We start from the raw sequence: 576,716 nt of genomic DNA, 5'->3' as shown, positions 1-576,716 counted from the left end.
AACAAATGAATGTTTGTTTTCATGCCCAAAAGGTATTGAATTATATGAATTATAGCTTTAAAAATGTCCTACAATGCAGCATATGACAAAACACTGCAATACAGTAAATAAAAAATCATAAAATTAATCAGAAAAGCAGTAAGACTGTAAGACCCCAAAGGGGAGTAAAGGCAAAAAGTTGAAGCATATACTTCATATGAAAGGAAATATAGCCAATGAACATTTGAAACATTCCATTTTACTAAAAATAAAAGAAATTCAAAGAATTAAGATTTCTATATTTAGTACTCTGAAGCTTAACAAATTTGCAGAGATTTCTAAAATACCGTGATTCCTCTAAGTTGTGAAATATATGATAAGGCAGACTCAGCTATTCTGGTACAGTATTCTGAAAAAGCAATTTAAAAATACATACATCAAAAGACCTAAAAGTATTCATATCTGGAATTATATTGCTAGACCCACCATATGAAAACTATCAGAAATATAAAGACTTAAGCATAAAGTTCATTATAACTTTATCTATAATATCAAAACATGTGGCGGGGGGGAGCCTAAATACCTAAACACTTTTACAGTAGAGAGTATCTTCTTGAATTTTGAAGCATATTAGGTACATATTGTTGCATAAATACTGTAGACTTTACATTTTATGAATGTGGGGAAATCGTTCTAATGTAATGTTAAAATGGACAAGCAAAATAATACATATTATGTAAAATAATATTGATCTATATTATACACAAATGAGAGAAATTCACTACATGTATATGTAAACTTATATGTAGTTATTTGAAGATTTTATAACTAGCAGGAATATCATTCTTTTGTGTTTCTGTTTTCCAATTTATATTCGCGATATTGCATATAAGTAAACTTTTATAGCTGAATAGTAATCTATTTTATGAATACATCAGTTTGTCAATCCATTATGGCAGCCATTGAGGTGTGCTCTCAAGTATCCCTTCAGGAAAGAAGCAGATGTGAGGAGCGTAGGGAACTGACAGCCTCAAGTTGCAATTCTTTACAAGCTTTTCAGTGTTTGAGATGAGTCATGCTTTTTCTGAGTGGCAGCAGGCAGTGACTGAACACAACTTGTATTCTAGGGCTCAGCTTCTCACAGATGTGAGGCCCACATCATATTCTTAAAAATTTTCTGTTTTATTCTAGCTCTCTTGCCTTTTCATCTTTTACATGTGTTTCCCCCAATACACTCTTGCATACTCTACTTTGGCATCTCCTTCCAAAAGGACACAAACCAACAACTCCATTCACTTGTTGGTGGACATTTGAGTCAATTCTACTCTTTGGCTAATAGAAATAAAATTGCTATTTGTGTACAAGCAGTTTTGGGGGAGGGGTACTTTTATTACACTTGGATAATCATCAAGAGAGAAATTGCTGGGTCATGGGATATGTTTATGTGTAACTATCAGAAACTGCTCAGCTGTTTTCCAGAGTATCTGCACCTTTTTCACTCCCACCAGCAATATGAGAGTTGTTGTTCCATGCCCCTAACACTATTTGATACTGTAATTTTTTAAAAAACATTTTAATGGGTCTATATAGGTCTCTCATTGTGGTCTTAATTTGTATTTTGCTGATGACTAATTATATTGAAAGTCTTTTCCTGTACTGAATAACCATTCATATATCTTTGTTGGAGAACTGTCTTAAAATTTCAGGCCCTTTTAAAAATTTGGGCTGAGGTTCTAATTATTGTATTGTAGAAGTTTTTATACATTTTAGAAAGTAATCCTTTCTTTAAAATATGACTATTGTGAATATTTTTTTCCTATTTTGTAGCTTGCCTTTTCATTTTCTTAATGGTGTCTTTTGAAAAGAAGGTTTTAACTTGATCAAGTACCAATTACAGTGGTTTTTTTTTTTTTCTTTTACCTTTGGTACTTTCTCATGCCACAACAATTTTCCTGTATTTTTTGGAGAATTCTTACAGTCTTATTTTTTGTATTTAAGCCTATAATCCATTTCAGATTAATCTTTGTGTGGTTTGAAGAAGGGTTGAGATTTTTTCTCTTACTGTAGGTAACCAGTTTACAATATTTGTTGAAAATATAGATTATCTATTGATTAACGTGTTTGGGCACAGCTTCAAGAACACATTGATTTGTGTTGTGTGGCTCTATTTCTGGAAAAGCTACTGGTTTGTTGATTCTAAAGTCTACCCTTACACCAATAACACACTGTATTAATTATCATAGTCTTACAGAAAGTATTGAAATCAACTTTGCTCTTCTTTGAAAAATTGTTTTAGTTATTCTAGTTCACTTTAATTTCCAAGTCTGCTTGTCAGTTCTAGAATTATTTGGTACTTTTTATGCTTTTTAACTCTGCTGGTATTCTTTCTCTGTTCATTTATGAAGAGTATATTTCTCCTTAATTCTTTGAATAACATGTATAAAAAGTCAATAGAAGGCCCATAAGTAACTAATCTAGCATAATAATCAAAGACTTTAAAACAGCTATTATATATGTCTTTACTATATATTCTAATAACTCAAGCTGTCACGAACTCTTGACAGCCAACTTCTCAGCTCAGCATGACTGTCATGCACTACTTGGATGCTGGCTCACTGTACTGTGGTCAGAATATTATTTCCAGAAAGATAGCTGGTCTGGTAATGGAGCTCACCTTCAGTTTTCCAGCTCTCAAAGATTGCACCCTTCTATTGCCTGTTGTGTAGTGCCTGAATACAGTTGCTTTATGTATTTTGTTTAGTTTTACGATTGTTGACCAGAAAAAAACTACTCTAGTAGAGCTTTCTAGATCACATTTAATGTGGAAATGCTAGATTAGGTTTGATGATGGGATCAATTAGTATTTCTAGGTCAGTGATATGTAATAGAACTTTCTACAATGATTAAAATGCTCTATATCTCTGCTGCCCAATAAGAGGCTACTAGCCACATGCAGTTACTGACCAATTAAAATATAGTTACTGTAACTGAGGAACTGGATCTCTAATGTATCATTTAATTTAAATAGTTACAAGAGGCTAGTGGCTACCATCTTGGACAGTGCAGTTCTAAGTACTAGGGATAAAAGCATTTACCTTGAACCAGCATAAGTGTCTTAAGTGAGTATCTTATGTTTATATTGGTTACTTGAGTTAATTTTCTGGCTAGCTTTGTTTCTTACAGTTTGTTTGGTTCTCAAATATCTGCTGACCCCAGAACCACAAGTCACTCTCTGATATGTGTGTTCTTCTCATATGTCAGTTTCTGCATTGTATCTGACATGATGCCAATCTTAACCCTCCCTCTTGTTTAATATAAGCAATATATCTATTATAAGGAGAAACTGTGTCACAATCATCCCTAAAATTAACAATAGCACTATGTACCGTACTTCATTATGACTGATTGTATATTTTTGACATTTTGACTCTTAGGGTGAAACTACAGGTTTGCACTTACAAGAGGATGAGAATTTAGGTAAATACTGATCGACATTACTTGATTTTACCAAGAAATAGAGAAGAAACTGTTTTTTTTTCTCATATAGTTCTAAATTCATGCCATTAGAATATTGTTAATACCAGATCAATTTCAATCATAGCTACTTTTTCCTACTTCAGAATTCTAGGTGCAAGAAAAGGTAAAACTGAGATTAATTTAGATCTAATTGACCACTCTAATAAAAGTTAAGGTTTCTGTGTTCTAACCTCTGCCTGATATAAAGTAGCATAAGTAAATATATACAAAACCTAGATGTAGGAGAGTGGTAAAACATGATGGCAGAATAGGACTCTCTAGGGATCATCACCCCCCCATACACACAAAATCAATTTGAACAACTATCCATGTACAAAAATACCTTCACAAGAACTAAGGAAAGATCACAGTTTCCAGTTGTAGCAAAATAGTAAGGGAAATGAATTGAATGGGGTAGGAAGAACAGTTCAATAGGAGTTTGAGAAGAGAGAAAGAAAAAAGAAGCAGAAACCTTAAGAAAATGATAGCAAAACACTTTCCAAACCTGGATAACTATGTAATGTCCAGGTAAAGGAAGGTTAAAGATCTTCAATCATATTCAATCCAAAGTACTCCAAGACATATAATCAAACTGTCAAATATCAAAGACAAAGAGAAGATCCTTAAAATAGCTGGAGAAAATAAGTTAATATATAAGTTATTCCAGAATGGCTAGCAGATTTCTCAGCAAAAAATCTCTCAGTCCAGAAGAGAATGAGAGGATATACACGCAGATGTTCATTGTAGCACTATTCACAATAGCAAAGATAGGGAATCAACCTAAATGGTCATTAATAAAAGACTGGATAAAGAAAATATGGCACATATATGCCATGGAATACTATGTAGTCATAAAACAGAGTGAGATCATGTCCTTTGCAGGGACATGGTTGGAGCTGGAGACCATTGTTCTAAGCAAACTAACACAGGAACAGAAAATCAAGTACCCCATATCCTAATTTATAAGTAGGAGCTAAATTATGAGAACACATGGACACAAAGAGGGAAACAACACATATTGGGGCCTTTGAGAGGGTGAAGGGTGGGAGGAAAGAGAGAATCAAGAAAAATAACTAATAGGTACCAGGCTTAATCCCAGAGTGATGAAATAATCTGTACAGAAAACCCCCAAGACACAAGTCACCTATGTAACAAACCTGGACTTGTACCCCTGAACTTAAAGTTTTGTTTTGTTTTTTTCCAAGTGTGAGATGATATATTCAAAGAGCTGAAGGGAAAAAAATCTGTCAACCCAAAATACTGAACCCTGCAAAACTGTCCTTTGGAAATGAATAGATAATAAAGCTAATAAGTAACATTAAAATATTTGAAAATACAACAATCACTTGTAAAATTAACTACACAGTTAAATCTAGAATAATACTGTAATGGTGGTGTACAAGTCACATATCTATAGTATAAAAGTTAAAAGACAAATATTAAAAATATAGCCAGAAAAATGTAACCCTTTTGCCATATAGAAAAAGAATATAGCTCGCTGCCACACTAATTTTACATAAACACACTCTTTGAGGCTGAAGCAAATCTTTCAGTGAGAAAATAAAATTATAAAATGGCTTTTGAAGTTATTTCTAAACAGAACTAATATCAGAAGCATCTGAATCATCCAAAACATCTATTTTGGAAAACTAGATTTACAAACTTAATGTTTTGCCAACAACTGTTTGAGAATGATGTTAACATCCCATGTAGGAATGCTATCTTTTCTGGCATTCAACATTTTTAGTGATCAAGAATTACTCTATTCTGTAAATAGAAATACCACTAGTAAAAACAGAATGCTAAAAATAGAATGATATTTTTTCTTTGTTTCTAAAGTAATATACTAGAACAATGGCAAAATAACAATAAAAATAAGATGTTTCATGTCAAAGTTATCTCTGGGTAATTCTGCAGCCATGAGCACTGCCAGGGAAAGGGGAAAAGAATGAACGTATATGCAATATATAAAAGATGTAAATTGTGACATAAAATATTCACAATGTTGGGGGAGAAGTGCAGTAAAATGATAACTTTTTATTGTGATCAAAGTTAAATTGTCATCAGCTTAAAATAACCTGTTTTAACAATTATTTTGTTTGCATCATGGTAACCACAAAGCAAAAACCTGTAATAGATACACAAAAAATAAAAAGCGAGCATCAGAACATATCACTATAGAAAAATCACTAAACCACAAAGAAAGATAGCAAGAAAGGAAGAAAGAAACAAAGGTTCTACAAAATACCTAGAAAACAGTTGACAAAATGGCATAGCATATTTTTACTTTCAATAATTACCTTGAATGTAAATGAATTAAATTATCGAATGGAATGACATATTGTGGCAGAGTGGATTAAAAACATGATCCAACTATATATGCCTACAAGAGACTCGCTTCACCTGTAAGTATATACAAAGACTGAAAGTGAAAGGATGGACAAATATTCCATGCCAATAGAAACCAAAAGAGAGTAGGAATAACTGTATGTATATAAAAAAAAAATCCACTGAAAAGAATGTCCATAATCAATAATACATGTTGATAAAGCAGTCAGTTAGTTAAAAGGATATAACTATTACAGATAGATATATACCCAACATCAGAGCATCTAAATATACAAAGCAAGTATTAATAAATTTGAAGGGAAAGATAGACCACAATACAATAATAGTAGAAGACTTCAACACTTTCAGCAATGGACAGATCATCCAGACCAAAAAAATTAATAAGAAAATCTTAATCTTAAAATATACTCTTGATCAAATAAATGGACCTAATAGACATATATATGAATAATTATCCAGTATAAATCATATGTTAGGCCATAAAAGAAGTCTTAACAAATTTTAAAAGTTTAAAATCATATCAAATATATTTTCCTAATCACAATGGTATAAAATTAGAGATTAATAGCAAGAGGAGCTTTGGAAATTCAAAACCACATGGAAATTAAACAACATACTCCTGAACAACCAATGGGCCAATTAAGAAATTAAGTGGAAAATTCAAAAATTTCTTGAGACAAATGAAAATGAAAACACAACATATCAAAACTTATGGGATGAGCAGATCTAAGGGAGAACTTTATAGCAATACACACCTACATCAAAAAAGAAGAAAGGTCTCAAATAATGTTGCACCAAAAGGACACAAAAAAGAATAAAAAACTAAGCCCAAAGTTAGAAGAACGTTAATAATAAAGGTCAAAGCAGAAACAAATGAAAGAGACTAGAAAAAAAGAAAACTAAGAGTTGGTATTTTTTTTAAAGATATACAACAGACTTTTAGCAAGACTAAGGAAAAAGAAGAACTAAATAAAATCAGAAATGAAAGAGGAGACTCTGCAACTGAGAGAAGAGAAATACAAAGGATTATAAGAAACTATAATGAATGAATAATTACATAACTACAACTTGGATCATCTAGAATAAATGAATAAATTCCTAGACACATGCAATACAGCAAGATTAAAGAGAGGGAAAAAAAAAAAGAAAGAAAGAGAAAGAAAACCTGAACAGACCAGAAAAAGTAAGGAGACTGGATCAGTAATAAATGTTTCCATCAAAGAAAACCCCAAGAACCAGTGAATTCACTGCTGAATTCTACTGAACATTTAAAGAACTACTATCAATTCTTTTCCAAAACCAGATAACAACACTACCAAAAAAGAAGAAAAAAGAAAACTACAAGCAAATATTCCTGATAAACATAGATGCAAAAATCTAAAACCTAATATTAGTACATCTAATTCTATAGCACATTAACAAGATCATCCATAAGATTAAGTGGGATTCATCCAAGGGATACAAGGATGTTTCAACACACACAAATCAATAAACGTAATATATCATATTAACAGATGAAGGATGAAAATCATAGTATCAACTCAATAGATGCAAAAAAAGATATTTACAAGATTTGACATTCTTCTTTACTCTCAAAAACTTAGATTTAAAAGAAACGTACCTCAATACAGAAAAAGGCCTTGTATGACAAAACAACAGCTAACATAATATTCAATGGGAAAAGGTTAAAGGCTTATCCTTTAAGACCCAGCATTCCAGTAAGATGTGGACGTCTACTCTTGCCACTTCAATTCAACATAGGACTGGAAGTCTTAGCCAGAACAATTAGGCAAAAAGAAAAAAGAAAAGAAACGAAAGGCATCCAAATTAGAAAGAAAGAAAGAAGTTAAATTGTCCCTATCTCCAGAAAACAATTTAAAAACCCTAAATGCTCTACCAAAAACAGTTAGAATAAACAAATTCAGTAAAGCTTCATGATATAAAAATCAACTTATAAAAAGTTGTATTTATATACACTAACAGTGAAATATCTAGCTTACAAAAATAAAATAGGAATGTATTTATTGAGGTTGAATATCTCTATACTGAAAACTATAAAACATTGATAAAACTAAAGACATAAAAGGAAAGATATTGAAGGGTTTGAAGAAGTAATATTGTTAGAATGGCCATACTACTCAACGTGATTTACAGATTAAACAAAATCTCTACAAAAATACCAATGACATTCTTCAAACAGGAAAAACGCAATCCTACAAATTTATATGGAACCACTAACGACCCAAAATAGCCAAAGCAATCTTAAACAAAAGGAACAAAACTGGAGGCATGACTTTAAAACGTACCACACAAAGCTATAGTTACTGAAGCAGCATAATACTGGCATTAAAACAGACATACAGCTCAGTGGAACAGAAATGAACCCACACATTTATAAATAGTTGATTTCTGACAATGATGCCAAGAATACACAAGGGAAAAAGAATAGTGTTCAATACATGGTGTTGGAATAACTGGATATCCACATGAAGAAGAATAAATTTAAATCCTTATCTCACACCATATAAATAATCATCTCAACAGGGATTACAGACATAAATCCATTTTGTTTCCCTGTTATGGGAAAACCTCTGTAACATTGTCTGGGCAATAATTTTGGATGGCACCCCAAAAACATAAAGTAACAAAAGCAAAAATGGACAAATGTGGCTGGGCATAGTGGAGCACACATGTAATACAAGCTTTGGGAGGCCAAGGTGGGTGGATCACTTGAGACCAGGAGTTCAGAACCAACCTGGGAAATATAGCAAGACATCGTCTCTACTAAAAGTACAAAAACTAGCCGGGTGCGATTGTTTGTCCCTGTAGTCTCAGTTACTCTAGAGGCTGAGGTGGGAGAATCACTTGAACCAGGGAGGTGGAGGTTGCAGTGAGCTGGGATTGCACCACTGTACTCCTGCCCAAGGACAGAGCAAGACCCTGTCCCCAAACAAACAAACAACCCCCCCCAAAAACAACAACAACAACAACAACAACAACAACAACAACAAATGGGATTGCATCAAACTGAAAACCTTCTACACAGCCACAAAAACTGTCAGAGTAAAGATACAACCTATGGAATGGGAAAAATATGTATAAACCCTACATCTGAAAACAGGTTAACATCTAAGATATATAAGGAACTCCAACAACTCAATAGCAAAAGGCCAAATAACCTGATTTTAAAATGGGCAAAAGACATAAATAGACATTTCTTGAAAGAAGCCATACAAATGGCCAACAGGTATCCAAGAAGTGCTCATCATCATTAATTAGAGAAATGCAAATTAAAACAATAAAATATCACCTCACATCTGCTAAAAAGGTTATTACTGAAAAGATGAAAAATAAGTGCTAGTTAAGATGCAGAGAAAAGAAAATGTTGCACGAGTGTTGACAGAAATGTTTATTAGTACAGCCATTATATTAGAGAAACAGTATGGAGGTCCTTTAAAAAATTAAAAATGTGCCATATGCTATAGAAATTCCACTACTGGTATACATCCAAAGGATATAAAATTAGTATTTAGTTTTTTGTTTTGTTTTGTTTTGTTTTGTTTTTTGAGACGGAGTTTCGCTCTTGTTACCCAGGCTGGAGTGCAATGGCTCGATCTCGGCTCACCGCAACCTCTGCCTCCTGGGTTCAGGCAATTCTCCTGCCTCAGCCTCCTGAGTAGCTGGGATTACAGGCACGCGCCACCATGCCCAGCTAATTTTTTGTATTTTTAGTAGAGACGGGGTTTCACCATGTTGACCAGGATGGTCTCGATCTCTCGACCTCGTGATCCACCCGCCTCGGCCTCCCAAAGTGCTGGGATTACAGGCTTGAGCCACCGCGCCCGGCCTAAAATTAGTATTTAGAAGGCATGTCTATACCCCTATGTTTATTGTAGCATTGTTTACAATTGTCAAGATATAGAATCAACCTAAGTGGCCATCAACAAATGAATAGATAATTAAAATGCAGTATATATACACAATGGAATACTATTCAGCCTTACCAAAGAAGGAGCTCTTGTCATTTGCAGCAGCATGGATGAATCTGGGGGACATTATGTTAGGTGAAACAAGACAGGCACAGAAAGACAAATACTGAATTATCTCATTCATACATGGAGTCTAAAAAGCTGAACTCATAGAAGCAGAGAGTAGATTGGTAGTTACCAGGGGCTGGGACAGGTGGGGAGAGAATTGGGGAGATTTTGGTCAAAGGACACAAAAATTCAGTTACACAGAAAGAATCATTTCAAAAGAACTATATTTACCATGTTGTGCAATAGATAACAATATATTGTACTGTAGGAAAATGCTAAAAGACTAGATGCTAAGTATTCTCACCATGAAATGGTAACTACACGAGGTAATGCATATGTGAATTAGCTTACTGTAGTCATTCTGCAATATATACATATTTCAAAACATATTATATACAATACAATTTTATCAATTTTAAAAAACTAGATTTAAAAGTGCACAGATTATAAGAGGATTAAGTATATCTCTCTAAACAAATAAAATGACAGAAAACAGCTTATTATCAATAGTTCTTGATGTGTTCACTAGCAAGTTAGCATGTATAGTATGCCAGTGATTGTTGTTGCTTTAACAATGTGGTCACATAAAAGGAATGTGAATTTAACATTTACATGGACTATGGGTCATCAATTTTTTCTTTTATAGTATTATAATTGTACATCAATAAATGTGTACTATATTGTCTAATCATATTAATATTATGATTTATATAATTTATGAACCTCTCTTCATATATAATTCTTACATTTCACATTTTATTGTTTTGTGACAGTCATGTCTTTACTACCCAGAAAATTAAAAAGATGAAACTAGTGCATTCAGTGTATTTGTCACTATTGAAATAAATACACTGATAAGTATTTCTACAAAAATGATCATGTAAATGATATCAATAAATATAAGAATGTAAATGTGACTATCATTATATATAAATAATAGAGCTTATTCCTAACTGCATTTTTGTACTCATTAACCAACCGCTCTTCACTCCCCACTTTTCCCAGCGTTATAGTACAAGTACCCCCATAAATATGTAAAATTAAGAAAAATGGTAAAAATAATTTATACTTATCTAAAACATGACTGATAAAGAACATAGTTTTTTTTTTCCATAATGAAAGCAGAGCCAGTGCTTTTTTTTTTTTCTTTTTTTAAGACAGAGTCTCACTCTGTTGTCCAGGCTAGAGTGCAGTGGCACGATCTTGGCTCATTGCAACCTCTGCCTCCCAGGTTCAAGGAATTTTTTGCCTCAGCTTGCTGAGTAGCTGGGGTTACAAGTGTCTGCCACCACACCCAGCTAATTTTTGTAGTTTTAGTAGAGATGGGGTTTCACCATCTTGGTCAGGCTGGTCTTGAACTCCTGACCTAGTGATCCACCTGTTTGGCCTCCCAGAGTGCTGGGATTACAGGTGTGAGCCACTGCACCTAGCCCAAGGCAGTGCTATTTTAAGAAGAAAAAAGTTACTATCTTCTGTTTTACAAGATGTTCCTTATAATTAAACTCATTGGCTTACATTTGTGTCCATTTTCTCTTACTCTGTGGTTAGTGGAGATTTATAATGTAATAGTTACTATCCAGAGAAGCACTGTGACATTTTCTTTTTTTTTAAGCTACCAAGCAATATGGAGCCTTTATTTTTAACATGATTTCTGTACATTTAGAGTATGAGAATCCTTTTATAAATGAAGCTGATTACTAGGAAAGAAATGACAAAACCAAATTGATAATTGATATGAATTCTTGAGTAAAAGCTTCAAATCCAGCCAACAAGTTTCTTATAATCTCTATCAGCTTTGCATTTGACTGTTAAGTGATCTTTCCATCAGCCTTGATATTGCCAATCAGGGTTTGGTTTTGGCTGATAACATTTGCCAGGAAAGCATTCTTAAATTTTGTGATCTTGCTAGGCTCCAGTTTCTCAAGACATGCTTCTTACATGAGTATAGATTGCAGACGCTTGTTTTCAATAGCCATGGAAGAATACTAGCCTTGTATCAGAAACGCAGGCAGATGGACATGGGCTTTAGAGTTGCTGGGTGACAGCATTAGAGTCAGAATCAAATTGAACAAAAGCAGCAATCTCACGATAATTAGCCAATTCCAGCTTCATGGTACCTGCCTCCTACTTTATGGTCCTGGTTTGGGCAGCATATCCAATGGAGAACACAGACAGACCAACATTAATGACAGGGCAGATACTTTTGCAAAGCAATTCTGTTTCTAAGCAGATCTGTTAGTCAGCAACGGATACTCCATTTGCAGGAATGTAAACAGATATTACCAGCTTGTTTCTGTGACTGGTAAAGCAGTCAAGGAGCCACTGCCAGAGGAATTACTCATTTTGGCTACTCTCTCCAACAGACAGAAGCATAAGTGAAACATATCTCCAGGATAGGCCTCACAGCAGGGAGTCAGCAGAGCAGCAGGGACATCTGATAGCAATCAACAGCCTGTTTGTATACATCATCATAGATGGCCAATGTATATTTGCCATTATCTCTAAAATATTCTCCCATACAACAGCCAGAAAAGAAGCCAGGTACTGAAGTCTGGCAACATCAGAAATAGTAGCTGAACCACAATGGCTAACTTCATGACATCTGCATTTGTAAGTCTCTTCGACAACTGGGAAATAGATTTCTTAACTCGATGCAATGTAGTTACAGTACAGCTTCTTTTATCAGATCATTGGAACGTTTAATGATTGTGTCAATAGCAATTTAAATCTTGCCAGTCTGTCAGTTGCCAATAATCAGTTCACATGGACCACAACTAATTAACATGAGGCAATCCAGAGCCTAAATGCAGTCTGCTTAGTTTGTGAAACAAAGTTTGAGGAATAATTCCAAGGATTTTCTAACCAACTTGCCTATATACGTTTTGGAACCAGTGGGCCCATACAATCAATGGCACAATCAAGAGTATCTACTCCACAACCCAACAGCTCCTTACCAACTGGAATGTTTACAGTGGCTCCCATCCTCTTCACAGTATTTCCTCCTTTAGTTTGTTTTTCCAAACATTTTCAGGTTCCAAGTTCAGAGATATGTCCTTTAAGCCTGAAGAAAATTCTTTCATTTCTTCTGTGTGAACATTCCTTAGTCCATCTACTTGGGCAATACCATCACCAATACTTAAGACAGGCTGAGTCTCTTCGAGGTCAGCAGAGGCATCAGCTCTAAGAATATGCTCTTTAAGAACAGAGGACATCTCTACCATGCCTTTCCTGAAGAAGAATGTTAGAGGCATGGACATTCATTGCAGCAATGAAAGATGATCCCAGAGCATTTTTGGAGACCAGATCAGCTCACCAAGGAAGGGTGCCAGCAACAGCCATGGCAACCACAATGAGAACATCGTTGTAGCTGACACAGCTTCTCTGTGGCTACAGCCTCCAAACTGACCAGGTAGACATTTTCTTATGTGTAGTATGTTATACTGTTTGGCTAAATGTCTCTATGTTTCAAATAGATGACATGCTTTTCACAGATAAAGATTCCAAATGTCATTAATTTTGTCCTCTATGGCACCACATTTGGTGTTTGGCATAGAAGCACACATGTTATTTAAGATGTCAAAGCCCTAATCGCTCATAGATTTAAAAGGTGGAAATCTGCACCTACCTCCCCAGTTGCCTAAAATCACCATAGGCTCTCCCACCCTATGCTCTAGCCCACTATAGATTTGGATTTAAGCTTTTTATGCTTCTCAACTTGCTTTCTGGCTGATTATTCCCAAGTGGAGATTGCTGGCTGCTTCAGGCCCTCTTTTGTGATTGGTCAGCACAGCAGGTACCAACCATGAATCACTCTAAGACAGTAAAAGCACTTAGCCCATGCAGCTGGGAATGATCAGTATTCATGTCTGGTAGTCCAACTTTCATTCTTTCCAATGGTTACATGTTTTTTTTTTTTTTACTGTGTGGCGAGGGGAAGACTCAATACAGGCAAATATACTTGAATTGAGACTTACTTCAATTCAGCTATATTGAGTGGGAAGGAATGGTAAGAAGAGAAGACACTGAATCACAATGTTCATGGTATTTAGAAGATTTGAACAGAGAAGGAAGTGAAATAGCAAATGAAAAAACTAGAGGAGATTTATGCTTTCAGATTTTTGCTTCAGAATGAAATAAATTAATATCAACAACTTGCTGAAATTGTGATATTCATTACATACTTGATCTCATTTAAAATAAACTCAGGGAAGGAAGATGAAAAGAGATTAAAGACAAGGAAATACAAAGAAATTTAGTGTAGAGAGATAAAATTTTGTAGAAAGTTATGAAGAGGGGATCTTTGTCAGCAGCCAGACCTCTTGTGGGGCAAACTAGAATCTCAGGCTGTGTCTTAAAGACATTACTCACAGCAACTCCTGGTTTAGAACTTCTACTTCCATGAACTATGTTTTTCAATTTCCCTTCTTCATGAAATTAAAGTCAAAAGTCAAATTTTTTTTAATTGGTGACATTTCAGATATCTCTGTTCATGTTTCAAAGATAATTGTAAGAATTTATGGTTTTCCCAAAATGTATTAGACCTGGGCATTGATGCCACATATTCCACTGTTGAGATCCAAGGCCAACATCATGTATACATAGAATAAAAATAATTCTGCAATTGGATCAACAGAAAAAGAAAAAGGAGTAAATGGCTTCCACCTGATTCTTTTTAGAACTGCTCCAAGAGGTCAAGGTAGATAAGAGAACACCGGAATCTTGAGTATCCCAGGGAGACAGAAAATAACATTTTTAGTATTTGGCCACATTATTTGCATAATGGTGATGAGAAAACTCATAAATAAAACCACCTGTCTAAACCTTTTCTTTCTGATTTTCAAACCCTTGACATCTAAACAAGCCTATGAAAACTAACTTATTTGTATTTGGCACCAGCAACAATTAAAGTTCGATTAAGACACGAAAATGCCTTGAGTATGATTTAAGGGGAAAAAAAACACATTTACTGCACAGTATCTTGGATATATAAAAGACAACATGCTAATGATGATTATCTGAGACATTTTGATGGTTTAAGCTCATTACTTTGATTTATGAAAAGTAACTATTAGTCAGATTTAACATGATAGTCATTCTTACATTAATGACCCTGAAAAAACAAACTCCAGTCTAGTTTATTAACTTATGTCTATAGAGACACAACTAATTTCATTTAGTTTCAACGTTAGCCTGGTGTTGGCGATTCCTCAGTGTTTTGTTTACGTAATTAGATTTTACGCAGAGCAAACTTTCCACACTAAAGTTGGTCCAGACAATCAAATTCATCTCGCTTCTATTGTCACAAATGGGTTGGCTCTAATTTTATAATCATATCATACATTAGCTAAAGTTCCAAATCTGCAACTCAATTTTACTTGTAAAAACTTACTCCTAAAGTACAAACAATTAAATATAATTATTCCAAACTACTGACTCAAAATACAGCAAGGTTGGTCAAGGTAAGGTTAAATCCAGCTTCCTCATCTTTGCCTTTAATACATGGGTTCTAATACTTTCCTGGAAAGATTTCTCCTTTCTGACTAAGAGAACGAAATTAAAAATAATTTAAAGAATGCAGATAGGAAATACAGCACATGCATGGATTTAAGGAGAAAAGCTGGTTGTTTATAACATATTGCAATGTGTTGTCCATTCTTATCAAAGTAATTCTTTGGACAACCAAGAAAGTTTTGTGGTTACTTTCACAGGAAAAAAGATAATAAATTTACATTTAACTGAGCTACCAACTAATCTCTCTCCTGTTGTGACCATTTTGCCACATTTGCAAAGTTACTGGCATTAACTAGCACACTGAGATAAACCTCAGAGCAGTTAAGCTGTAATTTTTCTTATTTGTTGAATTTTTTAACTTTACCAATATTTTATTTTATAAAACTTTTTGTTTTCTAAAGCTTCCTTTTTGGATCAGTCTATTCTTAGCTGAAAATGTGATATATCTTTTTGAATTGCTCTGAATATACCAATTAAAATTATTTTTCTGTTTCATAGTTAATTTTTTCAGTGGTATTTGTCCTATTGTTTCATATTGGACTTTGATCTACTGAGCTTCCTCAACTATTTGATGATATTTAATTTATATAACATAATTATATAGTTTATATAATACTTGTAGTTATTGAGAGGTAACTGACATGCATACATAACACAAAAGTGTTTTGGTTCAAATAATTATGTAAGTATATATAGAAGTTCTGTTTTCTGTTTGGGTGACATTTTTCTTTCTTTCATATTTTTACTTCCTAATATACATTAAAATCAAACACTCATAATTTGAGAAAACAATTTAAATTTAAAATTTATAAAAGTCATAGTAGGACTTTTGCTTCCAGACATTTTATAATGACTGGCATAAGATTTGAAGTACAGCAAGTAAAAAGATGGGAAATAATGAGCATTTCTTTACTGACCTGTAGGACTATATAAAATGATCTAATGTAAGGTTAATTGGAGTCTCAAAGGAGAGGGTGGCAAGCCGAAAGAGTATTTGAAGAAAATGACTGAACATCACATTTGATAAACCTTAAATATCTAAAATGACTGTACGCCAAGTGAGAGAAACACATTTTTAAAAGTACAGTAAGGTATCATTGAATTACTGAAGTGATGGTAAAGAGAAAGTCACAGATCAATGAGAAAAAAAAAGATTTCAAGTGAATACATGAATGAATCCATACAAAATAATAAAAGGTACTAAAAATGGTAAATGTGTAAACATAAACAGAATTTTTTTCTCCTAAATTTCTTTAAAAGTTAATTGACTGAAATAAAAATAAAATGACTATGTAACCATATATAGAAATAAAAAATATAAAAACAATATTTCAAGAATAGGAGGAGTAAATGGAAGCATACTGTTCTACACTTCTTATATTATTTGGAAATGGTATCTTACTTTTTGAAATTATACCATGATCAGCTGAATATTCATATTATAAACCATAGAGCAACCACGAAATTTATTGTAAATAGAAATAGCTAATAAACCAAAAGGAGAGAAAGTGGAATATTAAAATGTACTAACTCAATCTAAAAGAAGACAGAGGAGGAAAAAAGAAGAGAAAACAAATGGAACAACTATAAATAAGCCATCCCAAAGTTCATACAGAACCAAAAAAGAGCCCACTTAGCCAAAGCAAGACTAACCCAAAAGAATAAACCTGGAAACATCACTTTACCCAACTTCAAAATATACTACATGGCTATAGCTACCAAAACGGAATGGTACTGGTATAAAAATAGACCCATAGATCAATGGAACAGAATACAGAACCCAGAAATAAAGCCAAACACTTACAGCCAACTGATCTTTTACAAAGCATACAAAAACAAAGTGGGGACCACTCCATTCAACAAATAATGCTGGGAAAATTGGCAAGCCGCATGTAGAAGAATGAAAATGTATCCTCATCTCTCACCTTATGCAAAATCAACAAAAGGTAGACAAAGACTTAAATCCAAATCCATACAAATTCTAGAAGATAACATCAGAAAAATTCTTGTAGACATCATCTGAGGTAAAGAATTCATAAACAAGAACCAAAAACCAAATGCAACAAAAACAAAAGTAAGTAAATGGGACCCAATTAAGCTAGAAAGCTTCTGCACAGAAAAAGAAATAATCAGACAATCCACAGAATGGGAGAAAATCTTCATAAACTATGGATTCGACAATGGACTGATATCCAGAATCTACAAGGAACTCAAACAAATTAGCAAGAAAAACACAAACAATCCCACCAAAAAGTGGGCAAAGAAAATGAATAGACTGTTCTTAAAAAAAGATGTACAAATGGCCAACATGTGAAAAATGCTTAACATGACTAATAATCAGGGAAATCCAAATTAAAACCAAAATGAGATACCACCTTATTCCTGAAAGAATGGCCATAATTTAAAAATTAAAAAAAAATAGTGTTGGCATGAATGTGGTGAAAACACTTTTACACTGCTGGTGGGAAGGTAAACTAGTATGGCCACTATGGAAAACAGTGTGGAGATTCCTTAAAGAACTAAAAGTAGAACTACCATTTATTCCAGCAATCTACTACTGGATAACTACCCAGAAGAAAAAAAAAAGTAATTACATGAAAAAGATAGATGAAACTGCATGTCTATAGCAGCACGATTTACAATTGCAAAAATACAAAACCAACCAAATGCCCATCAACCAACAAGTGGATAAAATAATGTGATACTAATATACATATGTATCATGGAATACTACTCAGCCATAAAACAGAATGAAATAATACATTTGAAGCAACTTGAATGGAGCTGGAGGCCATTATTTTAAGTGAAGTAACTCAGGAATGGGAAACTATCATATGTTCTCACTTACAAGTAGCAGCTAAGCAGCTAAGCCATGAGGATGCAAAGGCGTAAGAATGACATAATGGGCTTTTAGAACTCGGGGAGAAGACTGGGAGGGGGATGAATGATAAAAGACTATGTAGTGGGTGCACTGTACACTACACTCAGGTGATGAGTGCACCAAAATCTCAGAAATCACCATGAAGAACTTATCTGTGTAACAAAAAGCCACCTGTTCCCTAAAAGCTATTGAAATAAAGAAAATGAAAAACAAAAACGATAGGCTTGAACAGAGCCATATCAATAATTGCATTAAAATAAATATTCTGAACCCTCAAAAGGCGGAAATGACCATACAGGATATATACAAGACCTAAATATGCCAGCTATAAAACACACTTTAAATATAAATAAACATATAGCTTAAAAGTAAAAGATTAAAAGGCTACAAAATGCAAATGCAGAATAAAATACATCACCATATTAATAAAAGACTGTAAAACATGAAATATCAGAGAAAATAGGTGACATTTTATAATAAATGGGCAATTCATTAAAAAGACAGATATCCTAAATGTCTACGTAAAAAGGTTTCAGTATATGAAACCAAACAGAGAACCAAAGCAAAAAAAGATAATTTAACATTTAAAATTATCTCCTCACTTGTTAATTTTAAAAGTAGGAGTAAATTAATACTCCTCACTTGTTAATTTTTAAAGTAGACAGAAAATTAACAAGGATATAGAACACATGAAATGTAATATTAACAAACTAATTGACATTTATAAGCACTCCACCCAACACCTACAAAATACATAATCTTTTCTAGTGCAAACCAATAATTCACCAATATAGAGCATTTCTGAGGTATAAAACAAGACCTAATAAATTTGAAAGAATAAAAGTAACAGAATATTTAACCATAAACAATTTAAACTATAAATGAACAGCAAAAGATTTATCAAAAAGTCCCTATACCTGGACAATCAGCAAATTTCTAAATAATCTGTGGATCAAATAAAAAGTAACTAAAAAATAATAAGGTAATTCAAAAATATGTGGGGAAGAATGATGTTGAAATACATCAAAGCAAAATTTGTGGAATGCAACTAAAGTAGGGTTTAGAAGGAAATGTGCAAACTTAAATGTTTATAGGGAAAAAAAACAGCTAAGTTAATGTTCTCAAGTTCTACCTTCAAAATATTGAAAAATTAATAGTAAAAAGTAATCAATATATTAGAACAAGATACAGATTTTTAAAAAATAAATGAAACCAACTGTATCTTTTACAGTATCAATAAACCTCTAATTAGGCTGGGCCAAAAAGGGACATCACACATGAGAGTGAAGGCAGATACAAATAATCAGTATCAGCAATAGCAGGAACGAAAGAATGGACTTCACTATAAATACCACAGACATAAAAGGATAATAAAGAGAACTGTACTCAAATTTTGCCAATAAAAATTATCACTTTAAATAAAATTGACAATATCCTGGAGTGACAATTCACTTAAATTGACACACATCATAGAATATGTTAAAACCTCATAGCTATTAAATAAATCGAATTCACAATTTAAAAAATTCCACAAATGTAAGCCCACATTATTTTACTGTGATACTTAAGAGTAAGTGTCAGTCATATATAAACTTAATATATGGAGATGTAAGTAACAATTTTAATAAACTGGAGGCAAACATTACCCTGATATTAAATCAGAGAAAGAAATTAGAAGAAAAAATTTATAAATATTGCTTAAAATGGATGCAAAAGTCTTTAACAAAATATTAACAAATTTAATCCAGCACTGCATCAAAAGCATAAGTCATATGATCAAATTGGATTTATTTCAAGAATGCAAGGTTAGCTTAACATTAAAAGAATATCAGTTGATGTTATTCATTATTAACAGGATTTTTTTTAAAAAAAGAAATTAGTCCGTTCTCAGACTGCTACAACGACATACCTGAGACTGAGCAATTTATTATTAAAAGAGGTTTAATCGGCTTAAGGAGCTGTACAGACTTCTATTTCTAGGGAGGCCTCAGGAAACTTACAGTCATGGGAGAAGGCAAAGGGGAAGAAGGAACATATTCACGTGGCTGTCAGGAGAAAGAACAAGTGAAAGGGGAAGTGATACACACTTTCAAACAACCAGATCTCATGAGAACTTATCACTAGAACACCAAGGGGAAGTCTGCCCCCATAATTGAATCACCTCACACCAGACCCCGACTCCCACACTAGGAATTACAATTTGACATGAGATTGGGTAGGGACAGAGAGCCAAATCATATCAAGATGTGTGTGCAAACCTACAATTTTATATGTTATGGCGAAAGAACACTTTCCCTTAAAATTGGGAATGGAGCAAGCCTGTGTGGTATCACCATTTCTATCGCATACTATATGAGGTTCCAGATAATGTGATTAGTCAAGAAATAAAAGACATACAGATTACACAAAAAGTAGAAGTCTACATTTGCAGATGACATGATTACCTATGCATTAAAATCCTAAAAGATCTACAAAGTTGGTAATGGAACTAATTTAATTTAGCACATTTTCAGGATATAAGGTCAACACAGAAAAATCAACTTATTTTGTTTATACTAACAGTGGACAATCAAGAAAGGAAATTGAAAGAATAATTAGTTGCAATCCATGTATCTGATGAAACACTTTTCTCTAGAATATATCAAGAACTTGCATAACTCAGTAAAACACCAAATACTAAATTTTAAAAATGAGTAATAAGAATACTTCCTGTTTCTAAGCTACCATGACCTTAGAAGTCATCATTCTCATTTTCACAAGAAAAATCTGAATGAACTGAAGATCTTAGATAAATCAAAGTACTGAGGTCACAAGGCAAATTGCTGCCTTGAAAACGAGAAAGACAAGACAGATAGATACAGAGAATCACAGTGTGCAGGAAGCAAAAGCCTTCGCCAGGAGCCAGCATCAATAGGATCACTTTAAATTATAATTGATGAGTTGCTGGAGGCTCAGTGTAGATTATCTTCAGTTAAAAATTTCAAAGGGCTCCAGCTTAACGGGATGCCCAGACTTCTGTAAGTTTTACTTCCAGGAACCATCGTGGTTACAGCACAAGGAAAGAAAAAGTAACCCGTTTGAAATATACCTGGAACTTTCTGTTTTTTACACAAGGACTCCTGGAAAAGGAAACTATTTTGCCAGAGCCTAATGAACCGTTGTTTTATCAAAGACTAACTAGCCCAGGGGAAAGGAAGCATTCAATTCCAGCCCTTTCTAGCCTTTGATGCAGTTAAAGGGAAATATCTAATTTCGGCTCACTAAAAGAGAGACCTAATCACTGGACTGTAGATTGCTTTCCCCCTCTTCACATCAGTAGGGATCCTATATAAGAACAGGCGGGAATTACAGCTAAAGAATTCTAAGCCTCAGACTATTTAAGGTGTCTAAGAAAACCCAAAGAAAACAGGGAGACAAAAAAGGGATAACAGAGCAGATTTCAGCTGCTGATACCAGAGCTACAGCAACCACTGTACAGGTAACCACTGCCTACTTCCTAACCAGGTAAACATCTAACCTCACACTAAAGGGCTAGTCATCATTTGATCCCATGAATTTGCCCAGGTGAACACATGAAAGTGGTATTCTCATACAATGGAATGCTACTTAGCAATAAACAAACAAACTGCTTTATACACACAACGTGGATGAATACCAAAAACACTATGCTCAATAAAATAAGCCAGTACTTATGGTATGACTCTATTTACATGAAATTTTAATCTACAGTGACAGAAAGCAGATCTGTGATTGCTTGAGGCCAGGATGGGAGAATTGCTAAAAAGCCGCACAAGAGAACTTTGTGGGGGGATAGAAATATCCAGTTACACATATCTACCAAAACCCACTGAGCTGTTCACTTAAAATGGATGCATTTAACTTGATGTAAATTATATATCAACAAAATATATTCTAAAATACCAGCATGAATTTTTGGGGGTGAGATAAGATTGATAGATAATTCTATAGTTCATATGGCAAAAGTAAGATAAGAACAAAATTGATATGCCAATTCTAAAAATGATAAGGCCTTGGTACATAATACTCTAAAAATTTAAGTTATATGGAAATTTAGCCTAGTGGGAAAAAGGGACACATAATTGATGTCTGAACATCCCTGAGGCAATAAATGAGGCTGTATCTACATTTACACTTTAGTAGAATAAATGTATATATGTTTTATCTGGATAAAACCCAAATGTGTCAAATAGATACATGTTTATATATCCAATATGAAACTAAAACAACCAAATTAGAAGCCACGAAAAAAATCTTATAATTCAAAATTTTTATCACTTACAATATAAAACATAAAAATTGAAATAACACCAAATGTGACATTTCCACCCATTTCATGGATAAAGATCCAAAAGTTTGACAATGACTGTGTTGTAGAGAATAGGGGCAAATGTACATGCTTATACTTTTCTGATTTTTTTTCTTTTTACAATATGTGACCTCTGTGATAGGCAATTTTTATATAACTAAGGATTTTAATCATGTGGAATTGGAAAAAATAAACTTTATTCTAATATTAATCTCACCTATTCTTTTGTCTAAATATGCAAGTAAATTATATCTGTTTCCTGAAAATCATTTCCCTCCAGGAACACAGGACTTTGGCCAGTACAGAGACAATAAAAATGTAGGTTTCTAAATTGCTGTTTTTCCTATAACATATGAAGCTGTGATTTGGCAAACCAGTGGTTTCCAAATTTTCAGGAGTTGAAAATATGAAGTCCAGGTCTTACGATAGCATTTATTACAACTTCCTAAGCCAAAATTAAATTTGCATTTCTGAGACAGGATTGATAAAATTTCAATATAAAATATTTTAAATGAAATAGTTTAATATATGAATTAAGCTATTAAGCTACTAGCAATATACATTTTAGGCTGGACTTGTTAATTTAGCTAAAATCCCACTATGCCAGACTTGTTAATTTAGCTAAAAGTCCAATATTACCAAAAAAAATTTGAGTTAAGTTTAAAGTATTTTCACAGATTATGGAATGACATATAAGGCAAGTTAATGTATAAAATACCTCATCATCCCCAAATTAAATGAGCAGAAATTTGGGCTGATTTTTAAAGAGCAGTGAGCTTAGTGGAGCTCAGTGCTATTACGCTAGCCATATGCATTAAATATTAAATTCTTAGAAAGACTTGTTAAAAAGCCTGATTAAAGATATATGATAAGCCTTATTTCATATGGAACTAATAGCTTAGTCTTTAGTGTAATACAGACTCTAATTGAACTTTTATCCATTCTGTCTTCTGTCATGGTGCAAAAATAAATCTAACTTCTTAGAGGAAGAAACTGTTCAGAACAAAAGGAAGAATGCTTCAGAACATATGTATACACACACATACATCATTCATATATATGTGGGTGTATATAACCTGATGCACATCTATATAGTATGAATCATAGAGTATACACATATATGTATTACCTATGAGTTATATATATATATATACACATATATAAACAACCTTCATATGTAGCTAGAAAAATATTTTCTCATTTGGCAAGAAATGTTAATTAAAATATGTTCCCAGTTGAGATTAGGTCACTGTGAACTCAGTGAATTGCCTATCCTAGTTTTATTCATATCAGACAAGTTCATAAAACCAAAAAGAATGCGATAGGGGATTCTAAGCTTGACTACCGAGTGGTTTTAAAGGAAAAAAATATTTAACCAGGATTCGTTATACTTCTTAATAAACACTGTTTTTGGTAGAATAGTTGAATTTCACCTGTAAAATGTACTTATTAAGAACTTTTTCATTAATAAACACCAACTAAAAAGAATCAAAATGTCTCTGAAAAAAATGTACTCTCTGAGGATGGTGATTCAGAGGCTTTCAATGTACTTTGGAAGAGTATGATTTCCTAATCAGTTCTTAAGAGAATTAAGAATGATTGCTGCTTTATTTCCATGGAAAAAAGAATGATTTCTGGCAGGTGAATATGGAAGACCTGGGTTTAAATTCTGATCTATTCTCTAAATCTGACCTTAATCAAGTTATTCAATGTCCTTGTTTCACTTTCTTCACCTGTAAAATGGGGGAAAGAAGTCTTGCCTTGAACAGGGTGGCAGTGAGGAAATAATAAATGTGAAGGAAATTTTAAAATACAGTTGTTTGAAAAGAAATTTATTGGTTTTTAAATTTTTTTCACTTTTATTTGATCATTTCTTATAGAAAATTTTGTAGGCTTGTTTTCTTCTTTTTAAGTCCTCACTATTCTATTCTTATGCAGATATGGTCCATGTTGCCTTTATTGTTGGGAAAAATACGTGTAATGTCCAAAAAATACATTTATAAGAAGGCTTATATCCAGAAATAACTATAAATAAGTACTTTACTTATTAATATAATTGGGCAGGAATTGCATTTACTTTAGTTCAAAAGTGAACCTGTCCTGAGCCAGGCCATTTTAGGCTTCTCAGCTGCATATAACAGGTGGATATTCTAGATTTCATTTAGATGTTTTCCATTTTAAAGTTGATTGCCAATGGCACTGAAAGTGGGAATAAAGGCATCAGATTAAGTGCCAAGGCTCACAAATAAAGCAAACTTTACATTGCTGAAATACCCAAGTTAATTAGAGTAAAGACTATTATAAAAACAGTCTCAGAAAACACATTTAAAGGAAAGCAGTAAAATCCCCAGTGTCTGGGGGGATGGAAACCTTTTTGATCACATGGTACCCATCACCATTCCAGACATAGTTGAGACATATGTCAATATATTATTTTCAAGAGTATACTTTTCCAAAGATACATAAAGGCTATACTTTCTACATTCTGTAGCATCTTTTGCAATTTCCTACTCTCAGATTCCCTCCACTGAACCCCATCACCATGAAAACACAAATCCCAAAATACGCAGCAGGAACCTCCTCGGGAAAGACAGATAGGAGTTTGTTACAATCACACCTTGATTCTCAAATAAGAGATACTTGTCTTTGGGGATCTCCTATGGTGCTATCATCAGTACCTTTGTTTGCCACGTGCGTGAGAGAAAAAACAGATTTTATAATTCTGGTACTTTTAATGTATGATCTGTGAATGCTAGATGTTGGAGACAATAAGGTAAAACCATATTTCTGAGAGCTAAGATGTTGATCTACCCTTGATTTACCTGTTCTGTTGTTATGCCATTCCTTTAATGGATGTGCATATACCCCAGCCCCCCACATTAGTTTTTCTTTCCCTGGTCATGCAGCTTCTTTTGCATACAAGCTATTCAGAAGAGCTTTTCCTGTCCCTCTTACTGTTCATTCAGGGCTCTGGCCCTGGCTTGCCTCTCATTCCGTGTAATCTTCTGCATGATCTAATCTAGACTCTGCTACAGTTACAAGTTACAAGCTTATGATTCTCAAAGTTACTTAGTTTAGGGAACTTTTATGAGCTATAATCTACAGACTGAAATATTTCACAACCTATTGGGTATCTTAGTTTGAATTTCCCCAGACCCTCAAGCTGATCAAATAAGAGAACCCATTTATATCTCGGCCAAATTCTTCCCTTCCAATGTTCACTACCTCAAAGAATGTCATTCTTCTTCTCCACGTGCCCAAGTCAAAACCCTGAGCATTTTTCTTAATACCCTTTTGTTTCTTTCTTCCTACATCTAATCTCTAGTCTCTGCCAATTTTACCTCCCATATGTCTTTTTAATTTTATTCTCTCAGCCTCCTAAGAAGCTGGGATTACAAGGGCACACCACCATGCCTGACTAATTATGGTATTTTTAGTACAGATGGGGTTTTGCCATGTTGGCTAGGCTGGTCTCCAACTCCTGACCTCAGGTGATCTGCCTGCTTTGGCCTCCGAAAGTTCTGGAACTACAGATGTGAGCTACCGCTCTTACATTTAAACAAGTCCACAGCTCTTTATCCTTGTTGTTACTGCCTTATCTCAAGGTCTTCACTAAGTTTTGTCTAGATCATCTCAAAGCCTCTCATTTACACTCTGCCTACAATTTTACTGCCCCAAATAGCCAAGTAATCTTCCACAAAGCTATCATAGCAGTATTTTTTAACACTGTATATCCAGTTATTTCAGTTTGCTGTTTAAAATACTTTGATGATTATTCAATAAAGTCCGAAATTCAAATTCACTGTAACATTATACAAGATCTGGTCTCCGTCCATCAAAAACCTCCAGGTCTATTCCCTACCACCTACCTTAGGCTACCTAGCTATGTACATAAAAATGTATTTTATTTTCAAATCTAGGAAATTGCCCTGCTCTTAATCCCTCCTCTTTCTTGGACAAACTTTTCCCACTGCTTATAGCGTTTTTGACCTCTTCGCTTGTTCAGCACCAAACTGTCATTAGTAATTCGGTAAAAAAAATTACTTCCTCTGTAAAGTCGTTTCTGTCCTTCTGTTTATTCCCACTGCTTGGACTTTATTGACTACCCCTTCCTCTGAGCTCCTACATTATGAAGCTCTATATTCAGTTATTAAGCATTTCAGTATTTAGTAAGAGCCTAAATGCATGTGGTAGGCACTAAACTAACAGCTGGAGACATACTAAGATAAAGACCCAAACTCTTCCTTCTGTGATGCACTTGGTCTAGTCTAGCTCCTTTTTCATGCTATATAATCCTGGTTTACATGCCTCTTTCATTGTACGGTGAGTTTCTCGAGACCAAGACATGTTGGTCTATTGCAGGCATCCCCAGACTATGGCCTGCGGGCCACATGCGGCCCCCTGAGGCCATTTATCCAGCCCCTCTTCCCCCACCGCTGCACTTCAGGAAGGGGCACCTCTTTTATTGGTGGTCAGTGAGAGGAGCACAGTATGTGGCGGCCCTCCAACGGTCTGAGGGACAGTGAACTGGCCCCCTGTGTAAAAAGTTTGGGGACGCCTGGTCTATTGTTTCAGTTTTACCTGTATGTAGAATGTAACTTAAGGGATCATAAAAATCCTTGTAACATTTAAAAAAAAAAAAAAAACTAGCATGCCTATCTGCAAATGGGCAGTGATATTATCCATATATTTGTGGTAAAAATAAAATTGACATGTTGTTTTGGTCTTCCTTCTGTTTACATTTATTAGCATTTTGGCAGAAGCCCAAGCTGTATCAGGGCATTATTTATGTAATGCTTCCTCTCAATACATGCCTTGGCTGAGTTGCAGGAAAGCGCCAGCTTTTCCATTAACTCGGGTCCTTATCTCTGACAGAATACTCGACTTTGTTTCCTTATTTTGCATTCTACTTGCTTTAATGGACATCCTAGAGCTTTTTTTATTAGCTCCCACTGGTGCAATCATGACAGCTGTAGACCATCAGTTGTGCTGGTTGGAGGACTGCAAAGTACTGTGCCATGATAGCATGATTAATCCAGTTCATGAAACAACCATACTTCTGAATGTATGATGGAACTTTAATAGGGATGATCGGGGTAGAAAATACCTCAGAGCTACTAAAATCACTTTTCCTTCCATTTAATGCCACAGTAAAATTGAGAAAGCCCTTTTGTTTTAACAACCAAAAAGAAAAAATACACATTTTCTTTTTTATTGTTTTTTTGAGACAGAGTCTTGCTCTGTAGCCCAGGCTGGAGTGCAGTGGCATGATCTTGACTCACTGCAACCTCTGCCTCCCGGTTCTCGGTTCAAACAATTCTCTTGCCTCAGCCTCCCAAGTAGCTGGGATTACAGGCACATGCCACCATGCCCAGCTAATTTTTGTATTTTTAGTAGAGAGGAGGTTTCACCATGTTGACCAGGGTGGTTTTGAATGCCTGGCCTCATGATCCGCCTGCCTCAGCCTCCCAAAGTGCTGGGATTACAAGCATGAGCCACAGCACTCAGCCACATTTTCATATTTCTTGCCTGATGGGGTAAATTTTAGACACTTTTTGGAAATGTTTTGCATAAAACAACTCTTCAAACCTTATATCTGTTATTGGGTACATGATTATCTGAACAGGGAAAATGAGATCTAAGTTGGGAAATGTCTACGCACACTCAATAAAGGGCACCCAGCTGTTTTTATGATAGTTTCTTTTCACCAAGGATGAATGTCACATACTTATCCAAGTGTCCCTGAGATTCTGGGATCCTATCTAAGGGTACAATGTTCCCAAAGGGTCTCTGAAGAGTGATCAGAAGGTTGGATAATTCATTGCTCTGTTAATGCTGTAGAAATTAAAGGAGACAGAAAAGAGAAGCAGCAGAATATATTTTTCACACATTATCTCAGTACATATTAGCTACTCAAATAATGAAGATATGAAATAGGGATAATATAATGTTTCCACTGATCCTTGTATCCTTTTCAAGATAATCCCCTCTCTTATGATTCTGTTATAGGAGGCTGAAAGGAAAAGCAAGTATTTCCACACAGTATGGCAGAGTAATACTACATTGGTTTTTAAAGTCCTCAAAAATACATATTTACTATTAATGCATTAGTAAGTTCTTTTTAAGTTGTCAGTTGGTGATGGCATTTTGAGGATTGTTGAGAACTCAAAGTGTTCAAAATGAGCATCTCTCATTCCCTCAATGAAATTAAAATGTAGAAAAGAGATCAGAATTAAACATTTTTTCCACATAAACACATGATTATAGTAGACAATAAAAGGTATAGGGGAAAAGTCAAGAGCCCAGTGCCAGAATGTAACATGTTAAGCAGCTTTTCCCCTACCTCTACAGCCAGCACGGATGTGCAGAGGAGTCATCCTAGAAATGGCACAGACTAACAGTTTCACAGCTCCAACATGGGCAGCTGCCCACTGTTTTGCTTGCATCAAGGTTCATTGTTGTGTTAGTCAGGAACCATAGCTGGGGCACCATGCTGCCTGACAGCCAGGGATGGTCCCTCCCTGGCTCACAGTATTGTATATGATTGGCCACTGCCTGGAAAGGTCTGTTTGGAGTTTGCCAAAGAAAATCTTAATGTTTTTTGCAAGGCAGGAAGGTTGAAACATGTGATTCTAGTTTTCTGAGACTCCTTCCAGACTGCCCACAACAACAAAGATAGCATTCTTCATACATCTCTTTCTAGTTCCACACTCAACCACACACATCATTCAGCTTGAGCCTCACAGCCCCCCAGAGAGACATAGTTTAGTGTTCTTACGAATGCAACAAGGAAATCAAGGCTTGGAAAGGTTAAGCGTCTGGCTCAAGGTCACATAGTTAATACTCTGTGGCGCTGGGGTTCAAATTCACTTCTCCTAAATCGAAAGCAAGCATTCTTGCCACCATGCCCTGGTGCTTACCTCCTGAGATGTTCATCACCCCAACTCCAGGGATGACTGTTTACATTCTTATTTCTGTTTCCATCTGGTTTTTGAGCACTTACTTCATGAACAATTCTAGTCTTTCTGGAACTTAAGTGTGGTAGGCAGAATATGAGTCACAAGGAACAGATATGCTAAAAGTATCTCTTAGTAGGAGAAGGAAATTCAAATGGCCGGTGTCACACTGTCAGAGATGAAGTTCTGGGCAACTGACAGGTTGAGTCTTGAACAAAAAATTCCCATGGGAAGCAGTATGTTGATTAAGAGAAAGAGATAAGCAACAGTTTTGTTAAGACATGGGAGTCTCATTTTAGAAACTGTTTAAATACTTCAAGAAAAGAAGTATATTATTGTACCAGTGTGAAAAAAAATGTCCTAGGGAAAGGCATACTCTTTTGAGGAAAGCATGCACATATGCATTCATTCATTCACTCATTTGTTTATTTATGGTAGTTCACACAAGGACCAGAGTTGAGGTATTAAAGCAATAATTACAGCTAGCTTCTGCTCCTACCTGGTGGACCAGTAAGAAAGGCTGTGAGTGACCTGAAAAAAAAGCTGTTTAGGGGCAAGTGTGATTTATCTTGAAATATTCAATTCTGCACTTAAAGTCGGTCTTTTAAAAAATTTATCTCTGGTTTACATCATGTGCTCAGGGAACATTGTTTTCTCAATTGGTGTGCGGTTTTTCTAAGGAAGAGAAGTAGTGGTCAATTCAAACCAGTATGTAATTATGCATTCAGTTTGGAATGCTGGGAAGTCTAGGAAGTTGACCTTGGAAGATTAGGAATTAGTATTTAGTGTATTCTATTTCTGGCCTGGCAGAGCCTGGAATGGAGGAGTAGTAGCATAATTTAAAGCACAGAATTGGCAGGGTGTGGTGGTTCACACCTGTTATACCAGCACTTTGGGAGGCCAAGGTGGGTGAATCACCTGAGGTCAGGAGTTCAAGACTAGTCAACATGGTGAAACCCTGTCTCTACTAAAAATTCAAAAATTTGCTGGGCGTGAGGCACGTGCCTGTGATCCCAGCTACTTGGGAGGCTAAGGCAGGAGAATTGCTTGAATCTGGGAAGTGGAGGTTGCAGTGCGCTGAGATCATGCCCATTGCACTCCAGCCTGGTGACAAGAGTGAAATTTCAACTAAAAAATAAAAATAAAAAACAAACCAAACCAAAAAACCTAAATAAATAAAATAAATCACACGGAATCTGAAGTCAGCCTGCCTGGTGCTGAATATTGGCTCCACCACTTATCATCTGTATGTCTGAGAGGAAGGTATTTTACTTCTGTTACGTCATCTGTAAAATGAGAATGGAAGACATTTTTCTCCTATTCTTTCTCATTACTTCACTTTTCCCTCTGCTTTCTTTTCTCTCCTACCTATCTTCTTTCTCCACCTCTCTGACTCCCTCCCATCTACTATCTACATCTGGCATCATTCTTCCTTTTTTTTCCCCTTTCCTTTTGAGGCATCCCTCACTTGTAAATCTTCCCACCATGGTAGCCAAAAAGGTCAGATATCCTCTCAACTCCTTCTACTGTGGTTAAGACTCCAGCAATATGACCTTGTATGGACCAACAACTCTGCCTGCAGAGACTTTGCCTCTGGAGGGCACAGCACGCACCTGTAAAGGGAGATGAAGGATGGACGGTAAGAGCACAGCCGATGCAGTGTGGGGCAGGCAGAAGGCAGCATCCATCCTAACTGCATGGCTGTACCCACCTGGGTCCTCAATCCCTAGCTTATGCCTCAGCCTTCCTGTAGGCTGTAGTTTCCTTATCTCCATCCAAGCAATTTCTTCTCTAAGTTAACCAGAGTTATGTTGTTTTTGTCTAAGAATGCTGACAGATGAAATGGAAAGAATACTTCATTTGCAAGGACTGAAAAAACTGTGCAAGTACTTAATATACCAAGGTATATACAATAAGCATTGAACAAATATTAGCTATAATAATGATTATTAAAACTAATACTATTTTAGAATGACAAGCTATCTTATTTGAAAGAATATCCTTTTTTCTGGGTATAATTTAAAATATATTTCTGATTAAAAGAAAATGAATGATGAAGTAAATAATTTTTAAAAATACAGAAAATCATGAGAAAAAAATGGAAATAGTTCTTACTCTGGTTAGAGTAATGGGTGTGGCTGCTATGGAGGTAAGCCACCTGAATCTCCCTTCCAGAAAGCCAACTGAAATGCCCATCGATGATAGACTGGACAGGGAAAATGTGGTACATATACACCATGGAATATTATGCAGCCATCAAAAACGATGAGTTCATGTCCTTTGTAGGGACATGGATGAACCTGGAAACCATTATTCTCAGCAAACTGACACAAGAACAGAAAATAAAACACTGCATGTTCTCACTCATAGGTGGGTGTTGAACAATGAGAACACATGGACACAGGGAAGGAAGCATCACACACTGGGGTCTGTTGGAGGGAAATGGGGGAGGGATGGGGGAGTGGGGAGGTGGGGAGTGATAGCATGGGAAGAAATGCCAGATATAGGTGAAGGGGAGGAAGGCAGCAAATCACACTGTCATGTGTGTATCTATGCAACTATCTTACATGTTCTTCACATGTACCCCAAAACCCAAAATGCAATAAAAAAAAGAAGAGGTAGGGAAGAAGGAAAGAGGTAAGTGGGGAGAGGAAAGAGAGATGGAGAAAATAGAAAAAAAAATGAAAAAAAAAAAAAACCAGAACTCACAGTGCAGCTGCAAGAAGTGTAATGGGCTAACAGTCTCCAGATATGAAACACCCTGGGGACTGTATTCGTCCATTTTTACCCTGCTAATAAAGACACACCTGAGACTGGGTAATTTACAAAGAAATAGAGGTTCCACAGACTCAGTTCCGTGTGGCTGGAGAGGTCTCACAATCATGGTGGAAGGCGAAAGGCACCTCTTACATGGCAGCAGACAAGAGAGAATTGACAGGGAAGCAAAAGGGGAATCCCCTAAAAAGGTACCAACTTATTCACTACCATGAGAACGGAATGGGGGAAACTGACCCCATGATTCAATTACCTTCCACTAGGTTCCTCTCACAACACTGGCGAATTATGGGAGCTACAATTCAAGATGAGATTTGGGTGGACGTAGCCAAACCATATCAGGGATCCTCTCCAGCTTGTGAGCTGAGGCCATGCTCTTTCCAGGCAGAGTCAGCCAATAACCATACTTGAGCATGGTAGAAGTACCAGGACCTGGCCAATCTTACTTAATAGGCAACTTCTCTAATGATCAGACTTGCTCCAGAGATCTCTACTGGGTTGGCAGAGACTGTGTCACATCTATTTTGTGAATCATTCCTGTCCAGCCCTGCTCTCCCTCCTCTTTGCTCTCTTTCCTTTCACACACACTTGTCTGAAGGCTTTTTTTTTTTTTAACCCAATCCTGCTTCCTCTTTTCTCTCTCACAGGTATTATTCTCACAGTGTTTAAAATCCTAATTCCATCATAATATCTACTTCTAGAAGACACAACTAACAAAAGTATATTTGTTTCCAGTCCTTTTTTTAAATGTCTGTATTTGTGTGTGTGCGCATGTGTGATTTTTGTTACATAACTGAGCTCATATGGTAGACCTAATTCCATATAATTTTTGTCTTCACATTAAATATCAAAATGTTTCTATGTCATCAATTTCTAAAGACTAATGATTACGATGATTTTACTTGAATACAGTACCTCATTTAATTCTCACATCAATTCAAAATTGGCACTACTAAACCTATGTTTATAGATGAAGAAACTCAAGTTCAGGGTTAAGTAACTTACCTGAAGAAACAAAGGAAGTGGACTGGAAATAGAGCCACCCCCAGTCTGTGGTTCCTGGTTAGGGCAGCATTAGCAAACCAATACAGATGAGGGGGCTGACAAGGTAGGAAGAACATGATTAGGGAGGTCTTTATATGCCTGCCGTGTGTAGGAGTTAATGCTCTGACTCAAAACTCAATAGGGAGCTACTCCAAGATTTTGTCAAGAAAAGACAAAGTTCACATTTTATTTTTATTGATTGATTGATTTTTGAGACTGAGCCTCACTCCGTCACTCGGGCCTGAGTGCAGTGGCACAATCTCGGCTCACTGCAACCTTTACTTCCTGGGTTCAAGTGATTCTCCTGTATCAGCCTCCTGAAGATCTGGGATTATAGGTGCCTGCTGCCATGCCCATCTAATTTTTGTATTTTTAGTAGAGACAGCGTTTCACCATGTTAGCCAGGCTGGTCTCGAACTCCTAACCTCAGGTGATCCACCAGCCTCGGCCTTCTAAAGTGCTGGGATTACAGGCGTGAGTCACCTGGCCAAAATTCATGTTTTAGAAATGTTTATCTCTTGTACTCAGTGGTTCCATTTCTGCTGTTGTCTAGCTCTCTCAAGCTGCAAGAAAGTGGGGCTTGGGAGGCGAAGAAAGCCACGATCAGGTGGCTGGGTCCTCTATATATCTGACCAAATTTCAAGCTGCGTTCTCCTGCAGTCTCATCATTGGTTTGTCTTTATTTCCTTTTTTTGTTCCTCCAAGAATAATTCCTGGAGGAATAACAACAGACTTTCTTCCAGGTCACCAGAGTCCTGCCTGTCTCATCAAATCTCCTCACTCCTTATGACCCAGCATGACCTATAGAGAACTCTGGAAAGACTTATTAAGAAGTTACAAAATGGAGATACTTGTAATTAAAAGCCATCCACTGAGCCTAGAAAGGGATGCAAACTCCTCTGGGCAGAGTTAACAGGGATGATGCCTGTGCACTGCCCGAGGGAACAAAAAGGCCAGAAACTGTGGTCTCTGCTCTTAGTCTCCAGCCCAAAGCTTTGAGTGGGTGCCAGGTTAATGGAGGAGAAGCTGGATAAACTGGGTTTGTGTGGTTCTGGTGAGAGGTACAGAGAATGATATATATAACTGGGTGGTTAGAAGAGATCTCTCTTGAACTTCATATATCACATTGCACAGGCCCTGTGAGGAGGTCTTGCTGTTTGAGGGGCATTAAAAGATAAAAATATTGGCAAGGAAATTGGAGTTGTAACAGGAAGTAGGTAGACCACAACATGATTATCTATGAACACATGAAGCATCCACCCCTTCCACCTTGACTCCTGGGGACCGCCCAAGACACTCTGGGTAGTGATGGAGAAGGGGCTAAGTACTTTCATGGAACAGGTTGCCGAGAGCCTGTGAACTAATGAGGATTGGTGAACTATGGCTTTACCAGGTCAAGGAATCACTCAAATAATCACTGAGTGTCATTCCCCAATTTTTCCTGCCACTCTATCTTGTTCCTTGTTTAGTGTGTTAGTACTCATGCAGGATGACGTATGTCGAACTATTGTTATCTCTTTTCTAACTTCAGCTGGGAAATAAGGATAGGTGGTGTGGCTGGTTTTGCCCTCTGTATGTAACATGCCTTCTTATACATCTCCTTTACTTTTCTGCCTTCATAAAATGATTTTGTAATTAGTAACAGCTTTATTTTATACAATTATGACAGACTGGGGCTAAGGTACTACTGTTTCCTCATAAAAATCCCCATGATATTTGATATTATTCCACTCAAAGGCAGTAAAAATTCATTGCTGCACAGAAAGACACTTGGGTAGAATACTCAAAAGCCATCACAAATTGAATAGAGGGACGTCTTTCTATGGGGGTAGGGAAAACAGGTAGTAAGGCAGGAAGAAATTTCTTATAGCTGAAAAAATAAAGAACTACACTTTTTTCCCCAAATTCTAAGCCCTTGGCTTATCTTTTCAGCTTCCTGTGGACCACAGACCTTGTCAACAGACAAAAACACCATAGTCCCTGAATGAGCCATGGCTGAGTCTGAAAACATACCTTACGTTTAGTCCCACTCCTTAATTAGCTTCGGTAAAGGTGTGGCAGATTGTATTTCCCAAGAATAGTAATGGCGGTATCCCTGGTTTCACGTGCGTTTCTAGAATCTTGCCACTTTTCTACCCAATTTAGCGGCTACTTCCCTTTTCCTTAAAACTAGGCCAGCCTTTGTCAACAAGTAGAAAGAGGAAGAAGTAATGATATTACTTTTGAAGTTGGGTCATCAAAGGCCATGCAACTTCCACTTGGCTGTTTTTTATATTCTCACCCCTGGGAGCAAGCCACTGTGTTGTAAGCTAGCCAAGGCCTCATAGAGAGACTATGCAGCCCCCACTAAGGTCTTATGACTGTATCAACCACCAGACATGTGAGTGAACAATCCTCCAGGTGATTCTAGCCATCAACCTTCAAGCTGACACTGAGCAGAACAGAACTGTCCTTTCAGGAACCTACCCAAATTGTGGAGTTATGAACAAACTAAAAGTTGTTACTTGGGAGTGGCTGCTACGCAGTCATAGTAACGAAAACAAATGGGCTTGTTGCTAACAAGACATGGTTTTCATTGTGGTAGGGTAAGGGCTCAATGTTCTGGTACCAAGAACATGAAGTAGCAGCATTCTGCAGCTACGTTTTAGGCTGAAGTTACATAGCGGGAAAGAACAAACCCCTGGGAACATAAAGAACCTGGGTTTAATCCCAGTACCGCCCCATACCAGTGGTATACTGATCCTCATTGTAAGAAGAGGACTATTTAATTTATCTCACTAAGTTGCTGAGAGCCTTTGAAGTACCTAAAACACACTGGCATATACTTTCTTAGAAACTAAGATTACTGACCCAACGGAGCTCAATTTTTTAGGAAGCAGCAGCAGTACTTTGAGGAATGAGCTATTAAAAATAATAATAATGAGAAGAACATCTTTCACTTCTGTCCTTTGATTCTTGAACCTGTGTCATTTTGGCTGTGAGATTTAAAAGCACCATACTGTAGTCACGGGTTCAGAACATATATAACATTTTCACTTAATAAGAGTGTTAAATGTCCACATACTTCATTATGATTTGATAGATTAGATGTCATTCATTTGATGATGGGTATCTCAGGTTGCGTGATCACCTGGTATCCCAAGGCCAGATATTTAGACTCTATTTGGGCTCATTAAAAAGTGAGACCAGAGGTCTGTAGATATGACCCTTTGTCATAGATTTCAGCACCATTATGCCAGCTAGGTCAAAAGTCCTAAATGGTAGACTAGTTTGCACTGCAGCCTGGATCTAGTGCAGACCTTGCTTTGCTCCAGGCTTCACCCCAAACTGTCAGTTGCTTAGCAGATGAGTGAGAACAACACACTCAAATTGGTATATGCTATTTCCAAAATTCAAGGAGATCATTGTCTCTCTTAATAATCAGCAACTTGTCTTTCACTTTAGAAAGGATATCCCAACAAGCCCCAGACATCTGAACCCATAGTAACTTTTCCAAAGAGGCAGAGCCCTTAAGTTTCATGGTATTCAGCACATGCCCTGTAGCACATTTTGTCTTACTAAGGCTTCTAGGATACCGGTCATTTGCTGTTTTTTTGGGTCCAATCAGTGTAACAAATGGTCTATAGGATGTCAAAAGTGTCAAAGTTCTCCACACTCTTGTGACTGAGAGAGGAGGACAGTTGATGAGTTGATATTGTCCTTTCCTTGCCAGATAAAACAAACTGATTCTGGTAGTCCTTGATGTTAATATAGAGGGGAAAAGAAGCACTTAATCAGTATGTGCATTGGCTGTCAAGGGCTGCGCTGATTTGCTTAAGTAAATATACCACATCTGGAACAGCAGCTGTAAATTGAAACCACTACCTAATTGAATTTACAATACTCCATAGTCATTCTCTACAACCGATTTGCCAAATGGGGCAATTAACTGACGATGTGATAAGAATTATTACCCCTTCAACTCTCATCTTCCATGAGGGCATCATTTTCTGTTGTATTCTCATAGATAAAGCAGTGGCTCTGGCTTACGTGCTGATAAGGAGGAGAAATTCCTGGGGCTTCTCCAGAAATAAAAGCCACAAATACCCACACTCTACAGATCAGGGAACCAAAGTGATATGGTCTGGGTGTTTTGTCCCCTTCCAACCTCATGTTGAATTGTGATCTCCCATGGCGGAGGGGTCCTAGGGGTGGTCTTTGGGTCATGGGGCAGATCCCTCATGGATGGCTTGGTGCAGTCCTCACCATAATGAATGAGTTTTCATGTTATGAGTCACACAAGATCTGGTTGTTTAAGAGAGGCTGGCACCTCCTCCCTCTCTCCCTTGCTCCTTCTCTCACCTGTGGCATGCCAGGTCCCCTTTGCCTTCCACCATGATTATAAGCTCCTGAGGCCCTCACCAAAAACAGATGCTGTCAACAGCCTACAGAGCTGTAAACCAAATAAATGTGTTTTCTGTATGCATTACCCAGTCTCAGATATTCCTTTATAGCAATGCGAACAGACTAACACAATATAATGATTTTGCCATTTTCTCACTATGTCTGCTCCAACTCTCCATTTAAGAACCAAGGAAATGTCTACAGAATGACTGGGCAGAACCGCTGAGTCCACTGTGAGATAAACTACTCTAGCCAAGCCATTTAACAGCTCTTCTCCATAAGCTCCCACTAAGACTCTTGGAATCCATTCCAACACATTTTCCAAGTTTTGGCCCTTAAAAATGCACATTTTCCTACTTTTTAGTTCAAACTTAGCTCTATCCTAGTTCGAATTTTTACATTTCTTTCTAAAGGTTTCTGTACTATGACTGTGGTAATGGGTCTAGAAGTAATTAGGTATTTTGATGTGGGTCTAGGGGAGAATGAGCATGGTCTCACAAGGCACCTGCTTCAGGGAATCTTCAAGCAGATGAACCTCTGTAATAAAAAAAGAAGAATTTCTTGTACTGGGGCAAGGGTGCTCAGGAAATGGAGGAGCTTGTAGTTTTCACATTTTATCCAAGGGTTCATTTTCAATACTAAAAATGTATCTCCATTTCAATTAAGACCCTAATTTTTTTTTTTTTTTTTTTTTTTTTTTTTTTTTTTTTTAAGATGGAGTTTCGCTTGTTACCCAGGCTGGAGTGCAATGGCGTGATCTTGGCTTACCGCAACCTCTGCCTCCTGGGTTCAGGCAATTCTCCTGCCTCAGCCTCCTGAGTAGCTGGGATTACAGGCACGTGCCACCATGCCCAGCTAATTTTTTTGTATTTTTAGTAAAGACGGGGTTTCACCATGTTGACCAGGATGGTCTCCATCTCTTGACCTCGTGATCCACCTGCCTCGGCCTCCCAAAGTGCTGGGATTACAGGCGTGAACCACCGCGCCCGGCCTAAGACCCTAATTTTCACATGAGACTTGGAAAGTGTGCAAATACTACTTATAATTTTCAAACTATAGAAACAAATTCTGAGTCTGGTTTTCAGCTTTGAGTACTTGCCGATGCTGAAAGCTTTAAGCCTTGAGCTTGTCTTCTTTGTGTAAGCTCCCTGATGCAGTCAGAACTGCCCACATCATTTCACCATCATTATGCCACCATTACCATTGTAACAGTCAGCTTCACTGTCCAGTTGGCCCCCAAAGCCTTGTATTCTATAGACACTCTTTCCCATGATTCAACAGATAATACATTAGTTAACTGTGAAAATAAAGCATGCCATGGGTTATCAGTATTATATTTTCCACTGGTAATGAGATTAAGTTCAAGTCCAGTCACATTATTATTATTGTAATCTTTTTCTAGAGATACCTTTACTGTTACCAAGTACCAATAAAGAACTACACAAGAAAACATTATTTCAAGCAGAAAGAACTTAATACAGCAAAACAATTAAAATGTGTGAAAAGGGCTGGAGCAGCAGAAAGAAGAAACGATATCACCCTGAAATCAGGAAACTGCTATCATCTCAGCAGTGAAGCCCATCTGCATGTACTTTCTAATATGCAGGAACTAGAACTTCCAAAGAGTGCTGCCCCTGCCACAGCTAGAAGCCATGAAGAGTTGGCTTGCAGGAGAAAATGCTCAGCCATCTGGTCTCCACAACTCTTCAGCAACCACCAGCTACTAGAGTAACTGCCAATGTCTTTGGAGCCAGAATCAAAATTGTTTTTCCTTCTTTCCACTCTCAGACCCCTTATCAGTACCTCCTTTCTGGCAGAATTTAACAAGAAGCCAGCTTCTAAAAGAGTCCGGTAAACACAATCCGTTCTTACTCAGAGTCCTGGTTCTGGTAGTTCAAAGCAGAATCCGGAATAGTAGGTCTAAAATCATTAGAAAACATAAATAACCAAAGACAGCTGGATGGAAAGATAAACGTGGAGATGTTGGTGGCACTGAGATCCTTTAATAGCCCTGGAATATTCTGTTTGGTGAAAAGTAAAATTCCCATTTATTTAAAAAAATATTATTTGTATTCAGGGTATTTAGGATATCCATCACTTCAAGCATTTATTATTTCAATTAGTTTAGGACATTTCAAGTCTTCACTTCTATTATTAGCTGTTTTGAAACATATATATTGTTCTTAACTATATGACTCTACAATTGAATATTACAGTTTGTTCCTACATTTGTTCCCTCTTTCATAAGGCCTAAGAACCCCTTTGCAGAACATTCAATCTCATTTCCTCTTGCAGCTGTTACTTTCCACCTGCATCACCAAGTTTTGCCTCTCTTCTGAATCTTTCCCAAAGTCATACAAACAGGTGCTAATATGTCCTACCTTGATAGCTGCCTAGACTCCACCTTCTACCCCAGCTACTACACATTTCTGATTCCTGTTATGGCAGAACTCTAGTGTTGATATCTCAACTTCACCTCCTCCCCTTATTTCTTAAGTCAATCCCAAGCAGGACTTCCTCATTCCCCTGCCTTCAAAAGAGTTTATGTCCATTTCTTCGTGACTTCTCAGGCCTCACCTTATTTCATTTATTCAGCCACCACTAATATAAAGAGTGGCTCTGGTTCATTCTTTACTTACTGTTTAATGCTATTATCTCTGTCCTTTGATATAGCTTCCTATGTCTGCTTAGTTACTTTTCTCAGTGTCCACCTGTCTCCAAGACCCTTAAACATTTATGAGTCGTGGATCTTGGACTCACACACATCTTCTGTGTATCTTAAATTTTTAGATTATTTCCTTAACCTCCATAGATTTTAGTATCATCATCTTGGTGAGGATTCTATCTCTGGCACCAATTTCTACCCTGATCTTTGGTCTTAAACATACAGAACTGGCTATTTGGCATCATATCTTTGTCCCACTTTATATTAAGCCTCTCAAACTTAACATGACCTCAACTGATCTCTTCATTCAGCTCAATCCTGTCTCTCTCTATATCTTCAGTCTCAAAAAAATTGAAACAGGTTTCTTCTAGACATTCAGGCTCAAATCCTTCTACTCCTGTATTTTCTCATCCTCCATATTACACTTTTAAGCACATCCTATGTGCTCTTTTAAATATTTCTGGAATATGACCAGTTACATATTTTCAATCCTGCTGCTATCACCTGTTTTTAAGATACCATCATTTCTTGCCTGCATTACTGCAATAGCCTCTTAGTTTTGTGTAAAAGTAGTTGTGATTTTTGCCACTGAAAGTAATGGCAAAACTGGGCACAGTGGTCCACACCTGTAATCTCAGCATTTTGGGAGGCTGAGGCAGGCAGATCACTTGAAGTCAGGAGTTCAAGATCAGCCTGGCCAACTTGGTAAAACCTCATCTCTACTAAAAATACAAAAATTAGCTGAGCATTGTAGTGCATGCCTGTAATCCCAGCTAGTCAGGAGGCTGAGGCAGGAGGATTGCTTAAACCTGGGAAGTGGAGGTTGCAGTGAGTTGTATTCCAGCCTGGGCAACAGAGACTCTGTCTAAAAAGAGAGAGCGAGAGCGAGAGCGAGAGAGAGAAAGTAAGTAATGGCAAAAGCTGCAATTATTTTTGTACCCATCTAACATATGATCCTTATTTCCATGTTTTACTGTTTCCTCCTCTGCTGAAAATCAGTTATGGGTGAAAGAATAGACACAAAATCAGTGAGACAGTATAGAGAGTTTAGAAATAGACCCACATAAATATGGTCAATTGATTTTCTATAAAGGCATTAAGGCAATTCAATGGACAACAGATAACCATTTCAACACATGGTGTTGAATTAACTAGGCATCCGTGAACAACAACAAAAATAAACCTCAATTTAGACCTCCAGCTGATATAAAAATTCAGGATGGATGAGAGATACTAATTTAAGTGTATAAAACTATGAAGCCTTTAGAAGAAAACATTTGTAAACTTGAGTTAGAGTTTTAGACATCACAACAAAAACATGATCTATAAAAGAAAAACATGATAAATTGGACATCATTAAAACTGAAAAATTTTGCTTTGCAAAAGATACTTCAGGAGAATTAAAAATAAGCCACAACAAAGCGAAAATATTTGCAAATCACATTGCTGAAAAATGATTTGTATCTAGCATAAACAAAGTACTCTCAAAACTTAATCTTTAAAAATGAAATTGGTGAGGATTCTAAAATGTCTATCTCTAGTATCAAATTCTACCCCAAACTTTGGGTAAATTTAAAAAGAAATCAAAAATAGACAAATATGCCTGAGTTTCCCAAAAGCTTAACTCTGAGTTTTTCAGGTTCCTCTCTTCTGCTAGAGCTGGATCACATGTTCCCATAAATACAAGGGCATTTGAAAAAAAGAATCTTTTGACTGATCACACTGTATCCCTGAGGCTGCATAAAATTAGTGTTTCCCTGCTATGTAAATATTTATATATTGACTGTATATCATTTATATGTTAATAAATAAGAGTGTCTTTGACTTGAACACTTCCACTTATTCCTGTCTTATACCCAGTAACTAAATTCAATTAACAAATGATTCTAGGATATGAAAATTTAGCAACACACTCTTGAAAAAGCATTGCATCAAATAAGAGATAAAAAGGAAATTAGGTAAATGAGACAAAAACAAAAATACAATACATGCAATTCACAGTGCTAAGAGGAATGTTCATAACAATAAGTCCCTTCATTTAAAAGGGGAAAGATTTCAAACAATCTAATGTTATACTTTAAGAAACTAGAAAAAGAACCTGAACCCAAATTTAGGAGAAGACAAGAAATACAACGATTAGAGCAGAAATAAATAAAATAAGGTACAGAAAAAAAGTGAAACTAAGAATTTAAAACAAAAAACAAAAAAATAGGCAACGTTGACACACCCTTAGTTAAACTAAGAAAGAGAGGACTCAAAATCAGAAATAAAAGTAGAGACATTACAATTGTCGCCACATAAAAAGAATCATTAGAGACTAATATGAACAACCTAGAAGAAAACTCTTAGAAACATACAACCAGCCAATAAAGAAATAGAAGGTTTGAACAGATCTGTAATGACTATGCATATTGAATTAGTAACCAAAACCTCCCAAAAAAGAAAGCTCAGAGCTACATAGCTTCATGTGTCAATTCTAACATTTAAAGATGAACTAATACCAATTCTTCTCAAACTCTTAAAAAAAATAATAATAATCAACAGGAGGGAACAATTCCAAACTCAACTTATTAGGCCAGCATTGGTCTAATCTCAATACCAGAAAAAGACAGCATGAGAAAACTATAGGCCAATATCCCCAAAGAATATAGATGCAAAATTTCTCAACAAAATGCTACCAAAGCAAATCCAACAGCACATTAGAAGGATTATACCTTGTTGCTAAGTAATATTTATCCCTGGGATACAAACATGATTCACCATATACAAACTAATATGATACATTAATGGAGCAAATTATAAAAATCATATGATCATTGCAATAGATGCAGAAAAGATGTTTAACAAAATTCAATATTCTTTCATAATAAAAACTCTTGACAAACTAGGAATAGAAGAAAATTACTTCAAAATAATAAAGGCCATATATAAAAAGCCCACTGCTAATATCATACTCAGAGCAAAACAAAGTGTTTCCTCTAGTATCAGGAACAAGATGAGGCTGTCCACTCTTGCCATTTCCATGTGACATAGTACTAAAAGACCTAGCCAGAGCAACTGAAGGGAAAAATCAAAAGACATCCAACTAAGAAAGGAGGATGTAAAATTATAGATCACATGTTCTTATATTAATATTTATAAAACCCTAAAAACACCATTATAAAAAAATCTGTTAGAACAAATATGTGAATTCAGTAAAGTTGCAGGTTGCAAAATCAACATGTAAAAATCAGTTACATACCTATACACTACCAAACTATCTGAAAAGGAAATTAGGAAAACAATCCCATTTACGTTAGTACTGAAAAGAATGAATAAAAAACCTAGTAATAAATTCAACTAAGGTGGTAAAAGACTTGTATACAAAAAGATACAAAACACTAATGAAAGAAATTAAACAAGACACAAACAAATGGAAAAACACAATGCGTTCATGGACTAGAAGATTTAATATTGTTAAAATGTCCATACTTTCCGGAGAGATCTATAAATTCAAAGCAATCCCTATATTAAACCCCAATGGCATTTTTTATATAAACAGGAAAATATTCTAATGTTGATATGGAGCTACAAAAAACACCAATAGTCAAACCAATCTTGAGATATAAGAACAGAGCTGAAAGCCTGAACTGCCCAATTTTCAAATATATTATCAAGCTATAGTAATTAAAACAGTGTGGAAGGCCAGGCACAGTGGCTCATGCCTGTAATCCCACCACTTAGGGAAGCCAAGGTGGGTGGATCACTTGAATTCAGGAGTTTGAAACCAGACTGCACAACATAGCAAAACCCATCTCTACAAGAAATACAAAAACTCACTGGGCATGGTGGTGTGCACCTGTAGTCCCCCCTATTTTGGGGGGTGGGAGAATTGCTTGAATCTGGGAGGTCAAGGCTGCAGTGAGCCAAGAATGTACCACTATACTCCAGCCTGAGTGACAAAGTGAGAACCTGTCTCAAAAAGCAACAACAACAAAACAGTATGGTAAAGGCAAAATGACAGACATGTAGAGTAGTATAACGGAATGCAGAGCCCAGAAATAAATCCAAGTATATATGGTCAGCTGATCTTCAGCAAGGCTGTTATAACTATACAATAGAGAAACAATGGTCTTTTCAACAAATGGGACTAGGAAAACTGGATATTCACATATAAAATAATGACCCTTATCTCTCACCATATACAAAAACCAAACTCAAAATGAATTCAAGACATAAATATCAGAGCAGGAACTATAAAACTCCTAGCAAAAAGTAGGAGAAAAACTCCTTGACACTGGTCTTGGCAATGATTTTTCGGATATGACCCCAAAAGCACAATCAATAAAAGCAAAAACAGACAAGTTAGACTATATCAAACTAAAGAGCTTTTGCACAACCAAGAAAATCAGAGTGAAATGACAATCTATGAAAAGATATAAAATATTTGTAAACCATATATTTGATATGGGCTTATCTTTAAAATGTATAAGAAACGTCTGTAACTCAACAGTGAAAAATAAAACAAACAAACAAAAAAACAAAACAGTAATCCAACTGAAAAATGAGCAAAGAACTTGAACATACATTTCTCCAAAGATGACATACAAATATAACTGAACAACAGGTATATGCAAAAACATTCAAAATCACTAATCATCAGGGAAATGAAAACCAAAACCGCAATGAGGTTATCACTTCAAACCTGTTACAATGGCTATTTAAAAAACAAGACAACAAATATTGGTAAGAATATGAAGAAACTGGAACTCTTGCATACTGTTGGTGAGAAGGCAAAATAACACAGCCACTGTGAGGAAAACATGATGGCGGTTCCTCAAAAAAATTAGAAATATAACCATCATATGATCCAACAATGCTGAGGTTTTTATTTTTTAAAAAAATTGAAGTTAGAAGCTCAAATATTAACACTGCTATGTTCCTTGCAGCACTAGTCACAATAGCCAGCTTATAGAAACAACCTAAATGGCTATCATCAGTAAAGAAAGAAAATGTGGCATATATATTCCATGGACATTATTTAGGTGTAAAAAGAAGGAAATTCTGCTATATGCCGAACATGGATGAGCCTTAAGGATATCATACTAAGTGAAATAAGCCAGTGACAATAGACAAATAATGCATAATTCACTTATATAAAGTATATAAAATAGTTAAAATTGTTAGAATCGAAGAGTGTAAATGGTGGTGGCCAGCACTGGAGACAGGGAGAAGTGAGGAGTTGTTAACAGAGAGGCATAAAGTTTCAGTCCAGCAAGTTAAATAAGTTATAGTCATCTGCTGTACAACACTATACCTATCTATTGTCAATCATATTAGACACTTAGAAATCTGTTAAGACAGTAAAACTCATGTTAAGTATTCTTACAAAATTAAAAATAGGTTTCAAAATAAAATAAAAATGATACCAGAACTGAAACAGGTATTTTATAAGCTTGATAAAAGTATATATGAACAAAAGCCAAGTGTTAAGCCATGGGACTATATTAAATGAGTTCATACACAAATTTCTAAGCACACAATAAATGCTCAAGAGTGTTAGTTGTATTATTGCTACTGTGGTTATTTATTATTGTATTTTTAATGCCTAAAGAAATTCCTCAAATAAACTTGGTTTTAAGTTGTTGTAAAGTGCTTGAATGAATATTCGATATTTTCTTTTACAGTTCACTAAATTGCTTTTTCTAGTAACCAGTTTCCTGGTTTTAATCCTATAATCACATGCTTAGATGGGCCTCTGCAACCTAACTAGGCTACCCTGTTGCTATACCACCACCACTACCCCTATCCACCTTTGAGTGCTTTTGAAGTGGGCACTGGGATGTTCCAGAGTCGGTTTATTTAGATATTTGATTCAATGGTGACCAACACAGTCAAAGATACTTCACACAGATAAGAAGATCCAAATAAAAGGGTTAGATAATGGAGATTATATATGATTTATTTTAAATTCTATCTACGATTGTAAATCTCATCCACTAATTATTCGGTGGTCTTTGTTTTATTCTTCAGGAGTTTAAGATCCTCTTTAAAATGTTTTTAAGTGTATATAAATGATTATGTAAGCAGTATTTCTGTAAAGCTTTCAGTTATGAATAAAGTACTTGTACATTTTTGTATATTTGTTTTCAAAGTTTTTTCTCCACATGATTTTTCTCAAAAGTATTTTCTCCTTTATTAAATATTAAATCTAAATCTTGAGTGTTTGAGTTTTCCCCCTCCAAAAAAATTATGTCAGGCAACATAACAGTTATTTACCCTTAGAAAAATGATCAAATTTGAAAATTTGAAACTCTGCCTTTTTACTTTCACAAGTGCAAAATTCATCTTCGAGTTCCATAACAATATCATATATTGTCATGAGAATGCCAGAAAAGCTATGAATTACAAATGATTCTCCTAGTTACTCTCTATCTCATTTATGTATTTTGAGGATTCTACTGTGTTGAAAAGTCTTTGTATTTTAAAATTAACCTCACTGATGATACTGTGGCTTCTACTTCATTGCTAAAATACATTGTCTGTGAAATACACAGCGAATGAGTTTTACATACGGTACTATCTTGTATTAATAATACTGCTTTGGAAACCTTTTCTTGCTCCAGTCAAAGAAACTACTCCATAATATTCATTCTTACAACTTCTTTTAAAAATTATGTTTATTGAAGTGAAAAACATTACTAGCAGTCATCAGCATTCGACTCTCCTCTATTTCCTAGGCATACAGGAAGCTCTATTACCCACCATCTTGACATTAATCAAGACATAAACTATGAGCAATGGAATATAAGCAGAATTGACGGAAGTCATTTGCTGACAAAAGCGGTAAAAAGCCCCTGCAAGAAACTTCAGCCCTTTTCCTGCTAGGGAGATCTGGCAGTCTTATCTAAGTTGATGGAGGACAAAAGTGGAGCATACTAGACTAGTTCTCTGGGTCATTGCTTAGAAGACGCTTCTTCAGAAGAAGCCACCACACTCATAGCAAACCTAGTATGACTAAGAAATAAGCTTGTGATATATTAAGCCATTACAGTTTTGAATTAATGTATTACCAAATTATAGCACAATTTCTCCTAAGAACTACATTAAATAATTATTTTATAATGAGAATATATAATCTCTGGAGGATTTTTTTCCTTTAGCTGTTCACGAAAATGCAGTTATTTGTATAGTCATTTAAAGAGTCTTTAAAACTGCCTTAAGCTGAGAAATGTTGAAACATTTGCACTTTAATCTATTCTATAACAATTCTCCCATACTGGATAATTTATTCAAGTGCGATCTCCTCCAAATCTGCAGCAGCAATGTTTTCCCTGTGAGTCTTTCTCCAATGATGTATTTGCCGAGAAATGAATTTCAGTTTATACTATATTATTTTCCAAGTCATTTCAGCAAATTATGCTGTGGCCAAAGAACAGGTGTTTCCCCAATGATATATTTTTGTCTTTCTCTATTAGGTTAGAAAGCTTCAAAATAAAGTTCTAAGTATTTATCTATAAATTCCCTAAAAAATTTAAAGTAATGGACTGAGAATCCCATGAATTTAAACATTGTTAAAAAAAAAGTTGGAGAGGTTTATTTTCATGTTCTGGATGCTAGATGTTCACAAGTTTTAAATTCTGAATAGTTTTCAGGCCTGCTATTATAGCTTCATGCTGGTATCTCAAGCTCCAATATACATTTCAGGTGAGATTCTTCTTGAAGTTTATGTGTGTGCGATTTTTTGTTTTGTTTTGGCCTGGCTTCTGGTCTGACCTGTTTCAATTGTAATCATTTTAAACTCAGGTGGTATGTGATAATGACCTTGTCCTGTATTTTGTATTTTATATTCAAATCATGCTTTCTTTTCAAGAATCATTTTAAGACACTTATTTTTTATGTGAGGTTTCATCAAGTTATAATTAGATAATATAATCAATGCATCCCCCTAATCAAGAATATGTCATTTTAAATATATGACAACACACTGAAATTAAATAAATGGATAAAGATGCCTTATCAAGCCTTCCACATTGGTGGGACCCATTCCCCGAGGGATACCTCTCATGACAGAGCGAAGGGCGACTCAGTCAGCATCATCACAATGCTCTTCCTTCAGTCCCTCAATTTCCTCCAACACTGTAGATGGGGGAAAATAAACCCATTCTAAGCCCTTCTTTAAGTTAGGGTAGCCATGTGACATTCTTCTAGCCAACAGGATATTATCAGAATTCCCTAGAGAAAGTATCCATTTCTAGATAAAACCTTGCTAGGAGGAAGACTTTCATTTCGGTTCTTTCCCTTTCTCTCAGCATGGAACATGGATGGGATGCTCGAAGTAGAAGTAGCAGCAACCATCTTACCTTGAGAAGCCTCAAGGGCCAAGTCACGTGTTTAGGAAGAATCAAGATGTAAGGATTAAGATCCGGAATGTCTGATTTCAAAACAAAAAGATTCTTAATCCTTGTGGTTTACTACCTACCATAGCAGGGATGCAGTGAGCTTCGTGGGAGGGAGAACATTTCAAATGAAAGAAAACCATGGCAATGAAGAGTTAAGGTATGTCTAACTCGGCAGGACAACAGGACTTTAGGAGAAAGAGTTTCCACAACACAAGGCAAAAAAAAAGAACTGATGTCCTTAGGACATTTGTGGAAGAAAGGTATTTTGATGCAGCATCTTTAGTATTAAATACAATCACATGGAAGCTAACTTTGTAGAATTAATCTAATAGTTGGTGAAGCTTTAATAGAATGTAGATTGTTACATGCTCTGTGTACTGCAGGATTTATTGGAAGGCCATGAAGTAAAGAAAACGTTTGGTATTGTTTTGACAAGCATTGCCTAATTATTTAAAAGGTATAACTGATATATGATCCAGCATCAGATCCCTAGATAGAAACCTGTTTTACACATAAGTATATGCAATATTTGGCAATTCTTGTAGCAGGAATTATGCTTAACTGTCTGTGATTTATTATTTTTCAGATATTCCAGAATATAATAAAACCTTATTTTTATTAAGTCTGCAACCAACTTCTAAATATCCCCAACCCCTGAGCAGTGATGACCAGAAGTCTAAAGCTATGCTTTTCCAAATCAAGTCAGAAATGAGTAGAAATTGGGAGAATGAGGTTCTCTGTGGAAAATTCCCTGGCATTAGTTTCATGAAGCTGAATTTTAAGCACTGCTAGTAGGAACACTGCTGCCATCCTAGATATCATGGCACACAGGTAGATTTTGAAATACATCCAGACCACATGCCTCTTAGTAATTTGTAGCTGGTACTTAGCACCTGATGTTATATTCTGACATACGCACAAAATCTGGTCACGATGTGCTGTCTGCCACCTTTACCATTTCAAACTCCTGGGCTCTGTGCCAGATGCCAAACTGGCAAATAGCAGACTGAAAAATTCCATAATCCACTTATGGAAGTGTAAGCCAGGTGAGTCTACTTGGAGTTTGAATCACAGAAAATTTCAATAATTTCCTTTCCATTTCATTCTATCTAAAGGTTTCTCAACTTTGTGACTATTAACATTTAGGCCAGGTGATCTTTTTGGCTGTGGGAGTCTATCTATGCATTGTAGGTTATGTAAAGGCAGCATCTCTGGGCTCTACTCACCTGAGGCCAGTTGCAACCCCCTGAGTCGTGTCAATCAAAAATATATGCAAACACCAACAAAAAGGCAAAATTGCACCCCATCCTTGTGCAGCTAAGAACCACTGCTCTATTCAGAAGCTAATAGAAATATTGCTGAAATGTTCCAAATAACTGTAGTCCACAGCATCAAACAGAACATAGAAGTCGTATAGCACAAGGCTCACTCTACTTGACGGGTGGACATTGCAGGGGATGGGAAGGCATAATTCTGACAAAGAAAGAGGAATGTAGGCTACAGTCAAGGTTTGGAAAAGAGATGTGATAGAACAAAAGTAGAAACTTGCTACTTTTCTGCAAGTTAGCATGAAGAGAGGGAAGGTGGCTGGTATTTGGCAGTGTTCAGTGCCAAACTGAATGTGCTGAACAAAAAGATTTTTCTTGTTTGATTGCTTAAGGATTTGTTTCCTCCAAGACAGAGACAGCTGAGCAGGTTTAGCATCAGAAAAGAGTTAATAAAAGAGAATATGTAGGGGGACATAGAAAAGGGACACAGATGGGAGAAACAAAAGTCCAGTGAAAGGAATGGTAGTCCCAGGATGTCCGAAGGGGTGGCTGTTGTCAGAGAGGACAGAACACCATAGCTGAAAAAATGCGGAATCCACAACTGGGCTGTGTAATTTTAACTCTTGGGTTCACTATTTAGATGCATTGGCTTTTGTTTTTTTACATCTTAGAGTTTCAGTTTTCTCATCTGCAAAATCGGGATCACAATAATTCCTACTCTTCAGGGTTGCTGGGATGTGAACATGTGATAATGTCTGTAAGGCACATAACAAAGCCTGTGCTGCATATACAGCTATAGAATAATACTGAATGCATGTTGAGGCATCGCCGAACACATAGGGCACACATGTCTAGAGTGGCTTCCAAAGTGACTGTGAGGATCCTGTGCAGTCCAGGCTCCGTGATGCTTACCAGGAAGATATGAGCATGCCCTAACAGGCACAAAAGGAAGAAGAGAGGAGGATTAAAGCCTTAATTGACCCACAGACCCAGGTTGGACCAATCATCTTTGGCCTTTCTAATGACTATGCTGGAAATGGGTGAATGCAGAGGAGGAATGCGATAGCTAATCTGTCAGGAGCACTGAAAGTAAGAGATGACAGCTAAGTAGCTACAGAAATTGTGTGAGTTGGGGCACCATGGCCATGGTCTTTCTTAGCAGAAGAGCAGGGAGAAATGTCTGTGGACAAGTTAGTACATATTTCTGGTGACTCTGTGGTCTAGGTGTGGTCCATAGTGTCAAAACATACATTCCCGAGGGAAATAGGGCTTTGAGTTAAAATCTCAGCCCTTAAAACACCATCTCTCCCATGTAAGTGCCCAATAAATATCCGTTGAGTGGACAATTGAATAGGTAAGGGAAACTAGCAGTTTCTTTCTGATGTAAATCCTTCTCTCAAACCTTTAAAATCTCCATAGCCACCACATTTTTACCTTTTATGGCTATTTACATATGTGATGGTTAATTTTGTGTCAACTTGACAGTGCTACAGGGTGCCCAGATATTTGATCAAACCTGATTCTTGGGGTCTGAGTTTTTAGTTGAAACCAGCAATTAAATAGGCAGACTAAGTAAAGCAGATTGCCCTCCCTCAGTTGAATACTAACTTCAGATCTTGGGACTTCTAAATCCATAACTGCTTGAGCCAATTTCTTATTATAAATCCATTTATGCACACACACACACACACACACACACACAGACACACATACGACACTTGAATAAGTTTTGAACTGCATAGATCCACTTATACATGGATTTTTTTCCTGCCACTGCCACCCCTGAGACAGCAAGACCAACCCATCTTCTTCTTCCTCCTTCTGCCTTATTCAATGTGAAGATGAAGATGAAGACCTTTATAATCCATTTTCATTTAATAGTAAATGCTCTCTCTTCCTTGTGATTTTCTAATCCTTTTATCTAGCTTAAATTATTGTAAGAATATAGTAGATAATACAAATATCATATAAAATATGTGTTAATTAACTAATTGGTAAGGCTTCCAATCAACTGTTAAGTTTTAGGGGAGTCAAAAGTTAGGCAAATATCACTGCTCAGGGTGGCAGAGGTCAGTGCCCTAATCCCCTCATTTTCAAGGGCCAACTGAATATGTATATATCTACATCTACACCTATCTCCTGTTTTTCTAGAGAGCCATGACCAATACATACATTTTGCCTGGTATTATAATTTTTGTATATTTGGTTCAGTTCTTTCATTAGACTCTACATTTGAGATAGTTGACTATAACTTTTTCAGTTTTGTATTTGTTGTATCATATGATCTTATTTTTAGTAGCCATACATCTAGATATTTGTGGAATTAAAAGCAATTTGAAAGAATGTTAGTGAAAAAAAGGCACAAAGCAACAATGTCAGATTGGCTGAAGAGCCACTGGTAAAGTGTTTCTTAAACTGGAATTCACTGATGTATTCAAAGAGTTTCAAGAAAAGAATTTTTCCTTTAATTTCCTATTATCATTTTAATAACGTAAAATAATCTTTTATCAGTTACAAAGACATACTTGTCCTTTGTGGTGAGAAAACATAACTGAAAGATATTGTGATAGGCCCTTGAGCTGTTAAGTGAGTGCCTCTCTGAGTTCTCAGGCCTTTTATTCCTGCTAAAGGAGTTACATTATCGAAATTTAAGAAAATTTTGGGCCAGGCGTGGTGGCTCAAGCCTGTAATCTCAGCACTTTGGGAGGCCGAGGCGGGTGGATCACGAGGTTGAGAGATCAAGACCATCCTGGTCAACATGGTGAAACCCCGTCTCTACTAAAAATACAAAAAACTGGCTGGGCGTGGTGGCGCGTGCCTGTAATCCCAGCTACTCAGGAGGCTGAGGCAGGAGAATTGCCTGAGCCCAGGAGGCGGAGGTTGCGGTGAGCCGAGATCGCGCCATTGCACTCCAGCCTGGGTAAAAAGAGCGAAACTCTGTCTCAAAAAAAAAAAAAAAGGAAAAAAAAAAAGAAAAAAAAAATTTGGTTGGAGAAAACCCTGGGATGAGTATTGGGAGAGCAGTTTCTAACTCTGGCTCTTCCAACATTTTGCAAATTATTCTAGACCTAAATTTTGGTGGTTTCTAATAAAAAAAGGGGGGGGTTTAAATTTGATGATTTCTGAGTTCTCTGTTTCAAATGTCTGTTTCTAAAAATGTTGAAATCTGCAGGGTAAAAGGAAAATAAAAGTGTGGACAAGTTAGTACATATTTCAAAAAGAAAAAACCAAAAAACAAAAACCAGTATCAGTATCAACTATAGCTATAGAGTAATTATGGTAATATACTATATTAGACATGATTCCAGATACTTGATATTCATCAATGTACAAATTAAAACCCCTGCCTTTGGGGAGCTTGCATAAAGCACATACTTGGGTAAAGGAATGGGTTAAAAAGAAACAATGAAAGAAATAAATTCACATATGGTCTAGAAGAAATATGTGAATTCATATTCAGTGGAAAACTATGAACTACCTTAATCTGTTTCTAGTCATTGGTTTTTGAAAATTTTTATAGATCTCTAAGTTGTAGATAACAGAGAGAAATGTAAAACAATTCTTTTACAGAGCGTTCCTGTTTTCAAACAGTTCAACTTTAGGATGGTGCAAAAGCTATATATATTCAATAGAAACCAAATTTAGAGTGCCCAGATAACCATTCTGGGTTTTCCCCCCACTTTTAATATTCAATAAATTGTAGAAGATATATAACATTGTATTATAAAATAGGGTTTGTGCTGAATGATCTTACTCAACTGTAGTCTAATTAAGTTTGTGAACACATTTAAGGTAGGCTGTGCTAAACGACAACATTTGGTAGGTTAGGGGTACTACATGCATTCTCAACTTATGATGTTTGCAACTTATGATGAGTTCATTGAGGTGTAACTCCATTGTAAATTGAGGAGCATCTGTATACCTTTATCACCTTGTAGATAATTGAGGAGCATCTGTATACCTGAAGTTTAGTGAGGAAGAACGGACTTTCCCCTCATCTCTTGCCACCCCCCCAAAAAAGCCAGTTTAGTCTCCATTTGCACGTTCACTTAAATGTTCGTGATCTATATATAAATTTGCCATATCTACAGATTGTCTTTTGAACTCGTCCTAACATCTGCTAGGATATTAATTAAGGAATAAAATAGAATCTTTAAAATGTTCATTTTTATTTATGAGAGTTATGATTTTACCTTTCTCTGAAAGTTATCTTTCAGTCATGAATAAAGTCTACAAAGAAAATAAACCAGGTGAATATGGCGGAGTGTTATGAGGTGAGCTGAGGGGCTGAAGAGCTTCACATCTGCTCATCAGGAAAGGCTTCCTGCAGGAGGGAGACATTGAACTGTGATGTAAATGATGACAGTAGCATCTCTAAAAGGTCATGGAGAGGAACATTCCAGGAAGAGGCAGCAAGAGATACAAGGATTCTGGGGTGAGCATTTCTTTGCTGAATTCAGGGCATCAGAAAACGCCAATACTTGAGACAAGCACGCACTGCGTGAAGGGAATATGACATAAGATGAGGACAGAGATATAGACAATTGCCAGATGCTTAGGGCATCAAAGGCCATGATACAGTGTTTGGGTTTTATTCTCAATGCAACTGGGAAGACCGAGGAGATAAATGATCTGAATTCCGTATTTGAAAAAACTTCCCATAGCCCGAGACATGTGATTTACTGGTTGATGTGCACCACTTGATTAGTCCTCATGTAAACTCTATGGGGCAGGCATTCCGATTTCCCCCCACCTCATAGATAAGGAAAATGAAGCTCAGAGGGTAAGTGGGCCACTAATATCTACAAGGTAACTACTGTAATCCATCAATGTAAATAGCAGGTGTTTTTACTACTGTTTGCACAATGTTGGTGATTAAGTTGTGAATGAGTTCAATCTTTATCAACAATACTTTTCTAAACCATTAAATTGAATTAGGTTTTATAGATATACTTTACAGAGTTTCTTCTCCATTCTTTTAAGGTTATTTTCTGGCTCTCCTTTCAAGAAATATTTGTAAAGTTTGATGAGGAATTTGAGTTAATGCTCTTATTGAATCAGTGCTGGCTATGAAAGCCTTGGGAAGCTTATCCAACTTTGGATTGTTTCTATGAGTTTTTATTTGTGTATATAATAAACCACAGCCTAACTTGCATATAGTCTTACACACAGCAGATGCTTACTTACCGACTACTCAAATAATGTAGTTACACTGACATTTCTCTAAACTATTTACTATGTCAGCAACAAACAAAACAAAATGCAATGCATCTTCTTCTTCTTCTTCTTCTTTTTTTTTTTTTTTTTTGGAGTCTTGCTCTTGTCACCCAGGCTGGAGTGCAATGGCACAGTCTCGGCTCACTGCAACCTCTGCCTCCCGGGCTCCAGTGATTCTCCTGCCTTAGCCTCCTGAGTAGCTGGGATTATAGGTGCATACCACGATGCCCAGCTAATTTTTTTGTATTTTTAGTAGAGATAGGATTTTATCATGATGGCCAGGCTGGTCTGGAACTCCTGACCTGGTAGATCCACCTGCCTCAGCCTCCCAAAGTGTTGGGATTACAGGCATGAGCCACCACACCCAGCCTTGCAACACATCTTAATCTTATTTGTAATAGGTTTTGGGTTGGGTTTGCAATTTAATGACAATGTGAATAACTTGGTCCTTTTTTTTCTCCCTAATTTAGTGAATCTATTACAAACAGTATTATTCTCATTGATAGTTCACGATTTAAGGTTTATAATATTCTCACTGTTGAAGTAGAACATTTCATTTTGGAAAAAAAGAAAACAAAACATCGGTGAATTGGAAAGTCAAGTCCCACCCAGTGAGCTACACTGAGAAGACTTGTCAATCTTTGCAACTTCGTAGATACTGTAAGTTTTTGTTACATATAATTCCTTTATCATGATGTAATACTTTTGCTGTTGATTGGGAGTATAACCTGCTTTTGTTTCCTTTCTCAGCTAAACTAATTTTCCGTGGACCTATTTAGGTGCTTTCCCATCTTAAAATGCGGACAGTTTTGAAGTCTGACAGGACAATAACAATTTGGACACCTACTGAAATGAACCACCAGTGGTTTCCCAGAAAAACTATAATGGCTGTTTTGTGTGGAGAACATCTCTCCCTGGGTCTCCTGAATCATCCAGCTTGGCCACATCCCAATTGTTCTTTCAGCAAAAATGGAGAAAAGGAAAAAACTAGCTAAGCAAAACATAAGCACAAAGAATATTTCAGGAAGGGCAGTCAACTGGAAGTTTTCAGTCAAAACTATCAGCTTTTTGGATCCAAAAGGTTTCAGAATTTAAACCTTACAAGGGAAAATTACTCCCCCTGAGCATGTGCGTGTCTATGTTAATACATACACACTAATCGTGCATTCTTCCTCTATTTTAAGTTGAGTTTTCTATGCAGATGGTCCTGATTAAGCAGATACCTTCCACACCCAAGGTGACATGGTGAGAAACAAAAATAACATACTAAGCATATTAAAATGTATAAATATTTTCCCCTACTGATTTTATTAGCTGAGCATCTCAGCTGTCTGTGGCCTCTAATTCAGCACAATAGGCTTATTTGCATAGGTTCTGTGTTTTACTTCAGGCTAGGCAGAATTCCTCTGAGGTGAAGACACATAATCTCTTTAGACTCTTGGGTCACCCCAGGGAAGGAGTGCTTTTATTGCTTGCTCAAGCTTTAAAAAAGCTGCTTGTTAAGCCTAGAGATCAGAATACTATCCATAAAAAGCCCTCAAATAGGGCAGGCACCCTGCATCACATGTGCTGTGCTAATCTTCCTGAGAGGGAGAAAAAAAATCAAACCAAATGCCTTTATTTTTGCAAATAAAGCAGAGTAGACTTTAAAAAATGAAAGAAAAAATAGTGGCTTCTCTTCTGGCTAGAACTTGAAGGCTTTGACTCCATAATTCTACCCATGTGAACTACTGTAGAAGTTAAAACACTTACTTATTAATATATCACTGATCATTTTTAGAAGTCAGCCTACTTCTGGTTTACATTGCACCTAAGCTTAGACTACAAGAAGCCCCATAACTTGAAGTATCAAATAAGAAAACATTATACACTGAGTCAAAACCGTTTGACTAGATAAGTCTTTGTAAGGTCAGATAAATGTATTATTTTGGAAATAGTAAGAGTTATAACTGATAACATCATTAATTACTAACAGTTCTTTTAAAATGATTAATGCATTGATAATGCATATTTTATGTGCTTCTTAATTACTTAAAACATCTTTTTAGGGTCCTAAAATTACATGTGCCAAGCACTTGTTATTTGGCTTCTTTGAAGGTTAATGAAGCAGAAAAACGAAGTTCAAATACGTGGAGAGAAATATAATGAGGGAAAAAGAAAGAGGAATAGACTAGCCTTTCAGAAGCACATAATGAAAAAACATCTAATGATCTTTTATTGTATTGACATGTACTCCAGGTTTAAAAAAAAAAAAAAAAAACTCTTAGAGTCAATCATTATATTATGTTTTACAACCCTTACCTATTTTAGGCCTCCAAATCGTTTACCTGTGATTTTAGCTCTAACTGAGAACCCCAGTTCTGCCATTCACTGGAACTGCTTTGCTGGAACTGGTTTGCACTCTCAACTTTGTTTTAACCTGATCAGGACCTCACTTTCTCATTGAGTAATCAAGCAAAAACATGAAGGCAATGAGGTGCACATAAAGACACACGAGGGCCAAATTGTCTTAGGTTTCCAGAATGACCAGTGAAGATGGCAGCAACTTCTTGCTACATTAGTCTTGATGGATCCCTGGTATGGAAAAGCAGGATGATCCCTTATCCTAGAAATAGATACTGTCCAACAATGGCTTCTTCGTTGTGATAAGATGTTTCCACTTTCAAAGGAAGATTTGCAGGCAGCTTCCAGAATCCTGTGTATCAATGTATTTAGGTTGGTGCAAAAGTAATTGTGTTTTTGCCATTAAAAGTAATGAAACTGTTTGTAGATTGGTGCAAAATTGTGGGTTTTGCCATTACTTTTGCACCAACCTAACAAAACACATCATTTGATAAGGTACAAATATCAAGTCTGAACTTAATTAAAAATGCTTACAGTGTGACAAATTTAGAGACTATCTCATGAATGAAAACAGACATCTCTATGGAAATAAGAGCTCAGACTTACATGGGTTTAAACTTTTTAAAGCAATTTTACATTTTATTCCATTTCATTCTTCTGTCTCTCCAGATTGTGGTAATGACAAACCACACAGAATATCACTGGCTTAAAACAACAAAGGTGTATTTCTTGCTCATGTTATTTTTCAAACATCACATGAGGAGAGCACCTTGCCCTCTATTGCCCTCACTCAGGTTTCCAGGCCAAGGGAAGCTCCATCTTTGTGCATCTATGATTGCAAAGTGGGGGAAAGGGAGCATGCTGAGTGGTGCACTCAGGTCACTTCTCATTGTTTATGAGCCAAACCAAGTCCCATGGTTCCTTCTTCAAAGGAAGTGAGGAACTTAATTCAGCACTATGCCCCGAAACAAAACGACCTGAATGTCTAGGAGAGATCAGTGACTACCACATTCTTCTTCATAGACCTATGAGGAAATATACACAGCAACTCCTAGAAACCAGGTGGATTTTCCAAAGACGAAAGTAGAGACAATGGATAGGCAACTACACGGGGCAAGCCTCTTCCTTGTTCATATCTTCCCCCTATGCCACTGCCAAACAAAAATAAAACTCCAAGCCCCCCAACCAATTAAAAGGACCCCTCCTCTTGGGCAAGGGCATTCCTAAGTATACCTGAAAAACTAGTTTAGGCCTTGATGAGAGGAGGAAACCACCTGCCTCATTAAACCCTCAACCCTTTGGAATTCAAGCACAGTTCACCAACACTTAACATTAAAATGGAGACCTTAAAACTGAAAAAGCAAACTCTTTGTAGCAGTAAGATGCCAAATGACAGATAGCAGACCCTAAAAGAAATCAAAGTATTTAACCCTAAAATGTGCTTCCCTGACATATTTTGAAATGGCCCTGCAAAGCTGTGTCTTGTGAGGAAAATCTATGTTTTGTAGAGAATCCATTTCCCTTTCCAGCTCTTTTTTCTTGATCCAACAGAGAATTAACTAAGTGTACTTTTTTAGGATAAAAAAATATTTACTGGTAAATTTTTAAGATTAAAAAAAAAATTACTATCTATTCTCTCTGAAGCCTGCTACCTGGAGGCTTCATCTGCATAATAAAAATCTTGGTCCCCATAACCCCTTATCCTAACCCCAGAAACTCCTTTCTATTGATTCCAGGTCTTTAGATAAACTCTTTTAACCAAGTGCCAATCAGGAAATCTTTGTATTCACCTATAACATGGAAGTCCTCCTGCTTCCAGTTGTTCCACCTTTCTGGACCAAATCAATGTATGTATTATGTATATTGACTGATGACTTATGTCTCCCTAAAATGTATAAAACCAAGCAGTGGCCAGACCACTTCGGGCACATGTTCTCAGGATCTCCTGAAGCTGTGTCATGGGTATGTTCTTAACCTTAGCAAAATAAACTTCTAAATTGAGACCCGTCTCAGCTACTTTTTGGTTTACACTACAATGCCTAAAATTTTATTCTTCCTTTCTTTAGACTGAACAACACCTTTCTTAACATTTTGTTGTCAATTGTCAGATGGTGAGAGTATAGTCTTCAAGATGAATATGAAGCACAGTCAGGATACAAAAATCCAACTATTAAGTGGTGCACCCCAGGCTGATTCAGCCAGAAGAGATTTCTGGCCTGCAGCATGGGAGGTCGCCATGACTTCTGTAGTATGGAGTGGGGAGGTAGTTAGGATGGGAGTTGAGAGTCTCTTTTTACCAAAAGTCAGGACAGTCCTGGGGAAGAAAACCACACCTCTGTGGACAGTTTTCAAGATAATATATTATGAAAAAGTTAAATAATGTGTCCTCCTTAAGAACTTTGTAAAACAAATTAAAAACGAAGTAAGAATAAAACAGATGATGCATGTAAAAACTGGGAACTTGTATAAAAAAAAAAAAAAAGACTGAGAATTTTCCTGAAATAGCTGTGCTAGCCCTAGTCAAGTAATTGACCATTCCAGTGAAGCTTAATTTGGGACACTAAATTCAGAATTAGGACCGTGAAAGAAACACTGACAGATGGGACTTAGAGACATAATTCTTTTTTCTTCTTCTTCTTTGAGACAGAGTCTTGCTCTGTCGCCAGGCTGGAGTGCAGTGGCACAATCTTGGCTCACTGCAACCTCCGCCTCCTGGGTTCAAGTGATTCTTCCGCCTCAGCCTCCTGAGTAGCTGGGACCACAGGTGTCTGCCATCACACCCGGCTAATTTTTGTATTTTTAGTAGAGACGGTGTTTCACATGGCCAGGATGGTCTCCATCTCTTGACCTCATGATCCGCCTGCCTCGGCCTCCCAAAGTGGTAGGATTACAGGCGTGAGCCACTGCGTCTGGCCCTTAGAGACATACTTCTACTGAACACACCAAAGTATCTAAGAACTGCAAGCTGATACCAACATTGTGCTGTATATTACTTATACAGCACATATATATACTTTCTTACATTGACAAAGTGCTTTGATATTTTTGATCACAAAACTTTTTTGAATGGAACCTTCATGAAGTCCCATATTCCTGACTTTTTGCTAGCATTCTCATAAAATCCTGTCATATTTTTAATTCATAGTTTCGAGCCATCGTTTTGGCTTTAAAGCTCAAAAGCTCCACTGCAAAGCTGTTTCCAGGTTGAAGGAATTGTTTTATTCCCCTTCTATTCCTTTTACCATGTGAAGACACACAGTTAATCTCCTCCAGAGGATGCAGCAATAAGGCAACATGTTAAAAATGAAGACCAGGTCTTTTTCAGATACTTAATTGATCAGTTCCTTGATTTTGAACTTCATCTCTAGAACAATAAATGTTTATTTTTTATAAATTACCTAGTCTCTGGTATTTTGTTACAGCAGTGTAAATTGACTAAGAAACTGATATCAGGAATTGGGTGCTGCTGTAACAAATACATGAAAATGTGGAAACTTCTTTGAAACTGGGTCATAGGTAGAGGCTGGAATAGTTCTGGAATGAAAAGGAAAACCTCCTGTATTACTATGAACAGAAAATTAAGGGTGATTCTTACAAGGCCTCAGAAGAACAGAAGAGCTACAGAAAGAGTCTGAAATCTTAGAGAACATCTAAATGGTCTTAAACAGAATGTTGGTAAAAATATGGACAATAAAGCCCATTCTGATTAGGTCTCCAGATGGAAATGAAGACTGTCTTATTGGGAACTAGAGGAAAGTCCACTGGGACTTTGTTATAGAAAGTGGCAAATAACCTGGATGAATTGTGTACGTGTCCCTACTGCTTTGGGAAAGGAGGAATTTAAGAGTGATAAACTAGGTTATTTGGGATAAGAAAACTTTAAGCAAGGTGTTCAGCGTGCTGCATGGTTTTTATTATCTGCTTATGATAAAATGCAAACAGAGAAATTAGTTAAAAATTGAACTTATGATCAAAAGAGAAACCAACCAAAGACTTAGAATATTCTCAGCCTGGCCATATAAAGAATAGTGTTTAGGAAAAGCAACCAAGGGTGTGGTATAGTCACCCTTTGATAAATAGATTCCTATAGACAGAAGAAAGCCAGTGCTACTCATTAAGACAATTAAAGAACACTCCCCACAAGGCATCTCAGAGATCCTTGAGGCTGCCATGCTCATTATGAGCCCAGAAGGGCCAGATCTTTGAGGGAAGAATAATTTCAAGGAAAAAGCCTAGGGCCCATGTGGGATCTCAGAGCTATTTGCTCATGTTCACATCAAGTCTCTGTCTCCACATTCTGGTGCAGTGCTCCTTGGCAGCCTCAGCTGCAGTCCAAGAAGGCCCAAGTACAGCCTGAGCCACAACTCCAAAGGGCGCAAGATGTAAACCTTGGCACTATCCACATGATGCCAACTCTGAAGGTGCATGGAATGCTGGATTCAACAGCACATTATAAGATCCTAATAGTCAAAACAATCTTGAGCAAAGAACAAAAGCTGGAGGTATCACACTACCTGACTTCAAAATTTACTGCAAGACTATGCTAATGAAAACAGCACAGAACTGGCATAAAAACAGACATATAGGCCTGTAGAACAGAAATAGAGAGCTCAGAAATGAATCCACATATTTACAGTCAATTGACTCAACAGCTTCCAAGAGTACACCATGAAGAAAGAATAATCTCATTAAATGGTGTGGGACAACTGGATTTCCATATACAGAAGAATGAAATTGATTTTTATCTTCCACCATGTAAAAAGTCAACTCAAAATGGATTAAAGACTTATATGCAAGACCTAAAACCATAAAACTACTAAAAGCAACCATACTGGAGAATCTCAGTGACATCAGTCTGGGCAATGATATTTTCAAGGTGAACCCAAAAGCACTGGTAGCAAAAATAGAAAAGTGGGTAGGGCTACAAACTAAAAAGCCTCTGCATAGCCAAGGAAATAGTCAGAGTAAAGAAACAACCTAAAGAATCAGAGAAAATATTTGCAAATCATATACTCAATAAGGTGTCAATATTAAAATGTATAAGAAACTCAGTGTAAGAAAACTACTCAATTTTTAAATGGGCAAAGGATCAAAATAGACATTTCTCAATAGATCACATACAAATGTCCAACAGGCATATGAAAAAATGCTCATCACTAATCCCCAAAAAATGCAAATTAAAACCATAATTAGATATCACCTCATTCTTGTTAAAACAAATCTCAAAAAGACAAAAGATACTAAGTACTGGTGAGGATGTGGAGAAAAGGGAACTTTTGCACAAGGTTGACCTAATCAGAATGGCCTTTATTACTGTTTTGTAAGATCCTCAAAAAAATAAAAATAGAACTAAAATATGGTCTAGCAATCCCACTACTGGGTATATAACCAAAGGAAATGAAATCAGTATGTTGAAGAGATACATCCCCTTCCATTTCATTAAGGAATTATTCACAATAGTGTAGATATGGAGTCAACGTCAGTGTCCATCAGGAAGTGAATGGATAAAAAGACGTATATATGAACATAAGAGTTTGGAATGAACCAACCACACATGGGTATTTTGGTGAAGAGTGATAGAATCCTTCATATCAGTTACCTGGCCTACAAGATTTATATCTAACTTCTTTTGCCTTAAAAAAGAAGGACTTTTATTTCACTTAACATAGTGCCCGCCAGCTTAACCCATGGCAGGCACTGTGTTAAGTGAAATAAAACAGGTACAGAAAGACATACTACATGATCTCATTCACATGTGGAATCTGTAACTGAATTCAGAAGGAGAGAGGAGAACTGTGGTTACCCAGGGGTGGAGTGGCAGTGGGGAGTGGGGAGATACTGGTCAAACCATACAAAATTTCAGTGAGATAGGAAGGATGAGTTTGAGAGATCCATTAACCATAGCATAGTGACTACATAATACAATGTATCATATTCTTGAAAATTGCTGAGAGTAGATTTTGTGTTCTCACTACAAAAATGTACGTGAAATAATGAACATTAATTAGTTCAATTTAGCCATTTCGCAATGTCCACAGATTTCAAAATAACATGTAGTACTTAAGTACTATAGACCGTCTTTGTCAAATATTTTCACAGGGTATGTATTTTATAAAATTTAAAATACATTTTAAAAATTGCATTGCTGAAGTACACTTGTGCCTTTTCACATTAGCAACAGCCTTATTTTAAATTTCTGTATAAAAATAGGGAGGCAATTTACATCTTTTACTTTTGGCACCATGCCCATTTGAAGTCAGAAGACTATCAGGAGTTAAGTTCTGGTTTTGTCACACCTTCTGTCAGATATATCCCTAGCCATTTACTAGGTCAATTTTCATACACAGAAAAAAAATATCTATCTATCTATCTATCATCTATCTGTATCTGCCACACCTTAGCTAGCTTGCGTTGTGAATATTAAATAAGTTTAAAATCATAAAAAAGGAAAATTCCAATATGTTTTAGAAGTTTAAATTAGGCCGCGCACAGTGGCTCCCGCCTGTAATTCCAGCACTTTGGGAGGCCGAGGTGGGCAGATCATGAGGTCAGGAGTTCGAGACCAGCCTGGCCAACATGGTGAAACCCTGCCTGTACTAAAAATACAAAATTTAACTAGGCATGGTGGTGCACGCCTGTAATCTCAGCTACTCCGGAGGCTTGGGCAGGAGAACTGCTTGAACTCAGGAGGCCGAAGTTGTAGCTAGCTGAGATCCCACCATGGGCACTCCAGCCTGGGCAACAGAGTGTGACTCCGTCTCAACAACAACAACAACAACAACAACAACAACAACAAAATTTAAATTATAAATGTCACTGTTTAATTGTTAGGTAGGTCTCTTTACGCTATGGGGTAAATAATGTACTTTAATTATCATCAGAATTAGAAATATTACTAACATTTTTAGTTTACTTTTGTGGCAGTTGAAAGCTTTGGAGATTAACTGCCTGCATTCTGTGTAGATTATTTGCTGTCTTGTTTCCAGTATGTGAACTTACTAAGGGTGAAACAACCAAATTTCTTGTTTCGTATTAAATTTAGGGCCTAAAATAAGCAGACTTCAGTAATAATCTCTTCTCCACTCCTAGAGCAAAATTTAATTCTTTATGCAAACTGAAGAAATACAGAGACAAGCTGCCAAATAAGGTAACAGAAATATGTTTAAATTGAAAGGAAGGAGGCCAGGTGACCGATGTGAAAGATTCCTAACACTCTTCACCAGAATACCCATGTGCAATTGGTTCATTCCAAACTCTTCAAAAAAGGAGCTGAATTCTAGAAGAAATGTCACTGAAACAAAATATGAAAAAATGTCTCAGGGATCAAAAAGGCATGTTAAACATAAAGTATGTATAGGTCGATCTTTTTAATCTAAATTTCAAAAAGATATGTAATGTCAAAGGAACTCATAGGGGAAAAGATGGCTATTTAAATAAAAGATTTTAGATTCTTCTTCCTAAATCTTATTATTGGATTAACAGAGACCAACCCTTAACACTAAATGCCCCCTGGGTAAGAAAGAATCCTCCCTTGCACCAGTGAGTCGGAGGTTGCGGTGAGCTGAGATCCGGACACTGCATCCAGTCTGGACAACGGAGCGAGACTCTGTCTCAAAAAAATAAAAAAGCAGGGATCCTCCCTAATGTGGTTTGCCTTGTTTCTTTACCCGTAACATAACTGTAATGTTTCTCTTCCTTTTTTCCTATAGTTTCCTGCCTAAGGGTAATGTTTTCTCCTTCAGTAAAACAACAAAATTGTGATGCTCCTTGTTTCTGATGGAAACAAATCAGATTAAGGGCCTTTGGTTTCTAGTCTCACCCAAGAAAACCATGCTTCACATTTCAAAAGAAAAGCAGACTAAAATGTTCGAATATGCTTTCTCCATTCCTGAAACTGTTACCTGGGCAATTCCGGTAATAAGACAATCATCACATGGGTGCTTTCAGCAAATAATCCAAGGACAAAAATAGGAGCTGCATTTTCACTAATGCATGGGAGCTGTGAGAGAGCCAAACTCTACATGGGTGAGACTTCCAGAGAAAACAGTTTTAGTACTTAAAGAAAGATGAGGCTATTATCACAAATGTATTAATGTCAGCTGGACTTGAAAGCAAAGCCAGCCTGATCACTGCCACACACCCACATACAGCTGTAGTCAATTCCCTTCAGATCTTGCTTCCTCAATTCTTCTAACATCAACCCCCTCCCTTCTTGTCTCCAGTTTAGACTGCTAGATATGCAAGTTCAGGCCATTCCTATTTCTGTCTTTGTCATGCTGTTTCCTTCATCTAGAATCCCTTCAGACTTGTCTGTTGAACTCCTACCTACATTCCTTTTAGACTTAAAAACTATTCTGCGCTTCTGCTCCCCCAGCTCTCCCACGTCGCGCGCACGCGCGCGTGCACACACATACACACACACACACACACACACCCATCCCCACCTTCTACTCTCTCACTTGGGCAAAAGACATCCCTCTAATGTCTTAATGACATTTTTGGAGCATTCCGCATATTCTGACTTCACTTCTCTTAAACCATTTTCCTGCCACCCAAAAGCCTTCCTTTATTCTCCATTTCTGAACTAGAAGCTTGAGTTCTCTCACAAACCTATGTTTTGTGCTACTATTCTCTGCAACTTGGGCTGACATTTCTACCAGTCTTTTAACAAATATTTATTAAAAGCATACGAGCTAAAAATATATATATATACTTAATTGACTCCCTTGGAAGAGACCCGGTGCTTTACAGAGGGGAGGTTCTGTTATATGCCTGAGGGTCACTCAGAAAGAAAGGATTCTTTTTAATTTTCTCAAGACCTCTCATGAGTTCAGAGTAGCTTGTTAATAGTTTGTTATTGCTTTAGATGACTTTGCTATGAGGATAAAATCCAGGACAGGCTGGGCACAGTGGCTCATGCCTGTAATCCCAGCACTTTGGGAGGCCTAGGTGGGTAGATCATGAAGTCAGGAGTTCAAGACTAGCCTGGCCAACATGGCGAAAACCTGTCTCTACTAAACATACAAAAATTAGCTGGGCATGGTGGTGGGTGCCTGTAGTCCCAGCTACTTGGGAGGCTGAGGCAGGAGAATTGCTTGAACCCAGGAGGCAGAGGTTGCAGTGAGCCAAGATTGTGCCACTGCACTCCAGCCTGGGTGACAAAGCAAGACTCTGTCTAAAAAAAAAAAAAAAAAAAAAATCCAGTACAATTGTTTTAACAAAACAATGGAGTTCAAGGAACGTAATAGGCAAATTCTGGGTGTCTGGGTCACAGAGAGCAGAAAGTGTTAAGGGAAAACAGTAAAAAGCAAGGTACCGGATAATAGATTGTATAGAAAAGGCTAGGGATGTGGTGAGGAGATGCTGTCAAATGGATTGAGAAGAGCGGAGGATAGGAGAGAGAGGAATGGAAGAGAAAGAGAAAGTCGTGCATAGAAATATGTACTTCACATTTTGATTAGGATTAAATCTGGCCCCAAGAAAAATGTTTAAGAGAGAGACATTGTGAATATTCGACACTATAAGTGTGTATCAACCATTCAGGAAACATCATATCTATGCAGGACAAACCCGGAGAGATTCTAATTCAAGTGCATAGGATGGGGCCAAAGAATCTATACTTTGAATAAGCACTCGAGTGATTCTTAGACATGTGGTTCAAGGGCCACCCTTTGGAAACACTGGTAGAGACTAAGGTTTTGCTTTCAAAGCGTAACTCAGACCCAGTATCTACTAGTTTGACAGGCCGGCCTGCCCATCAATCTGATGTCTGAGTAGCAGGAAAATATCTAGATAGCTTGACGTACAGATTACTCACTATTCTTCTTGCCACTAAAGGTCCAATTTAAGAGACAGAAGAATCTATGATTTTGACACATTTATGTCTTAAGGTACCCATCTGTTCCATTTAGTAATACTTCATGTTCTCAACCGAATAGTATGGCATTTTTCTTTCATATTTTCAGCTGCTTAAAGTTCAACATTGCACACAGTTTTTAGTGGTAAAGTCTCCATAGATGGCCCAGTGATAATTCATAAACTCACAAGAGCCAAACATGTAAGCACAAACATAATTCGTTAGCTTTTTGACTTTTAAACCATATCCAGAAAGCACAATTCTCTGTACAATAATTTTCTCATAAAAATGGCAAGTAAATGCTTCCCATAGATAATTTATTTTAGTGTTATTGATTTTTTTTTTCCTCCTAAAAAGCTGTATTGAAACAACAGCCATTAAGGCTTAGAGAGTTTTGCAACATCTGGTTATGATTGCAGACAATTGCTCCATTCCTTTTTCTTGAGGCGGCAAATAATACCACTGAGAACACCTTCATTAACCACCTACTAGTTCCCTTTCAGATGGCACCTGGGAAAAGGCTTGCAAAGGAGATAAAGAAATAGCTGAAGGTCTAACACAATGGTTATTGTCCATAAATTACTTATGCCATTTACCCACGGAGCCTGCTCCCTGGTGGTGTGTTAGAAGAACACTTTTGCTTCTATGTTCATTACTTGAGATAGCTGTGCCCAGTGCATTTAGTGAATGCAACCATTTTTCAGTTAGATGCATACTAGCACAGTCTTCCACTTAAACAATTTTGCATAAGTAAATTTCATCCATTTTTCTTTTTTGAGTGAGAGTCTCACTCTTCTCCCCAGCTGGAGTGCAGTGGCGCAATCTCAGCTCACTGCAACCTCCGTATCCCAGGTTCAAGCAATTGTCATGCTTCAGCCCCTCGAGTAGCTCGGATTACAGGCGTGCACCACCATACCCAGCTAATTTTTGTATTTAGAGCAGAGACGGGGTTTTGCTATATTGGCCAGGCTGGTCTCGAAACTCCTGGCCTCAAGTGTCAGCCCACGATAGCCTTCCAAAATGTTGGGATTACAGGTGTGAGCCATCACACCCAGCTCATCAATATTATAGTCACTTTTACTAGCTGAAAGAAACAGAAACTGAGTCTGGCCAATAGAAATGAAATGATTTTATCAAAAAGATTGGAGTAACTCAGGAAACTCCTTGGAGGGCTTGGAATGAGACTTAGAGAATGAGGAAGAACAAGGAAATATCAGGTAGGTGCCAGGACCTAAAGAAATTAAGGGAGAATAGTGCTTCCTCTGACACTAGAGAGAGCACAATCCTGGCTACCACCATCCACCCTGGGAAACCAGTGTGGCTTCTGTACAAAGGAATGCATTTTGCTGTCTGATTTTTCCGTCACTGCTTCAAAGTCCAAGCCAGTAGAATCTTGGTCTGGTTAGCTAAGCCTACACCTCAAGACTCTCAGCTAGATGATGGCAAGCATGGGACTGAATCTAAATGAACTGGGCTTTCTAGATCTCTAGTAGGATGCACGCTCTGTCTCCCATTAAGACACACAGTGGAAACCTAAGAAGGTTCAGAGGCTGGACAGCCAAAAAATCCTGAAGTGTTCACTACACTTAGCGGCAAGATCCAACATGAAGTCTGAATTATGGTTCCTTCGGAAAACGTGACTCAAAATGGCTGGTTTTTAACATGGGCTACAAATATCTAAAAGAGTAAATTAATTATCAAATCCATATCAAAATATTAGTTTTAAGGGGTGTAAAGTGGTAGAGTTAGAATATATGCCCAGAAACTTTATACATACACAAATATGTAGCTGAATTTTAAAGTGTTCCATTATTCTTTCATCCAATCTGCTATACACATATATTTTCTGTTTGATAGATCACATACTCTATTAGATACTGGGAAATTGGAGGTGAATTTAATTCCGTTCCTCTCCTCAGTGGACCCATAGTATAAGACACATATGTGCACACAGATAATGCAATGAAGTGGCTTGCTTGGATCCCCAAACTCCTGGGCCACAGACCTGTATCAGTCCTCAGCCTGTTCGGAACTGGGCTGCACAGCCAGAGGTGAGCTGTAGACCAGCAAGTGTTACCACCTGCGCTCCACCTCCCATCAGATCAGTGGCTGCATTAGATTCTCATGGGAGCGTGAACCCTATTGTGAACTGTGCATGCGAGGGATCTAGATGGCATGATCCTTATGAGAATCTGATGACTGATGATATGAGGGTAGAACAGTTTCATCCTGAAACTTTCCCCCCACCCCACCACCGTGGAAAAATTGTATTCCACAAAACCAGTCCCTGGTGCCAAAAAGGTTGAGGACCACTGCTTTACAAAATCATGCACAAAGTGTGGTGGAAATATAAATGTGAGAAGTCAAATCTGCCTAAGCAGGAAAGAGAGACTTTAGGTAAAAAAAAAACAACAAATAAACTGTCCTAGAAAATGAAGAAGGTTTCTTCTGGAAAAGTAAGATAATGGCTTTCCATACATAAGAACCAGAAGCAGTTGAATGTCATATGGAAATAAGAGAATGGTGTATGTTGTGGGTATTAGGGAGAGCACAGGTGAGAGAGGAAAGGAGAAATCGTGAAAGGGAATGGGACTAGAGAAGGAGAGAAAGTTAAGGTTTGAAGAGCCTGTTGCGTGTATAGGATTTGAGTTTAGCATACAGGCAATGGAGACTCTTAAAGATTTTCAATCAAAATAATCTTATGTTTCACTTTTAGGCTTTGTGTTTCATGGAGTATTTTGTAAAGGTGGTTCTGATATGAAGAATGGATTGGAGGAGGGAAGAAGAGGGAGGACAATCTGATAGATTTTTGGGAATATTCCAAGGAAGAGATTCAAAGCTAGTGAAACTATTAATGGAAAACAGGAGGAGTTAAGAATTTTTTACTTTTTTAAAGAAAGGATCTGGCAAGGCTTTCTAACATCACACATAGAATGAGGGGAGCAGAGGAGGAGGAGGATGCTGGACTAACAGCCAAACTTTGGCAGGGGTATGGGGTACCAACGAGAGAGGAGTAAAGCATTGGGAGAGAAAAGAAGAAATGCCCTGTGAACTTAGAGATGTACAAGTTTGGAATGCCGGAGAATTTTAATCAGAAGCATCACTATTAATCACCAGGCTAAAGAACATGCGGTATCTCTGGAAGAATATGCACAGTAAAAAGAAGGGAGGACAATATAGAGAGCCCCAAAGCACATCACCATTTGAAGAACTGACAGAGGAGCCTGCAGCAGAAACACAGGATGAGTGCTCACAGATTGGTGGAATCTGGGGACAGCGGTAACAGAATGGAAGGATGTAGAGACATGAAAGAAAAGCGGAATGGTCAATACCACATCAAACAAATTCTTTTCAGCATCTATAAGGCCATCTAGCGCAGGGACAATACCTTTCTTAAAACTCAAACTACCCAGAATCTAACTCACTATCTGGAACACAGTTGGTGTTCACAAAGTTGAGTTGAAGGAGTTAGTGACATAACACCACTCAAAATTTTCCCCTAAAGAAAGTCTATATATCAGTGAGTTCCCCAGAATCCCCTGAGGAAACATTCATGGTGGTGTCATTGCATCTGTGTTTCTGCCGTCAGAAAATTGCTAGAACGGTTGCCAGCTGAAGTATAATTGGGATCTTACTCATCTAGCCCAAGGGAGCATCTCTTACTGAAGAAAAGAAAATACACTTGCAGAAAACAGAGGGATGAAAAAGAAGTGGCTGGCCAGAGACCTCGGAGTTCAGATCAACATAGGCTCCAGTGAGACACATGTAGAGCAATCACTCCTAGGGTAATAGGTAATCAGTGACAAATTGGTAGAAAGTATGTCAATAATATTGAATCATTCTTGTACTGGGATGAATAGAATATGACGTCTTCTCATTCCATAATAGCAGTCTAGTTTATTAAATCTATTGATTATAAACCCCTCCTGGTATACAGACATAAACCTACAAAGAAGAGACATGGGTGTAGATACAGATGCATGCATACAGATGTAAACATTGTATAGATATGAAAAATATAATGTGGTTATGTATATGCTTATGAATATGGAGATAAATGTTTGGACTACGTAGGTGCCTCCTGCCTATTGCACTGATTCAGATGCCTATGGCAATTAAGAACAGGTACACAGTACTGTCAAAAAGCTTATTTCACATTGTATGTACAAATAAAATGATACCTGAGATTTGCTCCAAAATATTATGGGAGGTAAAACAAGTGAGGCACAGATCAAGCAAGACTCATTGTGAATTAATAATTGTTGAAGGTGGGTGATGGATATATGGATGCTCATTATACTAAACTGTCTACTTTTGTGTTTGTTGAGATGTTTCCCAAAATTAAATATTTTTAAAAAGTAAAAGCTTATTTTTGCCTCAGAGTACTACATACTAAAACAGCATCTTATTAGCTTCTAAACAGTGTGATAGAGATAATTAAGTCAGGGGACATTGAAGGGGAACATCAAAGAGGGGATGAGCCTGGAAGCAGAACACTGAAGTGGGGGGTATAGTTTAGATAGACAGGAGTTGGGAGGGCATTTAGGAAGGGGAAGGAATAGTGTGATGGTTAATTGCGAGTGTCAACTTGATTGAAGGATACAAAGTATTGATCCTGGGTGTGTCTGTGAGGGTGCTGCCAAAAGAGATTAATGTTTGAGTCAGTTTGCTGTGGAAGGCAGACCCACCCTTAATCTGCTGGGCACAATCTCATCAGCTGCCAGTGAATATAAAGTAGGCAGAAAAACATGAAAAGGAGAGACTGGCCTGGCCTCCCAGCCTACATCTTTCTCCTGTGCTGGACGCTTCCTGCCCGTGAACACTGGACTCCAAGTTTTTAGTTTTGGGACTTGGACTGGCTCTTCTTGCTCCTCAACTTGCAAACAGTCTATTGTGGGGCCTTGTGTAAGTTAATACTTAATAAATTCACACACACACACACACACACACACACACACACACACACTAGTAGTTCTGTCCCTCGAGAGAACCCTGACTAATGCACAATAGGCAAAGAAAAATCTATCTTTGTGGAACAATGAAAATACTAGCTTAAGACTAATGGGGACAGGTGTGGTGGCTTATTCTGTAATCCCAGCACTGGCCAAGGCGGGAAGATTGCCTGACTTCAGGAGTTCACAACCAGCCCGGGCCCACAATGCGAAAATCCATCTCTACTAAAAACAAATACAAAAAATTAGCTGAGCATGGCGGCGTGCACCTGTAGTCCCAGCTACTCAGGAGGGTGAGGCAAGAGAATTGTTTGAACCTGGTAGGTGGAGGCTGCAGTGAGAAGATATCGCACCACTGCTCTCCAGCCTGGGCAACAGAGGGAGACTCCATCTCCAAAAAAAAAAAAAAAAAAAAAAAAAAAAAAAAAGTAATAAAGACTAGTGGATGACTGATATAATATTAATTATAGTTCTGAGTTGTGAAAATCCTTGGATCCTATAGGATTCAATTTCAGATCCCATCCGTAAAGTGAGAAACAGAAACCCACTGATCATTTCTGAAAATAATAATATTAAGAAATCCATTTTAAAGACGATTAATCTGGCATGATGAAGAATGGATAGACGAATATAGCAGGAAGTCCTATTAAAAAGACTTGTCAGAATTCCCAGGGACAATGTGATAAAGACCTAACTAGCGTGGTGGTGGTAAAAGGAATGGGTGGGTAAGAGACAACACTTGAAGCACGAATTAAATGACTCTGACTATCCAGAGGTGAAGCAAAGGAATGTTCATTGTACCTATGTAAAGCCATTAAAGATAAGGAAATCAAATTTTATAATAAAGTAATCTTGGCAAAACCTAGGGAGTTAATTCAAGGTTTTAAGAGATGACATGTTCAGATATTTTTAAAGATGTAGCTCCATTTAAATTTTCCAAATTCATGTTTTAGAGAGCCCTATTTTCATTATCATTCTATTTTTCCTTGGGCAGAGTGTAACATCTATGACCACTATTCCAAAGCATACTATAGGTGGGTAGGTATTCTGAAAAATACAAAAGTAATTACACAAGGGCAGGACCACTCTATTAAAAGTTATACTTGGTAGACAATAAAAAATTTAAATGTGCATTATAACACACCCACACAATAAGTTAATATTCATGAAACCCCATTTTCTGATTACATAAGAATGTAAAGAACATCTCAATTGTCACTTAATGCATCTGAGTTTATTAAGATGGAGCATAAAAAGCAAGAAGCTGGATTAAAAACCACCATTAAAATACCCAAGTGAATTTAATTCAGTATTTATGGAACTGAGTGTATCTTACTCTAACAAGGAACATCTTAATGCAATTCAGTCTGAACAAACACAATCCTATGCAGAGGATAAAGTAAGAGTGACAAGATGCCAACACAGTGTGACAGCTACTGTGCCACCTGACCTAGAACATTAGAGCATTTTCTAAAAGCGCACAAAAAGCAAATTTTATCCTTGCTTCCAGCACATCAACCTCACATTTTTAGTTTTTATTACCCATAATCCCACAGGCTCTGGTAAAACATCAAACTAGAATTTATTTGTTAACATTTTAAAAGGACACAATTTTAAGATACTTTCTCAGGTGCCCTATTTCAGCAATTCTGCTTCATATGCCAAGTAGCGGACATACCACCAGTGCTGAAAACAGCCAACACACTATTATTACCAACAGGGAAATCCACCCACGAGTTGAACCAGTGCCAGGCAACCACGCTGAAATGCTGACAGCATCACAGGGCTTTCCAACTGTAGGGACGCAGAAAGCAGCTGTGATTTCCCTTCATTAAATGCAGATGGGGAGAAAGGAAAGTGGCTTTGTGTGTGTGTGTGTGCGCGCGCGCTCAGGAGGATGGATACTGACGGGAAAACCAGTAAGAATTTCCAGAGATGCTGCTGTGATGCGGCCATTAGTTCCAGATGTTAGTTACACACTGATCTCATCTCCCACCTGCTCCTTTTCCTGAACTGTCTTTCTCAGTTCACGGCATTGCCATCTACTCAATGGTACAAGCTAGAAATCTCCAGATTGTGTTTTCTCTCTATCCCTGCTGGCTCCCACTGCCCCTACCACTCCCACCAACGTTAAGAGATCTCAATTCAGTCCCCTCCTCTCTGACCCCACTGCTATACTTCAGGGTCCTTTCATTGCCCTTCACATAATACTAGAGGTTTTAATCAGATTGTGTTTAACCATCATTAAATGCTGGATTATCCCTGGGTATCTGTAAGGAATTGGTTCCAGGACCCTCCAGAATATCTAAATTCACAGATGCCCATCTCTTACATTAAAAAGTAGTATTTGCATATAACAGACACACTTCCTCTTATGTACTTTAAATCATCTCCAGACTACTTAGAATACCTAACATGATGTAAATGCTGAATACATGGTTGTAATATTGTATTGTTTAGGGAAGAAAACTGTCTACACATTCAGGACAAACACAATCGATTATCCCTTTTCTCCAAATATTTTTGATCTGCAGTTAACTGAATCCCCAGATGCACAGCACATGGATGTGGGGCTGGCCATAAAAACAAGTCTATAATGTGTCCTCTAAGCATTGATGAAAACCATTCTCATGAGAGCCTAACCTAAAGAAAATCATTTTCATCTCTATCAATGGTTAGATGACACGTTATAGACTTATAGACTTGTTGACACTGTATAGACTTGCTGCTGGAAGATTTAGAAACTGTTATTTTAGAAATTAGGAATGAAATTCGCAACTGGAATCACTTCGGTGTTGCTTCCAACTCAGATTTAATATTCTGAGTTTAACAGAATATTTGCTGACATATAAATTCCACAGACATTCCAAGTATTAAGAAATGCTAACATTTTTCAGAGAAAAAGATACCGAGTCAGTTAAGTAGCTGACACTGGATTGAAGAATCCTATCCTTCCGCTGCTAAGGTTGGTCAAGGACGTGTTTCTCAGATTTCAGATTTGTCTCCCTGTAAACACTTGCAAATGTGACAAATCTAAGTTCTTAAGGGATTCATTTTAAAAAAAATTAATATATCATCTTTGATTTTTAAGTATGGAAGTTGATAGATGCAGTGGACTATTTTCTTTTCTGCCAAAAAGAACAAATTGTATCTCCCAAAGCCCGAAGTTCATATTTTGAGGAATTCAGTCAGATGTAGTCTGTGAGCGACAGCTTTGAAGAGAGCTGTATTGATTACACAATCACTCTTCACCGAGACCACTGTTCCCAGCCTTGTCCGGGAGCAGGCCTATTGCTATGTGCCAGTCACCTTGGAGACACAGCAAGAGCAGCTTCATCTTGTGGCCTTTTCTTTAGTTCCTCATTCTGAAAGCCACTTACACTTGAATGTATTATTTAATATGGTGAAAAATGCATCAGTCTTCCAGGCCTTCAGAGCTCTAACAGGCTTAAAAAGCTTTGGAAATCTTTCTAAAACTAAAATAACCTTGCCCTCAGAAGAGCAGCCTATGGTGTTCATATCAGGATTATCAGCAGTGGGCCTGGATGAGTAAAACAATTAAATGAATGGCTTTATGAATGTGGGTGGTGTGATATCCCTCACCTCCATGCAGGAAGCTTAAAAGGGACGCATGTGTCATAAACCAATTATCCCTCCCATCATGCCTGAAAGAAGTATGGAACTGTTATAGCCATAGCTTCAGAGGTCCTGTTAAATCCTAGACACACAGTAACTGTGCAAAGATAAATAACTTGATCCAGCTTCAAGAACAAGGACTAAAAAACTTGATCAGATGTTCAATTTCTTGGCAAATGGAATAAACCAATCACATTGACTGAATCAGAGATTGCCAATTCAGTTAGGTCATTTAAACCAGACTCAGAGAATGTATATATTATTTCTTTCAACACTCCTTTTTAGCTATGACTTGAACTGGAGGTAGAAAGAAAAAACGGCATATGGTGTCTCTGCACTGTCAGTTTCGCTAAGCTTCAACTTTGTTTCTCAGAATTCCTTTCTGTCAATGGTCCTTGGCTAAGCTGACCAAAAGAGAAATTTGTGAAAAGAATGGACTCCAGAAGCGAACCAGGATTCTTGTTTCGCTTGGCAGGTCAGTGTAGCGTCAGAGGTGAAGTTCACGTGTGTTGTGGGCACGTGGGCTCACCTTGTTGGCTTCTCTCTTATCTCTTCCTTGGGTTTGCCTACTCCCTGGCCAGGTGCATTTTTAGGACCCTGAAAGATAGCGTCAGCTTCTTCTGAGAGTCATCTGACTCATTGAAACTAGAGGCTTGAAAGTTGTGACAAACCAACTCAGTTTCCAGATTATCCTTACGGATTCTAGTTTGCCCTTGCTCTCTCATTTCATGCCTTTCCTTCCCAAATCCCTGCTCACCTCAGGCCTGGCACCAGATACAAAAGCCACAGCCACGCATAAACTGATTAACCAGCTCTCTCAATTGCACCATGCCCAGTTCCTCTAATAAACCCCATGTTCCATTACATGCCTGATGGTTTACCTATCTGACCAAATCCTTAGTGACACAGGAGGTGTGTGGGGCTCTGTTAGAGGCACACTGCTGTGAATTGCACAACCCCCTCACAAAAGTTTCAGTTTTAACTGAATTGGAAGGAAAAAAATACACAACAATGTCAACAGTCACAAAAGTCTCTGTGGCACCAAATTCAAGTGTTATGTTATTAAGTTAGTGCAGATATAATTGCAGGTTTTGCCATTTAAAACTAATGGCAAAACCAACAATTATTTCTGCACTGACCTAATATTTCCTGTGTCACATAGCTTGATGAAGTCTCCTGTCAAAGCACATTAAACACTGACATTAGGAAAGTAAAGACTTCAGAGTAAATGCCTTAGAGCTAAGGGCCAGGCTATAATAATAGAGCTAGAAGGAAATAAGTTGGTTAAACAGGCGCAGAGCTAAGAAGCAAGTGTGGAAAGACTAAATTCAGGGAGGAGACAGAAGTTCTCAATCTTTGGGTACTAGAGAGTCTTAGTAAACCCTCACAACATTAAAGACAGAAAAATCTTCACAACATAGAAGATCTAAGAGTGGGGCAATAAGCCAATTAAAAGAGAGAGACAGAGAGAGACACCAAGTCCAGAGGGCAACCAGTACAGAAGGTGGAGAATTTTAGAAGTCAGGTGGTCAATTATTTTATGAGCAGCTACTTTTGTGGAAGATAAATTTGGATGTTCAAAGGACAGAACAAGGTGGGGAAAAGAAAGCAAACTCATAGTTGGGAACTAGATGGCAGAGACTGAAGAAGTAGGAGCCACATTGAAGAAGTAGGAGGATGGGTTTGGGAATGGTTTTTTCTGCCCAGAGATACAGGCTTTTGGGCGAGTCAAGAACCATTTTCATTAGAGCCTAAGGTAAGCCCATCTCTGATCTTGACATTTAGGCACCAATAGTAAAGTGACTATCCAGTCAGTCAACAGGACTCAAGTTCAAAGTCAGGTTAGTGGCAAATCAGGGTGACTTGATGTTGGACCATTAAGTATTTGTCTTGAGATTCTTTTCCTCTTTCTAGAGGTCAGAGTTGGTCCCATCTGGGCTGTACAGGGCTGTAATCAGGTCAAGTGATTCCTGCAGCTGGCAAAAGATAGGGAACCAGAAGGAGTGACAAGTTGTGAGGCTTGAAAAAGAAGCTACATATGGACCGGGCATGGTGGCTTACGCCTATAATCCCGGCATTTTGGGAGGAAGAGGCAGGCAGATCACCTGAGGTTGGGAATTCAAGACCAGCCTGACCAACATGGAGAAACCCCATTTCTACTCAAAATACAAAGTTAGCCAGCTGTGGTGGCACATGCCTGTAATCCCAGCTACTTGGATGGCTGAGGCAGGAGAATCAGTTGTACCCAGGAGGTGCAGGTTGCAGTGAGCCGAGATTGTGCCATTGCACTCCAGCCTCGGCAATGAGAGAAAACTCAGTCTCAAAAAAAAAAAAAAGAAAGAAAGAAAAAGAAACTGTATATGATTAGACATATAAATTATACATAAGTCATGAAACTCAAAGTTAATAAAGAAGAGATTTGCTAGTTTTATATGTATGATCCATATATGTAATATTTGTTCATATGACATATCTAACAGAGATACTATATATGCTCCATATACATAGGGAGGCAGTGTTGACCACATTTTCACATTCATCACATTTACTGGAACTGAGTGCGAAGATTCAACTTTACTTAGTGATTAACTGAAGCTCCTGTGTTTAAAGAACTATTGCTTTGTCCTAAATTACTTAGGCTGGAGCAAAATAAGTCCAGATACAAAGTATTATTTTCTCTTCTGACATAAAGATCTGCTGTTCCACATTAAGTTGTGCTTTTCCAGTTTCTTGCTGCAAGCATGTCTGTAAACAATTATATTAATTGAACTTGGCTTTGGGATTCTAATACTCCTCGAATTCACACAATGGGGTTTCAAAATTAATGAACCCACAGATGTATATCCTGCCACCACCACCACCCCCACACTCACACTTTTAAGTATATGTCTTTTGAAAGAAGTACAAGAGGACTCTCACAGAGTTACCTGCTATTTATAGCCAGCAAGGAAATGTTTGAAAAATATGCAGGAATGGCAGCTCTCTGGCTTATTAGATCCCTTGCTTAACAATAACAATTTCAAAACTCAGCAAATAAACCCCTCATTGCAAAGATGTGATAAAATTCACAATAGGAATCTACTTCAGCAGTATTTGGCTTAGGTCCCTTCTTGGTGATGGTTCATTTTAATATCCTCAGTCTTGTTAAATTCTTACACTTACTTTTATTTGCTCACTGTGTTCTGACCAGCAAGAAAGCTATTAACATCATGGTCATGCATGGTCCTTTCTTCAGGTTTTGCATTTTCTGTTCCTCTTCACTGGAGGTAACAGCTTCAAAATGAGTATTAGATTACTAGACTTTCATCTATGCATAATTTTAATGCAGTCATTCTGGACCAGAAAAACCTCTTCTTTAGTTGAGCTATGGGCAGAGAGAAATTTCCAGGTTTCTGAGTTCTGAAACTGGGTGCATAGTACAGAATTGGGCTAAGCTGATTTCCAGAGGAAACGGGATAAATCATATCATGGCCAGGATTATTCTCAGGCTGGCTGTTGGGTCAGACAGAGCTCTAGTTTCCACAGATAGTTTCAGAAAGAAACATTTACGGGAAGAGTTCTGATCCCATGAAGATCATTTATTTCTATTGCCACTTGAAGGAGGTATAGACAGGGAGGGAGGGAGGACCACTGGCTTCTGTGCACCAAAACCTACACACTTGACCCAAAATACTTGCAGTTACACAGAAGGGCACAGAAGATGCTAACCTGAGGTAGTGAGAACTTCTGCAAGCAGCCGGGTACCCAGGCCCCTGGAGGGAGAAGTCTGTCATGGTACAGTAATAAGGGCAAAAAGGAGCTTTGACTCTACAGAATTGAAAAACAAGAAAACCAACCAAAAGTGGTTTTACACTTTATTAGCACTGTTAGTTGGTAATTCCTAAAATCAGTGATACATTCAAACTTCTTTTAGTCTAAGATCTAAATAATCGTGCAGTTATAAGTGAGTTTTAATTATATATATTAGCTTGGAATGGGGACATAAAAATGCCAGGCCTGCCTGCTACAAAAAGGAAATCTAAATAGAGCATATAAACAATCCAGGAGTTTTTGTGTTGCTTTACTTAATGATATGTAATCTGTAAATATTGCCACCGTTGATGGTCTCATGGACAGGCATGGCTGCCGGCATAACAAAGAAGCATTTCAAGTAAAATTTTTTTTAGTACATTTGTGTACAGAAGTCTGATTCCTTTGGAAAATATGAAGCTCAATATGGCCACAGTTGAGTAGAACAAAACTGTCATTAATTTTCTTCCCTTCTTTCATCCACTCTTCTAAAATCTATCCTTTTCCAAATGAGTACAGGAAGCAGAGAGATGATAAACAGCTTCTTAAAAATGACTTATCATGTCTCATTCAAAAATGCAGAGAGTGTTTAAGTCTTAATTATTGACCTAATCTTTATAACACATACCATACTTAACCCTCATTTCTAACCAATCAAATAAGTCAACAGGAGGTAAAGAAGTACATCAAAGGGAAGTAGCATAATCCTGCTGGTTTATATCCCATGGAGATCGTATTTACAGATATTAATACGGCAGGGAGAGTGACACTCTCCTCCCACAGCGCATTTTAAAATTATTGCTATTTTTAGGATGTTTCTCTCTTGGTGACAACGAAAAGTGTTTCACATATTATTTGACCTTAAGACCAAATTTAGATTAAAAAAAACTAAAACTTGGTTCAGGTTTCAACATTGTCATATCAATCATCACATAAATTGAACATTATGAACGCAAAACTGAACTTTTTATTAGAAATGTTTTTCCCTGTGTATATTTTGTATTTCTTTTATTTCTTTCCATGTTTTGACATTAAACCACCTCAATAGGAGATGTGTCCTACTAAATTACATATGCTCCTTGTTCAATTCTAGGGTCCAATTAATAATAGAGGCATCCACATGCCGAAAGGACACATGCAGAGTCTGTAGTTTACCATCATTACTTTCCTCTGAGCAAGCTATAATAATCCTTCATTTTGTTTCTCCTCTCTATTCTCCTACTGCCTCTCCTCATCTTTGACCTCAGATAGCTTCTACTTACTTTTCTAATTCCTACCAAAAAAAAAAAAAAAAAAAAAAATGTAGTGCTTACCTCCAAGGCCCTCTGATATTTCATACCTGCCTCTAACATTCTTAACTCTATTTTCTCCTTGAACACTCATTTCAACGTAGTATATATTGAACTAATAGATTTTAATACTTGCATAGACTGGATGCAAAAATCACTGATATCACTAATAGTCAAAGATACTTCAACTCTGCTGAAGCAAAACAAAACAGAAAACCTGTCCAAATAGCATTTAGCATTCAAAATGGAAACAAAAAAAAATTAAAGTAAATCCACATTACTCTTACCACTTTACAACTTGAATATTTTTGAATACCCTTGATGAGATGATAATAGCAATTAGAGAGCTTGCGTGACGGTGCTGAAGTAGACCAGTTGGGTTAAATTATGACTCTGCCCTTGTTTTAGCTAGGCAGCATTGGACAAGTTTCTAAACATCTCTATGCTTAAGTTTTCTCATCTGCAGAACAGGGAAAATAGAGTTGTTATAAAAATTAAATGAACTGATAATTACAAAGTTCTTAGAATAGCACCAGCTCCAAGCACAAATGTTATTTGAAACAGTGTGAGTCTTACTCTCAGAAGCACTAAGTAGGTAGATAATATAAGAGAAGTGTTTACTTCTTTCACTGAAGATCGTGGAAATTTATACGGAAAAATGGATTCAGTCCAAGTGTGATGGGAGAACATCAGCGCTGCTAACACCAGTTGTATTGTAACACATCCTAGACAAGACAATGGGAGCCTGAAACAGTAATTATCATCTGGTCAAATTAAAGACAACTTTGACTTTACAGAATGTGGCAGCTGACTACATAAGCAAGGAATCTCAGCCTTGGCATCAGGGAGAACGAGTATGTCCTCCATGCACACAGACACAAAGCAATCCAGAACCCGGTTATCCATGTATGTCCTCCATGCACACAGACACAAAGCAATCCAGAACCTGGGCGCTGGATAACCATTCAGCAGATAGCAGTAGCTGGAATGTGAGAGTAGGAATACATGTTCTGAAGGAGAATGCCAAGATCAAGGAAGAAACATAATGTTACACGGTAGACCAAGTCCAGAACTTAGGTGAAGGAATGAGAGAGTTGAGAAAAGGTTGGTCTTTGTGTGGGAACAAAATTCAGAACACAAAGACAGGAAAGACTCTCAGGGGCCTCCATCTGTGCCCCGGAACATTGGTTCAAAGCTTCCCAAATCTCTTTCCCCAAGAGCCAAGATTTGCCTTAGGTACCAAGGAGTCCTTATAATACTGCAGAAGTTCAACTAAGGAGGAAAGAAGAATGAAGATGCCAGGAAATAGAAGGGAGTTTTCCATTGCAAAGTTCTGTAGGAAAATCAAGAAAGTCCTGGAAAAGAAGGATATTTATACACACTTTGATGACCCAGTGTAGAGGGGTTCTAAGTAAAAATGAAGAGAGAGGAATGAAAGTCGGAATCACATATTTTAAAATGACTACTTTGAAGCACATTAGATACAATATGAAAAGTGTATCATTAAAGAAACTGCCTAGAAACTCACAGAATAAAACAGCTGGGAGAGGGGCCAGAAGGTACTTGGATGTCTATATCCTGATACATAGAGATTTCGTAAATTTAACTTAGATCTTTCAACTTAAGAAATACAACAACTCATATGTTATCAAGACAACACAACAAACTGTGGAAAACTATGTATTGCTCAAAATAAACAGTTTTTGCTTTGGTTTTCAGAAAAATATGAAAGATGTTCTCTGTTATCAAAGCATATGCTTCTGTATATTGACATAAATTTATACAAGGAAATTAATTGCCATGAGTTTTGTTGTTATGGTTTCTTTCTAAGTTGGTCTTGATATCTGTGTATCAAGAATGGATGTAAGTAGGCTGGGCACGGTGACTCATGCCTGTAATCTCAGCATTTTGAGAGGCCAAGGCAGGTGGATCACTTGAGGTCAGGAGTTTGAGCCCAGCCTGACCAACATAGTGAAATCCTGTCTCCACTAAAAACACAAAAACTTGGTGGTGCGCGTCTGTAATCCTAGCTACTCGGGAGGCTGAGACAGGAGAATGGCTTGAACCCATGAGATAGGGGTTGCAGTGGGCTGATATCACACCAATGTACTCCAGCCTGGGTGACACAGCAAGACTCTGTCTCAAAAAAAAAAAAAAAAAAAAAAAAAGAGTGGACATAAGTAAACATAGCTTTTTCTAGGAAAGGCTTTACCGGGCAAAAATTAGGTTCGGTTGAGTCAATCACGTAAAACACAGTGACACAGCAAAACCAAAATCATGAAACAGAAGAAATGTACTTACAGATCTCAGAGCTCCAAGTGGTGCTGACAGAAGGCTGGCAGGAAGTCTCGAAGCGGCAGGGAGCTCAAGCAGTGAGCGGGGAGACTAAAGAAGGAGCTCACACCTGTGGGCTTTATTTATTAAGCTCCACGGGCATTATTCCTTAGGCTTTCCCGTGGGGAGTGTGGATTGGCTAGTTTAGAGAAAACACGTGCGTGACAAGCAGGGAAACTTACTTACAGGACTCAGGTGTTGGCCACTAGGTTTATTGTGGCCAGCAGGTGTAATGTGTCTAGTTTGGGATCAGTGAGATGGGAAACAACCAAGCATATCACGAACCACCATAAACGCAGGGAGAGCGAGTTTTAACTAGGCCATAGGTGATGGGTACTATAACATTTCAAATAACTTACATCAGCTAAAAATGGAGGCCAAGGCTGCAACTATATTAAACAAAGTTATGGCACTAATCCCTTGGCTAGAGAATAGAAGGAAAAAAGGAATATGAAGAAAAGGAGGAGCTGCTAGGAGAACCAATGTCATATTTTAATTATTTAAGAGTTTTTTTATTTTTTTTTGTTTTTTGTTTTTTTCCCTCTGGGCTCAGATCTGGTCATGAGGCTGAGCTTCTGTCTGAAGAGACAGAAGATGGAGTATGGCCTTACTTTCGGCACTGAATGCAGCTGTAAGAACATTGATGCTAAGCAATTGTGTTGTCAATAAATCCTATGTCTTCAGATTGTCTATGGCCTAGTTGTTCATTAAGATGTGAGTGAGAAATATTTAGCAACAGATTGTTTGGACTGCAACCTACCCACTTCAACATAAATGTTGAAAAGACAGATTCTGAATAAGAGTTCTAAGTAACTCCCAACCACAAAAGTTTGTATGTAATTTATCCAGTGCAACTATTACAGTGGACAATGGTTTTAGCCACAAATCAAAAATCGATGTCATGAGGGTGCGCTGTGGTGAGACCTGCCACTTAGTATCAATCTTCTGAGCCACAGCCCCACACAGAGATAACAATTACTATCAGTCATGCCTGCAAAGAAAAGGCCAAAACACTTCTCTTTACTTGTCCTTTAGAACAATTCCAAATTTATAACTCTGTAATTCAGCCTTGAACTATTTGTAAGTAAATAATAAGAATTATAAAGGCACATGTTTAAAATGAAATCTGGTAGATTATCTACTTAGACATTGATTTTAGCAGTTAATTGCCATCATGATAGTCATTTAAAAATAAAAGAACACGGTTGTTAAAATATCTTTAACTCTGATAGAATATTTCTCAAACAAGTAGGATTACTGAAATGTGTATATATGTGTCTGTGTGTAGCTTTAAACTTAGAACTTTTAGCATAAATTAATCAGATTAAAATATAAAGGATCATTAAGCAATTTAAAGTCCTTTCAACAAATGTAAGGAAATTTCTACCAAAATAAATAAATAAGTAACTTACAAAACAAATTATTCTTTTTTAAAAACCATAGGTATATTTCTTTAATGTTTGAGAAAGTTTGTCTAAATACCCAGACTCCAACAGTCTCATAAACACAATGAAAGGATAAATTCTTTATTTATTTGCATCAGTACTGCACCCAGCATCACCTAGCCAGAGTAGAGGACCAATAAATATCTATTGTTTCATTGATGAGAAATAACTCTAAAAACAGAGCATCACTAGATTATCATCTGCTTTCATTGAATAGAAAAATTTAACAGCTGTCATCCATTAGAAAACAATGAATATGCAGTCCTCAAATTACATTGATGCTTTTTATCTATTCTAAATGGTGAATAAATCATTAAAAAAAAACCCACCAATTTTGTACGTACAGCTAGGTTTTCTTGTAAAATACTTTCCTGGAAAGTCTTGGAAAAGGATCTCAGTGTAAAACAACTTCCCAACAAATTTCCTAGGTCACTCTAACTCTACTAGTCTCCTCCTCATTCTCCGCAGATACTTTGGCTTCTCAATCTGCCTCTGCAATAGTGTGGTCCATCTAAAATGAGCCTTTACCTCCTCTTAATTTCAAAACTGATCATCCTACAGCTAGTGAGGGCATGGTAAGTTGGCAGGGGTATAAACTAGTATAAACACATTGGAAAGCAATTTGGTAAATGGATTAATGCTCTAACTGGCTCATATTCTTTGGTTGAATAAGTTTATTATTTTTGGTTGAGTAATTCATTTTAGGGAACTAAATTGAAGATGTAGCCTTTATAAAGATCATCATTGAAGCACTAGTAATATAAAGAGACATTGAAAACAACTAGAATGTCCAAAATATCAATTAAATAAATTGCTGTAATTCTATATGACACAGTAGTGAGAGACCATTACAAAGGATGCTTTCAAAGGGAATATGCATAATATAATGACAATAGTTACTTATATATAATTTTGAAAATAGACTATGAGGTTATATATCAAAATTTTTATAATTCTTGTCATTAGTAGGATTATGTTATCGTTAATTGAATATTGTTTGTATTTTCCTAAGTTTCTCTAACAAGCATACATTCTTTTACAATTAGATAGTAACAATATTTTGAAAATATTCTTATAATCCCTCTCTCCTCTCTTTTTATTTCTTTTTATTTTCTCTTTTGCTTGCATTTTAAATTTCTCCTCTGTCATAGACATTCTGTCTTCTATCTCTCATATATATGAGACATATAGTGTGTCTGTGTGTGTGTGTGTGTGTGTGTGTGTGTGTGTGTATTTCAATAACTTTGAGGTACAAGTGGCTTTTGGCCAATGGATGAATTGTATAATTGTGAAATCTGAGATTTTTGTGCACCCATTACAGGGTAATGTGTCCTGCCTGTAGCCAGTATATAGTTTTTTATCCTCTACCTTCACTTTAACAACATTTTTATGACATACAAAACCAAACCAATTGGAAATGTGTTTCTCTTCTGTTCTTGTCTTAGCCTGCTTAACCTATTCCATTTCCTCCCTTTGGTACCAATGTCAATTTTAAAAACGTAGGATAAATTGCCTTGACCCCACTTTCTCACTATCTTCTTACCTGTTAACTTCTTACACTATGGGTTCTGCTAATACTGCTCCACGGAATCTGTTATCTCAAAGGTTCTACTTCCCAAATCAGTTGGCATAGCCTGTCTCCTTTATCTAGAAGGCTTATGACCCTAGAAACCACACTGCCATTTTGAAATTCTGCCAGTGGACTCCAGGCCACTGTACTCCCTTGGTTGTCCTTCCTCCTCTGTGTTCTTTGCCAACCCTTCATTTTCCTCTTGGCCTACTATGAGAATGAATAATAAGTAATGATGGTAATGATTATAGCAATGACTAAAACAAATTACTTACTACAAGCCAGGGACTGGTATTCAATCATTAGATCTTCACATCAGCTCAATGAAGCAGATTCTACGGTCATGCCCATGGTGAGATTGCAACACAAAGAGGGTAGCTGAACTATTCACATTGACACCATTAGTGAGTAGCCAATGAAGATCTGAACCCAGAAAGTTTGGCTTTATAAATATTTGTAAACCTGCTTTGGATTATCATTTCCAAAACCTTTTAGATAACATAACTTGTATGTTTTAAAATTTAGCTTATCAAGAAATATTTTTTATATTCACATACCTACTCCTCAACCTGTATCTTCTCCTGACTTTGATTTAACAATTATGCTATTTTTTCAGTCTCCAACTCTAAACTCTTTGACTCCAAAGACCCTCCCATCCATGTCCTATTCCATTCTTATTTGTACATTCCTATTAGGATAACTGCATATTATTTGTCTCCATTCTTATCTTTAAATCACTTATATATTACAATAAAACATATTGCCCTGTTATATAACTTGATGTCGGGCCGGGCACGGTGGCTCAAGCCTGTAATCCCAGCACTTTGGGAGGCCGAGGCGGGTGGATCACAAGGTCAAGAGATCGAGACCATCCTGGTCAACATGGTGAAACCCTGTCTCTACTAAAAATACAAAAAAATTAGCTGGGCATGGTGGTGCGTGCCTGTAATCCCAGCTACTCAGGAGGCTGAGGCAGGAGAATTGCCTGAACCCAGGAGGCGGAGGTTGCGGTGAGCCGAGATCGTGCCATTGCACTCCAGCCTGGGTAACAAGAGCGAAACTCCGTCTCAAAAAAAGAAAAAAAAAAAAATAACTTGATGTCACTACTTTGCTTACATCTTCAATGGCTCGTCATTTGTTAATGAACTGAGAAACAGTTGTTTCAGTAAGGCATCTAAATCCCTCTTTATTCCAGCTGCTTTAAGCTTTATGTGCTCTTCTTTAGTATATGCCTTGTGTGAACAAGTTATTTCCCAAAACTCATGCCATTATTCCATACATCGATATCTTTGCTTACATCATATGATCTATCTTCACTTTTCCCCAAGGCTACCTTTCAACATCATATATATTGGAATCCTATTCATTCCAGGGCCACCTCTGTTTTCTTTAACCACCAAACACACTTTATAGATTTTTTAATAGCACTTACCATACCATGCTTTAAACAATGGTTACTTACACCTAGCCCTAGTAGAATCAAGCGTAGTATTTTACCAATAATAGATTTTATTTCTTTCCTTTTTTTTTTTTTTTTTTTGAGATGGAGTCTGACTCTGTTGCCCAGGCTGGAGTGCAGTGGCATGATCTCAGCTCACTACAATCTCTGCCTCTTGAGTTCAAGCAATTCTCTCCCTCAGCCTCCTGAGTAGCTGCTATTACAGGTGCCCACCGCCATGCTCAGCTAATTTTTTGTATTTTTAGTAGAGACAGGGTTTCAGCATCTTGGCCAGGCTGGTCTTGAACTCCTTACCTCATAATCCACCCACCTAGGCCTCCCAAAGTGCTGGGATTACAGGCATGAGCCATGGTACCCAGCCCAATAATATATTTTTAATAAATATTTTTCAGGTTCAGAGATAGATTTAAGGGTGGGCAATTAGCAAGTATTTTATCGCCAGACAAATAGATACTTTAAAGGAGACCTTCATTTCTTTAGCACAGCTCTATTAATCAATTAAATGAATTACCTGTTTGTCTTATACACTAAGAAAAATAATGGTTCTACCAAGTTGTTTCCTAACTGATGCATTAGGTTTTTGCACATAGTATATACTTCGGAATATTAAGTGTAAAGTATTATGATAAATATTGACTAGGAATCTGTATTGGGAACTGTGAGTTCTCTTCCAAATCTATTTTGCTGTTTTTATTTGGCCAAGTACATTTGGCCAGTCAAATTGCCACCTTGTTAACATACATCTCTAGTCACTCCTGCAGCTAAATAGTGTCATGTAACAAAGTCTTAGCCACGGACATGTGAGCAAAAGTGCTTTGTAGTACTTGCATGAAGTCTTCTTAAAAGACTGGAATACCCTTGCTCTCCTCTCCTTACCCTAGGTCTGCTGCTTGAAATACAGATGATGTGGATTGAACCCTAGAAGCCATCTTTGACAATGAGAGTTAAGGTTCCTCTTTGAAATGGGGAATCAGGAAACAGAAAGAAGTGTGAGTCCCAGAAAGCTCTAGAAAAGCCTTACTAGCTCCATTTTAGATAAGAGGAAATAAGATACATAAACATGAAAACCCTTGCCTAAGGTTACATCCTACCAAATGGCAGAGGTAGACTAGAAGCCAGGGAGTCTAACCCCAGAGTGAGCATTCTTAGCCATTATGTGATACAGCCTCCTCAAATGCTCACTGCAATTTATTATGTATTGCATATAATATTCTAATTGGTAGGCTTAGTAACCAAATAAAGATGAATCTTCTCAGAATATTAATATACTTAGTAAGATAGAATTGGATCTTATGTGTGAGATTGGAAACAACATTTTTAAATTGTCATGGAGAAGGGGAAAAAACACTAAAATTTGGGCCAAGCTAAGCTGCTGTCATAAAGAGACACTCCTGGTTCAAATACTGATTTTTAATTCTTCAAGAAGTGAAGAATATACTAAAGAATATACTAAAGAAGCATTCTTGGCCTGCACAGTGGCTTATGCCTGTAATCCTAGCACTTTGGGAGGCCAAGGCAGGTGGATCACAAGGTCAAGAGATCAAGATCATTCTGGCCAACATGGTGAAAACCCGTCCTACTGAAAATATAAAACTTAGCTGGGCATGGTGGCACGTGCCTGTAGTCCCAGCTACTCAGGAGGCCGAGGCAGGAGAATTGCTTGAACCAGAGAGGCAGAGGTTGCAAGCTGAGATCACGCCACTGCACTCCAGCCTGGTAACAGAGGGACGCTGTCTCAAAAAAAAAAAAAAAAAGCATTTTTAAAAGTATCAAATATTGATTGGTCACTTCTTAACTCTCTAGAAATAAGCGAATTGTGGCTTGACATCAGCTCATTGCAACCTCCATCTCCTCTGTTAAAGCAATCCTCCCACCTCAGCCTCCCGAGTAGCTGGGACTATGGGCGTGCACCACCACGCGTGGCTAATTTTTGTATTTTTAACAGAGACAAGGTTTTACTATGTTGGCCAGTCTCAAGCTCCTGACTTTGACTGGTCTCAGCCTCTCAAAGTGCTGGGATTACAGGTGCATGTTGCTTATTTTGAAGATGATTATTGGTAAACGCATAGCCATGAAACAGTACTGTAGTTGTATGCAATTTAAAATTAACAAAAAAAGAGTTTTCATTTGTCATGAAGCTATTTGCAATGAGAAACAGGACAACCAGAGAGTTTTGTTGTTACATTAATGAGATTTTCAAGTTAGATAATAGAATATGTCCAATACAGATGACCATCATGTTCTTAACAGTATTCTCGTGCTCAGCCTGTATTTTCAACTACATTCAGTTACTAGTACTCAGCGAAATTCCTCTCTACAAGACACCACATAATTTTAAAGTCCTTTCAAGTATTAGGTGTCATCATGACTTATTCATTACAAATTATCTTTTAATCTAATAGTATTTAAACTGAGAAATATTTGGAAACTTTTACTTTTTTTCTCAGAAAAAAAGGAAAACTTTACAGCAAAAAGTCTTTCCATTGCAAAGGAAAGAAGTGTCACATTTTTAATTTTTTTATGGATGTGACTGTTATAAATGCAAGGGGCTTTGTCCAAATGTAATAACTAAAGCTCACCTGTGTTCATTGTATCAAACTCTTTTTGTGTAATTCTAACTATGGAAACTGAAGATGCTCTTGTAAAACTTGTTGTCATGACAACAAAATCCCATAAGAAATGATGCAAGACTCTATGTGAAGGAAGTATTCATGACATGATTTAAAAGAAACATGCTTCAGCTATCCACTACAGCCCTATTTTTCAGCTTATATTATTTTAACATCTTACAAAATTTCCATCTGACATAACTGTTTAATAAATATGCTAAGACTAGCGATTATTTTCAGCTTCCTTTTACCAACTGTTATTTATAACAAGTAGAAAAGAAGGTTACTAAAATTTATCAACCTTTATAAGTTATGAAATATTTTTCTTGGCTAATTATCCTTGGTTTGATCTGAAGAATCTCTTTCAAACATCCTCTCATAGATTTCTCTACAAAGGAAAGTTTTGAAGCTCTGGGCAAGAGGAATTTGTAAGAAAGTAAAGATTTATTAATAGTATCTAACAAAGATGAGAAAATAAAAAGTGAAAAGGTGAAAATAATAATTTTAAACAACAAAGCACACTTCTTGTTGCACACACACACACACCTTCAAAACCAGTATCAAAAAAGAAAGCTTTCCACTACTTGAATTTTTTAGATTTTAGATTCTAGACTCTAAAATAAGAGCAAAATTTGAATAAATTTTAAAATGTAAAATATGGGTGACACCTTCCAATTTTGGGAAAAATTAAGAAAAATAAATTTTGGGAAAACAGTATGGAGATTCTTTAAAGAATAAAAGTGGGACTACCTCAATACAGCAATCCCACTACTGGGTATCTTCCCAAAGGAAAATAAATCAGTATATGAAAAAGACACATGCACATAAGCAGCACTCTTCACAACTGAAAAAATATGGAATCAACCTAAATGCCCATCAACCAACAAATGAATAAAGAGGATATGGTGTATATACATACATATAAAATATACAAAATATGGTGTATGGTAGTGGAATACTACTCAGCTGTAAAAAGGAACAAAATAATGTCTTTTGCAGCAAATTGTTTGGCACTGGAGGCTATTATTCTAAGTGAAGTAACTCAAGAATGGTAAACCAAATGTCATATGTTATAATTTATAAGTGTTAGCTAAGCTATGAGGATGTAAAGGCCTAAGAATGATATAACAGACTTTGAGGATTTAGCAGGGAAGGTTGAGAGGAAAGTGAGGGATAAAAAAGTACATGTTGGGTGATGAGTTCACTAAAATCTCAGAAATCACCACTAAAGAACTTATTCATGTAATCAGAAACCACCTGTGCCCCAAAAACTATTGCAAAAAAAATAAAAATTAATAATAAAGGAAATTATGAAAAACTTTGTAATTTTCCTGTCCAATTTTTCTTATTACTTTCTTACTCCCTTCTTATATAAGAGCTTAACACTTACTCTGGGACTTGGAGGTCTTCTCATTGTAACTATAAACCATCTCATGAGTCCCCTCTTTGCCTGGTATCAAGAGTTTTAATACCTAACTTAATAACTAGCTGTACATTTTGCTCTTGCCAAGTTAAACTCTTCTTTGTTTCATGAAGATGGCTATAACCACCCCAAATCTTCCTTCATTTCTAACAGTTTTAGTCAGTGCAATAAGGCAGGAAAAGACATATAAATCAGAATGGGAGAAGTAAAACTGTCCCTATTTGCAGATGACATGACTGTCTACATAGGAAATCTCAAGAATGGTTTGAAAACACTCCTAGAACAAATGAGTGAATTTGGCAAGGCCAGAGAATACAAGATAAACATACAAAAATTAATTATATTTCTATACAATAGCAATAAACAAGTGGAAACCAAATTAAATATACAATACTATTTGCAATCACTCGAAAAAGAGAAAATGACTCAGATGTAAATCCAACTAAATGTGTACAGAATTTGTATTTTGAAAACCACAAAAGTCTGACTAATGGTATCAAACATCTCTGAATAATGAAGACATGTCCTATATTCATAAATTGAGACTTAATATAGTAAATATGTGGATTTTGCTTAAATTAATATACAGGTTTAATACAATTTCTATCAAAATCTCAATGAGCCTGTAAAATAGCTATAGACAAGATTATTCTACATTTTTTTGGGAAAGCAAAGAAACTAGAATTTCTAAATAGGCCGGACACAGTGGATCACACCTGTATTCCTTGCATTTTGAGAGGCCAAGGTAGGTGGACTGCCTGAGCTTAGGAGTTTGAGACCAGCCTGGGCAACATGACAAAACCCTGTCTCTACAAAAAATACAAAAAATTAGCTGGGCATGGTGGCACATGACTGCAATCCCAACTACTGGGAAGGCTGAGGCACAAGAATCTTTTGAACTCGGCAGGTGGAAGTTGCAGTGAGCCAAGATTACGCCACTTCACTCCAGCCTGGGTGACAGAACGAGACTCTGTCTCAAAAAAAGGAAAAAAAAAAAAAGAAAGAAAGAAAGAAAGAAAAGAAAAGAAGAAACAAAGATGAAGGAGAAAAAAAAAGAATAAATTGTGGGAAATTACTGTACCAATCCTGTCTTATTATATAGCTCCAAAAATGCAGATCATGTGGTATTAGTAGCATGATAAATGCATAAACAAATGGGGCAGGTGAAGAAGGCTAGCAGATGTTTTATAAAAGTGCAAAGACAATTCAGTGAAAAAAGGATTAACTTTTTGACAAATGGTTCTGGAATAACAGTTGGACATCTTTGGGCAAAAAAGTAAACCTGAATCTAAATCTCACACCTTTTACAAAAACTGACTCAACAGGGGCCATAGATTTAAGTGTAAAACATAACAAATCTAAAATTTTTATAAATTAACTTAGAAGAAAATCTTCAGGACCTAGAACTTCATGAAAAGTTCTTAGACATAATTCTAACACCACTAGATATTTTTTTTAAATCTATGAATTGGACTTAATTACAATTAAATACCTTTGCTTTATGAAAGACTGTCAAAAGACAAACCATAGATTGACAGAAACTACTTGCAAACCATACATTCAACAAATGATTCATATTTAGAATACATAACTCACTCTCTAAACTTAGCAGTAAAAAAGTATATATATATATGTATATCTACATTCAGTTGGAAAATGACAAATACATGAAGAGACATTTTTCTGAAAATGATATACTTATAGCAAATAAGCACAAGAAAAGATATGCAACATCACTAGCCAATAGAGAAATGCAAATTAATGCCACCAAGAAATATCATCCTTATGCATCTATTAGTACAGCTCAAGTAGACAACAGCAACAATACCAAACGCTAGCAGAGGATGGGGAAACCAGATCTCTTATGTTGCTAACAGGACTGTACAATACTCCAGTCACTCTAGAAAAAGGTTTGTTTCTTAAAACACTAAACACACTTACCCTAAGACTCAGCAATTTCTATTCCTGAATATTTATCCAAAATGAAGCTAATGTTCCCACAAGAGAGCTGTATACAATTGTCTATAGGAATCTTATTTGTAATAGCCTAAAACTGGATATAACCAAAATGCCCCTCAATGGCGAAACAAACTATGGTATGCCCATATTGTGGAACATTACACAACAATGAAAAGGAATGAGCTATTAAAAAACACAACTGGGTGGTTCTTAAGGGTATTTTGCTGAATGAAAAATGCCAATCTCCTAAGTTCCCATACTGAATGATTTTATTTATATAAAACTTTGAAATGACAAAATTATAGGTATGGAAAATAAATTTGTAGTTATCAGGGGTTGGGGATGGTGAGAATATGCCAGGATTTGGGGTGGACTAGAAGGTATTAGCATAAAGGAGCTCCTTGTAGGGAAGGAGTAGTTCTGTATTTTGATTACAGTGGTGGTTACACAAATCAACCCATGTGACAAAATTACTTAGTACTATAAATGCATATGGTACCAATATCAAAGCCCTGGTTTTGCTGGTTTTGATATTGTACTATAATTAGATAAAATGTAACTACCGGAGGAAACTGGGTGAAGGATACATTGGACCTCTCTGTTTTACCTTCTAACTGCCTATGAATTGATAAGTATTTCAAACAAAAACGGCAACTTAAAAAATTGGTGCTAGATTTTTAAGAATTTACATATATGTTTGAACGGAAAAGGTGTTAAAAAGGCTTTGCAGCCCTATCTCAGAAGGGTATTACTAAATGATGGTAAATTTTATTCACTAGCAGACAATAAAAATGGGTGGTGGGGGGGAGAGTTGTCATCTGCCATACTTGTGAACTTCTGGAATAGCATAACACTCACAAAAGCTAGAAAATAAAATGAAACACATGTATTTCCTATAGGCCACATTTTTTAAAATCTAATTTATATCCAGTAAGATAATATAGTTTCTATAAACTCTAACTCATAACAGTTAATGATAGACTCTGAAAAAGCATAAGTAATATGGTACCTTATTATACTCACACTCAGAAAAATTAGTATGTCAGAACTAGAAATTGTATCCATCACTCTAACATCCTTCATTTTTGAACTAAGGCAAGCCATGCTCTTGACCATTAGTTGCATCATTGAAACTCAAGAGTTTGAGTTTGCTTTCTGTCCACCTGCTCTCCTGCTCCTAGCTCACCTTAGGACCCACCCAAGTGGTTGTGTATATTAATAGCTTATTCCTTTTCATTGTTGCAAATGACAATATGGGTATCCTGTCATTTGTTTCACCATGGAGGGACATTTTGGTTGCTTCTAATTTTAAGCTATTACAAATAAGGCTTCTATGCACAATTGTGTACAGCTTTTTTGTGGAAACAGTTTCATTTTGGATAAATATTCAGGAGCACAAATTGCTCAGTCTTACGGTCTGTGTATGTTTAGTGTTTTAAGAAACAAACCATTTTCTAGAGTGACGGGAGCATTTTACAGTCCTGCTAGCAACAGGAGGGAATACAAATGCAGGTAGACCACAACACACGTGCTCCCATTTGGAAGTCTGAGGATGATTATTTCTGCAATCACTATTTTCTCCGCATCCTTACCCCATTCCTTCCACTCATACGTCATCCCTTATATTATTTGTATACCTCTCAGCATCCTACCTTGTATGTATTCTAAGCTCCTCTGAAGGCAAGACCTCTCTCCCATATGCTTCTGTATCTCTCCCTTTTAAGGCATTGTTTTATGTAGTATAAATCTAATGCACATCTGTAAAATAAAACATATTTGAAAAATTACAAGAAAATTAAAATGATGTAGTAATATATGGATAATTCCACATATTCCATAACGTTATTAGCATCATACCAGAATATGCAGGGGTTATCTCTTCATTTTAACATTTGAACCAAAAGGAACAAATCTGAAGAAACCTGAAAATACTGAGTAGAAGGCAGTCTCTTTGGGAGTCAGACAGTGTGGTATTAAAATATTCATTCACCATTTTATGATATTGACATTTAACAATGTTAAGATAACATTCAACATTTGTTTAATCAGCAAATAATGACTGATTACATTCTACACATGTGGCTCTTTGTTAGATCCTGGAGAAACAAGGGTGTCCAGGAAACGCAGCCTTGGCCTTCACAGAATCAGCTTACAGGATCAGTAGAGTGAGAATGGGATTTAATTTTGTGAACTGCTGGGATCCCAATCTGCAATTTACAGGCACAGAACAGATGTATTTAGAAGTAATCTAGTCTGGGGTCCCAGAACTGTGAAACAGTTTTCAAAGGGCATCCTATTTTAAAGCTTCACTGTGGCTTGAGGTGTTGCAGGTAAACGTAAGCCAGAGATAATCAAATCTCCCCCACTGTGAACAATTCTGCTTTGCTTGGAATAGTTCATGCTCTTTTACATCAAGTCATTCTGGAAAAATGACCCTTAGCCAACAAGTCAAAAGAAAAGCAATAGTATGCTTTCCTCAACGTTTCAGGAATGAGTTTACAACACAAAGCAACAAAGACTTTTAAATTCTGCATTCTTATAATGCTTAAGTTTGTGAAACAAACTATATTTTTAAAACAGAATATTGTTACATAGCCATATCACCTGCTTTACAGAGCCAGAAAAATCTTTTTATTTTAGTTTAATTTAAAAAACAATGCACCAAAGAAAAGAAAAGCCTGCTGAAGAAACTAGGGGATAGAACCCTAACTAAGTAACTTTTCCATAAAATAAAGGATCTGACTGAGAGCTTGAAAAGTAAGCCAGCCCAAGATATTGAGTTGCTTGAATTGCAAAGAATAAATCTTGCCTAGATGTGCAGCTATAATTTTTTTAAATTATGCTTTAGGTTCTAGGATACATGTGCAGATCATGCAGGATTGTTGCATAGGTACATACACGGCAAGGTGGTTTGCTGCCATCCTCCCCCCATCACCTATATATGGTATTTCTCCCTACATTATCCCTCCCCACCCTCTCAACCCCCCACTGTCCCTTCCCTCGTCCCCCCCCCAACTGACTGCAGTGTGTGATGCTCCCCTCCCTGTGTCCACATGTTCCCATTGTTCAACACCAGCCTATAAGTGATACCATGTGGTGTTTGATTTTCTGTTCTTGTGTCAGTTTGCTGAGAATGATGGTTTCCAGATTCATCCATGTTCCTATGAAGGACACAATCTCATCATTTATTACGGCTGCATAATATTCCATGGTGTATATGTGCCACATTTTCCCTGCCCAGTCTATTTTTGATAAACATTTGGGTTGGTTTCAGGTCTTTGTTATTGTAAACAGTGCCACAATGAACATACATGTGCATGTGTGTTTATAATAGAACAATTTATAATTCTTTGGGTATATACCCAGTAATGGGATTGCTGGGTCAAATGGTATTTCTATTTCTAGGTCCTTGAGGAATCACCACACTGTCTTCCACAATGGTTGCACTGATTTCCATTCCCACCAACAGTGTAAAAGTGTTCCTATTTCTCCACATCCTCTCCAGCATCTGTTGTCTCCAGATTTTTTAATGATCACCATTCTAACTGGTGTGAGATGGTATCTCAATGTAGTTTTGATTTGCATTTCTCTAATGACCATTGATGATGAGCATCTTTTCATGTGTTTGTTGGCCTTATAGATGTCTTCTTTTGAAAAGTGTCTGTTCATATCCTTTGTCCACTTTTGAATAGGCTTGTGTGTTTTTTTCTTGTGAATCTGTTTTAGTTCTTTGTAGATTCTGGTTATTAGCCCTTTGTCAAATGGGTAAACTGCAAACATTTTTTCCCATTCTGTTGGTTGCCGGTTCACTCTAATGATTGTTTCCTTTACTGTACAGAAGCGCTGGAGTTTAATTAGATCCCATTTGCCTATTTTGGCTTTGGCTGCCAATGCTTTTTGTGTTTTGGTCATGAAGTCCTTGCTTATGCCTATGTCCTGAATGGTTTTGCCTAGCTTTTCTTCTAGTGTTTTAATGGTGTTAGGTCTTATGTTTAGGTCTTCAATCCATCTGGAGTTAATTTTAGTGTAAGGTTTCAGGAAGGGGTCCATTTTCTGCTTTCTGCACATTGCTAGCCAGTTTTCCCAGCACCATTTATTAAACATGGAATCCTTTCCCCACTGCTTTTCTCAGGTTTGTAAAGATCATATGATTATAGATGTGTGGTGTTGCTTCTGAAGCCTCTGTTCTGTCCCATTGGTCTATGTCTCTGTTTTGTTACCAGTACCATGCTGTTTTGATTACTGTGGCCTTGTAGTATAGTTTTAAGACAGGCAGCATGATGCCTCCAGCTTTGTTCTTTTTGCTTAGGATTTTTTGGCTAGGTGGGCTCTCTTTTGGTTCAACACTATCCCCATCAAGCTTCCAATGACCTTCTTCACAGAACTGGAAAAAAACACTTCAAACTTCATATGCAACTATAATTAAGATGCTTTACTTTTAAAGTTTTTTATACTTTAATCTAGTGTTTATTATCCACATGAATGAATGAATGCTAGACTAAACTATAAGAATAGTTCAGAATAGGAAGGTAAAATTCCTCCTGAATTCTTTTCAAAAATCAGCTTTTGAGATTAATAAAATCTCCTCTCTTTAAGATAAAAAAAAATCCCTTGAGACTAAAATTTTTGGTACCAGACTGCTTTGCAGCACCTATTAAGAAATAGTATAAATGGGTTCCTTGAAATAGTCAAACGTATTAAGTAGGGAAGGAAACTTTATAATTTAAGGCAATACCTCCCAAAAGTGCTAATGCCACTGATCCCCTTTCCCAATAATTCACTAAAATATCTGAAAATAACATAGTCTTATAGCTCAGATATCAATTGTCAACTTACTGGGACTGAAAAATAGTGGCAACGAGAGGCAAAAAGAAGGTGAGAGATTTAAACATTTTCTCAATACATTATATTCAAATACACCTTTCACCAAAGAAGATATACAAAGGACATGAATAAAGATGCTCAAGATAATTAATCGTTAGGAAAATACACATTTAAACTACAGGAGATACCACCATAGATCCACTAAAATGTATCCAGTCAGAAAGGCTGATAATACTAGGTGTTAGCAAGGAAGTGGAGAAACTGGAACCATCGTCTATGTTGTTAGAAGGAATGTGAAATAGTACAGTCATTTTAGAAAATAGTTTGGTATTTTCCTTAAAAGTTAAACATACATCTACCAAAGGTTCCAATAATTTCACACCTACATATCTGCCCATGGCAAATGAAAACATATAACTACAAAAGGCATTATTTATAAAGCAAACAAAATTAGAAATAATCTCAATGTCTGTCAACTGGTGACTAGGCAAAGCAGGGTATAACTGTGTGTTGAAATACTCTGTAATGAAAATGAACTACTGACACATTCAACAACATAGATTTACTTCCAAAACATGGTTTAAGTGACAGAAGTTTGGCACCAAAGCCTGTATATTGTATGATTCTACTTAAATGAAATTTCTGTTAAAGGCAAATCTAAGGAAAGAGAAAGCATGAGAGGATTGCCTGAGGCTTGGAAGGGGAGTGAGGACTGACAATGGACGCGAGGGACCAGTTTGTGGTAATAGAAATGTTTTAGAACTGGATCATGATGATGGTTGCACACCTATATGATCTTACTAAAACCCAAAGTGTTATATACTTATAGTGAATACATGTATGCTATTTAAACTGTAGTGAAGTTATTAAGAGGCAATAAATTTTCACAATGTAAGCTTCTCCAACAGATCTTACTGGTGTCAATGTACCAATACTGGACGTAATTCATTTCTAAATGAAGTGTGGCTTACTGTCAGGATGAAGGAAAGCAAGATTCCTAGAATCTAGACATATTTTTAAGACTCACCTCTTACCAATGAAATGAGTGGTAACTATCAAGCTAAGATGATTAGTTGCCACATAAGCATATTTCATTTATGTGAGTGAGGCGTATGTGTGTGTAATTATGTAGGAGCCACCACATTCAGTCAGATTTGCAGTAATAGTAGTAATGGAAACATAAATATAAGCAGGATTCTCAATGAGCTTTTCCACTGACGTTCACAGGGAAGCCCATATCTCTGCCTCTAAGTACGTACTCTCTTTCTAAAGCTTGTTTAATGAGTGAGTCACAGCTGTGCACGGATAAGAAAGGAAGGAGGGCAAGGCAGGGCAGGAATTCAGCTCAATTAAGCCACAGAACCGCCATTTAAAAATGATGCTAATGAGCCCAGAGAAGACATTTTTACCAACATTTACTAGATCCCCTACAATTTAAACTATAATAAACTGGATACTATCAAAAATAGGCTCATTTATAACTTGAAGGACACTTAAAAGAGTTACTTATTGTTGAGCAGATTCCTCTTCCAAAATAAAAACTCATCCATTTTATTCAAGTTACAAATTTCACATGAGAGAAGCTAGTAACCATATACGAATACTTAAGTATCAACATTTAAATATCAAATTAAAAAGACACAAATATTCTGTAAAGTCTATTCTGAATGGAAAGTTAAGTATTGGACAGGGAATTTTGGCTTTGTCATGGCAGAATATGTTTCTGCGCTATTTGGACAGGCACAGAGGGACTGTGGGGTGTAGAGATTATATACAGACTGGAAAGGACCAGCATGGATCAGCCATGCCCTAACCCCCAGCCTCTATTGTGGTGCTTTGCACTATTTCTAGGAATGTTCTGAGGAGTTACTTTCTGAATCAGGCAACTTCTGAACGTGGTTGATTTGTGGGCCAAATCATTCACATAATGGTTTCTGTAATTTGAAAAGAAGCAGCAGCCTGCTACATGGTCTAAATCAGAGTATATCAACCTCAGCACTTTGGGCATTTGGGACTGGATAACACCTTGATTATGAAGGACGTTCTATTCATTGTAAGATGTTTAGCAGCGTCACTTGTCTCTATCCATTAAATGCTAGAAGCACTGTTGCTTCTTTCAGACAACCCAAAACACTCCCATAAATTGCCAATTATCCCCTAAGAACAAAATTGGCCCCAGTTGAGAACCACTGATCTGCACGATCATTTCAGACTCTTTGGAGTAGTGAAAAGATTGTATAGAAACTTTGCAAAAGATAATTCCCTTCACTGTTGAATTGTCCAGAAACTATAAATCTATGGATACTTGAAAATGCAAAGTATCCTGAAAAGTAAAGACATTTGCAAAAAGCAAAGTATCATTACTTCAGTTTTATTGCATCAACAAACTCCAGCATTGAAAATGGCGAAAGAGGGAAACATTTGATCTAAACATTTAAATTGGATTTAAAAACAGATTGATTTTTACTACCTGACTGATGCCCATGTAAGCTAAACTAATCACCTTTATTAGGAAATCATAGCAACATGTCAAAAGACAAAATCCAAAATTTATACATAGAGGATCACCACATTTGACTACAAAGCCTTACTATACACAGAAATCTTCATTTAATTAAACCATCAATGTGAGAGTAGCCAAAATGTGCTAATTTTTGATGAGCAGTGTTAGTTGATGAACACTAAAATTCTCCTTGATAAAGTGAATTATCATTCTGGTCTAGTGGCCTCCTATTCACCTCATTGGTGAGGGAGGAATCCCCCACCCTAAATAGTACAAGATGGCCAAACACCAAACCCTGGACAGATGAAATAGCAATTTGTTAGTTACATATACTCACAGCCCAGAGGAGAAGGACATCCCATACCATGTAGGGTCACGCTGGGGTTGGACTCAGAGCAGTGACGAGGCACGCTTTGTAGTAAAAAGGGGGTGTGATGACCCCTGGTTCCCACAGGAGAATGTGATTGGATTGTTTGAAGAAAGTTGGATGGCAAGAAAGCGAAAGCCTGTTGGGTTGCAGACTGTGGAGTGCAGGTGGTCTGACTAATGAGGAAACTAGCCAGGTGAAAGCCTTTTCACTGGGGGTCAGGTAGCCACTTCTGGCAAGAACAGGGAAGCACGGTTAAATCTTTGGGTCCCAGTGAGGCACAAAGATATCAAGGCATCACATGGAATTTTACATGATATAACACACATTCTCAGGGAGTTGGAAGTGTTTTATGATGTCTCACTCATTTTGAATGCAAAGAGACTACCAAGTGTTAGATATATCCTCTTGCATGACTTAGCTGTACTGAAGCTTCAAAACAGGAATGAATCTTGAAATAAACTTGAACTACCCCAAGCATTCTTTCAAGATTTTTAAGAGTAGTAGCTATACCGGGTATAGTGCACACTTCTAAGCACTGTAGGGAGCCATAAAAGAAGAAGGAACACAACCCTTTCCTTTAAGTAGCTCATGTATACATGACCATAGTGTCCTGCACAGATATCAGTGCTCCTGTGGGACTTTTTCACATAGGTCATCAGGCAAAGAAGAAACGAAGTGAATGCCATAAATTATAATACTTTATATCTGTCAATAGAACATACATGAAGGTGAACCCTAACATTGTTCCTGTTTTAGGAACTTCAGCCCAAGGGTAAAACCCTGCAATTCTGTAATCAGATGATGAATCCTCCAAAAAAGTAATTTTAGCATATTTTATTTTGATAGGTCCTGATGTAAAAACCAAGTGAATATGCAGGTCTGAGAGTAACTTTGAAGCAAATAAGATCTGAGAGTCAGAGATCTGAGTTTGAAACCTTCTTTTCTGATACTTTCTAGCTATGTGAGGTTATAAGGGGTTTTCACCCAGAGCCTATGGGCTTCTCTCTCTAATGAGGTTGTTAGAAGCATTATATGTGAAGGTGTCTTAGACTGACAAATAGTAGCTATTTCTACTTATCCAAACATCCGTATACAACATGCAAAATTGTAAGAATACTGGTTCTATTTCCAAGTCAATTCAATAAAACATCAAAAACACACAAGATGTAGCTCTAGAAAAGTGGCAGACATCCTGCCAGGGTGTAGAAGGGAGGCAGGTTGATGGAAGGTCTTGACGTTAAACATGGTTCCTGTGTCATGTCATTTTAATTCATCAAGGTAGAAACATTTTAATTCGTCAATTCCAGCATTATGCCCTCACTGTATCTAAATGGGTCAGAGACTTAAACTAACTAAACATCTAGTGGCCTCTGTACATCTTTAGCATGAACTTTGGGAATTGATCTTACAGCTCTGAATCTTAAATCGGGAAGAACTCTGTAACAGCATCAAATGCCTACTATGTGTAACAGAGATCTTATACAATTTTGACAACTAAGTGTGAAAGTAAAAATGACTAATAGTACTGCTATCTAGAGAATTTCAGATTAGTAAAACTGGGATGATATTTTTATACAGCCTATATGTTAATAGTTTCTTTAAATACATATTTATTTCCTGAAGTGTGGAAGTCGAGGAGAGGATATTATAGTGTTTGTGTTTGTTCTCTTGGTTGACAAGAAGGTAAAAGCACTCCAGGTGTTGTGTTTCAACAACCTTTAAACTTGCTCCATTTTCTCTATATATAATTGAGAAGATCTTGGAACTTCACTAGGAGCTGTGTGTGAATATATGTTATGAAGATTTATGGCTCTTTCTCAATAAGTTCTGGAATCTACCCTTGACTACTGAGAAAATCAATGACAAATAGAAAAGACCTCAAGCTTTGTATAACCCATTATGTTTTTCAAAGCATTTTCACTGCTGTTATCTTATTTGACCTGGTCCCAACCTACTGTAAGCTACACAAGGAATAACACTAGCAGAGGAAAGAAAGAGAAGAGAGGCTCCTGGCAACTGCACTAGCACAGAAGTTTCTTATTTGCTGCTAATGTCCTGAAAGGCAAAACCCTTCCCTGCCCTCTTTCCACTTCATCTTTTCCTTTCAGGATGTTCGATGGCAATTGTTGGAAATCTTGCTTTCATTCTCCCTTTTCTCCTTGGGCAGGCAGGGAGCCACAGAGCCATCAGCTTAAGGTTGCCTGCAGAGTGTTTGTTCTTCTCTTTCTGCTCATAGCAGAATGGAAAACTACAGGGAAGGAAAGACAGTGTATGCATGCAGCAGTGAAAGAGCAAGGCCTCTGAAGATCTGCTCCCTGCTCTGTAAAGATTTAGAGGAAGAATGTTAAGAATGGAGAATTTAAAGAAAGCATGAGAGAGCTGAAATTCTCCCCTCTGTAAAAGCAGGTATGATGCTTTGTGACACTCCTGCCAATGAGTGGATTCCATAGTGCAAAGGTCATTAACATGAAGAATTTCAACAGAATCTTGCTGTTTGTCTCTTAATAGGTTACACACAGTTGTGGAAGGCAACTGTCAGGTCTACACTTGGCTGCAGCTGAATTTGATCAGTGTGGTGTGCCTAGAACAGTATCATATCTGGGAGGAATGTTTGTTGATGGGTTGAATTACCACAGGTGACAAGTTGCTAGCACCTCTCCACCAGCCACTAATGGTATTGAATACTGTTGTTTATAAACTATGAACATAGATACATATTTTTTCTTTTCATGGAAATAGTCTCAGAGAATTATAAGAAACAAGGAAGATGTCATCCCCAAACACACACACACACACACACACACACACACACACACACACACACCCCCTTCAAGACTTAAGCTAAGCTTGGGTTCCAAGAGGACAGTAGAATCAGGTGAAATGGAAAGCTGTATTTGATGCACCCGCATGGACCCACAGGAAGCAGGAAACCCAGAAGTTCCAGTTCCTGCTCCACACAGGGTGATCTAGGATGGTCAGCATCTAGCCAATCCTTATTCAGTCTTCTTGAACTCTGACCCAACTGTGTATCCTTAGCCAGATACAACACATAACCTGTCTAGTTCTGATTCTAAAACTCAGGTAGACAGAGAGTATCATGAGTGTAGAATGTTAAATTACCACCTTCAATATCAAAGGGAGAGAGTATACCTTTTATGAGCTATCAGTTGTTTTGTAATTTAAGAAAACTGGAATAAAGGACACATAAATGACATAGTTGAACACATAACTATCCTTTCTGCAATATTCAGAGATGAGGCTAGTAACACTTTCAGTAGCATTAGTGAAAGAGTTTGTGTGTGTGTGTGTGTGTGTGTGTGTGTGTGTGTTACACTGTGAAAAACCAGATGGCATGTGATATAGTAGAATAAACATTGGATTGGAAGTCAAAACAACTGAATTTTAATCCCAACAATGCCCAACTTTAATCTCCAAAGTTGTCACTATACATACAACTTTGGAGAATTGCCTATCCTCTCCAATTCTTGGTTTCTTCATTTCTCAAAGTAGGTGGGGGTGCTAATTCAGTCCAAATGCCCCTCCTGGCTACAAAAGGTTAATTTTGCATCACTCGCCTTAGGCACATCCTTATTTAATCAAATTTAAAACATGTTACGCTGATTTTCCTAGATTAAACAAAATATACCAGACTTGATATAGAAAACTTGGTGTTTTCAACAATCTCACAGGAAGCAAAAGCCTCCTAGCTGGGTGGAAATTGAAGGAGCTAACCACAAGTTTGAAGGTTAGAATGTTAAAGCATGTTCTATTTTTCATCACAATCCCTGAGGAAAACATCCTATGGGACAAAAACTTCTGTCTCCTGGCTCTTAATGGTATTTGGCACTTGGGTATCTCCTCACACATTTACATACGTATTATCATGTTTGAAAATTGGTATATTTTATTTTTGAGATAGGCATTGTGTTCTTGTCACCCAGGCTAGAGTGCAATGGCGCAATCCTGGCTCACTGCAACCTCCGATTCCTGGTTTCAGGTGATTCTCCTGACTCAGCCTCCATAGTAGCTGGAATTACAGGCACCTGCCATCACACCTGGCTAATTTTTGCATTTTTAGTGGAGATAGGGTTTCAACATGTTGGCCAGGCAGGTCTCGAACTCCTGACCTTAGGTGATCCACCCCCTCAGCCTTCCAAAGTGCTGGGATTACAGGCATGAGACACTGTGCTTGGCTGAAAATTGGTATCTTTCTTAATTGAGTTATAACCACAGAACTTACAAGGAAAGATTGCAATTTGTTGTTGACTGTGTGTGCATGCCTGGGTAAAGAAAGAAGAAAGAAAGAGGAGCAAAATGAACAGAAAGTGGAGAAAGCATTAATTACTGATCATTTGTGTAGAAAGTTTCACTTCGCTTTGACAATCCGTTTTGTTATCTGTGATCGTCATATCCTTGATTCCTACATAATTGAACACTAACTTTAGAATCCTCTACTTATATTCTAATATATCCAAAGAAAAGACAAAGCTTTATTTGCTTGCTCTGTAATCAAAATGTAATTTTACATAGCCGTAAGTATGAATAACTTTTCAGTGATGTTCCAAAAAGTGTTCCTTATACTTGTTATTTTTTAGTTGGAAAAAAGAAAAAAACCGCGCGTCTCATGTCACAGACATCGTATGTTACATATTCAGCCCTTGGTTTTTAATAGGAATTTGATAAAGCCATTTATATTTTTTTAAATGAGAAAAAGTATGCTTTTATTCCATGTACTTTCTGCCCTTTAAGTCTCTAAATGTCACTGCTCAGAAAAAAACTCATGTTATGGTGTTAATAGAATTTTAGAAATATTGATAGAGAAACATTTTTTAAATCCCGCTTTAAAATAAGGATTTCTCCAAATTCCTATTTGGATTTGCTCATTAGCTCTATCTTTCATGGTACAGAGAAATATTCTAATTTAACGAAATGTACTCCTGGGGCTTAAACTTGTAATTTCTGATATGATACTACTTTAATTTTATCATTTATACTATAACAATACAATTTATCAGAGGACAAATATGAAAGTTTAAAATAACATTGGCATTTTAATATATCAAAAGACTGTTTCCTCTAAACCTATTTCTTTGTGTTTTAATATTGGGGAACTTTTCACTTATTTAACCAAATTCAAAATAGCAATTTCCAACAAAGACCAAATTCAAATAAGTTCCATAAAATGCACATTTTATTCCGTATCATGAAAAAATATCCACATTTAAATAAAGTGTGAAAAAAAAAAACAAAGTTAATCCTCCCTGATGAAATACAGTTTATTGTGCTGAAACCCAGAATGCTTCTGGGCTAGAAGCTTCCACCTGCCAATTTACATTTCAAAATCACTGTTTCTTGAGAACAAACGTTAAATAAAGTGATAATCACCACAAACTTCCCAGAAGCAGTTGAATTTTAATCATAATTATTTCATAATTGACCCTAAAGTCACAAAGTTAAAATATTTTCACACAGCCTGTCAGCAATCAGGTGATAAGTTAACAGTACATACAAAATGTCTACAATATACATTGCAGTATCTTTAAGTAGAAAAAAAGGATCTGCTTAGCATGAATCAGATTTTGAAAAGAGCCAACAAGTACTGCTTAGCATAATGGTATTAAAAACATCTCACATGAATTTTTTGCGTTGTTTCCTTTGTCAATGCATGAATCAATTATTTCCAGTGAATTAACCTTTAAAGGCAGAGGCATTTTTAATACCCCCAAATTCTAATATGACTGCAGTGACAAAAACATTTAAGAAGTTGCAAAATTAATTCCCATAGTAACATTAGTGTTATAGTAAGGAATTTACATTGTAGTATACAAAATGTCACAACTAGTGTAAACAAAGTCACTAGAACATAGAATAAAAAGAACTCTATAGTTTTCAATATATCATAAATGTGCACATTTTGCGTTGTTTGAGTACCAAGCACTTCTAAAAGTCATTGCTCTTTCAACAAACTACAATGGATGTTTTAGGGTGAAAAAATGGTTCTAAACCGGTTTCCACTTTTAATGTAATATCACTTAAGAAATCTGTTCCTAATAAGAAATGCATATTCCCTCTTGCTAACTGTAGGAACAGGTTCTAAGGTGGAAGACGACTGCTTGATGGAAGATGCCGGTGCAGTCAACCCTAAGGAGATGTAAGTGAGCACTACACTTATCCCCTCTCTGATAAAGGGTCAAAAGAATAGCAATGGTCCGGTGCGGTGGCTCACTCCTGTAATCCCGACACTTTGGAAGGTCTAGGCGAGCGGATCACCTGAGGTCAGGATTTCGAGACCAGCCTGGCTAACATGGGAAAACCCTGTTTCTACTAAAAATACAAAAAATTAGCCAGTTGTTGTGGCACACACCTGTAATCCCAGCTACTCTGGAGGCTGAGGCAGGAGAATCGCTTGAACCTGGGAGGTGGAGGTTGCAGTGAGCCGAGGCCACCATTGCACTCCAACTTGGGCAACAAGAGTGAAACTGTCTCAAAAAATATGTATATAGCAATGTGAAAACATCCCTGCAGAGGTCAAAAAAGCAACCCTGATCACTATTTTTTCTAAAAATTAAATATGTTAGATAATCTTGATTTTAAATAAAAGTGCATTTGGACTTTGTGAAAGTTGACAGTTCATAGCTGTAACATAATATACCAATATTAAATACTTAGGTCTATCAAACACTTTGACACAGAATTAAAAATGAATCTTTGTTGTGATTTTGCATAGTTTACTAGCTAGGTTTTCTTCCTGTTTGCAGTCTTAGCCTCATCAGGAATCTTTCTCAGCATAATTTCATTGAAAAAGTTGAGGAGCAAATGTGGGGTCCATGACAACAATGGGAACAACAGTAACTTTTACGTTGCTTTTTGCCAAAGTCCAATTTCTCTAACTCAAGGGAGAGTCTGACCATAGTGGGAAGAGGTTACATTTTATATTATGAAATATGACTTAGCAGGGAATGAGGATAAAATTACTTAAATTAGTTATTATGGATACTCAGTCTCGTTTATTGAAGTGTCATGGTAAATATTTTTGCTTTGACTGCTTTTGTCATTCACTAGTCAGTGCTTCTGCATGATTGAGAAAGAGTGGTCTGATCTTTTTGGCTTTTTCCCATTAAAATGCAGCCCAACCAGCCAAGCGCTTAAGGGATTGCATTTGTAGGCCAAAACCAGTGGTTCTAAACTCTTGGTTGCTGGGAGAGCACTTCTTTCTAAAAAAGGCCCCAACATTTGAAAAGCTTTCAAACTGCTTCCAAAGGTTTTGTTAAAATCTTAACAGTGGTAATGAAAATGTGTCACCTTGAAAAACAAATAAACAAAAGCTATTTAAAAGGCACCACACACAGAAAACCCCCTTTTCCTCAGTTATAACTCTGGCCATAAGCTGCCCTTTGAGGTCTACTGTTCTTTGACCAAAGGACTTTAGAAGTAGTACAAGTCATGACCTCATTTAAATAATCATGCAGTGATCATGTAAAAGCCAGGACAGAAGTGAGCTGACTCTAAAAAGCTTTGAATAGTGTCAGTGGGGTCCTTCACAGTTATTATGTTAAAAGCAGGATTGTTCCTTTCTATGATTACCTCCGGCTCAGTTACTAACCAAGTGAAAACAAGACGGTTTGGGCTGAAGATTCCTGCATGTAGTATTGTCATATCTTGCTTTTCCTCCTTATCTCAAGACACTTGCTTTAGAAATCTCAAAGGGTAAAACTAATCACATTCCAAAAATTAACATTTTTTCATCAGAGAAAGTTATTGAAACCCTCTTTAGTAAATATACATACTATGATCTCATTAATTTTGGAAATAAGAACACAAGTTGCCATTCTAAACAGAAATAGCTCATTTGGATAATGCATTTAATAGTGGTTTGGCCAAGAAGCCAACATCAGAGCAATCAATAAAAATATCTGAATAATCTACTTAAAACCCAATGGGTCAAAAAATAAATTTCAAAAATAAATTCCTGAGTCTCATCCAAATCCCACTATTAAAAATAAAAAGGAATTATAGAAAAAAATCCTGAATGACTTTTAATTTCCTTAACCACTGTGCATTGCCTTCCTCTTTAGATTAAAATTCAACTGGAAAAGAAAATGTTGATACCAGTGACCATACATCAAACATGCTTCTTATTTATAAGCAGATTTGACAGTTTACTTTGGCTGATGTTTTTCAACTGTTGGGAGAAGTGAATGAAAACTCCACTATTGGGACAGGGCACTTTTTGCTTAAGACAGTACGATTTCAACCTGTCATTGACTCTGACCCACCAAGAAAAACCAAACAATTACACTCACATTCACATTCACATTATAGACTGCAATTTTTAAGAATTATTTAAAGAAATATTTAAAAGTATGTGTCTGGAAAAACTTTAAATGGTTGAACTAGATAGTTCTTGTAATGTCAGTATTCTATGAAATAAAGTTTTCTCCCTAAGGTCTGACTGCTATGCTGGACAAGTTCCTTAACCTATACCTTCATAGGGTTATTGCAAGAATTAAATTTGATAACCTAAATAAAATGGTTATCATAGTGAGCTCTTGATAAATATAAGCTTAGTTGACTTATTTAACTTCCAAGCCTAAGAGTAAGGAAGCAGATAGATTCTACTCAGTCTTTTCTCAGCCCTCACCTTCATCATCTTCCTAGTTCCAAGTCCAAATTGTCACTGGCCCTGACTCTCATAAAGAATGCAAACACATGGGTCTTAACCTAAAAATGAAGTGACAGAAAATTTCAAGTCAGAATACAGACCAAAACTTAGAACACATAGCATATAGTTAAGAATTTTGTTATAAGAGTGTCTGCCCATGTGGAATCATGTATCTTGAATAGGTCATGATTATTTTAATATAAAAAGTTGAAGGATGAACTACTCTAGTTTTTATTTGTATAAATTTAAGGGGCACATATTTAGTTTTGTTACATAGATATATCAATGAACTATTCTGTACCTTGGTTGCTTACCAATATGCATACTTTTTTCACAAAATTGAGAATTTCTCCCAAGCAGTGTAAGTGGAATTAAGAAAAATCATAAAATTTACCTATCTTTCTCTTCTTTCTCTCTTCCCTCAGAGGAGCCTCATTCTATGTTTATTTGATTTGTAGTTCTAAATTCCCAGATAAGTATCAAGCTTTATGTTTACATGCCAATGACTAATAGTTATTTAGCAAATAATTTCTCAGTCAACCTCTGACCAGAGAAATCTCTAAAACCTAAAAGAATATTTAGATAGAAATCACATCGCCATCAATCCCTGAAATCTCTTCTAAAATCTAGAAGACTATTTTGATAAAGAGTACATCATGGATACTCTTCCATGAAAGAATGAAAAGGTGATAATTTGTCATAATGTGATTTTCACCTGTAAGAAAGATAATTTTTCCATTGACCTAATGGCGTCTTGATATAAGAAGGCAACAGCTATTATCTTTGTTTTCTTATTTATTGGTGGAGGAATGGTCGTATTCGGTACACTACAAACAGTGAACTTGCCCATAATTACACTTCTACTTTGTAGCAAAGCTAAATTCAGAATCCAAGACAAAGCTCAGATACTAATCTTAAGATGTTTTGCAAAAGACTGCTTTTGTCTTTCCCCCATTTCCATTAAGATGAGATGAGAACTACTTTTAAACCTAACAGAAAAAATTTAGTACAACATTAACATGGTTATAAAATATTAATATTTGAAAGTTATCCATGTGTGATATGCACATTCTAGATAAATATTCTCATTACCTACACGTAATTTTGGAAAATAAACTCAGAGAAAATTGCTTAAAAGATAAAAATTATACAAGATAATAGAATTAATTAGGACTATGATGAATAATTTCACAAATATCTGCCACTGCATACTTCAAAACAGTCACTGCTCTGAAGACTAATATTAAAAAAAAATTTCCAAATGATTTTAGTTATTTAAAATGGACAAGATCTCACAGGTTGAACAAAATCTCCTTAAACAGAAGGGAAGATGTGATTTGCATTTGGGCTCCACTAAGGTTAATTTTGATAGTGGTACTTTAGTTGGTGGTCATAATTAATTTTCCTATTAAAGTGTTGAGTACAAGAGAAGTACACATTTGTTCTAGGAGCAATTTCAAACCCCAAATTTTCAAATTGTTTTTCTCTGCTATGCATAAAGTTGTTTGTAAAAAATACTTAGGATATTTTTAGTTCTATACTTAATGTGAGATGCAACTAGTGTCATAAAACTTTTCCATTTTAATAATGAAATATGGGCCTGTATTTACCACTATGCCGGAACCATTTAAGTACCATTCATTTAGCTTTGGTATTGTCATCCAGCTTTTGTGTGCCTATTTGCCTTTTCTCTTAAGCTCTTCCACCTGCTAGATCACATTCAGTGCCACAATATCCTGATACAGACAGATAGAACTTGCCATTATAATACATTGCTCACATTTCCATTCTCATTTGACTTTTGCTATTATGTTACAGCCACCTGTCGAGGATACAGCATCTGATCTTACCTATTAATAACATCATAGAAAAATATTTAAGGTGCATAAATCGCTTTGGAAAATGTTTGGATTTCGAATACATATCCATTTACTCCTATGAATGCATTATTTAGAAATATTAAAACTTTTATTCTGGATGCACCAAGAGCCTCTATACAGTGTAGGAATAAAACATGCAGTTATCTGGTCCCCAAAAGAGCATCTACTGTCTATGCACTAGTTGAGGCAACACAGAACATGATTGTATCGTTATTGCATGTATTAAAGCAAGTGTTCACCCTTCATCCAAATCTGAGTCAATTCAACTGCTAAGATTTGTGGAATCTGGGAACCTAAAAGACTACTCTATATACAATGTTTGCTGAATACAAACATTCCTGCTGAAAACAGCAGGGTGCATTCAGCACCTCATCATATCATGCACACAGAGAACAGAGGTGGCTGAAAAAACACTATGATAACTGCACCATAAATAAACAATTGGTACTTTCCCTCCTTCTTGACCATCTGGAGTAATTCAAAACCATTATGTTTCTTGCATATAGGAACGATAATATTGTAGATTGATTAGGTGAAACTCTACATCAATGTCAGAACACAGTAAATATTTGTACCACTAATATGTAAAGGCATGAATTAGAACTTCAAATTACCATGCTGTTCACAGTCATTCTTTCATAGCTTTATACCAACAGTTATTTTTGAAGTAATGGCTAAAGTTAAACTAACAACTTCTGTACTCAGGTTTTTATTTTAATCACACATTCACCTTTAAAAAGCTTAAGCCAGACTTGACTTAAACAAATAGAAAAACACCCTGAAATTCAATAAACGTCAGAGGTCAAGAAAAAGCTACCATCCTTACCATGAAAGCAAAAAAAATCCCAATTTCAAGGCAGATACCTTACTCCATAATTATTTCATTTTGTTGTGTTTGTGGTAGGTAGATATTGTAGCATTACATGGAGAACGTGCTCCCCTGAAAACTTCCATTATGGTTAGTGGAAGTTATATGCACAAAGAAAGGAAAAGGGAGCCCATGGCACATATGTTTTGAGACTCCTAAATTAGAGGCACATCTTGTGGGCATGTGAAGTTCAATAGAAATTCTAAAATAGCAACTGTTTTTATAAATTACTGCTTTGCACTTCTCGAGTCTGAATGTAATAGTGTGTCTTTCAGTTCTAGTGGCTTTGGTTGAGGATACTTGGAGATAGAAAAGCGCCTAAAAATGGGTATAATAGACCAAAATATCTCCTTTGATTTTGCCATCAACTTTTGCATATTGTTAAGATATATGTACAGGTAGTCCAGTAATATATAAACTACTAGCATATATTTTCAACTTTATGCAAACACTAACTCCCGTGCTCCCAATCTTAAATGCTGTGCATACACTGACTGAAAAGTATGCTTCTCTGAACAACTTCCTAAAATATATTTTAGTCAAAAGAAATAAGTTCTCATGGGTTCTTACAAGTGAATGTGTATTTTATTCTCAATCCATATCATTTAAGGGACTAGCTCTATACAGGACAACTCTTTGTGACTTTTTAGAAAAACTTGATAATAGGCACTTTCTACAAAGAGGATTTGAATTCGAAAGACTAAAATTCCGTCTTTAGTATCCCCTTTTCATAAGTGGATCTGCCTGAGCCACGATAGTTTGTTGAATCAACTCAGCAGAAGTCCAGCAGTAGAACTGCATGCAAAAAAAGCTTTCAAAAACTGTAACCACAATAAAATGATAGAAAAGCAGTTATCTGAGTCGAGCAACTTAATACCTACTACTTGGTTTGTTTGTTTCTTACCACATTTCATGTGTTATCACTACAAACACTAAGATTCATGTGTCAACAATCTGTACAGGTGTTTCATTCTTCTAAGTTACAGATATGCCACAAAAATTTATCTATCTGTTTACATTCTTTTTTATTTTATATCACAATAGTTAGCATTTTGATATGATTACTTAAATGCTTTTTTTAATGTTTATTTGCTAAGAAACCTTTCAACGTCACTCTTGAACATGTTTTGGAAATACAAATTTAGAGCATTCATCAGCTTTGGAAATTCAGCATCTCTTACACGAATTGTTAAAAGGCCCTTATACCCTGTGGTGCAGTGTTTCTATAATAACATACACTATATTAATAGTTTAGTATTTATGATGTTGATAATGTCAGCCTACAAGATGGCAGCTGTTCTCCAAGAAAGACGGAGTAGGGATTTCCTTACAGAAGAGCTAATGATTACTATCTAAGTATAATGTTAAAAAAGGAGAGGTATAGTTGAGCAAAAAAATGTAATTCATGCACAAAACCCATAGCAAGAAGTTTTCAATATCGCACACTGTTATCTGACTTAGGCAACAAAACAGTCATTTAAATGGAGCAAACAATGCCTGTAGGGGAAAAGAACCTCACCTAAGTCACAGAAAAATATCCTATGGAAAGAGATCATAACGTGGTACTAATAGTTTAAAAGACTGAACTCTTCATTGGCATTAATCTACAATTTTAACTTAACAGAACAGTGAGAAAATGATAGCTCGATATACATACTCAGCCTGAGATCAAATGTGTCATGGCAACATTGGCAGGTTGGACCCTGATTCTTCAAATATTACATTGCCTTGGGTAACAAAAATCATACTCTTTTATTATAGATTAGAGGTTATAAACAAATGTAAAGTGTGCATGCAGTCAACTGCATAATATACAAGCAATATCTATGTGTTTAATAATCGTCTTCTTTGGCAGGCCAGAATCCAGCTGGACATGCAATATTTACATATCAAAATCCACGTTGTCACCATATTGAAAGCAAGTGAAAATATATATATGTATATACGATATATACACATGTATATAGATGTATATACTGTTTTTAATATATTAACAAATATATATGTATATATATTAAAAGTGGATTTCATCTTTGTCAGATTCAGGTGATTCAGGCCTTGAAACACTAAAAATATCCTGACATGGTATTTGGGGAGGTACTTGGAGTGGCATTTGGGATTTGGGTGATGAGGACTGGGGCACACTTTTCTCTGACAGTATTTTTAAAATTTCTGCCACCTGCTTTTCTAGAGCAGTCATTCTGCAGCTGAGCAGCTGGATGTCTTCTTTGAGTTCATGTTTGACTTCCTGCAGTGTGGTCTGTAAGGCCTGCTCAGGGATGGGATAAAAGGGGTGCTTGGCATCAGCCTGAATGGGACTGTGCTCTAGTGGACTTCGGGCCTCCCCAGCCTTATCCAAACGAAGGTCACTTTTTGTAATGCCACTGTCACAAGAATCTGTTTTCCTTAATGGGTTTTTGGTCACACTGTTTTCTGAATCACTGCTCTTGGGGTCCTCGGACAATAGCCCCATGGACTCAGCTTTAGTGACATTATTCCAGTCTTCCTTTTTCTCCTCATGGGCTCCCATATTATTCTTGAGTCGCAGCCACCCTTTCCCATTTCCATTCTTCATTCTTATTGGGCTGTTGACTTTGAGACACTTTTGATCAGCACCGCCATTGGGCTTGAGTTCCATGGCATCACGGTTGTTCTGCTTAAGGGATTCGCTGGTTTTCACATAGGCCAGAGACGTCTGAATGGGAGTAATCTGTGACACAGTCACCACACTGGTGCCAGTGATGGAGGCTCCATTCTGTAAGGAACGGCTTTCTACCTGGAGTTGGTTCCTCTCGGGGTCACTCTGTGTTGACCCCTGATTGCGCAGCTCCTTCTGCTGCTTGAACTTCTGGAAGAGCTTTCTGACCGGGTGGTCCACAGGGATGCTGAGGGTCACCTCATTCTTCTGCCGGAGGCGCTCCTCCTCCTCCTTCTTCACATCGCTGATCTTACGAAAGATGATCTGTGGAATGGGAGAGATAGTCACAATGTGATTATAAAAGCAGATGTATTAACAGTTGTGTGATACTCTGCTGTACATGCTTTGTGTTGCAAAGAAAACCCTTGAACATTCCGTAAGATTATTTCTGAAGAAAAAAAAATTCCAATGTCATTTATGGAATTGCATTTATGAAATTTACGGATGCAAGATGCCTTAAACCCAACATAGAAATGTTGGCTACTTATTTACTAGTTGTAGTCCCCAACATATCAAAGGAAGAATAACTCAAGAGACAGCTGAATAGAGGTACTTTGCTCCTACTGTATGTTCCTAATATATTACCATTAAGCAGGAAATAGACAAAAACATACATGTATATATTTGTATATGTATATATGTATATACATATATAAGGAAATACTGAATTATCCCTTAAATTTCCCTGTAATGAATTGCTACTTTTATACGTTTCCTTATTGTGTAGAAATAAGATTCGAAACCATTTTTAATATTATACTCTCTGCTGGGTGCAGTGGCTCACATCTGTAATCCCAGCACTTCGGGAGGCCAAGATGGGCAGATCAGGAGGTCAGGAGTTCAATACCAGCCTGGCCAACATGATGAAACCTTGTCTCTACCAAAAATACAAAAATTAGCCAGGCATGGTAGCATGCACCTGTAATTCCAGCTACTCAGGAGGCTGAGGCAGGAGAATCGCTTGAACCTGGGATGCAGAAGTTGCAGTAAACCAAAATCGCACCATTGCACTCCAGCCTGGGTAACAGAGCAAGACACTGTCTCAAAAAATATATATATTCTTTGTTTGGGCATCAGATAGTAAAAATTCCAGGCTATAAATGCACTGAGAAGTTAGGCAGTTTAGCAAACGGACCTGGGTTGGGTAGGGGGAGGATTTAAATTTATTTATGTTTACCCTAGAAGGCAGAACTAGAATTTGTGAGGAAAAGTTTCTGGGAGGCCATGCCAGCTCACTATATAGACTTCATTGCAAACTGCTCTCTATTGAATAAATCACCTTGAAAACTCATGATCTTTCTACCACTAAAAGGTAAAATAGAAGTATGTTTTCCACGTGATGTGTTCACTGGGTTAGAGGTTGAAATCTTTAATTTTCAACATTCTTTACATCTTAAACATAAAATTAAATATATAGTACAGGTGAGGGGTTAGATATCCACAAATAAGTATCATTTTATTTAAAATGTATTTTGAAAATAACATTGGGAAGAACTTATGATAACCCCATTAAAAGAAATTTTTAAAATGTTGGCTATATAAGAAATTGCCACATAGATTATCAGAGTTGGAAGTAAAGTTAGTAAGTGTGAGATTTTGCTGAGAGTCCTGAAAAGCAAAGTAACTGCAGGTGAAAGCTGTAAGGAAAATCAAAAAGGAGTCACATTAGGTAAGGCGCTTTCAGAATCAGACAATTTTATGACAACGAAAATTACTTACCTCGATCACCCTCTGTATGCTGTTGGTTAGATCAGAAACACATGTGAAGTACACATTCTCTAACCTATAATAGACACTCAACATACGCTGGTTCACTCTCCTTGACCTCTCATAAAATACACCTATCTGAAACCATTGATTACCTTTTGAATATTCAGCAGCTGCCTGGAGTAATATATAATCCTGATTTTACACCAAAAACCATACTATTGATGGTCACTGTTAAAAGTCAGAAAGGTAGCCATTCCTCTTCCAGGTAAGAGTACATCTTCTAAAATGAGATTAATGCACTAAATTCAGCTTATCAAGTGGCAATAATTTGTATTTTAAAATAAATTCTATAACTATCTGTAAAGGCCAACATATTTTTTTCTCATTAGTGGTACATGAAATTGGGTCTTTTAAAAATATGTAACAATAATCTCAAATTCTGACATCAAAGCTCCAGCAGTTTAATTAGAAGTCTTTCAAAAGGTTGACACATTTCTTAGGCTTTCTAAATAAACAGAGGTTGTACTTAATAAGTCTTCAAGATATAAACACATTTTTTTTTTGAGAAAGAGTTTCACTCTTGTTGCCCAGGTTGGAGTGAAATGGTACACAACCTCTGCTTCCTGGGTTCAAACAATTCTCCTGCCTCAGTTTCCCAAGTAGCTGAGATTACAGGCATGTGCTACCACACCCGGCTAATTTTATATTTTCAGTAGAGACGAGGTTTCTCCATCTTGGTCAGGCTGGTCTTGAACTCCCGACTTCAGGTGATCCACCCACCTCGGCCTCCCAAAGTGCAGGGATTACAGGTGTGAGCCATCACACCCGGCCTGAACATTCTTTAGAACCAGACATACCCAGACACAGAAACACAGATATTCTTTTCCCATTTCAGCCCCTTTTTGAAAAAGTACTCACTTCGGTTCTATGGGTGGACGTGAGAGGCCTAATATATATGATTTTCCACATCTCCCTTCCCACTCGTCACTGACCCTTTTTTTTTTTAAGTGGTTGTTTAGCCTAAGATAGGCATAGCGTTGGTTGGATATGATAACACAGAACAGCCTTCACATTTGGGAAAAGGGAATCATCTCAAAGAGTGAGTGGAGCGTGACAGGTAAAATGCAGGGCCCTCGTGCAATATTTGGGACACACTAAAAACATCATATATTATAAATCGGAATTTGGACATATGTATCCTTTAACAAACATCCATCATTTATTAGAATTTTAATTTTACCTGTGAGTCCTGTATTTTTATTTGCTAAATCTGGCAACCTTTTTGGTATATAATAGACAAGGACATTCCTATCTTTGTGATGTCTATGTGTCCTGCCGTGGAAAGAGACTAAACTGAAAGATTTGGTATTACTGACAACTGAGAATTTATGAGCACCTTAGGCAAGAGCCTTATTTTTTTAGATTTTCAATATAATGGCTAATAATTGCTTGCAATTATTGTGTGCTTACCAAGTTTGTGATGCAAGATGGTAACATGCCCATAAGAATATCAGTAAAATAAATCTTTCCCAGCTTCCTTGACCACCAGCTGCACCACCCACCCAACCAAGAACACATAAAAGTATATGAATTACTACTACTTAGCTAGAAACAGAGACTCCAAATACCAAAATACATAGAGTAAAGGGGGTCCTGGCACAGGGCTTGTTTTCTCATCTCTGCCGGGGACAAATGAGACAGAGCTAGATCTTCATTTTGCTGTCAAGAAATGTAAAAGTAACTAGGAAAGAGAAAGAATCAAGCTCTGGTACATTAGATGACAGAATTCTGAGTACTGCACAATGCTCCTTTTCCCCTGTTTACTCCAGAGGCATAGGAAAGGAAGTAATTTTAAACATAGCTCCCTTGGGATTTGGGGGTACTTAGGACCAGCAACACTGGGCCAGAATTCTTGCCAAGTTTGCAGAACAGCAGAACCTCCACATCTGGTCTCAGGAGCCAGCAATACACAGTGGGAAAAATGTGCTCTTTAGAGGGCAATTTCCCTCTTTGCTCCTCGCCCTTCGCTTTCCTTTATAGTTCAGAGGGGCATTGATGGGGATCCCCTAGAGCTCAGAAAGCCACTGAAGGTAGTCATTTGTGAATTTAGTCTGCTAGAAACCAGTTAAAGCAAAAGCACTGCATGAGGTGGGCAAAGTTATTGCACCCTGTAGGTCACCTGCCACCAAGGACTTTCAGACCGTCAGTTATCCCACACACAAAGAGAGCCAGCAGTTGGACATGACCAGCTCAAAAGCCAACACTCTGAGGAGTGGCTACAGGCCCTCCAGATCTCAGATACAAGCTTTAGGTCCTGAAGTATATCCCCCTTTCTCTTTAGCAGCAGGCCTGCTGGCAATCTTCAGCCCAGCTACAAGAGACACAGGTGCAGGAGATGGGGTAGAAAGAGAGGTAATGAGATTTATCACCCAATCGATACAATGTGAACTGAAGCCTAACTGAAAACAATAACACTTGGATTTGTTTAACTACTTACTATAGCCAGGTTTTTAAGTAAGAGGTAATTTTTTTTAAAAAATTACTAGTTTGAATTGACTTTATAGGATCAGATTACATTTATTTTATTTTTGACTATGGAACAAAATAATGACATTGTAAAGTGATTATAAAATATCTGTATATAGCAAAGTGGTCACTTCCACACATGTATTTTCTCGTTTAAGTGTCATAAATGAGAAAATTTTACAAGATAGGTCCTATTATTCTCTACTGTATGACACAGGTCCTACTATTCTTATATTACAGAGAGGCAAATTGAGGCATAAAGAGTTTAAGTGGTTTCTCTTAGGTTACAAACTGTGTGTCCAGGATACAAATCCAAGGGGTCGGATTCCAAACAGTCTTAACCATTCCACTCTCCTACTCCTCAAGGCAAATTTTATATTTTCTCCTGGACTCTGTGAAAACCTGGATTGATGAATGAGTAAAGTAGGAAGTCATGCAGCAATTTCACAGGCAGCAGGTTACCCCTCACAGGGCATTTGCCCTGGAGAACCATCCCTGAAGGCAGTGAACTGAACAAGATTGAATGAAGCTCTATACCTGCTGGGAAAATGGTAGCCTTGACTGGCACCTTGGAAGAGCTTTGTGGGAGGCAGTCTCTAGACCCTCCTCGCTCTCCAAAGCAGAACCAGTAGGCTTCAATGCATGCTACCATTTTGTAGCTTCTGGTCCCCTTCAAGGATGCCTTGTGTTTTTGCTTTGTTTTTAATTTCCTTCTACATATATTAAACACACTGCCTTTACGGAAGGCAGCGGGCAGGGATGGTCAAAGAATGTGATTTTTCCATGGACTCTGACATCATCCTTGATTCCACTTACACCTAAATCACTTGTTGATGAGAATAGGGATTTCTGTCTGCTTGCTAATTGCTATATCTCCAGTGTCTACAACATGCCTGCCACATTGAAATTCTTAATAAATAAATGTTATTCATTAGTTCAATAACTTTTTCATACATTCAGCAAATGTATGTTTGTGAATGTGTTTATGGATGGAAAATGTTAAAAATAAGAACGACACTTTCTAGTTCCCTCACTATGTTCCAGTCTCTAAAAAGTGAATCAGTACTATCAGTATTACTATTATTATTGATCATTAATGTCTACTCCTATTTCCTCATTTGGAAGCAGGAGCTATATGATTTGCCTTCTGGCATTCCTAGAACCTAGCCAACTGCTGAGCAAATGCATACTGGGTAGACTCAGGTTCAAATCTTCGACCCACAAATCAGTCATTGAAAGGTCTTGAATCAGAACCTGTCTTTGATTTTATTGTAAGGATGCAATAACATCCATTAGAAACTTATTTTCTAGTTTATACAAAATTTTCTTTCCTACTGCAAGGTAAGAGATAGGCACTGAAATTAGAAACAAATGAAAAGGTGATTTAATCATGTTTATGGGCTTTAAACACTAATCTACAAGGTGCTACCACAAGCTGATCCATATCTTGTATGCAAAGTATGACAGTTTTTTGTTTGTTTTAAGTTTAAAAGAATGTGCAAATATAACAAATAAGAAAATAAAACATAAGGGATACCTAACATAAGTAATTCACTGTATTTCAAAAGCACTAAATGCAATTAGACCCTCTATAAGTCCTCACAGTTTTGGAGACAAATTTATGATCTAAGCTCCAATTTTGAGTAACACTGAATATTTATTACTAAGAAAACTACACTTCTATGGTAATTATTATACATTACCATTATGAGCATTCTCAAATTAATTCTACCAAACATTTTCTTTTATGAAGAGCTTTTTGGCTGGGCATGGTGGCTCATGCCTGTAATCCCAGCACTTTGGAAGGCCACAGTGGGAGGATCACTTGAGCCCAGAAGTTTGAGACCACCCTGGGGAGACTCAGTTCACACAGGGAGACCCCATCTCTACAACAAAATAAGAAAAATTAGATATGCATGGTAGTATAAGCTCACACTCCTAGCTACTTGGGAGGCTGAGGCAGGAGGATCACCTGAGCTCAGGAATCTGAGATTGCAGTAAGCTGTGATAATGCCACTGCATGTCAGCCTCAGTCTCAAAAATAATAATAAATAGCAAACTGACACAAGAGCAGAAAATCAAACACCACAGATTCTCACTTATAGGCGGGTGTTGAACAATGAGAACACATGGACACAGGGAGGGGAGCACTACACACTGGGTTCTGCTGGGGGGAAATAGGGGAGGGCTGGGGGGTGGGGAGGTGGGGAGAGATAGCATGGGAAGAAATGTCAGATATAGGTGAAGGGGAGGAAGGCAGCAAATCACAGTGCCATGTGTGTACCTATGCAACAATCTTGCATGTTCTTCACATGTACACCAAAACATAAAATGCAATAAAAAAATAAATAAAATTTTTAAAATGATAATAATAAATAAAAATTTTAAAAAGAAGGGCTTTTATCTTTTGATTTTTTTAAACATGTATATAGTAAAATGGTTCAACTTAACATGGTTGAAACTGATACATTTTATTTGGTTAAAGTCTTTAAAATGGTATGCTTTTATTTAAATTTTTAATACTTCATCTTATGCTTTGGCCATTGAAATAACCTATAAACAGTAAGATTTTTCATACTCAAATTGAATCTTTCATGGGCAACTGGCAAACTGTAACTCATAAAGTAAAATGTCTCCTGCTAATTCAATATATAATTTATATAGGTGAATTGTACCCAATTATTATATGGATGATCTTTTTTTTCTAGAAAACAAGCATTTTTTAAAACCAAGAAGAAATTATTATAGAAAGTATTAAAGGATTTGCGTTCATAATGATTCAACATGTATGAATTAAATTGTGTGAAAAATGTTTATCCTTACTTATCAATTTAGTATTAAAAGAAATCAGCTTTTAAAAACCTAATACTTGGTTTTATTCTCAGCATTAAAAACCTAGATCCTTTTTACCTGATGTACTCTGTGTCCAGTGGCAAATGAGATTGCTGTTGAACACCACAAAAATTAAGGACAAAATTTAAAAAGAAAAAAACAGAAATCAAGCTATGGTTCCACCTACACATTTATTGGTAGACTGCCCAATAACCTGTACTGTTTCTATCAGCAAAGAGGTTTATTTCATTTAAGCTTTTTTTCCTCCGTGCTTCATTATGTTCTGTAGAATCCATGCTGGAAGGTTTAATTTATTTAAATGATAAAAGCTTCTTAAACTTAACAGGGAACATGGCCAACTGAGCTTTCCATTTCAAAAGTAGGACATTTGATCATAAAAGTGATATCAAAATTGAATAATTTGAATGTGTACTGAACTTTGAAGTCCAATAAAGGCAAGAAAAAAAAGGTTAGAATCATTTGTTTAATGACACGGATTTAGTGTTACATAATTTGCAGAAAAGAGAGCAGCGTTTTCTCTCAAATGGCTCATCACTTTCTAGATCTGTGAATCGACTAGGAATTTATAGCTATACGTAATCAAGCAGTGAGTAGCTCTGGTTCATCTGACTGTCCCGGGGTTTAGTTCTTTGATTCTTTGGTTTTTCTTACTGTTTCCATAATCTTCGTCACTAATTCTAACTCTAGCCCTCCAATCCATGACAACCTGAACTAACACAACAAAGCATGATTTATTAAACACTACCATGTATGTATCGGAGGCTGTAAGCTCTCAGTGAAGGCCACAGTGATGGGGCTGTGGCAAGTGACCACTCTACAAATTTAGATGTGCTTAGGGTAACAGTAACGCATGGTGCTCTGTTTTAAGATGTGGCAGCCTGGTTTACTTCGGCCACTCATAAATCTGCAAGCTCTCCAAGAGTACAAAATATGTTATAGATCTAGTCCAGGTCCGTAGGTCCTAACATTTTTGAAAAAATTAATTGATTAAGTACATGTAAAGAAAAAGGAAGGACGGAAAATGGGTAGAGAGAAAAAAGAGAGGAAGGAAGGAAGGAAGGGAGGGAAGGTCAGAAGGAGGACAGAGGGTGGGTGAGAGGGAATGGAGATGATGGGGAAGGAATGTCTTTTGGTTTTGCTAATATGGTGGGTAATGCCTGATGTGGATAAGGGTGATTACTATGATGTAAATGCAAAAAATTCTAGAATTACTGATGCTGTTACTGAAATAACTAATGAAATGTTCCAAGCATTATTTTCTTTACCATGCAAAAGATCATTTATCTCAATTCTTCAGGCTATCATAAATATGAAAATATGTTTTTCACAATGAAAAAACATAGATTATAAACTTTACTAATGCTAGCCTAACTTTGAAATATGGTGCTAAATACATATGTTTTTATTTGTACAAATTTTTCATTAAAAAATGGAAGGAAAGCAAAGTCTTCTAAAGCAAGAATACAGTTACTCTAAGGTTAATCTGACAAGGTTTTGATTCATTGTGTCAAACATGGCAGTAACCCATGAATTGCTCTCCGTGCCTCAGTTTTTAGTCTAATTTTTCTTAATTCTACCCTTTGCTGTTGCATATAAAATATAATAGTGTACTAGGCTAAAAATTACGGAATAAAATCCAAACTCCTTAGCAAGAAGTCAGCAAGCCTGCAGAGGTCCAGCCCTCCCTGCTTCTCCAACCTCTGCTTCCTTCACTCCTCACTTGGCCTCCACACACCTGCCACACAGAGTCACTCTGAGTTCCAGCACGCATTCATGACATTGCACATATTGTTCTCCCTCCTCCTCTGCACCCACGGGAGACCTCCTGCTTGTCCTTTGATACGCAGCTTAACTGTGTCCTTCTTTATAAGGTAGGACTAGCTACATAATTTTCAGGGCCCAGTGCAAGATAAAAATTTAGGGCCTCTAACATCATACTTTACAGTAAAATACTAGCAGCTTTCCCCCTAATATCAGCAAAGAGAAGAGCAGGTATGATCCCATCACTTCTACTCAACATTGTATTGGGGGTTCTAGCCAGGGATATTGTCAAGAAAATAAAAGATATCCAGAATAGAAAGGAAGAATTAAAACTCCTGCATTTAGAGATGACATGATCGTGCATATAGAAAAATTTTAAGAAATCCATGAAAAACCCACTAGAATTAATAAAGGAGTTCAGCAAGGATGCAGTATATGCATCCAATACGAAAATCTGTTATATTTCTATGCACTAGCCATGAACCATCTGAAAATGAAATTAAGAAAATAATGGTATTGACGATAGCCTCAAGGAGAGTAAAATAGGAATAAATTTAGCAAAAGAAGAAGTGTAGGAGTTATACATAGAAAAACTACAAAATGTTGACATCTATTTAAAAAAAACCCTAAAGAAATGGAAAGACATTTCATGTTTACATACTGGAAGACAATACTGCTAACATGGCAATGCTACCCAAGTTGGTCTATAGATCTGATACAATTTTCATCAAAATTTCAACTGTTCATTTTCAGAAATTAATTAACTGACCCAAAACTTCAGATGTAAATGCAAGAGACCCAGAATAGTCAAAACAATATTGGATAAAGAGAACAAAGTTGGAGAACTTACACCTAACAGTTTTAAAACTTATAACAAAGCTACAGTAATTAAAGGATTTGGACTGGTATAAGAATAGACATAGATATCAATGGAATACAATTGAGAATCTTGAAATAAATTTATGCATCTATAGTCAACTGGTTTTCGATAAGAGTGGCAAAGTAATTCAGTGAAGAAAGAAGTATAATCTTTTTAAAAAAATGGTACTAAAACAACAGCATATACGCCAACAAGGAATATCTGCCTAACAAGAAATAAATACGGATATCTGTCTAATATGGATATACAAAATTAAACTTCAAATGGATCAGAGACCTAACTGTAAGAGCTGAAACTTTAAAGCTATTAGAAGAAAGCAACGATGTAAATTTTAGTGACTCTGAATTAGACAACAGTTTTGTAGAAAGGCACATGAATCTCAAGGCACCAAAGGACAAAAAAATTAGAGTTCATCAAAATTAAAAATGTGTGTACTTCGAAGGACCCTATCAAATGAAAACACAACTCACAGAATGAGAGAAAATGTTTGCAAATAATACATCTGATTGCATAAAGTAAAGGTGGTATACACCATGGAATACTATGCAGCCACAAAAATGAATGGAATCATGTCCTGTGTAACAACATGGATGCAGCTGGAATCCATTATCCTAAATTAACACAGAAACAGAAAACTCAGTTCTGCATGGTCTCACTTACAAGTAGGAGCTAAACACTGAGTACACACAGATGTAAAGATGGGAACTCTAGACACTGGGGACTTTAAAAGAGAGGTAAGAGGAAAGGCGGCAAGAGTTAAAAAATTACCTATTGGGTAGTTTTTCACTACCCAATATTAGGTATTATGTTCACTATTAGAATGATGGGTTCAATAGAAGCCCCAATCTCAGCATACACAATATATCCATGCAACACACCTGCACATCTACCTCCGAATTTAAAATATAATACTAATAATGTATCTGATATAGATTTAGTATCCAGAATACACAAACAGCTATTATAACTCAAAAATAAAAAGATAAAAACAATTTTTAAATATTCAAAAAATTTGAAGACATTTATTCAAAAATGATATACAAATGGCCAATAGTCATATGAAAAGATACTCATGAGGCCGGGCGCGGTGGCTCAAGCCTGTAATCCCAGCACTTTGGGAGGCCGAGACGGGTGGATCACAAGGTCAAGAGATCGAGACCATCCTGGTCAACATGGTGAAACCCCGTCTCTACTAAAAATACTAAAAATTAGCTGGGCATGGTGGCATGTGCCTGTAATCCCAGCTACTCAGGAGGCTGAGGCAGGAGAATTGCCTGAACCCAGGAGGCGGAGGTTGCAGTGAGCCGAGATCGCGCCATTGCACTCCAGCCTGGGCAACAAGAGCGAAACTCAAAAAAAAAAAAAAAAAAAAGAAAAGATACTCACGATTAGTCATTAGAGAAATGCAAATTAAAACTACAATAAGCTATCACTTCACACCCTCTAGGATGGCTGTAATTAAAAACAGAAAATAACAAGTGTTGGAAGGATATGGAGAAACGGGAATCCTCACACATTGCTGGAAGACATGTAAAGCGGTGTAGTCTCTGTGGAAAACAGCTTGGCAGGGCCTCAGAAAGTAAATCAAAGAGTAGCCATATGACCCAGCAATTCTACTCTGAGATATAGATCCAAGAGAAGTGAAAACATACAGTCACACAAAAACCGGTACATGAATGTTCACAGCAGCATCACTTAAGATAGCCAAAAAGCAGAAACAACCCACATAATTCGTTGACACTTGCAATGATGTTTTCCTGGTTCCTCCATGTTGCATTCTATGTCAATACTTCATTTCTTGTTGTGGCTGAATAGTATTTCATTGCATGGATACATCACAGACTTAGCTACTGTTACAGGCATATCCTCCTAAATTAGGTTTTCAATCTTGTCTACTTATTAAGCTACATGGCAGTTCATACACAGGGACTCAAATATAGAAGTACAGAGTCCTTCCTGGGCTATATTTAGTTCACTTTAACGTGCCTCTTCTTAAGTGGTGGGATGCAGCAGCATACCAGATATTTACATCACAGATAACGTGTTAAACATCTACCATGTTCCAAGCTCTGTTTTGGAGTTAAGAATATATCTGTAAACAAAGCAAAAAACACTGAGATATTTCATATGATGTCAGACGATGATGGGGTCTACAAAGAAAAATAAAGTATAAGAGCATAGGGAATGGCAGAGTAGTTACATATCTATGAGGAAGTGGTATTTGAGCAGAGATATTCACAAATGAAGAAGTGGGCCACAGAGAGGGCTCAGAGAGAGGAAATCCCAAGGTGGGAAAATGCTTTGCCAGTTTCAAGCACATACAATGAGTAGCCCTTAGTAAACACAAGGAGAATGCTGGAGAGGAGGTGGAAGAGGTAGCCGCAGAATTCAGATTTCACCTGTGAGAGGAGGGAAAGTCATGGAAAATTTGGAGCAGAGGATTCACATAATCTCACTTCCACTCACTTCTAATTGAAAGGTTGGAACGATAGAAGAGATACCAGTTAAGAGTCTTTTGAGTAGTTCAGGGGAGATGTCACAGTGACTTAGATTAGGGAGATAGAAATGGAGGGAGTAAGAAGCAGCTTCAGATTTCTTTGGTCAGTAAAACTGACAGGTTTGTGGATGTTCTGGATGAATAATCCCGGGGGGGGGGAACCTAAAAAAAACCCCAAAACCCTCTTTTTATTCTAAGCCAAAGGATAAACGGTAGTGCCATTTTCCAAGATGGGGATAACTGGAATGGTGGCCTATAAACTAGACAGACAACTTATCCACACCACTATGGATGCACACATGCACGTGCACACCCATCCCCCGACACACACAATGTACACCTATATACACACATGCACAGTATACAAAAGTGAAGAAGCAACAGGATAACTGACTGAACACTCCCCCCAAAATGGCAAGGAGTGATGGCCACGAGACTGGTCTATAGCAGTGATAAAATCTACCAGGCAGGCATTCTGAGGTGTCCCTCTGCTCTGGCAGTGGGATAAATTCCTTTGGTATTCTCTTAGTTGGCTATCAGGGATGAGCCCTTTCATCCACGGTTCTCTGTGTCTCCTCATTCTGTTTTTGGAGGTTCCTCTTTGTCCATATTTCTCTATAGTGAGATCTGATACGGGTGTTGAAGAATTTGTCCTATTTTATGACTGTAGGGCTTACTCAAGTTACTTCCTGCCTGTGCAAATTTGAGGACCCAAAGTTTAGTTTTGGGCTCACAGAAGACGGATTTTTTTTTTTTTTTTTTTTTTTTTGAGACGGAGTTTCGCTCTTGTTACCCAGGCTGGAGTGCAATGGCGCGATCTCGGCTCACCGTAACCTCCGCCTCCTGGGCTCAGGCAATTCTCCTGCCTCAGCCTCCTGAATAGCTGGGATTACAGGCACGCGCCACCATGCCCAGCTAGTTTTTTATTTTTTTTTTTGTATTTTTAGTAGAGACGGGGTTTCACCATGTTGACCAGGATGGTCTCGATCTCTCGACCTCATGATCCGCCCGCCTCGGCCTCCCAAAGTGCTGGGATTACGGGCTTGAGCCACCGCACCCGGCAGAAGATGGATTTTTAAAGATCACACTTGTGATTTCTTTGGCAATGTAATTTTCTCAGGAACTTTAGTAAGCTTCTGATCTATTTACAGTCAATTCCATGTGCTTGAAACTTCACAAGAAGTACTTTCCTATTTACAATTCTCTGGTCTGACTTAATTCTTTGCTTTCTTGACACAATGTTTCTCTCTCTATATATCTATCTATCTATCTATATATATATATATAGATAGATAGATAGATAGATAGAGAGAGAGAGAGAGAGAGAGAGAGATGGCAAATAGATTGGCAACTGTATTGAAGGTTTCAGGCTTGGTGGGAAGGTCATATTCCTAATCTCATCTTTGCCCCCAAACTAAGTCTTAACAGATTCTTTTATACAATGAATTTTAATTTGATTTTTATTTTCCTTCTACCTGGTCTAATTTTATTTCCGTATCTATGTGCAAGCCAGCCAACACAAATCTGAGATCACCTCTTTCATTTAGTGCCATGTTAAACATAACTAGCCACAACCCAAACATTACTAATACTGTTTTCCACCCTTTTCCAGTAGAGCTTTGGCACTGAAAGGCAATCACGGGTAGCAAACTTACCAAATGTTTCGTTATTAATAATACTTGTCTTCATCTTTCCAAGTCTCAAATATCAATGTCCTTATCTGTTGCCACTCCTACAAGTCAATGTGACATATTTGAGAATAAATGGTGAGAAAGCCCACTACTGGAATCGATTTAACTCAATGCCCCATAGCATTGCAATTGCCACCTAGTCATTAGTATTTGAAAATTTAGAAAAAAAATCGGAAGAACATTATCATTTTATTTCTAAGTTCTTAGCGTTCAATTTTTAGCATACCCAAGCTTGTTGGAACAAAACGATAAGGAAAAATCCTCACACTCATGTTTTGCTGGGAATGTAAGAATAAAGCTTCCAGTACTTGCCTGAGGCCATTCAATGAACCATTAGACCACACTGTCTTTGAAACATAAATATTCCTGTTACAATACAGATTGTTTCCATCTTGGGAAGACTAAACTAAAAATCCCAGGATTAGGAGATTGTACTAATTGCTACACATGGATTATTATCTCGGTTAATTTTTCAAAATAATCCATTTTAAAGATTAAAAAAACTGAAGCTTAGGGAGACTTAAAAATCTTCTTCAAGTCAACACTTGAAAGTGAAAAGTGACGAAGTAGGGTTTCCAACAAAGGTTTATCGGACTTAAGAACTAGGCTACTCTGATTTAAGAATACTTGAGCTAATTTTTTGTAACTGGTCTGGAGTAGAAATTAAATGATGAAGGAAGCTGAATCACTTATTCATGAATCACTGAAAGTTACAACTCTGTAGGCTGGAAGTTTAACATACAGAAGTAAATACATACATATTAATATATACTGGGACTCTCTGGTATGGATGTGAAAAATAACTTATATTTGACATTGGCAAATGCAATCCACTTTACAAAGCTCTTCCATGTTACCTTGTTTCCCCTTGCAACTCTGTACATCAGTCAGATGTGCAATTATTATTTCCATTTGACAGTTGAGGCTCAGAGAAGTTGTATGACTTGCCTAAGCTCACCAGCTAGTAAACAGCCAAGCTCCGACTGAAACCCATTTCCTACTGCCAACTCCAGTGTTCCTTCTGCTATTTTATACTGACACTGCTAATGCTATGTACAATCCTGTTTTGTAGTTTTCAATGCACTTTCAAATACATCACCCTACTGGATCTCATTTGACACTATTCCTTTGTCCCCAGGAACACATCTAATAGGCCGGCTTTGGCTTTTGCCTTGGAAGATAATGGTTGTGACTCAGGGGAACAATTAATAACCTAGGGTAGTTACAATATCTCTAAAGTTTTTATTTTATTTTACTATTAAAGAAATTTTCTGGGGTTTCTGTTTACAAAGAGAACTCTAGCACGTGTATTTAAATAGTTGCCAATTTTTACATTGCTTTCTAAAAGAATAATGTAATTTTTACTTAATATCACACACATACATACATTTTTCACCGTTAGGAAAAACAGACATGAGTAGATAAATAATCTTTCTCTACTGGAGTATTATCTTCTGGAAAGACTTAGAAATGTATATCTAGTGTAGATGATATATTACAATTTCAGTCTTTCACAGCTAAATCAAATCTACATAAAATAAAATACTTTGGGGGTTTTGTGTTTGTAAAATTGTGATATTTGATAGCTGAAACTCAGGGAGTCAAAATGATTAGCTACTTGAATGTTTAGCCATTCATTCATAGTTTGACCTAGAACTCACTTTTTCTGGTTTCTTTAAACCCACCCTTCACATCCCTTATGGGGTATGTAATTTCTGGATTAAAAGTGTGGGATAAAATTTTTTTAAAATAAAAAATCATCTGACAGCCAAGAGAAAAGGCTTTGGGTACCTGCATAAATTTGACCAAGCCACTTCAGCCTTCTAAGCATCAGGTATACAGAAAAATCTACTTAAGGTAAACCATTCTCCATTTTATCAGAATGGTATAGCTATTCCATGTAAAACAGGTATCAGCTGCTTATTTTGAGTTGAACGAGCATGTGATCACCCAGGCCCAAAACTGAGCATGGGGTCTCTAAGTATTGGTTGGTTGCAAAATAATCCAATTCTGATACAGCAGCCTTTTACTTGCCATCTAGTTTTTCTAACTTTCATAGAAGCAAAATCAGACCTGCAAGTGGCTTTGTCCTGCCTATCTGGATCATTTCCACCCCATTCCAATTCAAGAATCTGATTGTTCAATACATTTAGATAATCCATGGGAGATGGTATTTCCTTGTCTTTCACAGATCATAAAGTAATGTCCCATGTATGTTTTATTTAGTAGATATTTATTTTTAATAAATATTTACTAAATAAATACACTATTTATTTAGTCATGTCCCAATTTATGTTTTATTTAGTAAAAGGCTACTAGAAATAGCACTGGTAATTAGAGCCACTTCCAATTTGATAGCTTCATTTGCAGGAGATTTGATGTTTAGAGTATCTAATGGAAAGATCAATGATAGGTTATCTGAAGATTGGAGTTCCAGTACTAGCCAGGGCTCTAACTGTATGATCACTATTCTTTAAATAGTGATTAAAAGATGGGGCTGAACTTGATGCTTTTCAGCTCAATCTTTGAATATATGACACAAAAGGTTAGTAGCTGAAGCTTCCAAAAATATACACATATCTACAATCCATTTTATGTTCTTTAAATTATTCGTAAGGTAACTTCTTGCTAAAAGATAACATACTTGCCCTGTTTTCCAGGTGTCAAAATTTCGTTGCACCCAACTCTGTTGAAATTTCTATGGTCCTTAGTATCAATTATAAATCTAGGATACATGTGCTACTTTTCTGTGTGTTTTAATTCTGCTTATTCTGGTGGCATGCTCACATACTGTGCTGAGGGAAGATGAAAATTTGCTGCTAATTACCAATGCTTGTGCTTCTAAACATCGCCAGCCAGTAATTCACTTTTAGTGTCTAGAGTCAAGTACTAGCTAATAACTTTGTTCCTAGCATGTTGAACTTTAATTAGTTATTTAAGTCAAAGACAAGTACAAGAAGCCACACTGCCTGTCTCTGTAGTATTGCAATTGCGAAGAATTGAAAGTTGGAATTTTAAACAAAGAAGAGCCTGTTTAAGTGACTGACATCTTCCAGTACATTTTCCCACCAGCACATCCACATAAATGCACAGCAAAGCCAGCAGAAGCCCTACAAAGTACACTTTGAGCTGTCACCATTGGAAAGTCTGGTTATAGAGATTTCAGCACTGCACATTATTGAGGCATGAAAAATAATATTCTAATATATTAGAATATATAATTTCACTGAAATCTTCCTATATAAAGATCTTTATATAATTGGTACCAAATCTAATGTTTAAAAATCACATCTACTTGTAATTTATTCTATTTGAAAGTGTCTTAAAAGCCCAAACTTTATCCCTATACAATTTATCCATGTAACCCAAAACCACTTGTACTCTTAAGGTGATTGAAATTTAAAAAGAAAGAATATGTCTTCATACGGTCAAAATAGATCTCCCACTGTCATATTCTATTATCTTTAGTTGTGTTACTATTGGGTGAAAGAACCTCAGATTCCATATATTCCTGTAATTAGAGGTAGCGTCCTATTTTCTATGGGTAGTGTGAGAAGAGTTTTTGCTAAAGCATGGATTGCCTTGGCCCAGCTGAAACTCCAGGGAATTCTGACCCTGAAGGAAAGATAATCTCTGAAGAGACAATTGAGTATTTCTAGCTGAGGACAGCATGGTGTAAGAATGGGAAAGTATGAGAGTTCATAGTCAACTGATGATATCGGAGTGGAAGGAGGGAGAGTAGAAAAGTCCACAATTTTGAGAGTCAGCTGAACTTCAGGCACACACTATGCATAGGGAACACAAATAATAACAAATACAAGGATAGATCATGTCCATGGTTTGGAAGACTGATAATGGTTAAGATAAAAACTCTTCTCTCATTTGTTCATATATTTATTATAATCCAAATCTAAATCCTGCAGGATCATTTTGCAGAAATTAACAAGCTAATTCTAAAGTTCATATAAAAGCACAAAAGGCCTACACTAGCCAAAGCAATATTAATTAAGAAGAAAAAACTGGAAGATTTATACTGCCCCATATTTTACTATGAAGAACTATACTAATCGAGATAGTGTGATAGTAGTACAAGAATAGAAAATAAATAATGAACAGAATAAGAATACAGTGTCCAGGAATTGACCCACACGTATTTGAACATTGAATTATGATGAAGATTCTACTGCAGTACACGGAGAAACAATGTTCATTTAAATGTAAGTATCAGATCAATTGAACATTCATGTCAAAAAATATGTCTTGATCTTTACCTCACACTGGATAACTAAATCAACTCTAAATAGATGGCAGATTGTAATGTGATAGGTAAAAAACATAAAGCTTTTAAAGGAAAACACAGGAGAAAATCTTCATGATGTTAGGATACAATAAGATTCCTTAAACATCACATAAAAGGGGTAACCACAAAGGGGGAAAAAATAAATCAGACTGGTGTCAAACTCCTGACCTCAAGTGATCCGCTTGGCTCAGCCTCCCAAAGTGCTGGAATTACAAGCACAAGCCACCATGCTGGTCTCTACTCACTTTAACATTTTAGATCAATTTTGCCCCTTTTTGGATTTTTAGAATTATCTAAATAGAACTACACACAATTGTATCTGGCATTTTTCACTCAATGTTATATTGTAGCCATTATTCACTGTTGTCTATAGTTGTGGTTCAATAATTTTCTTTTTCTTTTTTTTTTTTTGAGACGGAGTTTCGCTCTTGTTACCCAGGCTGGAGTGCAATAGCGCAATCTCGGCTCACCGCAACCTCCGCCTCCTGGGTTCAGGCAATTCTCCTGCCTCAGCCTCCTGAGTAGCTGGGATTACAGGCATGCACCACCATGCCCAGCTAATTTTTTGTATTTTTAGTAGAGACAGGGTTTCACCATGTTGACCAGGATGGTCTCGATCTCTTGACCTCGTGATCCACCCGCCTCAGCCTCCCAAAGTGCTGGGATTACAGGCTTGAGCCACCACGCCCGGCTCAATAATTTTCATTGTAGAGTTTTGTACCAAACGAATCTACTTCAATGTATTTACTTATTCTATCTTTTATAAACATTTTTTATTTCCAATTCAGCTCTATTATAAACAGTGCTGCTGTTTATAGAATACAAAAGAATAAATCAGGCAAGGAAAGAGTGAAAGGAGATAAATGTAATGCATATGTCTGATTAAAAAAACTCATACCAGAATCTATAAAGAATTGTTACAAATTATTAAGAACAAAGATACCTCCAATAGAAAATGAGGCTTTTACCACAAGAAGTTATGCAAATGTCCATTAAATATATGGAACAGTGCTCATCTTAATTAGCCATCAAAAGAGTACAATTAAAAACCACCATGTTTTTAATTGTGGTTTTTAGTTGTACTCTCTTGATGGCTAATTAGCACCCCTCACATTCATCAGGATGCCTAAAATGGAAAATAAAAATAACCAGTAATATAGAAAAACAGAATTAGCTAATCTTATGGGGGGTACAAATTCATAGAACCATTTGGAAAACTGCTTGATGAGTATCTACTAAAACTAAAGATATACACACTCTAGACTCGGCAATTTTACTCTTAGGTACTCTTTCCAAAAAAGGTTGTACATATGTAGATAAAAAGGTATGTACAAGGATGCGTGCAGCAACACTGTTTATAATAGCCTTGAATTGGAAATAAAAATGTTTATCAAGGATAGAATGAATAAATACATGGAAGTATATTCATTTGGTACAAAACTCTACAATAAAAATTGTTGAACCACAAGTATAGACAACAGTGAATAACAGCTACAAAATAACATTGAGTGAAAGGTGCCAGATGCAAATGAATATATATTGTATGATTCTATTTAGATAATTCTAAAAATTCAAAAAGCCAAAATTGATCTAAAGGGTTAAAAGTGAGTATGGGCCAGCACGGTGGCTTATGCCTGTAATTCCAGCACTTTGGGAGGCCAAGGTGGGTGAATCACTTGAGGTCAAGAGTTTGAGACCAGTCTGGGCAAAGTGGTAAAACCTTGCTTCTACGAAGAAAATAGAAAAATTAGCTGGACATGGTGATGCATGCCTATTATCCCAGCTACTTAGGGGGCTAAGGGAGGAGAATCACTTGAACCCAGGAAGTGGAGGTTGCAGTGAGCTGAGATCATGCCACTGCACTCCAACCTGGGCAACAGAGTGAGACTCTGTCTCAAAAAAAGGGAAAAAAAAGTGAATAGGTAAAGCTTGGGTAGGGGTGTGCAGTGACTGCAACAGAGCAGGAAATGGGCTTCTGATGTGCTTCCTGTTCTGTTTCTTGAGCTAGATGTTGAGGGCATGGATGTGTTCAGTTAGTGAAAATACATCAAACAGTACAGTTATGATTTATAGACATTTCTATACACAAGGTATATTTTCACAAAAAGTTTACTTAAATAATAAGTAAGAGTTTGACACAGGAACAGAGAATCAAGCACCGCATGTTCTCACTCATAGGTGGGTGTTGAACCATGAGAACACATAGACACAGGGAGGGGAGCATCACGCAGTGAGTAATACCTGGAGACATCTCATCAAAGAGCCTCTGTGTCTGCAGCAATCTTACTGTGACTCCAGAAATCTTCCAACAGATAAGGCTGGAAAGGGAGGGCTGAGGTTCTAAGCCTAGATGACTGGAGCAAGTGAAGCCAGAGAAGCAGGAAAGTCAGAAGGAGGAGCAACTCAAGGAGCAACAAGGAGAGAAGAGATGAAGGATGGACACAGTTTTGGACCTGCTGAGATTGACGGTTCAGAGAAGGCTGATGTAGGAGGCATCTAGTGGTTATGGATGACTTCTGGGAAGACAGCTGAGACCTAGATCAGCAAATAGAAAAGAATGTTCTGAGGAGAGAGGATCAGGCAGTGGGGGTGAGGAAGCAGTGAATAAAGCAGTTTCTTTATTCCCTGTTTATGCAGGAAGTTCCACACTGCATAGACAGGGAGATGAGTTTGGAGACTCACGGGAAGACAGATGAGGAAATCCGTCCTTGAATTGCACACTGAAAGATAGAAGAAGCAGGTGCAGTGCTCTTCCAATGATGGGTAGTAGAGAGAGGGGAAGTCACCAAAGTTTTATCAGAAGAAGTGTATCACGACAAAACAGGGTTACAGCCCCTGGTTGATCAGAGCTATGATACAAGGTTCTCAAAATATCCCAGTACTGGGTGCCTGGGATAGTGTCCCCAGAAACTAGCCACTGGGCTAGCACATTGTGGGTGTCAATAAATATTGATCAATTATTGAATTATTGAATAAATATTATACTTAATGAATAAATTAATAGAGCACCCCCAAAAAATAAGTAAGAGTTTGTCCCATCCCCAAATATTCTCAGTTTAGTGGGAGCAGACCCTCTCATAAGCATGTAACTATAACAATTCAGTGTATAATAATTCATCATTTATAGGAGCCCCTAGTCACACACAGGATGGGCTGTGGGTGCTGAGAATATCAACCTGAATGAAATAAGGACACTGCTTACAATCTGGCACACATAAAAAAGCAGGAGACATATAAACAGGTAAGTTTAACACAATATGCAAATACAGAAGTAGGTGAATGCACAAGATACTAAACACTCTAAACACTCTTTAGCTGACTTCCACTTGATCAACATGACTAGCTTGACCATGATTTTCCATTCTCCTCGTATAATGCACTGATACACGTAGCACATGATATACTCCAGAGTAGTAAGCCTGTGAGCCTCTACTTCCATCAGCTGAATTGTATACTTATCAACAGTCAGTCACATGTGTGCTTATTAGCAGAGTTTCTTGCTCCACTTTAAAGAAACCAAACTTGGCCAGCCACAGTGGCTCATGCCTGTAATCCCAACAGTGTAGGCAGCTGAGGCGGGCAGATCACCTGCAGTCAGGAGTTTAAGACCAGCCTGGCCAACATCGTGAAACCCCTCCTCTACTAAAAATACAAAAAATTAGTGGGGATGTGGTGGTGGGTGCCTGTAATCCCAGCTACACAGGAGACTGAGGCAGAAGAATTTCTGGAACTTGGGAGGGGGAGGTTGCAGTGAGCCAAGATCAACCACTACACTCCAGCCTGGGCGAAAGAGCAAGACTCCATCTCAAAAAAAAGAAACCAAAGTTGGAAACCTCAGAGGCTATGTTATAGTATTGCTTTTGTAAGAAAGATTGTTAATGGCTCAAACTATCAGTAACTGAATGTACATTTTAAGGTTTAAAGTTAAAATATAATACCTAACTGATATTTTTAATAATTTATAATTACTAAGCCACATGCAATGCTTTAGTAAGAGTATAAGTTCTGGTGCCATACTGTTTGACATTCAAATTGTCATTCACGTATTCATTAGATATGTGATTCTGGAGAATTTATTTAACCTTTTTGTGCCTCATTTTCTTCATTTGTAAAAGGGGATAGTAACTGGGCCTTACATGATGGTTGGTGGGAATACATACATTGAAGAACTTTGGGCCAGGCACGGTAGCTCATGCCTGTAATCCCAGCACTTCGGGAGAGTGGATCACAAGGTCAAGAGATCAAGACCATCCTGGCCAACATGATGAAACCCTGTCTCTACTAAAAATACAAAACAATTAGCCAGGAGGCGGAGGTTGCATTGAGCTGAGATCGCGGGACTGCGCTCCAGCCTGGAGACAGAACAAGACTCCGTCTCAAAAAAAAAAAAAAAAAAAAAAAAAAAAAAAAAAAAAAACAAAGAACCTTGAAGTATACCTGATACATCAAATGCATTCTCTTTGTCAGTGTTAGTTATTAATATAGTAGGAATTCATCAAAAGGATAAAGGCTAGACGGAACTGGGCGGAGAGACACAGTCAGTAGAAAGGTGCCGAAGACTAAGAGTGTGGAGCATTTAATGAATCTTGAACTGCTCTATAATATGTACTTGAAGTCAAGCATTCTCAAGACTAAGAGATGAAAAATTAATCTACAATGATAATTTTTTTTCTTGAGACAGAGTCTTGCTTTGTCATCCAGGCTAGAGTGCAATGGTATGATATCAGCTCACTGCAACCTCCACCTCCCGGGTTCAAGCAATTCTCCTGCCTCAGCCTCCTGAGTAGCTAGGATTACAGGCGCCTGCCACCATGCCCAGCTAATTTTGATATTTTTAGTAGAGACAGAGTTTCACCATGTTGGTCAGGCTGGTCTCAAACTTCTGACCTTGTGACCTACCCACCTCCCCAAGTGCTGGGATTACAGATGTGAGCCACCACACCTGGCCCCTAGAACGATAATTTTTAATTTACTTTAAAAAACTCTGAGTTCCATGAGTACATTCACTATGTTTTCTTTTTCCCAAGGCTAGGTAATCCCCACATTCTCCTAACTCATATGCTAGTCCTTGGTCAGTGACCAGCCTCAGTCACCTTATCTGGATCTTCCTCCTCTTCCTGATTCTAAGTGTCAGAGAATCTGAGGTTTCATCACTTTGAATAACAGCTATAGCTTGATTAATAACACTTTTTAATATAGTTACAGTCTGTTCTCTATAGATTCCTATATCCATATAATGTATCATCTAAACTTAATGCATTTTAGAGATGAGGCTACTATTTATAATTATTCCAAGATCACAGATATAAATCAGTACTGTCTTGGTCAAAGGAGGACACATGAACACCACATACATTTAGCAACTTACTTAGCATCTCCACTTAAATAGCCAATATGGATCTCAATCTTAACATGCCTCAAAACAAACTATTGAGTTTCCAGACCTGAGCAACAGAACTGCACATTGCCTGGAAATCCTGGACTTTGAATGAGACACCATGCCTGGATGAGACTTGCTATTGTCTACTCTGTGTTCTAGATGTAAGAAGGATAAGCCGTAGAGTCAATCTCTACAGCAGAGATGACTAAGATCACCAAACTATTTCCTCTTTTTCCTTTGCACAAGGCTAGATGACATTTCCTTGCCTCCCTTAGAGACAGGAATTGCCACATGGCTGAGCTCTAGCTAAGGGAACATGAGCAGAAATAATGTGATCATGTCCAGGTCTAGCCTACTACAAATTCTCCGCAAGACCCACTCTTTTGCTGTCAGCTGAAAGGGAAGCACTAGTACATCTAGGGGATGAAGAAGCTAGAAGAAGATAGGCCCTGGGCCCCTGAATCACACAATGAAAGATGGTCCACCAAACACTTGCTTTGAATTGTTATATAAATATGAATTATAATGTTATTGTGTTACAACACTTATATTCGGGGGTAGATTGATTTTAGTAGTTGTCATTTCTTTTATAAAACAAACCTGATGGATTTTCTGTGAATTTACAGTTTGATTTGGTCTTATTGTCATATAAACATTTTTTTATAAAATTGAAGTAAAAAAGAAAATTAAAGTAATTTACACTTTTTGGCATACAAACCAGGTATTTGTTTCCAGTCTGTGCAAGAATACAGTTACTCTCAATCTTAACATGTCTCAAAACAAACTATTGAGCTCTAAGCACTTACTTTTATATTTTTAAATGAAAACACAGTTTTAGGATTTAATGGGTTATATATAAGGACAGGAAATACGTGGATAAAGTATTATATTCTAATCCTTATTTTACTAAAGCCAAAATAAAGTAACTGCTACAGCATATTTATTTGATTTCAAGCATTACCTTAGAAGTAGACACTTCTGTTGGTATTATTATCCTACCTCCTTAAAAAGGAAATGGTTATAAGATAATAAAGTCAACACCTTTACAGCAGTAAGGCCCACCATGGATCAATTACTATAATCAATAACATACTAATCAATTTGCATGATTCACATTCCTCCTCCTTATTTTCTTTCTGTTACTCTTTACTATATGAAAAGGGGTATCTCTCCAAATTATTTTATCTTGTTTAACATTAGCGGAAGCAAGAAACCTCTTTCCACTTCTGTCAAGAACAACAACAAGGGCGTATTTAATTGTTAAATGTATCTGAGATAATAACAGACTTACAGAAATCTTCATTTCTAATAGGGTGATATTATGTGCAATTAAAATCTGTCTTACTAGTAGGCAAAGTTTATCTCCCATGCAAAGACACATATACCAAAAGCTGATAGAGTAAAACCACACAGGAATAATTTATAATTGGGTTGTATTTAACTATATTCCAAACAGTATAGATGGAAGGTGGTAGCTACAGCATGTAGCACTTCTTTCTAACAAGATTATTTTTCCACTGAATTTAATTTATTTGTAAAAAACAGCATTTGTAGGATATTGAAAATTATAATCGGCTACTTTAAAAAATACTAATCACACTGATGGGGAAGAAATGAAGGGAAAATGTCACTGCTGCATGGATTTAGCAAACAGTTTTGATGGTTTACACCTGGAATATAGGTGTACAAACATATACAATTTTCTACCAAAATTTGAATCTCACCTGGATTTATCTGCATTTTACAGTATTTGCTTTAATCTTCAGAAGTTATTTGTTGTACCAAGAATGAAACATGCTAATTATAATACTTGTAGGAATTTTGTTATCTGAACTTTATGAAATAAATCTAAGACTGTCACCATTGTCATAGGTTTAGATGTCTTGCAAATATTTTTTTTAAAATAGCACTGAAAAGAATAAGAGGAAAATAAGATGATCTCAGCTGTTTAAGATGGATTTTGGGGAATGATCACCAATGGACTCATTTCCTTTGGGTCTGCCCTACCATGGAACTAATCTGATAAAACTCCTAAATCATCCCTGCACCTGGCCTTCTTGAGTTACACATTCAGGCTGTTGTGCACACACCACTGAATGAGAAAATTCCTCAGCCATACATATGTGGCACAAGCGATCGCTTAGAAACTCTAGCATCGATCGGGCTTCCCATGAACTTTTCTTGTTCTTAGCCCTAACTCCCTCTTACGCACCCTTCAGCCACTGTATCGATCAGCCAAAAGTCTCTTCAAAATCCACACCGATCCCTACCTCTTACTATCAGCAGATGCTTACGGCTTCTTTATCAGGAAAATTGGGGCAAAGCAGTCAGCTCTCTCAATTTCTTGCCTCTCCCTTCTGTTCCCCCGCTCCACCTACAGAATGAACACAACCATGCTCCTCTTTCTCTTTCCTTTCCCTGAGAGAAGATAACCTTTTCTTCCTTCTGTTTAAAGCCAATCCTTTCACTGGGGCTCCTTAGGTGATCGCCTGAATCTGTCAAGACTTTTCTGCATCAGTTATCCTTATCTCATAAAGTCGCTTTCACTTCCTTTTTATTGGTATCATTTACCTCAGCTTTTCGCTCAGCTCTCTCATCCCGATAAAGAAAAACAAAAACAAACAAACAAACAAAAAAAAAAAAAACAGAGAACTCAAAACTCAACCCTTTCCTTTTAATTAGCAACCACTTTAACTAATATCCTCTTCTCTACCCAAAATAATTTTGTGCTGAATATATTTACTCTATCCAGAGCTACTCCCCACCCTGCCCTACCCGGCCCTGCGCCCTGCTGTCTTAGCCTGTATGACTATTTTGATGGGCTTATTTGTTGCTTTGCTTTCAGTTGAGTGTGGCCAATGGGAAGCACTAGAAGAAAATATAAGGGAGAAAGGAAAGTGAGGACCAGGGTCTTTACTATCCCAGCTCCTCTAGAGGTATCTCCATAGGCTGGCAATTTCCTTGTTAAGGATCACAGCTCCTGAGCTCCTGTCAGGCAACCCTCTTGATATAGTCTTGACTCTCTCTCTCTCTCTCTCTCTCTCTCTCTCTCTCTCTCCCTCTCCTTCTTGTTCCCCCCTTTCTCCCCCCCACCTTCTCTCTTTAGGATCATAAATGGTAGTGGTGTGCTGTAACTAGCTCATGCATAGTTTACTATTACTTACATAGGGAAACCATAAGGATTGTCCATTCTTTGTAAGTAAGCCTGTTTTTTAGGCAAGCCCAAATTACTCAAGCAGAGTCATCTGTTTGTTTCCTTCTGGGTCCCAGTTTGCTACAATTATCTCGAAATAATCATTTATGCAGTATACTAATATGGGCTGAATGTGTCTGTTACCCCAAATTCATATGCTGAAGCCCTAATCCTCACTGTGATGATATTTGAAGATGGGACTTCAGGAGATAATTAGTCCATGAGAGTAGAACCCTTATGATGGATGAGTGTCCCATCATGAAGAGACATGAGAGAGACTGCTTTCTCTCTCTGTCCTCTATCTTATAAGGATACAAGAGATGACAGCCATCACAGAGCAGAAAGCAGGCTCTCACTAAACACCTGTTCTGCTGGCACCTTGATCTTAGACTTCCCAGCCTCTGAAACTGTGAGAAATATGCATTTGTTGTTTAAGTCCCATCCCCGTTCCCCCAGTATATGGCAATTTAGTACAGCAGCCCAAACGAAGACATAGAGGCGCTCCTTGCACTCATGCTCTGTGGGCAGCAACCCACATAACTTAGCTTTTGCCCCACTATTTCTGCATATAACTGTTTTCTTTCTCTCTGGTCACTATAATTCATCCCAGCATAGACAAATCCAGTGGGCACACTTTGGTCCACAGTCTATGCCTTAGTGGAGATCATTGCTGTATTTGACACTATTGACCACTTTTCTAGTAAATCTCTTTCCTTGGCATCCATGACATCTTCTTGTTCTTCTTTTATTGGCATTCGTGGGCTCTCTATCATCCCCTCAAACACTGGTGCTCCTCATAGTTCAGTCCTTGACCCAATGCTCATTTAACATTACACTCTTTTCCTAAATCAGGTTCTCCACTTTGAGGACATTTACAATACCCAACATGGTCCAGATCTCACTCTCCAAATCTGTTAGACACAATCACGTATATATTCTAATGGCACTTCAAACTCAGCATGTCCAAAATAATTATGTGCTAAAATCATTATCCTAACAAATCGTTATCCTCATTCTGTGTGCTCTGACTTCTATTTTCCTCTTGGCCAATGGTTCAATACATTCAATCTGAAGTCTAAGCTATCCTGTATGCCTCTCCCTTCCCCAGTCCCCCGTATATCTGCTTCCAGTGAGGATTCATTGAAAATCACCCCTCATAGTTCCACCAGAGAGAAATTTCCAAAGTAAAAACCTGCCTATGCCATCCACTGCTTAAACCCGTTCCATGGCTCTAGTTTGAGCTGTTTCAAGGCACATGGGATGCTTTACTGCTGCTCTGACCCTTACCTCTATCCTCAGTTTTAGCAGCTGGAACTCTCAAGCTTTGTGCTTTCTGTGCTATTAATACCAAACCACTCACGGTTTCTAGTTAAAGTTGTAATATTTTATGCCTCCATGCCTTTTTAGGTCTGCATCTCTCCCTAAGATACCTTTGAGCATGCTGTTTTGACTCTGGCTGAGTGTTTCAGGAAAAGCACCATCATTTCTTTCTAGAAAGCCCCTCCTCTTGCCCCTATTTACCCAGTCCCCACATATACTAGCATGATGCCTTCTCCACTATCCTCCTGCTGCTCATAAGTGTCCACGCATGGGCTCCCACCATAAAATCTCTCAGAGAATTTAAAATGTTACATTGAAATTACCTATTAGCATCTCTCTCTTCCTTGCTAAACTTTAAACGCATTAGGGCAGGGAACACGACTTGCTTCTCTTTTCACACTTGCATAGCATAGTTACTTGAATCAAAGCAAAAACTTAACATCAATTTTTATAATTCAAAGTAATTATTATTATTTTTTTTTTTTTTAATGAGAGGGAGTTTCGCTCTTGTTACCCAGGCTGGAGTGCAATGGCGCGATCTCGGCTCACCGCAACCTCTGCCTCCTGGGTTCAGGCAATTCTCCTGCCTCAGCCTCCTGAGTAGCTGGGATTACAGGCACGCGCTACCATGCCCAGCTAATTTTTTGTATTTTTGGTAGAGACGGGGTTTCACCATGTTGACCAGGATGGTCTCGATCTCTTGACCTCGTGATCCACCCACCTTGGCCTCCCAAAGTGCTGGGATTACAGGCTTGAGCCACCGCGCCCAGCCAAAGTAATTATTTTTAATAATAAGCCTTGTTAAGCTTTAACCTCAATGTCATCATTTAGAAATAAATACATTGAAACATTTCAAATATCCATGAAAAAATTATATTCTGCTATATTATAGGACAGTGCCAGTAAATTCTTGCTCTATGTGCTCATCTCCAGTCAGTACAAGTCCAGACAAGTCCTTGGAGCAGGCAAGCCTAGATTTATGTGCCTTAAAAAGGAGGAAGATGTCATGTCTGTCTCCATGTGTTAGAGCTGAGGTCCATACTTATACCTGACACCCTATCAGAGTTCTTGCAGGAAATAAGGCTTTATGATGTTCAGTTTGAAAGTGGGAGGACGATTTTGCAGCACAAGTATTTGTAGAATCAAAAGGAAGAGTAGAGGTAATCAAACCAATGTTGATAACATAAAGAAGTGACAAGAATGCTGAAGCTGTAGCTGTCATCAGGACGGGACTCACTTGGGGTCAAGAGTGATAGTAGCCCTGGTTATGGGGCAAAGCAGGCAGTGGGGAACAGCTAGGCAAGGCTACTCAGGAACATGTTAGGAAACCCCTTTAACTGAAGAGACAGATTAGATGCCTGTGATTCTTCAATTTTACTGTTACTGTCTTCTTCACACATTACCTAAGCAAACATGGGCTTGTTATAATTCAGGCAAGTACTGTTACTACTGGGAAGAGGATGATAATTTTAACAACAAAAATAATCAGTACTTACTGGCATTTATAATAGGCACAACTCAACATTCAAAATACATCCACAATCTACCCACTTCTCACTGACACCACTCTGGTCTATGTCACTGTTATGAATCCTCCATAACAGTGTCCTTCAAACTATTCCTTCAACGAAGATTTGATGATGTCCTGCAAATTCAGCATCTTCAATGTCACTTCTTTTGGAGATAGGGTCTTTACAGGGATAAATGAGTTAAAAAAAATTATTAGGATGAACCCTAATCCAATATGACTGATATCTTTTATAAAAAGAAACAGATAGGCACAGTGTGAAGTTGTCATGAAGACACATCACAGGGAAATGGCCAGATGGCTAGAGTGATGCCTCTACATGCCAAGGAACCCAAAGGATTGCCAGCAAACAACCGAAACTAAAAGAGACAAGAAATGATTCTTCTCTAGAGCTCTCAGAGAGATTATGACCCTGCTGAAGTCTTGACTCAGGCTTTACGCCTCCAGATTTGTGAGTCGATAAATTGCTGTTTGTTTGAGTGCTTTGTTATGGCAGCCCTAGCTAATTCATGCTGCTCCCAGTGCTTGGGTTGTTGCAAGATTTTTCACTGGTCCCTTCTCCTATTCTGAGCTTCTGCATCATCCCCACCACCAACTCTGTAATCTATTCTCAATAGGTATGATGAATACAAGGATACAACTCTTAAACTGTAAATTAGGTCATATTACTCTTCTATTCAAAATCCTCCAGTGGTTTTCTATCAAATTCAGAGCAGAAATGAAAGTCCTTACTGATAGAGCAGGAGCATCGCCATCTTGGACAAGCCCCTCACTCTAGAGCAGGGGTCCCCAAACTACAGCCCACAGGCCGCATGTGACCCCTTGAGGCCATTTATCCAGCCCCTGCCACACTTCAGGAAGGGGCACCTCTTTCATTGGTGGTCAGTGAGAGGAGCACGGGATGCATCCACATCCCGTGCTCCTGGAGTACTGTATGTGGTCGCGCTGCAAAGCGCGCATCGCTCACGTACAGTACTACTTCCAGTGACGCGAGACGCATGTGTCACGGCTCCAGAAGCGCATCATATGATGCACATCTGGTCTGCGGCTGCGGCGCCCCACATCACCGGAAGCAGTGTGAAATAACAGCAGAAGTAGGAAGAAAGGCAAAGCACTATAACCATTACTACACAGTACGATGGCCCCCATACTCCCCCAAATGTACAACAACATAATGGCCCCTATAACCTCCCTTTGCCCAAAAGTCTCCCCCCACATTACTACACACCGTGTTTCCCCTATCATAAGACCCTGTCTTATATTAATTTTACCCCCAAAAGACGGGGGCTGTATTATTTTTAGGAGGTGTCTTATAATAGGGGAAACATGCAGCAGTGGGCTTCCCACAGAAGAGGCCCACCGCTGCTGCAGATGTCCAGGACGCTGTATACACAGTGTCACAGGCTGATCACCGCCATCCCTGTATACAACACTGGAGGTGCTGCTGGGCCTGTGACACTGTATACTGCTGTCTGGGATAGTGGAGGCAGCAGCGCTGGCTGTGAAGGTTATCACACCTTGCATAATCCGGCCCTCCAATGGTCTGAAGGACAGTGAACTGGCCCCCTGTGTAAAAAGTTTGAGGACCCCTGCTCTAGAGTTCACCTTAATAAAAAAAACAACACCTTAATCCAAAGGACATCAGTCTAATGGCTAAGGTTAGCACAAACATAAATCACAAATAACATCTCCAGCCAGAAACGTTCCAAACTCCTCCCAGACCAGAGACATGCTAACCCCAAGATAACCTCCCTCCAGCTGGGAAGATGCCAGCCTCGAAATAACCCCCTCCAGCTGGAAAGATGTCTGCCCCAAGAAAAACTCCCCTCCTCCCAGAGATATTCCAACCGTACCACAAAACTTTTCCCTCAAACAGAACACTCCAAGCTTCTGATAAGCCCCCTCACCCTGAAACCACTATATACTCTCAGTCTGTGAGAGAAAGCACTCCTGATGGAAATTGGCCAGAAGCCCCTCTCAGGTTTTATCTAAAGTAAACCTGTCTTTTCTGCTGAGCTGCAGTTCATGTTTCTTTCTTCTTTAACTCTTATACTTACAGTGAATTCCAAGACTACACCTTTTGACCTCATCTCCCACTATTTGCTCCTTTCTCACCACAGTACAGGCTAACTGGTCTCCATTCTATCCCTCAACCATGCAAAGAAAACTTTTCTTTCAGGGCCTTTATACTTGGTATTTTCTCTGCTTTTATCCATTGGATATCCATAAGCCTTGCTCCTTATCTTCTTTAAGTCTGTGTTCAAGCAACAGTTTTTTAATGAGGCCTAGTTATGCCTAATTATACAATTGCAATTCTCCACAAATGCTTGGACCTTCTTTTCTGTTTCATTTTCCACCATTGCTCTCATTATCTTCAAATAGATTATACATTGTATTTATTTGTTGTTCTCCCAAACACAAATTTAATCTCACCAAGGACTTGACTTTTGTTGGTTTTGTTTACTGATGTACCCTAAATGCCTAGAACAGGTAGCATTTGGCACATGAAAATGCACAAGGCATATCTATTGTACAAATAGGTTATATCTGGCACCTTAGAAGGAGCACAAAATCGTAGCAGAATGAATACTATCACCAGTCATAATTCCTGGGTTCTATACCCATTGCATCACTCACCTGGCATAAGTGGCTTAGGTAAGTAGAGACTGAGTCTGTTTATTCATCTGTTAAAATGAGGAGAAGTAATCCACTATACCTCACAGCATTGTCCTGAGGATCACCTTGGATGATGCACATAAAAGTGCATCTGAATCTGTACAGTGTTATATAAATATGAGCTATTTTAAAAATAAATCTACTCAGAGTTTTATAGAATGAAAGTGACTCTATATATTAAGAGGTAAGTAATAAAAGATGACATTCTTAATTATTGAGAAGTCAGGGTTCCTGAAAATAGGTTCTAAAAAAGAAAAAGTAAATGAAATCCCAGTCGAGGTCCGCTTTAAAAAGTCTAAAAACAGAAGCTATGAAATGCAACATTTATTATTAACAGCTATTACTTGCTAAGAGTTACTAAAGATACTTTTATATACAGCAAAATACAGTAGTCTCCTCTATCAGCTAGGGACACATTCCAAGACCCCCAGTGGATTCTCAAAACTGCAGACAGTACTGAACCATATATATTTTTCCTATACATACCTACCTAAGATAAAGTTTAATTCATAAATTAGGCACAGTAAGAGATTATAATTAATAATAAAAAAAATAATTATAACATTCTAGCATCACCACTCCTGCACTTTGGGGCCATTATTAAATAAAATAAGGATTGCCTGAATACAAGCACTGTGATATGATGACAGCCAATCTGATGACTGAGATGGCTACTAAATGGTTAATGGGTGGGCAGTGTACACAGTGGGTATGTGCTAGATGAAGGGATGATTCCCATCCTCAGTGGGATGGAGCTGGACTTCTTGAGATTTCAAACCTTCTCAGAAAAAAAAAAACCCCACAATTTAAAACATACAAAATGTTTATTTCTGGAATTTTACATTTAACATTTTCAGATTACAATTGACTGTGGGTAGCTGAAACCACAGAAAGGGAAACTGCAGATAAGGGAGGATGACTGAATTCAAAAGAACTCAGCACAGTTAAGCTTTCTGGGTGTCACACAGAGCTCATTATGAGTGAATGAGACTCAATATTACTGGCTGAAAGTGCATCATCTCATTTAAATGAGAGAATATTTTAAAATATCATACAATGGTTTCTTTAAATTACCTTGACCATTATGATTTACATATGCTAATAAACTGCTGCCAAGTAAGTATTACAAGGATAATATATAGTTTGTGTTTGTATCCCTATCAGATCCTACAATCATACTTAGGGAATCTAATATCAATCTGACATTCATTAAGCAGCTAAACAAGAAGGATTTTGTTAAGTACCTATTAAGGTCCAGGCACTGTGCCTAATGGAGGGTGCGATGATGAATAATGCATGTCTCTCTTACAGTAGTTTGCAATCCAGTTAGAAACATGCAATCATATGCCTCAACACAAATTAGACTTTAAAAGGGCCCTTAATAAAATGAATGCACATAGAAAGAGCATTATAAAGAAGCAAAAGATGAATTCTGAATGAGAAAATCTGGAAGTCTTTAGAGATAGCGTTATTTTAGCTGAGTCTTAAAGGACTTCAACAGGCAGAGAAAGGGAGAGGATGCAAGGGCATTCCAGGCAGAGGGAAATAAATTGAACAGAAGTAAAGAGTTCAAGAAGAACTTTGTCTGATTTGTGGTAACTTTATCTATAATTGGATTTTAAGGTGCAACATGAATATTTAAGGATCATCCCAAATATGTGAAAGTTAAAAATGTCAACAGTTAACATTCACTCCAAAACAAATTATACTGCCATGCCATATTCAAAGACAGTGGTATTTGGCACTTCTTAAGAATTAAATCAAAATCAGTGTTAAATCTCTTCTGGAGTCACACAGATTTTTGGGAATCTGATAAAATTTATAAAGCCTCTCTCAAAAGGAGCCATTATCCAAGACATGAAAATATTTAGATCTTATTTTAAAAGTTCAGTAGATTTATTTGAAGCCTACAGTTGGCTAAGGCTCTATAGGCTAAGAACCTATAGTCAAAATGACTACACTGTTTATGGGAGACATTTTTTTCTTTTATTTTGTGTTAGAGTATACAGGCATTTTTAGAGAAGAAATTTAGAAGGCAGTAACATTTGAATCATTTAAAAAACAAGAGATTCTTGGTTAATGTACTGGAGAATATCTAAGCTGTCTGCAGAGCATCAACAAACACTTTTGATATGGAGTTCAGTGACTCAATGAAACTATAAATCCCAAAGGCCTGCCAGCTTCAATCATTGTACTGTTGTACAGACCAAAACACTTGTACAAGAAAAGTTCTACACAAACATTACAAGTGGGCAAAGATTTATGTTCCTAGAGACATGGCAGGGATATGGAGTGTTACTCTTTGTCATATAAAACTGCAGGGCACTTGAAGAATTGGAGAGAAAATTTGCTGCATATCTCAAGGATGCCAATAGAACATTATCTTTGATTAACAGTTGCCATTTAATGGTATTTTATAGATAGGCAATCAACATAAAACATTATGAAATGTAAACCTTTTAGCAAAGTAAGATGATTTTGGAGGATAGGGTGGAAATGTTCTAACATCTGAAGCAGCACTGTTAATAATCTTTCCTCTTGACAGACAAACAGACCATAAAAATAGGCAAGCTCCTTTCCCTTCCCTAAGATCACATATTTTAACAGTTCAGGTCTTATTAAATCAACAGAAAAGCAAAGGTCAAGTAGGAGTCCCTCTGTGAAAGACTCATTATAGGAAGGAATAAGATATCAATGTATGTCTGTTAAACAATCATGTGGACACAATATACAGATGATGCGTATGTGGGCATTTGTGAGGACATATCTGATTATAGAAAGATATACTTCTTTTCATTATATGCTACCTTTTTGGTGTCCATCTTTGTTGAGTGTTTGTGCACATGCATGCCTGACTAATCTCAGGAGCTAAATAAGTGACAATCATTTCTCTGGCCTAGGTGGTCAGAGAGAGGTGGCCTTGTTCTTTCTATAATTTAGCTACTATTGCTCGCCTCCTGCTGTCCAGCCATCCCATTTTGCTCTCCTGCTGATTTTCTAACATTACACCTAAGCTTGTCCCTTGTTTTCACAGCACTCTGTAAAACTCTTCCTGAGCTGTGAAGCTAGTCAGAGAAAAAAACATGGCATTTAAGAGATGTTAGCCCAAAAGGATAATATCCCTATATTTCAACCTCTTTCTGACTTTCTTCCTTTAATAAAAATTTATTAAGCTTATCTTTCCATTTATATATTTTGATAAGCTACACATAAAAGATATTTAATATAGAGGTAGAAATGCAGTTTAGTGAACTCTGTATTATTTAGTGTCAAGAAATCACTTTTGGATAATAGTAAGAATGGACTTAATATCCACTAACATGCAAAGCCTTCTCCTTGTCTCTTTATAGCAATACAAACTGATTAGCTTTGAGCAGCAATTTGGAATAAAGAACTCATTGGAAGCTTTTAATAGTCTCATTTCTAGCTTCAATTACTTAGTTAACTAAACTTACTTTGCTAATTTCCAGAAATGTCTTAAGTAGAAGTCACAAACATGAGCCTTGATTTCTTCTGATTATGAAAAAAAAGCAAAAATGCTTATTAATGTAAAAGATATCCCTCTCACATTTCTAAGGGCAGCATTATAATTTCAAACTTTATTGATTACTATGTAAAGAAGACTCATAATGGAATTTTCCGAGATAAACAAACAAGTATACTGATAAATTAAGTGGCTTGCACATATTCCTTAAGAACTTTGTAAGGTGCTTGATGTTTCTATGTAGGAGATCAAAAAGACTATACTATATTTTCAGATCAGAGGATAATTGGCAATACAAGGGTCTACTTCATCAATAGGCTGGTTTAAAATGAAAGAAGTCATGTTAAGGGAAAGCTCATGACGGTGTAGACAGAAGAACCTTCTAACTCTGTAATACAGACCGCATTGTTGGTCTTTGTGGTTGCATTGTGGTTGCAACCTACCTGCACACATAGTAGCACACACTTTTAATAAATTGAACATACCAAACCAACTGGGAGTCAAAATCAACAATCAATTATCTAGATTTTAGGTTGTAAAAGGTGTTGCATCTTTTCTGGGATCTTATAGTGGCTTACTTTTGGTTCCCTCCCCCAACCCAATGATAACATAAGAATGGAAAGGAGAATCAACCTATATGAGTGATAGTTGCAGCTTACTTAGAATGGACTTTTAAAAATGTATTACCAGGCAGTGGCTCAAGCCTGTAATCCCAGCACTTTGGGAGACCGAGGCGGGTGGATCACGAGGTCAAGAGATTGAGACCATCCTGGTCAACATGGTGAAATCCCGTCTCTACTAAAAATACAAAAAATTAGCTGGGCATGGTGGCACATGCCTGTAATTCCAGCTACTCAGGAGGCTGAGGCAGGAGAATTGTTTGAACCCAGGAGGCGGAGGTTGTGGTGAGCCGAGATCGCGCCATTGCACTTCAGCCTGGGGAACAAGAGCGAAACTCCGTCTCAAAAAAAATAATAATAATAATAATTCTCTCACAGAGAGAGAAAGAGTGAGGAGGAAATTTGGGCTAGTAAAAGTTGGTGTTATTTTCTACAAATTTCTAACCTATCTAATCATTCTTCCCTGAAAACACACAATCATAGTTTTGTTTCCTGCTTTATTTTACAGTAGCCTCTACATTTGTGTTTTAACATAAATCTCTGCAAAGAAAGAATAGCATTAGTGTTTTCAATGAAAAGCATTTTATAAATTGTTAGTTCTGCAAAAATTGTCCATGAGTTTTATGTACCTAAAGACAACGTAATATAAGAAAAGATTACTGGTATCAATGTAAACCCTGTGGTTTGAATTCTGTTTCTGCTGCTTATCAGGGTTACAATCTTAGTGATCCACTTAGCCTCTGTGAATCTCAGGTTTTTAGCTTATAAAATGGAACAGTAATATCTTCCTCAAAGACCTGGAAGGACAAAATAAAATAACATCTGGAAACTGATGGCATAAGGAGAGTACCTCATATTTTAGAAGCTTAGGACAGCTAATGTTCTAAGTAGCAAAAAAGTATAAAGTGTTCTCTGCAGGATGTGGTTTCACTTATTTTAGTTTTTTTTTTAAAGATCTTAGTTTCTTTTACATTTTATTAGTAGACTTCCTTATTAGAAACAAGTTAATGTAATTAAATTTTAATAAGTAAAAATCCTAAATAAGGCATGAATAAAAATAATTCAGTTAAACATTCATAAAAAACAAAAGCAGAAACTCTTTTTTTTTTTTTTTTTTTTTTTTGAGACAGAGTTTCGCTCTTGCTGCCAAGGCTGGAGTGCAATGGCGCAATTTCGGCTCGCCGCAACCTCCGCCTACTGGGTTCAGGCAATTCTCCTGCCTCAGCCTCCTGAGGAGCTGGGATTACAGGCACGCACCACCATGCCCAGCTAATTTTTTGTATTTTTAGTAGAGACGGGGTTTCACCATGTTGACCAGGATGGTCTCGATCTTTTGACCTCGTGATCCACCCGCCTCTGCCTCCCAAAGTGCTGGGATTACAGGCTTGAGCCACCGTGCCCGGCAAAAGAAGAAACTCTTAAAGATTTTATACATTGATTCTGTGTCAATGCCCCCAGGTGATTCTTGTGTACAGCTTTCAAATCGCTGACCTAGAATAGTGGTTTCCAACCCTGGCTGCACATTACAATCACCCAGAGAACTTAGAAAAAGAGATATCTATATGCCTTGTCCCAAACTAATTTAAATTAGGGTCTCTAGGGCTGCGGACCATTGTACTTTTATTCAAAGCTCCCCAGGTGAGTCTAGACTATACCCTTAGTGGAAAACTATTGTTTTATACACGTCTTTAACATCACACACGTTTATTTATACTTCTAAAGATTATACAATCTCCAGTGGTAAAATTCCAGGCAAAGTGATTACAACCTGAAGGATTACAGGCAACACGGAGGAGATGCCATGGAGCCAGGAATATTTTTGGCAGAAAACCCTTAGATCAAACTACAGAGAAAAGTTAGGATCATGGACCACTACATCACATTCACTTGGAAAGCTTATTTAAGTTGCAGGTTTCTGGGTCTCACTTCAGAGACACTGAAGCACAGTGACCTGGTCTGGGGGCTTAGGATTCACTCTGGGTGATTCGTGTACACAGCATAGTTGGAAAGCCACCGCCCCAAAAGTGACCGCCTTCCCTTAAAACAGCACAGAAGATGGTGACCAGTTTGGGTCCTTCTTTTTTCCTCATGGAAGGAGACAGAGAAAACGGCTCAACTACAAGGTGAGTTTTCCAGTCATTTTGCCTGGAATTTTACCCCTGGAGATTGTGCAATATTTAGAAGTGCAAATAAATGTGTGTAATATTAAAGATATTATGTATAAAGCAGTGGTTTTCCACTGAGGCTCTAGTTTAGACTCACCTGGGGAACTTTGAATAAAAGTACAACGGGCCTCATCCCTAGAGATTCTAATTTAAATTTGCCTGGGACAGGGCAGATATCTTTTTTTTTTTTTTAAGTTCCCAGGGTAATTGTAATGTGCAGCAAGGGTTGAAAACCACTGTTCTAGGTCAGTGATTCTGAAGCTGCACAAAGGAATCACCTGGGGGATATTGACATAGAATCAATCTATGAAATCTTTAAGAGTTCCTGCTGTTGTGTTTTATGAAAGTTTAACTGAATTATTTTTAATCATGCCTTATTTAAAAGTTTTACCTATTAAAATTTAATTATGCTTCCTTGTTTTTATTAAAGAAGTCCAGTAACAAAACCTAAAAGAAATTAAGATCTTTAAAATTGTAACATGGAAAAGCATTTCCTGCCTCATTTGTCTAGGTAAAGGTTAGAAATCTGCATCAAAGCATAAACTCCCTGCTGGACCTCACAGCTGCCAGCAAGGTCCTTTACCACCGTATTCACTATGCCGCCTACATCCACAAAGTGGATTTGTTACCCCGACTCCACCCCACGTCTGGGTAGTTACAGTCTCTAGTGACTGTGGAAGTCCTAGAAATTTGCTGAATGACAAGGTTTTGAAAAAGAAAGCTCTCTTAGCAAGGAAGAGAAGGTTGGTTCCTTGAATAAAGGAACAACAAATAACAACTTTTTGAAACTGCCATTCAAAGGTTTACCTCTATTTTAATTGCTTTATCATCTACCAGCTCTGAACTCTTACAACATCAGGGAACTAAAGAGAAAAGTAAGAGTATTGAAGGGCTTTATTAGTAAAGACAATACTGCTTATTAATAGTAACTTGACCTTTGTACAACTATTGCTATTTTAAAAATATTTTGGCTATTACCTCACCTACTTCACCCAATAATTCTTTGAGCCGTATAGGATGTGTTATACATAAGAAAAAAATTAATAAACTTTTCAAAGACTTGCTTTAGTGCCAGGACTATTACTTTGTCACTTAATATTGAGAGATTATATAGCAAATTACCTAACTGCTCTGGTTCTTGGATTTCTCATTTATAAAATGGAGACAATAATATAGTCTCTGAGGGACATGTAAGAGATTGCATCTTAAACAGATTTCTAAACTGTTAAGAGCTTCGGAAGTGTCAGATGTTATCATTATTCTTATTTTAAAGATGAGCAAATGGAGGCATAAGAAAGTAAGGTGGCCATTCAAATTAAGAGTTAATTCCACCACATCAGTTATCTCCACAGCATCATAGTCTCAGAATACTGTTCAGTGGACTTTCTGACATCAAATCAAATTTAAAAATATTAAGCACCTATTATGATTTGGGATACTAAATAATGACGAAAAGAATTGTTTATTATATCTTAACCTTGACTTTCAGAAGAGAAGTATAACCACGTAAGTTTGCATACTATAAATTCATAAGTAGATAAACTAAATGAAAACTGAGTGTCTTAGCACCTGACACCACATTTCACACTATGGTCAGAAACCATGATTGTTCATTCACAAAACCAATGATTCAGAGGGTTCTGGGAAAACCTCCTCTGATTTGAAACAGCTAAAACAGGAATTTTTTTTTCCATACACACGCCTCTTTCCAAGGGTTGGAAAAATCTGAGTCCTTGGGAAAAAGTCAAGTTAAATATCGTAGTTTTCAGAATACCTTCTAATCTGAAGGACTGTCTGGCAAGGGAGAAATAAGGAAGTTGATAAATAACCAGGGAGAGTATAAAGGGTGCGTCCAGACTGCAATTCAGATGGTGCCCTCTGCATTTTGCTTTGACCTGGAGTCTAGCAGAGGATGCTCTTTACCACCTCATTCCCTCTAGGACACTGACACTGCACAAATTGCCAGCAAGAGTGAAGGTTAACTCCCCAGGCTTTGAACACACACAAGTTATCTTGTGCAGCAAATAAATTCAGTGGCTGGTTACTCAGTTTGCCTGAGTAACTCTAGATGCTACAGTTACTCTAGATGCTATGATTACATTATTCACATTTTTTGCCCTCGAGTTGCACACTAGAAATAAAAAGAACAATGCACAAAAAATAATTATAATAAAACATTTAATCAACAAGCTCAAAAAAACTGCTTCTCTAAGTTTACCAAAGCTTTGAGGCAAAAATATCTTGTGCCCAGATGGCACAGGTGCCAAGCAGAGTGCAGGTGAGGGTCGTTTCCACTGGGAGGCCAGTCACCTATCCTGGAGAGAATATCACTGAGCTGTATTTTTGGCTGGTGACTTTCTCTAATTCATGAGCTGCTCTTTTAAAATGACAGTTCGCTCTTCCTGTTTCTTTTAATTAATAACCCTGTGGAGTATTTTTCATTAAAAATGAATTTTACCTTTACTATAAAATGTCAAACATGAATAAAATGAGCAATTTTTCTTGCAGGGAATATTATTTTAAAAAGGTATCAGTTCACCTTTTCCTTGACAAATCTGACTAGTGGAATGAGCTTGTTGAAGCAATATTTCTCTTTCTTCCCATATCAGTGGCCTGTCTTTATTATGTTCTTTCACAAGAAGATAAATGGAAGCAAATAATATTTTTAGAAAAATTAAGTCCTTCAAACATACTATCATACTAAGATCAAAATTTTATGAAATCAAAATGTAGTTGCCTTCTACTTCTAAAAGTGCAACTCAAATTTAGTTTGAGTCTATAAATAGAAAATCAAACTCAGGCCAGGCACAGTGGCTCATGCCTGTAATCCTAGCACTTTGGAAGGCTGAGGTGGGTGGATCATGAGGTCAGGAGTTCCAGACCAGCCTGGCCAACGTGGTGAAATCCCATCTCTACTAAAAATACACACCTGTAATCCCAGCTACTCAGCAGGCTGAGGCAGGGAAATTGTTTGAACCCAGGAGGTGAAGGTTGCAGTGAGGTGAAATTGCACTGAGCTGAGATTGCACTCCAGCCTCCAGCCTAGGCAACAAGAGTGAAACTCCACCTCAAAAAGCAACAAAAAAAAGGAAACTCAGCTCTTAATTTACAATGTTACTGGGTTAATACTAAGCGTGGATTGGCAAAGCTCTTTGTCATTTTTCCGAATGCTTCCCCTGAGTGTCTCCCATTAACTGGAATGTATTTGTATAATAACTCTATTTCTACAGCCACAAAGTCATAGCTATAAGGACAGTATCTCAGCAGATAGTAGGGTTCTCCACCAAATGACAGATAAAATTTGAGATGAGCTTAGAACCTGTAGGTAAAGAGCAAGCTTTAGGTCAAGTTAAATTTTACTAATGCTAATCTTAGTACATTCAGCAAGATAGTAAGGAAGTCTGTTCATTAACCCCGATTAGAGCAATGCAATTCATGAACTAAAAGTGCCAAGACCCTGACTTAACATCAAAACCCCTACCTGTTCAGGTAAGATGTATCATTAACCAAATAATTCCAACAAATGTTAGGGAACACAGTTAAGATATTACTCATAACAGAGGTTATGCTGAATGTGTGGCATTTTTTAGAAAATTGGAAGTAGATAGTATTTAACAGGAGAAAGAAGGCATTTCCTTTGGGAAGACTCAATATTATCTTAGGCAAGTGTGAAAGTGTTTATTTCTGCAATTTCAAGCACTTTGCATTGCTGTTTATGAAATTCCTTGACACTTAGCTTATAAGAGGGTGAATCTGGTTATAGGAAAGGGTCCAGATCCAGAACCCAAGAGAGGGTTCTTGGATCTTGCACCACAAAGAATTCAGGGCGAGTCCATTGTGCTAATCAAAATCAAGTTTATTAAGAAAGTAAAGTGGTGAAAGGACAGCTACTCCATAGACAGAATAGGATATTCCTGAAAGTAAGAGGAGGAATGCATCCACCCCAATGCTGGTATAGATGGGGAGATGTGGCCTGCTAGAAGAGTTTGTAATAAAGGATTAATTTTCTTAATTACTGTATTTTGCAAGAATTGACATATTATCTTTAAAGCAAAATTAGGAATGTCTTTGTGTTCTAGATATCGAGATATCTGGACACTCCCAAATCTGACTGTTTAGAAAACATTATTAATTTTTTCCCTTTACTATAAACATCTAGAGGCTAGGAATGCCTACCATTCTGAGAATACAGCCCAGCAAGTCCCAGCCTCGCTTTCCTAGCCTCACTCAAAATGGAGCCCCTTTGGTTTGAATGCTTCTGACATATCTCCCTACTTCCTTTACAAGAGAACTTTTAATCCTAAGGGTTGCAGAGAGATGAAGATCCATCTTCTGTAACTTCTTCAGGCTGAATAGGGGCGATGATATTCCTGCCTAACTTGTAGGGCGTCTTGTAATTAGGGCAGAGAGGAGCCCAGTCAGAGAGCATTGGTATGGCGAAGGTTGTTCATAACTACGAGTTTCAACAAAAGGCAGTATCTGGAATATTCGTAAGTGTCCAATTTAAGAAAGCATTGAGTGAACCTGTCTTGCCTTCCTACACAAAGAGTACAACCACAATATATTCCACAATGGCAAAGCAAAATAAATAAAATCATTCCAAGTAAACTAAACAGAAAGGCTTTCCAAGAACTGGGCCTTTACTGGAATCAAGTCGATATAGGATTGACTGATAATGCATCAGTGGCAGAGATATGAGAGTCTAAAGCTTTCATAGACTGGGTGATATTATTTGAATAGTCTAGAACATACACACAACATTCAGCTTTGATCAAAGCACAAGTTCCCCCTCAAGCTGCTGTTAAAATGTCCACATACCCAACAGTTTATCTGATTATGTAGAGAGGCTAAAGTCTGTGCCCACTCAGTAAGTAAGTTACTCTGCCTGATTCCAACTTATATTCCAAAGTAGAATGGCAGTCCATATCTTTATGTTACACATCCCTTTCATTTCTTCTGAACAGGAGTTGAAGACTACTGATTGGCACACAGGAATAAACAGTCTCCTGTGTTCCATCAGCCTGTGGGACTTCATAAGAAATGGGTTTAATTCAAGATAAGTGGACCCACCTGTTTATTCGTAGTTTAACTGCAGTTGGGGTACTCAGGAGAACTTGATAGGGTCCCTTCCATTTGGGGGAAAGTTGATCTGCTGGGGATCCTTCCTTCCAAGTTTTAATAGGATCCAGTCTCCCAGCTGGGTTGTAATAAGATTCTTTTCCTCAGGAGGGGAAAAGTCTTTGATTTCCATATTTAAAAAGAGCGTTTTGCACTTGTCCTGAGTTGATCACATAATTCTGTAGCTTGAAAATATCTGTGTCTATTAGGAGATCTGTAGTTAAGACCTTCCACATATTATTTCAAAAGGGCTGAGCTGCAGATTTCCCTTAGGAGCCACTCAAACCCTTAATAAAGCTATAGGTAATAAAGACAGCCAGGTTTCTGATGTCTCTTGGCAGAGTTAACAAGAGTCCTTTTTAGAGTTTGACTGGCCCTTTCTACCTTCCCCAAGACTGTGACGTCCATGCCAAGTGAAGGCAGTACTGAATTCCTAGGATTAAAGATACTCTTGGGTAATTGTTGCTGTAAAAGATGGCCATTATTGCTCTGTAAGCTCTTAGGCAGCCGAATTTAGGAACTATTTCCTTTAGTAGGTTAGAAACCTCAATTGCCTTTTCCGACTGGGTAGGAAAAGCTTCGATCCAACCCCAACTGGTAAAGGTGTCAATGAACTCGAATACATATTTAAATCCTTCACATGGGGGCATCTCAGTATAGTCTATTTCCCAATCTTCACCAGGGTGTGTTCCCCTATGCTTAACAGGCCTTACTAGAGGAGGAGGTAAAGACTGCTTATTTGGGTTATTCCAGGCACACAGTCCACACGCCCCAGTTACCTGTTTGACTGTTTTAAGTAAACATTTTTGTATAAAAAGCTTTTTTTTCCTACAAAAAGACACTAATTGAAACAGGGAAGCTCTTCCCAAATGAGTAGTCACACAATTGCTTAACTATTTTCCACTGATTTGCACCTGGTATTAACAGTTTGCTGTCATTGATAAGCCAGCCAAAAAGATCTTGAATTAAGCCCTTTTAGCCCATTCTTGTTCCTCTTTAGTTTATCTAGAGTCTGTCACTGCCATGGCTGAGGGCACTAGCATGCCGACAAGTTTAACTGGCTTTTTTAACGCTGCTGCCTTAGCAGCTGCATCTGCAAAGGAGTTTCCCTTAGCCACATGAGATTCTCCTTTTTGATATCCTCCACAATAGATTACAGCTACTTCCTCAGGCAGCAAAACAGCACCTAACAAATTTAGAATTTCGAAGTGATGTTTTATAGGGGAACCCTTAGCAGTTCACAGTCCCCGTTCCTTCCAGATGGCAGCATATGAGCATGAAGTACCAGAAAGGCATACTTAGAATCAGTGTAAATGTTAACTCTTAAATCCTTTCCCAATTGCAGGGCTCTAATAAGAGCTATTAATTCTGCCTTCTGAGCTGAGGTAGAAGCTGGTAAGGCGTGAGATTCAATTACCTCGTGTTAACTGACAGCAGCATACCCGGCTTTCTTATTTCCCTGGTGCACATAGCTACTTCTGTCTGTACACTGTTCTACCTCAGGATTATCTAGAGGCTCATCCTTTAAATCCAGGCAGCTGGAGTAAACTTGCTCCATAACTTGTACATAAGAATGATCTAGGGTGCCTGTGAGTTTAGGCAAATAGCCAGGTTCAAAGTTCGGCATACTTTAAGTGTTATATCAGGGGCGTCTAGGAACAAAGTCTGACATTTATTCACAGAAAAAGAGAAGGAGCAATTTCTGTCTGCCTTGTGATTTCCAGAAGACACTACTGTTTGCAGCTGAGTCAATAAATCCCTTCCCAACAAGGTGTGGGGAATTCAGGAAAAAACCAAAGTCCTTGAAGAGCAGCTTAAAGGATAGGTAAAATGGCATCTATCGGCTTTTCCATCTGTGCCCTGACCATACAGTTTTAGGATGACAGAGGCCCACTATAATGGGTCAAAACAGAATAAGCACTCCAGAAGGAAGTTAATGTTCTTACCTGCCATGTTCTTACCTTAACTTCAGAAGGAAGTTAATGTTCTTATCTGAGGTTCTTCTATGGACATGACTAGTTGTCCGATGGGAGCTGTGGTGGAAGGTCTCAGGCCCCGTCTCTCTTGGACTTGCCTGGCTATTTCAGCCATTGTTGGTTCAGGTGCCAATAACTTCCCTCTGAGCCCTGGGCAATCTCTCTTCCAATGGCCAGTTTTTTTATAGTGTGCACACTAATTCATGCCCAAGGCATGGTGACTCAGACACTCAGACTCAGAAAGGTAGGAAGGTGGCCTTCTCACCTTTCAGCTTTCCTTGTTCAGGCCAAGAGTTAGGAGGGCAGTCCCATGTGGGAGGTGAGCTTAAGACTACAGCCAAGAGCTGTATCTTGTGGGAGGTCCTTCTTGCTCTTTCTGCTTCCTCTGCTTTGTCCTTGTTATTAAAAACTAAAATGCCATATCCAAAAGCTGTTCCCTAGGAGTTTGGGGACCCATAGCTTCTTTTTGTAGCTTCCTATGGATATCAGGCGCAGACTAGGTTATAAAATGGACTCCTAAAAGGGTCTATCCTTCCCTTGAGGCAGGATCAGTGTTAGTACATTTCCTGATTGCCTCAACTAAATGCCCTAGAAACAATGCTGGATTCTCATCTTTGCCCTGAGAAATTTCCTATAACCTTCTCATAGTTAACAGGCTTTTTCATACATTTCTTCATCCCTTCCAACCAACAAGTGATCATATGATCTCTCCTCTCCGAGTCCTAACTGCCCCTTTGATACTTCCACTCTGGATCTAAATCTGGAACTACCATACCTCCTGCCTGATAATGCATATTATGGTTTGGGTTGTGAGGCAATACCTCATCTGCATGGATCCTTAGCTGTCCCCAAAATGCATTGTTTCTTTTCCACTGTACAACACAGAGACAACAAAACATGCAGATCCTGCCAAGGAAAGATGCCTTCTGCTTGAGAAGAGGAGAGAAAAGAATGAATGGGACTTTATTTTGCAGCTTATGTACCAGCTTGAACACAGTGGGGAAGACTATCAAGTGGGCTCCAGGGGTCCTAGATTTTAGACCTTGGCTATTGGATGACAATTCTGAACCTACCCTAACCCAGAGGGAAGCCTACTGTCCTGAAAGGTGAGTTCCAGGCCTAGCAGCATTCACCACAAGCTGAATGAAGAACCCTTGGGCCTTAAGTAAACATTGGAGGTAACCTGATAGTACTTCCATAAGCATTAAGGCCATCCATGAAAACAAGACTAATATGGTTTAGCTCTGTGTACCCACACAAACCTTATCTCGAATTGTAATCCCCATGTGTCAACAGAGGGACCTGGTGGGAGGTGATTGGATAATGGGGGCAATTTCCCCCATACTGTTCTCATGATGATGAGTGAGTTCCCACAAAATCTGATGGTTTAAAAGTATTTGGCAGTTCTCTCTCTCTCTCTCTCTCTCTCTCTCTCTCTCTTTCTCTCTCTCTCTCTCTCTCTCTCTCTCTCTCTCTCTCTCTCTCCTGCCACCTTGTGAAGAAGGTGCTTGCTTTCCCTTTGCCTTCCACCATGATTGTAAGGTTTATGAGGCATTCCCAGTCATGTAGAACTGTAAGTCAAATAAATCTCTTTTGTTTATAAGTTACCCAGTCTTAGGTAGTATCTTTACAGCAGTATGAAAATAGACTAATAAAATGATTTCACCAAACTGAACAAGAAACCAGGGACCAATCCCAGAGAGACAGAGATATGTCACCTTTCAGAAGGAGAATTCAAAATAGCTGTTTTGAGGAAACTCAAAGAAATTCAAGATAACACATAGAAAGAATTCAGAATTTTATCAGATAAATTTAACAGAGAAATTGAAAAAAGTTAAAGATAATCAAACAGAAATTCTGGTGTTGAAAAATGCAAATGACATACTGATTAATCCATCATAGTCCCCTAATAGCAGAATTGATCAAGCATGAGAAACAACTAGTGAGCTTCTTAAAGACAGGCTATTTGAAAATACACAGGAGAAAAAAGAATAAAAAAGAGGGAAACATGACTAAAAGTCTAGAAACTAGCCTCAAAAGGGCAAATCTAAGAGTTAGTGGTCCTAAAGAGAAGTGAGAAGAGAGAGAGAGGAATAGGAAATTTAAAGGGGTAGGCCAGGCGTGGTGGCACACGCCTGTAATCCCAGCAGTTTGGGAGGCTGAGGCAGGTGGATCACCTGAGGTCAGGAGTTTGAGACCAGCCTGGCCAACATGATGAAACCCCATCTCTATAAAAAAAGAAAGAAAGAAAGAAAGAAAGAAAGAAAGAAAGAAAGAAAGAAAATTTATAGGGGTAATAACAGAGAACTTTCAAACCTAGAGAAAGATATCAATATTCAAGTATAAGAAGGTTACAGAACACAAAGCAAATTTAACCCAAAGGAAACTATCTCAAGGCATTTAATAATCAAACTCCCACAGGTCAAGGGTAAAAAAAGTTTCCTAAAAGCAGGAGGAGAAAAGAAACAAATAAAATACAGTGAAGCTCCAACACATCTGGTAGCAGATTTTTCAGTGTAAATCTTACAGGCCAGGATAGAGTGGCATGACATATTCAAAATACTAAAGAAAAATACCTTTTTACCCTAGAATAATATATCTGGCAAGATATCCTTCAAACATTCAGGAAAAATAAAGACTTTTCTAGACAAACAGAACCTGAGGGTTTTCATAAATACCATATCTGTCCTGCAAGAAATGCTAAAGGTAGTTAGTTCTTCACTCTGAAAGAAAAAGACATTAATGGGCAATAAGAAATCACCTGGCCAGGAACCGTGGCTCACGCCTGTAATCCCAGCACTTTGGGAGGCCAAGGCAGGTGGATCATGAGGTCAGGAGTTCGAGACCAGCCTGGCCAAGATGGTGAAACCCCGTCTCTACTAAAAATAGAAAAATTAGCTGGGCGTGATGGCAGGCACCTATAATGCCAGCTACTCAGGAGGTTGAAGCAGGAGAATTGCTTGAATCCAGGAGGCGGAGTTTGCAGTGAGCCGAGATCACGCCACTGCACTCCAACCTGGGCAACAGAACAAGACTCTGTCTAAAAAAGAAAAAGAGAAATTATCTGAAGGTACAAAACTTACTAGAAATAGTAAGTACACAGAAAAATACAGAATATAATAATACTATAATTGTGCTATATAAACTATTCTATATGAAAAGATGAAAGCATGAAACAGTCTTAAAAAACTATAACTTTTCAAGATATAGACAGTACAATAATATATAAAATGGAAACAACAAAAAGTTAAAAAGCATGGAGATGCAGTTAAAGTATAAAGGTTTTATTAGTTCTCTTTTGGCTTATGTTTCTTTGCTTGCAATCAGTATTAATTTGTCATCAGCTTAAAACAATTGGTTATAACATATAATTTGCAAGCCTCATGGTAACCTGAAATCTAAAAACATTCAGCAGATACACAACAAATAAAAGGCAAGAAATTAAAAGATATCATCAGAAAAAAAATCTACATTAAAAGAAAGACAGGAAGGAAGTACAGAAAGAAGACAAAGCAGTGTTTTATTGAATAAAATGTACAGGGAATTACATTTCATGTATATTAATAATGAAATATACATTTAATGTACATGGAACATACATATAAGGAGTAAGTCCTTACTTATCAAGTCAACATTAAATGTACATGGAAGAAACTCACCAGTTAGAAGACAGACAGTGGCTGAATGGATAAAAAGAAAAAAAAAAAAGCAACACACACACACACACACACACACACACACAAAACACAAAAAACAAAAAAACTCCATGATCTGTTGCCTATAAGAAACATACTTCACCTACAAAGACACATATGGACTAAAAATAAAAGACAGAAAATGATATTTTGTGTACATGGAAATTAAAAAAACAATAGGGCCAGGCATGCTGGCTCATGCCTATAATCCTAGCACTTCACAGGGCTGAGGTAGGCAGATTACTTGAGGTCAGGAGTTCATACCAGGCTGGCCAACATGGAAAAATCCCATCTCTACTAAAAACACAAAAAAATTAGCTGAACATGGTGGGGGGTGTGCTGTAGTACCAGCTATTTGAGAGGCTGAGGCGAGAAAACTGCTTGAACCCAGGAAGCAGAGGTTGCAGTGAGCTGAAATTGCTCCACTGCACTCCAGCTTGGGTTACAAAGTAAGACCCTGTCTAAAAATAAAATTAAGTAAAATAAAATAGGAATAGCTATACTTTGATAAAATAGACTTCAAGACCAAAACTATATAAAGACACAAAGAAGGTTTATAAGTGCCTGTGTGAAAAAAGAAGGCAAACTTCCCATAAACAACCTAATGATGCCTGAAGAACTAGAAAAGCAAGAGCAAACCAAACCAAACGTTAGTAGACAAAAAGAATAACAAATATCACAGCAGAAATAAAATTGAAACAAATAATACAACAGATCAATGAAAAGTTGGCTATTTACAAAGATTAAAAAAAATTGACAAATATAAAAAAGAAAAAGAAAGAAGACCCAAATCAATAAAATCAGAGATGAAAAATGAGAAAATATAACCAACACAGCAGAAATTCAAAGAATCATTAGGGGGAGGCCATTATGAACAACTATATACCAATAAATTGGAAAACTTAGAAGAAATGGATAAATTTCTAGACACATATAACTACCAATATTGAACCATAAAGAAATCCAAACCTTGATAGACCAACAGGAAATAACTAAATAGAAGTAGTAATTAAAAAGTCTCCCAGCAAAAAACAGCTGAGACACAATGGCTTCATGGTTGAATTTTACTAAACATTTAAATAACTAATACTAACACCATTTAAACTATTCTTTTTTCATTTGTCTGTTGGGACAGTCTCACTCTGTTGCCTAGGCTGAAGTGCAGTAGCACAATCTTGGCTCACTGCAACCTCTATTCCCTAGGTTCAAGCAATTCTCGTGTCTCAGCCTCTCAGGTAGCTGCGACTGCAGGTGCACACCACCACACCCAGCTAATTTTTGTATTTTAAGTGGACATGGGGTTGTACCATATTGGTCAGGCTGGTCTTGAACTCATAACCTTAGGTGATCCACCCACCTCAGCCTCCCACAACTGCAGGGATTACAGGTGTGAGCCACCATGGCTGGCCCAAATTATTCTTAAAAATAGAGGCAGAAGGAATCTTTCCAAACTCATTCTATGAGGACAATACTATTACTCTGATACCAAAACCAGACAAAGATGCATTGAAAAAAGAAAAAGAAAGGAAGAAGAAAGCAAGCAAGCAAACTACAGGACAATATATTTGATGAACACTTATGCAAAAACCCTCAACAAAATACTAGTAAGAATAATTCAACAACACATTTAAAAGACCATTCATCATGACCAAGTGAGATTTACCCCAGGGATCTGAGGATGGTTCAACATTTTCAAATCAATCAGTGTGATACATCATACCAACAGAATGAAGAGAAAAAAATTACATGATCATCTCAATTGATGCTGAAAAACCATTTGATACAATTCAACATCCCTTCATGGCAACAACCCTCAAAAAACTGGGCATAGAAGGAACACATGTCAACATAATAAAAGCCATATACTATAGACCCACAGCTAGTACTATACTGAATGGAAAAAAAAATGAAAGCCTTGTCTCTAAGATCTGGAACATGACAAGGACACCCACTTTCACCACTGTTATTGAACATATTACTGGAAGTCCTAGCTAGAACAATTGGACAAGAGAAAGCTATAAAAGGTATCCAAGTTGGAAAGGGAAACATCAAATTATCATTGTTTGCAGATGATATGATGTTATATTTTGAAAAAACCTAGACTCCACCAAAAACCTAGTAGAACTGAGAAATAAATTCAGTAGTTCCAAGATAGAAAATCAACATATAAAAATCAGTAGCATTTTTATATGCCAAAAGCAAATAATCTGAAAAAGAAATTAAGAAAGTAAACCTATTTATAATAACTACAAATAAAATATCTAAGAATTAACTAGGGAAGTAAAAGATCACTATGATGAAGACTATAAAACATCAGTGAAAGAAACTATAGAGGACAGAGAAATGTGGAGAGATACTCCATGTTCATGGATTGGAATAATCAATACTGTTAAAATGTACATACTACTCAAAGCCATCTACAGATTCAATGCAATGCCTAACAAAATACCAATGACATTCTTCAAAGAAATACAAAAAAAAAATCCTAAAATTCATATGGAACCACAAAAGACCCAGAAAAGCCAAAGCTGTCCTAAGCAAAAGGAAGAAAACTGGAGGAATCATATTAACTGACTTCAAATTATACTACAGAGCTACTATAACTAAAACCGCATGGGACTAGCATAAAAGCAAACACATAGACAAATGGAACAGAATAGTTAACCCAATAACATATCCATACATCTAAAGTGAACTCATTTTTCACAAAGGTGCCAAGAACATACACTGAGGAAAAGACAGTCTCTTCAATAAATTGTGCTGGGAAACTGGATATCCATATCCAAAAGAATGAAACTAGACCCCTATCACTCACCATATATAAAAACTAAATCAAAATAGATTAAATACTTAAATCTGTTATCTCAACCTGTGAGTCCACTAACAGATAACATTGTGGGAATTCTCCAGAACCTTGAATGGGGCAGATTTCTTCAGTAATACTCTTAAGCACAGGCAACCAAGGCAAAACTGGACAAATAGATCACATCAAGTTAAAAAGCTTCTTCAGGACAGGCGCGGTGGCTCACGCCTATAATCCCAGCACTTTGGGAGGCCAAGGCGAGTGGATCACGAGGTCAAGAGATCGAGACCATCCTGGTCAACATGGTGAAACCCCGTCTCTACTAAACATACAAAAAATTAGCCGAGCACGGTGGCACAAACCTGTAGTCCCAGCTACTCGGGAGGCTGAGACAGGAGAATTGCTTGAACCCAGGAGGTGGAGGTTGCTGTGAGCCAAGATCGCACCATTGCACTCCAGCCTAGGTAACAAGAGCAAAACTCTGTCTCAAAAAAAAAAAAAAAAAAAAAAAAAGCTTCTTCACAGCAAAGGAAACAATCAGCAAAGTGAGTAGATAATCCACAGAAGTGAAGAAAATATTTGCAAATTACACATCTAACAAAGGATTAATAACCAGAATATATAAGGAGCTTAAATAATCCCACAGGGAAAAGCTAATAAGTTGATTTAAAAATGGATAGAAGATTTGAGTAGACATTTCTCAAAAGAAGGCATACAAATGTCAAACCGTTGTATTAAAAGCTGCCCAAGATCACTGATCACCAGAGAAATGGAAATCAAAGCTACAATGCAACATCTAATCACCCCATTTAAAATGGCTTTTACCAAAAGAAAGGCAATAACAAACACAGGTGAGGGTGTGGTGAAAAGGGAACCCTTGTACACTGTTGGTCAAAATGTGTATTAGTATAGCACTAAGGAGGACAGTTTGGAGGCTAATCAAAAAACTAAAAATAGAGCTACCATATGATCTAACACCCCTCACAGCTGAGTATATAACCAAAAGAAAGGAAATCAGTTTCCTGAAGAGATATCTGCAATCTCGTGTTTGTTACAGCACTGTTCACACTAGGCAACATTTGGAAGCAACCTCAGTGTCCATCAACAGCTGAATACAGATACAGAAAATGGGGCGTGCATACAGAATGCAGTACTATTCAGCCAAAAAAAAAAAAAGAATGCAACAATAGGGATGGAAGTAGAAGTCATTATGCTGAGTGACATAAGCCAGTCACAGAAAGACAAGCGTGTTTTCACTTATTTGTGGGAGCTAAAAGTTAAAACGACAACTTATGGAGCTAGAGAGTAGACTGATGGTTACCAGAGGCTGAAATGGGTAGTGGGTGGATGGGAGGAAAGTGAAGATGGTTAATGGCTAGCACAGTGGCTCACGCCTGTAATCCCAGCACTTTGGGAGGCTGTGGTGGGTTGATCACCTGAAGTCAGGAGTTCGCGACCAGCCTGGCCAACATAGCAAAACCACGTCTACTAAAAATATAAAAATTAGCTGGGCGTGGTGGCATGTGCCTGTAATCCCAGCTACTCAAGAGGTTGAAGCAGTAGAATCACTTGAACCTGGGAGGCAGAGGATGCAGTAAGCCAAGATCGTGCCACTGAACTCCAGCCTGGTGACAGAGTGAGACTCCAGCTCAAAAAAAAAAGTTACAAATAATGAATAAGACCTAGTATTTGACAGCACAACAGGGTGACTATAGTCAGTAATCATTTAATTGTACATTTAAAATAACTAAAAGTATGATTTAATTGCTTATGATATAAAGGATAAATGCTTGAGGAGATAGATACCCTATTTACCCTGATGTGATTATTATACATTGTATGCTTGTACTAAAATATCCCATATACCCCATAAATACATATACCTACTATATATCCAAAAAAGTTAAATATAAAATTCTTTTTAAAAGAGAACTATCCAAAATTATTCCAGTGATGTATAGAATTTTAAAAAATAAATCAAATTCCTCTTCTCCCTCTTTTCCTGCTACTCTCCTCTCAGTACTTACTTCCCATGTGTATCAAATTCTACCACCAGAAAGGGAAGCGGCACACATTGCTTCAAATTACGAACTCTGTAATATCATTATGCATTTAATTAGAAAAAGTCACTGAGGTGCTGGTGTAGAAAGAGCAGTTGGATATATGGGATAATAGAGGTGTCTTTAAGAGTGTAACTGTCAGTGCATGGAGATACATCATCTGTTCAGCACATGACCCTACGAAGCAACATACAGCAAATACCAACCAAATGTTACAGCAACTGGCTGTGGATTAGTATGGAAAAAGGAGAATCGTGGAGCTGGAGCACATGGGGGGGATAATGGAGGGTCTAGGGTGGAAGACACTCCTCCAGGAGGGAGCTGGACATAGGATAAGTTGTTCGGTTTATTTTATATGCTAGCCATTCAAGGAATACAGACATTTTTCCTTAAAAAAAAATGCTTTCCTCAAGTTCTCTTCCATTTGTTTAAATCTTAATGATTTTATTTTCCCATATTTCGAAGACGCAATCTCAAATTTTTAGTTCCAAAAACAAGTCTTTTTATAAAACTCAATAAAGGACTAACTTTGCTCTTGATCCTCATTTAGAACAATGACTTTTGTTGCTATATGGCTATATTTTGTCATTATTATAGTTCTGGTCACTTATGTTAGTTTGACCTATTTTGGTAAGATATTAAACCTATCTCTGATCTTCTTTCATCAAAATTAGTCAGCTGTGTTTTCAACAAGCTGAAACACATCTGAGGATTGAATATTCCCACTGTCTGAAATCTAGACTAGAGTAACAGTTTTTTAAATTAGGCATATTTTTTCTGAAGAGCCTTTGAAGAAAATGAGAGAATGCTTAGATAATTTGAAATCCTGTAGCATCAATTATGAATTTATTTCTGTGGCATGGCTATTTGATTATGAAAAATACTGAGGTATCTGTGCTAGCAGAAGGATATTGGCACATTTGTTTTATAACATTTGCTGAAAAGCTGAAAATTCAAATCCTTTATATTCTATTTGATATAATAAAGCTGGTTTACCCTCCTGGCATAGGGTATATTTTTAAATAATTAAATTTGTTGTAAGTCTTTTCTGCTGACAAACTTGTCCTGATTGAATTTTTAAATTTTTAGTCTCTCTTTTTCTGTCTCTCTCAATGTTATTTGATCAACACTGTTACCAACCTCCATAAAATTGCTAGTTCAAAATTTAAGAGAGACCTTTAAAGGAACAAGCCAAGTAGAATGACATAGGAATCCAACAACAGAGATTTTTCAGTTTTGCAAAAATACCAAATCCAAATCTACTTTCATAGTTTTTTTTCACAAGAGCAAACATCCATTTTGTGACTTTTTTTTTAACAAACACTTTGGAGAAGCCAGCTTCACCTGAAAGAAGGGGATAGGCCCATGTCAGGCACTTTTTTCTTCCCACCTGCATCCCCACTCCCAACAGCCTACAGAGATAATCTTCCCAGTGTATGATTTCAATAACAAGCCACTTGGTGACTCTCAGGTACAGAAATGTTGTTATTTAAAAGCTGCCAGTCAGCCTCATTTTGTGGAGTTATAAATCGAGGAGGCTGGATCTGTTTTCTCCTGCTCACCGTCGCTAGCACAGGAGACTCTTTGCTGGATACTATCACCATCTACAATGGCCAAGTATGCCATCTGACATCTTAGTTTCTGAATTCAGAGCACTAGGAAACACTCTTTCCACATGAGAAAAGAGTGTTTCATAACTTCCTGTCATGGGAAACTAACTTTCAAAGGACCTGTGTTACATATTATCCACTTAATGCTCTAGGTTATAATACAGTCCGTAATCATACCTAACAGGAAGCAAATCCCTGGTCAGGGTCCAATGCTCTTTATTACCTCTGTGTGCTGTCATTAGGGGAAATTGGCCTCTTCTCATGTGCAGAATTAGCAATTACAGCTTTTAATTCAATTGCAGTTTCCATTCCAGATTGCGAATTTCCTAAGGGACTGTGTCTCTGAACTTCTACAAATGACATCACTCTCTAGAGGACATAACTGTGAACGCAGAACATACCCAAGTGAAATCAAATGTCAGCTTCTGAAAGTGTTGGGTGAATCAAGTACAACCTGATTCAGAGAGAAGAGACAGAAAATGAATGACTTTCTCCAAGAGAAATTACTATAGTCTCATTGGGTTATCTGAGTGTCTCTGGCCATTTAGTAGACTCGCTTGATTTGATTCCTTTAGAAAAAGATCACTTGACTGGAAGGCAAAAATCTATGAAATGTACCTCCCATCTGGGGATTAAAAAAGACATGACAGCAAGGCAGATGTTATTTTGGTGAGAATAGTTAACTAATAAGAACTCAGTCTAACTGCAGAGTAGCTATTTTCTCACTTGTAAAATGTAGAAAATGCTTTAAAGACCTTTATATCATATAGACATTCATATGTATTATTACAACTATTTATTTTATTGTTTTCAGAATCTGAATTCACCACAAACACCTTGAAATCTCTCCTTTGAATAACAAAATGCTCCTCAAAAGATTATGGTCAGATGGTGGCTCATACCTGTAATCCCAGCACTTTAGGAGGCTGAGGCAGGTGGATCACCTGAGGTCAGGAGTTCAAGACCACCATGGCCAACATGAGAAATCCCCATGTCTACTAAAAATACAAAAATTATCTGGGTGCGGTAGCAGACACTTGTAATCCCAGTTACTCAGGAGGCTGAGGCAGGAGAATCACTGGAACCTGGGAGGTAGAGGTTGCAATGAGCCAAGATCATGTCACTGCACTCTAACCTGGGTGACAGAATGAGACTGTCAAAAAGAAAGAAAAAATAATAATTATGATCTATTGTAATGTGTTGCAAAGCTATGGCTCAGAATCAGCATGGAAGCTTCTCAAATACATGTCTGTTAAGCTTCTATATTTTCTCAGAAACCTCAGAAAACAGAAAAAGCTGCGACAATAGATTCATTTCAAAAAGTGAAGGGAAGAAATCCCTAAAATAACAAACTATATGATCAAATTTAGATGTTGCCTTCGGGGTTAGGGAGGGAAGAACTCCCCAAAGAACTCTAGCTAAGATTACATTCTAATACAAGTCTATAAAAAGATTCAAACTTAATATTGTACATCATTACATTATATATTCAACTGCAGAGAAAATTATTTACTTTTATTCTAGAAGACAGAAGAAAAAGTGAGTCATAAAATGTGGTATAGGAAGAGCCAAAATGGCAGACTAGATGCAGCTAGGAAAAGCATCTCCCACAGAGATACTAGACTACCAAGAAGACTGGCACACTCTGAGCAGACCTTTTGAAGGAAGGCATTGAGGATGGATGGAGGGAGGATGCAGACCTCCTTCCTCCAGCATGGGCTGAAGGGAAAGCAAGCTGGAAGTCCTGCATGGGACTGCCAAGCACCAGTACTCATTTTTGACCCCCAGCAGCTCCTGGGGAAGAGGTGAGTTAAATAGGTATGGAGTGGCCCAATCTTGCCATAGACCTCCAGAATCCTAGCTTCAAGAGGCCCCACAAACCATGAATATTCATGCTGACAGAGATTGCTGCTTGGAGAGGTGGCAAAGACAGAATACTAGCCTGAGCAGAGCCCAGAGAGTTTGGCCTGGGAAAGTCAGAGAATGGCTGGGGATACCCATTCCCCAAGGCTCTCCATGGTCTTCTTGGTGGTTTTGGTCTTTGCTAACTGTCACACCTGGACAGAGCAGGCTGTCTTGCCCATGGAACAAAGGCAGTCTGATATGAGTGAAACCTGTCTTCTAGCCTCCCATGTGGTCTCTGCCAGCTCATGCCCACTTGCAGCACAGCCTTGAATGCCCAAATGGGGCATTTCCCAGCAACTTCTATCAGAGCTCCTTCATCAGCAGACCCTGCTTAACCAGTGGAGAGTTTCGGCAGACAAGCCCTCACTAACAGGCACCCAGCAGCAGCCTCCCTCACAGCTTTGCCAATGTACACTCAACCACAACCTTGCCCCACTACTTTGTACATGCATGTGCAAACCTTACCACTATGCTACCAATGGTGTGCATATGCACAAACCTTCCCATTGCCACCCCACCTGCACTAGTGTCCATGTATATGTACCCCACCACCACCAGTGTGCACTGACACACAGATCCAACCATCCCATTACTGCCAGTGTGCAATTGTGCACAGACACTGCCATTCCATCCCGCCAGCATACAAGCACCCTGCTGCATTGCCATTACAGGCACAAGCCTGTGCATTGTCCTTGCCACCCTGCCACCACTGATAAACGTGTGCATGTGTGGAGATCACTGTGTCACTGCACCACCAACACTGGCACACGTGTGTGAACACAGATCCTGCTGCCACCACAGTGAGGAAACACTTTTGCCAGCACCTCCCATCAGAGGCCAGGCCAGAAGACCAAGAACACCTTAGATCTTCCAATGAGGTGGGTGTTTAATCTCCAGAGTACAGAGAATGAAGTACAGGTCTCAGGCCCTCTTGGTTAAATGATGCAGCCTAGGAGGGCTGATCTGAGCCTTGACCCCAGAAATGAAGCCAATTGACTGAACCCAACTTATACCACAGACAACTCATCAAAAGGCAGCAAAGAACAGAAAAGCAAAAAAATCCATCCAAATGACAGCAACTTCAAAGATTAAAGGAACATCACCCCAAACAGATGAGAAAGAACCAGTAGAACTGCTTTGGCAACTCAAAGCCAGAGTGACTTCTGATCTCCAAACAACCACACTAAAAATGGTTCTTAACTAGGTTGAAATGGCTAAAACGAAAGACACTGAATTCAGAATCTGGATGGCAGTGAAGGTAATTGAGATTCAGGAGAGAGTTGAAACCCAATCCAAGGAATCTAAGGAATCCAATAACACGATACAACAGTGAAAGATAAAATACCCATTTTAAGAAAGAATTTAAAAGTATGATTGAGCTGAAAAACTCGCTATAAGAATTTCATAATACAACTGGAAGTATTAACAGCAGAATAGTCCGTGCTGAGGAAATAATCTAAGACTGGTTCTTATAATAAACCCAGTCAGACAAAAATAAAGAAAAAAGAACGAAGAAAACCTCCAAGAAATATGGAATTGAGACCAAACCTATGATTTATTGGCAATCAAGAAAGAGAGGGAGAGAGAGCAAAGAAATTGGAAAACATTTGAGGATACCATGAACCAAAATGTCCACAATCTCACTAGAGAGGCCAACATTCAAATCTGGAAAGAGAGAGAACCCTTATGAGGTATTATACAAGATGACAATCCCCAAGACACATAGTCCTCACATTCTCCAAGGTCAACATGAAAGAAAAATTATAAAGACAGCTAGAGAGAAGGAGCAGGTCACCTATAAAGGGAATCCCATTAGGCTAATAGTGGACCTTTCATCAGAAACTCTATAAGGCAGATGAGATTAAAAGACTATATTCAGCATTCTTTTTTTTTCCTTTTTTTCTTTTTTTTCTTTTTTTTTTTTTTTTTTGAGATGGAGTCTCATACTCTGTTGCCAGGCCAGAAGGCAGTGGCACAATCTCAGCTCACTGCAATCTCCGCTTCCTGGATTCCAGTGATTCTTCTGTCTCAACCTCCTGAGTAGCAAGTATATTCAACATTCTTAAACAAAAGAAATCCCAACCAAGAATTTTCTATCCAGCCAAACTAAGCTTTATTTCTCTAAAGAGAAATAAAATCATTTTAAGACAAGCAAATGCTAAGGGAATTAATTACCACCAGACCTGCCTTACATGAAATCCTTAAGGGAATGCCAAAAATGGAAAAGAAAAACCATTATCAGGCCCCATAAAAACATACTTACAGTGCATAGCCCATTGACAATATAAAGCAACTACACAATCAAGTCTGAATAATAGCTAGCTAGCAACATGATGACAGGATCAAATCTGCACATATCAATATTAAACATGAATATAAATGGGCTATATTCACCACATAAAAGGCACACTGTGGCAAGTTGGATAAAGAAGCAAGACCCAAGTGTATGCTGTCTTCAAGAGACCCATATCACATACAATGACACCCACAGGCTAAAAGTAAAGGGGTGGAGAAAAATCTAACAAGCAAATGGAAAACAGACAAACAAAAAAACACAGAGGTTGGTATTCTGAAAAACATTTCAGAAAAAAAAAAAAACAGACTTCGAACCAAAAATAATGAAAAAGAAGAAGAAGGGCATTACATAATGATAAAATGTTCAAATCAACAAGACATGACTATCCTAAATATATACATACCCAATACTAAAGCACTCAAATTCATAGAACAAGTTTTTACAGTAGTGTGAAGAGACTTAGATAAGCACCCTACAATAATGAGAAACTTCAACATCCCACGATGGTCTTTAGACAGATCACTGAGGCAGAATACTAACAAAGATATTTGGGTCCTAAATTCAACACTTGACCCAATGGACCTAAAAGGCATCTACAGAACACTCTACCCAACAACAATATAATATACAATTCTTCTCATCTGCACATATCACATACTCTAAAACCAACCACACACTTGGCCATGAAACAATTCTCAAACAATTCAAAAAAAAACTGAAAACATATCAAACACACTTTCAGACCATAGCACAATAAAAATAGAAATTAACAATAAAATGCTATTTAAAAATCATACAATTACATGGAAATTAAACAAGCTGCTCCTGAATAACTTCCGGCTAAACAATGAAACTAAAGCAGAAATCAAGAAATTCTTTCAAAGAAAAAAAAAATGAGACAGCACAATAGAATCTCTGGGACACATCTAAGGTGGTGTCAAAAGAAAAGACTGTAATCCTAAATGCCCATATCAAAAAGGTGGAAACATCTCAAATTAACAAAATAATATCACAGCTAGAGGAACTAGAAAAATAAGAACAGACCAACTGCAAAGCTAGCAGAAGAAAAGAAAGAGCTGAACTGAACAAATTGAGATGTGAGAAAACACAAAAGATAAACAAACCAAAAGTTTTTCCTTTGAAAGAATAAATAAGATTAACATATTTCTAGTTAGCCTAACAAAGAAAAACTCAAGGGAAGATCCAAATAAACACATCAGAAATAACAAAGGAGACATTACCATTGACCCTATAGTAATATAAAAAATCCTCATCATAGGCTATTACAAACACATGCCTGCAAACTGGAAAATTTAGAAGAAATTGATAAATTCCTAGAAACATACTATAGGGAACATAACTCCCAAAATTAAATCAGGAATAAATTGAAACCCTGAACAGACCAATAACAAGTTCCAAAATTGAATGAGTAATTAAAAGTCCACCAACCAGAAACAGCACTGGACCAGATTCATACCCAGATTCTACCAGACTTGTAAAGAAAAGCTGGTACCAATGCTATTCTAAAAAAAAATTGAGGGGGAGGAATGCCTCCCTAACTCATTCTATGAGGCTACCATCATTCTGATACCAAAACCTGGCAGAAACACAACAAATAATGAAAACTTCAGCCCAACATTCCTGATGAACAGAGTTGCAAAAATTCTCAACAAAATACTAGCAAATCAAAACCAGCAGCACATCAAAGAGCTAATCCATCACAATCAAGCCTTCATTCCTGGGATGCAAGATTGGTTAAACACATGCAAATTAATAAATGTGATTCATTACACAAACAGAGCTAAAAATAAAAATGACATGACCATCTTAATCAACAGAGAAAAGTCTTTCTTTTATAAACATATTTTCATGTTAAAAACCCTCAACAAAGTAGGCATTGAAGGAAAATACTCCAAAATAATAAGAGCCACTTATGACAAACCCACAGCCAACATCATACTAAATAGGCAAAACCTGGAAATATTTGGCTTGAGAACAAAAAGAACACAATGATGCCTACTCTCACTACTCCTATTCAATATAGAACTGGAAGTTCTTGCCAGAACAATCAAACAAGAGAAAGAAATAAAAGGCATCCAAATAGGGAAAGGAAGTCAAACCATCTCTCTTCATAGATTATATAATTTTATACTTAGAAACCCTATAGCAGTTGCCCAAATTCTCCTAAAACTGATCAACCACTTCAGCAAAGTTTCAGGATACAGAATCAATGTAAAATATTAGTAGCATTTCTCTCTTTTTTTTTTTTTTTTTTTGAGATGGAGTTTTGCTCTTGTTACCCAGGCTGGAGTGCAATGGCGCAATCTCGGCTCACTGCAACCTCCGCCTCCTGGGTTCTGGCAATTCTCCTGCCTCAGCCTCCTGAATAGCTGAGTTCTATATACCAACAATGTTCAAGCTGAGAGCCAAATCAAGAGTGCATTCCTGCTGACAATCGTCACACACAAAAAATAAAATGGCCAGAAATACAGCTAACCAGGCAGGTGAAAGACCTCTACAACAAGTATTACGAAACACTGCTAAAAGAAATCAGAAATGATACAAACAAATGGAAAAACATTCTACACTCATGGATAGGAAAAATCAATATTGCTAAAATAACCCTACTGTCCAATGGGATTTATAGATTCAATGTCATTTCCCTCAAACTTCCAATAACCCTACTGTCCAATGGGATTTATAGATTTAATATCATTTCCCTCAAACTTCCAATGATATTTTTCACTGAATTAGAAAAAAAAAAAACTGTTCTACAATTCATACGGAACCCAAAAAGTGCCTAAATAGCCAAAATAATTCTAAGCAAAAAGAGTAAAGCCAGAGGAATCACACTACCTGACTTTAAACTATACCACAAGGCTACAGTAATCAAAGCAGCATTGTACTGGTAAAAAAAAATGGACACATAGACCAATGGAACAAGTTAGATAAACCTTTATAAATCCACACACCTATAACCATCTAATCTTTGACAGATTACTGTCAAAGTCGACAAAAATAAGCAATAAGGAAAGCACTCCCTGTTCAATAAATGGTGCTGAGATAACTTGCTAGCCATACGCACAAGATTAAAATTGGAGCCCTGCCTTTCATTATGTGCAAAAATCAACTCAAGGTGGATTAAATGTAAACCCTAAAGCTATAAAATCCCTACATGAAAACCTAGGACATACCATTCTGGACCTAGGTCCTAGCAAGGACTTCATGATAAAGACTCCAAAAGCAGTTGCAATAAAAACAAAAATTGACAAATGAGATCTAATTAAACTAAGGAGCCTCAGCACAACAAAAGAAACTATCAACAGAGTAAAAAGACACCATACATAATGAGAAAAGTCTTAAAAACTATGAATCTGACAAAAGACTAATATCCAGAATCTAAAAGGAACTTACACAAATTAACAAGCAAAAAACAAACAACACCATTAGTAAATGGACAAAGAAAATTGAAGACCTCGAACTATGAAAATACTACAAGAAAATATTGGGTAAAATCTCCAGGGCATTGGTCTGGGCAAAAATTTCTTGAGCAATACCCTACAAGCACAGACAACCAAAGCAAAAATGAGCAAATGGGATCATATCAAGTTTAAAAGCTTCTGCACAGCAAAGGATACAATCAACAAAGTGAAGAGACAACTCACAGAATGGGAGAAAATATTTGCATACTACCCAACTGTCACAGAATTAATAACTAGAATATGTAAAGACTTCAAACAACTCTACAGGAAATATCTAACAATGGCATAAAAAATGGATAAACGATTTGAATAGATATTTTTCAAAATAAGATATACAAATGGCAAACAGGCATATGGAAGTGTGCTCAACATCACTTTGTGTAAATAAAAACTACAATGAGATATCACCCCAGTTAAAATGACTTATACCCAAAAGACAGGCAATAGCAAATGCTGACAATGATGTGGGAAAAGGAACACCTTGTACACTGTTGGTGAAAAAATAAATTACTACAACCATTAGGATAACAAATTCATAGGTTTCTCAAAATACTAAAAATAGAGCTACCATAACATCCAGCAATCCCACTGCTGGTTATGTACTCAAAAGAAAGGAAATCAGTAGATCAAAGAGATGTCTGCACTCCTACGTTTGCTGCAGCACTGTTTACAAAAGCTAAGATTTGGAAGTACTCTAAGTGTTCATCAATAGGTGAATGGATAAAGAAAATGTGAAACATGTGCATAATGTAGTACTATTCAGCCATAATAATGAGATACTGTAATTTGCAAAAACATGGTTGGAACTGGAGATCATTATGTTAAGCGAAGCAAACCAGGTACAGAAAGATAAACTTCACAAATTCTCACGTATCTGTGGTATCTAAAAAATCAAAGCCATTGAACTCATAATTACAGAGAGTAGAATGATGATTAACAGAGGATGGGAAGGGTGGTGGGGCCTGGGTTGGGGCACTTGGGGATGGTTAATGGTTACAAAAAAAAAATAGAAAGAAATAATAAGACCTAGTATTCGATAGCACAAGGTGACTTTACTCAATATTAACTTAATTGTCCATTTAAAAATAACTGAAAGAATATAACTGGATTATTTGTAACACAAAGGACAAATGCTTGATGGGATGGATACCCCATGCTCCATGATGTGATTCTTTCACATTGCATGCCTATATAAAAACATCTCATGTGCCCCATAAATAAATATACCTACTATGTACCCACAAAAAAATCAAAAACATTAAAATACGTTTTAAATGAACAAAGAACATGACACTTTTCAAAAGAAGACATACATGTAGCCAACAAACATATGGGAAAATGCTCAACATCAATAATCATTAGAGAAATACAGTCAAATCAACAATCAGATACCATCTCACAAAAGTCAGGATGGCTATTATGTTCTTTGCAGTAATGTGGATGCAGCTGGAGGCTATTACCCTAAGTGAATTAATGCAGAAATAGAAAATCAAATACTGTATGTTTTGACTTCTAAGTGGGAGCGAAACATTGAGTACACGTGAACAATAAGAAGGGAACAGAAGACACCAGAACCCGCTGGAGGGTGGAGGATGAGGATTGTAGAACTAGCTGTCATGAACAATGCTTATTATCTGGGTGACAAAATAATCTGTATACCAAAACCCCATTACATGCAATTTTCCCATGTAGCAAACCTGCATGTGTACCCTCTGAACCTAAATTAAAAGTCAATAAGAAAAACAAAATGGCATATGTATAGACACAATGGAATACCATTCAGCCATTATAAGGAATAAAATCATGTCTTTTCAGCAACATAGATGGAATTGGAGGCCATTACCTCAAATGAAACAATATAGAAACAGAAAGTCAAATACTGCAGTTTCTCACTTATAACTGGTAGCTAAGTAATGTGTCCACATGAACCTAGAATGTGGCATGACAGATATTAGAGACTTGGGAGGGTGGCAGGATGGGAGGGGGCTGAGGGATGAGAAATTACTTAAACATCATAATGTATTTACTCAGGTTACGGCTACACTAAAAACCCAGACTTTACCACTAAGCCATATACTTGTAACAAAACTGCACTTGGACCCCCTTGAATTTACACAATTTTATTTTAAAAAAAGAAAATTAAAAACAAAGAAGAGGTAAAACAAGACTTAAGTAGTTAGGATAAGAAAATTTGCATGTATCCTAAGTTTAAATTAATGCCAAAAGGCATTAAAGAAGAAAATAATACACATATTTCAGTCTTAAATAAAATCCCTTGCTTTCTAATTCAAAAGAAGTATTTTCCTTTAAATGAAAATGATGTGATAGAGCACCATGCCTCCTCATCGAATATTAGTTGTTGAGAATTCATAAGCAGACATTTTGGAAACGAATAGTCTAGCATCCCACTAAGATGCCTCTAGAGAAGCATTATGGTGAGGCAAGACTCAGACCTAAAATAAAAACAAATGTCTCAAGTAGATTGTTGAATATTTTAGAAATTTTCAAGAAAAATAATTTGTAAAATGTCTATCCCTTTATATTATGTTGGTTAAGTACTTTTCTGTTTATTAAAGTCTCATTTATTTTCTTCTTGTTTACTACTAAAATATGTATCTTCTTGCAATAAAAATAAACTCTGGTTTTAAAAAGAAGAGCTGGCAAACAACAGACGGTAGAATCTATGGTTCAATATGTTGGTAAATTACCGAATCCAGCCCCGACTTTGAAACTTGTGAAACTGTCCTTAAATAACTGCTTCGGAGGCATATTCAGGAGCAAGACATCTGTAAACCTCTGTCCTGGTAACTAAATGTGGAAAAGTTTTTATTCTGTCTGGAATCAGACCTAGAGAGAGCCCTAAATAGAAGCAGCTTAAGGGCTTAAAAGACTTCATAATTAGGTCTCTACTTCATCTAAATGCACATGACAAACTTCAGGAATTGTTGAAGGTCTGCCTCTTTCTACCCCCATCAGTGGAATCCGAGCCAGCCTGGAGTTGAAAAACTGAGGTTGGAGGCTCAGAATAATTATCACCTGTATGGCCATGAGAGACGCTCCTTACCTCCCTTAACTCACTTCTCTTACAGTGTTGACTGCAAGCTCAAAAGCAACCATGGCTGTGGTGTGCACACTGCAAAGGAACAAGCAACATCCTTTTGGAAATGAAATTTCTACAAACCATAACATGTAAGCAGAGTTATTGCCAGCGGGGCCAGAAGTCGGAGTGAATTTGCAGTCCTGATAATCAATTGAGGTAATAAGAGTTATAACTACAATCGTCTCAGATGCAAATGTGGCATGCAGATTTTTCAGAGCAATCCTTTTGGCTTCAAAGTCCTTCAGAATGGGAATAAGGCACTACTCTGAGAGTCACAGCCCCTGGCACCGGATGATCTCAATTCACTCCACAGTGATATCAAAATCCTGTACTATTCTGAATGCACTAGACAAGCTGCTGCAGGACTGTGCAGAATTTGCAGGCACAAATGGTTACAAACAGCAGCTGGGAGTTCACTCTAATTATGATTTAACACCAATTAATAATGGTAATTTTCATAATCCTATTATATAGGGCTTATTGCAAAAGTTGTCAAAGATATTGTGTGTTTTTAGATAACAGTGATTATTCTGGTCAGCGACGATAAAAACTGCTGGGCAACATGACAGATTCACATTTCAGTCATTCATGTAATTATACAGCAGACTCTATTCTGGCCATTGAAAATAAACTATTACAGAAAATGCCTACTGTATGGACCTCATTGGTCAGTTGAAAATAGAAATATAAATAAGAAACCAAAGTGCCATAATCAGTGTTATGAGAGAAGTAAATGTAGATACTACGTACTATTTGAGAGTTTTGTAGAAACCATATTATCTTTTGTGCCAAGTGTGGACAATGTTTTAATAATGTCTTTTCCATAGGATCAAGAATTGATAGATTTGTGGAACAAACAGGCTTTACTACTTTGCTAGCTAATATACCATTGTGGGTAGCGTGGGTGAAGAAAAGAAAAGAAAGGAGTTGGAACATCGATTGCCCCTCCTAGACCATTTCTTCAAAGATGCCTGCATTGCTGCTGAAATAGATGCAATCTGCAACACCCGTACACCAAGAAAATACTTTAGGCCTGTTTGATAACCAATTCCAGTATGTTTTTCATCCACAAAAAATCATTGCTGCTGAGATGCTTCATTGCTCACAGAAAAAACGACATTCTGTGCTGCTGGATTCACCATAATAAGAATGTTTTCTGGAAAGAAAAGCAGTTATTTAGTGCTGAGCCTGTGCTAAGGCCAGAGTGAACCCAAACCACTATTTCTTACCACTGGAACATGAAAATACGGGATTGGAACTATGCTTCTCCTGACATTGCCAGCTGGCTTCAGTTGATCTCTACTCAAGAACAGAGCCATCTGTAGGAAAGGACATCGGCTTTTTAGGGTGAAAGGGATTCTACATGTACCTCTATGTTCTGTTTTCCCATTTTATAATTTGGATTGATCATGCCTAGGTACATTTTTCTAAGCTTAAATGGCAACCTTTCTTAAATCACTGTAGGAGGGCAAGAACGCTTTGCTGGTGTTGATAATTACACATTGCCCAGAAGTTATAAAAATCAACACTGAACACTGCTGCTGTTGCTGCTGCACATCCCCAGCAATGTTACACTCTTCAGCTGTAAGTTTTGATTTTAACGTATTTTCGAAGTCATTCCTGCATATTTAATTTAAAATATAAAACTTGGTTGTTTTGGACTGAATGTTGATGTCCCCCACCCCCAAATTCGTATGGGAAAACCCTAACCTCTAGTATGGCTGTATTTAGAGACAAGGCTTCTGAAAAAGTAATAAAGGTTACATCAGATCATAATGATGAGGCTCTGATCCAATAGGATTTGTGATTTTATAAGAAGAGACTCAAGAGCTCTCTCACTCTCTACACACCCAGGCACTGCAGGGATGCCATGTGAGCACATGGTGAGAGAAGGTAGCCAGCTGCAAACCAAGGAGAGAGACATCACCAGACACCTTCCCTACCGCACCTTGATTTTGAACTTCTAACCTCCAGAACTGTGAGAAAATAAATGTATGTTGTTGAAGCTACTCAGTCTATGGCATTTTGTGATAGTAAGCCTAGCAGACTAATATAAGGGTTAAAGAAATATTGGCAAGGGGCCCCAGATTATCCTGTGCATTGAACTAAGGGTAGAGGGATATTTAATAAAAAGGAGTCGAAACTAGAAACTATGTAGCTAGAGGAACATGAGTTTCTGAAGCAACAAAGGAAGCACTTCTTTGAGACCACAACGAAAGGATGTCAGTTTGACATCATTTTAATCAACGCTCAGTAGGCTCCACTCCATGACAATAGTAACGGTATTAGAACTCTAGAGCTATTTGCTTAGAAGCTTTAATTATACCAGTGACAAACTAAGCAGTCATGGAGTGAAAAGACAGTAATTCTCTGACCATGACCACTCAATCTGGAACCACAAGAGGGTTTATATCCACTGACAGAACACAGACATTGTATTTAAAAGGGAAGCCCACTTGTTATATAATTTTAGCCTGTATTAACATTATTCAATCTTAGTTATTTTTTCCCTTTTCAAATTTCAGTTTACATTCTTTTTTTGTGTGTTTGTGGAATTGGCTGCATAATCTTTTGCAAGTTTTCATCCCTAACCAACCAGCCAAACAAACAAACAAAAAACCACTTTCTCTACCTGCTACCAACCAAATCTCAGATTTTTCTAGTTCCATATGAAAATACTCAATTTTGTATTTTCTTTTTCCCCTTCCCTTTGTTTTTTTTTTTTGTTTGTTTGTTTGGTTTTTTTTGGATTAACTAATATTTTTAGTACACATAATTGTGACATTTGGTGGTAAGCTTGTCAATATTTTTTGTGACTTCTAATATAAAAGTATTAAAAGCTTTTTAAAAAAAATAAACTACAAAAGTGAGCCTGGCCAACATGTTGAAATCCCATCTCTACCAAAAATACAAAACTTAGCTGGGTGTGGTGATGTGCACCTGTAATCCCAGCTATTCAGGAGGCTGAGGCAAGAGAACTGCTTGAACCTGGGAAGTGGAGGTTGCAGTGAGCTGAGATTGTGCCACTGCACTCTAGCCTAAGAGACAGAGTAAGAGTAAGACTGTTTAAAAAAAAAAAAAAAGGCATGTTCCTCAAATGTACTCCAAAACTAAAATGCAATTAAAAAAAGGAGCAGTTTTTTTTTAATGTGAGAATTTTTATCTTTCTATTTTTTTATACTATCAGTTACAGCAGGCAGCATAGTTTTTAACAGTACTGACATGATAACAAAGACTATATCAGAATGCAGTAGTATCAGCAAGATAATATTACCATATTTAGTAACACTTCTTAAACAATCCTCATATGAAAGTTAAATGCTTTCTCTAAAATTAGATCTTTTACAATGCATGTGATAGATATGCTGTGGCCACACCAGACATATTGGTTCATGCCCAGATTGAGAGTCCTGTGCACTGACTCTAAACACTGCTTACTGCTTGTTTTGTTTTGGCTTCACTATCAGTGTTATCCTGAACCATGATATGAAAAACTAAAATCAATCTATGAATCACATGCAAATTCATCCCACATATTATCCCTCTCTATTAAAAATGAACACAATCAAGTATTGGATTTTACTGACAATCTTCTACGAAATGCTTTTATTATTCTAGGTTAAATAAATGAGATTCTAAGGACTAGATTCTAGTCTCAGCTCCACCACTAACTAGCTAAGCAAACTTGGGCAATCACTTAATTTCCTGGGTCTGAATTTTCCTCATCTTTAAACGCAATAAAATAAAATATGTGATTTACAATATCCTTGTATATTAGATATACAAGATTCCTATTTACTCTAGAACATTCCTCTATTTGAAATGAAACCCTAACTCCAGTGTTCTTTTCACTTTCTGAAATCCTTCCCTGTTTCTTCTCCTTGGACAAATTGAATTCATCTCCTTTATGCCTCCTTTGTACTAAGAATATCCCTCGTGAAGCACTGATCTGACTCATGATCTGTCACTAGACTGGAGCCTCCTGGAGAGCAGGCATCTGGTCTTTTATGTTCACAACCCCATAGTTATGTGTTAGGGGCTGGATGTATGCATGGCTATATGGTGAATCAGCCAATACTTTCTGTGCCACACTTCAACAAAGTGTCTCATGAGAAGACATACAGAAACAGCAAATAAAATTCCTCTCTCATCTTATTTAAATAGTCAATCTGGAGGAAAATATGTTCTTGCTATCTTGAAAGTGAAGGAAATATTCAGAAATAATTTAAAATCTCAGGCATGCTTATTGTAGCCAGAAGTGTTAATGTAACGTGTATTTTAAGTTTCAAGGAAATGAAATTCTCTTGACTGCCTCATGGACAAATATACCACTTATTTTTAAATGGATCATTCTCTTATATTCATAAAACATAACGCCTGTAGGTTTCAGTATCTTTTATGGGAAAAAAAAGTTATAACAAAATGTTATATATATAACAATGTATCTGCTGATTTGAGGACCTTTGAGGATATAGACTTCCTATCGACCTTTACATCTGGTGCACTGGGGGTCCTCAAGTCCATGCCAAGGTTGGACAATCCACTAGGCAGATTAACAGAATTTTGCATATCATCCTATTCATGGCTATGATTATTGCAGCATAACATACAAAGAAAATCTAGCAAATGAAAAAGGTACATGGGTAAGCTGGGCACAAGCAAGAGTGTGACAACACATGAGAAATGTCAACCAGGGAAGTTCATTAAGGACTTGGTGCTTCCAGTTTTTTACTGGAGATGGTCACACAGGCATCATCTTGTTTGACATATGCCAAAATTCCACATTTCTGGAAGGACAGTCGGTGCTCAGCATAAATCTACCTTGTTGAAACAGACAGTTAAGGCACGGGGAGCTACTCATCAGTTAGAGTCCCCCTGACATCCAAGTTCATAGGAACCAGCTTTGTAAGCAAGTCTTTCGAAGGACAGTAGTCCTACCTGCTAGGTTAACTCTTTTTTACACAAATGGTGAAAAGTATTGTGCAACAAATAGGCAAAGTGGGAAGAAGTGTAATGTTAACTTTAAAAGTGTGATAAGAGGCCTTTAAAATGTACATGTCACCTGTGTTACCTTTTTATGTCTGTGGTCAAAGAAGATGTGTTGCTTATCTACTTTGATGTATACCTAAGAGCTGGAACTCAATTTAATGAATACCATTTTGTCATTCTAGGAAATAGTGTCTTGAATTGGTTAAACAAATGAATACATACATAAAGTAAGCAAATTAGTCAACTTCCCTCTGTTTATCTCCCATATCTTTTCTGAATACTTTTAAACTTATTGGAAACTGTGGAAATGTGTTCTTATTATTGAAAAAAACAAACCCCAGCTGGTCTTTTTGCTCAGTTCAGTTTAGTTTCTGACTCTCACTCATGGGATCTTCATCCCCAGTACTCTGGTGGAGCCTATGGACCTCATCTCAGAAGAACTGCTTTAAATGCACAAAACAAAATACACAGGATTGCAAAGGAGACACATACTGAAATCCTGTTATTAACATATTTTAAAATAATGTACAGTATATTAATATATGTGCTTCTGTCTAGCAGCCAGTCTAATAACTATCATAATTGTTAAATACTAATGAGCATAAATGGCATTTCAAGATATCCTCAGCACATGTGATATGAAAATATCCATTAATATAATTGTTTTTGGTACTTCTAATAACACTATAGTTGTCTAGCAACCTTTCCAATTAAAGGAAATGCTAAATGTCAGTTAGAAATTAGATTAAATGAATTTTTTTCATCAAAATGTACAGGCCCCAATTAAAAATGTCAGGTTTCTAGTACCATGAGACCAGGAGTTCATTAACTGATTCCATTTAGACCATGAGCTGTTGGACCGATAGCAAACAGACTGGTTTTGTTTGACCACAGAATTTTAAAAACAAATCAGATTAATTACCAACCAAATGTGGTTTCCCATAAAAACATGCTTCTGGCCTCTTGGAGAAAAAAAATAAATAAAATATGAGGACTAAGCAATACTAGCCCGGCAGCCCCACAAGGCAACGTCCTACCAGACTGAATAGCAGCTGCCTCCTTCACAGATGAAAGGAACGCTCCTGTTTCACAGTAACTATAAATCCTGCCTTACCTTTTCATGCTATCTGCCTACTTTGTGTAGCTACTTCTTATTAATATTTAAGGTATTTTCTACCTCATAACCCTCTAAATAGGCAGCAAGTAGAAGATATTTGCTTTCTAATAAAGGTGGGGAGATTCTATTTATATGCCCACTGTTGTCCCCATTAACTTCTTTCAGTACTTTTCTTCCTTCCTTCCCTCATTTTCTTCCTTCCCTTCCTCCCTCCCTCCCTCCTTCCTTCCTTCCCTTCCTCCCTCCCTCCTTTCTTCCTTCCCTTCCTCCCCCCCTCCTTCCTTCCTTCCTTTCCTTTCTTTCTCTTCTCTTCTCTTCTCTTCTCTCTCTCTCTCTCGCTCACTTGCTCGCTCGCTTTCTTTCAGCTGGAGTGCAGTAGTAAGATTTTGACTCATGGCAACCTCCACTCCCTGGTTCAAGCGATTCCCCCTGCCTCGGCCTCCCAAGTAGCTAGGATTACAGGCACATGCCACCATGCCTGGCTAATTTTCTGTATTTTAGTAGAGACAGGATTTCACCATGTTGGTCAGGATGATCTTGATCTCCTCACCTTGTGATCCACCCACCTCAGTAACCCAAAGTCCTGGGATAACAGGCATGAGCCACTGTGCCTGGCCCAGTCCTCTTTTTTCAACAATTAACACACTTAAGACCCCTGGGCAGTCACCTGATTTGTAAATAAGGTAACTGAAACACAGTCATGCTCATTTCTTCATGTATTATCTATAGCTGTTGCTACCGACTAACTTTTACCCCCTCAAAATTCATCTGTTAAAGCTCTTACCCACAATGTGATGGTATTGGAAGACGGAGCCTTTGGGCGGTAATTAGGTTTAGAGGAGGTCATAAAGTTGAAGCCCTTATGAGGGGGTTGGTGCCCTTATAAGACACCAGTGAGCTTACTTCCTCCCTGTCCGTCTCTCTGCCTCCCCTTCTTCTCTCTCTTATGTGGGAACACAGTGAGAAGCTGGACAAGTGAGAAGCAAGCCAAGAGGAGAACCCCGACCAGGGAACCAAACTGGTCAGTAACTTGGTCATACTCTTCCCAGGCTCCAGAACTGTGAGGAATCAATTCCTGCTGCTGAAGACAACCCATCTATGGTATTTTGTTACGGCAGCCCAAGCTGACAAAGATAGCTGCGTTCATACTGCAGTGGAAAAGCTGAGTATTTGAGATTGGCCCACAAATTCAAAATTATTTACTATTTGATCCTTGACAGAAAAAGTTTGCCAGCCCATGCTGTAGTTGTTTGATGGAATTACTAGTTATAGCTCTGGAATTTTTACATAGAGGGGCTTAAGGGTGGGTGGGAGGAGTTATATTTGCACAGTAAGCATCTTCTTTTTCCTTAATGGAGATGAAGACAAAGAGCTAAAGAAAGCTCACTCTCCTCCTTATTACAGCCACGGAAAGCCACACACTTTACAAACCTCTCCACCAAGCCACTGGATACACTTGTGTGGCTGGAACTGTACCATACCATGACTGCCAACTTGGATTCCAAATCTGCTCCCTTATTTACCAGGAACACACCCTTAATCAATGGCTATGATAGCTATGAGATATCAGTAGCATACTAAAGATGTAGTTTTGGTTACAGAATTCACAACAAATGTTCGTTACAATAATTTTTACAATAATATCAACAAGAACAAAATGTTTTCATTAATAGATCAATTGGAATAAAGTGAATAAGTGAATGAGAAACTATAAATTGTTGACCACGTGTCTGTGGAATATTGTAGAAAAGAAAATGTTGGCGACTTTGACAAGCTAAAACATGGTAGTCTAAAAAATACAGGCTTTAGAATCATGGAGATAAATTCAAGTGCAGGCACTTCCTCATAATTTATTTGACAACTAGCTGTTCTAATCTTAGAACCTTAATCTCCTCATGGGTGAGATTATACTGCTCTGTTTGTGGGTTGCTGACATTTAATAAGATACATATGTAAACTGTGTTGAAGTGCCCGGCTATATACAATAGGCTCTCAAATGGTAGCTAGTGTTATTAATCATTAGATAATATTTTCTCACCATGTATCTTTTTCATGAGACGATTGTTTTTCTGAAAATGAAGTGACACTCAATGACACCCTTTTTCCACTATCTTCCAAGTTACTGAGACAATGCGTCAAGAGCAGAAAGGCTAGAATTATAAAAACTGACACCAGTTATAAGAGGAAACAGGTTAGAAGGGAAGAAGCCGCTTGATGTTACTCAGCAAACTGGCACCTGTGGAGACAGGGAGAGCGTTTCTGGGTCCCATGAGAAAAACCAACAACAGTTTTCTGTCTCTAGACTCTCTTCCTAACAGAAGTAGCCACACCAGTGTGTACTCAGCTGTCACAACCTGTGTGTGTGTGTGTGTGTGTGTGTGTGTGTGTGTGTAAGGGAAAAAGAGGTGACAGATTTTCTACTGGTGATTGGTTTTAATTGTCCCTCTTTGGCACCTTGCATTGCAAATATATCAGTTGGTTATTTGATATTAATCCTCCTGGGCCAGAGTTTCCTCATGTGCTTTGAAGGAAAAATAACTACCCATTTTATTACACAGGAATATTTTAAATATCAAGTCCTGAGGAATGTACAGATGTTGGATAGGAGGTTTCGGTCATCTTGCAGGATGGGGGAAGATTTTAAAACTGCAATTTTAGATTGGAGGGAACTTAGAATATAGTCTTCCCTTGATATATGAGGTGGGTTGGTCCCCGGTCCCCTCACACATGCAAATCCTCACATGCTGAGGACACACACACATACAGGAAAAGTCGGCTTGGTATACACGTTTCAAATCATGCAAATGCTGTATTTTTCATCCATGTTTAGTTGAAAAAATTGGTATGTAAGTGGACCCTCGTGGTTCAAACCTGTGTTATTCAAGGGCCAAGCATACTAAGAGTCAACTACCAAACAGGTTGCCTTGTTGAAAGGGAATCTGTCATTGCAGAAGGCAGAGCATAGACCAAAGGAGACATTTCTGCTTAATACTGAAAGGGACTCTGAGCTCCCTAACACATTAGCAAGAAACTTCCATATTTACTTGATATTTAGCATCCCTCTTCCACTTCCACCACTGCCTTAGCTTTCAACTATTTGTGTTGGACACAATATTCACATTTAACTATAGGTCTATTAAGCATAAGTACTCTAAGTCTTCATGCTCTCTACAGCTATTTACATTCTACCTCACAGGTTCTGGATGCTCCATAACTATTTGATAACAAAAGTGTAAACTGAAACTGATGTTCAAGTATAGATCAAATAAATGTGATACAGCCAGTAAAAACACTACTCCTGCTAGTCTCATTCTTTCTTGGAACCATAAGTAGGAATTACATTGATTTAATTATGTTCATTTCTACGTTGCCACAGTATAGACGTTAATTTATCTCTTTGCTTGATTTCTTCCCTCCATGTTAACTACAGAGAAGGTTTTATTTAAGCAGGTTATGAAAAGGAAGGACTGTTATTTCAAAATACTTCACCACAGACAAGCAGTCATTTTAGATAAAATCAATTAAGTGCAGTTATCCAAACATGTATTTAATTCTTGGCAATAAGAAAGCCCTACCCAATGCCCGATGACCTAGAAACCAGAACTAGGAGATTTCCTCATGCAAATTAAATTTGTGTCACACTCATCAGTTAAAAAGATGGCAATGAAGGTCAAATGTGCATCAGCAGTGTAAAATAAAGGATTCCTATCCATATTTGCAGGATGTGTCAATGTGGTTAATTAATTTTTGAGATAGTATTCTTTGAAAGAATAAACTTTGTGAATTGATTATGAAATGAGAAATGCCTAAAGAAAGTTGAGAATGTAAAATAGGCACTCAGCTTGATTAACTTTACCAGCTTTAAAATAATTCATATAATAAGGTAAAAGACACTGGAATTTATTTTATGGCAGTGTTATAAACTCCAAGAACTAACTACATTATAGTAGAGTTTACAGCTTGTTTCTCTTCAAGTCTGTTTTCCATTTTGTATCTTAAAGGCTAAAGATTCAAATCTTTACTCATAGAATTAGGGTGTTTTTTCCCTTAAAAAGTAAACAAAATATAAATAAAGGGAAGGAAAATGTCATTTTACATTGACGGGAATTAAGTGCTGCAAAATAAAGTATCTTTCCTACTCTTCAGCTAATAACATATTAATACTCTGGATACTAATAAGAAAAAGCAGATGCAGACAACATACCCGTTTCCTCAGATTGCAGGTAAGAGTGAGATTCCTTGAGAACGAGTTTGCAAAAGCTGTGTAAAAGTCCAGGACTTTGAGCAAGGCTTCCCGCTTGATGATGTGTAGGTCACAGTATGTCAGGGCCCGGACATTTGCACATGCATGGGCAAGGGTGGTTTCCTTCCAGAAGATGTCTCCAAATACATCACCCTTCCCTGGAAAACAGTGTAAGATCCATATTCAAGCATCTACCACTGTTCTTCCTGTAATCACTATTGTTGTCAGTTTCATATACCGTATCGACCTTTTAGCATAACTTAGAGCTGAGGGTATAACCACATCTATATACACATACCAATGTACAATGGCTTCATATAATATGTAAAGTAACATCACCCCGAATTCAGTTATTGATGAAAATCTGTAGTGGCATGAATAAATAGATCCAACACTGAAGACAAACACCTCATTTTAGCAAATAATTTCATTAACTTCTGCCACCTTCTTTTCCTATTTTGACTAGAAGGAGTGACAGTGACTTTTTAGTTTCATTCTTGCCTGTGCTTCTTCTGGTAAAGATAATGAAATGCAATATAGAAGGATCTGCTGTAACAGTCTTTATAAATGTAGGGCTGATCCAACATATATTAAATACAGATTATCCAATAGGTAGTTATTGTGCTCCATCCAAACAAATTAAAATTTGCCAGGACTTAGTTGCCCAAGAATACCCTTCCCTCTCTACCTAGCCAACCTTATCCAGGTCCTAAGAGTCCAGCTCAAGAGCTCCCATCCACAATTACAAAGCTAATGGACCCAGGTTGCCTAAAACATGGAGACTCAAATGTGCTACCCCTTGAACAGTTCTATAAAAAGTGCTATACTATCATCAAATGTAGATGTCCTTTTAAAATTCTAGAAATTGCACAGGAATCACCTATTCACTTCAGAGCACTACCCACTGGTGGCCTGAACTCCAACCATTTATCATTTGAACTCAAGTACTTAGTTGCCCAATAAAAATGAGAAAGAGTCTAAGGTTAAAGTCCCAAAAGGCCTTTCTGCTGAGGCAGTTCCATAAAAGCCCCTGGTTTCTGAAGTGTAGTCAACTGCACTCTTTGTTCAACTTCTGTGTAAAAGGAAAAGTTTTAAAGTGAAAAAGACAGGGGGAATATATCCAGGAGGGAAACATCTTCCTACAGGCACTCCGTTAATGATTTATTCTTTCTGCACTCAAACCACAGAGGTGAGCAACCATCTGCTGCCATCATGCAGATTAACATCAGAACCAACAGGAAAAAAAAAAAGAAGAAGAAGAAGAAGAAGAAAGACCTTGTTTAACCCTTCAGGTCAGCCAGACAACCAGAGAGAAAAGAAAACGTGTAACCACAGAAATGAAATGGAGACAAAGACAGTGACAAGACAGAGACAGAGAGGTTGAGGGAGAGAGATTACAGATTCTTAGATTCTTTGCTCACCTAAGTAGTTGGGAAGCCCTGAGAGAAACATGGGGCTTGGTTTCAAGCTTAAGAGGCACTTCAGGTTACAAAGAGAAAATACGTACATGACTGACAGGTGATTAAAACCGCCACATGTTCATGTAATTAGCATAAAATAGCTATAATAAATATTTAATTACTCTTAAACAATTCATTTGTTTCTGGACCTTCCAAAAATTCCTTTTAGTTTGTGACATGGATGAGCAAATCAACTCTCTAATAGCCATTCATTTGCCCAAGGAAGAGAGATTAGAGATCTGGTAGCCAAAGAGTGTCTCTAGGGTAATACAGTATCACAATAACCAAAGGGAGACTTTAGCTATAGAAACTCTACCTCCTTTTATAGAGATGATTTTCAGATGTCTATACACGGTATTTTCCTCAAACTAGCAATCCCAATTACAGGCATTTATTCTAATTGCATAACAAGAAGGGCCAAATTTATTTACAAAAATGCTCACTGAAGTTAAATTTATAATCGACAAAAATTGGAAATAAAGTCAACAAATAAATAAATTATAAAATATTATGCAAGCACAAGGTATCAAATTTTACAAAGTGACATGGAGATGATATCCAGGTATATAAAATAGTTAAAGCAGCATATAAAACCATACATACAGTATAATCTCATTTTATGTACCCCATCTCCCTACTCCCAAACATGCATACATATATGCGCACAAACTACAGAAGTAAAAACATCAAAATGCTAGATCCTCTCTGCATTACGGAACAATGTATGGTTTTTATTTTGTCTTATAATTTATGTGTAATACTTTGTAAATAGAAGATATCAACAACTGCTATATTACCACAGTTCCTGATGGTACCCAAAAAAAAGCTAAACTTTTAAAGGGCTGCTTTTACCTTATTTCTCTTTACTCTTATTCCTTTTTACTTTTATTCTTACTCTTTCTATTCTGGATTTTTCCTTCAACAGATTACAAAAATGGTTACATTTCTCTATGATTTATTTCTGCAACATTTTCTCAAATTGTCAGTTATAACCCCTTACCCATTTTTGAATGTTCATTACTTTTCAGCTATTTGGTTTTCATATATGGCACACTTAATAATAATCAATGCTTTTGACTCAGCATTTTCACTTCTGGGAATCAAAAGATTATAACTACCACATATAATATTCATTATAGTGTTGTTAATGATAACCCCAGATTTTAAAAAACCTATATGCCCAATAAGTATGGCAATTGTAAAACTATGCAGAAAATATCAGTTCCCAAAGAATTAAAACAACTTTTGAGATAATATGCAAAAAAATCTTAATTTATAATGTTAAATAAGAAATAATTATATAAAGAATAATAATATGAATATGGTTACAGCCAAAACAAAATATATAAAAATGAAACTGAGGTGCCAATACTAAAAGAATAGTCAATTAATAAATCTACTTTATCTTTTTTTCTTAAGAAAATTATCTTGATAGAACCAAAGTATAATGAATTTTATAATTATATGTTATTATATATAGTTTATTAGTCTGTTCTCACACTGCTAATAAAGATATACCTGAGACTGGGTAATTTATAAAGACAAGAGGTTTAACTGACTCACAGTTCTACATGGCTGGGGAGACCTCACAATCATGGCTGAAGGCAAATAAGGAGCAAAGTCATGTCTTACATGGTGGCAGGCAAGAGAACTTGTGCAGGTGAACTGCCATTTATAAAACTATCAGATCTCATGAGACTTATTCACTACCATGAGAACAATATGAGGAATCTGCTCCCATGATTCAATAATCTCCACCTGACTCTGTCCTTGACATGTAGGGATTATTACAATTCAAGGTAAGATTTGGATGGAGACACAGCCAAACCATATCATATAGTATATACTATGTTATATTAATTTATCAATTGATATAAATTGAGCTAAAAGTCTAAAGGGATACAAAACCAAAAGAAAATGCATTTGAATAATAATAGCAACAGGATTTAAGTAGTGTGCTTATGGTTTTTCTTCTTCCTACTTTATGATTTCCAAATTATTCTATGTTAAAAAATAGCAAGCCATTTTCACAGATGTCTTTCTTTACACTTCTTAATAAAACTGAATTCATAAGATATATACATAGATTTGTAGATTGTAAACAAATATTCATTGATTATTAAGTGCATTGTCAATAGGTAAAAGATATTCAAAATATAAAGGTAGTTTCTTTTTACCAATGTAGGCCATTTTTAATCACAGAGGATTCAAATATCTGTTATATATTTTATTTAGCTTAACTGAAGAAATTAAACACTCTTACATAATTTCTACCTAAAATTTTAAAATTTAAATTATTACTTTACTTAAATTATTATCTTTTTGATATCATGGGGAAATATAAAGTCTATGATATAGTATGAATAGCATATAAACTAGAATATGAATTTATGATAAAATTAATTTATTGCTCCTCTCCCAAAAAGTTTAGAAAAACATAGCACAGTTAACAAAAGTATATAATTCTGCTCCCAACATCAGAATTCACTTTACATAATAAGCAACACTGTGTTTCATTTTGTAGTATTTTCATTAGGATGTGCAATAGGTTAACTGGATATTAATCTAATCAACAGTTTCAAAGTGTGTTTACTTTTTTGGCTTTCTATGTCACCTATTAGGCAATCAATTCACAACAAACTTTTACCGCATTTCTGGGACAATGGTCATCTTTTTAAAAAAATTAATGTCCCAGCCAAAGTAAAGTTGCTTAATGTCCTTCTTCAAGCATATTATGCACATTTATAGTAAGTGATCTCAGAAATCATAGGCTGTGAAAATGTGGGATTATGCATGGAATATCTAACATGCACGCATCTAATATGCATGGAATAGCTAATGAAGAAACAATAAATCTTTTCTTTATGGCACAAAAGATTTTGCACACTTTCAGGGCTCGGAACTCTTGTTCATTTTCTTGACTACAGAACATTTGATGATGGTTTTTAGGTCAGCTCCTGCTGGGTACAAATAGTCTCTGCTATAAACATTTTAGAGCTAGAGATAACTAACCTCCCCTCAAAGTACTAAAATTAGTAGAAAAGCTTGTGCTAAACATGAAAGTTGTTGTTTGGTCTATTTATATTTTCTCAGTTCTTTGCATCAAGTCTTATGAAGTATTTCATTGCTAACCTACAGGAAAAAGGATTGTAAAATAGAAATTAGTGTTAAAGACTCATATAGTAGGAAACTGGAAAATTTAAGACAAAACAGAGACAGAGTTACAACATAATTAAAGGAGTAATACAGACTGTGGTATGCTTGGGGATTATGGTCCTCTAAGGAGCTCATTTTAGGCCAGATTTATTTTTTCAAATGTGAGACACATTATTTGGTGAGTTAATGACATGAATAAAATAAATGCATAAAAATTACTAGAGTTGGGCAGGCTCATGCCTGTAACCCAGCACTTAGGGAGGCTGAGGCAGGTAGATGACGAGGTCAGGAGTTTGAGACCAGCCTGGCCAACGTGGTGAAACCCCATCTCTACTAAAAATACAAAAATTAGGCAGGTATGGTGGTGGGCACCTGTAATCCCAGCTACTTGGGAGGCTGAGGCTGGAGAATCACTTGAACCGGGGATGTGGAGTCAAGATCACACCACTGCACTCCAGCCTGGGTCACAGAGCAAAGCTCCACCTCAAAAAGTAAATAAATAAATGCATAAAAATTACCACAGTTATTCATCAGTGAAAACTGCTAACTAATATATCCAACAGGTCCCAAACCAAATATCATTTGAATTTTACTTAGTTTTCTGTGAGTAACGGGGTATGAAAGTGGCTATATTTGAAGATTTTTCTATACAATGAACCTAATTTATGTATTTGCTTTTTATTATTTTAGTAAGTTTTACTATGTATGCTTGAGATTTAACATGTAACCTTACAGAACACATAAAGATAGTAAAATGGTTACTATAGTGAAGTAAATTAACATGTCTATTATCTCACATATTTTTTATTGTATGTGAAATAAAAGCAGCAAACATCTACCTATTTAACAAAAATTTGTATTACAAGACAGGCATAACCCTCATTTTATTGTGCTTTACCTTACTGTGCTTGGCAGATATTGTTTTTTTACAAATTGAAGGTTTGTGGCAACTCAGTGTTGAACAAGTCTAACAGCGCCATATTTCCAACAGCATGTGATCATTTTGTGTCTCATTTTGGTAATTCTCACAGTAATTCTAATTTTTGTATTGTTATTATATCTGTTATGGAAATCTGTGACCAGTAATCTTTCATGTTATTTTTGTAATTGTTTGGTGCCACTACAAACCACACCCATATAAGATGGCAAAATTATCAATAAATACTGTGTGTGTTTTAACTACTCCACTCAACTGTCATTCCCCAACTCCTTCTTTCTCTCCTTGGGCTCCCTGTTTTCTGAGACACAATAATATTGAAATTAGGTGAACTAGTATCCCTAAAATGGCTTCGAAGTGTTCAAGCGAAAGAAAGAGTCACATATCTCTCACTTCAAGTCAAAATATAGAAATAATTAAGCTTGCTGAGGAAAGTATGCCAAAAGCCAAAATAGGCTAAAAGCTAGGCCTCTTGCACCAAACAGCTAGCCAAGTTGTGAAAGTTGTGAATGCACAGGAAAGGTTATTGAAGGAAGTTACAAGACCTACTCCAGCGAACACATGAATGCTAAGGAGATGAAACAGACTTACTGCTGATAAGGAGAAAGTTTTAGTAGTCTAGATAGAAGACCAAACCAGCCACAACATTCCCTTAAGCCAAAGCCAAATCCAGAGGGAAGCCCTAACTATCTCCAGTTCTGTAAAGGCTAAGAGAGGAGAGGAAGCTGCAGAAGAAAAGTTTGAAGCTAACAGAGGTTGGTTTATAACGTTTAAGAAAAGGAGCCATCTCCATGACATAAAAATGCAAGCTGAAACAGCAAGTACTGATGTAGAAGCTGCAGCAAGTTATCCAGATCTGCTAAAATAACTGATGAAGGTGACTAGACTAGACAACAGATTTTTAATGTAGATGAAAAAGCCTTCTATTAAAAGAAGATGCCATCTGGGACTTTCATAGCTAGAGAGAAGTCAATAACTGGCTTCAAAACTTTAAAGGATAGGCTAACTCTCTCGCTAGGTCCTAGTGCAGCTGGTGACTTTAAGTTGAAGCCAGGACTCCTTGATTATTCCAAAAGTCCTAGAATCTTAAGAATTATGCTAAATCTTCTCTGCCTTTGCTCTATAAATGGAAGAACAAAGCCTAGATGACAGTGCATCTGTTTATAGCATGCTTTACTGAATATTTTAAGCCTACTGTTGAGACCAACTGCTCAGAAAAAAAGATTCATTTGAAAATATTACTGCTCATTGACAATGCATCTGGTCACCCAACTGCTCTAATGAAGACGTACAAGATGAATGTTGTTTTCATGCCTGCTAATACAACACCCATTCCGTGGCCCATGTATCAAGTAGTAATTTTGACTTTCAAGTCTTATTATTCAAGAACTATATTTTGTAAGATTATAGCAGCCACAGATACTGATTTATCTAATGGATCTAAATGGGAAATCTTCTGGAGAACATTCAGAATTCTAGATGTCATTCCAAACACTTGTGATTCATGTGAGTTGTGAGAAAGTCAAAATATTAACATTAACAGGAGTTTGGAAGAAGTTGATTCCAACCCTCATGGATGACTTTTGAGAACTTCAGACTTAAGTAGAGGAAGTAACTGCAGATGTAGAAATAGCAAGACAACTAGAATTAGAAGTGGAGCTCGAAAATGTGGATGGCTTGCTGCAATCTCACTATAAAACCAACAGATGAGAAGTTGCTTCTAATGGATGAGCAAAGAAAGTGGTTTCTTGAGAAAGAATCTACTCCTAGTGAAGATCCTGTGAATCTTATTGAAATGACCACAAAGGATTTATAACAGCACATAAACTCAGTTGATCAGGCAGTGGCGAGAGTTTGAGAGGACTGACTCCAATTTTGAAAGAAGTTCTACTGTGGTTAAAATGCTATCAGTCAGCACCACATGCTACAGATATTTTTTGAAAGGAAGAGTCAACTGACACAACAAATTTCATGTTTTCTTCATTTAAGAAATTGCCACCTCTATTCCATCCTTCAGCAATCACCACCCTTGTCAGTCTGCATCCATCAACATCAAGGCAAGACTGTCCACCAGAAAAAAGACTACAACTTGCTGAAGGCTCAGATGCTCATTAGCATATTTTAACAATAAAGTATTTTTAAATTAAGGTATATGCATTGCTTTTGTAGACATAATGTTATTGCATATGTAACAGACTCAATATAGTGTTGCAAATACATATTGCCTATGTAACAGACTCACTATGCACTTTTATATGCACTAGGAAACTAAAAAATTGTGTGACTCTATTGCAACATTGCTTTATTATTGTGGTCTGGTACCAAACCCACAAAATCTCTGAGATATGCCAGTACAGTATTATTAGCCATAGTCATCATATATACATTAGATCTCTAACAATGTTCATCCTACATATGTGCTACTTTCTATCCTTAGACTTACATGTGCTCATTTCCTCCCATCCTACTCCACCTCCCCACCAGTTTTATTCTCAATCTTTGTATATTTGACTTTTTAAAAAGATTCTACATATAAGTGAGATCACGCAATGTATTTTTTATGTGTCTGGCTTATTTCTCTAAGCATAATGTCCTCAAGGTCCATCTGTGTTGTGGTAAATGGCAGGATCTCTTTCTTTTTTAAGGTTGAATAATATTCCATTGTATATACATACTACATTTTCTTTATCAATTCATCCATCAATGGGTGCGTGGGTTGTTTCCATATCTCAGCTATTGTGAATAATACTGTAACAAACATAGGAGTACAGATAGCTCTAGGAGGTGACTAATTTATTACCTTTGAATATTTACCCAGAAGAGGGATTACTGGTTCATACAGTAGCTTTATTGTTAATTTTTTTTATAAACCTCAATATTGTTTTCCATAACGGCTGCACCAAGCTACATTCTCACCAACAGTTTACTAGGGTTTTCTTTTCTACATATCCTCACCAATATTTATTATACCTTGGCTTTTTGATAACAGCCTTTCTAACAGGTGTGAGGTAATATCTCATAGTGGCTTCAATTTGCATTAACCTGATGATTAGTGATTTGGGCACCTTTTCATATACCTGATGATTATTTTTATGTTTTACTTGGATAAATTTCTGTTCAGGTCTCTTGCTCACTTTTTAATAGGTTTCTGCTAGGGAGTTACAAGAGTTCTTACATGTATGTGGTTTGCACATACATTTCCCAGTCTGTAGGCTGCATTTTCATTTTGTTGATTGTTTCCCATGCTGTACAAAAACCTTTTAGTGTGATGCAATCCTATTTACTTATTTTTGCTTTTGTAGCCCAAGTTTTTGGTATTATATCCAAAAAGTCATTGCCAAAACCAATGTCAAGGAGTTTTTTTCTGTATGTTCTCATCTACATGTTTTATGTGTTCAGGTCTCATAGTTAGGTGTTTTATCCATTTTTAGGTGATTTTTTTGCATAGGTGGAAAATAAGGCTCTATTTTTATCTTTTTGCATGTGAAAGTCCAGTTTTCCCTGCACCATAAATTGAAAAAACTATTAATTTCCCATTTTGGCATCTTAGTACCTTGTTGCAAATTAGTTGACCATATATGTTTGAATTTATTTCTGGGCTCTCTATTCTGTTCTACTGCTCCATGTTTCTTTTTTATGCCAGTACCATACTGTTATAATTACTATAACTTTGTAATATAACTTTAAATCAGAAAGTGTGATGCCTCCAAATTTGTTCTTCTTTCTCAGTATTGTTTTTTTGTCTATTTGGGTTTTTTGTTTTTTTTTTTACAGTTTCATATGAATTTGAGAACTGTTTTCTCTATTTCTTTAAAAATGTCATTGGAATTTTGATAGCAATTGCTTCGAATATGTATATTGCTTTGGGTAGTATGTACATTTTAACAATTAAAATGAAGAAATTATATAGGTATATTAGAATAAAATCTTTTAAAACATTTAGAAATGATGCCTGCCGATCTTCAGTGATTGATATCTGAAGTCATTATGTTAAAAATTATCATGGACATCTGTGTGCATGTGTATTTATATTAGAATGATTTACAATCCTTTGAGTATATACCCAGTAATGAGATTTCTGGGTCAAATGGTATTTCTATTTCATCGCAGCACTGTTTACAATAGCAAAGACTTGGAACCAACCCAAATGCCCATCAATGATAGACTGGATAAAGAAAATGCAGCACATGTACACCATGGAATACTATGCAGCCATTAAAAAGGGATGAGTTCATGTCCTTTACAGGGACAAGGATGAAGCTGGAAACCAGCATTCTCAGCAAACTGACACAAGAACGGAAAACCAAGCACCCCATGTTCTCACTCCTGCATGGTATTGAACAATGAGAACACATGGACACAGAGAGGGGACCATTGCACACTGGGGCCTGTTGGGGGTGGAGAGGCTAAGGGAGAGATAGAAGGGGGTGGAGAGATTGGGGAGGGATAGCATTAGGAGAAATACAGGGATGGATGCAGCAAACCACCATGGCATGTGTATATCTATATAACAATACTGTACGATTTGCACATGTGCCCCAGAACTTAAAGTATAATAATATTAATAAATTATAATGGATACAAGCTTGGAGACATTTTCAGAGAAGTAAATAATAATTCTTATATATTAAAAAGAAAATAATTGATTTAGTTTGCAGGGTTTTTTTTACACACACATAGAATGAGCCAAATAGCTCTTATTAAGCAGAAGTAAAGAGAAGGTATCCTGAAAATAGTAGAAGCTACCTTTAAGGAGGTAGAAGAAATGACAACAAACATGCTGATAATCCTGAGTTTGGCACTATTAGTGTTAGGAGCAAATTGACTGCATATAAAAATCCAAGTATGTGCCTAAATCAAGAAAGGTAATGGGATATTACAAAAAAGAAATCCAAGCAAAAGACCAAGTTGTAAATCAATTACATCTTGAAGCTCTTCTGTTTTCTTTTTCTAAGAAAACATTTAGAGTTGAAGCCTATGATATTGTTCATGTTATAACTAAGTCTTACATCTCTGAAGTGGGAGAAATCTGTCCTTTCTACCTCATTCAATCAATGAATCTGACATCCTGACTCAACCCTAATTCTAACCTATGATGCAATAATTTCACTTCTGAGTATGTATCCAAAATTATTGAAATCAAAATCTCAAAGAGATATCTGTACTCTCATGCTTATTGTAGCTTTAGTCAAAATAGGTAGACATGGAAACAATCCCAGCATATACCAACAGATGAATGGAAAAAGAAAATGTGGTATACACATACAATGGAATACTATTCAGCCTTTGAAAAGAAGAAAATTCTGTCATTTGCTACAATATACGTAAACCTGGAGAGCATTATGCTAAAGGAAATAAGCCAGTCACGGAGGACAAATACTTCATGATTCCACTCATATAAAATGTCTGTAATAGTCACATTCACACAAACAGAATATAATAGTGGCTGTCAGGGCTTGGAAGATAGGGAAAAGGGACAATTTTTGTTCAATGGGTATACAGTTTCAGTTATCCTACATGAATTAAGTTTTGGATATCTACTGTATATATAGAGCCTATACTTAACAACACAGTACTGTGAACTTCAAAATTTGTTAAGTGGGTAGATCTCACATTAAGTGTTCTTACCATGAAAAAAAGGACAGAAGCTATGTGAGTTTGGGGGTGTATCTATTACCTTGATTATGGTAATGATATTAAAAGTGTTTGTATATACACAAATTCATCAAATTGTGTGCATTAAATATATGTAGATATCTGTGTATCAACTATACCTCAATAAAGCTGTGTTGCTGTGATAGAAATGTATATGATTATGGGCAGCGATCAGGGGATGCACAGAGAAATAAAAATCAATCACAGGGATAAAGGAGTGAGATTCAAAGCACAGGTTTTCTTGCTTTCTTTCTTGTATTGTTGTTACATGTCTTTTGTTTTTCCTTTACCTTATGTTATTTCATATATTTATATAATAAAATTCTACCATTTAAGATTTTTTTAAAAGTTTTTTGGACTTTTTGTTCAAAAGTTGAAACATTTGCATTATGCTGTGAGGAGATAGGCAGATTCAGGAAATAGAAATCTGGCTCTCAAGAAGTCTTTAACTTTGTGAGTAAGAGAGACCCCAAAAAAATTACAAAATAGAAAAAAATAAAATAAGTATATACAGATCAGGATAAGCCAAGTGCAGAAGAAAAACAATGTTGTTTTTAATTTATAGAAATTAGGAAAGACCTCACAAAGTAATGATTAAGTTTAATCATATCTGAGCCCTCAACAAAAAGGGCAGTATTTAAGGATCAGAGAATAAATAGTAAGAGCACAATTAATGCTGCAATGCTGCTCATTCCATGGGCAGCATTGTAGCATTAATCCATTCTACGGAAAATCTGTAGTACATAAAGAAAAGGCCAAGTCTTGAGGAAACAAAAGTCAAAACTCAAGAGAGAACCAAGAACCTTGAATGCCACACAGTGGTGTCTGCCTAAACCTACTCTAAAGACAGACCACTTAAAAGTATTTTAAGTAAAGAAAGTCATAATCTAGCCAGTGTTTCAATAACAGAACTAATGACATTACAAAGAATGACTAAGGAAGTACTTTTGGAAGACTATTTAACATCAGTTTCAAATCATAATAGGGTATTTCACAGATTATAAATTATGATTTCACTTTACTTCACCACTTTAACATGATTAAAGGCACTGACAACAAAAGTAAAGAGGAGTAAAAGGCGCAACAGATACCATGGTAGAAAACACAAATTCTATGATCTGCCTGCTGTCTTGAGTAAAGAGCTAACATATTTAAGATAGTCTAGGAAAGAAATGTCATCCAAGAATTTCATATCCAGCAAAATTGATTTTTAAGTATAAAGGGCTATATATTATATAACTCAGGGAATATTATTCCAATGGATATTCTCTAAGGATTTTCTTAGTGAATATGCTTCAGGGCATGAAAATATTTAAACAGACACTGACATAAAGACTAGTAGTAAGCACTAACTATACAGTTACATGTAGAAATAGACTAAATAATTGTTAAAAGAAAGTGTAGTATGTAATGACTATATGCTCTGACAATGTAAACATAGTATAACTATTAAAAAGAATGGCGGGTGGCAGGAAAATGGGACAAGTATTTGTAAAAAATTATTTTATATATTTTCAGTAATCGTATTTTTGATGGTATTAGTATTTTTATTCTGGGTTTGTCATGTTGCAATATAGCATGGCATAAAGCAATTGAGTAGTTATGAAATATTTTAATTCTATCATCCATCCCTAGCCTTCTATTTTTTTTTTTTGAGACAGTCTCTCTCTCTCTGTCACCCAGCCTGGAGTGCAGTGAGGCAGGAGAATCCCTTGAATCTCAGAGGCAGAGGTTGCAGTAAGCCAAGACTTTGCCACTGCACTCCAGCCTGGAGAACAGAGTGAGACTCCAACAAAAAAAAAAAAAAAAACAAAAAAAAAAAAAAAAAAAAGAGTGGATAAATATAACCCTATAGTACTAAATTATAACCGAATATATATGTATGAACTCATGATATATTTTATTTGTATATATAAACACATACTCACACATACACATAAATATTTTTTCCTGATTTTGTACATTAAGATGGCCAAGAAACAATGACCAAAACCATAGCAATAACCATTTCTAGGGCCTAGATTGTAATATTGAAATATTATTTTCCACTAAAATGAATGAGCTTTTTGGAAAAATGGCTAATGGCTGATTCCATGAAAGGCACAGGATTGTACAAGATGAGCATATATGATCGAACTACATAAAAAGGAAGGAAGTTATCAAAAGCTACAGTATCAAAAGGACACAGTGGTTCATACTGGCCAAAGGTAAGACAAGTTAAACTTTGGTAAGGATAAACATTTTAATGAACTGAAACTCATTAAGTTTGTTTAAATCCATTAGTACATAAAGACATTTTAAAAGAAATTTTCAGAGCAATTTCAAAGGATGAGATCAATCATCAAAAAATTGGTAAATATAGCAAAGAGTCAAACATTTATCCTGCCTTTCCCATGTGAAACGCACACTGGAAAACCAAATAGTTGAGAGAAAGCATCTCTAAGTATTCCAACTAGTAAACAAACAAAAATATAAAATTATAGTATCTTCATTTGCAACTCTCAATGACTTAATGAATCTAGGCATTGAGTATCAATGGCTGATAACATCACCTAAAGTGATTGAACCAAACATCATGTGCCTCTTATGAAAGAACAAAGCCCCAGCTACAGTTTTGCTAAAGGTATTGAACCTGAATCCACCAAAGAGCAATGAGAAAAGCAAGCTGAGCAGTCCCTACCCTGTCTAGATAATGTCAACACTCAAGGGCATGGCAAAGAGGTCATCATGGTACTGTCTGGAGTCATAAGGCTGGCACAGTCTCAAAAAGTAGAGAAGGAAAGTCCACTTCCTCATGAAAGAAAAACATGTGGTCTTTCCTGCAATCTTGAAGCATTCTAGCAAGCTTCATTTCCACTTTCACACTTACCAACTTAGTAGACTCTGAACTCTTCCATAACCCAGATGAAAGAGGTGAGTGGAATTTAACATTCTTATCTTGTCTTCTAAGAACTCATAACATTCACACTCCGGGCTTAGTTCTCCTCAGTCCTAAACACCTTCTTTGTGATAAACCAGTCACTTGGAGGGGAACAATATTTTTAGATACGTAGTAGCTGATTTAGCCAATTCATACTTAACTAATTACTGTAGGTAATATTTGGTGAAGGGATTTTGTAACATACATTGTTATGGGACCTAATTCTTGCAGTGTTGTTAGAGAAATCTTTTTTTTAAGTAAAAAGATACAAATTGGTAAAGGTAATATAGGTAATCTATTTTCCATTAAGATTAAACCAAATAGTTGTACTATGATTTCAAAATTCTATTTCAAAATTCCTGTTAAAGAGAGCATCACTTTTTTGTAATTTGATAGTTTAAACCATGGACATAATGTTGGACAGGTTTGGATTCAAATTCTGTACCACTAATTACTTAATAGCTGTGACCCAGGGTAAACCACCCGATATTATAGAGTTTCAGTTCCTTCATCTGTAAGATGACTACAATAATTACTTTCTTCACAGGGTTATTAAAGGACTTGATATAATAATGTATACAAAATAATGAGCACTCCATTAATAAGTATTTGGAATTTTAATAAGACTTTCAAAGAGGCCCAAGTATATTTTTCAAAAACATATTTTAAAAGTTTGATAAGGAATATTAAAATCAAAATGTATCTGTTGACTTTACATTTTACTTAAGTAGGGGGGCTCATTTAATACAATTTTTCTTTCTTTAAGTCCCTTTTAATTCTTAAATGTTTATGTATTCATGAAATTAATTGATTTGTTGAATCCTTAATTCTAATTGATGATAAAAGCAATGTCACTTTAGGAATTAAAGCTAAATCTCCTTCAGTTAATGTCATTTAAAGTTTTCCTATCATGGTCAACAACCAGGCGTAAGTTAGATTCTTTCTTGGTACTGCAGTTCCTTGACGGAGAACCAGAAAGGAGAGCTTATCAGAGAGGCATGTGTGGTCTGAGACACTTACCATAGCCACCACCCCCTCATTCTCTTTGCTCAAATTTCCTAGTTAACAATAGGAAAATGTTTCTTCTGCCTACAACAGATCTAAACTAAAGCTATAGGCTTTCGAGAAATGCATTTTACTATAACTCTCCAGACAAAGGAGGAACAGAGGACAGTCAGTATTTCATGATATAACATAGAGGAAATTGGCAAGTGAGCCAACAGAACACAATGTATTTTTCTGGGTACTTAGAACTGAAACGATTATGAAAACAGTTTGTTGGCAAAGTACAGTTGGCCCTCCATACCCATGGATTTCTCATCAATGGATTCAACGAACCACAAATCAAAAATATTTAGGGTTAAAAAATAGTTGGCTGCATCTGTACTAAATGTGCATAGACTTTTTTCTTGTCATTATTCCCCAACCAATAAAACAACTAAGTACATGGCATTGCCATTGTGTTGGGGATGATAAATAACCTACATATGATTTTAAATATAGAGGAAAATGTGCATAGGTTGTATGCAAATACTACACCATTTTACATAAGGTACTTGAGCATCCTCAGAGTAGGGTATCTGTGAGGGTGTCCTAAAACCAATCCCTAGTAAATATCAAGTAACAGCTGTACCAGCTACTCTGTCTCACTCAAACAAGCCTTTACTAAGGACCTATTGAAGTGGTCCTATCATAGATGACAGAGAGATAAAAATTCAAGTGGTCACTGTACAGTGGGAGGATAAACAGGTAAAGGATAAAAATAGGAGATACTAAGAACCCTGTGCAGTCATCCAAGTAGAAGCACAGAATAGAGGCATCTAACCCAGACTAAATAAGGGAAAAATTAGTGATCTGTTTCTTGCAGATCACTAAAAAGGAGAGAAAAAGTATTCTAAATAAAGGAGCGGTATAAGCAAAAGCCTGCCAGTAAGAGGGAACTTTGTATACCTCAAGAAACGTCCTGCAATTCAGCATGGTGAGAATAGGGTAGGGATAGACAATGACACAGATCAGGCTGGAAAGGAGAGCAAAAACTAGAACCCAAATGCTCCCATAGGCCATGCTCGTAGCTACATTTTATTCTTAAGGTACTGGAAATACTAATGAGGACACTGACAAAATTGTTTCGTAGGAAGATTACTGTGATGGCAGCACAACATAGAAGTGGAGGTTGAAGCTGATGATAGATTTATAAGCAGGTAAGTCTATTGGCTAAGATGGTAGTCATGGTCCATGTGAACCCAGAAAATCTGAGACAGGTCTCAGTCAATTTACAAAGTGTATTTTGCCAAGGTTGAGGACATGCCATGACGCATCCTCAGGAAGTCCTGATGACATGTGCCCAATGCAGTTGGGGCACAGCTTGGTTTTATATATTTTAGGGAGACATCAATCAATATATGTAAGAAGTACATTGGTTTTGTCTGGAAAGAGGGGACAGCTTGAAGCAAAGGCAGGATGACCCCAAGCAGGGAGGGAGCTTTCAGGTCACAGATAGGTGATATAAAAATGCCTGCATTCTTTTGAGTTTCTGATTAGCCTTTCCAAAGGAAGCAAATCAGATATGCATCTATCTCAGTAACTTTGAATGGAATGGTGCTGGGTGGTTGGGGGGAAGGGGCAGGTGAGTTTTCCTTAGTGATTTCGGGGGTCCAAAGTATTTTCCTTTCACACCCAGGATGAAAATTTTAAGAGCATTGATTGTGGTAAGGGATATTAAGAATAGGAATAAAAGATGCCATAGAACAAACAAGACTCAGTTTTGAAGGGTCATAGAGAGGGTTTCAGGTTGAATCTAAACTACCACGATTGTTAAAACTTATATCTTATCCCAAAACCTGCCGGCTGAGGATCTCTAAAAGTAAGCATTTTGAACCATAGATAAACGATGTTATAATCACTGCTTCAATGTTTAAATCAAGACAAGCACACATGTTTTTTAAAAGCAAACAACTGGTTTTCCCTCTATAAAAGTATCTGAATTAACTCATTTCATCATCATAATATGTAGAACAAATCTACATGTTTCACAGTTCAGCATCGAAAAACATAGAAGCATGGGTGCAAAAGAAAATAATTTTCAGGAACTTGGGAAAAGCCCTTTCACTGATTTAAACTGTGAAGCGCTTGACTTCCAATAGCAAGTGCAGAGAAAGAAATACTAACTACAGCTTAAAAGTCACACTTTCATAGATTCTCAAAATAGCAAAATATTACTCATTCACATCTCAGATTTTTTCTTTCCATGATAAAATAAGGAGATTTTTAATTTCAAGCAGTATAATTATAAATTTTCTTTAATACTATGTTTACAATGAACTTTGTTTTTCTGAGACAGAGTCTCACTCTGTCGCTCAGGCTGGCATGATCTCAGCTCACCTGCAACCTCTGCCTCCTTGGTTCAACTGATTCTTATGCCTCAGCCTCCCAAGTGGCTGGGATTACAGGTTTATGACACCAAACCCAGCTAATTTTTGTATTTTTAGTAGAGATGGCATTTCACCATGTTGGCTAGACTGATCTCCAACTCCTGACCTCAAATGATTCACCCACCTCGCCCTCTCAAAGTGCTAGGATTACAGGCATGAGCCACTATGCCCGGCCTACAGTGGATTTTAAATAACTGATTCTATTTAAAATAGAATCTTAATTCAAGTGCTAAAGACTCTCTTTCTTATTGATTTAGTTATGGTATTTCTGTCCTCATTTATGCTGTTTTTCCCAACCCCATAACAATTTTCAACACTCCATCCAAACCATACATAAACAAGCATTGCACTCTTGAGAACCTGAATTTTTAATTAAAAGACTTAGAGATTGTCTTAGTTTAATAACTCTAACCATATGATCCTAACAATCAAGGAACACAGATGAGAAAAGACAAAATGAAAATACAACAAAACAAATGTGTTAGGAGCAGGGTCTATTATTGGCAGGGAAATGTCATTTTTATAACCTCTGAAAGGCACAATACACTTGTCAAGACACTGAGAAGTAACCTGGCTATTTCAGCCATACCAATAAACCTGTTCACATTAAGTAATGATAGGGTAGAAACTAAAAGGGAATAAGACTTTAAAGAATATAAAATATTATGTATGCATCATCAACTTAATTTGGAATTCTTTGTTTTTTATAAAAAGTGGGAAGGTCAAAAAAAGGTGGAGGTGTAGGAACTGAAAGAACTTCAAATTGAAAAAAGACATGAACTGCAATTATATCCATATGCCCTATTTAGAAAAACATCTTGAAGCCATCCTCCGGTGTTAAAGGAGGTTATTTGTTGACTAAATTTTTTATCTTTCCATTAATTAGTTATGCTTCAGAACTTATTCATTAAACTCCTTAGCACTTTAGACACACCAAAGACTTATGTACATATCAAGAGACTGTTTAGTGGCAAGAATCCAAAAAGAAGAAACTGCACTTGATTTTGGATTCAAAGATTCTAATTAATTTTAAAATAACCTCCCTTCCCTACCTTTTAACTGGCAAATGAATCAGTGTAAGAGATAGCAAGGCCTTCTTATTTCTCCTATCAGACTAATTTAGTCAAGTTCCCATTTTTATAGGGTATCCTCAGATGTGAATAATGTAGGGATTTTATTCCTCTCTGACCCTTGCAAGGCAAAGAGCATTAAACATGACAGCTTTTGCCATATTTCAATGCCAAAGGCCACAGTTGACAATCAAGACATAACAATCATAAATATCTGTACACCAAATAACACAGCAGCAAATGTTACATAGCATAAACCACAAGAGATGAAAGGAGACATAGATAAAACACATGAATAATAAGGTACATTAGCCTTCCACTCTCAGTGCCAGGACAAATCAAAAGGATTTTTAAAAAACACTTAAAGTTATACAGACCAAATCAATTTAACAAGTGTAAACAGAACTTAAAGACATACATATATATCTTTATATGTGTATATATATATATATATATATATATATATACACACACACATACACACACACACACATAACTAATATATACACACATATATATCAGGATGTGAAGGAATGATGTATATTAAAGATTAAATATATTTATATTAATTATATATATTAAATATTAAATATATTAATATAATCTGTTCACATCCTGATAACTTTTGTAACTTTTCATTAAGCATGCAGTTATTTCAAAATTAAACTATCAAAAATGAGAAGAAGAAGAGGAAGAGGAGGTGAAGAAAGAGGAAAAGAGAATGAAGAGGAGAATCGAGAAAAAAACGGTGCTGGTAAGTTACTGTTTCAATCCTCTTTTCTTAAAACATCATTAAAGCATTTTGTATGTTAAACAAACAAACAAAAAATCTTGATCTGGTGGACTTTTGAATGAACTAGTCTTTTTCAGAGTCCTGTAGAGAAAAAGAAAGAAAGGTACCCAGAGTGTTGTCCATATAATTTGAGTCATGAAGCACAAGATGTGAAAAGTCTCTGAATCCCAAGATTTTTGAGGAGTGAGAACAAAAAGCACACACTCAAAATAATAAAATGTGACAGATATACGATGAGATGGGTCCAATACCCAGGGGTCCCGTGTTCATTTTACTGTGTCACTGGGCAAAACAAGTTACCATTTTATTTTAAAATGAAAGGAAAATGCATTTTGTCTGCATTTGCTGAGCAAATTGTTCCAGTTTAGCAGACTCAGGCCAGAGGCACACTGTACCCAGGACTTTCTCCAGCCTTCTTTTAAAAAAGAGTTACCCAAGTGAAGTTGTAAGGAAGAAAATGGGACAAAGCAAATGATAATGACTCTACAGCTGAGGTCATTTATCATGAGGGTACTCATTTTCATGTAATATATTTGATAATTTTTTCCCACCCACCATTGACATGGACATTCAGGAAAATAAAATAAATCTGCTTTGGCCTTGTATTTTACCCTCTTCTCTATGCAAACAAGAATGGTTGCAGTGTGAATATGCTTATTTCACCACAAAGGATTGTGCTGGTGAAATGTACACTTTTTATGAAGGGTTATATTTAACTCCTTTATCCTCCAGTAAACGAAGCAGAACAAGCACTAATGAGCATTAAACATAACCAAAACGCTGACTTTAAAGCGTTGTATTTTCTTCTTGAAAAAAATTAAAATCGTTCCTAGAAGAAATCTAACTATAACACTATTGTTTATATACAGTTAACGAAAGGGTTACAAACCATGGTATTCAGTCATTTGACACCCTGAGTCATTTTCTAGAACTCACGATTGTTACAGAACCTGTTTTCCTATGAAGGATTATTTCTTTTCCAATCTCAATTCTGTATTTTCCAAGTAATGGTGCTTTTTGAAGTCAATTTTTCATTATTGTGGTGGATTTTGCTTTTGTAGTTTTTAAAATCTATCAGTTAATCTACTTTTGAGAATAAGTGGCATTCAAGCTATGGTAGGTTGACCTCAGTAGCTGAAAATCCAATAGTTTAAAAATTGAGCTCATTTTTCATGAGACACAAGCCGTGAAAAATGTGATCAAAATGAAGTCGACATCCTGCAATTCTAACTTATTTTACCTGATTAAAAAAAAAAACAAGGAGTGAGTCTCCTCTGACCTTATTTCATTACTTCCTTTTATATCTGTGGATATCATGAACCTGCTGCAGATCTTTGAGCAGAAAATGATCTAAAAGGTCATTTTGCAATTTTTTTTTTTTTGCCAAGCAATATATCCTACACCATCCCCAAATATGCAACATTTTTTTTTATTTTCTCACTTATATATACCGTTCCTGCCTTTTTATTGTGGTTGTGGTTAGCAGGACTATCTACTGAATTCTAAATTCTAAAATTCTCTAAATTTTCAAATGAATTTATTATTAGCCAAATAATTTGTATGGCTTTTGAATATAGATGGACAGAACCAGCTTTATAAACCTAAGTTTAATTTACTCATATTGTGATCACTCCACTATAAAAGGTCAGACTTACTAACCTCCTCTGCACTTTCAGCTGACTATTTAGGTCGACTGTGATGAGAGAGAAAGTTTTGGAGTAAAATCATCTATATTCTAGCCTCCATTCATTTACTAACTAACTGGGAAAATCACTAAGCTTTTCTGGGCCTCACTTGGTTCCTCTCTAAAGAAAAGGGTTGAGCTAGAGAGGTTCTATCACCCTTCTGAGACTAACACCTTATGTCACTACCATGATAATCATTCCACAAGCCATTTTCATACTTACTCACACAGAGCTACAAGGCACCTTAGGCTGTAACCACCTTTAGTCTAGAAGGTACTGTCCTTCTGTTGCCAAAGAAAGTTTAATCAAACCCCCACTCAGCTCATTAGGCTGTGACTGATACTAATGTTCTCTGCTGAAACAGCATTATTAGTTTTCATTAAAATTCACATCTCAATTTCCAAAGTTACCAAACAAAGGAAATTTCTCTTTAAAAATCTGAGAAGCAAAATACCTAAAGCTGTTACTACGCATTTGCTACTACGTTAGGAAAGTTCACAGTACCTAAAATAGCCACCACCTCATCATCCTGGATGACTTCCAAGGATCCCGACACCACAAAGCAGAGGGCATCCACACTTTCTCCAGCGTGGTAAATGAGGTCCCCAGGAGCACAGTGAATGGTTTGGAACTCTACTGCCAAGGCGCGCAGACACCCATCGCTGGCCAATCGAAAAGCAGGATGTTCATTAAAAACCTTCCGGTTTAGATGAACACAGATATCAGCTCTCATGTCCTTGGGACAAATGGAGAGGACCTAAAGAAGGTGAGAGATTAGTAAGTGAGACGGAAAGAGAAAGGGGCCACTTCAGAAAAAAAGCATCCAAAAAGTATTTATTGACCATAAGTATGTCTGCTACACACCCTGCTAGATACTGGGAAGGCAAAGGTAACAAGACACAGCTCTGCTCTGAAGGAGGTAATAATCCACTGAAATGGGCTGATGAGCATATGGAACATGACAATGCAGAACCATGTAGTAAATGCTTGGAGAAGAGTACGGATCTCCCCTTAGAAGGAACACAGCCTTGGCCGGGCACAGTTGCTCACCGCCTGTAATCCAGCACTTTGGGAGGCCAAGGCAGGTGTATCCCTTGAGCTCAGTAGTTTGAGACCAGCCTGGGCAACATGGTGAAACCCTGTCTCTACTAAAAAGACAAAAAAAAAAAATTAGCTGGCCATGGTGGTGCACACCTGTAGTTCCAGCTACTCAGGAGGTTTAGGGGGAAGAATCACCTTTCCCAGGAGGCAGAGATTGCAGTGAGCCAAGGTTGTGCCACTGTATTCCAGCCTGGGTGACAGAGGGAGACCGTGTCTTGAAAACAAACAAATAAGCAAACAAACAAAAAACTTTTTTGAGGCGATCATGAAAAGTCTCAGAAAAAAGTTAATATCATTTCATCAAAGAATCAAGTAAAATAGGGCATGAACATTCATTTTAATCTAGGAGATGTTTCAGAATTTTTTTATAACTAAATCAAAATTTCACATTGGAAGTGGATTCACGCTAGACAGCTGCAAGAAAACAAAATCAACAAAAGCACCCTGGCAACTTGACATACTGGCACTGGTAGACATAACTCCACTCTTGATATATTTTCTTCATTGTGAAGGATTTTTTTTTACAAATAAATTCATGTCCAGGGAGGGACAAGGGCATTCACCAGCCTTCTGTAAGGCTCCACAATTGGAAATGTCAGTGCTGGCAGGGTGAATACATTATTTTGTATGGCAGTCCTTGCTCATTCTGGTCTTCGACTTCTGAAGACTGCTGCAGGCAGTAGCAGAATTCAACGTGTAGGCATCCTTTAGAAAAGGAAAGAAATGGCGGAGGTATGCTTATACAGCAAGGAGCAGAGAGCTTTTACTGGCTGCAGCTTTCTGACAGGGCGATTACAAACCCAAATTAAAATAGACACTATTGTCACATTTAATCAGAATGTCATGGAGTAAGATGTGATTGTGGAAGTTAATACCACCCATTTTAAAGATGTAAGTGCAAACTCATTTAGAATGCTCCTCAAACCCACTTTGTAAACTATTCCTTATAACCAGAAATGGTTTTCTTTGATCAGATTTCAATCCCTCAAAGCTGAAGCTAAATTGATTTTCCCCATTAAGTTTATACTGCATAATCTTTTATTATAAAATAGTTTTCTTTCCTCTACTAATTGCATTTTAAGCTTTAAAGATTTTCCTAAGGCTTGAAAATGTCCCCTGACTATTGATAGCGATATCAATGAAAAATGGGTTGCTTCCCTGTAGAGAAGACAAGCCCATCATGAATATAAAAACCATTAATTAAATTATGCTTTCAGTATTCCTTCTCTTAACCTTTCTTAATACTGTACATATATTTCACATTATTTAATCATCTCTGGGTTTTTTTTTTTTTTCATACTCCCTCAAATTCCTATAGGCAGCAGCACTCACTCACTCACCTTTCTGAAAAATGTGATATTTGAGGAAAGGAATGCCTAATACAGCTTTAAAAGTAATTGACACTTTGTTTTCACATCAGTTATTTCCATCATAAGGCAACGTTTTCTTGAATATATAAATCTTTCCTGACTTTGGACAATACATTAGTCATTCCAAAGGCACTTACTCAGCTTCCATAATGTATCACATCACTATGTTAAATCCTCAGAAATAGAAGGATAAGTAAGACACTGTGTTTGCCTCAGGGGGGGCTAACTAGGAAGTGTGGGAGGTGGGTGTGTAAAGGGATAATTGCAATACAATGAAAAAAGTGGTATGATAGGGGCAGCAAAAAAGATCAGGTTCAAGAGGACGTAAGTCTGGGTTCACAACTATCCCTTACAACATTTGTAACCTGCAGCACCTTATTTAATTCCTCTAAGCCTAGGGATAATGACAGTGCTTGTATCTTAGGCTCATTGTAGAAATTAAATAAAAGGGCATTAGTTTAGCATAGTTTAGCCTGGCACATAGCAAGTGCAGAGGAAATACTAGCTCTTTTTATCCATACTAAACATCTGTCTTCCTACAGAGTTTACTGTTGCTTAGACTCTCTGCAAAAACAATTTTCTTTTTTTACTTTCCACTCCTGTCTAAAGTGTTCACCTGGGCAGTTTGGTAGGTTTCCAGACAGAATTAAGAAAATATTTCAGCACAAACCTGAAGATACTTTAAGTACTAAATAAAGTTAATATTTCTCCCAAGTTGAAAATGAAATTAGCTCTAGAAAAACAACAAAAAAATTTAAATACATACACACATACACAAACATTACACTGAATATCTTAATGGAAAAATAGACTGCTTTGTTTCAATCCATTTACCATGCAGGACTTTCATTGTTTTCTATTCATTTTGGCAATGGTCTTATTATTTCCTTTTAATAGTGTTTCTCAGGATTTCTGTTGCAAATGAAATATTCCAATATTTGCATTATTCTCTGTTTATTGGTATGTCAAAAGAGGATTTTATTACATTATGAGTACACCTTTCTTTTTTGTTTCACTTAACATATGACACTAATTGATGTATTATTTTGATTAATGGTATCTATTTACATCCAGATACCACAAAGTGACAAGCTAAAACTAAATGCTAAAATAGATCAACCAATATCACCCCACTGGCAAGCACCTTCCTTCCCCAACCTTAGATAGAGCATGTGTATTACACAATGCTCTTGCCATCAAAATATAAGTAGCTTGTTATTTATTCTGGAAATGAAATAATAATCACTGTCTTAGACAAGGCAGAAATTGTTTTTAAGTGATGGAAGAAAATTATCATTCAAGATGACTTTCACACCTGGCCCACTGGTCTCAGTTTCCATGTATTCTGCCTTAAATGTCAGATCCAATTTATTGCAGGTGGGTTTCCTAATGAACATTTCATAGTTAAAAACAAATAAAATTATATTTTAGAAGACAATATTTAGGTTAAAAGTGACGTTTGTTTTCAGAGTTGATTATTTTTCCCTTTTGCAACAGAATATTAATAAAGTAGACTATTCATTAAAATGAGCAATTGATTGTCTTTGGAAGAGCCATGGTGCCAGAGGCATGCAAACCAGAACAACTCCATCTTGAATAGGAACTGGGTAAAATGAGGTTAAAACCTTCTAGGCTGCATTCCCATACAGTTAAGGCATTCTAAGTCACAGGATGAGATAGGAGTTTGGCATAAGATACAGGTCATAAAGCCCTTGCTAATAAAACAGGTTGCAGTAAAGAAGCCAGCTAAATCCTACCAAAACCAAGATGGCAACGAGAGTAACCTCTGGTCATCCTCACTACTACGCTTCCATCAGTGCTATGATAGTTTACGAAAGCCATGGCAACATCAGAAAGGTCTAAAAAAGGGAGACATGAATTATCCACCCCTTGTGTAGCATATAATCAAGAAATAACCATACAAATGGGCAACCGGCAGCTCTCAGGGCTGCTCTGTCTATGCAGTAGCCCTTCTTTTATTCCTTTCCTTTCCTAATAAACTTGCTTTCACTTTGCACTGCAAAGTTGGCCTGAATTCTTTCTTGTGTGAGATCCAAGAACCTTTTTTGGGGTCTGGATCTAGGCCTTTTTCCTTTAACATATTTCTGGCAGCCACAGAAGGGACTATAGTGCAGAAGCCCTGACCCAACAGCTACCTTTGGGTAAGTATTGGGGTACTGTAACATATTTCTGGTGAACTACAGAAAGGACGATACTGAAGAAACACCCCAGCCCAAAGGAAACAGACTGCAGCACAGATGGTATGACTTTGGGTGAGCGGTGGAATACCCCGGTAAAGAATGGGATCGGGTTAGAGGCCCCTCTTAATAAAAGGCAGGGATGTTTGACCAACCATGGGTTAGAGGGCCAATTTAGGAGGGTTACAGTCCCTTCTCAGATTTAGGGGATTAGAGACCCCTCTCCATAAAGTCTGTCTCAGCTAAGAACAGGTTTGGCACTATGGGATGTTAGCTGCTATTCACTTTGGATTAATCTGCCTTGCACTCTTTGCTGATGGCTGGGGGTGACAGGATTAGGCATGTAGAGGATTGTGGGATATGGGGAGCTTTGTTTTCCCTGAAAAGGGAAACTTGAGAGCTTACAGGATTACTGGAAAAGATCCCTTTGCTACCAAGAAGCAGCTGCCTGAACTTTTCAATGTCACTGTAATGGGCGGGTCTTTCTCTGGCCTCACTGATCATTTTGCTTCCCCCACCCTGCCACAGGAAATGCTTTTCTCCCTCTCTCGTTTCCCTTTCTCATCATTTCTATTGCTCAGGGTGACCATCTTGCCCAGAGACCGTGTTTTGAAACTCCAAGTCAGAGGCTGGATTAAAGATGACAGCGCCCATCTGGGGGCAAATTTGAGCTCTGCCAGTTTGATATTGGGTGCTAATCAGAGTGGCTAATGTCTGTGTTTTATCACATGTATTTTGCTTTGCCCAGAACGAATAATAATTTTCCTTTATGATGTGGGTTGGCTCTCAGGTCAATGATGGCACAAGCTGGATCCTTAGGGCTGCTTAGGGAAAGGGAACCCAGAAGCCTGGCATGCCGGCAAAAGTGTAAGAATTTCCTAGCAGTCAGATTTCTGACTTCTCCATCTCTGTGTAAACAATTGAATGAATGATTTTTAAAAAATCAGTGTTTATCTCCTCTGTAAAGTTTTGCTTAATGTGAAAAAGAATTCTAAGGCTAGTCTTAAACTGGTGTCTTTTGTGCTATTAAATGTTTTCTGTGTCGAGGGGTACTTCAGGATAAAACACGAGCTTAGAACACCTATAAGCCTGCTTTTTAAAACAATCCAGCAAGTTGGTCAGTAACAAACTTGGCTGCAGATCCCTGAAACAATAAAAACTGAATTAAGTCTCCACCTTGTCTTATGTCCTTGGGAGGTTGACCTTTTAAGTACGTGGTGGTACTTTCTCTTGGTCTCCCCATCTTCCAGGGAACAGGAATTATAGAGTTCATGTTATAGTTAGCTCTAAAAATTATATTTACTAGTTAAAAGCCTTTGCAAACTCAAAATTAACTACTCTAGACTCATTCTGGGAAAATAAATGGAGACTGCCCTGGACTGTAGCTCATTAGCTAAGGCTTTGCATTTTCACAATGGCGGTCTGGGTTCAATTCCCCACCTAGGAGTGAGTCATATCTGGTTTAATATCTGTGTGATCCCTTCTCTTCTCTTCCATAGACTGTCTTAAATTTTCCTTTCTCTAAGCACCTGGGAGGTTACCTTTGGTAAAGTTCAAAAGCTAGATTGAACTAGCTTTTGGCATAAGAAACTCTAAAAACACTTAAGAGTGCTATGGTTAAAATAAGTTTAATTAAGAGTAGATATTCAAGTGCTAACAGCCTGGACATCTTGGGGAAAATAGGAGGCATCAGAGACCCATTTCCTGGCCCTGTTCTTCCAAGGGCTCCCAGTAATCCAATTAATAAACTTAAAAACTGGCAAATGAAAAATCTTACAACTTCTATAGTTACCTTCTGTCTTTCTGTGTAGCTATACATGTGCTCTGTGTAATGTTTATATAAAGAACTGTAATTAATTGGCTGAAACAAAAATAAGCAATTAACCCAAATATTTTGAAAGCAAAATAAAAACTGTAATATCTTTTTGTTCATGTAACTTTATTAATCTTTGTAAAATAAAAACAGCTTTAAAAAACTAGTGATAAAAACATTTAGTCTAAATTATTCAGGTCAGACATTAAGTTTACTGAATGCTTTAAGGTCACAAACTGCTTCTTTAATTTTTAAAGTGTTCAATTTACCAACCTTGAAGCCATTAGACTGTAGATAAGGCCTGAGGATATGTGGAATTCGCCATGCCCCCTAGCTATACAAAGATTATAAAGAAAGAGATTTTATATTAAAAAAAAAAAGCATCTTGTAAGGGAAATTCTTGTCCTAAAGTAAAATGACTGGCTGTTTAAAAGAAAGGATATTTAGAGCAAGTCAGAAAGTCCAACAATGTCTCAGATAGTCTATGTAAATTGTGAAAGGGAATTTATGCAAAAAAATGTTGTACCATTCAAAGGGTGTCAGGCCTCCTAAATGCTTCATAAAATGCCTCTATAACTCTTACTGTGCAACATGCCTTCTTAAGTAAGGTAAGGCCTAGGGACATGTGGAGTTAGTCATGCCCCCTACCTGTGCTGGAGAGTTGGCCCCTATCTGCAGTTCTGCCTAGTGTGTCCTGGGCTAGGCTCCATATCTTGTTAAAATTGCGTATAAACCAGGGTTTTCACCAAAAGTGAAAGTCACTAAATAACATGCAATGAAGACTACTGAAAAAACAGTTTTACATGTAAGGTGTGTAAGGAAAGTAGTATGTACTTTTGGTAAAAGATTATAAGAAAGCAGGGCAATGTGGATATTTTTGTCTAAAAAATTAAATAATTATTTGAAATTAGACAGAATTAAGCTAAAGCTTTAAACAGGTTACAGAAGGTTTATAAAAATTAATTATAAGAGATTCTGTTAATAAACACACTGGCTAAGGTTAAAGGAGTATTATTCAGTTCTACCATAAATTAAACTTTGGAATAGAAACACAACAGGTTCTTCTTAGAGCACTGATCTCTTTCACAAAAAAATGTTTATAAAAAGTTTATGAGAATCTTACATTATGGTTAAACACTAAAATTGGATAAATATATCTATAAAGTTTTTATTAAAAATCAGTTAACATTAATAACACATTAATGTAAAGGTGAAATTTGGCTTTTTTGGTATAAAAATCATACAGGAAGCATTATCAAATGTGAAATGGTGTTTTGCTTTCCTATATTTGCATAAATGTGTTATTGATGTATGTTCCAAAGTAATGGAAAACTCCTATAATTGTAATATGACTTAGTGTATGTTATTAATAATTATAATTGTTAAGTAAAATTTTGTTTTTTACAGAAATAACCAAATTTCCGTATCAATTGTGGCTTTAATAGTGGCTGTCCTAAAACTTTTTATCATCCACAGACAACTATTGTCTTGTTTTAAGCATCTTTAGAAGGTGGTTTATAATCAACTATAGAACTCTAGCAGGTGTTCCTAAATGCAGGTTTCTAATAACTTTAGACATTGTATCATTAGAATAAAGGAAACCACTTTCAGAACTCTCATGAAGATCTAGAATATTTATGAATATCAAACAAAACAGGAGTTAACTAATTAACTGAACCAATAGAAAACTGAAGTAATCTTTTTAACTTTGCTTAAAACATTGCTGATCCTTTGTTTTGTTTTTGTTTTTTTTTCAGAGTCAAGGAAACTTTTCTTTGAGCTATTTACAGCTTGCAGAAATTGAACAAAGTATACTGCTGTGAACAAAATTTGGAATATGTTTGTTTCTCTCTACCTGATTTCTCCAGAATTTGGAAACTTGTTGTGAGTATTCTTAACTTATGACAACATAGTTATCTGCATAAGTGCAATAAGAATCTGTTTTCTTTTAGAAAAATTGATTATTACCAAGACTTTGAATGGAATCTGTGCTTTCCTTTAAGGAATCAAACTTGACTTGTAGAGCCAATAAAAGCCCTTTCAGGAACTAGCCTCATACCTTGCCTACACAGTCTCTGTACAGGGTTTCTGACCTATGGTAAGTAAAGAATGCTACTCTCTCACAGGCCCAGGAGCCCCAAGTTATCTTGGAAATTCAAAAGAAAAGGAATTTTCCTAACTCATAAGTATTTGCAATACAAACTCATGGCAGGGCTTGGCTTTAAAAAGTTTTTATCTGAGATTCCTTATAAAAGCCAATTAAGAAGCCTATGTGAAAAATACTTATTCTTGCTGCACTTTATACAAATAGTCAGGCCAAGTATAATAAAGCAAATCAGTCTTGCCATAAATTGTCTTTAGTAAAAATGAGAAACTAGAGAGAGAAATGCAATTTTTCAAGAACTATGGTACACTTGTTATTATGGTCTCATTAGTTGTTTTTAAGTTTGTTTCTACAATTTAGGCTGATCCTACCAGTGATCTCTGACTGTGGTTTAGAAGAAACAAGAGGGATAAGTGATGTAAAAACCTGGATCAGTATTTTAATTCTGGGCACATTACTATCAGCTAACAACCCCATATCAGTTTAGTTCCAACAGTTGCCTAGTACATGAAAAGCCTCTAATTTAGTTTACCTGGAATAAGTTTATTTATTTTGCTTTACTCTTGTGGAATATATCACTGTTATACTCCTTGCATAGGAATACAAAACAAGCTTACTGAATGTTTTCTTAGTCTAAACACTTATTAATCTTCAAGATATCACTTCTTGTCAAAACTCAAGAGTTATGAATGGCCCTTGACATACTGGTGCTTTCTGACTCAAATTCTCTCCACCCTGAATACAAGAGACCCTAATAGTTAGGCAGGAATATCATCACCCCTATTCAGTCTGAAGAAGTTACAGAAGACAGATTTACATCCCTCTGCAACCTTTACAATTAAGAGTTCTCTTATCAAAGTGAGGAGGGAAATGTCATAGGCATGTGAGCCAGAACAAATCCATCTTGGATAGGAGTTAAATGAGGCTGACCTACTGGGCTGCATTCCCAGACAGTTAAGACATTCTAAGTCACAGGATGAGAGAGGGGGTTGACACAAGATACAGGTCCTGAAGACCCTGCTGATAAAACAGGTTGTAGTCAAGAAGCCAACTAAATCCTACCAAAACCAAGATGGCCATGAGAGTGACCTCTGGTTGTCCTCACTACTACACTCCCATCAGTGCCATGACAGTTTACAAATGCAATGTCAATGGCAGGAAGTGACCCTATATGGTCTTAAAAAAAAAAAAAAAAAAGGAAGCATGAATAATCCACCTCTTATTTGGTATATCAAGAAATAACCATACAAATAGGCAACCAGCATCCCTCAGGACTGCTCTGTCTATGGAGTACCTATTCTTTTATTCCTTTACTTTCTTAATAAACTTGCTTAGTAAGTCGCATCTTGCACTGTGGACTCGCCTTGAATTCTTTCCTGCATGAAACCCAAGAACTCTCTTTTGGGGTCTGAATCAGGACCCCTTTCCTATAACATATTTCTGGCAACCACAGAAAGGACTATAGTGCAGAAACCCTGACCCAATGGCTACCTTTGCATAATTGTTGGGGTCCTGTAACAATAGCAGTATGTAAGAAATAATTTTTCAGAATTCTGCAAAACAACCCTAGGGAAAAAAATGAATATCATGTTGATAATGTCACAAAAACTTAGAAGATGAGGGAGTCTAAATATGACAATTAACAGAGAAGTCAATAAATTAAACCAAAATCCTCTAAGGAAATGGTTGACAAGAGAGTCAAAGAAAGAAAGATTCATTTTCTCATTTGTTCTTTGAATATGCTTAAAATGCTTTTTAATATTCATTATACAAAATATGGAAAATAAAAATCATAAAGAGGAAAAAACTTTTCCATTATTTACACTTATGCATGTTTAGGTACCATTGTTATAAAACTTTAAACTCTAACATTTTATTTCTTGCTATAATGACACATTATCATATTATAATCAATTCCTATGCTATGAAATACTTCTTTTAAAACCAAATTTCAATCATTGTACAATACCCCATCAAATATTTATGGCCCAATTAATTTAACCATTACATTATAATTGGATATCAAGATTTCCAGTTTTCCCTTTTTTTTTTTTTTTTTTTTTTTTTTTTGAGACAGAGTCTTGCTCCATCACCAGGCTGGAGTGCAATGACGTGATCTCAGCTCACTGCAACCTCCACCTACCAGGTTCAAGCAATACTCCTGCCTCAGCCTCCTAAGTAGCTGGGACTACAGGCATGTGCCACCATGCCCAGCTAATTTTTGTATTTTTAGTAGAGACGGGGTTCCACTATGTTAGCCAGATGGTCTCGATCTCTTGACCTTGTGATCTGCCCGCCTCGGCCTCCCAAAGTGCTGGGATTACAGGCATGAGCCACCGCGCCCGGCCCTCAGTTTTCCCTTTTATAAATCAAGTTACAACAAATATTCTTGTACCTGTATCAAATTACCTAAGCACAGATTTTTAAAAGTAAAATTAATAGGTAAAATACAAAAACATCTTTAAGGCTCTTGCCAGACTACTTCCCTGAAAAGTTATACCAAATTACACTCTGACCAACTGTGTATGGGAGTACATTACATGTTCTTAATAATCTATCTCTTTAATCTTCCAAATGCATTTGAAAGAGAAATGGTAATCTTACCTGAAACAACAGTAAAATTGTATAGCACGGGACAGAATCTGGGAGAGCTTTAGTCTTAGTGAAGTTATTTTACTACTGCTACTCTCTAGCTCAGTGTTCACAGATTGAACACTATTAATCAAGCTATAAAAAATTCTAATGTGCAAATGGGGATAATGAGGATAATTTCGCTTTAAGTGCCTGAAGGTAGTAAAGTAAACAAGGCTTCTTCGTGAGGTCTCTTAAAGCTCTAAATCATTATATTGATTACCTATAAAATCCTTCTTCAGGAATAATTCAGTATCAGCTATTTTTAATAATAATGAACAAGTCTAAATGATCCCTCTATTTTTAGGACAAAGAAATAAATGCATTAATGACAGTTTGATAGGTATTGAAGCTACACCAAATCCCTCCTTCCTTTGACACAGTTAAGTTATACACTGTTAATTAATCTCTCTTCATGAATCTAACAAAATTAGTGTTAAGTCAGTGCAAGCCAGTGGAAGGAGTCAGGCAAGTGACATTTGCACATAAAATATTTTTACAATCCTTCCTGGAAATGAGGAGCTCAAGTGGCTCTTCACAGGAATTTAATTCTCATTCATTTCTTGGGAAGAAGAGAAAGCTCACCTTTATATTAAAAAAAATGAAAATTATAACAAGGCAGTCATGCATTCATGCCAAGCAAAAGGAAGTTGCTCTCTGGATGTCAATCTGACAATCTCTAGGGGTGTCAAAACCTCCAAGGAATTAACCAAGGAACAATGTAGTGAATAAACCCAAACCAAATTAACTTCCATTATTTAAAAATAAAAGGTCATGTTGAGCAATAAAAGACTGCCACAACCAGTGAAGAATTATAGGTAAAATTCACCGGATTCACTTCAGAGATAAATTTCCTGTGACTAGACTTCATATACAAAAATGAGACCTAAAGTTTTTGTTTCAAAAACACAGGGAATCAATTCTACCAGGTTGTTCACAGTCTGAGTTTTGCAATAAGGTGAGTGGGGAAAAGAAACTCGCAGCAATTGTTATCATTTTTTAACTTGTTAAGGCAGCAAATGCCTTGAGCCACTAACCTTCCAAACACAGGGCTCTGATGACATTTGGTTTCTACTGTGCTCTGCTCTTAATTGCATCTCTGCTGTCTTACTGGCAGATATCTGACTGAATAACAGTGCTGTACACACCTATGAAAATATTTTCTAAAATTCAAAATATACTTTTAAGTGTATTTACTACCCAGAAAAGTAGAAACAATGTTTTTTTTTTTCTACTGGCCATGACCTTTTTAGTCCCCTATGAGAAGTGATGTTCCCATCTTTCAAAGAATCAGCCAGTCAGGAGCTCGAGATCAGCCTGGCCAACATGGTGACACCCCATCTCTACTAAAAATACAAAAATTAGCCAGGCATGGTAGCAGGTGCCTGTAGTCCCAGCTACTTGGGAAGCTGAGGCAGGAAATCACTTGAACCCGGGAGGTTGCAGTGAACCAAGTTTGCGCCACTGCACCCCAACCTTGGCAACCAAGTGAGACTTCATCTCAAAAAAAAAAAAAAAAAAAAAAGAATGAGCTACCTCAAACCCCTATGAGCGGGAATGAACTGGCACTATTGCTCTGGAAAATTCTCTGGTTATATTGATAAGTTGGACATACATATATTCTGAGACCCAAGAATTCACTTGTAGGTATACATGCAACAGAAATGTCTATATATGCAGCAAATCTTGTGAAGTGCAGTGTTTATAGCAGCACTAATCATAATAGCTCCAAACTGAAAATTATTCAAAGATTCATTAATGTTGAAATAGATAAATATTACTACATGATGGCATAGTCGTACAATGGACAGCTATTCAGCAATGAGAATCAAAGAAGTAACGACTATACAGAGCATAAATCCGTGGATCTCAAAAACATAATGTGGACTGAAAAAGAACTTGACACAAAAGAGTATACTCTATATCTATTTATATAAACTTCAGACATGCAAAACTCATTTCTGGTGTGTAAAGTCAAGGTTTACATTACTCCTGAGGGCCAAAGCTGGTCAATTCCTGAAGACATGGGGGATGGAATCCTGGGGCTCTGATAATAAGGTTCTAATATACTGGCTACACACATGTGACCACTTTGTGAAATTTTATTAAACCATTTATTTATAATATAATGTGTTCACTTTTCAGTATTGTGCAATATCTCAATTTTTAAAATTTACTTTAATAAATTTAGTTTTAAAAGGAATAATTAAGTATTCTCAACACACATACACAAAATGGTTAACTATATGAGGTAATAAATATGTTAGTTAGACTGTAGTGATTATGTCATTATATATACATCCATCAAAACTTCACATTGTACACCTTATATACAATTTTTGTTTGTAAATTATACCTCAGTCACGAAAACAAGTTTACATTAAAAATAAAGTTACCTATTAAACAAACAGGTAACATTAAAGAGAAAAAATAAATACATGAAACAGAAATTAGAGTTGCCAAATAAATTACTTCTTAGAATGATTGTGATTTTGAAAGTTGATGTTTAAATCTATTAGTCTTCTGATAGAGAGAGCAAAATAAAGTAAGCTGTCATTCCAAATTATTTACACAATTTAAGATCTATATACCCACACACAACACCAACTGTAGAAAACAGAGGTAGTCAAAATAGGTCACAAAGTAGTAAATGAAGCAAAGAATATACTGATTGACAATATTTTTTATATTACATCTAAATCCAAAAAGAATTTGAAAGCTGATGATATAAAAGTATATATATATATATATATATATATATATATACACACAGAGATATCTATACATATATTCTCATATACCATATGTATGTATATTCATATGTGTTCATATATGCATCTGCGTGTGTGCATATATTTTTAAAATCAAGTATATATAAAATATATACTTGATTTAATAATATATTTTTAAATCAAGTATATATAAAGCTGCAAAATTATATTGAAAAGATTGGGAAATTATTAAATGGAGGAAAACTCAATGAGATAAAATATATTTTGGCAATTGAAATCATATTAAAACTTTTTTTACAACTCCAACATTTATACAGGTTATAGATTTACATATATATATATATATATATACACACACATATATATCAGTGTATGTACGTATATATGTGTATAGATTTATTAGTGTATATGTGCAAATATATATGTATATCAGTGTATATATGTGTAAAATGACTATGTTCAAACATATCAGAAATCTTTCAAAGAGCAAAAGCTCTTCCTTTCACTCTCCCAATATACTGACATTTATCAAAGTAGACCCTGATCAATATGTTTCCATTGAGTAGAGCTTGTTACATTACTAGTTATAGTTCAAATAGGATAACAATATTTGAGCTTTCTGGTAAACTAAACTCTTCACTATAAGTAAAGTTTGCCCCCGGAATTTAGTCCTCTGGGACCAGTGAAATTAGACCAAAAAAAGTATAGGTATTTAAATATTTATATGCACAAGTATGCTTCCTAGAATTTTCCATGGCAGTAATACATGCATAAATATATAAGAAACAACATATGTACCATAATAAATATAATCCACATATAATATATATAGCAAATACATATTTTACATATGGCTGACAGTCTGCTGGCAGTTCCTTTGTAACTAAGTAACCACTTTTTTCTCATTGCTTTCAAAATTCTGTTTTTCCTTTAAATGTAGATATTTTAGATGTACAACATGATATTTTTATATAAATATACATAGTAAAAGGGTTAGTACAGTTAAGTTAATTAACATGTTCATCAACTAGCAAAGTTACCCTTTTGTGCAGGAGGGCAAAGCAAGAGAACCCGAAGCTTTGCTTTTAGCAAAAATCTGAAATACTATACAGTATTACTAATTACAGTCCTCACGTTGTACATTAAATATCTTTTTTATCCTCTGCGGCTGTGTATTTGACTTTTTTTTTTTTTTTTTTAGTTTTCACACACAAGTAAGACCATTCAGTATTTTTGTTTCTGTTTCTGACTTATTTCACTTAGCATAATGTTCTTTGTCTTTTTTTTTTTTTTTTTTTTTTTTTTGCGACACTTTGATCATAATGTCTTAGTAATGTCTTCTTTGGGTTGAAACTTATTAGAGATTTTTCAGCTTCTTGTACCTGGATGTTCATAGCTGTTCCCAGATTAGAGAAGCTTTACATCATGATTTATTTTAAAACACTTTCTGCCCCTTTTTCTCTCTCTTCACCTTCTGGAATTCTCATAATGTGTACAGTGTTTCACTTGATGGTGTCACATCACTTTATAAATTCTCTTCACTCTTTTTCATTCTTTTTTCTCCTCAAACTGAATATTTTCAAATTATCCATCTTCAAGTTCACAGGTTCTCTCTTCTGCCTGACCAAATATGATGTTGAATTCTCTATTGCATTTTTCACTATGTTGGTTGTATTCTTAAGCTCAAGAATTCTCTTTGGTTCTTTTTTGTGACTTTCCTTTATTTATTGAACTTCTTAGTTTGTTCATGTATTGCTTTTCTGATTTCTCTGAGGTGTGTGTGTGTGTGTGTGTGTGTGTGTGTGTGTGTGTGTGTGTGTGTATACCATTAGGCTAAGCAAAATAAGCCAGACATTAGGCTAAGCAAAATAAGCCAGATGAATAAAGACTAATGCTGCTTGATCTCACCTATATGTGGAATCTATAAAACTCAAACCCGTAGAAACAGGGTAAAACAGTGGCTACCAGGAACTAGGGAGTAGAAGAAATGGGAAGATGTTTGTCAAAAGATACACACTTGCAGTTACAAAATGAATAAGTTCTAGAGAATTAATGTACACCTTGTTGACTGTAATTAATAATAACTTTGCCACAACACACACACACAGATCAAAGGTAATTCTGTAAGTTGATAGATATGTTAATTAGCTTGATTGTGGTAATCATTCATATATACATATATATATCAAACTCTCACACTGCATACCTGGAATACATATGATTTTTGTCAATTATACCTCAATAAAGCTGAAAAATAAAAAATAACTTTCTAACATAAAAATTTCAAAAGTTTCTAAAAACATTAAATATGAAAAAGGGAAATTAAAATCATAATAAAATACAAATACATATACAACAATGGCCAATATGTAAAAGCATGACAATGTATCAAATCTTGAGGAACCTGTAGAGCAACTAAAACTCTCATGTAGCTAAGTAGAAATGTCAAATAGTACACTTATCAAAACTCTTTGGTAATTTTCAATAACACTGAATATCTACCAACACTATAACCCATCAAACAACCTCTTAGGTAAATATACTAAAGAAGTTTGTAGATATGTTATTAAAAAGACATATACAAGAATTTCATAACATTTTTGTTCACAATGGCCAAAAATTAGAACCAACCGTAATGTCTATCAGACATATAATAAACATATAACCCTGGTATATTTATAAATTGAATGCTATACACACTGTATGATTCCACTTATATGAAGCTCAGTGTCAAAATAATGGTTACAGGAAAAAATCCAAGTGCTTACCAAATAATAAACGGATAAGCAAGATATAGAAAATCTATACAAGAGAATATATTTTAGACATCAAAAATGTTATACTGATTCATGCCACAACATGGATGAACTGTGGAAACATGTCAAGTGAAGGAATCCAATAACAAAAGACCACATATTATATGATTCCACTTACATGAAATGACCAGAATAAATAAATCCATAGACACAGAAACTATAACAGTGGTTGACAGAGGGTCAGGGGAGACGGTAATAGAAAGTAACTGCTCATGAGCTTTGGGCAATGATGAAAATGTTCTGTAATTGGATAGGGGTGATTGTTGCATAACCTTGTGGATATACTAAAAACTACTAAATTGTACATTTTAAAATAATGAATTTTATAACATGGGAATTATATCTCAATTTTTAAAATTGCGGTTACTTCAGGGAAAAGAGAAACAATTGCCTGAACAAGGTATGGAGGAGGCTTCAGAGGACATAAAAATACTTTTTTAAAATCTTGATCCTAGTAGCAGTTACATGGTACATGCGAAAATTTATTGATCTTCATATTTATGACTTGAACACTCTATGTGTGTGCATGTGTGTATACTTTTCTATGATAAAATACTATATGAAAAATCATTATTGTCCCTTTCTCCAACTGCTAAAAATATTGACAGGCAAATTTGATCAAAATTAATTTGCACTATCTGTAGAGAAGAACCATGAGCCATAAGTACTTAATTCCATTTGACAACTATATAGGCCTGGTATAGAGTATCTATTATATGTGGGACGCCTATAGGAGGTTGAGGTTTTTTTAAATTATATATATATATATATATATATATATATATATATATATATATATATATATATGTATTTTTAATTGCATTTTAGGTTTTGGGGTACATGTGAAGAACATGCAAGATTGTTGCACAGGTACACACATGGCAGTGTGATTTGCTGCCTTCCTCCCCATCACCTATATCTGGCATTTCTCCGCATGATATCTCTCCCCAAATCCCCATCCCCTGCTGTCCCTCCTCTATTTCCCCGACAGACCCCAGTGTGTGATGCTCCCCTTCCTGTGTCCATGTGTTCTCATTGTTCAACACCCCACTATGAGTGAAAACATGTGGTGTTTCATTTTCTGTTCTTGTGTCAGTTTGCTGAGAATGATGGTTTTCAGGTTCATCCATGTCCCTACAAAGGACAAGAACTCATTGTTTTTGATGGCTGCATAGTATCCCATGGTGTATATGTGCCACATTTTCCCTGTCCAGTCTATCATCGATGGGCATTTGGGTTGGTTCCAGGTCTTTGCTATTGTAAACTGTGCTGCAATGAACATTCATGTGCATGTGTCCTTATAGTTGAACAATTTATAATCCTTTGGCTATATACCCAGTAATGAGATTGCCAGGTCAAATGGAATTTCTATTTCTAGGTCCCTGAGGAATTGCCACACTGTCTTCCACAATGGTTGAACTAATTTACACTCCCACCAATGGTGTAAAAGTGTTCCTATTTCTCCACAACTTCTCCAGCATCTATTATCTCCAGACTTTTTAATGATCACCATTCTAACTGGCATGAGATGGCATCTCAATGCAGTTTTGATTTGCATTTCTCTAATGACCAGTGATGATGAGCATTTTTAAATATGTTTTTTGGTCTCATAAATGTCTTCTTTTGTAAAGTGTCTGTTCATGTCCTTTGCCCACTTTTGAATGGGCTTGTTGTTTTCTTGTAAATCTGTTTTATTTCTTTGACTCTAAAATGTTTCTGCAGGCAGGTTACTTGCTTCTCTCACTAGGAAGACAAGACAAATCATTAGTATTTTGTAACAGGAAGCTAGCTTCAGGGGAAATTATAGGCAGCAGCTCCAAGTGGTGTAAATATAAAAGGAATGCTTGAGGAATGATGAGTTGGTTTACACAGGCAAAGGAAAGTAAAATCTAGGCCATTATGCAATTATTTAATCAACTTTATGAACTGTGAAACCACTATCTCATGTTATTGATTAAGCTTTTCTTTCTTTTTTTTGTCATTCCATTAAGTAATTTACTCAATTTTTTAACTTTTAAGTTCAGTGGTACATGTGCTAGGTGTGTTATATAGGTAAACTTGTGTCATGAGGGTTTGTTGTGCAAACTATTTCATCACCCAGGAATCAAGCCTAATACCCATTAGTTGTTTTTTCTGATCCTCTCCCTCCTACCACCCTCCATCTTCCTCTGGGCCTTAGTGTGTGGTTTTCATCTCTATGTGTACATGTGTTCTCATCATTTAGCTCTCTTATAAGTGAAAACATGCAATATTTGGTTTTCAATTTCTGCCTTAGTTTGCTCAGGTTAATGGCCTTGAGCACCATCCTATGTCCTTGCAGCAGACATGATCTCATTATTTTTTATGGTTGCATAGTATTCACAGTGTATATGTGCCACATTTTCTTTTTCAGTCTATCATTGATAGGCATTTAGGTTGATTCTATGTCTTTGCTATTGTGAATAGTGGCAATAAGCATATACATTCATATGTTTTTATAATAGAATTATTTCTATTCTTTGGGATATATACCCAGTAATGGGATTACTGGGTCAAACGGTATTTCTGTTTTGAAGTCTTTGAGGATTCACCACACTGTCTTCCATGATGGTTGAACTAATTTACACTTCCACCAACAGTGTATAAGAGTTCCTTTTTCTCCACAACTTCACCAGCAACTGTTATTTTTTGATTTTTTAATAACAGACATTCTAACTGGTATGAGGTGGTATCTTCTTCTTCTTCTTTTTTTTTTTTTTTGAGACAGAGTTTTGCTTTTGTCACCCAGGCTGGAGTGCATTGGTACAATCTCGGCTCACTGTAGCTTCTGCTTCCCAGGTGCAAGTAATTCTCCTGCCTCAGCCTCCCAAGTAGCTGGGATTACAGGCGCCTGACCATGCCCAGCTCATTTTTTCTATTTTTAGTAGAGACAAGGTTTGACCATGTTGGACTGATCTCAGGTGATCCACCTGCCTCAGCCTCCCAAAGGAGGGTTTACAGGCTGCGATTACAGGCATGAGTCACCATGCCCAGCACGAGATGGTATCTTCTTAAATTTACAAGAAAAAAACAAACAACCCCATAAAAAAGTGGGCAAAGAGCATAAAAAGACCCTTTTCAAAAGAAGACATAATACATGCAGCCAACAATTAATTACATGGGGAAAAAAAAGCTTTTCTTAAATAACAGGTATATGATAATGAATTTCTATAATTAAATATAGGGTATATTATCTTAATTACATGTATCAATATTGTTGATAAGACTTGAAACCAGAACAGTAAACACCACTAGTTATCTTAGTAATATATATGCTATCATAGTAACTAAAATGGTAAGACCAAAAATTGGCAAATTTTTCTTATTTGCATGAGCCCATTTAGTAAACACAGAGGAAATATATTTTTTAAGTTTAAGAAATGCCTTTAAAGCTCATCAGTATTCTACATGTCAGACATCAAAATATCATCTTTTTGGAAGAGCATATTATGTTGGCATTATTTAAAGGGGCTTTAGGGCAATAACCCCTAACTGGAATTTTAGTTTATGTATTATTTACATTGCTGTCTGTCACCAGTGTCTTCAGAGCTGAAAACCTAGACATGTCAGTAATATTAGTTATTCAGACATAATTTTCATTACCCATAAAAATAGCCATAAATATCAGAATAAGTAAAAATATCCATGAGTAGCAAAAAAAACTGTCACGACATATGCAGGTTTTATATGTAACAGGGGCCCTCAAGCATCACTTAAAGTCTCAAATGTCTATCAGAGTCTTGAATCCTGCAAACATGATCTAAGTTCTGCTCATGGCAGATCAAAGACAGCAAATTGATAGAAATGTTCTTGGGGCCGAATGTGCTGTTGGTAAGGAAAAGCCATAGATCTCAGCTTAATGCCAAAGAAATATTCCAAAAGCTAAAGCATAACAATGAACATATGGAAACCAAAGTTAAAAACACAATAATATTTTCAGTGGTTCCACAGAAAATTTAATAAATTTAATAAAATATGGACAGGAGCTGTATCCTAAAAATTATAACATTTGACAAAATTGATGAAAGAAATCAAGGAACACCTAAATTAGTGTAGAGATATACCATTTTAATAAATTGGAAGGCCTAAAACAGTAAATATGTGAATTCTCCCTAAATTAACCTTTACCAAGTTTATGTAACTCATAAAAATCTAAGAACATACTTTTTTGTAGATATTGATAAGTTTATTCTAAAATTCATACATTATGGCACTTCACATAGAAGACCTAAGACCACTGAAAAAGGAACAAAGTAAGAGAAATCACTGTACCCAATGTTAGGCATACTATATAGCTATAGTAATTAGACAGTGTGATGTTGGCAGAGGGATAGACCCCATAGATCAATGGAACAGAGTAGAAAACCAGAAATACACCAACACAGATATGCTCAACTAATTTTATTACCAATGAGCAAAAGGAATTTAAGAGAGTAAAGATAGTCTTTCAACAAATTGTGCTGGAGAAATTAGGCATCATTTAGCAAAAAACAGAAAAAGCTGAACCTCAATCTCAACCTCAAACCTTACATTTAAAAAATCTAAAAAGTGTGTCAGGACTTAAGTGTATTTTGTAAAATGAAAAAAAAAAAAAGCTTTTAGAAAAATAGAAGAAAATATTTAGGACCAGGGCCAGTTAGAGTTCTAAACCTTGACATCAAAGGTACAATCCACAAAATGAAAAAGTAATAAACTCTACCTCATCAAAATGAAAAACTTCTGCTCTGCAGAAACCCTGAGAAGAAAATGAAAAGACAAACTACAGACTGGGACAAAATACTTGCAAGTCATATCTAACAAGGCACTAGCATCTAAAGTAGATGAGAACTCACAAAACTCAACATTTAAAAAATCCAATTAGAAAATAAGCAAAAGACATGAACAAATATTTTACTGAAAAGAACATACAGATGAAAAATAAGCACATACAAATATATTTAACATAATTAGCCATTTGGGAAATAAAAATTAAACACACAGTGTAATATCACTGCTCACCTAAAATGAAAAACAGTGATAACCCGGTGAGGATGTACAGAAATTGGGTCTCATATATTGCTACTGGGTATAAAAAAGAATACAGTCATGCTGAGAAAAAGTGTAAATGTTTTTTATTAAAAAATGTTTGCTTACCATAGCACCCAGCCATTGTATACCTGGGCATTTATTCCAGAAAAATGAAAATGTATGTTACAGAAAAACTTTCACATGAATGTTTGGAGCAGTTCTATTTGTAATAGCTCCAAATCAGAAACAACACAAATTTCCTCCAGTCAGTGAACGGTTGAGAAAATTGTGGTACACCTATACCATGGAATACTACTCAGCAACATAAAAGTACAAACTATTGATGTACGCAACAACATGGATGTAGCTCAAGAGAATAAGGCTCAATGAAAAAAGCTAAACTCTAAAGTTTATGTGATCCTGTGTATATGGCATTCTTGAAATGACAAAATTAAAGAAATAGGTAACAGATTAGTGGTCATCTGGATTTAGGAAGAAGGGGGGAGTTGGCTATGGCTGTAAAAGGATAGCATAAGGGATCTTTATGATAGTAATTTTCTGTATCTTGACTGTGCTATTGATCACATGAATCTATGCCAGAGAGAGAGAGAGAGAGAGAGAGAGAGAGAGAGAAAGAGAGAGAGAAATGAATACATGTAAAACTTTAAAACTCTGAATCTGAATAAAATTAATGATTTGTATCAAAGTCAATTTCCTGGTTAAGATGTTACACCAATTATACAAGATGTTACCACTTGGGGAAACTGACTGAATGGTACATAGAATCTCTTCTTATTATTTCTTAAAATTGTATGTGAATCTACAAATCATCTCAAAATAAAAAGGGTTTTATAAAGCTAAAGGTGTTGCATTTGGGACCTTTTAAAGGAGGGATAAATAGTCCTCCAGACAACCAGTAGTACCCTTGGAACATTGAGTAATAGCAGGGCATTACATTTGGCGCCAACAACAAAATTTTATGAGGTCTTACTTTGCATAAAGCCAAAAACGCTTGAGAAAGCCCCTTCGTAGAAGAACTGTCTGTATGTCCTAAATTTACATGTGTCAGCCTGGCAGGAAGATTAGCTGAATCCTACTAGAGACAACTGCAGTTTGTCCCTCTGTTCCAGGGTAGACTGAATGCCAAATCTCTGACCTGAGGCAAGGGCTTTAGCTCCAAAAACTTTTCTTGAAAATCAATTTCCAACCCTGCAATTTGCAACAGAGTGTTCTATAAAATACTCCAGTTTCCTTTGTCTGTAAAGGGAACACTTATACACAGATGAAGAAAGTGTAAATTTGTTCAATCATTGTGGAAAGCAGTGTGGTGATTCCTCAAACTTAAAACAGAATTACCGTTGACCCAGAAATCCCATTATTGCATATATACCCAAAGGAATATAAATGATTCTACCATAAAGACACATGTTTGTGTATGTTCTGCAACACTATTCACAATAGCAAAGATGTGGAATCAACCTAAATGTCCATCAAGAATAGACTGGATAAAGAAAATATGGTATGTATAAACCATCGAATACTATGCATCCACAGAAAGAATGAAACCATGTCCTTTACAGCAACATGGATGGAGGGGGAGGCCATTATCCTAAGCAAACTAATACAAGAACAACAAACCAAATACTGTGTGCCACATGTATGTAGGAGCTAAACAGTGAGGACCCATGGACACACAGCAATAAACAACAGACACCAGGGCCTATTTGAGGGTGGAATGTAGGAAGATGAAGAGGATTAGAAAAAATATCTATCAGGTACTATACTTATTTCCTGAGTAATGAAATAATCTGTACACCAAACCCCCATGACATGACATGCAGTTTATGTGTATAACAAACCTGTATATGTACCACTGAACCTAAAATAAAAGTATATACATATATATGTATATATGCATCCAATTTCAAATGTATACACACACACACACACACACACACACACACACACACACACACTTCCAGTTTCAAAAGTATAATATATATATATATATATATATATATATATATATATTCTAGTTTCATCTTCATAAATGCACAGAACACTTTCAAACTACATTGAAAATTTTATTTAGACAAAGCATTTGTTTGGCCCTTGATGAAGTTTTATACCTGAACAAAATATTTATACCACTATTTTCTCCTTTAATTAATCTTTTATTTATATCAGGTTTGCAAGTTTTATGTAGTCTAGCAAACTGAAGAAGTGTTAAGGACAAAAATAGATAACTTTCCCCAACTAAGATCACAGAGGTTTTCAAAGCACTCTAAAACAGTTCTATCATTATTTGGTTGGCATTTCATTTGCATATTAATTCATATATTCATTCATCCATGTGCCAGAATTATGCTATGTCTTTTGGATAAATGCTATGTATATTTAGCTACTATCTTCAGGAGCTTCTAGTTTATTGGTTGAGTTAGATATTTTAGCAAATAAATAATGAAGCTATTTTATCAATGAGATTGAAAAGCCCAAAGACCTGAGTGACTTAAAAGACATCTAGTATGGTCAACAGCATTATATCTACTCCTGAAGTCAGAGTATCTAGTATTTTAGTGGGGCAATAGACCAAATTTCTCTCTCTAAGATTCAAACACAGCTCAGCAGGGATTTCAGTGCCATTTTCATTGATACAATTGGTCCTGACATTAAAAGAAATACAAGAGAACACCAACAATTTAATCCTTTCAAAAACCATACAATGCAAATATTATTATCTCTATTTTACAAAGGCTAATAACAAATCCATGGTCTGGGTGAATCTAAAGTCCTCTTGCTCTTTCTATAACACAGTATTCCTTCTGGATACAGAAATAATCAACAGAAATTTATTCCCGATCCAGTTGTAACGGTTGGAGGTGCACCTGACTATAGAATCCTGATCTAATTCAGTATGCTCTCCAGTATGGTTCTCACAACTCCACCTACTCTTTTGGAAACATTTCCTGAAAGACCCTCAAACTGTGACCCTGGACTCATCTGTGGAGCCCACCCTACCCTACCACACTTCTATTAATTTATAGCAACATGTCCACCTGTCCCTTGCTCCAACTTTTCTAATCTTTTGATATTATTTCTGTTCCTCAAATTGGCCACTGATCTTAACCTACTCACTTCCATAGTGAGTGTAATCATTTTCTGCAATTAACCTACTCCTTTTCAAAACTCAAACATTTTTCTGCTTCAGAGTAACTGAATCAGAAAGCTCATACATTGCCCTTATATGAGGTACAGATTGTCATGCTACACCTTATTAGAACACTGAGAAATTGGTGGTATGAATAATGGAGTCATGGTGACATTAAATACCTATAAACACTCAGAAGTCAAATTCATGTTATCAGCAGTTTGTTAACTTTATTATGATTCCCAAACTACTGGCCATCCTCAACACTGTCCATTTAACCCCTCCTGTCTTCACTTTTTGAAAGGCCAGCACAAATTCCTATTGGTCATCATTATAAACACTTCAGATTATTCTTTCTCCATCTTATTATCTCTGATAACATACTCCTCTTTGGCTACATAACATCATATAATTCTGCTGAATGGTTTTGCTTTAAAATGATGAATATAATCTTAAAATTGGCATTCATTACTATTTAGAATTACTATTATATTTTTCTGACATTTATGAATCCCTACTTGTCAATATGACTATTTCATACATTTTCTCCTTTCTTTAATCTTCCCCTAAGTCTGCTGATTATTTCCCCTCATTTTTTATTTAAAAACAATAGAAGCTAGATTTCTTTCAGCTTAATGATCTGCCTTGCAGCAAACCAATCTTTCTATTCAGAGCAACTATAAAGCTTGATAAAACACAAAAGCAAAAAAAAAAAAAAAAAAACTTTTTAAAAAAATCTGAAAACATCAAACACACAGAAAGACATCCAGGATTTAAGCAATCCCAGAGAGAAGAAAAATTCATCAAAATGAGCCCAAAATTCTATTTCATTTTTTCCCTATAGACTATATTTACTAATTTATAAGTGATGCAGACACAGTTTCAGATACTGAGCAAAAATTTCAGCAGTTCATGGCTACCAAGACAACCAATACTTGAGATCCCAAGATTTTGAAGAAAAAGAAAGCACAGGGACAGGAGCAAGAGTCTGAATACTCTTCCCCTAAAGGCATTCACTGATTCTTAAGCACCACAGGTCAAAAGGTGGTAAAACTACCAGAGTTTATGGAAATCTTACTGTGCTGAGAAGATAAATCTTGGAGTTCATGGCCTGCAAAGTTAGAGGCACATTAGCAAATAAAGTTTTAGCTGGGATTCCTGTGATATTACGTGCAAATTGGAATGCTTCAGTACTTCAAAAATTTTCTTTACTTTAGAAATAAAGGTTTTATATACCAAAACATTTTTAACCTTAAAAAGAACATGTTTAATTTAAAAGTCCATAATTCTGAAGATTTTATTTTCTATGATATTACTTTATTTTTTCCACCTTTATTTTGCATTCGGGGGTACATATGCTGGTTTGTTACTTGGGTATAGTACGTGATGCTGAAGTTCAGGAAAGGAATGATCTTGTCACCCAGGTACTGAGTGTACTATCCAACAGTTAGTTTTTCAACCCTTGTCCTTCTCCCTCCCTCTGCCCTCTAGTAGTCACCAGTCCATTGTTGCCATCTTTATGTCCATGAGTACCCAATTTTTTGCTTCTACTTATAAGTGAGAACATGTGGTCTTTGGTTTTCTGTTTCTATGTTAATTCGCTTAGGATAATGGCCTCCAGCTGCATCCATGTTGCTGCAAAGGACATAATTTCATTGTTTTTTAAGGCTATATAGTATCCCATGGTGTATGGGTATCACATTTTCTTTATCTAATCCACCACTGATAGGCACCTAGGTTGATCCCATGTCTTTGCTATTGTGAATAGTGCTGCAGTGAATATATGGGTACATGTGTCTTTTTAGTAGAATGATTTGTTTTCTTTTGCATATATACCTAGTAAAGAAATTGCTGGATGGAATGGTAGTTCTGTTTTATGGCCTTTGAGAAATCGCCAAACTCCCTTCTACAGTGGTTAAGCTAACTTACATTCCCACCAATAATATATGTGTTCCCTCTTCTATGCAGCCTTGCCAGCGTCTGTTGTTTTCGACTTTTTAATTACAGCCGATCTGACTGATGTGAAATGGTATATCATCGTGGTTTTGATTTGCATTTATCTGATGATAAGGGATATGGAGTATTTTTCATGTTTTTTGGCCACTTGTATGCCTTCTTTTGAGAAATCTCTTAAATTAAACTAACCAACACCTACTCTAACTGCCTTACAGAATGCAAAAAAAAAAAAAAAAATCTCTCTGGAGAAAGATGACATCATCCAGAGTCACATCAATTTTTCATATTCAGCATCTAATAAAAAATTAACGGCAAACTAAGACAGGACCAAGAGAAAAAATAGGCCACACAAACACATCCATAGGGGATTCACATATTGAACTTGTCAGATTATTGCTTTTTAAAACAGAGTCTACGTATTTCCAGATGGAAAGGTTTCTCTTTCTTCCTTCATTCATTAATTTCTTCCTTCCTTTATTATTTCTCTTTCTTTCTTTGTTCCTTTCTTTCTCTATTACTTTGTCTCTCTTGCTTTTATCCTTCTTCCCTTGCTCTCTCCCTTATTTCCTCCCTCCTGCCTTCTTGTTTCCCTTTTTAGCTACTATAATCAGAGAACTTGCTTTCACTTGTTCTGCCTAATTGAAATATTTAAAAATTTCCATATTTATTTGAAAGGAAATTATATTCTACATTATCAGAGTGCAAATTTGGGTATCTATCAATAAGCTCTCTCTTACTATTATTTATATCCACTCATTCTTACTTTTGTGTACCTGACTGAAAATGATGTCTTAAAGTTATAATACTTATATGGACTGAAGTGACTGAGAATGATGTATTAAAGTGTCCTATTATTTTTGTGCTTTTTAAACTCTTCTTTCATCTACATTTTCTGTTTTATAAAATTACAGCTATGTTATTTGTCACATATATATTAACTCCTATAGCTTCTTTGTGAATCATGATCATTATCTAGTCAAATGCATTTTGCCAAATTTTTTTATTTATCTCACTTGCCTGGTAAACCTTTACCCATCTCTTTATTTTTGGTTTTTATTACTGTTTTAGATTTTATGTGTGTGTGTGTGCCAGCGTTTCCATGGATTTTCCTTTGTAAGCCAATCTAAAAATATTTCTCTTCTAATAGGTAAGTTAAGCTTAACTGGTATGTTTGGGCTAAGTGCTCTTATATCATCTTATACTTACTACATGTTAGCATATAAATATGTATCTTTACAATATAGTTTATTCTTATTTGTTCTTTTTTATTTTAAAAGATTTATCTTATAATTTATTTCTTTTGATATTTAAAACTTTTTATATTTTTGTCCTATTGTTACCTACGTATAACCCTTAATCCTTTTTCCTAACTAACAATATCTGGATGATCGAGTTGATTTTCCATCTAGTACTGATGTTATAATCTCTTTCTTATCTCCCCCTATTTTGGTAATTTTGTTATATCTATTTTTTCAGAGAATTTATAATTACTTTCATGATATATATTTTACTTTAATTACTTTTTTTTCTGTATCTTATAAATTTTTTCAAGGAGTTAAAACTATGAAAGGACTTCATTAATTAAAATTTTTTTAAAAATCAGTATAGAAATAGAAATATAGGGGATGATCAAAGTCCGAAGATAAATTAAAGAAAAAAAAAGAATCTTATAAATGAAGACTAACTTAAAATGTGCCCACATTTTGTCTTCTATTATGTAAGAAGCATAAGAACAAATGCAGGGATGCTGGGAAGATGGCCGCCTAAGAACAGCTCAGGACTTCAGCTCCCAGTGAAAGTGCAGAGGGTGAGTGGACGCTGCATTTCCAGACCAACTCTTATTGCCCACAGACCAGGAGATACCCAGGCAGAGGGGTCGCCAGCGTCGCAGTCCCAGCTGGTGCGGCTGTTTTGGCCCCCACGGGGCTGATTCCGCCCGCGCGGCTGCTGTGACCACTCCCTGTTGCTGCGGTTCTCCATACAAAAGCCACTGGTCTGGGAGCCCTCTTAGCTGGCGAGCAGAGCCCTGAGAAGGCAGAGTTCCCCACTCATCTGAAATAGCGAGTCAGGCCAGGAGATTCCTAGGCAAAAAATCCGCCAGGAGCCGGCGCCGCAGTTCCAGCCGACTCCATGAGTGGCAGCACGGGAGATCCCGGTGCCTTTTCAACAAGCAACCGGAGCGTGGGGTCTTTCAACTTAAAAGAAAAGACTCTGAGTCAGGGAGCCAGGTGATCAGGCTTGGTTGGTCCCATCCCTCCACCCCCAACAACAATGAAAACAAAAACAGTAATTGGAAACCCTCTGGGTTGAGCCCTTCAAACCAAGCACAGCTGAACCTGGACCATCCGGCTCCATGGGGGAGGGGCTTCCGCCATTACTGAGACTCCCCACCACTACGGGGGCAGGCTGCCGTTGCCGAGGCAACCTGCCACAACAGAGAGAGTCCGCCATAACAGAGGCGGGGCCACCACTGCCAAGACAGTTCTAACTACGCCCATATAAAAAGGACTACAGGGAAGAGCTCAGGGCAGCTGGGCAGAGCCCACAGCAGCTCAGCAAAGCCCCTTGGGGCAGGCAGTGGCTAGGCGTGCTGCTAGCTGGGCGGGTCAGACCTGAAAGAAAAATCAAAAAAGGCAGTAGTGCAACGGAAACTCATAAAGCTCCAACTCCCTGGGACAGAGACAGACAACAGGTGGATAAACCCACAAAAATGGGAAGAAACCAGCGCAAAAAGGATGAAAACTCCGAAACCAGAACACCTCTACTCCTAAAAGGGATCACAACTCCTCACCAGCAAGGGAACCAGACCAGATGGAGAAGGAGGGTGATGAAATGACAGAATCAGACTTCAGAAGGTGGGTAGTAAGAAACTACAATGAGCTAAAAGAACATGTTCTAACCCAACGCAAAGAAAATAGGAACCTTGAAAAAAGATTGGACGAACTGCTGACGAGAATGGACAGCATAGAGAGGAGTATAAGTGAATTGATGGAGCTGAAAAACGCAACACGACAACATCGTGAAGCATGCACAAGCTTCAACAGCCGAATTGACCAAGCAGAAGAAGGGATACCAGAGGTCGAAGATCAACTCAATGAAATAAAAAGAGAAGGCAAGAACAGAGAAAAAAGCGCAAAAAGGAATGAACAAAATCTTCAAGAAATGTGGGACTAAGTGAAAAGACCTAATCTACGTCTGATAGGTGTACCTGAATGTGATGAAGAGAATGAATCCAAGCTGGAAAATACTCTTCAGGATATTATCCAGGAAAACTACCCCAACCTAGCAAGGCAGACCAATATTCAAATCCAGGAAATACAGAGACCACCACAAAGATATTCCTCAAGAAGAGAAACCCCAAGGCACATAATCGTCAGATTCACCAGGGTTGAAATGAAAGAGAAAATGCTAAGGGCAGCCAGAGAGAAAGGTCGGGTTACCCACAAAGGGAAGCCCATTAGACTCACAGCAGATCTCTCAGCAGAAACCCTACAAGCCAGAAGAGATTGGGGGCCAATATTCAACATCCTTAAAGAAAAGAACTTTCAACCCAGAATCTCCTATCCAGCCAAACTAAGCTTCGTAAGTGAAGGAAAAATAAAATCCTTTGTGAAAAAGCAAGCACTCAGAGATTTCATCACCACCAAACCTGCTCTACAAGAACTCCTGAAAGAGGCTCTACACATATAAAGGAACCACCAGTACCAGCCACTCCAAAAACACACCAAATGGTAAAAGAGCATCAACACAATCAAGAAGCTGCATCAACTAACCAACAAAACAGCCAGGTAGCATCAAAATGACGGTATCAAATTCACACATAACAATACTATCCCTAAATGTCAATGGACTAAATGCCCCAATCAAAAGACACAGACTGGCAAATTGGATAAAAAGCCAAAACCCATCAGTGTGCTGTATCCAGGAAACCCATCTTACATGCAAGGATACACAAAGGCTCAAAATAAAGGGATGGAGGAAGATCTACCAAGCAAATGGAGAGCAAAAAAAGGCAGGAGTTGCAATTCTCTCTCTGATAAAATAGACTTTAAAGCAACAAAGATCAAAAGAGACAAAGAAGGACATTACATAATGGTAAAAGGATCACTGCAACAAGAAGAGCTAACGATCCTAAATATATACGCACCCAATACAGGAGCACCCAGATACATAAGGCAAGTTCTTAATGACTTACAAAGAGACTTAGACTCCCACACAATAATAGTTGGAGACTTTAACACCCCATTGTCAATATTAGACAGATCATCCAGACAGAAAATCAACAAGGATATCCAGGACCTGAATACAGACCTAGAACAAGCGAACCTAATAGACATTTACAGAACTCTCCACCCCAAATCCATAGAATATACATTCTTCTCAGCACCACATCACACCTACTCTAAAATTGACCACATAATTGGCAATAAATCACTCCTCAGCAAATGCAAAAGAACAGAAATCATAACAAACAGTCTTTCAGACCACAGTGCAATCGAGTTAGAACTCAGAATGCAGAAACTAACTCAGAACCGCACAGCTTCATGGAAACTGAACAACTTGCTCTTGAATGTTGACTGGATAAACAATGAAATGAAGGCAGAAATAAAGATGTTCTTCGAAACCAATGAGAACGAAGACACAACATACCAGAATCTCTGGGACACATTTAAAGCAGTCTCTAGAGGAAAATATATAGCAATGAGTGCCCACATGAGAAGAAAGGAGAGATCTAAAATTGACACCCTATCATCAAAATTGAAAGAGCTAGAGGAGCAAGATCAAAAAAACTCAAAACCTAGCAGAAGACAGGAAATAACTAAGATCAGAGCAGAACTGAAGGAAATAGAGACACAAAAAACTCTTCAAAAATTCAATAAATCCAGGAGCTGATTTTTTGAAAAGATCAACAAAATAGACAGACCACTAGCCAGATTAATAAAAAAGAAAAGAGAGAATAACCAAATTGATGCAATAAAAAACGATAAAGGGGATATCACCACAGATTCCACAGAAATCCAAACCATCATCAGAGATTATTACAAACAACTCTATGCACATAAACTAGTAAACCTGGAAGAAATGGATAAATTCCTGGACACCTGCATTATCCCAAGCCTAAACCTGGAAGAAGCCGAAACCCTGAATAGACCAATAACATGGTCTGAAGTCGAGGCAGCAATAAAGAGCCTACCACCCAAAAAAAGCCCAGGTCCAGATGGGTTCACAGCTGAATTCTACCAGACATACAAAGAGGAGCTGAAACCATTCCTTCTGAAACTATTCCAGACAATCCAAAAAGAGGGAATCCTTCCCAAATCATTTTACGAGACAAACATCATCCTGATACCAAAACCCGGCAGAGACTCAACAAGAAAAGAAAATTTCAGGCAAATATCCATGATGAACATAGATGCAAAAATCTTCAATAAAACCGATTGCAACAGCATATCAAAAACTCATCCGCCATGATCAAGTAGGGTTCATCCTGGGGATGCAAGGCTGGTTCAACATACGCAAGCCCATAAAAGTAATTCACCACATAAACAGAAACAAAGACAAAAACCACATGATTATCTCGATTGATGCCGAGAAGGCTTTTGACAAAATTCAACAACCCTTTATGCTAAAAACCCTCAATAAACTAGGTATTGACAGAACGTATCTCAAAACAATAAAAGCTATTTACGAAAAACCAACAGCCAATATCATACTGAATGGGCAAAAACTGGAAGCATTCCCTTTGAAATCTGGCACTAGACAAGGATGCCCTCTCTCACCACTCCTATTCAATCTAGTACTGGAAGTTCTAACCAGAGCAATCAGGCAAGAAAAAGAAATAAAGGGTATCCAAATTGGAAAGGAGGAAATCAAATTGTCTCTATTTGCAGATGACATGATTGTATATCTGGAAGACCCCATCATCTCAGCCCAAAATCTCCTGAAACTGATAAACAACTTCAGCAAAGTCTCAGGATACAAAATCAACGTGCAAAAATCACAAGCTTTCCTATACACCAGTAATAGACTTCAAGAGAGCCAAATCAAGAACGAACTGCCATTCACAATTGCTACAAAGAGAATAAAGTACCTAGGAATACAACTAACAAGGAACGTAAAGGACCTCTTCAAGGAGAACTACAAGCCATTGCTCAGCGAAATAAGAGAGGATACAAACATTGTATGTTTGGAGAAACATTCCATGTTCATGGTTAGGAAGAATCAACATCGTGAAAATGGCCATACTGCCCAAAGTAATTTACAGATTCAACGCTATTCTCATCAAGCTACCAATGACCTTCTTCACAGAACTGGAAAAAAAACACCTTAAACTTCATATGGAACCAAAAGAGAGCCCGCATAGCCAAGTCAATTCCAAGCAAAAAGAACAAAGCAGGAGGCATCACACTACCAGACTTCAAACTATACTACAAGGCTACAGTAATCAAAACAGCATGGTACTGGTACCAAAACAGAGATATAGACCAATGGAACAGAACAGAGGCCTCAGAGGAAATACAACATACCCACAACCATCTGATCTTCGACAAACCTGACAAAAACAAGCAATGGGGAAAGGACTCCCTGTTTAATAAATGGTGTTGGGAAAACTGGCTAGCCATGTGCAGAAAGCAGAAACAGGACCCCTTTCTGACACCTTACACCAAAATTAACTCCAGATGGATTAAAGACTTAAACATCAGACCTAATACCATAAAAACCTTAGAAGAAAATCTAGGCAAAACCATTCAGGACATAGGTGTAGGCAAGGACTTCATGACCAAAACGCCAAAAGCAATGGCAACAAAAGCCAAAATAGACAAATGGGACCTAATCAAACTCCACAGCTTCTGCAAGGCAAAAGAAACAGTCAGTAGAGTGAATCGGCAACCAACAGAATGGGAAAAAAATTTTTGCAGCCTACCCATCTGACAAGGGGCTGATATCCAGCATTTACAAAGAACTAAAGCAGATCTACAAGAAAAAAACAAACAAGCCCATTCAAAAATGGGCGAAGGATATGAACAGATACTTTACAAAAGAAGACATACAGGAGGCCAACAAACATATGAAAAAATGCTCATCATCACTGGTCATCAGAGAAATGCAAATCAAAACCACATTGAGATACCATCTCACACCAGTAAGAATGGCGATCATTAAAAAATCAGGAAACAACAGATGCTGGAGAGGATGTGGAGAAATAGGAACACTTTTACACTGTTGGTGGGAATATAAATTAATTCAACCATTGTGGAAGACAGTGTGGTGATTCCTCAAGGACCTAAAAATAGAAATCCCATTTGACCCAGCAATCCCATTACTGGGTATATATCCAAAGGATTATAAATCATTCTACTACAAGGACATGTGCACACGAATGTTCATTGCAGCACTGTTTATAATAGCAAAGACCTGGAACCAACCCAAATGCCCAACGATGATAGACTGGATAGGGAAAATGTGGTACATATACACCATGGAATATTACGCAGCCATCAAAAACGATGAGTTCACGTCCTTTGTAGGGACATGGATGAACCTGGAAACCATCATTCTCAGCAAACTGACACAAGAGCAGAAAATCAAACACCGTATATTCTCACTCATAGGCGGGTGTTGAACAATAAGAACACATGGACACAGGGAGGGGAGCACTACACACTGGGGTCTGTTGGGGGGAAATGGGGGAGGGGCGGGGGGGTGGGGAGGTGGGAAGAGATAGCATGGGGAGAAATGACAGATACAGGTGAGGGGACGGAAGGCAGCAAAGCACACTGCCATGTGTGTACCTATGCAACAATCTTGCATGTTCATCACATGTACCCCAAAACCTAAAATGCAATAAAGGAGAAAAAAAGGAAAAGAAAAATAATAAACTGACTCAAGGAACAGAGAAAGAGGGATACAGACAAAGGAATGCTCAAAAATAAATAAATAAATAAGCTACCATAGGGGAAAAAAAAAGAATAAATGCAGAGGAGTAAGTAAAAACGTTCAAAAAAAAATAATAAACTAAAACATAAAATTTGTATAAAATATATAAAAACATAATAAAGAAGACAGGTATAAAGGTGTTTAAAGACAGGTGTTTATATTTGCAAACAAATATCTTCAGTGCTCACCACCAGTCTCTACCAATGTTTCCCCAACAATATCTTGGCTGTCTCATTCTCTTACTTTGCTACCCAAAGTATGGTTTGTAAACCAGAAGCATTGGCATCACCATGGCACTTGTTGAAAACACAGATTCTTCAGTCACATCTCCAGACTAACATCTGCATTTTAACTAAATCTGCTTGCAATGCTCATGTGTATTAACATTTGAGAAGCATTGTCATAACAGAACATCAAAGTAAGTCTCTGAATACAATATTCCCTGGGATCATTAATATTTTTCTATTTTCTATAGATTTTATTAATAAAGGATAGCTTGCTTAAATATAAAATTCTTAATTCACACATTTTTTGAGGATCCAAAAAATGTGGCTCTATTTTTTTTTTGTTGTTTTGCATATTACTATCAAGAGATCTATTGTCAACTTTATTATTTTACTCTGCAAGTGACCAGGTCTTTTGTCTGATTTTGTTGTACTTTAAAATCAAATTGTTCTTGTAGAATATACCTTGAAGTTGATTACAACAGGTCCACTTTCCCAGGTATACAATGGGCCAGGTGTGTAGCTTTGGGTTTTTCGTTTGTTTCAGTGATGCTTTCCTGCATTATAGTTAGCAGTTCTGTTTTATTTCATGTTTTGATGGGCACCAATATACACATAATGAATCTTTACACCTGTCTTTTCTATTACATGTTTGCACCCTTCCTACCTCTTTTTATGTTTTAGTTACATTAATTTTTTCAAATCTTTTCATTTACTCCTCTATATTTGTTCTTATGTCTCTTACATAATAAAAGATAAAATGTGGGCACCTTTTAAATGAAGTTGTCTTCATTTATAAGATTTTTTCTTTTTTTCATTTATCTTCTGACCTTGATCACCCCCTATATTTCTATTTCTATACTGATTTTTTTGAATTTCTAATTCATGAAATATTTTCATGTTTTAAATTCCTTGTTTTCTAAATCTATTTTAATTTGTGTGTTATATTAGTGTTCTTCTGCATTATAGCTCTCTGTGAGAGACACGCTTTCAGGTTGAAAAGTCTAATTTTTATTACCTGATTTCTTTTCCAGTATCATTATGTGAATTATTTCTATTTATGCATACAGTTTTCCTAACTAGCAATAGATGGTGTATTAGTTCATGTTTACACTGCTATAAAGAACTATGTGAGACTGGGTAATTTATGTAGAAATGAGGTTTAATTGTCTCACTATTACACATGGCTGGGGAGGCTAAAAAAAACTTGCAATCATGGCAGAAGGAGAAAGGGAAGCAAGGACCTTCTTCACATGGTGGCAGGCAAGTAAGTGAGCAAGGAGGGAACTGTCAAACAGTTTTAAACCATCAGATCTTGTGAGAACCCACTCACTGTCATGAGAGAATGACGCCTCCTACCAGGTCCTTCCATAACATGTGGGGATTACAATTTGAGATGAGATTTGGGTGGGGACACAGAGCCAAAGCATATCATTCCACCCCTAGCCCCTCCCAAATTTCATGCCCTTCTCAGATTTCAAAACACAATCATATCTTCCCAATAGTCACCCAAAGTCTAAAGTCATTCTGGCATTAACCCAAAAGCCCAAGTCCAAAGTCTCATCTTAGACAAGTTCCTTCTGCCTCTGAGCCTCTAAAATCAAAAACAGGTTACCACAAAGATATAATAGGGGCACAGGCACTGGCTAAATGCTCCCATTCCAAAAAGGGAGAAATTGGTCAAAACAAAGGAGCTCCAGGCCTTTGTTTTGAAGTCTGAAATTCAGCAGGGCAGCCATTAAATCTTGAAGCTCCAAAATAATCTCCTTTGATCCCATGCCAAACATCCAAGGCATGCCGATGAAAGGGATAAACTTCCAAGGCCTTAGGCAGCTGCTCCCCTGTTGCTTTACAGGATACAGCTCCTGTGGCTGCTTTCACAGGCTGGTGTTGAGTGTCTGCAGCCTTTCCAGGGCACAGTGCAAGCTCTTGGTGGATCTACCATTCTTGGGTCTGGAGGACAGTGGCCCTCTTCTCACAGCTTCACTAGGGAGTATCCCAGTGAAGACTCTCTGTGGGGGCTCCACCCCATATTTCACCTCCGTACTGCCCTAGTAGAGGTTCTCGTTAAGGGCTCCACCCCAGCAGCAGGCTTCTGCCTGGACATTCGGGTATTTTCATACATCCTCTGAAATCTAAGTGAAGGCTCCCGAAGTTCAACTCTTGTCTTCTGTGTACCCACAGGCCCTATACCCTACAGTAGTCACCAACACTTGGGGCTTGCACCCTCTGAAGCAATGGCCCAAGCTGTACCTTGGTCCCTTTTAGCCATGGCTAGAACTGGAGTATCTGGGATGCAAGGCACCACGTCCCAAGGCTGCACAGAGTAGCAGAGCACTGGGCCTGAACCGCTAAACCAGTTTTCCCTCCTAAGCCTATCATGGGAAGAGGATCTGCTATGAAGATCTCTGAAATTCCCTGAATACATTTTCCCCATTGTCTTGGCTATTAACATTTGATTTCTCTTTGCTTATGCAAATGTATACAGCTGAAGGCTTAAATTTCCCCTAGAAAGTGGGATTTTTCTTTTCTACCACATGGTCAGGCTGCAAATTTTCCAAACTTTTATGCTCTGCTTTGCTTTTAAACATAAGTTCCACTTTCAGATTATCTCTTCATGAACAAATATTACTGTATACTTTCAGAAAAAGCCAGGTCACATCTTGAATGCTTTGCTGCTCAGAAATTTCTTCTGACAGATACTCCAAATTATCTCTCTCAAGTTCAAAGTTCCATACAGCTCTAGGAAAGGGGCAAAATGCTATCAGTCTCTTTGCTAAACCATAGCAAGAGCGACCTTTACTCCAGTTCCCAATAATTTCCTCATTTCCATCTGAGACTACCTTGGCCTGGATTTCATTGTCCATATCACTATCAGCATTTTGGTCAAAACCATTCAACAAGTCTCCAGGAAGTTCCAAACTTTTCCACATCTTCCTGTCTTCTTCTGAGCCCTCCAACCTCTGCCCATTACCCAGTTCCAAAGTCACTTCTATATTTGCAGGTTATCTTTATAGTATTTTTCTGATATCAGTTTCCTGTATTAGTTTGTTTTTGCACTGCTATAGAGAACTAAGTGAGAATGGGTGATTTATGAAGACAAAAAATTTAATTGACTAATAGTTCTGCATGGCTAGGAAATGTACAATCATGGCAGAAGGGAAAGGAGAAGCAAGGACTTTATTCACATGGTGGCAGGAGACTAAATGAGCAAGAGGGGAACTGCCAAACCTTTTAAACCATTGGATCTTGTGAGAACTTACTCACTGTCATGAGAGAACAGCATGAAAGAAACCAACCCCTTGATCCAATCACCTCGCACCAGATCCCTCCCTAACATGTGAGGATTAAAATTTGAGATGAGATTTGGGTAAGGACACAGAGCCAAACCATATCAATTGGTGATCCTCTGTGTGGCAGAATAGGAAGAGATAGGTCAAGGGAGAATGCATGAGAAGATATTTTTTTCTGTATCTTACCAGATTTTTTTTAAAGTGCATCCTCTTATGTGACTACAGTTTAGTGCAAATTATTTAATAAACAGTACTATTTGGATCTGACTTCTGATATCCTGTTCATTTAGGTTCCTTATCGAAAACACTTCTTTCCTCCCTCCCCTTCATCGCTAAACTTCCAAGGAAAGCATTGCTCTCCCAAGGCTTTCCTTATCCCAGAAGTGCGCCTTCCCAAAACTGTTTCCTCTCATCCCGTGCATTTTCTAAGCCATCTGACTGCACAGTAGTATGCGCCTTGATCCACCAGGTCTCAGTCCTGTTCTTAGTATTTTCCATTTAGGACAGGATTCTTTTTTCTGCTAGTGAACCCTGGTAGCTGTTATTGGTTCTCCTCCATAACTAATATAACATTCTTTTTCCACTCTTTTGTGTAATTTCCTCATGACTCTCAGCTTTGGTGAGTCTGGAAGCCTACTTTATTGGTATGGATAGGCATTTCCCATGGGTCAGTTTAATATATAAAATTCTCGAGGGACTTTCAAGATGGCCGCCTAAGAACAGCTCAGGACTTCAGCTCCCAGTGAAAGTGCAGAGGGTGAGTGGACGCCGCATTTCCAGACGAACTCTTATTGCCCACAGACCAGGAGATACCCAGGCAGAGGGGTCGCCAGCGTCGCAGTCCCAGCCGGTGCAGCTGTTTTGGCCCCCGAGGGGCTGATTCCGCCCGCGCGGCTGCTGTGACCACTCCCTGTTGCTGCGGTTCTCCGTACAAAAGCCACTGGTCTGGGAGCCCTCTTAGCTGGCGAGCAGAGCCCTGAGACGGCAGAATAGCCCATTCATCTGAAATAGCGAGCCAGGCCAGGAGATTCCTAGGCAAAAAATCCGCCAGGAGCCGGCGCCGCGGTTCGAGCCGACTCCGTGAGTCGCAGCACGGGAGATCCCGGTGCCTTTTCAACAAGCGACCGGAACGCGGGGTCGTTCAACTTAAAAGAAAAGACTCTGAGTCAGGGAGCCAGGTGATCAGGCTCGGTTGGTCCCAGCCTTCCACCCCCAACAACAACGAAAACAAAAACAGTAATTGGAAACCCTCTGGGTTGAGCCCTTCAAACCAAGCACAGCTGAACCCGGACGGTCCGGCTCCGTGGGGGAGGGGCTTCCGCCATTACTGAGACTCTCCACCGCTACAGAGGCAGGCTGCCGTTGCCGAGGCAACCCGCCGTTGCCGAGGCAACCTGCCACAACAGAGAGAGTCCGCCATAACAGAGGCGGGGCCACCATTGCCCAGACAGTTCTAACTACGCCCATATAAAAAGGACTACAGGGAAGAGCTCAGGGCAGCTGGGCAGAGCCCACAGCAGCTCAGCAAAGCCCCTGCGGGCAGGCAGAGGCTAGGCATGCTGCTAGCTGGGCGGGTCCGACCTGAAAAAAAAAAAATCAAAAAAGGCAGTAGTGCAACGGAAACTCATAAAGTTCCAACTCGCTGGGACAGAGACAGACAACAGGTGGATAAACCCACAAAAATGGGTAGAAACCAGCGTAAAAAGGAGGAAAACTCCCGAAACAAGAACACCTCTCCTCCTAAAAGTGATCACAACTCCTCACCAGCAAGGGAACCAGACCGGATGGAGAAGGAGGGTGATGAAATGACAGAATCAGACTTCAGAAGATGGGTAGTAAGAAACTACAATGAGCTAAAAGAACATGTTCTAACCCATCGCAAAGAAAATAGGAACCTTGAAAAAAGATTGGACGAACTGCTGACGAGAATGGACAGCATAGAGAGGAGAATAAGTGAATTGATGGAGCTGAAAAACGCAACACGAGAACTTCGTGAAGCATGCACAAGCTTCAACAGCCGAATTGACCAAGCAGAAGAAAGGATATCAGAGGTCGAAGACCAACTCAATGAAATAAAAAGAGAAGGCAAGAACAGAGAAAAAAGCGCAAAAAGGAATGAACAAAATCTTCAAGAAATGTGGGACTATGTGAAAAGACCTAATCTACGTCTGATAGGTGTACCTGAATGTGATGAAGAGAATGAATCCAAGCTGGAAAATACTCTTCAGGATATTATCCAGGAAAACTTCCCCAACCTAGCAAGGCAGACCAATATTCAAATCCAGGAAATACAGAGAACACCACAGAGATATTCCTCAAGAAGAGCAACCCCAAGGCACATAATCGTCAGATTCACCAGGGTTGAAATGAAAGAGAAAATGCTAAGGGCAGCCAGAGAGAAAGGTCGGGTTACCCACAAAGGGAAGCCCATTAGACTCACAGCAGATCTCTCAGCAGAAACCCTACAAGTCAGAAGAGACTGGGGGCCAATATTCAACATCCTTAAAGAAAAGAACTTTCAACCCAGAATCTCCTATCCAGCCAAACTCAGCTTCATAAGTGAAGGAAAAATAAAATCCTTTGTGAACAAGCAAGCACTCAGAGATTTCATCACCACCAAACCTGCTCTACAAGAACTCCTGAAAGAGGCTCTACACATATAAAGGAACAACCAGTACCAGCCACTCCAAAAACACACCAAATGGTAAAAAAGCAGCAACACAATCAAGAATCTGCATCAACTAACCAACAAAACAGCCAGGTAGCATCAAAATGACAGCATCAAATTCACACATAACAATACTATCCCTAAATGTCAATGGACTAAATGCCCCAATCAAAAGACACAGACTGGCAAATTGGATAAAAAGCCAAAACCCATCAGTGTGCTGTATCCAGGAAACCCATCTTACATGCAAGGATACACAAAGGCTCAAAATAAAGGGATGGAGGCAGATCTACCAAGCAAATGGAGAGCAAAAAAAGGCAGGAGTTGCAATTCTCATCTCTGATAAAATAGACTTTAAAGCAACAAAGATCAAAAGAGACAAAGAAGGACATTACATAATGGTAAAAGGATCACTGCAACAAGAAGAGCTAACGATCCTAAATATATATGCACCCAATACAGGAGCACCCAGATACATAAGGCAAGTTCTTAATAACTTACAAAGAGACTTAGACTCCCACACAATAATAGTGGGAGACTTTAACACCCCATTATCAATATTAGACAGATCAACCAGACAGAAAATCAACAAGGATATCCAGGACCTGAACACAGACCTGGAACGAGCAAACCTAATAGACATTTACAGAACTCTCCACCCCAAATCCACAGAATATACATTCTTCTCAGCACCACATCACACCTACTCTAAAATTGACCACATAATTGGCAATAAATCACTCCTCAGAAAATGCAAAAGAACAGAAATCATAACAAACAGTCTCTCAGACCACAGTGCAATCGAGTTAGAACTCAGAATGCAGAAACTAACTCAGAACCGCACAGCTTCATGGAAACTGAACAACTTGCTCTTGAATGTTGACTGGATAAACAATGAAATGAAGGCAGAAATAAAGATGTTCTTCGAAACCAATGAGAACGAAGACACAACATACCAGAATCTCTGGGACACATTTAAAGCAGTCTCTAGAGGAAAATATATAGCAATGAGTGCCCACATGAGAAGAAAGGAGAGATCTAAAATTGACACCCTATCATCAAAATTGAAAGAACTAGAGGAGCAAGATCAAAAAAACTCAAAACCTAGCAGAAGACAGGAAATAACTAAGATCAGAGCAGAACTGAAGGAAATATAGACACAAAAAACTCTTCAAAAAATCAATAAATCCAGGAGCTGGTTTTTTGAAAAGATCAACAAAATAGACAGACCACTAGCCAGATTAATAAAAAAGAAAAGAGAGAATAACCAAATTGATGCAATAAAAAACGATAAAGGGGATATCACCACAGATTCCACAGAAATCCAAACCATCATCAGAGATTATTACAAACAACTCTATGCACATAAACTAGTAAACCTGGAAGAAATGGATAAATTCCTGGACACCTGCAACCTCCCAAGCCTAAACCTGGAAGAAGCCGAAACCCTGAATAGACCAATAACATGGTCTGAAGTCGAGGCAGCAATAAAGAGCCTACCACCCAAAAAAAGCCCAGGTCCAGATGGGTTCACAGCTGAATTCTACCAGACATACAAGGAGGAGCTGATACCATTCCTTCTGAAACTATTCCAGACAATCCAAAAAGAGGGAATCCTTCCCAAATCATTTTACGAGACAAACATCATCCTGATACCAAAACCCGGCAGAGACTCAACAAGAAAAGAAAATTTCAGGCCAATATCCATGATGAACATAGATGCAAAAATCTTCAATAAAATACTGGCAAACCGATTGCAACAGCATATCAAAAAGCTCATCCACCATGATCAAGTAGGATTCATCCCGGGGATGCAAGGCTGGTTCAACATACGCAAGTCCATAAACGTAATTCACCACATAAACAGAACCAAAGACAAAAACCACATGATTATCTCGATTGATGCCGAGAAGGCTTTTGACAAAATTCAACAACCCTTTATGCTAAAAACCCTCAATAAACTAGGTATTGACGGAACGTATCTCAAAACAATAAAAGCTATTTACGACAAACCAACAGCCAATATCATACTGAATGGGCAAAAACTGGAAGCATTCCCTTTGAAATCTGGCACTAGACAAGGATGCCCTCTCTCACCACTCCTATTCAATATAGTACTGGAAGTTCTAGCCAGAGCAATCAGGCAAGAAAAAGAAATAAAGGGTATCCAAATTGGAAAGGAGGAAATCAAATTGTCTCTATTTGCAGATGACATGATTGTATATCTGGAAGACCCCATCATCTCAGCCCAAAATCTCCTGAAACTGATAAACAACTTCAGCAAAGTCTCAGGATACAAAATCAACGTGCAAAAATCACAAGCATTCCTATACACCAGTAATAGACTTCCAGAGAGCCAAATCAAGAACGAACTGCCATTCACAATTGCTACAAAGAGAATAAAGTACCTAGGAATACAACTAACAAGGAACGTAAAGGACCTCTTCAAGGAGAACTACAAGCCATTGCTCAACGAAATAAGAGAGGATACAAACAGATGGAGAAACATTCCATGTTCATGGTTAGGAAGAATCAACATCGTGAAAATGGCCATACTGCCCAAAGTAATTTACAGATTCAACACTATTCCCATCAAGCTACCAATGACCTTCTTCACAGAACTGGAAAAAAACACCTTAAACTTCATATGGAACCAAAAGAGAGCCCGCATAGCCAAGTCAATTCTAAGCAAAAAGAACAAAGCGGGAGGCATCACACTACCGGACTTCAAACTATACTACAAGGCTACAGTAATCAAAACAGCATGGTACTGGTACCAAAACAGAGATATAGACCAATGGAACAGAACAGAGGCCTCAGAGGAAATACAACATACCCACAACCATCTGATCTTCGACAAACCTGACAAAAACAAGCAATGGGGAAAGGACTCCTTGTTTAATAAATGGTGTTGGGAAAACTGGCTAGCCATGTGCAGAAAGCAGAAACAGGACCCCTTCCTGACACCTTACACCAAAATTAACTCCAGATGGATTAAAGACTTAAACATCAGACCTAATACCATAAAAACCTTAGAAGAAAATCTAGGCAAAACCATCCAGGACATAGGTGTAGGCAAGGACTTCATGACCAAAACGCCAAAAGCAATGGCAACAAAAGCCAAAATAGACAAATGGGACCTAATCCAACTCCACAGCTTCTGCACGGCAAAAGAAACAGTCAGTAGAGTGAATCGACAACCAACAGAATGGGAAAAAATTTTTGCAGTCTACCCATCTGACAAGGGGCTGATATCCAGAATTTACAAAGAACTAAAGCAGATCTACAAGAAAAAAACAAACAAGCCCATTCAAAAATGGGCAAAGGATATGAACAGATACTTTACAAAAGAAGACATACAGGAGGCCAACAAACATATGAAAAAATGCTCATCATCACTGGTCATCAGAGAAATGCAAATCAAAACCACATTGAGATACCATCTCACACCAGTTAGAATGGCGATCATTAAAAAATCGGGAAACAACAGATGCTGGAGAGGATGTGGAGAAATAGGAACACTTTTACACTGTTGGTGGGAATGTAAATTAATTCAACCATTGTGGAAGACAGTGTGGCGATTCCTCAAGGACCTAAAAATAGAAATCCCATTTGACCCAGCAATCCCATTACTGGGTATATATCCAAAGGATTATAAATCATTCTACTACAAGGACACGTGCACACGAATGTTCATTGCAGCACTGTTTACAATAGCAAAGACCTGGAACCAACCCAAATGCCCAACGATGATAGACTGGATAGGGAAAATGTGGTACATATACACCATGGAATATTATGCAGCCATCAAAAACGATGAGTTCACGTCCTTTATAGGGACATGGATGAACCTGGAAACCATCATTCTCAGCAAACTGACACAAGAGCAGAAAATCAAACACCGTATATTCTCGCTCATAGGCGGGTGTTGAACAATGAGAACACATGGACACAGGGAGGGGAGCACTACACACTGGGGTATGTTGGGGGGAAATGGGGGAGGGGTGGGGGGTGGGGAGGTGGGAAGAGATAGCATGGGGAGAAATGACAGATACAGGTGAGGGGACGGAAGACAGCAAAGCACACTGCCATGTGTGTACCTATGCAACAATCTTGCATGTTCATCACATGTACCCCAAAACCTAAAATGCAATAAAAAAATAAAATAAAAAAAAAAATAAATAAAATTCTCAGTATTTTCTGTTTTCACTTGAACTGCAGCTATACTATGAAAGTGGCTTTATTTGTTTCCCTTGTTATCTGTAGATTTACAGAAAAGATTTCTGAGCACATTTAGGCCACCATAATTGTCCTATGGAAATCCAAAGGTAAGCACTGAATTTTTAATTTGTATTTCCCTTGCTACTGCTGAAGTTAAGCTTGTTCATATGTTCATTGACCATTTATATTTCTCCCTTTGAGAACTGTCTATATCTCTTATCTATATTTCTATTATGTTATCTATATTTTTCTTACTGATTTTCAAGAATTCTTTATGTATTCTGGATGCTAATGTTTTACTGATTATATATATTTCAGTATGGTCTCCCAGTTTGTAGATTATTTTTTGACTTTTCTTGTGATGTATTTTGATAAATTATTATTGTTTGAGACATGATCACACTCTGTCATTCAGGGTGAAGTGCAGTGGCATAATCAAGGCTTACTGCATGCAGCCTTGACCTCCCTGGCTCAAGCAATCCTCCCACCTGAGCCTCCAGAGTAGCTGAGACTACAGGCATGTGCTAACACGCCTGGCTTTTTTTTTTTTTTTTTTTTTTTTTCCTTATTTTTTGTAGAGACAAGGTCTCACTCTGTTGCCCAGGCTGGTCTTAAACTTGTGAATATGGATATCCAGTTTTCCCAACACCATTTATTTAAGAGACTATCCTTTCCCCACTATATACTACTGAAGACTTTATCAAAGATTAGTTGACCATATGTGCATGGACATACTTGTGGCCTTTCTATTCTGTTCCACACATCTGTCTGTATGCCAGGACCATATATTTCAATTATTCTAGTTTGTAAAATATTTTGAAATCAGTAAATGTAATGCTTCCAGCTTTATTTTTCTTTATCAAGATTGCTTTGGCTATTTGGAGTTCTTTGGGGTTCCGTGAATTGTTTTTTTTTACTTTTATTTTAAAGTGCCCTTTTTTATAGTTAAGTCTTAAAGTTCAGAATTGGTTGATGTGGAGTAAAGGAAAGATCAAACTGGTTTTTGCCCATACAGGTAAATATTAACCCCAATAACATGCATTAAATGTTTTCTACTCCTCACAGATCTACATTTGCATGTCTTTGTCATATATAAAATCTCTGCATGTGGTAGCACATGCTTGTAGTCTCAGCTACTCTGGAGGCTCAGGTGGGAGGATTGCTTGAGCCAGGGAGGTTATTTTTAGAATCATTATCTTGTGCCATTATCATGTGTCAGTTTGATGATTCCTTTGACCAAATCCCACTGTCTTAATTACCTCACATTACTCCTTACCTCACTCCAATATTGCATCTGTCTCTACTACTCTAATAAACCTGCTTATATGAGGTCCACCAGTAGTCACCACGGTGCAAAATCCAAATGGAATTTTCTACATTTTACTTTATTCATCTTTTAGAAGACTGCAAGGCAGTCTTTTTTAACATTTTCATTCTTGGCTTTTATAAAATCAAACAATTCTGCTTTCCATCTAATATCAATAGTCACTCTTGGGGGGCCTTTCTGGCCTTTTCTCATCTACTTAACATCTAAATATAAAAGTACCTCAAAGCTTGATCTTAAGCTCTTATCTTTTTCCTAGCTAGAATGTCATTTTGAGTGATCATAACGAGCCATTCATGGCTTTTATGTATTAATAGCTCTAAATTTATGTGTCTTTCTGAATCCAGAATTATATTCATGGATAAAATAAATATTTATTGAACACATACTACTTATGAAACACTAATCTAGGCAATAATTATTCAGCAGTGAACAAGATACAAAACTCCCTGCCCCCATGGACTATTTATTATACTAGAGGGACAAAAGACAAAGAATATGTAAGTGCACATGTATATAGTACTTCAGATTTTGATGAGCTTCGTGGAGAAAACCAAGGCAGGCAAGGTATATAAAAGGTTTTGAGATAATGATCCTGTAATTTTTAAATAGGATAGAAATCTGACAATCGGACTAGAAATCTAAAAAATATTAAGTGGAGGTCAGCAAACTCTGAAGGCCAAACTGGGCTCATCACCTGTATTTGCATAGTCAGTGAGCATATAATGGTTTTTACATTTTTAAATGGTTGGAAAAAAAAATCAAAAGAAAAATAATATTTCATGGTATGTGAGAATAAAGGGAATTCAAATTAATGTGCCCACAAATAATGTTTTATTGGGACACAACAAAGTTCAATTATTTAAATACTGTCTATGGTTTCTTTCGTGCTTGTATAGCAAAGTTGAATAGTTGAGGCGAAGACCATATAACCCATAAAATCTAAACTATTTACTATCTGGTCCTTTATAGAAAAAGTTTTCTGATTCCTCATCTTAACCAATATACTCTACTGCTTGCAAATAAAAAGCTTCACATGACAAAGTTCCCGTTGAATTCAATGTAATGAGAAAATAAACTAATCTTTAGACAAATATGTTTATTTCTTTCAATAGACAAAAGAATTTCTTTTTAATTTAGCTTCCAAGAGACTGGAAAGCTCAATACAACCAAGCTCAGTAACAACAACACTGGGTGGCTGGACACCTCTATTGTGTTTAATCATTTACCAACATGTGTATGTGTAAATGTTGATATGTGTGTTTTAGTGTTTTGTTTTTATATTGATTTTCATTTTATGAGAAGTCTATAATTTTGTGTCAAAGTCAATACAAATATGAACAAACATAAGGAAGAGTTATACTTAGTGTATTATTTTAAAAGATCATCTTTAAAACTGTAATGACTTAACTGCCTTTCTCTGTTATAGGATAAAAAGTTAGGAGATTTAAAAAGTACACATCTAAGTTCATGAGGAAATGCAGTGCTCCTCCATGATGAAAATAGTACCCAATTAATGTAATATATAACATTCTTAGGAAGACTTTAAGAAAAAATATGTAATATCATAGCTTTTTAAAAGCATTCCTCTTAAAAAGTTGTAGATGTAAGTGCAAGCTTTAGTCAATTTGAAACCTTACTTCAAATTGTGAAGGCATAACCAATGCCTTGACACCAACTTTCACGTTTTTATTATTTAGTAAGTAAAGTCATCACATTAAGATGTGAGTTTCTCTGTCAGCTCTTCTGATCTCCTATAAAATATCTTAAAAATAAAGTTACAAGAAAGAAACATTAGACTGAAGGAGGCTTTGTTTGCTCTCTTGCTTGTTTTGTTTTACTGCATTTGAATTTTTATGATTGCCTTCAAAAAAAACCAAATATATGAAATTCTTTCTCTGTAGTTTTGTAGGATGATTTCATCACAAGAACTTTAAAAAAAGAGAGATAAATTTAATATCAGGAATATTCTAGAGTTCCACCAAATTTCAATTACAGAACAGGCTTTTTATTGAATATATGTATTCTATATAAATAACAAGCTTGACAGAAGGCCCTTTATTAATATATTTATTTGGTGTTTTCTTCAGGGGTACCGTGTGGGTCTTGGCTTGACTAAGATCCCATAATTCTCTGCAATCTATTCATTAAAATGATAAGTTTTTAAGGGAACTGAAATTCTTAAGGAATTTTTAAAAATTTTTGTATATATTTTTGAAATGTGCCTGTACAAATGAAAGTAGGTTTTCCTAAGATCAATACCAGTAAAAGTACAAGAACATTCTTTAAATATTAGAAAACCCTAATTAATCTGATATTCATCCCAAGTTGGGCAGCATAAGCTCACTAAAATTTCCACGTTTCATTGCTCCTGGTTGTAACTATACCAATTTAGTTCAGTAAAATTACATATCTCTTACCAATTAATAAAAACAGAAACAAAAATTACAATCATAGCTATTATTTGGCTTCAAAGTACTTGCAAAGTAGTAAAGATAACCCTAATTGTAACATTTTCATAAGGATTCAGAAATTTCAATATATCCCAAAGCACAATATGTTTAGGGATAGTGTATTTACTCACCATTCTCAATGCAGGCAAGAACCATCCTTCTCTATGTTAAGAAAGAAAAGCAAAGTTAAAAGAACAAACCAATCTCCTCTTTTACCTAAAATACTAACAACTGCATAATTATTTTAATTTTTATTAGGGAATTGAAAAAATATTATTTATGCAATTATTTTTATATGTGTCCCCCTCTAGATTGTAAGTTCCTTGGGGGCAAGGACCCTTCCTATTTTAGTCACAGCTTCATCTCCAGTGCCTGATGTTGTGCGTGGAACATACAAGGTACGAAGTAAGTGAGTGATGTAGGGCAAAGAGCATGAAGTTTGACATCAGAATCCTAAAAATCAGAATCAAACTTTGACTGTACCATTTATTAGGTGTATAATCTTGGATAAAGTATTAATTTTTCAGAATCTCCTTATTTTTTAAATGGAGACTATAATGCCTACCACATAGGATGTTTGTAATCATCGCATGAACTCAGGAATGCATAACACTAAGAAGTGCTTAGAGATGGGTACAGTCCATAAATGTGTGTTCCCTTACCCTCTGACTCTTGGTCCACACTCTTCCAGGTGGCCCACAGCTGAAGACCAAGAGCCTCTTTGTGTAACCACAAAACAGTGCCAGCAGGTCAAAGAAAGTAAAAATGTACTCGTTCAGTCCTACTAGACTGTGAATCTTGTGTGGCAGGGACTGCCTCATAGTCACCACTGACATTCTGGGGACTGGATGTCTTGAATGTAAGCAGGGGCTTCATGAACATTTACTATTAAATGCTGAAAGGGGGAAATATATCTTTAAAGTAAATAGCAACGCATACATTAATATCTACATAAATATTTGTGAATTCTTGGTTAAACTTCTTGTCAGGCCTCAGCTTTCAGCATATGAGAATTTTACCTCCTTTTAAAATTTTCCACATTTTTCCTCTAAGCATGAAGTATTTTATTATATAAATAATAAGCCATCATTAAATCTAAATTTCTCTAACAGAACACTTAAATGATGATGAAGCATTACCCTTAATAGTAAAAATGATTTGAAGTTTGAGGTTTTGAGTTTTCTTTACTTCCCTGTAATATGGAAAAATAGCACTCAACTGTATTGAGAATGGCTGAATAAATGAACGACTTCTGATCATACTGTCTTCTGTGATTTATCAAATAATGTGAATCAGTAAAAACACTATAAAATTATGTGACAGTTGATTTTACTACTTTACAAGGCACTCTGAAACCAAATAATAACTACCAGATTAAACAAGTGAAGTCTCTTTGGATGTACTGACATTTCAAATTGTGTTATTAGACAAGAGGGATCTTAATTGAAACAGTTGGATGTAACACTAGGAGTTGGGCCGGGTTGTTTCTCTTTTAACAGTGACTGGTTTTCCCTAGGTGGGCTGCTTCCCATTAACTTCTCATTTATTATCAAGATGAAGTTTGATACAAGGGTTACAGTATTAAACTACTGATTTAAATTATGTCTTCTGACATTTTCCTTGGTGCCAAAAACTACGAATATTTCTCAATAACACTTCCTAAACATGCATTTAATTTTCAATCTTAGAAATCTTGGAAAATATCATGAAGAATATATATTCGGAGACTAGGTTTAATTGGTCATCTAGCTGGAATACAGGAACTAGACTAGAAGAGATGTTAACGAGAACACAAGACTCCTTATTCCTGGTGCAGTATTTTATTCATCACATTCCATCTTCACTATCTCTGATTTTTACAAACACTGTGGAATCCTTTGGTCTTCATGCTGGTTTCTAGGAGTGGAACCTCTACACCTGCATTAGACCTCTAACGTGGGTCCAAGGTCTTTAATTATTTCTCATGAGCCCACCATGCCTCATCTAAGCAACCTCAACATGTTTTCAGATAGTCTCTGTTGGATGGTTTAACTCTGAGATTACAACAATGCAATTTTAGTCAAAAGCTAATAGGATTTATCTGGGGTATACAGGATGATGATGAGTGGGAAGGGTAAGAAAAGTTTATTTAGAAGAATAAGCACATTTCAAAAAGGAATAATTAATATGTGATAAGGAGACACTTGTCTACCAGATATTGATATTCAACAAGAGTGACTAAGAACAATGCCTTTACAGTGCAGACCTAGTACAAAATCCACGTTGTCCTATGTGTGATCTAAAGCGTATCATTTAACCTCTGACGGCCCAGTGTCTGTATCATTAAATGGGAATAATTATATTATATATGTGTTGGAAAGAGTAAACATTAAATAGACTAAGATTATTGGCCTTCTAAATTCACAATGATTAAGAAAAAATTAATACCCAGTACTGACAATGTTATTCTGAAAAGAGACATATATAAATTAATGTTGGTTGCAGCTCATTTGATATTTTAGAAGAAACAAACTACAAAAATAATAAAAACTAAAAAACGTACATAACCTTGGACTGGGCAACCCTTATTCTCAGTGTTTAACTTAATGTAATCATTAGACATCTTAAATATTCAATAATAGGTGGATGATACAATATAGCCCTAAAAATAGAATACAAATGTTATTATATTGTAAACTTATAAATAGATGTTCACAAAATCATATAGATGAATGGCACAAAATACTTCTGCAAGTCATAGCATTATGAATGACATCATGTTTTCTTTTTCTAGCTCTTTTTGTAATTTTATGTAACAGTTATGAATTTCTACTAAACAAGCATTTTTTGAAAACAAAATGGGTATATAAATACTAACATTTATTCATAATAAATAATAGATTCTAACATTTATTTATCCTTGAGAGAAGTCATGGTGGGAGTAAAGCTCTACTCTGGTCTGAATATAATGTGATACTTGCCCTGCAGACTCCCCTGTGCCATCTGTGCTGTCAAAACACATATGAGTTAAGTCTGTGGATAATGCCCCCAAAGGCAGCAGACCCACATATTTATTGAGCATTATTCTAAACAAACATGTGATGATCACTTCAATCATACTTGGGCACCAATATCTCCCTGGATCAATTTACATGTTATCACTCGTATTAGAGTAATATTTTAAACCATCATGACTATTCAGTGGAAATCATTCTGTTATTTACATGGAATGCACAAGCCATCTAATATTATTAACTTCTTTAATGAATGAGTTATTAGTAGTTAATAGATTAACTGAGTCTATGAATTATCTCCTTTCAATTTGTTTTCCATCTTCAGACCAGTCATGTGACTATTAGGACATAGGTAATTTGAGTTTTATTATAAAATAGGTGAAAAGTTTCATCTTCCAACAATCTTTTATCTCCAAATTCTATTTTTTTTTTTTCTATTACTTTCCTGGACTCTCATCTTCAATGTAAATTCACTCTCTCCTTTTTTAAAATTTGACATGGCTTCCTATATTTCCTGTATGGTATTTCAAACACTATCACAAAATAAAATCATATGTTTATCAGGGTAACTACTGAAGATTTTTCTCCCGCATCAGACTCTGAACAACGCAAGAACAGGGATTATGTTTATTTCTATTTATCACTCTATAGCAAGGATCATAAAACCCTCTAATATCATGTTTTCCTTTGATATGAATACAAATTTTAAAATGGCTATGTCCATATTTTTAAATTCTCCCATTATATAGATTTTCTCAAATTTATATTTTCTACCTCTCAGAGATGTCCCAGTAAAAACGAGGGACAAGGAAGTATAAGGTATAGAGAAATAAGGAAGGTTACTAAAGTGAAAAAATAAGAGAACATCTTGAAGGTCTTAAGAGAGAAGTCAAGAACCATAAAAATCAAAGCTGAGAGGAAGCCATCAGGCTGCACAGCCATGCAGCCCCTCCCTGACTCCAGACTCATACCCAGGCAGCTGGTAATGAACAAGATGAATCTCTCTCCTTTTGTTGAGACAGAGTCTCATTCTATCACAAGCTGGAGTGCAGTGGTGCGATCTAGGCTCACCACAATCTCCACCTTCCAGGTTCAAGCGGTTCTCCGTCACAGCCTCCCAAATAGCTGGGATTAAAGACGCCCATCACCACATCCAGCTAATTTTTGTATTTTCAGTAGAGACGGGGGTTTCACCATGTTGGCCAGGATTATCTCCATCTCCTGACGTCATGATTCACCCCACTTGGCCCCCCAAAGTTCTGGGATTACAGGCATGAGCCACTGTGCCCAGCCAAATCTTTCTTACATAGCAATTTTTCCTTTTCTTTTAATCTATTCACTATTTTTTTCCACACCCTGTTGCTGCCTTCTGCTGTGCCAGACAATGATGCCCATGGTTATTTGGCACTACTAGTAAAGGAACTAGAAGTGGATTTTCAGTACAGAATATAAATGATATAAATGAATACAAAAGCAAAAGCAATCAGCCTGAGCCAAAAGACAGGCATCTTTTAGTCATTACCATTAAAAAAATCAAAAAAGAGATAGAGTGGGTGGAGAGGATAACGCTACAAAGCATTGGGTAGGAAAGGAAAAATAACAAACACAGTCAAGTAATAATAACAACAGAAATCAAAGAAATGGAAACATACTGTTTCTTAAAAGTTCAGTTTATAAAATTCAAAACTGCATAATTCTACTTTTACTTAAAAACTGAAAAAGTCTCGGAAGCATTATAATCTCATTTAAACATAGGTGTATCAATAGCCATTACTGCAGATTTACTGCAGTGGGAGCTTGAAAACAGATCAATCAAGACAGCTCAAAACAGAATAATAGGTTGGATACAAACACCTACTCATACTATAACACTGTTTGCAGCATGTGGACTCATTCATGATTAAATTTTTCCCCAAAGTCTAATGTATTTCTGTTCGTTGTGTGTATATATGTATATATATATATATATATTTCATTCATCCAAATTACTCCACAGTTGATATTCTATTTTCCTCTCTGCTTAAATAAAGCAGTACCCACTGAATACCAAGCCAGGCATAACGTAGTTCCCATAGTTTCCAAACTGTGAAGGACAAAACATATTATAACCACAATAGACTAAATTATCTGTTACCTCTTATTATTGTCTACCATATTCAGGCACCTTTTGGCCATTTTTCACCCCCCAGCCAACTAACTATTGTGGCTGGTGGTATCTCTATTACAGATGTGAACACAAAAGTATGGAACCTGATCCTTGTGGTCTAGATGAAGTCAGGGTACTGAGCAAGTCATCCACGGACCTCCGTAAATAATTCTATCTTCTCATTTCTGGACTACAGCTATCAAATTATTCCTTCAGTCCTTCCTCAGAAGCTCGTATCAGAATTATAAGAAAATGAAATATAAACTAGCCCACAGCATTATGCTAAATTTCAACATGATACAAGAAAATAATGTACATTATTAATATTATTCCTAAAGAGAGGTTTGAATCAAATAACACAGCCTAAGATTTGACATAGGAAAAGTTTACTAATAATTATATTAGCTGACAATAATATAATGCTTGCATTAAAATCCTCCTAAACTATGCCAGAAGCCATGAAAACTAATATATACATTCGAGTGGTCCAAATTATTATTACAAAAAACATTAAAGTTTTCATTGACTTGTTTCCAATAAGCCACTGGCTGTTATTTTACTTAACTTCTGATACATGAAAAGAAAAATGAAACTGAGGTTTCAGATAAACTCTACTTTCTCAGATAGTCTGTGAATGTCAGGCAGAAAATAAAAATGTCAATAATAATTTGGAATGCTTACTTTGTAGTATTTCAGTAGGTAACAACTGAGAAACACATGTAGATGTGACAACAGTGATCTTATTATGTCTAGGTACACATGGAAAAATTATAGTTTTATGTATTTGTTGCATAATGCTTTAAATAACAAGCTGAAGAACAGTTTCTTATAATGATATGCCAGTTTCTTATAACAGCTTCTTAATAGCGTCTCTTGCTCAACAGGCAGGTAATTTAGATCACAGGAAAAACTACACCAGTTTTCCCATATTGGCCTAGCTTAGCCCTTCTATTAGAGATTCTGAGTCCTCCTAGTTTTTTAAGATAGTATGTGTTCTATCACCTTGGAAAAGCCAGTTAATTTCATGAGTAAAACTACAGTATTTAGCTATCCTAATAAAAAGTTGTTGGAAAATAATTAGTGAATTATTATAGAATTTTCTTCTAGAATTCTTTTTATATAAAACCCTTAAATTCACACATGTAAATTGTAAATAAGAATATAATATACAATAGTACTCCGAATCATTCAGACACAATCATGTAATCTTAGTGTCAGGACCTGCAAATTCATTTAGTGCTATGTTCTACATATGTGCCTAAATCTTTTACTGGCAGACTGTGAATTTCCTCCTGAAATGGATCATTCCACTTTTAAAATGCCAAACACTTCAAGTTACCTGTCGTATCTCTCCCAAGTCTTTTCTCAGCTAAACTAAATATTCATATTTCTTTTAACTATCCATCACAAAACAAAATTCCAAGAACTTTACGCCATCATGCTTATCTTCTGATAAGTGTGCTGCCATAAGATGACATTTCTTTTAAAATATTCAAAGTTCAACACAATATCTGAACACAATCCATGATCTGATTACAATGGGCTGTACTAGCGTGATTATTTCCTTTCTTGATTCAAAGGCTAGAGTACTTTTAGTGCATCTTCAGATCAATTGGGTTTTATTTTATTATATTCACGTGAATATATTTATGTGGCTTTTAAATGCAGGACATTTATCTGTGAAGTTCTTCTTACAAGACTAGTGGCTTCACTCTTGGCTTCAACTATAACACATACCATCATGGGAACCTCTTGAAGTATTTTAATATCAAACCAAGAAAATGGTGACATGTATGACAATATAATCCCAGTTTTACATATTTAGTAATATGATGAAATATTTAAACATCATTTCCCAAATTTAAAAATATATACAAAATTAAACTGTTCAAAGGAAGTCACTTTAACTTGTAGAAAAAAAGCATATTGCCTACTGTATGCAAAAGCACAGTGCTTCTCTGATAGATTTGGCTAAAAAATAATTTAAAAATGTAAGACATTCAAAATTCCAATTTGTTTAAATTCTAAAGGCATATTCCCACCTGAATTTTCTGTGTAGTTCTGCTGGAACATTTCATATAATAGCATCTTTCTACTGATACCTTATGTTTTTTATAAAACACATGAAACAAAAATGAAGACCAAAGAGCTTTTTCTACTGATTTCCTTTAAAGGTGCATGTCAGGGAAAAAAGTAAGATATTGGAAAATAATAAAGGTAAGGTTTTAGACCTTTCATTTTATGAAACAAGCTGAAAAAAAAATCCACTATGATGGGAAATACGTGGTCTACACATTGTTTTACAAGCCTTACATTTTTTCACATGGTCCCAAAAGCTGAAAATAAAGTCCCCAGCCATTTACTTCATTTGAATTATCTTCCAGTAAAGTCATTTCAAACTGCAGGGTTGAATTTTTTGAGCTTTAACCGTCATCCTTTCTATTTTTTCCCATAATCTCCTCTTTGCCTTTTAAATCCTCAGTTATTCCACCCATTTCTTCTCCTTTTATGAACACAGAACATTAGCAAGTAGCAAAGCCCAGAGAATGGATTGGGCTATTAAATTTAAAAAGAATCTAAAGCAACTGTGCTAATGAGCAGTCAATAACGTATTTTCAACTAAATAAAATTGAACTAGTCACTGTTCTATATTGAAAAATATTGCCTAGAGCAAACTTGCCTGAAACAAATGCTGCAATCTCCACATCAAATACAGATTTTAATGCCACAATTGTATCAGAGAAATAATTATTCACATAAGGCAAGTTAAGATGGAATTATATCACAGTGATTAACTTGCTTGTGGGTTAAAGCTGAATTCAAACATCTATAAAACTAAATATGTGGAAATAATAGAAGGAAATCTCAGCTATCGGGGCAAAGGTTTTCCTCTAATTACCTTCAATAAATCATTACATTTATTTGTACAAGCAATGGAAAAATATATAGCTATTTTAAAACTAACCAGAGAAGCATTAAAACCAAGACATTTGGCTTCACAGATTATATTTCTTTTTAAAATATATGCTCATAGCTAAATTTGATAACCTCTATTAAAAATATTTGAAAAATGTAAAATAGGAAATATATACTAATAAAATGTATTTGGCTTATGGAGGCACATGAAGTCTAATAAGGGTCTCTAACATTAAATATGGGACAAATGTCAAAATTCAGATACCGTTAACTAAAGCTACATCCAAAAGTACATACAGAATTCTAAGATGGTGATTGCAATTATGGAATTTATATTATTACTGTCATCAACCTTTCATTTTTTTCTACACTTGTATTTTAACAGGTTCAATCAATTTAACTCATAATCAAAAGGCTATGATATAGATAAATACATAATTGATCATAATAGAAACATAGATAGGTAGATACACACACACATACATAGAAACTTTTGTTACAAAAGCCGTATGTGCTCACTGGCTGCTCTTTTGAGAACAGACTATACAAGGAACAAAGGTGGAAGTGCAGTTAGTTGGTATTGGAAAAACCCAGGAAAGATATGACGGTGACTTGGACCAGATGATAGCAATGGAGGTGGTGAGAACTGGAGGTAGAGCCACAAGGATTCAGCAGAGGTTTAAATGTGGGAGATTTTGTGTTAAGCAACAGAAAGGTAGTGTTTCCATTAATTTCACTGGGAAAGAACGGCTGTAAAACAGGTTTTTAGAAGATGATTAGAAGTTTGGTTTTGGACAACTTCACTGGACATGAGTAGGCAGTTGGACAGGAGAATCTGTAGTTCAGGGAATCAAATCCAAGATAAATATGAACATTGGGTAGTGATGGTTTAGTCATGAGATTGCAGGATGTCGTTAAGGGAGGGAATACGGACAGAAAACAGAAGAGGCACAAGGGCTGAGCTCTAAAATACCACCAAATTTAAAATATCATCTTATTCAAACTGCTTTCAATAAATGTGCTACCAATTTATATACCTCCCAGAATTATACAATAATGCCAGTCACCAGCCTTTGCTAAGATTGGGTATCATCTTTGTTCATTTGACATATTAAAAATGTTTCTATGGTTTTCTTCATTTGTTTGTTTTTAACACTTTGTTCCAAGTGAAAATAAGCCTTTATGTGTATTAGCAATTTGTGTTCTGTCTTCTATCTATGTCCTCAGTTCATTTTTCTCCCCAAGTATGCTAATACTTCTTAATAATTTATAAATCACTTTACCTATTAAGGTAATTAACCCTTCACTTACAAAATCTGTTGCAAATGTTTTATCTCATTTTCATAGTTTCTAGTGTGAAAGACTTTACACTTTTTAGCCAAATCTATCTGTCAGCCACCTTGTTATATATTCTATTACTTTAATATGTATAAAGATAAATTAAATATATTCACGCATTTTCTTCTAATAGTTTACAGTTTCTTTTTTTGCATTTAATTCTCAGTTATTCAGATATTTATGTTAGGTAATGAGACTCTTAACAAATATTTTCTTAGATTTTTAGTTCATTTTATAATGATATTAAGTAATTATCAATTCCATCTTTACAATTCATTATTTAACTTATATTCAGTTCTTATCTATAGTAAAATCTAGTTCTAAGATATCTATTCCCTCTCTCTCATTTTTTTTTTTTTGGTTACTAATTCTTTTGTTTATGCTTCAAGTCTTTATTATTGTATTTTAAAATTAAATATTTATATATATAATATATATACACAAACACACTATTTATTTGTTAAATAGCTGAATGCCTAACAGGCATACGAGTCTTCTACTCTAGTTGTCAGGTTCTCTAAAAAACCAGAGAACTGAATGTCAGTTTTTGTTTTCTTCTTGTTTAGTAAAGCATATGGTGTGTAGTCTAAGAATCATTTTTAAATTCAGTCTGTTCAATGATGCAGTACTAGAAATCCCTACACCCCCTTTCCAAACCCAGAATTTGGTAGATGTCTTTTCTTCCTTTTCCTTCCTTTGGTGCTGTTACCCTAGAACTTATGCATCTGGATGGGGATTTTCTTAATAGACTGGGGTAAATCAATAAGAAATAGAGTTTGTTTCGTACGTGAACAAGGAAACTTTTATGTTTGTCACAGTTATTTAAATGTGCTTCTCCTATTAGTCAAAAACAATTTTAAGGATTCCTTACTCAATTAAAAGTCACATCCATGATGTTTTCTTATCCAAATGCTAATCCATTTTAATATCTTAACATTTCCCCTTAAAAAATCTTTTCAGGCTGGGTGCAGTGGCTCACGCCTGTAATCCCAGCACTGTGGGAGGCCAAGGCCAGTGTATCACAAGGTCAAGAGATCAAGACCATGGTTAACACAGCGAAACTCAGTCTCTACTAAAAATACAAAAACACATACACACAAAAAAATTAGCCAGGTGTGGTGGAATGCACCTGTAATCCCAGTTACTTTGGAGGCTGAGGCAGGAGAATTGCTTGAACCTGGGAGATGGAGATTGCAATGAGCTAAGATCATGCCACTGCATTCTGGCCTGGGAGACAGAGGGAGACTGTCTCAAAAAAAAAATCTTTTCAATGAAATTAAATTCTTATTTCACCTTTAATATTTGTCTCCTCATATTTGTTCTATTAATTCCTTTTCCTTGGCTACTTTACTAATCAGAATTACATTTCTTAAACTGCAAATGAACAAGTAAAAAAAAATTATTTAAGGCAGTGAAGGGTAGGTACGTAGAAATTTTTCCCTGCTACATGGCATGTGCACTTTGAGACACACTGCATGCCAGTGCATTAGACCCTAATTCCATCATGAATCAGATAGTTTAGCACATCCTTAAGGGGAGGCTTGAAGACAATCTAGTCAGGTCCATTCATGAACAACCCAGTATTCAGGAATATAGAGATCAGGGACTCAAAACTCTGCCACGTATTACATTAGTGCCAGAGGCCCTGGCTCAGACTCTTTTTGAATATACAAAAGGCCATTATTCCATCATTTCGCTGATTTTTTTTATTAGTTACCATGTGGCTCTATTGCATTTTATGGAAAGGAAAGCTTCTTGCTGAGATAGTTATTGACAAGGCTGATGGCTGTCTCTTGATCTGTTTCATTTAACGTGGACTTCAGAGGACACTCTGCTTTTGATAACTTAAACTCTTACTCTCACCTTCACCCCAAGGAAGATTCTGTTTCTTCTTTGGATACTCTTTCTACTAACCATATATTGGCTTAGATATACATTAATCAAATTCCGTAGAAATGTAGATTTGCTTTCTTCCTTCTGTTTTCATGCATACCACTTTAAAGGGTTGTTTAACTGGAAATTTTATACTGCGTCTTATAAAATGTTGAAAGAGGAGTAAATCTCACCCCTTTCACAATTCCTCCGCATAGCTGCCCCCACGTATTTCACCTGCACTCGCTCTGAAGGCTTCTCTCCCTCATTCTCTTCCTTGTCCATTCCCTACACCTCCACTCAACCATCTATTCCTAATAACACCTGCCCTGGCTTAAAACAACTTACACCTTGCTTCATGAAATTCTCCTAACTAACATCTACTTTGCTCATTTTCTTTTTCCTTTTATCATCGAAAGATGCTTTCTGAGCAGGTCTTAAAGAAAAACCATAAGTCAACCTCACAAGGTTAAAAGAACAAAAAAAATTGTGAGAAATGAACAGGAAGGCATTATGCCACCTAATTATCATGCGTCAAAAATCAATACCTAAAAAAAAAACAGTCTCCACTGGTGCTTATAAAGTAGAATAGCTTAAGAATGGTTTCTTTAAAGCTCTGTGTACCAGAGCTTTTATTTTTCATCTTCTGTATTTGATGTGAATAAGCTGGGTGTAGGAAGTGAGGATTTTTAAAATTTGCTTTTATTTATTTTAAGGAGGATTTTAAGTTCTTATTTGACCCAAATATGACATAGATGAGAAAAATTAAAAGCAGCTCCATGAAAAGGCAAGCAAGAGATTAGAGATATCAGATGATTGGAGAAGGAGGTATCTATTTTACAGATGTGTGTAGGCAAAGTTGAAAATAAAGAACTATAAGTTCTTTATAAAATACATGAGATGGGAGAAATTTAAGTGGAGGACAGCATAGAAGACACATACATTTTTAATTTATAGCAAGGAAGCCTCTTTCTAATTTTTAAATGAGCAAAAAAGGCAAAGGGGAAATCTAGAATAAATTCTAGCAGGAAAAATGGCAGCACTCTAAGTTTTAGAGGAACACAACGAATTACTATGAGAGGTAATGAGAGTGTTTTAGGGAAATGGAATAATGAGTTATTTTCAGAAACTTAATTTTCTAAATTGAATGTGATGACTGGTACTAATTGATGATTAATAGTTCAGTGCTTTGTACCTTCTAAGCATTCAAGAAATATGATTGATTGATATGTCACTTACAAATAAAGAACAACATTTATGAAGCAATTATACAAGCAATATGTGAGTGGGAAAGCTAAATGCATCTGAAGATCCTACTAAAATAGAAACTGAATAAAAATAATAATAACCCATACCTTTTCTGTGTCGATGCCTTTTGACATGGACCATGTTGAGACGATATAATCCATGACTCGCTCACTAAGGCCTTTTGGGACCTGATAGAGTTTCAGAAAGTCCCGTACATTATTCAGCATCTCATGGTATCGGTTGGTGTTGGCATACATTTGCTGGAAAATTGTTGTAACATTTCCAAAAATAGTTGCATAAAGAAGAGCTGAAAGAGAAGAAATCAGATAAATAAAATATCTCATGTGAAAAAAATACAAATATTTGCTCACTTGATAAATAATTTGACAGAGACATTCTTATAACCTTGTAGGGATTAATGTAACTCTCAGAAGATTGCCTGGCATCTGGCACATTTCACTCAGGAAATGTTACCTTCAGTCAGAGAACCATGGTTTTATGAGCACACACTACTCTAGTCAACATGAAAAACGTTAAGAGTCATCACAATATTTTTCTGAAGAATCAGATGATCCAAAGTTATAATTTTGCCTAAGAAATCCTATTTGTTAGTAAATTAAAATTATCCTCCACTTTGTCCTCCTGAATGAAGCCTAATCAATTTAAATTTTTCAGGGATTGATGATCCTGTTTAGAAATACATGTTCTTTCTCATTGCCTGCTTCTTCCAGATTTTGGAATACCTTCCTGGTTATAAATATTTTTGACAGAACATCAGAAATTTATGGAGTGGAGACAAATTAATGTGCTTCATGTTTAGAAGATTCTGAAGATAAAGAGGTTTGGAGTTTTCGGCTAAAATAAAACTTTGGCAGTGCCTAGAAATTCCAGTTATTATATTCATGTCATTATTCCAGTGATTTTTTTTATTCCATCATTTTAATTAAATGCAAAGTTAGCCCACTGACAATTGTCATTCATCTACGAGGGACCGCGGATGGGATAGGGTATTTCAAAGGCCCAACTGCTGCCTCCTCCTCAATCCATAATTCACCAGCTCTTCTTTCTCCAGACCTGGTCAGGGCTAGTAATGCTGACAGGATCCTACAAAAGTTTTTAGAAGTAGTTGAGTTCAGCCTAAACTGAACGAACTTCCCCTCTCCAATAGCACACTACTCCCAGCCTGCCCTGCCCCTCTAGTTTCACTCCCTTGTTAACTGGAAGCTTTTTTGAAAAGGGGGCAGTGCTTTATTAACCTTAATGTTCAGTGCACAGACATTCCATAAGCATTTCACAAATAAGTACTCACAGGCAATGATAATTTTCATCCTACATACTCCAGGCATTTGAAAAATGACTCTAAACAAAATATAGGCTGTTCCACTTTGCAGTTTCATCAGCCAAATCCCATTTGATAGAAGTGGTATAAAATCAGGCTAGCGAAGTGACTTAAGATCTTTAATATACTGCATTTAGAAAATTAGATTTTCCAAGAAGAGTTGTTCTCCTCTGAGTATAACAAATTATAATTTCACAACAGAAAGCTATTATTTTATAAAAATCTAGTCCATTTTTCTGCCATTATTTGATGCCAGTGCAGGACAATATCAGACAGCTGATATTTTTTTAGCCCTGAGTAGGAGGAATACAGTATTGACATTTCTCAACTGAGTCCTTGTATCTTTGAATATTCATATTTAAAAACAAAAAAATAAAATAAAGGTAATCACAGACTTAACATCTCTATTCCACCATTGTTGCTATTAAGAAAAACAAACATAAGGTGAACAAATTAATGATAGCAGAATCATCTAACAAATATGGAATTTCGCCTTTTTAAGAAAAGAGAAATAAGAAAAAATTATATTTTTAAAATAATGAGCATTTTAGGAGTTAATGAAATAATATTGTAGGAGTTAATGAAATATGATTTTCAGTAGTGCCCAGCTATCATAAATTGTCCATAAATGCCACAGAACTACAAATTATTTTGACATGTTTAACTTGTTTGGCTCTCTGCAATGCTTGCAATATGCTACATTTGCCAAATGTCTTATTACTGCCTTTTAGTTTAACAAATTACTACACATTTCATCCTTCAGGTACATTAAATGTATACACAAAATACATTCTGCTCATATAAAAAGTTTAAAATAAAATATGAAGAATCTGCTAATGTATTAAAAGTTTGCAGCACTAATAAGTAAAGAATTACCAACATCCCATTAAGTCTGGCATATTACAAAAATATCCACTTTTTTGGTCATTTTTCATTTTCATTACTTTATGAACACATAACAGTTATACATATTTATGAGGTACAATGATATCTTGATATAAGCATATAATGTATAATGATCAAACAAGGTAATTGGTTGTCAATTTTTTGTGTTAGAAACATTCCAATTCTACTCTACTAGTTCTTATGAAATATACAATCAATTATTATTAACCATAGTTGCCCTATTGTGCTACTGAACACTGCATCTTACTTGTATTTTTGTACCCATTAACCAACTGCTCTTTATCCCTCACTGCCTCTCATTTTCATGTGAATATAGTATCCCTACATCAGATAAGACTAAACAAGACAATAATTTAAAGTAAGAGATTCCATTACAAGTTTACATTCTTGTTATTTTATTTTGAAATAATTTTAGACTCAAAAGAAGTTGCAGAAATAGTGCAGAAAGCTCACATTACCCACATGCAGCTTCTTGCAAGGATGACATCTTACTCAATTATAGTAATATATCAAAACCAGAAAAGTGATAATGGCACAGTACAATTAACTAAACTAGTGAGCTTTTTTTTTTTCGCCAGTTTTTCATTTTTTCATATGCACTCATTTCTTCAGTGTATAGTTTCATAAAATTTTATCACATATATAGATTTCTGTCATTTACATATATTTTTAAAAAGAGAAATCACTTCTTCCTTATCAATATCTTCAATCTGGAGGCTGGAATGCATTTCAAACGAGACAGTATGACAGCATATATGATACTCCAGCAAGGAACAACAGCGATGCCCACCACACCTGTGTTCCAGAACAAACAGGCACATCTTTAATGAGAGAGGCCTTGGAGCATGACACACAATAATAAGGGAAACTGATCTCAGTAGAAGCTTCCTCAAAACTGCTAACTCTCAAAATAATACCTCCTTCTCTCATTACAGACACAACTGTCTTCTTGGATGTCTAATCATTATTTGGATCTAACGCATCGAAAAGAAACTCAGTCTACAGCACCCTCTCTCCAACAGCCAAATGCACTTTCACCTCTGCAAACGGCAAAGCCATACCTAGTTGCTCAGATTAAAAAACCTCAGAGTCATTCTTCAATTCATTCTTCGATTCATCAGCTATATCTGATCTATCAGCAATTCCTGTTGGCTCCACCTTCAATGTATAGATTCAATTCAACCACTACCCACTACCTCTACCAGCATCCTTGCAGTCTCTAAGAGTGTGTGTCTATGGACCAATTACTCAACCTCTGTTGGCCTCTGTGTCCTCACTTACAACTTTAAAATTGCACAGAAATCTCCACCAAAGGATTGTGTTAAATGAGATAATGCATATCTCCACTAAAAATTAGCTGGGCGTGGTGGCATGCCCCTGTAATTCCAGCTACTCAGGAGGCTGAGGCACGAGAATGGCTGGAACCTGGCAGAGGTTGCGGTAAGCTGAGATGGCGTCATTCCACTCCAGCCTGGGCAACAGAGCAAGACTCTATCAAAATAAAAAAAGAATCCAGCAGGGACTGAGTATCCACAAAATGCTATGCATCATCATTACCACAAAAATTATTTTCCAATCAAAAAGAATAATCATAATCATATGTATATGATCTTGGCCACATGTAACTACAGCACTGCCTCTTCCACTGACCATAACTCCTATCAGTCTTCTCTTCATTCCCTCTGTTTCAGTATACAACTTGTTGGTGCCATTCAAACAACCTAAACCAATTCATTCTTCAAAGTTCCTTTACTAGCTGTTCCTTGAATGCTCTTCACCATGATCCTCACTTGGTCTGTTTCCTCTCCTCATTCAGGTCTCTGTTCAAAACCTCACTCATCACTGAGGCCTTCCCTGACCACACTGTCTAAACATCCTCTTTCCCCACTATCACTCTCCACCGCCTTACTATGCCTTATGGTTATTTTATCACTAACTTACACTACATATTTATTTATTTGTTTTTTATCTATCTTTTCCACTAAGCATGCAAATTTCAAGAGGGCAGGTGTAGGTCTGTTTCTTTTGGCTCACTGCTGTATTTTCCCAATATAGACCAGTTCCTAGAACGTGGTAAGTGTTCAAATATTTTTTCCAATAAATTCACACACCAAAAACTGAGAAACAGTTTTTCAGAAACATTTTATTTTCATATCAAAATCTCACTACCAGTGTTGCAAACATATAGAAGGAATACACACTGTTAAGGCAGGTAGGGAAATGAAACATTTAAAAACTAAGGTTAAATATGTCCTAACCATATTAAGGTAAAAACAAATTGGAAGTTCCATTGTCATTCATCAAATATGAATTCCTATGGTCTGGCCAGTTTTATAGAGACCTCTTCCACTATTTTACCTTTTGAATGGAGGTATCATATAGTCAATCCATGTACTTTACTATTAATAGTAATAATTAGGTTAATTTGTGGTAATTTCTTCAGGGCCTTTTTATATGCTCTCCTGCAGACCTATAGACTTAAGATAACTGCTAATTGTGCAAGCTAATCATATTTAAGGTCTTAGTAAATCTGGCATACATATCAGCAAATGCCTTACATAAAAAGTCATATTTGTCTTATTCACCACAAAGGAATTATTTTCAAGATAATTGTGACAGATTAAAGATGGAATATAGATCTTACCTCTCAATGGAAGGAGGGGGGTCTCAAAGAATTTGAGACCCCCCTCCTTCCATTGAGAAACAAGGTCTATATTCTGTTTCCTGGAATCTAGGCATACTCTATGACTGTTGACCACTAGAATATTGTTACCATGATTTTGTGGCAACATCTAGGCCCAAAGGCCTTACAAAATTAGAAACTTCTGATTCCTCACTATTGAAACATCTGCTCTTGGAATCTAGTTTTCATGCTTTGAGGAAGCCAGAGGATTTTTCTGGAGAGGCCCACATGGAGAGGAATAAAAGCCCCTAGCCAATAGCCTAGGCTGAACTCCCAGCTAAGCACTGGTCGAAGCTGAGCAATTCACAATATTGATATGAGTATACATTTCTGGTTAACACTTAAGACTATGTAAGTGGTTCAACCTCTCCTTTTTTTCTCTTTATATTCATAATCTTTAATAATGATACCTAAGAAACAAAACAAATTTTCCATCAGTCTGTGATTGTATGTGTGGGATACAGCTCGAGAACATCAGCCTGCCAGCTGTGTGGCTGAGCCAACTAAGTGGAGTTTTCAGGACCACTGATGCCATCCTAGCTAATACTACATGAACTTGAAATAAGTCACACCATCATAGCCCTCTGCAAGTTACAGATTCATGAATAAAATAAATGATTCTTTCCTTAAGCCACTAAGTGTGATTAGTTATGTCACTTTGATCAATTTAACAACACAGAGTGGTTCTCAACTGGGCAGGGGACCTGCAGGAGGAGGGTACTGAGTCCTTTATGATACACATCACAGCACAAGAGAACATTCTGAAAAACAATTTTTAATATACAATATAGTTTTATATTTTAAAATGGGAAAACTGCCTTTTGTTGTTAGAATATGAACATTAAAGACATGAAAGAATGTTCAGCGTATGAAAAAGAGACAGGTCAAAAGATTGAACAATGTTGTAACTCATCACAGACATCACTATTCAAGCACTGTTGAATTTAGTAGACATTTATTGGACACCTATTAAATGCCAGCCACTATACCAGCCACTGGGAACACAATGATAAAAAAGAATGACATAATCCCCACCCTCAAGTAGTAGCCACCATACTCCCTATAGAAAAGTATGTCTTTAATTCTCCCAAATTATATTCTTTGAAAGTCAATCTTTTTCTTTTCATAGTTTATAAAAATTCACAAATAAACATATAGCCAATCTAAGCATATAAACAGTATAGTTTATTTCTCAGGGTTAAACACTTTGTAGGGTCAAATAGCAATCATGTTAAGCTAAGTAACTGTTACCTGGCCTTCACGCTTACGAGTTGCTCATGATAAGAGATCAAACAGTGATGGTCAGGTCTCTGAAAAAATGTTCTCCAGTCATTTCATTTTCTCATTAGGTCAAGCTGCATCTTTCCAACTCCTTCTTAGTAATCTTTCCTTCTTAGATATATTTTGTGCCTCTCTATAATGATCCAATACTAAATTTTCCTAATTATCTTCCTTTTATAAATCTTGCCAAGTGACCATTGGCCTTAGACTGAACAGTTTAAACTATTGATATGATAATGCATTTCCAGTAACGCTTAAGGCCTCATAGGTGGTCCAACCATCATCTTCTTTTCTATATTCACTAAAGTTTACTTTTAATAACGACATTTAAGATGTGGAAGGAAAATGTTAGCAATCTGTGATTATCTGTGCAGCACACAGCTTTTTAAAACATTTGAAATGGCTCTGGTTGGCCTTAGCACAAAGTGAAGAGGCTGATCTTCAGAAACTTCCAGTACCAAAGTTGCTCTCCTTCCCGCTCTCTCATAATGGCTCCTGGCTTCACTAGAAGCCATTTTGCAATGACCCATGGGTCATTTTGCAATGACCCATATATGGAAGCACCCTCTATGCATCTGCTATGAGCCAGGCATTTTCTTTTTTCCAGTCTTTACTTAATCTACACCCCATTCTATCTAGTATCTGGGCTGTGCTAATTATTTTGCTAGAAACTGGTCTCATCAACGACTTTAAGTGTTAAATACTGAAAACTATTGAACATATTTTATACTCTAAAAGATGGTGGAATTTTGAAGAGGAAATTTCAAGTCGTATAGTGAGTTGACTGAATCAGTATTTGAATGAACTATCAACTAGTAAAATTATGCCACAGCAGGGACCACTTTTAGAACTTACCAAATTTTAGCATAACATCAGATAGATATCACCTAGCTTAGAGCTAATCCTGTGATCAGCATAACTGACTCTGTCAAAATAGTCTCAATAATTATCTGGCAATGATTATTGATATTATTTCTTATATGCCCTAAAGAATCACTTAACTCCAGAAAGTTAATCAAGAACCTGCATTAATCAACTTCTAATGTAACAAAGATGGAAGAAAGAGAGAAAGGAAGAGGAATGAAGGGAAAGATGTGGGAAGATTGTTCACTTGAAAAAATTCTAAGAGATTAACATAAAAGTAAAAACAAAGAATCAAAGTATCAAGATGGGTTGATCTCCACTTCATCCTTTCATGATAGTTATTCTCCCTTATGCTAAATCTATTAGGGTTCTTTAGAGGGACAGAACCAATAGAACTAAGTTACTAAGTTTTATTTCATTAAACTTCCAGCTTAATAGAATAGTTGTTGTGTCCCCTGGTTCCTCCGTATGTAGATATATATATATATATATATATATATATATATATATATATATATCCTATTAGCATATATGTGCGCATATACATACAAGGTCCCACAATAGGCCATCTGCAAACTGAGGAGCAAGAAGAGCCAATCCGAGTCCCAAAACTGAAGAACTTGGAGTCCAGTGTTCAAGAGCAGGAAGCATCCAGCATAGTAGAAAGATGCAGGCTGGGAGGCTAGGCCATTCTAATCTTTTCAAAAGTTTTTCTACCTTCTTTATATTCTAGGTACACTGGCAGCTGATTGGACGGAGCCCACCTAGATTAAGGGTGGGTCTACCTTTCCAAGTCCACTGACTCAAACGTTAATCTCCTTTGGCAACACTCTCACAGACACACCCAGGATCAATACTTCGCATCCTTCAATCTAGTCAAGGTGATACTCAGTATTAACCATCACAATTCCATCCCTTGTCAACTTGAACCCATACACATCTCCTGAGATCATACAAATCTTCAACTAAAAACAATAATAAAGTCATAATTACACCTAATGTAATACAACTACCTTCATACAACCAAAAACTCACCAATCCCCAACCCAAATACTGCTAAAATTAACAATACTTAAATTCTAATAAGAAGTCAATAAATCTATGTCACATGGTAAAGACAATAAGAAAATAAAATGAAAATATTTTCTTAGTACAAATGTATATATGCACAAACATGTTTTTAACAAAAGAATGAGGAAATGCTCATGACAATTACAGTCCTCATTTCTGCAGCTGGTCATGTGGTCATAACTGGAATTGATGACTACCTTCTTTTACTACCCATTTTTATTCCCTTTACCTTTAGCAAGCACTTCAGCAGGTTGTGTTTTTTGTTTTTTGTTTTCCTGGTGGAGTGAGCAAACCTTTATTCCCAGAAGGTCTGGGTCATCTGTAGTCCTGCCTGAATTGGGTTCTTGTAGTTTCCCATTGACCTTAACCACAGGGCATGGTAATGCTAAGAGATGTCCTAATGGATCTCCTGTATTCCATGCATATTCTTCCTTACCTCTGTTGTAGAGTAGTAGACTGATTTCATCTTGAAAGTATGGGCCAATCACAACAGCCAACACTAACTCCCTTCTTAGCTTGTTGACTTAAAGGTAGGGGGAGCCCAAAGCATCCAGGTGGCCATCTTAACTTCCAGTTTAATGGAATAGTTATTGTATCTTCTGGTTCCTCCCTCTGCAACTAAGACTTCTAGATCAGTAGAACGTAATACTGCAGGAACAGGAAGTGAAAATTTTGCTAGTGGATCACTAGGGATGATAGTGAGTGGTGCCACTTCCATTTCCACTCCTTAATTACTGAACCTATGAATCTTGGCTATGGGAGAAATGTTGCCATATATTAGATGCTGATGACTCAGAGCATACACAGCCTTCTGGAGAACTCTGACCAAGCCCTGCAAAGTATTGTCACCTAGTTGGCACTGTAGTTGTGATTTTAAAAGGCCATTCCATCATTCTATCAATCCAATTGATTCAGGATAATGGGGAGCATGGTAAGACCAGTGAATTCTATGAGCATGAGCCCACTGCCACACTTCTTTAGCCGTAAAGTGAGTGCCCTGGTCAGAGGCAATGCTGGAATACCACGATGGTGGATAAGGCATTCCATGAGTCCATAGATGGTAGTCTTAGCAGAAGCACTGCATGAAAAAAAGGCAAACCCATACCTGGAGTAAGTGTCTGTTCTAGGGAGGACAAACCTCTGCCCTTTCCATGATAGAAGAGGTCCAATATTTATCAACCCACCACCAGCTAGCTTGCTGATCATCCCAAGTCATGATGCCGTATCAAGGGCTCAGTGTTGATCTTTGTTCCTGGCAAATGGGGCACTCAGCAGTGGCCATAGCCAGGTCAGCCTTGGTGAGTGGAAGTCCATGTTGCTGAGCCCATGTGTATCCTCCATCCCTGCCACCATGGCCACTACGTTCATGAGACCTTAGGATGATGAGAGGGGTGGCTGGAGAAAGAGGCCAAGTGGTGTCCACACAACAGGTCATCCTATCCACTTGATCATTAAAATCCTCCTCTGCTGAGGTCACCTGTTGATGAGCATGCACATGAAATACAAATGCCTTCACAATGTTTGACTACTCAGAGAAGTCCATCCACATACTTCTTCCTCATATTTCTTTGTCACTAATTTTCCAATCATGCTTTTTCCAAGTCCCTGACCTTCCAGCCAAACCATTGGCTACAGCCCATGAATCAGTATATAATTGCACATTTGGCCATTTCTCCTTCCATGCAAAGTGCACAACCAGATGCACTGCTTGAAGTTCTGCCCATTGGGAAGATTTCCCTTCACCTCTGTCCTTCAGGGACATCTTAGAAAGGGGCTGTAGTGCTGCAGCTGTCCACTTTCAGGTGGTGCCTGCATACCGTGCAGAACCATCTGTGAACCAGGCCCTAGTCTTCTCTTCATCTGTCAACTAATCATAGGGAACCCCCCATAAGGCCATTGGTGCAGGTTGGAGGAGAGAAGGCAGGGTGGCAGGAGTGGAGACCACGGGCATTTGAGCCACTTCCTCATGTAACTTACTTATGCCTTCAGTACCTTGAGCGATCACGCATATATATCACTTTCATTTGATGATGGAATGCTGCTACGCATGACACACTTTATGGCTAGATGGGTCAGAAAACACCCAGTCCATGACAGGCAGTTCAGGTTGCATAGTGACTTGACGACCCACAGTCAAATATTCAGTTTCCACCAAAGCCCAGTCACAGGCCAAGAGCATCTCTCAAAAGGAGAGTAGTTATCTGCAGAAGACAGCAGGGCCTTGCTCCAAAATCCCAGAGGCCTCCACTGTGATTCACATATGGGGGACCTGATAAAGGATCCAAATAGCATCCCTATCTGTCACTGACACCTCAAGCACCATTGAATCTGCTGGGTCACTAAGCAAATTCATTTTCTTTATTCTCTCTAATCCAGTAAAATTCCTTTAGCTTCTAATAAAATTAGTATGCTCACCTTGCTTACACAGCTACAGTTATTTTTGTGACTTTCATAAAAACTAGCTGGTCAATATAGAAAAATCCCTCTGAAATAAGAACAATAATAGTAGATGCTCAGTGAATACTGAACTCATCACTTCAGACTCCTTTATAATGGATCACACAATAGTTCTTAAATGTATCAACTGTCGGGCCACCAGAGAAAACCAGAGAGTAAAACTCTATGTTACTTGATGAGCCCCCAGCTGCCTCTTAGTGCCCATCTTTTCCCAACTTGCCTCCCACCACTGTAAGCCCCCTTCTCACAGGACCCACCTCATTGCTTAAGACATCATACTCTCTTCCTTGGTATAGTTGTCCATGTAATGCAAAGGCTAATTAGTCACTAAAAGAGTAACTCTGGAGGGGAGCTGCCTTAGGCACTGAGACAATCTCAAATGAGTGCTATGCTATCTGTGCCAACCTTGGGACACTGGTCACTTCTCCATATTTCTCAGGAAATTTTAAATCCAGCTTGGAAAGAAGAAGAGGAAAGAGAAAAGTGAGGGGTGTTTTACAAGGAACATAGTCAGAGACTGCTGATGATAACAGTCACTCAGAGGTTCCCAGGAGGAAAATGAAATACTTTTGTGACATGGTTTTTCACAGATAGGTTTGTGTTAAGTGATGCAAACCTGGACAAGGGCGAGCACAAACACACAACTTTGTGTTCTCAAGGAGCAGAACCCCAAATTGGAAAAGATAGTATGACTGACTTATTTTGCTGCTGAAATTTTTGTTTGTTTTTATCTTCAATCTCTAAAAATGGATTTTTTTTTTTTTTTTTTTGGAGACACAGTCTCACTCTGTCACTCAGGCTGGAGTGTAGTGACACAGTCATGGCTCACTGCAGCCTTGACCTCCCAGGCTCAAGCAATCCTCCCACCTTATCTTCACAGACATGTGCCACCACACCTGGCTCATTTTTAAAAAATATTTTGTAGATACAGGGTCTCGCTATGGTTCCCAGGCTGGAAAATTGCTATTTTTATAAATTCAAGGAACAACTGAACATATAACATATTTCACAAGTTATGCAGCTGATGACACATTCCTTTGGCACTTCTATTTTGTTTGTTTTTTTTCCCCCCATGTTAAGTTAGGAAAAGGCACATTTCCCCCTCTACCATCACCATTCACACACACACACACACACACACACACACACACACACACACAGTATAATTATAATCTGATCTGATGATTGATGATAATGGCATGAGTTGTATCTTTCAGGATATTTGTAAATTCTTAGATTATATCTTTAAAAAAACCTTTAAAACACAAAATAAGAAAACTACAATGATAAAAGTTCAGGTATTGTAGCAATCCATTATTTTGATACAGAGATTTTCCTGACCTTGAATTTATAAAATGCACAGATTACCTTACCTAGTTATAAGTATAGCTTTATCAGCTACAGAATAAAAAAATACAATGAATCCTCTCTCACTATGATGAAAAACTGAATTTCTTTTGTTTACGGCTGTTCTCTGTTTATTTTGTACTATACACACATTTGAATGACCCAGGAAGCTTTGTTTTTCAGTGGTGATACCTGCAAGCCATTTCTCTCATCGTTAGCACTAGTATGTAAAAGAAGCAATAAATACTGAATATAAATTATATCACTTTTTCTATTCATCTATAAAGTTAGTTCTACTATTATACTTAAATATGGAAGCATTAGCATAATACTTAAAATAATACTGAAATTTTTTGTTAAAATACAAGTAAGATTGATCCAATATCCAAAGTCTGGAGTGGCCAGCACTGCCAATAACCTAAACAAACAGTTAGGGATCTGGAGAATGATCCCTATGGAATAGCCAGGAGCTTCTTATATCTTCTGAGAAATCATGTCATAGCATGTGTTCTTGCTGACTCTCAAAACAACTCATTTTTGCTTGTAAATATTTGTCCATAAAGTTCCCTTGTGGTGGATTTTAAAACATTACCACAAATGCTTCCTCTCTTGGTATGCAAATTCCTTTGCGGTGAGACTTTGCTGCTTCCCCCACCAAAAGATAGAATCTATTTCCTTGAATCTTCCCTAGCTTTGTAAATTCCTTTGACCAATAGGATGTGGCAGAGATGAGATTATACAACTTCCAGAGCTAGACCTTCAGAAGACTTGAAGGTTTTGCCTTTACTCTCTTGGGATGCTGCCTTGAAATCATCACCCTGAAGAAGTTCTGGGTTGTACTGAGGAACAACAAGAGAGCACAAAGAGTGAAGTCTAGTTATTCTAGTGGTCCCAGTTGAACTTAGCTCCCAACTAATGTATCAGCTAAATGTAGCTACCTGAGGGAACCCAAGCAAAATGAGCAGAAGAACCAATTGCTCAGTCAACCCAGAGGATCATGAGAAATAAAGAGTGGGTGTGGTTTTAAGTCACTATGCTTGGAGTCATTTCTTGGACAGCAATAAACAACTGAAGCTTCTTTCTCCATGAAAGCCCTCCCTTTTCCTCCATCCTTCCCGAGTTCCAGACACTGTTCAGGGCCTATTATTTTCTTCATAAAGCCTCTTCTGATTATTCTGGGTCAAGATACTTTTCCTTCTGCTCTTCTACAGAACCTAGCAACACATCACTCTTTAAAAGATTAATCATATATCTTGCTTTATAGTCTTTAATGTGTGTTGACATATCTCCTATAAATCTAATGAAGTCCATACATCTCTCTGTAACTGATAGCACAGTTCTGGACACATAGCTATGTTAGATTTACATCAAAAATATAAATGGAATTAAACTTAAAATATTCTCCTTGTGTGGCAAAGTAAACAGCTAGTGCACAAGAACCATCCCAGTTTAAATATGACTGAGAATAAAGTATTCTGACTTGGGTCTGAAGCGACGAAAGACAAAAACAAAAAAACAAACAAACAAAAAACCACGTTAAGACGGATGAAATCACAAGGCTATGGCTAATCACAAGGTGAAAATTATCTTCTAATCTCCTCCAGGAATATAAGAACCTGGGAACATCAATTGTTGAAACTTGTCAGTTTACAAAAAATAAATATATTATAAGCCACAGTATAGCATCATAGACAAAGACTTCCTCAGAAATTAATCAAGAAGAGTTGCTTCTACCAAGTAAGGATTAAAAGTTTAAATGGGCTTACCATTTAGTGCAATTATTTCATTTCTTAGAAGCTATACTATGGCATTATGAAAAGAATATACAAAAATGTTCACTGAAATGTTATATGTTCTATAAGAAAAATAGTAAAATGTTCCAGGATGAAGATTGGGTGACACAAACATTGGCACATTGATACAGTTGTAAACCAGGCAGCCATTAATATAATGATTGGGGATCTCTAGGCACATATCTGAAAAGACTAATAGCATATTTTTGTTTAAAAACTTACTTTTTTATGTATACTTTTTTATATGTATCTGAATGTGGAGGTGAATGATTTATGGGCACACATAGAAACATGACTAAGGGGATGTTTACAAAATGTTAACAGTTGCTACTTTTGGGCAGTAGGATTTGTGGGCTTCTTTTTTTTTTTTAAAGAAACAACTTTTTTTTAAAGTTTAAAGACTTTTCTGTATTATTTTATTATTTTAAAATAAGCCTGAATAATTTTTAGATATATAATAGGTACTTATAATTTTCAGCAAAGTGGAAACTATAAATCTCTGTAAAGAACAATTAGATCAATTCCCAGGTGACATATTCATGGAAGGTTATTAAGAAACCCAAGATGCTAATAGTGATAGTCAACCTTTACTGAGTGCTTATTATAAACCTTATATACATTATCTACTCAAAACCATATACTCACTCTAAGTTACTATTTTATCCTCATTGTAAATATAAAAAAACAAATTCAAGAAATTGATCTGACCAAAGTCAGACCAGAGCTTCAATCACATCAGCTACACAATCTATCACCTACATCAGCTTAACAGTCGACATTGCAACTAATAATAATTCTGTTCCACAGAGACTTCTGTAGACAATGTCAGTTGCTTATTAATCATTGATCTAACCAAAACTTCTTGAGTATGAATAGCAGATCTCAAAGAACTAAGTACTCCCAGAGTTTAGAATGTAGACCAAGTGCAAACAGTATGCACCCTTTAAACAGCATGCACCAAGAGTGGTCTGGGACATCCGTAAGCTGGGATAGGCTTAGCTGGATACAGACAAGGAAGCTTTAAACCTGCTATGGTTGCCACATGGCCAAAAGTAGCCATTTAATGCAATAGAGAAAAAATTTACTAAATATCTCTAAAACATAAAAGAAAAATTTTTGTTTACTTTGCTTAGGCTGAGAAAGAGAGCATATCCATTATGATACACATCAACACAAATCAGGCATTAATTTTTGTTTTGAGAAAATTAAAAATTCAAGAAAATTGAGTATATACTTAGTGATGGGATGGAAGTTCTAATTAGGGTATCTTGGAAAGGCAAAATACCCAAGAAAACATAAGTAACCAAAATTTAGCATTTATAGTGTTCCATCACCACCGTCAAATCATGTACCATTAAGTCATTGCTGCTTCCATTAATTTTTCCTCACAATCCAGTTTAGATGCTCTGCCTGCCAACACTTTGCAAAGGCTGAGTTCACCTTCAACTGGGTTCCTCCTTCTATTTTCTCAAATGCGAGGGTCAGACCACTGAACTCAGGAACAAGTAAACATGTCTTCTTTAATCAGAAAATTCAAAACCCCTTCTTTAAAGCACTGGACAGAATAACTGCATAGGTCCGAAGATCCACTGGATTATCACCATTCTCCTCCTTCCCTTCTACCTGGAAATTACACTAAAAATCAAGTTTCCAAACCAGATTAACAGCATTTGGGGTGGATAGGGTGCAGGCTATCCTTTTGGAACTGGAGCAAGATGAGCTATTGTAAAAGTGTTTCTGCGCACACTCCCTCCAGGTACAAAATCTATGCGCCCTTTACATGGTGGAGATGCGGACAACATTACAGCTTTTCAAAGGGAAAACTCTGAATAGTTTTCTCACACAGACGTTTTGGTCAAGAGCACCACTACTCTTCTTGGACCCATTATCAGCTCTTCTTTCTATATGATTCCTTTTAGGAAATCAACTCCTAAAAGCTTTTCATTCTTCCTTCAGAATACCTCTTAGACTCATGGTCTCCTTTCTATTTATATCCCAAAATATGGTCTTATCATCCTATAAGTTACCATAATGGCTTCCTAATTGTTCTCCTTACTTCCAGTCTCTGTTCTAATACCATCTGTACATGACCAACAAGTGAAATTCCTGAAGTACTAATTTCTGTAATTTTATTTTCCTGCTTAAAAATAAGCTTAGTGTATACTCATAGCCTGCAAAATGAAGGCACTCTCAGAGAACTACAGAATCTATTTATACAATGGGGAAAACTTTATATCTGCCACACTCAGTACTTGTATCTTTTCTAAAAATTATTTTATCACTTCTCTATGTAGACTCTGAGCTCCTGGAAGAAAGAAACCACATCTTTAACTTCTTTTCCAACCAAGTCAGAGTTTTGTCCAGTTAACACATAGATAAAAGTTAATTCAGCCTGGCTATAAATAAAGGGGTATAAGGCTATTTCTGAACATATGATTATAATCAAGCACCAGCACAACTCCCCACATCTCCCCAGCTGCCTGATATGCAGCATGAATTACCTTGCTACGTATTAAAATCTCATGTACTACAGAGCAAATAATTCATCAAAGGAAAGGTAATATAATCCTTGAACAAATGTATTCTCTAGATTCTTCAGGCAGGTAGGTATCACCTCTTTTCTTCATAATCCCTAAGAATAACTACAGCATTTTTCAACAAAGTAGCTTAACAACAAAAGTTGCCCACTAACATGAAAAAACTACAACATTAAAGAAATTGTGAAACTAGCTTATGTGGACATACAAGACATTAATTCGTATACATACTGTCAAAATTTTTAAGAATGGTGTTTTAAGAATGATGTTTTAGATACTTTATAAATATAATTAGACCATTTTTTTTCATCAGCCAATAGGCAGGGTATTCATTAACATATTTAGCACACATTTATTGAGTACTTGGTGCATGTAAAGGCAATGCTAGCCAGTATGGAAGGTAGATAGGGAGTTGTATATATGCATTTTTATATATTAACTAATACTTGAAGCAAATTGGTTGTAAAATTCTATGATTATGAGTTTTCCCATGCTCCCTAAAATCTTTCTAAGCAATGCGTCAAAAATCTGGGAAAACAGGAACCCAATAAGAAGCCTGATCATTAAATAACAACACATTTGGCAAAATACTCTGAAAGGTCAAAACTAAATGGGCTGACCTTACCTCCTACTGAAACTGTTCCACATTAAAATATTGGTTTAGTCTCATCATTGCTAACTTGATGTTGCCCTTGACAGCATTCACTATTCTTTTTCTCTAAAATAGTGCTGTCTTCCTTACTTCAAAGACACGTTGCTCCTCTGCTGACTCTTGTCTTCTCCCTTATCTAAGGTGCCTGTACAGTTATTGATACAAACAGGCACCTTTTTGAGTAGTTTTGCTGGAACAATAGAGTAAGGAACAGACAATAGAAATAGTTTTGCTAGGACAATAGAAGTAAGGAAGGCTGTCTCAGGTAAACTAGGAATGCAATAGGTCACTCCACCCTCTTTCTATGACTCTCTCTCCCATTGCAAGAGACAAGGTCTGAGGGCTTCTGCTCATCATTGCACCAGAGCTCAGTCCCTGAGGAAGTCTGTTCATTCACAGGATTTCAACTCACATTTGAACTCAGGTGGCTTCCCTGTTTAGATGCACCATTATCTCATGTCACAAGTTCCTACAAAATCACTTGACTTGGATGAACGTGTCTCTAAAACTGCCTGTTGTGGTGCCTAGAAGGAATTTCCTCCAAGCCTAGAATATCACTCTTCTCCAAATTGGTTTTTACATTCCTCTGAATGAACATAAAGTGTAAAAACACAGCTCTAGAACCTGAAACCACTGTTTTCTCTTTCTTGCTGGGACTGTACACAGACTAAGCTGACCTGAGGCTTTAAGAAGGACAATGAATTTTGCAAAGTACAGTATATGAATGAACTGAGCCAAGTTTACCCAGAGAAGAAAAGATGAGTTGGTCAAGGTGTAAGGAATTTTATTTGATGGAGCAGTCCAAAATTTGCAAACTGTACTCTCTTAGAACATTGCAATTCTCTGTGATGGTAACAGATGTTTCTCTAAAAAAGTAGTTTTTGGATCAAATAAGTTTCATTAATGTTGCATATTAATTCTCCCTCTTGGAGAGTCCCAATTCACATTAGCATATCACAATGCATATTAGCATATCAAAAGTTCTGAGAAGCCTTGCGGTAAGACGCCATTTTTCATACTTGTTTGTTTTGGGAATGTTTTTTGTTCATTAAAAAACCTATGAATATTTTGCAGATCACCATGGTAAACCATTTTAAAATCCCTGCAGTAGACAGGAAGGAGCAGGTGCTGTTATTGGGACATATGAGAGGCTGTTGCCACAATCCCAGGAGGCGAATACAGGCAGCAACAGAGGAGCCTATTTTAGCAAATCTAAAAACAGGTGTTTGCTACACCAACCACGTGTCACAGACTGATAAAGAGATGGAACTAGCCATGAAAGGTCATCCCTACCTACAAGAAAAGCAAGAGTAGGAGGGCTAGTGCTAAGGACCAACTTGAATTTGACCAAAAAATAACCCAGGTAGTGACAGAGAGCAAGATGAAGGGCAGCCTAAGTGAGTTGGCAGGACTTGCTGCTTTCTTTACAGAGGCTTGTTGGGTTTTAGACATGGATTCTCTGTATTCCCTGCCACTATGCTCTGTGGCTCTCAAAGCGGAATTCTTTAACTGAGTCTTAAGTCAGTGAATAGGGGTAAACTGCTGTTGTTTTTTTTTTTTTTTTTTTTTTTTTTTTAAAGCATATTCTTACAGTTTTAGACAAGTTGGACCAGAGTGGGAAAGAGAATGAAGACAAGTAAACAAGCCACCAGACTGGTCACCATCTCTATGAGGAAAGAAATGATGAGAATATGAAACCACACAGGTACAGCAGATGAAGAGAGAACTAAGTAAAGCAACAGACATGAGGAAGCGTCACAGGACAGAGTGGCTGGACTTCAGTCAGAGGACTGGAACACAGTTACACTCTCGTAGAGCTGGAGGGTCTGGTGACTGTGCTATCTCAGCACTCTGCATGTTCAGTCCATACTCTCTTCCTTTATGTAGACTTGTTCCTTTCCAATTCTTTTTTAAAATCCCTTCAGTTGTGTACTTTTAACTGCCCTACATAAAGGGCAAATGTATTGAGGGCAAGAAAACATATTTTTAATGAATTGCGTGTTTCCTAGCACTGCCTTGTGCACTGCTTAGAGCAATAGATTAACTGAGGTAAAGGTAATTGTTGGTAAGCAAGCCCTGCAAGTGATTTTCTGTATGATGGGGTACTTCACTGACTTCTTCTAAAGACAATATCCCATCCTATGAAAAACAAGATTGGATCTTTTAAAGAGCAATCACTAATTGATTATCATGTACTTTACAGTCATCATCATGGTCTAACTAGGAGAACAAATCCATGTGATGATATACGAAGACAGGAAGACTCCATCATCTGGAAACTTAAAAAGCAGAATATATTACTGTACTTACACTTCCTAGGAACTAGGATTTGGAGAAACTTTGAGGGTTTTGCCTACAGAATGTTTCTATCTTCAGCCTATTCATAGAAGCTGGCCGAAAGTAACCCTAGTTAATTGCTTATGATGAATGGAATCAATAAAATCCTGCAAGGTTCATAAAAATGGCACTCATTTAATAGGTTTCAAAGAGTGTAAGTTCTGACTTGATAAAAGTGTCCCCACCTTTCTAATTTTCAAGACTGTGTACCTCATGAAATACCATATCCTGTGAAAGACTGCAAGATATGTTACTGAATTTCTTCTCTTACTGTCAACCACATTACTAAATGTCATTCTTTTCTAGCAACACTTGGTACCAAATGTTCACCTTTTCAATAAATCATTACTGCCAAGGCTTGACGTGTATGGAATAAAGCCATATCAGGTTCATTCTACTGGGCACATCATTGTGGCAGAAATGTCAACTATAATAAGCGTGTGATGAAAAAGATCTTCAGGACTCTTGTCAGGTACTACATAACCTGACAGTAGGTTAAAACTGAACATTTACATGAAGAGGTTGCATGACTGAGGCTGACAGCCATCATTAACATGATGAAGAAGAAGAAATATGCCAGCTAAGTTTCCCAGCTTTCACTTTACAGGTGCTTTCACATTCCTATTTAATCCTTCTGACAAACATGGGAGGAGCATTCTTTTTCATTTACAGGTGAGAGATTGGTCACTTCTCATCCAGATTACCACTGCCCTGGTTTAGGTACTCCTCTCTCACCTAAATTACTGCAACAGCCTCCTAATGGATTTTCTTGCAAACAATCATGTCCCAATGGTAAGAACTGAGTAACACTAAGGTTTCCTAGGGAAACAAAGACTCTGAAACAAAGTGGTTTAACAACCAATGTTTACTTACAGTTCTATAGGGAGATGTGGATCTACCATCCACCCAGCAGTGATGGCCCAAATGGGATATAGCTTGCTTCCACCGGCACCTTACTCATCTCTCCACGGTTACCAGCAAAGAAGAGAGGATTAGAGGCCACGCAGAACACTTCCTCCTGCCTCCCACTGGCAGAGCCAAGTCATGTGACTCCAACGCAAAGCACGGGAGGCTAGAAAAGGTAGGGAAGCACATAGGTATGTGGCAAGTAAAAATAGCCTCTGCCACAACAAGGTTCAGGTCGACTGGCTAAAATACAAACCCTTGTGAATCTCTTACAATGGTTTTCTAACATCCACAGCTTTAATCTCTACCTTAATCTTCTGATACTTCACACCCCAAAAATCCAAGCTCCACAAGCCTTCAACCACCGGCTTCTTATACACTATGCAGCTTTTAACATTTGCTAATGTTTTTCTAAAAAATCATAATTATGACCAATTCTTATCTACATCCACAGCTACCATCCATGCTCAACTCATCTCCTCCCTGTTCCTCTGCAATAGCCTCCTAACTGGTTATTTATTTCAATCTTTGCAATATATTTTTATCACAGCAGCTAGTACATTACTTTAAAATAAAATCAGATCATCTAACTGACCTGCTGAAAAGTGTCCAGGGGCTCTTACCACAAACAGAATAAAACCAAAGCCTGCACAATCTTCATCTCCAAATTCATCTCTACCCCTCTCTTCCTCCTCACCAGGCACTGGCCCCACAGATGCCTAAGCTCACTCAGCACCCTCCTGCTGCAGGAGCTATGCATTTTCCACTCCTGAGACATAGAACATGCTTACATGATTCCTTCCTTAACTTCATTCAGGTCTCTCAAATGTCCCCATCTAAAACAGAAACCCCCTTATCCATACCCGTAACCCACTTTATTTTTCTTCACAACACTTACCTCTACCTGACATTGTATTGGGAACTTGCTTGTTGTTTGTATCACCTGACACTCTCTCCAGAATGTAAACTCCTCGAGATCCAGCTGTTCTCTGTCAACTTCAATATAATATTCCCAGAACTCGGCACAATCAATGTACAATGAACAAATTAATCATTGAGTGAGGGAGCAAATCCTGACCCTCTATGCCTACAAGGCACTTTATCTGATGTCACACATAGCTAGTTTATCTTCCAGCTTCCCTGAGGATTTAATCAACCCTTCCACCTTCTTCCCACCAGGAATTCCGCCAGTCCCAGTAGGATTCCTCCCCTGTGCCCTCAGATCTCTACTACAGGATCTGCCACATTGCAGACATTCAGCAGTTTTACTCAATTCATAAATGCTCCAAAGCAATAGGCCAAATGGCAAATAGGTAACAAGGCAGGTAACAAGATAGGCAAACCATTAGGTTGGTGCAAAAGTAATCACAGTTTTTGCCATTACTTTTGTTGGCAAAACTGCATTTTGCACTAACTGAATACATCTATAGTTTCTATGTCCATGACTATTCTAGTATATGCCACAGTCACTGCAAAATAGACCTTTTGTAGCTGAAATTCAGGATGTAAGTAAATTTTTCTTTATAAGACTCTCAACAAGCTTAGCATTTTGGCCAAATGAATCAAGTACTCAGTGTCACATCTGCTTAGGACAAGTTACATACAAATTAATCTCTATTGGCTTCTTTGGCATACATACATGGAAACACTTCAGTACATATTCTCATGTATTTCATAAAGGGATGGTGATTTTTTTGACTGCCTGTAGCAATCTCATGTAAAGAATTTCTCCAAAAAAAATAGATATTTTAACTGCTACATAAATGTTGTGACTTCTTCATCTGAAGAATCAAGCTCTCATATTTAAATGTGAGTAGTAACGAATCACTTGATTAGAAACTTATGTGCCCAAAGTCATCATGTCCTAATGGGGTGGCACAGAGGGAAAGTCAGGTGGTAGGTCACACACATAAAAATAAGTATTAAATTTTTAACTTAAGTCTAAGTTTTATTCTATTTACAAATCTAGTTATTTTTCTAGCCTTCAGATGTAAAATAAAAGCAAGGGAGTGAGGACTTTTTATAGGCTAATGCATGGAAACCTTGAACCACTTGGAAAATATAAGGCATGATTTTAATACAAAGTATTTGAAAAATATTCTTAATATGCCCATAATTTAATAATAATACATGTACAGTTATTATTATATATAACTTTTATAAACTCATTTGACCTCAAAAAAAAAAAACCTCTCTGGCATAGGTCTATTATCACTTCTATTTTAGAGATGATGAAACTAAAGGCAGAGAGGACAGGTTACGTGTTCCAGCTCAAACAGCTAGTAAGTTGTGAAGTCAAAATTCCAACACAGGTATTCTAACCCCAAATCCTGTGTTTTGAATTAACATCTAAAACTGCCTCTCAATAAACAGCTTAAAATTGTTCCCATAAGCCATAAGATCTTAAAATAGGCTCTCTCTGTTTATATAACATATCAGTAAAAACTGTGTTCATTGCAAATGAACATCCATTTGTGAAGAAAACACAAAGTCAAACATGTCAAGCTCTTGTCTTCAGACTTTTGATTAGCTTATGGGGTATTAGTCAATACTGATTATCAGCTATGTACCAGACTCTTTGTTAGATGCTGAAATACAATGGTTTAAAAGATCACATCTATCCCCAAGGAAACTATAGTCAATAGTAGCCAGTTAAACTATTTCTGCTCAGTGTCACAAATGCTGCATAGGGTACCATAAGAACTCACTGGAGGGGCACTGAACCCAATCCTGAGGCTTAAGAAGAGCTTCTCAGACGAGCAATTTCCAAGTATTTGCTAAAGTTGTTGAGTGTGACTCCAATATAATGAGAGCTAAAAATTTGTATTAAGCTATTTCAATTGAAGGACAGTTCAATTACTTTCCCATTAATATGAGATAGTAAATCTCTCCTTGCAGAAAGCAAGGAAATGCCTCATTTACAGTTTCATTTAGAGAGCTGTCTAAACAGCAGAGTTGAGTTGGAAATTTAGGCTTTCTGATGCTACCACACATTAGCTGTGTTGATTCTGAGGAATGAGGAATTGAAATGAATAGAAAGCCCTAGGCGTTAGGCAAGAAAATGTGCATTATAGCTTGTTATGATATGTGAGAAAAGGGGGACAAGGACATAAACAAATGATGTGGAAGGACATATATGCTTCCTCATGCATCAGTGTTTAAGAGATGGGCTATACAAGCAGTATGGTAGGAAAGGGTTGGTTTAAGTGGCTCTGCCTACAAATCTCAGAAGGAGACTAATCAGAATCAGAAATAATAGGTAATTTGCATGAAAATCTCAGACTGAGTCATTGTGTGTGTTCAGCGACATCCCTAAGGTGAGCGACTCCAATGTTCTGATCCCATTAAATTCCTTTTTCTAAGAAATCCTAGGTTATCATCTCTCTTGTCCTTCTCCCTTTTGAATAGTAAATTTTCTCCCTTCAGTGGGAACTTTCTAATCAGCATTTAAGCATATACAAGCTTCTTCCAGCTTATTGAAAAGAAAAAAATTTTATTTGATTATTTTACAGTTTCATTTCCTGGTCATTCATTCACTGATTCAACAAATATTCATTTGGTTTCTACTATGTATCCGATGCTGTACTAGCCACAGACAACACAGAGATGAACAAATTGTCTCATTGCATACCCAACTCTGGTAGTTTTAATCACTCTATTGTATTACTTTTTAAAAATCTATGCTATCTAATTCAACATTTTCCCTAAAGATGGTTCTGTTAAGTAGCAATAATTAAAGCATTACATTGAAATATCTATGCCAGATAATAAAAGAAACAAAGGAAGATACAATTTATCTTTAAATTCCTACTCTTGCCTGTAATCCCAGCACTTTGGGAGGCCCAGACTGGAGGATCACCAGGTCAGGAGATTGAGACCATCTTGGCTAAATTGGTGAAACCCCATCTCTACTAAAAATACAAAAAAAAAAAAAAATAGCTGGGCATGGTGGCACATAACTGTAGTCAGTCCCAGCTACTCAGGAGGCTGAGTCAGGAGAATCACTTGAATGTGGGAGGCAGAGGTTGCAGTGAGCAGAGATCATGCCATTGCACTCCAGCCTGGGTGACAGAGCGAGACTCCATCTTAAAAAAAAAAGAAAACCTATTCTTAGCTCAGTGCATACTGTTTAAGGACCCTGAATGAATAGAAATTTGTCATTTTGACATATAGAAAAGTTTTAAGAACTTGCTTTCTACTCACTGAGAGAGGTAGTGACCAACAGATGAGGACCTCAGAGTATGGTGAGATGGCAGCGGACATGACAGAAAAAAGAAAAGGAAGAGGAAGAAACTGGTAAAATGTTAATTTCTAATTTGCCATGTTATATGCCCTCAAGTGTAAAAATTAATTTGTTTTAAGCTATTAAGAAAAAGGAATGACAGTTTCAAAATAATGACAATTTAAAAGTGTAAAGGATACATGAAGGACAGCTCTTTATATTGTTACCAATGTATAGGTCTAGAATGTGGCTCTTGAGTGAAAGGGGTGATTTTATAATTGCTTCAGGTTTTAAGAAGACAAACTCCTATGATTTGCCTGAAAATAAGAATAATACATAAATCAGATTCAAGTATGTGTCAATATATTATACCCACTTGGGCACTGAATAAAAATGAGTTGTCCTACTGGCTACATCACAGACATTACATATGGGAAGCATGATTGTCAATTATCTAATGGATTTAAGAAAAAAAACATTTTTTTCTTGAAGAAGAAAATAATACAATTCCCTATCTGTTTATTATACATGCCCCAAAATCCTCCTCAATATTTTTCCCCCAATGAAAGGATCAAAGTGGTCTAGAAATAACAAGAAATGACAGCAGCCCTTAGAATCTACAAGCCTTGGAGAGTGACTGTCACCAGTCTGCTGCTGATAGACACAAAGTGATGTCTGTGAATGCACGGCTTAATTGATGGTCCATGCTCTAAGGACTAATCTGGGTCTAGTTTTGCTACTTTTACTTATGATCCCAGGCTTGTAACGTGATGTCACATTTTGGAGGGTCTCAATACTCACTAACTCTTAAGCATGCATGAGACCTGAAACTCCTGAGGCTAATGGTAAAAATAATCTACATTTAAAACCAGTGAACATATCTTCCCATAGAAGAAAGAACTGAACATGAACTAAAGTTTACCTCCTGGCCTTTCATTTCTGAAGAAGTGAGGTTTTTGCTGGACACTTTGCATATGTGTTTACTACTACAGAAGATTTTAACTTCACAAGGAAACTTATAACAAAAGGAATGTAGTATCTTGTGTATAAGTGTGTGTTTCTTAAAAATGGCTCATAATATTCACAGGAACTTAAACAAATTTACAGGAAAAAACAAACAACCTCATCAAAAATTGGGCAAAGTACACGAACAGACACTTCTCAAAACAAGACATTTATATGGCAAACAAAAAAAATGAAAAAAAGCTCAACATCACTGATCATTAGAGAAATGCAAATCAAAACCACAATGAGATACCATCTCACACCTGTCAGAAAGGCAATTATTAAAAAGTCAAGAAACAACAGATGCTGGCGAGGAGAAACAGGAGTGCTTTTACACTGTTGGTGAGAATGTAAATTAGTTTCACCATTGTGGAAGACAGGGTCTTCCTCAAAGATCTAGAAACAGAAATACCATTTGACCCAGCAATCCCATTCCTGGGTATATACCCAAAGGAATATAAATCATTCTATTATAAAAATACATGCATGCATATGTTCATTGCAGCAGTATTCACAATAGCAAAGACATGGAATCAACCCAAATGCCCATCAATAATAGACTGGATAAAGAAAATGCAGCACATATAAACCATGAAATACTATGCAGCCATAAAAAGATTATGTCCTTTTCAGGGACAAGGATGGAGATGGAAGCCATTATCCTCAACAAATTAACACATGAACAGGAAACCAAACACTGCATGTTCTCACCCATAAGTAGGAGCTAAACAATGAGAACGTATGGACACAGGAAGGGGAATAACACACACTGGGGCCTGTCGAGAGGGGTGCAGGCAGCAGGGACAGCATCAGGAAGAATATCTAATATATGCAGGACTTAATATCTAGGTGATGGGTGGCAGCAAACCACCATGCCAAACATTTACCTATGTAACAAACCTGCATGTCCTGCACATGTATCCCAGCTCTTTAAAAAAATTCAATTTAATTTTTACAAAATGGCTGGTAACATTAAGGGCATGAAATAACTAGATCAGATGTATCTAGAGTCAAGTCTAGAAAACACCACAAATTAGTATGTAAGCTTGAAAAATTATTTAAATCTTTCCATGTTTCTTCTTCCTTGGCTAAACCAAAAAACCACCACCACTGATAATGATAATAAAAATAACAATACCTTGCTCATACTTTATATGACATGACGCATATAAAATGGTTAGCACAGAGGCTGGCATACACAAACGACTCAAGAAAAGTAAGCTATAGTTTTATAATTTAAAAATCAGTAAAATTTTGTCTGCATCCTGAACAGTTATATGAAAAAAATTAAATCTCACTTTGAGAGCATATTTCTTTAAATAAAAATTTTGGAAGTTATAAAAATATTTTCTAAACATTTTTATGAAAAGAGCACAATAAATAGGTGATCAGTCAAATCCCAAAGTCCAAAATGTTAGCGAGGTTCACTGGCTATCTTGAAACTATTTGAAATTTTCTACGTACTATCCTTAAAATAGCAGACTAAAAAAACTTTTTTTTTTTTTTCGTTTTGTTTTGTTTCTTACATCAATTCTCTTTTATTCTTTTTTTTTTTTTTATTGCATTTTAGGTTTTTGGGTACATGTGATGAACATGCAAGATTGTTGCATAGGTACACTTGGCAGTGTGGTTTGCTGCCTTCCGTCCCCTCACCTGTATCTGTCATTTCTCCCCATGCTATCTCTTCCCACCTCCCCACCCGCCCGCCCCTCCCCCATTTCCCCCCAACGGACCCCAGTGTGTAGTGCTCCCCTCCCTGTGTCCATGTGTTCTCATTGTTCAACACCCACCTATGAGCGAGAATATACGGTGTTTGATTTTCTGCTCTTGTGTCAGTTTGCTGAGAATGATGGTTTCCAGGTTCATCCATGTCCCTACAAAGGACGTGAACTCATCGTTTTTGATGGCTGTGTAATATTCCATGGTGTATATGTACCACATTTTCTATGCTTGATCTTAAGGTTCAAAAAAGATTCCTGAAAGCCCACCAAATTTTTTTACAAATACAATCAAACAACCTGTAACTGAAAACTAGAACCTACCAATGTTACTAGACAAGCATATTCTTACAGTTTTAGACAAGTTGGACCAGAGTGGGAAAGAGAATGAAGACAAGTAAACAAGCCACCAGACTGGTCACCATCTCTATGAGGAAAGAAATGATGAGAATATGAAACCACACAGGTACAGCAGATGAAGAGAGAACTAAGTAAAGCAACAGACATGAGGAAGCGTCACAGGACAGAGTGGCTGGACTTCAGTCAGAGGACTGGAACACAGTTACACTCTCGTAGAGCTGGAGGGTCTGGTGACTGTGCTATCTCAGCACTCTGCATGTTCAGTCCATACTCTCTTCCTTTATGTAGACTTGTTCCTTTCCAATTCTTTTTTAAAATCCCTTCAGTTGTGTACTTTTAACTGCCCTACATAAAGGGCAAATGTATTGAAGCTAAAAATGTTTGTGCCAGAATATCAGAAATGATGATTATAAGCAGGAGGGAAAGCTCTAGAAATCTACATACAGTCCCACTTGAAAATTTGTCTGAATACTATCTATATATAGGATGAAACTCCTTGATGCTACACTAAAAATAGCTGGTGGGTCTCCATGCTGAACCCAGATTCTCTAAAGGACTATTACAGATTTTTGCCTTCCAAACAGCAAGAATGAAGAGACCTCATTGAATACATGGACATTAACTAGAGAACCCAGAAGAGATGTGTCTTAGAATGGCTAAGCTAGTAAGAGTAAAGGATATTTTATACCCACCTATCAAAGCTTTAAAAAGAGTCTGAAAAGAATCATTTATCTGCAAATTACTCAACCATATGTCAAAACAATATTCAACACTTTTTTTTTTAAGATGGAGTCTCACTCTATTGCCCAGGCTGGAGTGCAGTGGCGTGATCTTGGCTCACTGCAACCTCTGCCTACCAGATTCAAGCAATTCTCCTGCCTCAGCCTCCTGAGTAGCTGGGATTACAGGAATACACCACCATGCCTGGCTAATTTTTGCATTTTTAGTAGAGACGGGGTTTCACTGTGTTGGCCAGGCTGTTCTCAAACTCCTGACTTCATGATCCACCCACCTTGGCCTCCCAAAGTGTTGGGATTACAGGTGCAAGCCACTGTGCCTGGCCAACACTTCTTAAAGGAAGGCAATAAAACTAATCAACAACATACCATGGACAATTTCTACCATCTCTCAAAAATTATTAGATACCTAAAGAATAAAATGTGACCCTTAGGAAAAAAATATCTGTCAACATAAACAGATCCAGAATTCGCATATGGTAGAATTAGCACAAAAGGACTTTAAAACAGCACTTATAAATATGCTTAAGCATTTAAATTAAAATATGAGAAAAAGAAGGTGTATAAAATGAGATGGAATTTCTAGATATGAGAAATACAGAGCCTGACATGAAAAATTTACTGGACATGATATATAGCCAACTGGACTTGGGCAAAAGAAAGAATCAGAAAGCTGGTAGACATAGCAACAGAAATTATTCCAACTGAAAAAAGAAAGGAAAGATGTAAAAATAGTCACAGAACTTTAGTAAGCATATGAAATAATGTTAAGTACTTTAAAATACAAGTAACTTAAATTTTAGGAAGACAATGAATATAAATAAATATATTTAAGAAAAAGGAGCTGAAATGTTTCCAAATTTTATGAAAACCCAAAAGTCACAGATTGAAGAATTTCAACAAACCTCAAGCAAAGTAAAATTTTTAAAAACTGAGGTGCATCATAATCAAAATGTAATCATTGATAAAAGAAAAATCAGCCAGTCTACAAGTTTATATCTACTGAAAATATTCTTAAAAAATAAAACCAAAAATATTTTAATGAAAAAAATTTTTGAGGAATTCATCACTAAAAAATCGGCACTAAAAGGAATGTTAAAGAACGTTCTTTAGGTTAAAAAAAAAACAAATACATATAAAAATGAGATCTAGAATGAAGAACAGTGAAAAGAACATATAAAAAATATAAAAGACATTTTATTGACTGCCCAAAGTTAAAACAATAAATAATATATTGTAGAGTTCATAACACATGATAGTCACAGCATAAGAATAGAGGTAAGATATAGATATACCCTGTTATAATGTTCTTACATCATATGGTAAAATATTATATGAGGATAAAATATTAAAGATGAATATTAAAAACCCTAGAACAACCATTAAAAATTAAAATTAAAAGGGTTAACCAAAAGAATGAAGAGATAATAAAAACTAAACTTTGAAAAAATATTCACTAAATATTTTAGCAGAAAAGAGAAGAAAATGAATAACAAAAACCACAAATAGCAAAATGGTAGACATAAAACAATACATTAATAATAAATGGTTTGAACATTTCAATTAAAAGGCAGAGAATATCAGAATACATAAAAATACAGACTTAATTACATGGTATCTATTAATGTACTTCTAACATAAAGACATAAGTAGATTGAAATTAAAGAATGTTATATTTATAGTAAATATAAGAAAGTTGGATGGGCTAAATTTATCAAAGTAGGCTTCAGTATAAGGAATAGTACCAGTATGAAAAGGAATCATTTCTGATAATAAACTAGTGAATTCATCAAGAACACATGAAAATCTAAGTGCATATGTAACTAATAAAGGAGTTTCAAAATGATAAAGGAAAAATGGAAAGAATTGAAATAGAAATGGGCAATTCCACACATAGAGTTAGAGACATTACCCCTCTTTTCTCAGGAAGTCATTGAACAAGTAACAGAAAAATCATTAAGACCACGTTAAACCAAAGCACCACTATCTACCAACTTGACCTAATTAACTGTAGAACATTACTCCTAACAGTAGCAGAATACACATCATTTTCAGATGTACGTGGAACATTCACCTGGATAAAACATGCCAGGAAATGAAATAAGCCTCAATGAATTAAAAAAGGACTAAGAATATACTACAGATTTTTATGTTACTATGCTTTCCACTTATTCCTGATTATTTGTTTTTTTCCTTTTATTTTTAATTTTTGACCAAAGTACTTAGAGACTGTCAATTTGATGGCTTTTATCCAAGTAACCATCCTGTATTTTAATGATTTTTCTTATTATTCTCTTCTGAAAAAAGTTATTCTCTTCCTTCTGCTTACTTGAGATGTAATTTAGACTTCTTTTTTAGATTCTTAAGGTGAATGTAGTAATTATTATTCTTACCTTTCTTCTTTTTTAATATAAATATTTAATGTTACAGATTTTTCATTTCATGTTAAATTTTTGATACTCTTCACTCTCAAAGTTTTTTTAAACTTTAAAAAATTTTGCTAGTGACAGAAAGTAAAAACCTTCATTCATAATAAATAAATATCATAAACTGCTACATCAATAAATTTAATAAGATAGGTAAGATGGATTAATTCCTGAATAACTTAATTTATCAAACTGCCACAAAAATAAATAGAAACTTTGAGTAGCCTATGTCTACTATATCTACTACTTTACATTTAAATTTAAAGAGCTTAAATTTGAAATAAAAAACTTTCCCACAAATCCAACTTTATACCCAGATGGCTTTACTGAAGAATCTCATAAACATTAAAGGAAGAAATTAGAGCAATCAAGGTTTTTAGGAAAATATATGAGAAGGAAATAATATTCATTTAATAAAGCTAGCCTTACCCTGATACCAAAACTAGTCAAACACATTTCAAGAATGCCATAAGCCAATAACTCCCACAAATGTTAATGAAAAAATACTAATTAAATATTAACAAATCATATCCAGCAATATTTAAAGAGAATAAATATCATGATTAAGTGTGATTCATCCCAGGAATATAAAATTAGTTTAACATCTGAAAAAAAAATCAATATTAATCACTATAGTAACAGAAAAAAGCCATAAAATCACAACAGATTGAGGGAAAGTACTTTATTAAATTCCATATATATTAATGATAAAATTTCTCAGAAAAATAGATTTCTTGTGTGGCATAAATTTTGCAGCTTTATTTACATATTTCTTAAGGATTTGAAAATAATTTGTTTAAAAAATTGATTTTGATTAGCTCACAAGAAAACTAGATATTGATGAAAATATCTTCAGAGCCATAAAGGGAATCTATGAGAAACCAGTAGTAGATAACATGTTTAATAGTGAAAGACTTAAGACATTACCCTAAGATGCAAAGTAAATAATGCATACTCACTCTCACCATTTCTATTATACATTTTGTTTTACACAATTTTTAAATGTATAATAGAAATGATGAGAGTGAGCATGTAAATTTTACCCAGTGCAATAATGCAGGAAAAAGAAATAAGACACACCAATTAGAAAGGTGAAGTATAGTTTATACAGAAAGGATATGAGTGCACAAATAGAAAATCTTTAAGAAATTGATCAAAAGCAATATAAACAATCAAAGTGAATATAGTCATGTAGAAAGACACAAAGAGAACAAACAAAAATCTGGTTTTATTTCTATATACTACCAACAAATAGCTGAAAGTTAAATTAGAAAAACTGACACTTAAAAAAATCAAGTAGCATGAAATATTTAAGGATAAATTTAGCTAAATATGTGTAAATCCTGGACAATAAAATCCACAAAACCTCACATACTCTATAGTGACCTTTACCAAGACAATGTGGTATTGCCATAAGGGTAAGTATGAAATCAATGAAACAGAATAGAGTCCAGAAATAGAACTACACCTGTTTGGTCAATTAGTTTTTGCTAAAGTAGAAATAATTAAATAGAGTAGTCCACAATAAATGGAGGTAGAATAACAGGATCTCCACATGAAACAAAAAGAATTCTGATTCTTACTTCACAATACATGTAAAGATTTTGAAATAGATCAAAGACCTGAAGGTAAAACTAAAGCTAGAAATTTCTAAGAGAAAACATAGGAGAGAAATTATTGTTGACTTTGGAGTAATATTATCTCTCCAAAGTTCAAAAGCACAAAATATTTTTTTAATTGATAATTGAACTTCTTGCCAATTTACACCTTCTCCACTTCCAAATATCATTAGAAAAAAATTCACACCACAGTCTGAAGCAAGGAGGGCAAATATTCACAATACATATGTTTGAGAAAAAATAGAAAATTTATATTTATATAAAGAATATATAAATATTCTTCATATAAAGAATACTCATAACTCAATAAATAAACCAGGAACCTAATTTAAAATGAGCAAAAAGTTTGAAGGTCTTTTGCATTCACTTTCTAGAGTAGCTGTAACAAAGTACCATAGACTGGGTAGCTTAAACAATAATTTATTTTCTTAAAGTGCTGCATGTTGAAAGTTCAAGATTAAGATGTCAGCAGGGTTGATTTCTTCTGGGGCCTCTGTGCTTGCCTATAGATGGCTATCTTCTCCCTATATCTTCACATGGTCTTCCCTCTGTGTATATCTACGTCCAAATTTCCTCTTATTGTAAGGACACTAGTCATACTAGATTAGGAGCCACCCTAATAATTTCATTTTAACTTAATTACCTCTTTAAAGATGCTGTCCCCAAATACAGTCACATTTTGAGGTACTGGGAACTTCAATGTAGGAATTTTAAAAGAATACAAGTCAGCCCAAAACACACTTTATTAAAATAGTATATAAATGACTAATTAGAACAAAAACAATTATCAAAATCATTAGTAACCAGTTTAATATAAACTAAAATCACATTTAGATACTACTACATACCAATCAGAATGGTAAAAATGATAAAGACTAATAATAGAATACGCTGGAGAGAATACAGAGCAACTGGGACCCTCAGGCATTGCTGATAGGAATGCAAACTGGTACAATCACTTCGCAAAATAGTCAGGCAGTTTCCTATAAAGTTAAACCATATGACCAACAGTCCCATGTAATCTCTGTGATTACACTCTAATTATGTAATCATGTACAAATCATTTGTTCCCAGCTATATCCCCAGAGACCTCAACACTGCTTGGCACATGTTAAGTACAGACAAAGTATTTATTGAATGAATGAATAAATAAATGGGGTTTAACTGGCAAACTATTATTGAACATTTTGGTTATTTCCAGTGTAAAGGTAAATCTTCAATCATATATCTGGTAATTTAGGCATATTTCAAGCCTCCTGAAGGACTTTCCCAAATACCCTTCAAAAAAATTTGTACCAATTTATATTCCCATACACAGTGTGATAGTTATCTTACTCTGCCCTTTATCTAGTATCAGGCATTAAAATTCACTGTACCATTGGTAATTTCACTTATACTCCCTAATTATAAGAGGTATTGATCTTTTTCCATAGAATTTGTTTCTTCTTCGTAAATTTCAGTCTATTTTTATAGCTGTGCATTATGACTTGTTCATTATACAAAAGCAAATGTCATCCATGTCTTCTAATCATAACACAGACTACATAATTTTTAAATTTACAGAATTAAAGCAGGACTTTGTATCTACTTTCTGCTACATAAGAATTTTGTATTACAGAATATTTCCTTAAGCATACCAAGCAATGTGTTTAATATAGATATACTTCAAAATAATGCATTTTTAATTTTTTATATTAGAAATGTATTATTTATATTCAGTGGCATTTTGGATGGTGATTATATGTAGGGGACACTAAAGCAAACATTTTATTTCAGTTCCTACTTATACATTTATAGTCAAGAGCATTGCAACAGTTTCCTTATTAGCAACCATTGTACAGTAATTATATTTTCTGTGGACTAGACAGTGACACTAGAACAAAATGGTTCATTAGTAGTGCAACTATATATTAGAGCTATAAATTCTATTCTTTTTAAAAACACATACATATGCACACTCGTGCTAAATTCCATATACCATTGTGAATTCTCAAAATTAAAGGAAAAGAATTTCAAAAATATTAGACAGTGTTTTAAAGAAAACACAACATAAAGTTTTAAAACTTCTTTCACAAGGTAAAAGAGTAAAAAACAGGAATTGATTTTCAAATGCTGGTGGAATGAGAAACTATTTGATGTCATTGAGCACACTGGTTAGGACATGGTGGCACTCAGCAGCCAGGAGACTCCTCTCCCAAAAAAACAATTATTGAACATCAGCTGTTTTCTAGAAACTATATATAATCATACATGTTTAGAATGATATTAAAATAAGGATGGGGAGAAGTTCTTGGAGAGAAGAGAAATAAATAAGAAAAAAATAGAATGTACATGAGCAGAGAAAAGAGGATTGTGAAGAGTTTCATGATTTGTGGTAAATTTATCACCACGCTCAATTTTTACTTTCTCTTTTGTTGAATAATGAGCAGTCACTGTAAATTTAATATAGTATTTATTCATTTGAAAACATCTCAGAAACATCAACTTATTTTTAAAAGATGAAAAATAAATAAGTCCTGGATGTTTGTTGCCAGACTGAATTGGAACTAACAAAGGTTCTGCATACAGTGCCAGCCAGCCACTGATAGATGGATCAGTCCTTCTCTACATTGACACAAAAGGAGAAAAGAATGCTGCAAAACTACAGCCATTTTATAAGAGTCAGATTTACCTAAATTGGTCACTTTTCAGTCAGTTATGTCAACATTGTATGGAAACACCTTTAAGCCTTCAATAAAATGTGAATGCATTAAGGGTCATTTAGGCCACATAATAGACCACATTTTTCTACTTATATTTGGTATTATAGGTAATCAATGGTACCTGACACAGGGCTTAGCCTCCAAGAATTTAGATTCTAAAATAAGCAATATTGAAGTACATAAAAACAAAAAGAAACTATATGCACATCACTTGTTTAAAGATTTTCATGGAAAATCCTGTCATTCATAAACCCTCATTATAATAATGTCTTACTTCTTTCTTTTTAGTAAGAAACTTTTATTCTATTCAAGCCATTATATTTTTCCTGTTTTTATTTAAATTTTCTTTCCTGATACATAACTTATAAGTGGGAGCTAAATGATGAGAACACACAGACACATAGAAAGGAACAACACACAATGGGGCCTGCCAGAAGGCAAGGGGTGGGAAGAAGGGAGAGGATCAGGAAAAATAACTAATAGGTATGAGGCTTAATACCTGGGTGATGAAATCATCTATACAGCGAACTCCTAGGACACAAGTTTACCTGTGTAAGAATGTCTCATTTCTAGAAGAAATCCCTCATGCTATGAGGAAGAGAAAAAGTTTCATTGTCATTCTGCATATTACTTGTCATGGGTACCATTTAACAAGCATTTTGTACCACAACAATACTCTGTATGGTTGATATAAATATCCATATTTTACAGACCCAGATGAAAAAAAAATCAGTAGATTAAATCATTTCTCAAAGTGACAGAGCTAGTGAGTGATACAGTCTTAGACTATCAGACTATTTGCTTTCAAGCCCTAGTTCCTGAAAAGATTAATATACTGTCTCCTAAAATAACTTTGATGGTCCACTATATGTCTATCACTCTTAGAAAACTTATTTTAAACATTTAACAATATTTGTGGGGCCTTCTAGAAAAAACTGAGGCCAGGTACAGTGGCTCAATGCCTGTAATCCCAGCACTTTGGGAGGCTGAGGTGGAAGGATCCATTGAAGCCAAGAGTTTGAGACCAGCATGGGCAACATAGCAAAACCCAACCTCTTAAAAAAGAAAGAAAAAAAGCTGGACGTAGTGGTATGTGCTAGTAGTCTCAGCTACTTGGGAAGCTGAGGCTGGAGGATTGCTTGAGTCCAGATGTTCAAGGCTGCAGTGATCTATGATCAGGTTCCCGCACTCTAGCCCAAGTAACAGAGTGATACCTTGTCTCAAAAATAAAAAAGAAAGAAAAAAACTAAAAACTCTTCAATGTCATTCTTCTTTTGGTCAACTGACAAGACCGCAGATCTTTTTCTGGAAACTAAGAATTCTCTCTACTGCAAAAATTAGTATTGAGCTGCATGCTGTAATTTTTATGCTCCAAGACATGTACAACCATGAGATTTTAGCCAAGTCTGGCAAGCAACATGCTATATACTCAGTAATCATGCTTATGCTTATTGTGTGACACACAACTCGACAGTCTTCACAATGCTGAGGTTTGCACAGCAGACTGTGGAGTAGGGCCACATGCATTCGTGGTTCCAGTCTATGCCAAAATATGTTCCCTGAAGAAACAGAACCACCATGCTGATCCACACAACAATCGCTTTACAACAGGGTATGGAACATTCATTTTACTGTCTTTTTTTAATGTGGTTTACAAAATTTGTTTTATCATTAGATTACATGCTGGACATGCTTCTTGGGTAGATTTTAATTGAGGAACATAACACTTCAGAATTGGACACAGATGTAAATTCCCAAGCCATCAAGACTCTTATTAACAAAACCTGAAGTTTTTAGCTCATATTGGTCATCTGACTTAGCATTCAGGAAACTAAGCCAAAAAAAATTCTTTAAGTATCTTCTATACAACAAGAGCCTTTAGCTTTATATTACTTCATTTCTACTTTATGGCCTGAGAAATTTTTCTACTATCTCTGAAAGTTTTATCAATAGCTTGCAATGATACACTTCTACAGTTAGATTTTAAATCTCTAAGATTCAGATTAGCCTAAAATTACTTTGTGGAATCACAGTGGGAACTGTTTAATGAGTTAATTAGTACTCATTCTTCTAATAAAGCTGTACTCATCAATCTGGGAGATAAATAGCAGATGCCTTCTGAGTTATCTTTCTTTTCCCACATCCTTACTGTCCACTTAATTACTTGATCCAATCAGAACAACTTTTTCTGTAAGAATTGGATATATTCCCAAGTTCAGGAGAATTCAATCACCTAGGATGTATCTAAGAAAATTTAGCAGTCCTGTTTGGAAAACTAGTAAATAAATTAGTCCCTTACCCCTAGGAAATGCAATGATTTTACCTGAAGAAAAAAAAAAGTCTTTTCTCTATGGAGGGTGATTATGATTAACATTTAAGTTTTAATTCGTACAAATTCAAAGTTGAGAAAATTTTCATTTGAATTCTGTGACATACAATTATGTTACTTCCAACATGAAAGTGAATTATACACAAACTAAATGCTTTAAATACAGCACAGTGAACAAAAGCACATAATCCATTTATGAACTAGTTATATAACTGCATAGGATGCCAGTATACAAAGAAACCACAATGACCTCAAATCCCAGGGCTCTACAAAAGAAGTATTCCGCCTAAATTAATGAAAGTAAAGACTAACTCTTGAAGAATAAGTTGGATAATAAAAGCAATTATATTTCTATGCTTGATCTTAAGGTTCAAAAAAGATTCCTGAAAGCCCACCAAATTTTTTTACAAATACAATCAAACAACCTGTAACTGAAAACTAGAACCTACCAATGTTACTAGACAAGCTTTTTACCCTTCTGTACCTTAATTATCCCTCTTTGGAAGATGTGACATCTAAAGTTCTTCTTAGCTCTAAGACAATTATGTTAATTAAAATTATTATGATATTCCATATCTTGAGAACACAGTATATAGTAACTAAGATGATCAGTTTTCACGATTGACCAGGCTCTTAAATAATCATTGAAGAATTATAGTTTGATATTCTTAATGGAAAACATGTTCTTTATTTACATGATTGGACAAGGTGAGTATTTGCTAAGGGAGAATTATCCTACATACCACACGATGACAAAACTTTTAAATATTTAAAGGACAAACACGTATGAAAAAATAGTGAAAATAACATCATAGTTTATTCATAAAATGTTTTGTAAACACCTCTTATGCGTCAGGCACTGTGTCAGACAGTGGGAATACAAGATGAGACGGCATGGTCTGTGCCTTCAGGGAGTTTGATTTCAGTAGATGCAGTTAATTGAATAAGTACTTTAAACAATTATGAGTGCAAGAAGAAAAATGTGTTGAGGAGATGGTGAATTCACTACCTAAGCACCCTTTCATGTTTCAGAGTCATTATGTATCATTATGTAGAAGAGGGGAGAAGCAAAATCAAAATATAACACTAAAGAGAGATAGTTTAATATACAGTGTTAATTGTCTTACTAATAAATACAATGTTGAAATTCCAAAAAAATGAATATGAAATGAAAGATGAAAGATCTGGGTCTGTGAAGAAAACATTTATAGCACCAAATCCCATAACACTTCCCTAATGTAATAATTTCTGCTTTGGATTCTGTGCTGCCAACACTTGTCTGTTTGCAAATAAACCTCTCACAATTATTAGTCATATTTGCTCAGGCTGAACACTTTTTTCCTTGAAAAATCAGCACCTGCAGAGCACGCGCACACACACACACACACACAAGAAAATCACTCTCTGAGCATCTTCAGGCTGCAACTTTAGTACAGATGTGCCAAAACATCTCTAATTGCACATCTGGCTTCCTTTGGAACCCATTACCCCAAAAGATAACAGCCAAGCATGAAGCAATTTGGCCAACAACCACAGTACATTGTAGCATGTAAAAATTTGTGCTTTTTTATATTAGACTAGTGGTCTGCACATAAAACTAGCAGTAAACAGAATCCTGCAGCGTGCATGGTTTCAAGAACACACCCAGCCGCATGTTTTCTCTAATGGCTGTACTGCACTAACATTCCGGCATAACAGTTTCTTATGGTTTTAAACACGAGTCGGGTGTGCATGTGTTTGGAAGCCCCAAACAACAGTGATACCAGTTTAAAAGGTAACATGAATATTTCCCATATGCTACATGAAATTCTTCATGCTGTCTAACTTGATTTGAAGTTTGAAAGAAATTGGTCATGAGCTCTTTGTCTGCAAAACTGACTTCATCAATCATGCTTTTAAGGGAAAATATGATTCCTGTCAACATGGGCATTATGCTAACATACATGCATACTAGGATGCGCATTTGCTTCCAAAGACTTGGCTATGGTACGGTATCATTTGGGGTTTATAAACTTTGAAAATATACAAATTACTATATCTTGATTTTAAAAACCAAAACAAAACAAAGGAAGAACTAATACCAGAATACTTAAGACTTTGTTAGATGACGTCATTGAATAGAATACTTAGAAATGAATAGAAGTGGTAGTGAAACTGATGACAGAGGAAGTCATCCTTCTGAGGAGTGTTAAAATATTTATAGACATCAGAAAAATGCCACATTTGGTTTACTTAATCCTCTATCTTTGACAATGGCATGAAGAGCATGTAAAGGGAAAATACATAATTAGCCCCTTTGCTCTTAATTTTGCTTAAACTCTTATTTTGCTACTTACTAAAATGAGATGTTTATTTTATGATTATCACTGTAGAAATCTGAGAAAATACAGATCTATTCAATTTCATCTGCTAGCCTAGACTTCAAGTAGACTTCTGAACAATACCACTCAGCTTGTATGGTCTCTTTGGCAATAGTAGGAAATGATACAAGTGAAATCAGTTCTTGATTAAGGGAAGAGCAGAATTGCATTAGTTAGATATTCTGGTAGTGCTGCAAACTATAATGACAAATGAGGATGGCCTAAGACTTAAGATGTAAAGTTATGTGGCCCATGCAATTTAGTGTCAGTATTTGGAGGCTATAATGATGAACATTTCCAAAAGTATAAGAAAAATGTGAAATAAAAATGTGCCTCTTATCGATACTTCAAAAATCATTTGTGCATATTTGACAAAAGAAGTGTCTAACTAGGTCTCCAAGGTAAACCACAGCACCGAACATACTAGATAAAATAACATTGAGTATTATACAAGATCTAAGACTTAAGGGGAGGAACTTCATCAAAATGGAAAAAGCCTTGACACTGGGGTCAGTATAGAGCATTCTAGCTTCTGAGTCATGAATACATGTGTGATATGTGGAGAAAAGACCCACGGAGCTGCCTTTGATATACCAAACCATCTGCTTTGTTTATACCTCGTTTGCCTATACCCTGAGTTATTAATAAAGTTTCTTACTGCATAAGAAAAAAAAAAAAAGGTGTTCTAGTGTCAGCACTGCTTTGAGCAGTCTCACATGAAATTTTTGGAACCTCATCACCTTTTTTCTCAACTGTGGTGAAATATACAGCCCCATGACCTACTAGGGTCCAGTTCTTCCTCCTTAAAACAAGAAGGACAAATGAGATTCGTTTTAGTTTCAGCTGTCTCACTTTATAAATCTTTTTATTAATTCTAACTCATGTCTTTCTTAAAGCATTCAAAACTTTCCTAAGAAAGATTTTTAAATGTTGGCATGCTAATTCCCAATCCAGACTCTGACACTCTGCCGGTAACTTTTAGAGCCTACAAATACAACTATTTGATTAGATTTGTTGTGTCTTACCAAGGATATAAACCTTCTGCTTTGAAGAAGGGAGACAAAGTTCGATTTTATCTTCAAATTCCATTCAAACTGAAACTGCGCAGACTGAAAGTCCTGCACATGCTATAAGATGTGGTAATGAAGTTGCAGATTGTTGTAAAAGGTTATCATGAAAGGAGAATTTAAACAGAAATTATGAGAGCATATATTCTCTTTCGTACTGCAATTCAATAGATGAAATTTAACTTTGTTTTGTCACCCTTGGCAGGAAAATCATTCAATCTCTGAGACTCAGATAGATGCTTTGTGTGCAATTTGAATTACACCTCACCTGGCTATAGGCAGGCATCTGAAATAGATGATCTCGAGGTTCCTTTCAGCACTAAGACCTATATTTTTATATTTCTTGGTTTTAAGTTGGAAACTAATTTTACAAATATTTCTATAAAACTCTATCTCAGGCATCCCCAAACTTTTTACACAGGGGGCCAGTTCCCTGTCCCTCAGACCGTTGGAGGGCCGCCACATACTCTGCTCCTCTCACTGACCACCAATGAAAGAGGTGCCCCTTCCTGAAGTGCAGCGGGGGGCCGGATAAATGGCCTCAGGGGGCCGCATGCGGTTCGCGGGCCGTAGTTTGGGGATGCCTGCTCTATCTTATGAAATTTTAAGGTTCCACTCAGATAACTATATCAGATTAATTCCCAGGGGGTAGGAATAGTGTCACCACATATTAAAAAGCAAGTTTCTGTGCATACGTTGACACAAACAATAATAATATCATTATTATTTATAGACTTCCTAGGACTGCAGAATGCCTGTCACACATGTGCATAAATCATGTGGACCTGTGTCCCTCTTCCTAAAAATAATTGTTAATGCCACAGAAAAGACTAACCGCAACCCAATTAGAGAATTTAGAGAAATAATTCCACTTATCTAAGCATTTACTAAGTCACTCTTAGATAAAACTTAAAAATTTCTTAGCAACAAGAGTATCTAATTTGGGATAGGCAAAAGTCATTTGGTGTCAAATTTATCCTTAAGTGCCAGCTGCAACATACTCTAATGAGTGATAACACCCTACAACAGTAACGTTCTTGCAGTGGACATTCATGGACTAGAAGTGGCTGGAAGTGCATAAGCTCTGAGAAAGAGGAGATTTTGTCTAAAGTTCCTATATCACACGCTAGGTGATATAAGTTATGTACCTGATGACAAAGAGTACTCATGGAAATGCAAAAGTGAGAGTTAAAAAGAAAAAGTTATAAACAAAAGTCCAAGAATTTTACTCAACAAATACTTATTGAGACTCAGCCACCTGCCAGACGCACTGTTCTAAGCATTGAACAAAAGGAATGAAAACTTCCCCCAACAGAGCTTACATCCCAGCAGAGCACCACATGGGGGCCAAGCCAGGTAAAGCAGAGACTGCACCAAAGAAAGCCCAATTGCAGAGAAGACGAATAGCAAACATGACAAAGCCACATGGCAGGAACCAAGGGAAAAGTCAGTAACTAAGAGGCAAATATATCGGGGGATGATGACGCAGTAGTCGAGAGAGCAGCCAATGAGCACATTAATTGATGAAGCAGGCCTGGAGTTTTAGATGCTGGTCCAGTTCCCATTGGTCTACCTCTCTGATTCCTAAGAGAATAGAATTTCTTCAAGGCGAGCAGCCAGAGCAGATTCCAGATTCTAATATTCAGACTATTTCAGTACCTATATTGTTTGAATGTGAGAAAAAAATTGGCTCATTAAGTGCCATATTCTACACAGTAACAATTCTGTATTATAATAAATTATCCTGCATAGTACTACTGTATTTCAATTGAATGTCAAACTGTAACCTAGGGGATGGGAGCAAGTCGCATGGGCATCCCAAAAGGTACTCACTGTTCCCTGATCAGATGTGTTTCTTCCAGGTCCTTGGGCTTTCACTCACCCAAGAATGGGTAGGAGACCCCAGCAGTGGTGGTATTGTTCAAGTACATATTAGACCCAAAGGGCTTTGAAGAAAAGGGATTTATTAGGTAGAGAGAGAGAGAGAGAAAGAAAGGTAGGGGGAGAGAGAGAGAGAGACAGAGACAGAGACAGAAAGAGAGACAGAGAGAGAGAGAGAGAGGTAGCTACCATGCTGTCATGGGAAGGGATCCAGGGATAGCGTCCACACAGGTAAGGGGCAGGGAGACTTTTAATCTGGGATTTACTCCCACCCCATTCAGGTTCTTGTCCCATGAGAGGAGTTCCTTCAAACTTCCACTGGAATAACTGATTTTTGACTTTGATATCTGATTGGCTGCCATGCCTACAGTCCTCCCAGAGCTTTTCATTGGCTTTCCTAAACAAAAGCAGTTCACCTGGGCAGTTTACCTTCCCCAGCACAAAAGTTAGACAAAGAACTCTAGGTTCCCAAATTGCGGTGTGGATAGACGTATGGCACTAAGAAGTTCTTGCCTTTGAAACCACACCCCTTGTGGACCCGGGAAGAGAAGTTAACATAATCCCTCATAACTGCATAGGAGATAACCTAGTTATCCATGAGTATTAAAGATGGTTGTTTAAAAAGGTATGAGAAAACTGAAAACTAAGTAAAAAAATTAGAAGTCGAAGTTCATAAAAATGTTCTGATTCAACCAGTCATCAAATTAACATAAGCCATCTTCAGCAAAGCTGACAACAACAAGCAATGGGGAAAATACTCTCTATTCAATAAATGGTGCTGGGAGAACTGGCTAGCCATATGCAGAAGACTGAAACTGGACCCTTTTATTATACCATATATAAAAATCAACACAAGGTGCATTAAAGATGTAAATGTAAAACCCAAAACTATAAAAACTGGAAGACAACCTAAGCAATACCATCCTGGACACAGGAACAGGCAAAGATTTCATGACAAAGTCACCAAAAGCAATCAAAACAACAGCAAAAATTAACAAATGGGATCTAGTTAAGCTAAAGAGCTTCTGCATACCAAAAGAAACTATAAACACAGTAAATGGCCTACAGAATGGGAGAAAATATTTGCAAACTATGCATCTGGAAAGGTCTAACATCTATCATCTATAAGGAACTGAAATTTACAAGAGAAAAACAACCCATTAAAAAGTGGGCAAAGGACACTTTCCAAAGAAGATACACATGCAGCCAACAAGCACATGAAAGAAAGCTCAATATCACTGATGATTACAGCAATGAAAATTAAAACCACAGTGAGATACCATCTCACACCAGTCAGAATAGCTATTATTAAAACGTCAAAAAATAACAAATGCTGGGGAGGTTGCAGAGAAAAGGGAACACTTATACACTGCTGGTGGGAGTGTAAATTAGTTCAACCATTGTGGAAAGCAGTGTAGCAATTTCTCAAAGAGCTAAAAGCAGAACTACCATTCAAACCAGCAATCCCATTTACTGGGTATATGTGAGAGGATTATAAATCATTCTACCATAAAGATACATGCACACAACTGTTCACTGCAGCACTGTTCACAATAGCAAAGACATGGAATCAACCTAAATACCCATCAATGACAGATTGAATAAAGAAAATGTGGTACATATATACCATGGAATACTATGCAGCCATAAAAAACAATGAGATCATGTCTTTTGCAGGAACACGATGGAACTGGAAGCTATTATCCTCAGAAAACTAACATAGGAACAAAAAACCAAACACCACATGTTCTCATTTATAAGTAGGAGCTAAATGATGAGAAAATTATAAACACAAAGAAGGAAGCAGCAGACACTGGGGTCTACTTGATGGTGGAAGTCGGAGGAGGAAAAGAAGCATAAAAGATAACTGCTGGTACAGGGCTTAATTATGTGGTTCCTGGGTGACAAAATATCAGTAAACAAACCCCTGCAAAATAAATTTACCTAGGTAACAAACCTTCACATGTACCCCCAAACCTAAAATAAAAGTTAAGACAAAGACTTGAAAATAAACATCATGCCCCCAATCCTATAACCCTAGGTATGCATTCTTCATTTTATTGTACTTCACAAATACTGTGGATTTTTCAAATTAAAGGTTTGTGGCATCTCTGCATCAAGTAAGTCTATTCATGTTATTTTCCCAATAGTATGTGCTCATTTTGTGTCTCTGTGTCACATTTTGGTAATTCTCACAATATTTCAAATGTTTTCATTATTATCATATTTTTATGGTGATCTATGATTGGTTATCTTGGATATTATTGTGATCATTTAGGGATATTGCAAACTGGGCCCATGTAAGGCAGCAAACTTAATCAATAAATGTTGTATATTTTGGATGCTCCATCAGCCAGCCATTCCCCTGTCTTTCTCCCTCTATTTGTGCCTCCCTGTTCCCTGAGACACAACAATATTGAAATTAGGACAATTAATCACTCTACAATGGTCTTTAAGTGTTGCAGTGAAAAGAAGAGTCCCACATCTCTCATTTTAAATCAAAAGCTAGATATAATTAAGCTTAGTGAGGAAGGTATGCCAAAAGCTGAAAGAGTCCAAAAGCTAGGCTTCTTGCAACAAACAATAAACCAAGTTGTGAATGCAAAGGAAAAGTGCTTGAGGAACTTTTGAAGAACTAGTTAAAAGTGGTCTCCCTCTGAACACATAAACAATATGAGAGGGAAACCGCTTTACTGCTGATATAAAGAAAGTTTAAATGATCTGGATAGAAAATCAAACAGCCACAACACTGACTTAAGCCAAAGACTATTATATAAAGAAAGTTTAAATGATCTGGATAGAAAATCAAACAGCCACAACACTGACTTAAGCCAAAGACTATGCCAGAGCAAGGTCCCAACTCTCCCCAATTGTATGAAGCCTGAAAGAGGTGAGGAAGCTGAAGAAGTTGGAAGCTACTAGAGATTGGTTTAGAGGTTTAAATAAAGAAGCCATTTCCATAACATAAAAGTGCCAGGTGAAGCAAGTGCTGATATAGAAGCTTCAGCAAATTATTCAGATCATCTAGTTAAGATACCTGATAAAAACGGCTACACTAACCAAATTTTCAACATAAATAAAACAGCCCTCTTTCAGAAGAAGATACCATTTAGGACTTTCATAACTAGAGAGAAGTCACGCCTGGCTTCAAAACATAGAACCCTCTCTTGTCAGAGGTTAATGCAGCTGGTGACTTTATCTTGAAGCTAGAGTTCACTGACCATTGCAAAACCTCTAAAGTCTTAACAGTTATTCTAAATCTACTCTACCTGTGCCCTACAAATGGGACAAAAAAAGCCTGAATGACAACACATATGTTTAAAGTATGCTTCACTGGGTATTTTAAGCCTATTATTGAGACATACTACTAGAAGAAAAAAAATTTTTTTTCAAAAGGGTACCTCTCTGACAATGCACCTAGTCACCAAAGAGCTCAAAGAGAGATGTACAAGAAAGTGAATGTTGTTTTTATACCTACTAACACAATATCCATTCTGCAGTCCATGGATCAAGGAGTAATTTTGACTTTCAAGTCTCAGTTAAGAAATACATTTCATAAGGCTGTAGCTGGTGCAGACAGTGATTCCTCTGATAAATCTGGGCAAAGAAAATTGAAAACCTTCTGGAAAGAATTCACCATTCTAGAGGCCATTCAGAACATCATGATTCACGTGAGGAGGCCAAAATATCTACATTAACAGGAGTCTAGAAGAAGTTGATTGTGACCCTCATGGATGACTTTGAGGGGTTCAAGATTTCAGTGGAAGAAGTAACTGCAGATGTGGTGGGGATACCAAGAAAACTAGAATTAGAACTGGAGCATTCTAATTCTACAGTGAATTCACTATAAAAGCAGCTAATAAGGAGTTGCTTCTTATGAATGAGCAAAGAAAGTGGTTCCTTGAGATGGAATCTACTCTTGGTGAAGATACTATGAACATTTTTCAAATGATAATGTAAAATTTAGAAAAGTACATAAATGGCTGGTTGTGGTAACTGACATCTGTAATCCTAGCACTTTGAGAGGCCAAAACAGACAGATGACTTGAGGTCTGGAGTTTGTGACCAGCCTGTCCAACATGGTATAACCCCGTCTCTACTAAAAATTTGAAAATTAGCTGGGTGTTGTGGTGTGTGCCACTAATCCTAGCTACTCAAGAGGCTGAGGCAGGAGAACTGCTTGAACCCAGAAGGCCAGAAGGTGGACATTGCAGTGAGCAGAGATCACACCACTATACTCCAGCCTGGGAAACAGAGTGAGATTCCATCTCAAAAAAAAAAAAATAAATAAATAATAATAATAATAATACATAAACTTATTTGATCAAGCAGCAGCAGGATTTGAGAGAACTGATTCCAGTTTTGAAAGAAGTTCTACTATGAATAAAATGCTATCAAACAACATTGCATGCAACAGAGAAATCTTTTGTGAAGACTGCATGCAAACTTCATTGTTGTTTTATTTGAAGAAATTGCCAGCTAAACCTTCAGCAATGACTCTCATCAGTCGGCAGTTATCTACATTGAGGCAAGATCCTCCACTGGCAAAAAATGATGGCTCACTGAAGACTCAGATGATTTTTAGCATTTTTTAGCAAGAAAGCATTTTAAATTAAGATATAGACATCATTATTTGGACATAATATTATTCCACATTTAATACACTACAGTATCATGTAAACATAACTTTCATATGTACTGGGAAAACAAAAATATTGTGAGAGTCATTACATTACAATATTCACTTCACTGAGGTAGCCTAGAATTGAACCATAGTATGTCTGAGACATGCTTGTGCTGGATATTTTAAGACATCATGAAACATACATACATGCACACTGAATCTAAGTATTAAAGAGGAGAGATCTATACTCCTAGGGTCTGGAAAGTGGGGGAGTAAAAAGGGAAGAATTCAAACTAGTTAATAATAAAAACTGTCATCAGTCAAGCAATTTAAGTGTTTTATTTTCCTCTTGTATGTTTATAAGTGTGTATGTGTTCATCTGCCTCATATAGATTTCCTCCATCTCAAGTAGCAGCAACAGTGAATTAATCCAGATTTCTTATTCCAGAAAATTACTGTATCTTCACTTATATCACCATTTTCAAACTACATATTCAAACAACACCCACTAGAACAACCTGGAAGCTGAGGTTGGTTGTCAATAATTTTACTATATTAACATCCAACCAATTCTATGTAGCTTTTGCCTGACCATTTGCTGAATTACAAGCAAACGGTTAATTGTATGTCATTTTTCCACTGTTACTTTCTCTTTACACAAAACAGTTGGCTCCATCTGATGGCCTTAACTAAATGAATCCACCTGTGACTTTCATTAAATGCACCAAAATTAAACTTACCAAAGCTTAGTAAACTTTTCAGATATTTCAAAAGATGCCTCTTCTTAATTTCATTTCTAAAACTCTGAATGAATACATTCCCCTCTATTCTACAGTGAGGAATCTATAGATAACGGACCCTATAATCTACTCTAATGATAACTCAGAAATAGAGCCAAAGACCTTAAATTCATAACACCGAACTTAATAATAGCGGAGTTGACATTCAGACTTTCTTTGGTTTTAGACTCAGTTAATAAAATTACAAATAATATATAATTCCCATGTGCTCAATTAACTCTTAATAAGCCTTAAAGCTTTGCATATGTGAGATGTAGATAAGGTTCCTCCTACATCTATTTTTCAGATATTTTAGCATATTACAATTAAGTATACAAATTCTTTGTTAATTTTTTTCATGCTCCTAAGAAAATATAGAAAGATTCTGATAACTTAGTATTCCATAAATTTAACCCTTCTGGTATCAGTACAGATTAAGAAACCCTTTAAGCATTAATAATTCATTCAGCATCTTTTTTTTTTTTTTTTTTTTTTTTTTAGACAAAGTTTTGCTCTTGTTGCTTAGGCTGGAGAACAACGGCATGATCTCGGCTCACTGCAACCTCCACCTCCGGTCTTCAAGCAATTCTCCCGCCTTAGCCTCCCACGTAGCTGGGATTACAGGCATGCGCCACCACACCCGGCTAATTTTGTGTTTTTTCTAGTAGATACAGGAGTTTCACCATGTTGGCCAGGCTGCCTCGAACTCCTGACTTCAGGTAATCCACCCACCTCAGCCTCCCAAAGTCAGCATCATAATTTTAATGAAGCAAATCATTTTCTGAGTCAGTATGGGAGCAAAAAACAAATAAAAATGCACCATATGCCATTCCTATAAGCACAGTCTTCTCAGTTCAGAGAGATGACAAGAAGACATTGAAAGTTAAGACAACCCAAGACTTGCATCTTTTTCTCATAAAAAAGTCTAGTGATAGAACTTAGACTCCAAAGAGATATCTTGTAAAGTTTCATCAGCATTATTTAGGAACACTTCTCTGTAGCACACATAGATAGCCTACCTTGAACTCTGCCTTCTATGAACTCCTGAAGCAGATATAACCTTAATTTCATTTAGGTAAAGATTTAAGTTACTCTGATAGTAGGGAAAATAATAATTAAGAATAGGGGAAGAGAAGAAAGAAATTGTTTTCACATCATAAGCTTTCCGAGTAGGCAAAAATGATGAAAATTTCTACTGTGTCTTCAACCCAACAGTCCACAGGTATGTCCAGAAACAGGGAACCTACAGCAACAATCCCAAGAAAAATTGCTTTCCCTGATAGTAATATTCTTAGCCTAAAAGGAAAAGAGCAGCAGCAATAGTCATCAGTAGCCCCAAGCAAATCCTTCTTTCTATTTAAAATGTCAATAGGCCACCTACCACTAAGCCTATGAATCAACTAGACTTCCATTCTGTTTGGCTGCATAAGGACCTATATGTTAAAACAGTGAAACAGTTCAATTCACTTTCTTCAGCAAATTGCAGATAACTGAGACAAAAATGCTTTAGGGTTGGGAAAGGAGTACAAAATGAAGGCCTGCTATTGGTATAGCTATTTCAGTTCTTCATTTCACATTATCAACAAATATTGGAAATTGTGAAGGAGCCTCCCTTTCACCTTCCTCTTATGAGGAAGAGTATCCTTAAAGGAAAAGGAAAAATAGATTAATCTATATGTTTTCAAAATTCTTCCTGAAGTAGATTCGCAGTTCAGTTTTACAATCAACATAGTGTATGTTGTCCATCCATCAACAGAGCTCACACAATAAATTGCTTTCTGACATAGGGAGTATGAAGGGCATTACTTTTTTTCTTTATAAATATTCTGATCAGAATTTAAAGATTTTTCAGAAACAAAGACCTTCCTGAAGTCATAGGTAGCCCTCTGTTGAGTCTTTTCAGTCCCAGCTACTATATACAACTTAATACAATAAATAATCTAAACAGAATATTTAGATATTGTTAAAGATTGTATATGTACAATCCTGTATTGCCAGCATTAAATGCATTTTCAAAATACAATATTTTCAACTTAATGATGGCTTTATGGGGACATACAAAACCCCACTGTTAGTTGAGAAGCACATGAATAAGTAATATTACCACAGCCACATATGAGGAATATACATAACAAGCAGCCTGCCTCTTTTGAAAAGAAAACAATTATTGAAAGCTAAGAGTTTCAAATTACTCTTCAGCAACTGAGAAATGTAACTCATGGTCACTGTGAGCAGTGGCTAGAACTGACACATAAACCACCAAACTGCATTACAGTGGGGGTCCCCTTCTCCCCATTAATAGCCAGTGTTTCCAATTTTGCTAATGCTTTACTGACATCACAAGCAAACTGAAAATGAGTAAAGACAATGCATGAGTCTCTTGAGCAAGCACTCTGAGAAATAAATAGCAATAATTCCTCATTAGCATGACTTTTAGCCACGGATTATAAGTAATGAGTAACAGATGTCTGATCTGGTATCCTTTTATTACATTATCTTAAGGGAAATACAGGTTTATTTTTAAGCTATTCTTAGATCAGGTATTGTAAGGCAAGAAAAGTATTTTTATTAGTGGGAAAGAAATGGTTTTCTAGATGAACCAAGTAACAAAGACTGAAAACAAGAGTACTCGAGTCATGCAGAAGAAAGAAGCTTTTTATCTGAAAAATGCTGAAATACGGAAAGAAATCAGCATGGATAAAGAAAAAGAGAATTGAATTTTGTCTTAAGCCTACCATGACCTTGTTTGACCCAGAACAAGGCCCAAAAATAAAATATATTACTGCCTCTTCCACAGCACAGAAATATTATGAAAACTGACAGATGTCAATAAGTGAAAAAGGAAAGAACATAGGTTAAAAAAATGAAAAATGAAACTATTTTAGATTTACCATTTTTCACCTAGTTACAAAATACAGTGGTATTTTTGTGTTCTCTCTTTGTTTCTTGTTCTCTCTCTTTCCACCCACCACTTCCCACAACAAATTGAGGGGGAGGGGTGGTAATTGAAACTTCTGGTTAAATCAGTCCCATGGAAATGGAGCATGGCAAACCAACACTAACCACGGCAGAAAAAAAAAAAAAAAAAAAAAACTTTAAATGTTTTAATTTGGATGTGAAAATTTCTCATTTAATGAAAACTCATGAGTATAATTGGATGCTGAGTCAATGAGCCAGCAAGTATTTATTAAGCACCTGCTAAATATATGGCATTGTCCTGGGCACTTGGGACCAATGAAAAATAAATAAGAACAGATATTTGGTCTTAAGGATCTCAGAATATGTTAGGAACACAGGTTAAAAAATACAATGTAATAGATAATACAATATAATGTAATAAATTAAATTCTAAGATATTTTAGAAAGTACGAGAAAAAATAATAACTGATGTCTAATTTCTGGAGTTAAAAACTAAATAGAAAGGGCTGTAAGAATAGAAGTAAACAATGGCATAAAAGTTCAGAAGGTAATGAATAGATTTTGTTTTAAAGCCTTTGTATCACACCGGAAGAAGGTAAAGTATACTCATTAACAGTATACTGTGTTAAGCATACACATTAAGGTATCTAAAGAGGGCCGGGCGCGGTGGCTCACACCTGTAATTCCAGCACTTTGGGAGGCCGAGGCAGGTGGATCACGAGGTCAAAAGATCGAGACCATCCTGGTCAACATGGTGAAACCCCGTCTCTACTAAAAATACAAAAAAAATTAGCTGGGCATGGTGGCGTGTGCCTGTAATCCCAGCTACTCAGGAGGCTGAGGCAGGAGAATTGCCTGAACCCAGGAGGCGGCGGTTGCGGTGAGCCGAGACCGTGCCATTGCACTCCAGCCTGGGTAACAAGAGCGAAACTCCGCCTCAAAAAAGAAAAGAGATCGAGACCATCCTGGCCAACACAGTGAAACCCCATCTCTACTAAAAAATACAAAAAAATTAGCCGGCCATGGTGACACACACCTGTGGTCCCATCTACTCAAGAGGCTGAGGCGGAAGAATAGCTTGAACCCAGGAGGGAGAGGTCGCAGTCAGCCGAGATTGCACCACTGCACTCCAGCCTGGAGACAGAGCAAGATTTCCTCTCAAAAAAAAAAAAAAAAAGTATCTAAAGAAATCACTGAACGAATAGACATAAAGATTATAATTCCCAAAACAGTAAAGGAGAAAAACTCATTCTAAAGGAAAACAGAAAGCACAAAGTAAGATTACAGATAATGAATTTAAATGTATTGGCAATTAATACTAATGTAAATAGACTAAAAGCTGGTTAAAACAAAAATTGTCAAAGCAAAATTTTAAAAAAATATATAACTATGTACTCTTTACAAGAGATTCAAAAAAATATAAGAATATTGAAAGCCAATGTCTGAAAATGACATGCAGACAAATACTAAGCAAAATAAATCTGATATTAATAGCAGACAAAATGTTCCTTAATCTACAAATCATTGCTAGACAGAAATGGAAATATCGCTAGAGATACAATAATGTAAAATAATGGTTAGAGATATCATAAATTTTTGCTACATAATAGAAATTATATGCACAATTATATGTAATTACATATAACTATTAATGGTTAATATTTCATAGATGATAATTAGAAATCCATCAAAATTTCAATTCCCCAGGGAGACATAATTTTAGTATGCACCTTGTAATGTGGCCTCAAATATATAAAATATAAATTGCCAGTATAAAAGGAGATTTTGAAAAATTCACAAAAGTAATTGGAGATTTTAACACATTTCTTTTAAAAAGTGATTTACTGGCCAGGTGCGGTGACTTGGTCCTATAATCCTAACACTTTGGGAGGCCGAGGCAGGCAGATCACGAGGTCAAGAGATCGAGACCAGCCTGGACAACATGGTGAAACCTTGTCTCTACTAAAAATACAAAAATTAGCTGGGCCTGGTGGCGCGTGCCTATAGTTCCAGCTGCTCAGGAGGCTGAGGCAGGGGAATCACTTGAGCCAGGAAGCAGAAGTTGCAGTCAGCCGAGGTCATGCCACTGCACTCTAGCCTGGCGACAGAGCAAGACTCTATCTCAAACAAGAAAAAGTGACTTACCAAACGGTTTTTCTAAATCATTACAGATATAGAACACAACACAATTCAAAATCCACAAAAACATTCTTCTAAAGCATTCAGAAATGTTAATAAAAACCACATCACCACATTGGTCATAAAACAGATCTTAACAAATTTCAAAAACAATGGTATAATACAGAACTTATTTTCTGATTTAAAAAATTAATTTCGAAATTAATAGCAAAAATAAAATGATTCCAAAAATTATGGGTGCAGTAATGTTAAAATAAGCTTTCCAGGAACCTACATATGGCTGAAGGAAGAAAGAAGACATCAAAATAGAAAAAACAAATCATGTAATTTATACTTGAAAATTGCTAGGAGAGTAGATTTTAAATGTTCTCACCAAAAAAAAATAAAAAATAAAAAAAATAATAATAATAACTCTATGAGGTGATAGATATGTTAAACTTGAATTATTCACTCCACAATGTATATGTCTACCAAAACATGACTTTTTACCCCATATATACGATAAAAATAATTGAATTTTAAAAATTTTAGTTCTTGGAACTAAATAGTTCCTGTTTCTTAGTGTCTAAGGCATGCATTTTTTCATATTTTAATATCTCTGAAACCAAATTGTATCTTGAAATCAATGATGACTTCTAATTATTGTCAGCCAGATGACACAATTAGCATGATCTGCCTATAAGCAATTGTTATTCCCAGCAAAGTGACAAGGAAATAAGCATTCTCCATGTTTTAGTTTGCAAACATTTAAAACCATGTGAGGAAGAAATATAAATCCCATTTGTTAACCAAAAATGATCCAGTGGCATATTTCTAGTAAGATCAAGAAACACCAGCAACAAAACTCACAGAATAATTGTCAACAATTTGGAAGAAAATCCCAGGGAAAACAGTAAAGCACTCTATAGGAAACACTCTTGATTATATAATGGATTATATAAGGATTACATAATGTGGAGAAATTCAGAAGAGTTGGAAATTGTATGTGGGGAAGGTTAATAAATAGCTTAGCCAATAAATAGCTTAACCAATTTATTTTTATATATACTTTTATATGTATGAACAAGAGCAACAAATAGCAAAATTATATATTTCAAAAAATTTTTAATCTTCTAATAAATACAAATAAAAAAGTAGACATTATGGGAAGTGATTATAATAGTTTTTCTTTTTCTTATATAAAACAATGCTGTATCTTATAGAAGATCATCAATTATGGTGCCACATGTTAAATTTGGTGGTAAAGCTAAGTTAGAGTAAATAGTGGATATTTACAATAAAGAAATCAAAACTTGAAGATAAATGAGCTCTGTATCCAAATGAAAGAGTTTTCTAAAAAATAAAAAGAAATTTTACGAATGAAATAAGAAAAAAGAAAATTTTAATGAAGAAGAAAACAAAGATATGATGAAAAGGATCAACAAAAGTTTTTTTAAAATCCCATAAGATAATGAAAACACAGGTGACACACAGGGAGAAGGCATTTGAAACATATATACCCTACAAAGAATATATGCAGAATATAGAAAGAGCTCTTACAAATCAATTAAAAAGACAATGGAGCAAAAATGAACAAGAGAGAGGCTGGGCGCAGTGGCTCACACTTGTAATCCCAGCACTTTGGGAGGCCGAGGGGGGTGGATCACCTGAGGTCAGGAGTTTGAGGCCAGCCTGACCAACATGGAGAAACCCCATCTCTACTAAAAATACAAAAAATTTGCCAGGCATGGTGGCACATGCCTGTAATCCCAGTTGCTTGGGAGGCTGAGGCAGGAGAATCGCTTGAACCTGGGAGGCGAGATTGTGCCATTGCACTCCAGCCTGGGCAACAAAAGCAAAACTCCATCTCAAAAAAGAACAAGAAACTTTTAAAAATTGGTTTACAGGATAGTATACATGAAATGCTGCCCATCTTTTTTTTTTTTTTTTTTTTTTTTTTTAGACAAAGTCTTGCTTCTGTCTCCTAGGCTGGAGTGCAGTGGCGTGATCTCAGTTCACTGCCACCTCCACCTCCTAGGTTCAAGCCATTATTTTGCCTCAGCCTCCTCAGTAGCTGGGATTACAAGCATGCAGCACCATGCCCAGATAATTTTGTATTTTTAGTAGAGATAGGATTTTACCATGTTGGCCAAGCTGGTCTCGAATCCTGACCTCAAGTGATCCACCTGTCTCAGCCTCCCAAAGTGCTAGAATTAGAGGAGTGAGCCATTGCACCAGGCCCCCATCACTATTTTCATTACCAAAAGTTTTATTTTATTTTAAAATGTTATTTATTTATTTTTGTTTTTTTTCAACTTTAATTTAGATTCAGAGGGTATATGTACAGGTTTCTTACCTAGGTATATTGTATGATACTGAGGTGTGGGTATGATTCATTCTGTCACCCAGGTACTGAGCATAGTACACAAGAGTTTTCCAAGACTTGCCCATCTCCCTCCCTCCCCAAGCTAGCAGACCCGTTTCTATTACTGCCATCTTTATATCCATGAGTACTCAACGTTTAGCTCCCATTTAAAAGTGAGAACCTGCGGTATTTCGTTTTCTTTTCTTGAGTTAACTCACTTAGGATAATGGGCTCCAGCTGCATACGTGTTGCTGGAAAGGATATAATTTCATTTTTTTTCATGGCTGTGTAATATTCCATAGTAGATATGCACCACATTTTTTAAATACAATCCAGCATTGATGGGCACTTTGGCTGATCGAATGTCTTTGTGATTACAAATAGTGCTGTGATGAACATGTGACTTTTTGGTAGAATGATTTGTTTTCTTTTGAAAATACACCCAGTAATAGGATTGTTGGGTCAAATGGTACTTTTGTTTTAAGTTCTTTGAGAAACTGTTAGACTGCTTTCCACAATAGCCAAACTAATTTACATTCCAATCAACAATGTATACACATTCCCTTTTCTCTGCAGCCTCACTAGCATCTACTGTATTTTACTTTTTAGTAATAGTAATTCTAACTGGTGTGAGATAGTGTACCACTGTGGTCTTGATTTGCATTTCTCTGATGATCAGAGGTGTGGCACATGTTTTCATGTTTGTAGGCTGCTGTTATGTCTTCATTGAAGAAGTATGTGTTCATGTCCTTTGCCCAGCTTTAATGTGGTTATTCTTTTCCTTGTTCAATTTTTTAAGTTTCTTACATATCTGGATATTATACATTTGTCATTGTAGTTTGCAAATATTTTCTCTGATAATGTAGGCTGTCTCTTTACTCAGTTGACAGTTTCTTTTGCTATGCATAACTTCTTTAGTTTCATTAGTTCCCATGTGTCAATTTTTGGTTTTTCTTCAGTTTCTTTTGAGGACTTACTCATAAATTCTTCTCCAAGGCTGATGACTAGAATGGTGTTTCCTAGTTTTTTTCCTAGGATTCTTATAATTTGAGGTCATACATTGAAATTTTTAATCCATCTTGAGTTAATTTTGTATGTGGTGAACGGTAGGAATCTAGTTTTAGTCTTTTGCATATGGATAGCCAGCTAACCCAGCACCATTTATTGAATAGGGAGTCCTTTCCTTGTTCCTTATTTTTGTTGACTTTATCAAAGATCAGATGGCTATAAGCATGTGACTTATTTCTGTATTCTCTATTCTGTTCCACTGGCCTATGTGTATGTTTTTGTACATGTCCCATGCTGTTTTGGTTACTGAAGCCTTACAGTATAGTTTGAAATCTAGTAATGTGATGCCTCCAGCTTTGATCCTTTTGCTTAGGATTGCTTTGGCTCTTCAGGATCTTTTATTGTTTCATCTTAATTTCAGAATAATTTTTTCTAGCTCTGTGAAAAAATACATCAGTAGTTTGATAGGAATAGCCTTGAATCTGTAGATTGTTCTGGGCAGTATGACCAACTTAATGATATTGATTCTTCCAATTTGTGAGCCTGGAATGTTTTTCCATTTGTTTGTATTATCTGTGATTTCTTTAGCTATGTCTTTGCTATTATGAATAGTGTTGTGTTTTGTAATTCTCCTTATAAAGATTTTATCTCCTTGGTTAAATGTATTCCTAGGTATTTTGTGTGTGTGTGTGTTGGCTATCATAAATGGGACTGTATTATTGATTTGTTTCTCAGCCTGAATGTTACTGGCTTATAGAAATGTTACTGATTTTCGTACATAGATTTTGTATCCTGACACTTTACTGAGTCATTTATTAGTTCCAGGAGACTTTTGGCAAAATCTTTAGGATTTTCCAAGTATAAAAACATATTATCAGCAAAGAGATAGCTTGAGTTATTTTCCTATTCACCTTTTATTTCTTTCTCTTGAGGGATTCATCTGGCTAGTATTTCCAGTACTACATTGAATAGGAGTGATATGAGTAGGTATCTGTGTCTTATTCAAGTTCCCAAGGAAAATACTTCTAGTTTTTTCCTGTTCAGTACGATACTGGCTGTGAGTTTGTCATAGGTGGCTCTTATTATTTTGACATATGTTCCTTTGATGCCTAGTTTCTTCAGGGTTTTTAATCATGAAGGGATGTTTGATGACATCAAAAGATTTTTCTGCATCTACTGAGATGATCATATGGTTTTTCTTTTCAATCCTGTTTATGAAGTGAATCACATTTATTGATTTGCATATGTTAATCAACCTTACATACAGGAATGAAGACTACTTGATCACAGTTAATTAACTTTTTGATGTGGCTGTTGAATTCAGTTTTACAGTTTTTGTTGAGGATTTCTGAATCTATGTTCATAGGAGATATTGGCCTGCAGCTTTGTTTTTGTTTGTTTGTTTTTCCATTGTGTTTTTGTTAGGTTTTGGTATCAGGATGATGCTGGCTTCATAATATGAGTTAGGGAGGAGTCCTTCCTCCTTGATTTTTTAGAAGAGTTTTAGTAGAACTGGTGCCATCACTTCTTTGTATGTCCGGTAGAAGCCTGTCTGGTGGAGGCCTTTTTTTGATTGGTAGTTTTGTTTTATTTTTTAATTACTGATTCAATTTTGGAATTTAATATTGGGCTATTTAGGGTTGCAATTTCTTCCTGATTGATTCCTGGGCGATTGCGTGTTTCCAGGAATTTATCCATTTTCTCTAGATTTTCTAGTTTGTGTACATAAAGGTGTTCATCATAGTATCTGAGGATCTTTTGTATTTCTGTGGAATCAGTTGTAATATCACTTTTGTCATTTTTGCTTGTGTTTATTTGGATCTTCTCCCCTTTTTACTTTGTGAATCTAGCTAGTGGTCTATCAGTATAGAATACCCTAACCAACTCTTGGTTTCACGGATGTCTGTATGGATTTTGGGACCTCAATTTCATTCAGTTTGACTCTGATTTTAGTTACTGCTTTTCTTTTGCTAACTTTGGAGTTGGTTGGTTCTTGTTTTTCTTGTTCTTCCATGCATGACGTTAGATCATCAACTTGAGATCTTTCTAACTTTTTGAGGTAAGCATTTAGTGCTATAAACGTTCCTCTTGATACTTCTTTTACTGCATCCTAGATATTTTGGTATGGTATGTCTCTCTTTTCATTTATTTTCAAGAATTTTCTGCCTTAATTTCATTGTTTCCCCAAAAGTTATTCGGGAATAAGTTGTTTAATTTCCATGTAATTATGTGGTTTGGAGATATTTTCTTGGTATTGATTGCCATTTTTATTCCACTGTGGTCCAAAAGTACGGTGGAATGATTTTGATTTTTTTTAATTTATTGAGATGTGCTCTATGGACAAGCATGTCGTCAATCTTGGAGTATGTTTGGTGTGAAGATGAGAGGAATGTGTATTGGGTCCAATTGGTCAAGTATCAAGTTTAAATTCAGCATTTCTTTGTTAGTTTTTTTGCCTCAGTGATCAGTCTTATGTTGTCAGTGGAGTGCTGAAGTCTCTTACTATTATTGCATGGCTGTCTAGGTCTTTTTGTAGATCTAGAAATACTTGCTTCATGAATCTGAATGCTCCAGTGTTGTTGGATGTACATACATTTAAAGCAGTTAAGTCTTCTTATTGAATTCAACCTTTTATTATTATACAATGTCTTTTTCTTTTTGATTGTTGTTGTTTACAGTCTATTTTATGTTTATATATTTTATCTGATAATAGCAGCCCCTGCTCTCTTTTGTTTTCTGTTTGTATGGTAGATCTTTCTCTAACTTTACTTTGAGCCTGTGGGTGTCCTTATATGTAAGATGGGTCACTTAAAGACAGCAGACAGATTAATCTTGTTTTTTTCACCCAATTTCCACTCTGTGCCTTGTAAGTGGAGCATTCAGACCATGGAATTCAAGGTCAATATTGATATATGAGGCTTTGGTCCTATCACGAAGTTGTTAGCAGGTTGCTTTTTAGTTCCTGTTACGTGGTTGCTTTGTAGAGTAAGGTCTGTGGGCTATTAACTTGTGTGTTTTTGTGGTAGCAAGTATGATTCATTTGTTTGAATTTGTAGAACTCCCTTAGGATCTCTTGTAAGGACGTCTAGTGGTAACAAATTCTCTTAGCACTTGCTTGTCTGTAAGAGATTTTATTTCTCATTCACTAACGAAATTTAGTTTGGTGAGATATAAAATCCTTATCTGGAGTTTTTTTTCTTTAAAAATGCTGAAAATAGGCCCCAATCTCTTCTGACTTGGTAGGTTTCTCCTGAGAAGTCCACTGATAACCTGACAGTTCCCTAAGTACATGCTATGATGTTTTTCTCCAGTCGCCTTTAAGATTTTATTTCCTTTACCATTGCCCTTGGACAATCTGGTGACTATATAGTTGGTGATGTCTGTTTTGTATAGTATCTAACAAGTGTTATCTGAATTTCTCATATGTGGACATCTACCTCTTTAGCAGGATTGGGGAAATGTTCTCCAATTACTTCATCAAATATGTCTTCCACATTGTTTCCTTTTTCTCCTTCTCTCTCAAGAATGTCAGTAATCTACAGTCTGGTAACTTTACATAACCTATATTTCTCACAGACTTGTTCATTTTTTTTTAATTCTTCTTTCTTTATTTTTGTCTGACTGGTTTAGTTAAACACTGGTCTTCAGGCTCTCAAACTCTCTTTTGCTTGTTCCAGTCTATTAATAAAGCTTAAAGATTCCCATCTTTAAATGTTTTTTATTAATCAGAGAGCTATAACTTGAAAACACAATGACAACATTTCCCATTTTATTAGGACCTCACATTTACTGCTCATGGAAGAACTATGCAATAACATTTTACATGACCTTGAAAGTTGCCAAGTACACAGGTATGACATGGCAATTCCTCTCCTGGGTGTGTGTGTGTGTGTGTGTGTGTGTGTGTGTGTATTTTTTTGCACATTTGCACCAAGGTATATGTACTAAAATATTTATAGAAGCATGGTTTACTTTTAAAAAACCATTCATCTAGACTAAAACTATTTATATGCCATTGTGGAAACAAGTACTTTTTTACTTAGTTATATTAATGATGCCGTGACTTTTTGAGAGGGTTAAATTTGTGACAAATTCATCAGGAGTAGTCTTGGAATATTTTTATAGGAATGCCATAATTTCTGACATATTGGAAAATCACACACTTCATTGAACACAAGATGTTTAGTTCCTAACAAATATGTAAAAATGGAGGAGGGAGCCAAGATGCCAAATAGAACAGCTCTGGAGTGCAGTTCCCAGCGAGAACAACTCAGAGTATGAGTAAACACTACATTTCTAAATGAAAGTTTAGAAATTACTTGCCCACAGACCAGGAGATTCCAGGGCTGAAAAACACCACAAGTTTCCAGCACGGCTGTTTCAGCTGGCACAGTGGGTCTCCACACAAAAACTCACACAAATCTGGACAGCTGTTACAACTGGCACCTGGAATGCCTGGGAGACAGAGCCACCCATTCAACTGAAAAAAAGGGGGCTAAAACAGGGAGCCAGGTGATTTGGCTTGGCAGGTCCCACCCCCATAAAGACCAGCAATCTGAAATGCTCTGGATTGAGAGTTTCACAGCAAGCACAGCTAGATCCGGGATCGTCCAGCTCTGTTGGGGAAAGGGCGTCTGCCATTACCAAGGCAGTCTGCCACTACCAAGGCAGTCCACCACTACCGAGGCAGTCTGCCATTATTGCGGCAGTCTGCCATTACAGAGGCAGTACGCCATTACTGAGGCAGACTGCCATTACTGAGGCAGTTCTAGCTATATCTCTGTAAACAAAACCACAAGGAAATTCACACAACAGCTGGGCAGAGCCCACAGCAGCTCAGCAATGCCTCTGCTGGCAGACTGGGACTAGGCTACCTCCTTGCTGGGCAGAGCAGCTCTGAAAAAAGGCAGCAGCAAGTCAGGAACATATAAATAAAGCCCTACCTCCACAGGACAGAGCACCTGGGGAAAAAAGGCGGTTATGAGTTCCACTGCAGAAGACTTAAACGTACCCACCCACCAGCTCTCAACACAAAAACGAAGCTCACAACTCAGCACTTGAGCTCCTATAAGGGAAAGACTGTCTCCTCAAGCAGCTCCCAGACCCTCATTTATCCAACAAGTCACCTCATAAAGGAGAGTTCAGGCTGACATCTGGCAGGTATCCTTCTAGAATGAAGATAACAGAAGAAGAAAACTCCTTACTGTTCTGCAGCCACAACAGGTGATCCCCAGGCAATCAGGGTCTGGAGTGGGCCAGCAGCAGTCCTACAGTAAAGGGGCCTGACTGTTAGAAGGAAAACTAAAATAATAGAAATAAATAATTTCATCATCAACAAAAGGTATGTCTACTCAGAGACCCCATTCGAAAGTCACCAACTACAAAGACCACAGGTATATAAATCCACAAAGATGGAAAGAAACCAGTGCAAAAAGGATGAAAACCCCCAAAACCAGAACACCTCTCCTCCTCCAAGGGATCACAACTCCTCACCAGCAAGGGAACAAAGCTGGATGGAGGATGAAAATGAACAAAGCTGGATGGAAGAATTGACAGAAACAGGTTTCAGAAGGTGGATAATAACAAACTTCTCTGAGCTAAAAGAACATATTCTAACCCAATACAAAGAGACTAACAACCTTGAAAAAAAGGTTTGATGAAATGCTAACAAGAATAAACAGCTTAGAGAAGAATATGAACAAATCGATGGAGCTGAAAAACACAGCACGAGAACTGGGAGAAGCATACACAAGTTTCAATAGCTGAATCGATCAAGCAGAAGAAAGGATATCAGAGACTGAAGATCAACTCAATGAAATAACATGAGAAGGCAAGATTAGAGAAAAAGGAGTGAAAAGAAATGAACAAAGTCCCCAAGAAATATGGGGTTATGTGAAAAGACCTAATCTACGTTTGATAGGTATACTTGAATGTGATGGAGAGAATGAATCCAAACTGGAAAACACTCTTTAGGATATTATCCAGGAGAACTTCCCCAACCTAGCAATGCAGGCCAATATTTAAGTCCAGGAAATACAGAGAACACCACAAAGATATTCCTCAAGAAGAGCAACCCCAAGGCACATAATTGTCAGATTCACCAGGGTTGAAATGTAGGGGAAAATGCTAAGGGCAGCCAGAGAGAAAGGTCAGGCTACCCACAAAGGGAAGCCCATCAGACTCACAGTGGATCTCTCAGCAGAAACCCTACAAGCCAGAAGAGAGTGGGGGCCAATATTCAACATTCTTAAAGAAAAGAACTTTCAAGCTAGAATTTCATATCCAGCCAAACTAAGCTGCATAAACGAAGGAAAAATAAAATCCTTTACAAACAAGCAATTGCTCAGAGATTGTGTCACCACCAGGCCTGCCTTACAAGAGCTCCTGAAAGAAGCACTAAACATAGAAAGGAACAACCAGTACCAGCCACTCCAAAAATGTACCAAATGGTAAAGGCATCAACAAAATGAAGAAACTGCATCAACTAATGGGCAAAACAACCAGCTACCATCAAAATGGCAGGATCAGATTCACATATAACACTATTAACCTTAAATATATATTGGCTAAATCCTCCTATCAAAAGACACAGACTGGCAAATTGAATAAAAACACAAAACCCATTGGTGTGCTGTATCGAGGAAATCAATCTCACATACAAGGACATACATAGGCTCAAAATAAAGGGATGGAGGAAGATTTACCAAGCAAATGGAGAGAAAAAAAAAAAAAAAAAAAAAACAGGAGTTGCAGTTCTAGTCTCTGATAAAATAGACTTTAAACCAACAAAGATCAAAGGAGACAAAGAAGGGCATTACATAATGGTAAAGGGATCAATGCAACAACGAGAGCTAATGATCCTAAACATACACGCACCCAATATGGGAGCACCCAGATACACAAAGCAAGTTCTTAATGACCTACAAAGAGACTTAACTCCCGCATTATTATAGTGGGAGACTTTAACACTCCACTGTCAATCTTAGACAGATCAATGAGACAGAAAATCAACAAGGATATCCAGGACTTGAACTCAGATCTAGACCAAGCAAACCTAATAGACATCTACAGAACTCTCCACCCCAAATCCACGAAATATACATTCTTCTCAGCACCACATCACACCTACTATAAAATTGACCACATAATTGGAAGTAAATCACTTCTCAGCAAATGCAGAAGAAGAGAAATCATAACAAACAGTCTCTCAGACCACAGTGCAATCAAGTTAGAACTCAGATTTCAGAAACTAACTCAGAACTGCACAGCTTCCTGGAAACAGTTGTTCTTCATTCAAGAACAACTGGCTCTTGGATGTTGACTGGATAAACAATGAAATGAAGGCAAAAATAAAGATGTTCTTTGAAACCAATGAGAACAAAGCCACAATGTACCAGAATCTCTGGGACATTTAAAGCAGTGTCTAGAGGAAAATTTATAGCAATAAATGTCCACATGAGAAGCAAGGAAAGATCTAAAATTGACACCCTGTCATCAAAATTGAAAGGGCCACAGGATCAAGATCAAAAAAACTCAAAAGCTAGCCGAAGACAATAAACAACTAAGATCAGAGCAGAACTGAAGGAGATAGAGACACAAAAAAACCCTTCAAAAAATCAATAAATCCAGGGGCTGGTTTTGTGAAAAGATCAACAAAATAGACAGACTACTAGCCAGATTAATAAAAAATAAAAGAGAGAATAATCAAATAGATGCAATAAAAACAATAAAAAATATCATCATTGATTCTACAAAAATGCAAACTACCATCAGAGATTACTAAAAACAACTCTATGCACACAAACCAGTAAACCTGGAAGAAATGGTTAAATTCCTGGATACTTACACCCTCCCAAACCTAAACCAAGAAGAAGTCAAAACCCTGAATAGACCAATAACAAGGGCTGAAGTTGAGGCAGCAAATAATAGCCCACCAACCAAAAACAGCCCAGGTCCAGGTGGGTTCACAGTTGAATTCTATCAGACATACAAAGAGGAGCTGGTACCACTCTTTCTGAAACTATTCCAAACAATCCAAAAGAGGGAATCCTTCCCAAATCATTTTATGAGACCAACATCATCCTGATACTAAAACCCAGCAGAGATTCAACAAGAAAAGAAAACTGCGGGCCAATATCCATGATGAACATAGATGCAAAAATCTTCAATAAAATACTGGCAAACCGACTGCAACAGCACATCAAAAAGGTATCCATCACAATCAAGTAGGTTTCACCCCAGGGATGCAAAGCTGGTTCAACATATGCAAGTCTATAAACATAATCCAACACATAAACAGAACCAAAGACAAAAACCACATGATTATCTCAATAGATGCAGAGAAGGCCTTCAACAAAATTCAACAGCCCTTTATGCTAAAAACTCTCAATAAACTAGGTACTGACAGAATTTATCTCAAAATAATAAAAGCTATTTATGACAAACCAACAGCCAATATCATACTGAATACGCAAAAATTGGAAGCATTCCATTTGAAATCTGTCACTAGACAAGGATGCCCTCTCTCACCACTCCTATTCAATATAGTATTGGAAGTTCTAGCCAGAGCAATCAGGCAAGAAAAAGAAATAAAGGATATTCAATAGGGAAAGGAGGAAGTCAAATTGTCTCTATTTGCAGATGACATGATTATGTATTTAGAAGACCCCATCATCTCAGCCCAAGATCTCCTGAAACTGATAAGCAACTTCAACAAAGTTTCAGAATACAAAATCAATGTGCAGAAATCACAAGCATTCCTATACACCAAGAACAGACTTAAAGAGAGCCAAATCAAGAATCAACTGCCATTCACAACTGCTACAAAGAGAATAAAATATCTAGGAATACAACTAACAAAGGATATAAAGAAACTCTTCAAAGAGTACTACAAACCACTTTTCAAGGAAATAAGAGAGGATACAAACAGATGGAAAAATATTCCATGCTCATGCTTAGGAAGAATCAGTATTGTATAAATGGCCATATTGCCCAAATTAATTTATAGATTCAACACTATCCCATCAAGCTACCTATTACCCTCTTCACAGAACTGGAAAAAAAACACCTTAAACTTCATATGGAACCAAAAGAGAGCCCAAATAGCCAAGACAATCCTAAGCAAAGAGAACAAAGCAGGAGGCATCACGCTACCTGACTTCAAACTATACTACAGGGCTACAGTAATGAAAACAGCATGGTACTGGTGCCAAAACAGAAATATAGACCAAAGGAACAGAACAGAGGCCTCAGAGGCAACACCATACATCTATAACCATCTGATCTTTGACAAACCTGACAAAAACAAGCAACGGGGAAAGGATTCCCTTTTTAATAAATCGTGTTGGGAAAACTGGCTAGCCATGTGCAGAAAGCAGAAACTGGACCCCCTCCTGACACCTTACACTAAAATTAACTCCAGATAGATTAAAGACTTAAACATAAGTCCTAACACCATAAAAACCCTAGAAGAAAGTCTAGACAAAACCATTCAGGACATAGGAATAGGCAAGGACTTCATGAGGAAAACACCAAAAGCATTGGCAACAAAAGCCAAAACAGACAAAAGGGATCTAATTAAACTCCAGAGCTTCTCTATAGCAAAAGAAACCATCATTAGAGTAAACCAGCAACAGAATGGGAAATACTTTTGCAATCTACCCATCTGACAAAGGGCTAATATCCAGAATCTACAAAGAACTAAAACAGATTTACAAGAAAAAAACAAACAAACGCATTCAAAAGTGGGCAAAGGACATGAACAGACACTTTTCAAAAGAAGACATGAAGCCAACCAACATATGAAAAAATGCTCATCATCACTAGTCATTAAAGAAATGCACATTGAGATACCACCTCACGCCAGTTAGAATGGTGATCATTAAAAAATCTGGAGACAACAGATGCTGGAGAGGATGTGGAGAAGCAGGAACACTTTTAGACTGTTGGTGGGAGTGTAAATTAGTTCAACCATTGTGGAAGACAGTGTGGCGATTCCTCAAGGACCTAGATATAGAAATTTCATTTGACCCAGCAATCCCATTACTGAGTGTATACCCAAAGGATTACGAATCATTCTATTATAAAGACACTTGCACACATATGTTCATTGTGGCACTGTTTACTTTAGTAAAGAAACCATCATTCTCAGCAAACTGTCACAAGAACAGAAAAACAAACACCGCATATTCTCACTCATAGGCAGGTGTTGAACAATGAGAACACATGGACACATGGAGGGAGCATCACACACTGAGGTCTGTTGGGGAGGAATAGGGGAGGGACAGTAGCGGGTAGGGGGATTGGGGAGGGATAACATGAGGATAAATGTCAGATATACATGACGGGGAGATGGTGGCAGCAAACTACATTGCCATATATGTACCTATGCAAAAATCCTGCATGTTTTACACATGTACTCCAAAACCTAAAGTGCAATAAAATATGTATATATAAAGAAAAGAAATCTGTACAAATGTTATTTTTCATTTAAGAAAATACCCTGTGATCTCCTCACAAATAATTTCAGAAAAATAAAATTATTTATATTATAACATTATTTATAATATTTGGTCTTCTTTTTAGTATTAAAACTATAATAGTATCAGTGATCATACATTCTGTGTAACTTTGATAGCCCCACAAATGGAGACAATTGTTCTTTCATCTATATTTTTCTCTTTAGATATCTCCTTGGGCCATATGAATGATGCAGTCTAGCTTCATCTTTGTCAGTATAGAATAGGTTTTTTATAACATTTGTTTATTACTGAAGCTTTGGCACATTCCCTGCCATCTCTAAATTATATTTTCTGAGCACCCAGTGACTGTCAGCATCCTATATGGGCTTAGAGAATGCAAAAACCAAAGAGGTACTTACATATTGTCTCACCAAATGTTATGAAACCAAAGCTCAGAGGTACAGAGTCATACAAATGGTGACAGACTTATTCCATATTTACTTTAACTGTCCTTTTAGTTCTCATATTTCTTTCCAATCTGAGACTAGTATGCCTTCCTTGTTTTAAAATGAACAGTCTCTGTGCTGGGTCCTGTTCATTCCCTTTCTTGGAGAAACCTAATCTCCATAATGAACATTTGACATATTTTCATGCTGAGATTTTTAGCAAAATAAAAATGAGAATTGAACTGAGATTTGGTAGTACAAGGGTGTATGTGTGGGTGGTGGTGAAGGTTGTGGTTGGAGAATTCCACCTGTTGTGGAGTGAAGAGAAGGAAGACAGGCCTATTTTTTCATTTGGTAAACATTTGTAAGGACTGCTGTATTATACTCCTACACACAACCATTTATTATGCCCAAATAATAGGCTTGGTGCTGTTTCAGTTTCCAGATTTTTAAATAATTTATGAAAAAGTACATAGTTGTTACACATTTATTCATAACTGTCTTATGAAATAAATGTTATTGCCAGGTGCAGTGACTCAAGCCAATAATCCCAGCACTTCGGGAGGCCAAGGCAGGTGGATCATGAGGTCAGGAGTTTGAGACCAGCCTGGCCCACATGGTGAAATCTTATCTCTACTAAAAGTACAAAAAAAATCAGCTGGATGTGGTGTTGCACTCCTGTAATCCAAGCTACCCTGGAGGCTGAGGCAGGAAAATCACTTGAACTCAGGAGGTGGAGGTTACCGTGAGCTGAGATGGCACCATTGCATTCCAGCCCGGGTGACAGAGTGAGACTCTGCCTTGAGAAAAAAACAAACAAGAAAGAAAAAAATAGATATTATTCACATTTTTTCAGATAAAACCAATACAAAGAAAACTAAGTGATTTGTCTAAATTCCCATCACTAACTGGAGGCAGAGCTAGGACTTAAGCCAGATTTTTCTGACTACAAAATTGGCCTCTTAAAAAACACTATATTGCTTGTATCAGACCCAACCTATGCTGCTGTTAGAGAGATGATTAAGTCACAGTGTTCAAGTGCCTAGAAGGGAGATAAATATGTATAGAATATAAATAAGTACATATAGAAGCATAGATTTATAAAAGTAAAAATCTTTTATAAAGGTAAACCATGCTTCCATAAACATTTTAGTAAGTATCTAAAAAATAAAACTAGACATAATCATAATTGGCACCCGACATCAGACTGCTTCAAAAAGAATTGCAGCAGTGTTTACATAATGGAACATTATTCAGCAATAGGGAAAGAACAGACTACAGCATCACATGTCATCATTAATTAATCATAAAAACAATATTGAGTTAAATAATTCACCCAAGAATGCATATGGTACGCAAATTCATTCATACAAAGTGTAAAACAGGCAGACTATATGATGCAGTGTAGCAAAAACATTCCTCGGTATGAAAACCAAGGATAGCAGTCTCACTAAGTTAGTCAGAGGTATTGCATTGTAAAGGGGCCACCGTGACATCTAAATCATTGGTAGAGTTGAGATTTTCTTCCTTAAGCTAGTGGTAAGTACATTTTATTGGTTTGATACTATGTATACATTTGAGAAACATCCATTTTAGATGACATATCCCACAACACAGTTTTAACAAACAAATATTTATAATTATAGTCTTTATCAAAATACACACTTCTTACTTAAGTATTTATCTCCTCCCTAGACACGTGGACACTATGACTTGATCATCTCTTGAACATCAGTATAGGTTGGGTCTGATAAAGGCAGTATGGTATATTTTTTTAAGAATCCAATTCTGTAGTCAGAAAAAGGTGGCTTAAATCCTACCTCTACCCCCAGTTAGCAGTAGGAATTTAGACAAATCACTTAATTTTTCTTTGTATCGGTTTTATCTAAAAAAAAAAAAAAAGTGGATATCTATTTCATAAGTCAGTTATGAATAAATGTATAATGACTATGTGATTTTTCATAAATTATTTAAAAGTCTGGAAACTGAAACAGCACCAAGCCTATTATTTGGGCATAATAAATGGTTGTGTGTAGGAGTACAATACAGCAGTCCTTACAAATGTTTACCAAATGAAAAAATAGGCTTCTCTTCCTTCTCTTCACTCCACAACAGGTGGAATTCTCCAACCACAACCTTCACCACCACCCCCCGACACACCCTTGTACTACCAAATCTCAGTTCATTCCTCATTTTTATTTTGCTAAAAATCTCAGCGTGAAAATATGTCAAATGTTCATTATGGAGATTAGGTTTCTCCAAGAAAGGAAAGGAACAAGACACAGCACAGAGACTATCCATTTTGAAGCAAGGAAAGCATTATTCTCAGATTGGAAAGAAATATGAGAACTAAAAGGACAGTTAAAGTAAATATGGAATAAGTCTGTCACCATTTGTACGACTTTGTACCTCTGAGCTTTGGTTTCATAAGCATTTGGTGAGACAATATGTAAGTTCCTCTTCAGTTCTTGCGTTCTCTAAGCCCATGTAGGATGCTAACAGTCACTGGGGGCCCAGAAAATATAATCCGACAATAGATTTTTAAAAACCTATTCTATACTGACAAAGATGAAGCTAGACTGCATCATTCATATGGCCCAAGGAGATATCTAAAGAGAAAAATAATGAATAGAAATAGATGAAAGCATAATTGTCTCCATTTGTAGGGCTATCAAAATTACACAGAATCTATGATTTCCAATGCTATCATAGTTTTAATACTAAAATTATCTAATGTTATAAATAATTTTATTATACTATACATCATATTTTTATTTTTCAGAAAATATTTTAGTGAGGAGATCACAGGCTATTTTCTCAAATGAAAAGTATCATTTTTACATATTTCTTAAGAAACTAAAATATCTTGCATTCAATTAAGATTGTGATTTTCCAATATGTCAGTAATTATAGCATTCCCATAAAAATATTCCAAGACTACTCCTGATGAATTTGTCACAAATGCAACTCACTCAAAAACTCACGTCATCTTCATTAAGAATGCAGGTAAATCAAAAAGTAATCATTTCCACACTGGCATATAAACAATTTTAGTTTAAGTGAATTATTTATGAATCAAAAATGAAATTACCAGTCTATTTTCGCTTAGTGACTGTACCTATTTTTCCTTGGCTGGCATAAATATATTATGTTACGTAAGTGAAGGGTCTCCACACTTAATTTAGCCACACTACCTTAGTTGTATGCTACTTTGACAGAAGCAAAAGCAGATGAACCTAGTTGGAGTCACACTTATTAATTAATTAAAATGAGTGTTACACTTGATTTTTCCTATTCAACCAAAAAGATCCTCACGTCTTCAGCAAAATCCCACAGACACATGCCCCTACCCCTTCCCCTATGGTCCTCAATGATTTCCTTGTAAACTACACCTTTCCTGATGATGTGGAAAAGATGTCTTAGGTCACCCACCACCAATGCTCAACATACACATACACATACACATACACATACACATACACATACACATACACATACATACATGTCACAGAAAAACCTTCATCAAAGTCAGAAGAAACATTTTCTTTCAGACATATTTATCATATTTTATATTTTTCACAAATGCTACACTGAGCCTTCAGTGGCTGCTAAAGATGACTCCAAGGCTGGACTTTGATCAAATAAAAAGGACTGAATTGTGACTCAGGGTGTACTTCACAATTCACTTTCCCCCAAAACAAGCCAAATGGATATCTTGCATCTGAAATTATGTCTGACTGCTCTAAATTCTACCACGAATGTTAATAACTGGCTCACATGTTCAAACTTTGTTTTTTATATCAAAGGAAGTTTAGAAGCAAATGGAACTAACCTCACAGATTATAAAATAAAGGACACTCATTTATAAATTTTAAAATATACCCCACCATGGATCTAGACACATTTTTGAATATCAGTGTATTTCTTCAGTATTGCCCACAGAATCAAAGAGCTGGTGGAGTCTTTGAAAAGTAATCAAGCCAAGCTTCAGGTTCTGATGGAATTATACCCTTAGCAGGTTAAGAACGGAAAATCTACCTCACCAAACAAGTAGCCTCATCTTCTTTTGTCCTGTCTTCAAAACTCAAAGCCTCCCGAGTTCATTAGATTCTTCAGAATACAATTAAACCTCTTTCATTTTGTTTTAGCTTCAAATGAAAACACCTGGTAACATTTGCATAACTCTATTACCAAAAATTATTAATGAATATGAATAATAGTAAGGCACAGAGACTGAGGCTATAGAAGGAGAGAAATATGCATGTTTGCCATGAAAGCCAGCATTATTTTTGGACTTAATTCTACAGTAACTATAAGACAAAAGTTTCGACTTTTTCTTATTTTTTCCTTTTTTGCTAAGATCTCCTTTCTATCTTTCTCCTTCATTGTGGGGGCAGGGAAGATGACAGACGGTAGGTAAGAGTCTTAGACTTTCTCAACAAAGAGAAAATCATGAAGTCACCAAGGGTTAGAACATTTCTCTGCTAAATGTGTTCAATTGCTGTGAAAATCCTGTCACCTTCCCTGCTCTCCAGTAAATTAATCCCAACTTCCTGCTCAGTGAACCAGTTCTCAGTAGAGAAGAGGGAAGCAGTGTTACTGAAGCCAGCCTTCCAGGGTGAACCAACAATGTCTAGTTCTCAGGCCTTTGATCCCTTTCACTTGCTATATCAAAAGGACCCACAGAGTGCTTTTAGATAGGTTTTCCGTGTCATGATAAAAGAGCAACATGTTCAGTAACAGTTAACAAAATTGGGCCAAGACTGAGACTGGCACCAGGCCCACTTCACACCCAGCTCTCATTCACCCAGAATGTGGCAGTGCTATCTCCTACTTCCCACCCTAACTCTCCCAGAAGTTTCAAAAATCACCTCTCTGACTCAAAAAGGTAACACATCTAACATAAAACTTTTACATAAAATTTCCTTTAATGAGCAATGAGTATAATTTTATTTAACTGTATAGGGTTTTTGTCAGATTTTTAATATCCAGACTACATTCACTCTTTATTGGCTCATTCATTTATTGAGAGTGTCTTAGGTGTTAGACACCATGCAAGGCTTTGATCAGGAAAGATGAGCCAAAACATGTGCATTTCCTATGTTCAGTGGAGCTTACAGTCTAAAAGGGAATATCATATAAAAGAGTCACAAATATAACACACGTCTGCGTGTGTGTGGTTACAGACACACACATACTTAGTGCTGTGAGAATATGGAAAAGGCTGAGCTGACTTTGAGAGGTCAAAGAAGTCTTCTCTAATGAAATAGTGATTGAGCTGAGATGTAAAGGAAACCTAGAAGCTCGTTCTGTAACAAAACCCTTCTCTTTTACACAAATCTATATTTCACTTGGATTACCACTGTTCACAGGTTTCCATTAAAAACGAGAATAATCTATCTTCCCTTTTTAAAAAATGGTTGGGGCCGGGCGCGGTGGCTCAAGCCTGTAATCCCAGCACTTTGGGAGGCCGAGGCGGGTGGATCACAAGATCAAGAGATCGAGACCAACCTGGTCAACATGGTGAAACCCCATCTCTACTAAAAAATACAAAAAATTAGCTGGGCATGGTGGCGCGTGCCTGTAATCCCAGCTACTCAGGAGGCTGAGGCAGGAGAATTGCCTGAACCCAGGAGGCGGAGGTTGCGGTGAGCCGATATCGCGCCATTGCACTCCAGCTTGGGTAACAAGAGCGAAACTCCGTCTCAAAAAAAATAAAAATAAAAATAAAAATGGTTGGATACTAAAAATATGCAACTCATTTATCTCTCTGTTGAACAAACAGAATATAGATGGGCTTTTCCCCTTTTGCTTTCTAATTAATATTGTTAAATTGATAAAGATGAATGAACAGACTACTCTTCACATATAAGGGTTATATTAGGTTATATTACTCACCATCAATAGAACACAAATTAGAAGTTTCTTAAAATAACAAGACTTTTGTTTTCTTGCCTCATTTTATAGTGACATCTATATTCTTTCACATTCTACTTTCACCATCAGCAATAAATGTATATATTTATAAAGAGAGTTTACTGTACTTGAGAAGCAATCAGAATTCAACCGACCTCAAAGTGTTCTCAAGTACCTTACCTAAGGAGTCTCCAAAACAAAATTAAAAATGTATTCTGCACTGAACAATGTCTAGCACTATCTCAATTTTTCCTGGATTCTTTGTTAAGATACAGCTTCCATTTTCAAACCCTAATACATTTTCTTAACTTTACAATCCCAATTCTTTCCTGAATTCTGAGCATAACTTTGCACATGCAGGATGTGTCTCATGGTCTTTCTAGACAGTCTTCTCTCCTTAATTTTTTTTACTTAATTCTTTTGCTCTGATTTTTTGTTAATGCAATTTATGTTGGCTTGGATGTGGAATCTCAGAGAAACTAGACAGATCAATCAGACCCTATGACAAAGATCCTATTTCTCATCTATATGGAAATATAAAATATGACCCCGTCATACCTTGAGTGTTTCGGGAGTGATTACAGGGAAGCAAGATAGATCTTGCTCATTACTCTCCCTTGTTTATGATGCCTGTCACTCTAGCAGGGAAGAAAATGAAATAAGTCTGCCATGATTTGTCTTCACAGTGCCACACTGACTATTTCCTAGTTTATCATGCATTTTTATTCTCTCCCACATGATGGTTTCATTGACAACTTCATGCAAGTCTGGAAGGAAAGGGCAACTGCCAAGGTTAGTATATAACAAGAGTCCTGAAATCCAGGGAGATCACTATCCAGGACAGGAAACCAAGCACTGCAATCCACAAATGCCACAGGGTCCAGAAATTGAGGATCCACTGCCTAGATAAGGAGTTTGAGTAACAAGTACAGGAAACTAAAAGCAAGTAGGATCGCCATGCCTAGTCATTCCTTTTTCTCATTCCCTGCGCATTCATGGACTTTCTATAAAATAGGAAGCAGTTGTTAAGCTCAGGTGGCCTGGCTGGAGTGGCAAGTAACAAGCACAAAGCAGAGCAGCATGTGCAACTTGCTCCGGGCCCCTGCCCTGCGTAACAGCATAATAAAGAACTTCAGTGGATCAATCAATAGTCGACGTTCTCCTGCTGCTAGTCACATGAGGGCATTGTGCAAGATAAAGGTCATCTTCTACCACAATGACATCTTCAAAATATTAAAGATACATTCCCAAGCATCCCAAGGGTCTCCTAGACACTCCATTATGAATCTATCCACAAAGATGTTACTTAAATTATTTTCAAACGTAATTATATATACAGACTAAACAAACCTCTGTGGGTAATGGATTCCACATGTTTTCAGCTCAGTTTGTATAACCGTATATTTCATTTTATTTGACAGAAAAAGGGAAGAAAACAAAACAATGTTTGTTAAGCATAAATATGTAATAAATAGGAGGCTATCATTCTTGAATTCATTTCATCTTCACAGGACTACAGTGATCTCCATTTTACAGGTTAGGAATCTGAAACTCAAAGAAGTTGACTACTTTGTGAGTTGTCAAGGGAGCAGAGATGAGCACAGATATGACAGACAGATAGGGCTGACTTTCAAACATCTGCCTGCTTCCTGTTCACTTGCCTACCCAGTAACACAAAAAGGGCCTCCCTAGCCAAGACAGTAGCCTTAGAACATGTTATGATCTCTCCTTCACACCCCAAATTCCTGGAAATTACAAAACAGCTTGTTGAAACCTAGAAGAATCCTCAGTAAACCACAGACTCAGGGAAATTACTAGGAATCCCTAAAAGATAGGAGACAGCAGCTAAACAAAGAAGAAACATAAAGCTGCAAACAGCCAGAGGCACAGACTGGAGCCCTCCTGGCAGACAACACTTCACACATGTCCAGCTGCAGCTGGAGGAATCAGGCTTGTCCTGTGTGACTCCCTGTGAGAGAATTTTTAGAAGCTTGTGCCCTGTGTCCTCCAGACTTTGGCCCACGTGCCTTTGTCCTTTGTTGATTTTGCTTTGTATTCTCTTGCTGTAATAAATCTTGGTCATGAGTATGACAGTATGGAGTCCTGTAACTCCTTCTAGCAAATCACCACACTTAGGGGTGGTCTTGGGGATGCTGACACATTGACCTACTACCTAACCAGGTCCAAATGACTCTTTGAGCAAACTTAACCAAACTTTTAAATCAAAGGAAACTAATTGTAGCCAAGCTGCTCTCAAACATACAAAACACTATGCTACATATTTTTAAAGGCTAATATAACCAGATAAAGCATATGGAAGGACGGAGAGTTCTCACACGATTTTAATGATGAGTAACATTGCAAAAGTCCTAAACAAATTATTAGCAAATCAATCTAGCTCTTTATTAAAAGAAAGAAACATCATGATCAGGTTGCTCAAGCCAAAAACCTCAACTTCCCTCTCTTTTCCTCTCACATCTTGTATGCAATTGGTCAGAAAAAAAAAATCCAGTTACCTCTATTTCAAAATAGAATAGATGTTTTTCAACCCCACTGCCATCCACCAGGTCAGCCTCCATCACCTTCTTCCTACAATAAGCTCCTTATATGTCTCCGTTTGCTTTCTTTGCTCATCCAACACCCACACCCCCACACAGTCTATTTGTACAGAGCAAGCCATCAGAGACACAGGCAGGTCATGCCATGCCGCTACTTAGAACCTGCAGCATCAGCCCATTTAACTCAGAGTACAAGCCCCCCAACCATCCTCCGTTCCTTATACACTCTGCTCTTTCTGTTTGCCATTGTACCTATCTCTTCTAACTAAAAATATGGTTTTTTCATTTGTTATATGTATTGTTTATTTTTTGCCTCCCATCATTAGAATACCAGCTCCATTACTCCAGGAATTTTTGAGCACTTTGTTCACTGATGTAACTCAACTGCCTAGAACAGTACCAGTACCTATAGACACTTGATATTTTTTGAATCAGTACATGACCAAGAATTGAAAAATAGTTTTATATAAGGAAGATATCAAGGCAATTCACTATATTAACATGTTACATACACAAGCTTCTTAATAAATGCTAAAAAGTTTCATTTTAAAAAACCTTACAAATTATAAATAGAAGAAAAATTGCCTGTTTTAGTAAAGAAATAGCAAACACCATGCTTTAGTATGAAATTGGAAGCATTTCATTAAAATTAGAGAAAGGAAAACAGATGCTCATTTTCATAGATAATAGTGCATATTTTACAGAGTGTACTAGAAATATAGTAAGACAAGGAAAAAATATTAATAAAAGAGTCTAGGATGGAGACAAATAGTCACTATGTAAGATTGTCAGTTAATTTAAAAAAAAAAAAACAACTAGAATCAACTGCTAAAATACCAGCACTAAGTTCAGTAATGTGACAGGATAGAAAATCAACAAACAAGAATCAGTAATTCTTCTACACACCAGCAATAACAAATTGGAAAGGTGGTTTTAGAAAGAACATAAAAGAGATAATCAGAGCACAGGCTGTAAAATACCTGGGAAATAACCTAACAAGAAATATTCAAGATCTTTATGGAGACAGCTACAAAATGTTTCTTCCTCTCTCTCACGACTCGAACCGTGCTGGGCTCTATACTGTTCTTTGAGCACATCAGGCAGGCAGCTTCCCAGCTCACAGTTTTGCACTGGTGTTCCCTCTGGAAAGCAGCTGTTTCTCAAGATAGTCACATGGGTCACTTTTTTCCATGATTCAAATGTTACTTTATCAGAGAGGGATTCCCTAATTAAACAGAGTATATGTGTGCATGCATGCGCGCGCACACACACACACACACACACACACCCCTATTGTTCTCTCATCCTATACCCTACTTTACTGTAGCACAATGGAACATATCATATATTTGTTTCTTATTTCTCTATTTTCTCTCTTCCCTCACTGAAATATAAACTACTACTGAAGAGTAGGGATATTTAAACAATGATGTATCCCCAACCCCAAGAATAGTACCCTAAAATAGTACATGCTTAAAAATATTTGTTGAGTGAAGGACACACAAGAAGACATGAATAAATGAAGGTATACCATGTGCAAGAAGGGGAAATGTTGATGGTATAAACATCGCAATGATCTTGATTTAATCTATAAATTCAACACAATCTTAATCAAAAGCCCAATAGAACATTTTCATGGAACTTGATGAGATAATTCTGAAATTCATACAGAAGAGTAAATGATCAGAAATAGCCAAAGCCTGGAATTGTACCCTACCAGATACCAAATATAATACAAGGATATAAAAATTAACAAAACATGACATTGATTCAGAAATGGAGAACTTGATCAATAAAATAGAATAGAAAATAAAACAGTGGGTCAATTATTTGGGAACATTTTGCATATAAAAAAACACCAGCATGTCAGATTATTGGAGGAAGGCTTTTAACTAGCTATTTTTTTTTTTAATTCAAAAACTGTAAAGTGGCTGGGCACAGTGGCTCACACCTGCAATCCCAGCACTTTGAAAGGCCAATGTGGGTGGATCACTTGAGGCCAGGAGTTCCAGATTAGCCTGTCCAACATGGTAAAACCCCGTCTCTACTAAAAATATTTTTTAAATTACCTGGTTATGGTGGCAGGCACCTGTAATCCTAGCTACTTGGGAGGCTAAGGCAGGAGAACCGCTTGAACCCAGAGGCAAATGTTGCAGTGAGCTGAGATCATGCCACTGCACTCCAGTCTGAGAGACAGAGATTCTGTCTCAAAAAAAAAAAAAAAAAAAAAAGTGTTTTAAAGACACACCTCTGTTATACTACTTACAAAATAAGGCTCAAGATTATTTTTTCCTAAGCCTGTTGACCTGTTAGGGTTATTGTGAGGATTACATGAGATAGTGCATATAAAAGAACAATAAAATGCATTACAATGTTCCACACACAAATCTCAGTAAATTCAGTGTTAATAATTTTTTCCAATTCTTACTATAATAAATAGAAATTTAGTTGGTGACAACCATCAAATCTTTTTCTTCTTGGTCTTTTAGTACTTAGACTGTTTGCTGAATTACATCAGAATCCAGTCTGCTGCTTTCTCTTATCTTGCTTTATTGTCATTTACTTTCCTTATAACTGATTGATTGATTGATTGATTGATTGATTTGAGACTGAATTTTGCCCTTGTCACCTGGGCTGGAGTGCAATGGCACAATCTCAGCTCACTGAAACCTCTGCCTCCCAGGCTCAAAGGGATTCTCCTGCCTCAGCCTCCCAAGTAGCTGGGATTACAGGTGCCTGCCACCATGCCCAGCTATTTATTGTATTTTTAGTAGAAATGAATTTCGCCATGTTGGCCAGGCTCGTCTCGAACTCCAGACCTCAAGAGATCCACCAGCTTCAGCCTCCCAAAGTGCTGGAACTACAGGCATGAGCCACCATGCCCCATCATCTTGATTTCTTTTAATAATTGTCTCTAACAGCAATGTTCCATGCACAAATATGACATAGTTACATACAAAATTAATAGTTTTTATAAACCACTTTAAGTGTGGAAAATTAGAATAGAAAGCTTCAACTATCTTTTTTAACATTGAAAAAATTTACAGGCAGTAAGGTTAGTCAGTCCCCTTCAAGTTTCACAGATTGGTATGTCTGTCTACTTAAGGTTAAACCCCTGCTGGGAATATAAATTGCTACAGAGAGCAAAATGTTTTAAGTTTTTCTTATCTTATATTGAGTAGAATTATCTAACAAGTGTATCTATATTTTCCAATAACATCTACATAAAATGACTTCTGGCCAGGCATGGTGGCTCATGCCTGTAATCCCAGTGCTTTGGGAGGCTAAGGTGGGTGGATCACAAGGTAAGAGATTGAGACCATCCTAGTCAACATGGTGAAAACCCATCTCTACTAAAAATACAAAAATTAGCTGGACATGGTGGTGGGTGCCTGTAGTCGCAGCTACCTGGGAGGCTGAGGCAGGAAAATTACTTGAACCCAGGAGGCGGAGGTTGCAGTGAACCAAAATGGCGTCACTCTACTCCAGCCTGGTGACAGAGGGAGACTCTGTCAAAAAAAGAAAGAAAAGAAAAATGGCTACTTCTAAATCTGAACTTGGTTAAAATTTTCTATGGAGTAAAAATATATGGGGTAAGATAGTGATTTGTCAAGATAAATGAAGCCACAGAATAAATCTGATGCATCTTGTTGGCCTTGAATATAAAATTAGCCAGTAATAATCAATACTGATATAAATCAAAAGCAGATCATGTGTTAAAATAAATGTGAAATTTATTATATTTATAGATCAGTGAGCAACTGATGCAGAATTTTAGGTATTGTAGCAATGGTTTATTTAATTAGTAGGGACTCTTTCTAAATTCAATTTGTATAACCACCTAGAATAATTATAGTGCTTGGGAGAAACTGCAAAGTAAGAATATAAAATTCAAGCTTAAATAATTTTTAGTCTATACTAGAAGAAGCATTGTTTCTTAATGACTCATAATCATTACCTAAAATAACATAGTTTGTCAAAAAATTTTATTCATCTTTAAAGCAACTATAGGACAGTAAAACACCCCTGCGGCTTTTTTAAAAAATTGTTCTTGGTTTTCATCCCATAGTGTAATCATGAACACAGAAGCAACAGTGTTAGCCTCAAACATTCCAGCTCAAATCCCTCATCATTTATATAATAATCAAAAATTAATTCTCACTTCAGCCTCAAGCTTGAGAGAGCATCAATAAACACATTCACAAAAATTCCAGTAATGAATGTAATCAGAGTGAAAAAGGCTGAATTTTCAAAAGTAGATGAATACCACTCTCATGTGTTTTCTTAAAATTGAAAAAATAGCAAAGATTATAAAAATTAAATTTGCTAATGATGTATAAAGAGCTCTTGCAGTCTAACCATATTCCTTCCACAAAAATAGAAATCGTTAATAACCATCTCAACTGAGTTACTCATAGTGAGTCATCATTTATGCTGGCCTAATGTAGTCTGAGATAGTCTCACTCATGTATATATTTTCTGGAGGCCCCCAAGCCACCCTTATAAATTGAAAGAGATACAATAGAGAATAGAGATAGAGAACACTACAAGGATTCTGTATCATCATAGAACTCCAATCACAGAATAAAATTAAATAAAACTGTACTCAGAGATACAGTTGGAGACGGATATTTAAAATAATGATCTTATATAAAACTTCATTAAAAAGGAGGCTAGAGTATATTGTGGTTTTGTAATCATCTTTTCTGCTAATCACTGCTAATTTCCTAGGAATTTTCCATTAGAAAATCACTGCTAATTTCCTAGGAATTTTCCATTGGAAGAGATAAAAATCTTATTGATCTCTCTCTTCTCACATTGACATATATTTTATACGTGTGCAAAGCATATTACGTGTATGTGTTTCTTTGGAGATCCTTTGCCCTCTCCATCACGTGAGGATAAAACTAGAGGGCACCGTTTATGAGGAGGCAGACTCTTATCAGACACCACTGGTACCTTGATCTTGGACTTCCCAGAACTGTGAAATAAATTTTGTTGTTTGTAAGCTCCTCAGACTATGGTAATTTCTTACAGCAGCCCAAATAGGCTAGACAACACGCATGAGATAGCCATGTGGCAAACATGTGTATCTCACCATTTGAGCAGTGAGGACAGGCTGGAAGCAATTTCTCAAACATAAATTATCTGATAAATTCCCATTGGATTTTGGATTTTATGTTCCTTGAAGAACGGAGGTTTTGTTTTAGTCACCTTGTATTTCTCATCTGAGCCAGTGCCTGGCATAGAACTGGCAATAAGTGTCTATAAAATCAGACCAATGCACCACAGGTGTCAACCAGAGATCCTGCTCCAGTTAAGCAATATGTGAAAAGTCGCATATGCCTAACTGGCTTTGCAAGTTTGCAAATGGCCAAAATCATGTGAGATTCTTACTAATTATTTGCATAGAATTCATTGTGCTTTTTTTCCTCTTCATTGAATTAATGCCATAAACTATTTAAATTTGCATATTCTTCTAAGTTCTTCCCTCTGTGTTTCTTGAGAGTGGGGACTATATGTTTTGGCATGATACATTCAATAGAATACTTAAGGTCTCTAAAGTTCCAAACTACTGGCTTCTCTAGAAGAGATGTGATGAAAAAATACTGTTAGAAATGTAATTTTTATGGGTAGCACGCTTATATTCTTTCCCAGTAGAGTTAAGGGTTACAAATTTCATAAAAATGCACATATGATATTTAAACAAGTAAAGGAAGTAAAAATAAAGGTGGAATTATTTATCTTCTGTGCTCCTTTAGAACAAGGGCTACATATTTTATTCTTTGTATCAAGCAGGATCCCAATTTATATTAAAGTAAAAGCATACATAAACAGAAAAAAATCTATTCCAAGAAACATTTCTGAAAGTTAGCTATTTATGAAAGCACCAACAGTTTGGTAACAATCAGTGATTAAAAATAGTAATAAAATATTTTTATTGAACATCCCTGATACTAGGCAGTACCATCAATGTATTTCATGTACATTACTTCATTTAATCTTAACTACAACTTTAATTTGAGATAGGTGTCATAACCCCTACTTGATAAATGAAAAACTGTGCTTTAGAAATGAGCAACTTGCCAAAGTCACCTGTATAGTAAGTGGCTTAGCCAGGATTTGAATCCAAGTGTGGCTGATGTTCATGTTCTTAACCACAACCATAGCCTGAATAATTCGTTAATTGGAGGAACACTACCAAAAGGAAGACAAGTAAATTTCTCCGGCATCCAAATTCCTCAATGTGTTCTTTATAACACTGTCAAATAATTGGCTGCTTCTTAGGGTCACTGCTTTATTTTATTAGAGAGAACAAATGTGATGTGAGAAATAATGAACTTCAGGGGAAAGCCCCTGGTTCAATGAAACCTTTTTATTAGAACAGTAAAACAATTAAGTGTGTAGTGCCATTGAGGCACCTTCTCTGCTTTTCTGATGAGAAAAAAATGTCTTTCTCCACTGCCACAGAAACAGCGGATTCTGAAAACCTCCAAGCCAGAAAACACTACTAATGAGATTTAAGCACACAGAGAGGCTCTGAGACTGGATGTCTGCTTTGAGAGGAGAGAAGCACAGCTCAACAGAGGGTCATGCCAATATGCCTGCAGTGGGGCACAGGTGCAAATAAACGCTGAGGCTCAGAAAACAGTCTTCTCATCCTTCACCGCTCTCAGTCCCAACAAATGATTGATTTATTTCAACTGTAAGGAAAGAGGTCCAGACGAAGTTAAAAATAGCAGAGCCCACATTGTATACCTAGGCAATTTTTTAACAACTTGATCACTGAGAAGAATCCTCAAGACTCTAGAATTCATGTGGGAGCTAAAGAGGTTCATTTTCCAGAAATGCTAGAAATTGGGGTTTGATGATTCACATCAATGAAATTGAAATACAAACTAACATAAAAACTGCAACTTACTCCACAATTTAAAGTATATTGAACTGCCCTGAAAGAGACTATATTAGAAAATGATGTTGCTTTGTTTTGCCATAGTAAGTTCTGCTTTATTTCACACACAGCTTTACATTGTTATACAACTTCTTTTGTTCTATGTTGAATTTCCTAATCTATTTTTATGAGACTCAGCTCTGTTTATCTCACCGCAAGACCAGAAATAATGCATTTACTGCTCCCTACTCAAATTTATCTTTAAAGGGAGACAAAAAAGGCAAAAAAGGTTGTTGGATTTTTTTTTTTTTTTGCATTATCTCAAATACAGAGCTTTGCCCAAAATATCTATGCATCCACTCAAATGCTGAAAATTAATGATGTAAATCAACTAAAATCCATATACCTCTTTGTTAAAAGAACAAAATCTGACCTGAAGACTGAAAGTGTCCTGTGAATGAGAAATTTATCTGCCCAAAAATCCAGTATAATACCAAGAATAAAACCCTTTCTAATTTTACATGTAAAATCCTGATTAATACTTGCTCTATTTATTGGAAATGAGATGAGAGAATTCATTCAATATGCCTGCCTGCAAGTGGACCAAGCACTCTGACGTGTTACTCTTTCATTGACCCATTTCTACAAATTCATTTAACTACTTGGACATCATCCTCTTAATTCTTAAAACCTAAAGCATACCCCACATTATTCTTAATACCTTAACATTCCTATGGCTCTTTTCTTTTAACATCTAATTGATTTTCCACTGAAATTTCTTTCAAAAGACTGAACTGGAATCCGATTACTACAAGAGGGATCATACTAACAGTCAAGAATTCAGTTCCTAATCTTTCTATCAAAAGGGGAAAATGCTGTTCAGCATGAGGCAGGCCATTTGACCTTCCTCTTTCTCTGCTGTTCCATCTGTCTAAAGGATCCTAGTATAGAATCATGACTAAGAGCATGGCTTTGGCATCAGATTGGCCTATATTCTAATCCTTACTAGATATGTGATTTGGGGAAGCCATGGGAAGGTTAAGGTAGTCTCGTTGCCTCAGTTTCCTCATCTGAAGAATGTTAATATTAAAGTATTAATTGAATTAATTAAGAAAGTGTTTGTGAGAGCTCTTAGTAAACTTTAAAGCAATTGACGTATATGTATTGGTTACATGTCCTGGCTCTGGGTCCCATTAAGAAGCCATTTCTGGCCTGGCACAGTGGCTCACGCCTATAATCCCAGCACTTCGGGAGGCCAAGGCGGGTGGATCACGAGGTCAAGAGATTGAGACCATCCTGGTCACCATGGTGAAATCCCGTCTCTACAAAAATACAAAAAATTAGCTGGGCATGGTGGCACACACCTGTAGTCCCAGCTACTCGGGAGGCTGAGGCAGGAGAATTGCTTGAACCCAGGAGGCAGAGGTTGTGGTGAGCCGAGATCACACCATTGCACTCCAGAACAAAAAAAAAGAAGCCATTTCTACAATGTAATGTACAACATACAACTCTACAAGTAAAGAAGTCCCCAAAAGCAAAAAACCACAAAAGAAAAAGTCTATTTGACCATATAAAAATTTAAAATTTCAGCCAAGCACAGTGGCTCACGCCTGTAATCCCAGCATTTTGGAAGGCTGAGGCGGAGGAATCACAAGGTCAAGAGATTGAAACCATCCTGGCCAATATGGTGAAACCCCATCTCTACTAAATATACAAAAAAGTTAGCTGAACGTGGTGGTGCATGCCTGTAGTCCTAGCTACGCAGGAGGCTGAGGCAGGAGAATCACTTGAACCCAGAAGGCAGAGGTTGCAGTAAGCTGAGGTGGTGCCACTGGCACCACTGTACTCCAGGTTAGACTGTGTCTCAAAATTTTTTTTTTAATTTCTACTTGGCGAATAATAAATAAATAGTTACTAAAACAAGCCTGAAGAATCCATCATTACCTGGAAAAACTATTTGCAACACATCAGATAAACAAAAGGCTTATATCGCTAGTATATTTTTAAAAAGATTACAAAAGTTAATTGAAAAGAAATAGCATACTAATAAAAACAATGGATAGAGAACATAATAGACAATTTGCAAAACTTACAAATGATCAATAAACATAATAAATACTTCCAAAATAAAAAACAAACAATAAATTCAAGTTCAGACAAGCAGAGGTATTTTTAAATTGACAAAATCACCATTTGCAAGGAATAAGAGAAATGGACACACTCAAAATATGTCAGTAGAGTGTTGTCATTCCAGTCTTTCACGTTTGACAATACACACCCAAATAAAAATGCTTAACCTTTGGTCTAAAAATCTTATTTCTAGAAATCTGCTCCCAAATAGGTAATTGTCCATCTACCAAAAGACTTATGAAAATCATGTTTATCATAATATTGTTTATAATATTAATATTGTAAGTAATTGTTCTTCAATATAGAATTGCTTAAAGAATGGTACAGCCATACAAAGCAGCACTATATGGCCAATCCAAAATCATGGTGTATACTTATTTGTATTTGTGGCCACAGAAAGATATCCACAACACATTGTAAGCATAGAAACAGATTACCAAAAAAAGGTGTAGTATAGTTTCATATATAAAAATGCTATATTTATATACGTACATGTGCCTAGAAAAATATCAGGAAGCATATTCACTCAAATGCCACTAGGTAGTGAAGCTTCCAATGATTATTATTTCTCATTTATATTTTCTGTGTTGTTTCATTTTTCTTCACAACTATGTATTATTTTTACAATCAGAGAAAATGAAGCTATTTTCATTAGAAAACAAATATACTACTTCCCTAGAGATAATACTTTAATAATGATATAACTGCTCTAGGTCTTTTTCTATATGTTTTATAAAATTAGAAATGCATTTCTGGGACTCACAGGGATACACAGAAATTGGAACATTGCAGAGATGATAGGCTGAGAGTGTCTCACATTCCAAACATGAGCAAGACTGCTTTACCAAGTTCCACATCTTACTAGCTGGGTGGCTTTCTGCAAGTTACTTAATCTCTCTGTGCTCAATTTTCTCTCTTCTGTAAAATATCGGTAATAATAACATTTATCTCATAAGGTTACTATTAGGATGAAATGTATTTAAAGCTCTTAGATTCATAGCTGACATCCTAGGAGTCTGCTATCCATTGTCAAACAAAATAATACACAGATCTATGTGGCCATGATGAAAGTACTAATGATTACTCTTATTATCATAGACCTGCTCGTGATGTATCACCAAGGACACTGTGAGAGGACTAATCATTTTCTCTGTCCCAGAGTGCTGAGGGTCAAATAGTCTACTGGGCATGATTTAAATTTAAATATAGCATCTTCAAACCAAGGGGAGAGAGAGACAGGTCAGCGAAGGCTTAGGAAGGCATACCAGAGAACCAAAGTCCAGGATATCTGAGATTGTCCAGTTCTGGCAAGGTGATATCAATTGCTTTGACAAATCAATAAACTTCTCTATTAAACTATTACTAATACCTTGCATTTATACAGTGCATGACAGTTTTGGGGGAACTTGCCCATCTCTATGATGAGTTGGCAGTCTTTCTGATCATGCTGCCAGTTGAATGTGGGAATGGAGACTGTGCTCAATCAGCACTTCAGGATACCAACTCCTACTGGGGCAAATGCTACAGGGTAGCTGGAGGCTTAGGAAGAATAATGTAAAGGCATGGGGAAAAGAATGCAGGTGCTGGAGAGAAAATGGCCAGCACACTAACGTATGTCAGTAGCAGCAACAGATCAGCAGCCCCCAGGGGAGTTTACTTCGTTTCTGGAATTCTCTAGTAAACTCTGAAAAACTTACTCTGAGTACAATAAACCAAATGGAGAAAACAGAATCTCTCAAGTTAAAGCAGGGATGTTGGGATGGGGGTGAACTTGTTTGTTCATTTATTCCAAACTGTCAAGTGGGCTAAGTGCTAGGCATATAATGAGGTACAAAACCCTCACGTAACTTACAGTGTGATGTCCTGCCTGCTCACCTGCCTTATGCCTCCCCGAGTTCCAAGCTAATCCCTCAAGAATCATTGACAAACCAGTGCAACTTAAAAATCAATGGATTCAGTGTTGCTTTGGGTTAAAAAAAAATACTTGAAACAAACTGTTTTAGGGTATGTTCATATCAAGAAATAAAAATCATAATCTTGAAAATGAGAGTTGTAAATCATGAAATCTGAAATACCAATCAATTATGCAAAGCCGTTATATTTTTTAAAAGAAGTTCATTTTCCTGCCTTCCCCTACTTATAATAATTTATTTCATTAGGATCTCAGATCTGGATTTATGCAATAAGGAAACAAATACTGCCCGAAAATAAAAATAATAATACAGAGAGATATATATTGCCAAAACTCCCTAAGTCAGAGGTCATGCATTCATTTATAAACTTATGAAACATTCTTATTACACAAAGAAATAATGCAAACTGCAAAAGAGCTTTTTGTTTCAATAAAGCTATTTAATGCCTTAATTGCTCTGTGTTATCACTGAAGGCAGCACAATTAGTCATTTCTACCAACGCCTATGTGCTTTTGTATGGCTCTCTATCTTTAGCTATCCCAAAGTACTTTCCCAAACATTTATTTTATTTTTATCCTTTGTTGTAAAGCTGCAAAACACAGACTGGGGAAGCTGACATTAGTTCAGAAACAAAAATCAGCCAAATGTGGTTCAGCATGTTCCATAATTAAACACAGTTGCAGGAACGTGAGGATTCGTTTTCCACTCTCTTGCTATCAAAAACTTACTCACTGATCCAATGTAAAAACAAGAGCTAAAAACCTGTAACTTTTCTAAATAGAAAGAAGATAAATTAAAATTTGTTCTTTAAAATACAGGAAAATATGAATTACGCTTTCATAATTTTGTGGGTATAATCTCAAAACCTTAACTGAATGTGTAGTATCTAACAGACCACTAAGTAATGGGAAGAAAATGCTCAGTATGTAAAGGAAAGAAAATGCTTTCTCTATCACCTAGAAATTGAGTAGGATGGAGAAGGATTTGGAGATGGCTTCAGCCTGGTTTTATCTAGTTATGAATCATCAGCATTCTGGGAAATCTGGACTAAGTCGTATGATTTCTCATGGCCATAAATGACCCAATAAAGCCCTACACCTCTGGACATAGGAAGAACAGATAACCATCCTGAAGAAAGCAGAACAAAAACCACCCTGAAACAGCTCCCCATCCATTTCACTGCTGTTCTGAAACACTTAAATGAGTCATGATTGACCTGTCTCTTGAGGTCCACCAGCCTAGTTATGACTTGATTTCAGAATGGACAAAGGAGGACAGACTTTTTATCTAACAGTCCTGTGGAGCAAGATTTGAAGAATAAAACACGTCTCACGTTGGCCTCTTCTGGCAGGAACAGATACATAAGGGCTGGATTTTGAGTGTTCTGAGAATAGTAACAATAATTTTGTGCTTAAAAGCTTAAAACATGCTTACAATGTTATTTGACTGGATCTCATAACAACTGTGTAACATAGGCAGGACTATATGAGCATGTCTAGAACAAAAGCTCTTTTTCTGACTTATTATCCTATGATATAATAATGCAAATGATACACATTCTGGGTCCCATCTTATACAGTGCATTTTTAGATTCAATTACATATAGTGGTCTTCCTTTGAAATCCCTGAGGTTTTCAGAGCAGGAAAATAATTTTACTTGATTTTTTTTATCCTTAGACCTAGATATCTGCATTTATATCTATATCTATAGCTGTATAGCTACATCTACATCTTTATCTGTATGTGTATCTGTCTAGATCAGGCATCCCCAAACTACAGCCTGCGGGCCACATGTGGCCCCCTGAGGCCATTTATCCACGCCCCCCCCAGCCCGCCGCACTTCAGGAAGGGGCACCTCTTTCATTGGTGGTCAGTGAGAGGAGCACAGTATGTGGCGGCCCTCCAACAGTTTGAGGGACAGTGAATTGGCCCTGTGTAAAAAGTTTGGGGGTGCCTGATCTAGATAGACAGAGGTATGTCAAGGCACTAAAGACACAAATATGTGTTCAAATGCAAATTTACATTATATAGTAGATATGCATATACGTGAAATATTCTAAAGCATATGACTTAATGATTAATAGTAAGATTAATATCTATAAATTCTTTGTTGTCAGTTACACAAAATGTAACAGGAAAAGAAACAAAGCACATTTTCAACATGTTAAGTATTGGTTGTATCTAATATCCCTGAAGAACACAGATGCAAAGACCATCAACAAAATACTAGCAAACTGAATTCAACAGCATATTAAAAGGATCATCACAATATGCCATGATCAAGCACAATCTCTTTATAGGATGCCAGGATAGTTCGACATGCACGAATCAAAAAATATGATACACCACATTAACAGAAAGAAAAGTAAAACTTTTATGATTATCTCAATAGATGTAGAAAAAGCATTTGACATCTGTCTTGATTAAAAACTCTCAACATGTTAGGTATAGAAAGAATATACCTCAACTCAATAAAAGCCATATGTGGCAAGCCCACAGCTAACATTATATTTAATGGTGAAAAGCTTAAAGCTTTTTCTGTAAGACTAGAAAAACAAGAATGTCCACTCTCACCACTTCTATTCAATATGGTACCTGAAATCTTAGTGCAATTAGGCTAAATAAATAAATAACATCCAATTTGGAAAGGAACCAGTAAATGTGTTGCTGTTTGCAGATGACATGATCAATCTTATTTATAGAACACCATAAAGAAAGACTCCATGACAGAAAGGTTAAAACTAAAACAAATTCAGTAAAGTTGCAGTACATATTATCAACATACAAAAATCAGTTGTGTTCTATACACTAACAATGAATTATCTAAAGCAGAGATTAAGAAAGCAATCCCATTTATAATAACATCAAGGAAAATAAAATACTTAGAAATAAGTTTAACTATGGAAGTGAAAAATCTGTACACTGTAAACTATAAAACAGTGGTGAAAGTAATTGAAGAAGACACAAATAAATGTAAGACATCCAACATTCATGGATTGGAAGAATTAATATTATCAAAATGTCCACCAAAGGCATCTACACATCAGATACAATGCAATCCTTATCAAGATTCCAATGACATTTTTCAGAAAAATAGAAAAACAATTCTAAAATTCATGTGACCCACAAAAGACCCTGAATAGCTAAAGCAATCTTGTGTAAAAAATAAAAAGCTAGAGGCATTATTCTCTCCAATTTCTTTTTTTTTTTTTTTTTTTTTTTTTTTTTTTGAGACGGAGTTTCGCTCTTGTTACCCAGGCTGGAGTGCAATGGCTCGATCTCGGCTCACCGCAACCTCTGCCTCCTGGGTTCAGGCAATTCTTCTGCCTCAGCCTCCTGAGTAGCTGGGATTACAGGCACGCGCCACCATGCCCAGCTAATTTTTTGTATTTGTAGTAGAGACGGGGTTTCACCATGTTGACCAGGATGGTCTCGATCTCTCGACCTCGTGATCCACCCGCCTCGGCCTCCCAAAGTGCTGGGATTACAGGCTTGAGCCACCGCGCCCGGCCTCCAATTTCAAATTACATTACAAAGCTTCAATAATCAGAAGAGTATGGTACTGCCATTAAAACAAACATGTAGACCAATGGAATAGAACAGAGAATCCAAAAACAAACTCACACCTATGAAGTCAACCAATCTTTAACAAAGGTGTCAAGAGTACACAACGGGGAAAGAACAGTATCATCAATACATTGTTTTGGGAAAACTAGATATCTGCATACAAAAAAATAAAAATGGGATTTCATCTCATATCATATGCAAAAATCAACTCAAAATGGATTAAAGACTTGAACGTAAGAACTGAAATCATAAAGGTCCTAGAAGAAACATGGAGGGAAAACTCCTTAAAATTGGTCTTGACAATGATTTTTTTGATATGACACCAAAAGTACAAGCAACAAAAGCAAAAGCAAACACATGGAACCACATCAAATTAAATAGTTTCTGCACAGCAAAGGAAACAATTATCAAAATGAAAAGGCAACCTACAGAATGGAGGAAATATTTGCAAATCACTAATCTGATCTGAGTTAATATTCAAAATATATAAAATACCAATACAACTCAATAGCAAAGAAACAAATAAATGGGCAACTTTAAAATGGGCAAAGGACCTGAATAGTCATTTCCGAATGTCTGAAAAGAAGACATACAAATGGTCAACAAGTATATACAAGGTACTTAACATCATTAATCATTAGGAAATGCAAGTCAAAAGCACAATGAGATGTCACCTCACACCTGATAGGATGGCTATTATTAAAAAGTCAAAATATAGCAATTGTTCACATGATATGAAGAAAAGGGACCCCTTATACACTGTTGGTGGCAATGTAAATTAGTATAGTCATTATGAAAAACAGTGTGGAGGTTCCTCAAAAAATTAAAAATAGAACCACCATATGATCCAGCAATCCCACTTCTGGGTATTTATCCAAAAGATATGAAATCAATATTTTGAGGAGGTAGTTGCACTTTTTTGTTCATTGTAGCACTCTTTACAATAGCCAAGATATGGAATCAACCTAGTGTCCATCAACAGATGAATGAATAAAGAAAATTATATATATATATATATATATATTACTATATATGAATATATATACATATATATGAGTATCACTAACCCTTGTAAAAAAGAAAATCCTGCTGCCATTTGCAATAACACAGATGAAACTGGAGGACATAATGTTGAAGGAAACAAGTCAGGCACAGAAAAACAATACATGATCTCACTTACATGCGGAATCTAAAAAAGTTTAACTCATAGAATCAGACAGTAGAAATGTAGCTTCCAGGGACTTAGAAATGGGGGAAATGGGGAGATTTGATCAAAGGGTATGAACTTTCAGTTATAAGATGAATAAGTTCTGAAGACCTAATGTATAGCATGGTTACTATAGTTAATAATTGTATATGCTTGAAATTTGCTAGGAAAGTCGATCTTAAGTATTCTTAACATACACATATACATAAAAGGTAACTGTGAGGTGGTGGATATGTTAATTAGCTTCATGGGGTAATCATTTAAGAATGTATACATATGTCAAGACATCAACGAGTACCCTTTACATATATGTAAAAATTTTTTGTCATAGTTCAGTGACAATATAAAAATAAGCAAACAAGAAATTGATTGGTTGGCCTGGTGTCTGTGGACCACATTTTGTTGGTTAACCAGAATTTAGATTTATCACTAAGACCAAGGGAGAGAATACAATGTAAATTACTGTTTAACTAAAAGACATATGTTTCCCTAGCCCACTTCAACACTAATTAAAGCACACATTCATTTTAAATTGAAAATAAACTACAAAAGCTTTAAAACAAACTAATGTATGGCATTAAACCATATGGTCTTTCTTTTGTGTAACTGTAGCTTGCATATTTAACTCTTCATCTAAATGTTTCCTTCTCTTTCAAAATTCTCCCAATGTATACTGTTATATTTATCCTTTCCCCTTGAGTACTATAATAAGTATTCTTCAGCATCAAATTTTTGTCAGCCTAAAATACACACACAAACACACACACACACACACACACACACGTATGTTATATAGGTATATAGATTTTGATACATACTCATTCTGTATTTCACAGGTAAAGACAGAGAAATAAAATATTAACCAGCCCCATCCCAGCATCCCTCACATATATACCTCACTTCTTTTAGTCCTTAAATTCCCAGTGAAAAGCCATTGTCCTTTGTGCACATATGACAGGTGGTCCACAGTCTGAATCATATGACCACAATACAGCTTCTAATCAAGGCTTGTAGACATAATTGTGTACTCTGATGTTAGAGTACCAATTATGGATTTCCACAGACTATAAATAATAGTTAAATAGTTTTGAGTGCTCTCTGACATAAAATTAAAGAAGAAAGAAATTCCCACATTAAGAAAAATATGACTTGGAAAAATCAGAGAAAAGTCCTTGAAGTACTGGCATATTTTGTCAATTTGCAAATTAGGGGCATAGATTAAGGTTTTCTACTTGCCATTATAGACTTACACAGCTCTAAAAATGACAGAGGCAGCTTGGTAGTTCACGCCTGTAATCCCAGCACTTTGGGAGGCTGAGATGGGCAGATCACAAGTTCAGGAGTTTGAGACTAGCCTAGACAACATGGTGAAACCCTGTCTCTAGTAAAAATACAAACATTAGCCAGGCATGGTGGTGCACACCTATAATCCCAACTACTCAGGAGGCTGAGGCAGGAGAATCACCTGAACATGGGAGGTGGAGGTGGCAGTGAGCTGAGATCATGCCATTGCACTCCAGCCTGGGCAACAGAGTGAAACTCTGTCTCACAAAAAAAAGACAAAGCCTACATACTGTTCAATATTGTATGAATGCTTCAAATATGCTAAAGTAACATACAACAAGCATTTCAAAATGTTTCAGTTGAAAATATTGCAAGTGGATGGCATAGAAGGAAAATAAGCAGAGAGAGAAAAAGATATGCAAGGAAGACATCAGCTCTAGAGAATTAAAGAAATCAGGGCTAAGAAATCTTGTAAACTAGAAGTATACCTTCATAGTTGCTCTGATAAGTTCTTGAAAATTTTAGGTGGTCATCTCAAACCACTATGGTGGATTTAGTTTAAAAGCTGCCAGTATCTCAAAGCATAAATGAGAATTTTTCAAGGCACATGGGTAACCAGATTATTAGGAAACCTAAAGTCCCCAAAGAACGAATCCTTGTACACATGCACACAGACACACACATTCACACACACACACACACACACACACACACACACACACACACACAATGCTATGGACAACAAAAAGGAGAAAGAAAGGAGAACCTTGGTGTCTTAGCCCATTTGAGCTCCCATAACAAAAAAACTGAGTGGCGTGAACAACAGAAATTTATTTTTCAGTTTTAGATGTGTGAAGTCTGAGATCAGGGTGCCAGCACGGTCAGGCTCTGGTGAGGGCCCTCTTCCTGGTTTGCAGACAGCTATCTTCTCACTGTGTCTTCATATGGTGGAGAGAGAGTCCTGTTGTCTCTCCCTTTTCTTATGAGGAGACCAGTTCTACCGGATCAGGGCTCCACTCTCATTTAACCCATTTTATCTTAATTACCTCCTTAAAGGCCCTGTATCCCATACAGTCACATGAAGTGTTAGGGATTCAAGACGTGAATTTGAGGGAGACACAATTCAGTCCATTGCACCTACTTCTTTGGTTGTGGGTCAGAGTTGACAAATGATGCAGAGGACTCACAAGTCCTTGACTCCTGCTCTGCCTGTCCTCATTTCACACAGAATGACAGATAATAATAAGCAGAATGTGGATTACTATGAACTCTGCTGAGAGAAGATATAAACCCAACAAAAGGCATATTTAAAAAAGGAAACAAAAGCTCAACAAAAAGAAAATAATCAGATTCAATAATGGGCAAAGAACTTGAATAGACCTTTCTCCAAAGAACATATACAAAAAGCCAATAGTCACATGAACAGACGTTCAACATCAATAATCATCAGAAAAATGCAAATCAAAACTACAATGATATACCACCTCACACCATTAAGATGGCTCCTATCAGAAAATAACAAGTGTTGGCAAGGGTGTGAAGAAATTGAAACCTTTGTGCACTGTTGGTGGGAATGTACAATGGTACAAGCACTGTGGAACACAGTATGGTAGCTTCTCAAAACATTAAAAATAAAACTACCATATGATCTGGCAATTTCACTTCTGGATAGATACCCAAAAGAATTGAAAGCAGGGTCTTAAAGAGATATTTATATACCCATGTCTACAGCAGCATATTCACAATAGCTAATGTAGAAGCAACCAAGTGTCCATCAACAGATGAATGCATGAACAAAATGTGCTATATACATACAAAGGAATATTGTTCACCCTTACAAAGGGACACCTTTGACATATGCTACAAAATTAAGAAATCTTAAGGACACTATGCTAAGTGAAATAATTCAGTCACAAAAATACAAATACTTTTATTTCACTTATATGAAGCACGTAGAGTAGTCAAATTCATACAGACAGAAAGTAGCATGGTGGTCTACAGGACTGGTGGGAAGAGGGGAATGGAAGCTATTGTTTCATCGGTAAAGAGTTTTTGTTTTGCAAGATGAAAGGAGTTATGAGGCTATATGGGGGTTAAGAATGTATAACATTATGAAAGTATTTAATACCACTGAACAGTATCCTTAAAAATTGTTAAGATAGTAAAATTTATGTTACATATATTTTACTGCAATTAAAAAATGGTGGGTTGTGGAGAAAACAAAACATTAATAGCTCTAAATGAGTTCATGTGTTCTGGCCCCCTCAGATTTCATCCCAACACTGTGAAAAACATGCCAGAGAGATAACTATGCCACTGCCAGCTATGTTTGAAAAAGAGTTGGCAAAAGACTAGAATTAAGGCAAACCCAATTGTAGTTTTCAAATAAGAATATGAAAATATGGTGAATTCCAACAGGAGACTGGTGAACTAAGCATACCTGGACAAGATTCATAGGGGATAAGCATCCAGAAATTAAAGAAGTGATATCTAGGACTCAGCACATTATCCTGCAGAAGTCATGCAGTGATAACCTCATTTCTTGCTTAATAGTTAACATGTTTTTCAGATTTACTGCTGGGGTTTGCCTGGCAGACCCCAGCTACACAATGGATGAATAAACTCATGCAAACACGGAATACAGTGAAAGAACAGACTGGGGTGTCCATGGCCACTAACTGAAAGGAGTTAATGGCTACCGGCCCTGACACACTGGCTTTCCCAATATTTATTCAGCACACATTAAATGACAAAGGCTTTGACACCATTAGAAGGTAAAGATTAAAGGCCAGGTTCTGAGGCCTAAAGCAAACACCATTGGCAGGTGATAAATCTAGGCTGCCCCCAGCCCCCTGCCTCCCCAATCCTGCCAAGAAAGCCATCCAGTTCGTGAAAGATTAAAGGTTAGTTTTTAAGACCACATGAGTAAACAAGCTATTTAGGTAAACTCCCTTACATTCTTTGTTATTTGCTTTTCTTGATCAACTAAATGTAAAGGGGATTAGGCTGCCTTGAGCCATAATTCTATCCTGGGGCTTTTACAAAAGCTTCCAGCCTTCCAAGAAGGTCTGTGACTATTTTCTATAACTTTCTCTAATATTTTTCCCTTAATACTTTTGCTACCACCCTGACTGAACTACAATTTATCTGTACTTTGGTGAGGCACTGAAAAAGGTCTTCAGCGATAGCCTAGCACAGAAGACTAGATGCTCATTCAGTTAGGTAGATTCTTAATTAGTTGCAGAACCTTACCAAAAGATCATGACTGACAATTAATGAGCACCTGAATAGAGGTTTCTAGAAACAACAGAAAACCTGTATTTAGCATTTACAATGAGCCAGGCACTATTTGGAGCATTTTATATGAATTAATTTATTTAGTTTTCACAACAATACTGTAAGACAGGTAATATTATTAGCTCATTTTACCAATGAGGTAACTGAGGTTTAAGGGTTTGTAAGAGCTTTTGCCCCCAGGATTCCATCAAATTTGCTCAAAGTCACTAGTGACCCTCAGTCTCCAAAATCCAATGGTCAATTCCAAGGTCTTTTCTTTCTTGACCTGTAAGAGGAACTTCCCATGGCTGCTCATTCATCCCTCCTTGAAACACTTTCCTCAACTGACCTACAGCATACCTCACTCCTAGATTTCTTCCTAACTCACTTCCTTCTCAGTCATTTTGCTGGTTTCACCTCATCTCATCTAATATGACCACTACATATTAGAATATTAGAATGCACCAGAGCTTAGTGCTTAGACCTCTTCTCTATCCACACTCAATATCAAGGAGGGTTCAACCAGTCCTATGACTTTAAATATCAACTCTATCTCAACAACTGCCAAATGTATGTTTCCAGCCAGGACCTCTCCCTGAAATCCAGATTTGTCTATGTGACTGCCTACAGGACATCTATACTTTCTTGTCTATGTACCATCTCAAACTTAAAATAACTTATCAAAACTTAGCTCTTAATTCTAGCACATCTCTCCCCACAAAAATATTTTTCTTTCTGCAAATTATTTCCCATCCTTAAGAGATATATAAACCAAAAATCTCTTGGAGTCATCCCTGATTTCTCTTTGATTTTAACAACCCTCATCTAATCTGTGAGCAAATCTTGTTGGCTCTATTTTCAAAACATAACCGGAGTCTCACAACTTCCTGAAATCTCCATTGCTACTATCTTGGCCCAAACCAACATCATCTTTCACTAAAATGATTGCAATAGCCTCCCTGAATTATCTCTCTCCACCTCACCTTGTAATCCTAGGGTTTATGTTCAACACAACAGTCAGAGCAATTCTGTTAAAATATGTCATATCATGTCATTTTTCTACTCAGAATACTTCTAAAACTCTCTATCCACAGAATACAATGGTCTCCAGGGCTCTTCATGATCTGGTCTCACTACCTTTCTGACCTCCTCTGGCACTACTTTCTCCCTTCCTCACTCTATCTCAGATATTCTGGATTTTCAATTAAAAATGAGAACACGGATTTTAATTATGACATTTTTAAACCTTTCTTTTTTTCTGAAAGTAAAATGAAAACTCTTAGTTTTCTTATTCTTTCTTTTTCAGCTTTTATCTAACATACAGGGAGGACATGTGCTGATTTGTTACATAGGTATATTGCACCTAGGTAGTGAGCATAGTATTCAATATATAGTTTTTCAACTCATGCACCCCTTACTCCCCCTCTAGCAGTCCACAGTGTCTATTGCTCCCATGTTTATGTCATGGGTACTCAATATTTAGCTCCTACTTATCAGTGAAAATATGCAGAATTTAGTTTTCTGTTCCTGGAGCAATTCACTTAGCATCACAGCCTCCAGCTCCAACCATGTTGCTACAAAAGACATGATTTCATTCTTTTTATGGCTGCATAGTATGCCATGGTGTGTATATATATATATATATATATATATATATATATATATATATAATATATATATACCACGTTTTTAATCCAATTCACCATCAATGGACACCCAATGGACATTCCATGCCTTTGTTATTGTGAATAACATAGCAATGAACATATAAGCACATGTGTCTTTTTGTTATAATGATCTATTTTCCTCCAGCTATATACCCAATAATGCAATTTCTGGGTTGAATGGTAGCTCTGCTCTAAGTTCTTTAAGAAATCCTCGGGGGAATGCTGGGAAGATGGCCGCCTAAGAACAGCTCAGGACTTCAGCTCCCAGTGAAGGTGCAGAGGGTGAGTGGACGCCGCATTTCCAGACGAACTCTTATTGCCCACAGACCAGGAGATACCCAGGCAGAGGGGTCGCCAGCGTCGCAGTCCCAGCTGGTGCGGCTGTTTTGGCCCCTGTGGGGCTGATTCTGCCCGCGCGGCTGCTGTGACCACGCCCTGTTGCTGCGGTTCTCCCTACAAAAGCCACTGGTCTGGGAGCCCTCTAGCTGGCAGGCAGAGCCCTGAGACGGCAGAGTTGCCCACTCATCTGAAATAGCGAGTCAGGCCAGGAGATTCCTAGGCAAAAAATCTGCCAGGAGCCAGCGCCGCAGTTCCAGCCGACTCCGTGAGTCGCAGCACGGGAGATCCCGGCGCCTTTTCAACAAGCAACTGGAACTCGGGGTCCTTCAACTTAAAAGAAAAGACTCTGAGTCAGGGAGCCAGGTGATCAGGCTCGGTTGGTCCCACCCCTTCACCCCCAACAACAACGAAAACAAAAACAGTAATTGGAAACCCTCTGGGTTGAGCCCTCCAAACCAGCACAGCTGAACTGGGACGGTCCGGCTCTGTGGGGGAGGGACTTCCGCCATTAATGAGACTCTCCACCACTATGGAGGCAGGCTGCCGTTGCCAAGGCAACCCGCCGTTGCCGAGGCAACCTGCCACAACAGAGAGAGTCCGCCATAACAGAGGCGGGGCCACCGCTCAGGGCAGCTGGGCAGAGCCCACAGCAGCTCAGCAAAGACCCTGCGAGCAGGCAGTGGCTAGGCCTGCTGCTAGCTGGGCGGGTCAGACCTGAAAGAAAAATCAAAAAAGGCAGTAGTGCAAGGGAAACTCATAAAGCTCCAACTCCCTGGGACAGAGACAGACAACAGGTGGATAAACCCACAAAAATGGGAAGAAACCAGCGTAAAAAGGATGAAAACTCCCGAAACCAGAACACCTCTCCTCCTAAAAGGGATCACAACTCCTCACCAGCAAGGGAACCAGACCGGATGGAGAAGGAGGGTGATGAAATGACAGAATCAGACTTCAGAAGGTGGGTAGTAAGAAACTACAATGAGCTAAAAGAACATGTTCTAAACCAACGCAAAGAAAATAGGAACCTTGAAAAAAGATTGGACGAACTGCTGACGAGAATGGACAGCATAGAGAGGAGTATAAGTGAATTGATGGAGCTGAAAAATGCAACACGAGAACTTCGTGAAGCATGCACAAGCTTCAACAGCCGAATTGACCAAGCAGAAGAAAGGATATCAGAGGTCGAAGATCAACTCAATGAAATAAAAAGAGAAGGCAAGAACAGAGAAAAAAGCGCAAAAAGGAATGAACAAAATCTTCAAGAAATGTGGGACTATGTGAAAAGACCTAATCTACGTCTGATAGGTGTACCTGAATGTGATGAAGAGAATGAATCCAAGCTGGAAAATACTCTTCAGGATATTATCCAGGAAAACTTCCCCAACCTAGCAAGGCAGACCAATATTCAAATCCAGGAAATACAGAGAACACCACAAAGATATTCCTCAAGAACAGCAACCCCAAGGCACATAATCGTCAGATTCACCAGGGTTGAAATGAAAGAGAAAATGCTAAGGGCAGCCAGAGAGAAAGGTCGGGTTACCCACAAAGGGAAGCCCATTAGACTCACAGCAGATCTCTCAGCAGAAACCCTACAAGCCAGAAGAGATTGGGGGCCAATATTCAACATCCTTAAAGAAAAGAACTTTCAACCCAGAATCTCCTATCCAGCCAAACTCAGCTTCATAAGTGAAGGAAAAATAAAATCCTTTGTGAACAAGCAAGCACTCAGAGATTTCATCACCACCAACCTGCTCTACAAGAACTCCTGAAAGAGGCTCTACACATATAAAGGAACAACCAGTACCAGCCACTCCAAAAGCACACCAAATGGTAAAAGAGCATCAACACAATCATGAAGCTGCATCAACTAACCAACAAAACAGCCAGGTAGCATCAAAATGACGGTATCAAATTCACACATAACAATACTATCCCTAAATGTCAATGGACTAAATGCCCCAATCAAAAGACACAGACTGGCAAATTGGATAAAAAGCCAAAACCCATCAGTTTGCTGTATCCAGGAAACCCATCTTACATGCAAGGATACACAAAGGCTCACAATATACATTCTTCTCAGCACCACATCACACCTACTCTAAAATTGACCACATAATTGGCAATAAATCACTCCTCAGCAAATGCAAAAGAACAGAAATCATAACAAACAGTCTCTCAGACCACAGTGCAATCGAGTTAGAACTCAGAATGCAGAAACTAACTCAGAACCGCACAGCTTCATGGAAACTGAACAACTTGCTCTTGAATGTTGACTGGATAAACAATGAAATGAAGACAGAAATAAAGATGTTCTTCGAAACCAATGAGAACGAAGACACAACATACCAGAATCTCTGGGACACATTTAAAGCAGTCTCTAGAGGAAAATATATAGCAATGAGTGCCCACATGAGAAGAAAGGAGAGATCGAAAATTGACACCCTATCATCAAAATTGAAAGAGCTAGAGGAGCAAGATCAAAAAAACTCAAAACCTAGCAGAAGACAGGAAATAACTAAGATCAGAGCAGAACTGAAGGAAATAGAGACACAAAAAACTCTTCAAAAAATCAATAAATCCAGGAGCTGGTTTTTTGAAAAGATCAACAAAATAGACCACTAGCCAGATTAATAAAAAAGAAAAGAGAGAATAACCAAATTGATGCAATAAAAAACGATAAAGGGGATATCACCACAGATTCCACAGAAATCCAAACCATCATCAGAGATTATTACAAACAACTCTATGCACATAAACTAGTAAACCTGGAAGAAATGGATAAATCCCTGGACACCTGCATCCTCCCAAGCCTAAACCTGGAAGAAGCCAAAACCCTGAATAGACCAATAACATGGTCTGAAGTCGAGGCAGCAATAAAGAGCCTACCACCCAAAAAAAGCCCAGGTCCAGATGGGTTCACAGCTGAATTCTACCAGACATACAAGGAGGAGCTGATACCATTCCTTCTGAAACTATTCCAGACCATCCAAAAAGAGGGAATTCTTCCCAAATCATTTTATGAGACAAACATCATCCTGATACCAAAATCCGGCAGAGACTCAACAAGAAAAGAAAATTTCAGGCCAATATCCATGATGAACATAGATGCAAAAATCTTCAATAAAATACTGGCAAACCGATTGCAACAGCATATCAAAAAGCTCATCCACCATGATCAAGTAGGATTCATCCCGGGGATGCAAGGCTGGTTCAACATACACAAGTCCATAAACGTAATTCACCACATAAACAGAAACAAAGACAAAAACCACATGACCAAAACGCCAAAAGCAATGGCAACAAAAGCCAAAATAGACAAATGGGACCTAATCAAACTCCACAGCTTCTGCACGGCAAAAGAAACAGTCAGTAGAGTGAATCGGCAACCAACAGAATGGGAAAAAATTTTTGCAGCCTACCCATCTGACAAGGGGCTGATATCCAGAATCTACAAAGAACTAAAGCAGATCTACAAGAAAAAAACAAAAAAGCCCATTCAAAAATGGGCGAAGGATATGAACAGATACTTTACAAAAGAAGACATACAGGAGGCCAACAAACATATGAAAAAATGCTCATCATCACTGGTCATCAGAGAAATGCAAATCAAAACCACATTGAGATACCATCTCACACCAATTAGAATGGCGATCATTAAAAAATCGGGAAACAACAGATGCTGGAGAGGATGTGGAGAAATAGGAACACTTTTACACTGTTGGTGGGAATGTAAATTAATTCAACCATTGTGGAAGACAGTGTGGCGATTCCTCAAGGACCTAAAAATAGAAATCCCATTTGACCCAGCAATCCCATTACTGGGTATATATTCAAAGGATTATAAATCATTCTACTACAAGGACACGTGCACACGAATGTTCATTGCAGCACTGTTTACAATAGCAAAGACCTGGAACCAACCCAAATGCCCAACGATGATAGACTGGATAGGGAAAATGTGGTACATATACAACCATGGAATATTATGCAGCCATCAAAAACGATGAGTTCACATCCTTTGTAGGGACATGGATGAACCTGGAAACCATCATTCTCAGCAAACTGACACAAGAGCAGAAAATCAAACACCGTATATTCTCACTCATAGGTGGGTGTTGAACAATGAGAACACATGGACACAGGGAGGGGAGCACTACACACTGGGGTCCGTTGGGGGAAAATGGGGGAGGGGCGGGGGGTGGGGAGGTGGGAAGAGATAGCATGGGGAGAAATGACAGATACAGGTGAGGGGACGGAAGGCAGCAAACCACACTGCCAAGTGTGTACCTATGCAACAATCTTGCATATTCATCACATGTACCCCAAAACCTAAAATGCAATAAAAAAAATAAATAAATAAAAAATTTTAAAAAAAAAGAAATCCTCAAAATGCTCTCCACAGTGGCTGAACTAATTTACATCCCCACCAACAGTGTATAAGCTTTGTTTTTAACACTACTAACCATAATGATTTTTATTAGTCAGATTTCCCTCACTTTAAATTTCTGTAGGCAAAGTTCTACCTGACAACAGAAAAATTCCATGTACCATAACATGGAGACATTTTATTTTCATTGCTGCTCAGCCAGCAGACCATACTGTATAAGCCTATTTACTTGAGACTAAAGCCAAAGATTTTAAAGGCAGAACTTATATAACAATGTTCATAAGATACAGCTTCACAAGAATCCTAGTGATTTAAACTGAAAAGAAGCTTTCATCAAAGACACATATGTTCTAATCCTACACTGGCTGCCTCAGGGAAGTATGCCACTTGACAATATTTTAGCTCAAACACAAACTGAAAAACACCTATAACAGGTTTATCAACAAAATTCACACAGCATTGTGACAAATTCCCTGTGGACTACAGAATGCTGTTTACTAAAGTCTAACAGAAGAGGAATTTAGCCCTAATTGTTTTAAATTCAGTTCAAAGTAGTAAGTGAGAGTGGTTTTTCAACTCACTCCTTTATTGCTGTCCACATCTAGTCCAAAGAGTATAACAGAAACCTGACTTTAAGAAATGGAAGATATTTAGGTCCAACTTTATCCATGATGCTGGTACATTTCATGCCTTCCTTTAACTCTAAAGTATAACCCTATTTGGAAGGGTTAGACTCCTGACTCAGCCTACATTGACACAATGCTTGATCATTTTTACAGTGATAATCCATGTATCTAAGGGATTGGAGAGAGATATCCTGCTGGAATTAGGTTTGAAGAATGATGTAGATTCAGAGAAGGCCTGGATCTAATGAGTAGAGAGAATGACTGAGTAGAACAGCAGAGGACTTCCAAAAAATAGAGGCCACGCAAAACAGCTGGCAGGCCAAGCAGATAGTGAGTAGACTTACAGGTTAAATAGACAGATATTATAGCAATGAACCTCTGGTGGACTTAGCAAGGTTGGGATATTCTCTAGTGACAAGTAGCTTAAGACAAATGGTAAATAGCAATGGAAACATTTTGATCAAGAGCTACATAAATCTGGATAATAAACAGATGACAGAGGAGCATGAACTAGCAGAACTAACAGAACTATGCAAAGAAACAGAAAGACTCAGCCAGACATGGAGGGTTGGCCACATGTATGTACCTCTGTTTCCTCTCAAAATTCCACAAGATAACAGTAAACGGATTGTGTAAAGCCATAAGACAAACAAGACAGTAAAACATAACAGCAACAAAAGTTTGGAAGCTGGAACACATAGGACAAGTACTACCTAACTCATCAGATCCAAGAAAGCTGGAGGATCTTAAACCAACAGAAAGAAATACTTAATAATCTGATGTGTACTATAGAACTAAATATCCCAGGAATTGTCATCACCAGATACTTTGAGAAGTGAGAGATCAAAGGTAGGGCGAAAACTGGAGAATTTACTCAAAATCTGTTTAAGAACCAGATGGACACCTAGCCCTCCAGATGCCTTCCCTAATTCCACAGAGCCCATCAATTTCCCTTTTCACACTTCAGCAGACTAGAGAGGATCCCTGCAATGAAGGAACAGCAGAAAGTAGGGGTTCCATACTGAAATCAGGGGGTTATGTGAAAGCTTGCACACTGAGTGTCAAACCCTCAACTCTATTCTCCATTCAGCTTCCAGAAAGGTCAGAGCAAGGGCTATAATCTCTAGGCTGGAAATGAGAAAATTCCTCTCTGAGGAAATTGGCAGTCCAATAGAAATGACCCCAAAATACTGATGTTGAGGATTTCCCACAAAATAACCAAATTAGATCGCCCTACATGAAGACCACAGCCACAAGTCCAGCCAAAAACAGACAGTCAGGATTCCAATGCATCTGCATAAAGCCTCCAACATGAGAAGCAGAGACCAACACCAACAAACCAAACATCATCCTGATGGAAACAGACTATGTGGGGATAGGAAAACTGCACATAAACTTTTTTATATCCTCAGCAAGACATGAGAAGATTTTGCACTCATGAAGTAAAAACACAATGCTGTAAGAAGGAACACAGAGAAGAGGCAAGAGTGCTTGGAAATTAACATAGGTGAGCAGAAATGAAAACTCAAAAGAAGGATTAGAAATTGCAGTACAGGAAAACTTCTAGACCATAAAGCAAAAAAGATAAAATCATAGAAAACTGTAGAATGAGCTTTCTTTAAAACTAGAAAACCAACCCAGGAGATCTAATTGCCAAACAATAAGAATTTCAAGAAAGGAAAAAAGATAAAAACCAAAAGTAATTCATCGATCAAATAACTCAAGAAAATATCCTAGAAGTAAAAAATAAGCATTTCCTAATGATTAAACATCCCCATTGGAAGGAAAACGAATCCATAGAAAGACACTTTGTGCTAGTACCTCATAACACTGAGAACCAAAAGAAGACTCTAAATGTTTCCAGAGCAGAGACAGAAAGAAAAACATAATATTTATAAGAATTAATATTCAAATGGAGTCTTCTGAACGGTTCCATTAGAAGTTCAAAGACAAAACAACAGTGCACCAAAGTTTTCATAAAATTATTTCTAACCTTTAAATCTCTACTCTGACAAGCTATCAGTTAAGTATAAGGATAAATGAAAGACATTTTAAAACATGCATAATCTCAAAAAAATTCTTTTATACATATTTTCTCTAGAAGCTACTATAAGAGGTGTTTATTCAAAACGGATATGGGAAACAATGAGTCCACAAAAGAGAAAGGCAAAGGGAGTCCTGGAGATCAGGGTTGAAGGAGACACCAGGCTGAGAGCTGTAAGTAAAGCCTGGGATAGCGCAGACTAGAGAAAGTCAGAAGGCTCAAAGAAAGATTGCTCCAAAGATGGAAAGTTGTAACTGCCTACTGTGATCATGATGAGATTAGAGTTACAGAATGAAAGAGAATTTGGTAATGAATTTAAAAGAATCACATAAGAAACCAAAAAAAAAAAATTTATGACAATGATTACCCTAGCAGAAACTAAACGTTGTATAGGAAAATAATCACAGTATAACATATGGCTCAGTTGTAAATAGCATTTACCTAGTCACAATGATGAAAACAGCCATTGACTTGATCAAAATTATGATCTAAATATATTGAGAAGATTTAGAAAATTGGAAAATGCATATATATATATATATATATATATACACACACACATATATATATAGATTGTGTGTGTGTGTGTGTGTGTGTGTGTGTGTGTGTGTGTGTGTGTGTGTGGTGGCAGTTAAGGGGTATGGGACAGGAAAGAGAATTACATAATTTTATTATCATCTTCCAAAGATGGAAGTCAGCAGACAATGTCTCCAATAATCATGTAAAAACAAAAAGATAAAAGCCACGAATAAATGAAAATGATTTGAAAGTAACCTCTGGGAAATGGCTAAAGGCATGAAGAACAAGGAATTTCTATTTTTCAAAATAAATCTTTATAGTGCTATTTGGTTCTTTAACCTACATGCATGTATTACTTCAATCTAAAAATTACATTTAAAAAATTAGAGTCAGATAATCTGAGTTACCATATACATTATTAAATGGAAAAGAAGGCAGGAGAACCAGAGATGTGGAAAATATTTGAGATTTCCTTCCCTTCCTCTGTGGGGCCTGTGTTTCTTCCTATTTATCTCAGCTCTGTCTTCCCTGGTATTAGCTATTATCCAGATTCCAGTAGAATCACCCTGTTTTTCTCTGGAAAGTTCTCTCTAATGACTAAATTTGCAGTTAGAACTATACAGCACAGAAAGGCTCTGGTCAAACATCAGAAGCCACTGACATCTCCCCGTGAGTAAATGGATATGCTTTCTTCAAATGCAAAGTTCTTTTTCTTTTCTTTTTTTTTTTGGGGGGGGGGGACAGAGTCTCACTCTGTCACCCAGGCTGGAGGGCAGTGCCATGATCTCTGCTCACTGCAACCTCTGCCCTCTGGGTTCAAGCGATTCTTCTGTCTCAGCCTCCCGAGTAGCTGGAACTACAGCTCAAATTTATTTGAAGTACACTTAAGTAGTTTTGTTTCTTTAGCAAAAAACAAAAAGGATATTTGTGCTTCTGATTTAAGTTGAAGCAGTCCTGAGCTTTTGTTGCCCTCTATAAAAGAGAATATACAAATTTCATAATCAAATTCTGTCTATAGTACAGATAGTTGTTTCTAAACCATTAAAATTCCCAGGTGGTTCTCTTCTGTATCCAATGAACAAAGAAAGATTGGAAGTATGGCAAGTGCGTTTATGCCAGGACTCAGCATGACTGAGGATGAGAAACACACATGTGCAGGGTGTTCAGACTCCTAGTTCTTCCTAATGACCCTTTTGCTATCCTCTCACTGAAACAGTGGGAGTCACTTTTCAAGAGGAGGGTGCTTACAGCTGAGAACAAAGAAAGCAGCTTAGCTTTGAGTTTCAAATTAGACTTTTTTAAAGCCCATAGCCAAAACAATAATCTTAAACACATAGATTGCCTTTGCAAGTGCCAGGCCCTTGAGATAGCAAATGGTGTTGTTGTTGTTGTTGTTGTTGTTGTTGTTGTTGTGTTTTGTTCTCACTGTTAAAATCTTAGATCTTTTCCCAGAAAACATGGGAGTGGGTGGCAGTGAAACATAAGAGGGCAGAATAAAAGGAACTATAGGAGGTAACAAGAGAAACCCAAAATAGGTTGAAAGAAAATCAAAGGCAATAAAGAAGTATATCCAGCTTCCCATCCAGAACTCTACAACATGACAGACACAGAGTGGCCAGTTCAGCCAACACACAGATGCTACAGTGAAGTATATTATGAAAAGTGGAAAAGTTGGGAGGATGAGGTAGGAGGTCCCAAACTAAGTTATTAGCTCTGTATAGAAAAATGAAGTCAGTCACAAGTTCACTCACCTACATTTCATTGTATAAAAATTTAAACCCAAAACCTAAAATGCAAATAAAAAAATAAAAATAAAAAAAAAATTTAAACCCAAGACTGAAGAGTACTGGGTCTGACTAGTGCAGTTTTACTTTGTTTTGTATTTGCAACTTTTCAAATTCAAAGTTGCAAAATGGAGATTGAAACACATTTTTTTTCTTCAGGAGGACTTATTGAGCACCTGCTACGCTCCTGTTGCACCAGGGATACTGAGTGGAACTAGAAAGACAAGTTCCCTGCCTATGTGGCTCCCATTTTAGTTGGAAATACAAGCAATAATTACATAAAGAAAGAATTAAACAATGTAATTAAAGACTATGATGAAGTAATTATAAGGTATAAAGTTAACAGGGACACTTTAGACAGACTGGAGAAAAAAAGGTTTCACGGCAGTAAACCAGAGAAAAGGTGGTGCGAATTAAAAATCCCCGAATATTTTTCCCATAGAGCTAGGAAAAACTAAAATGGTTCTCTTCTTCCTTTTTGCATCATTACCTTAGCTCCTTTCCACCCCTGCCTGCCAAGTGACATCCCATGCTCCTGAAGTCTTCTCCACCCTTCCCTGAAATCTCAGCAATTCTTTTCATTGAGATGCTGTGCGAGTTTAAAACTCAGTCCAAGCTGGTACAGAGATGAGGGACTTATATCCTTTAGAGGAAAAAATGGCAGCTTCAAGGGACATTCTGGAGTCAAGAACACATGAAGCAGGATTTTTAATGGTGGGACCATCAAGCAAAATATCTGGGAGTCAGCTGGTTCCCAGGAAGTTATTTTTGTAGGAGAAACTGCTCAGCCTATCAAGAGAGCTACCCTTGATCTTTCAAAAATTTGTTCCCAATATCACAGTTCTCAACATTAAGGCACAGACACAGTAACATGATTCAGCAAAGCAAACAGAGGAGAAATAGCAAGAGAGGTCAGGGGAGAGCCAGAAAGAGAGAAAGATTAAAGAAACCAAAAAAGTACTTCCATATGCATGAAAAAGTGTCCATGAAATCTAGAAAATGTACTCTTAGAGGCAGTACAGGAGAAGCAGCCCATTTTCAATAGGGAGTAAATGGAGAAAAGGAAGTGAAGACACACACTTTAAAAACCTTAAAAAGGGAAGAATTGGTGGATAATAAGGCAAAGATAATGCAAGGTCCAGGTCAACTGTTCAATCACATATGTATATCGTTTTAGGATTAAAAAGACATGAGCATGTTTACTGGCTGATGAGAAAGAGCCAGGAGAGAGAGAGAGAAAGAGAGAGAGAGAGAGAGAGAGACAGACAGACAGACAGACAGACAGACAGACAGACAAACATAGAAAAAAGGACAGGGCTGGATGTCGTGGATTATGCCTGTAATCCCAGCACTTTGGGAAGCCAAGGCAGACAGATCACTTGAGGTCAGGACTTTGGGAGCAGCCTAGCCATCATAGTGAATCCCCATCTCTATCGAAATATACAGAAAGTAGCTGGGCATGGTGGTGAGCACCAGTAGTCCCAGCTACTTAGGAGGCTGAGAAACAAGAATTACTTCAACCTGGGAGGCAGAGGCTACAGTGAGCCAAGCTCATGCCACTACACTTCAGCCTGGGCAACAGAGTGAAACCCTGTCTCAAAAAAAAGAGAGAAAGAAAAAAAGAAAGGAAGGAAGCAAGGAAGGGAGGAAGGGAGGGAGGAAAGGAGGAAGGGAGGAAGGGAGGGAGGAAGGGAGGCAGGCAGGCAAACAATCGGAAGGCAAAAAAAATAAAATAAAATCAAGCTACAGCCCAAATCTGTGTCCAAACCCTGGGCCACTTCACTGAATGCTACAATCGTATGTAACTATCCACTGGACATGATAAAGGGTCATCCATCAGTAACTTCAGAGCAGTTGCTTGCCCCAAAAACCTTACATCCTGACTCTCTTTCTCTCAAACCCTCATGTTCTGCTGGTCCTTACCATATGTCCAGAATCTAACCAATTCTAACCACCACTATTATCTCTCACCTTGACCTGTCTGCCCTCTTCCATCCTTCACCCTGTACAGTCTTTATTTTCCACACAGCAGCCAGATTGGCATTTGTAAGACGTAAGACAAATCAAGCCAGTCTGGCCTGAAACCCTCAAAAGTCTTCACATCTGGCTCAGAGTAAGGGCTACTATCCTGTCCTCTAAGGCCCTGCATGGTTTGCACCCTTGGCCACCCCTAGCCTACCTTCCTATGGGGAGAGTCAGGAGTGTAAAGGAATGTACATCGCAACACTCTTCTTTGTCACAGAAGTAACAGGAAAGCCATCTGCTGCAAAGAAGATGAGCGGTCATAGGTTTGGGAAAGGTAGAGAACACGTGAGAGTTGCACAGGAATAGTTGCTCAGCAAAATGTTAGAGGAAGAAGATTTGTACGATTGCTAACCATGCATTTTAGGGGCAGCTGTTCACAGGGCTGCCTAGTTGACTCCAGCTAGTGCTCAGCAACCCTGGAACAAAAAAGTGGACAAATAGATCCAGATGAGGTTTTAAGGCAGCAAAAGGGCAGGGGATGAAGAAATTTGGTGTGCCAATGTGTGCATGGGGAGGAGGGTCTGCTATTCTCTAGCTAGGTCTGCATAAGGAAAAGAAGTTAGGGAAACACACCTAGGAAGCGATTCTTTTACCTTTTTAAGAAAACCAACAGGGAAACTCAATAGCACAGTCTCAGAAAAGTTCCCGGGGTCTATGGTTCCCATACCAAAGTCTCACCAGAAGAGTCGATACCAGACCTGTCTCCTTGGCTGATGCCTAACTAGAAGCATGAATTTAAATGTCTTTCCCTTACAGGACACTTTAAATGACTAAGGGTCCTAAATTAGACCTTCACAGATTAAGATTTTGGGGGGTTGTTAAAAATAGATTCAAATTTAAAGGAGATAGAATCTAAAAACTACAGAGGTAGTTTCAAAGGGAATTTTTAAAGCCTCCAGTATTTCCTGAGTCAACTTGGATATAGTTCTTACCCCATAAAGATCTCCTTACCTACACACTCAGCCTAAAACCACCACCATGTATCTGTTACCTAACCTCCCAGGGAGGACTAACTCAATCATCACAACATATGAAAATATTAAATACATAGGTAAGAAGAATCACTTAGGAGCTGGCTTAGAAAGTACTCCAAATAAAATCCCCTCTCTGGCCATATCAAAGAAATTCTTAAATCCATGCCTAAAGGTCTTTGGTATGACATTTATTTTATTAAGTTCTAAATATATTCATCTATGAATTTGTGAGCCTTTTGACCTGTGAAAAAACATTTAAGTATGACATTTTAAGCAAAATTAAAATCAGATGTCGACTGATGGGTATCACACATGTAAGCATCCTCTACATCCCCACTGTTTGTTCCATAGCAGAATATCATTTCACCTACCAGGTGACAGTGTGTCCTGAAAAATATTTTCTCCTAGGAATCAACCTGAAATTCATTGGAAAGTCACCAAATAATCTCATAATCATCAGTAAATAAAATTCTCCTCTGACTAAAATGTCAGTTCTAAGAAAGCTCAATTTCATAAAAACTAAGGCAATGCTATCTTTCATTTTATAACACAAAAGAGAAGCTCCATGTACATGTTATGCATCTAACAATCTAACAAGTACATTTTCTTGAACTTGAAATTTGATTTAGAAAAACATATTGGCTGTGAAAAATTAGCATAATTTACCTCCATGAGGTTAATGGTTAGTAATACATTATTTTCTTTCATACGGGGGAAAAAATGGTTTGGACCCCATGAGTTCCCCACATGGCTCTCTCCCCTAAACTAGCCAATGAAGTAAGTCAGAGAAATTCACTGATGACCTCATAAGGCCACCCAGATCTTGACTTGCTCTCCCAGTGGTTCTGCTGTCCCCATTTCCTTCTTAAAGCTTTCTTATCCTTCGTTAGCAACAGGCTCTCCTTCCAGAGCCATGCTTCCATTCTACCTCACTGGGTTCTATTCTTAGCCCCTCTGTGGCTCTCCTTCTTCCAGAGTCTACCCTTGGCCAGCTTTATTCTGACTGTACCCTACACTTCCTTGACATGATTACTTTCTACACATTGTTATTCCCAAAGAGATCTCTCTATGCCTCATATCACTGGAAACCAGAGCCACATTTCTAACTGCCTGATCAACACTTCTCTCAGAGTAACCTGCAGGAAAAAGAACCGCTTTCCTCCAGTGATAACCACACCTTCTTTCCTATTTTAGAAAAAAGCTTCATCATACATTCAGCTGAATTTGCTAGAAATCTACAAGTGCTTTCAAACTCGTCCTTCTAAAATATCCCCACATGCATTCATTTACCCATAAAAACATTTTTTAAAGTTTCAGGAAGCTTGGCCAGGCACAGTGGCTCATGCCTGTAATCTCAGTACTTTGGGAGGCCAAGGTGGGTGGATCATCTGAGGTCAGAAGGTCGAGACCAGCCTGATCAATATGGTGAAACCCAGTCTCTACTAAAAATACAAAAATTAGCCATATGTGGTAGCACATGGCTATAATCCCAGCTACTCAAAAAGCTGAGGCCAGAGAATCACTTGAACCCAGGAGGCAGAGGTTGCAATGAGCCAAAATGGCACCATTGCACTCTAGCCTGTGTGACAAGAGCGAAACTCTGCCTCGCTCAAAAAAAAAAAAAAAAAAAAAAAAGTTTCAGGAAGCTTACATACAATCTCTTTTGGGGTATCACAAATAACTCTGCAATGTAGAAACTATTATTTCTATTTTACAAATGATGGTTTACATAACTGATATAAATTCTTTTTAAGTTATGATGCAAAAAATTGAACCTAGATTCATTTGTCTGACTCCAAAGTCCATGGTCTTTTCACAAACCATGAAACCATCTGATCTGCCACCTGTTTAAAGTTGTGTTGGAACATAGCCACACTCATCTGTTTAGGTATTGTTTATGGCTGTTTTAGCACTACAAAAGCAGAGGTGAGTAGTTTGCAACAAAGACCATATGGCTCACAAAGCCTAAGATAGTTTCTGTCTGCCCATTTATAGAAAAAAACTTGCAAACTCTAACTCTATGCCATCCTCCATATATCTCCCACCTCAGTTTATGTCTTCCTGGATTGCTGCAACAGCCTTCTAACTTGTTTCTCTGCCAGTAGCCTCTCTCTTCTCCAATCCACAACAAAGAATCAAATTTTTCTTATTTATCCCATGACCTTTAGGATAAAAGACAAACTCCTTGTGAAACGATGGAACGCTTTTTGACATCTTGGTTCTTTCATTTCTTTCCACTCACATCTACTTTCCACTCAATCCAAAATGAAATGCATGGAGTTTCCCAAAAGGGCCAAGCTATTTGATTTCTATATTTTTGCATATACTATGTTCTTCATACCTGGAAAGTACCTAAGTCCTGCCTCATTTATCTACTTATTTTGTATTCTCAGCTCAAGAGTCACTTTCTCCTAGAAATCTTCCTGGACTCCCTCAGGCTGAACTAGATGAACTTTTTAATTCATTCATTAATTCATTCAACATGTATTCAATGGGCACAACTATCAAGTAGGATATAATGCGTTGTGCTAAATATACAATGATGAACAAGACAAAGACAGACCGTTTTTACAAGTCCAACTTCTGTATTCCCTGTTCTAAGTCTCAGCTCTCTTAGTTCACAGTATAAAGAGGGATGAGATGAAGATGAAGGCAGAGATGAACATTGAGATGGGGGTAAAGAGAGTAAGGAAGAGAGAGATGGATCAGTGATTTTCTTGTTTAACTCTCTTATCATATTAAAAGCTTACTGAGGATTCAAAAGTATCTAGTGTTTCTTGAATATCAATGTATACCAGAACACCTAGCACAAGGCTGAATGAATTGAATAATTTTGAAGAACACAAGAGATGAAGATCCTTGCAAAGAGTTCAGGCTAGTTAACAGGCTATCAAGAAAATTTCCTGTTGTTTTCTGGGGAAAGTCAACATTTACAGAATTTAAGAGGCTTTTGTGAAAATGTGACTAGGCATGAAAAGAAAGATGAGTATAAAAGAACATTCCCGCAAAAGACACAAGCTCTAGCTGGAATAAGAATCAGGGAGTAAAGTGCACATCACAAAGTCTTTTTCTAAGTACTGGACTATACATCTGAAACTGCTAAACCATGAACAAAGGTGCTTATAACCCTGAAATGTGGGCTCCATAAAATGTTTTTTCTCATAGAAAACTAATCTCAAAAGGAAAGGAGAGGAGAGAAGAGAGGAGAGGAGAGGAGAGGAGAGGAGAGGAGAGGAGAGGGGAGGGAAGAGGAGGGGAGGGGAGGGAGGAGAGGGGAGGGAAAAGAAAAAGTTTTCTTCACAAGCTTGGTAAAGCAGACACAAAGAATTGACCCAGTTTCCAAAATAAACATTAGGCTTAAAGCTCTCCCCATCTGGCTAAAACTAAAGGCCAAAATGAAAATCAGCATGGACACACTGCATTTTCTACCTACACCACAATAACAAGGCCAAGAAAAATTTTAACATATGACTTAATATTATACCTGAGATACCTGAAGTCTCATATTAAGATTTGTAGAACATTTTCTTCTAATATTAGGAAAGGGCAACAACCCACTTTTAAGCCTGTCTGGATATCCATCTAGGCCGAGTACCTCTCCAAGTCCAAGTCCCACTGGGTATGGTGTGCAGTCTCTTCCTGGGCCACAATCTTTTACCTTGAGACACAAGCCTTTCAGTCTTCCTAGCTTCCTAATTTCTATATGGAAAAATGCTTCACTTTCCAAAAGCATTTTTTCTTTTCTCCGTAATATTTATTCCCTGACAACCTTTCCTCTTAACCATTACAGAACATTTTCTATGGAAAACACATCTTACGCTCCATAAAGCAATGTATGCACTATCTGTAAAAAGCCCTAACATCTTTGTGACACCACTTTCTTTCCTTCTTAACCTCATCTCCAATAACCAGTTCCATGCCATGGACAGGGACATAACTGCTACAAGAGAATCTTAGAAGTATAGAATGTTAGCCCTAAAAGGAACCTTAAAAGTCATTTATTTCAACTTTGGCATTTCACAATTGAAAAAATAAAACTCAGCAAGATGTAAATACTCTCCAAGTTCACACAGGCCTTTGCTCCCAGTTTACTCTATATTCTCCCAGTCTCTGGATCTTACCATCTTCTATTTATTTCCTTCTCCTGTGGTAGCAGTCAGAGCAATGCCTACAATCTCAGCTTGACTTTTATGTGAATTCCACTGAGGATGCTGAATAAGCTCATCAACATGAGAATATGATGTGTGGGTGGCATGGGTTTCCTCTGCATGGTGCTGATTGACCAATGTGCCACTAAATGCTTCCCAGTGGCACTTAACTGCCTACATGAAGATTCCAATTTCTCATCATACCCATCCTGCTGGCAGATGATCTTGCTATACTTTTAAATGTGCTAAACCATTTGTCTGCTGCATTACAGATCATACTAGTCAATTACAGAAAGTGTTTAGACTGTTTATGTGATTATCAATTATATCCTATTTGAAAATTGCAGATTAGCATCATTATGATAGGATTTCTTGTCCACCAATTAAACCCCAGCAATTTTTATATTTATAATTTTTAGTTTGGTTTGTTTTGCATTTTAAGAGTCAGTTTGCACAGCATCACAGCAGGACAAACTCTCATTGACACATACTGCATGGGTCAGGCTCTCTCAGTTGACTAAAGCAAACAATAGAGTAGAAAAATGCTTTTAGAGCAAATTAATGTCCAAATTCCAATATCATAGCCCTTTAACATATGCCGAATATTTGTTTAATAATGTACTTAATAGTGTACTAAAAATATATATAGATGGAGAGAGAAAACAATTTATGGTTGAACTTAATTATGGCAAAGAATTGTTCATAGCATATTTTTATTTTATATGTTTCTCTTATAAAATTGTAATGAAGGACGCAAATATAGAGCCCCTCATAATGGCTGGATTAAACTAAAATATAGTTTATATGATAATTTAGTAATAAAGAAGGAATTGAGTAACTGCTTTCTTGATAAATCTTTGGAAGAGGATTTATAAAACTATATTAAAACAAGAGGATAATCCTATTAGAAAAATTCCATCATTGTATTCCTTCTGTTTATAGTCATCAAAACAAATCATCCATGTACTGTGGTGCTTTCTGAATAGCAGCAAAATTAGTCAGTATGCCTAATCCTCAGAAAATCTAATATTATTAGGAGCTCAATAATAAGATTATGTAAATAAAATGGATTCGAAAACATTTCATGAAAGCATCATTAAGTAGTTACCAAGCAAATTAGCAAGGAGCAAATTACCAAGCAAAATACACATACTGTACTCACATACACACACACACACATACATATATACATACTATTTTCCTCGAGTGCTGCGGAACTAAACTACAAAAATATTCTCTCACAAAAGCCCTTTGATTATGAATTTTGTGAATATCAGCAGAGTAGCTGGATTCATTCATGAATGGACAGATACAGAGGAATAAGGAGGACCTGACTATGCTGGGGAATAATGGCTGCTACCAGAACAGTGGAGGTCACACAAGGCAGAGAGAGCATGACAAAATCAAGAGAAGGCAAATTTAAGGTAAAGAATGCATGATGGTAGATGTATGTACAGAAGCATCAGGCAACCCTTCCTATCCAGAAATCTGAGTGGGAAGATTTCCCATGTTGGGCAAATGTAGGAACAAAGGATTTAAGTCTAAGAAATTCCCAGGTAGCAGGTAAGAAAAATATCCTGTGATCCTGCTGATGTAGGAGGGATGTGGAAGGAATTTCAGTTGAGTGGGATTAGGGGAAGGCCAACACTATTTTTTGAAGATCTGTCTGATATATCAAGAAGGAAAACTTTGAGACTGTATTCCTAGACAGAGTCCATATCCAACTTAGCATTAGGGTAGCAAGAGCCTAGGGAAGGAAAGGCCATCAAAAAGAGGGCTCATAAGGACCTAGGGATTGGAATTGCTGCGATACTCATACTTGTAAATTTTGCTGAAAGGCATATAAATTTTGGATGACTTTCTCCAGAAAAACAGTTTATCATTTGCAAGCAGTGATTATTTTTCTCAACAGAATATAGGCAGTTGGTGTCTCCATCAACCTTTATTTTCCTGTTTTTGAGTCATAAGATTACAAGGAGTGCTTCTCAGATAGCCATCACAGACTGACTAGAATCCTGGCACAAGTGAAAAAAATGAACTTTTCCATTTTCTACCTCCCTCTTCCCTATCCTTCCTTCCCCACCACACACACACACACACACACACACACACACACACACACACACACTAAATCCCTGGCCATGGCTGCTAGCACATACTGGTTTCTAAGAACACAGGTGGTTTGTTTTCATTTGTTTGTTTTCTTTGGTGTTCTTGTAGGAAAAAATGATACTATAATTACAAAGAGCTACAATATCCAAATTTGGATGCTGTTTTGTGCATGTGGGTCTAACTAATTTTGGAATTGTGTAAAGGTACAATAACTCTTCAGGAATCTAGACAGTTTTTTTAATCATCTTCTCAGGTTGTTTCAAAGGAAATACCCCACGAAATTACCAAGGACCCAACGACTAAAAAGAAAATTTAAGATGCCTCCCTGGAATACTCTGGCTATAGAAACTGGACTTATTCCGAAGCACAAAAGGAAAACCTAAGTCAAAAGGCAAGAAGATGTCAGAAATTGGTAAACAAACAGAAAACTACTACTCAGTATTCAAATGAAATAGCAGAAACTCAGAGGAGAAAACAACCAACTTTAAAACTAGTTTTTTTTTTCTTTAAATCAAAACAGGAACTTTAGAAAAGGAAGAGATGAGGAGAAATGGAAATTTAGATCTATCAAGTATAATTGGCCATTTGTGAAGGAATGGAACCAACTCTGAACCAAATAAAATTTCAGAAACCCAACTGAATATATGTGAAAATTTCCAACACAGGTAGATTCAGAAGGTAGATTGTAAGAAGCAGTGAGAGAACAGTTTATTGGAGCTTCCAGTGACTTGCTTCTGAGAACTTACATCAACAGGACTGTAAGACACAGGGTTAGCAACTCAGCTAAAGGAATGACTACACCCCCAAAGGAAGGCAATGCAGGTGAGCTTACCAGGGCTTTCACAAAGGAATCAGGGTCAAAGCTCTAACATCATGCATTTTGCTGGCATGTACTTCATCAGAGACCTAACTGGGATGGATTCAAGGACAGAAGATCATCACAAAAATCAGGGACATCTTCAATTCCATTCATTCATATAACAAATTAAGATTGAGCACAAAAGTCTTAGGAATTATTTAGATATTGGGGATCCAATACAATAAATGGATAAAGGCCTTGCTCTTGTGGAGCTTACGTTCTGAAGGCAAAGAAAAACCAAGTACACATGGTTTCAGATCTTGGTAGGAACAATGAAGGGAAAGGTTAAAGAGTAGAGAATACAGGTTGGCACTGGGGTGGTTTTTTACAGTAGGTTAGCACTGGAAGGAATTTCTGTAGAGGAGATTCGTGGAAAGCCACATGAATTTGGAGTATAAGTCAGAAGAGAAATGTTATAAGCAGTGGAAAAGCAAGTACAAAGACTGAGACAAGCCTAAGCCTGAAGTTTTCAGAGACAATGAGATAGCAAGCATGGATTTAGGAGGATAAGCAAAGACAGAATGGTAGAAAGTGAAGTGAGGCAGGCAGAGCCATATCAGGAAGGTCTTGAAAGACGAGCTAAGGAATCTGGACTTTATTTCATGCACACTGGGGGGATTTGAGCAGAGGAATGGTATGATCTGATTTGGTTTTAAACAGGCCCTCGGGCTTTTGAGTAGAGATTGTACGGCATGCGTTAGAAAAGAAGGAAGATACAGGAGTTTACTTCAAAAGTTCAGCCCAGAGATAATGCTGACTTTGTCTTGGATGGTAATCTACGGAAGGAGAAAAAAATAATCAAATGTATTTTGAAGGTAAACCTAACAGGCCTTGTTATTAATAGATGTAACATGGAAAAACAGAGAAATCTAGGATGATTCACAACTTCAGGGCCTGAGAAACAAAGTAAATAATTGTGTCCTTTGACTTTACATAGATTTTATTTTCCTACAATTCTCTTATGAAAAATACAACTATGCTAGTACATCCACTCTGTAAAATAGTTTGGCAATTTCTTTAGAAATTGAACATACACTTATCACATATCCCAGTAATTACATTCCTGGGTATTTATCCCAGAGAACTAAGAATTAATGTCCATATTAAAAACCTATACATAAATGTTCATAGAAACTTTGTTTTTTGTTTGTTTGTTTATTTTTTTTTTATTTTCAGTTCTGGGGTACATGTGCAGGATGCGCAGGTTTGTTACATAGGTAAATATGTACCATAGTGGTTTGCTGCACATATCAACCCATCAGCTAGGTATTAACATAGCAGCTTTATTTGTAGTAGCCAAAAACTGGAAACAAGTAGATTCAATAGATGGTGAGTTAAACAGTGATATATCCTAACCATAAAGTACTACTCGGCAATAAAACAGATTAATTATTGATACACTCAAGTTAGATGGGTCTCAGGGGCATTATGCTGAATGGAGAAAGTTCATTTCAAAAGGTTACATTTTACATAATTCAACTTATATAACATACTCAAAAATCACAAAATTATAGGGATGGAGAGCAGATTAGTGGTTTTCAGGGAATAGGGATAGTTGGGGAAAACGAGTAGATTACATTTGAGAGAGAGCTTTGTGGTAAAGGAACAGTTCCGTACCTTGATTGCAGTTGTAATTAAAGAAACCTGCACATGTGATCAAACAACACAGAACTATATATATATACGCATTGTATCAATGTCAATTTTGATATTGAGTTATAGTTATATAAGATGTAATTATTAGAAGAAACTAGGTAAAGGGAACAAAGGCCCTCTCCATACTATTTTTGCAAATTCCAATGAATCTATAATCACTTCAAAGCAAAAAGAACTTTTTTGTAAATCTAACTACGCACAGGTATAAGGCAAAATGCATTGTACAAATATTAAAAGTAGTATGGTACTGAATACAGCATCTGACAAAATGCTGTCTTCTGAATTTATAAAGTACATCTTTGCCCATACATCTTATCATTTTGGACACGTAGGTATCAGTTTAACTGATCATCAGGGTGTCTCTGTGTGTGTAAGGACATTTTCCTGCTGAAAGCCTCTGGAGCAAATAGCACTTGGAATTCTCACTCTCCCTCTGACTGCAAACTCTAACCAGCAAATAGAGCCTGTGTGTTCTCGTTCCCATACCTATACAAGGGTGTATTAGACAAACAGAAGCTAAACAACTGCCAACACTGATGCTCCAATAGCTTTCAGACATGCTACTATGGAAACCACCTGCTTAGACCCAAGATATTAACCTTTCATGGCCCAGCGAATGTCCCTGGACTCCAAGAACTTTTACCACCAATGTCAAAATCTAAGCCTCTGTAAGGTGCAGTCTCAGAAAAGACAGCTTAAACAAACAAACAAAAAAAAAGATCATGATCCAAAGGGTTAAGAGGTGCTAATAATGCTAATCATACCTTCAGTACAATCTTCTTAAGGTTACTCTAGGTACCAGAACTAGGCCTAGATAAGTCATCTAAGTCAACTTGAAGGCACGAATGATGATGAAGTCTCCCTCAAGATCTTCAGAAGCAGCTTCTTTGGTATGTATTTCCTTATGTTCTGGTCTTCTGATGCCATCCACTCACAGTCTGAGTGCAGAGCACATGGTCTTGCGAATACCAAGAATTTGGTACTCAAACATACGTGTTAAATCCTGGACACTTCTGACTGCTGAATGGGCTTATATTTAGCAATTCTTTCATTCTCTCAAACAGCCATATATTCAACCTAGAATGGCTATAATGAAGACTAGATTTATAAACCCTTTCTACTAGTCTTAATTGTAAAAACCTATAAATTGTAAAAAAAAAAAATTGTAAAAAAAAAAAAAAAAAAAGCGTATCCTAAGGTCAACTTTAGGAATTCAGTATTAACTAGAATAATTATAAACAATATATCTTACATCAGATCCAACATATCTCACATCAGAACATTAAAGATGAGGTAAGTCTGTGGGCAATTATGAGGGTAATTTAACACATCACCAACAAAACCTATAAAATCTGCCAAATGCCACCTGTCTGGATGCTGGTCCTGGTCCCTTCAAGAGAGCGCTGCTGTGTACACACATTAATATGTTCTGAAGAGTAAAATATATTATTTTGCATTTCTATTTTCTAAGGTAGATTAAAAAATAAATTGCATATAAGATGGATTAAATACCTTTCTGAAGACAAAATAGTTCATTTTAATCCTATCTGAGATTGTAGCCAGGAAAATTGTCAATAATAATAATTTTTTAATGAAAAAAAATTAAAATACTTACAGCCAACCATCATCATAGCCACCGAAAACATCTTCTCCACATCTGTGGTAGGAGCTATGTTTCCAAATCCTATGGTTGTAAGGCTTGTCATGGTAAAGTAGAGAGAGGACACATACAGTGAATCTTTGCTGGGTCCTCCTTCCCATATCCCTGCACTGGTATTGTAGCGATATGGAGTCCCAATGCTCAAAGCCAGCTGGTAGAGCCAACTGTCTATTTGGATGGTGTTAGTGACTTCGTCGATGACCTCATAGTCTCCGATGCTATACCATATGCAGGCCAGCCAGTGGGCCACCAGGCCAAACACACATACCAGGAGCACGAGGACTGCCGCTCCGTATTCCAGGTAATGGTCCAGTTTCCTAGCGACACGGCCCAGTCGTAAGAGACGCACCACTTTTAAAGAACTGAAGAGACTGCTGATTCCCTGAATTTAAAAAAAAAAAAAGATACATCTTCAGAAAGAAAAAAAAAAAAGCCAGGAAACAATACAGTGGCTCACCTTTATAAGTTTAACCATCCATTCATATTTTAAGAACATATATAAAATATAGGTCTGATTTTAAGAAAACAAAAGTCAAAATGATAAACTTTAAAAAAAAAGAGATTTCTTCCTACCCAGAAATCCACATTTGTGAATTATTAGATAAAACAGATTTTTATTAACTAAGAAATACCCAATATATTTTCATAAGTAGAATATAAATGGTACAGAGAGAAACCAAAGATGAAAATTGCACAAATGTATTATATACAGAGTATAGAAATACAGGTGTTGAATTCAGACCTTTTACTGCCTTTTTCCTGTAAAACTTTCCCTCTACTCTAAAAGGTTTCTTTTCATTTCTTATTTTATGATAACTACAAATAGCAGAACTCTGAAAAAGGAAACAGTCTTACAGGCAATCAAACAGGAAATAATTCGGTACATATGGGGGAAATGAACAAATAACATCGTTGGTTCCACTACCTCCCCCCGCCACAATCATGAGAATCACTACATTTCTAGAGCTCTGAAAAAGTGAACAGAGCTGAACCTAAAATAGAGGTGTGGTCTACTAAATCCTATTCATCCTCCATCAAAAGCCACTGAAAATAACACTAAAAAAAAAAAAAGAACAGCAGCCAGAAAATTCATATTTTGCTGAGAAGCTTAAAATAACAAATAAGGGATTATCCAAATCAAAGCAAATCATTGAAAGTCCCAAAGTTACTTTTTTGGAAGCATGTAATTGGCCTCCTGCAGAGGTAGAATAAATTCATCTCTGATGCAGTTCACAAAATAGGCAAGGAGGGAGAATAGAGCCATGATCCAGGAAGCCTCTCATGAAGTCATCACCTGCACATCCATTCGCGTCCATGAGTTCCTTACTGCTAATCCTGTCTCCCAGAATGTAGACAAGGAATCTAATATAACTTACTCTGACATGAATTCTGACCAGCAAGGAAGAATTTGTTGTTGCAGTAGAACAGAAGTATATTAGTAAGACTCTAATTATGCATGGTAAAGGTCCTGACAGGTAAGAAGAAACACTTGGCCAGGCTCAGTGGCTCATGCCTGTAATCCCAGTACTTTGGGAGGCCAAGGCAGGTGGATCATCTGAGGTCAGGAGTTCAAGACCAGCCCAGCCAATATGACAAAACCCTGTCTCTACTAAAAAATTCAAAAATTAACTGGATGTGGTGGTGGGTGTCTGTAATTCCAGCTACCTGGGAGGCTAAGGCAGGAAGAACTGCTTGAACCTGGGAGTCAGAGGTTGCAGTGAGCCAAGATCACGCCACTGTACTCAGCGTGGGCAACAGAGTGTGACACCATTGAAAGAAAGAAAGAGAGAAAAAGAGAGAAAGAGAGGAAGGAAGGAAGGAAGGAAGGAAGGAAGGAAGGAAGGAAAGAGAGAGAAAGAATCAGGTTTGTGACACTATATTCTATAAGGCAGCATGTATTTGAAATTTTTCATAATGAAAATTTAAAAGAGAAAGATAACAAAGAGAAATAGAAACAAAGGAGTAGCAGGGTCCTCCTGCCAGGTTTTTGCCTCAGCTTCAATTTCCTTAGGCCTACCTCTATTTCAGTTGAAACTCTCAAATATTGTGGCATATATACAGCCTAAAAACAAATTCCCAATTCACTTTAACACTTGGGGGAAGAAAAGATGCTGAACTTTAGGCAGTTAAAAAGAGTAGAACTGATAAAGAAGACAAACTTGTGTAATTCAGTGACATGAGATGTTGGAAGGTAAGAGGAGTCAAGAAAGCTTGAAAACTTTCAAAAATGGAACCGTGTAATCACCAACAAGTAATACAAAAATAAGCATTTATAGAGCACTCCTAAATGCCAAGCTCTGGGATGAGCCCTGGGGATATGAAGATACATAAGCCTCGCTTCTGCTCTAAAGAAACGCATAATAGAAATACATGAAAAACTCAAACAGAGTTCAATTTAAAAGTAAAAACAATGTTGTTATAGGTAATGTTTTCTGCTTGGCTCCAACTTTTAAAGGAACTGTGGGACTTCTGTTTAAATACTACATAGAAAAGTCACTTCTACTACCTGAATTCTGTTCTCTGAAAAATAACTAAAAGCAAGAGAAGGAAAAACAAAGAGAAAATATTCACCCCATTCAAACTAAGAAAGCCACCACAAACCCCAACTAGAATATGACTAGTTAGGATCTACTAGAATTAGGTCCAAATGGTGAGAAGACACACATCCCTCATCTCTAGCAAGCAGATTGCTCCAAAAAGAGGTGACCCATCCTGACAGGCACCTGCTCTGGACTCTGCTTCCTCGAAAGCACATTTTCTAATATTTAGAAGTAGTTTAACACTACTTAAATATTATAAGATGTTTTATAAGCTTAAAAACTAATAAAACATTAGTAAATATACATACTTGATATATATACATAAAGTATATACAAAATATTAGTAAATATACTATACATAAATATAATTTGTAAAATGTAAAATTTCATATATATTTGATATATATACAAATTTGATATATATAAAGTATATATATTAGTAAATATACTAAATAAATATAAAATATTAGTAAATATACTGTATATATCTCTGTCTCTCTCAAGCATTATTGACTCTCTCTGCCATAGGTTCTATGGCACCACCTTCTCTTGGTTTCTAGCCAATCCTCCAACTGATGCCCTCTCAAAATCCCTTTCTAGGGCTATCCTTCTCCATGCTTCTATTTCATGTTAGGATTCTCATGCTTACCCTCAGTCCTCTTCTGATTCATCTACTGCATCAGGTTTCAACCATCTTCTATATCTGAATGATTCCCAGGGCCACTTACACACATACACACACACACACACACACACACACACCCTCTCTCCTGAGTTCTTGATACTAAGCCAAATGCCTGCTATACATTTCCACTTGGATGTCCCACAGGTATCCAAGTGATCCCAAAGAGAACCCTTTGCTTCTCCCAAATCAGTTATCTCCTATCGTGGGAATGACATCATTACCCACCAGTCACTCAGAACTGGGGGTAAGCCTCAACTTTTCCACTTCCTGTCATATGTAGCTGGTTATCAAGTCCTAAGGATCTCACTGCTCAAAGTGTCTTAGTGCTCAAAACATAGCTATTTAATAAATCTCTCAAGAAAATTTCCTTCTTTTCCATTCCCATAGCCTTGTTTTGGTCATGATTTCTTGGTTTTTATTCACTTGTGTGACAGGGACTGTCTCTCCATCAGCCATCCCACCTCTATTCTTGCTTCCTCTACTTCACAGATCACACTATAAAGGCTATCAGTCCCGTATTTTTTAAATGCACATCTATCTAAACATGTCCCTCTCTAATGTAAACTCCTTTCATGTTGGCTTATTGCCTATAGGAGTAAATATTAATTTCCAACTGTGACATGCAAACCCCATCAGGACCTTGTACCTGCCTACCTGCTCAGCATCTTTCCTGCCAATTCCTCTGCCTGCTCTCTAGGTTGCTGCCATTCTCAGATAGTAGTTCCCAGAATGTCCATGCTGTTTGATGTGACATTACATTATAAAAAGGTATTACCAGCCTTTTTAAAGACTTCTTTCCCCCACTCTCTCAGTCATCAGGACCTTTACGTACAGTTTATGACAAACACTCTCCCTTCCATGTGCACTTCCCTGACATCTTCTGCCTCTGCCATTTTTATTGTCATATTTTCCCCCATCCCCCACTTGGAGAATTAGGTGTCCTTCCTTTTGTTATCATACAGTTTCTACAAGTCTCTATTATAACAATTATCACTGTCACACTTACTACAAGTCTGTTTGCATGTATGACATCCCAGGAAACTCTAAATTCCTTAAGGAGCACATCTACTGTCAGTTACAAAACTGGCCTATGGCAATATGTTAAGCAGTCAATAATTCAGTAAATGAAAGAATAAACTTTTGGTAGCAAATTTTGGGGTTGAATTTTGGGGCCTTTGGTTAATTACAAACTCAGAATGAATTAACAGCATAATGCAGAGAACAAAATAGTCAATATAACTTTAGGTTGCATTAATAGAGTATGTCATTGAGTATAAAAGAGAAATTCTCCTTAATCTCTCCATTGACTAGGTGTATTACCTTATTTTCATGCTACTGATAAAGACGTACCCAAGACTGAGTAATTCATAAAGGAAGAGGTATAATGGACTCACAGTTCCACGTGGCTGGAGAGGCCTCACCATCATGGAGGAAGACAAAAGGCAAATCTTACATGGCAGCAGGCAAGAAAGAATATGAGCCAAACAAAAGGGTAAACTTCTTGTAAAACCTTATAAAACCATCAGGTCTCATGAGACTTACTCACTACCATGAGAACAGTATGAGGGAAAACACCCTCGTGATTCAATTATCTCCCACCAGCTCCTTCCCACAACACGTGGGAACTAAGAAAGCTACAATTTAAGATAAGATTTGGTGGGGAAACAGCCAAACCATATAATAGAGGTCACACATATAAGAGATCACACATATAAGAGATGTGTGATAGGTCACACACATAAGAGATCAGTTGAATATGTTTATCAAATCACATTCACTGCCCAAAAATACCCTCAAAACTCAACTCTATTAGGAAATGTGAAAAGAACTGGTGAAAGGGAGATTGGGGCAGGGCACTATTTATATTTAAATACACAGTACATGGAGGAGGATTGAGCTCACTCTGCACAATCCTAATGTGGGTAACCTGGAAAATAGTTGGAGCTACAGGGATAGAAGAATGCAATAAAGGTTTCAACAAGCCTGTGCCACACACTTCTAAGCTGTTAACCAATAGGAAAGTTAGGTCATTTAATGCTACTTGGAAAAGAGACATGGCAATAAGAACATTGAGTATCTACTACCAGCCAGGTACTACTCTGTTTTCTTTGTATTCATTAATTTAAAATTCAGAACACTCTTATGTGGAACCTGTCATTAAAGCATGGCCAAGAAAGTTAAAAATAATTAGACTAAGTTCACTTAGATAGTAAGAGGAGGATCCCAGATTCACATACAAGTAGTCTGCCTCCAGAATCTTCCTTCATTCATTCTGAAAGTCTCTATACCTAGAGTGTAATGTGTAATTTATCCAAGCACATGAATATCTGCAATATTGGCTGAAACATGAGCATTCTCTAGATGACTAAATAAAGGAGACTGAATACCCATCCTCCTCTTTATCCCCACTCAGTCACAGCAATGGCCCACAGCAGGGGCAGGTATCGGCCCTGGAACTAATATCTATATAGTCTGCAGTTCTCTAACATGGATCAATTCATTTTGTTTTCGTAATAGCAGGATTCCTACCTTTATTGTTCATAGGAGGACGCTGAAGTTCAGACAGGTCGAATGAATTGTCCAAAGACACAGCCAGCAAGGAACGGAGGTATCACTCAGACCTAGTCCTTCAGTTTCTGAGTGCATTTCCCACAACCAACCACTCTGCAGCCTTCCTGCCCTTACCCTCAATCTATCCCACATCACTGCTACAATGTTAATCTTCCTGAAAGGTCGCACTGAGCATATCCTCCAAGGGCTCATCACAGACAGTAAGCATCATCTCTTGAACAGGCCTTCAATGCCCACAATCCCATCTCTGTCTATGCTGCCAGGTCATTTCCCTCTATGCTTCTGCATAGCCCCAGTGCTCCAATCAAAGCAAACTCCTTTTTGCCCCCAAACATCATGTTGAGCAAAAGCAGCTAGACACAAAAGAGTATACACTATACAATTCCACTTCTGAAGAGTTCAGAAACAGGTAACACTGCTCTATGGGGTTAAGTGAGCATAGCATCTCCCTTTGTTGGGAGAGGGGCAGTGACTACAAAAGGCATGAGGAGTCCTTGGGGCTCTGGCAACATTTTGTTTCCTAATATGACTACTAATCACTAGGTGTGTTCACTTTGTGAAAATTCTTTCTGCTGTACACTTAAAATTAGTATGATTTTCTTTAAGTACGTCATACTTAAACATCAAAAAAAAAGGTTATGGAAAACCCAGGAGTCACTGATGTGTTATTAAGCTAACATTTTACCACAGTACATGATTCAGATTAATAATTTCTTACTCATCATATGATATTTGATGGGGGGGCAGGAAGTCATATCCATCACCATATCTAAAATAAGAGATTTGTCCTTATTTTATGATTCACTCTCATAACCTTTAGATTGGGCCACAAAATGCATTTAATTCCTGTTGACAATTTTAATTTCACTCATATGATACTCCTGGACAGTTTTAGAGGTTGATCCTCCAAAAATGCCCTTCTTATGTATTTCCACCTTTTCTTATAAGAATGTTTGGATGCTGTACTTTTTACCAGTCTTATCTATTCATTGATTTGCTGCTTCATTTCACTCCAAACTTTTTAATTCTTCTGTGCCCTCCTCTGCATTCCAGTAGCTTTCTGCCTCTATCCCAACCTCTGAGATCTTAGTACACTAATCCCTGAGATTCCACTGTGGAAGAGAATATCAAACACATCAAGTGTATAACAGAACACAGCAGGGTGAATGGAGGACTTTCAGCCACCAGCCTTCCACCTTTCTAGCCAATTTCCTTACTTGACAAGCACCTCAGGCCATAGTAGCACAAGGGACAGTATCCGGGAGACACCTCTGTGCTGTTAACTCTTCAAGTTACTTTTGTGGATTCCGCATTAAAGAGATGTGAGATGTTATCAGCATAAAATAAAATCTTGCAGTAATACAGCCATCCAAAACATAAATCAATTCTCTCATTTGATTGTAACTAATAACAGTAGTTAGATAATTCAGTGAATATTCCTTCCTATTTTCTTCACTATCTTGTCCAAGGACACATGACAATTAAGTGGAGATGAAAGAGCAGGAATACGGACTTGTAATATGCAGTTGCATGGTTTTTCACCCACATTTTGCATTCTCACAATATAATGTTGTGGTAGATTGCTTTAAAAACATCGCTGTGTTTATTTTTCTCCCTGTGTCCATACCCCTCTGCAATGTTACTTTTAATTCCTCCCATCAAGAGACAGGGTCTATGTCCTAGCTCTTAAATCTGGATGGACTTTAGGACTTGCTTTGGCCAACAGAATGTGATATAAATGATTGTACCAGATCGAAACCTAGACCTCAAAGGCCTTGCATGCCTCCACCTGTAGTCTTGGAAACCAGACCAACTGCTGTGTGAACCAGACTCACTAGGCTTTGGGGGATGAGAGACCACAGGAGCATCCCTTTGACTCATGCATTTTAGCTCTCCTAGAGTAGTCAGGCCCTAGTCAACTCAGTGGCTGACCACAGATGCATGTGTGAACTAAGTTGACATAAGCCAAACCTAGCTAAATCAGCAGAACCACCCAAATGAACTGCAGACTCATGAGTTGAGTAAATTATGGTGGTTATTATCTATGAAGCTATAGAGTGATTTGATATGCAGGAAAAAAGATAACTGATAAAAATGTAAAAAAAAGTGCAAATGTTACATGTTTATGGGCACAGAATTTCACATTTGTATGAAATAAGACTAGGCAATATAGATACTGAGTTAATAGAGAGGTCCCATTTTAATATGACATTATCCCACATAGGTAAGATATGGGTATGTAAAGTAAGATTTAATATACAATTTGTGGGTTTTATTTACCTGTTTAATTCAGAAATATGTGGCTATTATGCTTTGCATGGATTGATTCCAATAGTCCATGAGAATAAAGAACTCAAAGTTATTACTTCATATATCTTATAAATATTTCTAAAATCTAATCTCACCTAAACCTTAACCTCACCCTGGGTGATATCCATGGAGATGTCACCTTTCCAATGACCTGGCCTTGGAGTTTCTTCACCAATTCATCTTCAACAACCTTTCCACTTCCCCTCAGATACCACTCTCATGATCATAATCTAAAATTGGTTATATTCCAGAACTTTCTCCAGCTCTAAACTTTTGAATTGAATCATCCTACCATCTGATCATAGCTGCTGCTCATTCAAGATCAATGGCCCAATTACACCAACTGCAAAAGTAGTTTATCCTTACTGATCCTGTATTCCAATGATAGTCTACCTTTCCCCAATTTATTAACTCTCTTCGTTCTCTGCCTTTTTTTCTTATACGATCCCATAATTTCAATAACATCAATGCCCTAAATCCCTTAGCATCTCTGTCTTTTCATTATCCCCACTATCAAAATTCAAGTCCTGGCTCAATTACCAACTTTCTTCACATCTGTATTATGAACTGCTCAAGAAAGTTATACAGTAGGTTCCACTATAAATTCATTATCATCACTTTAAATATATCTGTCAACCACCTAGCAAGTTTCCTGGTTTTCTTATAAATTTCCCCACTCACTATATTTCAAGACTTCTCTACTCAAAAATCCAACCATATCCCCTTCAACTATATCTTTCCCATAGATATTAAAACATCTCATGTCCCTCTCATTAAGAAAAAAACTTAATACACCCCCTCACCCTCCTCAATCAGCTATCTGACTAAGCAAATCAGAAACCAAGAAGTATCCTTGCCATCCCTTTCTCTGGCATCACCTCACCCAACCTATCATAAAATCCTATTAAAATTTTAGAACAACATTTTATCATGGAAAAGCTCAAACTACACACACACGCAAAACAGACAAATAGCATAATAATTCCCCCAGTTACCCATAACTCAGCTAGAATAATTATTAGCTCATCACCACCCTTGTTTCTTCTATGTCTCTCTTTTAACAGCACACTCCAGGCCCCACTGGATTGTTTTGAAGCAAATCCAAAATGTATAGTTTTGTTCATAAATACTTCAGGATGTGTCTCTAAAAGACAACACACTTTTTAATCCAATAAACCTATCACCCATTATCACACCTGAGAAAACCTAACATGGTTTCTCTTACCCAGTCCACTCAATGCTCACCCTCTCTCCATGTCGTTTCTTAAAATTAGGACCAAAGGAGGTCCACAATTTGTGCTTTGTTAATGTGTCTCTCAATCAAACATTTCCCTCTCCTTATTTTAAATCTGTTGAAGTCAAATTTATTTTTTTAAAAAAAGATTGTTTGTCCTATAGAGTTTCCTAAATTCTAAATTCTGGTTTTACATCATTATGGTGTCACCAATATAATCCTCTGTGCTCCCACTTTCCTATAAACTGTCAGTTAGATCTTGGAACTTGTTCTGACTCAGGTTCCATTTTTTAAAAACATTTGCAATAATATGTTTTTATCAATCCATAATTTTAACTCCTGTCTCTCAAATTTATCTACTTCTCTCCATCTCCACAGTCATCACCTTAGATGACACTACTAGCATCTCTCTCCTCTATCTATAGGAGTTTCCTAAGAGTCAAGGCATTTGTTTAAACCCATTCAATCTGTTCTGAACACTACATAAGAGTTACCTTTTCAAAATCACTGCTACTTTAAAATCATCTTACAGCTTCCAATTGTTCTAAAATCTGTTCTGTTTATACAGTCTTGCACGGTCTACTCCAAGCTTACCACTCTAGCCCCATTCTCTTCTGCTCACTCTCCATCCAACTTTCAATTCTTTGAATTTGTCATTCTCCCTCAAACACAGGGACTATGCAATTGCTGTTCTTTCTAAATCAAATGTTCTAAGACTCTTTCATGCCCCTCCGTTAGCCTAGTTGGCTCTATCCATACTCTAGATTCTAGCTCAGTTATCACTTCCTTAGGGAACTTTCCCTTCCTAATTTAGATCAGGTCATTTCATTACATAATCTCAAAGGACCATGTACATTCCCTTCATGACACTTGTCTCTTTATGATTATGCATGTGTATCAAGTTTTATTCATTATTTTATCCCTAGCACACTCTAGCACTCTTGGGAACACGGTGTGAACACAAATACTGATTGAAAGAATGAAAACATTAATTAAAGAATAACCTAACCAATGTATAAATCTCTCTTAATTTCTGATTCCTCCAGAACTGATACCATAGTCAATAATAAATAGTTGCTTAATTTTTATGGGTATTACCACATCAGGCAACTGTATAGAAACTACATAACAATAATAAGCTCTGTTTCATAACCACCGAGCCCTTATTCTAAATAGATTTTATACATGAATGATTACATAGTCCATTTCCATTTCCTTTTGTAGAGTGCAATTTAAAGACTGAAAGAAAATTGCAAACTACATTTGTTATCTGAACCTTTAACCCAGATAACAAATTATATTGCTTTTTTTCCTTTTCAGAACTCACTCCTCCAACTCATGCTACCAAGAGCACTATGGGGAAATAATCCTAATTACTCCATGGATTAGCTTGCATCCCTCAGTAGAAGATATGAATTTAAATAACTTGTGCATAACACCTGTATTAGCCAATTCATATTCTTACTGAAACACAGTGGCATAAATGGCCAGGCAGACAGGCAAACAGAGAGATAAGGAATGAGCACGTATTTTCAGCAATATCCATAATGTACCAACTTTTAATATGCTTCTTTTTGTGGAAAAGACTTTCATTTTCATATCCATCAGGTCCACAGTGAATATAAAGCTTGACCAAAATATGTATCCTATGAAGAGGTGTATTGCCTAAAGCCCTGATTTTGTTTTTCAAACATTATGATATATGTACAAGCAGAACAAAATTGGGGATGCTTTAAATCCTTCTTCAATAATTTATTGTTGCCTTTAGAATAAAACCCTAACTCCTTAACACAACCTACCCCTGCCTACCTCTTTAGTCTCACCTTGTGCATCTCTCTTCTATTCTCTACACTCTGTTCACATAGGACTTCTTTCTTACCTGAAAAAATATATTCTCTCTCACCCAGGGGATCTCCAAACATACTGTTTAAAACAGTCTCCCTACCCACCAACCATTTCTTTTGCCTGGTGAATTCCTATGCATCTTTCAGGCCTGGGCTTAAAAATATAACCCCCTCAGAGAGACTTCTCCTAACTATCCCCAACCCCGAAGGTTAAGACTCTTGTTTTATAGCATAAATAATTAGTCTAAGAAGTGATGCAGGAATAGGGTAACGGGCAATGAGAGTTGAAGCAGAGTAAGACTGAAGTGGCCATGATGGGCTATGTAAGCAAAAAGACAAAGCAAAATAGAAGAAAGACTAAGTGTACTTGTCAGGGCTCTCCAGAGAAACAGGACCAACAGGACATGATGAAAATGAACATGAAAATTGAGATGAAGATATAGAAATGGAGGTGCATATGGAGATGGATATAGGGACAAGGATGAGGATGGAGATGGAGATGATGGAGATGGAGATGGAGATGGAGACGGAGATGGAGATGGAGATGGAGATGGAGATGGAGATGGAGATGGAAATGGAGATGAGCATACACTCAGCCATCCTGAATCATCTGTGAAAACTAAAATGTTGAAGTTATATTTTTACCTTCAAATACAAATCTCATTGTTTTAGCCCTTTGGCCAGGACATCATTTGGTTTGTCAATGCCACATACACCTGCTTGATATTTAATTGCATTTGATCAGCAATGCAGACCCTAATCCAGATATAAAGCAGTACTAGAAACCATTCACTATCTTTCATGCAATAGCATGCATCAAAACTGCAATGGATTAATTAAAACCAGAAATTGCAAATATCTGCTGGAAGAACTTATGCAGTAAAGTCATGAATGATTTTAAAGGCTTCCTGGGGATCAATGGAGAAGTTAGGACAATAATTCACACAGCAAGACAAGTTAGTGAAGAAGAATTTGCCAACATACTAGATGAAGTGGAAGAACATATTGAAGGCCATCAGAAGTGCTAACAAATGAGAAAAAAGAAGAACTTGTTGAGTCACCTACAGAGGAAGAAGAAACTGAAGCAGAATTAGTAACGTGGGAACTATGGAAAGCTGTTGAAATGTTTCAAATTGTACAGAAAATAATGGACAAAATTATGGAATATGATCCTCAGATGAAACAAAGTACTAACATCATCTATATGATCAACAAAAGAATACAATTTCTATAGAAACATTTTAATGAATTTAAAAGAGACAATAATTTCCAATTACAGTGTTCTTCCAAAAGTTTTAGCAGGAAAAAAAAAAAAACTATCAAGGATCCCCAATATTGACATTATCTGCTCCTGCTCCTGATATCCAACCATTAATGTCCTTATGGCTTGAAGATCCAGGATCACCTAAAGAAAGTAATCCTCGGGAATGCTGGGAAGATGGCCGCCTAAGAACAGCTCAGGACTTCAGCTCCCAGTGAAAGTGCAGAGGGTGAGTGGACGCCGCATTTCCAGACGAACTCTTATTGCCCACAGACCAGGAGATACCCAGGCAGAGGGGTCGCCAGCGTCGCAGTCCCAGCCGGTGCGGTTGTTTTGGCCCCCGTGGGGCTGATTCCGCCCGCGCGACTGCTGTGACCACGCCCTGTTGCTGCGGTTCTCCATACAAAAGCCACTGGTCTGGGAGCCCTCTTAGCTGGCGAGCAGAGCCCTGAGACGGCAGAGTTGCCCATTCGTCTGAAATAGCGAGTCAGGCCAGGAGATTCCTAGGCAAAAAATCCGCCAGGAGCGGCGCCGCAGTTCGAGCCGACTCCGTGAGTCGCAGCACGGGAGATCCCGGCACCTTTTCAACAAGCAACCGGAACACGGGGTCCTTCAACTTAAAAGAAAAGACTCTGAGTCAGGGAGCCAGGTGATCAGGCTCGGTTGGTCCCACCCCTCCACCCCCAACAACAACGAAAACAAAAACAGTAATTGGAAATCCTCTGGGTTGAGCCCTTCAAACCAAGCACAGCTGAACCCGGACAGTCCAGCTCCGTGGGGGAGGGGCTTCCGCCATTACTGAGACTCTCCACCTCTAAGGAGGCAGGCTGCCGTTGCCAAGGCAACCCGCCATCGACGAGGCAACCTGCCACAACAGAGAGAGTCCGCCATAACAGAGGCGGGGCCACCGCTGCCCAGACAGTTCTAACTATGCCCATATAAAAAGGACTACATGGAAGAGCTCAGGGCAGCTGGGCAGAGCCCACAGCAGCTCAGCAAAGCCCCTGTGGGCAGGCAGAGGCTAGGTGTGCAGCTAGCTGGGCGGGTCAGACCTGAAAGAAAAATCAAAAAAGGCAGTAGTGCAACGGAAACTCATAAAGCTCCAACTCCCTGGGACAGAGACAGACAACAGGTGGATAAACCCACAAAAATGGGAAGAAACCAGCGCAAAAAGGATGAAAACTCCCGAAACCAGAACACCTCTCCTCCTAAAAGGGATCACAACTCCTCACCAGCAAGGGAACCAGACCGCATGGAGAAGGAGGGTGATGAAATGACAGAATCAGACTTCAGAAGGTGGGTAGTAAGAAACTACAATGAGCTAAAAGAACATGTTCTAACCCAACGCAAAGAAAATAGGAACCTTGAAAAAAGATTGGACGAACTGCTGACGAGAATGGACAGCATAGAGAGGAGTATAAGTGAATTGATGGAGCTGAAAAACGCAACACGAGAACTTCGTGAAGCATGCACAAGCTTCAACAGCCGAATTGACCAAGCAGAAGAAAGGATATCAGAGGTCGAAGATCAACTCAATGAAATAAAAAGAGAAGGCAAGAACAGAGAAAAAAGCGCAAAAAGGAATGAACAAAATCTTCAAGAAATGTGGGACTATGTGAAAAGACCTAATCTACGTCTGATAGGTGTACCTGAATGTGATGAAGAGAATGAATCCAAGCTGGAAAATACTCTTCAGGATATTATCCAGGAAAACTTCCCTAACCTAGCAAGGCAGACCAATATTCAAATCCAGGAAATACAGAGAACACCACAAAGATATTCCTCAAGAACAGCAACCCCAAGGCACATAATCGTCAGATTCACCAGGGTTGAAATGAAAGAGAAAATGCTAAGGGCAGCCAGAGAGAAAGGTCGGGTTACCCACAAAGGGAAGCCCATTAGACTCACAGCAGATCTCTCAGCAGAAACCCTACAAGCCAGAAGAGATTGGGGGCCAATATTCAACATCCTTAAAGAAAAGAACTTTCAACCCAGAATCTCCTATCCAGCCAAACTAAGCTTCATAAGTGAAGGAAAAATAAAATCCTTTGTGAAAAAGCAAGCACTCAGAGATTTCATCACCACCAAACCTGCTCTACAAGAACTCCTGAAAGAGGCTCTACACATATAAAGGAACAACCAGTACCAGCCACTCCAAAAACATACCAAATGGTAAAAAAGCATCAACACTCCAAATGGTAAAAGGATCACTGCAACAAGAAGAGCTAACGATCCTAAATATATACGCACCCAATACAGGAGCACCCAGATACATAAGGCAAGTTCTTAATGACTTACAAAGAGACTTAGACTCCCACACAATAATAGTGGGAGACTTTAACACCCCGTTGTCAATATTAGACAGATCAACCAGACAGAAAATCAACAAGGATATCCAGGACCTGAATACAGACCTGGAACAAGCAAACCTAATAGACATTTACAGAACTCTCCACCCCAAATCCACAGAATATACATTCTTCTCAGCACCACATCACACCTACTCTAAAATTGACCACATAATTAGCAATAAATCACTCCTCAGCAAATGCAAAAGAACAGAAATCATAACAAAAGTCTCTCAGACCACAGTGCAATCGAGTTAGAACTCAGAATGCAGAAACTCAGAATGCAGAACCGCACAGCTTCATGGAAACTGAACAACTTGCTCTTGAATGTTGACTGGATAAACAATGAAATGAAGGCAGAAATAAAGATGTTCTTCGAAACCAATGAGAACGAAGACACAACATACCAGAATCTCTGGGACACATTTAAAGCAGTCTCTAGAGGAAAATATATAGCAATGAGTGCCCACATGAGAAGAAAGGAGAGATCTAAAATTGACACCCTATCATTAAAATTGAAAGAGCTAGAGGAGCAAGATCAAAAAAACTCAAAACCTAGCAGAAGACAGGAAATAACTAAGATCAGAGCAGAACTGAAGGAAATAGAGACACAAAAAACTCTTCAAAAAATCAATAAATCCAGGAGCTGGTTTTTTGAAAAGATCAACAAAATAGACAGACCACTAGCCAGATTAATAAAAAAGAAAAGAGAGAATAACCAAATTGATGCAATAAAAAACGATAAAGGGGATATCACCACAGATTCCACAGAAATCCAAACCATCATCAGAGATTATTACAAACAACTTTATGCACATAAACTAGTAAACCTGGAAGAAATGGATAAATTCCTGGACACCTGCATCCTCCCAAGCCTAAACCTGGAAGAAGCCGAAACCCTGAATAGACCAATAACATGGTCTGAAGTCGAGGCAGCAATAAAGAGCCTACCACCCAAAAAAAGCCCAGGTCCAGATGGGTTCACAGCTGAATTCTACCAGACATACAAGGAGGAGCTGATACCATTCCTTCTGAAACTATTCCAGACAACCCAAAAAGAGGGAATCCTTCCCAAATCATTTTACGAGACAAACATCATACTGATACCAAAATCCGGCAGAGACTCAACAAGAAAAGAAAATTTCAGGCCAATATCCATGATGAACATAGGTGCAAAAATCTTCAATAAAATACTGGCAAACCGATTGCAACAGCATATCAAAAAGCTCATCCACCATGATCAAGTAGGATTCATCCCGGGGATGCAAGGCTGGTTCAACATACGCAAGTCCATAAACGTAAACATAATTCACCACATAAACAGAACCAAAGACAAAAACCACATGATTATCTCGATTGATGCAGAGAAGGCTTTTGACAAAATTCAACAACCCTTTATACTAAAAACCCTCAATAATCTAGGTATTGACGGAACGTATCTCAAAACAATAAAAGCTATTTACGACAAACCAACAGCCAATATCATACTGAATGGGCAAAAACTGGAAGCATTCCCTTTGAAATCTGGCACTAGACAAGGATGCCCTCTCTCACCACTCCTATTTAATATAGTACTGGAAGTTCTAGCCAGAGCAATCAGGCAAGAAAAAGAAATAAAGGGTATCCAAATTGGAAAGGAGGAAATCAAATTGTCTCTATTTGCAGATGACATGATTGTATATCTGGAAGACCCCATCATCTCAGCCCAAAATCCCCTGAAACTGATAAACAACTTCAGCAAAGTCTCAGGATACAAAATCAATGTGCAAAAATCACAAGCATTCCTATACACCAGTAATAGACTTCAAGAGAGCCAAATCAAGAACGAACTGCCATTCACAATTGCTACAAAGAGAATAAAGTACCTAGGAATACAACTAACAAGGAACGTGAAGAACCTCTTCAAGGAGAACTACAAGCCATTGCTCAACGAAATAAGAGAGGATACAAACAGATGGAGAAACATTCCATGTTCATGGTTAGGAAGAATCAACATCGTGAAAATGGCCATACTGCCCAAAGTAATTTACAGATTCAACGCTATTCCCATCAAGCTACCAATGACCTTCTTCACAGAACTGGAAAAAAACACCTTAAACTTCATATGGAACTAAAAGAGAGCCCGCATAGCCAAGTCAATTCTAAGCGAAAAGAACAAAGCAGGAGGCATCACACTACCGGACTTCAAACTATACTACAAGGCTACAGTAATCAAAACAGCATGGTACTGGTACCAAAACAGAGATATAGACCAATGGAACAGAACAGAGGTCTCAGAGGAAATACAACATACCCACAACCATCTGATCTTCGACAAACCTGACAAAAACAAGCAATGGGGAAAGGACTCCTTGTTTAATAAATGGTGTTGGGAAAACTGGCTAGCCACGTGCAGAAAGCAGAAACAGGACCCCTTCCTGACACCTTACACCAAAATTAACTCCAGATGGATTAAAGACTTAAACATCAGACCTAATACCATAAAAACCTTAGAAGAAAATCTAGGGAAAACCATTCAGGACATAGGTGTAGGCAAGGACTTCATGACCAAAACGCCATAAGCAATGGCAACAAAAGCCAAAATAGACAAATGGGACCTAATCAAAATCCACAGCTTTTGCAAGGCAAAAGAAACAGTCAGTAGAGTGAATCGGCAACCAACAGAATGGGAAAAAATTTTTGCAGTCTACCCATCTGACAAGGGGCTGATATCCAGAATTTACAAAGAACTAAAGCAGATCTACAAGAAAAAAACAAACAAGCCCATTCAAAAATGGGCGAAGGATATGAACAGATACTTTACAAAAGAAGACATACAGGAGGCCAACAAACATATGAAAAAATTCTCATCATCACTGGTTATCAGAGAAATGCAAATCAAAACCACATTGAGATACCATCTCACACCAGTTAGAATGGCGATCATTAAAAAATCGGGAAACAACAGATGCTGGAGAGGATGTGGAGAAATAGGAACACTTTTACACTGTTGGTGGGAATGTAAATTAATTCAACCATTGTGGAAGACAGTGTGGCGATTCCTCAAGGACCTAAAAATAGAAATCCCATCTGACCCAGCAATCTCATTACTGAGTATATAGCCAAAGGATTATAAATCATTCTACTATAAGGACACATGCACACGAATGTTCATTGCAGCACTGTTTACAATAGCAAAGACCTGGAACCAACCCAAATGCCCAACAATGATAGACTGGATAGGGAAAATGTGGTACATATACACCATGGAATATTATGCAGCCATCAAAAACGATGAGTTCACGTCCTTTGTAGGGACATGGATGAACCTGGAAACCATCATTCTCGGCAAACTGACACAAGAGCAGAAAATCAAACACCGTATATTCTCGCTCATAGGCGGGTGTTGAACAATGAGAACACATGGACACAGGGAGGGGAGCGCTACACACTGGGGTCCGTTGGAGGGAAATGGGGGAGGGGTTGGGGGGAGGGGAGGTGGGAAGGGATAGCATGGGAAGAGATGACAGATACAGGTGAGGGGACGGAAGGCAGCAAAGCACACTGCCATGTGTGTACCTATGCAACAATCTTGCATGTTCATCACATGTACCCCAAAACCTAAAATGCAATAAAAAAAAAAGAAAAAGAAAAAAAAAAAAAAGAAAGTAATCCTCTTCTGATATATTATCAGAAGGTCAGTAGTAGCCTAATGCTATGTCACAATGCCTGCATCATTCACCCTACTTATCATGTAGGCATGTTATCACCTCACATCATCATAAGAAAAAGGGTGAGTATAGTAACAAGATGCTTTGAAAGAGAGCAAGCACATTCACATAACTTTTATTACAGTACATTGTTATAATTCTTTGTTATTATTATTAATTTCTTGCTTTGCCTAATTTATAAATTAAACTTTCTCATAGGTATGTTTGTATAGGAGAAGGTGTAATATACATTGGGTTCAGTATCATCTGTGGTTTCAGGCCTCCACTGGGTACTTGGAATGTATACCTATGGATAAAAGGGAATAACTGTATACAGATATAGATATTTAGGAAGAGAGAGACAGAGGGAGATTTATTGTCAGGAATGGGCTCAAGTGATTATGAAGGCAGAGAATGTCCACAGTCTGCCATCTGTAACCTGGAGACCCAAGAAAGCCAATAGTGCAATTCAAGTCTAAAGGCCTGAGAACCAGGCCGATGGTGTAAATTCCAGCCTAAGGGTAAGACAAGATGAGATGAGATGTCCCAGATCAAATAGTAAGGCAGAAAAAAGAAGAGAATTCCTCTTTCTTCCATCTCTTGTTCTATTCAGGCCCTCAAAAGACTGGATAATGCCCATCTACATCAGAGAGAACAATCTGCTTTACTGAAAGTACTCATTCAAGTGTTCATCTCAGCAAGAAACAGATACACCCAAAAACAATGTGTAATCTGAGCACCCCAAGGTCCAGTCAAGTTGAGACAAAATTAACCAGCATGGTAAGAAATTCAATCAGTCAAGAAAAGAAAGAAAAGCATACAGAGTGAGTGAATCACATCAGTGGTGGAAAACTCAAGTAAAGATCTACAAAGTCTAAGAAAATAGCTAGAAGGGTGAACAGTTATGTCCTCCAAAATAATTTTCTAAAAGTGTCCCTTTTCCAACAATTTTAATAACAATATATGATAATATGGAATGTTAAGGCTGTAAGAAAAAGATACTAGAGAAAACAATGTCAAAGAAAGGCTGCGAGACATATAAAGAAGGTGTTCAAAGAGTAGCTCCATGTTTATATTCTTTTTCCTCACTTCCCTATACTATGGCCCAGCTCCTTCCTTCTTTCAGGCTCACTTCCCTAATATTAGAAATTGGCTGTGCCTTGGGCCAAGTTCCCCAGAGCTACCTTGGTCCAGGGCCATACATTAGGTTCTAAGGTACCACTGATATTTTTGCTATGTGCTGAAAAATGTTCATCCTTACACTAAATCTTCCATCACTTGAGATCACTGGAGTCTTTCCTTTGCAACTAAAAAGAAATCCTAACCAACAGCTATGTTTAGCTCACTACATGCTTTTCTACGTGACTCACCTCTTCATCATCCCAGTCATTATTTATATTCTATTGCCTCTGTATTATTTTTATTTGTACAGCATATTGCTAGCTAAAATTAAACACACACACACACAAATTTTAATTGTCCATGCATACTTACTGTCTGTTTTTCCCCAACTAGAAATGTTAACTCTGACCAAGATGACCTTAACTTGGCTTCTTCTTCCTAAGTCTAGGACCCTGAGTTCCCTTTTCTTGGAACATTTACTTTAGAAAACTTTGTATTGTAAATTCTTTTTCTGCCTCTTTCAGAAGAAAATCTTCTCCCAGCCTCTTGCCAGTTTTATAACCCAGGAATGTCATTCTCAAAGCCTTTCAGGATATTCCTTTGGAATATAATCAGCAAGAAAGACAGTACCTCTATTTCTCAATGTCTGTAGGAGGGTAGATGTCAAAATTTGATGAGCACCAATTGTCAAATGATTAGATGACCTAATCATATTGACCAACATCTCCACCACTTGTTTCAGCAAAGTTGAGTTCAACCCCTCTCCCCTAGTGCAAAAATCTCTCTCTACTATTGCAATGGTCTTAAGTAAAGTCTTTCTTTGTGTTTTTAACAAATGTTTGGTGCAATTTCTCTTTAACAGTTTTATGCAGTTAGGGGAGGATTTGTGTACTTGTTCACTGCTAGATCCCCCATTACTTATAAGGAGTAGCTCAAAATACGTGTGTGTGTGTGTGTGTGTGTGTGTGTGTGTGTGTGCGCGCGCGTGTGCATAAAATACGTGTATATATATATATATTATGTGTATATATATATATACATACATATATATACATATATAAACACACACATATATTGAGGTGAGAAGATGAATAAAATCAAGTAAGGGATTTTTTTTTTTCATTTAGAGGATGACATTTGGAGAAGAATAAATCCTTCTTAAGCCATTGCTATAGTTTGCTTGTGCTTTGTCCCACCAAAACTCATGTTGAAATTTGATCCCCAATGTGATAGTGTTAGAATGTGAGGACTAGTGGGAGGCATTTGAGTCATGGGAGTGAATCTCCCATAAATGTCTTGGTACCCTTCCCATGGTAGTGAGTGGGTTCTCACTCTCACAAGACTTGATTCATTCACATAGGAATGAATAAGTTCTTGCAACAGTAGATTGTCCTAGAGCCAGGACAATGTTTGGGTTTTGTCTCTCCTCATATGTCTGCTTGTCTTTCAACTTTTCCCGCAAGGTTATGATGCATTATGAAAACCCTCCTCAGAATCCAAGGCCATGCTCTTGAACTTCCTAACCTGCAGAACTGTCAGCTAAATAGACTTCTTTTCTTTATAAATTACCAAGCCTCAGGCATTCTGTTATTGCTACACAAAATGAATTAAGACAGCCATCCTGGATATTTTTGAATGTACCACCACATCACAGAACTCACACCAAACACAGAGTCATTCAAAACACTAGAGAGCAGAAATTTAACGACTGAGCTAGTGATCAGTCCTAGTGATATATTTATCATATGCACTGGCAAGGTTCTGTACATGGAGACTGTGTATTTCCTAAAAATAATTACTTTCTTTGCCAACATAGATAAGATGTCATTAAATAAACGGTCTTTTTTAAAACTTGTTAGATTTTAATACTGAAGACAAGAAGAAGTGGTTCTAAAATTCCAGTAGCATCATAGTGAATATAAAACTGAACAAATCTAAAAATCTGTAATTTATGATAAAATAATTTTTGCATGGGTTTTCATAATCAAGACCTACTGTGACAAGACAATTGCAACATCTGTTAAAGCTCAGACCAAAGCTTTTGAGTAAGGCCATTCTCAACTCAGTGTAATCCTGTGTATAAATATGAATAAAACTAAAGATGGCTGATTTTTCCTGACACAATTACCCAAAAACAAACACATCACAATGGGAACCAGCATCTTCTAGGAAAATGCACACTAGGCATTTGATCATAAAGTCTGTATCTGTAATACTGATCAACTAAACATTCAAACACGACTGTCAGAGATCATGCTTGTTTATCAATAGAGAGAAGGGCACCATAGAAATCACTGCTCATCAAAAGGGTAGTATTAGCATCCTCTTCCATGGGTATAGACTACATAGTAGTTTGTATAGCAGTCCACAGAGCTATGCATCCTGTGCCCTGTCTCCCTAAGAAGACCACTCAAAAGTGAGAAAAAAAAATAGTCAGCAGATACTGGAGCCATCATGACCTAAAAGCCTTGAGAAATAGTCTGAATACCACCACCACTACTCTCGCTCAGCCTGGACACTGAAAATTAAGACTATATCTTACTGTCTACATTAACATGACTTTGTACCATTCCTATGTCTCCCCCTTTCTCCAGGACTCTCCTGCCCACAAAAATGGTTTTATTTTTTTTATTATAGGAACTTTGCAAAGACCTATTAACTCTTTAGTGAAAAGTATCTGCAGACAGTTTATGTCCTGAAATTTTTTGAATTCTCTCCTTCAAAATCCTTGCCTTGCTGTTTCCTCCAATCCCAGGCTTTTGTATCAAATTCTTGAACTTCACCCAGTTCTAATAAAGCCCAATCTTCTAGCCTCTCCCTGTTTTTAAAAACCCACCTTAAATCAAACTTTCAGTTCTCAGTTCATTCTGGGCTTATCTTTCCTGCTCTGAGGACACCACCAGACACCACCAGAATTTTGCATGGCAGTGTTCCCTCTTCCTGTGGTAAGCAATAAATTCAACTCAGCTTTGTCTTTTTAACAGGTTTTTTAGGTAATATTTTGGGATATAGCTTTTGACAGCCTCATGCTCTACCTAATCTAATACTTCTAATAACAATGTCACAGGCATAGGTTTCAGAGTCCCACAAGAGATACGCTCATATCTGATGGAACTCTGAAAGTTCCATCATTCAAGGAATCCGTAAACTATTGTGTCCTTATTAAAAGTTCCTCACAGTCTAAGGCCGGGCGCGGTGGCTCAAGCCTGTAAGCAGCACTTTGGGAGGCCGAGGCGGGTGGATCACGAGGTCAAGAGATCGAGACCACCCTGGTCAACATGGTGAAACCCCATCTCTACTAAAAATACAAAAAATTAGCTGGGCATGGTGGTGTGTACCTGTAATCCCAGCTACTCAGGAGGCTGAGGCAGGAGAATTGCTTGAACCCAGAAAGTGGAGGTTGCGGTGAGCCGAGATCGCGCCATTGCACTCCAGCCTGGGTAACGAGAGTGAAACTCTGTCTCAAAAAAAAAAGTTCCTCACAGTCTAGATACAATTTACTGAGGGATTTTGTGTGTGTGTGTGTGGAGATGATGATCCTGATATGTTGCCCAGGCTGTCCACAAACTCCTGAGGCTCGAGCAATCCTCCTTCCTCTGCCTCCCTGAGTACTGAGATTACAGGCATTAGCCACCATGCCCAGCCATGTTTAAAAACATAAGTAATATTGCCTAGAAACATAAACGATGTTTCCTTCATCAGTTCCCAGGGAAATAAAGGAAGACTGCTAACCAAAGGTCAAACTCTCAAGCAGAAGAAATAATTTTGTTAACCCTTTATCTAAATATAAAACAATACTTCTTAAAGATGAAGAAATTCAGTACAAAGACGAACATGTTCTTTATAATTAGTGTGTGTTGTGTGAAAGCAGTGATAACAGGGAATAAAATGAGTATTAAAATGGCTACTTGGAGTAGGGATGAACTCCACTGGAACTTCCCCAAAAGTAGAGTACCAAAACTATGCTTTCTCAAGCATGGGGACAATTACTGCACAGAAAGACAATAAACAGTAACCTCTATGCAAGTGTTCATAATTAGCTAAGGTAAAAACTGTTTAATAGTTATAACATGCAAATTCCTATATATTTCAACCTTCTTTGCCTCTATGTTGCAATCATCCCCTGATGCCTAACAATAGGAATAATTTATCATGAATGAAGATCAGTATGGAAAAAAAAATTTTATGTAAACAAGAAAATCAAATAAAGGAACTTCATTGCTAGCCTCATTGCTTGGTATTTCCTATCCTCTCAAAGCTAATTTCCTCAGTTAGACAGACTGCTTTGTCTCAGTGGAAACTCATGCAAAAGAATGTTCCTCCAACATCACCAAACTTTTCAAATCTAAGAAGAACATCTATCTTTTTATTTATTTATTTATTTATTCTTTTTTTTTATTGCATTTTAGGTTTGGGGGTACATGTGAAGAACATGCAAGATTGTTGCATAGGTACACACATGGCAGTGTGGTTTGCTGCCTTCCATCCCCTCACCTGTATCTGTCATTTCTCCCCATGCTATCTCTTCCTACCTTGAAATCTGTGTATTACCCATTCTTGATGACATTCTCTACCAATGCCAGCCAGGAAAAGAAATTAAAAGCTTAGACGATAGCCATCATGTTCCAATTTGAAACTTGAGACTGACTCTTACCCTTTCTCTAAACTTCTTCCCTATCTCCTCCTGCACCCTGACCCCTCTTTTATTTACACCCTTGAATCATTTGTGAGAGTTTTTCCCTCAAAGTAGAATGTAGGTATCTGTTCAGAGATGGTATCTTGTTCTCCTTTGTATTGATTTGTCCACAATACTTTGCACTCCTAGTGGGAGATCACAGCTTGAAGGTATAACCCTAACATAATCCTTAAACATGTAGGGAAAGCTGGTAGGGTAGGTCATCTGACTAGAAGATTATTGACATGAGAGCATAAGAATACTCATGGAAAGGAACTCATGAGAGGAAAAGTGAACATAGTGCTCAAAGGATATGCCCTATCATGTGTGAGGAGAAAATGTTTAGAGCACAGCTAAGATTATGCCACAAAGGCTTCCTTCTGGCCATATCTTTCCCATTATTAACAAAAAGCAGGCATAGTTAGGAAATGTGGTATGCCTCATTCACTTCAATAGAAATATTTGTAGTGTGGCAATTAGGTGTCAGGCATCTTGCTAGGTACTAAAAATCCAAGATGAGTTAGAAAGACGAGTCTCTGCCTTGAAGGAACACAAGATCTACCTTTGATTCTTCCAAAATCAAGCACAATACCTAACTCTTAGCTCTCTAAAGATCTTTGCTGGATTTGAATTCTTTACTTGAAGTATGATTAAAGGATGCCAAATAGGGTCACCAACACACCTTCCCTGAGCCTATAGATGAAAGACAAGTATGGACCAGCTACTAATCCAATACTCAATATAAATATAAATAATTTTTAAGTTGTTATTACAATCACTTTGCCTATTAAAAGAATAGAAATCATACAATGTCTGCTTTCAGGCCACAGTAGAATTAAATTAGAAATCAATAACAGAACAATATCTGAAAAATTTCCAACTACTTGGAGATTAAATAACAAACTTTTAAATAACACATGAGTCAAAGAAGAAATCTCAAAAGAAATTTAAAATAATTTGAACTATATGAAAATGAAAATACAATTCAACAATGTGTAGGATAGGAAATAGCAAAAGCAATGCTTAAAGGGAAATTTATAGCTTTGAATGCATATATTAGAAAAGAAGAAAAGCTAAAATCAAAAATCTAAACTTTCACTTTTGCAAACTAGAAAAAGAAGAGAAAGTTAAATCCAAAGTAAGTCAAAGAAAAGCCATCATAAAAAAAAAGCAGAAATAAATGAAATTGAAAATAGGACATAAATTTTTAAAAATCAACAAAGCCAAAAGCTGTTCTTTGAAAGGATTTTAAAAATCAGAAAACCAAATATCACATGTTCTTAATCATAAGGGGAAGCTGAACAGTGAGAGCAGATGGACATGGGGAGGGGAACAATACACACTGGGGCCTGACGGAGGGGTACAGGGGAGCAGTAGGGAGAGCATTGGGAAGAATAACTAATTCATGTGGGGCTTAATACCTAGGTGAGGGGTTGATTGGTGCAGCAAACCACCATGACACAAGTTTACCTATGTAACAGCCCTGCATATCCTGCACATGTATCCCAGAACTTAAAATAAAATTTAAAAAAATTTTTTTTGACTGGGCACAGTAGCTCATGCCTGTAATCCCAGCATTTTGGGAAGCCAAGGCAGGCAGATCACCTGAGCTCAGGAGCTCAAGAACACCCTGGGCAACATGGTGAAACCCTGTCTCTAGTAAAATACAAAAAATTAGCCAGATGTGGTGGCACACACCTGTAGTCCCAGATACCAGAGAGGCTGAAGCACAGGAATCACTTGAGGCCAAGAGGCAGAGGTTGCAGTGAGCTGAGGTTGCACACTGCACTCCAGCACAGGTGACAGAGTGAGACTCCATCTCAAAAGAAAAAAAAAAAATTTAAATCAAGAAGCCTCTAGTCAGGCTAATGAAACAAGAGAGAGAGAAGACACAAATTACTAATATTAGAAATGAAAGCAGGACAACACTACAAATTCTATGAGTATTAAAGGGATAATTAAGAAATACTATGAACAACTCTGCCCACAGATTTGATAAATTTGATAATCAAATAAACCAAACCCTTGAAAGATACATCTGCTGAGACCCACACAAGAAAAAAATAATATGAATAGAACTACATCTATTAAGGAAATTGTATCAATAATTAATAACCTTCTAAAAAACAAAGCATCAGGCCCAGATAGGTTCACAAGTGAAATCTATCAAACATTTAAGGAATAAATTATACTGATTTCCTACAATGTTTTCCAGAAGGTAGACGCAGAAAGAATACTTTCTTATTCATTTTATGAGACCAGAATTACCCCAATACCAAAGGCACTACAAGAAAAGTACAAACCAGTATCTCTCATGAACATAAATGTAAAAATTCTCAACAAAATACTAGTTTTGTTAACACTAGATTTTAAAATTTTAATCTAACAATGTATTTAAAAAATTATATACTGTGACCAAATGGATTTGGTTGTAGGTATGCAAAGCTGGTTCAACATCTGAAAGTCAATTAATGTAATCCATCATATCAACAAGCTAAAGGAAAATGACATGATCATATTAACGTATGTAGATAAATCTTTAACAAATCCAACATCTATTCACGATAAAATACTCTCAACGAACTACAAGCAGAGAGGAAATTCTTCAACATAATAAAGAAAATCTACAAAAATAACCCTACAACTAACATCATACTAAAGAGTGAAAAAAGAGTGAAAAACTAGAAGCTTTCCTACTAAGATCAGGAACACAGCAAAGATGTTCCTTCTTATTACTTCTTTTCAAATATCATCATGGAAATTCTAGCTAATGCAATAAAACAAGAAAAAGTATGCTTATTGGGAAGGAAGAAATAAAAATGTCATTGTTCACAGACGATTATCTATGAGATGAGATGATTATCTATGTAGAAAACATGAATAAACAGACCAAAAATCATGAAACTGATAAGTAATTATAGCAAGGTTCCAGGTTACAAGGTTAATACACAAAAGGCAACTGCTTTCCTGTATACCAGCAAGACACAAGTAGAATTTGAAACAAAAAACATAATGCCATTTATTTTAACACCCCCACAAAATACTTAAATATAAATCAAATAAAATGTGTACATGATCTGTATGAGGAAAACTACTAAACTGATTGAATATATCAAAGAAGAACTAAATAAATCAAGAGATATTTCATGCTCATAGGTAGTAAGAGTCAATATTGTTAAGAGGTCAGTTCTCAAAATGATCTAGAGACAACAAAAACCAAATCAAAAGCCTAACAGGTTATTTTGTGGATCCGAGTAGACTGATTCTAAAGGTTATATGGACAGGCGAAAAATTCAAAATGGCCACTACAATATTGAAGTTGAAGAGCAAAGTTAGAAACCTGATGTTACATGACTTTAAGACCAACTATAAAACTAAAGCAATAAAGAGAGTTCGTGAAAAAATGGACAGATAGATGAACTGATCAGAATAAAGAATCCAGGAATAGACCACATAAATATAATCAACTGATCTTAAACAAAAGTGAAAAGGCAAAGCAATAGAACAATCTTTTCAACAAATAGTGATGTAACAACTGGATATCCACATTTTTTAAAAAGTAAATCTAGTCACAGACCCTACACCCTTCACAAACTTAAACTCAGAATGAACCATATAAATATAAAATGCGAAACTATAAAACTTATGGAAGATAACATGGGAGAAAATCTAGATGACCTTGAATATGACAGTAACTTTTTAGATTCAACACCAAAGGCACAACCCATGAAAGTAAGAATTGATAAGCTGGACTTCATTAAAACTTAAAATTCTGCTCTGCAAAAGTCACAATCTAAAGAATGAGAAGACAAGTCACAAACTGAGAGAAAATATTTGCAAAAGACATATCTAATAAAGCACTATCATCTAAAATATAAAAAGAATTCTTAAAACAACAATTAAAAAACAACCTGATTAAAAAATGGACAAAAGATCTGGACACACATCTTACCAGAGAAGATATTCCTATGAGACTATATGAAAAGATGTTCAGTGACATATGCCATTTGGCAATTGCAAATTTTAAAGCATCAAAACAGATACATTAAAACAAATACCACTATACATCTATTAGAATAGTCAATACTAACACCACTGAATGTTGGCAAGGGTGTGGACCAAAAAAAATTCTCATTCATTGCTGATTGGAATAGATAATGATCCTGCCACTTTGAAAGACAGACAGTTTGACAGTTTTTTACAAAACTAAACAGTCTTACCATATGATTCAGCAATCATGTTTCTTGGTATTTGCCCAAATTTGTTTAAAACTTACATCCACATATAAACCTGCACATGAGTGTTTATAGCAGCTTTATTCATAATTGCCAAAACTTGGAAGCATCCAAGATGTTCTTCAGTAGGTGAATGAATAAATAAACTGTGATACATCCAGGCATCACAGTGCTGATATACCATTCAGCACGGAAAAAAGAAAAAAGAGCCATCAAGCCTCTGTAAGCCAACTGTATTAAATAACAATTTCTAACATACTATTCTTTCTAGAAGGTCTGAGATGGTAATAAAAAAGGGGCAAAGAGGATTTTAGGCTGACAGAAGTCACTAAAGTCTAGAAGCATAATTAGCATCTTTGATTTCCTATTCTTGCTTAAATGACTAGATCAGAAATAAACATTATTAATGTAATTATACAGGATAAAGTGAAATAATGCATGTGGCAGCTTGACAAGTATAATTCATCATAAAACAATAATTTAGAAAATGATTTTCCATAAACTTTTCTAAAAATTAAGAGTATTTATATACTTCCACTTAGCAGTTATTGTTCTATTCATTCTTCCTCCTAAAGCAATGTATGAGTAATCTTTTCCCAATTTCATTTTTTTGACCTAGTTTTCATGTTTATCACTTAAGACCAGTCATTATCATCAAAATTCCCCATGTATCATATTTCCTAAATCTTCCTATGCTACCAAACAGTGTGTTATCTGCAGCTGCTCCATCTTCGATGATGTTCTATGGCTCAGCTCCCTCTAATCTTCCAGAAATCAAGCTTCCTGAACCTCCCAAAGCTGTATTCAAATGCATACTACAAAGAAGCACAATCCTATTCTTTGGATTCTTAGTGACAACAGTCTTTTACCCTCTGTTTATGGCTTTTAGAAAATTTATGATCCTTCCTTTTAAATAGATCACTTTCTTTAATGGAACCTGTCTTTTCTGCCTCATGATTTTCTTAAAGAATCACATATTCAGTTCATGAATTCCTAGTAAACCAAACTACCTTCAGAGAGCATGTCGACAATCTTGAAAATAATGTTATTAAGTCTTCTAAGTCATTCTGCACTTACATCATTTAAAAGGATTATATTGTAATTTTCAGACTCATATTCTCTCTTACTCCCAAGTCACTTTTAATGTACTTCCTCCTCAGGTTAAAGTTCTATTTTATTTTTATGTCATTGTACAATTTACTAAAACCTTGCTAACATTTTACTGCTCATGTCAGTAAGTCACCAGTATACCTTAAGAGCAATGAAGAAATACCAAGGAGATGGAAGACACATTCTTCACCATCACAGAATTTATAATCAAGCTGATGAAACAAACACATACAAATGAAATAATAATACCCTATCAGAGTTGCAGAATTCTACAAGCAAAATATATTAGCATCCCTTTTCCCATTTGTTCCCTTTTCCCATTTGTTCCTTATAACCACCTTATGATGTAAGTAATTTAGCTATGCACTCCTTCCCTGATGTAATACTTACGAACACACATAAGTCAACAAAAGAAAAAAATATTTTAACTATATTAAGGTACATACATATACATATGCTTAAGTGAAGACAAAACAAGGTGAAGATATTAATTAAAGCTGCTCGGGAATGATGCAGGCAGGCTTCCTGAAAGAAATATGTCCCAGAAAGGTGGATGTTATAACAAGGGGTAATAAAGAGCCAGTCTATAGGAACTGACCCAGAAAGAAGGCCAAGAATGCATAAAATAGTGTGAATGAAGGAGCTGATAAATGTGTGGCTAAATCTAAATAAGAATTGACAAATATTCATATAATAATTATATAATAATTAAAAGGAAAAAATTAAAAACACTGTAGACCCAAAATAAAAGACAGTAATAATTTGAAAGATGAAGGAGAAGAGAAGTCCTTGAATTAAATGAAGAAAGGTAAAGACACTTATAAGCTTCTGGAATTTATTAAGTCAAACACTGATGTTAAAAATGTAAGAGTAATTGATTAACAGAAAAACTTCCAAATCTGTAGGAGGAATCCAAGAGATTAAAGTCCAGTAAATCCAAAACCTGGAGGAAAAAAAAAAAAACAGAAAAACAAATATTTTAAAAAGGCATTTGAAAATGGAAAATCAGATGTACTAAGTAAATCAAAATGTAATTAATCACAATAAATATAAACAGATTAAACTTGCCTGTTAAAAAGATTTTCAAAATCCATATACTACTCATAAAATATATATTCATAAATATACAGACCAAATACACACCAACTATACAAAAGCTAATTTAGCTACAATAGCATTGAGCAAACTAGACCTTAAGCAAGAAAAGCATTGTTAGGGATAAAGAAAGTTAGAAAATAATGGGAAGAAATCTCCCAGAAACCAGCAAAAAGATAAAGGATTGAAAAATAGGAGATTAAAAAAAAAGAAAGAAAGAAATTCCAGGACGGGTCCCATAGGTACAATATCTGAATAAAAGGAGTTCCAGAAAGAGAGAACATTTAGAAAAGGCCAGAGGGCTGGAGAAAATCATCATAGGAAAAATATGAAGACAGTAGTCATTCTTTTCCAAACCGAAAAGAACTACCTAGTTAATACCCATCAAAACTGATGAAAATGGACCTGTACAAAGGCATATCATCAGAAAGTTACAGCACATTGGGACAGAGAAGACATACAAAACTTCCAGAAGGAGGAAACAGGTTATATGTAAAGGACCAGAAATAATAATGACTTCTGTTTCTTATCAGAATTACTGGAAGACAGAGTACGACAGCATCGTATCTTTCAAAATTCTGAAGGAAAATTCTCTCTAGCCAAGCATATTATAGCTAGTTCAACTATCAATCAGGTGAAAGAGTAAAGAGAGGTTTAAGAAAATGATATTGATAAAATATCTCTTGCATCAATATAATGAAGGGAGATTTAGATCATTGTTAGAGAACATTGTGGTTGGATTAGTGTTAAGAACACAGAAGACATAAAATCAGACAGTTATCAGCTACCAGAAAAATAGAAAGTACAGAAAAGGAAAAGTAATTATAGCATGCTACATGCTACAAGGATCAGGTATAAAGTGCATATTTGCAGTCATAATAATAACACTTGGCCAGGCCCAGTGGCTCATGCCTGTAATCCCAACACTTTGGGAGGCTGAGGTGGGCAGATCACTTGAGGTCAGAAGTTCAAGACTAGACTGGCCAACACGGTGAAACCCTGTTTCTACTAAAAATATTGTTTAAAAATTAGCCAAGTGTGGTAGTGTGCACCTGTAATCCCAGCTACTTGTAAGGTTGAGACAGGAGAATCACTTGAACCTGGGAGGAAGAAGTTGCAGTGATCATACCACTGCACTCTGGCCTGGGTGACAGAGCAAGACTGTCTCCAAAAATAATAATAATAATAATAATAATAATAATAATAATAATAAAAACATCAACACTTAATATTTATTGAATCAAAAGGATGATATATTGTAAGAATGAAGTGATAAAAATGGTGCATGAAAGTAGTGAGAGAAAGTAGAAAGTAAAGCTAAAATCTCACCTTTCATAGTGAGAAGTCAAAGATAAAACCTAAGACTGACAAAGAGGTAGATATGTAATCGTGTTGTTTGGTGACATGGAAGCAAATAATAAAAGAATCCCCTGAAAAATTTGAAAGTGGTTGCCTGTAGGGTCTTCTCTTTTTTAAAATGAGACATTGCCAACTATTCTTTACAGAGATTTTACCAATTCATTCTCCCCTGAGCAGTATACGAGAGTGACATGCCACATCCCACTTGATCAACTGAGGTCCTGTAAGGAGTAGAAGCCAAGCCAGGGTTATTTACACAAGAATTTCACTTAGGTAGATGTCTGGGAAGGACAATGTGGGGAGCAGAGGAACAGGAAGAGCCTTTGGACTATAATGCAGGTCTAACACCTGTGAAAGAGGGAAGGAAGACTCAGGTACGAAGAAAGAGCTTATGTTTTACACAGTAAATAGACAGTCCCAGAGCAAAACTATGGGCAAGTTATAGTATACCCACCATACTCAGAAATTGCCTGGGACAGCCCTGGGGAAATGTGTAAGCCCAGCTTCAATAGGTGAGCTGCAGCAGATCAGAAAAGGCAGCAAGCAGCCTTCAGTTAACTGTGTTCAGTGACACATTGGAAAATGATTAACAACTGGCTCTACAGAAAGTTTTTTAAAAAGGCCTTAATTTGTAGCTTTTGTTACTTACTGTAGTGTAAATACTCCCAATGTGGCTAATTTCAAGCTACCACTGTGAGATCACTAAATGCTGACTTGGGAAGAGATGCCAAGATCAGGCCTACTAAAGCCAGGAGCCAGACCAAGGGTGCCGCTGACTGTGCTCCACACAGCCGATGTTTATAAAAGGAGATTTCAGCAGTTCACCTACTTGGCTCCTACACTCAACAGCCTAGTGTTCTAACATAGTTTTGATCTTCACAGCGTGCTATATAAAAATAGTATTTAATGTAGATTTACTTTGCATTTCTTGAATATGAGCAAAGTTGAGAATCTTTTAATATATATAATTGCAGTATTATATACAATTATAAATGTTTTTATTACACAATGTATTACTGTAATACTAATCAAGCCAATCTTTTGATTATTTTTAATTGACAGAAATAATTGCATGTATTTACTATGTACAACGTCTCATTTTTAAGCATGTATGCATTGTGGAATGAGTAAATCTAGCTAGTTAACAGACATGTTTTTTCACATAGTTATCATTTCTGCAGTGAGAACACTTCACACCCAATTTCTTAGCATTTTTCCATGTATTACATTGTTAACTACAGTCACCACGTTATATAATAGATTTCTTAGATTTAGTTCCATCTAACTGAATTTTGTATTCTTTGTCCATTTCCCCATTCACCCCACCCCTGGTAATCATCATTCTACTGTCTCTGAGATGAACTTTTCTAGATTCCACATGAGTGATTGTTTTTATTAAAATCTTTAGGCCTAGGTTCTAAATAAACAAAATCTCAATGTAATCATGTAATCATCTGTGTAGTGTGCAAAATATAAATACTGCTTAATTTTGAAAATACAAATATCATGTGATTTGTATTTTCAAAATTAACTTCTTGAACTCACTCCAGAAGATAAATTTGGGGAAAAAAAAAAAAAACAACTCTAAAAGCTTGATATAGGTGGAATCAAAACTTGGAAAATAAATTACTATGATTCCTTTTTTCCCATAATTTATAAAGTAATAATTACATGTACTATATCAAAATACAATGCCTACACTTAAATTTGGGGGAAATAATATTTATAGCATTATTACAGTTGATTAAATGTAAATATTTTATGGAAAAAGTCTCTAAAGAAAAGTTTCAATCTATCTTCCAACACACATGCAGTAACAACAGCAACAATAACAACATAACAGAGAAGTTTCCACCTGAGCAGTTTACAGAGTAGAAACTATAGGAACATCTTAAGGCAACTGAGTTAGTAACATTATCATTATGAATACATTTCATAATAGATATATTCTATACTGACTCTATCATATATTATGAATTGAAATTACTGGTTATAACCTATTAGCCTGGTATAACAACTTAAATATCATCCACTATTAAGTTGGAGGCTGAGAAGCTGTGAATGAAGTGGTTTTTTTAAGCTTTTACATGTTTTAAGTAATTCTAGGTGCATGGATAACACTGAAGAAGCAGAGTCTTAAATTAGACCAGACATCAGAAGTCATCTGATATGGTTTGGCTCTGTGTCTCCACCCAAATCTCACCGTGAATTGTAATCCCCACATGTCAAGGGAGGGACCTGGTGGGAGGTGATTAGACCCTGCGGGCAGTTTTCCCCATGCTGTTCCCACAATAGTCAGGGAGTTCTGGTGGTTTTAAAGGTGGCAGTTTCCCCGTGCTCCTTTTTCTCCTGCCACCGTGTGAAGAAAGTCTTTGCTTCCCCTTCACCTTCTGCCACGATCATAAGCTTCCTGAAGCCTCTCCAGACATGTAGAACTGTGAGTCAATTAAATCTCTTCCATTTATAAATTGCCCAGTCTCAGGCTGTCTCTTAATAACAGTGTGAAAATGGACTCACATGTCATCCAATACCCACAAACACATTCAGACAAAATGTGAAGCAAAAGCTATGAAGAAGAAACCAAAGCAGCAAACATTCAAGAATTGCTCTTTCATGAAAGTGTCTTATCTTTATGTTAACTCCACCACTGTTACCACATGTGTCTTGAGAGGAGGAGTCCAAAGATCTGTGAATATGTAGAGTTTTTAAATGCTGCAGCTTTTCAAAGAAAATGCATCTATTTATTAGGTTGTTATAAAAGTAGGCGTGGTTTTTGCCATTAAAAGTAACTGAGAAAACCACAACTACTTTTACACCAACCTGGTATCTTATTTCAATCAATTATCTAGTTTGTGAACCATATCTGACTTCAAATACAAGCCACTTTTTTTCTCCTCCACTTCTTCCGTCCACAACCTCCAATTTGTAGTAATTAGCACTTTCAACCAGATATCAAGGAAAAGAAATAGATAATAACTAATTTAAAGTAAGCAAATACAATACTTTTTGGCAAGGGTTTCAAGAAAGTTGAAAGTGGTGGCTAAAAAGAGGTTTGGATTATCTGTGGAATCCATTTATCCTGATGTTTGCAAAACATATGACCCATAGTACTCAGAAAATCAAAACAAAAAACTTACCTCATCCACATTTTCAAAGGCATTGATGATGTCATAAGGTAAACAAGACAGCAGATCGATCACAAACCAAGTTTTCAGATAGTTCATCCTTATGAGCTTAGGGTCAGAAATGACCTCTCCACCGGGCCCCACAAAAGTCGTGTGAAAATTTAAAACGATGTCAACCAGAAAAATAACATCCACCACACTATCCAGTACCAGCCAGGCTATGTTGTTCTGCTTCGTTTTGAAGGAAACGTTATAAGGAACCATAATGGCGGTGTAGAAGGTAAGAATTAAAATCACCCAATCCCAAGTAGTTTTAAAAGCACAATAATGTAAAATAATGTGTGGTGGCGTCTTTGGCGCTTCTTGTTTATACTGAGGAAGGATATCTGATCCCAGCTGAAGAACCTAAAACAGAGAAAAAGTGTTTATAAATGACTAGGTTATCTCTGCCCAGTCAGTGATGAATTCAAATTTACTGGCAGTCAAACCACATCCAGTCATGCTCCACAGTTTTGCCTCCTTCTTCTCCTGAGTTGTCCCAAAATTTGTTCAGAGGAAGTCATTCCAAGTCCAATCACTCCACCAAAGCCGATCTGTCTGCTGTTCCATCTGGCCTGCTATGACGCATTAACCAACACTGATCCACTACACTGCTGGATATCCACATCTTCAAGTGCCTCCTGCACACTCATTCTGCAAGCCTGCCTACAATCACAGGTCTCTCACGGACTGTCCAGCAGTTATTTGAGTGACACACCATTATCTATTCTTCATACACATTTAGCACCTCAGGAAGCATAATTTTGATTCTGATGGCCTTGCTGAACTCTGGCATCCCACTGTTGGTGATGTTGTTGTTGAGCGATATTCAGCAAGGTCCCTGATTCAGCAGTGGAAAGGGTTGTAAAGAGTATTGCCTGCTTTTTTCCTTTCTCCCTTCTGTCTGGACTTAAAGAATACTGTGTTTCTTGCCCAAATGTAAATTTCCCTTAGGGGTAAAAAATACTAAATATTCAAGTTGGTTTCTGTATACCTATTTGACAAATGGAAAAATTTCAATATAAGGTTGTATCAACTTTGAATTACTCTAATTAGGTCTAATTATAATAGAAAACAAAGATAAAAAGCAGATGACAGAACAAGAGTAGAGGTTTGTGTATCCCTGGGCAAAGGTAACAAACATGGGACACAGCACTGCCTTCTGGAATCTGGAAATTGAGAATTCTAAAAAATCATTGAAGGGGCAAATCAAAAACTTCCATCCCGTGCCATCAATGAAACCAAAGACAATGTATGTGTTAAAGAATTTGGTAAATGGAAATTTGTTAATGTTTCCAACACCTTTGCCCAACGTAGGATTCAATTATTCAGTGTCTCTGGGACTAATGGAACCCAGAAGGCAGGAGTCAAAAAGTCCAAATCATAAAATCATAAATGCATTAACTATTTATATGTAGAAGTGAATAAAAATAAAAATATTTGTTAACACGTAACTCTGAGTTATAATATATGCCACAGAGCAAAACAAATATACTAGCATCTTTGCAAGCTTGGGAGAATATCCTAAAGTTCCTCTCATATATAGAACTTACATATCTGAAAACTAGGAATATAATAGCCATTATCACTATTTTTGATGCGGAAAACATCATTGGTGGTCTCTTTAATTGTATGTTAGAATTGTTATTTTTATTTTGTGGATTATAAGAATATTTGTAAAGATATTTTATGTATTTGCCATTATTAGCACCTTAATTATATTTTTCCCACAATGTCTTAAATTACTTAACAGCAGATTATCCTTATGCTCCCAACAGGAGCTTAAGCTTCATGTTGGGATGAAGTATTACATACATACAATTGTACGTAATTATGACGTTTCTTTTGTCTTTCAACCACTAGCCTGTCAGTTCCAATTTCATCGTTTTAAACATGAAAATTGCCTTCACATTCAATGTTAGTTATTTTACCATTTATATATACACAGTTTATGTTTAAGCACAAATCAAACTTGGGAAATAAGAACAAATTCGTGCCGGGGTACATTACCACCTTCGTGGGCCCTGAGCCTTCCTGCCTTCCTGGACTCCTTCCTCCCATTAAAAAAGTAACTTTTTTAAAAAGCCAGGTGCAATGGCTCACACCTGTCATCCCAGCATTTTGGGAGGCCAAGACAGGCAGATCACTGGAGGTCAGGAGTTCAAGAACAGCCTGACCAACATGGTGAAACCTCATCTACCCTAAAAATACAAAAAAATTAGCCAGGCATGGTGGTAGGTACCTGTAGACCCAGCTCCTCAAGAGGCTGAGGCAGGAGAATCGCTTGAACTTGAAAGGTGGAGATTGTAGTCAGCTGAGATCCCACCACTCACTGCACTCCAGACTGGGCGACAGAGCAAGACTCTGTCTCAAAAAAAAAAAAAAGTGTGTATATATATATATATATATATATATATATATATATATGTATACATACACACACACACACTCTGTAGCAGTGCTGTTATTATATATATAAATATATATATTAGATTATTAAATTATATTATAAATATTTATTATATAACATATTAAAATATTATATTATATATACATACATATATAAAATAACAGCACTGCTACAAAGATAAATATATTAATATCACACGTTCAATGCTTGTTTTTACCTAAAAGTTACCCTTTATTCTTCTGGTGTTAATAGAAATGGAAACTTCTTGTGGGCCTGTAAAAATGTAGTGAGTGGGGCCTGTGTGGACATTGTGCCTACCACGTTAACAGATGTCAGCCCTGCTCAGTACGCCAGATTAATGCAGGTCTCCTCTAATGATGGAATGGCATCACCCTGAGTTCAGAACTTCTTAAACCTGGCTATACATTAGAATCATCTGTGGAAGTTTTAAAAGAATACAGTATACTTATACCTAGACTCCACCCCGGAGGATGATTAAATCAGTCTCGTTTGGGTTGTCAGAGAAGCTGTATTTTCAAATATTCCCAGGTGATTACAATGCACAGCCCAAGGTAAGATCTCTGTCTTACATTTCTTTAGACATCAGGTCGCAATTCTCTAGACAGTGATTTGCATATTTAAAGCCCTCCAACAAATGCAAGATGAGGACAAGAAGGAGGACTAAGAAGAGGAGGAGGAAAGGGTAGAGGAGGACAAGGAGGAGGAAGAAGAGGAAAATGGCAACAACAGAAAATAGGGCATAAGTGTTCGGGCTTGATCTTTTTCATATGCAAAGCACTACCTTAATCTTCACTCTGTCCCTGGGCTCTTTTATAAAACACTGAGTAACAGACTCTTCACTTTCATTGTTATTTCATTTGTGCTTTTATAAGCAATAAGCCTTTGGTGGACGGAAGATGAAATCACATTTTTTGATGTATTTTTGTACCAATATAGACACATTCTTCCTCTCTGAAGATCTAAGAGCATTGACTCCAACAAAGTCAGGCCCACAGACTGATGTGGCGGGGTGCATATATTTACCTCTACACAACATAAAAGTGAACAAGCTGAAGGCAATCAGCAGGGTGTCAATGCATGCGGAAAATTAATTAACTACCTATGCGGAAACTGGAATCTTTGAAACTGGGGATCAGCTCCAAATTTGGGGGATCAGGTAGAATGGAGATTAAATTTATCTGTCTTTGAAAAAGTGAAAGAGCCTAAAATTCCCTAGCAAAACCAAATACTTGTGTTGAGCAGTGAGTTTTGAGTACCACTGGAAAAATAATATTGTACTTACTTGGTATTTCTTTCATGTCTATATTTGGAGATCTAAGAGCATGCACTGCAGGTACTAGACTAAATCTCTATTGACAATCTTGTTATTATTTCTGTATGCTCTCTGAAATTGACCCTAAGATCTGACAGAAAGTGGTTTTATATCAGAATCAAGTTTATGAATAAGGGATGACTGATAAACTAACACTAATCACAGAGCAAAGTAAAAAAAAAAAAAACAGATGGGATGAAATAGGAATTAGTTTTATTTTTATGAAAAATAAAAATAAGAAAATGTCAAGGGGAAAGTTTCTTTCTTTTCCCCTGACATAGAGAAAAACAATCCTGAGTGATTCTGGATGCCAAAGGAGAAGATTTTCCTCTCTATGGTCCCTTCTACTTTTTCTCGCTCTGTTGTATAACAGACAAAAGAAAAACCCTGAATAAGGTGTGGTTGAGACCCCAGAGGAATCATGACTATAAAAATCAACAATCACAGATACAAGCTTCTAAATTTCAGCTTGATTTATAGAAAGAAAATGGCAACTCTCGGCAAAAGAAGAAATAGCTCCAAAATTTAAGCATTTCTGTAAAAGAAAGATGTATATCATTGTCTGCTTTACATCTTGTACTAACTGCATATTATCTTTTAAATATTGTGATTATTATTACCAGCTAACATTTAGTTATATTAATGTCTTATTTTGGTCTTCAGAAACATGTCTGTATATTAAAGGATTCATCTTTCCCCAAGCTAACAGTGCTATTTAAAGCAGAAAACCAAAAGTCTTTTTGTTAGCCATAGTCTAAGAAAAACCCCATAGTCTTCCAAATTCAGGGAACATTTACTTCTTAATCTCTTCAAACCAGATTCAATATTTACAATGAGTTTAAGAAAGTTACTCTGAAGTGCCTCAACTCACTTTTCTGCAGCAGAGAAAATGACAAGCATTTGGATTTTATTTTATCTTTCACTCTTTTGGTAAAAGTTACCTGAGAATGCTTTGTGAGTACAAACATCGTGCTCAGCATAGTTTTGGTAGCTTAATGAGCTTTTTGGCATCTTTCATATAAGTAAAACAAATTACGGTTATAGAAGACATGTGCACAATAAAGCTATTAGTGGCCTCAGAGTTCTGTCCTCATTTTTTCTCTCCTCAGTCTCAGGGTAACATTGTCTGGTCACATGACTGGAGCAGCCATAACTGTGAGGATGACACTGAACCCTAAAACTCAAACTCAAACATCCTTCCAGAGTGCCGGACCCATAAATCTCCCTGCTGTTCAGGCATCGGCACTAGGACTTATTATAGGGCTCTTCAAACTTCGTATAACAAAAACCGAACTCATCGTCATTGTCCTCAAATCTTCTTTCCTTCCTCTTACAGTTGTCATTTTATTAACCAACAGTACTATCTACCCTGTCGTCTAAAGCAAACACAGAGAACCGGCCTGTGCTCAACCCCTTCTTTCACACACTAGTCTAATGTATCAACATATGTGTTCACTCTAATCTTAATGTGTCTGCAACCCCACTTCTGCTACCACTATCTTGCTGGCAACCATGGTCATTCTAACTGACTTACCTCTAGGACTTCCTGACTGGTTTCCCTACCTACCCATTCTCCACAGAGCCACTAGGTCAAGCAGGAGTTTTTAATCATTTTGTGCCTTGGAACCCTATGGCAATCTGGTAAAAACTATGAACCTCTTCTTAGAATAAAGTTTTTGAATTAACACAATAAAAACATGGAATTTCACAAGAAACCAATTAGGACCCACCTCCCTTTGAGGGATTATTTTCAGGCACAAAGGTCATTTTCCTGGCACATGAGACACCAACCACCACCATTTCACCACATACCATCCTACCTTCTCCTTCCCCATCTGAATTCAACTACACTAAAGTCATACTCAACGTCATCACACCACCTCACCTCTGAGCCTTTGTACATACTGGCCTCCCTGGTAAGAATAAACTACATCCCTTCTTTAACTGACTAACGCCTATCAGGCGTCCCCAAACTATGGCCTGCGGGCCACATGCAGCCCCCTGAGGCCATTTATCTGGCACCCTGCCGCACTTCAGGAAGGGGCACCTCTTTCACTGGTGGTTAGTAAGAGGAGCACAGTATGTGGCGGCCCTCCAACGGTCTGAGGGACAGTGAACTGGCCCCCTGTGTAAAAGGTTTGGGGACGCCTGGCCTACATTTTCCCTTCAACATTCACTCAGCTCAGGTATCATCTCACTCAGGCAGCCTTCCGTAGGGCCCCATGTTTGGGCAAATTTTCCTGCATGGGCTCCCACTGCACCCTGTCATAGTATTTTTCACATCCTATGATCAGTTTCCTCTGTTGAATATTTAACCCCTTGATGACAGAGCCCATTTCTTACTTATCTTTACATCCTTTGCAGGATGCCAAGCACAGACCACACCTTCAATACGTGTTTGCTGCATATATGCATGAAGCAATGAATGAACTCCCTATCTCATATGCTCAAAGAAAACCTTATACTCTATAGACATGACATGCAATATCAAAAGCTGCATTCCCATTTCAAAAGTTGGAGGGAATAAACAGAAATATTTGGGATTTCTACATTTCTACAAAGGAAACAAATTATTGGCTAAGTATTCATAAGATCATAGCCAGATATATCTATATTAAATCATTTTGGGGAAGAAAAATGTACCAACACCACCATCTTGGGAAGCAAAGTCCATCTCATACTTACTTCAGCTAATCTTGAATGTTTGTGAACCACCTCTGTTTTATTCATTGGCGTGAGCTGCTGCAAAACACTTCGGCTATTTGTCAAAGCCCGTGTCAATCGGGCAAATTTCGTCCAACCTTAAAAACAAGAAAAGTCTCAGTTTTTCATACACTATGAATAAGGAATCCAACATTCTTGATAGTATTAAAAGGATCTCACCAACCATATAATATCCAAAATGAATGCAAAGTATCAAACAGAAGTATTTTCTTTTCTTCTATGTAGAATTGCTCATATATTTGAAGGTGGCTATAAAAAAATGAGTAATTTTTATGTGTGATCTTTGTGTTTTGCCCATATCTGTGATATAGTCCCTGCAGCCAAGGAAGCTAGCTGTCTACAAAACCCTGTGCTCCTCTTTGCATTGCATAGGTTTCTTAACTGGGAAACAGCAGTCCAACCAGGAACATATTTCCCAGAATTTCTTGCATCTTAGTATTGCCTATGTCCCTGGTTCTCACCAACGGAATGTAGACGGAAGTAATGTGTGTCACTTCCATGCCATGATTTAAGAAGCAAATGTGACTTCTCCATAATTTCTCCTTCTTTCTACCAGCTGGAAGGATGCACAACAAGGTCCAAGTGGATAGCGAAGCTTCTGAATAACTGTGTGGGAAAATGCCAGCCAGGATCCTTAGCCTTGGACTGTTATATGAACAAGAAATGTGCTGCTTATTGCATTAAGCCACTGAAACTTGGGGATTTATTTGTTATAGCACCGAGTCTTACCCTAATAAAAACAGTCCTTCAGTGTCTTTGTGTGCAGATATAACAGAATAAAGTTGAATTTCAACAAGTCTTACTTTTTTAAATTGCATTTTAGGTTTGGGGTACATGGGAAGAACATGCAAGATTGTTGGATAGGTACATACATGGCAATATGACTTGCTGCCTTCCTCCCCATCACCTATATCTGGCATTTCTCCCCATGTCATCTCTCCCCAACTCCCTACCCCACTGCTGTTACTCCCCTATTTCCCCCCGACAGACCCCAGTGTGTGATGCTCCCCTCCCCATGTCCATGTGTTCTCATTGTTCAACACCCGCCTATGAGTGAGAACATTTGGTGTTTGATTTTCTGTACTTGTGTCAGTTTGCTGAGAATGATGGTTTTCAGGCTCATCCACGTCCCTACAAAGGACAAGAACTCATTGTTTTTGTTGGGTGCATAATATTCCATGGTGTATATGTGCCACATTTTCCCTGTCCAGTCTATCACTGATGGGCATTTGGGTTGGTTTCAGGTCTTTGCTATTGTAAACTGTGCTGCAACGAACATTCGTGTGCATGTGTCCTTATACTAGAATGATTTATAATCCTTTGGCTATATATCCAGTAATGGGATTGCTGGGTCAAATAGAATTTCTATTTCTAGGTCCTTCAGGAATTGCCACACTGTCTTCCACAGTGGTTGAACTAATTTACACTCCCACCAACAGTGTAAGTGTTCCTATTCTTCCACATCCTCACTAGCATCTGTTGTCTCCAGATTTCTTAATGATCACCATTCTAACTGGCATGAGATGGTATCTCAATGTAGTTTTGATTTGCATTTCTCTAATGACCAGTGATGATGAGCATTTTTTCATATGTTTGTTGGCCTCATGTACGTCTTCTTTTGTAAGGTGTCTGTTCATATCCTTTGCACACTTTTGAATGGGCTTGTTTTTTTTTGTTTTGTTTTGTTTTGTTTTGTTTTTCTTGTAAATCTGTTTTAGTTCTTTGTAGATTCTGGATATTGGCCCTTTGTTAGATGGGTAGACTGCAAAATATTTTTTCCCATTCTGTTGGTTGCCAATTCACTCTAATGACTGTTTCTTTTGCCATGCAGAAGCTGTGGAGCTTGATTAGGGACCATTTGTCTATTTTGGCTTTTGTTGCCAATGCTTTTGGCGTTTTGGTCATGAAGTCCTTGCCTACACCTATGTCCTGAATGGTTTTGCCTAGATTTTCTGCTAGGGTTTTTATGGTGTTAGGACTTATGTTTAAGTCTTTACTCTATCTGGAGTTAATTTTAGTGTAATGTGTCAGGAAGGGGTCCAGTTTCTGCTTTCTGCACATGGCTAGCCAGTTTTCCCAACACCATTTATTAAACAGGGAATCCTTTCCCCATTGCTTGTTTTTGTCAGGTTTGTCAAAAATCAGATAGTTGTAGATGTGTTGTGTTGTCTCCGAGGTCTCTGTTCTGTTCCATTGGTCTATGTCTCTGTTTTGGTACCAGTACCATGCTGTTTTGACTACTGTAGCCTTGTAGTATAGTTTGAAGTCCAGCCGTATGAGGTCTCCTGCTTTGTTCTTTTTGCTTAGAATTGACTTGGCTATGTGAGCTCTCTTTTGAAGAGAAGTTTAAGGGGTTTTTTTCCAGTTCTGTGAAGAACATCATTGGTAGCTTGATGGGGATAGCATTGAATCTGCAAATTACTTTGGGCAGTATGGCCATTTTCACAATATTGATTCTTCCTAACCATGAACATGGAATGTTCCTCCATCTGTTTGTGTCCTCTCTTATTTCCTTGAGCAGTGTTTTGTAGTTCTCCTTGAAGAGGTCCTTTACGTTCCTTATTAGTTGTATTCCTAGATATTTTATTCTCTTTGTAGCAATTGTGAATGGCAGATCGTTCTTGATTTGGCTCTCTTTAAGTCTGTTATTGGTGTATAGGAATGCTTGTGATTTCTGCACATTGATTTTTGTATCCTGAGACTTTGCTGAAGTTGTTTATCAGTTTTAGGAGATTTGGGGCTGAGATGATCGGGTTTTCTACATATAAAATCATGTCGTCTGCAAATAGAGACAATTTGACTTCCTCCTTTACTATCTGAAACCCTTTACTTCTTTTTCTTGCCTGATTGCTCTGGCTAGAACTTCCAGTACTATATTGAATAGGAATGGTGAGAGAGGGCATCTTTGCCTAGTGACAGATTTCAAAGGGAATACTTCCAGTTTTTGCTCATTCAGTATGATATTGGCTGTTGGTTTGTCATAAATAGCTTTTATTATTTTGAGATATGTTCCGTCAATACCTAGTTTATTGAGGGTTTTTAGCATAAAGGGCTGTTGAATTTTGTCAAATGCCTTCTCTGCATCAATTGAGATAATCATGTGGTTTTTGTCTTTGGTTCTGTTTATGCGGTGAATTACATTAATAGACTTGCATATGTTGAACCAGCCTTGCATTCCCGGGATGAATGCTACTTAATCATGGTGGATAAGTTTTTTGATGTGCTCTTGCAATCGGCTTGCCAGTATTTTATTGAAGATTTTTGCATCTATGTTCATCATGGATATTGGCTTGAAGTTTTCTTTTCTTGCTGAGTCTCTGCCAGGTTTTGGTATCAGGATGATGTTGGTCTCATAAAATGATTTGGGAAGGACTCCCTCTTTTTGGATGGTTTGGAATAGTTTCAGAAGGAATGGTACCAGCTCCTCTTCATATGTGAACCCATCTGGACCTGGGCTTTTTTGGGGTGGTAGGCTCTTAATTGCTGCCTCAACTTCAGACCTTGTTATTAGTCTATTCAGGGTTTCAAGTTCTTCCTGGTTTAGGCTTGGGAGGATGCAAGTGTTCAGGAATTTAGCCATTGCTTCCAGGTTTACTAGTTTATGTGTATAGAGTTGTTTGTAATAATCTCTGATGATAGTTTGTATTTCTGTGGAATCTATGGTGATATCCCCTTTATAGTTTTTATTGCATCTATTTGATTATTCTTTTATTTTTTATTAATCTGGCTACTGGTCTATTTTGTTGATCTTTTCACAAAACCAGCTCCTGGATTTATTGATTTTTTGAAGGGTTTTTTGTCTCTATCTCCTTCAGTTCTGCTCTGATCTTAGTTATTTCTTGTCCCCTGCTAGCTTTTGAGTTTTTTTGATCTTGTTGTTCTAGCTCTTTCAATTTTGATGATAGGGTGTCGATTTTCTATCCCTCCTTGCTTCTCATGTGGGCGTTTATTGCTATATATTTTCCTCTAGAGACTGCTTTAAATGTGTCCCAGAGATTCTGGTATGTTGTGTCTTCATTCTCGATGGTTTCGAAGAACATCTTTATTTCTGTCTTCATTTCATTGTTTATCCAGTCAACAGTCAAGAGCCAGTTGTTCAGTTTTCATGAAGCTGTGCCACTCTGAGTTAGTTTCTGAATTCTGAGTTCTAACTTGATTGCACTGTGGTCTGAAAGACTGTTTGTTATGATTTCCATTCTTTTGCATTTGCTGAGGAGTGATTTACTTCCAATAATGTGGTCAATTTTAGAGTAGATGTGATGTGGTGCTGAGAAGAATGTATATTCTGTGGATTAGGGTGGAGAGTTCTGTAAATGTCTATTAGGTTTGCTTGGTCCACGTCTGAGTTCAAGTCCTGGATATCCTTGTCAATTTTCTGTCTTGTTGATCTCTCTAATATTGACAATGGGGTGTTAATGTCTGCCATTATTATTGTGTGGGAGTAGTAGTCTCTTTGTAAGTTATTAAGAACTTGCCTCATGTATCTGGGTGCTCCTGTATTGGGTGCATATATATTTGGGATCGTTAGCTCTTCTTGTTGCATCGATCCTTTACCATTATGTAATGTCCTTCTTTGTCTCTTATGATCTTTGTTGGTTTAAAGTCTATTTTATTAAAGACGAGAATGCAACTCCTGCTTTTTTTTGCTCTCCATTTGCTTGGTAAATCTTCCTCTATCACTTTATTTTGAGCCTTTGTGTATCCTTGCATGTGAGATGGGTTTCCTGGATACAGCACACTGATGGGTTTTGGCTTTTTATCCAATTTGCCAGTCTGTGACTTTTGCTTGGGGCATTTAGCCCATTTACATTTAGGGTTAATATTGTTATGTGTGAATTTGATCCTGCCATTTTGATGCTAGCTGGCTGTTTTGCCCATTAGTTGATACAGTTTCTTCATTGTGTTGATGCTCTTTACCATTTGGTATGTTTTTGGAGTGGCTGGTACTGGTTGTTCCTTTCTATGTTTAGTGCCTCTCTCAGGAGCTCTTGTAAGGCAGGCCTGGTGGTGGTGAAATCTTAGTACCTGCTTGTTTGCAAAGAATTTTATTTTTCCTTCACTTACGAAGCTTAGTTTGGCTGGATATGAAATTCTGGATTGAAAGTTCTTTTCTTTCAGCATGTTGAATATCGGCCCCCACTCTCTTCTGGCGTGCAGGGTTTTTGCTGAGAGATCCACTGTGAGTCTGATGGGCTTTCCTTTGTGAGTAACCTGACCTTTCTCTCTGACTGCCCTTAGCATTTTCTCCTTCATTTCAACTCTGGTGAAACTGACAATTATGTCCCTTGGGGTTGCTCTTCTTGAGGAATATCTTTGTGGTATTTTCTGTATTTCCTAGACTTTAATATTGGCCTGCCTTGCTAGGTTGGGGAAGTTTTCCTGGATAATATCCTGAAGAGTATTTTCCAGCTTGGATTCATTCTCTCCGTCACATTCAGGTACATCTATCAAACGTAGATTAGGTCTTTTCCCATAGTCCCATGTTTCTTGGAGACTTCGTTCATACCTTTTTACCCTTCTTGCTCTAATCTTGCCTTCTTATTTTATTTCATTGAGTTGCTCTTTGACCTCTGATATCTTTTCTTCTGCTTCGTCAATTTGGCTGTTGAAACATGTGTATCCTTCGTGAAGTTCTTGTGTTGTGTTTTTCAGCTCCATCAATTCACTTATATTCCTGTCTAAGTTGTTTGTTCTCATTAGCATTTCATCAAATCTTTTTTCAAAGTTCTTAGTTGCTTTGCATTGGGTTAGAACATGTTCTTTTAGCTCATGGAAGCTTCTTATTACCCACCTTCTGAAGCCTGATTCTATCAATTCATCACACTCATTCTCCATCCAGCCTTGTTCCCTTCCTGGTTAAGAGTTGTGATCCCTTGTAGGAGGAGAGGCATTCTGGTTTCAGGTGTTATTATCCTTTTTGCACGGTTTTTCTCATCTCTGTGGATTTATCCACCTGTCATCTTTGTAGTTGTTGACTTTCAGATTGGGTCTCTGAGTGGACATCCAGTTTGTTGATGATGAAGTTATTTCTTTTTCTGTTTCTTAGTTTTCCTTCTTATAGTCTGGCCCTTCTTCTGTAGGACTGCTGAGGTCCACTTCAGGCCCTGCTTGCCTGGGGATCACCTGCAGTGGCTGCAGAACAGTAAGGGTTGCTGCCAGTTTCTTCTTCTGCTATCTTTGTCCCTGAAGGATACCCACCAGATGTCAATCTGAGCTCTCTCCTTTATGAGGTGACTCTTTGGATATACAGGGTTCAGGGAGCTGCTTGAGGAGACAGTATGTCCTTTATAGGAGCTCAAGTGCTGAGCTGTGAGCTCTACTGTTCATTCAGAGCTCCTGGGCAGGTACGTTTAGGTCTACTGCAGCAGTACTCATAGACCCCTTTTTTTTCCCCAGGTGCTCTGTCCCAGGGAGTTAGGGCTTTATTTATGAGTTTCTGTTGTGCTGCTGCCTTTTTTCAGGGATACCCTGCCCAACAAGGAGGCAGCCTGTCACTGTCTGCCTGCAGAGGCTTTGCTGAGCTGCTGTGGGCTCTGCCCAGCTGCCAATGTGAACTTCCCTGTAGTCCTGTTTATACGGGTGTAGTTAGAACTGCCTTGGCAATGGTGGCCCACCTCTGTAATGGCAGACTCTCTCTGTAATGGTGGGCTGCCATGGCAATGGCAAACTACTTCCATAGTGGTGGACTGCCTTGGTAATGGTGGACACCCCTCCCCACAGAGCTGGACCATCCCAGGTTCAGCTGTGCTTGCTATGAAACTCTCAATCCAGAGCATTTCCAATTGCTGTTTTTTTGTGGGGGTGCTGTGGGCTCTGCCCACAGTGTTCAGCTGAGCCTGATCAGCTGAGCCTGATCACCTGGCTCCCTGCCTCAGAGCCCTGTTTTGTTTTGTTTTGTTTTGTTTCAGTTGAATGGTCAACTGTCTCCCAGGTGTTCCAGTTGCCTGTTGAAAAGGTGCCAGGATCTGTGTGATTTCCCATGCAGTGACCCACTGCACCGGCTGAAACAGCAGTGCTGAGATTCATGGAGCTTTTTTGCCCAGGAATCTCCTGGCCTGGCTCCCTGTTTCAGTCCCCTTTCTAATCAGATCAATGGGTGACTCTGCCTTCCCAGAGCTCCAATCGCCAGCTAAAATGGCACCCAGACCCTCATATTTTGTATGGAGAACTGCCCCACCGAGACACCAGCAAAACAGCCGTGCCGGCCAAAACAGCCACTCCAGCAAAAACAGCCGCACTGGCCAAACCAGCTGTGAATCTTCCACCTGGGAATCTCCTGGTCTGTGGGCAATAAAAATCCATTTGGAAATGCGGCATCCACTCACCCTCCACACTTTCACTGGGAGCTGCAATCCTGAGCTGTTCCTAATCGGACATCTTGGATCCCTCTCTCAACAAGTCTTACTTTTCATGGTTCATCTCACACACTCCCATCTTCCTTGTAACATAGCAAAATGTTATTTCTCTGTTATTAACAACTACAGTGATACCTAAATTCATTTTTGGAATATCTAGAATTGTTAATAATATCTTCTGAGAAAGCAGTGACTTTTGAGGGAAAGAAATGCAAATTTAATGGGAAAGAATTTTCTTCTGGAACCTCAAATTGCCATTATTAAAATCATTAATTTCAAGGAAATGCAATGAGAGGTGAACAAATAGAACATAACCGGCCATAATCTCATCCTGTCTCAATTATCCTTTCTCTAGACATCTCAAAATCTCTGATTCATTAAAAAATTGTATTAACACTATGTGATAACCTCTACACAATTACCCTTCATCAGATCATTTATCAGGTAACTCCTTAAAGATGAAAAACTCCTGATGTTCCAAAGGAATTACGGCAATGATAAAATTTCAGATGAAATGGCAAAAAAAAATGAAGGAAGAAACTCTGGAAATACACCTGCCTAATATCTCTCTTAAACCATACAATGAAGGTGACATCATTCTTTATTACTATTCTTCAGGCTGATTCTGATTTCATTTCAGCTTTGTATCGCCCCACCAATTCAGATTCCTATATATTCACTAACTTGATTGAAAAGAAATAAACTGGCATCAATTGATGGAAAGTCTTTATTTCTTCTTCATTAATGAATCCCATCCTAGTAATTAGAACAAAAAAAAAAATAAGTTTTGGGAACTGTATGCAACCCTAAGGCTTACCTTGTACAATGTGCTGCAGAAACAAAAAAGGTATCAGATATGCCACCAACTCTCTAAAAACTCAACATTAATTAAAAAAACAGCAGGTAATCTCTATGACAAACTGCAGCTTTTCTTTTGAGTGCCAGACCTATGTGTCTAACTAGCTACTGGCCTTTTCCTACTACAGTGTTCTACAGGCATCTGACAACACTCAATACGTCCAAAACTGATACCATCTCCCTCCTTCAACACCAACTCTGCAACATTCATGCATCCCTGATCTTGTCAAATGGCCCCAAGATATTTCTAATTGCCAAAATCAGAAACTTGAAATTCACCATTCTCTTTTCACTATTACCTACACACACACACACACACACACACACACACACACACACAATTTCCCAGCCTTATAGATTATAACATCAGTAAATATCTCTCAAATTGAATCTCCTCTCTGCACTCTTACTATGTCAGACAACATACCATCTTTCACCTGATTTAGGCAACATTCCGAAAGCGTATCCTCATTGTTTGCAAAGTTCTTTCTAAAGTACATGCCTTTTACCCTGTTACCCTTTAACAGAAACTGGAGGACTCCAGGATAACACTGTATATCCTTGGTATTCAGGTCATTTATTTTCTGATCCCAATGATTTGCTCTGCGTCTGTCTCTTACCACTTTCTCATACATGCTCTGCATCCCAGCCTTATTAAAATCAATAGCAAATCAAATAAAGAATAAATTCAAAACTAAATCTACTAGGAATTCTTTGTATACCCTATGCTGTTTTAAGTTTCCATATTTTCACATTACAATCATTCTGTCTGCCTGGAGTGTCTTTTCCCTCCCCCATCTGTTTGGCTAACACTTATTGGTAACTGCAGACTCAGTTAAAACATTACCTCAATGCTTCTTTGATCCATCCGCAAGTGAGAGATGCCCTCCTCTGTACATGCACATCATGAGATGCATACCTCACCTGGCACTAACAACACTAATGCAATTGTTGATTAATATAATAATTGCTCTTTCTAAAATCTTGTTTAACCCTCCATTTTTAGCACTTGAAAAAGGGCCTGGCATAAAATACACCATAAAATAAATCAATTGTATTTGTAACTTTAAAAATCATATTTAAAATAAATCTCATTTTGTTTTATTATCATTGGTTTTGGGTTCGGTTTTGCTTAGTTTGGTAAAAGTGGTGAGGGTGTCCTCAGATGACAGTAACTACATTAGTCATAGATATATTACAATTTTACCTGGTGACAATCTGTGCACCTTATATCAACAGAATGTTATAATTGCCTTGACTATTTCTAGAAAATTCCAAGACAATCTTAATTACTGAAGGCTCATGTTTCTAAAATAGGTAAAATCACACCCCTTGGTATAACTCAGTTGGATTAAAAGAAAAGCCCACTTTCATTCCCTGTGTGTAAAAAGGTTTATTCTAAAAATATTTTTTAAAAAAGACATTGAGAAATAAATTAAATGATATATAAAAGAATACGAATCATCAAATGGCATGTCTTCTCTGATTTCACAGTATCATACATGAAAGTACATGTGAGGAAGGAGAAATGTGACAATGAAAGCTTATTGTCATCCTCTGGTTTTTCATTTGAAGCATTATGAGCACATACTACAACTGTGTTTCTTAATGAGGAAGCAGCAGTTTCTCATAGAAAAAAAGCTTGTTAAAATGTATGTGTGTACCTTCACTTACACAGGAAGTCAGTGTGATCAAGGAATATTTCACCTCTTTTCTTTACCTTATTTTATTTTTCTGAAGAAAAAAATTATTTTTAAACAGTAAAAATAAAACACACGCATGTTTCTCCATGAATAAAAATAGGACTTCATTGATTTTAAAAAGAAAATGAAAGAAAAATGTAATATTAACCCATCATTCTAAAAATGTTTTAAATCAGCATATTCTGAGTAACACTTGAACGTAGATGAACAGAAAATTTACTGCATCATGTGACTTTTAGGTGCCAGATCTTTTATTTTTTATCCTTGTGCATCAGTCCATTCTCATGCTGCTATGAAGAACTGCCTGAGACTGCCAGATCTTATATTTTTTATCCTTGTGCATTAGTCTGTTCTTACGCTGCTATGAAGAACTGCCTGAGACTGGGTAACTTATAAAGGAAAGAGGTTTAATTGACTCACAGTTCTGCATGACTGGGGAGGCCTTGGGAAACATATAATGATGGCAGAAGGGAAAGAAAACACATCCTTCTTCATACGGTGGCAGGAAGAAGTTCTGGGCCAAGGGGTGAAAATCTCCTTATAAAACCATCAGGTCTCATGAAAACTTACTCACTATAATGAGAACAGCATGGGGGGACTGTCCCCATGATCTAACCAGCTCCCATGCGGTCCCTTCCCCAACGTGGGGATTAAAATTCAGATTACAATTCAAGATGAGATTTGGGTGGGGACACAGAGTCAGATCATATTACCTTGGTTAACTAACACATAGTAGGCACTAGATCTGTTTTTGTGGAATATTTTATTGAATGGTTTTGTTTAGTGAATGAATTAATGATGATTAACAAGAAAATAAGTTAATCAGGAGTACAGCATCTGCATTATCTATATAAATATTTAAAATTTAAAGAAGAAAGTATATTCAGTTCTTAGGTATTAAAATAGCTTATATGAAGGAAGTCTTTTGGTTGAAGGAGGTAGGAAAGGCATGGTAGGGAAGGTTAGGAAAGGAATTCTGGAAGTGTTACAGATTATAATCTGCCTTCAGAAGGAGAATTGGGAAACTTCTGGCAGAAAATAGAAAGTGGTGGCAAATGTTGAACTGACTTAGACATACCAGAAGAGAGAAATTTAGGAGAAAAGACTTGGAAAGGAATCTTTCTTCCTAGAGAAATCAAAGCCAAAGGTGTTTGTAAAATTGAGTAATCATTTATGAGTTTTGCTATCAAAATGCCCTAGAAAATGGAGAATCAATGCAAAGCCAAGAAATGTTTTAGTCCACATTAAAATCATGGGAGCATTCAAAGATGAGCTTTCTGAGCTCCTCAGTAATCTTATTTGTCTCTGATCAGGGCCTTCCTGCAGTTCCAGTTTCAAAGAGTTAGCATTTTTTTCTCATGACACCTATACTATCCTTCTCTCCTTACTGTCAGCACAAACCCCTGCCAAAAATGTTACTGAAAAAAGCAGAAGCCATAAGAAACATGATAGCCTTGATTTTAATTTATATAAAATTATGAGGTACAAGTGCCATTTCTTTACATGCATCAATTGTATAATAGTCAGGGCTTTTAGGGTAACTGTGAGCTGAATAACATGTATTGTACTCATTAAGAATTTCTCATCATCCACCTTCTTCCAGGCCCTCACCTTCCCAAGTCTCCAATGTCTATCATTCCACTCTCTACATCCATGTGCACACATTTTTAACAACCACTTATGAGTAAGAATATGTATTATTTGTCTTTCTGTGTCTGACTTGATTCACTTAAGATAATGGATTCCAGTTCCATCCATGTTACTGCAAAAGACCTGATTTCATTTTTTTTATGGCTGAGTAGCATCCCATTGTGTATATATACCACATCTTCTTTATCTAGTCATCCACTGATTGACAATTAGATTGATTCTATATCTTTGCAATTGTGAATAGTGCTGCAATAAACATGAGTGCAGGTATCTTATTGGTATAAAGATTTATTTTATTTTGGATACATACCCAGTAGTGGGATTGCCAGATCAAATGGTAGTTCTATTTTCAGTTGTTTGGCAGATCTACATATTGTTTCCGTTGAGGTTGTACTAACCTACATTCCCACCAACAGTGTACAAGAGTTCCCTTTTCTCCATATCCTTACCAACATCTGTTATTTTTTGTCTTTTTAATAGACATTCCGATTGTTGTGAGATGATAGCTCATTGAAGTTTTAATATGCATTTCTCTGATGATTAGTGATGTCAAGCATTTGACCATCTGTATGTATTCTTTCAAAAAATGTCTATTCATGGCTTTTGTCCACTTTTTAATGGAGTTTTTTGTTGTTGTTGTTGAATTGTGTGCCTTATAAATTCTTGTTATTAGTCCTCTGTTGAATAGTTTGCAAATATTTTCCTCCATTCTTCAAGCCATCTGTTAACTCTGTTTGTTCTTTCTTTTGCTGTACAGAAGCTTTTTAGTTTAATTAAGTTCCATTTCTCTGTTGTTTGCATTGCCTCAGCTTCTAGGGTCTTTGTCATGAATTCTTTGCCTAGACCAATGTCCAGAAGAGTTTTTCCTAAATTTTCTTCTAGTATTTTTATAGCTTCAAGTCTTAAGTTTCAGCCTTTAATCCATCTTGAGTTGATTTTTGTATATGACAAGAGATAGAGGGTCCTGTTTCATTCTTCTGCATATGCCAATCCAATTATCCCAACACCATTTATTGAAAAATGTCACCTTTCCCCAGTGTATGTTTTTATTGGCTTTATCGAAAATCAGTTGCCTGTAAAAATGTGGCTTTATTTCTGGATTCTCTATTCTGTTCCATTGATCAACTTTTTATACCAGTACTGTGCTGTTTGGGTTACTATAGCTTCGTAATACAACTTGAAGTCAGGCAATGTGACGTCTCCAGCTTTATTCTTTTTCCTAAAGATTACCTTGGCTCTTTGGGGTCTTTTTTAGTTCCATATGAATTTTAGAATCATTTTTCTAATTCTGTAAAAAATGACATTGATATTTTGACAAAAGTGGCATTCAATCTGTAGATTGCTTTGGGTGAAATGGTCAGAGAAATATGACAGCCTTCAGTTTCTCTTCTCTCGCATCCACCTCCATACCAAACCACTATGGCACTGGGTTCTTGACTGCACTTCTATCATCTCAGAGAATTAAGCATTTTCTCCTTCCTAATCACACATATGTTCCAATAATGCACATTGAAGTAAATTCTAAATTTTTGCTATTACTAATGATGTCTTCCACTAAACCCTTTGTGTTCTTGAACTCATCTGGCATTACCTATTGTTAGTTAAATTTGTTCATTTGATCTCTCGCCAACTTTTACTGTACAAACTTTGAAAAAGTTGAGCTGCCATACTGTCTAGGTCAGAGAAAAAAAGATGTATCAGCAGTTCTAACTTTTCCCAGTGATACATTTACTGATCTCGCCTTTACAGAGACCTAACTGGTGTGACTGATTATTCAGCAAAGTTTGCTGGTGTTACTTAGATGTGGTCGATATAGGGTAATGTGAACAGACAGCTGAATATGAAGAGCCTAATACTTGCTCTGTAAGTTGTTCGTGGCATTATGAGAACGTTTGTTCTCCTAAAAGCTCAGGATGCCAACTCCTTCTTAATAAAACATTAGTTTAGCTCCATTGAGTTGCAATTAACCTCTTTGTCATGGACTGCCTAATCTTAAAAATAAAAAGAAGTCACAGAAGCAGTTAAATCAATCTATTAGACTGCAACACAAGATTCTAATCTATAAGAAAAAAGCTTAGGTAAACAATTATACTCTTGGCCAAAGAGACTACGTAGTATAATTACTCATATTTCATCTGTTGTTTCCTCTCTAAAGAAAACCATTGGCTTCCACAAGGAGAAGCTTGCTATTTTGGCTGTTGTTTTTTATTCTACAGGAATTTTTTGTCTCAATTATTGGCAAGAAGATGCCATAACTATTTGGCACAAGATATTTTGCATGTAATTATCTTGGCAGTTTTGGAGTCTGTTTGAAAACACTGTACAGTATAAATGGGCAGAGATTTAGGCCATTTCTTTTAGAACACATACAGACAATTAACAGAATGGATTTCTTGGCTGTAATCTTCCTCTTTGTAGTACTACAAATAATGTATCACGTACCACTGACTGATTGATTACCTGAACAACAATATCAAGACCTCAATACCAGGAACAAAAGATAACAAGAACACTTTGCCCCTTAGATTATTATCTGTTAGTACATTTGTTTCAAAGCAGTATAAATCTGTCTGAATGAGCATATTGTCAACCTGTGCTTCATTTTTGTGGGGAAAAAGGAAAGAAGGGTATTTAGGCAGTTAAACCTCAGCACCAAGTCTCCACTGAGAAGGACAGGGCAGCACGGGTGCAATAGAGAGAACGTGGGATTTGAAATCAGTCAGATGTTGAGTGTCAGAATCTTCAACAGTAAAATGGAGATAACAATACTAATTTCAAAATTACAGAAATGACAAATAAATATAAAGTTCTTGGCATATATTAACTACTCCAGCAACACTGGTTTCCTTCTCTTTCGATGGTTTTTGCAACCATCCATCATGGTATAATCAAAGGTATTGTTGACATCACCCAATACCAGTCAGTTTAAAGACAAAACATAATAAAAGTTTGGTAATCATAGATTGATTACAAGGAAGAGGTGCACTGAAATTCATTGGCTGCCACCACATGTTATGGTTATTGTCCCAGATATGATTCAGAAATAAAATTCAGAATGAGTCCATTTATTCAAGTCTTTCAACCATATGTCTAAGTTTCTTGGCAAAAATATCGATACAAGTAGCAGACTGATATTAATTTTGGTCAATTTCGGCAAATGCTCAAAGAACTTGGACACTTGCTCCAATCACATGGCCCCTTTTCATGCTAAGAAGGTAAAAAGTCCTCGCTCTGGGATTACATTTCGATTTTGCCAGTGTGTAGATTCACTTGTCTGTGCAGAGTGCTAAAATGCTATTTCCTGTTTGCTGGCAGAATTTTTAATCAATGAAGTATTTCTTCAAAGTTTTACAAACACTTTCATAAACATCCTCAACTCCCAGGCCGCTGAAGTCCCTGAGTCTTCTCTTATTCACCTGACCAAATTGCAACACTGGATAAACACAACTCTTCACTTACTTCTGCATCTACACCTCTTTGACTAAATATGAGTGGATTAAAACACAAAATTATACTCATAGATAACCAGTAAAATTTATGACCACTGCCCTGAAATGGACCTTTGTGCTGCTCAGAAATCCTGTTGTCTTTCTCTTTCCACTCACTATTCCACTATCTTAAATAACCAGTTCAGATGCACTCCACTCTTCTCATATCCTTTGCCATCTTTACTCCCAGTTGATAACTGTGATTCCTGTTTTTACTGAGACAATACGAGCAATCAAAAGAAAGTTTCTACTATGTATTTACTCGTTTGTCTCCCCCACTAGAATGTGAGAGAAGGGACTTTATTTCTAGGACCTAGACTCATGCCTGCGCCATACTGTGTGCTCAATTTTTGGTTGGGAAAAAAAATAGATAAAGGTAAGACAAGGAGGATAAAATATTCCTCTAAGAGCCCTGAAAAGGCTCATGTTAAGTAACTCTGGTACCCAAAACTGAATCAACAGCAAGTCTACTATATCCAGGTTCAATGGTCTACGCCCAATTTATTTTGGTATTATGGTGTTATCATGTCATCTCATCCATTATTTTCCAAAAGTTCCATGGTTCCTTTACTTAATTCAATAAGTTCAAAGATAGACGCTTATGCCTATATCTTAAAACATACTTGCCTACACTGCTAGCTTCAAGATATGGTAGGATGATTATTTAATGGCATAAATATTTTATTTCCATTGAATTTTTCTTGTTGAATGTGCAGCTCACATGAATAATAGAAAGTAGCTCATACACACCATTCATAGTTACATTCTACAATACTTTTTCAGTAATCTGCTATGTGTTTGGAAGATACAGAGAAGTCTCAAAATAAAAGTCTATTTAAAATAAGCTCATCTACAGATTCTGGCACTAGAAAGAGATCTTTTTCTCTAATGCTTTTCACAATGGAGTCTGATTTTCCCTATAAATTCTAATTTACATGTCTATCAAACCCATAGTTAAAAAATCAAGTGGTCTGAGTTGTCTGGAGCTTATTCAAATATCATTTTTTATAAAAATGAATTATTCATTTCAAAGAGCCTGTGCCTTACAAAGAATTCTGTGATTCTAATGTGAGGATGCAGATAAATGGACAGGCATTAATTTCAGAAAGAAAAGTCAACCCTTCACTATCAGCACCCTTTCCCCAACTTCATTGCAAAATGTTGCCGACTTTCAGTTTCCATAAATAGACATGTAGTTACTGACACCACCACTTAGGTTCGGCTGGTCAAAACTGCTGTGAAAATACTGTACTTTCTTTGGCCAACTTCAGCTGCGCCATGAAATTACTTAAAAGCAAATGAGAGAAAACAATAATCATCTAGTGCAAATACAAATGCATATTTTTTTGAGAGGAAAAGACTATGACATTAAAGCTTTTTATTCAGTCTGGTTACCATTCATGTATGAACGCAAGAAAAATTTGTTTGCAAAATATGTTAGGTCACAAATCAGGTGCCAATCATTTACCTTTTGTTTTAAAATATATAACTTTAAGACACAGACCATCGTTAGCTGTAGAACTTTTTATTTTCAACTTTTGTGGTTGCATAGTAGGTGTATCTATTTATAGGTACATAAGATGTACAGGTATGCAATGCATAATAGTCACATCATGGAGGATGAGGTATCTGTCCCCTCGAGCATTTATACTTGGTGTTATAAACAATTCAGTTAAACTCTTTTTGTTATGTAAAACTCAAAACAATGATCTCAGGGACATAGAGAGAAGAAGGATGGTTACCAGAGTCTGGGAAGGGTAGTTGGGGGTAGGGTAGGGGGATAGTTAATGGGTATAAGAAAAAATAGAATGTTATAGGCTTTTTATAGACATTCCTTATCAAATTGGAGAAGTTCCCCTCTATTCAAAGTTTACTGAGAGTTTGTATCATGAACAAGTGCCGGATTTCCTCGCTTTTTCTGTGCTGACTGGCATAATCATGACTTTTCTTCATTATCTCATGAATTACATGTTTATATGGCAGATTACAGCAACTGGTTTTTGAATGTTAAACCAGCCTTGCATATATATGTGGGATAAACTCCACTTGGTTGTCATGCGTAATTCTTCTTAGACATTGTTGGATTCGATTTTTGTAGAGGATTTTGAATCTATATTCATAAAAAATATTAGTCTATAGTTTTCCTTTCTTGTAATGTCTTTTTCTGGTTTTGCTATAAGGGTAGTGCAAGCCTTAGAACAAGTTAAGAGAGCTGCCTCTGCTTCTCTTATCTGGAAAAGACTTGAAGAAATGGTATTATTTCTTCCCCAAATGTATGGTAGAGCTTACCAGTGAAACCATCTGCACCTGGTCTTTTCTTGGTTTTGGAAATAGATGAAGGGCAATTGAGGTTTATCTACCTCTCCTTGTGTAAGTTTTGGTAATTTGTGTGTTTCAAGGAACTGGTCTGTTTCATCCAATTTATCAATGGTGGCTTTAGAGTCGTTGGCAGTAGACCCCTATGTTTGAGTGTCCATGGGATGAGGAATAGCGGCCCTTCCTTTATTTCTGACAGTGGCCGTTTGTGTATTTACCTTTTGTTCTTAGTGAGCCTGGCTACAGGTTTACTAACTTTAATGACCTGTTCAAATAACCAGCTTTGGGTTTTGATGATTTTTCTCTATGTTATCCTGTTGCCTATTTCATTGATTTCTGCTGTAAGGTTTATTTCTTGTCTTCAGTTTGCTTTGGTTTAAATTGTTTTTTCTTTATCTAGTTTCCTAAGGAAGAATCTGAGGTTATTGATTTTGTGTCTTTCTTCTTTTCTAATATATGCATTTAATGTTACATATTTCCCTCTAAGCACTGCTTTTGCAGCATCTCACAAATTTGATAAATAGTATTTTCATTTTTTCTTTAGCTAAAAATATTTTTCTAACTCATCTTAAGGCTACTTCTTTGATTTGTGAGTTATTTAGAAACATGTTTAACTTCCAAATATTTTGGGATCTTCCAGATATCTTTCTGTTACTGTTTTTTCTAGTTTAATTTCACTTTAGTCTGAGAATATACTTTCTAAGATTTATATATATTTAAAATGTATTAAGGTAGGTTTTATGACCCAGAATGTGATCTATCTAGTGAATGCTCCACTCCATGTGAGGTTTCTATGACATAGAAAAATAAATTTTTCTATGTCATACTTTGAATAGTTTGCAAACTGTAAAAATTCTCCTCTTGTAATTTGATGTTAACCAGAAACTGAGCAGATGCAATATTATATATGTGAGTTCCTATACAAGGAATAAACTTACTGTGATTTTTTTTCTATAATTATGATTACACTTGAAAATATTAAAGCTTCTATGCCAGTTTTTAAAAAAGAAGGAAAGGCAATGTTTGCCAAATGCAAAGAGGAAGACATTTTATTTTTAGTTTTCTAAGAGATTATTAAAAATAACATTTCATAAAAACTACCTCTAAGGCTACTCGAAATTCTCTTCTATGATGCCAGTTTCTAATTTAAACATAATTGGAGAGAATAATTGCAGAATAAATTACATAGAAAAGGAGGTAAAACCACACGCCACTGACCAGTGGTTTCTACAGAAGTCTCTTTGACTGTGATAGTCAATAAGACTACAGTCAGGTTTGCATTTTGCCAGCCTCTCTCCTGATGACAAAATTATTCTTTCCATAATCTAGCAATATTTACCCTAGGGACTACACAACAGAATAAATAAAAACCAAAAAGTAACTTGAAAATGTCAACTATTACAACTTTAATTAATTCAACAAACTTCAATCAACTAACCAACTGAGCTCTAGTTAGATTTCACCCAAACCATCCCACCAATTGTTACATTTTGGTTCTAAAGCTCACCATGGTATGAGGTGTTGAAATTCCAATTATATTGATTCAAAATTAACAATGCCCAGCTGGGCACCATGGCTCATACCTGTAATCCCAGCACTTTGGGAGGCCAAGGTGGGCAGATAACTTGAGCCCAGGAGTTCGAAACCAGCCTAAGCAACATGGTGAAACCCTGACTCTATAACAATTAGCTAGATATGGTGGCACACTCCTATAGTCCCAGCTACTCAGGAGGCTGAAGTGGGGGGGATCACTTGAGCCTGGGAGAAGGAAATTACAGTGAGCTGAGATGGTACCACTGCACTCCAGCCCAAGCAACAGAGTGAGACCTTAACTAAAAAACAACAACAAAAAAATGCCCTATAAAATTCCTTACACTACAAGTTAGCCAATCAATATTGCAACTCTGCAGAGCCATGCTATTTCTATTCCAACAATACAATAGAATAAAACAGATTCCAAGCAATGTAGCAAAAGAAGGACCACATAGCAGAATTTTGTTTTCCAGTTCAACCAGAGGAGGTAAAATAATAAGATCTTTTAGCAACGGCCTAATTTTTCAGTGTAGTAATTCTTTCAAAAATTACCTTTTGTTGAATCATCCTCTATCGGCTGTTTGAACAATGTAATATCCTTGAAAGTACACAGGAACAAGACCACCTTTTCGTGTTCATTTCTTATTGGTGCAATTTGCATATAAAACCAAACAGGGGTTCCTGTAACACAGAGGGGGAGGGGAAAGGACATTAAAGTGTGACATGGCCACAGCAGTGGTTTGGTCTCCTGCCTGCCTTCTTCCTTTAGCTGCCAACGGCTATGCCAGGAATCAACACCAAAACAATAGTATATCAATTACTACAAACAATCAATAAGCATTTAATTTTATATCAACTACCAGTTGTTCACATTTAACAAACACAGTATTCAACCCAAAATATCAAAATTCTAAAGTAAAGCACAGGCTGTCATTTCAAGATGCAGGCACACAAAGGCAGTCTTACTGCTTCAGCCATGCCAGCATCATCTGTAGGTCTACGTCCCTCAACCACTGCTGCTCTCACCACCTTTCTTTTGAGATTCTTACCAACTGTGATCACTCCTACCTGCTTCGGCTTCTCTCTTCTTGTCACTTTGACAAGTGTTTCCAATTAAATGCAACTGCCATACCTGATCCTCTAATAAGCATTCCTCTTGGAGGAACATCTAAAATACTGTTTCTATCCCAAGGCTCTCTTATCAGTCAGATAGACTTATATGATAGCTCTACAGTTTTGACTGCATCGCCAACCCAGAGAAAAAGGATGTCAGCAAAACTTGATGCCTGAGGTACACAGAGCTCTACCTGAAACCTGAAGGAAAAAAAAAAAGGTATGTCCCCAGCCTTTGAGATCTCCAGGCATCTTTTCAAGCCACTGCTTCCTACCTCCCTCACTCCAAGAGCATGAAGCTGGACTCTATCACACGTTCTTTAAAGGATGGCTACTGCAGACTCTGTCCTCTAGGACAGAGGGATTCAAAGCATTCAAGGCTTATAATTTGAACAAGTCAGGAACTGGTACATAACAAGAAATACGTGAAGGTACAAAAAAATGCCCTCAAAGGTGTAATTATCTATTAGTGATAAACACTGACGGAAGGTTCCATTACAGTCAAAGAGACACATTTACATTATAATCAGAAACACATTTCTCAGATTTTCTTCAAGCTACAGTGCAGTAAAGCCCCTCCAAATATTCTATTTTAAGACATAAAGGTTTTTGTAAGGTTTAGAATTTGGGGAGTGAAATGTACAGCTATTAATAGTCTGTAGGTAAGAGCTGATAGCCTTTTAGTGGCTTCCAATGAGAACAGAAAAAGAACCACTTCTATTCCCACAGCCTAAAAAAATTTTTTAAAAAAGTCACCTAATATCACCACAAAGGAGAATTTTTCATTTAGACAAGATGAGATAACTACTAGGCTCAAGTACTCAGAGAATTAGAGAGAGGAGATTTCTATGGGAATATTCAGTTGTGACAATCAGGTTTTTTGCAACCCCAGGGGGCCTATGGAAGAACGTGGCCCTTTCCAAAATGATGGTAGAATGAGATAGGGACCTCAAAAATAATCATATCATCTCCCAAAGAGGCTTGTCCATTTTTCTCTGTTTTCCTATTTTACACAGCATGTCCAGGAACTGTGAGTGATGTGCACAGTTTTACAAATCACCAGACCCAGATGTTAGCGGATACATGACCTATGGCTGTTTCAATACATCGAGCTTGAGGCACAAGGGTCATAAACTAAGAGAAAAGGGCATTAAAAAATAAGTCATTTTCCAAGGTCTGTTAGAAATATGAACAGAAACAGATGATATTAAATTTCATGCCTTCCTGTGAAAACTGCAACTTTTCAAATTCTGGCATAGAGTCTGGGCTCTCTGTAAAACTGCTTTAAATATGATGGTAACTGTTCTTCAACTTTCCAAGCCACCGGGTCAGACTTCCCCAAGTAGGCTGAGTATTGCCAAGTATCTGGTGATAGATCCTTCATATTCTGGATTTGGGGTTCGAGGGCTTGGGAGTCTGGGAGTGTTAAGCAGAGGAACCTGCTGCTGCTGAAACTCAGTGCAATGCTCCAGCATTGATGATTTGGAGATGCTTCAGCTGTCAGTTCTACCTTTGAGTACACAGAAAGAACTATTTTAAGTCATCATCCCAGAGCTACCATTTCTTTCCCCACAGTAGAAACAGCCCCCTGCTAATCAGAGCACTGGACCTACAGAGCAGAGGCTGCAAACTGAAATTTCAATGGTGATGTATATTCAATCAGATGCCTCAATTCCCCCGTGTGCAAAATGGTGTTTAATCTAATTACTAAACAAAAGTATTGGGAGGACTTGGCATGTAGGCATTCCCCAAAGCAGTACTGGGACCAGATAGAAGGATCTATCACCAAATACTTGACAGATACTCATGTCTACAGTTGTGAATTTTTCTACCTAACATTTTTTTTAACCAAAAAATGTAATTTTTTCAGATCATGTTCAAAAACTTTCAGCTACTTATAAGACTTTTTAAAAGCTGAATTTAAATAGCAGAACTCCATTATAACACATGGATAACACCTATCCTTTACTAAAGAGGAAAACAAAAACAAAACCCAATGTAGATAGTACACAGAAAGGAGGCACGAGTTTTAATCTACAACACTATGCGGTATATATCCTATTGGCTATAAGCAGGCACTTACCTACACAGAGACTTATCTGGAAAGAACCAGATAGCCCTGAACAATGGTCAGATAATAATTTCAATACATTAACATAAAGCCAAATATCTAAACTATCTTGGAAGGACTTCCAGAAATGTAAAATTTAGGTAACTATAAACATGATTTAAAGTAAATAAACAGAAATTCCACTAAGATATTTTGTTGTGGTGGTTGTCATTACAGGGTCTTGCTCTGTAACCCAGGCTGGAATACAGTGACATGATCATAGCTCACTGCAGCCTCGAACCCCTGGGTTCAAGCAATCCACCTGCCTCAACCTCCTGAGTAGCTGGGACCATGGGCATGTGCCACCACACCAGCTATTTTTTGGGGGGGTGGTGTAGAAGAAGGGTCTTGCTATGTCACCTAGTCTAAGATAGTTTTCGAGAAACTCAGAAACTACAGACTTGTCTTTGAGGCTGTAAAGTCAGGCCGGTGTTTGTTTATTCTGCTTAAATATCAGGGAGTGAATGACCTTAGTAATATGGAATATGCTTACATCATTTGCTAAACTTGAGCACATATCTAAAGTATTGAAGGGTTAACAAACTATATGAAAATGAAGGGTTTTTAGTATACAGGTCCCCTACAAATTATCAATAGGTATTTAGACCTGGTGAAAAAGACCCAGAAGCACATACAGCCTGCCTTTTCTCTTGCAGAGGACAGAGTTGATCATTCACAAGGGATCGTTTTCTAGGTGACAAGCCAGTGGACATTTAGCTATGACTTCAAACTGAAATATCTCTTTGGCCTTGACGTAAAATGAAAAATAAGACATTTCTTAATTAAAACCACTAAAAACAAATGTTTCCATTATCAAGTGCACTACTTTGAGGCAATGCCTAACACTTTTATTCCTTTGTTAGAAGAGAAAGGTTAAAAAGAGAAATCGAATTTTAATTCCAAATATTCCACAGAGAAAAAAATGTCTCAAGTAAATGGAGAGATAAATTATGCTCCATAAGATCCAACAGGCACTGAACACGGAACCGACATTTCCTGTTGAAGCTAGAATGTTTTCCAAACTTGGGAAGAATTTAGTAGCCACCACTTTCCATCAAAGATAATAATGGACTTTGCTATCACTTGCTATTAATGATAAATAATTGACCCACTTATGAAGTGACTGTTCATTTCAAAAATAAAAAAGAACAATTTGAGGAAACAGCAAAAAAATAAAAGTAAGTAACCATGCAATTAAAGTGAATTAGAAAGGGGACTGAGTTGCTGATTACACTTGGTTTTTGTTGGGTTGGCTTTTTCCTTCCAAACTCTGATGGAAAGTCTGTATCATAAGATATTATGTCATTATATAATGCATACGTTATCACATACAAATCTCATCTAAGAAAAAGTTCACTACAATCAATACAATCTACCAAATGTGAATGACCTGTTCTGAGAACAATGGCTACTTCTACCAGACCTTCTCACAAAAGAGTCTGAGGCTGGCAAAAGGCCATACTGGTAGAGATTCCCCTTAAGTAGCTACCACATATTCACATTGCCTATGTTTATGTAGAAAGGTAATTGCACATATCCAATGTTAGCAATTACCATTTTCTTTAACCATAAAAAGAAATTAATACATTTATCTATCATTATTAGTTGTTGTCACAGAATTATAGGGTTTTTATTGTAAGTATCTATTATAAAATATTTTGCTACCTGAAACAAAGACATATTTAAGCTGCATCATATTTTTCTTCCATCCCTCAAAAAGTTGCTTTTCATAGGTAGAATAATTTATTAATGTTATTATCTAATTTCACCAGTAACCTCTGCCCCTGCCAAGAAAAGGAGCAATAGAAGTTTTACATGCTCTCTACATTTTAGCTCCACTACGACTTACCAAACATAATATTAATAAAGAGTTGGCACATCTTATTAATAATTGAGATACCTACTATTTTTCTTGTACAGAAGAACTTCAAAGCAGTTTGACTCGTAGTTGTCAAAAGTCTGCCTGACTTTCTCAATGGTCTTCTTGTCAGTCAATTCCCCATACATAAAACTGGGGGCAAAAAACAAACAATCCATTTCACTTTCATGTTGCCTTTCAAATGCTATAAAAATTACATAGTTGTCTTTTATTAAATAGTCAAGTGTGGTTACAAAATATAATGTTGCTCCTCTATAATGAACTAAAATAGTCAAATCATGAGAGGCAGTTCTTGCTTTACGCAGTTCCCGTATGCACAGATTTCAGTTACAGTGGTTTAGCTGAATAACACCAGTTCCATAACATAGTTCAAATTTCAGTTACCAAAGTATTTAACTGTGAGCAATTTCACAAAGTGCAAGCTTTGCTGCTTGATCTTCGGTCTACAGATCACTAAAAAAATAACAGATGCACGTTCACAACCACTAACTGATCACATCACTGCTTTCAAAGCCTGTCAGTATTGGTAACAGCACAGCTGTTATTCAGTTCATGCACAGACAGAAAAGCATGTCATCATATTGCCTTGTCTCTCAGTGATAAACCCACATGACGTTTTACAAAAATGAATAATCAAAAGCAGTAATTATCCAACAAAAATTAAAATCCACCTAAGAAATGAAAAATGAGAATGTTAGAAGTGGAATTCAAACTGAACATAAAGGAAGTTATAAGAGAAATAAGTGACCTTGGAAATGTAGATACTGCTGCTATTTGGGAGACCCTAGATAGGCAGCCAAAAGGACTTAGTGAAGGTGAACTTATCAATATAAATGAGGAAAGTGGTTGTGACAAAAAGCATGAAGGTTTCCCAGAGAAGGTGACACCGGTTTAAAAACAAACCAAAGAAAACCCTCATTAAAGGAGCTCTAGTACATTGTTCACAATAGTGAAAGTGGAAGAATAAAATATGTAATATTTAGTAAAAATAGTAAAATAAAATAAGATGAAATTAATTCTAACTTGGAAAGGAGGGTGACAATTTTCCAAGAGATACAAAAGATACTCTCTTTATACAGAAAATTATATTCTCAGAAGGCAAGTATTGTTTAAATGACTCATGTAAGTTTTTTAAAAAAGAAACAAAATACTTCCTCCATTCTCAGTGTTTCCAATGTTCAAAATCACAGTGTACTAAATAAATATGAGTTTTACTATTATATTCATCTCCCTGTTGGTTATCAATATAACCAACAGTAAGATAGTTTTTAATGTTTTGACAAACTTTTTCAAAGATGCTAAAACAATCATAGTTTTTTTATTGAGTATTAAGATTATATTATGTGCTTTCAGCTTGCATGGACCTTGTTATGTTCCCATACCATCATAAAAAGTGAAGATTGCATATTATACATATAATGCACTGACATTCTCATCATTTCAGAGGATTTTCTTAAGACAGGTACAAGTGTAGCTAATGGGAAGAGAGTAAAACTGGCATCTTGAGGGAATTGTACAATATTACAGTGGTTAGAGGAACATACGAAACACAGATTAAGGAGTGAATGTCTACATTTCACAAAACCTTTCTACTGTTTGACATTCTCTATTTTTCTAAGAGCACCTTGGCAAGTCTGATCATCTACATAGCAGAGCTGACTCAAAAACTATCTGTCTCTAAAATTCCATTCTCAATGCTTTCAAAAGCATCAGTTGTGCATCTGGTTTTAGATACGCAGTTCTACTGATTAGTATGATTGCCCAGACCATTCATCAGGAAAGAAAGTGTGTCATTACTAAATACCTTAACTAAGATTTTGAAAAGTCAAATGTACATATTTGTTATGCTTTTCTTTCAGTTTTCAAAGAGTTTACATATTGACCACAGGCAGATCTAAAGTGTGGTGGAGGCTGAAGCTTATAAAATCTGTGGAGCCCTCCTTAAGAAAAATAATACAAAATTACAAAACAAGATTAGGAACAGACCCTCAAAAGGCATCCACTCAAATGAGGGCCCCTGAAGGTTCAGATTCATTATCTTCACGGAAAATCTACACCTGAAGATATCAATCAATACAATTTACAACCTAAAGGCCTAGTTTGTCAGCAAAATCCAGTAATGATGCACAGGATTCAATAGCAGCACCACACTACAACTGGAAATTACAGGGTAACTCAAGCCCACCTTCTGTAACACCAGCCTAAGCAACTAGAACTCTAGAAACTAAGAAATGAAAGCAGATAAGGCAGATCAAAGATTGCCCAAGCATTAAGAAATCTGAATCCTTCATTTTTATTTAATTTATAAAAAAAATTTGTCATTATAATAAAATAAGTAAAAATATATCAGAATAAAATGATAGACTCTTAATTCCATAATCTTATATCTAGACTAAAACAGGAAGCCTCAAAGCATACCTGCAAGCTGGCATTGAAAAGCTACTGTTCCTGTCAAAGCTGAAATTTCAGCTCATGTAAGTTTTATAAAAATCTCTCGAAGGCATTATAATTAAATTAGAATTATTCAGCTAAAGAACATAAAGCTACTCTTCTCCCCAAAAAAAAGCTTAATATTGTACATAATATTTTTATAGACAAGTGAACTTTTTAGTCAGCTTCTTACTTTTATTTTTAATTAAAGAATCACTAGTAAAACAAAGATTTTAAAAATCAAGGTAAGTGTAATTAAACTAAGAAAAAGAAAGAAAAGAGAGAGAGAAAGAAAAAGAAAGAAAGAAGGAGGAAAGGAGGAGGAGGAGGAAGGAGGAAGGGAGGGAGGACGTTTTACCACTGCTACTAAACGACAGATTTCGATGGTTCCATAAACTGAGACATAATATTCACAATTGGTTAACAGAAAAACAAAATAAGAAAGCATTTATAATACAATAAGCAGCTAGGATAAAAATTATCCAGAATTAATTCTAATAAAATTTAAAAGTAAGTTACAACTCAAATTTTAAAAAAGAAGCTCTCTGAGGAATTAGTTTAATAACACCAACTAAGAAAAAAATGCAGCACAGGTCTGATGCAGCTAACATTCTGAACAGAAGATAAAAATAAACAAGCAACTTTTAAATAAAGTTTTAAAATTCCATAATATACTTTCATTAGCTAAGTTTTTCCAATGCTAACATCACTTATCCTAGGAAAATAAAGGCACTTAAAAAAATAATCCTCTATTATTAAAATCTGAATACTTGTTTAAAAAATCGTCTTTCATTTCTTACGTTGTTCCACTCGGATTTTTCATTTATTATATCACATATTTCTAGTGACAGAACACATATATGAAGGGGCAAAATGTAGCAGTTAAATAATAAAAGACATTTCAAAATAGATTATAAAGAATGTCTGAAATGTACTATCTATCTATCCTCCCAAGGCAAGTGTTCTGGAGGTTAATTGAAACTCTGAAAGTATTTTCATCCAAAGTTGTCCAAGCCATACTGATAAATCAATGATTCTTTATTCTCTGTGGGTACGGCACATTTGTTTATCTGTTTGGCTTTGTCACATGTGAATGCTGAAATGTTTTATCAAAGGTTCCTGAAGCCAGACTCAGGATGACGGAAGCTCAATGCAGTCTTAGAATGATTAATGGAATTTGAGGGGTCACGAATTACAGAAATAGTAATCAACAGGCTTTAGAAACCATATATATTTATTTTACACAGTTTTCATGTCTTCTACTAAATATCCTCAAAAAATAAGTAATGAAAATTTTTTTTTTTAGATGAAATCTCACTCTGCTGTCTAGGCTGGAGTACAGTGGCACGATCTGGGCTCACTGCCATCTCCACCTTTCAGGTTCAAGAGATTCTCTAACTCAGCCCCTCAAGTAGCTGAGACTACAGGCGCGTGCCACCATGCCTGGCTAATTTTTTGTATTTTTCTTACAGCTGGGGTTTCACCATGTTAGCCAGGATGGTCTCAATCTCCTGAATTCCTAATCCATCTGCCTTGGCCTCCCAAAGTGCTAGGATTACAGGCATGAGCCACTGCGCCCAGTCTGAAAATATTTTCAAAATTATAAAACTTGCACTTGCTCTTACATAGGGTGCCAAGTCCTCCTTGGTGATTTTAAATGAAGTACTGTACTGTTACTTTATTGAAAGGAAAATAAAATTGGATTCACAGAAGCAATCTATCTCCGTTAAAATATTGGGCAGTCATGGTATAATAAGGACTTTTGCATTTGGAGGACCACTTACAAACTGGATAATTTATGGACAAGTCTTATATCCTCTTTGACCCATTGTTTCTTCATCAGTAAAGTGATGACAATAATAATATAACTCAGATGGTGACAATTAAAAGGATAATGCAAATAAAGGTACAAATTATAACACATTGCACAATGGCTGAAATACGACTGGAATGTACCGATGGGATTAGAAGGCCCCTTCCCCACCCCAGCCTCACTCCCTGGCTTCTCCAGGATTCTAGAACACAAATGGAACCACGCTTGCCAAAAGGCAGAGTCATTGTGTTCTAAAGGGAGATGTCCATGGTTCTGGGAATCTTCTTTCTTCACAAACCCATGAGGTTGAAGCAAATGCTTCCTCAGAACCTGCTCCTGTATAATCTGGCCACTTTTCTTGTTACACAGTTGATGGGTTTTGTCTTGGGAATAAGGGATAGATTTTCTTCAGGCCTGATCCAGGCCATACCCAGCTTGCCTAGGCATCTGGCAGTTATCTTTCACGTGTATCTGACCTAGAAAACTGTGAGCAATAGGTGGTTTGGGCTGGTAGCAGGATTTACTTATTCTTGGATCGCTTGTTCTGCCATCAAAATCTCACAAACAAGCCTCCTTATAGTTCCTAGCAGTAAGAATGGCTATAACGATTGACACACTTCCAAAGGAGAAAAGAACCTCACAACTCTGAAGAAAACATAACTTAATCACGAGTTCCACCAACCTCCCTCACTCTGCTAAATGTGTAACAGTGTGCCTAGACTAAAACACAACAAACACTCTGTCACCATAATACAGGGTAATATTATCTGCAGGCTGTAGTTCATAGATTAGCATATGCTTCAACAAAAAAATGCAACCCAGATTGACTTAACACAGTTGGTAAATGTGGTCTCCAGCTCAGAACTGGCCACAAGCACAGAATCATAAAAGTTAATGGGAGGTGGACTGAGATCTGCAGTCAAAGGATCAAAAAAGAGAAAGCCCAAGAGAGGGGAAGTTAAGGAGGAAAAATTAGAAATAAATAAGAATACAGTTTTTGGCCGGGCATGGTGGCTTATACCTGTAATCCTAGTACTTTGGGAGGCCAAGGCAGGCAAGCCACCTGAGGTCAGGAGTTTGAGACCAGCCTGGCCAACATGGTGAAACCTCATCTCTACTTTAAATACAAAATTAGCCGGGCATGATGATGCATGCCTGTAATCCCAGCTACTTGGGAGGCTGAGGCAAGAGAATCACTTGAACCGTGGGAGGCAAAGGTCACGGTGAGCTAAGATCACACCATTGCACTCCAGCCTGGGCAAAAAGAGCAAAACTCTGTCTCAAACAAAAAAAAAAAAAAAGAAAAGAATATAGTTTTCAAAATCTAAAAGAAGTAATTTTGGAATAAATCAAAGACATTCCTTTATACAGAGGATCATAACCAAAAGGTTTGACAACCCATTGATTTACATGGGCTTCAAAGGATTTCAATGGAATAATAAATGGTAAGTTTATAAGATGTAATTAAGAAAAAACAGGACTGTGTATCTCTAACCTTTGGAGTCTGACATCACCAAGGCACCTCTGCCCTTCAACACTTTTCATCAGTTTCACCTTGAGAAGCACAGCCCTCCGCCAAACGGAGCCAGACTGGTTTTCATCATGAGTCACATGCTCTTGGTAGCTGCTGAGATAATCCTGTGTTCATAAAACTGCTGTGAAATCCATCCAGTAAAGTGTTTCTTAATATCTATGACTCATTGTCTAACTTGATGGAGTTGGATAAGGGATTGTAAATGCCTTTCAAAAACATGTGTTTGAGAGCATCTATCTCCCCCTCAATCCTCCCTACCTAAACTACCTGATTGTTCCTCTCACCCCTCTATTCAAAAAAAAAAAAAAAAAAAAAAAAAAAAAAAAAAACCCAGCAGAATAGGCTCTTACAAGCTTTAGGTTAATTAGAAGTAAAATGCTGAAGTGGTTCCTACCTAATCTATGACAGATTATCCCTGTATATCCCAAATGTCAGAGCTGCTATAGGTCATGAGATAAGATCATATGCTTTTAAATGTCATCCTCCCAAAATCTATAATCACTTTTAAACATGCGATACTTTTTATTTCCTCCAATAAACAACAAAATAGTCCAAAGGCATGAAAAACACAATAGTCAGACAGTAAAATGAACAAGGTTTGAAGTTCCTGGGATACTGAAAGTGTCATAGTGTCATAATTTTAGCTAAAACAAAAATGAGACAATACCTAGCACACATCAGATATTTTTAAATAGGAATTTCAGTACCATTATGACATAGCAAGGATGAAGGAAAGCCAGAACCCTCACTAACGGCTGCTGAGAGTGGAAAGAGAAGTCTTCTATGGGCAGCAATCTTACAGCAGTTAATTTACAAACTCTGCATATATTCTATTATCCAGCAATCCCATTTCTGGAGATAGAGACAGAAAACTTCTCAAAAATGACCACAAGAAGATGTGTAGGAAGATGCTTATTTCCAAGTTGTTCAAGGTAGCAGTGTTGAAGTTAGATTCCAGGACTAATAGAATGTATAAATAGAACGAAGGCTGTGAAGACACTGGAACACCAGACAACAATCAGACATGATGAATAGATCATCATACAGTAACACAAAGAAGTCTAAAACTGTAATGTTGAATGAAAAGAGTAAAAAAACATACATATTACAGTGTGGTGGGAATTACATAGATCTTAAAAACCAATGTTAGCAAAGCAATATCATGCCAAGAATACACATATTTAATTAAAAAAAACAGAACACAGATTAGAAAGATGTACAATAAACACACTCAAGAATGAATAATCACAAAAGGAAGAATGGGGAATGGGATGAAAGGGAAAAGAAGTAAAAGGGAAAAAAAATAAGTGAAATAAAGAGAGACCTTGCTTAGAGAGAGCAAAATGATAATATTGTGACAAATTGAGGAGTATGTTTAATTTAATTCTTTGTCTGGGTCCAACGCAGGAGAGGTTGAGAAGGACAAAGAAGAAAAAGATAAGAAAACAGAAGAAAGAAATATTAGCCACTTGATATTATAAAAACACCAATTCATGTGTTTCTAATTTTACCATAGAACAATTCACTTTTAAACATTTAAAACTATGGCATGTAATCATTTACTCAGTTACCAACTTAATCCTATAGACTGTAACTCATCTAATACAAATTGTATATAAAAATGAATCTTTTTTCTGAAATATATAGTGTTAAAGGTTGTATTTTCCCATATAAAATGAAGCTCACTGCTTTGTAACTTCTTACTCTCTTATGTCTGTCTAAAAACTTATGTCAAAATTTTAAAATTATTTACAAGGATTTTCTCAGTATCAAATACTTATCTCCATATTCACTTACAAGTCAGTAATTCCACATACTATAATAACTTTTAGCCATTAACTCTGTGTTTCTGAATGTGCATATAATTTTCTTCTTTTCTCTCTCTGTTATTTTGTGTCTCATATTTAAAGGCTTTTCTAGATTTAGTCAGGAAATGGGAAAAAAAGGCTATATGTAAAAGAATTTGAGTCATGATGCAAACACTTTTATAAACTGCTTGGGGACTGGTTTGGGGCTTGTTGTTTTGTTTTATTTTAGGGTTTTTTTTTACTTGATAATATGTTGTTAGTTTTTTCCAGCGTCATTGTCGTTCCAGCATATACGACATATGATGTAGATGAATAGGACTTGGCCATCATATTTTTTAACAAAACCTACTACTGGACATTTTTATTACTTCCAGGTCTTCAGTCTTCTAAATAATGCTATAGCAAACATAAAATGGATATAGTTTAATTTTAAAAGAGAATGAGGAAGTTTAAAAGAAGAGCACTTTAAAATAAATCATGCTTCCAAGAAAACCTGATAGAAGTCAGATGTTTGCTCCTATATCAGACACTAGTCATCTTCGTTCTGTGAGGGCATTAAAGTGCTTGCGATTTTTAGGTTAACAAAACATATTTGGCATTTTGTGCAAGTAAGTAATAATTGTTTACATTAAGAACATGATCATTTGAAAACATTATCTCTGATAAGCAAAGACAATTTGGGGAAAGACTCAAACACTTCTCTCTACAGTTAAAAAGCAGGTATAATCCAAAACTCTCCCACCTCAAATGTCATAACACAGGATGAAACACAAGAAATAACAGTATGCTATAATAGAAGCATGTGAGACCTAGGTTAGGGTTTACTGCAAAACAAGCCAATATAATTCAATAAATACAGACATAAGACACTGTCTTACATGCTGTTGTGCATACAAAAGTGAGCAAGATGGAGTCCCTACTTTTAAGTCACTTACAATCTGGTACTTGCATTACGAGAAGAAAAGCAGCTCTTTCAGAGAAGAAAAGAGCTAACATAATCACCAGCACTGATTTTCTTAGTGAATTCTTTGTAGGAAAATTGTACTTGCCAAAGAAAATAGGCTGGGGATAGGGCAGATCATGGGACACAAGAAGGGATGAGAGCAGGACTTAAAAATAGATCCAGATATGAAGAGTAGTACTTCTCAAAAATGGCAACAAAAGCAATAAAGCAATAAGAATAAAAACCCAAGGGATAAGGCGAGTTAGTTTAAGGCCAAATGATGATGCCAACAGAAATACGCACAAGAAACTATGAGGAGTCAGAGAAGGGAAAAACCTGTCTTGTCAAGGGAATCATGAATACCTTCAGGTAGAAGATGAGACCTGAGACAAATCTGGCATGAAGACGGGATGTCAGCAGTCCAAGAATAAGAAATGGGTGCATGAGTGTATCTGTGGCCCCTGGAACTCTCTATGGACCTGTTCCACAGGATAAGGTCTACCATAAAACTCAACTTTTTCTAACTTAAACTCCCTTCTGGGAGATAGGGGAGGAGCAATGCTTAATACAGACCAACAATATCAGTGCTACCAAAGGGATCGTCTCAACCAGAGGCCACATATTTTCATCACTCCCATTTACCAATTTCATACCTGGGAGTGAAGGCTGAATATGAGAATGCCTTTAGAAGAGGCAAAAAATGAGGATGGCTAGAGTAGCATAGATCAAGGAAGAGAATGTTCGAGCATATTATTTCTCAAGCCTGGATAAGCATCAGAATCATCTAAGCTGTTGGTTAAAAATACTGACTCCCTGCTTGACCCACCCACTTCAGAATCACCTACTGATTCTAATTCAGTAGGTTTAAGTGGGGTGGGAATCTGTTTTTGCAAAATCTATTTAAGTGATTGCTATGTGCAGTCAGGTTTAAACTCAATAGTATAATATAAAATATCTACCTTTCATGATGATGAGGGATATCTGGAGAGAGAAAGAGTCATCAACCAATCCCTTCTACATACCGAGTTATCTCTCTCTCGCACTCTCGCTCTCTCTCTCTCTCTCTCTCTCTCTCTGTATGTATATATGTATGTATGTATGTATGTATGTATATATACAGATATACATGTTCCTCTGATTATTCAGCATCTAGACTATTCTTGATTCTTGATTCATGGCAAATGGTAGGTGATCAAAAAATATTTATTGAATGAATTTATTGATTCACAGATATATATACAGATGTATATATATCTGTGATATATATACACTCCCCACAGAGAGGGAGAGTGTCATACAAGGGATTGGATCCAAGATCCCTGCATATATCAAAATCAGTGGACACTCAAGTCCTGCAGTTAGCCCTGGGAACCTACATGTATAAAAAGTCAGCCTACTGTACACAAGGGCTTCACATTCCCTTGAATACTGTATTTTTTAACTGTATTCCTCTAATACTATATTTCTGATCCACATTTGGTTGAAAAAATTAACCTATAAGTGACCCACACTGTTCAAACCAGTGTTGTTCCAGGATCAACTGTATATATATGTAACTATAATATCCATATACATACATATATATATATATATATATATGATGCTTCTCGGCATAAATGGGTAGAAAAAAATAAATCACTGTTTCTCTGGGCAAATCCCTTAACATAGTTCTACCTCAGTTTTCTCATCTGAAAAACAGAGGATTTGGCCTAGAAAAAAAAAATTCAGATCCCTTGTAGTTCTAAAATAACTTGCTTCAGTGCTTACTTAAGTGAGAGCTTTAAAGAAAAATTAACTCATGGAAAAAACATCCCATCTGGCCTTACTGAAATATTGTGAAAAAGTTTTAGGTTCTAAATTGGTCCCTTATATATAGTCTCCTTTTCTTTTTTCTGATCCCCTTTCTTCTTAATATTCTCTTTAAGCTCACAGAAATGGCATATTTTTTAAAGAACCATTATATATAATATAAATATCAGATTCTGTTGTACGTAAGTCACACAATGTACCATTACCAAGTACATGTGGCTTACACAGGATGTAAGAGCTTGATTTTATGTTCTTTACATTCTTATGGACTATGTTCAACTTGGCCAGGTGGTGTTTACTCTGTTTTGTTCAAGACAATTCAGTTGCTCCAAAGGTGCTGTAGATCACATGCCACAAGTTGTTCCCTGAAACAACATGTTCCCAGCACCTAGACTTTCCTGGCTCATGGTAGATGATCAAAAAATATTTATTGAATGAATTGATTAATTCACAGATATATAAAAATCTTTCTTTTGGCAAAAGTTCTCACCAATGGCTCTTCAGCTATATGTTTCCATTGATCATTTAGTCTCCCTAATATTCTAATATAATTTTTAACTCTATAGTTTGTATATGTGAGTACAAGTAAGCTTAAGCATTTTAATTACATTTGGATTTTTGCTACGTTTCATAAAAGTTTACTTAGGTATTCTATTACCTACCTGCAAGTGCTGCTTTTCTGCATGACGTCAGCTCGATGATATCCAGAGAGTTTACAAAAACCGTCATTACTATAAACTACAGGCCAATCCACAATCTGGGCATTTCCCAGTAAGAAACTTGATTCTGAAGAAGAAAGGAGAAAAAAGGAGGTTATGTAGCTTCATTCAACAATTCACTTATTTCAAGTAATAAAAGATAAACTCATAAAGATGGACAAACACAACTACGGTTTGTAATTGTACAAATAATATAACCTATTCTTGAAACTGACATAACCAGCTTTTCATGATCATCATATGAGACCTGCAATATCAAATTTATATACAAACTAAAAATTCCATTTAAAAGAAACCAGCTTATAATATTTTTTGCATTCAAGTATACCCTAAATTATGAAATCAAAGTGTAGTTAGTATTAAATAATGTTAATGACTATAGATTACACTTAAAAATTGGTTAATTTACTAAGATTAGGGCGATAGTCACTTCTCAATGAATTGAGAATACTGATTGATAATAAAGGAAAGTTCGATGACCCCCCTTCAAAAATTATATTAATACATTGTTGACATGATAGAACAAATTTTTGTCCATTAGGCTGATCTTGAAAAGTCTAATTTAAAACAGGATTTAAAAGTCTTCCCTTAAATTAAAATTATTCAAAGATATTTTCAACTACATAATAAAGAAAATTTAGAAACTACCAGTATTCTTTTTTTTTTGAAACTATCAGTATTCTAAATAAAGAGATGTCTTTGTTCTATTTCACACAGAAAAGTAGGTTTTTTTGTATAAATTAATATAAAATAGGTCGGACTTTCAAGATGGCCGCCTAAGAACAGCTCAGGACTTCAGCTCCCAGTGAAAGTGCAGAGGGTGAGTGGACGCCGCATTTCCAGACGAACTCTTATTGCCCACAGACCAGGAGATACCCAGGCAGAGGGGTCGCCAGCGTCGCAGTCCCAGCCGGTACGGCTGTTTTGGCCCCCACGGGGCTGATTCCGCCCGCGCGGCTGCTGTGACCACTCCCTGTTGCTGCGGTTCTCCGTACAAAAGCCACTGGTCTGGGAACCCTCTTAGCTGGCGAGCAGAGCCTTGAGACGGCAGAATAGCCCATTCATCTGAAATAGCGAGTCAGGCCAGGAGATTCCTAGGCAAAAAATCCGCCAGGAGCCGGCGCCGCGGTTCGAGCCGACTCCGTGAGTCGCAGCACGGGAGATCCCGGCGCCTTTTCAACAAGCGACCGGAACACGGGGTCGTTCAACTTAAAAGAAAAGACTCTGAGTCAGGGAGCCAGGTGATCAGGCTCGGTTGGTCCCACCCCTCCACCCCCAACAACAACGAAAACAAAAACAGTAATTGGAAACCCTCTGGGTTGAGCCCTTCAAACCAAGCACAGCTGAACCGGGACGGTCCGGCTCCGTGGGGGAGGGGCTTCCGCCATTACTGAGACTCTCCACCACTACGGAGGCAGGCTGCCGTTGCCGAGGCAACCCGCCGTTGCCGAGGCAACCTGCCACAACAGAGAGAGTCCTCCATAACAGAGGCGGGGCCACCATTGCCCAGACAGTTCTAACTACGCCCATATAAAAAGGACTATAGGGAAGAGCTCAGGGCAGCTGGGCGGAGCCCACAGCAGCTCAGCAAAGCCCCTGCGGGCAGGCAGTGGCTAGGCGTGCTGCTAGCTGGGCGGGTCCGACCTGAAAAAAAAAAAAAATCAAAAAAGGCAGTAGTGCAACGGAAACTCATAAAGCTCCAACTCCCTGGGACAGAGACAGACAACAGGTGGATAAACCCACAAAAATGGGTAGAAACCAGCGTAAAAAGGATGAAAACTCCCGAAACCAGAACACCTCTCCTCCTAAAAGGGATCACAACTCCTCACCAGCAAGGGAACCAGACCGGATGGAGAAGGAGGGTGATGAAATGACAGAATCAGACTTCAGAAGATGGGTAGTAAGAAACTACAATGAGCTAAAAGAACATGTTCTAACCCATCGCAAAGAAAATAGGAACCTTGAAAAAAGATTGGACGAACTGCTGACGAGAATGGACAGCATAGAGAGGAGAATAAGTGAATTGATGGAGCTGAAAAACGCAACACGAGAACTTCGTGAAGCATGCACAAGCTTCAACAGCCGAATTGACCAAGCAGAAGAAAGGATATCAGAGGTCGAAGACCAACTCAATGAAATAAAAAGAGAAGGCAAGAACAGAGAAAAAAGCGCAAAAAGGAATGAACAAAATCTTCAAGAAATGTGGGACTATGTGAAAAGACCTAATCTACGTCTGATAGGTGTACCTGAATGTGATGAAGAGAATGAATCCAAGCTGGAAAATACTCTTCAGGATATTATCCAGGAAAACTTCCCTAACCTAGCAAGGCAGACCAATATTCAAATCCAGGAAATACAGAGAACACCACAGAGATATTCCTCAAGAAGAGCAACCCCAAGGCACATAATCGTCAGATTCACCAGGGTTGAAATGAAAGAGAAAATTCTAAGGGCAGCCAGAGAGAAAGGTCGGGTCATCCACAAAGGGAAGCCCATTAGACTCACAGCAGATCTCTCAGCAGAAACCCTACAAGCCAGAAGAGACTGGGGGCCAATATTCAACATCCTTAAAGAAAAGAACTTTCAACCCAGAATCTCCTATCCAGCCAAACTCAGCTTCATAAGTGAAGGAAAAATAAAATCCTTTGTGAACAAGCAAGCACTCAGAGATTTCATCACCACCAAACCTGCTCTACAAGAACTCCTGAAAGAGGCTCTACACATATAAAGGAACAACCAGTACCAGCCACTCCAAAAACACACCAAATGGTAAAAAAGCAGCAACACAATCAAGAATCTGCATCAACTAACCAACAAAACAGCCAGGTAGCATCAAAATGACAGCATCAAATTCACACATAACAATACTATCCCTAAATGTCAATGGACTAAATGCCCCAATCAAAAGACACAGACTGGCAAATTGGATAAAAAGCCAAAACCCATCAGTGTGCTGTATCCAGGAAACCCATCTTACATGCAAGGATACACAAAGGCTCAAAATAAAGGGATGGAGGAAGATCTACCAAGCAAATGGAGAGCAAAAAAAGGCAGGAGTTGCAATTCTCATCTCTGATAAAATAGACTTTAAAGCAACAAAGATCAAAAGAGACAAAGAAGGACATTACATAATGGTAAAAGGATCACTGCAACAAGAAGAGCTAACGATCCTAAATATATATGCACCCAATACAGGAGCACCCAGAAACATAAGGCAAGTTCTTAATGACTTACAAAGAGACTTAGACTCCCACACAATAATAGTGGGAGACTTTAACACCCCATTGTCAATATTAGACAGATCAACCAGACAGAAAATCAACAAGGATATCCAGGACCTGAACACAGACCTGGAACGAGCAAACCTAATAGACATTTACAGAACTCTCCACCCCAAATCCACAGAATATACATTCTTCTCAGCACCACATCACACCTACTCTAAAATTGACCACATAATTGGCAATAAATCACTCCTCAGCAAATGCAAAAGAACAGAAATCATAACAAACAGTCTCTCAGACCACAGTGCAATCGAGTTAGAACTCAGAATGCAGAAACTAACTCAGAACCGCACAGCTTCATGGAAACTGAACAACTTGCTCTTGAATGTTGACTGGATAAACAATGAAATGAAGGCAGAAATAAAGATGTTCTTCGAAACCAATGAGAACGAAGACACAACATACCAGAATCTCTGGGACACATTTAAAGCAGTCTCTAGAGGAAAATATATAGCAATGAGTGCCCACATGAGAAGAAAGGAGAGATCGAAAATTGACACCCTATCATCAAAATTGAAAGAGCTAGAGGAGCAAGATCAAAAAAACTCAAAACCTAGCAGAAGACAGGAAATAACTAAGATCAGAGCAGAACTGAAGGAAATAGAGACACAAAAAACTCTTCAAAAAATCAATAAATCCAGGAGCTGGTTTTTTGAAAAGATCAACAAAATAGACAGACCACTAGCCAGATTAATAAAAAAGAAAAGAGAGAATAACCAAATTGATGCAATAAAAAACGATAAAGGGGATATCACCACAGATTCCACAGAAATCCAAACCATCATCAGAGATTATTACAAACAACTCTATGCACATAAACTAGTAAACCTGGAAGAAATGGATAAATTCCTGGACACCTGCAACCTCCCAAGCCTAAACCTGGAAGAAGCCGAAACCCTGAATAGACCAATAACATGGTCTGAAGTCGAGGCAGCAATAAAGAGCCTACCACCCAAAAAAAGCCCAGGTCCAGATGGGTTCACAGCTGAATTCTACCAGACATACAAGGAGGAGCTGATACCATTCCTTCTGAAACTATTCCAGACAATCCAAAAAGAGGGAATCCTTCCCAAATCATTTTACGAGACAAACATCATCCTGATACCAAAACCCGGCAGAGACTCAACAAGAAAAGAAAATTTCAGGCCAATATCCATGATGAACATAGATGCAAAAATCTTCAATAAAATACTGGCAAACCGATTGCAACAGCATATCAAAAAGCTCATCCACCATGATCAAGTAGGATTCATCCCGGGGATGCAAGGCTGGTTCAACATACGCAAGTCCATAAACGTAATTCACCACATAAACAGAACCAAAGACAAAAACCACATGATTATCTCGATTGATGCCGAGAAGGCTTTTGACAAAATTCAACAACCCTTTATGCTAAAAACCCTCAATAAACTAGGTATTGACGGAACGTATCTCAAAACAATAAAAGCTATTTACGACAAACCAACAGCCAATATCATACTGAATGGGCAAAAACTGGAAGCATTCCCTTTGAAATCTGGCACTAGACAAGGATGCCCTCTCTCACCACTCCTATTCAATATAGTACTGGAAGTTCTAGCCAGAGCAATCAGGCAAGAAAAAGAAATAAAGGGTATCCAAATTGGAAAGGAGGAAATCAAATTGTCTCTATTTGCAGATGACATGATGGTATATCTGGAAGACCCCATCATCTCAGCCCAAAATCTCCTGAAACTGATAAACAACTTCAGCAAAGTCTCAGGATACAAAATCAACGTGCAAAAATCACAAGCATTCCTATACACCAGTAATAGACTTCAAGAGAGCCAAATCAAGAACGAACTGCCATTCACAATTGCTACAAAGAGAATAAAGTACCTAGGAATACAACTAACAAGGAACGTAAAGGACCTCTTCAAGGAGAACTACAAGCCATTGCTCAACGAAATAAGAGAGGATACAAACAGATGGAGAAACATTCCATGTTCATGGTTAGGAAGAATCAACATCGTGAAAATGGCCATACTGCCCAAAGTAATTTACAGATTCAACGCTATTCCCATCAAGCTACCAATGACCTTCTTCACAGAACTGGAAAAAACCACCTTAAACTTCATATGGAACCAAAAGAGAGCCCGCATAGCCAAGTCAATTCTAAGCAAAAAGAACAAAGCGGGAGGCATCACACTACCGGACTTCAAACTATACTACAAGGCTACAGTAATCAAAACAGCATGGTACTGGTACCAAAACAGAGATATAGACCAATGGAACAGAACAGAGGTCTCAGAGGAAATACAACATACCCACAACCATCTGATCTTCGACAAACCTGACAAAAACAAGCAATGGGGAAAGGACTCCCTGTTTAATAAATGGTGTTGGGAAAACTGGCTAGCCATGTGCAGAAAGCAGAAACAGGACCCCTTCCTGACACCTTACACCAAAATTAACTCCAGATGGATTAAAGACTTAAACATCAGACCTAATACCATAAAAACCTTAGAAGAAAATCTAGGGAAAACCATTCAGGACATAGGTGTAGGCAAGGACTTCATGACCAAAACGCCAAAAGCAATGGCAACAAAAGCCAAAATAGACAAATGGGACCTAATCAAACTCCACAGCTTCTGCACGGCAAAAGAAACAGTCAGTAGAGTGAATCGGCAACCAACAGAATGGGAAAAAATTTTTGCAGTCTACCCATCTGACAAGGGGCTGATATCCAGAATTTACAAAGAACTAAAGCAGATCTACAAGAAAAAAACAAGCCCATTCAAAAATGGGCAAAGGATATGAACAGATATTTTACAAAAGAAGACATACAGGAGGCCAACAAACATATGAAAAAATGCTCATCATCACTGGTCATCAGAGAAATGCAAATCAAAACCACATTGAGATACCATCTCACACCAGTTAGAATGGCGATCATTAAAAAATCGGGAAACAACAGATGCTGGAGAGGATGTGGAGAAATAGGAACACTTTTACACTGTTGGTGGGAATGTAAATTAATTCAACCATTGTGGAAGACAGTGTGGCGATTCCTCAAGGACCTAAAAATAGAAATCCCATGTGACCCAGCAATCCCATTACTGGGTATATATCCAAAGGATTATAAATCATTCTACTACAAGGACACGTGCACACGAATGTTCATTGCAGCACTGTTTACAATAGCAAAGACCTGGAACCAACCCAAATGCCCAACGATGATAGACTGGATAGGGAAAATGTGGTACATATACACCATGGAATATTATGCAGCCATCAAAAACGATGAGTTCACGTCCTTTATAGGGACATGGATGAACCTGGAAACCATCATTCTCAGCAAACTGACACAAGAGCAGAAAATCAAACACCGTATATTCTCGCTCATAGGCGGGTGTTGAACAATGAGAACACATGGACACAGGGAGGGGAGCACTACACACTGGGGTCTGTTGGGGGGAATGGGGGAGGGGCGGGGGGTGGGGAGGTGGGAAGAGATAGCATGGGGAGAAATGACAGATACAGGTGAGGGGATGGAAGGTAGCAAAGCACACTGCCATGTGTGTACCTATGCAACAATCTTGCATGTTCATCACATGTACCCCAAAACCTAAAATGCAATAAAAAAAAAAAAAATTAATATAAAATAATTGAAAATCCAATCATATTAGGCAGTAACTTTAGCAGTTTTGTAGATATGTTATATGTCAACATTAAAATGAATTAATATTAGAATATATAAACATTTATTTTTAATATAAATAATTTAAAAGTAAAAAAATTTTAAAGAATACTATACTTCAAAATTTTACCTAAGAAAATTTTGTTTGAACTCATATTCAGGGTAGTATACTAAAAATATAACAATTTTTTAGTAGAAGACTTTAAATCCTGACTCATAATTGGGCTTCATAAAAGTAATAATGCAATTCGGCATTTACTAAGTAGCTGCTGTTTAAAAGGCATTGCTCTGGGTCAAACAGTGGGATAAAATAAAGATTAGTAAAATATACCCTTTGCTCTCAATAAGCATGCATGTTGAAAACAAATATGTCATAAGAAAAAATACAACTGCCAGGATACATACTAAATAAAGAAGCATGGGATAAAATATGAAGAAAAACAAAATGTTTGAAGCCCCTAGGAAGCTACCGAAGGTAGGCAGAAACTGAAAAGATAAACTCTTGAAAAAGAGAGGCTATATTAGCTGAGATGGTCATTTAACTGTCTATTCCCCTGAGAACAACTTGCCAGTTTGGAAAGTTCATGGTGTCAAAGAGCTCAAGCAGGAGTGGCTTACAAGTCTAAGGAGTCAAATGTCACAATTTGGGGCTGCCAAAGCAACTTGTAGTTGTAGAAATCCTTTAATTGATGGAGTGATAAACCTGACATAATCTACCTCAAATCCTTCTCTGTGGCCAAAACTGGGCATGTATAGGGTGAGGCAGGAAGGAATCCAGCAGAAAGCAATGGTTAAAGGGCTAAAGAGATGGACAGAAATTTTATCAGATCCCCAAAGCTAGAAAATGAATTTCAGAGTTCAAGTTCCATCAAGCTAGAGAAGCTTGAAAAACACCTTAAACTTTCCACCTAAATCACAGGAGGCTATGCATTAGGAGTAAGAAACAAGTCATAGGATAAAGGGATGTGCCCTGGGACTGAAAACAAAAATGTAGAAAGTAGAACAACATGAAAAATAATCTTAAAATCAAGTCTCTTCATGATCAAGGTGATCCTTCAGTATTTTAACTGCCTGATTTAAAAAAAAAAAAAATTCAACTCTCTTCAGAGATGATGGAATCCCAAATCTCTACACTGTATTGATATAATGTCCCAGAAACAATAAAAAATTATTAGACAGGCAAGAAATGGAAAATTCTGACAACTACTACAGAAAAGTAGGCAATAGAAATAGAAGTCAATAGGTAAACCAAGAAATAATGAAATCTCTGAAATTAAAAATTTATTGGATTGGTTTAACAGCAGATTGGACACTAAAAAAGAAAGAACAATTTGAAAACCCATCGATGCAAGCTATTGCAAACTGAAGTAAAAAAGAAAAAGATGTAAGAGATGTTCTATGGGACAATATCAAGCAGTCTAAAATATATGTAGTTGAGTCTTAAAAAAGAGAGAGAGAGAGAGAGAGAAATAGGGCAGCATGTTATTGGATGCTATGGTAGCTAAAAGTTTTCCAAATAGAATGAAAACTAGAAACTCAGTAAACGCCAAGAGAGATCAACATAAATAAGCGACAGTAGGAATATGCTGCTTATTCTTTTGTTCCACATCATCAAAAAGTATTCTATTTTCTGCAAATTGATCTATAGATTCAATACAATCCCAGTGAAAATGACCAGAGGCTTTTTTGAGGAAATTGAAAAATTATAAAAGTTTGTGAAAATGCCAATTAACTAGAGTAGTTCAAAACAAAATCTGAAAAAGTAGAACAAAGTTAGAGAAATATACAACTATATAATTAAGATAGTGTGAAAATTGAGTAAGGACAGACAAATAAACCAATGAAACAAAATGAGACTCTCACATACAACATCAAGTGATTTTTTGCAAAGATGACCAGGCAACTGAATAGGTGAAGTCTTTTTCAATGAATTTTATTGAAACAACTGGATATCCTTATGAGCAAAAATTGAAGCATGACCCCTAACTCATACACAAAAATAATTTGAAGTGGGTCATAGATCTAAATGCAGAAAGGAAAACTATCAAAGTTCTAGAAGAAAACATAGAAGGAAATCTTTGCAATCACAAGGAAGACAACAATTTTTTATGTAAGCCTCATAGAGCAATTACCATAAAAGAAAGTGTTGATAAATTAGGCATCATCAAAATTATAGTCAACTACTCATTCGAGGACACTCTCAATAAAATGAAAAAGAAACCTACAGCCTGGGAGGAAAGGTTTATGATACAGATATCTGAGAAAGAACTCTCATCCAGAATACACAAAATATTCCTACAAAAGATCAAACAACCCAAGTATCAAAATGGGAAAGTGACTTAAACAGACATTTCACACACAAAAAGATAAAGAACAGCCAGTGAGCACAAGAATAAGATGCTTACAATCATCAGGCATCAGGAGATACGAAATGGAAGCACAAGGATATACTGCTGCTCAATTACTAGAATAGTTTTAAAGACTAACAATACATTGTTGATGAGAATCAAGAACAATTGGTGCTCTTTATAAAATGCTAGCAAAAATGTAAAATGGTATGGTCACTTTAGAAAACAGTTTCTTGTAAAGTTAACTATGTGTCTATGACCCAAAAATTTTACTTCTAGGTATTTATGCAAGCAAAATGAAAACATATGTTTACAAAAAGACTTGTAGGAAAATGTTCATGTCAAATTTATTCATAGTAGCCAAAAACTGGAAACAATGTAAATGTCTATTAAGAAGAGAAGGGATTAGAAATTGTGCCATATATACACAAGGAATAATACCTCTAAAATGGAACAAACTTCTGACACATGCAACAATATGACCTCAAAAGCATTGTAAAAGAAACCAGCCACTAAAGTAGGTATACTGTTTGATTTCATTACTATAAAGTTTAAATACAGGAGAAATTAATACTATATGATGATAGGAATCAGAACAATGATTTCTGAAGGGAATAGTGGAGGAAGTGACAAAAAGAGATAAAAAGAACTTTCTGGCAAGTGTAATTGTTTTCTATCTTGATAGAGGTATATGTTACACAGGTGTATACAATTGTCAAAATTCATTGAATTGTACACTTAAGATCTGTGCATTTTGTTGCATAAAAAGAATTTAAACACACAAAGAAGACAATGGAGAATTCTGTCTGATCAGAGAATCAAAAGTTTTAGGAAAACATTGATACTTGAGCTTAACCTTAGTTATGAGGATGGTAATAACACATTTCTGTGGTACCTGGGGCAGTTAGAATAGAGAACAAAATAAGCTAATTTCTGCAAAAATGCTTCAGATTCCTCTATAAATAAGTGATGTTTTATTTATAGCATCAACATAAATATTTTTAATATGATCATCAAAACTTGTTTTCTTTCTCCCCTTAGCCAAGCCAGTTTGCCATCTCTAATCCATAATCTGTCCACTTCATGACTAGTTAACTGTGGCAGACCATACAGCTACATGGTATCCCTGCTTTAACTCATCCCAGTGTTCAGTCTGGTGTTTAAGCGAACACTAAACTGTCTCCCTGAAACCTTTCCTCTATCCTACCATTCTTCATCCAGATCAACAATCCCAACTATTTATACAATCAAATCTCAAATCCTTTATGAGGCTAACAAAGCCCTCTGAAATTCAGCCTTACCTTCCCTACCTATACAAACATGTTTCTCAGTATTCCTAAAGTCTCTACTATTGCAGTCAGGACAGTCTCTTCTTTACGTTCCCAAAATCTGCTCATTCATGCTGCCCAATATTCCCTTGACATATCTTTCCAACATCACTTTGCCCATCAAAACATTGACTACCTTTTCCATGCCACATTCACTGAATACTACTCAGCCTACATCACCTCTGGCTGCCACCATATCTGTCTCCCATCATTCACAGGACAAACTTTCCACAGAAGTTGTCTCTTCTCACTGATTCCATTTTATCAGCTCCTATTCGCTCAACTCACTCCTGTTAAGCTTCTTCCCTCACCACTCCATCAAGATGGCCAAGTCACCAATAACCTCCCCATATCACCAAGCCGAAGACACATTTTACTCATTTCATAACAATTTAGAAGCATTGGTAACCACTCCCCACCCTTCAAAGTCTCTCAATCCTTGGCTTTCACAGAACAGCATTCATTTGTTTCTCTGAACTTTCCTCTATTTCTTTTGTAGGCTCAGCTTCTTTACCAATAAGAATATATTAGAGTACCTTCGTATACAGTCCCAAGTCCTCACCTTTCTTTACTACTATACTTTCACCTGTGTCCATAGATTCAGTAACTCGTGATTGTATATCTCCAAAACCAACCTCTTCTGTAAACTCTAGATCTTGATATGCAACTTGACCTCTCTTCTTAGTTATCTTAAATGTGCTTCAGTCTAACAGGACCATGACTTTTTGCTCCTCCAAATCAGGTGCTTTCCCAGTGTTTCCTGTCTTTGAGGATGGGGCCACCATCCATACAATTTTTCTCAGCCAGTAATCTGAGAGCCATCAATCGACATTTATCCCATTACCCTCCTATCTAATTCATTACCAATCCCCTTACTTTTATCTCTTAAAACTCTTTCAAATCTCTCTAGTTCTCTTCATCTCCATGATCATCACCTAACTCCAACCTTCTATCCTCTCTCCTCTAGACTACTCTAGTAACTATCTAATTGGTTTACTCAGAACCTCTGTGGGATTCCTTCTACGGATTTTTTAATACTGAGGCCTAACAAGTCTTTTTTAAAACTAAAATTCTATCATGTTTCCTCCATCCTTTAGCATCCTTCTTTTGGCTCTCAAAACACCCAAATCCTTTCCATGGTCCACAGTGACCTCAAAGTCTGCCTAGCCTTAGTTCTCGTCACTCTGACCCTTGCCTATAATACTTGCCTACAATAGCCTCACTGACTTTTCTTATATTCTTGTAAAGGACAAGTTCTCTCCCACCATAAGGACTTTTTACTTGCCATCATCTCTGCCTAAATGCCATTATTCTCCCTCCTCACCTTGTTTTCATCTACATTTATTTAGATCTTAATTCAATTGACATGACCTCAGAGAATCTTTCCCTGACCCCGATGAGGAGGTCATATCCCTGTTACATAATTTTTTGACATGAAGTCCCTCTCCCTCACAGCCATTATTACAATTGCAGTTTTATATCTACTCCTGTCATGACTTAATTAATGTATATCTGGTCGGGCATGGTGGCTCATGCCTGTAATCCCAGCACTTTGGGAGGTTGAGACAGGTGGATCACCTGAGGTCAGGAGATCGAGACCAGCCTGGCCAACATGGTGACACCTCATCTCTACTAAAAATACAAAATTAGCCAGGCATGGTTAATTTCGTGTGTGCCAGGGAGGCTGAGGCAGGAGAATAGCCGGAACCCGGGAGGCAGAGGTTGCAGTGAGCCGAGATCGCCATCACTGTACTCCAGCATGGGCGACAGAGCGAGACTCTGTCTTTAAAAAAAAAATTAATGTATATCTGCCTATTGGATTATAAACTCTATAGGGATAGAGCCCATGTAGGTTTTTGCTCTCATTTGATCTCTCATTGCCTAGCACAGTGCTGAACACATAGTAAATGCTAATTTATTGGTTGATTATATGAATAAGCAAATGAACTAATGCATTTTTGCAGGGTTCTCTTTTTATATAATTGGTATTATAAAATTTATTAAGCAATGCCTTTCTAAATATTCCATATATGTTATTTTTATATGAATCACATATTCCTCAGGATTATAAACGATATGCTTACTCTGCACACAGGAGTTTCAATACAATCATCCAGACAGAAAGTCAATAATGAGGCATTGGACTTGAACTATACTTAAACCAAATGGACCTGACAGATATATATAAACATTCTACTCAGAGACAGTAAATTACATATTCTTCTCAAGTGCAGAAAATTGAAGTTCTCAACACAGAATGTTCTGCAGGATAGATCAACTCTTAGACCACAGAGTAGGTCTTAACAAATTTAAGAAAATTTAAATCATATGAAGTATATTTTCTGAACACAATGTTATAAAGCTAGAAATTGATAATATGAAGAATTTTAGAAAATTTAAATATGTGGAAATTGAACAATATACTCCTAAGGAACCAATGGGTCAAATAAGAAATTAAAAGGGAAATTTAAAAATATCTTGAGACAAATGAAAATGAAAGCACAACACACTAAAACTTACAAGATGCAAGAAAAACAGTTCTAAGAGGGAAGCTTACAGCAACAAGTGCCTACATGAAAAAAGAAGACCTCAGATAATCAAACTAATGTTACACCTCAGTGAACTAGAAAAAGAAGAACAAACTAAGCCCAAAGTTAGCAGAAGGAAGGCAATAATAATTAGAGCAGAAATAAATGAAATGGAGACTAGAAAAACAATTTTAAAAGGTCAGTGAAACTATGAGTTGGTTTTTGAAAAGATAAACAACATTGACAAACATTTAGCTCTACTAAGAGATAGAAGACGCACACAAAAAAGTCAGAAATCGAAGAGGAGACATTACAACTAATACCACAGAAATACAAAGAATCATAAGATACTATTATGAACAATTAAAATCCAACGAACTGCCTAATCTAGAAGAAATGAATAAATTCCTAGACACATAGAGCCTACCAAGAAAATCTGAATAGACCAATAACAAATAAGGAGACTAATCTCTAACAAAAATTCTCCCATCAAAGAAAAGCTCAGAACCTGACACTCACTGCTTACTAATTCAATCTTTCTCAAACTCTTCCAAAAAATTAAAAAGGAGGGAAAACTTTCAAACTCATTTTAGGAGACCAGCATTACCCTGATACCAAAGCCAGACAAGGACGCTACGAAAAGAGAAAATTATCCACAAATATCCCTGAAAAATATAGGTGCAAAAATCCTCGATAAAATATTTTCAAACCAAATTCAACAATGCATAGAAGGATAATTCACCATGATCAAATGGTATTTATTCCTGAGATGCAAGGATTGTTCAATATATGCAAATCAAGAAATATGACAGACCACATTAACAGAATGGAGAACAAAAACCATAAAATCAATTCAACAGATTCAGAAAAGGCATTTTAAAAATTCAACTTTGTTTCATGGTAAAAACTCTCAACATATTAGTATAGAAGGAACGTACCTCAACATAATAAAGGCCGTAACTTTTTTTTCCTATTTGGAAGGCATTATTTCCTTTCTCTTGCTAGTTGCTCTGGCTAGAACTTCAGCCAGAAATTGAATGGAAATGGTAAGAATGGGATTTTTGTCTTTTTCCTGATTTTAGAGGAAAAGCTTTCAACTTTTTACCTTTCAGTATGATGTTAGAGGCAGGCGGATCATGAGGTCAGGAGATTGACATCATCCTGGCCAACATGGTGAAACCCCATCTCAACTAAAAATACAAAAATTAACTGGGTGTGGTGGCACGTGCCTGTAATCTCAGCTACTTGGCAGGCTGAGGCAGGAGAATCGCTTGAACCAGGGAGTTGGAAGTTGCATGAGCCAAGACTGTGCCACTGCACACCAGCCTGGTGACAGAGCAAGACTCCATTTAAAAAAAAAAAAAAAGTCAAATTCATATAAACAGAAAAAACAGGTGGCTAACAAAGGCTGGAGGGTAGGGACACTGGGGAGTGTTGGTCAAAGGACACAAAATTTCAGTTGGACAGAAGGAATAAGTTTAAGTGATCTACTATGTATCAGGTTGACCACAGTTGATAGCAATATACTGCATATTTGAAAATCTCTAAGGGAGCAGATTTTAAGTGTTCTCACTTTATAAAAAAAAAAAAAAGTGACAAGTGAGTTAATGAATATACGAAATAGCCTGACTTAGCCATTCCACATGTATACATATATCAAAGCATTATTTTTCCTAGACTATCTTTTTAAAAACTTTAAGTTGTTTTGAAAAAAATGCTTTTGAGTCATTAGGTCTGATTGACTAGGTTAGCAAATACTTTAGGGTATACCTGGCAAATACTTGAATTGTCCAAATTCTATATTATTGGGTAAAATGTAGATATTTTGAAAAATGGGATTGAAGAGAAAGGCAAAGTCTTGTTGTATACAAACATGTTCAAGTTTTACTTGTCGATTTTTTAAAAAATTTAAGAAAAGAATTGCAACATAGTAGTTATTAGTTGAATGAATTGCTAGTATTCTAGAAAAAAATAATCCCACAGGCTTATAAGAATATAAACATGAAAGGGCCTTTTGATCTAGCAAATAGCATTTTTCAGTGTTTTTATTAAAGCTCATAGTAAAAATAATTTTTACATAGCAACTCAAGTATATGTACATACATGCAGACATGTATATATACAATACACAATTGAAAAAATTTCTCAGACTATGCTTACTAAATGAGATGTACTCTACAATTTCTAATCTATTTCAATTTTGGCTACATTAGTCAAGATCTGTTAAATCAATTTCATAGCCCAATGAAGGGGTGTACCTTACGATTTTCAAAGCATGCTTTAAACAACCCTGCAAAGGCTTTATAAACTTCTCTTTCTCTGTAAACAGACGAGTTTTCAAGACATTTGTTAGGATTTGGATCATTCTAACTAACCCATATTAACTCTGCCATTAAAAGCATTACCTTGCCCCCAAAATACCATTTTCAATAGCTCTGTGATGAGAACATTCATACTCCAGCTGAGCAGGGTCCAGATATCACTACTCACTTGTTAATACATTATTTCACTTCCACTCCAGCAACTCTATGTAGTAACAAAATTAATAACAAAACCAACCATTAGCACAGCCTGTACTGTATGCTAGGTATTGGGTCTGATGCTGTACATGTTATCCCTAATCAGAAAAACAACTTCATTTCCTCTTCTACTGATCACTCATTAGGCAGTAAGTCAGAGACTCACAAAGCCTAGATTCCCAAGGTCAGAAGTGGCAACTAGAGCACATGTTCCTTAAATTCTAATTCTTGACTAAAGTAATTGCAAATTTAAACTCTTCCTAGTGGAAATTATGCTACTTTTTTTTTTTTTTTTTTTTTGCCTTAGATGGAAAAGTAGGAAGGCTAAGAATGAAGGATAAGTCCTAAAGCAACTCACTGCAGAAGAACTAACTCTTCCTGTTAGATTGGAAGCAGAGTTGTTTGGGGAGAAGAACACAGAAGTTAGAATCAAAAGTGGGTAATTAAGACTTGGCCTTTCTCTTCAATCCCATTTTTCAAAATATCTACATTTTACCCAATAATATAGAATACGGATAATTCAAGTATTTGCCAGGTATACCCTAAAAGTATTTACTCACACAATCAGACCTAACAACCCAAAGAGATTTTTTCAAACCAACTTAAAGTTTTAGACTAAAAGATCGTCTAGGAAATATGCTCTCGATCTTTATGCTTGAAGTTGAAGTCCAGTAATTGAGACCATCGAAGAGTTGAGTCACTGGACTGTGATCACCAGACTTTACCTCAAGGCCTTAATTTTAACTATATGCACTCTGAGTTTATGGAGGAAAAACATGGAAACTGCTTCTACCACTTATGAATGTTTTATAAAACCATAGTTAAGTACACATGGTGCTAAGTCTACTTTATATAAGATGTTATCAAGTGGTAAACACTTCTAACAATCAATATACCGCAAGGAGCCCTGACCCAAATATTCTCCCAGCACTTGGATCCTTTCTCCACACTACCCAGTAAGTTTCTGTGAAACCGCTGGGGAGTTTTAATTAGGCTATTGAGTACCTAATATATAAACTGGTGATAGTAATACCTACCATTCTGGGTAGTTATGGAGACTAAATAAAGTAAGCAGTCTTTATAAACTATTAGAGCAAAAAGTATTTATAAGCTATTATTATTATGTACAAGATCGTGTTACTGGGTCATTTATGCAGTGGTAGTTTGGTATGTGTGTGGCAGGGAAGATGTATGTATCTATGTAAGAACCTAGAAAAAATAAACTGTTAAATGTTGACCCTGCAAACCAAAACCTATAAAATTATATTTATCCCTGAGAACTAAACTACAGAATAAAATTAATGAGAAAAAATGAAAAATAAAAATGAGAGGGAGATAGATTTTTTAATTAAAGCTAAATTAGATAGAATTGCTGAATATTAACTATCCAGAAGCTTCTTTTTAAAATTTCTCTATTTGTTCAATGAAACACTCTGTTTATGAAATATTCATATAACTATTGCATTTCCCTGTAGTCATGAAAATTCTTATTTCAACAAATGAAAAATATATTATTAATAAATATTAAGAACAGAATAGCAAATTAATTAAAATTGCTTCCCAGAAAATTTTAATTTCCTTTAGCTTTAAAACATGTTGGGGAAAAGAAATCTGATTACAGAGGAATAACTTCTTTGCAAAGCAAATGAGTTACAAATCTAGAAAGTGAGAGAATCTAGAAGTTTTGGAAACATGATGCCTTTAAAGAAATTGCCCAGAATCTCAGTGACCATCACCATTCTTAACCACCAGTCTTGACAGGGAAACCAATTCTGGTTTGTCCTCACACCTCTTAGAGGAACTTGAGCCATTAATTCTGGAAAATTGAACTTTCCTTGAGATTCAGATTGTTTCAGTCCCTAAAAATGTTTACAAACATTCCATCTCCAAATGGATCAAACACACAATATGGTCCTCTACGAGGTGCCTAAGAATCAGGGCATTATCCCCACCAGGAGGCAAGGATTTCAGAGGCTGTAATTCCACATCAGCAGATTCTGGAATGCATCTACAAGGGGCTAAGACTTGAAAACAATCCATTATATTCATTCAATACCATGCAGTATCCTATCAGAGGTGAACATAAAATAAAGCAAGCACTTTTTCTTCAAGGCTTAGAAGGTTAAAAATGAATCAAAGACCCTTCATTCCAAATGGCTCCCTAGGGATTATTCCCAGTGTTTCGCAATCTTGACCGCACAGTTGATTGGAATGGAAGTTGAGGGAGCTTGGAAGGAACACAGGAGTTATTCATCCCAGTCCCTGCACCCCAAAGATTGTTTTAATTGGTCTTGAGTGGAACCCAGGCATGGATATTTATTGTTAAATCTTTCAGGTAGTTTTAATGTGCCGCCAGGGTGGAGAAGCACTAATCCAGTGCAATAATTCCTAAATACTGGCAGCTGCAATAGAATCTTGTCACGAACGTCAAAAATAGAGATTGCTAAATTCTAATGCAGATGCTCTGAATTGACTCCCTCAGAGGTGAATATAAAAAATACAGACATAGAGGTAAGTCTCATGCTCAGCCAAGTCTGGCACACTTTGATCCAGTGCCTTGCTACTCAAAATATGGACCAGCATCACCTGGTAGTTTATTGACAATGTAGAATCTGGGACCCACCCCAGACTTTGAGTCAGAGCCTGCATTTTAACAAGATCCTCAAGTGACTCCAGAATGTACCCATCTTCTGCATCTTTTTCTTTTATGGATGGGAAAACAGACCAGAAAATTTAAAGGACTCATCCAATATAGGAGAAGAGTATCTGGTAAAGGAAAAGACAGAACCAGACCTCCTTTCTATTCCATCAGTCTATATTTCTCAACTGCTGTTAATGCTTTTGTTTTGTTTTAATATAAGGAGGCACTTCCTCTTTATAGAGCAATTTCTTCGGACAATAGGAAAATAACTAGACTTAGGTTAATACTACTACTTATTAATCCCATTCCTAAAGGCGATCATACACAAATCATGGGATCAATAATCCTGGCTGATAAACAACTCTGGGCAAAGAAAGGTTATATTCAGTCAATAAAGGCAATATAAAAGTATTTGGGATGTTTCCTCTCTTTCTATAGCAATTCCAGCAGGGAAAAAATGGAGGCTCTGAGCTGCTCCAACATGATTAGACTGGTTTTTGGGTTTTTTTCTGTTTTGTTTTTATGACAGTCATATCCTTCTTGGATCCAGATGTCTTGTGTACATTAACAATGGTGGTGGGGAGGGGAAGGAAATGGGAGAAATCAAAGGATATACGCTTGCAGTTATATAGGATTAGAGACCTAATGCACAACATGAGGACCACAGTTACTAATATTATACTTAATAATATTGTACTGTATGCTGAAAATTTGCTAAGAGAGATTTTATCTCTTACCACACACACAGAAATGGGTAAATACGAAAGATGATGAATAGGTTAATTTGCTGGACTGTATAATCATTTCACCATTTATATGTATATCAAAACAACATTATGTACCTTAAATATATACAATTTTTAAGACGTGTAGGAAAAAAAGAGTGGAACACCTTTTTTTAGGGAGTTAACCCTCTGACTCCCTCTCCTTTTTACCTTTCTATGCAAATTACTCCCAGAGAGAAGTATTTCAGAGGCCTAGCAGTGTTGAGATATTTTAAGAAATGATAAGACACACAAATTTAGAGTACTGGGGAGGAAAGAAAATGGAGTGGAGTTGAGAAGAAAAAGGGCTTCACCAAAAACAACAACAATTTTCACTAGTGTATAGTTTTGCCAAGCTCCAGGGCAGTGTCTGAAGAAAGCGAACTGCGTTTTTTCCCGATTGTATTCATGTAACTCTAACTTTAGAGAAGCATACCACCCAGAAACCATGGCTGTCACTCAAAGCCCTCAAGCCCTGGACACAGAGCTCCTCCAATAGAAGCAAAGGGCAAGCAAGCCAAGAAACCCAGATGAGGGCTATTTCAAGCTGTTCTTCCAGATCACCGGGGCTTCGGTGAGGAGGGATCAGAGTGCAGGCAGTCACAGCTCCCACCCTCCACAGTGCTCTCATTCAAAGAACATACATTCCAAAACTTGATGCCTAAGAAGGAAAATCTGAAGCAAAGGAACCCAATAAAACCCATGTAGCAATCACTAACTTTCTCTAAAAGGAGGTGAAGAGGCCTTTTCAACAATGCTCACTGTCAAATATTTATGATAAAGTTAGGTTTGGTTTGGGGTTTGGTTTTATTCAAAAGTTTAGTTTCTTAATCCATATCAGTCTCTTACCAAAATCTGAAACTATATGTTTCTAATCCACAAGAGCAACCAGACTGTCCAAGCTAACTACCTGGCTCTTTTCTGAACTCTGCAAGTGGAACGTGGAAATCTGTAGACATTTTTGAGCTAAGCTGTCTTTGGCTGCATTCTTCTTTTCTTCATGGGAAAGAAAAGGAAGCTAAATGACAGTGATGATGCAGATGGTCTTTAGAGTTTCATTCCAAGCATGGCCTTCCTCCAGTTTCCCCCATCACAAGGATATCTTCCCTACCACCATCTGCATGCAGATGCTTAAGCCAAAACCTTGGGAGTCATCCTTCACACCTCCTCATCCATGTCATCCAATCCATTACTAGATCCCAATAACTCTACCAACAAAACATATCTGATGCATCCATTTCTCTCCATCTCCACTACTACCATCCCAGGCCAGACCACCATCATATCTTGTTTGGACTGTTGCCCATAGACCAGACCTAGCTGGTCTCCCACTCTTGCTCCTCCTTCCTTCAACCGTTACAAAAGTAGCATTTGGGACCATGAGATTTTTCCACTGCGCTAGGAATAAAACACAAAATCTTTCCCCTGCATAGTTAGGCTCCGAACTGTCACTCACCCTTATCTACTGTCTTTCTTCTGGTTTCACCCAAGGCAATCCAGCTGCACTGGTCTTTAAGCTTCACAAACTTAGCCATTCATTTTCTTTTTCTCCTTAGGAATGTTTACATGTTTCCTCTTTACCCAAAATACTCTTCTTTCCACCTATCCTCTTGTTACCTCTCACTTTAGGTATGAATTTAACACTACTTCCTTAGAAAGGCCTCCCAATCAGAATTAGATCCTGTTACACATGATCATAACACCCTCCCCTTTTTATCCAAAATGCTTACCACAATTTGTAATTACATATTTGATGTGGGCTTGGGGAATGCCTGCCTCTCCTACCAGACTCTGAGTTCCACGAGGTCAGGACTACGTCTGTTTGTTCATTACTGTACACCCACAAATGTTTTATGACTATATCAAATAAAAAATTCTGATTCCTATTTAAAGTCATACGGTCAGTCAATAAACAGTTACAAAGCAATGCTTGGACATTGTTAAGAATGTAGATAAGGATCATGGCAGGTTTTTTTCTTTTTTTTTTTTTTTTTTTTTTTTCAAGAAATTGACAATAAGTTTTAAAAGGCAGGGTGGGGCAGGGGGACAGGTGTTGCCAAGCAGATTTTCCCCGTACTTTGAATGGCATCTGGAAACTTGTGAATTTAAATCACACAGTCTATATTATTTTTTAAATGTGTCTTCTGGATGACTGATATCTATAGATCTATTTACATTTCATAAAACAATAATAGTGGAACAATCTGAAGCATATATAGTAATTGTATTTGGGTTAAATAAAATCTTGGGACAAATGGCTAAACAAAAGCATAAATTATGTGTATGTCATGTCCACATCCACAATGTCGATTTTTGGTAGGTGCACCATCCATTTCTATGTCAATGACAGAATATAAGGCTGGTCTGTTTCATGTCCTTACAAAATACACCTTTATCCTGCAACAATCCTCTAGCAAATAGCAAGTGTGCAGACATGCTTTGTACCTGCCACAATGACACTAATTATTACACAATGATATTGGCAACATTAAGCAGACCATCACTGTGGGAGTTTGAAATATGCAAAAAATATCCGTTAATTTATTCAAACTTGTTCAGCTGCCATCATAGATAAAAATATGCTTCTACTTTCTCTCTCCTTCACTATCAAAGGTACATTTTTAAGTTTCTATGTTTCTTTGATGGCATTAACTTCATTTTTTCACCTAGCCAAAGTGGTTCAAAATGTATGCGATATTTTAACATATATTTCTGAAATTCTAGTGGTAGGCATAAGAGCAACCTTGTTATTTTAAAAAAATTATCCACAAAATGTTCAACAATTCAATGTTTCTACTTTTAATAGTTGGTGTTTTGTTCATGAATGAGTTTCTAAAACATAAAACTGGTCAGAATCATTAGAAGCAAAGTATAACTGCAACAATAACCTATTTGATTCATAGCCTCATAATACAACAGAAAACTTTTACCCTGATACATTAAAATTTTCCTAAATTTTACAATAATGAAATTTCTTAAAATATCTGAAGCCATAAGACTTATACTAGTTATATAATCTTGGGGAATAAAAGCTAAATCAGTCAAGATGTATTTATAAGTGAAACAAAAATATATATTTAATATTCAAGCATCATTTTTAATCCTTAAATACTTTTGCAAATGGACTGCATCTTTTCTGAAGAGATTATATATTTTCTTTGAAGTTACCCTTTTACGGCAATTAAACTCTAATGGCAAGATAACTGATGAAAAACCTCAATTAAAAAGCTAGTCCAACCTGCACACGTGACAGAAAAACAGAAGGAGGCTTTTCTGAATGCATTCGCAATCCATTTAATTTTCTAAAGCTTTCTCCTATATTTTTTTAAAATTTCTACTCTCTATGCAGCAGGAGTTAATTGTTTTAAGAAAAAGATACAGAGCTACAAATTCAATTCATTTCTCTTCTCTGGCCAGATTTCACTAAACTGGTTATAAGAAGATATTGATGTTTCTGCTTTATTCCTCAGTTTCTCCAAGAATTATCAGGTAGTGGAGTAAACAGAACTGATACTTATTTTGCTCTAGGCAGTAGGTTTTTGTTGGGAAGTGGGGATGGACAGGGGTGGGTTGTTTGGTTTTGGTTTTGGTATTCTCTCCAAAGTAAGCCCTTAGTAAATTAAACTCAAATGCTTTTAAGCCCAGATCCCCCTGTTTCTGCTGGGAAACTCCCAACTATTTCTTGCTCTCTTCAGGTTAAAAAAATAAATAAATAAATAAAAATAAATAAATAAATCTCCCCTACCTTACCTTGTCTAGAGAACATATTAAAAAGTGAACAGGTAGTAAGTCCTTACTATGACAAGGCACAGAGGGAGATCTGCTCATCTGAGACTTCACCAAATCTTCTCAGCAACCCAACAAGGTAGATGTCCCAATTCTGGAGAGCCTCGGTGTGTCACCCAGAGTAAAGCCTAGACAGGGGTCTGTGCTGTCAAGAACCCAACACCTTTGCTCTTTCCATCCCAGCACTGTGCCTGAGAGCGCAGTTGAGAGCACTGCTCTGTGAGCCTTGGAAACACCCTCATAGAGTTCCAGAAGGATTACCTTGAGGATGGCTGCTCTAGTAGAGACAGAACTTGCTTTAGGAATGACCAAGGGGAATGTATTACACATTCCATTCCTCCTTCTTGGAGACCTTTTGTTTCTGAGCTCAGTTAACAAGGCAACTCTTTCCTTTTGACCTGCAGTTCTTTCTTTGGTCCATCATAGTTAGACACATAGGCTGCATACAATGTCAGTTATGGACATGCTCCGTGCCTTAAGATGAGTCAGTGTAGTAAACAGGCATGAATGAACTCACTCTGCACACAGCACTTACAGGAGACACAAAAGAAAGCTAAGGATTGATAATCCAGCTGGAAAGTAAAACTAATGTTATACTGAATGGAAAGTCAAAGATGACCCTAACATTTCTAGATTCAAAACAAAAATACCAAAGACACTTTGGATAGAAATGGAGATACCGGGGGGGGGGGGGGGGGAGTCAATCTGAGGCCAAAAGCAAATAAATTCTATTCAGCCCACAGTGAGTTTTAGGCGACTTTTGAGGAGTACAAGGAAAGAAATCTTGTATACCATTGGAAACAAGACCTGCAGCACAGAGAAGATAAAGTTTAAATTATGGCAGAAGACAAACTTTCCCTGAAAGGTAGGATGGAGGTATAAGAAAGAAAGTTGGAGGGAGAACTTGTGTGACTACTCCTCCAGGAAGGAAAAGTCGAGCAGAAAGGAGGAGAAGAACAAAGGGGAACTGAGTAGAAAGGGCAGCAGAGTGTGTAAACTCCTGACAGCTAAAAGATGAATGGTGGAGAGGGTAAGCAAGTATAGCTGCGAACCCTGCAAAGCCAGAAAAAATATGGACCAAGAAAAGATCTTAAGATTTACAAGAAGAATGCACACTTGTAATTTTCTAGGAATTGTTCAGCATTACGGAGTAGAGAGAAATTAGTTGAAAAGAGGCGCAGAAGGAAATGGTGACTAAGAATTTAAAATATCAACTATAGATAGTGCATTCAAATATGTAAACAACTAAATGATAATAATAACTAATGGCATGATATAATGCTTATTATATGCCAGGCACTGTTCTCTGTACTTAGACGTATTGCCTAACTTAATCCTCACTCTAACCCCATAAACTAGGTATTATTATTACTATATTTTGTAGATAAGGAAACTAGGTACATCTAAGTTAAGTCATAGAGCTAGTAAGTATCAGAGCCAGGACTCTAATGCACGCCTCTAGAACCTAGTAAATAAGCACACTGCTCTTTACAGAAAAAACAGGAGAAACATTGTTTTTGTCCTTGTGTTCATTATGAATCCAGTGCTAGATCCATGCCTAGCACATAGTAGGTACTCAATAAAATTCTGTCACATTGATGGATAACTAACTAGAAAGGGCATGAGAGCCAAGCAAAAGGACCAGCATTATATTTAGGAGTCTTTATTCTGAGACTCTTTAACCCCCATTGTAGAACCCCTCTATTTTTTTTTCAATGCTATGATTATATAAAAATAAACTCATTGTGCTTTCATTTGCCCTCAAATTAAAAAAAAAAATGCCAGGGACAAAAAGGGCTTAGAGAAAAGATCAGGAGAAAGGTTAACTTTTCCCCTTAATCCAAGTGAGTTGTTGAATTTTTAGATTTTTTAATATGGCAAGCTGAAGCTGGCCCTGCAGTCTCTAAAAATCTAAAACTCATTTCCTCTTCTGCTGGATACTGCACAGGGCTATAAGCTGCTCCCCAAGGCAAAACTCATTCAGAATATACTTAAGCAGGCTAGGATTGATTCCCAGAGATAAAACTCACCATCAATAACTCCTAACTGCAAAGTTGTTAAAATAATTTAGTTAGAATCTACAAATTTTTAAGCAGTTCTTTCTGGTATAAAAGAGTCTGGCTTTCAAGCTCTTGATGATTAAAGTTAAAATGGTAGACATATTTCAGCTGTACCTCAATTTGGAATAGGAAATGAGCAAGGGATCCATTTCATATTCCTTTCCCATCCTCTCAGAACACCCTCCGATTTACCCTATGCAGTGTGGTTTCTGTTTTCAGATATATGCATTGATTAACTAAATAGTTTTAACTATGTAATTACTTATTCAAGCTCACTTAATAGATTTAATCAGCATTGGCTTGGGGGAAAAATTAATTATGGTCTTGGTTACTTTAGGAGACTAAAATCAAAAAAAGCATATATTCAACGAATACTTACTGCTGTGTGCCCTGTACAGGGGAGAACAGAATTGTCTTTTTAAGATATGACCCATATCCTCAAGGAGCTTAGTTCACATACCAAAATTTTCATGACTTCCCAATTACATGTCCTTACATCTACAAACTGTTATGATTGTGCACATAAGCTCGGACCTCAAATTGCATCTCTTTTGAGGTCCACATGAGTTTGTACTCAATAGTTATATTTTTGTAATGGGATCAGATCCAAAAGGAAAGAGAAATCTATTTGCAATAACATTTCAAATAGCTTTCTAGCCATTCTTTCTTTCTAAATTACTGTGCTCATTAATTTTCTTCTTTTTCTTTTTGGCAACTTAATATATCACAAAACTACTATCTATAAACATGTCTATTTACTAGGTAATAATATCCACATATAACCAAATATTTACTAGGTAATAATATCCACATATAACCAAATATTAAAATGATATCTAAAATACACACTGATTTATGTGACAATAGTTACTACTGCCTCCATTTAATCGACTATATTTAAAGAGTCTTTCTAATATACAACTTCTATATTATATTTTTAAATGATAAAAAAAGTTGTGTCATGTATTATTAAGCTATTTAATGAAAAATGCTGAGGAATCTTTTTAATTCTGCTTTGCTATTGGTAAAAGAACTTGTTTTATAAATATCCATTTCTAGAACACATCAACACTACTTTCTTTGACCTCAATTTCCACAACAATAATTGCCACTGGTTTTGGATTGTGATTTGTTATTCATGTTTATCTGATTCACAACACATCTCTTTTATTTATAAAAGTACTTTAAGGCATATTTCAATTTTTCCCATTAAAACCAATTTTGTGTGGAACATTTCAAAGCATCTCTTGATATATGCTTTCTAATCCTACCGAAAAAAAAAAGAATTGCCTTAAACCAAAATTCAGATTTACCAACTAACAGGAAACAAAACCTCTTAAAACAGTCTATCCTCAATCCCGTGTTTTTTTGGAGTTTGATCATTTGAAGAACTTTAAAAATAATGTTTAATAATTTTAAATAATTTAGGTTTGTATTTTATTTTTTAAATTTGGGTTAAAAACAAAATACTGGAATCACACAACATCCAGAGGAAGTAACTACAAATTTGTAAACTATCTTTTGATAAAATTAAAGCACTGTTATGGACTGATTCTACGTCACCAATTCAATATAAATTATATAAAGATGTCTCATAGGAAAAACTCTGTTGAAGTGGGAAATACGTAGTCTCCTTCTGAGTATGAAGCACTATGAAGTTGAGCATGAAGTTTCTGCAAGACTTTATATTTCATATACGACGGTATGTATACGAAACGCTAAAATTGTATATCACAATAAAATTTTGCTTATGTGCTAAAGAAAATGCTCTATTAGTCTAAAATTTATTTAAATCCATTTATTTACAGAAAGAATTTTTATTAGTATCACATTCGTGTAGTTATAAAATGTTGATCACTATCAACTAAAATAAATTTTAATAATTAATATAATACCTTTTTTTAATTTAACTTTCCTGCATGTCCTATATTTTTAGATATTTTCTTCTAAGAGGACCAACTAACTACATTGACTCCCTCCCAGTCAAATTTGGGGGCGTGAGCAAGTTGCGGGAAGCGGGAGGAGAGAGAACAGAAAAAGAGAAAAACATTAACTACTTGGTTCACCTGTGACAGAACCCAGAGTGACCTCTTGTGGTAAATACTAACTACAGTACTTTGGTGAACAATATCACCTTTCCCTGGGCTACACTCTGAAGAATGCAGAAGCATTGTTCCATCAAGCTAAGAAACGTGGCTGTGACTCACAAGGAAAGAAAAAGATAAACAGTGACTAAACTAAAGGCTTTCTTTAGGAAATCTACTCAGTCGCCATACATTAAAATAATCATAGCTACTCCCTTCTATTAAAAATAGTGTTTATATGATCCTTTTAGTAGGTCAGTTACAAGGTGGCTAGGTAGATGGATTTCTTACACATCCTACTTCTGGAATCAAGCAAAGGACAGATGAAAACAGGAAGACAACAGTATCTTGGAATAAGCAGCCCTCTATCAGCAATGTGCTGCATTCATTACATAACAGAGTGTGGGAATCTAAGGCAAGGGACAATCTTGTGGCTTATTTATAAATATAAGTTAGGAAGTGGTCAGTATAATTTCAACCTCTTTGATATTTTAAATGTTAAAGAGGTACATTATAAGACCTGAGTAAACCAATGCTTCAAAAACACTGTGTGGTTTTATCAATATTTCCTGAAGAGTGTCTTAAATGTTAAAGAAAACCTTTCAAGAAAAAATGTCAATAACTTTATAACAACAACAACCAAAATAAAGTTCATTTGTTTTTCATCATTTCTTTCAAATTGGCTAATTTTAAAAGTTATCATTCCTTTTGTGTTCTGTGTATAGATCACTAGTTCGGTTTCCTCTCTTACAGGTTTCTTTTAAGACCTCAGTTTGTACAAATGTCAATTACAGCATGAAAATAATTTTGGAGTTTTCTACAAGTTAAGAGATAGTTGAGTATTTAAAAACGTGCTTGTGCAACCTAGCCAGCTCAAGCAGAATGAAAAATTGAGGATATTGAGCTTCTCCTTCTCAAAAGGTAAGTGGTTCATAAAATTCTACCTTCTCTATTTTCTCCTTTCCTGAACTCCTTTTTTCCCCAAAAAGAAAAACACTTCTCGTTTTCCACAAAACTGAAATAAACTTCCAATTTTTCATAATGCTTAAAATATTAAATAACAATAATTAATTTCTAGGTAAGGAATATTAATTTGTAGTTATAATTTTTCAAAATAGCAATCCAGTTTACTGTCACTCAAATGAATCATTTCTGCCTACTTATTAAGGAATTGAAGACAGTATATGAGTAAAGTGTGCTGCCCAAAGACAAAATCAAGTTGAAGGTCTTTGAAATATTTTTTGTCTTTTGAATCTAAATTTTAACCTAAAAGTCCTAAAAACAGTTACTTTCTTCCAGATACTTAACCTCTCTACTCACAAGTTTACTGCTCCCTAGAGCCCAATTTGGATTAATAGCTTGCATAAATAATTGAAATTTAAATAAAGGAAGGTATCCTAATAATGTTCTAGATACAAATCTAGTCTGTAAGCCCTTGGGGCAGGGGTCTTCTAGGAGACATTGCTCAGATGTGATGAACTCACCACACAGTCCTCAAACCTTCCTTACTAATGGCTTATTTTGATTGTACTAGCCAAAAATTTGTCTAAACAGTCCTACAGCATTTATACTTTAACCTTTACAACTTCTTAGAATAATAACACTATGTTTATTTACTAGAATCACATGCTAAGAATTATTATAATTCCTTTTGTCTAGAAATGATCTTATGTTTTATCCTGAAACTAAAAAGAGGAATTCCTTGCTTCTTTTGAGATTTGGCTATAAAATGTGTGTGTATCCATCCTACTCAGTAGCCCTCATTATTTATTTTATAGACTTTGAATCACCGGTAACAACATGTAATGCTCGCTCACAACAGACTGAGTCCACTAAATCAGGAAAATAAAAATCTAATCTCAAGAGGTGTGACATAATAGCAAATAGGTTATAGTGGCTACTCTGGAGCACAGAATACAATGCTGTTATTCTGGGAAAGTGCATCTAAAGAGTTTGGGGCTTTATTAGGAAATCCTTGGGTATAAAAGTGACATTCAAATATGCCACACTTCTTGCTCTTTTGTTCCACATCATCAAAAACGGTTCTGGTAAATTTGTAACTGGCTGAGATTTCAGGTCATTAGTGATATCCATGGACAAATAAATGCCTGACATTTTCTCTTTGTCTCCATTTCCCTTTCATGTCCCATAATCTCTCTCTCCCCCAACCCACCCTTTCTCTCTGCTCTGTGTGTTTTGTTTCCACATCTGTGTGTTGCTCCTTGTGTGCAAGAAAGAGAAAAAGAGTTTGCTTCCTCTGTGTCTGTAGGGTGGTGGACACACTTTAGACGAATCTCAAAATAGGAGAAGTAGGAAATTCCTCTTTTCAGTCTTCTGGATGGATACCTGACCATCTGAGTGTTCACCCATGTGCCTGTGTACTATCTGTGTATCTCTCAATATGTAGGTCTATGCTTAGCTGATTCTCACTATAAGGTTTGATCTTTTCCTAAGAAGAAAAGGACGTTGAATCAGAAAGAGCTTTTCTTGGGGTTCAGATAAAAAGACAATGCCAGCCTCTGTTTCTTCAATTGTTAAATAGATTGGGAGTGCTGGCTTCTATTCTTTCTCTTCCTACTAAAGCTCTGCCAAAACTTCACTTTCAATGTTGTTAAGCTAGGGAATAATGAAACCTTCAAAGTGACAAACTTGATCCACCTGTGAGAATCCTGAAGGGAATTTTCTATTAGTCTCAATTAAACAATTTCTTACGATAAATTTTTCTATTTCTCTTCCAAATCATATAGAAATGACAACTGCGGGATATTCCACCATGAATGTATAGACAATTTAATACCACAATTCTCAATTTCTGAGGTTCTTCCTACAAAAAGGTACGGAGACGTTTCAGTATTTATCACATACACCTGTTTATATACTTACTACAACTATCTAACACACTCCAAACAGTTCAGGGTCTTTGAGCAGTGGTATTGAAAGTTACCCATCAGCAATTAGAGGTGGCATGTAAGTGCCAGAACAGATAAATTTTCATTTGCACTTCGTTTTATCCAGGAAAGAAACATTTAACCAATGAAACAATTATGAACATGAAATGTAAAAAAAGATAAAATATTACTTTGAGTGGTAGATATAAAATGGAGGCAACAGAAACAGACATTTCTAAGCCACCTAAGGTAAAGCTTCATTTCATAATATATCTACAATTTGTAAAAATTCAAAAAACTATCTCATAGTTTCACAGCCTATATAAGAAGCTTCAACCAAAGTTGCTTCATCAGTAAAGTTTAGTCAAGGGATTCACATGTTCTTTCTCCTTATCAAACAGAGCAATCGTAAGTCTGGAGATTTGATTTTTTTAAGGCCTTCTCTGAAAAGTCCTCTCATAGACCAAACTGCGTGGAGTTGAAATAACCCAAGAGGATGAGAAAGCTGAAATAAGACATATACTTAACTAATTCCAATAACCCTTATATTTCTCCCAAACTGTTTTAAGAGTAACATCCTCTTGTATTACAGGTTTAGTATAATATTAATACAAGAAGGTAATGTATAAGTATAAAAATTACCTACCATTATGAATTTATATAACTCAAAAATATTACAGGTATTTAAAAGAATACTAAGCCAGACCCTATCAGCTATTTTTTCCAACCCAAATACAACACAACTGCTTTAGACTTGTATTGTTTCAGGCATTGGCCAAAATGAAGAAATAAAGTTTAAAACCTCAAATTAAAAACAAATACCAAGTCAGACATTTAGGGGAAATATTCTGAGACACTTAAATACAGTTAGTCTCAAAATGAGGGGAAATACTTGCAAGCATAGTCTTAAAAGAGATTCTAAGCTAAGAATTCGTATAATCTAATCTACCATTTAGGTAAGGATCGTTTATTTAATCATTTGTTATCACTTTAGCGTGACTCTGTCTTTCTGTGTGCCTCCAGCTAGGCAGGGAGACTCTTAAGAAGACGGGATGTGTATTAATTAGTTTCTTAATCCCAAGAAACCACAGAGTGTCTGTGGTATAAGGCACCCAAATAAATATTGTTTTATTGAATGAATAAACAAGGTACTGTGGAACTGCATAGAGTATTTCCATTGCTTTGTTCCAAGCTCTACTCTGCTCCATATACAGAAATGTCTTTCTCATTATTCTCCAAGCAAGAGATCTCAAAATGACAGCCTCTGAAGGAAAAACTTTAAAAGATATTCAACCTATCTTACTTATGAAATTTAAAATTATACAAAAGAATTAAAAACACGTAGAAAATGCAGATTTCAGTAAGATGTAAAGTTTATATGGTCTTAAAATGTGGAAATGTATAACCATTCGCATCCTGAATATCTTGAAGGAAATGAATGTATAAACGGATGGTATTTTAAAGACACATTAAGGCAAGAAAACATTAACGTCAGAAGCAAGGTAAGATGACATCTTTTTGAATTTTTTTCTAATTGCATTAAAAGCACAACAGCTACTGCTTCACTTCTAGGTTTCTAGTGTTCAAGTCAAACGAAATATATAGACCAATACACAATGAAAAACATAGCAAGAAGAAACTTTAAACACCAATTTGTCTACAGTAATTGCCTTCCCATTTTTCAGTCACTGAACTCTCTTTTTTAGGTTCCACGCCAACTACTCTCCCCAGCACAAAGCACCTTTCCCCGTGCCCATGAGGGCCAAAAGCCTTTCCAGAGATTTAAATCTTGTTAAGTAGCCACTTTTGCAGCCATTCCCAACTTGAGGGAAACCTTTCCACTGAGATTAACTCAGAATTTGGTCAGTCCCTGCTGCCCACTTTGGGAAAAAAATGTGGGAGACGGAAGAACAAGAAAAATAAAAGCAATACTCAACTGTATGCTCCAGATGTACCTACTACACCCTATCCAACCCCTTTCTTTCCTCCAGTTCTGGGCTCTGGACAGGTGGGAGGGGGTGAGTCAGGATGCAACTAACTTTCCTCCTCCACCTCATTGCCACCCCCACCCCCAAATCCAGCCCAACTGGTAACTGAAACCACCAGGTAAGACTGCCTGCATCCTCCTCCCCCCTTGGGAGAGGCATGGGATGGGGAGGACGGAGAGGGGCACTGGGGGGCGGGATGGAGGTGGGGGTGCTCTGAACTACAACTCTCCTTACCACTGGAGCGCCTGACGATGTTCTCCAAAAATGTGTTCTGCGGTGCCACCAGCCCTCTCTTGCCCCCCGGCATCCTGGGTGTGGAGAGCAGCGGCCAGGATCCGCGGCGGGGGAGGGGGGATGCAGGAAGAGAAGGTGGAGGAAGAGGAGGAAAAGGTGGAAGAGAAGATTGAGCCGAAAGAAGAGGGGGCGCGGCGGCGGCGGCGGGGTCCCCTGACTGTGTCTCCAGCCCGACCTGGATGAGCAGCTCTGGGGAGGAGGACCAGGCAGTTCATGGTAGTAGCGCTCCCCCGGCCGCCGCTGCCCAGACTGTGGCGGTGCCGCACACGGGGCTCGGGAACTGCAGGCTCCGCGGGGCACAGTGCGCCTGCGCCGCCCCCGCTGTCGCTGTCCCGCCGGTGCTGATGCCGAGGCTGCTGCTGAGGCTGCCACCGCGGCGGCCGGCGCCCGGGCGCGGGCTCCACATCTCTCCCCCTGCCCCGCGCCCCGGGCCGGGGGAGCGCAAGCGCAAACTCAAGCCCCCACTCCCCCAGGAGCCCCTCAGCTCACACCGAGCCCCCTTTCCTTTCCCGCGCCTCGGTCTCCGGGTCTCCTCGCCGCCCAGCGCAGCCCAACTTCTGCGGGGCTGTGCGCCTGGTGGTGGCTCCTCTCCCCGGAGACCGAGGCGAGCGCTCGCGGTCCAGTCGGGCCGGGGGAGTGGGAGAGGCGGGTGCCCGGGACAGCGGTGGCCAGTCGGAGGCTCACGTCTCGGCGTCTCCCGCTCGGGGCCGGGGCCGGGCTGCTGGCGCGGATGCGGCTCCCGGGGCGGAGGTGCGGACGGGCTGGCGCTCCAGCCGAGGCTGAGAGCCGGGCAGGGACTGGCTGGGCGGCGCGCGGGGACGCAGAGCAGCCACCTGACGCTGCTACCGCCCCCCTCCGGGCTCCGGCGCCCGAGACCTTCCTCAGCACCGGCGCTTTGCGCACCGCCCTGCCCCACCCCCGGAGCGGGAGCGCGAGCTCGGGAGTCCGAGCGCGCGGCAGGCTCGCGGAATGGCCCCGGCGACCCGGGCCGGGCTGGGTGCGTTGGGGGAGCGGGAGGCCGCCCAGGGGAGCTTCCTTCGGGGCGGCTGAGCGCAGGAGGCGAGCCGCCAGCCCGCCACCGCTGCAAAGTTCTGGGAAAGGTTGCACTTGATGCGAAGAGTAGCGGGAGAGGGTGAATAGTTCCCACCAGAGAGACGGGGAGTGAGGCGGGCAGCGTTAGCGATGGAGAAACGGTGAAGGCTGCGGGGGCGAAGATGCGCCAGGGTGAGGCAGGGCAGGAATCGCCTCTAACAACGCCCCCTCCCCGCCAAATCCCAGGCGTTGAGAATGGACAGCAGTGGAACCGTTACAAACAGTCCAAAAGCCTGACTGTGCCACGGAGAAGGGAAAATGGCATAAGTGCGAAGGGGGCAGAGAGAGATGGAAAAGAAAGAGGAGCCTACGCCGAGGCACCTCCTTTGATCTAAGGCAGTGGTTTTCAAAGTGGCCCGGAGTGGCAGCATCCGCATCTGCACCGCCTAAGAACGTGTTTAAAATGCAAATTATTGGATTCTACCCCAGAGTTAGGGAACCAGGAACTCTAAGGATTGGGTTGACCCATCTGTTTTAACAAGCCCTCCAGGTAAATACGATAAGTATAAGGCGCCCTCTCATCTCCAGGGGCTGCACCTGGGCCTGTCAAGAACGGACGATTGTGTAAACAGGGTTAAAGAGCGGGAGACCAGAAGTGCACCGCCCCGGAGTCAGCGGTTGGTGGTGGAGCGAAGTCTTGAGTGTTGAAGGCGATAGGATAGTTGGATGGGTGCGATCCCTTTTGCTGGGATCACAACGTGCTAGAGGAGAGGTAACTGCGTTAGAAATTATCAGATTACCAGAAGCAGGGGGAATCCCCAGGCAGGGGTCCGAGTACACATCTCAGCACCTGTCCTTTTTTGGAACCCTCTAGATTACCAATCATTGACTTCAAGACAAGACCTAACTCACTCTCTCTCTCTCTCTCTCTCTCTCTCTCTCTCTCTCTCTCTTTCTCTCTCTCCGCCCCTGCTCTCTTTCTCCTCTTTCTCCTCTCCTTTGTTTCTCTCTTCTCTCTCTCCTCTCTTCTCTCTCTTTCTCTCTCTGAAATTTTCAGAGCCCAGGCAGCTGAGCAAACCCAGAAGGTTGACACAAGGCAATTTTATTCCGCTAAAAATCTTTATGCAAAAAGACCAAGAGATTCCGTAGAATAACACTAGGCTATTCTAGCTTTCCACAGGAAGCACTGCTGGTCATGGACCTTATCCCCTTACAGTTAAAATGTCTGTTAAATATATCAGGTGTGTTTAGTTCAATAACAAGCGACTCAGGTGCAGACTGGATCTGTAGTGAGCTTGTCACAGCAGCACTCAGAGATATGGCCAGGTTACAACTCCCTCCTTGCAGTTGGTAGGAAAAACTGAAACCATCACCACAGCAGCCTTAAACATATAATTGAATTTCCCACTCTATCGAGTCTTTTGTGACCTGTGTTCAAATGATCCTATCAGCTAGCTATTTATTGGCTGGGTTGGTGAATAGGCAGGCTTATTTTTTAAGCAGGTATAATTCATTGCTATTCTAGACTTCCAGCATGCTATAATAATTCCATCATCATCATTAACAGAGAATATTTCAAATCTATATGTTCTTTTGCATATCATCAGCTGTCCACATCTCACCTATGGGTATTGATTTCAAATCTCAGCTTCTCAGTATTTCCCATCTAGTATATATATCCTTGTTCCTAATCATTCCTCTGTGGGTGTATTAGCTCAAATTTCCCAAAGAGGAAATTCTTTTGGACTCCATTAAGACACAGTCACAAAATTACTGGTAGAACCTCCTTGTTTCCATCTGCAGATTTGATTAAAATTACATTCATCCTTTCTTGTTTCTAACAACTCCATAGCATTATAATGTTTAGATTATTTTAATGATCATAAAAATGTGGCAGTTAAGAAGTGTCAAAAGGTTGCATACTTTTCTTAATCTTCTAGTTTAAGGTTTCATTTTATAAAGAAACCAAGACCCCCCAAAAAATGAAGTATCCTGTCCCAGATGACACAGTGCTTTAGAACAGTCTGCACTGAGACTAGAATCAGGTCTCCTGACCCTGTAGCCAGAGCTCCTTGTAAATAATAGAAAATAACTTAATCTTAGGCTACTGTGGTAACAACAAGCAACATCAAGGATCTCTATTGCCATCACTGATTTTGCCGCCAATGAGAATAGAAACCCTTGGCAACTGTTGAGAACTGACTGGGAACTTGCAACTGTTCCCAATCAAAATAGAGTCAAGGAAAATCGAGTGGCAGCATCATATAGACTGACTGGCCCTAAGGAACGTGCTGGCCAATTTCAACAAGGTGCTAATACAGCATTTTAAAAGTGTGTTGCAGACTCCATATATTGTGAACAAACTACAAGATTTAACAGATGAAAGAGATAGGAATTAGAAAGCTTCAATGTCACACAAAGAAAGAGCTTGGTTTTGTTTTATTGCCAAAATTCCATTTCAAAACAGAATCATTTGTTCTTTTCTTCTGTCCTTCCGGGTATGGTAATTAGAGAGAACTCGTCTGTGATCACCAAGAATTCCAGTCCTCAGAAGTGTCCACTGACTCCTAAGTCACAGCAGAATGAAAGCTGGCTGAATGAACTGTAGGTGTGTTCCAGTCTAACCGAAACCAATATAAACGTGAAGCTTAGAAAATTGATGTTGGAGCCGGGCGTGGTAGCTCCCGCCTGTAATCCCAGCACTTTGGGAGGCCGAGGCGGGTGGATCATGAGGTCAAAAGATCGAGACCATCCTGGCCAAGATGGTGAAAACCCCGTCTCTACTAAAAATACAAAAATTAGCTGGGCATGGTGGCACATACCTGTGGTCCCAGCTACTTGGGAGGCCGAGGCTGGAGAATCACTTGAACCCAGGAAGCGGAGGTTTCAGTGAGCAGAGATTGCACCACTGCACTCCAGCCTGGCAAGATTCCATCTCCAAAAAAAAGGAAAATTGATGTTGGAAGTGATGATTTGGAATGACTACTGGTTCACTGAAGGACTCTTTTATCAAATACCCCTCCTCTGAAGATGTTTAAAATATAGTTTACTTAACAGTAGCTGTAATTATATGTAAATTTTCAAAAAATACATTAGAAATAGGTTCAGTTTGACACTTACTCTTTGATCCGTTATGTGCAAATGATCCAACCACTACTTTCTCGGGAAATTCTTCTCCTAATACCTACTTTCTGTTTCTGAGCAAACCCCAGTACAGATCCAAGTTACAATCATCTGTAGATGCTAAATGGGTGGCTGTGATGGAGGAATGGGAAGAAGTAAAAAAGGAAAGGGGCAAAAGTGATTCCCTATCATGGCCTCCAGGGTTGGCCTCACTAGAGCAGTATCACTCCATTCCATTTTTCCTCCCCAAGCCTCGCTACGTGCCTTTCCCCAAAGCCCTGTCCCAGCTCTAGCAGTGAAGCATACAAACATTACTAAATTCCTCTGCATGCACCAAGTCCCACATTTACACCTATATCTTCTACCTCTTCTCCTTTCTGCTACCCCCACGCAGGATCTAAATTGAGAGAAAGCAGACTAGAGATTCAATGCCTGGACTCTGGACCCAGACTACCTGGAATTTAATCTTGCCTCCCTCACTTACTAGCTATATGACCCAGGCCAGGTTATTTAACCACAACTTCCCTTGTAAAATGGGGATAATCATTACCTATTTCATAGTGCTGATACGGAGATTAAGTTAGTTACTATTTGAAAACCACTGCAGACAATATCTGACAGGTAATAAGCACTATGTAAGTGTTTGAAAGTAAAAACATGAGCCTTTTTCTCCCCTTCTACTTTCATTTAGTGAAGGCTTTAGAAAGTGGTCACTACTGAGGTTCACCAATATCCAGTTGCCTTTTCCTGCTTCTTGAAATTAGTGTGGCTACGAACTAATGCTTGTTAGTGAAATAGGAATGAAGGGAAAGGGTGTTACTTCCAGGTGAGCATCTAAGAACCAGGACTTATTTTCTCATCCTCCTCTTCTTCTGCCTCAGTGACTAGGGAATGCCAACAAATGCAAGGAGAAGACCTGCCCAGAAGTTACCTAGACCTGCAGTAGACATTACGTAAGCAGGAAATAAACCTTTGTTGTGTTAAGACACTGACAATCCCAGCACTATTTGTTACTGTGCCATAACCTAGTCTATCTATCCTGGCAGGTACAGGTTATTAACTTGCTTTGGGAACCAGAGATTAGAAGAAGAAGAATTCTTCATCCTGACTGCACATTACAATCACCTGGAGACTTTGTAAGAGTCCCAAAGCCACAGCCCAGACCAAGTAAATCAAAATTTCCTGGGATGAGACACAGACATTACTTTTTTTTTTTTTTTTTTAAGTTAAAGTTGTCCAGGTTATTTCTTTTTTTTTTTTTTTTTTTTTTTTTTTTTCCCCAGTCTATCGCCCAGGCTGGAATGCAATGGCATGATGATCTCAGCTCACTGCAACCTCCACCTCCCAGATTCAAGCGATTCCTCTGTCTCAGCCTCCCAAGTAGCTGGGATTGTAGGCATGTTGCACCATGCTCAGCTAATTTTTGTAATTTTTTTTTTTTTTTTTTTTTAGTAGAGACAGGGTTTCACTATGTTTGCCAGGATGGTCTCAATCTCTTGACCTCGTGATCCACCTGCCTAGGCCTCCCAAAGTGCTGGGATTACAGGCATGAGCCATAGCATCCAGCCATGATTATCTATATGTATCAAGCAAGGCTGCATCCTATGGGAATCTCTGGTGTTTCAATACTGTAGCAAAATCCTTAGCTCCCAAGGATCACACTTTGGTTTCAGCTGTCCCACAAAGGCTCTAATATATGCAACTGTGAGTTTCTATGTACTTGTATCTGCTGAGCAGCCCAGAAGAGAACCACAAAACTTCTAAGACTAATGCGCCAAACATTGAAGGCCTCCAGACTCAACTTGCTTTCTCAGTGCAGACCAATCCTTCTGTACGTCCCTGATCAGCTGTGTCCCCACTATCTGCTGTAGTTTTTCAAAGCATCTTGTCTCTTTTCACACCTCAGCTGTCACTTTTTCACCTCCCAGTCTCAGAAGATGACTTGTAGAAAACAGGTCATGCTGTCAATTCTTACACTTCCTGCCACTGCTCTCTCTTCCTTTTCTTCTTTCTTCCAAACAAATAAAAAGCCATTTCTCTCACCATCCCTCCATCGCTGTTCTGGATCCTATTCATATGGGCCTCCGAGGAGACCTCGCTTTACTGACTGTCCCCTCACTTCTCACTTGGACATTTAACATGTTTTAAGATCGATTTCTTAACTTGTGATTTCCCTCAAGCTTTGGCTGGGGCTCTCCCATCACTTCATGATCAATCTTCTGAGAAGTCTGTGCTAGCTGTCTCCACTTTCTTGCCTCCTCTTCACTCTTAACTCCCAACAAACTGGCCTCCTTTCAACTGCTCTCCTGAAATTGCCTCCCCAAAAGTAATTTTTAAATTGCCAAATCCAGTGAGGCAATTTCATTGTCAATTTACTTTACCTGCCTATGATATTTGAGACTGTTACTAATCGTTTCTTCTTGAAACATGCTCCTACCTTAGACTGACTGGTTTTGAATACTGATGCTATGATCTCAGCATTTTCATTAACCTATCTGCACCTCAGGGGTTTTTTTCTGTAAAAAAAATAATTAATCATGCCTACCTCATATGGTTGATGTAAGAATTAAATGAGATAGTACAGGTGGACAATCTTGCATCTAGTTTTCTGAAATAGAAAACTCTGATATCCTAACGGGTTTTTTTCGTACATTTTTCACAAACTCATTTGCCAGAAAAACCTGACCTGAACTGTTAGGAGGCCACTTGTACTCTCGGGCCTATCTGCTATGGATATTGAGCATGTTTTCCTGCACAGATATTCATGTGTTTGAAAACAGAGACTGCTGTCCCTAATCCCAGTGAGAGAGACGCAAATACACAGAAATCTACAAATATCCGAATTCCAAAACACAGACCTTTTTCCTGCAACTGTATACACCCATACCCATGGACTGACTGGCAATTCCACGATAATCTCTAACATATTTAAAACAAATGAATCATCTTGCAGCCTGCCCACACCCACTCCCCCTCCAGTGTTGCTTGTCTCATAAGCTACTTCTATCTACTCAATTATCCAAGTTAGTAACATCAACACTTCTCTACCCCCACTCCATACCCAGTCCTCTTCATTCAACCTCCCAGATACCTCTTTAAACTACCCAGCTCTCACTCCCTCCGCTGGCACTGCTCCAAGTCAGGCTCCATCGTTTTTTACTTGGACTTCCACATCAGCCTTCCAACTGGTCTCCCTGCTTCCTACGTTTTCTGACCATACATACTCCTATCTCCTTCTCCAAGCTCCACTCCAATTCATTTTTTCCCACTTCAATGCTATAACAAAGTGATCTTTCTAATGCGTAAATCTGTTCCCGCGTAAACACTTCTGAGTTTCTCTTTGCCCGCAGGTGAAAGCTCAAAGCCCTTACCTGGCCTTTTTATATCCTTCCTTATCTGATTCCTGCTTATCTACTCAGGATCAACTCTCATTATTCCACGTTCCAACCCTCCACCTTCATACTTCCTCACCGCCTACATCCCTTTGTATTCCTTGTGCTTACCATGCTGTCTCTTTCTTCCCCCACCAACATCCTGCATCACTAGCCACCTTCCTTCAGATCCTATATGAGTTGTCATTGCCTCCAAGAGGCCTTCATTGACTCTCCACAACCTGGTAAACAGCCCTTCCTGTGAGTTCTTCTAGTACCACGCTATTCTTCCTCTATGGCAACATTGCACCTCGCTGTGCATCTCAATGTTGTTAAGACAACAACAACAACAAGAAAAAGAAAAGATTGCAAAATTCGTTGAAATCTTATGTGTCTCTTCACCAGAACTGCCACTAGTGCTTCTGGCGTCTTCCTGAGAATTAGGAAAAGAAGTCCCTCTGGCCAGTCATGGGGCCAAGTCACAGCACACCGGCTGAGATATTTGTGGGCTGGATTTCAGCTTCTATTTGTTCCCATAATAGGTGTTCTTGGTGGGAAGAAGGTGGGGGGCTTTCTAGGTGAAAGAACTAGAAAAAAAGGAAATAGTTATGATAGGAAAGCTTGCGATATGTGACAAACAGTAGACAATTAGATTTTTTTTTTTTTTTTTTTTTTGCGATGGAGTCTCCCTCTGTTGCTAGGCTGGGGCGCAGTGGCATGATCTCCGCTCGCTGCAACCTCCTCCTCCCAGGTTCAAGTGATTCTCCTGCCTCAGCCTCCTGAGTAGCTGGGACTACAGGCATGCACCACCATGACCAGCTAATTTTTGTATTTTTAGTAGAGATGGGGTTTCACCATGCTGGCCAAGATGGTCTCAATCTCTTCACCTCATAATCCGCCCACCTCAGCCTCCCAAAGTGCTGGGATTACAGGTGTAAGCCACCGCGCCTGGCCAACAATTTTAATCTTTAAGTGGAAGATAGAATTGGAGGCACAGTTAGGGGCTCATCAGGCCAACTTAAAGGGTTTGGACTTTATTCTGTAGGCAATGAAAGACATATTTTGAGTAAAGATGTGACATGGTATTTGAGGAGAAGTCAGTTTGTAATTGGTATACAAGATGCTTTGGGGAGAGAAAAGTCCAGGATTGGAAAAACTACTTGAGAGACCCCTGTAAACAAGAAGTTGACATTTTTGAAATATTAAATTATTCCCTAACACCATGTTTACTGTCACCCTCTTGCTTTCACTGTATCATCATTCCTCACCACAGCTCACCTCTTCCTGGCTTTTTAATTTCGAAAGTCTAAGCATTAGAACAGAAATGCATAAGAAAAGTGTTATAATAAAGGCTCTGTCCATTCTTACCTAGTGTTAGTCATGGTTCTAAATACTTTACATGACTGCTCTCAATTAATCTCATTTAATTTTAATACAGAAAAATTGAATTTAATTCAATTCAACAAGTATTTATTATGCATCTATATACCAGGCACCATAGTAGGTGGTTACATTATCCCCACTGAACCAACATCGAAATTGAGGAACAGAGAAGTTCAGTAACTGGCACGAGGTCACAAAGGTGGTATGTGACGGAGTCAGGATTATGTCCTCAGGTACTCCGTCTTCAAAGCCCAAAGGCTTAGCTATCTGTTTAACCATTGCACTACACCGTCATCCAAATGATTTGGAAAATATCTGAGAACCAGCTGTTTCATATGCTCTACATCCACCCTAAATGAGAAAAAATTCCCCTGTGCTAAGGGAAGGAAGATAAGTTGGGGAGGAAGTCAAGAATAAGGAGGACCTTCTGCCACAATGCAGGGAAGAGATGTGGAGCTCCAAGGAAAATAACAAAAACCTTAGAGATAAATTTGGAGGACACACAAATATTTAAATGATAGCAACATCATGAAAAATAAAAATTTTAGGAAATATTCTCCTCATCTTCAAAACCTATCAAATGATTCATGATTACAATTAGATAAGAGAGATAAACTTCAAGGGATCTCAGTGTACCACAATGCGACTATAGCTAATGATGATATGTTGTATTCTTAAAAAATGTAGAGAGTGGATGTTAAGTGCTCTTAACACAGAAATGACAATTATGTGAGGTAATGCGAATGTTAATTAGCTGGATTTAATCATCCCCCAATGTATGTGTACTTCAAAACATGTTGTACACAACAAAAACATACAATGTTATCTGTCATTTTTAAAAAGATGTTTTAACTATCAGATTTAACAAAGAAGTCACACACATCATTGACAAATGTATACACTTTTAGAATATATCTTTGGTGTTTCATGTTCATCAAGATAAAGGAAAATATGAACGAATGTTCCTGTTGGAACTACCTCATAATCAATTGTAGCCATAGGTTGGCCACAGATGCAAGAGTTGTAGGTGAAAGTGTTCCATGAGAACGAGTAGGCCACATGGAATTTGCAAAAAGAGAGATGAATATTTTGATAAGATTTGAAAATGATGTGCTACATATCCTTCTATCAGTAGAATTTACAATAAATTTAAATATGTATGTATGTATATATGTATACATGTGTATGTATACATTTGTGTACATGTGTACATATATATACATGCATGCATGTTTTTCTCTTGAGAGCTGCCTGTTAAACCTCTACCCTCACACCACAATGCAATTTGCCACGTCAGAGTTTAGCGATCCCAATACAAAAAGAAACTTCTCTCTCCCTAGCATCCAAATGTCAGTCCAGAGGAAGCCCTTGATCTGCCCCACCAGGATCACACATCTACATGCCAGTACCTGTACCAAGAATGGGTGCGGTGGGACTGTAGTACTGTAAATGACCAAGCCTAGGCATGCGCTCTATCCTGGCTGCCGAGCAATGTAGCATGTGATGGTCTCACTGGCTATGGAGACAGGCAAGTTCTCCAAAAGGAGTCATTTGGCTTAGCAAGCAAAAACAATAGACACCCATTATAGTAGGTCCTCAATAAGTGGTAGCCACTATGATCTCTAACTTTTTAATCTCTAGAAAGAAAATTAGCAACAATGTATTTATTTCATAGTACATCTGACATTTTAAGATTTAAAAATCCCCAACTCATTTAAATGTTCTCCTTTCTCCAAGGCCTCTATAGAGTTCTAACCATTAGCTGTTCATGTATTCATTCTTTCTCTTAATTAACACTTCCTAAATTCCTAATCTCTTCAAGGAACTGGGCTAGGTGCTGTGGATTCACTTCAGTTTACTCTAAATTTGATAAGTGGCAATCTAGCCTGATCACAAGCCCATCTGTTGTGTCATAAACATCCTGTCCCGAATATACTACCACTTCTTCAAGAAACAGCTTATGCTACCTCAGCTTCAGTAGACTAATTGAACCAAACATGTTCAAAGAAGCAAACTCTAAGAATAAATCCCCAAATGTCAACGCTGTCTAGGAGGAATGAAGAAACATATGGGATCCCAGGCATTCTTCAAATTATACATCCCGAAGTGTTGGAGGGGGCTGGACTCCAACAGCAGTTTCATGCCTTCCAGAAAAGTTGTATGGTCATGCAGTTCTCATTGTAACCTTGAAAACAAATAAATGGGGCATTTAAACAGTCACTGCAAGTAAGATTCCTATCACAAAGGGACATTCTGTTGCATTCTATTTGTAGTATAAAGAACTGTTACATACAGCTTTAAAATTGGTCAAAAAAAATCCTGTATTGTAAGAACATCCTCTGCATGTGAATGTAATGAATGCTGTTCACCCTGTATACCATCTTTGGGTAAATTAGGTCAGCATCTTCTCTGGATATGGCTATAGGGTTCTTCGAAATGGCATGCATCTCACTTCCAAAAGTGAACAAATGGCTCTTATGCTAGAAAGAAATAGATCAAAGTGGTTCAGATGTGTAAATCAGAAGCAGTTAAAAAAGAGTTTTGATTTAAAGGATATGTATGGGCCAAAAAGAAAACAGAAACTTAAGAAGTGAAAGGAGTCAGCTCAGCTCACATCAAGAGAGAAAGGACAGTCTAAAATAGTCCAGAGGGCTCTATGAACACAGGCCGGAACCTGCATCATTGGCAGGTGGGATGGGGGAAAGAAACTAGGAACAGAAGAATGGAGCTAGCAGTTGGGAGGCTTGAATGCCAGTTCTATGCCAGGCTCTGCTTTGGGTACTGGTCAAAGGCAATCACCGAGACTCACAACTTCTCAAGATAGGTATTATTTACCACCACAATTACAGATGAGAAAACCAAGATTCAAAGAAGTTCATAACTTGCCCAAGGCCACACAGCCAATAAGTGGCAAAACCAGAATTCAAATTCAGGGCTATTTAGCTCTAAAGCCCTCTTCCCATAGGCCAGCCTCAGTGAAACTGGACAGCAAGCATCCAAATCCCAACATCCAAAGAATAGTGGTAAACTTGATTACATTGGCTGTCACACCCAGGGGTAGAGGATGGCAGAAAGCTTAGAAGGTAACAATATTTTTGATCAAGTGGGTGGAACAGGCAGGAAAGGATGGAAGGGTAAGTAGAGGAGGACAATCTGTCTGATTAGAGGCAACATCCTAGCCAGTGGCTAGGGATGGAATAAAGAACAAATCAGGCTTCAGAAAGAGGGGCTGGTATGGCTATATTCACAAAACCACAAGTCCTAGCCTCCAACTTAAGTTCAAATCCAAACTAGGGGCAGAATCCCCATCATATGGAACAGGTGCTCATAGAAGTTGAGATGTGAGAGAAAGGGACAGGGTGTTGGGATGAAAATTAGACTTCAATAGGTTGCAAGCCCCTTAGCAACTCACCAGAGTAACTGGACCTTAGGCTTAAGGAAAGACCGTACCTGGTAGGGACATACTTCCTTAGGTAAGAAGATCCCTCAGCCCCTGAGTGGGTTAAGCCTGCAGGTTTAAAGGTCTTCAGCACTGGTATCAAAGCATGGCTGTGCAAGAAAACCACAGAAACAACAAAATCATCAGATTATTTGTTAAGAACCTACTCTGTACCTGGTTCTGTGCTGCAGCCCACGAATGCATTGTTGAATAAGACAGACACAGCCCTGCCCGCATGGAGCCTACCTTCTAGTAGAGGAGACAGACAATGAACAAGAAACCAACAAATGAGTGAAATATATGCAAGTCAAAAAAGTTCTAAGAAAGGAAAAAACAAGAGACAAAAATCAAAGAAAAAAGTAAGTGAGGAGGCGGTTACGTGCCAGTGATCCTTGAACATCACAGATTTGAGCTATGGGGGTCCACTTGTATGCAGATTTGTTTTAATAGACATATTTAAAATGTTTTGAAGATTCACATTTGAAAAAAACTCTCAAATGAACCACATAGCCTAGAAATATCAAAAACATAAGAAAAGTTATATGTGTCATAAATGCATAAAATATACGGAGATGCTAGCCTATTTTATCATTTACCACTATAAAATATACATAAATCTACCATAAGAAGTTAAAGTTTATCAAAACTTATGCACACAAACACTTAGATGCCTTACGTGGTGCCATTCACAGTCAAGAGAAATGTAAACAAATGTAAAGATGCAGTATTAAATCGTAACTGCATAAAATCAACTGTGCACATACTGTACAAGTGTAATCATTTCATGGCCACCCCATTGCTATTTAAAATGCCATGTGATGCTAATCATCTCCACAGAGGCAGTTCCTCTCTCCAGTAAATTGCAGATCTCAGTGAAAAGCAGCCTCTCGGTTCTCACATATCTTTCATCATGTTTGATTTAATACTGTAAACCTTGATAACAAGGGGACTCACACAAAGTGCTACTAGTGATGCTAGAAGTGCTCCATTAAGCAGAGAAAGGTCACGAAAAAGTTGAATTGCTTGATGTGTACTATAGATTGAGGTCTGCAGCTATGATTACCCTCCATTTCAGATAGCCATTCCTCTTGTAAACAGATGGCTTAAACTTATGGCATTGATAAATACAGTACAGTAGTGTCGGTGTATTTTTTCTAACCTTATGATTTTTTTAATCACACTTTCTTTCCTCTAGTGTAAAAATATATAATGCATACAACACACAAAATACATGTTGATCAGCTATTTATGTTATCTGCATGGCTTCCAGTCAACAGTAGGCTGTTGGTAATTAAGTTATTGGTGGGCGGGGTAAAAAGTCATACAGGGATTTTCAACTATGCAGGTGTCAGCACCAGTAACCCCCATGCTGTTCAAAGGTCAACTGTACTTTAAATGTTGAATGAAAATCTTTCTGTATAAGGCACATTTACACTGCAAACTAGAGGAAGAAAAGAAGTTAAGCCCAAAAGAAATGGAAGGAATAGCAGGCCAGGCAGAGGGAACAGCATAACTGTGTAACTGGCCTCGGGTGGTAAAAAGTTGGGGATGTTTGGCTGGGCATGATGGCTCATGCCTGTAATCCCAGGCTTTTAGGAGGCCAAGGCAGGTGGATCAGCTGAAGTCAGGAGTTTGAGACCAGCCTGGCCAACATGGTGAAACCTCATCTCTACTAAAAATAAAAAATTAGCTGGGTGTGGTGGTAGCTACCCAGGAGGCTGAGGCAGAAGAGTCGCTTGAACCCAAGAGGTGGAGGTTGCAGTGAGCCAAGATCGTGCCATTGCACTCCAGCCTGGGTGACAGAGTGAGACTCCATTAAAAAGAAAAAGCTGGGGATGTTCAAGAAACTCTAAGAAAGGGGCATTGGAGCCGAGGGAGTAAGACAGGGAGAGATGCAAAAAGATGCTGGGAGGTAAATAAATACGACAGCATTCAGGGTTTGTAGAACAAAGCAAGGAATTAAAACTTTCCCTTGAAATCAAAGTATAAAGGGGAACGACTGAAACATTTTAAGGTGGGTTGTGAGCATGATCATTAATGGAGGGCCTCATTACCTTTTTTATTAATAAGCAATAATTGATCCAAACAATTACATTACAAATGGGTATTCTGATTAAACATAAAGATTAACATTTTATTATTAGCAATGCATTAACTTTTCATTTTTGTAGCTTCAAGTGCCAAGAAACCTTGTTCACGTAAATAACAAGATACAAATGAAAGAAATTTTGTTATAACAATATCAGTCCATCTTTGTATGACATAATGACTTTCACAGCTGTGTGGGAGAAGTCCAGATGGGAGAGTGGGAGAAAGTGAGAAGGCTGTCACCATCCTAAAGGCAAGGAACAAAACAGACAGTGGAGACAGGTAGAAGATGGCAGGTCAGAGATTCATTCTGAAGATAATATCAGCAGGAACTCACCAATGGAATGGATGCAGAAAGTGAGGACATGGGAGGAGGCAGAGAAAGCTCTTGCATTCTTGCTTTCAGCAACTGGATGAGCAACGGTGCTGTTGACTGAGATGGGGAAGACCAGTTGATGAAAGATGTGTTTCAAAAAAGAGTTGCATTTGGACATTTTGAATTTGATATCCCAAGCAGAGGCACCAAGAAGGCAATTTGATGGCTGAATCTGGAGCTCACAGTAAAGGTTTTAGATCCTAGGAGCAGAAGATGTCCCAACCAACAGAACTCTGCAAGGATTTCCTCATTAGGCATCTGCATTACCTCTATGTCCACATTACCTGTTCAACAGTTGCCCACATATGTTAAAATGTACTGTTTAATCGTTGTCTTGTCTTCAATAAAGAGATTAGAAATAGAAAGAGATAATAATGAGACAAAAAGCAAAACAAAGAGCCAAATGCTCACAGTACTATTTATATTAGCAAAACATGAGGAGCAACCCAACTACCCATTACTAGAGGCTAGGCTAAATAGCCTCTACTCATAGGCTAAATATTGCACATTCCTGAAATGAAATCTAGTTCAGCCACCTTGGAACTGCTACTATAAATCTACATTTATTTTATTTTCTATTATGAAAAGATATTTACAATATATTATGCAAGAAGAAAAAGCATATTATAAAAAACAACATATGCTATGTAAATCATGCCATTTTTTGTTAGAGAGAAATTGATAACCATATTGATATAGTCCCAAAATATGCTCCCCTTACGTGTATTTTTTCCTGAGCAAAATGTATACACCAAAATTTGAATCATGGTTGCTTTGGGTGGGGAACTTCTGAGTGAGTTTTACTTTCTTTTTCATACTTTAATGCATTACCAGATAATTTTTTACAGTATGCACACATTTCTATGCAAGTATGCCTTTACCTCTGCTTTGATCATAAGAATGAACAACAACAAAAAAAGCCATTGCACTTAGGAGAAACTAGACAAACAACAGTCTGGAAACTTTAGATGGTAGCCAGAAAGAGCCAGGCTGGCAGCCAGCTGCTCTGCCACTACTGTAATCAAAACAGTTTGTGTTTATTCAGTTAAATTCAACAAACATTTCCCATACACCTACTCTGGGCCAGCCTCTGCTTAGATGATGAGAAAGCATAGAAGAGTTCAGTCTTAGTCCTTGGCCTTTATAAACTCACAAGGAAATAACTTGGCTTTAAACACAGTTATAAAAGATTGTGTTGGTTTGCTGAGCTGCCATAGCAAAATACCACCAACTCGGTGGCTTAAACAACAAAAATGTATTTCCTCATAGCTGGAAGTCCAATATCAAGGTCTCAGCAGGGTTGTTTCTTCTGAGCCCTCCGTCCTTGGCTGGCAGATGGCAACCTTCTCTCATGTCTTCACATGACCTTTACTCTATACATGTCTATGTCCTAATCTCTTCTTTTCAGGAGGACATCAGTCAGATATAGGATTAGAGCCTGATAAGGTTTGGCTGTGTCCCCACCCAAATCCCATCTTGAATTCCCACATATTGTGGGAGAGACCAGATGAAAGGTAGTTGAATTATGGGACAGGTCTTTCTCAAGTTGTTCTCATGATAGTGAGTAAGTCTCACAAGATCTGATGGTTTCAAAAAACGGGAGTCTCCCTGTACAAGCTCTGTCTTTGCCTACTGCCATCCATGTAAGATGTGACTTGCTCCTCCTTGCCTTGCACCATGATTGTGAGGCTTCTCCAGCCATGTGTAACTGTAAGTCCCATTAAACCTCTTTCTTTTGTAAATTGCCCAGTCTTGGATATGTCTATCAACAGAGTGAAAACAAACTAATACAGGGTCCACACTGAGAAATGTCATTTTAAGTTAATTACCTCCTTAAAGGCCCTCTTTTAACATACAAATTTCATGGAGGACACAATTCAAATTATAACAAATATCCACATACTAGATTTTCAGTGATAAGATTACTATTTTGTGATTTACTAGTGATGTCTCTTAAATTTTCTTTGTAAAATCTGAATCAGAGATATTCAAAAGTAACTTACAAATTAGTTAAGAAAAAGCATATAAATAAAGACAATTACTGTCATCTTCTCGCAAAATGATTAGGTGCCATATGACATTTTCACTTTTATGATTACACTTAAGATAGATAGGGAAAAATTGAGCAAAGTGCAGTGAAGAAATGAATTTTTTTCATTCAGATAACTAGACAATTTAGGAAAAGGACACTTAGAATAAAATTTCTAGGGAATGGGCCGGGCGCGGTGGCTCAAGCCTGTAATCCCAGCACTTTGGGAGGCCGAGGCAGGTGGATCACGAGGTCGAGAGATCGAGACCAACCTGGTCAAAATGGTGAAACCCCGTCTCTACTAAAAAAATACAAAAACTAGCTGGGCGTGGTGGCGCGTGCCTGTAATCCCAGCTACTTAGGAGGCTGAGGCAGGAGAATTGCCTGAGCCCAGGAGGCGGAGGTTGCGGTGAGCCAAGATCGCGCCATTGCACTCCAGCCTGGGTAACAAGAGCGAAACTCCGTCTCAAAAAAAAAAAAAAAAATTTCTAGGGAATGATTTTATATTTATTAACATAATAGAGCTTTATAATCTATTAGTAACGCCTCAGATAACTTTGTCTTATGTGTAACAAGGTGAATCAGGAGTCTGCAGTGAGTTATGAGAGTAGCACTGCCCTCCAGCCTGGCTGAAAGAGGAAGAGCAAAAAAGTAATAAAATAAAATGTAAAAAGGTCAATTAGCCTTGAGTAAAATCAAGGTTAAAATGCTGAAGCCACCCACAAGATTTGAAGAATATTTTTCTGTATCTCATCTTTGTAAAATCCACTCACTTTGTTCAGGAATGCTCAAAATCCATTCTGTTTTAAACTATGTTCTATATGGGAGGAAACAAAAAGCACCTCTTAACTGGAGAAAAGGGGCTTCCCAACGGACTTAATTGTGCAAACAGCCAACACAAAGTAGCTGCTCATGGTCACAAAAATTAAATTATAAAAAAAAAAGACTATTTTAAATTGAAAGCAAGCTCATTTCTTCACAACAATATTCGGGATAATGCTAGCAACATATCCTCCTTAGCAGACATGAAAAAAAAAAATCCCTCCTCCAACACCCTCTGCATTCTCTTTTGTCAGAGATTCTACCTAAAAAACTGGAAGAGCGCTAGCAGAGCTGCCATACAACAAAAAGAAAAACAGCAGAGTTTCCAAAAAAAAACAGCGGTGAGGCGCAGAGGCTCACACCTAGGAGGCTGAGGCATGGCAGATCATGAGGCGGGCAGATCACAAGATCAGGAGTTCAAAACCAGCCTGATCAAGATGATAAAATCCCATCGCTACCAAAAAGACAAAAATTAGCCAGACATGGTAGCAGGCACCTGTAATCCCCGCTGGTAGGGAGGCTGAGGCAAAGAATTGCTTGAACCCAGGAGGCAGAGGTAGCAGTGAGCCAAGATCGCACCACTGCACTCCAGCCCGGATGACAGAGCGAGACTCATCTCAAAAAAAAAAAAAAAAAAAAAAAAGCAGCGTTTACCATCATAGTGCCAGGTATAGAGTAGACACTCAGCAGATGTATAATGAATGATTCTTTGCTCCTTCTTTGAAATGTAGCTCTTTTAGCTCTTGTCCTTTCTCAACTGTACCCAAAGTTATTTTGGCAACATCCATCTCCCAAATAAATATTTATCCAATATTTGTGCAACAAATATTAATGCAATACTTGTGTAATAAGTAGAGCAGGAGAGGGTGTCTATTTGGACCAAAGTCAATCAGCATTTTCTATTTACTTTGTCGACCATGATTGATTTAAAGATGAGCACATCACTTAGAACTAAAGGGATGTGCAAAGACTTTATTGAACATTCCTGGGAAGGAGAAGCTTTCTCTCTCTCTTCTAGTTGATGGATTATAAAGTCTAGAATTAAAGCAGCCATTTTATTGTCTAAAAAGATGAACCTAATGGATCAATAGACATAGCTTCACATCCTTGGCATCTAGATATAATTATTGTTAGGGTGATATATTATTCTCTTGATTGCTTCAACTATTGGAATTATGTTTTCTGTCACTTGTAACCAAAAACATTATAACTCATTGCAGTAACAAATTGAATGAAAAAAGTGATAAACCAGGCATCCAACCACAGCACGCCACATCACGTGGATAAGGAAAGATTGCTATAGATACATTCCATATGTATACACTGTGAACAAGGTTGTCATGTGTCACATAAGAACAAAGTGAAAAATTCCTACCCATTCCCTCCACAAGATAAAATTAGGGAAAATCTATCTAAAAGTTTCGATTCCCATTTCTTCTCTGAATTGTGAATTTTCAATCAATATGTAGATGTTTCACTTTATAAATTCCCAATAGAAAATATCCAATCCCAGGATAACTTTGTTTTCTCCCATCCCATTATCCGATTTGCTATATTTGATTATTTTTATAAAATTGAGCACATATTTTGCAAATCTTGGGAATGGAACTACTTTTATCTAGAAGAAAAATAGTTCTGTGTTAAGGACTTTATAGGTGTAGTCTCATCAAGCTACATAGTAACTCTGTGGGGAAGATTATAAAGTCTTCACTTTATTAGTGATTTAAAAAAAAAGGAGCTTCAGAAAGGGCATATAGTTTGTGTAAGGTTACACAGCAAGTAAATTGTAGAGTTGAGATTTAAGCCCAGGTCTAAGTACTAAAGCTGTGATTTTGAGTTATTCATTAACTCATTCAATAATTTTGGCATGCCACTGTGATAACTGATGGAAGTACAAAAAAGAATTATTAAAAATTCTCCCCACAAAGAGTTTATAGGCCTGGGAAAAAGATAGATATAGAGATATAGATATAGATATAGATACAGATATAGATATATGTAGTTGAATCACCACAGTGCGCCAAAGTATTTTTACAGAGCAATGAACCAAGTTGGATGGAAACATAGAAGATAGAGCCTGGGAGTAAAAGAAAGCCTTCATAAAGCAGGATGATACTAAAAATCAAAAAATGAGTAAGGACAGATAAAAGAAATATCAAAGAATAAGCCACAGCACTGAGGAGAAAGAAAGAGAAAGAGAGAGTAAGAAAAAAGAGAGAAGGGGAAGGAGAAAGGGAGGGTGAGAAGGAGGAAGTAAGGCAAACAGGAAGGAGAGGAAACGAGAGTGGGGAGGGAGTGGAGGGGAAGGGAGGAGAGAGGAGGGAAGAAAAGAAAGAAAGAGGGAAGGGAGGGAGGGAGGGAGGGCAGGAGGCAGGCAGGCAGCCAGGCAATCTAGCCTGGAAGGTTCTGGACACCAAGGATTTGCTTTGGCTGAAGGATCATGGATAAAGGTGTGGGCAAGGAAGAAGAGAAATAGAAAATTAAATTGAAGGGCCCATTCCACAATAGAGTGGGAGAGGAAGTAGTTAATATACATTTTGCCTCCTTTTAAGTAGGTTTGGGCGTAAACTGGAGATATTTTTAAGCTGTATTACCACTTTTGCTGTGATTGTTTAAGAGGAATCATGACAAATGAGATAGGAGCCAAACAAATAACCATGTTCTCATTAGAAATTATGGTGCCATGGAAGACAGCAGGCTTTCTGCTCTACGATCTATGCCGCAGCGGCATATTGCCAAGGAGAAGAGAACGTGCTACTGTCCGCAAAGGAGAAGAGAGAGCAAGTGATCATACTGTATATATCTTCTTTAAAACTTGGAAAGTAAACTGCATGGTTTTGGAAAATATTGTTGAAGCTGAAAGTTTTCAGGAATATTCAGCAATTACTGGAAACTCAAATGCAAGGGTTTCTGCCAAGCATAAAAGCGTCTACTTCTGATGTATTAGGTGGTAAAATGATGATTCATTTAAGTTAATGGCAGTAGAAATAGCCAGGTGTTAATCCACCCATGCAGCCACAGCTTTAAATATATATGTAACAGTTGTGGGTAGAAAGAGCTAGCACAGTGTTTGTGTGTTTTGCCATCACTTACGTAGTGAATCTCTTCTCTTCAGTACGCTAAACCCAATGATTCACTTTCCCAATATATACAGTGACAACAGTGAATTTACAGAAAATAAAATTATTATTCACTCTGCTTGCTGCCTCCACTGTTAGATAATATGGTAATTTCAGCCACCAATATTTAACAGTGTTTACCTTGGCGAGATTATAAATTCTCAGACATAGTGAAAGTAAGTTACGTGACTAATAAATGTCACTTGTGCATATTTTTAAATTAAGACAATGTAGTTTTGGAAAGTAATTATACAAGAAAGTCTTAGCTCAATAAATAAATCAAAAATAATGTTCAATATTTTTGGAATATGAGTCTCCAGTAGTAGTCTCCAGTTAACCCTTACACAACATGGGGGGGGGGTTGTCTTTTGAGCTTTCATTTGCTTAGCATTTATTTATTTTTAGATTATGAATACAATTTGTTGTTGTTTTCAGTTTTAATTTTTGTGGTTACATAGTAAATGTATATATTTATAGGGTACATGAGATGTTTTGGTACACAATGAGAAATAAGCACATCAGCAAGAAAAAAGGGAGCATGGGGTACCCATCCCCTCAAACATTTATCCTCTGAGTTACAAACAATCCAATTATACTCTTTAAGCTACTGGAATACATTTTGACAAATGAGTTTTTAAAATCTTATCCTATTGGCTTAGGCTTTTTATGCCGTTTTGTTTTGTTTTGTTTTGTTTGTTTTATTGTTTCTTTGAGACAGGGTCTTGCTATGTTGCCTAGACTCAAAATCCTGGGCTCAACAAGCCTCCCAAGTAGCTGAGAATACAGGCAAGCATCACCGTGCCTGGCTTTATAGATTTGGATGGTTTTTAAAATTTATTTCTATAGGTTTTTGGAGAACAGGTTGTATTTGTCTATACGAATAGGTTCTTTAGTGGTGATTTCTGAGATTTTACTGCCCCCATCACCCAAACTGTGTACACTATACCCAATGTGTAGTCTTTTTTCTCTTACCCCCTCCCACCCATTCCCCCAAGTCACCAAAGTCCATTGTATTATTTTTACGCCTTTGTGTCCTCATAGCTTAGATTCCACTTATGAGTGAGAGTATACGACATTTGGTTTTCCATTCCTGAGCCACTTCACTCAGAATAATAGTCTCTAATTCCATCCAGGTTGCTGCAAACGCTATTAATTCATTCCTTTTTGTGGCTGAGTAATATTCAATGATATATATACATTTTCTTTATCCACTTGATTGATGGTCATTTGGGCTGGTTCTGGATTTTTGCAATTGCAAATTGTGCTGCTATAAACATGCACTTGCTGGCCGGGCGCGGTGGCTCAAGCCTGTAATCCCAGCACTTTGGGAGGCCGAGGCGGGTGGATCACGAGGTCGAGAGACCGAGACCATCCAGGTCAACATGGTGAAACCCCGTCTCTACTAAAAATACAAAAAATTAGCTGGGCATGGTGGCTCGTGCCTGTAATCCCAGCTACTCAGGAGGCTGAGGCAGGAGAATTGCCTGAACCCAGGAGGCGGAGGTCGCGGTTAGCCGAGATCGCGCCATTGCACTCCAGGCTGGGTAACAAGAGCGAAACTCCATCTAAAAAAAAAAAAAAAAAACAAAAAACAAAAAAAAAACAAAAAAAAAAAAACAGAACAAAACAAAAAACATGCACTTGCAAGTATCTTTTTCATATAATGACTTCTTTTCCTCTAGGTAGATGCCCAGGGGTGGGATGGCTGGATCAAATGGTAGATCTCCTTTTAGTTCCTTAAGGAATCTCCACACTGTTTTCCATAGTGATTATACTGGTTTACATTTCCACCAACCATATAGAAGTGTTTCTATTTCACCACATCCATGCCAAAACTGGTATTTTTTTAATTCTTTGATTATGGACATTCTTGGAGGAGTAAGGTGGTATTGCATTGTGGTTTTGATTTGCATCTCCCTGATCATTAGAGATGCTGAGCATTTTTTCACTTTTGTTGGCCATTTGTATGTCTTCTTTTGAGAATTGTCTATTCATGTTCTTAGCCCACTTTATGTTGGGATTGTTTTCTTCTTGCTGATTTGTTTGACTTCCTAGTAGATTAGTCATTTGTCAGATGTATAGATTGTGAATATTTTCCCCCACTATGTGGGTTGTCTGTTTACTCTCCTGATTATTTCTTTTGCAGTGCCAAAGCTCTTTAGTTTAATCTAGTCCCATCTATTTATCTCCATTTTTGTTGCATTTGTTTTGGGATTCTTGATCATAAAGTCTTTGTCTAAGCCAATGTCTAGAAGGGTTTTCCAATTTTATCTTCTAGAATATTTATGGTTTCAGGTCTTAGATTTAAGTCTTTGATTCAACTTGAGTTGATTTTCGTACAAAGTGAGAGATAAGGATCCAGTTTCACTCTTCAACATGTGGCTTGCCAATGATACCAGCACCATTTGTTAAACAGGGTGTCCTTTCCTCATTTTTTGTTTTTGTTTGCTTTGTCTAACATTAGCTGACTGCAAGTATTTGACTTTATTTCTGCATTCTCTATTCAGCTCCCTTGGTCTATATGCCTGTTTTTATACCAGTAGCATCTTGCTTTGGTGACTATGGCCTTGTAAGTATAGTTTGAAGTGAGGTAATGTAATATTTCCAGATTTGTTCTTTTTGCTTAGTCCTGCTTTGGCTATATGAGCTCTTTTTTTTTTTAATTCCATATGAATTTTAGCATTTTTTTTCTAGTTCTATGAAGGGTGATGTTGGTATTTTAATAGAAATTGCATAGAATTTGTAGATTGCTTTTGGCAATATGGTCATTTTCACAGTAACGGTACTACCTATCCATGAGCATGGGATATACTTCCATTTGTTTGTGTCATATAGTTTCTTTTAGCTTGTTTTGTAGTTTTCTTTATAGAGGTCTTTCACCTCCTTGGTTAAGTATATTCCTAAGTATTTTATTTTATTTTATTGTAAAAGGGGTTAATTTCTTGATTTGATTATCAGCTTGGTTGCTGTTGGGGTATAGCAGAACTACTGATTTGTGTACATTAATTTTGTATACTGAAACTCCGTTAAATTCATTTACCAGATGGAGCTTTCTGGGTATATAATCATGTCATCATCAAACAGTGACAGTTTGACTTCTTCTTTGCCATTTTACATGCCCTTCATTTCTTTCTCTTGTCTGATCGCTCTGGCTAGGACTTCCAGTACTCTGTTGAACAAAAGTGGTAAAAAGTGGGCATTCTTGTCTTGTTCCAGTCCTCAGGAGGAATGTGTTCAACTTTTCAGTATAATGTTGGCTGTGAGTTTGTCATAGATGGCTTTTACTACCCTGAGGTAATAAAATATGCCAATTTTGTTGAAGGTTTTTTTTTTTGTTTTTTTTTTTGAGACGGAGTTTCGCTCTTGTTACCCAGGCTGGAGTGCAATGGCGCGATCTCGGCTCACCGCAACCTCCGCCTCCTGGGTTCAGGCAATTCTCCTGCCTCAACCTCCTGAGTAGCTGGGATTACAGGCACGCGCTACCATGCCCAGCTAATTTTTTGTATTTTTAGTAGAGACGGGGTTTCACCATGTTGACCAGGATGGTCTCTATCTCCCTCGTGATCCACCCGCCTCGGCCTCCCAAAGTGCTGGGATTACAGGCTTGAGCCACCGCGCCCGGCCCTTGTTGAAGGTTTTAATCATAAAGTCATGCTGAATATTGTCAAATGCTTTTACTGCATCTATTGAGATAACCATGTGATTTTTGTTTTTAATTCTGTTTATGTGATGTGTCACATTTATTGACTTGTGTATGTTAAACCATCCCAGCATCCCTGGTATGAAACCCACTTAATCATGGTAGATTGTCTTTTTGATCTGCTGTTGGATTCGGTTAGCTAGTATTTTGTTGAAGATTTTTGCATCATATGTTCATCAGGGATATTGGTCTATAGTTTCCTTTTGTGTGTGTGTGTGTGTGTGTGTGTGTGTGTGTGTGTGTGTGTGTGTTATTTCCTTTCCTGGTTTTGGTATTTGTACAATACTGGCTTCACAGAATTATTTAAGGAGGATTTCCTCTTTCTCTGTCTCATGGAATAGTGTCAATAGGATTGGTACCAATTCTTCTTTGAATGTTTGATAGAATTCATCTGTGAATCAATCTGCTGCTGGATTTTTTGTTGTTCTTCGTAACCTTTTAATTGCCATTTCAATCTCACTGCTTGTATTAGGTCTTTTCAGAGTTTCTATTTCTTCCTGGGTTAATCTAGGAGAGTTGTATATTTCCATGAATTTAGTTTATGCATGTAAAAGTGTTCATGGTAGCTTTGAATTGTCTTTTATATTTCTATGGTATCAGTTATAATATCTCCCATTTCATTTCTAATTGAGCTTATTTGGATCTTCTTGCTTCTTGGTTAATCTTGCTAATGGTCTGTCTATTTTATTTATCTCTTCAAATAACCAGCTTTTTGTTTCTTTTATTTTTTTTTTTTGTATTTTTTGTTTCAATTTCATTTAGTTCTGCTCTGATTTGGTTATTTCTTTTCTTCTGCTGGGTTTAGGTTTGGTTTGTTCTTGTTTCTCTAGGCTTGAGATGTGACTTTAGATTGTCTGTTTGTGCTCTTTCAGATTTTTTAATGTAGGTATTTAATGCTATGAACTTTTCTCTTAGCACCACCTCTACTGTATCCCAAAGGTTTTGAAAGGTTGTGTCACTACTATCACTCAATTAAAATAACTTTTTAATTTTCATCTTGGTTTCATTGCTGACCCAATGATCATTCAGGAACAGGTTATTTAATTTCCATGTATTTACATAGCTTAGAGGGTTCCTTTTGGAGTTGATTTATCATTTTATTCCATTGTGGTCTGAGAAAGTACTTGCTATAATTTCAATTTTCTTAAATTTCTTGAGACTTGTTTTGTGTCTATCACATGATCTATCTTGGAGAATATTCCATGTGCTGGTTAATATATCTGCAGTTGTCAAGTAGAATGTTCCATAAATATCTGTTAAGTACATTTGTTCTAGGGTACAATTTAAGTCCCTTGTTTCTTGACTTTGTCTTAATGACTTGTCTAGTGCTGTCAATGGAGTATTAAAATCCCCCACTATTACTGTGTTGCTGTCTATGTCATTCCTTAGTTCTAGTAGTGATTGTTTTATAAATTTGGGAGCTGCAGTGTTAGGTGCATATATATTTAGGATTGTGGAATTTTCCTATTGGACAAGTCCTTTTATCATTATACAGCGTCCCTCCTTGTCTTTTTTAACTCCTGTTGCTTTAAAGTTTGTTTTGTCTGATATAAGAATAGATATTCCTGCTCACTTTTGATGTGCATTGCATGGAATATCTTTTTCCACCCCTTTACCTTAAGTTTATGTGACTTCTTACATGTCAGGTGAGTCTCTTGAAGACAATAGGTACTTGGTTGGTGAATTTTTATTCATTCTGCCATTCTCTATCATTTAAGGGGAGCATTTAGGTCATTCAAATTCAATGTCAGTATTGTGATGTGAGGTACTATTCTTTCTATATATCATACTATTTGTTGCCTGAATACCTTGGGTTTTTTTCACTGTGGTGTTATTTTTCAGGTCCTGTGAGATATATGCTTTAAGAAGATTCTATTTTGGTGTATTTCAAGGGTTTGGTTCAAGATTTGGAGCTCCTTTTAGCAGTTCTTGTAGTTCTGACTTGGCAATGGTGAATTCTCTCAGCATTTGTTTATCCGAAAAAGACTGTATCCTTCCTTCATTTCTGAAGCTTAGTTTGCTGGATACAAAGTTCTTGGCTAATAATTGTTTTGTTTATGGAAGCTAAAGCTAGAATCCCCAATTCCTCCTAGGCTGTAGAATTTCTGCTGAGAAACTACTGTTAATTTGACAAGTTTTCCTTTATAAGTTACCTAATACTTTTGCCTCACAGCTCTTAAGATTCTTTCCCTCATCTTGACTTTAGATAATCTGATGACTATGTGCCTAGGCAATGATCTTTTTACATTGAATTTCCCAGTTGTTCTTTGATCTGCTTGTATTTGGATGTCTAGATCTCTAGCAAGACTGGGGAAGTTTCCCTCAAATATGTTTTCCAAACTTTCAGATACATTTTTTTCCTCAGGAACAACAATTATTCTTAGGTTTGGTCATTTAACATAATCCCAAACTTCTTGGAGGCTTTGTTCATTTTTTAAACATTCTTTTTCCTTTGTCTTTGTTTGATTGGGTTAATTTGAAAGCCTAAAGTTCTACTACTTCTTTGATTCTGTTCCTGACTTTCCAGTGCATTTTGCAATTATCTAGGTGTGTCTGTAGTGAAGTGATTGTTTTTGATTTATGCTATCTATTTGGCTGCAGATTTTCCCATTACTGTAGCCAGGATTGTATAAATTTTTTTTAAACTTTAAGTTCTGGGATACATGTGCAGGTCTAGCAAGATTGTTACATAGGTATACACATGCCATGGTGGTTTGCTGCATTCATTCCTCCATCACCTACATTAGGTATTTCTCCTAATGTTATCTCTCCCCAACCCCCCACCCCCAACTAACCCTTTCGTAGCCCTCCCCACCCCCCAGTAGGCTTCAGTGTGTGATGTTCCTCTCCCTATGTCCATGTGTTCTCATTGTTCAACACCCACTTATGAGTGAGAACATGCAATGTTTGGTTTTCTGTTCTTTGTCAGTTTGCTGAGAATGATGGTTTCCAGCTTCATTCATGTCCCTGCAAAGGACATGAACTCATCCTTTTTATGGCTGCATAGTATTCCATGGTGTATATGCATCACATTTTCTTTATCTAGTCTATCATTGATGAGTACTTGGATTGGTTCCAGGTCTTTGCTATTGTAAACAGTACCACAATGTGCATACGTGTGCATGTCTTTATAATAGAACGATTATAATCCTTTGGGTATATACCCAGTAATGGGATTGCTGAGTCAAATGGTATTTCTAGTTATAGATCCTTGAGGACTTGCCACACTGTCTTCCACAATAGTTGAACTAATTTAAACTCCTACCAACTGGACAGAAGTGTTCCTATTTCTCCACATCCTCTCCAGCATCTGTTGTCTCCAGATTTTTTAATGATCGCCATTCTAACTGGTGTGAGATGGTATCTCAATGTGGTTTTGATTTGCATTTCTCTAATGACCAGTGATGATGAGCATTTTTTCATGTTTGTTGGCCTCATAAATATCTTCTTTTGAAAAGTGTCAGTTAATATCCTTCACCCACTTTTTGATGGGATTTTTTTTCTTGTAAATTTTAGTTCTTTGTAGATTCTGGATATTAGCCCTTTGTCAGATGGGTACATTGCAAAAATTTTTTCCCATTCTGTTGGTTGCTAGTTCACTCTGTTTATCTGTTATTGGTGTATAGCATTGCTTGTGATTTTTGCATATTGATTTTGTATCCTGAGACTTTGCTAAAGTTGCTTATCATCTGAAGGAGATTCTGGGCAGAGATGATGAGGATTTCTAAATATACAATCATGTCATCTGCAAATAGAGACAATTTGACTTTTTCTTTTCCTAAATGAATACACTTTGTTTCTTTTTCTTGCCTGATTACTCTGGCTAGAACTTCCAATACTATGTTGAATAGGAGTGGTGAGAGAGGGCACCCTTGTCTAGTGCCAGTTTTCAAAGGGAATGCTTCCAGTTTTTGCCCATTCAGTATGATATTGACTGTGGGTTTGTCATGAATAGATTTTATTATTTTGAGATAAGCTCCATCAATACCTAGTTTAATGAGAGTTTTTAGCATAAAGCACTGTTGAATTTTGTCAAAGTCCTTCTCTGCATCTTTAAGATAATCATGTGGTTTTTGTCTTTGGTTCTGTTTATGTGATCAATTATGTTTATAGATTTTCATATGTCAAAACAGCCTTGCAACCCAGGGATGAAACCAACTTGATGGTGATGGATAAGGTTTTTGAAGTGCTATTTGATTTGGTTTGCCAGTATTTTATTGAAGATTTTCATATCACTGTTCATCATGGATATTGGCCTGAAATTTTCTTTTTTATTTGCGTTTTGGTATCAGGATGATGTTGATCTCATAAAATGAGTTAGGGAGGACTCCCTCTTTCTGTATTATTTGGAATGGTTTCAAAAGGAATGGTATCAGCTCCTCTTTGTATGTCTGGTAGAATTCGGCTGTGAACCTGTCTTAACCTGGACTGTTTTGTGTTGGCAGGCTATTAATTGCTGCCTCAACTTCAGACCTTGTTATTGGTCTATTCAGGGATTCAACTTCTTCCTGATTTAGTCTTGGGACCATGTAAGTGTCTAGGAATTTATCCATTTCTTCTGGATTTACTGGTTTATGTGCATAAAAGTATTTGTAGTAATCTCTGATGGTAGTTTGCATTTCTATGGAATTGGTGGTGCTATCCCCTTTAATATTTTTTATTGCAACTATTTGATTCTTCTCTCTTTTCTTTTTTATTAGTCTGGCTAGTGGTCCACCTATTTTGTTGATCTTTTCAAAAACCAGCTCCTGGACTCAATAATTTTTTGAAGTGTTTTTTTGTGTCTCTATCTCCTTTAGTTCTGCTCTGATCTTAGTTATTTCTTGTCTTCTGCTAGCTTTTGAATTTGTTTGATCTTGCTCCACTAGTTCTTTTAATTGTGATGATAAGGTGTCAGTTTTAGATCTTTCCTCACTTCTCATGTGGGCATTTAGTGCTATAAATTTCCCTGAAAGGAGCAACCAGTACCAGCCACTGCAAAAACATATCAAATGGTAAAGATCATCAACACAATGAAGTAACTGAATCAACTAATGGGCAAAACAACCAGCTAGTATCAAAATGACAGGATCAAATTCACACATAACAATATTAACCATAAATGTAAATGGGCTAAATGCCCCAATCAAAAGACACAGACTGGCAAATTGAATGTAGAGTCAAGACCCATTGGTGTGCTGTAGTCAGGAGACACATCTCACATGCAAAGACATATATAGATTCAAAATAAAGGGATGAAGGAAGATTTATCAAGCAAATGGAGAGCAAAAAAAGCAGGGATTGCAATCCTAGTCTCTGATAAAACAGACTTTAAAACAACAAAGATCAAAAGAGACAAGGAAGGGCATTACAAAATAGTAAAGGGATCAATGCAACAAGAAGAGCTAATGATACTAAATATGTATGCACCCAACACAGGAGCACCCAGATTCATAAAGCAAGTTCTTAACAACCTACGAAGAGACTTAGACTCCCACACAATAATAGTGGGAGACTTTAACACTCTGCTGTCAATATTAGACAGATCAATGAGACAGAAAATTAACAAGGATATCCAGGACTTGAACTCAGATCTGGACCAAGCAGACCTAATAGACATCGGCAGAACTCTCCACCCCAAATCCACAGAATATACATTCTTCTCAGCACCACATTGCACTTACTCTAAAATTGACCATGTGATTGGAAGTAAATCACTCCTCAGCAAATGCAAAGGAATGAAAATCATAACAACCAGTCTCTGAGACCGCAGTGCAATTAAATTAGAACTCAGGATTAAGAAACTCACTCAAAACCACACAATACATGGAAACTCAACAATCTGCTCCTGAATGATTACTGGATAAATAATGAAATGAAGGCAGAAATAAAGATGTTCTTCGAAAGCAATGATAATGAAAACACAATATACCGGAATCTTTGGGACTCATATTTTTTATTTCTGTAAGCTGGACTTCACCTTTCTTGGGTGCCTCCTTGATTGGCTTAATAGTTGACCTGCTGAATTCTTTTTCTGGCAATTCAAAGATTTTGTCTTTGGCTTGGATCTATTGTTTGTGGGCTAGTGTGATCTTTTGATGGTGTTAAAGAACCTTGTTTTGTCATATTACCTGAATTGTTTTTCTGGTTCTTTCTCATTTGGGTAGACTATGTCAGAAGGAAGATCTGGGGCTCAAGGGTTGCTGTTCAGATTCTTTTGTCCCACAGGGTGCTTCCTTGATGTGCTACTCCCCCTTTCCCCTAAGGATGGGGCTTTCTGACAGCTGAACTGCAGTGATTATTAGTTCTCCTCTGGGTCTAGGTACCCAGTGGAGTTACCAGGCTCTGGACTGGTAATGGGGAGTGTCTCCAAAGAGTCCCATAATGTGAATCATCTTCAGGTCTCTCAGCCATGGATACCAGCACTTGCTTCAGTGGAGGTAGCAGGGGAGTGAAGTGGACTCTGTGAGGGCTCTTGGTTGTATTTTTAGGTGAATTGGGTTTGTGTTGGTTGGCCTCCAGGCAGCAGGTGACACTTTCAAGAGCACATTAATTATGGTAGTACAGGGAGGATAAGGCAGTGGGTGAGCCATAGAACTCCCAAGAGATTATGTCCTTTGTCTTCAGCTACCAGGGCAGATAGAGAAAGACCCTCAGGTGGGAGCAGGGTTAAGCATATCTGAGCTCAGACTCTTCTTGGGCGTAGCTTGCTGCAGCTGCTGCATAAGATGGGGGATGTGGTTCCCAGGTCAATCGACTTATGTTCCAGGGGGATTATGGCTGTATCACAGGTTGTCAGGGAAGTGGGGGAAAGCCAGCAGCCACAGGCCTCACCCAGCTCCCGGAGCCCACAGCTGGAAAGGCTGATGTCACTCACACCATGCTCCCGCAACAGCACTGAGTTTATTTCCAGGCAGCTGGTAAGTTGGGCTGAGAACTTGCACCAGACTACAAGCCTCCCAGGTGAGAAAGCAATCAGAATCACCAGTCCTTGGCTGTCCCACAGAGTCTGCACTGGCAATCTACCTCCTTCAAAGGGTTGTGAATTCTCTCCGCTTCCCTGTTATGTTCCTGTGTTAGTTCTTGGAGCAACAGTTCACAGTGTGTGTCTCCATTTACTGGTCTGTCACTCCAGGTAGGAGCTACAAGTTAGTCCTGCCTCCTAACCGCCATTTTCCCAGCACTCTTGCAACATGGGTTTTAACGGCACAGGTCTATCATGTATATGGATTTTATTTCACCTCTGCCACTCCTAAGACAGCAAAACCAACCCCTCCTCCTCATCCTCCCTCTCAGCCTACTCAATGTGAAAATGATGAAGACCTTATTATCTTCCTTATAATTTTCTTTTCTCTAACTTACTTTATTGTAAGAATACAGTATATAATACATATACAAAATATGTGTTAATCAATCATTTATACTATCAGTCAGGCTTCCAGTCAACAGTAGGCTATACAGGGATTTTTGACTGTGGGTGCTATGAAACAGTAATGAGTGTGAAGCATGGGCCCAGACTCTACAGCTGAATTCCAGTTCTGTTGCTAAGTGGCTATAGATATAGTCCTTATCTATAAAATTAAAATAATAACAGTACTTACTACATAAGATTTTGAGAGGATTAAATGAGATAACATACAAGCAATGCTTTATGAATATATCATTCAATACATATACATATATTCCCTCAGTCCACGAAAGGCCTTAAGCTCTGTGGAAGACAAATAAATGAACACGACATGGTTTCTAATTATCAAGAGTGAATAGGAATGCCAAAACATAAGCAGAAATAACAATAATTCATTTCAATCAATATTGATCACCTTTCTTTTATATGTAACTGTTGTCCCAGGTGCTGAGGGAAAACACTGTATATCACCTTAATTTCTAACTCCTCATTTTATTGCATATGTGATAATAAGACAAGTTCAACACAAAGTGCTTTTCAAACATACAGTTAGAAGTTATTGTCAGTAGGTGAAGGGAAAGCTTCTTAACTAAGTATAAGATAATCCAGATGCCAAAGATGGGCAGGAATTCAGCATATTAAATACAATCCATGGCAGTAAAGGGTTAACTCAGCAGGCCTGGGTTATTTAAACCCTGCACCTTACAAAGAAAAGGCTGACCCTTGGCCAGTTCCTTGGAGAAAAGCTCTAAGCCCTATAATGTTCCACTTGATCAGATTGTCTTGGGCCATGGACCATGCCAGGGAGTTTATGCTATCATTGTAATTTACAGTGAGGGTCTTGGGCCATGCTGTGTCAGACTGATCTCTGAATGACCTGGAAACTAAGTAACCAAGGTTAGCTACATGGGTGCCCCATACCTACATAACTGCCCTGCAATCAAAACTGTAGACCTAGGCTAAGGTCAACTTTCCTTGTTGACAATACTCCATCACGTTGCCACATAACAATGCCGGGAAAAATAAGCACTGTCCATATAACTGCACTGCAGAAGGACAACTGGAAGCTTGTGCCTGGTTTCTCCTGAACTCTACCCAATGCATGGGGTTTTTTTTTTTTTCCTGATTCCAATTTGTACCATTTTACTGTAATAAACTACAACCATGACTAACAGCTTCTGAGTTCTGTGAGTACTTCTGTGAATTATGGAACTTGAGTGTGATCTTGAGGACCCCTGACACAGGGTGTTAAATAACCAGCACCATAAAGGATGGGTAGGATGTCAGCATCTCAAATATGGGGCAGAAGGTGATTTTGGTGACATGAGAGTTGCACCACAAAAAGAGCTTTAAATATTTCTGTGTCAGTGCAATCTCAAGACTGGAAATGATGTTTAAACATCTGAGACATATAGACCTATAAGTACTATTACCAATCAACAAATCCATTTCTAACAGGAACAGATACATTCTGTAATTTTTTATTTATTTAGAAATCATTCTCTAATATTTTCATTCATGCTTCATAGACTTCAGACATTAATTCTTTTTGCTATTAAATATAAATTATAAAGTATTTTTCTATAATTCTCATTTTAAAATTAATGATTTATTCTGTTATACTTAGGGTTAAATCCTTCTGTTAAATCACCAGAATAATTATTCTCAAACATCCATAGATGTTTACTCAGTAAGTTCAAGAAACTGATTTGCAATAAAGATTTTTGTAACATGTATTAAAATATTTTTCCCAAAATTAGATCTACATTGCAACTCATTATAAAAAAGTTTAGCAATAAGTTAACTCAATATGAATAAGTTACATTCAAGGACACTAACTTATGCCCCTGAATATAATATTTATGATATTTTCTTTTTGATACTATCCTAGTATTTACGATATTGTACCTTACTAACAGAAATTTGATCAGGTATGGCGAAAGAAAATTTTAGCACAGTGTTTTGCATTTAGTGAACTCAACAAATGTTTTATGAATGAATGAAAAAGTATATATATATAAATGGAGGACAAGAAGGAAACAATTAGAAATACATTTTGAAAAGAAAGAACGTTGGCTGGGCGCAGTGGCTCACACCTGTAATCCCGGCACTTTGGGAGGCCAAAGTGGGTGGATCACCTGAGGTCAGGAGTTTGAGACCAGCATGGGCAACATGGTGAAACCCTGTCTCTACTAAAAATACAAAAATTAGCTGGGCAGGGTGGGTAGGCACCTGTAATCCCAGCTACTCGGGAGATTGAGGCAGAAGAATCGCTTGAACCTAGGAGGTGGAAGTTGCAGTGAGAGGAGACCACACCACTGAACTGCAGCCTAGGCAACAAGAGCAAAACTCTGTCTCAAAATTTTAAAAATAAAAAATAAAAAAAGAATGTGAAGTTTAATGTAGGGACTCAGAATGGGATGATTGTCAGCAAAAATAATAAAATACGTAATGGAAAATAATTAGTCTAGAGGTTATATGACAACTAAATAAAACAAATATTTGGAGCCTAAATTTTCTTTATTATGCTTTATAATAATTAATATAAAATGATTCATATATATCCTAGCTATAGAAAAAAATATATTTGCATCCTAAAATTCATATAGAATCTCAAGAGACCCCAAATAGCTCCACTGGACCTGATGGCTTCATTGGTGAATTCTACAAAACTGAAATAATGAATGCAAACAAGAAAACATAGATGATTATTTATATATAATCTTGAATTTGAAAAAACTTTCTGAGCCTGAAACCAAATGCAGATCATTAAGGAACTAGTTGGTACATCTGGCTACAAAAAAATTACAAATGTCTGTATTTCTGAACACTATTTAAAATGTTTTAATTTATAACCTAAATATTGCATGTGAATTTATGACAGACCAGTGATTCATATCTCTAATATATGTAAAAGGTTCTTACAAATCAGTAGAAAGATATAAACATTTATTAATGAGAAGGATAATCAGCATGATCAATTCACAACAGAAGAAACTGTTTTAATCTAATAAATATGAAAAAATTCAACTGTACTGGTTATTAATTAAATTCAAATAATCAATATTTCTACCTGGTTTAATTCATCATATTGGAAAAGATATCCCTAGTTTATAAAACCTATGTTTTCTCAGAATGTAGAAATGGTCCTCCACATATTTCTGGTGATATTTACCCTGGGTAATAATTTTCCAATACATCAAAATCATTTTTGTCAACTTGTATTTCCAGTGGCAAGAAGTATTATTACAGTTTGGAGTATATCCCACATATCCCATTATCTATTTGGATTTTCTTTAAACAATGGCCTTTTCTTTAATCTGAGTATGAGTCATTCAATTTTACCGTATTTGAAGAATTAGTCACACATGTGATAATTGACAACGATAAGGAGTTTAGGAGTATTGTGACTAAAGAACAGAGTTGCCTCCTAATATCTTTTTCCATAAAGGGAAGAGAGTAACAAAGACTGTAACAAACAAAATGATGCAAAGAAGCTCATGGCAATCAGTGGCTGTTAGAATCAGGGGGTCTTGTGCCAATGATTTTGCCTACTCATATTGTTTTTCCTTCCGAAGCCAACTGTCATAAATCCTGACTCAGTCACCTGGCAGCAGTGATGATGTCAGTTATACCTTTGAGTATTTTCTATATTATCTGCTTCACTTATTGTGTTACAGAACTAAAATCAATTTTGGCTACTATCACGGCATAACATATTTTTCCACTAAAAATTTAGTGGCTTAAAACAACATTTAATCTGCCCATAGATCTGCAATCCAAACAGGGCTTGTGCTCATCTCCGCTTTATTGTGTACTGACTGGGACAACCTGAAGGATGGGGTTTGCAATCATCTGAAAGTTCGTTCATTCATGTGTCTGATGGTTAATGCTGGCCTTGGGTAGAGACCTTGGCAGGAGAATGCAGGCCAGAACGCCTTGCCTTGTACATGGCCCAGCTTCCTCACAGCATAGTAAGAGAGAGAACCTGTTACAGTTCCTTACACAGATTCTTTGGATGTTCCTTCCAGAACACACATTCAAGAGCTTAGCCTTAAATCAGAGGCCATTAGGTGAATGTAAAGTGGTGATCTATTGCACAGCATGTTGTCTATACTCGTATATTTCAAAATAGCTAGAAGAAAGGATTTTAAATGTTTTCATCACAAAGAAATAAGTACTTGAGGTGACAGATATATTAATTGGCCTGATTTTATCATTCCACAATGTATACAGGTATCGAAACATCACACTGTACCCCATAAATATATACATCTATAATCTGTCACATAAAAATAAAGCAAAATAAAAAGGAAGCAAAAATCCCTGTGGATAATAAAACCAAAGGCTCTGGTTAATTTATTATAACAATAACAATAGCAGAATGAAAGAATAAAACCCTCTACCGAGCTGTAACATAATCAACGTTATAAAGATTTAGTCATTGATTATGCTGGCAGAAAGATTATCTTATGAAAAGTAAGAAAATTGACAAACATCTAAGCCCTTAATTTATTTCATAAATTGTATTATGATTGTTCCTGATTGACAAGAGCATTTAAACCTAGAACTAAACCTTTCTGAAGATATTGTTCTGCCTTTGTACACAAACATGATAATGTTTATTTTAATATGAAGAATACAGTCATTGAAATCTATTCACATTAACATTTTATTAATATATAAATACCTTAGGAAGGCTGAAATTCTCTTTTGATTTATTGATGTCCTGTATTGTTTCTTTATTCTAAGTTTCGTAAACAAAAGTACTCTCACAATAGCTTTGAATTAATTAAAATGTAGAGAAGCAAGCATAATTATTCCTATAGTCTTTCTCTTATAAGAATAAAGAAGAAGAAAATATTTGTTTCCTGGTGGTCATTCCATGAAGTGCAAAGAAATTTTAAACATAAGGGTTATCCTAACAATTTTATTATTATAAATTTTGGACCTGATTTGGGAAAGGCAAAATCAAGAAGACTTGACAGAGAAGACAAGAATGTAAGTCACAAGTATCCAAAAGAAAGTTACATGCAATAGTTTTAAATAAGTAACCACGGCTATTAACATTTTTAGCCTTAAAAAATAAGTAATCCTTTTTCAAAATAATTTAAAAGTATTCAAAAAGAACAGAGTTAACGGAACAGTTTATTAATAAAAGAAATATCTGTTATCTAGACACAATAACGTTGCTATATAAATGATAGCAAAACAAAACCCCCAAATTCTAGCGTTAGTTTTTGTGTATGCATTCTATATCACAGCTTGCAATAAAGTATTTGCAAGCCTTTCTTTCTTTATATATAAATACACAGAAAAAAATTTCTTAAGAATTTCAACACATTTCCTCACAGCTTCTCAATTCATTTGTTACAAGCATTGTAATCCTATACTATGTATAGCCTCAAATTTTTCTTTTCTAGCTTTATCAAGACACACATTTCTCAGGAATATAGTTGCAAAACTCCTCAAAAAAATACTAGCAAATAAAATCTCGGAAAACATAAAATGAAAAATATTGCACAACCAAGTGAAATTTACCCTAGAAATACAAGTTTGATTTCACATGCAAAAATCAATTGATGCAATTCATCATGCCAAAAGAATAAAGGGGGGAAAAAATCACATAATCATTTAACAGATGCAGAAAAAGCATTTAAGAAAGTTCAACATCCATGTGTAATAAATCTTTGCAAATTAGAAACAGAAGGGAAATTTTTTACATCTAAGCAAGACCTACAGTTAACATCATGCATAACTGTGAAATAGTAAACACTTTCTTACTAAGATCAAGGACAAAACAAGCATGTCCACTCTCATCATTTCTATTCAACCTTATATTTAGGTGCTAACCAGTGCAATAAGCATAAATAGTAAATACGAAAGGTAAAGATTAAGAAGAAAGAAGTAAAACAGTTTCTCTTCACAGATTACATGACAGTGTAGGTAGAAATTCCTAGTGATTCTAAAGAAATTTAGCAAGGTCTGGGGATAGAAACTCAATATACAAAAATGAAGTGAATATACTTGTAGTAAATCATTGGAAAATGTTTTTTAATGTCATTTATAATAACATCAAAAGTAATAAATAATTAGGAATGTATTGAATTAACAAAGACATATGAGATATAAACAATGAAAACTATTAAGTACTGCTGTTATTAAAGAAGCCTTAAATAAATGGACCAATATAGCATGTTCATATATTAGAAATAATATTGTTAAGATGTCAATTATTTCCAAACCAATCTAGCAATTCAACACAAATTCAATTATAATCTCAGGCAGCATTTTGTAAAAACTAGTATACTCTTTCTAAACTCTACACATAAAAAGCAAAGAACCTGGAACAAACAAAGCCGTTTTGAAAATGAAGAATAAAGTTGAAGGACTCCAAGTACCTGAAATTAAGACCTATGATATGGTTTAGCTGTGTCCCCACCCAAATCTTATCTTGAATTGTACTCCCATGCGAGGGATCCAATGAGAGTTCATTGAATCATGGGGGCAGTTTCCCCCATACTGTTCTCACAGTAACAAGTAAGTCCATGAGACCTAATGACTTTATAAGGGGTTTCCCCTCTGGCTTGGATTTCATTCTCTCTTGTCTGCCAGTACATAACATATGTCTTTCACCTTCTGCCATTATTGAGAGGCCTCCTGAGCCACGTGGAACTGTGAGCCCATTAAGCCTCTTTTTTCTTTATCAATGACCGATTCTTGATGTTACCTTATGATAAACAGGTCACTTCTCCAAGAAATCACAGCAATCTTAAATGTGTAAATGCACAGCATGATGATGATTCTGGACTGGACGCTAGAATGAAAGGATGAAGGGAAGATAGCTATAAGATTAATATATATGTATGTCTTAATTAGCAGGGTGAGAACAGACTAATACAACCTACTGTAAGTTTTGTAGTGAAGACTGGAATACTGACGAAAAGGTAAACCAATATGAATTGCAAAAATAAAGAACACAGAAATAGACCTATAATTTTATGGTCATTTGATTTTCAACAAAGTTCCAAAGCAACCCAATAGACCAAAAAAGTCTGTTTATCAAATGATGTTTATATGTATACACACACACATGTTCATACAAATATACACACACACCCCACACACACATATTTCTCTATAAAAACATTAAGCCTCAAAATTAATTGGAGATGAATTATAGACTTAAAAGCTAAAAAACTTTACTTAAAAAGATTTAGCTACAAAGCTGCTAAAAGAAAAAAATGGGAGACTTATCTCTGAGATATGCAGATAGGCAAAAGTCTCTTGTGACATAGAAAAATCATAAAATAAAAATAATGTTAAAACTTCTTCTCATCAAATGACACTAACAAGAAAATAAACAGGCACCGGGTGCAGTGTCTCACGTCTGTAATCCCAGTGCTTTGGGTGGTCAAAGTGGCCGGATTGCTTGAGGCCAGAAGTTTGAGACCAGTCTGGGCAACCTAATGAGACCCTATCTCTAAAAAACTTTTTTTTTTAATTAGCCAAGCATGGTGGTGAATGATTGTAGTCCCAGCTATTTGGGAGGCTGCAACAGGAGGATCACTTGAGCTCAGGAGTTCAAGGCTGCAGTGAGCTATGATCATGCCACTTCACTCCAGCCTGGGCAAGAGTGAGATTTTGTCTCTTAGAAAAAAAAAGGGAAAAAAATAAAGAAAAAAAATGAATAGGCATACTACAAAGCAGAAAAATATATTTGCAATACATATTCCTGACAAAGAATTTGCATCTAGAAAGTATAATAAGCTTCTAAATTCATTATCTTTATATGTATAAGTTATTATATATTATATATATCATATATATATATATATATATATATATATATATATATATATATATGTTAAGCAGGCCCCTTCTCCAAGAAATCATAGCAATCTTAAATGTGTAAATACACAACATGAAGATGATTCTGGACTGGATGCTAGAATGAAAGGATGAAGGGAAGATAGTTATAAAATTAATATCAGTCAATTGAAATTTTAATGCAAACTGTGGCTAAGAATACTATTTTATCAATGTTAAGTTTCTGATTTTGATATCTGTACTGGGATTTTGTAGGAGAATGCTCTTTTTCTTAGGAAATACATTCTGAAATATTTGGGTAAGGGTAGGATGTCCCCATTTTACTTTCAATACAAACGGATAAAATCTAAATACACAAAACTGTCAAATCTAAATAAAGTATATATTGGAGTTCCTTACGCTATTGCAACTTTACTGTAAGCTTGGATATCATATTAAAATGTCATAAACATTAATGGTCCAATCTGGGGAGATAGCAGAGTAGGAAGCACCAGATATCTCTCTACCCATCTAGAGATCAATTACATTAGCAAACTCTGTCTGATGTAAGTACTTTGGAACTCAGAAGTCTACCGAAGACTTGAAACTCCCAATGAAAGGTTTGGATGATAAATTATGGCTAATTTCAGTCAATTTCAGCTCCTAGGGCAGTAACAGCTACTCATCCTCCACTCACAGCTCCATGTCAAGAATCTGTGTTTGTGTTCCTAAAGGAACCTTCATATAGCATGAAGGATCAAATTGGTGGGGGAAGAGGGAAGCAAACCCTGGGGAAGGAGAAGAATCTGATTTCCAGAACCACATTACTAGACTCAAACGTCCAGTTTTCAACAAAAAATCACAAAGCATACCAAAAAAAAAAAAAAGAAAAGAAATTATGATCCATTTAAAGTAAAAAAAAAATCAACAGAATTATTCTTGAACCAGACCTGTGGCAGATATATTAAACAAAGACTTTAAAACAACTATCTTAAAGACACTGAAAGAACTCAAAAAAGATGTAGAGAGAATCAAGAAAATAATATGTGACTTAAAGTGGCAATGTCAGTAAAAAGAGAGAAAATCTTTTAAAAGACCAAAAAGAAATGCTGGAGCTGAAAAGTCACATGGTAAATTTTTCATTTAATGAAAAATTACTAGATGGATTCAAAAATTACTAGAGGATTTCATTTAATGAAAAATTTACTGGAGGGATTCAAAGACAAATTAGAGAAAACAGAAGAATCAGTGAACTTGAAGAGAGGACAATGGAAATTATCAAGTTTAACAATTAATAGAATAAAGAGACAATCTGTAGAATCAGAGGACATATTAGCAAACTATTCATCCAACAAAAAGCTAATATCCAGAATATACAAGGAACTCAAACATCTTAATAGCAAAAAAGTAAATAATCCCATTGAGAGAGGGCAAAGGATCTGAACAGACATTTCCTAAAAGACATACAAATGGCCAGGAGTTATATGAAAAGAAATTCTCAAAATCACTAATCATTAGGAAAACACAAATCAAAATGACAATAGGATATCGTCTCAACCTAGTTAGAATGCTTATTACCAAAAAGACAAAAAAATAACAAATTGGTTAGGATATGGAAAAAAGGAAACCTTTATATGCTGTTGGTGAGAACATAAATTAGTATAGCCATATGGACATCAGTATACAGGTTTAAAAAAAAAAAAAAAAGAAAGGAAAAACTAACAATGGACTACTATACAATCTAGCAATCTCATTACTGGGTAGTTATTCAAAGGAAAGAAAATCAGCATATCAATGTGATACCTACACCCCCCATGTTCATTGCAGCACTTTTTACAATAGCCAATATATGGACTCGACCTAAGTATCCATCAATGGATGAACAGATAAAGAAAATTTGATATATATGTAATAGAATTCAACCATAAAAAATGAAATTCTGTCATTTGTAGCAACATGGATGGAACTGGAAATCATTATGTTAAGTGAAATAAACCAGGCACACAAAGATAAACATTGCATGTTCTCATTCATGTGTGTCAGCTAAAAAAGTTGATCTCATGGAGGTAGAGAGTAGAATGAAGGTTACCAGAGGCTTTAAAGAATTAAGGAGGAATAAAAAGAGGTTAATTAATGTGTAAAAACATACAGTTAGATAGAAGGAGTGAGTTCTAGTGTTTGATAGCAAAGTATAGTGATGATAGTTAAAAACAATATATTTTATATTTCAAAATAATCAGAAGAGATTTTAAATATTCCAACACAAAGGAATAAAATGTGTGAGGTGATGGATATCCTAAATACCCTGATTTTATTATTACACATTGTATGCATGTATCAAATTATCACATGTACCTCATAAATATGCACAAGGATTATATATTAATAAAAACAAGGAATACAAAAAACTATCAAGTTTGGAGAACAAAAGAAAAAAGATTGAAGAAAAATGAACTGAGCCTAAGAGATCTGTGGGGTGACATTTAATGAACCAAAAAAACCATGGTGGGAGTCTTGGGAGAACAGAGAAGAAATAGTCATGGAAAAAAATACCTGATGAAACTATGACTGAAATCTTCCAAAATTTGATGAAAGTCATGGATATAAACATCTAAAATATTGATGGACTACAAGTAAGATGAACTCAGAAAGATCCACATCAAGACATTATAATCAAACTTTGAATGACAAAGAGAGAATCTTGAAAACTCCAAGAAAAGCAACTAATCACATGCAAGTTATTCTCAAAAAGATTTTTCACAGATTTCTCATCAGAAACTTTGGAGGCCAGAAGGCAGCGGGGTGATATACTCAAAGTGCTGAAAGAAAATAACCATCACCAAGAATCCTATAATCAGCAAAACTGTCCTTCCAAAGTAAAAAATAAAGTAAGACATTCCCAGGTAAATAAAAGCTGAGAGAGTGTGTTACTACTAAATCTGCCCCACAAGAAATACAAAAGGGAATCCCATAGGGTGAAATAAGGGGATGCTAGACAGTAACTTGAAGCCATGTGAAAAGTGAAAAGTCTCAATTAAGTTAATACATAGGCAATTATAAAAGCAAATATTATTATAGCAACTGTTTATAAATTCACATTTTGTTTTCTACATAATTTAAGACACTAATAAAACTTAAAGGGTTGTTAGTTTGTGCTTTTAGGCACACAATGTAGATACACATAATCTTTTAACATTAGCAACTGAAAAGTGTGGAAACAGAGCTTTATACACAATATACAGAGACATAATTTTGTGAAATCAATAGCCAAAAGGAGCAGAGTTTATTCATGTTATTGATGTTCAACTGCTATAAATTCAAATTAGAATGTTAAGACTCTAGTATGTTAAATTTAACCCCAATGATAACCACATAAAAATAGCTGTAGAATACATGGAAAAGGGAATGAGAAAGAAATTTAAGCATTTCTTTTACAAAATAATCAAAAGGCACTAATGTAGAAGTGACAAATAAAAAGCTGTAAGGCATACAGAAAACAAACAGTAAAATGGCAGAATTAAGTCCTTCTTTGGCAATTACTTTAAACCTAAATGGATTAAACTCTCCAATCAAAAGACAGAGATTGGTCAATCTATTTTTAAAAATATGATCCAACTACATACTATACACAAGAGACTCACATGAGATTCAAAGACGTAAATGACTGCAAGTAGAAGAACAGGAAAAAGATATTCTACATAAATAGTAATAGTATGATGGTGATAGTTGTACAACATTATAGGTATATTTAAAACCATTGAAGTGTATACTTAAAAATTGTTCAGATGGTAAATTTTATGTTATACATGTTTTATCACAAAAAAAAAAAAATAAGGAAAAAAAAGTAATGGTCCAGGTTCTACTTCTGGCATAATAGCTTGGGGATCTCTATTGACCTGCTCTCTAATAAAACTGGTGAAAAATACTTTTTAAAGAAATTTTAAGTCTCTAGAATGACCCTAAGAGCATACAGCAAATTTAAAAAAAAAAATTTATTCAAGCAAGGATACTGAAATTCATTAGAAGAATAAGAGTATGTGGTCTATAAGCCAAGACTTGGTTTCTCCCTCCTTGCCCCCAATTTAGCAAGACAACAACTCCACTCTTGGCTGTTACAGCCAGGAATACGAGATTCCCTCTCACTCCAGATCCCAGTCAGGGGACTGTCTTTCTGCAGTGGGCAAGAAATCAAATTTCTCTCACTAGCCACCTGTTGGTGAGGCAAACTTCTGGCTGGGTGCAGCTGAGAAGTGGGTGCTCCCTTTTTCTATCCAATGCTAAATTATGAGCTGTGGATAGAAAAACCTTACCTTAAGCACAGTACTGCTGAGAATACTGGAGTCTGATAACCCTTACAATGGCTCATAGTTTGGGGGTTCCACACCAGGGGAACCAAGCCAAGGAGACCCAGGAGTGCTGTTCTTACCTATACCAAGCGCTTAGCTCCTAAGAGTGAGAATGTCACTCGAAGGAAAGCACACCATTGTCCCTGCTTTTCCAGTATTAGACAAGTGACTCAAAGATTTTGCCTTTGGGAAATATCAGGCCTTAGAAGAGCAAGGTCTGAACCTCTTCACCAGAGAACTGACTTCATGTGAAACAAGATGTGGAGAAGTTCAAACTAAAAATATACTCTAAATTAGTGGAGATTGTGATGATGGGTAATTGAGAGGAAACTGATAGATTTACCAGAGCTGTAAGCTAAACTGTGGTCTGGCTAGTTTACCAGGGAGAAATGAGGAAAGAGACAACCAGGCAAAACCGTCTTGGGGTCAGAACAAATCTCAAACACAGACTTTAGAAGCATTCCCTTCAAAAGAACACAAATTTGACTGGATCCATTTGTGAAGTAACTTATGCAATAGAGAATTATTGGAAACAATAGAGCAATTATCTAGGTAATTAGTGAAATTTAGCAGCTGGGCGTGGCCAGAGAAAAAAGACTGCTAAAAAGAACTCTTAGAAGAAAACACGTGTTTTCTTCACCAGTAATATTTATTATTTCAGATTTAGCAATGTATTCTTAGATATAACACCAAAAGCACAGGGAACAAAAGAAAAAATAGTCAATTTGAACTTCATCAAAAATTTTTAAAAGTATGCTTTAAAAGACAGCATCAAGAAAGTAAAAATATATCACACAGAATGGGAAAAAACATTTGCAAATCACATAATACAAGGAATTAGTATCCAAAATACATAAAGTTTGCAAAACTTAATTATAAAAAGATAAATAAGATTATTTTAAAATTAGCAAAGAGTTTTAATAAGCATTTCTCCAAAGAAGACATACACATGACTGATAACCACATAAAAAGATGTTCAACATCCTTAAATTAGATAAATGCAAATTAAAACCACAAGATACCACTTCATGCCCATCAGAGTGGCATAATTTTAAAAGCAAGATAATAACAAGTGTTGGTGAGTATACAGAGAAATCAGAGCCTTCATACACTGCTGGTAGCAATGTAAAGGGGCCAGTCACTTTGGAAAATAGTCTGGTAGGCCCTCAAAACATGATACATAGAGTTACCGTATGATCCAGCAATTCTACTTTTTGACATATACTCAAGGGAACTGAAAATATATGTCTACACAAAAACCTGTACAAATGTTTATAGCATCATTATTTATAGTAGCCAAAAAATTAGAAACAATCCACGTAATCAACAACTCATGAAGTGTTAAAAGATAAACTGAGGCACATTATAATTTTTAGGAGTTTATTTATCATTCATCAATCAGACAACACCAAACTGAAAACTGAAAGTGGAAAGAGGCTCTACCAGATGAGTTTGAAGAGAAGTCATTTACAGGGGCAATGCAGAAGAGCAAAAAAATTAGTTGATTTATTAAAGTTAAGCAATTGCCTTATTTGGATTATCCAGGTGGAAAGTCTGTGATTGTGTAATTAATGCTCATTTGGTCATTTATGATTGGCCAAGCTTAAGTTTCATTTTGTTTATGTAGAAACACATGGCCTTGGAATTATCTCAGCCTAATGGCCTCCTATTATTTTTACAATGGATAAACAACATGTTATCTATTCATACAGTGAAACATTTGGCCATAAAAAAGAATAAAATAATGATACATACTATAACATTGATGCACCTTGAAAACCTTGCAGTAACTGGAAGAAGCACACAACAGCTGAGGGATGAGTGCACTGGTCTCAGAAAGAAGGTGAGTCAGACATCACTTAAGTCTATGAGATACCTCAAAGGAATATTCATGAAGACTGGAAAATATTTAGCCGATATGATTCATTACAATATTGCCTGTAATAACAAGAACTATGTTTAATTGCCCCAAAATTTGTAAGGTATATGTTTTATTCATATAGCAGGATATATATATACCTACTCTCTCAGTATAGATATATAGATATAGATATAGATATAGATACAGATACAGATATAGATAGATACACCTTCTAGTTACATATTTTTTTTTTAATCTTAGGTCCTGTTCCCTATAAATAGTCTTGGATTCAAATAGGTTGTAATGTAATGAGGGAGTGCTCTTCAGGAAAAATTTTAAGGGAGTGAGGACTATAGTTAGGAAAGAAAAAAGGGTCAAGCAAAGATAAAATCTAGCTTCAGCTTCACTTATCAGAGCTCTGGATCCTAAATTGCCCCTGCAGAATTGTCTCCACCTTGAATCAAGAGAGCTGGTCTTCTGTACACCCATGCTAGTCTTTGGCTGCAGGTGCCTGTAGCCATTGGAGTTGCAGCCTTTTTGGCAAGCAGGTTCCGTCATCTGAGAGCAGGTATCTATCTGATGGAAAAGGGCAGGTGTGAGTCACTTGCGGCCTAAACACAACAACTGAAGGATGAGTGCCCTGGCCTCAGAAAGGAGGTCTAAGCGGGGCATCACCCAAGTCTATGAGATACCTCAAAGGAATACTCATGAAGACTGGAAAATATTTAGCCAATATAATTCATCACGATATTGTCTGTAATAACAACAACTATGTTTAATGGCCCCAAAATTTGTAAGGTATAGGTTTATTCGTATAGTAGGATGCCAGACGCCATTAAAGACATGGTAGAAGGCCATTTTTAAAAAATGAAAATAAATCTCAGAAATATTACGAGGTCAACAGACTACAAATGTGTGAACACAAAAATTTCATCTTTGTAAATATAGCAATAGATATTGTTTTGCACCTATTCTTTCCCTTTTGTAAGAGATGTATGTAAAAATTTAAGTAGCGGTTACTGCTTCGTGGCAGGATTATGGCTATTTTTATTTTCTACATTTTTTTTTCTGTTTATTCAATATTGCTTTTGTTTTCTGTCTATGTGTTTGGGGGGTTTGTCTTTTGTTTTCTTCTGAGACAGGGTCTCACTTTAGACTGGTCTGAAATTCATGGCCTCAAGTGGTCCTCTTGCCTCAGACTCTAAAGTAGCTGGGATTACAGGTGTATAGTACCACACCTGTCTGTATTGCTTTTGGAAATAAAAAAAAAAAGTTATTTCATATACTATACATCAACAGGTTAATTTCCAAATTTGAATGGAAATAATGCAAGCATACTCAAATAATGCAACCATGCTCAAATAATGCAAGGCTAAAGAGTAAGACTAGGCTGGGTGTGGTGGCTCATGCCTGTAATGCCAGTAATTCAGGAGGCCAAGGCGAGTAGATCACCTGAGGTCAGGAGTTTGAGACCAGCCTGGCCAACATGGCAAAATCCCGCCTCTTCTAAAAAAATACAAAAATTAGCTGGGTGCAGTGGCAGGTGCCTGTAGTCCCAGTTACTCAGGAGGCTGAGGCAGGAGAATTGCTTGAACCCAAGAGGTGGAGGTTGCAGTGAGCTGAGACTGTGCCATTACACTGCACTCCAGCCTGGGAGACAGAGCAAGACTCCATCTCCAAAAAAAATACACGAGAAAACGAGTAAGACTCTAAGAAAGAATGTGTTTTTGGAGCGTTTACTATCCCAGTGTGTGATCTTCTACTTTGCACATTTAATTTGTCAATGCACCTAGAGCTGGTCAGATTGGTGGTCACTGATCGACAAGAGATAAATTTATAGATCATAATATTCATGTAGTAATTTTCAGTGGAGTGACCATATATGCCAGCAGCCATTCCATTCATTGTTTGTTCATAACCCCATGTTCCCAAGGTCAGGAACCTGAGAGGACATGTAAGTTAACAGAAGGCTGTTTGGTGCGTATACAGAGCAGATGATCTGGGGAAATATTTCATCCACTTCACACTGAGGCCTGAAAACTCACATTAGATAGCCTAGAGCCCCCGTCTGGCCACTCCAGTCCAGCACTGCTGGCCACCTCTGATAGGAGGAAGAAAGCGCACCAGCCTCAGGAGCATTATTTCACACACTGGTCAGATGCTTTGGTGTTACTTGGAGCAAAAAGGTGAGTTGATCCAAGTTGCCTCCCTTGGAAATTTAAATTAGGTATTCCTGATATAATGAGGCTGCTAGTGTGAGCAGAGGCTGGAACAAAGCCATGAAATCTTGTCAGGGCCATGCTATGTTATGGAAAGCCAATATTAATATTACGAGACTAAAAAAAAAACCCCACTGAGAGAAACAAGACACCATGAACTGAGAGACCATGGCAGCCCATGAGGATGCAGAGAGTCACTTTAAGCCGCTGAAGTGACCTATGTTCTTGACCACTTTCCTTTATCAGTTCACAGATATCCTCATGTAAACCTGCCGCGAGCAGAATCTTGAGGGAAGAAATGAACTTGACTCATGCACCACCCCTGACTCACTACCCAGTAACCAGAAGGCTCCCATATTCAGTATCTCTTAGGGACCGGTTTAGATTAATCCTACCAATAAAAGGGGTTAAAGGATGTGTTTTTTGGTTTTTGTCTTTTTTTCAGTGTGCTTCTTTCAATAATGATAGTCTTCCCATGCTAGATGATAAACTTCCTGAGGGCAGGCACATCATCTAGTTGTACACACCAGTGTAGAGGCACCATGGTGCCAGAACATAGGCCCTTCAGTAAATATATGTTGAATAGCAGAATCACCAAATCACTTTAGAATGTTTTATTTCTTTCATTTCCACAGCAGCCCAGCAAGCTGTTTGAGAAATATTTGAGAAATAGCTCAGGGCTGCTGTGGAAATGAAAGACATAAAACATTTGAACGTGATTTTTACAGCTTAAATTGCTTATTGCAATGCAGTCATCTATTGGCCCATGTAATATTATAACAGTTTTATCTGAACTGTTAAAATCAAAAGTAGAAATAAAAGCTAACTTTTACTGTTTCAATTAGTCCCTATAGTTGTACAAAAAATGAGAACAACAAAAAAATCCCTTGCCTCGCTACAATGTGCTGAGCCATTATTGTTATTCTAATTTAATATTCCTATCAACCAAATTAAATAATATTACATTCTCACTTTACAGACAAAACCCAAGGTGTAGAGGAGTTATACAGTCAGAAAGGGATGAAGGCAGATTCAAACATAGGTCAGATTCTGAGTTTGTGCTACTTTTATTTATTCTGTGTTGTTTACAGGGATCTTAGAGATTGTCCACTTCACCCTTTGGTTTTACATACGGGGAAATTTAAAGGAGTTAAAATAGGACCTCTGATTTCTGACTCTTAGAGAGTTACAAAGTGTTATATAGATAACACTGTTCTCCTGCAGATGAAAAAATATAAGCACACTAGGATTTCAAGCAGCATTGAGAGGGAGAGAGAGAGAAAAGAAAGAAAAAAACACAAAAGAGGCTATGGGCTAAAGCCAGGATCATTTCTTATTGGAGTCACTGCAAATATCAAGATCCTTGATTCTCATATAGATAGTCATACGTTCCATTTGACCACCATAGAAAAATAACGTATTATCTAGTGATAATTATCATTATCTAGTGTTAATTTTTCTTATGTTATACATGAATGGATGGATAGAGGGATCAATGAATCTACCTCTCTATCTCTACGCATGTAATTTTCACGTAGAGGAAATTACTACACTTTAGGTTATCAGTTTCCTCCTCATTCAAGCAAAGGTAGACTTGCAAGAATTGTGTGAACTTCACTAAAGCCACATATTGTCCAGGTTATTCTATCTATTACCACCTACTGACTTAGAGCCATTTTAAAAAGTTTATTTCCCAAGTCTCAGTTTCATCTAGGGAGTTAAACTGTGAAATCTGAGTCAGCCGTGAAAAGACCTAATCCTGCCATTGTTCTGCACTGACCATTTCTATTTCTGTCAAGGGAGAGAGGGTGGAGGTCCCGTAGTCTTCTATCCTGACTGTTGATTTCTAAAACTGTCTGTAACCATACTATCGGCTTCATCTCATTCTGATTACATTACCTTTGTGCACTTTAGGGCCCATAGTGATTAAAAGTCAAACCAGCAGGACAACTTTGGTACTGAATTTCCTAAACAGAGTTTTCTACATTCCAGTTTCCATTCATTAGCAATGATACCTTGGCACTAGATGTCTGCGGAGGGAAATATCCAAATGTCATATGAGGGGGATCATGTCCATGTTGACTAAGCAGTGCAGTCAAATGCTAGACCACGTCCACGCTTAGGTTCAGCAACTGCAGTCTCCAGATACACTAGAATTCAGAGATTTCTCAAACCTTTACTTGCAAGTTGGCAGGTTAAAATTAAATACACACATCCACATACAATAGATTTATGCATACTGTGGTACTTTACTGTAACTTGCTTTCTTCAAAAACATTCTTACTGCCATCTGGTACCGTAGAAAGAGCATAAATTTCAGAACCTTCACAATATGATACTATAAAATATATATTTGGTCTTTGTCCCCATTTCCAGACACACAGCTCCTAAAATCCTTGGAATTTACGAAGTAATAAGGGTGTCTTTTGTATACTAATGAGATGACTGGTGGATGGGGGACCCTGGATGACTTCAGAAAGACTAAGATATGATTAGAGGTTTGGGACTTTCAGCCATACCCCTCCACCCTGTCTAGGGAAAGGAGAGTGGCTGAGGTTTGAATTGATCACCAATGGCCAATGATTTGATCAATCATACCTATGTAATGAAGCTCCCATAAAAACTCACAAGGACTATATTCTGAGAGCTTCTGAATAGCTGAACACATGGAGGTTTTTGGAGGGTGTCACACCAGGGAGGGTATGGAAGTTCCATACCCCTGTCCACATACCTCACCTAATGCATCTCTTCCATCTGGCCAATCATCTGTATCTTTTGTAACATTATTTAAAATAAGTAAGGAAATTTGTTCCCCTGAGTTTTGTGTGCCACTCCAGCAAATTAATCAAACCTAAGGAGGGAATCATGGGAACCTTGATGTATAGAGCCAGCCAGTCAGAAGTACAGATCATTACCTGTGCTTGCAATCCGTATCTGAAGTGGAGGGCAGTCCTGTGAAACGGAGCCCTCAATCTGTGGCATCTGACACTCTATCCAGGTAGATGGTGTCAGAACCTAATTGAATTTCAGGGCATCCTGCTAGTGTGTCTTGGGGAATTTGCCAGAGAATTGCTTAGCATGGGGACAGCTGGTGTCGGACGTGCTGTGTTGGTTGTGTGAGAGTAGAGACTAAAGAAAAAACACTTTGGTTTGGTTTATTCTATATCCCTTTAGCCCAACCTCTACATTCTAAGTTTTGTCATCGACTATTTTGTTTACTATTGAGCTGGAACAATTTCATAAACCTCTCTGCTCCTTGTTTGTTTCTTTTTTCACTTATAAAATGAGAACAGTAATGGTATTGCCTCATAATATTACTCTATGGATTAAACAAGATAATTTAAATAATGCACCTAGCATAGCACCTACCACCTAGCAGCTACTCAATAAATGTTATAGGCCCCTTCATCTAAGAAGAAGGGAAGGCACTATTAAGTTCACAAAGGTTTAGCTATGCAAGGGTAAACACCAACTTGTATTTGAAGAAGTACTGAAGAATAAATAGAGACAAAAACATATAGCAAATGCCTTGAAAACCATCTAGAATATTTAGAAACCCAGAATAAAATTATCTAAACTTGAAATAACCTCTAGATGTCTTCCTATGAAAATGAATTATAAGTTTCCGCTTAAAATACATCTTTCTTAGGAATAATTCTCTGAAACGCTTTGCTTTAAGGCATGAATTTAAAGAGTTTGTATTTAATCAACTTGAAACATGCAGCATAAGCACCTCTTAAATTCAACCAGGAACACATAGAATTTATCTGTAAACGTTCCTTACAGATAGATCAAAGAAAGAAGCTATTCTACAAAGTCACAAGATTGAAAAGAAAACTGAGAAGGAATATGATGGTGCCTTTAAGTGTTTCACTTTCCAGTTAAGTGTGACATTCTTTAGGAGATCATATAATTATCAAGCCAGGCAGTGACTCCAGGCTATTGTGAATCCTTTTGCACTCAGGCCTGAACAGACTGAAACCATGTCAAATAAATGGGGCCGCTATCATTTTGAAAGAGCACTGCTACAACTTCCAGAGGTTCACAAATTTAATTTATAGCAACAAAAGTCACAGAAGGAGCTCCCTGAAAATCATCTGAAATAGGCTGAGGTCAACTGAACAAAATAAAGTCCTGGTAAAGACATATTTTAAAAGCCATTTTTCCTGCAAACAAATTCAAGGATTATGCCACTTGTAACTTTCTAGGCAAATGACTGACTTTGGTCTTCAGGATGCTTTCTTCATAGCAGGAGTCACCAAACTTTTTGGCACCAGGGACTGGTTTCGTTTCATGCAAGACAATTTTCCCATGGAGGACAGGGGGTAGTTTTGGAATGATACTGTTCCACCTCGATCATCAGGCATTAGTTAAGAGTCTCATAAGGAGCGCACAACCTAGATCTCCCGCATGCGCAGTTCATAACGGGGTTGTGCTCCTACGAGAATCAAACGCCGCCACTGATGGGAAGGGAGCAGAGCTCAGGTGGTAATGCTGCTGGCTGGCCACTCAGCTCCTGCTGTACAGCCCGGTTCCTGACAGGCCGCAGACTGGTACCGGTCCATGGCCCGATGGCTGGGGACCCCTGCTTTATAGAATGGTCACAGAAAAGGACAAATGCGCTACCTGGAGGACCATTTGAATCACACGGACTACAAATACGAAGCCCAAGGAGTGGTAAGAAGACAGTCTGCAACACTATCTTTTTTTTTTTTTTAACTTTTTCTAATATTTATCTTTTTTTTTTTATTGCATTTTAGGTTTTGGGGTACATGTGATGAACATGCAAGATTGCTGCATAGGTACACACATGGCAGTGTGCTTTGCTGCCTTCCGTCCCCTCACCTGTATCTGTCATTTCTCCCCATGCTATCTCTTCCCACCTCCCCACCCCCCCGCCCCTCCCCCATTTCCCCCCAACGGACCCCAGTGTGTAGTGCTCCCCTCCCTGTGTCCATGTGTTCTCATTGTTCAACACCCGACACTATCTTAAGTCTAAGCTAGAGTCTTGATGATAGAACAAGTTAAATCAGATAAATTACATAAAAGTAAACAAATTGTTGGTATGACTGTCAATTATGAAGAAAGATCCGAACGCACTGAAAAGCGACCCACCAGAGAGTGGCCCCGGGTATGTGATGTAGCATTAATTAAAGCTTCTCTCTTTTTCTACCCTTCACTGATAGATATAACACTGAGAAATAAAAAGGAAGCTAACCGTGTAAGCTAAATGTTAAAAAAAAAAAAAAAAGGCTTTTACATGGTGAATTTTGATACGACAGTTCCTTTGAGTCCAGGTAGAGATGTTCTAAAAAAAATTCAGAGTACTCAGAAAGTGATAGAAATGTTTCTGTAATAATAGTAATTATTATTTAATAATCACTTAATATGAAAAATTAAAACAACTTACATTTGTGTTTGGTATCCCATTTGAAAACCTACTTTTTTTGCATTTTTTAAATTATCATACTTTTAAGTTCTGTGCAGAACATGCAGGTTGTTAAATAGGTTTACACGTGCCATGGTGTTCTGCTATATCCATCACCCCATCATCTACATTAGATATTTCTCCTAATGCTATCCCTCCCCTAGCCCCCCACCCCCTTCTATCTCTCCCCTAACCCCCCCATCCCCCAACAGTCCACAGTGCGTGATGTTCCCTCCCTGTGTCCATGTGTTTTCATTGTTCAACACCCACTTGTAGTGAGAACATGCGCTGTTTGGTTGAAATCCTACTTTTACTTTCATAATCTCCCTCAAGCTTTCTAAAAACTCCGTGTGTTAAGCATGATGATCCCTGCTTTACAGGTGAGGAAATGGACACACAAGAAATTAATTAATCTGACCAGGACAACACAGCCCAGCAGAACTCTGATGTTTCTCTGGCCTCACAAAAATATTGAATGACATAGATAATATATATATTATTTAATGATATTATAGCATAGAAATAAAATCACAAATATAAACTCAAAAGTGTAACAGAAGCAGAGCACACTCATCAGTTCTTTGGGAGAAAAGTGGCCATATAAGACCATGTAAGAATAATTATTCATTAAGGGAAAATAATTATTCTCTGGGAATATTGAATTTGTTCTTATATTAATACAGCTTTAGAAAACCCAAAGAATTGTTTATTGTGTGGAGGCAATACGGATTGTACATAAGCTAGGAACCACTGGGAAGGAAGTGTTTGTCCTGGTTATATGGCTTTTTGTTTCCTTTTTATTTCATTGTTTTTGCTTGGCCCAGTAATTACACTTTGAAATTCCATAGTACAGAGAAGAAGTAGCAAGTAAGTGGATTTGAATCGGTTTTTCATTGTTTCTCATAAAGTCATGGTTTGTAGTTACAGTGTTTTCTTTTATACAGTTTTCAGATGACCAAATCCTCTCTTCCAGAAAAGAAACAAAATCAGCCAAATTGCCAACATTCTTCACCTCTGCCATCACTCAAGACAGCTTATTTGCATGTTACAATGAAGGCTCTTATTAGCTATTTTTCTCTGGAGCCTTATCTTGAATCTAGACTATTTTATTGAAATTGTAAAATAAAAAGATGTATCTCTAGCTCTATTATTTTGACAATGACCATCCTATAGAATTTAGTGCACACTTGACACTTTGTTCTTTTGTCAAATGACACTGTGAGACAACCTGAAAGGGTTTTTTTTTACAATTATTCATTTAACAAGTGATAAAACATCTCTCTAGTACAAAGAATATACACCTAATGGAATTTCTCCTTATCTGCAGTTAAAGTCACCCTCCATTGCTAATCAATGTTACCCAGATTCTGCAATACTAAGTAGACTAATTCAGACTCAAAAGGCCCATTTGAAAACTTAATTTCTCTAATATAGCCTGAGTAACACCTGAGCAGAAGTGGCAATGCAAAGAAAAGAACATTTCCAAAGGGATTTTGGGGGAAAGGAAGACATAAGTGTTGGTTTTCTCATCTTTGAACTGAGCCTTGGAAATGCCCAGATGCCAGGAAGAACCTACCAAAATTCAGAAAAGCAAAAGCCAGGAGAAATTTCTAGGAAGATAGAATCTGGGACCCAGGAGCGGTAGGAAATGGCAGCCAAGAGCAGAAGAAAGTCAGGCACTACGGACAGGAAACAGGCTGTGAGAACCTGTTTCCCTCCAAACATGTTCTGGATGTTAAATCAGTAGGACCACCTTGGGGATAGCCAGCTGCACTGGTGAGCCAATAACGCCAGGATGGGCCAATCCCTCATTACCACTCCCTCTAACCCTACAGCCTCCTAATTGCAGCTATGGGAAGCATCTGTTCAAAAAGAGCAGCGCCTGAGACGAAGATACAGGGAGGTTCCTTGAGAGGTAGGATTAATTGGGATGGGCTCAGCCAGAGGAAAACGAAGAGGGAATTGTTAATATCAGATTGTACACGAGAATTTCTCCACCCTAGGGCATACCTTTCTCAGTGTAAGCAGAAGAAGAGAAATAACCAGAGGAGAAATTAGTGCAATAAAAACAAAAAAGAGGCTGGGTATGGTGGCTCACGCCTGTAATCCCAAAACTTTGGGAGACCAAGGCAGGCAGATCACTTGAGGTCAGGAGTTCAATACCAGCCTGGCCAACATGGTAAAACCTCATCTCGACTAAAAATACAAAAATTAGCTGGGCGTGGTGGCAGGTACCTGTAATCCCAAGTACTAAGGAGGCTGAGGCAGGAGAATCACTTGAGCCCAGGAGGCAGAAATTGAAATGAGCCTAGATAGTATCACTGCACTCCAGCCTGGGCTGCAGAGCAAGACTCCATCTCAAAAAAAAAAAAAAAAAAAAAAAAAAAAAAAAAAAAAAAAGATAAAGAAAAATCAATGAAACCAAAAGTCACTCAATAAAATTAATGTATTTCTAGTCAATCTAATTAAGAACATAAGAGAGAAAACTATGCCTATCCGGATTGAGAAAGGGGTTATAACTACAATTCCTACCCATATTTAAAAGATAATATAGGGATATTGTAAACAATTTATGCCAATAACTTTGACAACTTAGATCAAATGGTTGAATTACTTGAAAGACACAGACTTCCAAAGTTCATCCAATATAATTATCCAGTAATATTAGCCAAATATTCATCCAATATTATTATTCAATAATAATCTGAATAATCCAATATTTATTATCTACTGAATTTGTACTTTAACATTTTCCCCATAAAGAAAACTCCAGACACAAAGGAATTTACTGGTGAGCTGTGCCAAATATCTATGGAAGAAATACTCACAAACTCCTAGAAAAATAGCAGAAAAGGGAACACTTCCCAAGTCATCCTATAAGGCCAACATTAGCATGATTATCAGACCAGACATTGCAAGAAAAGGAAATTACAGACTAATATTCCTCATTAGCATAAATGCAAAAAAACTCATAAAATGTTAACTAGTTGATTGCAACAATATAGAAAATGGAAATGACATCATGACCATGTAGCACTGTTCACAGAAATGCAAAGATGATTTAATGTTTGAAAAATCAATAACTTCAATTCACTGTACAGGCTAAGTATCCTTCATCCAAAGTGCTTGGGATTAGAAGTGCTTTGGATTTCACACATTCTTCATTTCTTCTTTTCTTTTCTTTTCTTTTTTTTTTTTTGAAATTTCAAATATTTACTTGTACATAATGAGATATCTTAAGAATGGGACCCAAGTCTAAACACAAAATCCATTTATTTATGTTTCATAAATACCTTATACACATAGGCTGAAGGTAATTTTAAACAATATTTGTAATAGTTTGTGCAAGAAATAAAGTTTGTGTTAAGTACTTACATGTGGAATTTTCCACTTGAGGAAGGCCATCATTGTTGGTACTCAAAAAAGTTGGAGATTTCAGAGCATTTGGGATTTTGGATTTTGGGATTAAGGATACTTAACCTGTATTAACAGAATAAAAAGGGAAAACCATATGATCAATTCATTAGGTGCTAAAAAGAATTACAAAATTTAATATTAATTTATGATAAAAACTTTCAGCAAACTAAGAAGAGGAGAGAACTTTAACCAGAAAAGGAACATATATGTTAAGCATACAGGCAAAATCATAATTAATGGTGAAATTCTGAATGTTTTAATGTTTTCCTTTAAGATCTTAAGCAAATAATGAATATCTGCTCTCACAACTTCTATTCAACATTACACTAGAGGTCCTAACAAGTGAAGTAAATTTGAAGATATATACAGATTAGAAAGGACACATTAAAACTGTTTTTTAATTACAGAAAACTTAATCATGTGTGTAGAAAATTCTAAGGAATCACTGTCCCTAACTCATAGGTGAGGAGTCAAACATTTTTTAAAGTCTTAAAAGCTGCCTAAAGTCATACAGATTCTATATTTTCATATCCAATATTCAAACCCAGGTCAGGGTGGCTCCAAAGAGTATCCTGTTGAGCTGTGCCAAATATCTATGGAAGAAATAACAGAAAAGGGAACTCCCCATATCACCCTATGAGGCCAACATTAGCATGATGTCAAACCAGACATTGCAAGAAAAGAAAATAACAGAAAAGGAAAAGCCAGGACCTCCAGCATTTGCTAAAATGTTTTGTGTCACCCATTCGGTTTATTCTGCTCCAGGGCAGGCTGATTTCAATCCTCACATGCAATCCATTGTGACCCTTCTGCCCGCAGATAAGAAGTATGATCTTCCCTACCATTTCTAGAATTCCCTTTGGGAATGCTAACAAGCAGGCATGAATGACAACCAAGTATAACTCAGATGCACCTGGATATTAGGCAGTGCTTTCTTGACCACCATCTCCCATTGAGTGTTACCTTGCCTGTCCTCCCCAGGGATTCTCCACGCCTGAGGTAGGACAGGGGAAAGGAGATCATAAACGAGGTTGCCTTTGCCTTTTCTAGTCACACTCACTCTGTCCTTCCAGTTCTGTATCAGAATAAACATGACCCTTTTTTGTTGATTTCTACTCAAAATACAAGGCATGAAGGTTGACTACAGTGTACTGTGTGAGAAACAAAATGTAAAGATTAGGTATTCTCTAAAGACTCCATGCTTTGCTCCTCAAGCTGTCCTCTGGAAATTCAGTTCCTCTATTTAATTTGCAGAACACTTTAGCTCTCCGCTCCCTGTGGCTTGGTTTGAGCGTATCACTGCTGTTCTCAGCCTCATTTATGTGCTTTGCTCAACAATGCATCAGCTTCTCTAGACTCCCTGATTTAGGTGCCCAGAAGAGCGGGACAGAGCCCCACTTTCTTCTTTGTCTTTTTTTCTCCCCCATTCGAGGTTATTTCTCTCACGTATATAAATTGTTCTACCTACTTTAATGCTGTTCATTGTAATTTGTTTCATTTTTTTAAACTGTCTTTTACTACTAATAATACCTTAGTTACTTATATTTTAATAAGTACTTATACCTTAATAACTGATAACCTACTAATAATCTTAATTACACAGAAAACATCAGTCTCTTTGAATGGAGTAGCAAGAGATGCTCTTACTAATTAATTCTCCGGGGTGCTACCAAGTCAGTAGAGGGCTTAGATTATAATGTTTTGGAAGGAAAATATCATATTCATCCTAAACCCTGATATTAATATACTCCCATGTTAATACTTTCCCGTAAAATCTTTAGCAATTAACGATTTAGTAACAAAGAGGCTAGTCTATGCTTTAGCCACACAGGAGGAGAGGCCGTTCCAGATTCTACAATACTCAGTCAAATCCAATTGGAATTGATTCTTCCAATTCTAGAGGCACCACAGGTAGCAGAGGGCCGCGGGATGTGAGGCCAGCTCAGAGATGTGGCTGGTAACTGCCCAGACCCTCACTTGCAAGTTACAAAGAAAACCAGGGAAGAAAAATGAGCTCCTTTGAAGCAGAGAGAGGGAAGAGAAGAGCATAGGGCAGAACCTTGGAATGCCCTATTTCCTCAATGCAGAAAAAGCTAAGAACACTTCTACCATTTTTTAAAGAAAGGATTTAAGTGGTTCCTAAAACTGAGATCAATGTTTTACATAAGTTCAGTATTTGTGGCTGCTGGAATTTTTATATCTGATTTCTGCTTTACTCCAGATGATATTCTCAGAACATTTTCTGAAATCTCAGGGGTAAAAGATCAAGGCAAGCCAGGACCTCCAGCATTTGTTAAAACGTTTTGTGTCATCCATTCGGTTTATTCTGCTCCAGGGCAGGCTGATTTTAATCCTCATATGCAGTCCATTGTGACCCTTCTGCCCACAAAGATAAGAGGAGTAAAGCTTTTACAATAATGTAATATCGTATCTGGAAAGGATTCCACAAATCCTGCTGTAAGATTGCTACGAAAAATCCAATTCAGCAAAAGCTTTACACACAGACATGCACACGCACAATGCAGTATACCTCCGATCTCTGAAGCTCATGGTAGGGAGGGGTGGGCTGGGGAGAGACACAAACCTGTATTCTGAAAAGCACACCACTTCAGAATGCAAGTCTTACTTACTGCAAAAATTTTTAAGTATACATCGAATAAGCTATTACAGGAGTACTAAGATCTTTAGACTCTTTTTCCCATTTGTTCTGAATCTCAGACTAGCAAGATATAACTTTTTTGGTTTACCTTATAAATCTCTCATTTTGTTTCTAGTAGAAATGCATAGCTTTGACAAGCGCAATTTTTTTTTCTCCTGTCCTTTAAGATACGTTGTCATGGTTTCAGAGAAAATTCCAAAATATTTCTGATTTTTAAGCTTACTGCTTTATGCTTACAGTATTATCCAGATTTAATGGAGAATTAATAAACAAACACAAAACCAGTATGATGGTTTGCTAACCAACAGCAGTACAGTTAAAAGCAGTCTGCTTCCTCTGGACAGATTTTGACCAACATTATCACAATGACCTTAGCCTGTAAAGCAAAGTGATCAGCTTCCCGCAAAGCAGTCACCCAACTACCTGCTCGGGCTATTAATCTCTTTTCATTATCTACATTTTTAATCTACTTTGTGTGTGCCCCCAGTTGCTTTTTGGTTGCAAGAAATGAGATGTAGCAGCATAGCCCCATGCACCAAAGGAGAAAACAAAGTGCTGGTGGTGTGTAGGGTGGGACCGGAGGGTTGAAACAAGGACCTTGCATTCTGTGAGAGTTAGAGTTGTATAAAGAAAATGTCTTAGATAAAATTCTCTCTTGTCTTTGGAGAGAACACACTGCTTATTTATTCTATAGTTAATTCATTCGTAAAACCAACTATTATTTGGTAACATAGTAAACCTTACCCTGATGTATCTGTTTCAAGTGTGAATCTTTATGTGTTGGATTTTGTTGGTGTCTTTCATTTGCTCAAATATTCAGTCTTCATCTTTTTCTGATCCTAGCACACACTCTCCTGTCAATTTCAGTCATTTCCCCTTCTTTTGCACAGACAACAGACTCACATATTCACAAAAGCTTTCTTTGTGCCTTTCATTCTTCATCCAGCCTTCTTTGGAACATCTTAACTTTCCACATATTCTGACTTTAAATTCCACTGGCTTCACATTCCACCTTAGACTGTAGTTATTAGCTGGAGTGTCTCATTTCCCCAACCAGAGAATCATTTCAAAGGCCAGAGCCTTTTGTATCATCCAGAGTGTACATAATAGGTTCTTAATTTGAATTATTGTGTTTCTCTCATCATCACTCAAGCTTCTTCTGACATTTGTGCAAGCAAATTGAGTTATTGCACAAAATATAAATACTTTGTGTAGCATGTGAGACTGATCATATAGTTGCCTCTGAATCAGCCTTTTCTCTAAGCATGAATCTCTCTTATCCACTCCCAACTACCAGCCCAACCCATATATATTTTAAGCCACAGTGATTAAATAACAATGTACTATATCATTTTTAAAGACTAATTGTGTCACCTTAGTCAGATTCCTTATCTTCTCTATTATAAATGTTTATCTCTGTGACTAATTATACTTAATTAATATTGGTTTCTTTTTTCATCTTCTAGTTCGCCAGACCAATACTTTCTCATGCTTCTATGCTTTTGTACATTCCTCTTCTTCTTGGAATGCTACCTGATTCCTACTAACTCCCCTCACATTCTAATGACTCTAAGTTTAGATCTGTAACCTCAGATTCTCTCCTGACCCCAGAATCATACATCCAACTGCTTAGTTGGCATCTCTGCCAAGAGACACTAAAAGTCTATGGCATAGATCCAGATAAAATATTACAGTGGCCTGGATTAGGACTATAGCTGTGAAGATGAGCAAAAGAAGTAAAATTTGGGATATATTTGGGAGTTGTGTCATGGGAGTGTCTGTGACACACAGATGCAGATTAGTTCATATTATTCGGTGTCCAACATGAGACTTAAAGCACTGGCTCAATTATCTGTTAACTTTGCTCCTTTTTATGGCTCTCTGGTGAGAGACTCCATAAGCATACATCTCAAAATTGCATGAATTTAGTTGCCAGGCACAGAAAGCTGCACTACAAATCACAGATCTATGAACACTGATGCAGTATTACATAATTTAAATTCTTTATCTCCTAATAAGATTTTTTTTTAACACAGTCTTGTTCTGTCACCAGGCAGGAATACAGAGGTGCAATCCCGGCTCACTGCAACCTCCACCTCCCGGGTTCAAGCAATTCCCCTTCCTCAGCCTCTCGAGTAGCTGGGACTACAGGCACATGCCCTCACACCTGGCTAATTTTTTATATTTTAGTAGAGATGGGGTTTCACCATGTTGGCCAGGATGGTCTTGATTTCCTGACCTCGTGATCCACCTGGCTCAGCCTCCAAAGTGCTGGGATTACAGGTATGAGCCACCACGCCTGGGCAGGCTTCTTATTTTTAAGAGATCCAGGCTTGCACCTCCACTTTCCTTCCTAAAATTTCCACTTGTATGTCTCACTTATCTCATACTTAACATTTTCAAAACCAAATTCTCATATCTTTTTTTTTCTACTTTTTAAATATTTATTTCCACAGTTTTAGGGGAACAGGTGGTGTTTGGTTGCACAGAAAAGTTTTTCAGTGGTGATTTCTGAGATTTTGATGCATCCATCACTTGAGCAGTGTACACTGTACCCAGAGTGTTCTTTCGTCCCTTAGCCCCTCCCACCTTCTCCCCAAAGGCCACTGTGTCATTCTTATCCCTTTGTGTCCTCATAACTTAGCTCCCACTGATAAGTGAGAACATAGGATGTTCAGTTTTCCATTCCTGAGTTACTTCACTTAGACTAATGGTCTCTAACTCCATCCAGGTTGCTACGAGTGCCATAATTCTGTTCCTTTTTTATGGATGAGTAGTACTCCATGGTTATCCACTTGCTGATTGATGGGCATTTATGCTGGTTCCATACTTTTGCAATTTCAAATTGTGCCGCTGTAAACATGCATATGGAGTTTCTATATCATATGCTGCCCCACTCTGCTTTTTCTCCAGTCTTCTTTATCTCAAAAACTGCACCATCTTCTATGCAGGGCCAGAAACTTTAACAATTATCAATTAGAGTCAACTTTAACAATTATCCTTCCCTTACTCCCAAGGTCTAACTGGTTATGGCATCCTAATAATTCTACCACTAAATTATAACTTGAAGTCACATAGTTATCTCCATGTCTGTGACTATCTCCTGGTTCAGACCAAAGACTCTCACTGGTCTATGGTAAATCACTGCTTTTGTGCCTCTACTCTAGACTTTTTCAGTGCATTTTCTATACAGAAGCCAGAGAATCAATTTTAAAATGCAAATCTGTCACATCTCCTTCATTTAGAATTCGTCAATTCTTTTGACCCTTTTTAGAACAAAGTTCAAAATCCTCAACCTTACCTACAATACCATTCACAGTCTTACCTCTGCCACTCTCTAACTGAGCCTCATAACTCTCTCCCCCTTACTCACTATGCCCCAGACACACTACGTTTTTCTGTTTTTACTTCATTCCTTGATATCCACTCCTTATCTGTGCTCTTCTCTGCTGTATTCTCAGCACCTAGGTAATGCTTTGCACATACATGTTCAATTAATATTTATTTAATATATAAAAAATAAATGGGTTTTCAGGATCCTAACCTTTATACCAGAAGACAAGTTGAATCTGTTATGATCCTTTCAGTTGCAAGTAATGGAAGATCCAACTAACAGAGGTATAAACAATAAAGAATTTTCTTGTATTACACACCTAGAAGCCCAAGAATAGAACAACTTTGGGTCAGTTATGTCAGCTACCGAGTGACACCTTCTAAACTCCAGCTTCTTCCCTTCTCTCTTCCCTGCCATTCTTAGTATGCAATGCCACCTCTTATGGTAACAAGAAAGCTAGAACATTTCAGGTATTATAGTCAATTACAACAGTCAACTAACCATAGGCATGTTTCCTCCATGCAGCTCTTTTCAATAACGAAAAAGAAAAGCTTTCCAGGAACTTCCCAGCAGAATTACCCTCAGTTGTATACACCAAAAGTGAGTTACATGCTCTATTCATTCCTAAGCAAATCACTGACAAAGGAAATTAAACCACCTCTACTGATGGAGACCAGTTATGCCCTGAAGCTGGGAAGAAGTTCACTTTTCTTAAGTAGTAAAAGGAAAAGAAGGAAACAAAATTAGAGCTTTGACAAGAATGAAAAGTTGAATGGTAGGGAGAGATGAGAAATGCAATTGACAAGAAAAAGACTATTAGGCAACCAAGAGTGTCTGCCACAAAGAACATCATCATCATCATCATCATCATCATCAGTTCAGAAATAGTGTTGGCCAAATAGAGAAGTTCACACTTCTCTATTTCTGTGAACTATTAGGACTTGAAACTATTTAAATAAAGACAAAGTTAATTCTAAAAACATTTGTTGAGCTAGCATAACATTTAAGAGCACAGACTGTGGTTACACTTGACCCCACTTCAACCAAAACAGCTATGCTTATTTCTGTTTAAAATATCGAGGTTCAACAAAATATTTCATTTTTAAAAAGAGGTTCTGGATTCTAGGTGAAGGTAACAGCTAATTGGAGAGAAATGATCCAGCACTGAGGTAAGGTAGCAATTGCCCTGCTCTCTTCCTCTCTCTAACATCCTGTCTCCATCTATTTGTAGCCTTCTCTTCTACCTGTGCTTTCAATGCTGATGTTCTGCAGTCTCCTCTGTCCATACTTCTTGTCTCACATGTTTTCTTTCTTCAGCTTCAATACCAATTTTCTGCTAATAAACACAAACCTCTAAGCACTTCTCTCCCAAGCTTCAGATTTGAACTTGCAAAGATTCACTGGTTATCTACAACTAAGCATCCCATAAACACCCCCAAATCCACCTAACTAGAAATTACACCCAGCACCTGTTGCCTTCCCATACCCCATCTGTACTTATTCTTCCTTGGGTGTCTACTTTTTAATAATATGCATGTTTAACAGCCAGCTTGAAAAAATCCTGAATTTAACAACCAGCTCTCAGAGGCCAATAGAGATAACTCCAGCACACCACTGCTGCAGCCACAACCTAAACATGTAAAATATCATCCTGAACAAAAGTAACATGGAATATACTTGTATCCTTTAACATGCCAGTATGGGTGAGCTTCAGAGACTAAACTTAGAGAACAGAGCACTGTACAAAAGAGACACAATGCCTATTAAAAACTATAGCTAATACTAATAACGACTCCCAATATACAGGAATAGACACCAATGTACTAAGCATGTCAGAAAGGGTATTCCATTAAGAAGTCCATGGATGAGGCCGGGCATGGTGACTCACACCTGTAGTCCCAACACTTTGGGAAAAGGGATCCTTTGAGGTCAGGAATCTAAGACCAGCCTGACCAACATGGCAAAACCCTATCTCTACTAAAAATACAAAAGTTAGCCAAGTGTGGTGGTGGGAGCCTTTAATATCATCTAATAGAAAGGCTGAGGCAGAAGAATCACTTGGATCCGGGGAGTGGAGGTTGCAGTGAACCGAGATTACGCCACTGCACTCCAGCCTAGGCAACAGAGTGAGACTCTGTCTCAAAAAAAGAAAAAAGAAAATAAGTCCATGGATGAGACTTGCAGTTTTCTATCCAACATCTATTCTGCTTATAGGTGAGACTTCCAGCCACCTAGCCAATACTCATTCTCTTCTTCTTTCTTAATAAAAGAACACTGTTATTATTTGGAGAAACCATAGACACAACAAAACAGCCTCCTTTGCAGTTAGGGGTGGCCATGTGACAGTTGGAGACAAGGAGAAATAAGTGGAGGTCACTGGATAGGGCTTCCAAGAAAGTTCTTTGAAAGGATATTTGATATTTGAGCAGTTTGATAGATGAAGCCAGGTGCCTGTGGCATCATAGAACCATCCTACCAACCCTACACTGCCCACTTTCAATTCCTGACTGCATGAGAAAACAAAATCACATTATTAGTTTAAGCTACTCTCACCTGGATATGCTGTTACATTCGGCTGAAATAAATAGCGTAATTAATAAGGAATCAACATGAAATGACTGGGAAAGATTGTCAAGTGAGAATATAATAAAGCTTAGCCATCAGCATCATCATTCCAGTTTAAAGTGCATATGATAAAGAATCCTTCATTAACTCTCATTCAGCCTCCTACTAAACATTTCCAAGGACCAGAAAGAGAAAATGTGGGCTGACTGTTATTGTATTATAAAAATGTGCAAGGAATTTCAACTGTAAAGCTATTAAAGTAGGAATGAAAAATAATTGGTGGCCCATACATGCTTTGATACCAGAAGCATAGGCAACAAGATGACTAAAAGAAGGTAGAGAAATAACACATCCTTCTGCCTCTTTTTCAGCCAGTGCTCCTTTGTTTCCAATGAAACAATGTAGTTGGATGATAGAAATCCAACTAAAGTGAGTGTAAGACTTCAGGCAGAGCTTAACTAGGAGTTTGAACAGTATTATTAAGACAGCTCCTCTTCACATTTTGACTGTCTTTTCTTGGGTTGGTTGAACTGAATAGATCTCAAGCTCCATGTGGTAGCCCTTTATGTCTTATTGGCTCTGCCTGGATCACATCCCATCTTTGAATGAATCACTGTGACCAAGGGAAGGGACACACCATGCTCTGACTGGCCATGCCAGAGCCACCTGCTTTCTTTCTGGAACCAAGAAAGCAGCCCCTTTAAAGGCACTGAAACTGAGTGGAACAGCATCACTCATTGCCAGATTTCTACCATCAGGGAGAGTAAGACATAAAAAACTATGCCTTGGCCACCTTCTTGTAGATCTGATTTTCTAAGAAGGTATTACTTTGGGAAAATGTGCTCTAATAAAATTGTTGCCTTCCTGTTCCCGTCCCATATCAGCCCTGGAGAATAGAAAAGGATAGTTCTCTAAAAAAAAAAAAAAAAAAAAAAAAAAGCATTAATTTGTTATCGGAAAAAGTAAGAATACATATGGGATGGCCAAAATGATGTCCATTATACTCACTCAGGTCGGAAATTCAGAGTTTGCACTAATGGGAAACTAAGCATGTTTCTCTCCCATAAGGGTAATTCATTCTGAGACATCACTCCCCAGGCTGCTCAAGTAGTGCTACACCTCTTTCTGCCTATATCAGCTGACTGCACCTTCACTTCATAAAACAAGTAAATAGGAAGGTGGGGAAAAGGAGCGTGAGCCAGTATTTCATCCCGAGATACACAGTCCTCTGTATAAAACCCTGAAGGGAAGTAAAGAAAGAAAGAGTTGGGTAAAGAAGATGCTGTGGATTATAGTTTTTCACCTACCACAGTGAGTCAGAGTCAGAGGCAGTAGACATACAGTAAGATCCTACCTCCACAGGGCAGTGTCGCACCTCATGAATGCCTACCAGACCTGAAAACTGAACTGGAAGTACTTCACATCAAAAATGAGGATAGTGACATACTTATCAGGTATACAGAAACAAAAATTAAGCCAAGGACATTTACCAATTACAGGCAAAGACTTAAGTAGCACAAAGAGAGAAATTTGTATTGACTTGACAAAACAAAAAAAGCACCATAAATTTGTATAAGCCAACTACAGAAAGCAAGAACTATGATGAATAAGAAGAAAAACTAATTAAAGTGATTATTGTAGATTGACAAAAACAAAAATAAAATTACTATATATCAAAACTGATCCATAATGTAGTATTAAGATAATATTGTTTTAGTCAATTACTCCATGAAGGACAGATTTTAAACTTTCCCAGGACAGACCTTAAAATCAATTCTTTCTCCCTCTTTTTATTATCCCAACCAGGTCTTTGTCATACTATATTCTTTATTTTTTCTTCACTGACCTCTAGGCTACCTTCTACTTGACATCTAGACAATTATTTACTTAATGTATTTTATTGATCTATTGTTTTGACTCAAATACATTTATTTTAAAGAATGACTGGTGGATAAGAAAATATAAGCCAAGAGCAAAAGATAGAAAGGCCTGTGCCCTTGGGGTGAGGGCAGGGATGAGAAACGGCAAAGGAGACAGGTGTGGACATGTGCTCACCTGGAGCACTGCTATAACAACACACAGACGGGTGGCTTCAACAACAGAAATATGATTGCCCACAGGTCTGGAAGCCAAAAATCCAAAACCATGATGTTGGCTGGGTTCATTCTTTCCTAGGGCTATGAGGAAAGATCTGTTCCCGGCCTCTCTTCTTTGCTTGTGGAGGGCTGTCTTTTTCCCGTATGTCTTTACACGACCTTCTTTCTGTGTGTGTCTCTCTCCACGTCCAAATTTCCCCTTCTTACAAGAATACCAGTCACATTGCATTAGGGCCCACCCTCATGACCTCATTTTAAATTGATCACAGACCTCATCACCAAATAAGGTCATGATCTGCGGTACTAGAGGTAAGGACTCTGATATCTCTTTTGGGGAGGGGCTGGGGACAGAATTTGTAGGGAGACACAATCCGACCCCTAACAGAAAGAACAGGTCTTTTTAGAGAATAGACAAGAACAGCAGTGACATTGCCTGCTGCCCACCGGGTGAGGTCTCTATCTCTTTAATAAGCCCCCTATCATCATCACACTCGAGGAAACTCTTTCCTGCATGTGTTTTGAATTATCACTCCTCCACTCATGCCACCCACCTCTCCCCTGCCATAACTCAACCAGACTTACATTTTTTTCTAACTTCTATTGAATTTTTAGTCACTTAGTGAACAAAACACTCATTTCTTTCTAACAAAACCAAAGCAAAGTCACCACCCATAGGTGCAAGAATGGTATAAACCCCTTCGCATCCAGCCCACAGATAGCCCCAGTGTGTACAAATGAAGCCAGTAAGTCCCTCCCAGACTCTGAGACCAATAGCTGTCCTATACAAGGAATATCAGTCTAGCCTCAAGCATTATTTCTGATGCCACTCTGATTAAAAAAAAAAAAACAAAAAAAAAAAACAAAAAAAAAACTTCATTTTGTCAGCAATTTCCTGCCTTGAGACCCAGGTTCCCTATGACTGAACCCCTATGGTCCAGCACCTTATCGCTAGATTCTTGTTTCTCCCTTATAGAGAAGGAGTTATGACGGGGCATGGTGGCTCACGCTTGTAATCCCAGCACTTTGGGAGACCGACAGCAGTGGATCACCTGAAATCAGGAGTTCAAGACCAGCCTAGCCAACATTGTGAAACCCCGTCTCTATTAAAAACACAACAATTAGCTGGGTGTAGTGGCGGGTGCCTGTAATCCCAGCTACTCAGTAGGCTGAAGCAGGAGAATCGCTTGAACCTGGGAGGCAGAAGTTGCAGTGAGCCAAGATCGCAGCACTACACTCCAGTCCAGGTGACAGTGTGAGATTCCATTTCAAAAAAAAAAAACTGTAACTCCTTCCCATTTTTGTTTTTTTGAGATGGAGTCTCACTCTGTCACCCGGGCTGGAGTGCAGTGGTGAGTTACAATTTTTTAATTCTCTGCCTGCTAGCTCAATCTAGACAAGAAGTTATATTCCAGCCCTTGGACTTCCTTCTCCTTAAAACTGGCTTATTGATCTAGTGGCCAACGCTTTATACTATTAAACACCTGTCCCCTTGAAATTCCACCAATTGTTGGTCCTGTCCCCACTTGGATATTGTGGCACCTGCATGTAGAAGGTATATAACAAATGTTTGTTGTTTTTTGAATAGATAGTAATGGATGTTGGGTCTTGAATATTTGTTAATGTCACTTTTTCCCAAGAAGAAATAACCCAAAGGACATCTTCCTTCAGATTCACATCATTGACTCTCCATCTCTGGAAAGTCTTACTTTGCTCCCATGTACAAATCCCTGACCTTTATTGGAATGACAAGTCTCTCCAGACTCAAATTCAGGACTGGGATTCATATCAAGTCTTGTCAGTCCTGGTTAGACACCGGTGCCTCGTGTTCATTATGGTTCGATTTTATGAAGCAATGGAAATTACTAAGTTCTAAAATAAAGGAATGATCAAACATCCTCCAAGTAACCTTCATAATTCCTCTTCAAGTAGATCATGTTCTAAGATCGCAGAATCACTCTGCTAAAGCGAAGGAAGAGTGTGCAGTAAAGGGTTAATCAGGCCTGAATGATCAAGTCCTGTGCATTCTAGAGGCCCTTCCTTCACCAGCTCCTTGGAGACAACCTCTGAACCCCTGGAATAGCCTGCCTAACAGCGGTGTTTTTATATTCCTGAGACTAAATGGTTTTTAACGGTGTGACTTATCAATTTGACCAAATGGTTTTTAACAATGTGACTTGTGGTGAATGTCTGTTTTCCTATGCCTGAGGTCTTCCGCCATGTGGGATTTGTTTGATCTCTTGGGGGTTGAACACTAAGTAGTTAATGTCAGTCCTGTGGGTGTTATAACTGTGGGTTCACCTGAAACACTGTAAAGCTAAAAACGCTAGACTCCAAGACTCAGGTAAGCTCCCCTGGTTGATATCATTTCCCATGTGTTGTCACACATTGCTGCTGGGAGAACTAAGTACATGCCTGTGACTGTGCTGGGAGAGGACATCTAGAATCTTGTGCCTGATTTCCCCTTTATCTCCTGACTTTATGGGAAATGTACATGGAAGTGATATCAACCAGGGGAGCTTACCTGAACCTTGGTGTCCAGCATTTCTTGGGTTTTGGAGGGGACGTTTTTTGAGACTGAGTCTCTCTCTGTTGCCCAGGCTAAGTCTGGAATGCAGTGGCACCATCTCAGCTCACTGCAACCTCTGCCTCCTGGGTTCAAGCGATTATACTGTCCCAGCCTCCCATGTAGCTGGGATTACAGGCACAAGCCACCACGTCTGGTTAATTTTTTTTTTTAAGTAAAGACAGGGTTTCACCATGTTGGCCACACTGGTCTAGAATTCCTGACTTCAGGTGATCCACCCACCTCAGCCCCACAAAGTGCTGAGATTACAGGCATGAGCACTGTACCCAGCCAGTGTCCACCATTTCTATCTTTACAATGTTTGAGGTCAGCTCATAGTTATGCAGCACCCATGTGACCGATACTAACTACTTATAGTTCAGCCCCTAAGAGGTTAAACTAATCCAGCAGGTCCAAGACCTCAGGCATAGGAAAACAGGCATTCACCACAAGCCACATTGCTAACATAAACCATCTGGTCAAACTGGTAAAAGGCGAATACCTTTTACCTTCACTAGGGCTAATCCATATCTTTCACTGTCATAAATAATAACTGTGAGTATAACAGATTTTTTGTGTCCCAAAGTCTTTATAGAAAATCATCAAGTCTGAATGTTGTCCCTCTGGCTCAAAGCCACTCTGAGTGTTGAAACGCATGAAAGAATCCAATTATTTTAGTATTTTTATACCTATAGATTTTTGGTACTTAGAATACTTGGACTTTTGTATAGATCTAAACTCATTGCTTTGGTTTTTGCCTTTACATCAAATCCTCAAAACAAATTAACTGTATCTAGACACATTTTAAGTGCCTAAGTGCATTGACCAAATATTCAACCTCTATAGATTTAGCAAAAGAAAGTTCTCACACATGTTCACATGGATATGTGTAGAAGGATATTCATTTCTGTATTACTTGTAATAGTAAAACACCAGAGGCAACTTATATGTCCTTCGACATAGATATGTTACATAGTAGAATATCCTTACTATGGAACATTGTGTAACTGAGAAAATATAAGGAGTGCAATTCAGGAAAGATTATGGGGAATAAGAGGAAAGTATGCAGAACACAGCTCATTTTTGTAAAAACAAAATAAAATCCCATTTTTTCATTTGTGTGCAAATAGAAAAAGAGCCTGGAACCTCACCAATCTGATGCCAGTGAGTGCCAGGAGCAAGCAAATAAAATTGGAATAAGAAGACACTTCTTCAGTGATATTTAAATATTTTTTAAGCAACATATCTTATTTTTGTAATTTCCACGGATTTTAAAATAGTGAACATCTCAACTTTTAACCACTTTGCCTTTATATACAATGCCAAGACCACTTGGTCCTAGTAGCAAAATCCAGTAATGTTAGAATTAGTATTG

At 37.1% G+C, this 576,716-nt stretch overlaps 1 protein-coding gene across 1 annotated transcript; it reads right to left on the bottom strand.

The window, feature by feature from the left end:
• Positions 1-106,823: 106,823 nt before the first annotated feature.
• On the bottom strand, positions 106,824-505,438 carry KCNH5 (potassium voltage-gated channel subfamily H member 5). Its single transcript, XM_003924415.2, has 11 exons — positions 505,116-505,438; positions 472,949-473,072; positions 461,975-462,081; positions 457,400-457,528; positions 437,906-438,021; positions 431,451-431,843; positions 396,191-396,617; positions 275,479-275,678; positions 214,348-214,600; positions 192,698-192,894; positions 106,824-116,022 (listed from the first exon to the last, which is right to left on the bottom strand). Exons 1-11 carry the CDS (start codon positions 505,186-505,188, stop codon positions 115,075-115,077), a joined length of 2,967 nt encoding a protein of 988 aa, XP_003924464.1. The 5' UTR covers positions 505,189-505,438; the 3' UTR covers positions 106,824-115,074.
• Positions 505,439-576,716: the final 71,278 nt, after the last annotated feature.

The sequence above is a fragment of the Saimiri boliviensis genome, chromosome 2 (assembly GCF_048565385.1).
Source record: "Saimiri boliviensis isolate mSaiBol1 chromosome 2, mSaiBol1.pri, whole genome shotgun sequence".
NCBI lineage: Eukaryota > Metazoa > Chordata > Mammalia > Primates > Cebidae > Saimiri > Saimiri boliviensis.
Note: the sequence above shows the minus strand (reverse complement) of the source record. Positions and strands in the feature narration are given on the sequence as shown.

Excerpts from the sequence above, each read along its gene's own strand:
- KCNH5 (XM_003924415.2), bottom strand. The coding sequence starts at position 505,188 with ATGCCGGGGGGCAAGAGAGGGCTGGTGGCACCGCAGAACACATTTTTG. Across the intron at positions 462,082-472,948 it reads CAGAAAAGCAGCACTTGCAG|TTTTATGTATGGGGAATTGA; the intron begins GTAGGTAATAGA and ends TTTTGCCCCCAG. Across the intron at positions 431,844-437,905 it reads AACATTCAAGATTAGCTGAA|GTTCTTCAGCTGGGATCAGA; the intron begins GTAAGTATGAGA and ends TCTCTGTTTTAG.